Source organism: Ochotona curzoniae, unplaced genomic scaffold (assembly GCF_017591425.1).
Source record: "Ochotona curzoniae isolate NIBS_2020 unplaced genomic scaffold, NIBS_Ocur_1.0 scaffold_4683, whole genome shotgun sequence".
Taxonomy (NCBI): Eukaryota; Metazoa; Chordata; class Mammalia; order Lagomorpha; family Ochotonidae; genus Ochotona; species Ochotona curzoniae.
The window spans coordinates 4744554-5321269 of NW_024467121.1; the positions used below are offsets into that span (position 1 = coordinate 4744554).

Below are 576716 nucleotides of genomic sequence, written 5' to 3' on the forward strand. Positions count from 1 at the left end.
AATGCTTTGAAAGTATGCAGCAAGAAAGGAAAGATTGCCAATGGCCTCAACTTACTATTAAAATTATATGTTTTGGCGTCTGGCGCAATGGCCTAAAGTCCTTACTTTACATGAGCCAGTTTCCTATGTGGGTGCCGGTTCTAATCCCAACAGACCCACTTCCCATCCAGCTCCCTATTTGTGACCTGGGAAAGCAGTCGAGGACGGCCCAGAGCCTTGGGACCCTGCACCTGTGTGAAGGAGACCCAAAGAGGCTCCTGGTTTTGGATTGGTTCAGCTCTGGCCATTGTGGCCACCTGGGGAGTGAATCAGCAAATGAAATATCTTGCTCTCTGTCTCTCCTCCTCTCTGTATATCTGACTTTCCAATAAAAAGAGATCTTTAAATAATAATAATAATAATAATAATAATAATAATAATAATAATAATCTTTGATGTTGTATAATTTTATTCTACCAATAGATTCTTGTAACATATTTAATACAATACAATACTATGTTGCAATACAATTCTACATTAAAATTGTAAGGTTGGTGTTGACAATTTTATGATAGACATGAGTAGATGGAAAACTTCTCCAAATTAAATTCTCTTTGACATGGTTGTACTTCAACATCTCCACCAAATCTTTTCTTTTTTTCTTCTCAAAATCTCTTGGAAAACTTTTCTGATGAACATCTCAGTACAGTGTTAGCTTGATACTTTGAAAGACTTAGTTGAAAGAACATAGTGAAACCATTATTGTTTTTTTCAAATATTGTTGTGGGGATCTGTGCCACCAGCTCACAGTAACAGGAATCACAAAGTAAATGTTTTCTGTCCAGTTAGAGAACATGGGCTTCTAAGTGCCTAGTTTATATGTATTTTTTGGAAGAATCGCTTATGTAATTTATTGTTTACTTCAAATTTGAATTCTAGATTCTTAAAGAGAAAGTTGTATCCACTTTCAATGAATATGTGAAATCTGATTATTCCTGTTTCATATTGCTGCCCCTTGCATTATATATGCTTTAGTCCTGTTTTTCTGTTCTCATATTACCTTTCCTCTTATTTCCTAGCTATATTTTACTTGTTTGCCTTCGAGCATTGTGATTATTCTTACAAAAATTCCGTAAGTATGTCATTCTAAAGATGACATAATGTTGTCTGAAATTTGAAATTCATGATAGCTTTTCTTAATGATCAGTCCCTTTAAATAAGTTTGTGTGTGGATTATAAATGATCACAAAACCGCTATGACACAAAACTTACCCAGTGCTTTCAGGGACAAGGTGCACACATGAACCACTTGGTGTTGACAGTTGCTTAGGAAAAACAGTGCATCAAGTGCTCAGTATTGCTGCAGTTTAGAAATAAACAAGAAAAGCTGATGTCTCTCAGTTATAAAACCAGGGAGCAAAAACAAAAACACGCAGATGTCACTCATGTTTTCCAATACCTGTAGCAATCCAGGATTTTTTTTTTCTAAATAGATATTTTCTTGGGGCCCGGCATGATAGCCTAGTGGCTAAAGTCCTCACCTTGAACGCCTAGGATCCCATATGGGCGCCAGTTCTATCCCGGCAGCCCCACTTCCCTTTCAGCTCCCTGCTTGTAGCCTGGGAAGGCAGTCAAGAACGGCTCAGAGCTTTGAGACCCTGCACCCACTTGGGAGACTTTGAAGAGGTTCCTGGCTCCTGGCTTTGGATTGGCGCAGCACCAGCCATTGTGATCACTTGGGGAGTGAATCATCGGACGGAAGATCTTCCTCTCTGTCTCTCTTTCTCTCTGTGTATCTGACTTTGTAATTAAATAAAATTTAAAAATCTTTTTAAAAAATAGATATTTTCTTGGAGGAAAGAAATAGATTTAATGAATATTAGAAATAGATATGAGTAAAATTAGAAACCAATAAATATTTTATTAGGAATTCTGTGTTACATTTTCCATTAGTCTGACAGACGAGCACACGCAGAAAAGCTTCACACTCCCACGATCATAAGCCTGGAAATATTTGGGGAAGCTTGATTGAAGAGTTTTAAATGGCAGAGGTGGAACTGGGGGAGGTATAATTGAGATTTACTTTTCTGGGACACCTCAAATTCACATTTAATCAGGTTAAACTGAGTAGAATTTAATAGGCATGACTCCCAGAATAAATGAATGCCATTTTCCAGCAGTAAAATAGCTGTATTTTGTAATTTAGATACATGCTTCTAAAACACTTATTTGTACTTTATGGCTAGAAAACTTCCTTCCCTGTTAATAAGACATCAAATACTTCTTAAAATTTTCTGATTTTTCCATGAATATTCCCTAGAAATCATTTTCCCAGGTGTGTATAAGGGACACGACCTATGTTTTCAACTATTACTAAGTGAATTATTAATACCAAATCAGTTTTCTGTGGCCATACTGATTTTTCAGTTTCTAGAAAGGCTATGCCTAGTGTACTCTGCTCAACTTCACAGAAACCACCACACTTCTCTGGGCTGTCACTTTATTTGGTGAAAAAACATTAGGAAAAGGGTTGTTTCATTCATCTTCTTAGGGAATGGCTCTTTCTTGTTATAGTTTGCAGTTTTTTGGTTTCAAATCCAATTAGTTTTACCTTTTCATACATTCTTCATTTGTATCTTTTTCAATAAGTCCTTGTGATTCATTAGATCATCCATAAGAGATATGCTGGTTGTTTGCAAGCACCAAATGTTGTAAATGTCCTTTTCAACACAGTTTTTGCTACATCATTAAAAAAATAATAATAAAGGAAGGAGACAGAGGGCAAAACCCAAATACCAGAGTCCAGCGATTAGACTTAGCTGCCCCTGTAAGCTAGCGCTCAATATGGGCACCAGTTTGAAACCCAGCTATTTTACTTCCGATCCAGCTCCATGCTAATGTGCCTGGGAAATCAGCAGAAGATGGCCCCAGTGCTTGAGCCTCTGCACCCACATGGGAGACCCATAGCTTGCTTTAGAATAGCCCAGCTATGGCCATGACGGCCATTTAGGGAGTGCTCAGCAGATGGAAAATCTCTGTCTCTACCTCTCTCTCAGTAACTTTGATTTTCTAATAAATAACGATTTAAAACAAACAAACAAAAAGTAGTTTCCATTCCACTGAAAGTCTTGGGCTAAATGAATTAGGAAGCTAAACACAAAAGTGGATCAATTGGAACACTAGCAAATAATAGGGATGGGATTAGATCATAGGATAAAGTTCTGAGAAGTAGAGTTCCTACATCATTATACCTTCAGAGTTCAGGCCCTTTTTATCCTTTATGCAAATGTTCAATTGACTCCTACAGGATCCCTGATGTGTCAGAGCATGCTGTGATAAAGAAATAAGTAATCAGAGATTGTCCTTATCCTTCACAGAATTTACAGCTTAATAGGGAGAAAACTCAGTTACTCCATCTGAAAAAGGGAGGCATATACAAACTTACTACTAGCTCTAAATTAACATGTTTTAAAATAACAAATGCACTACCAGAAAAATTATTACTAACATTTACATCTCCTGCCTCTTTTATTTTTCCCTACACATACTGACTGTCGCAGGAGTTTTCTCATAAGTGAACATGTGGTTAAGTTTTGAAAGTTGAAGCTTTGTGATTTATGCAGCTTCCTTTTCTCTACTAAGGGTTCCTAAATCAAGGTGTTTATTTGAAAAGTCTTCACATGTTCATGGGAAATTCTTACTAATTTCTTGCATCAAAATAAGCTTACCTTTTCAATTCCCTTTTCTCATGAGGTTTCTGAAGTACCTCAGATATTTGGGGACCTCAACTAGTTGACAATCACTTACCCTTGGCAGATGGAATAAATTAAAACTTGCACAATGCCTAATGCATACTTATCACTGTACCATTCTGTGCTAGAACAGACTCCATATTTAAACATGAATCAGGGTAAGCGCTGTGGCTCAGGTGGCTAATCCTCCATCTTCAAGCAGCAACATCCCATATGGGCACCAGTTCATGTCCCAGTTGTTCCACTTCTGATCTAGCTCTCTGCTTATGGCCTGGAAAAGCAACAGAGGATGGCCTAAAGCCTTGGCCTCCGGCACCTATATGGGAGACCCCAAAGAGGCTCCCGACTCCTGACTGAGGATTGGCTTAGCTCCAGCCATTACAAACAATAGGGGAGTGAGCCAGTGGAGAAAAGGTCTTTCCCTCTTTTTCTCCTTTCAAATAAAAATGATTTTTAAAAGTATATAAACATGTTATATCCTTTACATTAAAATCCAACATTAAAAGTAAATATATTTATATCTGAATATAATATTACAGGGAGGGTTATTAATATTTACTTAGTGAAATTATCATTATATGGTATGTACTATCTTCCTTTTATAAGTAGGAAAGATATTAAAAATGAAGCTTAACAATCCAAAAATTTTCAGGAAACTAAGACATTCTTTTATCCTAAGAAAGCAGAAGTAATTTGAGCATAATTTGAACTTGAGAAATACCAATATTCATTTTACCCACTATCCTACTTAACCCTTTCATTCTTTATTACAAATCTATTTTCTGACCTAAAGTGTTATCTTTCCTTCTTTATTATCAGCCAATTCCTGAAGGGGATACTTTTGCTGTTATTTCATTCGATTAGAAACTGATTTCAGACCTAAAGATACTTTCAAAAAACTAGCTTAATAACAAATTAATGAGGCTGGGAATTTTATCAGTTTACCTGCTTTCTCCTGGATGATCTTGGCTGAATCACCTAGGATCCCAATAGTACAAAGCCAGAAACACTCGCCTATATCAAGATATTTTTGTTACTTCTGCCTCCGTTTCACTGCCCAAACTGTCCGTTCAATTTCAGGAAGTTTGCTTGAATTTAAGACCATCTGTGCAGTAGCCTAGCAGCTAAAGCCCTTGCCTTGCACACATTGGAATCCCATATGGGCACTGGTTTGTGTCCCGGTGACCCTACTCCCATCCAGCTTCATGCTTGTGGCCTGGGAGGGCAGTCAAGGATAGCTCAGGGCATTGGTACCCTGCACCCACATGGGAGACATGGATGAGGCTGACAGCTCCTGGCTTCAGATCGGCTCAACTCTGGCCATTGCAGCCACGTAGAGAATGAATCATTGGACAGAAGATCTTCCGCTTGGTCTCTCCTCCTCTCTGTATATCTGACTTTCCACTAAAAATAATAAACAAACAAACAAACAAATAAATAAATCTTTAACAACAACAACAAAGACCAACTGTCCTGTCAAGCCCTGTGGCTTGGGTTTCCTCCTGCTGCCTTATTTCGTGCCTGATTTCAGCCTAGATTAATTTTCCTAGGTGCCTGGTACCTGTAACAGTCCCGCCTTTACCTGCTTCCAAATTTTGATTTTGTTTTGAAACTCTGCTTCCATTCTCAGTCTTTGCAGTCAAAGACCTTTCATTTCCATTTTGACACATTTAAGCTCTGACCTCCACTCCTCTCCAGTCTTGCTTTGAGAGAAACCCTTCCTAGGCTACAAAATCATCTTCTGATCTTAACATTCTGAGAAGTCGAAAAGGGATAACCTTGAAGAAGTAAAGGCAAAGAGTTCAGCAAAACTTACTTGATTGAAGAGATGCATAAGGATCACTTAATATTGAAAGGATTGACAAATACTTGCTGGTTTTCTTAAGGGATTTAGTACTTTGTTTTTCAAATGATAACTCACAAAATAGACGTCTGTGACCCTATGCATCAATAACCAACATGGAGCCTTAATAAGAGGGCAGTAGTTAGTGGAGATCAGAAAACTGGGAAAAACTGAATCCATGGGGAAAAAGTTTGGCCAGCCACACATAATTACCCAGATTGGACTTCTAGGCTCACTAATTTGCTTAAAAATGAGAGTGACAGCTATAGGTTAAGCTTCTGGCCCTCATAGTTTCTTTTCAAAGAGCTGAATATCAAGGGAATCCTCTTCAGAATCTTTTCTTTTAGAAGTTATAGGTATGTTATGACAAATTTCTTCTTGTCAATTCCTGACTAGTTGAAACATGCGTGCATTGTATTTCCTCCTGATCGTTATTAAGACACTGACAATCTTTTTTAAGTGTCCTCCCATTCTTTGTTGTATATGTGTGCATGGTCATGCCTGTGTCCATTCAGCCTTACTTCTTTAACTAGCTGCGTTTATTATTTGTTATGTGTTTTTTTCCCATAGTGGACATTTCCTCTTCATTGGCTGTGGCCAGGGCAACTTGTCAGCTTATAATGATATTTTTTTCATAAGTACTACAAACAAAAAAGAAAAGTGATCATTTAAGGAGTCTAGTTAGTTATAGAAAATTGTACAGAGCTAGTCTGAAATGTCTTCATAATTTTCATAAAAGCAGTTCCTCAGATCATGCATATTCAATTATATTGGTTAAAATGTTATAAGCTGTGACTCAGATGCAACAGATCTTTATGACAGACATGGTGGTGATTTGGCATTTTTGCAATCTAAGTAGCTTCAGGATGGCCTTTCCTTACCACCAGTTCAGCTTCATATTACACTATTCTTTCCAATGGCATATACTTTACATTGAGCAATAGTTTAAGAAATCAATATTAAGACCTATTTATGCCATTCCAGTGTCCAAATCACATTTACTTTCAAGAATTTGTTTGCTTCAGTATCCCATTAGAAGAAGAAACTGAAGTTATAGTGATACATTACTGAAATAAGAGTGCTGGCTAGACAGTGTGTCTCAGGAGGGTTTCTACTAGACAATAAACCAAAAATGACCTATCGTGCACTTCGCTGCACTGTTGTCTTTGACTCGTTGGTCACTGTGTGTTGGTCATTGTCTGTGTTGTAAGGAGTACTGAACAGTCTGGTAACTGTGCATTTGTCAATTCAGTTTGTGAAAGTGGGCGAAACCCAGAATATATAGAGATAAGGGGCAATGATAAAATGCATTGTTTCAGAAACAACATTCATATACATGCACAACTTGTATTCTCTAAACATTCTTCCACATCATGAATAAAGGTTTTGTTTACTGGAGTTATTTCAATTGGAAATGGGAGTTTTGGTCTTTTTTAAATGGTTAAAGTCCTCGCCTTGCACATGCCAGGATCCCTTATGGGCGCTGGTTCTAATCCCAGCGCCCCCGCTTCCCATCCAGCTCCCCAACTGTGGCCTGGGAAAGCAGTCAAGGATGACCCAAAGCCTTGGGACCCTGCACTGGCATGGGAGACCCAGAAGAGCTCCTGGCTCCTGGCTTCAGAATGACTCAGCTCTGGCCATTGCGGCCACCTGGGAAGTGAATCAGCAAATGAAAGATCTTCCTCTCTGTCTCTCCTCCTCTCTGTATATCCGTCTTTCCAATAAAAATAAATAAATTTTTTTAAATGTATTTTATTTCATGATGCTTTGGAGGGCTTTTCTCATTGTAACAAGAAGTAAGAGAGAAAGGAACAAAGAAAATATCTACTCCTAGTTTTATTTTTAAATTTTTTTGCATCTGATGCTTTACTTTCTACATCAATATATATTAATGCAAAAAGCAAAGATTCAATGTAGTTCATGGTGACTTCTAAAAATATTATGATATATAATTTAATTTCAAGTGTGAAGACATCAGTTGCAACTACATTTCTGAAGACATACAGACTGACCAATTGGCATCCTGTTGCCTACCTTGACTAGTAGTCACCCTCTCCTCACAGAGTTCAGAAGCAGGAGATTGAAAATTGAACATTTTCTGCCTCCCCCTCCTCTTTACAACTCAAATTAAATATACAACTTAGGGGAACTTTGTTTCAGTGAGATGATTTCTATCTTTAGCTACATTTTTTGTTTTGGTGAAGAGCCCCTTACCAAATGCCATGGCTAGCAATGTCGCCAACAACACAGATCTTTTTTCCATGAGTTGCAATGTATCCATTAAGAATTCTAGCACCCTTAGGGTTAAGAGCTCTGGAAATCCTCTCAAAAACTTGCAGAATTGTGGGCTTCTCTGTAAGAGCTTTTCGTCTTTGAGTGTATTAATGAGCGAAATGCCTGAGCTGCAACAGCTGGAGATACAACTCTGGCTGCAGAGTCAAGAGGGAGCTGGAGAAAAGCGGGTATGAAGCAATCTGCAGTGTACTGTCTGCTTTTTCTTGTGATTTGGACGGTGACTTTCAACCAAGTTATTACAGGATACACAGCTATGCAGCACATGTTCTCTATCTCCTCCAATTGCTCAAGCTGTAGTGTCATCTGAATACCATCATGTATCACCTCGAAAGGGGCCCAAATCACTTCAATCCTAATAGTAAACAGCAAGAAGCTTCTTCCAGGACTGGAAAGTTGAAAGAAGAGAACTTTCAGGACACCAAGAAAGAGTTGACCAGATAAAACAAAGCGTGGATTCCCCTCTGGACAGCACTGAAAAGGAACAAACCAAAGAGCAGAGGTGAAGGGAAAAGTTGGAAGAGCAGAGCAGTTAATGTGAAGATGGAGGCAGAACGGAATGCAGAGGACTCTGCTAAGGAAGGGAACTTACAGCTGGAGTCGATCAAGGATGATGAAAAAGAGACCAAGGAAGGAGAGAATGAGTGTCAATGAGGAGGATGGCTGTCAGGTACCTGGCAGGATTTGGGAACTTTCTCCCACTATTTCCTTGCATGAATACTTGTTCAAGATCAAAAGTTTCACCAAACTCTTTACCACACGCTGCTTACCCCATTTTTGCCTCCCCAATGTTAATCCACATTGTCCTATGCCTAGTTCACTCCCTCTGATGCTCCTATCCATTTTATTAAGTCTCATCCTGTAACTTCTGCTTTTATTTTTGATAACATTTTATGACTTAACATTAAAAAAGGGTGGCAAAGTTTTTACCAACTATCTCCAAAATAATCTCTTGATACAGACAATGCAGTTATTTCAATTCATATGATTCCAGTAGTTGCTTCCTAACTATAAAAGCCACCTCAATTAATTGTATATTAACCATGAGCAACTTTCAGTTTAAGGTGTATGTTCTATATCCCACTCGATAGTACCATCTTCCATAGTGCTTGTAGTTTACATTCCCAACAGTGGATTAGAGTAGCTTTCTCTCTGCATCCTTGCCAGCATGTATTGGTTTTTCAATTTTCATATTGTAGCCATTCACTGGGGTGAGATGAAATCTCATTGTGGCATTTAATTGCATTTCCCTTATGGGAATAGTAATTCTGAACTTTTTTAATGTATGTATTGACCAAATAGAATTTATCCTTTGAAAGATGTCTGTTCATGTCCTTTGCCCATTTATCTGCTTCATTACTGGATTTGTTACTGTTGAGTGTCTTGAGCTCTTTACATATGCTTATACTAATCTTCTACCAGTTGTATAATATAAAAACATTTTCCTCTTAACTTTATTGATGGCTTCCTTTGCAGTGCAGAGGCATCTTAGCTTGATGTAATACTATTTGTTTATTTTTTGCTTTAATTGCCTGAGTGGTCCTTTCCAAGAGTTGTTTACCCACGCCCATGTCTTGTAAAGTTTTCCTAATGTCAATGTTTTCCTCAAGTAATTTGATAGGATCTGACCATAGTTTAGATCTTTGATCAATTGTAAGTAGATTTATGTGTAAGATGTAAGCTAGGGGTCTTGTTTCATAGTTTGGCACATGTAGATCAAATTTTCTCAGCACAATTTGTTGAAGAAACTAGCCTTTCTCCCTGGATTGATTTCAGTCCACTTGTTGAGAACTAATTGTAGAAATATGAATTAATTTCAGGGATTTCTATTATGTTCCGTCGATCTTCATGTAGACTTTTGTGCAAGTACAAGGCTACTTGGTTACAACTGTCGTGCAGTATGTATTGAAGTCTGGTATTGCAATGCCTCCAGCCAGCCTTGTTTTTAGCTTAAGATTGCTATAGCTACTCAAGGTCTCTTGTGTGTTGATTTTATATGCTGTAACTTTAACAAACTCTCTTATGAGTTCTAGTCTCTTTGTAGAGCCTTGATTCCCATATATATGGATTCATGTCATCTGCAAACAGCCATAACTTGACTTCCTCCTTTCCGATGTGTGCCCCTTTGAATATTTCTCCTTATATAATGGCTCTGGCTAAGACTGCTAGGAATATATAAAATAGCAGTAGTGAGAGCATGCATTCTTCCCTGGTTACAAATCTTAGTGGAAGTACATCCAACTTTTTCCCACCCAATATGATGCTGATTGGTGATTTATCATATATTACCTTGGTTGTGTTGAGGAATATTCCTTCTGTACCTGATCTGCTTAAGGTTTTAATCTGGAAAGGGTGCTGTGTTTTATCAAGTGTTTCCTCTGCAACTGCTGACATAGTCATGTGGTTTTTGTTTTTTAATTTGTTAATGTGATGTATCACATTTATTGATTTGAGTGTATTGCACTATCCCAGTATACTGGGATAAATTTGATTGGTTTAAGTGAATGATTTTTCTGATGAGTTGTTGGATTTTATTACATTCTATTATGGTAAGGATTTTTACATTATGTTTTGGAATATTGATCTTTGGTACTCTTTTTTTTGGGGGGGGGTCATTATCTGTTTGTTAGGGTTAAGGTTATGCTAGCCTCACAGAACTACGAGAGGATCCCTACTTTTTCAATTATTTTGTAATAGTTTGAGAAGAATTGGAATTAGTTCTTCTTTAAAAGCTCAGTAGAATTAATCAGTGTAGCCGTCTTTTCTGGGGTTTTTCTTTATTGGAAGGCTGTTTATTGCTAATTCAGTGCCCATTCTAGTTTTTAGGTTTTGTATGTTATCATGACTCAATCTCAGCAGACTGTTTATTTCCAAATTCTTGTTGTACAGCTGTTTGTAGTAATTATAGATGATTCTTTGTACATCTGTGGTTATTTTATGTCTGTTTTCATTTCTAATTTTATTGATTTGTTTCTTCTTCCTCTTTGTTTTTTGTTTGTTTTGTTTTTGGTCAGTTAGACCAATGGTGTATTGACTTTTGTTTATCTTTTTAAAAATATAAACTCTTTAATTCACTAATTATATGTATTTTTTGTTTCAATTTTATTTATTTAATTTTAAATATTTCTTTCTCCCTACTAAATTTGGGTTTCGTTTGTTGTTATTTTTATAGTTCCTTAAGCTGCATTGATAGATCATTAATTTGATGTCTTCCTGATTTCTTGATGTAGGTGCTAGTTACTACAATCTTTTCTCTTAGCACTGCCTTTGCTGGATCCCATAAGTTTTGATATGTTGTGCTGTCATCTTCATTCATTTTTCAGGATTTTAAAATTTATTTTCTTTTTCTACTTTGACCCACTGTTTTGTAGCATATTGTTCAGTCTCTATGTTTTAATACTTCCTATAATTTCTTTCTTTTTAAAAGATTTGTTTATTTTCATTAGAAAGTCAGATTTATAGAGAGAAGGAAAGAAAGAATGAAAGATCTTCTACCTGCTGGTTCACTCCTTAAGTGGTCAGAATGGCTGTAGCTGAGCCAATCCGAAACCAGGAGTCAGGACCTTATTCCAGATCTCCTACATGAGTATAGGGCTTTGGGCTGTCTGCTGCAGCTTTCCCAGGTCACAAGCAGAGAGCTGAAAGAGAACTGGAGCAGCTAGGTCAGAAAATGCACCTATATGTGACCCTGGTAGTATGCAGGGAGTGGACTTAGTCACTAGGCTATTGTGCCAGGTCTCCTATAATTTCTTAATAGCTATTCATTCCATTTTAGTAAAAGATAATAGTATGATTTCCATTTTTTTTTTAATTTGCAGACAGTTACTTTAAGGCCCAGCATATGTTCTATCCTAGGATATATTACATGCTCTGATGAAAGAATGTGTACTCTGCAATAATGGGATGAAATGCTCTGTAGACATCAATTAGGTTCTTTTGGTATGTAGTGTAGACTTCTTTTTTTATGATACAGTTCCATAGGGCCTGAGATTCCTCTTCTCCTTCCCCCAATACCCTCCCTCCACTGATTTCCCTCCATTATTTCAATAGTATTTTTTTGTTGTTGATTTTTTGTCTAGTTGATTTGTCCATGATGAAAGTGGTGTGTTAAAAACTCCCCCCTTATTATTGTGTTTGAGTTTATAGCTTCCTTTAGATTCGTTAACATTGTTTTAAATATCCAGATGTCCTGGTATTGGGTGCATGAACATTTAGTGTAGTCACATCTTCTTGCTGAATTGATCCCTTGATCATTATTTGATGTTTGTCTTTATCTACTTAGCAATGTTTCCATTGAAGACTATTTTGTCAGGTATTAGAATGGCTGCATCTGCTCATTTTTCCTTTCCATTGCTGTGGAATTTCTTTTTCTATCCCTTTCTTTTCAGTCTGTGTGTATCTTCGTTGGTAAAGTGTGTTTCTTGTAGGTTGCAAATAGAAGAGTTTTGTTTCTTAATCTGTCAGCCATTCTGTATCATTTGATATAGAATCAGACATTTCTATATAATTTTGTGGAAAATGAGAGGGTAAGCTTGTTTTGGTGCAAAGCATTTTTGAAATTCAATGCATATGAATAAGATAAACTCAGCCAGATGTGAGGACACAATGCAGTATGCATCTCTACTTCCAAACCAAAGATGGACTCCAGTAAAATTGCTAAGTATGTCGTGACAATAGGGTGCTAGACTCTCTGCCACTCTCTGTACCTGCAATGTCAGGATATGCTTAAGTAGCAGAACGATGATTTACTGCTTATGATGGACTAGACTATTGTAATAATATAGAGGAAATCATTGGGAGGGGGACTTGGAGGAGGGAGTAATAGAGATGCCAGAGCCTATGGAATTGTATCATTAAATACAAAATTAAATTTAAAAAAAGGTATACATAGCAAATCCTGGTAATTAAGATCTGCATATCTTTGTCATTTCTTTTTTTTCTAAAGATTTATTTATTTTTGTTGGAAAGGTGGATGTACAGAGAGAAGGAGAGACAGAAAGATTCTCCCTCCGATGACCCACTCCCCAAGTGAGCACAATGGCTGGTACCGCACCAATCCGAAGCCAGAGCCAGGAGCTCTTCCGGGTCTCCCACACAGGTGCAGGGTCCCAAGGCCTCAGCCCATCCTTGACTGCCCTCCCAGGCCACAAGAAGGGAGCTGGATGGGAAGCAGGGCCGCTATGACCAGAACCAGTGCCCACATGGGACCCTGGTGCGTGCAAGGCAAGGACCTTATCCACCACGCCACTGCACCGGGCCCATCCTTGTCATTTCTTAAAGTTTGCTGCCTTTAAGCTTCATTCTTCTAGTTCTTTATGAACCATGTTATCTTTTATTGTGAGCTATGATAAAGCCATTATGCCATGGAATGCTAGGATATATTCCTTCTGTCTAACTCTTGTTTTGATACCCATCCATTATCCAACCTCGTTCCATACATCCCAACATGCTACAGTCTCTAGTAATCACTATTCAACAATCAGTGACCCCCCTCCCCCAACATCCCCTGGCTTCCACATATGAGAGACCATGCAGTATTTGCTTTTCTGTGCCCCAACTATTTCACTTCACATAATGTTATCCATTTTGTATATTTTTGCTGAAAATGGTAAATTTCATTATTTTAGGACTAATAATATTTTTGTTTATGTCACTTTTTCCTCACTCATTTATGTGTCATTGAGCATTTAATTTACTTCCGTGTATTGGTTATTGCAGTAAACACAGTACAGGTATTTCTTTGATGTGATGAGTCCATTTCCTTTGGGTGTATATCTGGGAATGGAATAGCTGAGTCATATAGTGGACATAAATATTCTAAGATGCTGCCACACTATTTTCCAAACAGCTCTGTTAATTTACATTCCCATTAACAGTGTGTAAGTTTCCCCTTCTCTATTCATACTCATGGGCATTCATTTTGTTTGATTTCTTCTTGTCTCTTTAATAACAGTAATTCTAATGTGAATGATATAGTACTTCACTATGATTTTATTTCTTCTTTTCAGATATGTCTATTCAATTCATTTCCCCATTTTTAAAAACAAAATGGTTATTTGTTTTTGTTTGTTTTTTTAATTTCTTTTATATTCTGAATATCAACCATTTGTCCAATGGTTTGCAACTATATTATCCATTATTTAGGAAACCTCTTTAATGCTTATTTTACACAGTATACTTACATACTATTTATTAATTTGTATATGTTGAACCATATGTAAATCCCTGAGATAAATCCCACAGGATAAGGATGATTTGATTTACTAGTGTTTCATTGAAAATTTTTCTTGTATGTTCTTCAGAGAGACTGGTTTATAGATTTATTTTGGTACCGCCAGTAATGGCTTTGAGGATAAACATAGTGCAAAGCATGAGTGTAGATGAGTTCCTTCATTTTTGATTTTTTAATAGATTAAAAAGAAATTACTTAATAATTTTTGAAGATTTATCTATTTATTTATAAGAGACAAAGACAGAGTGAAAGGCAGACAGACAGAGAGAGGGGGAAGAGAGAGAGAAAGAGAAAGTGAAGTAGCTGGGACCAAAACCTTGCCCAGAGGAGATGCCAGTGTTGCAGATGGCAACTTAATGTCCTGTTCCAGAACGGGAGCCCAGTTTTTAATTCAGTAAGTGAAACAGGTAAGTATCTATTATCACCATTCCAATATAATGTGACATTTGAAAAAATGGCACTAAATTTTCTTCCTCTGAAGTTTTTTTTTGGTCATAGGTCCAAACTTGCATCACTTGGTTTTCAAAATAACACAGGTCAACAAGAGACAAGTAGTGGTTTATGGAGTTCATGTTTTGGGCAATTCAGCTTTATTGAAGCATCTGGAATATCATACTACCATAGCTTTCATTGAAAGATTTTAGTTTTGTTTTTTAATCTAATAGAAGTCATGTAGCCTATTGCATTCTGTTAACAAATTCCATTTTAAAAGTAAAAAACTAAAACTTCAAGTAGACATTTCATTTTCAAACCATTGATACCTTTGTGATACTTACTGTTATCCTATATTTCTTTGTATCATCTTGCAAAATACTTTGCATTTCATTGTTAATGTGTCAATAAAACCCACTGCAGTTACTATCTAGAAACTACTCAGAAAGCCAAGATATTACTTTTTAAATAATTAGAAATGGAAAGATATTACTTTCATAAGAAATTTATAAAATTCTAATGAAACTACATATGTTCCATTTTGAACTAAATAAAACTAGAACTATGCGTCAATTAAAATATGCCTGACGATTATAGTTTTCAAGAATCCACTCAAAAATTCACACTGATACGTGTCATTAAATATCTAAGAGTGAAGTGCTTTCAAAGAGCACACGTTCTTCCCTAGAATGTACAAGTAGTAATAAAGAGTTATGTATTTTTTTCAATTTTTAAGTATTTGCTTCTGTATATAGACCCTATTCTGGCCACTAGATGTGTCCTTGGCTTTACATAAATAAACAAACTTTGCTACTAAGAAATCATTTCAGAAAATTACCATGATGCATTTTCTACCTTTGCCTGTAACTATAGTGCCATGATGCACTTCACTAGACAATTGTTAAACTTGAACCTGTTATTGAATGGTAATATATGGGGGAAAATGGTGAAAGGGCAAATGGGGAGGGAGAAAGAGGGGAGAAAGAAGGAATCCCTATACCTACAAAGCTGTTTCGTGGTGAATAATAATAATAAAACTTTTCTAAAAAATAAGAGGAAATCATAATATATATATGTAATTTTGACATATTAAAATAATTGCTTTTATATGTGTGTATATTACTACATATATTTATGTATATACTAATAATCACTAGTTATAAACTAATGGTTAAAGAAAAGACTCGTTTATTCATCATTAATCTGTTCAAAAATATTGTAAAGCACAGTTATAATAAGAGAAATGCAGGTAGGGAGTAAGTGTAGAATTCATGAGAAGCAATCCTTCTCTAGATGATGACCCCATAATTATTCTCTATGATGTTGGTGATAGAGTTTCTTCGTGTGTACAATTTTAAAATAAGAAGTTAGCAAAATGAAAGCATAAAATAAAGTAGGTTAACAAAATGCATTGTTGGTTTTGCAAAAAAGAATAACATATTCTTGATAAAATATAAATAATAAAACAGGTGAAATAAATTGCAAAATTTTGACCTCAAAAAAAAAAAAAGAGTAGAACTCTGAGAAAAAAAAAAACTAAAGAAAGAAAATGCACAAATACCCAGTGACAGAAGTGAGAATAATATAATCCCTGCAGATATTACAAACATTAAAAGAAAATTATTATTATTTTAAAAACTGTATGCCAATCTCAAAAGGAGAGAAAATTACGTTATAAAAATGTAATTTTCTAATATTTTCATGACTTCAGTAATCATATAACAATAAAATTGATCCATACTTAACAATATCTTTCACAGCTCTTGGTTCATAAACTTCACTAGCAAATTTTATAGTACACTTGATATAATGCCAAAAAGAAAAATAGGTAAACATCCCCAATGCATTTTATGAAGAAAGTGTAATTTTTTTTTAAAGATTTATTTTTATTTTTATTGGAAAGGCGGATATACAGAGAGGAGAGACAGAGAGGAAGATCTTCCTTCCGATGATTCACTCCCCAAGTGAGCGCAACGGGCCGATACTATGCCGGTCCGAAGCCAGGAGCCTCTTCCAGGTCTCCCACGAGGGTGCAGGTTTCCAAAGCTTTGGGCCGTCCTCGACTGCTTTCCCGGGCCACAGGCAGGGAGCTGGAAGGGAAGTGGGGCTGCCGGGATTAGAACCGGCGCCCATATGGGATCCCAGGCGTGCAAGGCGAGGACCTTAACCACTGCACCATCGCGCCGGGCCCAAAGAAAGTGTAATTTTGATATAAATCCTAACAAAGACATTATAAGAAAAGAAAAATTTAGGCTAATTACACTTTTAAATATAAAGTGAGATGTACTAGGATACACAACAAAAATATATAATATGTAATATATTATATATTTATATATAATATATCATATATATCATATATCATACATCATATATCATATATAATAATGTCTCTATCTGCAAACTTTTTCCATAAATGTAAATTTTGCTTAATGTCAAAAATCAGCCAGTGCGTTTCAACACAATATCACTATGAGAAAAAGGACATGATTGTTTCACTGTACACATAGAAATACTCAACAAAACACACCCGTTCATAAATGCAAATATTCAGAACTGAGTAGAGAACGAAACTTTCTCAATATGATAAAAGGGATCTATAGCTAATTCCTGTAATATTTAGAGTGTGCCAGGGCCCGGTGCCGTAGCCTAATGCTTAAGGTCTTTGCCTTGTATGTGCCAGGTTCCTAAATGGGCTCCACTTGGTGCCCCAGCTGCTCCACGTTTCATCCAATTCCCAGGTGTTGGCCTGGGAAATCAGTGGAAGATGGCCAAATTTGACTTTCCAATAAAAAATAAAGTAAAATAAAATGATCTTAAAAAAAAAAAAAGATGATCCACTAATCCACTAATGTCCACCACTGACATTCATTCAAGGTATTGTGCGTATTGCCAGCGTAACAGCAAGTGAAGGTATGTCACAGAGGCATATCTACTCCTGAATGAAAGAACTCCCAGCAAAACCGTTAAAAATGTGATAGCACCTTTGTCTTACCTACAATTCCATGATACCCTTACATACAATATTAAACTTGTAAATGTTACTAAAGGACTGTACTGCTGTAACGATGGGGGGAAATGGTAGGAGAGGAAAGAAGGGAAGGAGACAGGGGAGGTCCAGGGGAAATCCCTATACCTACAAAAAATGTATTTTTCTGAAGCTTTATTTACTTATTTATTCATTTACTCATTTATTTTATCGGAAAGGCAGATATACAGAGAGAAGGAGAAACAAAGAGAAAGATCCTTCTGTTCACTGGTTCGCTCCCCCAGTGGCCACTACGGCTGGAGCTGAGCTGATCCAAAGCCAAGAGCCAAGGGCTTCCTCTGGGTCTCCCACAATGCTACAGGGTCCCAAGGCATTGGACCGTTCTCTACTGCTTTCCCAGGCCACAAGCAGCGAGCTGGAACGAAAGTGGAGCCTCTGCGACATGAACCAGCACCCATATGGGATCCTGGCATATGCAAAGTGAGGATTTAGCCACTAGGCTATCACAGTGGGCCCAATACAAATAATTGTATAAAGAAAAAAATACTATATTGGTCTTCAGTTGCATCCACTTTTTTTTGCAAATGTCAGGATTTCATTTCTGTTTATAGGTAGCAATATTCTATTATTTATATCTATGTAAGTTTAGCTCCGTGATCTGTGGTGAGTTGGTTTTTATATAGGGTGTAAAACTGGACCAGGGAAAGCAGAGTGCTGTTCCAAACTTCTGCAAATTTAAATGCAAACTCTAACACCATTTATTGAAGAGATTACCCTTTGATTTTAGCTAATTATTAAAAGATTGATTGCAGATGTATGGGTTGATTTCTGGAGTGACACTCTGTTTCATTCTTCTGCTTATCAGTAGTAGCCTGCTCCAATCACAGCAGCCCTTTATTGTATCTAGAAATTTAATTTTGTAATATATCTGGCTTTGTTTTTGTTGCTTAGGATTACTTTGACCAGTTAGGGTCATTTATGCTTGAATGTGGCTTTTAGAATGTTTTTTTCTAGTTCTATGAGATTCTGATTGTGACAGCACAGATATGTGTGGTGGAGCACTTGTGGCAGCCACCTGTGGGGAAGGGGATGGTGGAACTGACTGGTCTGTTGAATGTCCCTGCTTTGCTCTGTGTCAGAGAGAACTAGCTATTTCACTGCTCACAATGGGCTCATCCTGCCAGCACTGTGCATTCACCCACTTAAGTACACCATTCAGAGCAGACTCGCTCTGCCGTTTGATGACCCCATTGTGTAATTGTCCCCTGTATGCAGAGAATTCTGTCTCCAACAGTCTGACTGAGTGGAAGCATGGAAATCCAGCTACCAGTTACGAGTTTCTACATCCTAGGACTTAAGTCCAGAACTACCACAGTCACGGGATATAGGCGATCTGCTCTCTGCCCTGTCATTTGCTCCATCTCTGGCTGTGATGGCTACTGGTAGCCTGAATAAGAACAGAATTCGACAGTGACTGTACCACTGCAAACCATCCAGTGCTTTAGTGGGAAGAGGAGAAAAAAAGCAATGTGACTTTCCTTTACCAAGCACAGTAGTTGCTCAGACTCCTACCAGCTTACCCAGGATGGACGAGAAGTCAGTGGCGACTATGAAATGCTCCCTCTTTTAAAGCCGTCCACCTGTGGCAAAGTCTAGAGCAGCTCCTTTCACCTTGCCTTTCCTGGCCTGGAATCGGTGGTGTGGCTGGCAGTGAGGCAGGCACTGTGGCCAGCAGCAGCGTGTCTACTATCTCCCCTCACTGCCCCATGGAGTGTCTGTTCTGTTCTGCCACTTGTCCATTGATATTTTCTCCCAGTCAGTCCCTCTCCTTTGTGTTTGTGGTACCTTTGTGTGGTCATGGTCAGTATTCAGCCGTCCTGGATATTTTTCCTGCTAATGTGTTTGTTAAAAATATGTAAGCTCTTTACTGTTCCCTAAATCATTATAGAAGTCCCCATAGTGTTTAATAAATTTCACAGCTTCCTACAAGACTAAATCTCCTGCAAAATGTGTATTAGGAAAAAAAAATTTAGAATTTCGCTTTTTTGAAGGACATTATGAAGTACATCATAATCAAAGAAGTTATATTGTATAATTAAAAAGAATAAAATATTAGGTGGTTCCATTTAAAACTGTAAATATTGACAAAAGAAAAGAGTTCAACATTGCCTATGTCCTAAATACCGGAAATAATACAAATTGGGCACGTGCCAGGTAAGCATTATGTGACCTAGAGATTTCTGAAAATGAATTTCAAGATACTCAAGAACACTAGGAAATTTGCTCTTAATGAAAACCTCTTTGGCAGATTTCCATTTATAGTTCCCTGAAGCATCACTTGCTTTCCTCCACACTTAAACTGCTTGCAAGACAGAAAGATAAAAATAGACTGTCTGACTTGCAAGATATGATAAGTTTCAGTGCTTGATCATTTGGTATTGTCACAGTAATTAAACCAATTTGGCAAAACTGAATACTCACCTGATGTGCCTTGTATTAAGTGCAGATCCACCTAAAACATTGGAAATGCATGTGCAAGAGAGAGGCTATGTGCCCCGGAAGCTTAGCTCCGCATAATTATTTCTATCTGATGTCACAGAAGGAGCTCTGACAATAGGCTCAGATCAATTCCACACAATTCAGCTTTGTTATGTCTTTCTCATACTTTATCAGTCTTTTTATGACTGATGCATGAAGATACTGTTGTAGCTGTTGCCAACATTCGTGTTCATCACTCTGTCACATCATGCCTTAAAAGACAATGAGGCGTCGCTGCTTCTGATGCGCTTTGATCTGCTACAGCAGCTAGAGGCAGAACTGACAAGAAAGAAAGGGAAAGATTTCAGAAAACCTGCCCGGTCACTGCTTATCCTCACACAGAGCTTAAAATCACCACAGAGCCAAAGAACAGAATAAACAGACCAATTATTGCAAGAAAACGGACAGCGTCTAATGTGCTTCTGTGAATCATAGAGCATCAATAGCTATAATTTGGAAGCTGACGAAATGACAAAATGGATATTAGGATTCAAAGCTCAGAGTTTTTATGTTTTATTTGAACTAAATGTGTTTTGAAGCAATGGAAAAGACAAATAGTTCATTTTCCGTATGTCTCCTGGATCCAGAAGATCAGTATGAGGAAAAGTGAAGTAAAAAGTATTAGCAACAAATAAACTGTCCTTCCTTGCTATAAAGACTCCCTGTATACGACTCCTTCTAGAGTTCTGGGGGTATATTGTGAAATCCAACACCCTGGACCACGATTTTGTAATGAAGGGGCTATTTTTTTCCTGCTGTATCAAGGAGTGAAAAGTAGAATATATTTTATCGCTTGCCCTTTAAATGCTTTTAAATGTCTGCTACCGTGTCTGTGCAGAAGGAAACAAAATATTGTTCACCTTTCCCATAATATCTCCTATTACATTGATCTGAAATATTTTATATTTTAATCACAAAGAATCTGCAATGTGAGGAAAGCTGCATTTTTTAGAATGAAAGACTGAGGGTTGAGGGGGAGGCTGGCACTGCGACATAGTGGATTCAGCCTCCAGTTGTGATGCCAGCAACACATATCAAAGTGCCAGCTCACATCCTGGCTCAGTTTCTAATTCAGCTTCCTGTTCATGAGCATCCCAGGAGGAAGTAGATAATGACACCAGTACTTCGGCCTTGCCACTCATGCGAGACCCCATAGACTTCCTGACTCCTCGTTTTGGCTGGGCCCAACTCTGGCTGTAGCAGGCAGGGATTTGTAGAGTAAACCAGCCAGTGAAAAATTCTCTGTCTCTCTCTCTTACTCTTGCTCCCACTCTGCATTACAAATAAATAAATAATCATTCTTACAAAAAAAAAAATCAGAGTCACAGATTGTTTTCTTTCTTGAAGATGTCACTTCATTTTCCTCTGGGTTACAGAGTGTCTAATGAGATTGACAAAATTATTATTTTTGTTCCACTTTATAATATATAGTTTTTTCTTTTTGCTGATGGCTTCCCTGATTCTTCTTGTTGTTGGGTTTTAACTGTTTGATAGTGTTAGGTGCATGTGTGCTTTTAGCAAACTCTGGTTTCTTTGAGTTTCATGGATATTGGCTTTCTTCCATCTGTACTTTTCTGCTTTTCTTCTGTAGTGGTTAAGACTTTGTCCTGGTGGGGTTGGGGCAAGGTAGGGGGAAGGTATCCATAGATGGTTCAATTAGCTAATCCTCTCATTGCAAGCTCCAAAATCCCTATGGGTACTGGTTCATGACCCAGCTGTTCCACTGCTGATTTAGTTCCTTGCTTATGGCCTGGGGAAGATAGGGGAAGATAGCCCAAAGCTTTGGCACCCTATACCCACATGGAAGACCCTGAGGAAGTTCCTGGCTCCTAGCTTTGGATCAGCTCAGCTCCGGTCATTGCGGCCATTTGGAAAATCAGCCAACAGATGGAGTAGGGGTATGTGGGTGTGTGTGTGTGTTTATGTGTGTGTATGTGTGTATGTCTTGTCTGTCTGTCTTACGGTTGCTCTCCCTCTTCTTTTTATTACACTTTTATTAATAAAAAGAGAACATGTTTCATGTGTTTCATAGCTATAATGCAAAGAAGATAATCATAGTATCTTTCCTTCTTATCTCCTACTGTCCATCCTGCTCCTAATTTTTCTTCAGTTTTTGCAAGTACGTAATATCAGTGCACTCTGTAATCACAGCTTTGATGCACCACTAACCGCAATATTCAGCAAGTCAGAAGAATAAAGATAAAATCCCACAGAAGTATAAACAAGGGCTGAAAGCAACAATCAAATCCCAAGATACCCATTGCTTTCATATACATTCTTAATATTCTATATTAAACTACTATATATCAGAGAAAACATAATGTTTATGTTTTTGATACTGGCTTATGTTGCTAAGCAAAAATGGTTTCTAGATGCATCAATGCATCTATTTTGCAAAAGACAGAATTTCATTCTTTTTGTGCTCTGTGTGTGTGTGTTTATCACATTTTCCTTATCTCATTAGTTGATGGACTTCAGGATTGATTCTATATCTTAGCATTTGTGAATTTAGCTACAATATCATAAATGTACAAATAAATCTCTTGTATGCTGATTTCATTTCTCTTGGGCAAATTTGCATAGGTGAGATGGCTGAGTCATATGGTGAATCTATTTTCAAATTTCTGAAGAATCTTCATGCTGTCTCCATAAGGACTGTACTAGTTTGTTACCAGCCTGGATAACTATTCTATCTGGGGTGAGGTGAATCCTCATTGTGAATTTACCTGAATTTTTCCAATGATCCTGGGTGTCTTTTGGCCACTTAAACTTTAGCTCTTGAAAAATACCTTTTGTTCATTCCTTAACTGAATTGGCTTGTTGAGTTTCTTGTGCTCTTTATAATACTCTATCAGTTGCATAATTTGTGAATATTCCATTCCATTAGTTGCATCTTCATGTTGTTGACATTTTCCTTTGCAGGACAGAAACATCTTAACATGATGTAACCCCAATTATCTATTTTTCTTTTTATTGTCGATGCTTCTGAAGTCTTCTCTAAGAAGTCTTTGCTTGTGTCAGTGTCTTGCAGACTCTTTTTGTGTTAGTTTCCCAATGGAGTTTCAAGTTTTTAAGAAAATAATCCTTCACCCATCTTCTATTTCTTCTGTTTCAATTGTTTATTTCTTTTCTAATTTTTATTTTTTGTTTTCTGATGTGGCATTTGGCTCATTCTTGGTTTTTAAATCCTTGAGTTACATTGTTAGGTCATTTATTTAATGTTATTCCAATTTCTTGATGTAGATACTAAGTTCTGTAAATTTTACTCATAACATCAATTTTACTATATCCCATAAGTTGTTATGTGATGTGTTGTCATTCTCAATCATTTTTAGAAATTTATTGATTTTTCTTGTAATTTTTTTCAATGATCTACTATTCATTCAGGAGCATGTTGTTCAGCCTCCATGGGTTTGCATATTTTGCAGTATTTCTTAAATAGTTAATTTCCAGCATCCTTCCATTGTGATCGGAATTATTTTAACTTTTTCTAAATTTGCTAAGAATTGCTTTATAGCATATGACCTACCTTAATGCACTAATGGAAAGAATGTGTGTTCTGCAACTATGGGATAAAATGCTCCATAAACATAAGTTAGGTCCATTTGATCCATAGTGTAGATTGGCTTTATCTCTTTTTAGAATCTTGTCCATTGATGAAAAGTGAGATGTTCAAGTTCTCCATTATTATTGTATGGGAGCCTATATCTCCCTTCAGACCTACTAACATTTGTTTTAAATAATGGCATTAGATGCATATATATTTGGTAAAATCATATTTTCCTGTTGAATATACCCCCAATCGTTACATAATACCCTTATTTGTCTCTTAACAGCTTTTGTGTTAGTCTATTTTGTCTGATATTAGGATAGCTGTTCTTTTCTTCGCTTTCCATTAGCATGGAATATCTTTTTCAGTCACTTCACATTAGTCTGTGTATATTTTTTTTTGTGAGGTTTGATTCATGAGGTGGCAAAAATGAAAGTTGATGGTAATCAAGGGTTTATCCCTCCAATTAAATCCTCTGGTTGCATGAGAACTGCAACGGGGCCTACTCACCTTTTAGAAAAGTTCTGCTTCCCCCACTGGTTACCAGGTGCCTGGCTCCACAAAGATGGCATCCATTCCAGCCTATTCCTGCTGCGTTCCTTGAAAACCCCCAGGATTTGATCATGGGGCTCCATTCTTATATCCTTTTCTAATCTTAATTACCTCCCAAAGGCACCAGTTTGAGCAACACAGTCAAAACTAAATGTCGGCCATCCTAATCTTGTTTTTCATAGGTTTTATGAGTTTCACTGGGGAGCAAAACAAGAAGCTTCTCACCCTGTCCTTTTCAGAGATTGTCACATAATTCCTTCCCACATGCTTGTGTGTTGGCACAATTCTCCTGTTTTATGTCAAGTTGGAACAATTGTTATGCCCTCTTTGTCCTTTGAAGGACAGCTAAGGATTTCAGTGGATTTGCTTTACCTTAGAGACACAACAGTAACGGGCTAAAAAAAAAATCATAATTTTATACTTATCTTGGTGTTTTCTTTTTTAGTTTGGCAATAAAATTTTCCTGAGATGTATGTTAGATCTGTAAATTATTGATTATTCATAATAAACACCAATGGTCTACTTCCCCTTCTTCTTAATGATGGGAATACAGCATGGTAAACTTAGGAGACAATATGAGGAAAAGAAAAATAAAAGACTTGAGCTTTCAAACAATAGCATTCAGTATAATATGTTCATGCCTTATTAAAATAAAGTACAGCTTTGATGATTCTTGAATTACCGATGTCCTCAGAGTTAGAATATTAAGGCAGTCACTTAAATATGCCATACCAAATGTGCCACTTATGGCTCATCATGTACCATCCTTTGGAACTTGGCCACATCTCAATAAAATACCCCATCATTTGCTGTGGTCAGAACACAGTTCTGAAGCACAAACACTTTTTCTAATCATAAAATATTTTGGTAATTTTGTCACTCCCATTCTAAAAACATCTCCAAAAAGGAAATGAGGGATTAAAACTACCTAGCAAATTCAGGTTAAGTGCATAATTGAGTTAATTCCTTCAAAATATAGGTGATAAGGCACTTTTTCAGTCTGTTGCAATTCAAATGCTGTTATGTCATGAAGCCAATCAAATTGTGAAAAGGTCACTATTATCTCTAAAATTCAACTCACACATACTCAGTGCTATCCTAAATATGTTACCCTCACAGAAAAAAACACATCTTAATAATGTTCTATGATAATGCAATTAATAAAGTTAAAAATTAAGCCCCAACATATTCTAAACCCCTTCTTACTTTTACTCTCTTATCCCTTCAATATTCTGAATTTTGTCTTAGCTTTGAAAGAAATGTCCTTGTAACTCAAGGAAAGTGAAAGGAAAGAGCAGTATCCTGTAACCAAGCCGGCGATGCATTTCCTGAAAATGAGCATAGTGACAATACTGTTTACTATCACACAAACAGTTAACTTCACCATTTATAAAATAAAGCCTGCTTTTTACGTTGATAAATAGTGACATTTTGAAGCTTCTGTCCTTTGAGGATTCTCAAAACATTGGAAAGCATGCACTTGGCTGTTACGTGAACACTTTCACCTCCAATCAGTTTCTATCTGTCATCTTCCATCAGATAACATTCAATGATACTGGATGATGGGAACTCAGTTCACTGGGGCACACAGCTGCTGCATTCCATGGGGGATAAAAGCAACAGGGCTGAAACTCATGTGAGAAGTGTAATTACACATTCAATGATCTGATTTCTGCTGGACATCTGTAGCCTAGAGCTGCAGGTAATTAATCAGGAATAAATGAGAACAAAAATGTGAGGTACAAGAGCAAACATGCTGTGCCTCTCTTTTTCTCAGTTCTACCTAAAGAGAAAACATCTTAGAGTACTGAATAGGTTCTGGAATTTTTATATGAAGCAAGATCTTGAATTCAGTTTTTTTTAAAAATACAAAAACAATAATTTTTAAAAAAGGCTCTGGGTTTAAAAAAAAAAAACAAGAAGATTGTTCTTTGTAGGTCCAAAACTGAAGGAGAAATAAAATGTTACCATCATCCAAAGGGGGGAAAAAAAAACAGAAAGAGCAGAAAGAGGAATGGAGAATAGACCTGTGAAAATTCCAGGCTCACCATTGAGGAGAGCCTAAATGATCTAATGCCTATTATTTTCTGTCTACCCCATCCTAGAAAAAAAAATGCAAAGGATGAAAAAAGATCCAGGGAAAACACCAGTAATTCTCAAGATGATCTTAATGATATGCAAGTAAGGTGAACCTGATCACTATGATTGAGACTCAGAACTGCAGGTGCTTTGGCATGGCAGACTCAGTGTGCTGAGGCACATGAAGAAATGAAGAACTAGAGTAATTCACTACCATAATCATATGAGCTAATTGTCACCAGAACGTAAAAGTAAGCATTTCACCCTTAAGTCTAGCAGAAGCAGAAAAGCCAACTGTCACCAGGATCTCGTAGGCAATGGTACCTGATCCCTTGTCACCTCTGAACATTCTTTGAAGGGAAGACGTCACATTAAACATCCAAAACGTGTAGATTTGACATTTAAGTATACTCTCCAATTTATCCATAGTCATATGAGTTGAGTTCCATCTGACAGGCTGCTCTAATGCATCATTTTATAGGTATTCAATTAAATATGTATCATTCCACTTGGATAGTGCTATTTATAAATTTAATGTCATGCATTTGTCCCATTTTCCAGCATTCAGTTAAGCTATTGGAAAACTCAAGGTTTGCAAGGACTGTTCCTATGGTGTCTGGTGGAAGCCAAGAATGGGAGAGAGAGCTTCCAGGCACAGGGCTCAGCTGGACAGGGTCTCAGGGGTGAAGTGGCTTTGTGGAGGAAGGCATCTAAGCCCATGGGGGCTGCGGGAACAGAACACTGTGGACAAACAACACACATCTGTTTCTTAAAGTTCGGAAAGCTGCAAAGTGCAAGATCAAGGCTCAGACAGAGCCAGTATTTAGGCTTGGCCCATTTCCTGCTTCACAATCTCTGCTTTAGGGTGGAACCCTGAAAGGGTGGAGGGATGAGGAGACTGTCCGGACTCCCTTTTATAAGGAAACAAAAGAATACCCACTTCATGAGAACTTTGTCTTTGTGATCTAATCACCTCCTAAATATTAGGTTTCAACATGGGAATTTGAAAAGGATTCACACATTCAATCAATAGCAGACAGCCTCCCAAATTGTAGGATTGCTGATTAATCCCCTGAAGACATGCGTATTTCCATATTTGCATAAGCTGCCCACCCCCATCCTGACATTATCAGCGGAGTGCCTGAGTGAGAGCCCAGCCACTCACTCTGGCTCTGAAATGCAACAAGTGAGCTGTATTTAAGGTTTCACAGCACAGAAGGCTCAGAAACAGCCACAACATCCCACTGCTTTTTTATCTACCATTTCACTTTGAACCCAGGAATGGCAAAAGTTATTAAAATTTTTTTTAACATTTTATTATTATTATTATCATTTTATGATACAGTTCCATAGGCTCCTGGCATTTCCCTTATCCCCTCCCCAAATCTCTCCCCCCAACCTAGCTCCTCTATATCATTACTAATAGTTCTTCATACACAGTCATATGTCCATCATTGCGGGTATGGACAATGGCAGAGAGTCCAGCATCCTATTGTCAACATGTAGCACACAGTTTCATTGCAAGTCCATCTTTGTCTGGAAGTAGAAATGCATACTGCATTGTATCCTATAATCTGGATGTTAGTCTCCATTTTACAGCTACTGTACATCCCCTTAAATGAAAAATCATAATACAAAATCAATAATAATGAGAAAAATAGAAATTTACAATGCCATAAAGTTAAATGACATGCTACTAGATATGACAGTCTCCATTACACAGCTACTATACATCCCCTTAAATTAAAAGCCACAAAACAAAATCAACATCAGGGAGAAAAAAGAAATTAACCACACCATGAAGTTAAATAACATGCTACAAAATGCCTAACACATAGCTGAAGAGATGAAAATCAAGAACCTTCTTGAAGAAAATGATGCTGCTGTATGATCTATGAGTCATTGAATGATTTAATCAGAAGAAAGTGTTTTGAAGAGATGAAACTAACAGAAAACAACAAAACCCATGCAATATAGTTTCCGCTGATTTTTATTGAAGTGTGTCTCTTCTAGACAATAAATAGATGTTGTTTTCTTTTTAATCCAGTTTATTAATCTATGACATTTGATTGAGCTTAAGCCATTTACATTCAGAGCTCTCTTCAATTGAACATAAGAAAAAGATCCTTAAATGTGCACATGAAAAAAACCAATTGACATATAAAGGAATGCCAATTAAACTCACAAATCTCTCACAGGAAACTCTACAGGCAAGAAGAGAATGGAGTGACATATTCCAGATTCTAAAAGAAAAAAATTGTCGGCCTAGGATAACATATCCAGCAAAGCTTTCTTTTGTCTTTGAAAATGAAATAAAATTCTTCCATAGTAAAGAAAAGTTAAAAGAATTTGTCTCTTTCAAACCTGCCCTATAAATGATACTTCAAGATGTTCTCTTGACAGAGAAGAGGAATATCACCCAACAAAACCAAAGGCAAATGGGAAGAACATCCCAGTAAAATGACAACAGAAGACTAAACCAATGAACAACCCATTCCTAAAATGACAGGACCAAAGTACCATCCATACATGTTAAAATGTTTTCTTTATTGGAAAAACACCAAGTGATAAGAAAATGAGAAAGCATCTTTGCTTTTCAAAAGTCTTGTAAGAGAGCTTAACTTTTGAAGGAAAACCCTTGTGACATGTTGATTGTCCTATGGAGGATCATTCTTGACTGGGAGGCTGTGAGGACCCAGGCTGGTGTTCAGCACAAAGTGCAGCAACAGTCTGGTCTGAGCTGGGAAGGATGACTAACAGTAATGACTAGAAAACACTAGAAATGTTGTGTGAGGACCCAGAGAGGTAGCCTAGTGTCTAAAGTTCTTGCCTTGCACACCTGGGATCCCATATTGGCCCTGGTTCATATCCCGGCTGTTCCACTTCCGTTTCAGCTCCCTGCTTATGGCCTGGGAAAGCAGTACAGGATGGCCTCACCCTGGTGACAGACCCTAAAGAAGCTGCTGGTTCCTGGCTTCAGATCCGCCCAGCTCAGGCTGTCATGGCCACTTGGGGAATCAATCAGCAGATGGATCTTCCTCTCTGTCTCCTCCTCTCTGTACATCTGACTTTCTAATAAGAACAGATAAGTAAATCTTTTTTTTTTTTAATTTCTTGTGAGCTAGATCATGGGAGAAATTCACAACTGAAATACTTTGTCTCATTTACATGCATGTAACTAGCAACTTTGGATTGTCTAGTTGCAACAGTATTTGGGTTGAATACTGATGGTCCTAAAAATATTAAAGAACAGGGGTGTTTCCTCCCTGGGAGCCCCCTCCTCTCTCTATGACAGGAGACCTCTCTCTTTCTATCTTAAATAAATCTTGTTTTGCAAACTAGAAAAAAAAAGATATTGAAGAACAACTTTTGTATTTCTCTGATTTGTTACTGTTGCTGTTGATACGCACTTGTGTGTTTGCTTTTGTAGTTAGATATTGACTTGCTGCTGTTGCAGGGAACCACAGAAAGTGCCAGGGAATAAACAGTGGGGAGTCCCTAGCTCTCAGCTTGCCACCTGCTCTTCTCTCTCCTAGCACTGTCCCTATGCCACGTCCGCAGGTCAAGCCCATTGTTAGTGCTAACAAGAAACATTTTGATTTAGAATTTCATCCTGGAGAGACGATTAGCTTAGTAATTTAAAAATGCCAGTTTAAACATGGAGTCACAAATTAAAGCATCTGGGTTTCGTTTCTGACTCCTGATTGGGAGACTGTGGTGATGGCTCAAGTAGTTTGGTTTTGTCAGCACCTGTGAGATTCCAGAAAAAGTTTTTGTCTCCCGTCTTTGGTCTCACCAACGAACCTGGAGAACGAAGCGGCAGATGGGATGGCTCCTCCTCAGTCCCCACCTGGCTTCCAAAATGTATTCATTAAGTTTAATTCAAATTTGAACACTTTGTACTTCTCAGGAGAAAGCTGATGTAGATTCAGAGAAATTAATTATAGCAACAAAATATTTGAGAAGTGGGAAGGAAAAGGAAATGAAGGACAAATGGGAAGCCCATGTCATTGTTGGAATCTGTCCCCTTGAGACGAGCTGCTCAGTTAATGTCATGTGCGACCCCCGGTGAACCTTTTACATTTGTGGGGAAAAGCCAGAACACTCCGTAAAATGAATGGGGTTGAACACGCATCCTGTCAGGCACAGGGCGTCATGAAATCGCCTCACTGGAATATCCTAGACACAGGGCTTACACTCTTCTGAAACTGCCAAAGTGATTGTTCTCTTCCTTCTAGCAAGTGGATATTTTGAAATAATTACCCGATTAATTTGGTCACCTCTACAAGCTAGAACAATAAATGTTCTGCTCGGACATGATCAAATTGTATCTGCTGAATTAAAGTTTGTATATCAAAAGACTCAATGATGATAAATTAGAGTAAGAATGTTTTCACATTTCTTGTGCCAAATTTTATATAATTTCCACACTCTTCAGTTTTCAGAAAACTTGACTGAATTATTCTTGTTTCCAAATCAGTGTTTCTTTTCCAAAGAACACCTTTTTTTATCTGCTACGTTACTTATTGTGGAACTGGGCACATCCTGATATGAGTATTTGTTGACTGCTCACTAAGTGCATATCAGAAACTTCTATTGGTTATTTTTCATTTGACACTTAATAATATCCAATACCTTAAGAGAATGTTACTGTGAGGAAAAAAATGAAAAAAATAATGTAAAAGATCATTATGGCTTAACATAAAAGTTTTGCCTGCAATGCTGACAACCCGTTTAGGCAGTGGTTACAGACACAGCTGCTGCAATTTAAATCCAGTTCCTTGCTAATGCACATGGGAAAGCAGCAGACAGTGGCCAAAATGCTTGGATACGTACACCCTCACGGGAGACCCAGAAGAAGCTCCAGGCTTTTGGCTTTGGCCTGATTCATCCCGGGCTGTTGTGGTCATTTTGGGGAATGAAACAGCAGATGGAAGGTCTCTCTTACGCTCTTTATCTCTCCCTCTCTGTCTGCAGCTTTCTCAAATAAACAAATAAATCTTAAAAAGAAAAAAAGAATTACAAAACCAACAGCTAATAACAGAATGAGTCCACCTCATAGAACAGTTTATTTCTTGGTTTATTAAGAAATTGATTTTCACACACTCACAAAGTGGGGAAAAGTTAATAGCCAATCTGCAGCTTATTTTCCCAAACTTACATGTCTCAGTAACATGTCTTCTAAGGTTCATGAAAAGCCTTGTAAGCTCTCGCTCTCTCCCTCTCTCTCTCTCTCCCTCTCTCTTTCTCTCTCTCTCTCTCACACACACACACACACATACACACATACACAAAGTCTCATCATCATGGTTGAAAATCCTCATCCTGTCTTAACTGCCTGTCTACCCTGCTATACCTTGAAGCCCCAGCTGATCCCCCCCTTCCACAGGAGCCCTTTCCTCCCGCACTCAGCCTACACCAGCTTCTCCTTCTAAATGCTCACAATCATAGTCATCGCATACTTCACCTCCATTTTCAACACGGCTGGCTAAATTGCCTGTGCATAGATTTGACCATTCCTTTTAGACTGACAACCACAGAGATCCATCAATTCCACCCTGTCTTGTAATATTAGAAACTGGAGCCCATCCAGAGAGGCTAAGTGAATGGCCCGAGTTCACAGACGGACACAGCAGGAATGAAGACACCTCTTACCCTAATGCTCTGTCTCGTCACTACATGCGGAGATATAAGTATCTGCCATGTTATACAATGGTGAACATGGCCTGACATATAAAACATTTCGGATTCTTCGTTGCTGATTGCTTGTACACTTTACATAAAACACTCATCCTACTATGGCTTAAAAATTGACTCACTGATCTGACAGACAGGTGTTTCTGCTAGTGTGCTTTCATAAGGCGGGCCTGCATTGGCTTTTTCAAGGACATTTAGCAAGGATATAATCTGGTGTTTGACAGTCTCATCACAATAGCCTTAATGGGCAAAACAAGTTCTCTGTCAAGAAAAACAGAAAGTGTGTGGACAAAACCCTTGAAAATGGAATAGATGTGCAGATGGGAAAAGGGGATTATTTTAACCCCACAATTCCTTTTCTACATAGCATAGCAAAATAAACCACATATGCATATCACATGGAATAAATGTTTATATTCCCTCACACTTCGTGTATATTAGCCATCATCTCAAGGTGATGTCATTTAGAGGTAGCACAGCATCGCTGGGGTGATTAGATTCAGATGACATCAGAATTGCAGGTCCTTCTTGCTGCTATTAAGGCCACTGAAAAAGAGACCAGAGAACACGCTCCCTTACCTTCTCTCTTCCCTTCAGTCCTTAAATGAGGATACAATAAGCAGGTCATCTGCAAACGAGGGAGAGAATGCTTAGCAGATATTGAATTTGCCAGCAACTTCTTAGATTCCACACTCTGAAACTGCAAAAAAAAAAAAAAAAAAAAAAAAGGAACTGTTGCTTCTTGACGACACCTGATGTGTGGGATTGTATTACAGCAGCCCAGACTAGGGCAACGTGCCAACACCTACAGGCACACAGCCACATAGACACATTTTGTTTGTGTATGTATGTTTAAAACCATAACACAAATGAAAAGCGTACAACATTACCAGGAACTGTGGAAACAGCATGCAGAGTAGGAGAAGGAGGAAGGTTCATTGCAAAGAAGGTTTCATTGTTCCACATCAAGGTCATTTACTAGAACATGCAGCACAAAAGTGTTTCCTTTTAAATATATGCAAGATATGCTGTTATTTTAAGACAAACAGACCTTTAACAGTCTCTGGGTCAAAGCCAGCGCTTTCACCACAAACTTGCCCTTCACCTCACTGGATGATCGTTAAGTCCTTTAGACAGATCTAGCCAAGGAGAGCCTTGTGTCCCAAGTACTAGCAAATTGCCTAAACATTGTTTGTCATCATCATCTTTGGTGACAGTCAAACCTCATTAAGTCCAGACACTTGCAGTTTTCTTCCTAATGAAGTATTTTCCTCGTACAGCCTGAAGTCCTTCACGTTTTGATGTAGTCGAGCCAGGAATTAAAGCAGTACTGAGGTGAGACCTCACATCCCCATGCTGCAGTGGAAGGCTGGAAGCATCTGCCATGATATGGAATGGCGGTAGGAGTGGAATAAGATGATCTGAATTTGAAAAAATGATGCTGAAACTCCTGAAAGCTGACCTAAGGTTTCTGACCTCTGAACGTGCATCCAGCTCTTCTATAGCTTCACCTGCTTTTCTGCACAGAGCTCATCCAGCATGCATCTTACACCAAGGACTTCAAGATTTCACCTCCTGGGATCTTGGCATACTCATCTCCTTTCCTGAAAGAAGTGGGACTTCCCATTTCCCTTTCCACAATTCAGAGGATGAACTGGGAATGCCTAAGTGCAATGGATGACCTCTTGGGGAGATGAAAAAGTGATGGAGAAAGCCTTTTTGGATACTAACTTTCTTCTCCACTAAAATCACATAGCAGCCCTGGTGTAGGTTTGGAGTTGCTGAATTCACCGAGTTATGATCTATGTGTCTCTCTAAAGGCCAAATTCATACATGTTCGAATTTCCTGCTCCTGAGGTTACACAGTAATACTCATAAAAATAACAATAATGGTAATTATCATTCATGACAATTTACTAGATGTTGGATGCTGGAGACTAAATACTTTTTGATTGACTCAGTAACCTCTGTATTTCTATTAGGGAAATCTGTCATGATTCTGAGACCGTAAAGAGTTAAACAAAATGTCCAAAGTCACAGTTTACAAGTAGCAGAGGTGGGATTTAAATTTAGTTGGTCTTTAGATATTGTGTTCTGAATTGTGAGACCTGGTTGGCTCCAGGTCATGGCAGTGACCACCGAGAGCCAGAGAGACCTGTAGCTGTGCAATAATACAGGTTTTCTGTTGTTAAATCAGAGATAACCATTTATGAATAGGCTTCGGTGTGTTTGAATGTTTGTTACTTGTGCAGCGGGTGTCCACTTCAAAGTGTCACTGAAGCTTCAGATGATTTGTCTCCTCCTCATCCTTATGAAACAGAAGAGGACTCCCTCTTTTCCTGTAAGTAGAAAACTTGAAATTTAATTACAGGAAAAGAGAACATAAAAGTACCAACTTTTTTTTCCATTTCTCTTTGAAATTCATCCCTGCCTTTACTTCGGAGGAAAAAAAAAACTTGGTTTGTCATGTTCAATACTTCCTGGTTTTAATATCTCATAAATTTGAAAGGTTCTGAATTTATATGGCTTAGTAATTCTTGGGGAAGTGTTTTTCTTTCTGTTTATTTGCTTTTCTGAGCACATTTACAAGAAGGAACTATTCTAACTCTCATTTGTCATGTGTAACAGTTCCTAAGCATTCCAATTTATTCTTTAGAATCTGTTAGTGTGGATTTGGAAGTTATTTCAGGGACATTTTAAAACTTTCCTATTTTTCTCTCCTGGTATCTTCTAAAACTTCCAAAGTTCCTTTTACAATTTAGTTTTTAAAATTCCACAAAAACTACTTTAACTCTTGGTTATTGCCACAAAGTCAGTTTATTAAAGCAGAAATAATCTGAAAAAGGACTTTACCAGAAATGATAAATTAATGATTTAAAGATTAAAACTTGAAAATATGAGGTGAATAAGCATTTGCTTGCTTTGAAAAAGATATGTGTTGTGCATTCTAAGCTCTTTGTGTGTCTGAGTTCCGTTATGCAGTTATATTGATACAACATTGTGTTCTCAGCAGTATTGTGCTTCCCCCTCATCTCAAAGTCAACACTGTTTATTCAACAAACATCCTTTACAAATGCTTATTACATTTGATGCTATGCCAGGTGAAAGGAATGCAAAAAAGTGAATATGATAACCCAAGTAAACATTATTCACATCAAAACATGGAACGGTCCCCCAGCAAACTCCCCCGTAACTGCTCCCCAGCATGCCACTGTGCTTCCTCCCAAAGATAACTACTGTCAGACTTCTCACGCCACGTGTTAGCTATTGCACCTTTTATATGAGTGGAAGCATCAGTATCTATGCTTTTCTGTCTTGCTTTTTATTCACCATTATATTTCTGAAGTTTATTGATTCTGTGATATTGTGTAGCAATTTCATCGTTACAAAGTATTGACTGTACAGAATCACCAAAAATTGCTTATTCATTCTAGTATGTATGGACATCTTCATGTGTTTCTGGTTTGGAGTTAAGTGAAGAACACTGGCTTGAACATTCTTGGACATGACTTTTGATATGACATATGATACATGTGTTTCTGCTAGCTACATGCTTAATAGAAGCTAAATATAGGGCCCAGCACCATAGCCTAGTGGTTAAATTCCTGCTTTGCATCTCCTGGGATCCTATATGGGTGCCGGTTCATGCCCCAGCTGCTCCACTTCCCAGCCAGCTCCCTGCTTGTGGGCTGAGAAAACAGTACAGGATGACTCGAAGCCTTGGACCCTGCACCCATGTGGGAGACCCAAAAGAAGCTGCTGGCTCCTAGCTTCAGGTCGACTCAGCTCTAGCTATTGCAACCACTTTGGGAGTGAACAAATGGATGGAAGATCTTTCTATCTCTCCTTCACTCCTTCTTTCTGTAAATCTGCCTTTCCAATAAAAATAAAATAAGTCTTTAAAAAAGAAGAAGAAACACTATGTCTGGTTGCATTTGCTAGCAAAAGTGACACATCCCCAGGCTTTGCATCCCAGGGTCATTCCTCCTTCCTCCCCACATCAATGACATCGATAAGTCTTTTCAGTTGTATTTCCAGAATACATCTCAAACCAATTATCTTCTTTCTTTCACCTTTGCTATCCCCTTGATGTAAGTTATTGTCACCTCTTAAGTGGTTTTCCTGTTTAGCCCTCGGTTGTGTTTCTTTGTTTCTGGTTTTGCTCACCTATCATCCACATAGCAATCAAAGCACTTTGCTTTGCTATTTGTTATCTACGTGCTCATATGGACTCACTTAGCTAAAAGCTTTCAGTGGCTTCTTATTGCAGATGAAGTAAAAAAAAAAAAAATCAGTTTCTGCACAGTGACCTGCATGAACATCTGCACATCAACTTTCACCTTCTGCTCACTCTGTTGCAGCTACAAAAGCCTCACACACATCAATTTGCTTCATATCTCAGGGTCATGGCACTGGACCACATCCCTCTAGCTGTTTTGGTTTTGTTAGCTCATTTTGCCTGTAGTGATCCCTACTTTGTGGAAGCGAGGCTTTTACGGGCTCATTATCCAGCCTGGATCTGCCGAACCATGGGAGCACTCAACACTTTTGAGTGAACAAGCCCAGGACTTGTTTATGAAACAGTTGAGCAACTTTTATTTCTTATTGTGACTTATCCCGTATTCTAATTACTCTGCATATTCTTTAGTAAACATAAATGGCTTTTGGATGTTTATTGAATGTTTATCTTATTCATTATATCAGACATTTTCTTGTGTGTAAATATTAAATGTGAAATTAACTAATAAGCGAAACTCAGTAAACACTTCTCAGCAGGACATGGTATATAAACTATAGGTTGGGAACATCAGGTAACAAGTCAGGCACACATCATAGCTTCAAGGAGTTTATGCTTCTGAAATGAGATCTGAGATAACAGTATCGCTATCTGTACTCTAGCCCAGACTTCAAAAAGTTCTGGAAGAGACACATAAATTAGCTGTGAGTTACTGCCAGGTGGCCTTCCCAGCAGTAACAGGCCTTTCTGCCACTAGGTAGACCTAGGGCAGCTAGGAGTCTACACTGTTTATTAACCTGCTGATTCATACAGCTGTTACACAAAGTTAAGTTGTTGTTTGATATTCCAGCGAAATATCCCTTCTGTCCTGACTCATATTTCGTCATTACTGACTCCAAAAGCAAATATGGAACAAAATAAAACTTTTTTTTTTAACAAACTGAAGCAAGTTTCTGAGTAAAATGAGCAGCTTATTTCAGAATGCTGAATAACCTGCCATTTTCACAAGACAATGGCTTCAGGGGAAAGGACCATTAGGAAATCAAAGTCTAAAACTTTGAGGCATCGAAGGAACATTAGAGATAAGGGAAAACTGGATTTTTTTAAAGAAATAGTTAATACCTTTAGTTTATCTTAAAGAGTAAGAGCTTCATGACATTGAAGGATGCTTGGTAAGCTGTTTATTTGTAAGTACCAAGACAAATAGATAAAGCTGTGCAAAACTCAAGAGTGTTAAGTTGCTATTTTAAGTTCACTTTGATGATTCTCTTTTATTTTGTTAGTTACTTTTTGGAAAGTATTTGTAGCTGTAGTTTTCCTAATCTGAGGCATCCTCAAAATACTAGCTGTGTGTGAACTACTGAATAATGATGTCATGCACACACAGCTCTATGCAAAGGAGCCCAGTTACATTGTCCCCATACACTTTGGTGACCATGAGTCCACCTCAGTGCATCTTGGGTATTGATATTTGTTTAGTTCTCTATATTGTTAGGAAAACACTATTTTAGGAACTGAAACTAAAATTATCATTCTCAGCTCTCATTCTTCCTGATTTAAATTCCTTCATATTTATAGTTTGTTTCTCCTTCTTTCTATATAAATAGAGCATAATGTCCCCTTTTTATTCTCTGTTCATCGATTCAACAATCGTTGAAGGCCTGCTGATAAAGCACCACCCAATGCTCTGGGATAACTCCACAATAATGCATGGGACTGTGTTGTTCTCGTTCTGCGTTCTCCTTGGTGTCTAGTGAGGGCATCGGCTTGGTTGATACAATGAGAAAGTATTGATGAATGTGGAACACAAGGAATGAATGAATGAATGAATGAAGTGGACTTCTGACTCCTTTGGATTTAAAAAAGCAGTTAAAGAATGGGTTCTGGGAGATTGAGGCAAAGATATAATAGGTCACTTTTACAGGTTGAGGGTGTTTGTTAATATGCTCGTCTTCCATACAAGTGTAACTTTCACCATTGACCATCAGTGTGCTTAAACAATCTTTAGAACTTTGAATTAAAACTTCAATAATCATTGACAAACATTTTAAATGTGACAAAAGGGAAGGAACTCTCCTCAGTGAAAGTTCAGTTTTACTCCATGCCACTTTGGGAGTACATAAGGTTTTGTACTCATTTTCATTTTGCTGCATTTTGCCCTTACCAGCTTACGAGAAATACAAAAACTGCAAAAGAAAAATTGCTAACTCAGCTCACAGGAACTTTGATGATCATAAACTTACGACACTTTGGATAGCAGTTAAAACCATTTCAGCTTTTTTAAATTTTATCTTAACCAGATTGTCTCCATTAACAAATACATACTATTGGGCCCCGGTGCGGTGGCACAAGTGGTTAAGGTCCTCGCCTTGCACGCCCGGGATCCCATATGGACACTGGTTCTAATCCCGGCGGCCCCTCTTCCCATCCAGCTCCCTGCCTGTGGCCCCAGAAAGCAGTCGAGGACGGCCCAAAGCCTTGGGACCCTGCACCCGCGTGGGAGACCCGGAAGAGGCTCCTGGCTTCGGACCGGCATAGTATCAGCCCGTTGTGCTCACTTGGGGAGTGAATCGTCGGACGGAAGATCTTCCTCTCTGTCTCTCCTCTCTGTATATCTGCCTTTCCAATAAAAATAAAAAATAAATGTTTAAAAAAAAACAAATACATACTATTTATATTTTGTTTCTACAACAACAAAAAAATCATTATGTATGGATTTCATTGTTGAAGGTACCCATTGTTGAGGATTATACTTAACGAAAGACAGTTTTTAAAAATAGGGAAACTCTTCCCATATTTGGCTATTATTTGACTCCTGTGCATTAACATTAAAAGCAGAGCTACCTCTGGTGTCTCTAGCAACCATATGGTTTCTTGATCTGTGCGTTTCCTCTCTGTATGCATCAGGCCTGCTGGTGCCACCTAGAGGCATCTATAGGCATTGCACACTGAGGACAGAGCAAAAGAAACAAGAGCATTAACAGACCTCTTAAGAATTTCAAGAATTTAGAGGTTTTGGAAACCATATATTTTTTCTTTTTTAATCCTTTTTGACAGTGCTCTCGAAAGTTTGAGGAAATTCTACAACTTTAAAAATGCCTCAGCAGCAGAATGCAACACAGTGGAAAATATGAGTGTACTAGATCAGAAAATTGGCTTTGACATTGGTAAGCTAATACTCCTTGGACAGTTTCCTCCTGATTTATTGAAAGGTTTACTGGAACTGGCATGGTGATGTAGCAAGCTAATCCTGTAACTGCAGCACCATCACCCCTATGGGCACCAGTTTATGCCCCAGCTGCACAGCTTCCAAACCTGGTAAAGAAGTGGAGAGTGGTTTAAGTCCTTGGGTTATGAATATACCTGGGAGACTCAGAAGAGACTCCTGGCTTCTGGCTTCAGATCATCTTAGGTCTGGCTGTTTTAGCCAGATGGATGGAAGACCTCCATTTCTGTCCCCTCTCTGTAAAAAAATCTGCTTTTCAAATAAAAATAAATTGTAAAAAAAAAATTTGCTAAAATATTACTCAAAGTTATTGTGAAATTTAGACATAGATGTGTATAAGGCATCTGACGTGTAGTGGATCATAAACTGTGATTATTATAGTCGTGAAGCTAATCATGATTGTATTTTCTATTGTATTGGACAAAATTATTATATTTAAAGCACAGAAACAATAAAATGAAACATTGTCCCTTAAAAATTGAAATTTTAAAGGTGATATTAACTATTTTTTCATGTTTTTGTCTGATTCTTACGAAAATGTCAATAAATTCCTAAATGTTCAACAATAGCACCATGGGACCAGTGACAAAAGCTCAATAACTAATCATTCAGTTAGATAATTGTGAAAGCAGTTCTCTTCTTTAAACATCCAACAATAGGGAGTGGTGTGGTGGTGCAACACCAGCACCCCGTAATGAAGGGTTAGCTTGAGTCCTCACTGCTCCACTTCTGACCCAATGCGCCTTGGAAAGCAGTAAATGATCGCCCAAGTCCTTGATTCTCTGCCATCCAATGAGAGCCCTGGATGGAGTCCTGGGCTCCTGGGCTTTCTTTCACTGGCTCTCCCAAGCTGTTGCAGCCATTTGGGAAGTGAACCAGCTGATGGAAGCTATCTCCTCTCTGTTACTTTAACCTTCCAATAATAAATCTTTTTAAAAAAAGAAAAAGAAAACATCATAAATGAGGTGTTAATAAGTTTTCTTGTAGTGTGGAACTGCCAAAATGGTACTGAATCATGACTACTTTCAATGTCCTTGCCTAAAGAAACAAGAAATACCCCCTAAAAGAATGTTGTTCAAAGAACTTATATGTGAAAATTCAGCACCAAGATATGTTGAGTATCAGCTTTTCTTCTTCACCTATCTTTGCACAGACCTTTAAATTCTTAGTAGCACGGGATAATGATAAAAACAAATAAAAATCAACACCCAAGGGGAAATATGAATCATTTTTATTTCTTCATTATTTTCTTTTAAAAAAAGATTTATATATTTTTATTGCAAAATCAGATATAGAGAGGAGGAGGAGAGACAGTAAGGAAGATCTTTCATCCGATGCTTCACTCCCCAAGTGATCACAATGGTCAGTGCTGTGCGGATCCAAAGCCAGGAGCCAGAAGCCAGGAACCTCCTCCAGGTCTCCCACATGGGTGCAGGGTCCCAAGGCCTTCAGCCATCCTCAACTGCTTTCCCAGGCCACAAGCAGGAAGCTGGATGGGAAGTGGAACTGCTGGGATTAGAACCGGCATCCATATGGGATCCCGGTGTGTACAAGATGAGGACTTTAGCTGCTAGGCCGCTGCACTAGGCCCTTCTTTATTATTTTCAATATATTTCCCATAATTTTAACTTCCCATAATGTTTTCCCTTCCCTAACCTGGATAATGTTCCCAATATCTCAGAATTCTTCTCTTCACTCTATTTTCATCTTCTATTATAGTTAGTTTTTAAAATGTGTTTATGTTAAAAATTTATTCAGAAGTCACAAAGACAGGATAAGATGGAAAGAGTTCTCATTCAGGTTCACCCCTCAGATGCCTGCAGTAGTGAGAGCTGGATCAAGCCAAACTACAGCCCAGAAATCACTCTGGGTCTTGATAAGGGTTGCAGGGACCAAAATACTTGAGCCGCCATTTGCTGCCTCCCAGATTGGAAGCACAGCAGAGCTTGAATCCAGACACTCTGATGTAGATCTCCTCCCAAGTTGTGGCTTAATTTCTGTACTAAGTACCTGCCCCCCTCTGTCATTTTTCTTGTCATCTGTAATTGGTCTATTGATGCTATACAGTAATATGTAAGGGCATTTGAGAAGCCCTGGGCTTAGTAACAACATTGTTACACAGATGAAATATGACTTGCGCCATGCAGAGTACAATAGTCCTTCCTCATCTACATACTTATGGCCATGCAATGGAAAAATGCAATGAAAAACCAACAGAGAGAATAAGAAGTAAAGACGCTGTGAGAAATGGGCTGTATGTTTCCAGCCAAATGCTGTGAATGGCAGAAGCAAATTAACAGGCAGAGGCATGTATCGGATTTATGTGGAGGAGCAAAGTTGGGAGTTTTCAGAGTCAGCTGAAGGGGAGCCTAGGAGCACTGAAAACAGACTCAAATGGTAGGCTAAGAATGTTGAATTGCAGTGAGGGGCTATTGAGAAGAAATGAATATAACATCTAAGAACATTATTCTGCCAATAAAGCCAAGAAAGAGATTGGACAGAGGTAGAGTTTGCTGATAACTGTAACAGCCCAGGTCTCAGGCTTTAAGCACTTGAAATAATAAAGTTAGGATGCTTATCCAAGAACTTAATATCACAGATGGGAAGTAACGCTATGTCTTGAACAGTTTGAGATACAGGGCAATGCATGTCACTTTATTTACACAACACACAGCTCACAGGTAAAGCTGCAACTCAGGTCCATTCACTAACAAGAGAAAAACAAACAAACAAAAACAACAAAAAAGGGGGAAAAAAACAGAAGCAACAACAAAATCTTCATAGTTTCTTGTAGTGTTTTGAGATGAAAAATATGGAATTTAATATCTCTAGCCTCAAGCAAGGCACAATTTACAAATGAAGCATAAAATAGTTCTTAAAAAGTAACTTACGTGATAGAAGCCTTGTTAACTGTACCTTCATAATAGCCATATTACTGCTTGGGAGCAAAATGAGAAATTAGCTGCATAGGAAAATAAGAAGATTATGGGTGATGGAATGAGTCAGAATTGTCAACATCTCAAAAATACAAATTTCTTTTTAAATCTCACTTTTTTCTTTTACTTTTAAATATTTGTATTGTTACTGTTATTTTCCATAACAGCTTTATAGGTATAGGGAGTCCTCCTTCCCCTACCTTCTTCCCTTCCCATTTTCCTTCCTGCTATTCCTCCCCATATTATCACAGTAGTGTAGTCCTTTAATAACAGCTACTAGTTGAACATTCTGCTGTGTTAAATGTATCATGGTTTGTAAGTATGGACAAAGGTAGAGAACCTAGTATAATACTGTTAAAAATATATTTAACTGTTTCCTTGGGAGTCTGTTCACATCCTTCGGTCATATTTTACCTGAATTGTTTTACCCATGTCAATGCCTTGATGTCCTTCCTTCAGTTTTTCTCTAGTAGTCTGTTAGATTCAGATCTTGTATTTAGACCTTCGTTCCATTTTGAGATGGCTTTTGTATAGGATGTAAAGCAGCAGTCTCATTTCAATCTTCAACAAGCAGAAACCCAATTCCTAATTCCATATATTGAAAACACTGTCCTTTCTCCAGGGATTTTTTAAAACTTGTGTGTGTGTGTGTGTGTGTGTGTGTGTGTGTGTGTGTGTGTGTGTGTATAAGATAAGTTGGTTGTGCACACATGGGGTTATCTCTGGGCTTTCTATTCTGCTTCCTTGGTCTACCTATCCATCTTTATGCCAGTGGTAATGCTATTTTGACTATAAGAGTCCTGCAGAATGTCTTGAAGTGTGGTATTATGATGCCTCTGGCTTTGTTTTTACTGTTGAAGGCTGCCTTGCTGATTTATGTTTTTCTGTGACTCTTACAATTTTTTTTTTATCTAATTATGTGAAGACTGTCATGGGTCTTCATCTACATTTCCCACATGTGTGGCAAAAACTCAAGTATTTGAACATTTTGCACTGCCTTTCCAAGCACATTAACAAGGAATTTGGATTGGAAATTGAGTATCCAGTGTCAAACCCTGCTCTGATGTGGGAAGGTGGCAACACAACAGCATCTTAACCCACATACTGCAATGCTGGTCCTATTTTAATTATTTTAAAATCTCTCTTAAAAGGGAATAAAAGAAATTTGAACTCATATAATCATTGTTTCATAAAAAATGGTAAAAGTCTCTGCTGGTGTTTTAAGTTACCAAGTGATGGTAGGGCTTTGTACAACAAGTTAACCCACAGTTGAAATGCCCACATCCTGTGTCCAAGTATCTGGGATAAATCCTGCCTCTATTTCCAATCCAGCATTCGTACCTGGGAGGCAAAAAAAAAAAAAAAAGGCAGGGTCTTGACATTCATTAGGGAAATCCAAAAACTTTCTGTTTTTACTGAGGAAATATCAGAGGGACACATGATTAGGTTCAAGATACTTGAAATAATTCCTTATTAGAAACTTGGTTCAACCCTAAGTCTCTTCTTCATGGAAGTTATACAGGGCTGATTAAATGTTTCAGTTCCGTGTTGTTCACATCGAGGAAGTGGAAGAATTTTCCAGCAAATTCAGACAAAAGATTTAGTTACTACACCAGCAACTCCTGATTGGTTGTGTAGGTTCAGTAAGGTCTGCTACTCCGTGTAGCAGAATTGTCTTTTAGATTCTGGGGTTCATTTGACAACATTTCAGCTATTGTGCGTGCTTTATTTACATTCATCAATGTTTTAACTGCCTATCTATATAAACTATTGTCATCCTCATAGGACAATGCTTCCTGAAAATCAATAACACTTTAATTTGCTAAATTGGGTTAGTTTCCTGACAAAGCTAGTCCAGTATTATTATCTGAGACTGTAGGACGCAGAGCCAAGGGGCTGAAGCTTTCTGGCAGCAAGGCACAGGCACGCCCTAAAGGACAGGAGTGCAGCTGAGGCTGCGGTGATAGTAACACCTCTTGTTTATTCTATGACCTTAAGCATGCCGCCGATTTTTGTTCATACAGCTCCAAGGTGAACACCAACATCTATTCTCATGTTTCGGCATCAGTGAAGCTATTATCAATAATTAAGACTGAAGTAGAGGAGTGGTGTGATGGGGACAGTGGATTAGGAGAGCAAGACTAGTAGTCACTGGGTTCATCTCCAGCATTGCTACTTTTCAAAACCTCGTGTTTTCTTCTCTGTCAGTCAACACAGCGACTTGAGTGGGATGACTTTTGGTAGACTGCAGAGAACAAGGAGTAAGCACCAATAAAAAGAGGCTCTCTATCATGTGTTGATGTGTTCTAGTCCTTGGTCCAGAGCCTAGTGCGGAGGTGATCTCAGCATTCATTCACTGTTTATTGGTGCTTAGTATGTTCCAGGCACCATTCAAAGCAATGAAAACGTGTCAATGAACAAAATATAGAGAATTCCGATTTCTCTTAGAATTTGTATTTTAGTTAGAGAAGAGAAAATAAGCATAATTTTAAAAATTTAGAGTATAAAAAATGTTTCAAGCTAAGGAAAATAGCAAAGCCAGGTAACAATTAGTGCAAAGAAGTGTGGGATTAGCTGAGATTTTTAAATGCAGTGGCCAGAGTAAGTGTCATGGAGTTGATGTGTGAACAATGACTTGAAGAAATGAGGATATGAACCCCAGGAGTGTCTGGGGGGAAAAAAAACCTGAGCAGAGGAAATGGCAAGCACGTAAATCCTAAAGTGACAGTGATGATCATGTTTTGGAGGAACAATAGGAGTAACTGTAGCCGGGGCAAAGTAGGAGTGCAGGAGACAGAGTCGGTCATTTCCTTAAACAGGTAACATTAGTGGAAAGCTTCCTGTAGGTTTTGGAGATAACACAGAGTTTGAGCTGTACCCTGGGTGAATGAGAGTTGAAATGGGGTTTTGAGCAGGACAATAACAATTTGACCCTTATGTTGTACCAATGACTGGCTGCTGTGCTGAGAATAGATGTTGGCAAAGCTAGAGGCAGAGAGGTCTAACACACTCCTCTGTGTCAGGCACTGTCCTGAGCATTTTAAAAATTCACGTGTTCTTATCTATTTACCAAATATGACAAACTGAATCATAGCCACACAGAAATGTCAATAACTCCTGTTAATATGAGGAGACCTTTGAAAATTTCATGAAAAAAAATGAGTATTATGAAAAAAAAAAAGCCTATGTATAGGTTTCAAAAGTTCTGTACCAAAGTAAACTTATCTCTTAATTGTTTCCCAACTTTTAGAAATATCCATGTTATTTACATGGTAGGCACCATGTAAATTGAAACAGTGAGATTTTCCTGGATTACTTGGATGGTTACAATGGAGTCTGCAGGTTCTGTACAGGAAGGAAGGGCCAGGATCAGGAGCCATGGTAAGAGAGCCCCAGGTTGGATGATGCAAGCAAAGGACCATGGAGCTCAGGGGTAGGGAATCTCCAAAGGCGGAGGAAGAATGCTGCTGGCAGGGACACAGCCTTTCTGGCAGTGCAGCTTGGTCTGCTCCAGGGAGAGGCCTTTTAGCTCTCTTGTTGGCAGAATCGTCAACTAATAGGCTTGTGTTGTTTTAAGTCCTGAAGTTTGTGGTAACTTACTGTAGCAGCAATAGAACACAAATACAGAAAATAAGATTTCCAGTTAAATTCCTAGTAATCTCGTAACTCGGCTATAATCCGCGTTGCCATTTCTGTACAGCTTTCAAGTTGTGTCTCTGTTTCTCCTCTTAAGCATCAGACTGCAGTGAATATCGCTGTGCATCGACCCTGGCAGGCCACTGTGTTTCCTTAGATTAAGAGTCTAGTTTCCTAGATTCAAAAAACTACTGTGACAGTTGCTATATCTCAAAATACAAATAGGTGGAAGCATAAGACGAACACTTATATTTCCATGCAAAATTAACTTTTTGTAATATCTTGGTTTCTGCAATAAAATAAGAGAGTAATGAAACAGATTAAAGATCCCTTATGCCATTTTGTACCCTGATTCCCCATAACTGCCTCCAGAGACAATGATGAAAAATGGAGGAACATTCACACATGTGTGAACCATCCTGCACACTGTATTGATCTTCCGTTTGCCCTTCCAATGTGAGTGTCCATATATACAAAACCAGTACCAGGGTTTTTCATTATTATGTTTTTAATGGAGAGCTAACCAATGTGATAAATTATGAATTGTAACTTCTTTATGTCAATAGCCTGATTGTTTCTTCTATCTACTTGAAAGGCCTTTAGAGAGGGAAACAGATCTTCTAATTAATTCACTCCCCAAGTGGGGGCAGCGGCACACTGGCTCAGTGACTAAATCCTTGCCTTGCATCTGCCAGGATCCCCTATGGGTACTGGTTTGTACCCTGGCTGCTCCATTTGCCTTCCAGCTCCCTGCATGTGGCCTGGGAAAGCAGTAAAGGATGCCCTGAAGCCTTGGAATCTGACACCCATGTGGGAGACCCAGAAGAAGCTCTTGGGTGCTAGCTTTGGATCAGCTCAGCTCCAACCATTGCAGCCACTGCAGCCATTTGGGGAGTGAGCATGTGGACAGAAGATCTTTCTGTCTGTCCTTCTCTCTGTTGATCTGCCATTCCAATAAAAATAGCTAAATCTTAAAAAACCAACAAATGAAAACAAATAGCTCAACACTCAGAGCTGGTGCAGACTAAAGCCAGGAGCCCAGAACTCCATCTGAGTCTCACACATGAATGGCAGGGTCCCAAATGCTTGAACCACCATCTGCTACCTTCCAAAACGTGAGCCCACAATAACTCTTTTAAACTTCAATATTTATATACAATAAGGGAGCAGGAAAAGCAAATATAAGGAATAAGAGAAATAAATATAAAAGACTGAATTGAATTAATCAAGGCTATTTTTTTCTAGATGTACATCTCATTTTCTGTTGACGTTACTGTACATTCAAAGTAATAAACTGCAAGCATAGAGCAGGGTTTTCAAATTTCGCATTTGTATGCCACTAATAACTTTGTCACAATTCCCAGTTGCATCAGATTGCCCTGTGCTCTTCACTACGGAGAAAGCACAATAATAATAATAGTAATTTTAAAAATGTATTGTTCCTTTGCTGTAATTCTACTGACTTATTAGGGTCTTAGCACCGCTACTTCATAATCTCTTTTGAGAATAGATTCCTTTGTGAGTTTGGTCATAATCTGCTCAAAGACTTTCCTTAAGCAGAATTCAACTGAGTTATGAAGATAAAGATACTACCCTAGTATAGAATATTGCAAACCAAGGAGTTTTATTTTATGGAATCTACAAATAAAAATGTCTCACAAATGAGATTATTTCAAGATCTGTAACTTTTGGTTGCTTGCACACACGAAATTGTATACATGATAATACCAGTCTTAATTGAAGCAACAGTTTTTATTCATTTGGAGGCATTCTTTGTCCCTGATCAAGCTAAGTATTTTTAAAAGCTTTTCTGTAATATAATTTATGTAATAATAATGATAGATAGAAATTACTGTCATTTAAATGGTATACCTTATAATTAATTCTATAAAATATTTTGAATCAGTTAAATTCTACAATATGGCTAGACATTGTAACTCTGTAATATCTGAAACACAAGGGATATGTTATCTCATATTTTACAAGGGTAAAGTGGTAACATTATCTTATCAGATAAAACCATTAATAATAATATTTGCTGGACCCAGCACGGTGGTGCAAGTGGTTAAGGTCCTTGCCTTGCATGCCTGGGATCCCATATGGGCGCCGGTTCTAATCCTGGCAGCCCCTCTTCCCTTCCAGCTCCCTGCCTGTGGCCCAAGAAAGCAGTCCAGGATGGCCCAGGACTTTGGCACCCTGCGCCAGTATGGGAGACCCGGAGGAGGCTCCTGGCTTCAGATTGGCTCAGCTCCAGCCGTTGCGGCCGACTGGAGAGTGAATCATCGGACGGAAGATCTTCCTCTGTGTCTCTCCTCTCTGAATATCCGCCTTTCCAATAAAAATAAAATAAATCTTTAAAAAATAAAATAAAATAATATGATTTGCTGATTAATGCCAATAATTTTAAATTAATTAAAATGAATTTCTATAATAGATGTCTGTATTTTCCTACTTATATGATATATATATATATATATCATATATAATACGTATAAACAAACAGAGACCATAATGGTCTGTAAAGAACCAGTCTCCTCCTCAAATATTGTATTCCTCATTGAGCAATGAGAACTGTGCAGTCCATACAGATTTTTTGTTTTGTTTTTTTTTTTAGCTTTCTGTGGTAAATAAAGCAAGGAGGAAGACAAGTACCTCAAAATGCTCTAGTCTCAAGGGTTGAAACTTTGAGTGGCAATGCATAAACTTTGACCAAGGAGGGGCTGTTTAGTGAGATGGGCAGGTCCCTAGCTCAGCTGTTAATGTCTTGAATTCTGAAGAACAATGCGTCATTATGCAAATGAAATTCATCTGACAGGAATGTACTTTACATTTTTCTTTACTCACACATCTTACTTTCTAATCCAACTAAGATAATTTCAGAATGTAGGTGCTAGCAAAGATTGTTTTAGATTTTATACTTTATTTTATGGGAGTCGATTTGCTTTGGCATTTACTGTGGTTCATTATTAACGTTTGAGAAGTAATAACCTCTCCACCCCACCACACACACACACACACACACACACACACACACACACACACACACAGAGAGAGTAGATGAGGAGGAACTTTATTGTCAGGCATTTAACCCAGGACTGGTTTCTAAATGCGGTGAGAACATGACTTGTGTTATTAAATCACCTCAAGAGCTTGTGAAAAAAAAAGTTTCCCACGCTCCGCCCCAGTCAGATTTACTTCATCAGAATCAGCAGATGGGCGTGGTTCGGAACAAGACCAGCAGGCAATGCTGGTGGAGCTAGCTGGGAGGGGCTGCCCAGCAGCCCTGCTTAGAGCTGCGCTCGCTTTTTCTGAGGTTTGTTCTGTAGTCTCTTTTCAATGCACGTCGCTGTGGGGCCAGATGTACAGATATCATGTGTTGGCATAAATAACCGATCATTTGCAAAAGCTCTGACTATGGGCCTGTCACAGAGTTTTAAATACTGCTAAATGGCAGGCTCTCTAAAAGTGCCAACTTTGCCCAGGGATTGTGCTCCTGGTGACCCCGTTAAAGCGAGGGCACTAGGAGCCTCAGGCCTTCTTCAGCCTTCCAAAGGACAGTTTCCATAGGAATTCCTTTCCAATGACCCTGCTCTAGAATTTGGAGTCATGACTGCTTGCTATGGTGCTAGTCCATGGCTCATGTGCCCAGGGAAAGCTCACGTGCCCAGGGAAAGCTGAGCAAGACCACCTGTTCTTGATGCCATTCCTTGTTGCAAGTGACACATGGAGGATGTGGAAGAACCCACTTGAGATACTCCTGTGGTCCTGAGGAAAGATGACTGCTCCCAGGTGGGGAAATCAGTGTACAAGTGGTCCCAAGTGGGATTCCCTGTGGGCTTTAGGAAGCCCTAGAGGAGTTGAAAAAGTCCTGGGCATTGAGTCCAATCATTGCATCTGGACCCTGGGGACTAGGCACCCCCACGTTAGGATTGGGGGAGGGGCACTCCCTCCAGGCCCAGGCCCTCTTAATCTGGGCCCAGCTGCACACTCTGCATTGTGCTCAGTGTGATTTGGCCCAGCAGTGCGGCTGCTTCCACTCATTGGATGTGTCATCTCAGTTCCCTACCTTTGATTTCTGGGGGCCATCATTTTCACTCATAAAATTTAGGTCTTTCCAAAGATCAAAAAGCTCCAGAGTGAGGACTTTCTCATCATCCTGTCTGATATCCTAGTCTCTGCCTCACATAGTTGCAGCTTTTGCTGCTCACCAAGCCTCTGCCCAGGATCTGAAAGCTAAGCCTTGCTGGGGCAGAGCCCCTGCTGCTTGCTGGCCTCACTCTCACCCTCTCAGTATCTACCCTGTGACTCTACCCCTGCCCTCTTCCCCTCTAACAGATTTATGTCCATAGGACACCAACTGTGAAAAAATAAATATCACCTGGTGAACTCAATTTCCAACTGGCTACTAAACCACATTCAAAGCTGCTTGAATGCTGACTCCTGCGCAAAACTGAGCAGCAACACTGTTTGCCATTATACAAGATGAATATTATTGTTGGTGTCACTTCATGTCTTGCTTTAATAAACATGAAAATCTCACTGTTTTCTCATGAAGATTCTGGTATATCCCAACCCACAGCCCAGGACCAAGTAACAATTGGTCTCTCTCTTTCTCCTCCATGTCTCCCCAACCCCGCCCTCTTCTCTCAGATTTGTTAATTTGAAAGGCAACATAACAAATAGACACAGAGAGGTCTTACATCCACTGGTTCACTCCCCAAATGGCTGCAATAGCTAGGACCATTCAGCCTGAAGCCCGATGCCAAGAATTCTCTTTCATGAGTGTCGAGGGCCAAAAACTTGGGCCATCCTTCACTGCTTTCCCAGGTGCCATAATCGGAAGCCAGATCAGAAGCAGAGCAGCTGAAACTCAAACTGGCACTTATATGGGCTTCTGGTGTTGCAGACAAAGCCCGCAGCCAATATGTCACAACACTGGCCTCAGATCAGTGCATTTTTCATATTCCTGTTAGTGAAGCTGTTGTTTTTGTAGATGGTGGTTTTTAGTACTTAGTTATTTGGAAAGTAGACTGCCAGAGTAGAGAGATGTAGAGACTTTCTATCCACTCATTCATTCACCAAATGCCTGCAACAGCTGAGACTAAGCCGGCTTAAGGAGCCATGAATTCCATCTAGGTTTTTCTTGTAGGCTTCGGGGACCTTACCACCAGAGCCATTATCTGCTGCATGACCTGGTGTGCATTAGCAGAAAGCTGCATCAGAAGCAAAGCAGCGACTCATCCCCAGGAACACTGATACTGGATGAGGGAGTCTCGGGCTGCTGCTTAGTATGATGTGTCACAACATCTGGCCTATAGCTTGTGTTTTAAACGTTAGAAACAGGTTTTTTGCCTAATGGACATGCACATCAGAATGCTTGCGTTCATTCCCTGGCTACTTGTTCCAGCTTCCTGCAAATACGAATCATGGGACGAGGAGTAGTGGTGATGTGTTCAAGTAATTTGAGTTCTTGCTTAGCTTCCTGCCAACCACATGAGAGATGTGAATCGAGTTCTCTGTTCCCTACTCTATTGTAGTTATGTGAGGAATAACTCTAACTTTCAAATAAATAAATCTTAGAAAAAAATTAAAACCAACAACAGCATTGACACTATGTAAATAATTGTTATGTTTCATTGTTTAGGAAATAAGGACAAGAGGGAGAGGTCTCCATGTGCTCCATACACTTGTAATTCTGTATTTGAGTATTTTTGATCAGTGATTGGTTGATGTCACAAATGTGGAACCCAGGTATATACATCGCTATTCAGAGTACACTCCATCTTCACAGCTTTTCGCAGATCTAGAATCCTTAAATTGTAACTGCTCAGAGTTGGTATATGCAGTAGTCAAGACATTGCTTGGGATACCAGCAACACATATGTTGGTGGATTGTGCCTGGATTAAATCAGAGTTCCTCTTCCAATTCCAGCTTCCTGCAACTGAACACCCTGAGATTCCTGTATTCCATTCTGAAGCATCCTGGACTATTTTAGCTTTGGCCTGGCTCAGTCCTCACTACTGAAGGAATTTTGAGGGTTAAACAGCAGATCGAAGCTCTCTCTCTCTGTCTTGCTTTTAAGTAAAATGAAGTAAACTAAGTAGTTGAAATACAAATTCCTAAATATTATCCTTCAGTGAACTCCCCCCTTCCTTGATTCCTGCCACCCACCCCTGTCACATACACACTCGGGTACGGAGTTTCTTGATGCTTTCTGCCTTTGAAAATACTCCAATTCCCTATTCAGATACAACCAAAGTACCCATCATGTAAGTTTGTACTCTAGCATGCTGTATTTAGCATATACAGTTCTTATTTGGTCTTTCTTCTGGTTGTTAGCTTATTTGGTCTTTCTTTGTGTAGGTTCAAAAGTTAATTGCCTTTTTCCTTAAGTTTATTTCTTTACTTCTCATATTATACAAAATAAGAAATTGAACTGGTCATTTGTTTAATATAAAACACTTCCTCGCCCATAAATCAAGAGAAAGTAAGTAGCTTTAATATGATCAGTGAAATCCAACATATTAGAAAGCCTCTACCCCATAGTAGATTGTATAATGTCATTATAGGGAAAGCATAACTTATTCAGAAGAGCTGCCTAGTTTATGAAAAGGTCCAAATACACAGAACCTTCAAAACGCATCATAGTTACCAATAGAAGACAAAAAAAAAAAAAAATCCAGGACAAGAAATAGAAAAAAATGAACTGAAATGGAAATGAGATGAGAAGGTTCAACGTATGAAAGTCATGAAAATATTTCTTTTTTTTTAGAGTCTATACAGTTTTTTTTTTACTTTATTTAAAAATTGTTATTAACATTGTATTATGTGATATAGTTTTATAGGCACTGGGATTCCCCCCACCCCTCCCACACCCCTACTCCCATGGTGGATTCCTCCACCTTGCTGCATAACCACAGTTTAAGTTCAGTTGAGATTCCTTCATTGCAAGCATATACCTAGCATAAAGTCCAGCATCTTATTGTCCAGATAAGTTCAGTGGCTTCTTGGGGAGACCTTCTCTGGTCTGAAGGTAGAGCTAACAGAGTAAAGTTCCGGTCAGTTAAATGCCCCAACAAAACATCAGCAACAATATACAATGTTATGGAATTAATTGACATAGTATTGAGTAAACAATATGTTAAAAATAATGCAAGTTCAATTCTTCAAAACACATGGGTTGAGACAGTATCAATGACAGGTTCAAAAAGTAACAAACAACCAAACAAAAGTTACAGGTTAAATCAAGGCAAACATGTGGTATCTAACCTTTTGGGATTCGCTCATTTCCCTTAGCATTATAGTTTCCAGTTGGGCCCATTTAGCCACAAAGAACTGCATTTTGTTTTGTTTTGTTTTTTAATAGCTGAGTAGTATTTCATATTTCAAAGTCACATATCAGGAGGAAAAAGCAGCATATAGGTAGAGCTAGTGAGGAACTCCCAAAAACCAATAAGGAAAAAGTCTTCCTAAAGATGATACATGATTTATTGGGACAACTAGAATTCAATCAGAAGGCAAACACACACACAGAGGTAGTAAAATATATCTGATCAAATTCTGTAGAGATGGGCGGAAAATGGGATATTGGATCCTTTAATAATAAATACAATCCTCTAAGTATTGAAAGAAACTAATAAACTTTTCCATTAACAATAGCACATTAGCATTCATTAACATTTATTGGATGCTCTAAGACATTCTGAAGCATTCATTGCTTTTAATATAAGAGGTACACTACTATTTGATTTTCATTTTAAGTAAGTCATAGAATATGAGTTTGAATCTTTCTTAATCTTTTGCAGAATTTCAATAAATACTGAATATTTCAATGACTGTCATGATTAAACAACACTTATGTTCTACCATGAAAATGCAAGGGCAACAAATCTCTCCAATTTGAGAGTACCTGACCTTGAAAAACTTCACAGGATTCCATGAGAGCACTCATGATGGACAACAACATGTTACTTGAAGACTGCATGTTACTTTTGTTACCTGTATGTAATCATGATATTAATAATCAAGGTAATATCGTCCCATCCCATATGTTTTTCTGAAATACACTTTTTGTTTCTGGTTAGTTAGTAGGCTATTGTTAGATATGCTTTCAACATACAATTTTAATGATTGTTTGCTTTCCTTTTATTAATCATTTTTTTCTAAATGAATCCATTTTAGCAATATTAAACAGAAAACATTCTTCAGATTGCCATCGCAACTCACTGTGGTGTTATCTCTTGTATGGCATATTTGTTATGCAGATATTTGTTCCAAGTTAAAAATAAAAAATTGACGAGGCTGGCTGTGTGGCATAGCAGGTAAATCTGTTGCTTGTGTTGCCACATTATATATGAGTGCTGATTTGAGCACTCATTACTGCACTTCTGATCCACCTCTCTGTCAGCGCCTGGGAAACAGCAGAAGATGCCTCAAGTGCCTAGACCCTGCACTCATGTGGCAGACCCAAAGAAGCTCCTGACTCCTCAGTTTGGCCTGGCCATTTGAGAAGTTAAATCGCGGATGGTAGATTCTCTGTCTCTCTCTTTCTGTAACTTTGCCTTTCAAGCAAATAGATAAATCTTTTAAAAAAAATTTAAATGACAAAGTTTGCAGCAAGGTATTATCTGAACCAAGATTTTGCATCATCCTCCTTGAAAGATACTAGTGAGTATTTTTTTTTTAAAGAACTTTATTCATTTGAAAAGCAGAGACAGACACAGAGAGGACTGCCATTCACTGGTTCATGCCCCAAATACTCACAACATCTATGGCTGGTCAGGGCTGTCTCCAGGAGTCTAAAACTCAATCCAGTTCTTCCATGTGGATGGTAGAGGTAATAATATTGTAGGTGTGAAGGACAATTTTATTTTCAATCCTCAGACAAAAAATTGAATGAAACTTACAGAGACAGCAAGTATAGGCACCAAAGACTTATCATAGCAAGCAAAGTATACTTTACTCAGGCAGTAGGAGGTGAACTCTGCTTGAAGTTTAAGGAAATACACAGTCTCTCTAAGGACCACAGCGTACAAGCACACTCCTTGACTGGAAGAGCAGGCCCCTGAGAGTTCATGGTTCTGTGTGTAACTTGTAGGCTAATTTGTAGCCCAATTTTGTTAGAGGGGACTGAGTCTTTGCCAGGGAGACTACAGCCCAAAGTCCTAGGTTAAATGCGTGCTGCCCTCCTGGACTGAGAGATAATCTTGTGGCATCTGGCCAGGGGTTCTTCTTGTGCAAAGCTTCCTCTGCATCTCAAGCTTAGCTTTAGTTGCTTCTTCCCATAGACCAGCCTCAATTGTTCTTTATTTCATGCATGGAGGCAGGCTGACTTTGAGCTACTTACTTTCAAGTTGGCAATTTCAACCAGGTAAAACAGTCTTCAGCTTTTTTTTGGAAAAAAAAAAAAGTGAAGTTTACTCTTTCTTGATGTCCTTCCTGGATCGTACCTGTCTCTTGCTTCAGAAATACTGCCTCCCAGGGTGTAAATTAGCAGGAAATTGGAATTGAAAATAGAGCTGAGTTTGAAACACAGGCACTGCCTCTTCAACACACTGTTGGACAGAGTCTCATGCCCGAGTTGCCTGTGTACTATCTCCATCAACACTGTCATTTACAGCTTTCTGGATCATGGTACTTTAAACTACTCCAAAGTGATTTTAAATACAGTTGTTTATTCATTCTCTTCTTAAATAATAGCATTCATCCGAAAGGTTGTTAATAGTAAGAAGGGACTGAAATTTGTTTTTAAGTTTATAGACAAGTGATATCTGACAGGGATCACAGGTGTTGCTGAAAGTTTGACATTAAAGATTTAACTTTTTTTTTTTCATCCTAACTATAAGATGGGACACAGTTGAAAGTCCTTGAATGACTATGGCTTACAGTGACCTGTTTCTGTGGGTGTATAGAAACTTGCTGGGCCATTCATTAAGTTTCAGTTGACAGCATGTGCAGCTGAAAGAGTTGTCACCACACCCTTTCTGGCCTTCTCAAGCTTTTGCATCACATTGCATGAGCAATCCTGCCTCAGGCATTTGTTGATTTTAATCACTTACCTCCCATACCAGCTTTGGCCTTCAATCCCTAAAAAAAGGCCCTGTAACATTTCTTAAATTCAGGTGGTGGATATGTATAATTGTGTTGGTATTAAGTTCTCCTGTGAACAGTAAAATAAAGTTGGTAGGAAATCACCCTTATGATTTTTTCTTATTAGATTTTTTTTTGGAATGTGTAAATGGAATTGCGATCTCTAGTAAGAAAAAAATGTACTAATATTTAAAAAAGCGAAAGAGAAAGAACATTTGGGGAAAACAGGCTACCAGGGAAATTTGCAGATAAGTGACAGTGGAAGCCTAGGTTAGAATAATGAATGAAATCAGATTAACAGAAGTGATTTATTTGTTAAACTGAACTCTGCTTGTTGTAAAATCAGTGCCATAAGTGAAATATGAGCAAGTAGTCGTTATGACTTTTGGTGTGTATAACATTTCATGAATCTTAATGTTGACACTAAATAGAGCTTTCCGTATAGAGTATATTAACATAAAATAAAAGACCAAGTAGAGACTAATTTTCAGCCAGGATCAGCATTATATCTATGTCCAAGAGATAGATGAAAAATTCAATTTTACATACAGTCTTGTCTTGCTGATATGATGTTGTAACACATGAATATGCCCTAAGAGTGTATACTTAACATAGGATGTTTTCACTTACTGATAAATTTTTTTGTTTTCCTATTCAGCTTTTCACTAAGCGTACAGATAAATTATATGCTATTGTTTCACTGAAATAATCTCAGGAAAGCAGACTAGGCAAATTTTTATCAACAGATGAATGGATGAACAAATTATATATAAGTTGAATAGAAAAACAAATTACACATATATACAAGGAAGTATTATTAAATCTTAAGGGATGAAATGCCGACTTTTTTTTTTATGAATCTCATGATAATTACAGTTAGGACAGCTCCAAAGGACAACGTTTGACCAATTCCACTTATCTGAGATTCCTTAGAATACTAGTTCAATACCAAAGGCTGAAAATTAGCATAGTGTCTTCTCGGATTTCACATACAGTGCTATTATAGAATAGGTGTTTCACATAAAGCATTTCACATAAGGATTTCAAATAAAGTGTCATAATAGGATAGGGGCAGGGTTTCACTTGGGGATGGTGACAAAGTCTGGATACAGGTAAACCATATTAGTTGCACAATAATTTTGATGTTCATCGTCTCACTAAATGATAGAGGAGCTGAAATGACTTTTTCCTTCTGAGATCTTAGCTCACTTGGGGAAAGTGGTGAAATCAAATAAGAAAAGATATAGAGAAGCACACAAAAGAATAGGCTGAGGTCAATGTCAGCTGGGATTAAAACAGCCCCTTTCTAACAAGATCAGTTGCCTTCACACATTACCTAAAGATGTTCCCACCTCTTTAAAATTTTTTCAGAATATTATAATGTGATGTTTATCAATTTGTTGAGAGGGAGCTAATTACCAGAAGGATACTTTTATCACAAGTGAGAAAACAGCATTTACAGTTGATAAAATGTCTACTAATCCAAAAGTCAACTTCCATGTACACAGCTTATTTTTACTTCATAGATTAAAAATAAATTATTTAGTTAAAGTAAGCAATTGCACATTAAGCAGTAGTTGGCAAACCTGTTTATATGGAAGTGACATACCTGGAATGAATGAGTTGGAAAGCATGAATTATTCTTGGCAATGACACATATTCGGTTGTTTTTATCATTTTTATTTGAAAGGCAGCTCACAGGAAGAAGGAGAGAAAAAGAGCATCTATACACTGGCTCACTCCCCAGGCGGCCACAACATCCTGATCTGAGCCAATCGAACCCAGGGACCCCAACATTTGCAAACTCCAGGCCTGGAGCAGGCTGAAGCTGGGAGTTGGGATCTCAGTCCAGATCTCCCACATGAGTGGCAGAAACCCAATTACTTGACGTATCACTTCCTACATCCCAAAGTATAGGGAAGCACGAAGTTGGAATTGGGAATGGAACCTGATCTCTAACCTAGGTGCTCCAACATGGGATGCAAGCATCCCAAGTGGCCTATTTGCTACTAGGCCAAATGCTCGTCCATATATGTTTTAAATGCCCATTTTTCCAAATATTTTGAGACACACAAAAGAGAAAGGATGTTTGTCAGTATATAGATTAGAACACATCAGTAGCATTTGTCTTTAAGGAACCACCAATGTTGGTTTTACTGGGAAAAATTAAATCAGCTCTTTAAAATATCTTCAAAGAGCTAAATGCATAATCAGTTTTAAGGAAAAATGTGACAATGATCTCTTATCGAAAGCAACCAAGGGAAATTATGGAGAAGAAAGCTACAATCATGAAAAAGAAAAGTTCACTAGGAGGGTTCGATAGCATTTTGGAGCAGACAGAAAAATGAAGCAGCCATGATGAAGGTAGTCAATTGATATTTATCCCTCTAAATGAGGGATAAAAAGAAAGGTGTCAAAGAAAAATAAGACCTGAAAGAACTGTGAGACAATATCAAACACATATGTAAATTTATAATAAGATTACAGAAATGAGTGAGTTAGAATTTCTAAAGTAGCAGTCAAGGGCCCGGCACAGTAGCCTAGCAGCTAAAGTCCTGCAATCCCATATGGGCACTGGTTCTGATCCTGGCAGCCTTGCTTCCCATCCAGCTCCCTGCTTGTGGCCTGGGAAGACAGTCAAGGACTGTCCAAAGTCTTGGGATCCTGCACCCAGGTAGGAAACCTGGAAGAAGCTCCTGGCTCCTTGCTTCGGGTCTGCTCAGCTCTGGCCATTGGCAACCTTTTGGGAAGTGAACCAGCGAAAGGAAGATTTTCTGTCTCTCCTCCTTCTCTCTGCAAATCTGCCTTTCCAATAAAAATAACTAAATCTTTAAAAAAAAAAAAGCCTATAAATGGTTTTTGAAAGAGCATAGGTATAAGTCTTTCTGGCCTCAGGTTAGGCATGGTAGGCACTGGGCTCCTAGCCCTGACAACTAGAGCGGAACAAAACCAACCAACCAACCAAACAAACAAACAAAAACCACAAGGAGCTGGTTCATTACAAAATACAAGAAAAAAAAAAAAGCCATGTTATGAAACAACACTATCAAAACAGTGAAGGAAAAGGAGTATGTTCGCAGTTCACATCTCTGGCAAGTGCCTAGGCTCCAGAAGACCTGAAGAACTCTGGAAATTCAACACTGGGAAGACAAATAAAAGCACATGCAAAGATGCTTAGCATCATGAATCATTAGAGAAATGCAAATCAAAAGCACAAGGAGCTATCACTTCACACCAAAGAGGAGGCCTACAGATTAAAACAGAAAAAGAACAAGTGTCAGCAGGAAGGAGGAGAAACTGGACCCCACACAAGGCCTGGAAATGAAAGCCACAGTCACTGTGGAAAACAGTGGGCATTTCCTTACAGAGTTCAAATAGAGTTAGCATGCCACTTATATCTACACAACTAGTGCACGGGTGTTCATAATGCCTCTATTCAGAACAGCCAAAATATAACAACAGCCCAAATTCTAATCAATGGTGTATTTAAATTTTATGCATAATTTTTGTGTAGTACATCCATGCAATACATTATTTTTAATTATTATTTTTATTGGAAATTCAGATTTATAAAGAAGAGAGAGAGAAAGGTCTTCTTTCTGCTGGTTTACCCCCAAAGTAGCTACAAGGACAAAAAGCTAAGCGCATCGTCAGCCAAGAGCCAAAAGCTTCTTCCAGATCTCCCATGTGGATGCAGGGGCCCTAGGCTGTAGGGCATCCTTTGCTGCTTTGCCAGGTCATAAGCAGGGAGCTGACAGGAAAGTGAAGCAGCCAAGGTATGAACCAGTACCCATGTGGGATGGTGGTACATGTAAGGCGAGGATTTAGCCTCTGAACCATCGTAGTAGGCCCATGGGTGAGTTTAAAAAACAATATGCTAAGCAAAGAAGTCATACACCAAAGGCCCAGGGTCATGATCCATTTATTTGAAATGTCCAGAATAGGCCAATCTGCAGAGACAGTAAGCAGATACAGGTTTGCCAGCAATTGGAGAAGGGGGCAAGGAGGAGGGGAATAGAGACAGTTAATTGTACAGTGATTTGGGGGGGGGGTGTTTGAAAATGTGGAGTTAGATGACAAATGCATTGTACCTCTAAAAATTGATGGGAAGTGGAATTTAAAATGTTTACTTTGCTACAAAAACATTTTGAAATGTCTATATAGTATTTTTTATACTACAGTCTCTGGATTCCACTTGTCCTGATGAAACAATGAGTTGTACACTCTAAAATAGTACATCTTAAATGATATGAATTGTATTTGAGTGGAGATCTTATAAAGATGTTAATATAATGACATTTATGGGAAATGAAGACCACATGAACATGAGAGGAGAAGGAAAGTCTCCTGTCAGCTCTCAGCAGTGGTGATGCTAGCCAACTCCAGCAGCCAACGCAAATGCCCTGGGATCTGTGGCAAGACTTGCAGCTGCCACGGGGGCATTGCAGAAGCAGAACTTCCGGGTTTGACACCCATTTCCTGTGGTTTTGATATTTTTATGAGTCCAGAAGATTCTAAGTAACTGTTCACACGATAACATTTTCAAAACTTTCCTACATGCTTTCCAATATTATACCTTCCAATATTATACATTCTGTGGTACATTCTTTAATATTTTATTACATCTTTTTAATTCCTGCAGAGCACTTGTTCATTTCTCCTATCCTACCTGCTTCCTTCCCCCACCTTTATTTCTTGAAAAGGAAAAAAAAGCCAAAAAAATCTATGATTGTACTACATGTTGTACTACATGTAATATAAAGGCTCTATTATTTAAAAAGAGTTCGCCATTCTAGCTTAATTTTTCCTGTACTTCCAGTTGCACTAGCAAAAAATACCATCACATTAAAATTCAGAAATAAGACAACATAAATATGTATGTTATTTAAATGCAGTATATTATTTTGTTATAATGTACCAAATATAACTATATGCTAATTTCTGCTATATAGAAATTTTAGTATTCATATAGGACTAAAACATATTAAATAGTCTTGCATGACACTTATTCATGCAATTAGATCTGATTGTAACTGTTAGGTGATTTTTCTAAAAAGTGTATATTCATGCAAATCACTCCTATTCATAAAAAGTTTTCTACTTAAAACTCTAAACAGACCAGCATGATGGCTCAAAGGCTAACTCCTCACCTTGCAAGCACCAGGATGGAAGATCTGTCCTTCCGTCTCTCCTTCTCTCTGTAAAAATTTGCCCTTCCAATAAAATAAATCTTTAAAAAGTAATAATACCTTCCCTTTATTTAATAGCAACTATAGAAAGTTTTAACAAATCTTATTAAAATAGAAACTGCTTCCTGAAATAATTTGTAAATAAGATTTTGCAAAATACTGAACATTCATTAGCCCTGCTGTATTTTGGGGTTTCCCAAGTGAGCAGGCTGTTTTTATGACCATCTATTGGCCAGGTCCTAACCGAGGTTGCTCATATAAGGCGCCACGTTCTTAGAGTGGAGGTAGGTTAATAAGGTTCAGTTTAAGTTTGCAAATAACATTGCACTTGAAATAAAAATCATTCTGGAAGTGGAGATAAAAGGTTGCAAACAGCTTTGAGAAATATATAACATAGATACAGACATATTGACACCTGCCCAAAATTCTATGCTGTTGAAAAAGCTTCTGGGAGAATCAAGATGGCAGAATAGGGTATGAACATGTTTAAACAGACGGAGAAACATTAGCCAGTGTGAAGCAGAGAGGGCACATTCCAAGAAATAGGAGAGGACAGAACAACAGCAGAGGGGTACCTGAAGACTGACAGACACAGGAAAGCAGCAGACACAACGGTGTGGTGTTGCAGTAATTGATATCCCAGGAGCATTCAGTGAGCAGTGAACTGAACTGCACCAGCAGCCGGAACTCCACCAGCAACAGAGTTCCACTCAAGGAGGGAGGCCCTCAGACCTGATGGCCAGCAGATCAAGCACTCCACCAGTGGCACTTCAAGTGCCATTTTGTACAGCATAACAAAGGCTTTAAGACAGCAAGGATAACAATGAGCTGCATATGCGCTGAGCTGGGAGCGAACTCACTGAGCTCAGTGCACTGCACTGACCCTACAGGGAAAATAATACCGACTGTGGCTTTGTACAGTTCAAAATAGGTCCTTGTGGCCCTCAGACCTGACAGCCAACAGGTTCCAGCAAGACCAGCACCACTGACAACCTAGCTATATTGGACACCTGGTGTCTTCCTAATCCTTCCAGCACAGTAACACAGGATTTGGAGACTGGTAAGCCAGGAGCTAGGACTACTGAGTAGCACTACAGGAGATAGGTCTACATGGTCCAAGTCTAACTTAAGAACCCAGACCTGGAGCTTGCTGGAGGCAGTGGCACAGCGACTGCAAACAAAGAACTGTGTACTGACCACAGTCAGAAAAATCAAATTGTAGACCTGTGGGTGACACAGCTTAGAAACCTGCCCCAAGGAGAAGACTCTGCTAACCAGAAGTACAATGATCAAGAGCAAAAGAAGAGACAAAGGCACAATGAATATTGCTGAATACTCCCCTGCAAAGGAGCAAAAGCCTTTGTCAACCTCAGAGATAACTGGGGAACATAGAGAGAAAATGGCGGATACAGAATTCAAAACACTTATAATAAAGGTTCTTATCAGCAACAAAAAGCACATAATACAGGAATTCAAGAAATTTAAGGAATATCATACAGAAAATGAATCAAATGGAAGCTGATATATCAGAAATGAAGAATACAGTAGAGCAAATTAAAAGTACAGTGAAGTCTCCAAAATAGAATGAAGGAGGCAGAAGAAAGAATCTCAGAATCGGAAGATATTTCCTGTCACCAGGGGAAAACAAACAAAAAGCTGAAAGCAGAACAGGGCAAAGCTAAAAAAGGTGTTCAAGCATTGAAAGACACTATTAAAAGGCCAAATATAAAAGTTATGGGAGTCTGAGAAGGCACAGAAAGAGAAACTAAGTTTAAAAATGTATTCAATGAAATAATAACGGAAAATTTCCCTAATCTAGGGAATGAATTAGGAAGCAACATCCAGGAGGAACACAGAACTCCCAACAGGGTTGACCAAAAGTGATCTTCATCACGACACATGATAATCAAGCTCTCTTCAATTGAATATAAGGAAAAGATTCTTAAATGTGCTCATGAATTGACATATAAAGGAATGCCCATTAAAGTTACAGGAGACCACTCACAAAAAACTCTCAGACCAGAAAAGAATGGAGTGACATATTCCAGATTCTAAATGCAAAAAAAAAAAAAAAAAAAAAAAAAGGCAGCCCAGGATAACATACCCAGCAAAGCTTTCCTTTGTCTTTGAAAATGAAGTAAAATTCTTCCACAGTAAAGTTAAAGAATATGCCTGCTCCAAACCTGCCCTACAAATGATACTTAAAAATGTTCTCTTGACAGAGAAGAGGAATAGCACCCACCCAAACCAAAGGCAAATGTAAAGAACATCCCAGTAAAATAACAGCAAAAGGCTAAACCATGGGCCTGGTGTGATAGCGTTGCAGCTATTTGTCTTGATCGTGCCGGGATCCCATGTGGGCACCGGTTCCAATCTCGGCAGCCCTGCTTCTCATCCAGTTCCCTGCCTGTAGCCTGGGAATGCAGTCAAGGACAGCACAAACTGAGGGACCCTGCACCCACGTGGGAGGCCAGGAAGAGCTCCTGGCTCCTGGCTTTGAATTGGCTCGGCTCCAGCTGTTGTGGTTGCTTGGGGATTGAACCATCAGGTGGAAAATCTTTCTATGTCTCTCCTTCTCTGTGTATCTGCCTTTCCAATAAGAATAAATCAATCCTTAAAAAGACTAAACCAATGAACAACCCATTGCTAAAATGACAGGACCAAATTACCACCCATTCATATTAAGCCTGAATGTAAATGGCCTAAACTCATCAATCAAGCATCATTGATTAGTAGACTGAGTTAACAAAAAAGCATCTATTAGTTGGCTATGGGAGACGTCTCTCTGTCTCTCTCGTTTTACCAGCAAAGATCAGCAGAAACTATATCTCATGGGTTTTATTTTTAAAAAATTTAGTTTCATCTCTGCAAAACACTTTCTTCCTCATTATATTCCTCAATGACTCATAGATCGTACAGTAGCATCATTTTCTTCAAGAAAGTTCTTGATTTTCATTTCTTTAGTGATACATTAGTCATTTTGTAGCATGTTATTTAACTTCATGGTGTTGTTAATTTCTTTGTTTTCTTGCTGTTGATTTTGTATTGTGGCTTTTCATTTATGGGGATATGTAGTAACTGTGTAATGGAGACTATCATATTTAGATGTGAGGTTACAATGCAGTATGCACCTCTACTTCAATATCAAAGATGGACGTCCAATTAAGCTGTTAAATATATCTTGACAATAGGATGTTAGACTGCCATTGTCCATGTCTGCAATGATGGACATATGACTGTTTATGAAGAACTATACTATAGTAATAATATAGAGGAACTCAGTGGGGGGGGCAGAGGACTTGGGGAGGGGATAAGAGAAATCCCAGGGCCTATGGAACTTTATTATTAAGTGATAATACAGTGAAATTGGCAGCATTTCAGAACTACCCAAACCACTTGGGTAGAACCCTAGGAATGTTACACATTGAAACTCTTGGTTGATATGAGGTGGTGGCCCCTCATCTCTGGGACGTGTGGAAATTCATGAGTGGTTCCCCTTTCGTCTCTCCCCTTCCCCCAGAAGCAAGAAGAAGTAACAAATTTGGAAGCAATGAGTTCACCCAATTTTCCCTAAACCTTGATCCTTCCCACCCTGATCAACCATGTAATCATTAAAAAAATAAAACTTATAAAAAGAAAGGTTTCCGAACCATGAGTTTTGAATATGTTAATTAACTAATTAATTTAAAAGGCACAGAGAGAAAGAGGTATACCATTCACATCTAAATTTCCTGTGGCAGCCAGGACTGGGCCTGGGTCAGCTCAAGAATTAGCAAGTCAATCCAGTCACCAGTGAGAGTGACAGGAATCCAAATCCTGTGTCTCTGCCACTACTCTGCCTCCATTCCCAGGGTGACCAGGTAGGAGGAGAGAGGGGAAGAACCTGGAAATGAGACCCAGACATCGCAGCACAGGTTAGACATCTGCTCCTGATCCGTGAGCTTGAAGGAGAAAGTGTCCTACTATGGACTCTACATCTTTGCCTTGGACAAAGATCACAAATGCTGTTTGTGAGTCCTATTTCATTTGTACTTTGGGAGAGTATCTAGTACTAGCATTATTATCTAATAAGCTAGTAGGTTAAAAAAAGAAAGACATTCTTTTCTTGCATCTCTAGTAAATGAGAACAAACCTCTACCCATTCCAGCTCCTTCCTAGTGCTCGATGAAAGATGGAAGTTCCCCACAAAGACGTGCTAATTCGTCCATATGAAACAGAAATGGACAATTTAACTCTGTGGAAATGTATGTGGCAGACTCAAGTGACTTAGGCCATTACGTACATTCCTTGCAATAATCCAGAATTACATAAGTAATCAATTCTTCCTGTTTCATTCTGAACATACTGTTCTACATATTTATTTGTTGCTTGCTACAATAAAAAGAGAAAGTAAATGTTTACATATGATTATTGGATAGTATTTAAGGTGAAATACCATAACCTAAGTTTATTACACTGTGCCCCGTCTCTTCAAGTTTTGGGTAATCTGTCGTTGCTTTCTGTTCACTTGGAGGACCCCTGTGTTAAAGTATTCTCTATGTCATTCTAAGAGTAAGATGAAGATAGTGGTAAGACAGCACAATTCCACAGCATGACTAAGACACACACAATTAGAGGTCTCCCCAGATTCTAAACTACTGTTTGGCCACCTTTTAAAGTTTGGAAAAGAATTTCCAAATTTTCCATTTGGAAGGAGAACAAAGCATTTCTAACAACAGGTAACATTAAAACTAAACACTGCCAATTTGCTCAGAGAAGCATAATGAAGGAAAAACAAGGTGGCAGGGAGAATTGGGAGATACCTCGCCCTCCCAATGATACACCTATTTTTATTCTATTGTCATAGCAGGAGGAGATACCCCAGACTGTAGTCTGGTCTGCTAGAATCCCTGTAATTTTGCATATAATGGGGATTAGGATTAAGAGGAAAATTCGACAAGGTTTCCACAAGGATTCTTGAAGGGTACAGATAGAATTATCAACATCAGTTAAAATAAAACCAAGATGCAGTTTTCAAACTTCATGTTAAAGAGGTAACTATATTAGGTACTCAAACGTGGATGCACCACTACACAGAACTTAAACACTTTGGCTGAGCATGAAAAAGAGATTCAAGTTTCTAAGGTTAGTGGAGGGAGAACTCAAACTGCTGGGGTCTGCCCACTACGGAGGCAGGAAGGGCCTTGACAAAGCGGTGCCACAAGCCTAGCATGCTTCTATGTTTCTCTGTACCTTTGCTCTGAACTAAGGAGCAATAAAAAAAAAAAATTAGAAAAATAAAAGAGAGAGAGAAAGAGAGAAAGAGAGAGACTCCCTGTGAGACTCCCTGTTCCTGGTGGCCAAACCATTCCTCCAAAATGAAAGGGCACAGTGGGATATGACCTTGTGGGTTCTGGGACAAGTTGAGGTCTTCCTGCTAGCATGCATGAACTGCTCCTAGCAGACACTAACAAGCAGGGTATCCTGAACCTTAGAGCACATTCAGCTGTGCTGGTTTAGGTCTCTTTCGTGGTTCTGCAAGAAATACAATGCACGGACTTTGTGCTAGGAAACATTCTAAAATGCTGAACTCCGGGAATCCATTGCACCTTCGTAGGGCGTGGTTATGAAATTCTACCCATTTTAAGAGTTAGCTGAATTGCGCCAGGTATGCAAAGTGAGATCCTAGTCCCTGAACCTACTATTGTTAGCTCGGGGATTTATAACCCAGAAAGCTTTGCTCTTTTTTTTCCTTCATATTTATCACTTTCCAATGAGGCTAATTGTATTACACAAACTAACAGGTAGACTCCTGGGAGGCTCTGAAGGGGTTAACGCTAAAGCAGAACAACGAGCCGGAGCTGAAGAAACCAGCAGCGGAGCGGGCAAAAGCCTGAGGAAAGCCCCTAGGAAATCCACTGGGCCTCCTGCTCCTTTAAACTCGCGCTCTCGCTCCCACTTGACAAAGAGGCGGTGGGGCCAGTTTGAGTCTAGCGCCCCGCCGACTCTCCGCACCGCGCAGGGCCCGAGGGGCTTGCCAAGTCAGTGACCCGTTAGGCTCTGGTGTGCTTTGCTCACCCCCAACTAGTGTCAGATCAGCCCTCCCGGAAGGGCGCGCCATAATTAACCCGTAGCACGCCGCAGACCCTGCCGGCTCCCAGGTCAGGGCGGGGACCCCCCGCCCCCAGCCGCTGCAGGGATCGGCCTAGGAGCCAGGTGGGTTGCAGGAGTCTCCACCGACCCGGCTGCCGGGGGCGCCAGTTGGAATGAGGATGACTCTCCCCCCCCCCGGGCTGTGCGGGGCGTCCGCTTCGCTCCCGGGTCTCCCGGCCGGTGCCAGGACTGCCCGCGGCTGGGGCGCACAGGGCTCGAGCTGTCCTCGCTTCCCCCCCCTCCCCGGGCGAGCGCCCCCCGACTGAAGTCTGTCGGCGGCGACTGCTCTGCCAGCCGAAGAAAAGTGCAGCCATTGGACAGGTCGGCGCTGGCTGCGGGATTCTGGAGGAAGGTGGGAGAAGCCTGGAGGCGCGAGGGGGAGGGCCCGGGGCGGAGGGAGGAGGGCGCGGCGGCCGCTCCGGCGAATCGCGTGCCACCTCCCGCCCCGAGCCTGGGCAGGAGCAGCCGGCAGCGCGGCGGCGGCGGCGCGTCCGCCACCAAAGTCCCGGGGCTCGGCGCGGCCGGGCCGCCTCCCTCTCAGCCAGAGGAACCGGCTGCCGAGGGGCTTCATCTCGACTCTCCCCTGTTGTTTTTCTTCCCGCCCTCCCCCCCATCCCTCCCGCCTTTTTAAAGCCACATTTTCTTGGCCTCGGACCTCAGACTGCTGCAGCCCGAGCCTTCCTCAGCTCTTGGGTTTGTCCATCGTTCCGGCGGCCGGAAAGGACGTGCGCCCTGCGCTGGGCGAAGAAAAGAATCAAAACTTGTCTGGAGGGTCTTCGGCAGCCCGACTCCTCTGCCAGCCAGCCTGCCTGGGTCTTTCGTCGGGGCCTTCCCAGCACCGGGGAAAGTTCCTCCGAACCGGCCGCGGCGCGGGCTGTGGAATCCTCTCCGTTTGGAACCGCCGAGCGCATCGCGGGCGCTCGGAAGCCGCCGTCTGCGGGCTCTGGGGTGGCGCTGCCCGCGCGGAGCTGAGAGTTTGCAGCCCCGGCTGCGAGTGGCCTTGCCGCCCCCTCGGTTTGTGCTTGCTCCGGCTGAGCCTGCGAGGGCGCCAAGTTACAGGGAGACACTCAAGAGTCCGGAGAGGGTTGCGCTCTCCCTCGCATCCCTTCTTCCTATCCCTGGCGGGCAGCCGGGCATAAAATCGCAGCGGCATTTACGGAGGCCTCCGGGTCCCATCGAGACTGATTTGCAACGCTCCAGTCCTCACCGGAGTCGGGGAGCGCAGGGTGAAAGGAAGGCCAGGCAGGGCGGGGACGAGGTCCAGCCAGCGGCGACGACATGGCGCGGTTCCCTAGGGCTGACCTGGCCGCAGCAGGAGTTGTGCTACTTTGCCACTTTCTAATGGACCGCTGTCAGTTCGCTGAAGGGAAGCCTGGAAACCACAGGAATGGTAAGAGGCATAAGTGCTTTCGCTGATGAATTTTGTGTGGGCAGCGGAGGACCTTCCTGGGACTCAAGGTTCCCAGCCCACCCCTATCTCATCTGTTTCTGAGGGAAAGTTACTGAGGTTGCTCCTGGGTCAACCTAAGGTTCCCAGATGGGAGGGTGGGTGGACGAGGGAATGATGGGGGCGGAGGGGGCGCTGGTGTGTATTTCAGGCGTTTGGCTCACTTTCCTTGGGCCGCACGACGTGGGACCATTTTCCCCAGTTAGCCCTTGAAGGGCTGCGAAGCTCCTCCTGTGAATGCCTCAACCCCGGGCTGAGTGCGGGGCCCAGCCATCTCCTCCTCTCCCAAAGCTCGATTAACTCAGCCAATGCGTGTTGGGTTGGTGGGGGATGCGCGGGCATTCAGGACTTGGCGCGTCTCCTTACGGAGAAAGTTCTCTGTGGTCGCACCGGGCTCTCCCTTGTCCTCTTGAGCTGAGCAGCCGCAGACGCTGTAAGGGGGCAGGTGTGGCCCGGCGTGAAGTGCCCAGGAGGTGGGAGCGAGAGGGCGCGCCCCCAGATACCCCACCCTATCTGACTCCTCAGTCCCACTCTGGCTTCTCAGAGCCTCGGACATACCGAGTTTTCTTCCCCTTGACCTGAGCTGGTCCTGGTGTAGAGCCCCGCCTCTGTCCGCTACCTGACAACGCACCCGTTGCTGCGCTTCGGGCGGCTCCGGCCAGGTGCGCGTCCCGTGGCGAGTGGCGCCCTGAGCACCGCGCCCTCCCAGGACCCTGGCCTAGGAGAATGGAGTTCTGACTCCGCATTGCAAGGTTTTAGAGGGAAAAAAAAAAATGTGGAGAAACCCGCAGAGCGCGTTCCTGGCAAAGATTTGTATGCTGGCATACAGAGAAGCAGAAAACAAATGCAGGAGAAAGGCAAACTTTATGATTAGGAAGGGCATTTGTGATGTGTGTAGCTTTGCCTGGGCGTTTAACCTCGGGAAGGGTCTGGTTGAGATGCTCAGAAAGCGTGCCTGGGATCCCAGTTGTCAGACCTGAGAGTCCCAGATGGGTGCCAGCTGGGGACTCGGAGAAGGTGAATCTGGAAGGAACTCCATGTCGCGAAAATCTACCTCGCTGAAATCTAGCAAATTCAAAACACTGTGTCTGTCCCTCCCGTAGGTTTTATAGAGGAAGTGCAGGTGTGCCCTCTGCTCCTGCTGGGGTATTTGTGATTGGAGGGGTGTGTGCCTATGCGTTTGTGTGCGCTAAGGAGTCTGACATAATGACACCACTTTCAAATCGGGGAATGAAATGCAAATGACCTGGGTTGGTTTTCTTTGACTTATGTTATTGTTCTTCTGTTGTGGTTGTTCGTGAGGGTGTGTGGCTCCCGTGAGTGCCTTACCTCCTGTGTACCTCAGGCACTGCACAGTTCCAAAAGCTGATGCCCTTACCAGTCTGGGAAGTAACACCTATTAAGAAAGTACAGCTGCATTTTCCTGGACATATTTATGGAGTTAATACATGCTCAAGAAAAAAGTTTACTTCTTCAACGAAGGAGGTTGGGGGACGGGTGTGTGTGCCAAAACGCAACCCAACTTGTTCACTTGAAAACCTGTTGGTACTGGTGGTAAATAATGGATATATAGTTACAAAAAAAAAAAAAAAAGCAAAGTAAGACAAATAAGAACGAATGAGCAAATGTTAGATTTTCCTGAACTTTTTTCCCCATCAAAAATGTAACTGAGAAAAGACGATATGCCTTCTTATCTGTGTGCTGAAGTTGCTGTTTGAAGTTCCGAAATTGAGCCTGGAATTCATTCCATTGTAATATTGGTCAGATGATCCAAGTACTTTGACTTTGGAGGATATAAAATATCAGAATTGTTCAACATAAATGAATTGGTATTTTCTGCTGATTATTTCTGGTGGAAATCTGCCCCTAGAGTCCCATATCCAAACAGGATTTAGTAAAAAGGAATAGTTTTGAATTTCTTGGCAATATTTTTGGAGACTTTGTTATACAGTGAAATAACTTCTCTCCTGGATGTAAATCAACATGTAATTTCCCGAAACAATCTTGAAACGATATGGTAAGCCTTCAGAATATACACAGATAAGGAAAAAAAAAATCCTTCGTGAAATAGGCTGTCTCAAAGTTCAGTCCAGAGGAAGAAGTCCAGCAGTCTTGGAATTTGGCACCCAGCAGTTGGGATTCTTGTTACAGACATTTTGGGGGGAAAAAAATCTGATTTCATAACAGGGAGGTTTTTAAAGGCATTACTTTATTTCATGGTGCAGTTAATTTTATTGCCACCAGAGGGCAGAGACAATGCTAATTTCTTCCATCAAATATTTCTGAGTTTTAGAGGAAATAGTTTGTGTTTAGCATACCATTTACACTTGCTTTGGTGGTTCTTTTTCTGGTTGGATGTTTTTGTATTACCACTGCCTTCCTTGGAATTAAGCAAATATTTGGAATGGCCAGTTTGTGCAGTTTGCTGTGGGAGTGTTCTGTGTTGTCACTAATGTATAGTTGCTGTCTGCAGATATTCCTACAGGAAAATACTGTAACAGATGGTTAACTTAGGCAAATAGTTCCTATAAAATGGATATGGGTCAGATTACTGGGCAAATGGCTGGTTAATTATATTTACCAATGGCTAGGGACTGCGTCTAAGATTTGTTTTTGCAATGCAAAACACAGGGTGTTTTTCCTTTAGAGGATAGATACAAGTTGAAGCCCCAGAAGTAAATGTGATCTGTAACCATTGTGTCTGATATGAAACTTTTGGCCCCCGACGTCTTCAGGAAGGTATTGTAATCAGGATAATTGGCACATTGGTTCAGTTTGGTCTTAAGAGGCTGGCTCTTGCCAGGGAGAATGCTTGGATCAGACTTAGTAATGGAAAAGTCTCCTGTGCTCCAAACATGAAGATCCTGTCCTGCAGAGATGGGGGAGCTGGGGATCATTTTAAATTGGCTTGGTCTCGATCTGTTCTTTCTGAAAGAGGCCTTCCTATGTCAGAAACAATCTGCTTTTAGAAGGATGTGAGCTGATCGGCTGCTGCCATCAGAGGGCCTAAAGTCTTCGGACACTTCCATGCATGATGAAGTCTCTCTTTTCGTTTGGAGACAGTAATTGCCATATGGCCTCCGCCGCTTCACCAGCCTGTGTCTCTCCAACATTCTCTGACACACTAACCGTATGCGCTTCCGGATGATCCTGGGTGTGTCCCGTGTGCTCCTCCCACCCCCCTTGCTCCAGCCAGCGGGCTTCTACTCTGGGTCAGCACAACTGACTGCCCCTACAGAGGAAAGGGTTCTGAGAGTTCCAGAAGACTGTGCCTGTTGTAAGGCACTGGCCTCATTCAGCTTGATACTGTCGACTGTTCTTGTCTTCATTTTTGGGTCCGCCTCAACATTCTCATGTTCTGGAAGTTAGGGTCTGTTTCTTGTTCAGCAGTTGAGAAAAGAGACAGAGAGGGAGAAAAGAGCTCTCACCTGCTGCTCATCATATGCTCACAGCAGCCAAGGCCTGGCTAACTTAAAGCCAGGAGGCAGGAACTCAGGCCTGGTTTCCTGTGAGGGTGGCAGGGACCCTGTTATCTGAGCCTTCGCCTGTCACCTCCTTGATTCCACATTAGCAAGAAACTGGAATTGATTGGTAGAGCACTGGGATATAGAATGTGGGCGTCTTAACTTCTAGGTCAAACTCTTGCCCTTTGATTCATTTCTCTGTCCGATTGCGTCTGTGTGGACCTGCAGGAAATAGCTGCTAAGTTGAAGTGAATAAAAATGTGATTCATGGCCTGGCGTGGTAGCCTAGTGACTAAAGTCCTCGCCTTGCATGGGCCAGGATCCCATATAGGCACTGATTCTAATCCCAGCAGCCCCACTTCCCATTCAGCTCCCTGCTTGTGGCCTGGGAAAGCATTCACGGACAACCCAAAGCCTTGGGACCCTGCACCCGTGTGGGGAGATCTGGAGGAGGTTCCTGGCTCCTGGCTGTGGATTGGGTCAGCTCCTCCCATTGTAGCCACTTGAGGAGTGAACCAGTGGACAGAAGATCTTCCTTTCTGTCTCTCCTCCTCTCTGTAAATCTGACTTTCTGATAAAAATAAATAATCAATCTTAAAAATAAAACAACACACACACAAAACTGATTCAAGTTGAGCTATCAACTTGCGTGTCATCTTGGGAGTTTCTTCAACAATACTAACTTTTTTCCGCTTCAAAATATTGCTAATGGTTGTAGTAACTAGCTTCACAAGATAATAGTTTAGCATAGGGTCCAAAGGGCCCGGACTGTCCAGGTGCTTTGAGTGAATGGTTTTTCACCCAGTACCTTCTATACATCCTGCAGAAGTTCATTCTACCTCTGTGTTCTCCCGTACTGATGTTTTCTGATTGACCATGACCTTAGTCTACTAACTTTTTTTCTTTTATACATGTGTTAGATAATCTTTATATATTTAAACTATTTAAACATTTTTTTTTTGTAATGGAGGTTGTGAAATATTTATATTTCTATTCCTGGCTTATTTCATTTAGCACAGTGTCCTGCCAGTTCATACATGTTGTCACAAAAGGCATTTTTAAAGACTAGGTAGCATTCCATTATATATGTAAAATGACTCAGTAATATAGTATTCCATTGCATATTTATTTATATGCTGTAGCATAGATATTTCACTATATTTGTATATTATGATTTGTGTGTATGTGTGTTGTGTGTGTGCGTGCGCACACGTGCATGTGTCACAATTTCTTGAGTCCTTTCTTGAAATATGCTGGAGTTGTTTTTCTGTCTTGGCTATTGTGAATAATGTTTAATGAAACATGGGGGTAAAGATTCCTTTGGGTACCCAGGGTACCGAGAAGCAAAGCTGCTGCTTCATATGGTGCTGCTTTTTAAAAAAATGTTATGAGAAAACTCTGTACTGTTTCCACAGGGCTGTACCAATAGGAATTGATATTATATCCCTTCAGCAAAGGGCAAGGGTTCCCTGTCATGCTCTCACCAGCACCTCTGTCGCGTTTCTGATGGGAACTGCCCTAGCAGGTGTGAGGTACTAGCTCCTAGTGGTTTTGGTTGAATCTTTCTGGCACACCAGAGGAGAGAGAGGCGTGGAACCAGGACTTGGGATGGCAGACAGAGCTCTTTTGAGCAGTCTGCTTTGTACTTCTGCACAGTGTGCATCCTAGCTGCACCTGTTGCTTTCACGTTCGGGTTTCTCCAGCAAGCACGTGCGTGAACCTCCTGGCCTGTCTTTCATGTACTCATACCTGTGTCTTCACGTAACATTTCCTCCTTTCCTGCTCTTAAAACCTTGTTTTGTGTTTGCTTTGAAATGGGGGATGGGCAAAGGAGATCCAGTCACCACAAGTGTAACGTTATAAGTTCCCAGACTACTTCTCAGTTATCCCTAAGTCTGACAAATCCCAAGCCTCTGGCCCTGCTTGGAGCACCTTTTCTCATAGCTGTACTCATCCCGGCTGAGGGCCTGGCTTGGCTCAAATTGGCATCGCCTATGCAATCCTGCAGGTCTGAGGTGGGCTCAGACACTGTGAGCCCTCACTTGAAGCTAAGATCTCCAGTCTGCCCTCCCTAAGCCATCCTCACATATCTTGTCCTGGACTCCCTGCTTCTTAGATAGTAAGAAGGAGCTTATAAGTTTGTCAAGAGAGAGGAGACCCATTGGCAAAGATGCAGGTCTCCTGGCATTTCACCCTTCTGGAGTTGCATGACTTTGTTTCTTGCAGCCTACTGTTCACTCGTTGACAGAAATTTTCCATAGACTTGGCCTTTTTAAAAATTTATTTATTTTGGGCCCGGCACGGTGGCGCAAGTGGTTAAGGTCCTCGCCTTGCACGCCCGGGATCCCATATGGGCGCCGGTTCTATCCCGGTGGCCCCACTTCCCATCCAGCTCCCTGCCTGTGGCCCGGGAAAGCAGTCGAGCACGGCCCAAAGCTTTGGGACCCCTGCACCCGCGTGGGAGACCCGGAGGAGGCTCCTGGCTTCGGATCGGCATAGTATCGGCCGTTGTGCTCACTTGGGGAGTGAACCATCGGACGGAAGATCTTCCTCTCTGTCTCTCCTCTCTGTATATCCGCCTTTCCAATAAAAAAATAATAAAAATAAATCTTTAAAAACATTTATTTATTTTTACTGGAAAGTCAGATATATAAAGAGGGGGAAAGACACAGAGGAAGATCTTCAGTCCACTGGTTCACTCCGCAAGTGGCTACAATGGGAGAAGCTGAGCTGATCTGAAGCCAGGAGCCAGGAGCCTCCTGCAGGTCTCCCATGTGGGTATAGGACCCCAAGGCTCTGGGCCGTCGTTGACTGCTTTTCCAGGCCACAAGCAGGGAGCTGGATGGGAAGTGGGGCTGCTGGGATTAGAATCAGTGCCCTTATGGGATTATCACCCATGCAAGACAAGGACTTTAGCCATTAGGCTATCATGCTGGTCCCCAGACTCGCTCTTGGTTAAGGCCTCATCCCACAGAGAAGGGGTGCAGCTCATTGAGGTTCAAGCTTGTAGACAAAATGTTGACTTTGCCTGTGGATAAGCTGTGTGAGACCCTGACTATTTACAAGTCAAATTTCCTTTTCATAGAAAGTTTTAAATTAGTATAAGGGAACATGTTTCATGTATTTAAGTTTTGAGAGTGTAATGATACTTTCCATCCCCCTTCCCTTACATCTGTGCTCCTTCTCCTTCCCTTTTTATTTGAACAATTTTTACAATGACATGCTTTCAATTTATTTTATGGTCACAAGCTTAACCCTCTACTGAGTAAAGAACTCGGGAAGTAGTAAGTGGAAAGCCACTGTTCCTCAAGAGTGTAGACAAAGGCTATAAACTCATGTTGGTTACCATAAACCATGGAAAAGATGTATTTGCCTTGTTGGGGACTGATTTATTTCACTAAGCAAAGTGCTCCCCGTTTTCATGCATTTTGTTGCAAAAGGCAAGATTTCGTTCTTTTTCTGGTTGAGTAGTGTTTCATCATGTGTTATTCCACAATTTTTTTTTTTTTATCAAGACATCCAGCTAGCTGGTGGGTACCTGGGTTGATTTCAAGTCTTAGCAATTGTGCATTAATCCACTATAAACATAGAGACACAGGCAGTTCTTTCCCATATGGATATCATTTTGTTTAGGTAAATTCCCAGAAGCAGGATGATTGGGTAGCTCTTGGTAGATCTTTTTTTCAGATTTTTGAGCAGCCATCATATTGTCTTCCATAATAGTTGTAGTGGTTCCAATCTTCCACATGTCCTCATTATCAAAATCAATCTGATCGATTCCCTTTAAAGCATGATGCTTGGTACATGTACCTTAGTTCCCTCAGACTAGAACAATGCCAGATAGAATAGGTGTGTTCAGCCACACAGAGAGGTGTTTGTATTGCAGTAATGCTTTCTTGTGTGTCTTTGCAAATGGAGTAGTGCTCCCACCATCAGAAGCTACAACATGAACATCCAATGAAGCACTTATTTTTCTAAAGGGGAAGTAAGATAGGTAGAATTTATCATTTTCAGAATGTGAAATTTACAAATAATGATGATTTTCAAGATGCAAAGCGGTCTTGTGGGTATGTTCTCATGTGTCACTTGCCAAATCATTTGTACGAACTTGTGTAATTGTCGCTACTACTCAAACTTAGATTGAAGCTGCAATACCCCATTGAATTTGCTTATTTGGTAAATTTTTCTGACAACTTTGAACTACTTAGGGAGAAGTCACAAGACAGACCACCACCTAGAGAGGCTGAGGATTAATCCCAGGGCCTAATGCATGCATTTTTGCCACTGAGCTACAGCACTGTCAGCTTATTTGATTGGTTGTTTGGGAAGCACTGCCCCCTGACGTCCCAGTAGATGTCACTGGATATGAGCCCAGTATTCCATCTCTCTCCTGTAATACACTGAGGAAGGTCTCTATATGGATTACATGACAATAATCTGCTTCACAAAAAGTTCGTGGGAAAGTGAAATGGTTTTAATATACTCAATCTAGTCCCAGTGCATATGGATTCCTGTTATTTAAAGGAATTCTGACCTGGACTTATGATGAAAAATAAGCAAATAAAAGGTAGACAGAGGAGGGAGCATTTGGTTTTATACTGAAGAAATCCTCATTCCACACTGGGGTGCCTGGATTTTATGCCTTGCTGTAACTCCTTATTCTAGCTTCCTGTTAAGTGGAACCTTCAGAGGCAGCGGATGGCCAAATTTATTGGATTCCTGCTTGGATTGGATTCTCAGTTCCCAGTTTGGCCTTTTCCCATCCCTGCTTTCATGGATATTTGGGGATTGAATCTGTAGATGGAATACTATGTTGATCTCCATGCCCATCAACTAATCAGTCGCTCAAGCAATTTTGTTTTAAAATAAGAGCTCTTAATAATTTGCTAGTTCATTTATGTTTAAGATTAGTTGAATTGCAGTATACATAATTATTCTATAATTATGTATTTTCTAATATTAGCTATTTTAAATCACTGTACAATTTTTATTATCTTGAAAGCACACATATTTGGATTTTTTTGGTAATGTAGTCATTATATTTGATAGTCCTAAGAAATAAACGATTAGATCCAGCACCCATATAGGATCCCAGTGCGTTCAGGGTGAGGATTTTAGCCATTAGGTCACCATACTGTGCCCCAAACATTTCTCTTTTACATTTTAATTTGAAAACATTGTTGGGGATGTTGGTCTGTCTGTCATTGTCTATACCAGCAATGCTAGGATACACTTAAATAACAGAATGTTGGCCTTATGACTGCTTGTGAATGAGTGTGCTATTGTAATAATAAGGGGGAAAGAAGTTGGGGGATGGGAATATGAGGAAGGAGTAGGGAAGTCCCAGAGCCTATAGAATTGTACCATAAATGTATAAATAAAACAGAGGAAAAAGACATTACTGGTATATAACAAAGATATTCAATGAGTTCTTTATATCATAGGATAGTAGCTATCTTAAATTTGTGCATTTCTATCTATTTTTCATTCGTAACTCGGATTTGAAATTTTCTAGTTTGAATAGCTCGTTTTTTATTCCACCTGCTAAATGAATATGAATGTTTCTACATGATGTATGAGGAAGTGTGATATTTCCTTTATCAGAATATTGTGGCCACATTCATTAGAATGGAAAGATTTCAAAACATTTAAAAACATACATTTCTCTTCATGTTACTGTGCAGGAGTTATTCAGCTTATACTTAGAGCTAGAACTCAGGGGTTACTGGCCTCACAAATGTTCTATAAAGGCAGTTTCCAGGATAAGAGCTGCTCAGTAATGTGCTTCAGAGACCAGGGAGAACACCCCACAATCATCCTTGTAGTGATAGGCACAGTCTAAGGACTGTATAGCTTTATCCTCTCTCCTTTGTTTATCTGAGGGAGCAAGCCTGTCTTTTTTGTTCTAGATCTTCGCGCAGGAGTGTGGCCACTGTCGCAAGCCCTCTGCTGCTCCCTGTGCATTGGAGACTGAACGTTTTAGGTTTTGTCCAAATCTCTGTTGGGCTTTTGGTTGAAATGACGTTAAATCTTTGGGTTAGTTTGTAAAGAATTCAATCCATGAATAATGAGAGATGGTGTAATTTCTTTTCTACTGTTATCTAAGGGCCAAAACAGGTACTAGCACACTTCCTAAGAAATGATTAATAGTGGGGTCCCTGCAAGATAGCCTAGTGGCTACAGTCCTCACCTTGCATGCACTGGGATCCCATATGGGTACCAGTTCATGTCGCAGCTGCTACACTGTCCTTCCAGCTCTCTGCTTGTGGTTTGGGAAGGCAGTAGAGGACTGCACAAAGCCATGGGATCCTCCACCCACATGGAAGACCAGGAAGAAGCTTCTGGCTTTAGATCAGCTCAGCTCCTGCCATTCCCTCTACTTGAGGAGTGAACCAGCAGATGGAAGATATTTCTTTTTTTTTTTCTCTTTCTCTCTGTAAAATATGCCTTTCCAATAAAAATTTTAAAAATCTTTAAAAAAGTGTATCTACAGTGACTATTTGGTTGTGACTGTTTTCATTTGAAATATCAAGTTCCTAGAGTGGGGGACTAATGCTGTTTATGTACCACTTCATCCAACTTGGCACACATTCATTTTGTTTTTAGGAACTACAGCAGGGTTTTAGTGGTTGATTGGAATAAGCCACACAGCTCTGGGAAGGAATGTTAATTTCCCACTTCTTAGAACTGTTACAATGGATGGCAAGCTCCAGGCAGATAACATGGAAATGTTGGCATTTTTATAGTGTCCCTATTAGCAGCTCGTGTTTGGCCAGCACATGCAAATCAAAACTTTAGGTTTACTGCATCTTAACAGCTTTAGTGAGAATGGTACAATCCTCTGAATTTGAGAGTCTCCTTAATGTAAGTTCATTAGCTAATTAATTGCATCTGTATGGGAGATTTGCATTGAAAGTACACTTTACAAATTGCTACCATTCCAAAGAGATGTTAGAACTCATGATTTTATTGAGACTAGGAACATTTACACATTAGAGGCTAATTGTTTATATGAAAATCTGAACTTCATTTTGGTATCAGCTGTTACTCTGAACTCAAGCATAATGATCTGAATATTTTCTGTTCAGAAGTCAGTGGCCAAGCTGGGGCAGCCTGTTTTATTTCTTTTTTTGTTTAGCCTTCATTATATTTTTAACATCTGTTGTTCATTTCAGATTTTTAAAAACAAGTGTGATTCAAAGTCATTCTGCAGTCGACAGTCTCATTGTCTGCACATTGCAAAACAGCCCTACGGAGGAAGCCAGATTTGTGCAATCTCGAGGTTTTCAAGCTGTTTTTAGAAGAGAGGCTTCTAACACAGGCATGGCCCATAAAGAGCTGGCTTTTTAGCCAAGGCCAGTGGTGTCTGGCTTCAGATGTCTTCGCCTCTCCCTAGTTCCAGGATCCTGAGTCTTGCAGGCCACCATCTCTTCTGGTGTGGTTTATGGCAATAACCTCCCACAGTACCTTCCTAACACATGTCCTGTCGGAATTCACTTAGCATTCTGTAGCCCAAAACATCCTTCTAAAATGCATCCTGGCTGTGTCAGTGCTTTGAAAGTGTTTCTACGCTACTGGTGAAGACTTTCTGTAATCTGCTCCTGTTCAGATACAAATTCACTGCTTTGTCCCCTTCCTCAACTTTCCTGAACAGCCTTCTCTCTCGAGTTCTGCAGGTGCCATTCCTTCTCAGAGCACCTTTTCCTCTTTTCCTCTTTGCTGGCTGTCCTTGAAGTCCCAGCCTTCAATGGATTTTTAGTATAGTCAATCGGCTGTTCAGTGTTTCTTGGTCAGTACAACCCCGAGACTAGTGTCTCGCCCAAGTGCACTCTACACATCTTCATCCTGTCACTTGTCATTGATAGTGCCATTATGTGGGCTTCTGCCCGACTGCAGACTGCCAGAGGTTAGAGAGCATCTGTGACTTATTCCCATTGCATCACTGGATGCAAGGATGGGAATGCCTCGGTGAAAACTGGTTGGATGAAGGAATCCTGTGGGGCTCCACTTGTGTGATGTTACTATTCTTGCTCAGATTCATGACTCAGGCAAAGAATTTTGTTTATGCCTTCTTCACATTTCTTAGGCAAATTTTGCACATGATACTTTCTGTGACATGATAACTTAGGTTTAAATATCAGAGACAAAAATAGGCGAGTCACAGAATGACTGCAGAGGAAGGGAATTTGTTATATGTATTTGTGAAAAATTGAGACTCTTGTCTCAAAGGGAGGGTGTAGGAATGTTTAAGTCCTATTCCATCTTAGAAGGAGAAAGGGATGCTTCAATCAGTCTTATTGTTAAAGGCAATTTTATGTTTCTGATGTTTGTAAATTTGAGTACTCCAAAGGCCACAGGAGGACAAAATGTAAATCCTCTGTAATTGTTACCCAGAAACTTGAATTTTCTGAAATGTTAATATTAGCTTCTTTTATGGAGAGAATTTTCCATAGCTTAAAAATATATAAGGGAAAGAAGGAGAGATAAAGCTGTGGAATTTACGTAACCAGGTTTACAGTTATCTTGAAAGATGCGACCTGGGAAACACTTAACCAAGATTAGCTATTTAAAGGATTTTGAGATGCAGATCCTTGGACAGCAGCAGCCTTTTAAGCGCTTCAACGGAAGAGTCTAGAAGATGTCTGATGTTGCAGTTATGAGTTGAATTGTTTCAAGGTTTGAAATGTGGTCCACTTGCCTCAGTTTGCATCAGTCACGGTCAACACCCTTCCTTTGCTCAGCAGTTGACTTTGCTCTTCTCATAGTATGTTTGCTCACCCCTGTTATTATATTTCTTGTTTTTCTTGACACCTGTTTTGGAGTTCTTCCTGTCTTTCGTATTAATTGTATGGTGTGGGCCTCTGGTGTTTTTTCTGCTCAGTATCTCTCACATCTTCTGGTCATAGCACCCTGCTGTCATTTCGGAATGTCACCTCCCGACTCTGTTGTCCTCCTGGGCCTCTAAGCTCAGTATCTTGTTCCCCAGTAAGCACCGACTGTGCCCAAAAAGTACCTAATCATGATACTTCTTCATTCTGGATCTCATTCCAGTTAGTTCTTTGAGTGTGACACACAGGAGAGACAGAAGGAAGTTTTATTTTATTTTTTCAAAATCTCTGTTTGTTTTTATTTGAAAGGCAGATTTATAGGGAAAGTGAGAGACAGAGATTGATTGCCCATCCTTTGGTTTGTTCCTGAACTGGCCTCGATGGCTGGAGTTGATACAATCTGATACAATCTGAAAATAGGAGGGACTTTCTCTAGGTATCTCATGTGGATCTGAGAATCCAGGAACCTGGACAATCTTCTGCTAAGTTTCCAGGCATGTTAGCAGGGAGCTGGATCAGAAATGGAGAAGTGGGACACACACTGGCACGTATTTGGGATGCTGGTGTCCCAGGTGGAAGTTTAACCTGATAGGTCATCTTACCAGCCCCTGTTTTTTGGTTTTGTTTTGTTTTGTTTTTCAACCTGAGGTTGCTATACTGAGAACCTAGAAATCTAAATTGATGGAGCTAGAGTTGTGACGTAGCACATTATGCACTGGCCTGTGTTGCCAGCATCTCATATTGGTGCTCGCTTGAGTCCTTGCTGCTCAACTTCCAATCTAGCTCCCTATTGATGGCCTGGGGGAACAGTAGAGGATGGCTAATGTGTTTGAGACTCTACCACCTACATGGAAACCCCAGAGGAAGCTCTAGATTCTTGACTTCAGCCTCGACCAACCCAGACATTGTGACCATTGGGGAACAAACTGGTGGCTAGATTACACTGTGTATTTTTTCCTCTGTCACTGTGCTTCTCAAACAAATAAATAAATAGTTTTCAGTTGGCTGCTTCCTTTATTTTACTCTGCAGTTCTTCTTATTATTTAATTTTCCATTTGGGGTGGATAAACTTTCCAGGCAGTAGATCATAGAGAAAGAGAAAAGTTTCACCTTTTTAATGAATAATGTGTCATTCTTCTGTGAATTCACTCATCTGTATCCAAAAGTACAGGGCAAACAACTACAGAAACAAAAAACAAAACAAAACAAAAGACACTGTTGTAGTTTAATTGAAAACCAGCCTTTCTATTTTATAGTCTTTATCTATAAAACAGGTACTGCATATGTTGCATATTTCTGTGTTATGTGTACCTAAAACATATGATAGCACTTGGCCATCTAGGCTTGCCACTCACTAGCTGAGTGACATCGGGGTCAAATATTAACCTCCTGAATCCCAATTTCTTTATAATACAGGAATGAAATGATTTATCTGTCTCATAATAATAACTGTTGGGAAAGCTTTTCTCATTCTCTGAAGGTTTGCTTGGGTTTTCCCTGAAAAGGAAATATGGAAATTGGAAGTAATTCCATCAAGGATGAGTGTAAGCTAGATCAGAAATAGGAAGAATGGCCCAGAACCTGCTTCCAAAGAGGTGAGCACGAAAGAGGCTTTGATTGGTCATTACAGGTGTTAATTATTGGTGTCTTCAAATTTCTGACTGTCAGAGATAAGACTATCTCACCTCTGACTTAATTACCACCTATAGTGGTACTGCTTAAGGATTAGAAAGAATCTGGGCTGATGGCCGCAGGTGCATGAACTGGCAGAGTGACATTACCTGGTGCACTTCAAGCAGGCCCGGGCTTGCTCCAAGCTACGGGCAAAGCCAAGAGTTTCTCTTATTTGTGGTCATTCCTTGCCCAGGAAATGGTTAGGTCAATATTTGGATTTGCAGACCATTATTCCAATAAAATATGCATTAAGCAAATATCTGAGGAACTAATTTTTCAATAGACTCCTGTTGTGTGAAATGAAATGAGGTTTCCTAAAATTTCCTCCTGGTCAAATAGGCTGCACACAGAAAACAAAATTCTGCTATGTCACCCAATGCAAATCAAGAAAGTGATACTTGACCTTGTTAACATCAGTGCTGCGAGGATTGGGTGAACCGCCTCAGGCACTTACACAGCTCCCCTCATATCAAGTTAACTGTCTTGGGATGATGCCAGATCGATCCTACACATCCTACACGATAGCTGCTTCTTGGTGAAGTCACCTGGGAAGGTAGGAAGCACATGTGTAAGAAATGACACTTCTAAATTTTTCGGGGAGTAGAAGATAAGAAATGTCAAAATGGTTGATGAGTATAATTTATTAAAATCCTTTCCTGAGCATTTCATACATTACACTTTTTTCCCCAGAATTGTCCTGAGTCCTGTAGTTGTTAGTTTAGTCCTATGACAGAGGTTAAAAAAAATTGTGAACAAATGGAATTCAAAGGCAGTGTGACTTTCTAGTAAATTTTTTGAAGCTCTCAAGTATGTAATTAGGGGCAGTGGAGATAATCACCTTAACGTTGTTCTTTGATATCAACAAACCAACTTTTTGTTTCTCTTAATGCTTCCTGCACTACAGTGTTCGTGGTCATTAACCTGACACTCATGTGTTTGGGAGTAGTTGGAATCTCATGGAAACTATGACAAAATGGAGCAGTCGTCAATCATGTGCTTTTTGTCGGCAGGCTGAGCAAGAACAGATGTAAAGAGATGGGTCCAGGATCCAGGTCCCAACAGACTGGAACAGGAAGTTTTGGCAAGACCCTTTGCTTGACTGAGAATAGCATGAAATCAGTTAGGGTTTGTGATTGTGACTGTGTGTGTGTGAAGGGGTAGGGTTAACAGAGACAAAAGAGCAAGTAAAAGTGCTGGGCAGGAACTACTGAAGTGAATGGGTGGGCTCTGAAGCCCTAACCACTATCATTTGCTTCCATTTGTTGCTAGTGCCTGTGATACCGTTTTCATGCGAGGGTACTTGAAAAGATTCATGCAAAAATGAATATAAAAGAAGCACATTTTAAATTAGTTGTGAACTTTCTGCAGACCCCCTCAGACATGTATGCTAATATGTTCTGACACTTAAAATTAGACTTTCTCAAGATATTGAAATCACTCAGATTTTCAGTAAAGTGAAAGAAATTGGTACATTATAAAATTGCTTCAGAATGACTGAGATACATGAACTGATTGAAGTGACTTTCACAATATTGGTATGGATGGCTTGGTTCTCAAAATTGTTATTCATCCTTAGACATGTGTGCATATATTCCAGGTGCAAGCATTTTTCAGTAAAGAGTTAATGAATGTGGTCCTTGCCATATAGGGGTGACAGTGAATAGAACAGTAATAGACAGTAATAGAACAGTAAATGAGACAGTGCTAAGGAAACACGATGGAAAATGCACAATTCTCAGAAAACTTGGTGAAACAGAAAGCCGGCACTCAATAGCATCACACAAATGCCAGTTGAAAATTTAGCCTGGGCCCAGTGGCATGGCCTAGCGGCTAAAGTCCTTGCCTTGAACGTCCGGGATCCCATATAGGCGCCAGTTCTAATCCCGGCAGCTCCACTTCCCATGCAGCTCCCTGCTTGTGGCCTGGGTAAGCAGTTGAGGACAGCCCAAAGCTTTGGGACCCTGCACCCGCATGGGATACCCAGAAGAAGTTCCTGGATCCTGGCTTCGGATCGGCATGGCATCAGCCGTTGTGCTCACTTGGGGAGTGAATCATCGGACGGAAGATCTTCCTCTCTGTCTCTCCTCCTCTGTGTATATCTGACTTTCCAATAAATAAATAAATCTTTTAAAAAAAGAAAGAAAATTTAGCCTATGGGATCAGGGCAGGCTTCCTTGGAGGAGGTACCTTAGCATCCAACATTTTGAGAGAGAATTAGGAAGATGGTGGTGGTCAGAGCTTGCAGAACTAAGAGTGGCTTGTGGGCAGGGAGCTGCAGGGGGCCTGCTGGAGCAGGCAGAGCACAAGGCTAGGAAGGACCTTACAGATCCAATGGGGTGTTGAGCTCTCTCCTGAAGCTGACAGCTGGCCAGTGAACAGATTTTTGTCAGATGAGTGACGGATTCCAATGGGGCTCTTTGAAAGGTTTATGGGGAGTGTATTAGGAGCAGTAAGGAAGGGGCTGACTTGGAGACACCAAGTTCAAAAGGATTAGCTTCCTAAGAATGGGCAGTGATGATGGCTTTCAATAAGAAGAGGAAATCTGAGATCATCTCCCACAGCCCTCACTGCTTTTAAGATGGAAAACAAAATTTTGCCTTAGGCCTGGTAAATAGTGAGCTGCTTCTGGGCCATCCCAGAGAAGAGCCTAACTCTTCCAGGTTTGGTGTTCAGCAAGAAGGTCTTGGATGAGATTCAAATGTTGGAACATCTTTGACAAGTGGTAGCAGTTGGCCAGAAGCCTTGGTAGGTGGTGTAAGCTGAGGAAACATCTGTAGGCATGGGGAAACACACAGCAGGTGGAAAGCCTAGCTGGCTGGGGTGGGAGTGAAGGGGTGGTGTGGGAAAGTACTACAGGTGCCAGAAACTAGAGGCACCATCCCAGCTCTGCCCAAATGCAATTGAACTTGAAGAAGACTTTGATCATGTTTAAGAACATTGCTGTGACAGTTAATGACAATTTATTTAAGACTTAGCAGAGAGCACACTGTCTGTAAGCTTCAATCATTCAATCACATGAAATCTCTCAAAGTTTGTGGGTAGAATCTCATCTGAAAACATGGCAGCAGGAAAAATGAGTAAGTTCTATTTGTTTTATTAGTTAAGCCTGGGCTACCAACCTGTAATGTGATAAATAACAATTGCGTTACAGAAGGTGGCATTTAAAATAGTTTGTTCCCATTTGTTTTTTTTTTTAAGCTATAATTAGGCACTGAAGAAAAAGGCCATAAGAAATTTATTGTTATTTTATCTATTGGGAGATTAAAACTTGAAATAATTAGCTGAGAAGAGAATGTTGTCTTTTTTCTTACTGTAGTTGATTGTTTTTAAGTTTAACATGCTGCGAAATTTTTAAAAATGTCCATGCTGTAATTTGTATGATTGTTGTGAAGATGAACTTTTTAAAAAATATTTTGTCTATTTCTTTATTATTTTTTTAAAAGAAATGTACTTATTTTTAAATTACAGTTAATTTTTAAAAGTATTTTATGACACAGTTTAATAGGCACTGGAGAAGATGAAATTTTATAGTGAATAAAATAGGCTCATGGTAGATATTCAACATGTATTTAAAATATGCATTTTATAACCTTTATTTGCTTTTTTAATTTTAACTTTATTTTAACTTTTTGTTATATTTTTAGTTTGAATGTTTGAATTTTGTGGAATCTTTATTTGTTTTTAAAGAGTCAAGGAAGATACAAAAATGCTCTTTCTGAACACCTAAGACTCTCTTCTCACTAAGAAACTGTGTAGAAGGGAAACTATTAGAAGGGAGGTATTTTATTTTCTACCCATATTTTTAACCAGGTGAATTAAAGACTCAACCATAGTTGTTTTATAAAATTGCTTCAGGAATAGAAGGACTGATTGTTACCACTTGTAACGTGCTACTGAACAAGACATTCCTGAAGGGCTTGAAGTTGAGAAAAAAAAATATCAAGCTTGTTCAAGTTTCAAATTAAGGAGAAAAGTTAAAACCAAAGAGCTTTTCTTATCTGTGCCCTGTCTTTCAGTTTGGATTAGAGTCGTTTCTCATAGCAATCCGACCTCAATGTTGTAGAAGCAGGATCGAATGAAGGAGTTTGGAATAAGGTAAAAGCTGAGTAGCATTGCTCAGGTCAGGTTCTGAAGAATTCACCATATTTATGGATGCACCATGAGGTAGATACTTCGTTTGTGTCTTCATAAATTGTCCTGTTTCAGTTTTACAGTGCCTTGCAGAGACCCACAGATCTAAAAATGAATGAATCGTGTTTGCTAAGACTTGCAGAAATGCTAGCGTAGACTATAAAGGTGCATTGGTCTAAGGTGATCCTTCAGCTTGTTACTGAACTTGTGAGGTCATTTATCATTGTTTGTCTATGTAAATGGCTTTGCCAGCTGCCTCCGTATAAATCAGAAACATAGGCCTCTCTGCTTTTGTTTAGTTTGCTTCTTATTTAAGAGTCTTAATATTTAGCCTGACAAGGTCTTCTGTTGATTCTGGAGGATGGGGGTGCTTTCTTTCCTTCCCATTTCAACAACAGTCTTCTTGGAACAAAGAGTTAACTGCAGAGCTGACCTGTGGCCTGGCTACTGCTGGTTCCTTATCTTCTCTTTAGCACAGAAGAGAGCCCAGCCGAAGGAACTGAATCAAATGGGAGTTTGGGGAAGCCTTGCAGGGCCCAGAAAGAACAACCAGGCGAGGTCCCAGGGACAGTGCCCTGGCTTCAGTCTTCTTGCTTCTCCTTGTGCCCATCTGTGCCCCCAGTTGGGCATCTTCTGCTTTATGCATCTGTTTGGCAACCATGCAGTTGCCCACCTGGCCTTCGCCCTCCCCCATGGGGCTTAGTCTGGTACGCACCTGCCCTGGACCGTGTAGTTTGCTCAGGGTTGTGCTGCCTTCAGGATCGTGGCTCTGTGCCAGGAGGTGAGCTTTCATGAGAATGCACCTTGTACAATGGTTTACACTGTGTCACTCTATGCTCAACGTCCCACCCAGTGACTTCTGCCGAAATGTGTGTAAAATCCTACTTCTTTTTGGTAGCCTGGAGGCCCTATCCTGCCTAACTGTCCTTGTCAGAGACTCCTTGATAGAGGGGATTTCAAAAAGTTCATGGAAAATGGAGTTAGAAGATAAATTTAACATGTGCAACCATTTGTGCTCCAGGAAGGAGCACTCTTCTTGCAAGCATGCAGGTAGATCAGAGCTGGCTTTGGGTTGCGCTCCTAATCTAGAGGAGAAGGCTAGAGCAGACAAAGTGGCCACTGCACCCACACATACCATACAGCTACAAAGCCTTCTGACCCTCTATTTCATCTCACACCCCTCTGTAGTCTGTGACCAAGGTGGCAGCTATAGCTCTACTTCTGCATGTTCAAAGTCACACAGATAGCAAGAAAGGTAATGAACCTGTGTCTCCAAAATCCAAATCTGACCATTTTTTCTCTGCCACAGCTAAACATGTAGCGAATATTTTAGATTTTACTTTTTCTAGTTTTTTGTATAAATGTATGTTCTTAGTCATAGTCAATTAAGATAATCAAATTTTCTCAATTGTGTGCATGCCTAGGTGATCTGTATCTAATCAGGAACCTTTTGTTTAGGTGCTTGGATATTTTTTGTTTCCAGGGAGTCTTTCCAATGGGGAGGTTTAATTTTGACATGCATGGAAACTGGGATTCCTTGAAGATGCCGATGGCCTTTGGGGTAGTATTCAATAAAAATCAGTTGGTAAAAAAAATGGGCTTATTTTTCACATGCACTTTTGCTTTTTTAAAATTGATTTTCCTTGCAGTGAGCCTTCATCCAGTGATACCAGGGTGAAAATCAGGTGGCTCTGGGAAGCCCGAATGCCTCAGGTTGCTCTAGGTCATGGTTGCACTTTCACCTCATTCACACCAAGTGAATGTTGCATTTCCTTTGGAGTAGAGTTTTGTTGTCATTGTCTTTCTGCTTTAGAATTTGAGTGTGAAGTGTACAGAGTTGCAGCCTGTTTAAACAGTTCCATCTGAATTATGCTTAATTAAATTTATGTTTTGATCGTTTTAGACCTGAGATCTAATTGCTGATGTCAGTCTGCTGGCTGGTAAGAGGTTACCTAGGCTAACTGGATTATGCAGATCACTGATGATCTTTGAGGACTCTTTACAGGTTGAAGCTATGGTTCCTAATGAGCTGAGCTCAAGAGCATTGTCTTGGGGGGAATGATGTTTGTTGCAGCAGTTTAGATGCCCCTTGGGCCACCCACTTACCCGAGTGTCTGGGTTGGAGTCCTGCCTAGCTCAGCTTCTGGTCCAGCTTCTTGCTGGTGCACATCCTGGCACACAGTGACCGCTCAAGTGCTTGGGTCCTTGCACCGACACAGACTGAGTTTCCAAGCTGCTTGCTATGCTCTGCCACAGTCTGACTTATTGTGGACATTTAGGAGAGTGAACAAAAGTCTTTTTTTTTTTTCTTTTTTATCTGTCTTTCAAATAAATCCAAAACTGAAGGAGAAGAAAAAGGATCCCTGCTCTGATCCCTTCGGCTTACAAAGGATGGTCTGGATCAGTTCACAGGGGCCTTGAAAGTATACCCAGGGTTTGACCCCTAGGTTCATGAATTGCTGATTCTGTGACCTAGACAACTCATGCCCAGTCCCTTGATTTGTTGTCCGCCGTGTGAAGGCTCATCTGGCATCCTTTTTGTGGGGGTTAACACCTAGGGAGCACTCACCAAACATACATTATGGATACTCCCCCATGCATTGTTGTGATCTTGGGAACATAGACTTTGGACACAAATCGACTTCCTTTCTTGCCAAAGGTAAGGTTATATATGTGTTAATGTTTTGATGTTAGTAAAGTTTGAGGTGGTACCTAACTACTTGAATTTAGTTAAAAATAGTCATTTAGATGTTCAGAAAAATAAATCTAAATATGATCAATTTTGAGTAGCTCAGCTATTAGAGGTGTGTGTGCGTGCGCGTGCACATGCATGTGTAGAATAATTGAAAATAAAAACTGTGGGACCAGCACGGTAGCCTAGTGTCTAAAGTCCTCATTTTACATATGCTGAGATCCCATATGGACATGACACTGGTTCTAATCCCAACAGCCCTACTTCCCATCCAGCTGGCTTCTTGTGGGCTGGGAAAGCAGTTGAGGATGGTCCAAAGCCTTGGGACCCTGAACCACATGGAAGACCCAAAAGAAGCTCCTGGCTCCTGGCTTCGGATTGGCTCAGCTTTAGCTGTTGTGTCCACTTAGGGAATGAATCAGTGGATGGAAGTTCTTTCTTTCTCTCCTCCTCCTTTCTCTATATCTGACTTTCCAATAAAAATAGATAAAACTTGAAAACAAAAAGAAAAGAAAAAGCTGTATTTTAGCTGTGAACTGTTACTGGAAGCCCAAGTGTCTGTTTTGTTTTTCCGATGCAGTGAAAGCCTCTGGGTTTTCTTCCTCTGAAGCCATCTATTTTGGCAGTGCAGGGATCATCAGTGCATTTTGGACTAGCAGTTAATACCTCACTGTGAAATATTCACATTTGAGCAGAGAAGGCATCTGTTAACAACTGGAAGGAGGAGCATCTTTGTGCACGTGACTGCAGAGGTTGCAGGAGACTAATGTTAAACATGTCCCACCAGCTTAAATTTCAGGGCAATGTGCAGTTCCCCAGTATGACGAGAAATCTTTCAGAGCTGGAGGATGTGGGGGCCACCTGTCGCCTTCAACCCAGGAAGGTGCAGGATTGGATCTCTTTCCTTCACACTAAGTTCAGTTAGCAGTTATCACTGAGCAAGCTCACAGTTCCAAGAGTACCTTGAACTATAAGCTTTGATAATAAAACTGTAACAGAAATACAATTTATTAATACATTGCACATCATTATGCCTCAAGCAAAGAATGTGTGCATTTTGTTCTTGTTTCATAACGGGCCTTCTAATTGATATGTCATCATGAAAAAAGATGGAAAAGAAGTGACTCTGGTTGGGAATAAAAGGCCAGCCTGTCTTCATGCTGAACCATTCATCCCAGGTGTGGGATTTCATGGCTGAAGGGAGTGTGATATAGAGTGTATGTATAATCGGTATGTAATTTAGCTTTTATTTTTGTGAAGCGTGGAACATTACTGATTAGATGTATACTCTTCATGTCATTGCTGTTATAAGAACTGATTGTGACAGGGAAACAGATGTCAGAAAGCGATTACACTAATAACAACATTACTGCCATCGAGTTCGTTCTAGAAACCTGCCTGGAATCTATATGTGGCAACTAATTTTCCTTAGCAGTTCAGGACAGGTGCTCATCCATGTCCTTTACTATCCTACTGAACAGAAAATGGTGGTTAAAAGCATTTTGGATTTTGTAGTAACAGCTTTCCAATTCTTGAAGCCTTGCATGTATCCGCGTAATACACTTTTCCAAGCTTACCCTCTCTGATGGAGGTTTTCCTGTCAGATTTATTCACACTGGCTGGACTGTGACCACATCCCCGATGTGAAAATTGACTGATGAATGAATCCACTCTCATTCCCTTCCAGGGAACAGGAGTTTCTGCCTGGTCACTCAGTGTCCACGTTGTTTCCACTGTCACAGTGTTTAAATAGCTAGTGCTGCTCCTTGTTCAGGTTACAGAGCAAAGCAGCATCTAGGAGAGAAGTTTATCACCCATTGGTCAGAAATGATTATGTTCAGATTGTGATATGTTTTCTTTTTAATCTAATCTCTCCTCTCTCCTTTCCCTGTGTTATTCTAGTTCTGTCACTCAGCAGCAATGACCTCTAGACCATTTGTATATAGTACCAGGCCTTTCTTTTCTCAGTTTTACAACAAGAATAACAACTCCTGTCTCAGGATGACTTTGAGGATGCATGAGATAATTTGTAGAAAGTGACTAGCAAAAGTTAGAAAATTTTCAACCATTGATTAATGTTTCTCTGCTATGTTGTGGGCTGACATTGTATTTGCCTGTGCTACTCTCGGAGTGCCTACCTGCTAAACCTAAAGAATTGAAAAAGGAGACAAGTTACCTCAGTGGCTAATCTGCTGTGCATCCCATTGCGGACTTGTTGTGATAGGACATTGAGAATTTGTAAGGAAGTTCAATCATAGTACAGGTTTCAGATTTGAGGTAGGAATCTGAAGACATTATTTAAAACTTGGTACTATGCCTTTTTTCATAAAAATGATTTATACGAAAAGCAGAGAGAGTGGGATAGAGGAGGAGAAAGAGGGAGAGAAAGAAGGAAAAAAAAATCTATCATCTACAGCTTTACTCACCAATTGTTTGTAATAGCTAAGAAAGACAGGACCCCTGAACTCCATTCAGGCCTCTTGTGTGGGTACCAGGGGTTCATGTATTAGAGCTATCATCTGCTTCCCAAATGCATTTGTAGGGAGCTGAATCGGAAGAAGAGTAGCTGGGATTTGAACTAGCATTTCCATGTGGGACACGAGCATCCCAATGACAGCTTAGCACACTGCACCACAATGCCCACTCTTCCCTTAAGGGTAATGTCTGTTTTGCCTGATGCATATATGACTTAAAGGCATCTTATTATGTCTTAGTGTAAGGCAACACAAATTAGAGCAAATTAGAGGGAGAACACTATTCCCTTGATTTATTCCCAAAATGCCCACAAAATGCTGGGATTTGGAGCTGAAAACTCAATCCAGATTTCGCCCACTGTGGGCATGGATCCAGTTACCTTAGCCATTGCTGCTTCCCACCAGGTTCCGTATGCCCAGGAAGCTGCAAAGGCCAGAGCTGGAAGTCAAACCAGCCCTCTGATTCGGGTGTGTTAACTAGAGTCTGACTAGGATGTTCATTTCTGCTGAGATTTATTTTTCATTTTTCTCAAACAAATATGGAACGCTTCATGAATTTGTGTGTCATCCTTGCACATGGGCCATGCTAATCTCTGTATCATTCCAATTTTAGTATATGTGCTACCGAAGCGAGCACTGAGTTGTTTTTATAGGAGTGCCTGACCTGACCAACATCCCACCACTGTCCTTTTCTAAGAGTCCTGACATTCTCGGGGTCCTTGCTCCTGTGTTTAAATCGCAACCGTGACCATTTTGGCACCTGTTTTCACCACAGGGCATGAGTGCGTCAGTGTATAATGAACAGCTTTAATCACTGACACTGGCAGATTAAAATCAGAATCCAATCCAGAGGGCAGAGCTCCGTAGCAACACCCAACCCATTAGAAGCCCCTGGTACCAGAGAAGAGAAGAGAGACGGTGGCTGAGTGTATTGTCCTGTGAAAAGGTGGCCAGAGACTTCAGGTTGTGCCTGGCCTCTTCCTCGTCTGTGCCGCAGTGTATACATTTTTTTCAGGTGTGCCTTCTCTTTAGGATGTTCTAGAAATAAAATCCTTTCTTCTCTGCTGCTGAGCGAATTTCATTTCATGATGTTATATTTATACTGTATACATAAGTGTAACAGAGGTGATGAAGCAGTGAAGAACTGACCTGTAAGCTTTCTAAGCATTTATCAACGGGGATAATTTCCCATAATAACTTGACTTTATGTCTGTTCTTATTTTTGTTACAAATATTCCTTAGTACCACTTGCTACTTACATTGCTACATTTCTGTACTGTTTTATCAACCCTCCAACGACTATGCAATTATGTACTACATCTGCCATACTTAGAGGTTTTTGGTTTCCTGCCAGTGTTGGTTTAAATCTTGTTTGCACTATTAATTTATTTGGGGAATCTTGTTTGAAAACAAAATACTCGTGCAGTAAACATGGTTTTCATTGCTGCCTTTCCAAGGATGACAGATGTGATTGAATCCTGATGTAGGCTTTGTGATTAAAAGTTAAGGTATTGGCTTGGTGGGTATTCAGTATTTCATTGCCATGTGCTCTCTCTGTAAAGTATCTTTTGGATTTCCAGAGTTCAATGCTGTTCTGTTATTGTCTCCTTGAGCACTTCTTCCTCGATACTACTGGGAACAGTACATGTTTTCTAGTGAAAAAGGAAGCTAATGTATTATAAAACACATGAGAAGTCAGAAATGTGGGGGGAAATTCGGACTGTGAGGCTTGAAGACAGCCCGTGTGTGTAGGTAGAATAAGTGTAGTGTTTCAAACAGCAGTTTTCTGGGTTTCCCTCTTCGAGAACATTTGATGATGTCAGAGTGTACAGCTACAACATGATTACTGAGGAGTAAATCTACTAGTGATGAAAAATCATTGACATTATAGGTTGCTTTGTAAATTTGATCTTGAATATTTACAAACCCTCTGGACAGAGAATTCCAGTCAAAGTTATTACCAAAACACTGAAGTAAACTGCATTTTCCCAAGCGCAGACTGTTCATTTGAGTTATCCCATGTTGCTGCTGACAGGCTGTAACTTAGCCAAAAGGACTAGTCAGTATCAAGCATCCAAAAAGAGAAGACTAAGGGAATGGGGGTTTTGCCAATGCTGCTTTGAGGTCATAGCATCATTTATTGTGTATGGCACTCATGAGATTCTGAACAAAGGATGCAGCAGTACAGCTCCAGTTGTGTTTTTTTTTTTCATTACTTTCAGTATAATTGTGGGGCCATCACTGTGGCCATCACCTGTGACATCAGCATCCCGTATGGGTGTGGGTTCGATTTCCAACTGCTGTACTTTCAAAGTAGCTCCCTGCTAATACTTGGGAAAGCAGCAGCAGATGTCCCGAGTGCTTCGTCCCTGCACGCACTGCAAGGCCTGGATGAAGCTCTTCGCTCTGTGTTGGCTGTTACAGACATTTGGGTGGTGAACCAGTGGATGGAAGATATCTGCGTAGGTGTGCGTGTGTGTGGCCCTCTTCTCTCTCTGTGTAACTCTATCAAATAAAAATCTTTATAAAGAATTCTTGTACAAGAAAAAAATGTCACTTGGGATTTTCTAGTTATTCATTTCTTCTCTGTAGTGCTATTTGCTGAGACTTAACTTTGCTTTTAGCAAGCAGTCTGGCCCTAAATGTGAAACTCCTGGTTAGTGTTCCCCTGTCAACAAATGTTTTCATTTCCTTTCTCTCCTGTTCATTGTCCTGGTCTCAGTGTCCATACACCAGGCCTGACTTTCTAAGCAGGTGGCTGTAACACAAGGGTTTCAAGGTATGCTGACAAATTGTAATAACCATGTGGGATTGATTTTTTTTTTTTTGCTACAATTCTGGGGAGGCAATTTTAGTGACTTCTTGTCAGGTAAAATGTTAACCCAGAGTGGGGGTGATGCACAGTAGTCAGGAGACAGCTTGTGACATTGAGTATGTGCCAAGGGGAGAACGGGGATATCTGGGACCTGGGAGAACTTTTTTCTCCTGAGTGTCAATCACAGAGCCATGCCCTGACAATAAACATTTTTCCCTTGGGGGTGCCAAAGGGGGCTGAATTAGTAGGGTTCCAATATGGAAACTATTTAATTTTAAGTGAGTTCTGTTACTTCAAGAATATCCTGACCACGTGAGAATTGTATACTGCACTAGGTTTTGTGAGACAAACTCACTTCTTGCTTGGTTCTTCAAGGGTAGTCATGGCAACCACCCTGCGGTAGAAATACAAACCTGATGCTTGTGCTAAAGGTGAGGAATCTGGATTTGATGGTAGCGGGGAAGCTATTTTTAGAGAAAGATAAAAGGAAACAAATATTAATTGTTTCTTATGCCTTGAATTTTTTTTTTTTTGAAAAAGAAGATAGATTGTGGAGGAAGAGGCCTTTGTGAAGTGATACAATCCAGAGAGAGCAGAAAGGAAAGTTCTGTCTTACAGAGAGATTCTGAATTGGTTCTTCCCAGAGTATTTTGACTTCTGAAGTGTGAGTGGCAGAAGCATGGCACTTTCTGTTCATCTTTCCTTCATACATGAGCCCTCTCTGCTATTGGCAGGATACACCCCACAGAAGAGTAATATACTTTCCTGAGATTGTGCAGCTAGCAAATAGCAGGACCTTGGATCCATGCTGTGCATTGCCTGCATCTGCTGCTAAGCACAGATCCTTGCTTCCCGTATATATTGGGTACCTGTGTTAGAACAAGGTATTCTTAGACTCGGTGGGATCCCATTTTCATATATTGGACATTGATTTGTCTTCTCTGAGTCCTTTTGTGCATGCTATTTCACCTGGAAAATATCAGGTTCATTTTCCTTTTGACTTGTGGTCATTTGACCTAGAGGTTAAGCCACCAAATAGGACATCCTCATCGTGCATCTAAATGCCTAGGTTTCATCCTGGGCTCCAGCTTCTGACTCCAGCTTTTTGCTAATGCAGTGAGGATGATTCAGTTACTTGGACGATCCATGCACAAGACCCATATTGATTTGCTACCTACAACTCTGGCCCAGCCTTCTGTGGAAATGGAGGATGGAAGGGAGTGAACCAACAGATGGGGGTGCTCTTTCATGTTAACACATCCCTGCGTCTGAACAAAACAAAACAAGCACAAAACCAAACAATTTATTGGCCATTATAAAAAGTATCAAAGCTAAAAAAATATTTTGGAGTGTGTGGCGCAAAGGAGAAATAACATGAGCTCAGTCATTATTTAAGAGAGTATGCAAGTTCTTAAAAAAGGTAAACATAGAAGTATAAAATGATCTTGCAATCCCAGTTTATCAGTCTGTGGGAAGACATTTGCACGGCAATGTTTGTTGCTATACTGTTCATGATGGTCAAGGAATGGATGCCTGGAGAAGGAAAATGTGGGGGAGGGTACTGTGGTGCAGCAGGTTAAGCTGTCACTTTAGAATCCTGTTCCATATCAAAGTGATAGTTTAATTTCCAGCTGTTTTGCTTCCAAATCACCTTCCTAAAAAATGCATCCTGGGGTGTAACAGATGGTGGCTTAATTACATGGGCTCCCCAGTCCTGGAGGTTATAGGTACCTGGGGAAGGAACCAGGAGACAGAGGATCTATTGCTCTGCCTTTCAAGTAGATGAAAATAAGCATTGGAAAGAAGAAAAATGGTACAGGCACACAACGGAATAGTGTTCAACTTTAAAAACGGTTGGACAAATCTTGTGATTCACAGCAGGCAGGGAACAGGAGCTCACTGTGTTAAGTAAGCCGTTCATGACTGTACCTCACTCCTACGTGGAATCTAAAGCATTGGATTATTTGCTAGGAGTGAAAAATGTAATGGTGGTTGCCAGATGCTGGGGAGGGAAGAGTAAAGATATGAATAAGGAAAGGTTGGTTAATAGCTGCTAAGTTCTAGTTAATCAGAATGAAGAATTCTGGGGTTCTATTGCACATTAATGATACTTACGTCCTGTGTTTTTCTTTCTCTCTCAAAAAAAAAAAAAAGGAAAGAAAAGAAAGCCTAGAAAATAGGGTTTTGAAGGGTTTTTTTTTTGCCATAACGTAATGTTAAGTGTTTGAGGAGAAAGACATGTTGACTCTGATTGGATATTATACAATGTATTGAGATATCACCTAGTACTTCAAAAATATATATAATTTTTCTATGACTGTTAGCGTTTTTTTTAAAAAATGGAAGTGTCTTAAAAAAAAAACAAAAAAAAAAAGAGTCAGAATCAAGATATTTCTGCCCCAGAAGCTTTCTGTGGTCTGCTTGTAGAATTGATGGTTCCTTCACATGACCCCTTGGTTTCTCTTGTTTTCTGTGCCCTGTGTTTGCTGCCCATGGCCAGATTAACTGCTAGTCCCTCTCCTGAGGGAGCCCTAGTAGGGCCTCGCTCAGTTCCCAGCAGGGCTTTGTGCTCAGGGTGTGTCTTGAGGTGCTTGGTGAATGCCAGGGAGGTTTATCTTCATCCAAATGCAAGTGTAGGTTGGCCAAGGGAAAGGGGCCCAACTGTAGCATTGGAAGGGAATCACGAGAGGAAAATGATAGTCTTTAGCAAAAGTAGAGATCACTGTTGTCACTGTTGTCCTTCACTTGAATTTCCAAGCACCTGCTATGCAGGATGAGAGGGATTGCAGATGTTTCCTGGAGGGACTGGCTGGGATGGCTGCCTCCTTCCTGAAGTGTTGCCCTACCCACAGGCTGTCCTTTAGGCTACAGCTGAGCTCCATCATGCGATAGGGTTTGCCTCTGAGAAGTTTGATTGTGGAGATGGAAGACTTTTTAAATGAATCGTTTTTCATCCCATCGTAAAGAAGCTTTCAGAGAAAGATTCATCCCATTCAGTCTTACTTGATGATACAAGAACCTATTCAACTTTCAGTAGGAGTCCAGATTTCATCCTGTGAAGGAGTCGCTGTTAACACCCTATGTGTAGCACATAACCTGTGATACTGGTTTTGTTTGCTAGAGTTGGAATCTCACTTAAAACTTAGCTATCAATGGAAAGGATAGGCTATGGTGCAGTTACCAAAGATAAGTTGCCGTAGAGACTGTTCAAACTTCTTTCCACTGGGCAGCCTTCCTTGCCTGTGGTGTGGGCATGAGGGCAGTGCTGATGAAGTAGCCTGTGGTAAGATTTAATGTGCTGCTCTCAGCTACATCCCCTCCTCTCCACGTGGCTTGAGAGGGGTGTGGTAGAGTCAGGGTAGGTATCAGGAAGTGCCACTGCACTGCGACTACTTCTGCCTATGTGTTTCTCAGACTCTGTGGGGAGAGGTCAGAGAACAGTGGGCTCTGTGATACTAATCTCACTGCCCAACTTCACTGGCAGTAGTTGCTGTACTTGTAAATTTCCCTGCATTCTATGATTAAATTAGGAATAGCCCTTATCTGGCCCAGAATAAAATTGCACCTACCTTGCTGATGGGTTTTTTTTCCCAGACACTTTGAATAAAGCAAAATTAAACAGGTATTGTCATTCTCCATAATTTTAGTCTTTAATACTCATTCTTCCTTGAAGAAATGTCTCCTTGCCACCAAATGCCCAGGGTGAGGTCAGCTGCCATGCTTATGGAAGGTGTGTCTTCCAACTTTTGAACTTCTATGCTTTTCATTGGGTATTATAATTAAAAGCCAAAATACAAAGCAAATTTGCTAAAAAGATTATTAGCTTATGGATGTTCAATCATAAAAGAGCCCTCTACTGAGTTTATACATGACCCTTCCTTATACCCCTATTCTGACAGACTCTAAAGCAAATAATCTGCATTTGAATTAGTAGTTATTAAATTCTTTATAAGAGCCACCTAAATGTGTCTTAAATAAAATATCTTGTACACTGAACTGTGGGAAGGACATGAATTTTAATGTATTTTCCAGTGGCTGATAAGAAAGCAAATCCTGGCTCACCCAGAATTTTTGAGTGACAGCCACAGACCCTGGAGCTAAGTAAGAAACGAGTCCTGTCTTGCAGCTCACAGTGCTTTGTAGTTGGATCTCAGAGAAGGATTTTTATCAGAGAGATGGGAGAGCCTCCACGACACAGGACACACTCTAAAAAACATTGGCTGTGGATTCACAGTATTGGAAGAATTCAGAAATGCAATGCTAGGAGATGTAAGGAACAAGAAGACTGACTTCTTGCTCCTTGACATATTAAAAAAAAAAGAATTAGAAAGCAAATGGGCAGAGATAGATGTGTAAGCAATATATTTTATGATGCCGATAAGGATGATCAATACTGGTATTTTCACAGTACTGTGTTTTGGGACGTAAAAAGGGGACAGTTATTATTCCAAATCCCAAAGCTTTGTCTTACTTCACTGTTAGTAGTCACAGGAATATTGTGACAAGGCTGAGGGCCTCTTGAGTAATGATTGTGCAACACATTTGTTCAGATGATTTGCATTAAATACTGTCTAATTTGAGGGTTTTTTTTTAAAGATTCACTTATTTACTTATTTGAAATACAGAGTGACAGAGAGAGAGATTATCCATCGCTCAATCCCCAAATGGTGTAAGCAGCCAAGGCTGAGACAGGCCGAATCCAGGAGCTAGGAACTCCATCTTGATCTGCCACCTGGGTGACAGAAGCCCAAGCACTTGGACTGTCATTTGTTGTCCTTTCAGTCACATCAACCAAAAGTTGGATTAGAAGAGTGGCTGGGATTTGAACCAACACTTTAAGGGATTCAGGTGTCTCAGACAGCCTTAGTTATTAGAATTCCTAACACTGGGGGAATTCCTACGCTGCCGTCTCAGGATGAGTGATTGTGGATGATGTGAGTCGCACATCTCCTGCGACTCACTCCTCACATATTTCAGAATCTGACGTCCCTTTTGTCCATGACCATCATCGCCTTCGAGACGCTGCCTTTCATGGAGCATTTAACCACGACAGGTTGGGGGTGACACATACTTTCTTTCAGCCTTGTTCTCTTGTTCCTGAAGAAACCAACTTCATCAGCTTTGAGTGAGAACTAGTAGATGGTGACTTAGGAACAGAGCTCTGGGAGGGGGTGGCCGTGTGATTTTAGTCAAGAATTAGCCTGATAGGATTTAAGGTCAGGAGCAACAGGATAGATTGAATCAAGCTGTAAAAAGGTTATCTAGAATCTTGTTGCTCAAGATGTAGTCCGTGAACTTGTTATATCAGCTTTACTTGGAAACTTTGGAGGATTTTAAAATGTCTAAAAGCCTAGCAAGCCAGGATCTGCATTGTAAAAGGATCTTAAGAGGTTGCTTTACTTATTGAACTGAGATGGGCTGATCTAAATCCAAAGGAAAAGAGGTCATTGAAAATGAGAGCTGCAAATAGAGTCTAGAAAGGGACACGTTTCTACTGTGCTGATGAGGTATATTTCATATTTCACATGGCCTTTAAGACTAGGGATAATATAATATGCAAATAAATGATAACCAAGATATCAAAACACTTCTGCAGTTAAATGGATGTTATTGTGGACTTTGTAATCCCCAGACGATGAAAGCCAGAGGTCTTATGAGGGAAGTTTTCATTTTCATGGGTATGCAGAGTAGTGTACATGCTAAGGCCCTTCTGAAGAAAGAACATTGCCCAGAGTCCATTAGTAAGCAAAAAAAAATCTGATTCTTAAACATGTAGATATTTTAATTCAATTATGTGCTTAGGTGACAGAAGAAAATAAGCAATATGACCATCACCAGACCGAGAATGAAAATCTTGTGTCTTGGACATAATTCAGGAAGCTATTCATTTAAATACTCTGAGATGGATTCTTTCCATTGCTCAATAAAAACTGCACATGTCAGGGGCAGGTGCTGGAGGTGCCGTGGGATGCCTGTGACATAGAATGCTTGATTTGAGTCCCTGATGCTCTACTTCCAAACCGACCTTTTTTTTTCTTAAAAATTTATTTATTTTTATTGCAAAGTCATTTATACAGAGAGGAGAAGAAACAGAAAGATTTTGCGTCTGATGATTCACTCCCTAAGTGACTGCAACGGCCAGTGCTGTGCCGATCCGAAGCCAGGAGCCCAGATCCTCTTCCAGGTCTCCCGCATGGGTGCAGGGTTCCAAGGCTTTGGGCCGTCCTTGACTGCTTTCCCAGGCCACAAGCAAGAAGCTGGATAGAAAGTGGAGCTGCTGGGATTAGATCCGGTGCCCGTATGGGATCCCGGTGTGTATAAGGTGAGGATTTTAGCCGCTAAGCCACCACGCTGGGCCCAAACCCAGCTTTCTTAATGCATCTTGGAGGGCACTAGGTGATGACTCCAGGATGGAGTTCCACGCTTCTGGCTCCGGTCTGTCCCAGTTCCAGCTACAGCTAGAGACAATTATCTATCTTTTTTGTTTATGAGGGTTTTGGGGCTGGGGAGGTAGCGCCCTGGCAAAGGGACAAGGAATGAAGGAAGGCAGCTGCGGAAAGGGGTGCTATTGAACTGGCCACAGTGTATCAAGAAGACAGAGCTGGATTCTTTGTCCCACTTATTGCCTTCCAAGAGACTGTAGGACATGATTCCAGATAATCAGAACAGACTTTTTGATTGGCATCAGTTAATTTCGCTTTGTGGTCAGATCTTTTGTCTCCCTTTGGCTCAAGCTTACCCCAAAGAGTTTTTATTCTTTGTGCATGCTCTGGCCCTGTGGGCAGCCTCTGCACAAACCAGCATCTGTATGACTCTGGTTGATTAGATTTGTGCACAAAAGAGGATGCGACTTCCACCATGGGGGTGTGGGAAGGAGGTGGGTGCAGTGGGATCCACACAGAAGCTTGGCCCCAGGGAGGCAGAGTTGGCTGTGTGTGACAGGAGGCAACGCAACAGCAGCAGCAGCAGCTCAATGCCATGCACCAGGCCCTGGCAGGAGCACCCTGGCTCCCATCACAGCAAGTGCTGAGTCTCCAGAGCCAAGTGGGCTGAACAAGTTGGGGATAGCATATAAACTGTGTCTAGTGCCTTCTGCTTAACTGACTCAAATGAGAGCATCTTCTACAGCAGTCATAGCTGTTTCCCCTTGGCCTGCATCTGTTGGTGAGTTTGCTTAGAGCACTGGGGGTGATCACAAGTTGAGGAGTGCTTCTGCTTCTTGTGGCAGGGACCACAATACTGCCACACACCCTTGGGCACCTAGGACAGCCTCTGTTAGCGGAGAATTTCTGTGCCACTTGAGACATATTGATAGAAAGCCTTAGTTACCATTATTCATTAATATAAGGTTACTTTATTGTTTTATCAATCAGTTGAAGTACAAATCTCAGTTTCTGTCTCTTCGACAGAGGTTGGCCATTTCAGCCCAACCTGGTTTCCATAAGCACCAGAGTCTTTGGGTACAGTCAGTGCCCCAGGGCACAGGGGCTGTTTCACCTGTTCAGAATTCTGTCCTCAGCTAACTCTGTGAAGTGGAGAGAGGTAAAACTTTGATCTTGACTCCTTCCTCCTTCCCTGTTCTGCATTTATATGACCATGGTGTTCAAGACCAAGAATTCTGGCTGGAGTCTCTAAGTCACTGTGGCTCTGGGAGGTTATGGAATGAAAATAATTTTGTAGTAATTTTCCATTGGGAAAATGTGTGCCATATCATAAAAGTATTTACAATTTCTAGAATCTAATGTTTATTTAAGATATTTTAACATATCCTAGTCTAAAGAAATCTCTCCAGTTTTTGAAAATCGTTGTTGTTATTCCTGGGACTAAAGGTGTAATGGAACCAAAATGTAAATGACTTCAAGGTAGGGATCTTTGTGTTTCCAGCAAGTCTGGTGCCTGCTTTATGAAGTAAATATCCATTGAATAGGATTTTGAATCTATACTGGAGTGACAGTTTTTAATGGGAGGCATATATAAATACATGTGGAATTAAGCCTCAGATGCTAGCCCTTCCCCAATTTTATGAGGTTAATTAATGCAACTAAATCATTAGGTCCATTATGGTCTGTTCACATTTTAAATTGTTATCAACGTTGGGCCTTTGAAGCTTCTGAAATGGATATTTTCTACTCCCCTAGTCCCTGTACCTTGGATATTTATGTTTTTTGGAATCAACAGGCCTAGATATGAGTCCTTGTTCTGCCTCTTGCAGCTCAGTAACATTAGGCAGTGTCATTGCACTTGCGAAGTCCTAGTTTCCTCTTTTGTAAACCTTTGCCATTAAGTAAATTAATATACCAGGCTTAGTTCAGTGCCTGTTAACAAAGGGCTCAAAAATATGGGTTGCTACGGTTGTTGTATGCTTTTAAAAATTATGTCATGCTTTTTAGTTTGGACATATTTCATCAATCTTCCGCATTCACCAGTTAGCACAGTCTTTTTTGGGAGCTGTTTACTTCCCATAGGTGTTTTATGTAGTCTGTTTATTCTTATTCATTATGTCTTTTCCAGCTGTTTTTTAGTCATACTTTAGTCTTTGTAGACTTTGCTGTCATAACCTTACACTTTAAAGCAATGATTTTTATTAATAATTAATAAGAGGCTTTATAAACATACCACATGCCCAGTATGTCCACATTCTCTCATAATTAAGTGTGGTTTGGCACACATCACTGCCTGCCAGTTTGATGATCTGTGAACTTAAACCCTGCCATGGGCATTGACAGTTGTGTCCTCAAAACTTTTATACAGTTGCAAGCTCTCCCTGTAGGCTCAGCCAAAATTCGGATTGCCTTCATGCTCATTTTGTCTTCTATCCTTGTCATCCTGGTTCGGCCAGCCCACCTCTGACATCTCACATGCTTTAGCTGTTTTCTTCATTCCAAGAATGATCTGTTTTCAGACCTGAAACCAAAAGAGGAAATCAAACCAAGTTGTGCTGAAATTTCCACAGTTCTGAAGAATGGTATTTTCCATTACTGCTCTTCACCAATGTGCTTCAATATCTTTATGGAGTTGCATTCTTTGTAATCCAAAGCATCCTGGTGATGGGGATTAAACTAACAGTACTTGCTGTGGTCATTACTGCGCGTAAACAAAGAAAACAGGCATGTACAGAGTAACCAGGCTTTTGCACACTGAGTGATTTGCCTCTTATTTTTAAGTCAGAAATTATGAAATACTTGTTTTTCCCATGAATTGGGCATAGATTTATTTATAAACTTTCACAATAAACTTTACCTAAGTTAATTCATCATAAAGGAACCAAAGCATACAAAAAATTAAGGTGCTTGTTTAAGATTTCACAGTTGGCAAGTTAGAGAGCTAGGCAAACCCTCACATGAGAAGGAACGCATTTTAAAGACTTGGTTTTCCATTATCAACATTATTGAGTTGCTATGTTTCAATAAGAGCAACGATAAGGTAAAGTTAATCCACCCCTATGCCCATGTGAGTGTGGGTATCTCCTTTAGTTTTAAAACCTGTGCACTTCTCAAACATTTATTAAATTTAAAATGGAAAACTGAAGACAATCGTTGTAAAGGATAAGTCATGTTTCTAATTTTAAAGTAAGGCAGTGCACTTTTTGAAGCAAGCATGATTCACTTACTTTAATATTGTTCTCAGCACTTCAGATGATATCTGAAATGTATGGATGAATGGTTTTTTATTTAGTGTCTAATAGAAAATTGTCTTCTTTCATGGCAGTTATATGAAAAATTCATTTCAAGACCATTATGCTTTTGTGATTTGAAAAGATTTTTTTATCCACCTATCCATCATAGGTAGGTAGAGACAGTAGAAAAGCATGTTGCTTCGTGATTCAAACTCCAAGTTGAAAATCAAAGAAGGTTACTGTAGTTGAAAAATAAACCTGCTATGTTTCCTTTGAGAGCTGGACGCCCTTGTCTTCTGAAATACTATTATGTGGACAGAACAGGATTCACAAAAATGATAATATGATTGTGTTTATTAATCATTAGTCGGTGGATTCTTTATTGGAATGCTCAAAACGCCCACAGAATTCATGGTTTGTGTATTTTAAATGTATTTGGGGGCTGGACCAACTAATGCAAAACATTTCTTCATTGGGTTTGTCTGTTCTTTGACTTACTTAAAAATGTCCTTGAAATTAGAAATTAATTCCCCTCCCTCTGTCTATCTGCATTTACTCTTGTTGCATTGGGACCAATAGGCAGACAAGCCAATGAACTACCCATGAGCCTCTGAGGAATAGATGCAGAACTGGGGCAAGGACAGACGAGCAATAGCAAGAGCAGTTTAAGAGCTGCTAATTTCTGGGGGCATGGTTTCTATCTTTTTGTAAAGATTAACTTATTTATTTGAAAATAGAATTAGAGAAATGGAGGAAGGGAGGGAGGAAGGGAGAGAGAGAGAGAGAGGAGAGAGGAAGGAGAAAGAGATCAAAATCTTCCAACCTCCAAATCACTCTGTAAGTGGGAAGTGAGTTGGTCTGAAAGCAGAAACCAGAAACTTCTTCTTGGACTGCTGCCTGGGTGCTGTGTGCAGGGGCCCAAGCCCTTGGACCCTGTTTTGCTGCTTTTCTAGGTCATTAGCAAGGAACTGGATCAGAAGTGGAGCAACTGGGACTTGAATAGGCACCCATATAGGATGTTGGTGCTGTATGTGGTAGATTTACCCACTGTGCCACAGTGTCAGCCCTTGTCAGCTTGTCGCACTGGTCCTTCAAATCATTATCCATCACTATTTGCTCATGTGGAATTTCATCTGCCAGGAATCTGCGCTATGCGAATAGTCTGACATCTCCCACTCCTGGGAGTGGATTATGTGCTGCTTTATCTACTTGATGTAACATCAAGCACTAAGTAGATTCTCCCTTAAGTATTCATTGAAGAAATGGTGAATAAAGTCTTTGCTTTAAGACTATAATGAACTTATGCCAAATTATAAATTAGCTTGAACTGGCACACATCACCTTGTAAAAAATATGGTATCTTAGGACAGAGACTCCCACGTTAGTAGGAATGATTAGTTTTGATTTCTCCGTTCTTTACACCTCATTGTAATAGCTATACTGATAAAACCTGAGTTTACTGAGAATGCAAAATACAGAGAAGAGTTTGGAAGAAGGGAAGTTAGTAGAGGAGAGACAGAGTATACTCTGGGTTGCAGAGAGCTACTAGGTGGAGGCAGGGGTACTGACTAAAGGCCTCCTAATGGCATTTGAATCCTTTAGTGTTGAAGAAGGATGGTAAAGAGGCATCATAATCATGACAAACTTTTTTTTTGTACTCAGAGAAAATCTTGCTGTTAAGTTGATGGTATCACACAGTCAGTAATACTGCTGATCTGTGGTCATCCTACCAATTTAGCTGTGTTCTCTCTCACTTTTTCCCAGAGTGATCTAACCCCTAATGATAGCATCATCTTTTAAAAAATATTTATCTATTTTTTTTAATTGAAAAGTCAGATATACAGAGAAGAGGAGAGTCAGAGAGAAAGATCTGTCTGCTGATTTGTTCCCCAAGTGGCTGTAATGGTCAGAGCTGAGCTGATCTAAAGTCAGGAGCCTGGAGCCTATTCTGGGTCTCCCACGTAGGTGCAGGATCCTAATGCTTTAGACCTTGTTTGAGTGCTTTGCCATGCCACAAGCAGGGAGCTAGTTGGTAAGCGGGGCTGCTGGAATTAGAACTGGTGCCAATATGGGATCCTGGTACGTGCAAGGTGAGGACTTTAGCCACTAGACCACCATGCTGGGCCAGATTATAGTCTTTGCAAATACAGTTTGCAGTCATTGATGAAAGAATTGATTATTGGTGGAGTAAATTCAGTGACATTTGCAAACTTGCAAAAATGAGTTAAGAACACCCAGGTTCTGAGGACCAGTCTAGTGTGCTTGCCCAGGCTACTGTGATTCTCATTGAAGAGTAGTGAAATGTAGTAGAATGCCTGGCACAGTGTCTGGCAGTACCCAGCATAGCAAGGGTGCCTAATAAATGCATGATATGGAGGATTGTAAACTGTGGGTGCAGAAGCACTATGCTAGAGACTAAGGAGCAGTTCAAATATGATTTGCTCTGATTTTTGGGAAAATAATCTGGGAATCTCCTAGGCTTGGAAAATAAATTCATATGGATTGACTCATTTTTCCGAATCCCTCCTCCTTTTTTTCTTGTTGAGATTTTTTTGTCTTTGGGAGGAATGCAAACTTCCATCAGGTATCTGTTTTGTTCATGACCAATTCCTGTCATAGCTAGTACCCAAACCCTCTGGGATAAGCTCAATGCTTAGTAAATTATAAGTTGAATACACTTTATGACCTTCAGCTGAGAACTTGATGCTTCTGAAATGGAACTTACTTCAGTGTTGCAGGCATCTGGGTTAAGGCATTGATTCGTACATGCCTTTCAGTACCAGATGGAACCCGGAGGCAGGTTCACTGACCTCTTCTGCAGCCAAATACTTTTCAACATCTGATAATTGTGTCTTCTCAATATCTTAAATCTGTCCCATTCTTTGTGCTCCCCAACATACTCCATGATTGTAGGACCTGTGCAATTCTTTTCTGGTAGGTTGATCTATTATAGTAGCATTTCAACCAGTTTGCTTCTTTCAGTAAGTGTTCCTGGCTTCCTTTCTCATCTTGCCTCACAGATCTTTCAAAAAGTAAACCCCCTCATCCCCTTTTTGCTTCAAGCTTTAATATCTCCCTAGCTGCTGTCAGATTTCCAAGGTGAACACAGCCTGCTTTTAATAACCTTTGCAACCTCATATCCTTCCACTCTTTACTAGCTTCCTCGAGATGCCTTCATTTGCCTAATGCAATGTCCTCGCATATCTATTCCTTGTTCTGATTGTATAGAGTGCCCTTCTCCCCTTCATTTTTTTTTAAATGATTTTTAAAAACCTTGTAAGGCCTCAGTTCAAATGTCCAGGTTTTTCCCCTTTTTCTGCAAGTCTTCTGATCCCTTACCTCCACCACTATTAGAGTTGCAGAAGATTTTTAGTAATTATCCTTAGGAATTCTAAGAGAATTGATTTCTTGCTAATATCTCCTTTGGACTCTAAACTCAATGGCAGGTACTGTTGCTTACTAACGCTGAAGCTATGTCAGCAACCTGCGCTTTTCCGCACAGAAAGTGTTACATGTAGGTTACTCATGATTAGTAATCAGTATTTATTTCAGACTGCTAGGGGACTGTGAACCCATTTTCTACAATTTAAGTAGAGGAGATACAGTGAACGATATTTTAAAATGATATTCAAGCCTATTCACAAGAGTTGACAGTACAGATGTTCCAAATGTCTATTTTCTTCTAGAGCTTAGATTGTTAAAATAAATTTGCATATGATTTGAGGCAAATTAAACTACATACTGCCATTCTATGAGTGGCTTTAATTACTTACATTTGCTACAAAATGTTCGGGTGCCCTGGTGTCTAGTATATGTTTATATAGACCACGATGTGCAACCCCTCACATATGGTGCTGTTGTGTAAAAAGTGAAATTATGTGGGTAGCTTCATTCCATCAAGAAGCAAAGACTGTCTGCAGCCAGTATTTGCTTAATCATTTAAATTTTGAAGGCTCGTTCTTTTTTGAGGGGCCACTGTTACAGGAAAGGGAGAACCTAGAAGGATCTTTCCTCTAAATCTTTTGTCTTCTTCAAGTTTAAGAACTTGAATTGGCTCATTCATCCTGAAGGAAAAAGTTCATTGACTTTATAAGTTCCTGCTGAAAACATTTGTAACACTGGCACATCACAATACTGCCCTGCAGATCAGCATTTTTTCCTTTGTGATTTGAGACTACCCAGCCAGGGAACAGAGGAAGCAAGTGGCATCTATACCCTGCCAAACATTAGCCAATTTTCTGAGAATTACTAGGTTTTATTTTATTTTGTTACAGATTGATTTTATTTGTTTGAGAGGCAGAGTTACAGAGAGAGAAACAGAGCAAGAGGTTTTCCATCCCCTGCATTAATCCCCAAATGGTTGCAGTGATCAGAACTGGGCCAGGCCAAAGCTGGGAACGAGGAGCATCTTCTGGGTCTCCCAGGCGCATCTGGAGACCCATGTGCTTGGGTCAACCACTGCTTTCCCAGGCACATTGCTAGGGAGCTGAATTGGAAGTGGAGCAGCTGGGGCTCCAATTCGTGCCTATGTGGCGAGTTTTTAACCCACTATGCCATAGTACCACTCCTGACTTAGTGTAATTTTGCATTATGTGTTTCTCAGTTGACACTAGTGTCTGGGGCTCTGAATCTAGAAGTAATATTTTGAGCTGGGTGGGCCTCTCATTGTATCAGAAGTGCAGTGGGGAATAAAGAAACTGACCTGAAGAGTTTCCTGCAACCCACAGCAGTGGTGTCTGTCTTTCCTCAATCTTTCCTTTTAAATAGACACGCACAAGTCACAAATAGGAAGCTTTCTTCTCTATTTCTCAGTGATAAGAGCCTGTGATTTTGATCTTGAAGATCTAAAAATAAACTCACCTCACTCGGAGTCTCATGTCATATTTCAATGTTCCATGGCATCTGGAATGCTAAGGGTATTTATGTCATGCTGTTGTTTTGGGCCTTTTTTTCCCATCCAGCTTTTGTTTAGGTCAGTCTTGAGTCTTGGATAGATGTTTGCGCAAGAGTTTTATTGATGAAGACACCTGTGCAGATCCCGGATCACAGCAGTATTTTGTTCTAAGCATTATTCCAAAACAGCTGCCGGCTGACAGCACATTACAGAAGTGCTCTGCAGACCTGGTACGCTGCGTGCAATGCCATGGTTTGCCACTGCTGAACTGACAGCTGGGCTGCTATAGATTTGCGTTGAGTGTTGTGAGGAGCAGTCTACGAGATGGGGCATTGTAGGATCTCGATGAGCATCATTGCCCACCTATTGCACCTTGGAGGAAGGCAAGTGTGTCCTGCAGCAGTCCCAACTGTGTAAACCATTCATATTATCTCCAAACACTAGAGTTTTGTGTGAATGAAATGATTCAGTACCTGAGTGAAGCAAACACGCATACCTTGATCTAATTCAATATCCTCTTGTTTTATGATTTTTAAAAAATTTCTCCTGGTAGTGATTTCATGTTTCCACTGTGGTTTTTTAAAATTTTCTTAAGATTTTTATTTTATTTTATTGGAAAGTCAGATATACAGAGAGGAGGAGAGACAGAGAGGAAGATCTTCCGTCCAATGATTCACTCCCCAAGTGACCACAATGGCCGATGCTATGCTGATCCAAAGCCAGGATCCAGGAACTTCTTCCGGGTATCCCACACAGGTGCAGGGTCCAAAAGCATTGGGCCATCCTCATCTGCTTTCCCAGGCCACAAGCAGGGAGCTGGATGGGAAGTGGAGCTGCCGGAGTTAGAACTGGTGCCTATATGGGATCCTGGCTTGTTCGAGGCAAGGACTTTACACGCCACCGGGCCCTCCACTGTGTTTTAAAAAGAATTACATTAAGTTATTTATGTTGTTTTCATATTGAAAAGTAGTAGACACTGGTTTCAATTCAAAGCAATTAGTAAGCTATGTGTTGGATGAAAGAGAAAGCAAAAGGGTTTTGTGGGTGATGGTATAGAAGAAATACACTTTTCAAGACTTTTTTAAATATCGAGAGATAATAGTTGCCAAAAATGTGAATTAGATATAGTAATTTATGAAAGATATATTGGTCTCTGAGTAATTGCACTTACTGATGAATAATGCAATGTATTACTTTCTTACGTGAGGGAATAAATTGCATGAAGTTTAGCAAAATATCTACTAACTGGGAGGTTTGAGATACTGAGTATGAGGAAGAAAGATTTCATGCTGATTAGTTATATCTTTATAGTTTGTATAGAACAGTCATCCATATGGCATACAAATTAGATTAAAAAAACTTTGGGGCTAGCATTGTGGCGTATTGGATTCAAACCCCACTGACGCTGTCAGCATCCCATTTTGGAGAACCTGTTTAAATCTCAGCCACTCTGCTTCAGATCCAGTGGAATCTAGATCACTCTGCTTTTGATCCACACTGCTTCTAGCAGAGAAAATGGCTTCACTGCTTGGGTTTCTGACACTCACATGGGAGACTTAGATGGAGCTCTTGGCTTCTGACTTCGCCTTGACCCAACCCCGGCCATTTTCGGTGTTTGTGAAGTAAACTAGTATATGGAAGAACATCTGTCTCTCCCTCTCCTCCTTCCTCTGTTATCCTGCCTTTCAAATAAATAAGTATAAACACTTGTTAAAAATTGTGTGAGAGCTCAATGTAGCACTTACAAAGCCTATTTTGTCTTCTGATTTTATTTAAATATGAAGGATTTTTCCAAATAATTGTAATCATATATATTCGATGCACTGTAATTTCTATATACTTATTTGTGGCTATGTGATTTTTTGTTTTTTTTTTATTGAGTTGATTCTTATTTGTAACTGGACTCATAAACTCCATCGTGTGGCCTGGGATGTAGCATCTTCCTGACAGTGGCTTTGCTGCTGCCCGGACTTGGAGGTCCTTGCTTGCCTTGTCTTATCCTACAGTAGAAGACTGTGTCACAGCTTGTGTCAGGATGCCAGCAGGCAGTGCTTTCTCTAAGTGGGAGAGTGCTCTGTGTGTCCTGACATCGCCTTTTTATGTATGCCATATACCATGTGTTCTTAAGTCTCAAGCCCGTTATGAAAAGAGATAAAGGATAGTTTCCAGGTCAGAAATAGAACAAGCTAAAGAAGGCTTATTATCAAAAAGGCTTTGTGGATGCACCTGTGTAAGGCCCCTGGATTCTCCAAAATCTGGGGACACAGTGGGACTCTTGGTGGCACTTACCTGTGAACAAAATTCAACCTGCCCCACCGCGTGACACCACCTCTGGGCGACTGAACTCTGCAGGACGCTTGATTCCATTTTTGGGTTAAAACCCACTGCTTTCTCTTTGAGCCTGAGACTTCAGAGGCGGATGGAGAAAACTTGGCTCTTTTTTCTGCTTCAGAGATTTGTATTTCCACGGACAGGGTTGGGCTGGGCCTCACTTTTGCAAATTAAAAAGAAAGCTTTAATGGGCTCCTGAAAGTACTGCCCTCTCCTTGTTGGAAAGACCAGACCAGGAAATAGCATTTTTGGTTCTGTGCTTGTGGTTCTCTTTTACGTCACCATCATTGGCTTTGCTAGTGCCTCGCCATTTAGTGTTGCAGCATACACGGGAGGCATCTCTGAGTGCCTGGGTGCTCCTTTGAAAGTCTCCACTGAAGGTTGCTTTATAAAGGATCACAACTGTAAAGAAGAGAGCATGGACAAAGAAGAAACCACAGTGCTGGTAGGAAGCATAAAGCGGGCTTTCTTGGTTGCCTAACAGATTTCTTAGATTCTGCCTGGAGATGTAGAGTCTTAATTATCAGCTGGCAGACATATGGTGGGCATCCCCGAAGGCCTCCCTGGATTTTCTGATAGACCCGCGGCTCCTTGATCTCTCTGCTGCTGCTGCTTGTTACCGCGGTCAACCTGGAGATGCGAACACACAGTGGCCAGCTTGGCAAACTCACACCTTCTGTGCCAGTGGACAAAAGAACCGCTGGAATAAACACACTGTAGAGAATAAGTTTCCAGAGGGTTTGCGGTTTTCTTGGCAGGTTAGGGTGAATAAAAATTTGAGGATCTGGTAGCAAGGCCTTATGCAGTCTCAGGTGTTGTGCAAGGTCAGAGTGGGCACTGGTTAGGTTTGAGTAAGGGAAATTTCAAGAAAAACAAAATTTTTTTTTTCCAATCTAGGCTTAGAAAATCAAAAGGAGTACGCTTCTGAGTTGTTATTATCAATCTTTTAAAAGATTTATTTATTTTTTTATTGGAAAGGCAGATATACAGAGAGGAGAGACAGAGAGGAAGATCCTCCATCTGATGATTCACTCTCCAAGTGTGCACAACGGCCGGAGCTGAGCCAATCCGAAGCCAGGAGGCAGGAGCCTCTTCCAGGTCTCCCACGTGAGTGTAGGGTCCCAAAGCCCTAGGCCATGTTCGACTACATTCCCAGGGCACAAGCAGGGAGCTGGATGGGAAGCAGGGCTGCCGGGATTAGAACTGGCGTCCACGTGGGGTCCCGGTACATTCAAGGTGAGGACCTTAACCATTGTGCTATTGCACCAGGCCCTGTTATCAGTCTTAATATAAAGATTCTAATAAATCTTTCTGAGCTATCTGCATTAAAATAATAGAGGCATAGGCATTGTGGTTGAGTGGGTTAAGCTGCTACTTGGAGTATACACATCCCATAATGAAGTGTCTGCTTCCATTCCCAGGTACTCTGCCTCCACTCCAGCTCCTTGTTGCTTTCCTCTCAGGAGACCCAGATGAAATCTGCAGCTCCTGGCTTTGCCCTGGCCCAGCCCTGGCTATTACAGACATGCGGGGAGCAAATAGCAGATAGGGAATTTCTGTCTCTCCCCATCTCTTTTTCACTCTGCCTCTCAAATGTATAAAATTTAGTTTTTGAAAGATTTATTTGTTTTTATTGGAAAGTCAGACATACAGAGAGTAAGAGAGTCAGAGAGGAAAATCTTTCGTCCACTGATTTCACTCTGCAGGTGGCTGTAATGGCTGGAGCTAAGCTGATCTGAAGCCAGGAGCCAGGAGCTCTCCCATGCAAGTGCAAGGTCCCAAGCCCTTGGGTTGTCCTTCACTGCTTTTCCAGGTCATATGCAGGGAGCTAAATGGGAAGTGAGGCCACTGGGACTCAAAACAGCAGCCGTATGGGATCCCAGTGCATGCAGGATGGGGACTTCAGCCGCTAGGCTAGCCTGCCAGGCCCATAAACCTTATTATTATTATTATTTTTAATGATCTTAAATGGGTTAAAGTTGTCATTTGTAAATGTGCTATGTTTAAGAATTAAAGCCTATTTTTAGGAGTTTAGAATCTGTTCAAGTATAAGGTAGATTTGAAAGTCCTCTTCCCGTTATCTTGCTATAGATTAAGATCATGGAAACCTGGGCACTGAGCAGCTCTGCAACGTACTGACGCTTCCTTGAGAGTGAAAATTGCTTTCTTGTTGTCCCTGTACTTGATCTGAATTTAACACATCCAATTTCTGACCCTATAATGTTTGTTTCAGAAGGAAAGTTTATGTCATTCAAAGAATATATATAGTCACATTGTAAAATTTATTTTTCTTTAATTACCCTGTCAGTAGATGAACACTACTGTTAGACTCAACAAATTCTGTTGATTGATAAAAAGAGTCTTTATACTTCATGAAATACTGTTGTTTTCTTGGAAATGTTTTGTCTTGTTTGTTTTAGCAACCAGAGCTTTTTGACCAAGGCGCTTTATTTTTTTTTCCCAAGTATGATTTCCAAATGCAATAACTAAGCAGAAACCATGTAAATGAAGCTTAGTTGGTATTTTTATTATGCCTCGAAAGTATTTGTTAATTCAATATCCCTAGTACCTCTACTCTACAGATTATTGGAAGTAAGTTAATAATATTTTTGCAAAAGGGTGGGCATAGTGGAATCAACAGATGGTGGCCCAGGTGCTCATGCAGAAGACCTGGATGTCTGGGGCTTTAGCCTAGAGACCAGGCCCTTACTGTTGCAGGCATTTGGGGAGTGGACCAGTGGGTGGAAGAGTCAGTCCCTCTTTTCTCCCTATGTTCTTTTTTCACTGTTATTTTTGCCTTTCAAGTAAGTAAATGCATAGATAAATCTTGAAAAGAATAGTTTTTCATAGGTTTTTGAGTCAGAAAGCTCAAAGCTGAGTATTTGTTCATGACCCTTTCATCTTTAGTAATTGTGAGCAAATTAAGTTGCGGTAAGCTTACACTTTTCTCAATATTACAATATGATGGTGACTGTCAGAATTCTTTTGAGGGTTAAATGAAAGAATAAGCACAAAGTGCTCAGTGATAATGTAAATTTTTAGTTTTATCTTTAAATGTATAATACTTAATAGGATTGGAGTTGTCTTTAATTACCTGAAATGATTAATGTTCATTTGGTTCAATGGCATTTCATTATGTCTGTGAACCTGCTAATGATGCTAGAAGCACATCTATTTAATTTTTCAGAGAATAAGTGAAAAAATATTGTAGATTTCATGAAGAAGGAATATACGGTAATGCAGTTGTCACCAAAACAAGTCCTCATGAATGTAACAGTTCGTATTGAGTTCATAAAACACTCAGGAAATTTGGACATCTCTTGAAACACCTGGAGATTGAAGTTGAATCAAACTATACATGACTTAAAGAATTTCTGGCAAGGCCTTAGTGGTAATGAGGCTACCTAAGACAGAGAATAAGGTTGCATGGTAAGTTTTTGGTTTTTGGAGAGCTAAGACAAGAACAAATGAGCCTTATTTGTTCTTATTCAAATGGTACTTACAAAATGATAGAAATTAATATAGTCATATAGCATATGACTAAAAGATGGACAGGAAAGAGTGGTTAGGAAAGAGTAGAAATGTACTATATGTGGTTAAAGTTGAAAAACTATAAGAGTATTTCAGCAAAATTGAACCATGGCCTGTGTTCCTTTTCTGTAAATATGGTTAAGTGTGATAAGGTAACTGGTACACCGTGTGTAAATTGCTGAGGTCATTTTTGGCACGGCAAAGTACCTCAAGGAGATAAGCTACTTTTGCTTCTGCTCCCATGACTTCCATTATTGCTATTCTGCTAGATTCTTTTTGTTTGCGATGCCTCTTTGATATTAGGATCAGATGAGCAGCAAATGTTTGTCAGGTAATTTACTGTGTACTGTGTGCTAAATTGTGCTTAATGTTTTATATTACATTTCTACACACAATATCCAGAGCAACTCTGTGACCCAGGACCCATGATTACTCCCTTTATACAGATGAATAAAGTGAGGTTTAGGCTGAGTGGATTGCCCAGGATGAGAACAGGGGTTTGACCCCAGACTGTCTGGCCACTCCCCACATTGAGGGTTTGGAGGTGCAACCTATTTGGACTGCAGGCCAATAGAGAGCCTCTTGGAAATCAGAACCACACAGGATTCAGTAAAGAGCGTGAGGTGTCAGGTCACGATAGCCCTGTTTCACTTTCTAAAGAATTCAGACCTCATGAGAATCGATCACGTCTGTGGCAGAGAATTGTGAAGATGTTTTTTGAATCACATTATGTAGACATGCAGACGTAGCATAATGAACGCTACCCATAATTACAGGATAAAAAAAAACAATAAATAGAAAACAGACCACAACATCGTGACAAATGTCAAATCGCATTAACTTGGTAAACTATTACAACTTGTCCTTTTTTAGACCATTTAAACCAGAAGTTACTATCGAATCATCATGTCATGAGTAAGAACTATCGTGACATTCAGTATTAATTTCCAGACACTTGTCCAGTGGTAGCCTAGAGAGCTGAGTTAACTCATCATTCACCATCTGTCATTTTGCTTTAGTGGCAACCCTGTGAAGGCAGGGATTCCTGCTTCCTTGGTGTCTGTATCTTCAGAAAGCACATAGTTACTGACTAGGCTGAATGGCTGTAATAATAAGTGAGTTACTTGCCTACAGAAAGTCCAGTTTGGAGAAGGTGTTTCTGGAACCCTTAGCCATGTAGGGGTTGGGAACCTTCTTTTTTTTTTTTCCTGCCAAGTACCATTTTGATAGCTATCATATCATTCATAACCCTTATACAATTATGAGTTTAAAAATCAGTCTGCTGTTGGTGTACTGAATTTTGAATGCCTGCAGTTGGTTTGGCAGAGATAGACCAAATGATTTTGTGACCCTTATAAAGGCCCTTGGGTCAGAGAGTCCCCACGTGTGGACCATAAATGAAGGCAATTTTGAAGACAAATAGGATCAAGTAAGGAGAAGAGGGGGCTGTGGAAGACAGTGTAGGCGACCTTTTCCCTGAAATGAAGTTTAGTTCCTAAGTAACAAGCACCCAGAAGCACGGAAATCCCTGAAACAGGTGTGGAGAGGCAAGGAATCTCACGTTTCATGACAGTAGTGACAGCTTAGTGGGGGATTGGTGAAAGAAACATCCCAACCTGGCAGGAAGGACAGCTAGGCCCTTGGAAGGAATCCATGGCCCTGGAGAGAGAATAAGTTCAGCAGAACAAACATTAGTCTTTTCTTGTGTGTGTGTGTACGCTGAGGACATCATGTGCTTATTTGCGTTAAAACGCCTGGTCAAGGCATCTGAACACTTTTGACATTGACTTTGACATTGGCGTGGCTTACTTAGGGAGAGAAGCTATTCAGCCGCACTTGGACAAATGCAGTTGAGAGCACTGGGCGCCTACACAAAGGAAATTGAGGAATTGGGTGGAGTGCAAGGCAGACAGGCGGTTAGGAACAGGGTGGAGGTAGTTGGGTCTGGGTAATAAGCACCAGTATGTCTTCCACGATATTCTCCTACACAGGGGTCTGTGGCCAGGGGACACAGATTTGCCTAAGCCATACTTCATTTGGCTGCACCCTGAGATAAGCTTTTGATGTTTCTGGGTGTACTTGAAGGTCACCAGTGTCTGGGAAGGCATCTGGGACTGTTTTGATAGTTCCCCCTTTGCTCATGTCTAATCTTTATGCTGATTCAAATGATTGCACAAACTCCTAACAGAACACTTTGGCTGTTTATATGACACCAAAGAATTGTTTTGACAGTAAACCTTTAATCCACAGAAAGGTCGGGCTTCATTCAAAACAAGGGTGTCCACGCAGGGTTTTTATTCCATGTACCAGAGGGCACTATGGGTCAGTGCAGATGTTTGTCTGTGGAGCTCCCAGAGTTTATTGCTAGAGTGGTTCAGGATGGAGGGAGTTGGAAGATGCATTGGGAAAGGTAAAGAGCTGCTTTGGGGTGTGCGGGCTTATGCTTTGTTTAAGATGTTGTCCCTTCAACAGAGAGGTTTGTTGGCTTGTTTAGATGATGGTCCCACAGTTGGAGTCAGTGTAGGTCTATCCGTGCTATCCATTAGTGGACAATCACCTCTTCACTGAATGTTTCCCAAAGTATGACCTATTGCATGCTAAAACCATTTGTATCAGAGTATTTCAAAATGTTCTTTGGAAAACAGAATTAAAAGTTAAACTTATTTGGGGTTAGACAGTGTGTGAAACCCATGCATAACTTTTTCACAGTACATATTTCCATAAACATTTTGTTGATACTGTGTATGGATACGATTCAAAATGAATGTATCTTTTAAGTACATTTTTACAAACTATCTAGTACCCTTTGTACTTTTAGTGACTCTTGAATTAACAGAAGATATTTATAAAAATAGTTTAAAATTTAAAAACTCTGTGAAGTTTGCCTTTTCATTAATTACATAATAGCAATTGCATTTTGTGTCATTGATATCACCAAGCCTTATTTCCACTGAAGAGTAAGACATTCCATAAATGATCTGCACAGCATCTTAAGATCTTGGAACCAGGTTTTAATATTTTTTAAAACTTCAAACTTGCCTCTGAGAGGTCAAAGATAAAACAAAAGAGCAGCAACATTGGTGGGGAAACTGTGGAAATGTTTGCTAACTGAATCAAACCTAGCTCAATGATCAGCATTTGAGTGGAGTTCAGCAGCACTTATGATCCTAATGGATGATTTCTGCGGACTCTTGCAGTGAAATAAGTAACAAGCGACCTACAAGCTTCTGTTTATGGAAGACGTGAAAACAGCTCAGATGCCAGGCAAGGGGTGAATGGATAAAGAAACTGTGATACATCTACACTATGGAATGCTACTCAGCCATAAAAAAGGAGTCCTGTTGTTTACAACAAAATGATCCCAACTGGAGACCATTGTGTTTAGTGAAATAAGCCAGTCCCAAAAGTTTTCTCTGATGTAAGACAGCCTTCATCCAAAGAACAGAATAATTGTAGCTAATAAGTATATACGTGTATACTTACAGATGAACTATATAATGAAGACTATCATCCTGGGAAGTAAAGTTACATTACAGTATGCATCATTACTCCTGAATGAAGGTAGAACTCCCACTGAAACATGTAAATATACTGTAGAGTATGATACTAGATTGCCCAGCTTTGCCTACATCTTGATACATGTCATGATACATTTAAATGGCTGAAAAGTTAACCCTGTAACTGTTACTAAGGGACTATACTACTGTGTTAATTCAGGGAAAAATGGTAGGATGGGAAAATGGACAAGGAAAAAGGGGAGAGGGAAGGAAGCCCCTATACCTACAAAACTTTATCATGGTGGTCAATAATAAACATGCTTGAATAATAATGATAAAATAGCAGTCAGTAACAAGTGTAGAATGACTGCTGGTGAGTGCTGGTCTAGTGGAAGGAAAATGACATGAAGAGGTGAGCATGCAGCGCCTTTTCCATGAAGCCTTCCTCTAGAACCCATTTATATCAAATGAACAAGGAACAAGCCTCAGTTAAAAGCCAGGATTCTCCTCTTACTACATAGTATCCATGGAGTCATCCTTGTTTACTTCATGCCCTCTTTGTTTTCTTAGCCTCATTCGGTCCCTGGGCTATACCAAACTTTTGAAGTTTCTGTAATAGAACTTGGAACATGGAGAAATCACAGAATCTCTGCCCTTTGAGATGGTGTCTTTCAGTAATTAAGGTCCTGCATGATATATTGGCTTACTTTGGTTGGGCATTCTGAGCGCCTGACTTTAGCTCCTGTTCATGCAGACTCTGGGGGGAAGCCGTGAAGGTTCAAGGGGCCTTTTGGCTATTTAGGCGAGTGAACTGCCTGTTGTGGTTAGGAGCATGTGCATATAGAAGTGAATTGCATTTATCAGCATTATCAGATTCCTCTGTCTCTCACTTACGTGTCTCTTTCTTTCTCTCCACTCTTCTCTCTCCCTCTCAAGTAAATAAAAATTTTAAAGACTATATGTAAAGCATACAAACACTTTGGATATAAGATCTAAGGGATCCTTGACCCAGAAAACGTGAGTGCATATATAGGGCATGTAGGCAAAGTCTGGCTGGGGTGTAATTGGAGGTTGGGAATTTTTATTTCATGGACAAGGCAAGGCATGTTCTCGTGCTAGGCTAAGGAATTTAAATTTCTTAAAAATGGGAATAGCAGCAGTCAGAGTTGTAGAGTAAATGTTTTCCATGATATAGATAGCTCAATGACTCAATGATTTATCTGACACCTTCCAACAGTATCACCCCTTGACTCCATCCTTGTATTCCCAGCCTGAAGAACTAAACGTTAAGTCACAAAACCACAGCAGTTCCCTGTGGCTCCATATTGCAGCATTTGTTTCATTCTTACCCTTGACACATTTCGTTAGGGTTCAGTGTAGAAAATGGCATGGGGATCAGAATTGTGTGCCATTTAGTTTTTTGATTCACTTTCAAAAATATGGCCACAATATAAAATTAGTAGAAATGTGTTAGTAAACATTCATTAACTGAAAGTTGTAGTTAATATTGGAGGACGTAAGAAAAATGTGTTTCTTAAAAACAAGAAGATGTGAGACTAAGAAAATGAAAAACAATGTTAGTTTTTAGAATGATTTTTTAAGCTGGATATTTGATTCACCAAATTAAATTTAAGGCAGCTAATGACATTGCCAATTGCTACAGGGTTAGTAAAATGTCCAGTATTTGGCAAGAAAATAATAGATGAGGTAAAAATTAACAATATGTGCTATCTGATGTGTGTACACTGATGCGTTCTCTTGTGTACTGAACACGACCTGTCTCTTCTGAGAATGTTCCCCTGAGCAGATTTAGAGTTCTTCCTGTAAATTTATGTTTTACAGCGGAAAACAAATCAGAAGTTAATGCAATTAAGTCAGAATTTTTTTCTGAGAAATCAAGCAGAATTTTTCTCTCCTTAAACTCTAATTTCCTTTCAAGTTAAAATGAGATTCAGAAGTTGGAGAATTAAGAGAGGTGTGAGATACTTTTCGTCTGTGTAATTCAACGTCATATAAAATAAAGGACATTTTAATTAATGAGAAGAGCTCAGCATGTTGATTTTCTTGATAGATGCAGAGTTCCTCAATGCATATTTACTCCTGAAATTTGTTATCTTTTGCTCTGCAAAAAAGAATCTTCAGGGTGAGTATTTGACAGCAGTCAAGCTATCCTGGGGTTATCGACATCTCCTATGGACTGCCTGCTTTGAGTCCTGGCTCTTCTCGTTCCACTTCCAGTTCCAGCTTCCAGTTGATGGTTACCCTCAGAGGTAACAGTTCCAAGTTCTTGGGTTCTTGTCATCCACAAGGGAAGCTTAGATTGAGTTTCTAACTTCTGTTTAGGCCTGGCCCATCTGTAACTTTTATGCACGTTTGGGGAGTGAACCAGTTGATGGAGCGCTGCTTGTCTCTTTGTCACTCTTTTTGTGCATCTGCAAATAAATAAAAAGCTAAAATCTAAATATCTGCTTTTAAAAAAATTTCCTGAAACATTTTCTTCTGTTGAAGAAATTCATAATAGTGGAGTATAAACACTGTTAGAATTCTGAATACAAATCCTGGCCTGTGATTTATCTACCCCGTTTCTCAGTCTAATTTAGACATGGTTCTTAGAGAGTTAGGAAGGAAGCAGAAGGAAGACACATGGTGAAAATGTGAAGGCTTTGGGATTGCAGAATGAGAGCTCTTTTCCTTTTGTGGCAAAACTGAAGATGCTCTGACACCAGGAAGAAAAATTTATGCATCAGCATTAGACGATCTTTGCAGGAACTGGATATCCCCTCAAACTTGATGAAGTGAAGTGTCTATAGAGCGTCTACAGAGCTGTGATTTTGGGTTCTTAACTGACATTAGGCTGCAGTTAGGTCTTTTTCTATCAAAGGGGAAGATTTCAAAGGGCAATTGTGCAAGAGGAAACCAAGCATCAGTTCTTGAATAGTTATGACAGAATCCCTCGGATCGCATCTGGTTACGGCAACCACATGTATTGTCATCTTCCATTTTCATTTCAGAATGTTTTTCAGGTTCTCTCACACTCCAATTCTTGAAAGTCACAGTGTTGTGTGGGAGACAATAGCCCCTAGCAACTCTAAATGTTTCAGGTTAAGTGATGTTATCATTTGGCTTTCTTAAAGTTGCTGAACCCAGATTTTCATCAGTGCTATTATGTTAGAGGTACTAAAAAGAAAAAAAACAAAAAAAACCTCATCTAAATACCCATGTGTTCTCTTTTGTTACATTAGTATTAGCCATAGATTGCTGGAATTGAAAAATAAATGCTCCTATTTAAAATGCACATTCAGTCAAGAGTTGCAGGTGAACTGAAGGAGCTCTTTGTGTCCTGCTAAATAGAAATTGATTGTTGAATTCTGTGGTAATAAAATAACATAAATGATATTCGGGTTAAAACTCTTATTTTTATAGGTGAGGTAAGGGAGGGAGGGAGCGAGAGATTGAGAATTCACAAATGCATTTGCAGAGCTGTAGCTGATAGACCTGGAATTATGGTCACCATTGTTCCCATTACACTGGGTCCAAATCCAAGTCCATCAGTTGTTTGTCGCTCACTTCCCAACCCATTTCCCCTTCTTCCGGGAGCATAGAATTTTGGGCTTGGCATATGGTTATCTAGCTGATAACAATTTTTTTTTTTGTCCACCATGCACCTACTGGCCATGTGCCCAGGTTTTAGCAAATATTGTGTAGAAATGGAGTATACAGTCTTCACCACTACCAGAAATAATATTAATTTCCCTATGTTTAGATTTCAGTGTGACATTTTGCATTGAAGGTCTATGTCTAATCGAGCAGTAAAGTAGATGGGTGCTGGGTCTCTGAATGACCCTGTGTGGTAAACCCCTCATTCACTGTGGATGGATGCCAACCTCTGGAGGAAAACAGACCTAGCACTTCATGCTCTCAGATGTTTAAAAACATGTTGGAATCAGGCCTTAGGGGATGCAAATTGTACACTGTTTGCAAAATACTGACTACAGGATACATAGATACAAGTGTGAACATCACATACCTTTTATCAGACTGAAATTTTTTTATTTATGACATCAAATGTTATGCCAGATCCAGACTGGACTGATTTAGAAAATTGTATTGATTTAGAACATTGTATTGAACTTTTGTTTATAATTTTTATTTTACATTAACATTTTAAAAATGCATTTGGAGTATTTAGCTTTATAATTTTTGTTTTCCTGTATTAAGTTTAAAAAAGTATGAAACTGGATCTAAAAAAAGATAAAAAAGAAAATGAAATTAAGCAATAATGTATATTTTTTATGAGTTTTAAAAAGTCACCATGTACATTTTTTTAAATAAAAGGAGTGTTAACATTTCCAAGATTTTGAGAATTATAGTTACCTCACTGAATATTATCCTGAATTAAGTTGTAGTAGAATTATTTCCTATAATGGTAGTTTTCTTGAAAATGTAGTGCTCAACTGTAGGCATATCCCTCATATATAAAGTATTCATTGGCATTTCGGTGATTTAATCTGTCAACAAATGATGCTTATTCCTAATAGTTAATTGAAACTAACATTGTTTAAGGTTTATTAATTGCACTGCACAATTTTCTTAACTTCATTCTATTTTTATTGCAAAGCAAATTATTTTTTTTTTCAGTAGTATTTTTCAGCTTTAAATTGCCCTGTGAACTCCCATACATTAGATAGGATGTAGAAAATGAACTCTGCCTTTTTCTGGCTATCATACAATTTTGAAGTGGTTCTCATTATGCATTTTGATTTCTGGAATTGACAACAACCCTGAGTCATGCAGTGAGGAAGTGAGAACAAAGAAAGGGCAGCTGCCCACAGAGACACCTCTCCTCTTGTGATGGGGTTACATCCAGGCCAACCTTATGTTAACTGAAAATATCCTAAATTAAAGAAGCCTTTGGCAGACACCCTGGCATAGTATCAGAGTGTTCTATAGAGTATTGCTTGTTCACAGCTCGCTTTGCTGTGTGGTTCGGTGTCCACCTAGTTGCTGCAGATCTGGGGGGAAACAGAATGACAGAATGGATGCCACTGTCACACCATGGTGAAGTCATCATTAAGTATATCCAACCATCTTCAGTCAGCACTTGCTGAGAGTTGCAGCTGCCTGTAATATATAGCATGTTTCCATTTTATCTTACTGTCTCATCCTGCAGTTTGTTTTTATCATTGCCACTGCATTAGACATGTTGTCTCGTCTTGAAATAAGCGAGCTGTTCTTATTTCTGCCTGAATTATTAGCCAGCTAGTGAACCATTGCAGAATTTAGGGATTCTAATTTCTGAAACGCCCATGAGGAAAAACAAAGTCCCCTCACTTAGAGTCTGTAGCACAATAGAGAATAGTTCATTCAAACCCCAAGAATTATGAACTTTTAATAATATCACTGAGAATGAAATGCAGAAATCTGCAGAAATCTAGGTCCAATTGTGCATGGAATACGTAGGACTCAGTAAGAACGGGTATATAAAATATGGTGTATCATAGTGCTGGCAGTAAGTGAGCTCTCTATTTCTGTGTGAATGTATGGCGAATTGTGGCATTATTAATTTATCAAAATTTAACTGATCATGGTGTGACGGGTGCTTTGCCAACTACTTGCATTTTAACATTTGCAAAAATTTAGTGATTTACGGATGATGCATTTATGCAAACCTTTATTTTTGTGCTTAGTTGTTTTAATATGAAGTGGCAGAAATCTGTGAGACATTCAGAAAACTGAATGTGTGGCAGTGAACGTAGCTTAGGTTCCATGTTATTTATGAGCACCAAAGAGCACTCCTTCATAAGCAAGGCAGAATCTCTTCCTTTAGAAAGAATATGACCTAACCATCGGCTTATTGAATTACTCATACCCTGTTTGCCTCCTGTGAGATAGTTCCGATAGAGTGGGCTCTAGTCTGCGAATGCAGAAAGAAGATGACAGAGGACAGGACAGATTTATCATGGAGCAGGTGGATGACTTCTTTGGGAGCCAAGTTCCAAAGATAGGAAGGAAGGAGTTGGCACAGCTGCCCAGAGGGATTGCAGTCTCTTCATGGTGGAGACACTAAGTGATGGGTCCTTCTGGGCATAGATGGCATGGGGGGGTGGACATCAGAGAAACTGTATAAAAAATACTGATGTAAGAGGTATAAATGTGCTGCAGTGCCTATACTGGGAAAAGTGGAAATTTTATCAACAGGGTGTTTGATAACTTTGCAGGGTGTATTTGTTCATTCAGAATGGCTTGCCCATAGGCTACTCCCAACAGTAAGGGACCCTATTGAAAGTACATGCTCAAGAAAATTCAATATAAAGTCATTTTCTTTGTTATTTATTCTGACTTATTTGATAGGTAGCGAGATGGACATCCTCCAAATGTCTGTAACAACCAGGGTGGGACCAGGCTGATTCAAGGCATTTAAGACAAACTAAGAATTGTTTCCTTTTGCTTGTTTATTGTTAGAAACATTTTAGCAAATACTTGCCACCATGCAGGAGAGCTGGGGCTGGGAACAGGTCGGGCTGGGCTAGGCTGCAGCACCCACTGGTGAGTGCCAGGGCTAGGGGTGGGCTACATTAGGCTGAACTGCAGCACCTGCTGGAATGTATAAGAACCAGAGGTAGGGCAGGCCTGTTGGGGATCTTTAGGGACATCTCTGCTAAGTTGCAGCACCCACTGATGTGCTTGACAGCCAGGCCTTGGGGTGGGCTGGGCTTAGCTAGGCTGCAGCAATCACAGCTTTCCATGAGAACCAGGGCTGAGGGTGGGACTGACTAGGCAGCTGTGCCCAATGGTACATGTGTTGGCTGGTGCAGGGGATCAACTAAACCCAATCCTGTGCCAGCTGGCATATGGGAGAGCAAGATCTGATCTGCCAGGTGAGGTTTCTTAGGGGTTTTTCAACTAGGTTATTGCATTCAGTCCTTTATCACAGGGAAGATCACATAGATGTGAGGCCTGATCATGGAGCTCATGTTGCAAGACTGAGCCACCTCAGTTGCTGATGCTTGTGCAAGAATGGAGAACTTACCAAGGTGAACACGAAAGACAAGATAGCCATTACATCTAAGCCAAACAGAAGGCTTCGAGCACCTCATGGCAAGATGGAAAGAACAAAGAAATGACAGTTTGAATGACACTCCAGGCCAGCCTCTACAACAAGTACCTAGGTCTGTGGGCACACTGAGTGGACAAACAGCCAATAGGACTTAGAAAGACTTTCACACTTCTGATGTAGCAAAACCACTCAACTAACACCCTTGGGGGTGTTCTTACTAACTCTGAGCCTCAAATGGCCTTCTCTGTTCCTGGGCACTGATGGGGTGTAACAATAAGAAATGGCAGGCAGCTTTATGTGTTCCCCTCAACTCCTGGGGACATGGGAAAAACTGAAACATTTATTTAACCTTCTCCCACTCTCTCCATTTCTATTCCAAATTATAGGCCCACATGGGTCTGTAAACGCCTCATTTGTAGTATGTATTAAAATGAAACAAGATGGAAAAACAGAAAAGCAAATCAAAGCAAAGTTTGAGCAAATAAATAAAAATTGCACATATTGGTGTGGCAGTGTGTGCTATTTCATTGCAGGTAAACACTGTATAACGTGCAGTCATGGTCAATGCATTTATCTCCTTCGCCTCCCTTGTAAGATCTGAAAGATTTCATTTTAACTTGCTCGTGCCACAACTTCACACAATGAAATCACTTCATTATTATACAGCAGGGATGGTAAGCTCCACAGAGCAATAAAAGCAAAGGGAAATTGACACTCTGTATAGGAAACAAACTCAGGGGAGAGCTGATATCAGGAAGCCGAAGAAATTCTTCTGTTAATCACAGAAAGGCGAGGAAGAGGTTAATCGGACACTGAAGAAATCAGATACTCAGCAAGCAGATCAAGCACTTAGAGCTGGTTCCATCTGACCCCAAAGTCAGGCACTTCTTTTTCAACTCTGCTGTCATGCTTCCATCAATGAATGCCGCAGAGCTCTGAGCTAGAATCAAATCAATGACTCCAACGTAGTTGTGTGACAGGCCTATAAAGACAGATATAAAATTCTGGGCTTGGATCAAAAAAACAGCTGTGAAAGAATGGATAAGATGTGGATAAACAGTAGCATATGTCAAGAAGCTGTGTTTAATCTGAGCTCAGTATTGGTCAGCTCTAACAAGACCAGTGAAGATTAGACTTTCTACCAAGCAGCACAATATTAAGAACAAACAAGCTGAGAATCCATTTCATATGGATTGCTTGTGCTTAAGTGTTGGTTTCTTTGCTCATCTTATACTTCAAGGGAACACTTGGAGCTAAAGTTAATTAAGGAAAAAGAATGTGCTATTGATAAGTAATAAAATAGAATACGTGTTTAGTCAGCTGTGGGAGAGCATGGGTGGGCATGCTAGAGTCACTACAACTTGACTCCCTACTTTTCAGTGTTTATGTATATTTTCTTCACCTTTAAAATCTATTACTTGAAATGCAAAAGTAAAACTGATTATATTCTCTCCATTTAAGTTATGTGTAGGAAAATCTGAGAAATTGCTAAAGTCTTCTGTTTTCATTTTAATTTTTTTAATTATTGAAATAGTTTAAGTAATGCTTCATCAATCAATATTTTTAGCTTATTTTTCCTACTTATTTTCCTCTTTCAGATTTGGGAGGAAAGGGCTCAGAGAGGCGGAATAAAGGGGGGTGAAAAACAATATTCAGCTTCATCAATGTGCCCATCCATTGTCATCTGCTTCCCAGGTTAAGGCTGTGTAAGCTCCTCTTCCCTTCACATAGCCATGTGCAAATATTTCTGAATCCTTTCAGCTTGTGAAGGTGATTGAGGACCTAACCAATTGTTTGTTGTTAGGTATAGGTCTTAATATTTGCTCTTCAGAAATTTAAAAAAAATGAGAATTTAAAATGCTAACCTAAAAGAATGACATTAATGGAAACTACTCAAAGACATCCATGGTATTAAAGAAAGTATTTCCCTCTGTCTTGGGCGGCATAAAAGTGTTAAAAAATTATTTGAGTCACTTAGCACCAAAGTAAAAGAGGTATTGTTTGTATAGGATGAATAGCTTTGTATAATTACATAGACACAATCAACAGGGTATAAGTCATTTATAGAAGACATTAGTGCTGAGCCAGCCTGAAAGAAGAAAACAAGGCTTTGAATGACTTCTGTGGGTTGACATTCTCTCATGTGTACTTTTTAAATCGCAATTTGCTGTGAAGACTTGTGACGAAACATGCCTGTCACTCTACTTTTGACAATGCTAGATACATTGGTGTCTACGTGGCAGATTTAGTAATGGATTTGCTGTAATCAAAGCAGTCAGTTTTTGAGGAGCTTTCCTTCCATGCTTTTATTTTACTTTAATTTCAAGAAGTAAACTACTGAATTATCAAGTCTGCCAAGAGAATACAAACATATTCTTTAACAAGTATTTATTGAACTGAATTCATGTCAAAAATGATAGAAGTTTCACCTTCTGAGAATTCTGAGAGTATTAAACTGATTGCAAAATCATTTGCATGTATCTAGGACTTGGCACCAAGTACAGGTTTTATTTTTCAGGCCAAGTTTCTTTTTTTGTGGTGATTGATCTCTAACAAACTGCTTGGCAGTCTTCAAAAAGTAAATCAGAGCTGAACAGCAGTAGGTTACTACAGCAGGGCACAATGGACTCCAAGGAGTTAGACCCACAAGAAGAAGGGAATCTAAGCTTGAATTGGGCAGGAGGTGGGCCTGAGCAGGATGGGAGATGAGTGGGCCAGGAAGCAAACTTGAAACTGGAGCATGGTAGTAGGGTCCATCCAAGCTGTCCCCATCAGGGAAGCACATGGCTGATGGGACAAGGACAGGGACAGTGTTGGAGCAGATCATATTGGCCAGATCGAATTGGCCAAGTGTGTCAGATGAGTGGGTCTAGAGAAAAACGGGTGATATGTTGGGGAGGTAGGGAGCAATTCACAGAAACTGGAAAAAAAATCAAGGAATGCGCTATTTCTCAAAATTCCTTAAACAGAGAAATGATTTACGAACTTGGTGAAATGCTTTATTACCCACTGTAGATGAGGGAACTTTAAAGAGTTTGTGGGAGATGGAATTGTAAGAATGTGTTTATTTGGTTAAAAAAAGAATTGGACTTCTATGCATAGTCTTTATTATATGGATTTCCCATGATCTTTTTGAAGATATGTGATGTGCGTGGATTTCATGATTTTTGTAGTAAAATAAGCTTATCTTTTGATTTCATTTCCACAATTTTCCCTATACAAATTTCACTTATTTATTTAAAAGGCAGAAAGACAGAGAGGAATCTTCCATTTGCTAGCTCCTGCTCCAAATGTCCCTTACAGCCATACTAAACCAGAATTCCAGAATTCACTCTGGACGGTGTCCTGTGTGGATGAGAGACCCACCTCCTTTGGCCATCACCTCCTGCCTTTCAGGGTATTCATTGTCTGAAAGCTGGAAGCAGTAGCAGAGCTGGGACTTGAACCGCAGTGCTGTCATATGCAATACAGCCTTTTAAGTGGGTGTACACGGCCTCTCACTGCTGCATAAAATGCTTTCTTTCAGGCCAGGAACCTTAGGAAATGCCTATGAAAAATAAGGTTTTTACCTTGTCAGCTAGCATTCTTTGGAGACTATCTCCAAAGGAATTTCAGCTATTGTGAATATGAATTAAATAATTGAGAATAATTTTTTTGCATTTACATTCACAAGTTGATCTTATCATTCTGCAATAGGGAATTAAAGAAATACCATATACCACTGGGAAACAGTTTTGTGATAATATGATACAGTCCAACTTTTGACTAATAGCTTTATTGAAAAAATGGGTCCGGGCTAATATTCTCCTGGTTTGATATTTAAAGATCTTTGTAAAATGATTGAAAGCCATTTGGTAAAATGGGTATAGCACCTCCAAAACTAATACATACATTCTTTAATTTCATCTGGAAACAAACTCTGTGGATTCACTTTTTGCCAGCTGCATTTATTTCTTTTGGTCTCCATGCCATTCCTATTATTAATCCTGCACTTCAGGCCATGCATTGTCTCATTGAAGTCACTTGGGCTTCTCCAAATACACTGGCATGCAATTCATTAAGTGACTCATTAATTGTTCTCAAACCACAAGGGTCTCGTTTAATAACTTGCCGGTAACATGCAATTAAAGGATGTCCTAGTGCCCTCAAAACGTTTTCTCATTTAATGACTCAGGCACTCTTTTTTAAGTGACCACACTATGCCACAGTGATAAAGTGAAATGAGTTGCTTTTCTTGTTTGCTTTCTTTTTCTTCCCCCATCTGTGACATTCCCAATATATCTTGCTGAGACACCAACTATAAATATAGTTTGGTAGTACAAAAGTTTTGCAATGCCGCAGAGTCAAGGCATAGTACTTTTTCTCATCTTTGACGTTACGCGTTTAGAGACAGGAAAACCTCTCTCTCAATGCATATATATTGAGAGACACACACACATATCATACACACACACATGCACGAAGAAAGGCAGTCTTAAAACTTCCATAGCAGTGTCAGGAGGTAACCAATATATTTAAGATGAGTTTTAAGTGAGTATAGGCACTGGCTGATGTGTAGTCTGAATTTTCTCGTTAAAAATTTGCAACAATACTTAGGGGTTGTGAGTTTTAACATGATCATGGATTTTACAGTTGAAGCAATTGAGATTTAGAGTAATTAAATGTGTAAGAGTGATAGATCTGGAGGGTCCCGTGTGGTAGCCTAGTGGCTAAAGTCCTTACCTTGGCATGTTCCAGGAACCCATATGGGCACCAATTCATATCCCATGGCTCCACTTTTCTTCGAGCTCCTTGCTTGTGGCCTAGGAAGGCAGTAAAGGATGGCCCAACACCTTGGGACCCTGCACCTGAGTGGGAGACCCAGAAGAAGCTTCTGGTTCCTGGCTTTGGATTGGCTCAGCTCCAACTATTTTGGCCACTTGGGGAGTGAACCAGTGGACGGAAGATCATTCTGACTCTTTTCTCTGCAAGTCTGACTTTCCAATGAAAAGAAATAAATCTTTAAAATTTTTTTTCAAAGAGTGATAGAGCTGGAACACTAACAGGCTGTTAACTCCATTGTCCTCTTGCCGTTAATGTACACCTGTTCATGGCTTTGATCATTCATTCACTTATTCATCCCACCTTCCATTATTATCCACTTTGTAATAAATGTGATTAGCTATTGAGAATGGTGGGCAGGGAATTGCTCAAGGTAGCCCTTCCCTTCTTCTAATTCCTTATACTTGATTCATGCTGGATAACTGTTTTTTTTTTTATTGTTTTATGAACATTAAGTATCACTTTTAAATTTATTTTATTTATTTGAAAAGCAGAGTTTTAGAGAGAGGGGGAGAAATTGTGTGTGTGTGTGTGAGAGAGAGAGAGAAAGAGAGAAACTTTCAGCTCCCTGGCTCACACCCCAAATGGGTACACAAATGGGTAGCCAAGCAAAAGCTAGGATCTGGGAGCCTCATCCACATCTACCAGGTGCAAGGCCCAGGAGTTAGTCTGCCTTCTACTGCTGTCCTGGATGTGTTAGCATAGAGCTGGTATGAAGTAGAGCAGCTGGGACTTGTACTAGCATCATGACAGAGGATGACAGAAACAAGACCAAAGCTTGGAACCTGCAAAAAGTGGATTTATAGACTCAGTATGTATAAGCATCTAGCATGTACTTATCTAACCCAGTGTACTCTGTTTTTGTCCTTGGACAATAGATGCATGTGTCACTAATAACACATTTCTGTCATTTGTATTATTCATCTCCAGCACACAACTGCCTTATGGAAGTGTCTGCAACTTCCCTACACAGAGATTAAACCGGATCTAGAAATAAACCCTCTGCTTTTCTCCATCAATCAGCCAGCTGGAAATGTGATTATCTTACTTACAGAGTTAGAATAAAATGCAGTCTCTTTCTCTAAAATGGATAGTTAATTTTTGTGTCCTCTAGATAGGAATACAAAAATGTGGTGTGACAGTGCTTTGTGTGTAGCACTGTATGCGGTACAGTACACAGCTTCACAGCTTGCAGTTCAGCTGTGCCTGATTTCCATCTCAGGCACAGCTAACATTTTACCCTCTTCCACTTTCTCTTTCTACGCTCCCCTTCCTTTGGCTTGCTGCTGCAATCGTCTGTACTTACCACGCACTGGGATGAAATTGCCCTTAGACTTTTGAATGGCATAGAAACAGCAACAGAGAAAAGGGTATTTCTGAAGCATGCTTCCTGCTCCTCAAGTAGCCACACAGGCAGTACAAAGTGAACACCACAGGTCTGCACTCTGCCTCCAGCTTAAAAGCTCCCTCCCTCTTCCCTGCATAAAAAGGAAGCCTAATTTAGACCTGTTGGCCTTAGGAGCTTGGAGACCTCTGCAGGGGGATTAGAAAGCTAGGCCTGATTAAGGAATCTCCTTCTTCTTCTTTTATTTTTCTCCTAGAATAATTCCATTTAGCTATTATAACCTGTGTTTGAAGATTCAAGTCTAATAACCAAAGAATTGGCTTTACCTTCAGGTTCTCTGTAGAGCAAATGCCAAATGATATTACATGTGAAATTGCTTCTTCGATTAAAAAATGGATTTTCATTTTCACAGAATAACTTATGAGATCCTTGCTGAAATAGAAGGTAGCATAGCTTTATTGTGTTACATTGTTCTCTCATAATGAATTTGCTTGTTTATGGGGGGAAAACTCATGAAAGAGTTAAAGAAAAAGGGATTTTAGAATTATAGAATGTCAATTTGACAATAGAAAGTAATTTTCAGGTCACGTTAATTTCTACTGCAAAGTCATGTGCTACTGGTATTTTGTGGGCCATTGTCACTGTTGATAAATAATAATTATAGCTCGTATTTGAGTATTCCTTTTACTCTGTGCAAGCTATGGTCTGAGGACTGTGGTCAGTCCCTAGTACTTCCTAAAGCGATATGTGCTTTCCTTGTTCCTGTATTGAGAGAGGACATTCTTTGCTACTACAAACTCAAGTAACAGTTTGGCCAAAGGCATGCAGCTCTCAACAGTTGCTCTGGGATTCACATCCAGGCAGTCTGCCTCTCCAAGTTTGCTCTGAACCATTAGGCTGCAGATAAATAAAGGCTTGCTCATGAAATCACATGCTGAAGACACTGCTGAAATAATTGTACTTGTGAAGATTTCAAGTGTAAAATTATAGCTGTGCCTCCAGCTGGAATTGCTTGGGTGGCTGTCGTGTATAGGAATTCCGATTTGCCATGACTTCTTAGTATTTACTTCATCTGTGGCCTGAAAAGCTCAACCCATGGTAAGGATTTAAGGGAATGACAGCCTCAGCCCATAAAGGCAATGTGTCACTCCATTTTGTGTTGCTATACCAACATATCCCAAGTATGGTGCTTTTTTAATTCACAGAAGCCTGGCTCATAATTCTTTTGACTAGCAGGTCCCCGTAGCATTGCAACAACACCCAAGGAACTTGTTCCCCATACTTTTCAGTAACTGTGAAATTCCCCCGTGTGTCAGTCTCACGATTCAGCTATCTGAATCATTTGCTTTGGTTTACAGTGGAATTCGTGTGTTCTACCTTAGCTTGTGGAAGCTCCCAGGATGCTCACTCCAGCACCAGAGACAGGCAGACAGTGGGAGCTAGCCAGGCAGAGGCCACTCAAGACTGGAGTATGGACTTGGAGCTGGGTTGAATTATAGCTTCATGCTCTCTCAGCTGTATGGCCTTACACCAGTTACTTAACTAGGTTTTCTCATTACGCTGTTATTGTAGGGGCTGAGTGAGAGCCTATGAAGTCCCTGAGAAGTTCTCAGTAAAGGTTTGTTATGAATATTTTCATTTGCTGGGCAAGTTGAAATTTCCACATCTGATAGTTTACATTTGAGTTACACAGTTAGCAGTTATGCACAATAATGAGATTTCAGCAAGTCACGCTTAGGATTGATTGGATCAGAGTGGTGATTTTGAGCATAACGTTACCAGTGCCATTGAAATTTTTGTGCCAGAACCAGCATGATGGCTTAACTAGATAACCCTTCACCTGCGTCTCATATAGGTGCTGGTTTGAGTCCCAACTGTATCACTTTTCATCCAGTTCGTTGCATATGGCCTAGAAAATCAGCGAAGGATGGCCCAAAAACTTGGGGTTCTGCACTTCTGTGGGAGACTTGAATAAGCTCCTGGTTCCTGGCTTCATAATGTCTCAGCTCAAGCTGAGCCATTTGGGGAGTGAACCAGTGGATGGAAGATCTTTCTTTTTCTCCTCTGTAAATCTGCCTTTACATTAAAAATAAATAAATCTAAAAAATTGTCAAAATAAGCTTATCTTTTAATTTTGTTTAACTATGAATTCTGAAGTTCCTTTAAATGTGAGAGTTTTCATTGCATATCATGTAATATAACAATATGATTTTAAGAAGGACTGGCTAAATTTTTTTTTTTTTTTTTGCAAAAATGAGCTTAAGCTTTCTAATAGTTGCCAATTTTATCTTTGGTAATCAGTGAAAATGAAGAAGTGCCTGTTGTCCATAACATGAAGTTTATTAAGTGCTTTTGCTCAAATACTGCATACAGTTATAATTTGTGTTCAGACAATACGATGAATAACGTTCCAGTGTTGACAGCTGATTTGAAGTATACCGTTGAGTTATTGAATGAATACAGAATTGTAAGGAGGAGAAATCACAGTTATCATCAAGGAGTTTACATGTATTTGTCTGTTTTGGGGACCAACATTGGTCCCCAAACAAGCCCCTGCTCGCAACACTGGTTATCTCATATTGGACTCTCAGTTCAATCCTGACTCCACTGCTACTCATTCAGCTTCTGCTGATTGGCCTGGGAATGCAAAGGCAGGTGGCTCAACTAGTGATGCTTTTAGCAGCCACTGTGGGGCCCTGGCTGTTGTAGCCATTTGGAGAGAAAACCAGTGGTGGCAGGGTCTCTATCTTTCTGCCTCTCCTTTTCCTTTCTGAATGCTTTCTTTTCTTTCTTTTTTTACTTTTCAAATAGAGAAAAATCTTAGGAAATAATTGTCAGCTTCTGTTGTGGATATACCTGTGCCACTTCTTGTCATACTCACTCCTACCACATTTTACTGCTTTATTAAATGTAAATGACAAATATTATACTGGAAATATTAAAACCAGTCGATCTTAGCTTCAACATGTATTTTGCAAGCATAGCTGGTTGAAAATTAACCATGCCAATGGAAGTTTAATTAAAAACAACCACAATTACCTTTCATTTGGTCTGGCAAGTACTACTGGTAGAAAATTAACAGCAATCACAAATTTTGACCTTGACAACAAAAACTGGCTTCATTTAGCGATTTGCACCTGTAACTTTAAAGCCTCTTTTCCTTCTTCCCTTCTCTGTTTCTGACATTTTGACTCTTTCCTGGCACAGCAGAAGCTGAGGAAGTTTTCATGTCCCTTTTGCCTGAGAACTAGATTCTTTAGAGTACTTATTCTTCGTCCTTAATTGCATAAAATGCTAGAGATTCATTAAATATGTGTTAAATTAAAACATGAGCGAATAAAACAATACTTACTCAACACCTATTCTGGCATAAGACTAAGTTCCCTGTACAAAGTTATTTAACTCTCATTTTTTTTAACATGGTATGTGTGCTATAAAACAAAAAGCAAAACAAGAAAAAAAATCTCAAAATTGAGTCGTAAACTGCATGTAAATTCACTGACGATTTGCAAGGAGGAGGAGGACTTGTGGGGTTGCTGTTGAGGCATGGCAGGGAAAGCCTGTGATGCCAGCATCCCATATGGGTATCAGTTCATGTCACAGCTGCTTTGTTTCTGATCTCATTTCTTGCTAAAGGTCTGGGAGAAGCAGCAGAAGATGGTCCAAGGGTTTGGGCTCCTGTCACCCATATGGGAAGTCTGAATGAAACTGCTGGATTTGGTCTATTCCAGCCACGGATTTGTAGCCATCAGAAAAGTGAACCAATGGATGGGAGATGTGTCTCTCTCTCTCTCTGTAACTGTCACTTTCAAATAAATATAAAAGAGGGCCTTTTTCCCCCCATTGCTACATTGGCAGTTCTACAACTTCATTCTTTTCACCAATAATGTTTTTGAAACCTTTCAGATCAGTTGTTCCTATCAAATTTGTTTGTAAAAGTTACTTCTCGCAATTTCTACATCAGGCATATAGAAAATTCATCCACTTCATTGATATCCTAATCACCTAGGAGATAAGAATAAATTAGCATAATGTCCAGTATGCTAGTAAACCCATAGTTTATGCAGATCAAACAGCCTGCTAGCTCTCCATCTGCAAGAGAACTGTGTTCTGGTATTTAAATATTTTGGCTTTTAAAGTATACCCTGCTGCCTAATTAAGACATTGCTTCTGCAAAATTAATTCAGAAAGTGTTGATTAAACATAATAGAGAATAAGTACTCTTGAACCTTACCAAGTAGACACACAAGGAGCCTTCTAAGGCCAGGTCAACATAGTTTGTAGGAAACACCAATATTTTGCTAGCGGTTGTCTGTTTTAAAAATGTGTTTGATGTGAAAATATCATTAAATGTTTACTCTGTAGAAGAAAGTGAAATTTTAAAAATTAACATGTAATTAAAGCTTTTTACAGTTACCAGATATGGAAAGATGGCAAAATACCAGATTTATCCTAGGTCTGAACACAGTAAATATTTATTAAATATTTTAGATTTCTCTGAAGCCATTTGTGTACGTGATGTAAGATATTTTAATCATAGGAATTTTTTTTTATAATCTCTGGTCTGCCATTCTGTTTTTATTTTGATTCCAAATCTTAATATTTCTTGGATCAGTAACTTGTGCTATCATGGCTTTTTCCTAAATGGCTGATTTTATATGATTGCGTTTAAAGCCTTACATAGTTACTTCTATAGTTGTGATAAGGAAAAGGATATAGATATGAAAATATGAAATCTATCACATTAGTTTAGTATTTCAATTTGGCCACAATTTTCTCTCTCCATGAAAGGCACTTTAACAATCCCCACCCCCCAGTCATGTAGCATATGACATTTTATTTGCTTGTTATTTGTATTTCACAAAGGACTTGAAAGCCATATAATAAGATTGAAGTGCAAATGGATGCAGATGAGAATTAGACAAAATACTGAGAACCAAAGGTGAAGGCTTGAGTAGGGGGTGGATGGTGGGAAGCAATGTTTAGGGATGGTAGCATACCCATTTCTAGGGATTCCTTTTCTTGAACTCAGATAGTGATTTTGACTTTCTTGGTTACTAAAGTAAAATGCAAGAACTTACAGGATTTACAGTACCTGTTAGGAAAATGCTTTCCATTTCTTTAAAGGAAACAAGAATTTTCTCAAACCTATGTACCCTGTCTCTAAGTAGAGATATTGTAGGTTCCTCTGATGTAATGAGTTCCCTATCTGTTGATGTTAGCCAGGTTCACATGCTAATTAGGAAAAATGATGGAAGAATCCTAGATTCAGTATAACATCTTTGAAATCTATAGACTGATTTTGAGAAGGCTGACATCTTGGGCCTCCAGTTCAGCTTGTGTCAGGCAGAAGACAAACATCCTCCCAACTCTGAATATGGGCCCGTCTTTATCGAGCTCCTGTATTATGTGCTTTTCTTTGGGCCACGTCCGAGGCATAAACCTGTCACACAGTGCTCACTGCTTCCAGGTTGGAGTTAGGCCCAGGTTGCACCGTAAATCTCAGTGGGAAACAGAAATGCATGATGCAGCCTGGCAGGTTCCCTGGTTGTTTGCCTGCTTTCCTTTTCCCTTTGCTTATTTCAGTAGGCATATAGCAGGTTTCCTGGATTATTTTCAGCTTAGTTATAGCCATGAATTCAAAAGGCCAGTCAGTGGAAATAATTCATTTGGAGGCCAAAATAAACATGATACCAGCATCCAGCTGCCTGATGATTTTGGATTATTGAGATATAAAACCTTTGGATGAAATGGTATTTTTAGGCCGTTTTTGATAAATACTGTTTTTTTCCTAATGGTTTTTTGATAGACTTTGCGAAATAACTACTTGTGGATTGTAATCTGGTGTCAGAGAATGAAGCATTCTGCATAAATGATTTAGAGCAGACTTATATACATAAATATGCATGAAATGTTTGACAAGGTGATAGTTTTGCTGTTTTACAAAACCACAGATGCGCAGCAAACCCAACCAATTGCAGCTTGATGGAATTCTTAACTCTGCTATCCTATATAAGTTGAGATAAGAAGTAAATAGCATCTTTTAAATACTCCAGCAAGCACTATTAAATTGCAAAAAATACTCTGAATTTACAGAGTATTAGACTTTGTTCATAGTGTTGTGTGCTGTCAGCCAAATTAACTTGAAGTGTATCTTCCAAATAGCATGCTTTTTAAGTACATGACTTTAAGACAATTTTCCTGACAGTAGTCAGCAAGTAGGAACAATTGTTCATTCTCACCTCATTCATTTATACAAAAAAAAAATTGTTGTGTCCAAAGACTTTTCTATGCCCTGAAAGGTGTACTGGTGAAAGAAATATCCTGAATATATGCCTCCCTGGAACTTACAGTCATGTGATGGGAAGCACTTAAAACCAATGAGGCTGAACTCTGTGTGTGTGTGTGTGTGTGTGTGTGTGTGTGTGTGTGTGTGCATGCCTCTGTGTGTGTGTGTGTGTGTGTGTGTGTGTGCATGCCCGTGTGTGTGTGTGTGCTTGCTAATGTGTATGCACATTGGTGTCTGTGTTTTAAAATGTGTGTTGTTTTATTTTTCTGTGTTAAAAAGATTTATTTTTTATTTGCAAGGCAAAGTTACAGACAAGGATACACAGGGATCTTCCATCAATTAAATCACTCCGCAATAGGTTCACTTAGTGGAGATGAGCTGCTCTGAAGCCAGGAGCCAGGAGCCTCTTCTCAGTCTTCCATAGTGGTACAGGGGCACAAGAATGTGAGCCATCTTCTGCTGCTTTCCCAGGACATTAGCAGGGAGCTGGATGGGAAGTGGAGCATGTGGGACTGTAAGCACTGCCCACTTGGGATGCCAGTGCTGCAGGCTATGCCTTAGCCTGTTGAGCCACCATGCCAGCTCTGGGCTTTATTATTTTTCAGACATAGTAAGGCCAGCAGATTAGGAGGTAACTGTCATTGAGCACATAGTTTGTCATTCTCATAACTCTGAAGGGTGCCCACTGTGTCACCTCGACCACCTGGGAAACATCAGCTGTGATCAGGAAGCCGAGGGAGTAGAGGGCAAATGTGGACAAGAGCCTTCAATGTGATTTTCTGAGAAAGGAGAGGGGTGAGACAATATCAGTAAGGCTTGAGTCAGCTCAGGTGAATAATCCAGTAGATGAGGCCCAGGGGCTGTCCCTGGTTGTCCTGAGGTGAATTGGTTGGGTTTGCAATGGTGCAAGGTGTGAGAGTTCCATGTAGAAGGTAGCTTTGGATGTACAGGCTGTGGATGTTGGCTTGCACGAAAAAGGTGTACTCACAGGCCATAGGCTTACCATCTTTATGGATTAGTTTATCCTGGGAGGGTCAAACCATCCTGAATCAACAAGGTCCCAGATCTGAATGCCTCAAGAGGTACAGAAAATAAAGGATAAACTTTATGTGGTAGTTATGTGTTGTTCCTGCTCTTTTATGTATGGTGGCCAAAGAAGATTTCACACACAAAGTGGCATTTGAGTAAAGGCTCAAAAAAGACTAGGGCCTGAGCCATGTAGCTATCTGGGCCGCAGGCAGACAGAACAGCAAATATGAATGACTTGAGATGGAAGTATGCTGGATATTTTAGGGAACAACAAGGAGGCCTATGTTTCTGGGCTGGAAGCAGTGAAGAGAAGTCAGAGATTGACGGAGGAATCGAAGGTCAAGTGGAATTCATTGGTTTTGAGGGCTCCACAAGGACTTTGGCTTCTGCTCCTGGTAGAGTGGGAGCTACTGGAGTGTTCAAGCAGAAGGCTACTATGATCTGGCATACACTTTAATGGGGTAATTCTGGTTGCTACAATGAAAATAATCTACAAGAGGGGAAGATGGCAGCAGGGGACTTTGTCAAGAGGCTGTTAGAAGAACTGAAGCGTACAATTTGGTGGCTGGGGGCCCAAATAGTGCCAGTGAAGGCTGTGAAAACTGGGCAGATCCAGGTTCTGCTGTGAAGAGAGAGCCCACAGTTCATCCACTGAAGTTAGATTTTCTCAAGACAACTTTGAGCATGCGAGGGTCTGAGGCAGAGGATAAAGAGACTGCTTTTCAAGCGATGCTTCCGCTTGAATAACCAAGGACTCATCCCCTCTGGACCATCACCATCCTTGAGACACGTGAGGCAGATTTCAGCACTTGGCTTGAAATTCTTCATTAAGCACGTGTGATAGCACACAAATTGCCACTGGGGAGGGGGGGTGGTGGCTTGTGTCTCCTGTTAGATGATTCCTTCAGTTTCTTTTTTTTTTTCTTTCATGAGAGCGTGCATCTAATTGATCAATACCTGCAGTTGCTCAACTTCAAAAAAATGATAACCTAACCACTTGAAAAAGTTTACTGTAGCATATTAGTCATTTTCCATAGAAACATGTTTATTAGATTTTCCTTTGATTTTTAAGAGGCAGTGTTTTATTTTTGTGATAGCTAGGTACCTGTTTCAAATTCTGTTCTTCAATGATAGTGCTAACTTACTTTATCATTTTTTTTAAAGATTTATTTTTTATTATTTTTTTATTGGAAAGGCGGGTATACAGAGAGGAGAGACAGAGAGGAAGATCTTCCGTCCGGTGATTCACTCCCCAAGTGAGCACAACGGCCGATGCTATGCCAATCTGAAGCCAGGAGCCTCTTCCGGGTCTCCCACGTGGGTGCAGGGTCCCAAAGCTTTGGGCCATCCTGGACTGCCTTCCCGGGCCACAGGCAGGGAGCTGGATGGGAAGCGGGACTGCCGGGAATAGAACTGGCGCCCATATGGGATCCTGGGCGTGCAAGGTGAGGACCTTAACCACTTGCGCCACCGCACCGGGCCCCATTATCATTTTTAAACTAAAGATTTATTTAGTTTTATTGGAAAGGCAGATTTACAGAGAGCAGGAGGGAGAGAGAGAAAGGTTTTCCATTTTCTGGTTCACTTCCCAAGTAGCCATGGTGCCTGGAGTTGAGCCAATTCAAAGCCAGGATCCAGGAGCTTCTTCCAGGTCTCCTGTGTGGTACAGGGTCCCAAAGCTTTTGGATATCCTCCACTGTTTTCTCAGGCTACAAGAAGCTAGCTAAAGGGGAAATGGAGCATCTGGTATACAAACTGGTGCCCATATGATCCTGGTGTGTGCAAGGCAAAGAGTTAACCACTAGGCTATAACACTGGGTCCACCTTATCATTTCTTCAAGAACCTGTTTATTGTCCCAATAAATACTTGGTTTTTTGTTTGTCTGTTTTTACTGTCAAGTTTGAAGGGGTTGGCACCGTGGCTAAGCCTCCACCTGTGTGTACCATGGTGCCAGCATCCCATATTGGCCATTGGTTGGAGTCTCAATGACTCCACTTCCAATCTAGCTCTCTACTTATGTCCTGGGAAAGCAGTGTAGGATGGCTCAAGTTCTTGAGCCCCTACATCCATGTGGGTCTCTCTGCCACTGTGTCTTTTTTTTTCCTCTGTTACTCTGCTTTTCAAATAAAAATAAATCTTAAAAGAGCTGTCATTTTATCCATTTACAATTTCTTAACCTATAAGTCAACTTTGACATCTCATTGTTTCCAAGGCATTTCCATTTTTGTCTGGACTTTCTGTGTCTTCTGTCCAGCTCTCCATACCCTGAGAAGTCAACAAGGTAGCCCAGGAACTTGGAGGGAGGTGTGTGTGGGCAATGGTGTTATAAAAAGGCAATCTGAAAAATGGAAGAAATCAATAACATGGAAAACAAACATCCATAAAGTAGGTAGACCTTAGCAATAACACATAGATACCACTAAGAAGGTGATGGGACATTAACCATACTAAACTTCAAGAATATAAATAGCACATCTAACTGAATTAGCTTTCCTAAATCTGTAGCTGAATCGAGGAAATTACAAGTGTACCTTACTAAGGTTCTGATGAATAAAAGGTACTATCAGTGTGGTCAGTTAGGAGATATAGTAAATTTGGAGGTTAAGAATAGGAAGTGTTAATGCTTCTTTAGGACTTCACAGTGAGGAAACAGATGCAGAGTAAATGTTAACAACCTGGCACTGTAGCTTAGAGATAGTTTCTTATTACAGACACTGTCTTTAAAATTACATGAGGCTACCAGCCAAACGTCTTCTACATTTTCAGAGAAAGGGTTGCTCTAAAGGAGAACACAGGAGCTCATATCCCCACAGTGGGAATGACAGTTTTGCTCTTATTTGGTGAGCAGCTATGTATTAAAACTATCTAATTTCCCTTAGTTTTGAATTTTTAGTCACCATGCAACTTTCTGATTATAATTTTATCACTAATGTAAAGTCTCTTCAGGGAAGGAATACACTGGGAAAATGGCCTTTGTAACCACTGCCTGGGATGTACATAAGTGAGAATATAGACATTATTTTTTATATGTCAACCTCTTGGAGATTTGCATAGATCAAGCTACTATTTGGAAGCCTAATTTCTACAGATAAGAAATAAGCATGGTGCGTGGAGTGGTGTCTTAGTGGCTAAATCCTCGCTTTGCATGTACTGCGATCTCATATGGGTGCCAGTTGTGTCCTGGCTGTTGCATTTCCCATCCATCTTCCTGCTTATGGCCTGGAAAAATAGTGGAGAATGGTCTAAAGCCTTGAGACCCTGCACCCATGTGGGAGCCTCAGAAGAAGTTCCTGGCTCCTAGCTTCAGACTGACTCAGCTCTGGCTGTTGCAGCTATTTGGGGAGTGAACCAGTGGATGCAGCCTCCTTCTCTCTGCCTCTCCTTGTGTAACTCTGCCTTTCCAATAAACATAAATAAATATTACAAACAAGAAAAATTAGATTTCTGAAGCTGTAAAAGAGCTAGCTTGTCTGAATGAAGCTGGGAGTCCTTGAATCAAATTCTCAAGGCTGTTGACGAGCATCCTGCAGCAGCCTTAACCACAAACATTCAGAGGCACACATGCTGGAAACTCATTTCTTTGTTTGCATTCCTAACTGTATAGTCCAAACTAGTGTTCTGTTTCATAAAACAACTAGAATTTAATCCAGAGTCCATTGTGTTATCCAATTGCAAGTTAGTGAGAAGAGGTGGATGAAGTTTGCAGGTACTAGCCTATGTTTTACCAATGTCATAAATCAAACTTGAGAATAACTTTGGAAGGGATTAGTGGACTGATCAGAAGGCCACAGCAGAAGAGAATGTGACCAGCAAATCTATATGTGCTATTTACATCCAATTATTTTACTATTCATTTGTGCATTGATTCTGTGTTTGGTTATCCATTCATTAATACGTGTTCTGGAGTCAAACAGTATTTGGCATTAGCAAGGAAAATAAATCACGTTCTGTATTTTTAAGAAGACTGCTTCTACTAGCTAGAAAAAAATCAGCACATATATCATTGCACGAATAGCCATGGTGTTGATGATACTGATGACAGTAATGATATTACAGTAACAACAAGCTCTTCCATAACACTTGGCCTTAGTCAGACACTCTTCCATGCACCATTAAACCTCGGATATGCTCACTTACTATATTTCTAGAGGGCCATTAATATTCCATGGTGCTATTTGTAGTTGGGATGCTGGAATTCTAACCACCCCACTTATGTATTGGGATATTCAATGAAGAACATAACATCAGTGTTGTCACAGGACCCATGTGGGATGGTGTGATGCTGCGGTGTTTAAAATATCTTGAATGAAAGCATTACAGATGGGGATGGGGTCATAAGAGAGTGATCAGTAACCAGTAGGTGTGTGTATATATTTGCTTGCAGGCTTAATGGCTTTGTTGGGACATTTCTTTCATCTTTGGAAGTCTATTATTCATTGTCCTGAGAGTCATTGTCCTTGATGAAAATAACAAAAACAACAACAATAACATTCATATGTCCTGTAGTGCAGTTGTCCTTCAGTATGTCAGGGGTTTGGGCCCAGGAATACCTGAATTAGCCAAAATCCTTGGGCTCTCACATTCCTTTATATTGTGGCATAGTATTTGCAGATGACTCTGCACCTTCTTCCACATACTTGCAAATTATGACTGGGTTATTTATGATAACTAATGCCATTTAAATGATAGGTAATTGTCACATAGTATTTTTTATGAGTTACTGAAAATACTTATCTATCTAGCATATGTTCGTAATATAGCCTGGTAGTTACTGGTTTCGGTACATAATATGTGGTCTGAGGTTGGAACTTGGAGAGATAGAGGGTTGACTGTATGTATGTCTTGTATTTTTCTCAGCTCTTTAAATGGATTATGTTATTTAATCTTCACAGCTCCAGGGAGTAAAAACTGCTGTTACATTCTGTGTAGATGAGGGAACTGAATCACAGATGATGCGATGTGATGATCTGGTGCTTTCTAGTGAATAATATAAGAGGACTTCAAAAAGTTTTGGGGAATGGAATTAAAAGATAACTTTTTGTGGTACAAACATTTCAAATCCCATGCAGTTTTTTTATATTATATATATATTTTCTTGATTTTTAGAAGATGTCTTGTATGTGTGAATTTCAAAGTATTTCTTTACAAAGAAAAACCTACTTTTAATTTAATTTCTTCGTGAAATCTTTGAAGTATCCTTCCAAAAGAAGAGTGGTAATCACATTTCCCATTCAGTCACCTAAAACTTATCCATGATTTTTTATTTCGAAGGAGAGTTGGTATTAGAGAGATTCAGGAGAGTTGTAAAACTGCATCCAAACAAAAGATGGTAGTTTTAGTTTCTGTCCTTACCTATTGGCATGATGCTTTTTAAAACTATGAATACTTATGTTTCTGAAAGAATGACATGGGGTTGGGGAGGCAGGGCAAGAGGGGAAACTAGGAAAAAAGAGAGAGAGAGAAATATAGAGAGAATCTTTCATCTTTCCTCTGCTAGTTCATTTCCCAGATAGCCACAATGGCTTGGTCTGGTCCAGGTTGAAGCCAGTAATGCAGGAACTCAGGAAGCCAGGAACCTAGGAATCCATCCACGTCTCCCATGTGGGTTTTAGGAGCCCAGGTACTTAAAACCTTTTCAGCCGCCTTCCCCAGGCACATTGACAGGGAGATAGATCAGAAACAGAGCAGCCAGAACTTGGACAGGCACTGTATGTGGGATGCTGGTGCCACAAAATAGGATGGTGGCACTATAGACAGCATTTTAGTCTCTTGTACCACAATGCCAGCCTCTGCTGCTATTACCTATGAACATTATAGCTCATGCCTCAGCCTCTGCTGAAGCACTTGGCCATCCTGTGTGTCTTGGCCAGGAAGCAGGCTGCAGGGGTGGACCAGTGTTAATCTTCATCCTCCTGCCTTCTAATATTAATATGCACAGTTCACCCAGTGTGACTGCTCAGGGGCAGCATCAAAAATATGAAAGAACTCAGTGAGATTTTCTGTCATGTCAAGATAGTTATGAAACTATGCTAAATGGAATGAAGGCTTAAAGAGGACACTTATGCATATATTTTCCTTATGCATAATGCAAGATGCTTGCATACTCAATATCATTCTAACTTTAAATATTCAAGGTCTTCTTAACTCTAGATGTTTTTTAGTTTGCTGTGGTACACTTGTAAATAAAATTGTTTTAGCTATCCCCTTCACTTTCTCCAAGGTTATTGTTTTACACTGTGCAATCTCCCACCTTTTTTATTCAGTGTTTGCCTGGAGCAGGAAAAATGTGGAATGTAAAGCCTTGTTCAACACCACAACAATGGGAAGTGTAAGACTGAGGGATCCACAGAGGGAACCTGGGAAACCTTCAGCATCATCTCATCTCCCCTAATTGGGATGGCACTTGGAGTCCAAGAGATGTGAAGAGACATCCTCATGAAAGCGGTGGTGTTTAGCAGTTGACACAAGTAGGACCCACTCTCTTGCCCCTAGCTGAGAGGTTTTTCTGCCAAGAAACACAATGTTTTTAGTTGAGCTCCATCATGAACTATTTTTCCCAGGCAACATTTTACAGGATGAGTTTCCATTCAGTACTTAAAGTAACTTCATGCAAATATAGATGATAGGTAGACACTGCATTTTCTAGCATATCTCCCGTGTCAGCAAATTTGGTTCCAGTGGCGCTGAGATTTTTTTTTTTTTCTTCTGCGTCTGAGGGGATTTCCCTAAGGCAATTGATTTTTAAAACATCTTGTAGTCCATGGTAGTTTATTACTGGCATTTGCTACTGAGCGTTTCCTACAGAGCTGAATTTCTGAGACTAACCCCAAGGGCTCCTTTGGTGCAGCCTTGTGACTCTAACTGAATGGCCACAGAGCCCTCCACAGGCTTGGTGATCTGCACAGACAGAGGTGTGGCATCCACACGGCCTGCCCTTCACTTTATCAGTACTTCCACAAGCCAGTCGACACTGACCAAACAAACTTGTGTTATTCCTTGTTTTAAATGTAGACTTTTACAAACAGATGAACAGAAACCAATTTGAAATTCGCTCTTTGAAACACTGGTGAGTTGTTTAATGTCGTGGACCAGAACTTAGTGGCCACAAAGAACTTGGGGAGGTAAATATGCAGGTAGAGGGAGAGGAGAAACAGAGAGAGATCTCCCATCTGCTGGCTCACTCTCCAAATGGCCAACACAGGCATTATAGGGCTGCCAAAGTCAGGGTTCAGGAGTGCCAGGAACCCGGAGCACCATCTAGGTTTCCCACATGGATGCACTTGGCTCATCTTCTGATGCCTTCCCAGGCATATTTTATGGGTACAGGATTGGAAGAGGAGCTGCTGGTGCATGAACTGGCTTTCCAATATGGGAAATCTGTGTTCTAAATGGTGGCTTTTCCCTGTGCTGCAGTGCTTGCCCTCCAAAACAGATATGTGTAATGCCTATCTTCTTTATTCTCTTTTAAGGTTTTATAGTTTACTTATCTTATGAACTTTGAAAGGTGCCTCAGTCCAAAAACATAAAAGAGAAGAAATTATAGCAATTTAATATTATTAAATAAATTTCTAAATGCTTAGCTGTTTCATTATGTAGACAGTAGATATTATTTCTGTCAGTATGCACTGATAATAATGTTTTAGAAATTGCTAGGTTTACTAACTGTACAATGCAAGCAACCAGGAGGTACTGCGGCTGTGTTAATCTGGAACTCTTTCCTAAGGTGATTTAATGACTTAAAATGCAGCTTTAAAGGTATGATTTTCTTAAGCTTTGACCAGAGAAGAGATTAAGTTTTATTAGGCTCTGGTGCCCAAGATCTCACAAGTTTTCAAAGGTTTGGATATTTTTGAATGTAGCAATGCACAGTAGATGGAATTTGCGTAATAATGGTTCTTAAGTCTAATGAATGCTACTATTAATTTGTAACTTCAAATTTAATATTAAACTACTTGAAATTTTGAATTTTTAGTTATTCATTTAGTAACTAATTTGGTAACTATGTCTTAAAATTAATCTAAGGTTTATCCTGAATTTGCAAACCTCTAGCTTTATTCTTTCTTTTTTTCAGGAAAAGCATATTTATTTGAAATGCAGAACAACAGAGAGAGGTTAACAGGGACACACACACACAGAACTATCTTCCATCTACTGGTTCACTCCCTATATTCTCACAACAGCTGCAATGGCAGGGTGACAGGGTGGGGGCAGGTGGAGAGCATCCCAAAGAAGCTGGGGACTCAGTCCCCCATGTTTGTGTCAAGGACTCCACCATTTGAACCATCACCTACTGCAGCTTGTGATCATGTTGGTAGGAACCTGGATTGGAAGTGGCGTAACTGGAACTTAAATCAGACAGACCAGGAAGGGTTGCAGGCTTCCCAATGGTGATTCAACACTCTGTGTCTCAATGCCTACCCCTCTCTCTATTGTTTTGACTAGTTATGGTGGAATAAGATAATAGTGACTACTAGCTTTGGGATGCTGTGCTTTTGCCCATTGATGACAGATGGTACTATCAGATGCTGGCAGGAGGGAGAAGTACAGTTTCTTTTCCTCTTCCAAAAAACAATCTTTTCTAGTATCTTTTGAGATATTAAACTTTGGCTTAGTTTGATTAATTTAAAAATAGAAAAGTGAATTTTAACTATGGGTTTCAATTTTTCCTCCTGTAAGTTAGAATGATTATGATGTCTACTTGCATCATATACAGAGCAACACAGTGAAGAGAATTGTACTTGAGAAGACCAGACTTTCTGGTCTCCATGGGAAAGGAAGATTGGAAGTGCACAGCAGAAGTGAAAGAGGGAAAGGGAGAAGGAGAGATAGAGAGGGAGAGAGTGAAAGTGGGAGGAAGACAGGAAGAAGATATAAAATAAAATTACCTGGGTAATTGATTTTTGTTCTTTTTTCATTAATTGAGTTGTGGAATATTAAATAGTAATTGCATTGTCATATTAGTCTGTTTCCTTACCTTTCCTTTCTGGAAAAAAAGAGAGAGAGAGAGAGAGAGAGACGGGCCCCTTTTGTGGCCTTGCATGCATGTAAAGCCACAACACGTGTCAGTGACTTCCCAAATGAGGCTGATTCATGTCTCAGTTGTTCCACTTCTGATACAGCTCCCCATAAATGTCCTGGGAAAAGTGACATAGGATGGCCAAAGTGTTTGGGACACTGCCACCCACATAGGAGTCATGAATGAAGCTTCTGGCTTGAGCTAGCCTAGTCTAGGCCATTGCAGTCATCTAAGCACTGACTTAGAGCATGAAAGATTGCACCTCTCTCCTCTCTGTAACTCTTTCAAATCAATAAATGGTTTTTAAGGAAGCAGGTGACAGCACGTAAGCATCTGAGTCCTTCTTGGCTCCCAAGGACCATTGCCTCTGTCCCAAAGGGGCTTCTCTTTGTTTACCTTGCATTGCATAATAAATTGGAATGGATATTTTAATTTAATTTTAAAAATTTTATCTGCTTGAAAGGCATGGGAATGGTTGGAACAACCATACATTGGTTCTCTTCCCCAAATGCCTCCAATAGCTGGGGCTGGGTTGGGCTGAAGTCAAGAGCCAGGAGCTCCATTTAGTTCTTCAACTTGGGTGACATAACTTGAATGCTGGAGCCATCACTTGAATGCTGGAGCCATCACTTGCTGCTTCCACAATGTGCATTAGAAGAAGTTGAATTTGAAAGCAGAGATCAACAGGGAAAGAAAAGATTTACTTGCCTATTGGTCTCTGATTATGCCTGTGTTCCAAGTGTCTTTGTTGTCCTTTTCTCCATTTCTGAAGAAATTGCTTTAACAATTCTTTTCAACAGGTCACTGAGTGTTTCTTTGTGCCTTAAGATCTCTGGAAAGTCTACTGCCTTCACGAGAGAGAAAGAGGTTAAGATTGTAACTGCTGGTTCACTCCTCAAGTGCCCTCAATAGCCAGTGCTAGAGCCAAGAGTTCAACCCATGTACCTTACACACATGGGTGACAGACCAACCACTTCTACTGCTGCCCCAACCCAGGTCTTCATTGACAGGTCCTCATGAACAGGAATCTAGGGTCAGGAGCCAGAGCTGGGAATTGACCCCAGACATTCAAGCATGAGATGCAGGTAACTATCAAGCATTCATTCTGGAAGTCAATCTTGTCTCTTGCTTCAAAGTCTCCTGCAACCTCTTGTGCTTATCCCGTCCAGGATTGTAGGTTGCAATAACAGGAAGAGCAGCTTAAGATGTGCTTGTTCCATCCTTCTGGAACTGAGAGTCCTTTTTATCAGTTAGTATATTGTATATTCAGTCACACACAGCAAATTACAGCTTTTATGGGAATACAGAACTCATGTTTTCCTTCAGTCCATCTCAGCTAGGGTCCACTGGCCAGCGGGTCCTATCAGGTAACCTCTAGTATGACAGAAACTTGCAAGAGTGTTAGCAATGTTCAAGCACATAGAAAGTTGAGGGAGAAGTTAAGTACAGGAAGACTTGTTCCTTCTTCCTTTTCAGAAAATGTGTAAATGGAGGGATGAACAATCAAAGGTGGGATGTTGCTCAAGTAAATATTACAACGGTAACAGTAGCTCCAATTATTTGTAGGCACAATGCTGAGGTATTTGTTATTTCACATCACACAGTTCTCCATAAAGTGGCAATTAGTATCAGGGCTATCACCAGCCTACCTATTGGCAATGAGTTCTAGTGAACCCATATGTTTCCCCAGAGAGCAGTGGATTAGAAATAAATATATACCTTGGCATTCATATTGAGCTCAGAGGAGGGAATCAATTGCAATTCTGCTTCTCTCTCTCTCTCTTCTCCCCCCCCCCCACCCCGTGCATGTGTGCAGTTTAAATGGTCATTTGGTCTAGGTGAATTCCTGATTTTTCTACACTGAAGCTGAACAGCAAAAGTCCTTATGAATGTAGAACACAAGCCATTTTCCTACCTACCTTGGTTAGAGACAGCTTTCCCATCATACACCAAGGAGGATGCTTTGGGTTAAAAAGGCATTGCAGCCGTTGACTGATGTTCATCACCTGTTAGAATGCTGGTATTGTTAGTTTCTCAACTTTTCAGGGAAATTGTGCAGTTTGCTTGGTCAGACCTTGTTTTGGATCTGATTTCTGCCTTACGTTACCAAGAGAGGAACACTTGGCTTTGCATATGGCAGCACCAGCTGAACAACAATAGGTTGGCTGCAACTCACTTTAAGCTCAATTGGGCCTCCTCACTCATGAAAAATCCATTTGCCTGAGACTTCAGATCCATCTTGGGATCAAGCTTCATCCATATCCCAGAAACTGAAATGATCCTTCACACTCATTCAGTTCTATAAGATACCTTTGAATTTTGTATACACATCCTCCAAAATGATTTTACAGTTGTTGATTTAATGCCTGATTCAGTTCAGTCCTCATCCATTCAGCCATGAAGAGAGAGTGCAGCTTCCACTTGCCCAGTGCTCAGTGTGCAATCAAAATCTCAGTGACTTTCAAGTTTAGTCGACTTGTGTTTTCTCACATCACCATGAAAGGAATTTAGACAGTAAGAGTCTCTCAGAGTTGTTTAATTCTCCAAAGTCTCTGATCTGGGGCAACAGCTGAGTAAACTTTTTAATGGATATTGAAAACCTTCCCATCTGAATGCATTGCAGTAAAATCCATCAAATGTCTATATTCTACTTCAGCTTTCTCCGATTAGCTCATTAACTGGAGAATAATAGGACAAAGAAAATCACAGCTGTCATCAGTTTTTTCCTCACATCAAAGCAGTGAACTTGATTTGCCAAGTTCATAGCCCTTGTCCTCCTGGTGAATGGTGCAAAGACAGTATGCTGTGTTTCTCTTGGGTCATGAAGGAGCTAGTGAAGTTAGCATACCCCTTCCATGTAGGTGCCCATTGCTGGAGCCATCCTTTTTTATTTATTTATTTTTTAAAACAGAGAGCTAAGCTCCCATATGCTATTTCAGTCGCTGGTGAATTTTTGTATGGTGGCTAGAGTGATACTGTCTTCCTGCCAGAAACATTGGGAAAGTCAAGCCCTAGGCTTACATGAGCTACACTGGGCAGTTTTGCTTTCTTTTAGTCCTTCTTTTTTTTTTTTTTTATGGAAAGATTAGACCATGAGAAGTCAGGAGACCTGTGGTTCGAGCCACGTTGGTTCATGGCAGAACCTGGAATTCTCAAATCTGTGTTCTTTTTGGAGGAGTGTAACTAACCTGAGTTCTAAGTAGTTAAAAAAGGCCTTTCTGGAGCAGATAGAGGCTCTGCTAAACCTGAAAGATGGAAAACAAATGGACAAGCAGAGGTTAAGGTCATTGCATTTGTGATAGTAAGGAAAACTATGAAAGAAAGATTATGAAATGATGAAAAAAGTGGTGGTATGCAGGATTGTAAATAGACTGGGAAGATGGTTGACAGCTATTTTTTTTAATAGTTTGTTGTTTCAACATCTGGGCCAACCTTTTGGTTGATTTTATTTTTAAGATTACTTGTTTACTCTAAAGGTGGAGTTACAGATGGAAAGAGACAGAAACATAAAGGAGCTTCCATTCACTGGTTCACTCACCAAAACACTACTGCCAGATCTAAATTTGGCTTAGGCCAAATCCACGAGCCTGGAACTCCATCCAGGTCTCTCACATGAGTTTGGAGGCCGAAGTACTTGGACCATGCTTTTCCAGGCACATTTGCACGGAGATGCATCACAGGGAGAGAAACCAAGATAGCAGCTCAATCTGTGCCACAGTACTAGTCCTGCAGCTGTTTTTTCAAAAAATGTTTGGAGAAGTGGCTGTTTGGTGTAATGGTTAAGATGGTGCTTGACATGTTTTACATCCCATATCAGAGTGCCTGGTCCCGTCCTGACTCCCAATGCCCTTGCTAGTTGGTGATGCCTCAAGTAGTTGGGTCCCTGCCACCACTGTGGAAAACTCAGATTGGGTTCCTAGATCCTGAGGATTTGGACAATGAGAATGAGTCTCTCGAACAAGAATAAATAAAAACATATAGAAACAAAAGATTGAGTTTTCTAGTATTCTCAAACAATGAACATAGAGTATTGGCCTGACCTCAATAGGGATGGAGAGGCTTGACAATTATGTGAAATAAACTATTAAATAAAGTAGTAAGTCAACATAGTACTTTTCCATGTTCCTAATATCGACACTCCTGGGTGGTGCTGCAGAGTACATTAAGCATCATAACAAGCTTTTCTTACTGCTAACAACAAATAAAACTTTCCTAAAAATGCATATACAGATTTCAGGGCCGATTTCTTTTCAACACTGTGAGCACTGTAGTCCGTTGAGAAGTTACAACATCATGACTAGGGTATAGATGGGGTGTAGGGCATACAAGCATCGTCCTCTTGAGTGTGAGTGTGTGCTCAGTATCTGAGAGGCTTGAGAGGGGTTTTTGTGAGGAAGCATGGTGGATGACTGCTGACCATATCTTACAGGGCAGTGCTGTTTGGGAGAGGTGTGATGTCAGTCCTGTGAACTTGATGCATGTGTCAATGTGTACGTTTACTGCATTTGACTAGGAGCTATGGAGAAATGTCAATGCCTGGCCTGACTCTGTAAATGTCTTCTGATCCTAGTAGTGCATCATAAGAAAAGTGCTTTTCAGTCAAAGAAATATGTAGAAATTTTATCCAAAAAAGGTGCAGATAAAAATTCATTGTCCTGACACTTTAGCATTAATTGGTATTGCATGTGCATTTACAGTGTTGTGTTCCTTTTCATTGCACAAAAAGCTTATTTCAAAAGGACATTATCTTGCATGCAGACACTTGCTAAAAGGAATGTAGCTTGCTGGCAGAGAATGTTCTAAACTGCCAATTTTACTGACAGCCTGCTGTAAAAACATCGGCGGCTTGGAAGAATTGGAGATGGCTAATAGTATCGACTATAATTAATAGTTAATTGTTTTAAGGAAAACAGTTAATAACTTAATCCACCCAATTAAAAAAAGCAAGAAGCAAAAAGAATTCAGAGAAAGGGAATATTGTCTATTGTTTCCTTGTTGGTTCTCTGTGGAGATGTTGGTTTTCAATATTTTCCTTTTGAAGTTTACCTGTAGCTCACAGTGCTGATTTTTTTTTTTTTAAAGATTTATTTTTATTATTTTTTCATTGGAAAGGCGGATATACAGAGAGGAGAGACAGAGAGGAAGATCTTCCGTCCGATGATTCACTCCCCAAGTGAGCGCAACGGGCCGATACTATGCCGATCCGAAGCCAGGAGCCTCTTCCGGGTCTCCCACGCGGGTGCAGGTTCCCAAAGCTTTGGGCCGTCCTCGACTGCTTTCCCAGGCCACAAGCAGGGAGCTGGAAGGGAAGCGGGGCTGCCGGGATTAGAACCGGCGCCCATATGGGATCCCGGGGGTGCAAGGCGAGGACCTTTAACCACTTGCGCCACCGCGCCGGGCCCCACAGTGCTGATTTAGGCCCATCCGATTGCATTTATTTAGCTTGTGTCTTCTGCCTTTTATTGGTACAGCTTCCACTTTGGTTACTGTGTGTTCAAACTTTACCCTGTCTGGACACCACACAAAAGGTGATGGTTGTAAAAAGTAGCTCTGTTTAGTCTGCAAAAGAAAAGGCTAGACAAAGACAGGCTAACTACTTCTGGCAAGGCCAAAGTTGTTTGAAAGGTCCAAGATTTATTGTATTGCCTAGTTCCAAAAAGTTGATTTAGGATTAGCAGAATCAAGTGAGAAAATAAATGATCACTTTATCCACCTGCAAACAGACATCCAAACACACACACACACACACACACACACACACTTTTTTTTTTTTTTTTAGTAAGAATGTTCCACACAGCCATCAGTGGCTGTCAGATGTGGATCCATCTCCAGTTGTTTTGCCATTGTGGCTGCCCAACACAGAGCCACGCTCCTGGGGCTGCCACAGTTGTGTTGCGTCTTGGCTTCACATGCAGCACCTTTTGCTCATTAAGCTTTGTTCCAAAGTCCCTGGGGGCCTTTGAGCTTTGTTCTGACCTCTGCAGTCTCTCCCGGAACCTAGTGCCATGCTGCTGCATGCTGCTGCCAAATGACTCACTGTGTTGTATTCATTTCTATCCAGTTTCAGTAAACATTTTACTTAACTTCAATTTGTTTAATTTTTAAAAATAGCACTTTTGGCTGTATAATTTGAAGAGTATCATTTGTGATGTGACCTTTCATGAAATCGCCTTGATTTGAAAGTGTGAAGGTTGAGAAGATATGTTTATGATACATCAAGAGACTCTGCACCAAATGTATGCACCATTGTATAGATGTCTCTGAAGACACTTTCAGAACCAAATAGGAAACATCTTCAGGCTTCCAGAAAGTTGTAGCATTGCCTTAGGGATTGCGAGAAGACACAGTTCTTGCTTTCATAGAGCATGGTATCTGAGGTGATTAATTAACTTGATTGGTCGGTTAACTGAATGATTAATTAAGATGATTAATTGCATTCATCCACATGCAAACAGAGCATGCTGTGGTAATTTTACTCTCGACTACATTTTCCCCATCATAATTTCCATTCTGCGTATTGTTATTAGTCTTCCAAAGGGTCATTCTGACTTTAATGGGCCCAGTGAGGCTACGCTGGGCTGTGTGAAGTGGTTGTGGGCTCTGGCCAGGGGCGGCAGGGAACTAAACTCAACTGCATTCCTCTGCTCACCCACTGTGAATTGAGGGCTTGTTTGCCAGTAGGGTCAAAAACTTTTCAAAATCCAGTTTTCATTGGAGAGGCAGGCAGATACATACACATAAATACACATAAATAGCAGCTTTTTTTCATAAGGTTTTTTTGAAGCCCTGGCCTTAGGACTTTAGAGGAAAGGAAGAAGCGGCTCCTGAAGGTCATCACACCATTTAATGTTCAGTACTGGTACCTGTCTGCTTACGGTGGAGTTTGCTGTAGGACCTATTTGTGACAGGCACTGTGTGTGGTTCCTGCAGGTTCTACCATGACTACTTAAGGGTTTAAATGTGTGGGGCAAGTCACACTCTTGAAGAGAGTGAATAACTGACTCCTGGGGGAGCATAACCGAGCCTTCGCTGAGTGACTGGAGTGGCAAAATACAGCTCAGAAACTAAGACATGTTTTGAAAGCTCATCCAGCTGGTCTGAAGTGCCAGAAATTCCCATTTTGGATTGGCTTCAAGGCCGTGAAAGCTCAGACACTGACTCATTGAACTATTTCCTTATTAGCAGACAGGACCAAGCATTTTTGAGAGCTGAAAAAAAATAAGTAGTGTGTTATTCAAAACCTTCAGGCCTCTTGAATTCAAGGCTCTTTTCAAATCTGGGACTTTGGTAATTTCCACACCAATCTGATTGATGTATCTCTCTACGCTTATGGTCGTTCCTTCTTAACCTATCCAAATCCTGTTTAGCTTAGGTAGATTAATATGTTAAAAATCCCTTAAGTTATTTTATATTATAAGCTCTTCAGTTCTTTAGTTCTTTAGACCAGGAAGTTTACTAGCTTTAAGCAGAAAGCATGTTACTGAATACAAGCTTTATTTATAAAGAATGAGATTTGTTGTATTTGTGAGCAGATTTATTTCACTACAAACCTACCCCCAGATTGCACAACACAGTCCAAATTTCTTTTAGGTATGTCATAAATGTCTTACTTAACTAAAAACCATGACCATCCAAGTAATTTTCCCAAAGTGTAAACATTCACATATAAAGCTGGGTTCTTTTTTAAAAGTTGTCGTTTATTTATTTAAAAGACTGTGTTATGGGGGTAGACAAATGAGAGAGAGAGAAAGAGAGAGAAAGAAACCTTTTATCCTCTGGTTCTTGCTCAAAATGACCTCAATGACATGGCTGTGCTCGGAGCCAGGGCTTCTTTCTCACCTCCCACATGGGTACAGAGGACCAAGTCTTGAGCCATCCTCTGCCGCTTTCTCAAGCACATTTTCAGGAGTTGGATAGAAGTGGAGCAGCCAGGACTCAAACTAGTGCCCACAGTGGGTTGCCAATGGTGCACAACACACCGCAGAATAATTCTTTAAGATTTTTAAAAAATAATAATTTATGCAACTGTGTGTTAATATAAAATTATTCTGAGTTCTTGCCATTATTATACTTTTGTATTAAGCTAATTCAATGTCATTGGTTTAGGAAGAAAATATTTATCCATTTGTTTTTCCAAGGCAAATAAAGGTAACTTTAAAAACCCAAGAAAGTCCATGGGAAAGACTGAACAAGCCTTAGCTTTACTTTTACTTGAAAAGATTAACTTGAAATTTTTTTCCTAGAAAAAGGTAATGCGTAAATCCTATTCATTTGGCATAAAATTAATCTTTATTTTACCATGATATTATTTGTTAATATGTAATTCATACACTTCCCTCAAATTTCACGTACAAGGCAACTGTAAGTGATGTTGACATTCTTGAAGAGTGCAGCCTCCTGATGCCTTAGCAGTACTGTGTCACATTGATAAGTTATGTACCTCATCCTCTGGAGAAGGCAAAACTGAATCAGAAACGGAAAATGATCTTTCAGCACAGCAGCATGATCAGTGTAGTTTTGAAAAGATTAAACAAAAACAAATCTATGTTTAACCTTCAGGAAGTTTGAGGGGTATCTGGGAGGATGGCAGAAAACGTGTCTACTTTATTCTCAGCTGAGTGATCGGTGTTGTTAAGGACATACAACTTCCTTTTTTTTGTTAATTTTTGACAGTCTTTACATAATTAGTGTAAAAAGGTTCAAGCACTACAGGAAAATGGGTAAGACAATTAGTTCCATATTGTTTCCTTCATATATCTGAGGTAAGAGGGAATTTTAAGGGAGAAACCCTACCCAGTCTCCCACCCGCCCTAGGTCCCCGATGTGGGGCATGCTCCAAGGGTCTTGCTCAAGTGGTTTTGACAGTTCAACAGTTCTGAATTGCTGCCAGCCTCGCCACTCCAAGCATGATGAGGTTATTGAAGAATCTACTGATATCATAGTCCATGATAGTCTCCATTTGCCCAGTGTTTCACTTCCAACATATAGCTGAGGTGGTTGATTGACTTGTTCTGTCCTCTGTCTTTTGATGGTTAGGGTTCTGAGTCTGGCAGTTCAATGGGAGTGATCCCCAAAGAAACTTTGTCTGAGGTATTCCCAGACCAGATTCTTGTATGTACTAGCAAGCACAGGGCCCGGCACAGTCCATCGCCCTGATTAGCTGGTGGTTGCAGTTGCTGGGTTGGTTCTGTTTTCAGTCCTCTCTTCCACTTGAACCAGTGGGTGTTGCAGTCCAGCCCTGTTCTGCCCAGCACATGCTCGGCTGTCACACAAACCAGTGTGGGCTGCAGACTAGTTGAAGCGGCCCACAATAACCCCCACCAGGTCCGCCCCTGCCGTGGTTTGCCAATATGTGCAGCAGACTAGTCCAGTCTGTCCCACATCCCCTTCGGCTCTCATACATGTGAATGGATATTAAAGCCTAGTTCCATCTAACCAGCTCAACTATCCAGCCGTCATGGATGTTGTTGGGTATCTCTCTGTCTAGCCACCCCAGTCCCTGTCCTGGTTTTCATGCCCTCCCGTGGGGGTGGTAACCCAAGAGGGAGGAGCCCACTATTTCCCTCCCAAGCCACTTCCACTTCTGGATTATGCACTCTCCAGGTAGTTCTGTGGTTTGACTTGACAGAATTAACCCCCAGTGCCAACTTCCGCCAGCTGAGGACATACAACTCCTTGACGTTTCAGCATCCGTGTTTATAAAATAAAATTCAGTGTCTGTGTGTTCACCTGTGTCACAGGTGAAGAGTAAGTACAAGGCACTTGATTCCTCATGTGGCAAATGGAATTTCCTGGTGCTCATTTTATTACCGTGTACAGAGAGACCATGATAGCTTGTTGCATGTGGACAGTGCAATTGTATTTCTTATGTGTCCCTGCCATGCTTTTTTGGGAAGTTGACAGACACTGGATCCAGAGTTGGGACAGAGTTAAAGGTCCGTGGGTGTGTAGAGTATAAATTTGGGGACCTGCTTGAACCAGCACAGTTAACTCAACAGTGACACCCGTAGCCATATTTAACATCACAGTGCCAGAGAAGGTCATAGAGGTGTTGTGGAAAAGTTGGCCACGCATATCACGGCTCAGTTGGAACTGCAAGGCTGCCACAGGCCCTGATGGCCTCTGTACCCCACTGAATTTATCACATGCTGGTGCATTGCAGCAGTTCCAACGTTCTGTTCTAAGGAGCGCTCATGTGGGCTGTGTGGGAGACCTCTTGAAAGAGTATGGAAAGGAAAGAGTGGAACTGTCATCCATTTCAATGTGTTCAGAGACAGAAGGCTGGGAAACACTTTTGACTCTGTGTGTGTGTGTGTGTGTGTGTGTGTGTGTGTGTGTGTGTGTGTGTTTAGCAAATGCTATTTGAGTCTGTTTCTTGAAAATAAGGAAAACTTCTGAGTGTTTATTCATTAAGTTGTATATGAAGTTATATTTTATTGAATAAGCCTGCACTCAACAGACTTTCCCCTACTTTGCACTGTGGCGATTAGGTTGTGACTGAAGGCATGCACTGGTGAGTTGACTCTTCCAGATCTGCCCGTTGCAGAACTGGCTTTCATCCGCTCCTACAGGATGATACTTTGGTAAGAAATTACAGCCATTGAGTTGGGGATGTCTGCTATTCTCCATATAGAGTGCTGGGAAGAGAAGTTTTCTGAGTTGCTGTTTTATGTCAGAGTTGATCAGCTAAACTGTATGCTTATTATACCTGTCAGCTGGAATTAGAGCTCCCATATATGAACATTTCATGTATTCACAAGGATACCTTGGGCAGCAACATCAGGGGAGACTGCAGTAAATTTATTTATTACTCAATATAGAAAACAGAAGTAAACAGAAACTTTTGAGACAGGTACAATTCTACCTGATTGGTTCAAACACAATTGAAGTTAGAAAGGCAAAATTGCCAGCTATACAGCAGTCCTCATTTATTATGAATCTGACTTTATTCCACTAAATGGTATAAAACACACACACACAAGAAAAAAATGATTTTTATTCTTGCTCGCCAAGGATTCAGGTGAGCTTGTGCCCCCATTTGAATGAGTAGTGCCCCAATCCTTCTTGGCTTTAGGGGAATTACAGCTCTTCATGGAGTGGGTGCCCAGTTTTATTGTGTGTAGTATTATATTCTCTCAAAACCACTGAAAGGAGTAGGAAAGGAGGCACTGTCTGCATAATACAGGCATTAGCAGACAGAATTCTATGCAAGTCTTCATTGTGTTCCTCTTGGCTGAGAAATGTAATAGGCAATTATCCGACAGGGCTGATTGAATCATTTTCTGAAGAGCTTGAGATGGAGGAAATGAACAGAAGCAGAGTTCTTTCCTGTCGTATCCTGTTGTTCACAGCGAACAATGGTGGCGAGAGTGGACTTGGTGTGAGTTTTGTGTAAGGTAGGACTTTCCCATTCCCAGCAGCGCCTTTCAGCAATGCAGTGTGGAAGACTTCATGGTGAATGAGAAAGCATGTAGCTGGTGGGATTATGGACACTTTCAGAAACAAGACAGTATATATCAGGGAGATGGAATAATTACTGCCATATCTTTGTACATCATCGAGAGACCTTGCCATCCTGATTACTGCCTCATTTGTCACGATAGACTTGATAAGCTCACAGGTAGCTCCTGACCTGAGAAGTTGCATGCAAGGCCATGTACACAGAGATTGCAGTCTAGTCTCCTTCTGTTTTCTCATTTCTGCCACTCCAGCTCCCAGGGACATCATCCCTTCTTTCTTTTTTTTTTTTTTTTTTTTTGCCCTTCCTGTTGATGAGGAAACAGTCTCATCCATCCTTTTAGGGATCATTTAATATGTGTGGAGTACCTAACACATTCAAAGTGCTTTACTAGAATTCTAGGAATGAGAGGATTTTAAAAAATAAAATGAATCTCAGCTTTGAAAACAAAAGCACATAGGCACTAACATGCATAGGCACAGAGTGGGGGATGACACCACCGAGGCAGTGAGAGGGGCTTCCCAGAAGTGGATGTTTGACTTGACATGAAGCACTCCTACGAAGGCGGGGACGAAGAGGGCAATCCAGATAAAGGCACAGATTTACAGTAGCAAGGGATCCTGTACATGTGCAAGGCATCTTCAAAACATTCATGGGAAATGTGTATTATATACTGATTTAAAAAAAATTTAACCAAAATAGATTTATCTTATAAGTGAACTTTTGTACAAATTTGAAAAATGCCCTCAGTAGCTTCTGGGAAAACAAGAAGTTTAGTCACGAAGTCATCATGGTCAAAAGCAAAAACATTCAAGTTCATATAAGAAGCAGGAGGGCAGGGGTTGGGATGGTGTAGCGGAGACAGAGAGAGAGTGCGAAAAGGAAAGGAGGGAGTGGAGAGGGGAGGAGAGGAAAACTTGTCCAGTGATTCACTCCCCAATGCCTGCAGTGGGCTGGACCGCATCAAAGATGGAAGTTAGGAATGCAGTGCAAGGATGCAGGATCCTATCAGTTTGAGGCATCACTGCTGCCCCCCAGGATCTCCAGTAGCAGAAGCTGGAGTCAGAAGATAGAATCAGGTCAGAATCAGGCTGTGATGTGGGGTGCAGTTATTGTTAACGGTATTTTAACTTTGAGACTGAATGCCTGCCATGAATTTAAACTTTAGATCCCAGGGTACAAATGAATGTCTTAATATAATTCTGGATGTTTCAAATATAGTTTTCTGTTAGGCAAATAATTCATGTTTCTGGTCAAGTTTGGAAAGCCAGATAAGTAAGTATGGCAAATAAGGAGCACCTGTCCCCTGTTACTGAAGGGCACTGGGGCGTCCATGCTAAAGTGTGAGCCTTGGTTCAGACGGCCTGGCTACGTTTGTGAAGCAGGAGCGTGTCTGGAGTCTGTGGGTTTTATTGCAGAGAGGCCCTGTGTCCTCCAGTGCAGAGGGAGCTGTCCTTGGTAAAGGGAGGGAAAATAAGGCCTTTGCTCATTCCAAAAAGATCCACTTAAAGATAACGAGCTATTAAAAAGAAGTATGACTTATTTATTTTAAAGGATGACAGGGAGGGAGAAGAAAAGAACAACAGCAGTGGTTGAGTGGTGGAAAGTCCACAAAAGCCCGCAGTAGCTCGGGCTGGGCCAGGCTTAAGCTAGGAGCCTGGAACTTCATCCAGATTTCCCGTCTGAGTGCTAGAGACCTAAGTACTTAACAATCACCTGCTGCCTCCCAAGTCGCGCATTAGCAGCAAGCTAGAGTGGAAGCAGAGTAGCTGGGACTCCAGCTAAGGCACTCTGATGTGGAATGTGGCCATTGCATGCAGTGTAACCTGTTACACCACAGTACCTGTCCCAGGGTTACAAAAGGCTTCAGTACATACCCAACCCTCAGATTTCTATCTTGGAGACTTATATTAAACATAAAGTGGCTTTAAAGTTGCCTTTGAGAAATGGAATAATTAGGCTTGTTTCAGTGACATGAAAGGTTAAATAGATTGTGGAGATCTGTATTGACTTTTTTTTTAACAACTGATTGACAAATGTATTTTGTTTCTGTAAATCTTTTTAAAAATTACATTCTAAAGTAGCCTGGCCTATTTCCTTCTGATTTGGAAGCTGTTTGCATAGATGTCAGCAGACAAAAGAGCTGCTCCCATCCGTGCCTCACAGGATTAGTCTAAGTAAAGGCTAGTGTGATGCTGTGGGTCAGGCAGAAGAAAGGAAACAGAAGTACTTTCCAAGCTGGCACTCTGAAAGGTCGCCACCGAGACCAAAGCGGCCCAGGGCCGTGGTTACCTGTGCTGAGGGAAAGGACAAGAGGATGATTTTCATTGAAATTTTACATTTATGCTCTACATACCCATTGTGCACTCACAAGTCTCTCGTTTCAGAAATGAAACTGTGTAAGTAACTGCTTTTTTTGTTTTTAAGAATCCATCGAATTTTGTATATTTAAAAGGCAAAGAAACAAAGGTAGGTTAGTTGATTATCCACTTTGCACGTAACTCTCCAAATGCCCTAATAAGCTGGATCTAGTCCTGGCTGAAGACAGGAGCCTGGATCTGCATCCTTGTCTCCCACATGCCTGGAGGAATCCAAGTACTTGAGCCAAACCCGCTGCCTCCCAAGGTGCCCATTAGCAGGAACCAGGACACCAAAGCAGGTTCTCTGATAGGAGTATCCCAAGTGCTATCTTAGCCACTAGGCCACGTTTTAGCTCCTGTGGTAGCTAGAACATTTCTTTGGGTGATTTGGTTGCAGGATCCAGAAATAAAATTTTTCTCTCTCCTGCAGAATATGTTATCTTTGCATCCATTGATGCTTATACAAAAGCATATTCTCATTCCCTCTATTTGTTTTTCCTCCTAGGAGGTTGTTTCCCAGCGTTGTCTTATTTCACTTTTTAAATATATTTTAAGTTGCTAAAATTCTCTTAGAGAATTTAAATATGGGATACTGTACTCTTATTAGGCCTGAATTGTAAAACTCCATTTTGGGAGATTATCTCATTAACAAGGTGAGTGAAATCAATTCAAATAAGGATGATTTATCTTAGGAAATAGAAGAAGTTTGGTAGCAAACATTTACTGATTTGTAGAAGGATAGAATCTTCTTTTTGAAAGAAAACAGCCATGATGCTATCCCAGTTTCTCTTGCTGCACACCCCAATGGGCTCTTCAGCTTTGCATATGAACACGATGCATGGTTGTCAACAGGAATGTTTGCTGACTCCAAGGATGTACAGACTTGTGTCAACAAAATGGAACAAAGTTGTCATTTGTACTGGATAATTTTTATTTCAGGCGTATTGGATCTTTTCCAAACACCTAGTGAGATTAGAAAACAAAACTGCTTTATGATTAGCAGAATTGATTTTGTAAAATTTGTGTCAGCTATGTAGTGAAACAAGTTCAAACATGGTTTGGAAAGGAGATGGTACTTGGTGTATGCTATGATCTGGAACAGCTAATGCTGCTCCAGACCAAGCCAGCACTGCATTCTTAATCCATCAGCTATACACATTAACTCTAGTTTTTGATAAAAAACTTTGGAAATCAAGCCCTCATACATAACTCTTTGTAGAAGATCCAAGCTAGTATACAAATCCTAGCAATAATGTTTTAATACAAATGTTCGTGACCTTTTTGAAGTGTTCTCAAATGGCACATTTCTTTTAAGAGGATCTCTTAAGAAAGCTGGTAGTCACCACTGGCCCCTCAGCTGCATGTTCAGGTTGTTATGATCTGCAGAGGTTCAAATTGAGCTTCTCCAGCTGGCAGATCAATTTGGAGCCACCCAACCTACAGGCAGGGTACAGGCTTGGCAGAAGGACCTGGCAGATCATTCCTGTCTCACCTGTGCCACTGTCCTGCAGGGTCCTTTCAGGCTGGTTGGCCAATTCCAGGTGCCTGTGAAGGAGTCCTGATGAAGATTTCACACAGCTACATAAATAAAATCCTGGAGCATCCGGGACGAAACATTCTGAAAATAAAATTTTATTTCAAAACAGGAAATACCTTCTCACTTGAGGAGTCTGAGTACATGAATGTGTGTTGGGTGGGTGGGGTGTACACACACATTTAAGCTGTGTAATGGAATCTTGTAAAAACTTCCTGCTTGAAAAGCTTTCATGGCTGTACAAACAGACTTTTTGATACTGTGCACTGAGTGCTGCTCAAACAACCTACCCCTCCCGATGGATCCCCAGGCCATCATCCCTCCCGGCTTCATTGCATCATGGTGACACAATGTTCACTGTTTTGATAAGTTATTTGTGAGCACAAAGTTTTGACAAGGTACCAGATGCAAGCCTAATTGTGGGTTTTATTCCTGACTGACTCTGGATTTGTTTCTTTTCTGATTTTTTTCCAAAGCATCTGCTCTTTGCACTTCTAGTTATTTTATTCCTACATTTCATCCCTTCGCCCAAATTTCGTTGCTTTTGGAACATGTGTTTCTTTCTTGATCATAAACTTATCTTGGTCCCTGGCCTTTCTTTTACCAAGACTGCTCTGTCAGCCAACTGGATTATCAGGGTCACTTTTCTGACGAAGTTTCAAATCTCTTTCAGCAAACATTAAATAAACATGCCCTTTGATAGGCTTTGCTTCAATATCCTTCATTTATTTTTATGTTTCACAGCACATGGTTTTTTATGAGTTCGTTTTGGTTTTCTGCTTAGAATTATGTTTTCTTAAGCATAATGAGACACCGACTGTATGTGTTGTCAACCAAAGGAGACTATCTGCATAAAATGACTTTTAAGTAAATTGCGATATTTTGATAGGTTACTTTCTTATCTCATTTTGGAGATTTAAGCTTAAAACCCTAGTCAGAATGTTATGGGAATAAAAGAACATTCTTTCTGAGCACATTTGAATACTGAACTTTCAAAATGAAATATTTTTCTAACTCATTGTAGCCTACTGAGGTCATGCATGACATTTGAGAAATACAAGATCAAGGAGTGCTTTGGAGAGTATGAGGGGCAATGTGCATGTCCAGTTACCTTCAGCATGTGCCCCTGTATGTAGGTGGATTTTCATTGCCACTACCTAAACTGCTTTCCCTTTGCCAGAGAGGAGTCAGGTGGCAGCTGTAAGGGGAACAGCACACCTACCACAGCCTCATATTTACTTGTAACTTGATGCAATGTTTTCATGGAAAAGAAGAATTATGAACGTAACTTCTACTTATCTTTCCATCCTGGGCTCTACTTTGTTAAACATGAAGCAATGTTCTGCTTCAGCAGTGTTTGTTATCTGAGGCAGTGCATATGTAGTTTGCTCCCTTGTCTGTTTCTTCAGGGGCTCCCAGAATTAGTGTAAGAGACACCTGACCATTCATAATAATGGAATTGTCATCTAGATTTAAATCGTACACATTTCAGTTTTCATTCACTAAAGTGAAGCAGACCCTTGTAATGACATTTTCATTGTAGAATATCTGAAGAAGTATTTTTCATGTATCTCAGGAATTCTGTTGCCTCTAAAAGGCCAGAATATTTCAGCATCATGCCTATCCTCACTTTTCACCCACAGCTGCCCATTTTTGGAAAAAGCACATATACTGCCCTTGAAGATTTTGGAGAATCCCAGAAATGCATAGTTATTCTCAGCAAATCATTTTGAATTTATATTTGAGATCATTGGGACTCTTATTCACCTTCTGACACATTATTGCATAATTGGGCTTTGCCTTGCAATATCTGGGTGGTAAAGGCTGATAGAAGAAATTTAACACCTTTTGACGTGTCTGATGATCCTCAGCTGCTTCAGAATCCACATGTCCTTTATTAGGTAATAGACTGCACAGCTGCTAGAGTTTCAACTGCATACTCTCCTAGCGGCTGACAGAAGGTACATACCTGGATCTGGGTTAACATCATCTCCAATCTGGAAAGTGAGTAAATTGAGACCTAGCCCATGGCAGAGGCCCAGGAAGTTGTGAACTCCTTGTATTTCATCTTAGAATTATAAGCTGTGAGAATTGGCCAGAAGAGGTGCATGTGTTTGGAAATCATATCTGGGAGCTCAGACTTGGCATTAGATTGTCTCTACCTTGGCTTGGTCTATACTTCTGGTCTGTTGCTGTATATGATTAGCAAAAATCAAGCATCTCTGTCTTAGATCAGTCATATAAAAATGTTGAAATTGATATTACTGACCTGGTTCTCATTTTTTAAAGTTCTGTTGATGATAGTTACAAGGAGTCACTTTCCTAGGGAGGTGTGGTGAGTCCATAAATAGGCTGAGTTATAAATGACATTCCAGAGAATTAGTGTTCAAAACACATTTTAGAACCGTGAAATTACAATCATGACAACCTTGCCAGAACAGCAGAGATATGAAAACATTAGTACAATTGTCAGAAGCAAAGTTTTGGCAAGAAGCACATCAAATAGGTGGATCCTGTTATTTACTGCTATTGTGATAGTTATCTGTAGAATTCAACAACATCTAATTGCAGATAAAAGAGAAACAGGCTTTCATTCTATTTGACATTTTAAAGAATCAAAACTTTATATCATCAATTAAGCAGCTTTATAATTTGCCCTGGAGGTAATTTTTTTTTAGCTTTTTATTGAAATATAATCTGCACATAGACAATGCACAACTCTTAATAGAAAACTTAATATGTTTCTACTGAGTAGTCTATGCCCTGAATAATAAATAGAACATTACTGGAACCTCAGGAATGCATTATGTTCTGCTGTGGTTACTCCCTGTCACCATGCTTCTTTCAGGGTCTCCTCTACCTTGACTTCTGGTTTTTTGTTTGTTTGTTTGTTTTTTTAACATTCATTTAATTTTTATTGGAAAGTCAGATTTTACATAGAAGTAGATACAGAGAGAAAGATCTGTCTGCTGTTGCTCCCCAAATTGCCACAATGACAGGAGCTGAGCCCATCCAAAGCCAGGAGCCTCCAGCCTTGGGCCTCCACCAGGTCTTCCCACAGCTTTGGGCCATCCTCCCCTGCTTTCCCAGGCCACAAGCAGGGAGCTGGAAGTGAAGTGAAGCAGCTGGGACATGAACTGGTGCCTGTATGGGATCCTGGTGGATGCAAGATGAGGATTTAGCCACTAGGATATTGCTCTGGACCTTAACCTGATTTCTAATGGCACACATTGGGATTGCTTGTTTCATGTTTCTTATCAGGAGTTGGAAAATGTGTTGTGTAAATTGCCAGATCATCAGTATGTTCATCTTTAGGGAGCGATAGAGCATTGCTGGCAGCTACTCAACTCTTCCCATTGCAGTGAGAAAAACGGCACAAGACAATGCATAAACAAATGGGTGTGGCTGTGTTCCAATAAAGCTTTATTTACAAAGTAAGTGTTATGTTTGGCTCATTGGTTATAGTTTGCTACTGAGCTATATATAATGCTTAATAACGTGGTTGTGATCACCATGCACTGGTGTCCCCAGGCCAACTCTCACTGGTTCGTAGAATTCATGATGTACATCTCCTCACAATTCTGCGTTCAGTGGCTTCTACTTGGTATCTGGAATTGTCCATTGTTTAGTATTTGCACTATGGAAGTTGATGAGTTACAATTATGGCCTCTACTTTCTCACCACCGTGTGCTTTGGAAAGTGATAGAATTAGATCTTGAGAGGTAATTCACTTGATATTGCTGTGCCTGTATTTCTTCATCTGCAGTGGGAATATGAAAACACCCAGGGATAATGCATATAAAGAGGTTATCATGAGGGTTGTTACGGAATGATCCCTTACCAAAAGATTTGTGGGTTTTGTGCGATGTTTTAAATACTAACAGATATTGAAAGCTCATAGGAGCACATTTTATGCTACAGTTTTCAATCTTCTATAGCTTTATTCAGCTTGGAAAAGGCTCCCATATTTGCTCTCTGCTTGTTCAGAAGTTATGTTGAAACTTGAACTTGGACCTCAAAATTTTGTTCCTATAATTGCACTAACGTCCTTTCGTTCTTTATGTTTTCAGTCCATCCTCTACAGTGTCATCAGGATTACCTTTCAAAGTGTGATATTTATATGTTTGTGGGCAGCTTAATGTTTCCCAGTGCCCCAAGTTTGTCATCCTGTTTAACAAGTCATATCTCTATTTTCATTCCCAGACTTTTCCTGTTCCCTTATGTCACATTCAGAATATGCCAGCGCTTTGCTTATGTTGGGAGCTCCGTATAGCATTTCTTAGGGCTGCTTTATTCAGTTCTTAAGGGCCAGTTCACACCCTACCTCCTCACATCTCCAATCCTTTTTCGTCTCCTCATGCAACCTCACCCTCAGCACAATGAGCTGTTTGTTCTCTGGTATGTGTTCCATGTGACACATGGCATTGGATGTGTATGATACCGGTTGTAAATACAATGTAATAATAGCTCAAGAAATTTGAGAAATAATTTGCCTTCCAATTTTTTATTTGGTTTCTCAGTGATTATAAATATGTCAAAACTGTTTTTATAGTAGTGGTGCTGGCCTTTCTGATTTACAAAGCCCAAATTCAGAGCATCATTTTACATCGTGTGTTGCAAATGCTGCTCTTCCCAAGTTTTCCAGGCACACAATGAGGAAGCTCTAACTCAGGCGCAAACCTTAAAGGGTTCCTGAGGCAGGAGTCAGATCTCTTGAGGCAAGAATTTCAGCTACCTGTTCTCTCAGGAAGATAGAGTCAGAAAGGTAGGGAAACCAAGTTGTGGATGGCCTTAAAATAAAGCATCTGATGGGGGACTCTGCTGGGCAAGCAATCAGAAATAAATGAAGGTTGATTATCAGGGGAGTGTTGTAATCAGAGCTAGGTCAGAGGAAGATTAAATTGGCAGTTGTGTGCAGAATATATTGGAACAGAAAGAAAGAAGTTGGTTATCCTGCAAGCAGTCTGTTACAATAGTCTGAAAGGAAGTAATGATATTCTCATGATGTAGGTGAGGAGAGGGAGAAAGTGTTTTAAAAGTGTAACGGAGATGGGCTCTTTGACACACCAGGGCTGGTTGTGTATGATGATGAGTAGAAGTACTGCTGGGGTCAGAAATGGTTCAAAGTTTCATGCACTAGTGGCTGAAAAGGCTCAAAGGAAATAAGGATAAATACATTACAAGCAGGTGCAAATCTGTTGAACAATACAAATTAGCCAATTAACACAAGTGAGAATCTGCTCTGGAATCTTCATGGGTGATGAGATGAATGAGAGGAAGCTGCCACTTCTAAGCTGAGATGTTACAGTGAGAGGACAACATTAGCCTTGACCTCAGATGCACACTGGCTGTGGGAGATAGGGTAGGTCACTCCTGGCTGCAGAAGTGGAAGAAAAATCCAGAGAAAATATTGTTGTCAAAGAAGGAATCTCAGGGGGCTCTGTCTGTAAAGGACAACCTGGGCAATTTTCTCAGGGATAATTAATTTCATAAAATTAACATCTGGGGCCAGTTTTTCCCCTAGGTTTCTCTCTTTCTTACACACACACACACACACACACTGCTGTGTGTACTGCTGCTCTTGGATTTACTGAGGGATACTTGAAAACTTCTGTTTCCTATTTATAAGTGAGATTTTCTGAAGGATCTTAGATAATAGGGTTTTAAACAGCTGAAATTTCTCTTTTTGTTCCTTTGGGAAAATGTCACATGATGATGTGTGGGAAGGAAAAATCGATACAGTAGCAGAAAAGGACCTAATATTTGTCGGATTCTACTAAAGCATTCTATAGAGCAGATTGTAACAGATGTAGCGTAAGTGGTAGAAAATGTGGATTTCTTTGAGCTATGAAAAGGAAACATTTTTCCCCATTATGAAATCTGAAAGAGACTTATTTGGACCTTAGGAGTCAAGGCATAGAAAGAATTTTTCTGATGTGGTTGGCATTGTGTATAAGTGCATTGACATGTAACAACAAAAGTTTGAAGAAAATGTGATTAACAGATGTTTTGGATTTGAAATCCATGCATACTTTTCCTAATACCTATTTTCATGAATTAATTGAAGATTTTTTTAATGATCAAGTTGCTTTCATTAATTTGTATTTTAATAATTTTCAGGCATGCAATGGAATTTAGATGGTTTCATAATCATGTAAAAATTCAAAGAGCAGAACATCTTACTTTCATACAATTCATATGCTGGAAAAGGAAGGTAGGCAAATAACAAGATTCCCTCATTCTGGGAGGACTTGCTTCATTTAAAATACATCAAGGGCTTGGATCTTTAGTCCAGAGGGTAAGGCACCGATGCTACAGCATAGAACTTGGGTACCTTGGGCTCCTGATTCTTGTTTCTGACTAATGCAGGTGGGGTAGCAGATGATGGGACTCCAGTAACTGGGTCCCGCCTCCCATGTGGGAGACAGAATTGAGCTCCTAGCTCCCATCTTTGTGCTCTCTTAGTCCTTGTCCTTCCAGACATGTGGGGATCAATTAGCAGATGGAAATTCTGTGTCTGTCTGTGAGGAACTTTAAACACTAATGCAATTTGTGTCTTGAACTTAGAAATGTATATACTAATAAAATTTAAACAGAGGTACAAATATTCAAAATGAGCTATTGGCATACTTCCCAAAAATCATGGGTAATTAATATAAAAGTTAAATTATTTTGGTTCAAAAGATTTGAAATGCTTAAAAAGTACATAAAATACACTTATGGCAAGCTGTATGGATTCAAATCTTCTGGTATAAAAGCTTATCTTTTAATTTCGTTTTCCTACAGTTTCTTTAAAGTGCCCTCATAGAATTAAATTATTTGTGTATTTTATCACTTTAAAATAAATTTTGATTTTAGCCTCAATTAACCATCCAGTAAGGGAAAAGGTGATTTTTCTGATTTGAACTTTCCAAGAGACAATTCACTGTATGATTCAGTTAATTAGAAATCAATATTTTCCTTTACTTATGAAAGCTTTATAATTGTGCACAAGAACAATTAGCTTTCTGGAAATAATTCAATTTCCTTAGAATTTTAACTTTCTCCAGACTCTACTCTAGAGTTGAATATTCTTTTGGTTATTGCTTTTTATTAGTTAATTTGAGAGAGGATGGGTAGGAAAAGGGGTTTGGAGAAGAGAGAGGCAGAGAGAGAGAAAGAAACTCTTCTATCTACTGATTCACTCTCCAAATGTTTATAATAGCTGGAACTGAGTCATGCTGAAGCAAGGAGCCAGGAACTCCATCCAGGTCTTGCATTAGGCTGATAGGAATCCAGGTCCTGTCTCCATCATCTGCTACCTCCCATATGCATTAGGAAGCTGGATCCGGACAGAGGTGGATATCTCAAGCAGATGTTTACCTTTCTATGCCACACCATCTAACCCTTCTTTTTTCTTTTAATAATATTTCAATGTGTATAGAAGAAAGAGAACCTATATTGGTTGAATCTCTTCCTGCAGCTACTGATTCTTTCCCCCAGGAACTGCTCTTCGAACAACTGAGAAAGTAGATTGTTTCTCAAGTTTCTTTTACTTCTTTAGATACTCTGGCTAACTTTGCTGTGTTATCATGAGCAGAGTTTGGATAATATCTATAACTATGATTTATATGGTACTGTGAATTTTCTTGTTAGAAATATAGGAAAAATAAATCATCTTCCCTCCTTGAATAATGAGAAATAGAAAATACTTGCCAACCATTCATTATTCTTAAAGCTTGAGAAGAGAATTTAGGACATTTTGGGACTTTTGAAATTTACCAAGAATTTAAGTTAAGGAGGTACTAAATTAAAGAGTTAATAAGTTAAGGAGGTAATAGAATTTCATACGATATAGGCTGGGATTCTGTCCAAGAGTGGTTGCTAATAGTTCTTTTAATTGTTGTTCGTGTAAATGATGAATATTTCCAACCTGATTTATAATTGAGATGGAGGATGTATTTAGCTTAAAAGACTATTTTGTTGTGTCTTTAAGCTGTGTCATCACAGGGCCCAGTGTGGTAGCCTAGCCACTGAATTCCTCACTTTGCACTCATAGGGATCCCATATGGGTGCCTGTTCTAATCCCAGCAGCCCCACTTCCCATCCAGCTCCCTGCTTGTGGCCTGGGAAAGCAGTTGAGCATGGCCCAAAGCCTTGAGACCCTGCACCCACATGGGAGACCTGGAAGAGGCCCCTGGCTCCTGGCTTCGGATCGGCTCAGCTCCAGCCTTTGCAGCCGCTTGGGGAGTGAATAATCGGACAGGAGATCCTCCTCACTGTCTCTGTTAGTCTGTATATCTAACTTTCTAATCAAACTAAAATAAATCTTTAAAAAAAAGAAGTGCCACCACACATGAAATGGAATGCTAGGATTGTTTACTTGAAGGCTAAAAAAATTTAGAGCAAAGAGAGGCTGAGTCTTTAATTTTATGGGTAAACAAACTAATAAAATAGGATTTGGCTAGATTTATGTAACCCAGGAAGTAGTAATGCAAGGTTGTTAATATCTAGTGAAAGTCCTTACACCCATAATTTATTCTGTTTCAATAATAAATGATCCTGTGGTCAGTGCTTTGGCGTAGCAAGCTAAGCCTCTGCCCCTGGCATCAACAAAATACTTCCCCAAACATGTCAATTTGAAAGTAACTGCCTTAATAATGGCAGCACCACATGGCATCTGCTCTGTTTTTACTTGTTGGAGTGGCTGTGTTCCCCCCATGGCTCTGCCTCTGTGCTGTGGTAGTTCCCTGTGGGTGACTCTGAACCCTGGCAATGGTCCCTCTTTAGCCAGTTTGTACAGGCTGGCTCTGTCCTTACTTCTCCACCCACTAACCAAGACAGGCCAATCAGTCCGTGCTGTTGGAATTTGATGTTGTGCAGAGTTAGGGTCATATTACTGGACTGTCCCAGTGAAGGCAAGTTTCACTGGTGCTTGTGCGATGCCACTCTCACTTCAGAAGGAATTGGCTATGAGAAAGTGATGGGCTGAGAATTTTGCTGGAAATGTGTTCATTTCCTGCTTTTGGGCGGGCTTATTCCACAGGACCAGCCACATGTTAGTTAGCACACAACTAAATATCTATCAGAAATTTCACTGTCCTCCTTTAAAACCAGATTCAGTGATTTCCATTTTCATATATTTTTAATTTTTTTAAATTTTTTCATGATACAGTGGTACAGGGATTTTCCTATCTACCTTCCTTATTCCCCTCTCCCAATGATTTCCCCTGTATTATCGTAATAATGTAGTCTTTCAACAGCAGTTAGAATTCCGTCATTCTGCTATTTAAGTGTATCATGATATGGTAGATAATAGACAATGATGGAGAGTCCAGCATCCTATTGTCAAGATACATTTAACAGTTTCTTTAGGAGCCTGTCTTTTGTTAGGGAATAGAGATGCATGCTGCTAATGTATCTTCACTTCTCAGTATGCTAGCCTCTATTATATAGTTCCTCTGGATATGTATCTTGAATTTTTCATGAAGGATGCCTTATATCAGAGAGAATATATGATATTTGTCCGTTTTCCTTTTGGAGTTGTCTTATTTCACTGAGTACAATGGTCTCTAATTGGAACCATTTGGTTGTAACTGGTAGAATTCCATTGTTTTTAATGGCTGTGTAGCTTTACATTGAATAAATATACCACAGTTTCTTTATCCATTCCTTTTTTGGTGGACATCCGAGTTGTTCTCATGTCTTTGCTGTTGTAGATGTGCAGCTATAAGTATAAGATTGCAGACCACTTTCTTTTATGCAGATTTCACTTTCTTTGTATATATTCCCAGAATTTGGCGTAGCTGGGTCATGCAGTATATCGATATTCTGTTCTCTTAGTATTCTCCGTGCTGACTTTCAGAGTGTCTGCACCAGCCTACGCTCCCACCAAAGTGATTGTCCTTTGAGACTCATTGATGCTTATCCAATTGAATCTGTCCTGCCTGTGCCCTCCAACGATGGAAGCTTGGTCCCAGTGAAGTGATGTTTGGATGGTAAGGCCTTGAAGAGATGGGGCCTGTTGAAAGATGGTGAGGTTGAAGGGTACCACCCTTGAAAAGGATTGACTCAGTCCTTACAGGAACAAGTTAGTTCTTGCAGGTGCAAGCAATCACAAGGCAGGTCTGCCCCATGTTCTTAACCCCCTTCTGCATTTGACCAGTTGGCTTGTTTGAACACTAAAAAGAAAATGACTTTTAATTCGTGGAAATGTACATGGAAGCTCCTGTTTTCCTTAAGTTTTCTTATCTTTCCTTTTTTATTTTCTCTTCATGTCATGGTTTTAGATTTCCACTGACATTTATCAAGTTCCCATTATGTGCTGTGCCTGGTGTTCCACATAAATCTTCTTGTCTCCTTTCAAGTGAACACTGTGCCTTTTTCATTTTTTATGCAATAAAGTATTGCCTAATCAAATCTTTTTTGTATGACATTTATTTCCAGCCTTTGAAATTTAGAAAAACAATGAAAACTCTGATTTTGGAACCGAGCTTCCAAAGTGATTGAAGAGTGGAACACAAGGGCAGAGGCTCAAATGTTCTTTATCTTGAACTAAGGAAATGATTTAATAACTCTCCATAACCGTTGTTTTGTAAGAGTGGTAGTAATTTTGCAAGTATTTGCTATCTTTTCCAAAGGCCAGAGAAAGAGTAAATGTGCTTAGACTGAACAAGATGCCATTGAAAAGAACTGGTGAAGACCATTGAGTGGCAAGTGTTGTGCTAAGCAGTACTGCCCACTTTCTACTGTACCTTAACTGACAGGATATTCATCTGCTTGTTCTTCTGTAGCTGTTTCCACTAATGATTCTGAGTACCATCTCAGGGAGCTTGCCTTCAAAGATCCCCTACATTTTCCGTAAAACGGGGAAATTCTGTGATTTCTGCTTTCCATTTTACATGATTCAAAACGTGTTTCATTAATCCTACTTGGGTTCTCCAAAATTACTACAAGGAAAAAATCAACTCTTAAAAAAAATAAAGATTTTTAAACTTTGCTTGAAAATCAGTTACAGAGAGAGAAGGAGAGACAGAGAGACAAAGTGTTACCATCTGTTGGTTCAATCCCCAGATGGTCACAATAGTCACAGCTGGGCTGGTTTGAAGCTGGAAGCCAGGAGCTTCCTCTGAGTCCTTCATGTGGGTGTCAGAGAAAAGGCCTTTAAGCACCTTCTACTGCTTTCCTAGGCCATTAGTAGCCATTGGGAGGGAGCTGGTTTGGAAGTGGAGCAGCTGGGACTAAAATTGGTGCTCATATAAAGAGGCTGGCACTCGAGCAGAGAATTAAGATGCACTGCCACCACCCCAGCCCCCAAATCTTTCATCCCAATTCAATGTGTAATATATCGCTGTATCTTCAGTCAACCAAATGACAATGTAAATATTTATGGAGGAAAAGTCAAGTGTTTTTTGTGATAATTAGTAAAGGCATATTATTAATGATTGTATTTTTGTCCACTATTTTTAAAAATCTTCTTAAATGTCCCTTTTCAATTCAGTTTCTTACAGCTGTTGTATTGATTTTGAGTTTAGCTTCCTTTTTAAATCTTTTCTAAGATTTATTTTTATTTATTTATTTATTTATTTTTATTTTTATTGGAAAGTCAGATATACAGAGAGGAGGAGAGACAAATCTATCCACTGATCGACTCCCCAAGCAGACGCAATAGTCAGAGCTGAACTGATCCAAAGTCAGGAGCCAGGAGCCTGCTCCAGGTCTCCCATGCAGGTTTAGGGTCCCAAGGCTTTGGGCTGTCCTTGACTGCTTTCCCAGGCCAACTGAATTGTGGCTGCCAGGATTAAATCTGGCTCCCAGATGAGATCCCAGTGTGTGCATGGCGAGGACTTTAGCCACTAGGCTACTGTGCTGGACCTGTAGTTTCGTTATTTTCATCTGAATTCAATATATACATTTGCTAAGAGTCAGGTGTGGCTTGAACACTAATAAAATGAAGAAAACTTCAGCTCCAGAATTACATGGTTCGCCACTCAATAAACCAAACTTTGGTCTCCTCTCTTACTGGGTTCTTGCTTATAGGTGTTTAACAGTGGGATTTTCAGGATTAGCATGCATCTTTATACTAATGGATTTTGATGAGCATTCCTGTAATATTCTCTACCCAGTATTTGACTCTTCTAGGCATCAGTGCTAAGGAGTTATATGTTTTTGTCATCTCTGAGACAACATGATACCTTCATAAGAGCAAGACTTGCTTGTGTGTGCTGTTCCTTAAGATCAATTCCATATTGCATTTTAGCACAGAAAAATGACTATATGTTACTGGCTACATGTGTTATTGGCATAACTTTAATTTTCTGGTGTAGAACTATTAAAAAGAGCTGCAATTTGTAAACTTTTACACTTCCCATGCTCCCCTGTCTCACTGGCTTCCTTCTTGTTATTTGTTGAATATTTCCCCCCCTTTCCTTTGCATAGTGCTAGCACCTGAAGCAGGTCTCAATGTGGGACAAGTATTTTTTGTTTTTTTGAGATTTATGAAATTCAACAGAGCCAGTCTAAGAAGATGAGTTATGTGGCTTGTTTACTTCATGAGAAAATATGAATAATGATGGTTTGGGTTTCTTTGTGAAAGAGAAAGACTTCATTGTGCATTGTTCAGTGAAATGACCACTTGCCACATTTAATAGGATGCAGCCTCTGTACCATTTAAATGGCTTGATATTAACTCTTATCACTTTCTTTGAAAAACTTTTGGGCCATATTTTCTACTTTCTGATAGTGGTTTACTATCATACTGTTTAGTAAATTTCAAGGTGATTTGAAGAATTTTAGATTGCAGTTTAGCTATTTACAATGTTTTTATAAACCCAAACTCAGTTTAATTTGCTTTCCAGTAGGTATGCAATTTTAGACAGAAGGATTACCTGCTAGCAATAAATATTCCTTAGAAGACCAGAGAAATTAATGGTATAAGAAGCTATCATGTTCCATTGCTTTCTGTATGTTAAATAATTGGAAAGAAGGTCAGGATTGAGAATATCTGTTAGATATTCTGTTAGAATATCTGTTAGATCACTCCAGCCAACTTCTGACGTGAAAACCTTCAGAATAATAACTCACATGAATACCTTAGATGTGAGATATTATGTGTCCAGTGATAGGTAAGTTTGCCTTGAGCAAATTTCATTCAGATCATTGCATATCGTCATGATATTGTGTTCACATTTCTGTGACCACCATGGTCTTGTTACTTTTTAAGGATCTTCTCTGCTGACCTCCTCACCGTGGTGAAACTCATTCTTGAGGCACCATTATGCCACATGTCTGGTGCAGTTAACAAGAGAATCTGGTGCAACTTTTAAAAAAAAAATCTTGGTTGTTGCAGTCCAGAGCCCTGCAGTCATGGTGGTGATTAGCTGTTCTCCCCCATTCCGCAAAGCTTCAATTTGTTGGAAGTGGAAGCCGTGTTGGCAGCTCTTGCTGATGAGCTGCCTTGCCAAGGCCGTGCTGGCCTGGATTCAGTTCTCGTGGCCTTGTTCTTTATTTCTTCCTTGTGTAGCTTAGAAAGAATGGGGGATGGGTTTTTGCCTTATGGTGTTGGTGAAATCCTTGGCTGTGAATAGTCCCTTGCATTGTTGTCAGGTTTCTCAAACCTGCAAAGGTCTCTAGCGCTTTTCGTCACTTTGGCTGTGCCTCGAGTGTATATGCACATGCATAGAGTATGCTCACTGCCTTTTGATGGCAGTGAATTAACTTGATTCTTGTGCTATGAGAAAAACCTGTGTCTAACCCAACAGTCTACTGCAGTCAATATGACAAGGCCTTCAATTCACTCCAGATATGAAGGATTTGTATCATGCTGTTCCGTCTGAAGTGAACTAGATATCTTTTTCCACACCAGCTTCTAAAGTCCTTATTTTAATTTTGGACCAGATGTTTGTAAAAGGACATGAATTCAAATCACAGTTGATATTGTATACTGTTCAAATTCCCTCCACCCATTCAGAATGGGAATATGGATTAGGCAGAAACACTGTCAGCCTCATCATGAACTAATTGTGGTATCATGGAGAATTTTCTCCAGGCATCTCACCAATGTCTGCTCATACCTACCAGAATTGCTTACCTCCAACTGTCTCATTTTCCCCTTCAGTCCATATACCTCCACCAGATTGAGAAGTCTACTTAGGTGTGGCTCTATTCTTCGGGCCAGCAGGAAGCTTCTTGTTGCCTACCTTCAAAACATTCTACACTCACTTGTAGTCCATGTCTTTGTAACTTCCTTTTCTAGCTTCATTGTCCACTCTATACCTTTGCTGCAGCCAAATTTAATATCCTGTCGGTGGTAGGGGGCATAAAACCTCCTGTACACTCCCACCAAAAATGTCCATAGCTTATTCCATAGAACCTGTGACTCTGTTATGCCTCATGATAGATGTAGATTTGCAGAGGGAATTAAATTGCTAAAGCAGCTGCCTTGGGGTGGAGAGATTATCCTGGATTAACCAGGCAGGCCTAGGGTAATCTCAAGGGGCTTTAGAAATGAAAGAAGGGAAGCAAAGGGGGGCAGCCAAGAGAGATTTAAAGATGCTAGACTTGTGGCTTTGAAGATGCAGAGGTGGGTCGCAGCCCCAGAATGCCTTGACCTCTGGAAACTGAAAAAGGCTAAGATATGCCATCCTACCCCCACCTCCTCCCAGCCTCTGGAGCAGTGCAGCAATGTGGAAACATAGATTGCAGTCTGATGAGACGCATTTGGAGCTTCTGATCACCAAAGCCGTGTGGTAATAAATTAGGTCCATTTCAGCCACCAGGCATGTGGGAATGTGTGGGAGCAGCAATGGAAAACCCATGCACCGTTGTATAATACAATGATTCTGAAAGCAGACTCAGAACCCAGACTGCCTGGCTCGAGTTCTGACCTTGATGCTAGCTCTGGGTCTCTGGGCCAGTAACTTCAAGTTTTGGCTTTCTTCCCCAATTCACTGGTTCTTCAGATAACTGGGTCTCTGCTTTTGTCAAAAGCTTCTCGTGTTTTGCCGCTACCACACTTTTGTTATTATTGTACCCATAGTTGTTTGTGGGAAGCATTTGCCTATCTTATCAAATCCAGTACTAACATTACTTCTTCCCTGGAAACTGTCTGTGATCTTCTCGGCGTAATTTACCTCCCTCCACCCCCCAGCTTGGTGCAACAGTAGTATTTTGCTTGTTATTGTGTTACAGCTGCTGCCATGGTGGGTGATTGTGTTAGCAATTCATGTCACTATTAATATTAAAACTCCCTGAAGATAGATTTTGTTCATGTAGGGATTGCCATACACACACAAGACCTAGAAAAGTGCTGGTATGGCACTTAACTCTTGACATGAGTCTGTTGAAGGTATTGGGCCAGCAGGATATTTTATGTTAGAGATTATATTCATTTTAATAACTATGTGAGATATATACACTGTAGATAGTTGAAATGTGAAAGGATGAAATGGTTTAATGATTTTCTTTAAAACATTTCCCTTGAAATAAATTTTAAATTCACAACTGATACATTGTACTGGGACTCTCATTAAATGGACTCCTGCAGGTTCCCTGTGCACATGTGAAGGAGCAAAATTCAGTTCTTCACTCTTTTATCAACAGGGCCTCAGGTGAAGATAAAAGTTACTGGAGACATGTTTTTCTACTGTTGTCCGAGTTCTCTACCAAGGCCATTTCTCAGGTTTACAAGTTCAAGTGAAAATGGAGAAATTAAAACAGAATTTTTTAAAGTGTATAAGTAGAGGATGGCATTGAGGAGTGCTTTTCTCTGTCTCAGGAGTCTTTGAAAGAACACAATGCCCTCAACTAGAACGATTCTGCTATCAGTGTGTGCCAGCTTTGTCAGATGCACCTACAGTTCATCGTTCCACTTTCCTGCTGATGGCTGCTAGTTTGCTCTACAAATGCTCCTCAACAGTTTCTCTGCAAAACTATGGTGCGGATCAGAAAAATGTTGCCCTTGTGGGGTAATTTTATGCTCTGAGCTCTGGAGAAGGAGGCTGAAGTGTCTGTAAGGATCCTGAGCTAAGACGCCAAGAGCCTCTTTTTTTGATTTGGATACTAATAAAAAAGAAATGATAGTTCTTATTTCAGCAATTGCACCTCTATATCTGATGATTTTATTGAAAGTAATAAAACCTTGCATTATTATTTAATTTCAACATGCACAATCTACATATTTGTGCTGTAGTTGTTTGGAATGTATAGAATATGTACTCCTATTCATGCATTTATTTTGAATCTGAGTTCACACCAGAACATTCTACTCTTCAAAACATGAATTCTTTGGGTGTTTGAAGGCCTAGGTTATTTGAAAATTTTATCTTTAATAGCACAGTATGAACATATTCTGTTATGCAGAAATGAAAGAATTAACAGCTGTCTGACATGATCTTTTTTCAGGGCTTGTCAGTCAGAGGTATCTAATTGTGTATATTCTGCGCATGTGCAAGGCTGGGTGCAGTGAAAAACAAATAATTCCTAGGCATGGTAGGGGACATATCTGAACCGCACCTTTAACCCCTGTTGAGGTGTAAATGAGATGAACAATTCACTGTGTCAATAGGGCAATAAAGTAACCTTAGTGATGCTCATATTAGGATGTGAAATAATTCCTTTTTTTTTCTTATATTCTTTGTGAATAACAGCTCAATATAGTTTTGCTGACTAATTTGTATATATTAGTGTTATCAAACAGGATTGTGAAGATGGGTAAATTTTACTTTTTCTAGTTATGCAGCACCTTTAAGTGGAAAGACAGTTAGTATAGATCCAGGCACGTACACACATTTGCTTGCCATGTTGGCCATAACACACAAGCAAGGCAATCAGTGATGTGTCACTCACAGCATGATCCGCCAAAGGCTCCGGACACTCTTGGTACTCAGTTCACTACAGAATCCCTACTAAGTTCCCACAGGATCCAACTGCATCCTCTTCAGGGGAGTCCTAAATGTGCTGGTATGTTGAGAATAGACAAACAGGAGACAAAAGGGAAAGCAAGAAAATCAACGAAGAGATATATTGGGGCATTTTGATTTTAAGAAAACGACAAGCAAAAACATTGATTTGGACTAAAATATTGGAAGGAAAAGGCTGCTTTTTAGAACACTTGTCCAAACATTAATAATGTCTTCAACTTAACCTCTTATGTCCAGATACTTCTGCAGGCCTGTGTCTCCCTGTCATAGTTCAGACTGATTTAGCAGAAGGCCATAGATGTGCTAATTCACAAGCAACACACATTTGTTCCTTACAGTTCTGGAGGCTGGACATCTGATATCAGGATGCTTTCTGGCTGCGTTCTGGAGCGGGCTCTCCTTTGGGTTGCAGACAGCTGACTCCCATGGTGGTCTCAGCTGGCAGAAGTAGGGAGAGAGCTCTGGAGTCTTTTTTCACAAGGTGCTACTATTTCTTTCTTTCTTTCTTTCTTTCTTTCTTTCTTTCTTTCTTTCTTTCTTTCTTTCTTTCTTTCTTTCTTTTTATAATGATTTATTTATTTATTGGAAAGTCAGATATACAGAGAGGAGGAGAGACAGAGAGGAAGATCTTCCATCCGATGACTCACTCCTGAAGTGAGTGCAATGGCCAATGCCATGCTAATCCGAAGCCAGGATCCAGGAACTTCTTCTGGGCATCCCACATGGGTGCAGGGTCCCAAAGCTTTGGGCCGTCCTCGACTGCTTTCCCAGGCCACAGGCAGGGAGCTGGATGGGAAGTGGAGCTGCCGGGATTAGAACTGGTGCCCATATGGGATCCCAGGGTGTTCAAGGCGAGGACTTTAGCCGCTAGGCCACCATGCCGAGCCCAGTGCTACTATTTCATAGGGATTCTAGCCTCATAATCTAATTAACTTCCAAATATAAGTATCACTAATACTTTCATGTTGGGAATCAGGACTTCATCATCTGAATTTGTCAGACAGAAACATTCAGGGTATTGGATTCACTGGAAACAGCCTTGAGCTGAAGGATGGAACTTGATTCTCTGTGTTGGATCATCACTTATTCTGAAAGGTCCTAAACTGCAACATTGGCTCAAAACTTTTCTGAGATTTTCAGCATGAACCTGCGAATCTGTCCTTTTTAACTTAGCGAAAAAATGTTGTGTAAGATTTCATAATACCACAAAAACATAGGATGTTGTTGGTTTAGTGTGTTTAGTCTCTAATGGAATATCACACACGCCAGTGGTTTTGAAAAGCTCTTGCTATTGCTAATAAACTTCCTCAGTAGCAAATGTATGGGCTGGAACTTCATTTTGGCTGCATTCAGGCAGGTATCTTTGCTTCCCTCAGTACCTTGGCCTGGAGATGGTCATTATCTCCTGGATCCATTCTTAACATATTCTAGCTCTATGACCTGTTCCTCTGAAAAATAGTTTTTGGAGAAAAAGAAAATTTGAGTCTCCAGCCTATATTAAATGATGCACAAATATTTTCTGAATGAATGATTTTTACCAAACCTCCAAGCTTTACAGAAAAATCTGTCTTTATGTACAGTATTACTAGTCTTCTAAAACAAACTACTCATGATTTCTTAGAAATGTATGCAGTTTGAAATAGTTATAGTTTGGATAAAGAATGTTGATCTACTTAATTTGAATCCATAATGATGTAGGTAAATATTCAACTTCTTCAAAGTTCAAACAGGCATTTCAGACACCAGAACTTATGCTTTATTTAATATTTATTTTTTGAAATTTTAGACCTAGCCAACTGTAGCTAATTTTATGCAGTAGAACAGAAGGGGGATCATTTACCTTTTCTTCCCATGCCCCATTACTGTTAAACTAAAACCTGAAAGAAGAGCATTCATATTGGAGTATACACTTTGGAGAACTCTTGAGTCGGCTCTGGGATTAATTCTAATGTTTTACTTCCCTGGACTTTGCCTACACATTTGACGAAGCTGAGCTGACACATTTCAGAATTCTAAGCAGGATACCGGCCTTGTGTGTTGGGAGTGAAGCCACCGCCTCTGATGTCAATATCCCAAGTGGGTAGTGACTCATGTGTTAGCTGCTCCACTTCTGATCCTCCCCCTCCCCCCCAGTCCCACTAATGCCTGGGGAAAAACGACTCAAGTGTTAAGAGTCCTTATCACCCACAGCAAAGACACAGGTGAAGCCCCTGGCTTTGGCCTGGCCCAGCCCTGGCTGTTGGAGGAGCCACCTGCGGAGTGAACCTGTGGATGAAGATTCTCTTTCCTCTGTCTTTTCTACTTTGTAACTGTGAAGTTCAAAAATAAATAAATTTGTAAAAAAATAAAATTTAAGTAGTATACTTTCTGTGTTCAATAAGTGAGAGTATTCCTTAAAGTAATAAATATGTGGATTTTCTGATTAATAGCAGTTCCTATTTGGGTATTTTTTTAAAAAATCTTTCTTTTTTCTTCTGTTTTTGTCAAAAATACTGCATTGATTTTCTGTGGCTTCACATAACCTCTGCCTCATGGTCATATCTCTGCCATAAATCCTAGGCCATTTTATTGAAATTCTTTGTAATACCAGTCTCTGATTCAGATAACATTTCTCAGTCACAAGTGGAGTGTCCAACAGGGCTCCGCTGGCCTGCTGGAGTTCTTAGCAGCTGTTGTTTAGACCCTAAAGTGAGTTATTCATTAAATCAGCCTTGCCACCAGCTGACTGACTGCTGGTTTTCTGGGAAGGGACCATGATTTCTTAAGATCTCCTATAAATAATGATAATCAACCACCTAAATTTGTTCTATCTTAATTGAATAAATGCTGGATGGGTTCTCCCACAGGATTGAGAAAGCAAAACAAAAGCTGTTCAACTAAAATTCAACAGTCTTTGGCTACACAACACTAATAGAAGTTAAAACGCAGGAAATCCTGTTTAACATTTAAAAATCCCAGTGGACTACAGGTTCACAGTGTTGCCTCTGGGTTGTGTTTGAAGAATATACAGGGGAATGTTGATTCTGTGAACTTTGAGTAATGATTGCTTGGCTGTTACGGACATGCCTGAATATGTCCTTGTTTTTCTTTTTCTTTTTTTTTTTTTTTTTGAGCAGCCTTCTTGGAAATGTAATCAGCTGTCAGATGTGTAGAAGACTTGGGTAGTTATCATTTATCATTTGCCTCACATTTTCCAAGAGGGAAACAAGATTGAACAATTTTTAAGCAGGATAATTTGTTCTTCTCTGGCCTGATGGGATTTGGTGAAAAGAAATATCTTCTATCTTTATAGTTTGCATATGCAATTCAGCATTCTAGACTTTTCTGTGCATTTTTAGAAACAAGAATTTGAGATAATGTAGTCATATTATCCATTTGGACTGACAGATAGGAAATGAGTTGAGGGGAGATAGGGCTAAGAACAGGGTGGCAGTTGAGATTGTACAGACTCTGGCCAGGCAGAATGGAGGTATATGCTGGAGCTATGAAACATGGAACGGGATAGAAGCATTTAACTTCCCTGCAGAGGGAGAGGCATAGAACTTACTGACGCATTAAGTGTTTATGCTTAGAAACCTGTGTGAGTGTCCATGACCTTGCTAATTAGGGGGAAAGGTATGTTGGGAAGTGCAAGAGGGGACAGTAAGGCATATAAGAGTAACTTCTACTTTTTGTTTGTACAACTCAAGATTTATCAAAAATATCAATTTTGGGGCCTGACATGATGGCCTAGTGGCTAAAGACCTGGCCTTGTATGCACTAGGATCTCATATGAGCACCCACTTATTCAGCTTCCTGCTTGTGTCCTGGGTAAGCAGTCAAAGACGGGCCAAAGCCTTGGGACCCTGCATCCACATGGGAGACCCAGAAGAGTCTCCTGGCTCCTAATCAGCTCAGCTCTGGTCGTTGTGGCTTGGGGAGTGAATCAGCGGATGAAAGATCTTCCTCTCTGTCTCTCCTCCTCTCTGTATATCCAACTTTCCAATAACAAAATTAAATCTTTAAAAACAAAATCAACTTTTGGGACTGGTTTTTCTTTTTTTTTTCTTATATTATTTACATAATTCAGAGAGATGCTAGTTCATGGGGACTCTAATTAGGGTGGGAAGGGTCAAGTGTGGAAGAAGGTGGATGGGACAAATGTTTCAAGTTTTTCTTTTCCCCTGCAGGGGATAAGAAAGGAGCATGCGCCTTGCTGTCAAACTGCAGTAGCCCCCAGGGTCAGGGGGCAGTCATTTGATGACAACTTAGATACCCTGAAGTGGAGAAAACTGTTTCAAAGATGTTACCTGAGTGATTTGATACTTCTGAGAAGTTGTTGGTTTCATGGCTCCAGGGTTGAGAAATCTTTCTGGACTGGGCCACTGCACTAACAATCACAGAGTGTATGTATAAAAAGCAGACCAGGGTGGACAATTCTCCTGGGCAAGTTTTGCAGCATGTCCTGGTGTTGTGGATGTACTGACCAATAAACAATGGGTCAGGCTTTTAAAGCCAAGTGGTTTAGATGTCTGTGTTCCTCCTTAGAAGACCTGCACTTGATCCTAAGCCCTGATTCCTGCCCCCAGATTCCGCATCCTACAGGAAGTGGGAGGCAGTGATGGTTCCTGCAAGTTACACAGAAAACTTGAGCTCTCAGTTCCAGGCTGTAACTAGAGCACTGTGGGCATTTGGGTAACGAAACGGCAAATGGCAATGCTTTCTGGATATATTTGTCCCTCTCTCTCTCCTGCCTCTTAAATAAGTAAAATAAATAAATAAATAAATAAATAAATAAATAAATAAATAAATAAGTTAAATACCACTTCTATTTGTGGTTCAAACGAAAGTTCAAGCTCACAGCAGGCCTAAAAGTATTAGCATTGAAATGGATTCTGGATTTGATTTGACATGACAAGATTGAAAAGGGAAAGATATTTCAAATTCCAATTTCAAAGCTGTCAACCTTTTTTTTATCATTCTTGAACACAAATTATTTTTCATAAAGGAGTTTATGATCATTCTCTCAATGATCTTTAGGAGTGGTTTCAGCTTTTTCTCTTAAAGGTCATCTTTAATATAGAATGAAAAAAACTAGTTAGTTAAAAGAGTTAAATGTGATATCAAATGTTCTGTCTCAATGAGCAAATTATGTTCTTCCAAACTTTGGTGGATTGTCTGTGAATTTCAGAGAGTCCAGAACATAAAGTGACAGCTGATAACTCTTCCAAGTGTGGGAGGAGTGATAGAATCCTGCATTTAACTCAAGGTAAAAGCTTAACTGGAATCTCTGGAAGCTTAGTAATTAAAGCCAAGAGATGAATTCAGCTGAACTTGATAAAGGATTTGAGTGGGTGCATAGACATTGGAGCACTAGATATACATTGGAACAGACATTAAGCAAAATTTACAGGCTTAGCTTTTAAAGCAACTTCTTTGATGTTAACTAAATTTTATTAATCCTTGAATATTGACTGAATTTCTCAGTCAATTCTGTTAACACTATTTCCTGGTACTTTTTAAGGCTTGGTTTCCTCATCCTTTAAAAAGGAAGCCAGTTGTTTCCTTTTCCTATAATGAAGTACCCTCTCCAAAACTGTCACGATATTTCATTCAAAATTTGCTCACATTCTTAAGTTACCTCGCTCAGAATAAGAACTGGACATATCACTTCTCCTGGGCTGTACATACTTGAAACATTCCTGGTATTTGTTTGCTTTTCCATGAAAACGAGTCTTTATTATTAATTGGGAGGGTAAGGATGGCAAGTTTTGTCGGGGAGGCTCCAGGCATTTGGGCAAGTATTCCTTAAGCCAAAAATCACTCCCTAGTTTTTTGTATATAGATTACCTGTTAAAATAACTGTGATGTTCTAGGCATACTGGATTTAGTAGGAAAATATTTTAAACTTAGTCTATTCTTGTTCCCTTCTGCCTTAAAATGTAGCTTAGTGAAACTTTAAAGCTAAGTATGTGGTTATCATTGTATTTCTATTTTACAATAGTGTTCTGGGGTCTTAGAATAAATATTATTCAGTGAAGACATTGCTTCTTGGGCCTGTTTATTTGAGAATTATATTGCTGATTGATAATAAACATGAACTGTTTTATTATGTTGATTAATAGTAAATGACTCGATAGACACATTGATGGATGGCAGGGCCAACATCAGTGAGGACATAGATTGTGTCTGTCTTGCTACAAAGTGTCCCAGGCAGCAGGCGCGTTAAGATGTACTCTGTCAATCAGGTGTGATTATGTACATGTCCTGCATAGCAGTGTCTTCTAAACAGTTTAGCTTGTATCAGACTACCTCCGCTCTGTAATGGCTTTGACTGACAACTTATATCTGTAGCCAATTTAAATTTTTAATCCCCTAGTGAGGAGATTTTAAAAAATAGAGTGACTGCATATTAGAGAATGTCAGAAATGTTCATGTCACCTACTTTTTATTAGGATACGTTAGGATTGTGATGAAAAGATTTTTACTAATAAAACATGTATGTACGTTTTAAGGTCTTTTTTCTTGAGTGATCTTACCCTCAACAAATCTTACTTTTCTTTTTTATTCTCTCAAAAGATATGTGCAACAGAGTTTGTGATACACACTGATGGAAAATGCATAAAACAGAACTCTCCTTTTTTATTTTCATAAATTAGTTTGGAAATTTGGAAATTAAACCACCCTTGGTTTACTCTGTCATAATAATGCTTTATTTAGTAGCTTAGCACTTATGAGGAGGTGAATGTCATTCAAATTCATGAAAAAGCCCATCATTTTACCCTCTTGATATATTTATTTATGAAAGTATTTCCATTCATATTTTTGAATAGATCTAATGCATTATTTGACCTGTAGAAAGTTTGATTAGTAACCTTTACATCTTCAAACTTGCAAGCTTTCAAATATCACTTTTGTTTCCCAGGATAGAGTTTTTATTTCCTTTCATTCCTCTTTTAATTTCAATTTCTTTCTGCTTTCCTAGCTTTTTAAGATAGGAACGTTTTATGTCATTGGTTTTCAATGTCTCTGTTTTTCCAAGAAGTATCTAGAACCAAGTTTTCCTCAAAAGACATTATTGAGTGCATCGCGTGCATGTGGATGCTATTTTCATCATCATGCAGTTATTTTATTCCCTTGTGATTTCTTTTAGATTCGTGGACATTTGATTTTAAATTCCAAATGGTCAAATATATGGCATTACTTTATTTCTGAAAGGCATATGAGTTGTTTTCTAGTCAACATATGGTACATCTTGTTGAATAGCCCATGCATATTTGAAACGGTTATATATTTTTCAGTTACTGGCTGTAGGCTCCTTTAAATGTCAACTAGATTCATTTGGTTAATAGAGTTGTGAAATCCTTCAGTAACAATGACATCTCCCTACTTTTTGCAATCAGATACTAAATGAAGAATGTTAATATCCTCTTGTAATAATCTATATATTTTTCTCTCAAGTGCTGGTATTTTAAATTTATTTAAGAGCTAATTTATTTGGGGCATACACGGGATTATACATCTTACTGATGCAACATATTCTAAACTAGATTCCAACTGCTTAAGTCTGTTTTGAGTGACATTGGAATAGCTACACTAATGGCGTTGGCATTGGCATGATTGGTTAAATTTTCGCCTATGGTACTGTCGTTTCATATGGGCACCTGTTTGCATCCTGGCTATTCCATTTCCAATTCAGCTCTCTGGCAAGGTAGGGAGAGCAGTGGCAGATGGTACCAGTTCTTGGGCCTCTGTAACCATGTGGGAGACCTGGAAGAAGCTCCAGCTTCTTGAGTTTGAATTGGCTCAGCTCCAGCCACTGTGACTATTTGGGGAGTGAATCAGCAGACTAAGATCAATCTCTCTCTATCTCTCTTCTCTATAAATATGCCTTTCAAATAAAAAAATAAATTTTTGGAAAAGAAAGCTAAGCTGAAGTCATACCTATGTGGTACAGTTTTATCTATTTTTTCTTTTAAGCTATATCTTTAGAAGTCTGTCCCTGTGACTATCATTTAGTAAATTTAAAATCCAATCTGAAAATGTATAGAGAACGTGTTTCTTTAGAGTACTTTAAACATTTTGCTTCATAGTTTATTCCTCATCAGAGTCTTCATTTCTATCTGATGTTGATGGTTTCTGATCATAAGCCTGCCATAATTCCTGTTTTTCTGTTTGTTCTGAGTGTTTGAAGCTGGGCTTTTAATACTGTATTGTGCAATTGAGTTATGATTTGTCCAGAATCATGGATTTAGGAAGAGGTGATGGCGTTCTTCTCTTACTTTCCCTTTTGGGAACTTGGGTTGAAATGACTCCCGAAACAGAATTGAGATGTTTTATTTGCATCTCATAATGAGTATATCAAGTATTTTTTTAACTTTAGAAGAGGGAAAAGCATATATGACATTTATTCATGCAACAGGTATGTATTAGAGACTGGGGAGTTTAACAATAAACAAAATAGGCAAAATACCCCTATCTTGACAGGGCTCTTGATACAAAAAAAAGAAAACAAACAGGACAAATAAGTAGAATAAAGCATTTTTGGTAGTGCTTTTCAGAACAATTTGCATTAGCAACAATTATCTGTGTATCTTTGCCCCACACCATCGTGTCCCACACATCACGTGCAGCTACTTAAAATATCAGCACTCCCCGGTTTTATGTTCCATTGATTGCAACTGATGAACCCACATCAATGTGTCTTTCTCACCGAATGAAACAAGCCTGTATTGAGCCTGCGCTCTTCTCTGGGCCTTGTTTTCAGTACCTAAAACCTAACAAATGAATATGCTACATGCCAATTCTAGTTTTCCTAGAGTTCACGTTCTGTGTTCAGTGGGCAGGGATTTAGAAAGACAGAAAACAAATAAACACAATGCCTAAGTGTATTTATAAATTGTAAGCAAATAAGAAAGTGTGTGTTTCATAAAGCTTTCAGTGGGTAGTGAACAAAGGAGCCTAGGAAGGCCCACCTTTTAAGCTTAATCTTCAGGATTAAGAGAAGCAATCAGACAAAATGAATATACTTATTTTTGGATCTGTATCAGCGTGGCTTGACTGTCTAGCATTTCTTATTTGTTTATTCCTTTGCAGCATTTATTAATTTACTGATATGAATCAGTTACTATGGTAAATGGGAGCAGTATCCAGGCCTCTTGTTTTCTTCTTCTTTTTAAAATTAATTAATTAATCTATTAATATTGGAGAACCAGATATACAGAGAGAAGGAGAGACAGAGAGAAAGACTTTTCATCTGTTGGTTTACTCCCCAAGTAGCTGCAATGGCTGGGGTTGAGTTGATATGAAGCCAGGAGCTTCCTCTGGGTCTCCCTTGTGGATATTGGGCCCCAAAGCTTTGGGTCATCCTCCACTCCTTTCCCAGGCCGTAAGCAAGGAGCTGGATGGGAATTGGAGCAGCCAGGACACAAACTGGCCTCCATGTGGGATGCTGGTGCGTTCCACCATGTCAGGCCCTTTTTTTATTTATTTGTTTTAAGACTTATTCATTGGAAAGCCAGAGTTAGAGAGGAAGAGACAGAGGTCTTCCATTTGCCAGTCAAAGATACAGCAGTCAAGACATGACCTGGCATTTATATGGAATACTGGCATCACAGGCGGTTTCTTAATCTGATATTTCACAGTGCTGGACCAGCTCCTCTTTTCAAGTTTAATCTTAGTTCAGGGACCCTCAAGTTCTAAATAGATCCATGAATTATGTGTAGTATCCTAGGTTTGGGCAGTGGAGGATGAGAACCAACTGTATCTACCACACAAAGATCTTCCTATTCCAATTGCTAAGACTCTGTGCTGTATGCAAAAGATGTTTGGAATTTTAGTGTTTCTAGCTGGCTGCCAGTTTGAAATACTTGTGAGAGATGTATTTGTCAGAACATAGGTGTGGTCCAAGTGAGCATTTTTGAAAGGAGAAAGCAGTGCATTTTAATGAAGGAACTTGGGAAAGGCTGGGTGGTAGTCTCTTGGCTTTACCAAAATGGCCATAACCACCAGGGTGGGACCAGACTCAAGGCAAGTAGCTTCCTTATTTTTTAATGGATTTGTTGAATACATCATTTATTTTTGGAAAACAAATGTATTCTGTGTAGTAGCTGCCTATTCCATGTTATGGGCAAGGAGGTAGCTATCAAGCAGGAGCTAAGTAAGCAGCCCCTCCCTGAAGCCCAGCCTGTTGTGACTGACCCCAAAACTGCTCACCAGGACTGGCAGCACTAAAAGGAAATGACATGGTTGTCAATTGTGATGTCCTATAGTTGATGGTAAAATCATTGTAATGATATTACCCTTGCTGACACTCCTACTCCCATCATGCACTTGACATCATGATGTTTCTGAAACCAACCAAAAAGGACAAGGAAATGGGTGGCACTCAAGCTCTCCACCAAATGAATTCACCTGTGAATATTTGGGAAAACTATAATAGAGGCATTGCATCCTATGCATTTGGAACAGGAGCTGGCCTCAAAGCTCACGCTGCAGCCTGCCTGCAGTCACTGCAGAAAATCCTGGCCATTTGCCTGAATTCTTTGTGTTGGAAACAAGAACCTAGATGCAGCCATTTCGTATCACCTATGCCAAACTCCATTAAACCTGCCTAATCTGAGTATAATCCTGAATTGTAGGTATCCTCTGTCAGTTTTCACCCTGACTTTCCTATCTTCTGTCAGTAATGAACTGTCTCTACTGTGGAAATTACTCCTCACTCATGAAGCCAAGTTGCAAAACTGTGTAAGTGTCAAGATTGTATTTGCCTTTCTGTCCCTGGCACTTGGTAAAAAGATAGACAGAATATATAGGTCACCTACACTGCTTTCATACCTGGAATCTTACTCTGCAGATGGCTTGATAATATGGTACACATGTAAACACATGAGGGGGATATGTGTATTTAAAATGCCTAGTTTCCACAAGCTGTACAGTCATAAATCAGGCAAAAGTGTTATAATGGGCTATTTAGTGGAAGCAGCCCTTAGAGTGTATATTCTTGCTATTGGTGGTGGCGTTTCATCATATTAGCAAATTTTGTCTTGTAAAGCATACTAACAGGATGGTAAACTTACACTCTTTTTATGATTTTATTAATGCTCATGTTTTTGTCTTAAGTGATATATTCCAATTTCTGATGAAAATATTGAAAAGAAAAATATATTTAAAATTTTACTGGGCATAGTTTTCTTTAATTAAAGCTTAATTCTTAATATATACTTGGATAATTTGTCAAATGCAAACATGTATGTGTGTCTTTTTAGAGGACAGCTGAATTGATGAAATCATATTATTTGAACATTCACAAATATGAAAAAATTGGTATACTTTATTTGCAGATTGGTGCTTTAGAAGTTTACAAGTAGACTACTAGAATCTAGTTTCTCTTTAGTTCAACTCTTTGGAAACAAGGATTGGATATGGAAATTAATCTGAGCACCTGTGGTATTACTACATTACTGATATGTGGCACATATTAAGAGACTATTGATCTTGTAGTTTTTTATTGGCTCTAGAAGTGGTCTACTATACATACTCATTGCAAGAGTATGTAAAATGTGCAAAATTCAATTTAAAATGAAAAGAAAGATGTACGTTTTTGATACTTGGGGTTAGTGACTTTAAAGTAGAACTTGTCTTAGAATTCTGAAATTGGATCTTTATGTAGGTGGATGCTGTGTTGTACTATCCTTTCTTGGGATTCATGAGGGGCAGTTCTCAGCTCCCTGCTCATAAGGGTGACCAGCTCACATCCTTCAGTGCAGTCAAGCTAGGATGATTGGTAGGTGAGGTGTAATGAATGAATTTGCGGCTTTGAGTAGTTTCAATTTATGGTGGGTTTGTTTAGATGTAACCCCATTGTAAGTCATGCAGAAAGCTTTGGTATCCCAGTTATACACATATCTAGATACTATGTGTATTAATTTTGCAGCAATCCGATCAGTTGTGTTTTAAATGCAGTATTAAACTGACAGTATCTGGTCACATCAACCCATCCAATTGTCTCTTTTGTGGCTAAGTAGTATTGTTTATAATATTGAAACTGGCCTTCTATGATTGTCACCTGAATAGCTTCTTAATTTTTGGGACAAGTGACCGTGATGAAGTAAGTTGTGTATTCATCTTTTTGTACTGATTTGATTGCTTGTTTATTAGAAATTCTGCCTCTTGTCCTTGCTACGTCAGGAGTATGCAGGTATTAAAATTTGTTGATAAGATGCTCTCAGAAAAGTTGTACCAGTTCATGATCCATTTCCATAACAATAAAAATTCAATCTTTGCAGTCAAAGTGATTGAGACAGTGAGATTAATTTTAAAACTTTGGATTTTATGAAACTTTGATAACTATATTTATGTAAAGTGATACTAGAAAGGCTAGCAAATTCATATACATACCATTTTCTGGTTGTGATTTCCTAGGGTTAAATTAGTCCCTTGAGATCATCTGCTCTGGTGCAGTACATTCTCATAAGTTCAGCTGTAATCATTGTGCAATCTACCCTAACAAAGACACAGACATCTTAACGTCATGGTTTTGTTCATGCCTCATTTTGTGAAGAGGGAATATTTTGGTCTTCCCTTAACTAAGGCACATTTCTTGAGCTCTCATTATATGTTTGAGTAAATAATAAAACATGCACCCTAAAATGAATGGCTGTAACTGATTAATGGATGTCTTATGAGATCTAAATATGTAAATCTAAATAGGAAAACTGATGTACACTTTTTGTCCATTCACCAAAGTGTCTGATAATCCTAAGTATCTTTGTAAGGAGATATCCTCACTTCCTAAATTTAATTGGAACTGCACGTGAAATTTGACAGACTAAGGAATTTGAGATTTAGTGTACCTGTGGATGTGGTAGAGGCAGATATCTGTAGATATGTGTAGATATGTGTGTTTGGTGGTGGTGGGTTATGTGTTTAATTGGGTATGAGGGAAACCAATCCTCTTAAACCATTACGATTCTAGTACACAAGAATTGTCACTTTTTAAAAAGGCAAATTAAATTCACCAACTGCCCAAGGCCTTGTTTCCAGTGAAGGCAAAAAGCAAACTGCAGTGTTGGTAAGCCACATTTTGTGGTGGCCAATGAAGGACATTTGGATTCTGAGCGGCTGCTCTCTGTGGCAGCCGTGATACTGGATTTTGGGCCCTGTTGCACACAGACTTCCGCTTAAATGGGTACACAGGTGAAGAAGGAAGACCTGAACCAACCTTTGAACATCAGTGGTTACCTCTGGCATGTTCATCTTACACATGAAGGCATTTATCCTGAGATACTCAGATTTACCCAGCATCACATCTCTTCCATTGAAATCCTGCATCCTTCTCTCTGTGAGCTTCTTTTTGTATTAGAAAAATTGTTTTGGATTATAACTTTGGTGTGTCTGAGGAGGAGTAAGATTGAAAAAAAAAGTTGATGAAATAAAAAATCTTGTTACTCTATATAATTGGATGGAAACCTTATCCAGCTTTACCTTTTGATAAAAAGCTCTTGAAAAACAATCCATCACTGAAAGGAAAACAAGTGTCAGCTGCTATCTTTATAGCAGTGAGTTTACTTAGTTACCAAAGACGTTGTCCAGGTTTTCATTAAATTTATGGTCACTGTGAGTTTGAGAGTTCATATGTTCATTTAAGAACCTCAGGACGGCAGGTCGCCTTGGTATTTAATTACATTTAGAAATGTTCATATCTAAAATATGCCATAGTGTGGTATGAATCATTAAGATTTTTAAGTTAGTCACTGCAGTCTTGGATTCTTTGCCTTATTCATGGACTTCTTTCTTAAAGAGTGTTATTTCTTGAGATTGTAGAATATCTCATAACCCTTATGGATTCTGAAGAATCTACATATCCTGGAGATCAGGAAGTTTCGAGTCTGTGACCCCTACAACACAGAACCATTGCCAGGGTTTCTGAAAATATCCAGGATGTTTTTCATGTTTTAAAGTTAAAAACAGTGTTTATTCATTTACTCTTTATTTATTAGAGACAGAGAATTTTTTTCCATCCCCTGGCCTAATCCTCCAGTGGCTGCAATATCTAAAACCCGTAGTCTGGTATTATATCCCGGTACCCTAAGAATATGATCTAAACCCCCTACTGCCTTCCCAGGTACACTGTCAAGAAATTGGATCCTAGCAGAGCAGGTAGAGCTGGCTCCTGTGCTCTGATATGAAATGTCAGAGTTGCAAGCAGGATAATCCACTGTATCACAATGCTGGTCCCTGTGTTTGGGTTTGAGTATTATGTTATATGTATTATTTTTCTTTGCCATATGACACAAATTTTAAAAGATTAGTATCATCTCTGAGTCCCTCCCAAGTTCACTCATGCAAAAATAATTTCACTGATATTTTTTACAGAAGAATTCTGGAAAAGGAATTTAAATAGTAGCAACAGACACCAGCAAAATGAAGCAGAGATAACCTCTATTTCTACAGTGTGCTTTGGGAACTCCAACTTCATACCATCCATTAGGGTAAAGCATGCTTGTGCTGGTGCCTTCCTTTTTCTCCCTCGTCTGTTGTCTGTCCTGTTTGATTGGTCTTCCTGAAGGTAAGTGACTTCTGGTACTCTGAAGTTGAGTACTAACCAAGTCCCATGAACTTTCACTCCAACTATCTACTCACATGTTGGAAATATTTTGTTCAAGCAAAGGCATTTCTACTGCCTTTTCTATTACATATAGGGCTAAACTTAAGTCTTTTCATGTTTTTATTTTCATCTGCTTGAATTGACCACAGAGATACAGAGATGTTGTTTAAGTGCTGGTTCACTTCCCGGATGTCCACAATTGCCAGGATATGACAAAAGACAGACCAAAGCTAGGTGCCTGGAATTCTATCCAGGTGTAACACCTCAGTGACAAGGACCACTTGAGCCATTATTTGCTGCTTCTGAAGACACAAGAGTAAGAAGCTGGATCAGAAAGAGTAGCCAGAACTATAATTAGCCTCTCCAATATAGGCAGTTGGTATCCCGAAAAGCACCCTAACCTTCTTTGCCACAATAGCTGCCCCTAAAGTATGCATTTTTTCCAACTACATTACCCTAAGTATTTTATATCAAGCCATGACAATCATAAAGATTTCAAATAATTTATTTTTAACTGTCATTTGCATAATCAATTGAAATACAAATCCTCAGTGTACTTAGCTTGCCATCCCTAGATGTGAAAGAATATAGAAGTGATGAAAATGTAGGTGTACCAGTTATTTTAGAACATTAGAAATTTGAGTAGTGGTAGATACTTTCCTTGAGCTGCGATGTCTCAGCTTACATTGTCCTTCAGTATTGCCAAGTGGTTTTGAAAGCTACTGGTTATGTCTGTACAACATGGGGCTCCTTAAAATCACTTAGCTGTTGTTCAGGGTTTTTCCTGTTTCTACAACACAATTCTTTAGTCTTTGTCTACAGTGCTTCTGTGTTTTCTTACACAGTGGTGGAGAACCTCAAATAGAATCAATATAACGTTGGACCCAGGGAGCAGTACATAATTCATTAACGGTAGTATATAGTGTGCAAACTCATTATTTTCAAGATCTGAAGCCATGGTTTCCCCCGGCAGGTGTCAGCAATCATAATGATACTCTAACCACATAACCTACTGATGTTTTGATACTCCATGCTAAGCCACACAATTGGATTGTTGGGCAGTTCTGAGCACATTTGTGAATGTGAAAACAACTGCCTTGAGACCAGAGCACAAAAGAGAGTTGGCAGGAATCCCCGGTGTGTAACATGATCAATTCTGAAATTCATGAGATGAGCCAGGTTATCTTCTAGCAAGTAATGGAAGATATCAAAGCCAATCCTTTTAATGCTTGTATTTATCGAAATGAGACAAATAGTGTTGGCACCCATAGCCAGCGACCAATTACTTAACCAGAAATTGTGGCTGTATACATGTCTCTGGGGGTACCACAGTGACCCGTGCCTTCCTAGGCACATTGTCAATAAAATGGATCCTAACAGAGCAGGTAGAGCTCGAACCTGTGCTCTGGTGTGAAATGTCAGAGTTGCAAGCAGATGAACCGGGCTCATCCGTTTTTGCCCTGAGTTAGGCAATGAAGCTTGAGTCCTTGGCATAGGTGCTGTTTCTGCAGAGCAACGAAGACTCTCTCCTGCAATGTCTCTCATCTTGTCTCTCACACCGTGCACTTTCTGAGAAGTTGTTGCCAACAGATCTCTAGGATCCATTATCTGCTGTGCCAGTTGCTGTGTACTTGAACTGAGATTTTGCTGTAATTATCACATCTGTGTTTCCCTCTACAAAAGCATTGGATATTGAAGGCATTGTCTTATCCTCTCAGGAATGTCTTTTTGTGATTAGATAGCTATTTCTATGTTTCAAATATGGAGAGAAATAAATCATTTTTTCATAATATAAAACTGAGATTTAGTGAATATTTTTGTATTAGAGATATTTGTTTCAATAATAACAGGGTGAGCATTGTAGGTGAAATCTTACTGAATAGAGCACTTAGGTGTTTTTGCAGGTTTGTCCTTAAAACACTTATTGTAAAATGGAATCGATTCTGGACAATTTGTTCGAAACCAGTATATATCTTTAATAGTAATCAGATAGATGTGATCAAAATGAATGCTGCAGTAAGACCCCAAACTCAACGTACTGAGCCTCAGGATTTTTGACAGGACTGTTTCTACAACTGATGCAGGCAGCAAAGGAAGGTCAGTTTGTTCAGGAAGTGTGCTGTTCCTGACTACGGGCCAGATATTGTGGAAGACCCTAAGAGTACAGGAGTAGTCAGAGATGCAGTCCATATCCTGCTTTGCCCGTGACAGTCCAGCTGTCTGTCTGTATGCATTAGAATTACCTTGAGGCCTAACACAATAGCAGGGCAGCTAAGTTCCTCTCCTTGTATGTGCCAGGATCCCATATGGGTGCCAGTTCTATGGCCCTGCTTCCCTGCTTGTGGCCTGGGAAAGTAGTCAAGGACAGCACAAAGCCTTGGGATCCTGCACCCAAGTGGGAGACCCAGAAGAAGCTCTGGGCTCCTGGCTTCAGATTGGCTCAGCTGTGGCCATTGTGACTGCTTGGGGAGAAGATCTTCCTCTCTGTCTCTCCTCCTCTTTGTATATCTGACTTTCCAATAAAAATAAATAAATCTTTAAAAAATTGCCTTCTCTGTTTTACATCTAAACCAGTCATTCTCAGACTTTATAAGGAGGTTAGAATCACCAAGGGTCTTGTTAAACCACACATTCCTGGAGTCTTTGGGCAGGTCTGAAAGGTGTTGTGAGAATTTTCATGCTGATTGGGTATCCCGGTGATGCTGGGGCTGCTGGTCTTGGAGCACATTTGAGGACCCCACTGCTTCGGAATGACTGATGAAGAACACGCAGTGAATATTCCAGTCCATTAGTGGAAAAGAGTTTCAGAAATGTCAACAACTTTGTCATTTTGGAATATGTTCGTAATGTCACATTGAATAGAGTGCTGCATAGAGTCCTGGCTTAGGCGTGGCCCACCAATTGTGGCCATCTGGATAGTAAACCAGTGGATAGAAGATTCTGTGTCTCTTCCTTTTTATTTCTGTTACTTTGCTTTTCAAATATGTATGATAACATTTAATTTATACATGTGCCTTCCTTGTGGACTATTGAAAAGTCCTTTGATATTTCCACTTATGTTTTTTGGGCTCCCGTTTTAATTATCCTAGTTGTTTTCTCGAAGTGCTATAGTCACTTGACTTGTGGATTGCTCTTAACTTTTTGTGTATTCTGATTGTGTCACAGAGGAAGGCTCAGAGCGCTCTATCCTGCTTCATTGAGATCCCCTTACACTCAGGTACACTTCACACCAGAAGCAGTCATTGCTTAAAGGCACTCTGGTGCACACTGTGCTCCATTCAAAGTCAGAGTCACACACTCTGTGTTTCCATCACTCCCTTCTCCATCTGACAAGGATACAGATCAGGTGCAAGGGTCATGATGGAAAGTGTGTAAAGAGAACTCTCCATTTTTGTTTATTTGATAGGTAGTGAGAGAGTGAGTTCAAGCTCCCAGTGACTGGTTCACTGTTCAAACATGTACACCAACCCTAGCCTGGGAACCAAAGCAGGTAACAGAGACTTAACTCTGGCCTCTCACGTTGATGTCAGGAACCCAGGGTCTGCATTAGTAGGAAGTTGGAGTCTGGAGCTGGAGCTGGATGTCAAACCTTGGCGCTGTGATGTGGGTTGTAGGAATCTTCTCTGGTGTCTTAGCTGCTAAGCCAGATATCTGTCCCTGAACAGTCCTTATGATGCTCTTCTTGGAGCTGTACTTTTGTTTCTTCTGCTTTAGGCATTGTGTGAAGTCAGAGAATGAATTGAATCTCTAGTGCCTTAGGGATGAAACTGTAGTTTTCCACCTCTACATATAGTGATTCTGAAACATGTAAGTTCAAAAATGGCTATTGTATGATTGGGTGAATAAAAGAGAATGTAGCAAGTAAGAAAACATTACTGCTAAAATAATATCATCAGCTATAAAAGACATTATGATGTGCCAGTCCATGTTGACCAGCTGGCTATCTAAGGCAAGAAAAAAAAAAGCCCTGGTTTATAGTGTTTGTCGTTTTCCTTGGTCACTTCTACCATGGCTGACATCATACCACTACTTGACCAACTGGAGGCCATCATGTGTGGAGGGGGCATGTGTTTCCTGGGAGCTGCCCCTGACATACTTTACTGACATATGCTTATGCTCCTGGCTTTCCTGTTTGTTGGCTGGCTGGCATTCAAGATGGTGAACACAATGGTGAGGATGAAGAGAGGATGCTCAGATTTTCACTTTGTCTTCAAGTGAACAAACAAGAATTTCAGGCTTGGCCTTTTTCCAAGCTACTGGCTTGTCAGTTCCATGTAGTGTCTTGAATGACTCTCCATTTTTCATTGCTGTAGAAATAAGTCAGAACCTCTCAGGGGCTCTGTGCTCAGTGGAGTTAAAGACAGACCACAAAGGGGCTGGTAATGAACAGAGTGTCTTCCCAGTATCTTCCCAGTATCTCTGTTGTGATGCGTTGGCACCATGGTTGCCAATGCAGTTCTCCTGGCCCAGTGTCCTCTATCATGACTGCAGCATGTGTCACACCCTCTCAACCTCACTAGACCCAGGGCTCCTATGGCAGTGCCCAAACCTTAGTATTAGGCACTGCTCTTGGGTTCTGTCTTCCCATAGGAGGTAACTCTAAGGGCTATCCCATCTCCAAACTTCCCTCTGGTAGGATCCCAGATCTCTGATGCTTTTGAACTGAATCTCCTCTCTGCGAAACAACTGTATCCTTCATTGCCGTATGGGATTGTTCCTGGAATGCTGTACGACTAATTTCCTGTGGCAGATCTCCATTGAGAGACATTATCAAGCTTATGAGGTTTGGGATGCTATATAATGGAAAGTTTAGAAACGTATTTGACAACTTTCTGTGATAATTCACTGCAGAGCAGCATTACATAATTTGCATTATTCAGAGCAAGGACCATCACATTCAGTCTGTGGCCTTTGGCTTGAAGAAGCTGTTAAACTAGATGCTGTCGACTCTTTCTAAACATTGCTCTACCATTAGCAGTGATTAATTTGTCAACATTTTGAGAAAGTGCAAGCGCAGTTCTTTTAAAAATTTAGAAGTCATCTCCGGGACAATTTTAAATAATTTGTATGGTCTACTGGGGAATGTGTGTGTGTAAGTATACTGATATTGAAAAATGTGAATTCATGTTTTTCTTTTATCCAAATAGCTAGGCAAATGCTGTGCTTTAAGAAAGAAATAACCAGGGTTAGCACTGTACTGTGATGGTGGCTCTGGAATCTCATATGGGTGATGGTTTAATACCTGGCTGCTCCAATTCTGATCCAGCTTCCTGCCAATTCTTTTAGGAAAGCAATGGAAAATGGTCCAAGTCTTTGGGATCCTGCACCCACACAGAGATCTGGAGGGAGCTCCTGGCTTTTGCCTCCTAACTAATCCAGCCCCAACCACTGTGGCTGTTTGGAGAGAGAGCCAATAAATGGAATATTCTCTCTCTTTCTATCTATTTCTCTTTCTCCCTACCACCTCTGACTCACACTCTATGTGTGTGTAACTCTGTCATGCAAGTAAATAAATCTTTAAAAAGAAAAACAATCACTTTCTCACAATGAACTTTTCTGCCATCTGACTTTCCTAGTGTGTTATCTGGGATAGTTTAGTACAAACAGATGACTCACATTCAGTGTCTACAACTCCCTGTCAACCTGACAGATGCATCAGGAGGAATAAGACTCTGTTTGTGATACCAGCAAATACTTTGGCTCAGGTGAAGCAGAGGCAGCAGGAAGCCTCTTGTTGCTTATGCTTGGGCTATACAGATCTCCAAAACAGAACAGATTTCTCTGGAAATTCGTGTGTGTGTGTGTGTGTGTGTGATGCAGTAAAATGAATCCATCTAAATTTGTGACTGTCATTAGGATAATCGATTACCTTCAAATTGCCCAACATGCCCAAGAACAACCATTATTTATACCAGGGTTGTGTGCCCTTGTTTGAGATTGAAGTTCTTAATTCACTTATATCCTAGGAGTCCTTAAATGGGTTAGCAGTGTGACTTTCTCGCTAATAGGATCCTCCCTCTATTTTATGAGGTGCCACTTTCAAGCATTGGTAAGATGGAAAAAGCAGGTTTTCAATAATTTACCTAATAAGGGAGAAGTAAACTGGGGTATTGTGATCACCATGATTACAAATCAGAGAAATACTTAACTATTGAACCGCAGGTGTGAAAGAAAAAGCACAGATGGACTAAGCACTCTTGCTCTCCTTTTCTCCTCTGATACATACATAAATATGTCTAGATAGATAAATGCAAAATGTATGTATTTATATAATAATTTGGTTTACACTCTGTATGGTACCATCATAAACTAGCAAGTGAACTATCATAATATGAACTTACTTTATTATTCTGTTTCCTGAATTTAGCACAGTTTTACACTTTATTATTAAGTTCCTTTGTCCTTATGCTTACCCTGCTCCTCGTCTGCTCTACTCTTTTTTTTTTTTTAAGAAAATTATGGGCTGAACGACAAACAGGACCAGAGCTCTGAAGTCTGCTTACCTGTGTTGAGGCCCATAGTTGGTGAGCTAGTCTCCAAGCATGTAAACATTCATTATTAACATTTCCCCCAGTACCTCTCGTGACCCTCAAAGGTGCTGGCCAGGAATATGGAGGCAGGGGAGGGGCAGAATGGCAGTGAGGACCAGCAGCGCACCAGTGCAACTGATGCTGGAGGGGTGGGAGAGGTGCTGCATCCACAGCCGCATTCCAAGCTCTGAATGGGCTGTCCAGATATGATTCCCAGCTGTGTCCCTCGGTGTGAACAGATGGCAGCCTCATGGTGAAACTTGTTTTATGGCACAGATTTTTATCATCAGTGGAGCAGGAAAGCTCGGGTTAAATGAGACCATAGTAACACCCTCAGATTCCCCACCTCTGAAAAGCAAACACTCTTTTACCCGTGTGCTTTAGTACAATGTATTAAGTACTTCCTTCTAAATCTTGTGGAGGTAACAAAACCACAAATGGCCTTGTCTGGCAAAAATTAGTACCTTAAGGAACCTATATGAGTTCATCAAGACTCAACTAGTTAGATTTTTACAAGATGTACCCAGAATATGGCAGGATGACAATTGTATCAAAGACAAGTAAAAAGAGTTTTAAACTGGCTTATCTACAGTTAAACCCAGGCAAACATTGGCATGTGAAAGTGAAAGCAGTTACATAAATGAACAAAAAGGGCTGAAGCCATAGGTTGGCTATTTGACTTAGACCCTGGAAAATCATTTACTTTCTTCCTTCCTTCTTTACTATTGAGAAATATGAATATTTTTAAAAGCCTTCTTTTTCACATTTATTTTTTTTTTAATTCTTAACAGAGAGAGAGAAACAGAGAGAGAGAGAGAGAGAGCAAGATCGTTCATGTGCTAATAATTCTCCAAATATCTGAGGAATCGATGTTGGACCAGGTCAAAGACAGTGCAGTCCCCATAACTCCATCAGAGTTTTCCACGTTGGTGCTAAGAGCCCAAGCATTGAACCACCATCTGCTGCCTCCCAGAATGCATTAGCAGGAGCTGGATTGGAGGCAAAGGAGCTGAAACTCTAATGTGGAATTGCAAGTGGCGGCTAAACCCTCTGTACCATAGTGCCTCCCCACCTGCGCCCTGAAGAAATACAATATTTAAGCAAGAAAATGTTAGAATAAGCATTTAGAGGAAGCAACAGACACCATTATAATAATAAACATTAGGAAGGGATAAAATATGCGGAAAATATGTTAAAATAAGCCTAACCATTTAAAATTAACTTAGGATTTCAGTTGTTGATGTTAGACTTTCAATATCCTAACAAATGAATACTCATGTTCACTTTGAAAATAAAACTTAGAAAAGAGTTCCTTTTCTTCTTTATAAAAAGGGTTATGGAGAATTAGGGAGAAAAGATATTACTGTTAAAAATGAATGGGTGTTAGGTTAAAATTTAGTTTTAGGTTAAAAATTGGTTTTAGATCAAAATTTAGTTTTAGATAAGAATTTAGTTTCCAGAAAAACCCAAGATTGTATCCAATTCTACAATTTGGCGTTGTGGCTTTGGAAATCAAGTCTACCATGGCATTGATGAAAAAAGAATGTGCAACAGTTGGGGTTAGAAAAGACTTGATGATGATAGTTCTTTCAAGTGTTTGAAGTGATGTCATATTGTTGGTTTAGGCTTCATCTGCATCACTCCAACTACTGGGTGAACAACCAGCATGGTGAAGTTACCAGTCAACTGTTCCCCAGTCAGTGCCAGGGAGGATTTTGGAGGTTGGTAGCTCTTTAGTGACTGGCTTTAAAATGAATGGCTTTGTAAGATAGCAGAGCTCACTGGAGTTGGAAGCCAGACTGAGTGTATGGCAGAAAGGATTTCTGCATTCTATGTGAGGTTAAAGAGAATGGCTTCACAGATCGCCTTTGTTGTTAAAATTGTGTTTGGTTTTGGTAGAGTGTCATTTTTGACTTATTAAGAAACCATGTAGGATTGTAACATTAGAACAATGCTATTCACTCAGGCCATTTACTTTAACATATAATTAATGGTGGTCGGATGTAGGGTAAGGGAAAACATCAAATGCCTTTTAGTAACCTAGATGGCATCTTGTAAAAACTATTGATTAAGTGCCAACCACATTTTTAACAGATGGCACAATCCAGTGTCAGACTAGTAAGCTTGGTCAGGGCCAGGCTGCCAGTGCACAAATTGAAAACAGGTGGCAAAAATTCCCTGGGGGACTTGGCATCTGTAAGTAATCAGTTACTGTAAAAGTCCTGGTCAGACACAAATTAGCTTCATTGTTGATGACATCTTTAATAGTTGAAGGACCTCACAGCCTTATTTAATTAGAATCACAATATAAAATATCCATGTAGCTGACCACCATTGACGATTGTTGGTTTTTCCTTTCTTAGCCTAAGTTAAAATATGCCAGACCTTTTATTTCTGTAATGCAAAAGGGTGGTAAACGATGATGGAAAGCAAGATGAACCTATCTGTACGTGTTTCTGTGTTGCACATTCTCTGATTCATCCCATTCAACCATAATCAACCCTTCAGCAAAAATCAAATACATATGTACTTGGTTTCTGTTTAGTGGAATTTAAATACCACAAAAACCAAACTGTGGTTTGAACTGAAAATGCTCATTTTAGAAGTATACTACCATCCATTCTGACTTTATATTCTGCCAGTCTTCTAGCCTCCCTAGTGGGTGTGGAAATGAATTAAAATTTAGCGTTGATGGAAAATAAAGATGTAAAACACCAGGGTTATCTAAAATTGGATATTTTCTAAGCACTTGGTCTTGCACTCAAAGCTTTTTTGGCAAATGTGGAAAAGATGGAGAATTTATTTTTTTAATGTTTATTTATTTTGGAAGGTGGAAATACAGAGAGAATTTAGTGGAAACAACAGGCCACTCAGTTTTGGAGAAAAATAAGTCACTTGGAATCTTTTAGGCATATCCTGGGAACATTTATGTAGATTCCTGCATCTGCTGACTAATACTTAAGAATAAAATAAATTGTTTTCTTCTGATCATGCATGCTCTTTGCAATTTATCACAAAAGCTTTTGCTTTGGAAAATCCGTAAGTTAAGATGCTTATAACAATTGAGATTGGCCAACCAATAGAGTACAAATATGAAGCAAAGCAACAAAATTATTTAGATTGCTTTGATTTTGGAAATCAAGAGCTGAGCGAAGTCAAAGGTTTATGTATCTACAGTCTGCCACCCAGGGGCCTCTCTACCTCCATGCCTCCTGTTTGTTTCCTCTGTGGTACTAGGCAGAATTCTGCAGCCCAGGTCTTTATGCAGAAGCAGTAGCTGAAGGTGATGGGATTCTGATTTTGTTCCTCTGATATACTTGAGCTTGCTGGTACCCATCATTATGTACCCCTCATTCATTCCTGCCCCAGAGAAAATTTTATCTTAGTATTTGTTTCTTTCTAGGCAGTCCTTTGTTATCTATATCAAGGAAAGTGTTTGTGCATTGTTGGCTTTCAACAAATCTTTGGTTTGTACTTTATTGGTTTATAAATAAGTGACTGAATTGATACTTTGGAATAACTTTCTAGTCATGACCATCCTTATACTTTTATGTGTCAACTGTCAACTTTTTATCAGAAGACTGATTTGTGTTTCGATTTAAGAGCAGTGAACCCTTTTGCAGAGTATAGTGATGTTTCCAAGACAGTTCAGGTGGGGAACATGGAAGCTTCCATGTTGTGTTTAGTTGTAGCATGAACTTTAGCCTTCTGAAAGCTCTGCTGGGTTACCTGGCATAACCATTCAAATTTCATAACTCTTGTTAGTGTACATGAAACACATATAAGTAACCTCCTGTACAACCATGGAAGACAGTAACATATATTGTTCTTTTTATTTTTTAAAAAGAGCATGTTGGTATGCTTACCTTATGCCAACAAAAAGCATAATCTAGATCTTTTTGACATGAAAAATTGCAAACTCTTTATAATTTTTGTGAGCCATAGGGGTGCCACCAAGGGTAAGCAAGGGATTTTTGGAGAAATAAGTTGCAAAATCTAGGCAACAACCAACATATGTTAGTTTTAGAAGAGTACAGTGGAAAAGTGATAGGGGGCAAGCCCAGTAGCCACTGGTGATCCTGAGTAGTCCTGAGGAAGGCCTAGGCCATCTAGAGTAGACATGTTTGACCAGGGGAGTCTCTAGCTCTGTGCTTTATTCCAATGTCACATGTGGATTTGTCAGAAGTTGTGTTAGACATGGAAAGCATTAAATCCCTTAGATATATTGAGCTTAAACCATGTATCCTGGGTGTTCACAATATCTTCAATTTCAGCATTGCTACCCTGTCTTTGTTAGAATTTTGTTTCAATATGTTGTAAAAAAAATAAGGTTAAAAATATAAGGTTTGATATGTTGTTTTGTATATATATAGTTTATAGCTTAAAAGGTAGCCAATTTTTTTTTTTTTTACTACTCCATGGGTCTTAAATAAGTAATTATTCAGGTTCATTGTTCCTTTTTGCCTTCTGCTGCTTACTTGTTAACTGTGCTTCAGTAAGTTATTGAAATGGGAGGAATGAATAAATTGTTGAGTTTATTTTACATTAATGATTGTGTAAGTGGTTCTAAGCAGTGAAAATTGGCTAAAAGCAAGTTTTAAAATGCGTCATGTGATTGAGTGTGTCACACTATGTCATTTCCTGATTGCTATGCATAAGTGAGTAAGTATTTATATGAGTTAATTAACATTTTGTCTTTGATGGTCAAGGTTATTATGCTCTACATCAAATGTAAGAAGTGAATATAAGGCCTAAATAAGGGAACTGTATTCTAATAGGCAAGAGAGACAAGTTTTGTAGTTCAGTTTATAACTTTAATAGGGGCATATGTGAATGTAGAATGATATGCGTTGGAATTCTAGGAAGAAGAAAAGCAAATTACTGCTGAGCACAAGAAGTACATTTTGCATTTTCTGTGTTCAGAGATTTCTTGGGTCATTGTACATTGTCCTGTGCATCTTGGCATGTGCTTTCCCGTTTATCCATCCCTGGATGAACATTTAAACATTTATTAAACTGCTTTTTAGGTAGCAGCGTGTCTGATGCTGGGATCATTACAAACTGACTCAGGTCATCCAGGAAAGGGAGAAAAACGTGCTCGCATGTGATGTAAGTCAGTGTACACTGATTGCCATGACGATGGGGATATGTTCATGTGTGTCATCAAGCAAGGCTTCACATTCTGAGCTAGAAGGAGGTACAGGAAGAACTGGGAATGGCCTAAGTAAGAAAAGGGTAAAATAGCTCAATGGTAATCTGGGAGTGGAGCAGGCAGTTCGTTGTTTAAAATGCTTGGGGTATGAGTGTAACAGATTCAGCCTTTATTCTGTGAACAGTTTAGAGCTGCTAGAGCTTTTAGAGCAAGTCTTATAATGCAACAAAGATAAACCTGGTATTTGGGAGCAAGGGAAGCTGAATTAGGGAGAGATTAATAAAAATTAGAAGGGCACAGGTAAACTATTAAGAGAGAAGAGTTGTATAAAAGCCTGAACTTTTATTTGATATTGAAATAGAAATGAAGTGGCACTCAATTGATCAGTTAGAGTATGTTGAGCTAATTAATGCTTTCCAGCTGGTTTGTTTTTTTCTTCCTGGGGAAACAAATACATTTGAAGTCCTATAATCTCCTATCTGTATGCAGTGTATAATCAGAATTCATAAATAAAGAAACTAAAACAGACTATCATTTTAGCTAAAGAGGAAACATACTAAGTAGGATTTTATGTATTATTCTTTGTTGGAAGCCATGCAAGAACTATACAATTCATAGGTTCTTTTTTTAAGATTTACTTATTTTTATTGGAAAGGCAGATATACATAGAGGAGGAGAAACAGAGAGGAAGATCTTCCATCCGATGGTTCACTCCCCAAGTGGCCACAACGGCCGGAGCTGAGCCAATCTGAACCAGGAGCCAGGAGGTTCTTCTGGGTCTCCCACGCAGGTGCAGGGTCCCAAGGCTTTGGGCCATCTTGTACTGCTTTCCCAGGCCACAAGCAGGGACCTGGGTGGAAACCGGGGCTGCTGAAATTAGAACCGGCGTCCATATGGGATCCTGGCGCGTGCAAGAAGAGGACTTAAACCACTACTCTATCGCACCGGGCCCTTATAGGTTCTTTTAAGAATTTGGATTTGTAACGTAAAGTCCTTAATTAAATCTAAACCTACACACCATAATTTTAACATTTCTTAATAACCTCTGATGGGGATATTGGAGTTGTCTAACATCCTTCAGGAACAGAGACAATGCACGATGCCCTCTCTGCAGGGGGAAATCAGGTCATTAGAATCCTCCTTCGTCCCAGTGCAGCGGTCACTTTATTGTCTTTATCATTGTCAAGGGATGTTGAGAGAGAAATGATATTTGCTCAAAGATATTATAATCTCTCCATTTCTAATAAGAAATTTCCAATGGCTATTTAGAACTTGGAATTCCTAAACTGACATATGTAACAAACTTGTTTTGCTAAAAGAGTTTTCAGATTTACCTTTAGAGAAATGGCAGTTTTGCCAATGCAGGAAAAGAAAAAAGTAGCAATGGAATTTTCCCTGTGCTGCTGAATTCCCAGGCTGAGGGGGAAAGTGGTTAGGAAATGGTGGCCTGTCAGCCAGAAAGCTCCAAGAACAACCATTAATGAGCACTGTCTGGTCAGAGCCCTATCATTATGGATGCTGAGCTCCCTGGGAGAGCGCCATCCTGCCTCTATCCTGCGTTCAGAATGGGCAGTAAGAGAATGAATGGAAGAGTATGAAGACACTGCCAAAACAGACTCTAGAAGGCTTTGTCTGGAATAAGGAGAAGAAACTAAAATCAGGTCATTTCATTTTGCCAAAGGAGTTCAGTAGGTGAATATAAAACCATCTGAATTACTTTGAGGAACTTGTAAAAAGTAAGACTTTAGAGCAAATTTTATGTATAACCTGTTCATACATAAACTTTTTGTAAGTTTATACATACATTTTATATATAAGCTACTTATACAGAAGCTTCCGTTCCCTTATCTTTGAAAGCCTAAAAAGGAGTAAAGCAAAATTGAAAAAAAAACATCAGTAGTTTCCCTTTTAAAGCCATGCTTGCAGGACTAGAAAAGGGCTCAAAATATCTAGATTGTGGTCTGTTCCTTTAAGAAATATTTCTTATGTCACATTTCCATCAGGAAGTAGCTAAGTGGTCAATTTCACATGCATTTCCACAGTATTCAACAACATCAACTTACTACTGGATCCTCATTACACCACAAGATGTAAATTGGTAGTTCCCTAGCCAGTCCGTGGTTTGTGTGGCTTGGAAGGGCTGTCAGCCAGTCTGTGGGCTGAAATGTTGGCAACCAAGCGACAGTAACATGAAAACATGAAGTCACTTACAGGCCATGCTTCACATGCTGCTAAGCTGAGCCCTCCTTGGTGTTAAGGATGAATGGAAAAATAAATTCAGGAAGTACAGTCAAGAGGTCAGTTTTATGTGGGTAGGAAAATTTTCACAAGAAATGTTGGAAAGAAAAAAATGAGTAGAAAATTAGAGGATTTAATTTCCATATCTTATGGTCTTATGGGTGTTTGCTGTAAACATAATATCATGTCTCCTGGAAAATGCCACAGGGGCAGCAACCAAGTCTGGGTTTGCTCACTGCTGTACTCATAGGGCAACTAGTGCGCACTCAGTAGTTTTTTTTTTTTTTTTTTAATGAGTACATGAACAAACATGTAAAATTTTATAACCGTGATCCTGGTGAGTAACATGATTATACCAGTTTAAATACTGAAATGTTGTGGTCTTGTAGTCTTGCTTCATTTTTATTTTTACTTATTTTTATGGTTTTGATGCTTAAAGGCAACTTGGTGAGGGACCTGGGTAAGGTCATGATGCTGGCTTTCATGATTAAACTGAACATGTAAGACCAATTCATTGTAAATTTTCTATTTTCATAGAGGTAATATGGTTGCAAACAGTCAAAAAGCCTTTATGGACCAGGATATATCCCACTCTTCAGAGGTAGCCATGTTCATTTCTTTTAAACTGTCTCTCTTGGTCTTTACAAGTATCTGAAAAATATGCTTATAGTGCCAGCTCTAGTCTTCCAATTTTAATGATTATCCCTTAAAGTAAAATAGAATGGGTGGGGGACATGAAACCCATGCATTACATAAGGCTGTGAAATCACTGGGTCTGCTACTGCTGAGGCAACTGTAGGTATGACTTGAAATTCAATCAATCTATGTTTAAGCTCATTTTTAACTTGACAATTTTATGAACTGTGTCATACATATTCAAATGGCCCTAGCAGGAAAACTAAGTCCCCATCTTTGCCAACAGCAGATGACATTTTAAAATCCAAACAAAACCAGCCTCTTACACACACCTTCTTTCCACGTTCCCCATGGTAATCTTATGCCTTACATTTGTAATGGAAGTACTTTGCAGAGTAGACATACCATGGGGCACTATCATTTCCTACATCTCACTTTTGGTTTAGAGCCCATGGTTCATAAATTCCCTGTTTTCACTTTTCCTGCATTTGCTGTATCATTTGGATGCTGATCTGCTTCTAGTTTCTTGAAAAGGAATGCTTAGGAGACACATTGTTGAGACTTTGCATAACTGAAGTGGTCTACCTCTGCAAAATTAACTAGGCATTAAAATTACCTTGGAATTCACTTCTCCCAATTTAGAAAGCGTTTCTCCACTTGGTTCATTTTGTGCTGCTGTGACAGATGCTAAGGATTAAGTCACTTACGAAGACAAGAAGTGCGTGCTTTACTGTTCTGGAGATGGAGAAGTCAAACTCATGATGCTGTTTCCTGGGAAGCACCTTCTGGTCTGGACATGACTCAGTGAGAGCGCCACAGGCGTGGATGGCAGCACTGCACGCACTTGGGGCTCCTCTTCTGATTGAACACCTATTCTGATCATCAGGCATCACCTGCATGATCTCGTTTAACCCCAGATACCATCCAAGGCTCCACCTTCTGATACCATTAATACAGGGATTCCACACTGAGAATTAAATGTCCAAAACATAAATTCTGAGAGCCATTTTTGAAACTCTCATTTTCTCGATACCTGTGATGTTACTGAAGAGGTCTAAGTCATTTTTGCCTTTTCATTTATGATCTCATAATTGCCTTTCTCTTCTGTTTCCTCCTAACATCTTCAACTGATTTTTTTTTATAGCTGTATATTTAGTTTTTGGCTGTCATAGCCACAGTGTTCATGAAGCTATGCTTCCTTTTGCAGGGTACCCAATGAGTTTGAGTCTAGACCCATTAATTCTGAGAATGATTTCCACAAATATTTTTCTTTCCAACTTATCCCAGTTTTTTCTCTTTGGATTTCCTGTTGCTGACATTTGCATCCTTCTGTAATGATATTCTCTCTTCCGTTGCATCTCCTCATTTTTCCATTATTCTCCTAAAAGCCTCCTTTGAGTCCTACTGTCAGCTTTTTAATTTCTTAGAGCTCTTTCTTCTCCCCTACATTTTGGTGAAATACTTTAGTCATGTTCTTATTTCTTGGGTAAAACGGTATTCTCTGAACTTCTGAGGATTTTAATAATAGCATTTATTTCCTCACATAAAGTTGTTTTCCTCAGATTGCTTTTGTTTGCTCTCCTTCTTTGCTGCTGGCTGCACTCCTCAGATGTCTCCAAGTCATTGCCAGTTTGCTCATGTTGTGAAGGGGGATGCTATCGAGCTGTCTGGCAGTCACTGTAGATTGATCTTGCTTTTGGTTAGTAAAATCCCTGACACCAGTTTTTACCCATGCTTTCAGTTCAGGTTCCTGAACTGCTGCTAAAACTGTGGGCCATGATCCTCCCACTTCACCTGTAGGCTTTGTAGGATAGGACCTCTGACCAACCATAAGGCCTGCTCTTTATAAGATGCCTGGGGAGGATGCTTGCCCTGAGCCCAGCTTTCTCCTCATCTGCTGTGCATCCTAAGCATGTGCATAAACAATCTGGGAGAGGGGGGCTGAGGCAGGTGTTCCCACAATCTGCTTTCACCATTGCCCTCTGCCATACTAAAAAATACCGTAGACCTACACATCTTACACAGTACACATTGCTGATGGCCTCAGGGCCTGCAAATTGTATGATGAAGGTGCCAGCAGATTCAATTACTACTGCTCTGATATATAATAACAATAATAATAAAATGTAAGTTCATTTACGGTTGGTTCAGGGGAGCAGCAAAAAAAAAGCTTATGTTAAAAAAATTTAGACTTGTATGAATATGTATATGTTCTTTGTTAATACTCCTCATGTTTATAGAAGGAATTTTTAGAGCTCACACTTAATTTCAACCTAGTTCTGAGGCCAGGATATGTCACCCCAGCATAATTTAGTGTTAATTAAGGCTATTAGGATTTCAAAAACACAGCAGTGATGGTTAAGTTTTATTTCTAGTTTCACTCAGTGGTAATTTGACATTTGAGCAAAATTTAAAATGAAGGAAACAGTCAATCATAATTAGACATAAAACTAATTTATTAAAAATTTTTATTACTGTTGTACCTGTTGTTTGATGAGCAGTAGAGTAAGTTGGGATTTGAGACAGTTATTGTGACACAGCCAGTTAAAATGCCACCTGTGACAATGGCAGCCAACAGGGACACATGTTTGACTCTTGTCTGCCTCAACTCCAATCTAGCTTCCAGATGTGCTGGGGAAGGCAACAGAAGATGGCCTTATGCTTGGACCTCCATAATTACCTGTGAGGCCTTTATGGAGTTCCAGGCTTCTGGCTTTATCTTGGCACAGCCATGATCATCACTGGCATTTAGGGAATGTGCCATTGAAGGGAAGATTGTCTCTCACTCTGGTCTAACTGTGCCTTTCTGTATGTCTTTCTGTCTCTCCGATAAATTGGAGGCTTTGGAGGCAAGTGTATGATCACAGTGAGTTACCGCTCTGTTGCAAGTACCTGTTGCAAGATAGTTCTTTATGGTTGTTCCTTTTATATTTGGAAATGAGAGAATAGGAACATAGTAATGTTGACTATTATTTTTCACAATTCCATTCTCATGTGTATGTATACATTTATGTATCTGTGTTTTTGAACAGGAAACATGAAAAATATCTCTTGCAATAGATCTCCAAGATGGAGATTCTCAGAAGCACAAGTTTTAGTCCAATTTTCTGAACTTGATTTCCTAAGAAATCTCCCACTTTTTACAGAACTCTTTAAGGAATGATCCCATAGCAAACAGAAATCTGGGATTGCAGCCAGTTTCATGGCACTTCTGTGTAGTGCCAACTTTGTGTCTGCTTTGTCCAATTTATCAGGTGGCACATATTTAATAAATACTTTGAAAATAAAATTAGGCAACTTAAATAAGCTGTATTTCCTTTCAGCAATATTTTTTTAAACAAATTCTTGAGATGATCACTTGAGTTTATAAGAATTTGCTGTGGTCTAAATGTTAGTGTCCTCCCCAAATTCATATGTTGAAACCCAATCTCCAACACAGTGGTGTTAGAGGGAGGGCCTTCAGGGAAGAACGGGTGACTTAGTCATGCAGATGTCTTGATGCAAAATACTAGGGACCTTATGAAAGAGATGGAAAGGAGCACCCCTACCCCTTCAGTCATGTGAGGACACTGCAGGAAGCAACATCCATTAGGTAGAGAGCAAAACTTTACCAGACTTTGAGTCTGCTGGTACATTGAACATGGGCTTCTCAATGTCTCAACTGAGAAATGCATTTCTCTCATTTATAAATTACCCAGTCTAAGATACTCTGTTATAGCATCCCAAGCAGAATACGATAAGTTTATATCCTACATCTCCTATGCCTTATCTTAGATTCTCTGAAGGTACCATGTAGCCATTTCCCTTATGCCCAGGGGTTAGCTAAGCTCCTGTACTTGTGCCACCGTGGGTTCCTTCTTTGCACCTCCTGACCTAGTCTTGCCCCTGGGTATACACACAGAGTAGAAATGACTGAGCCTAGAAAATTCATACCATTGCAGGAGTCTGGCATTCCCTTTCTTTCCCAATTGAATATTTATCATTGAAAGACTTTTTAACACACACACGTACAAGAAAGGATTTCCTTCTCTTAGCAAGTGTCATGTTTGCTGTCATTTGAAGTAATATCAAAATATGTTAAGTACTATTCAAATTCTCTTTGATGATTTTTCTAGTGCCTTGGGCTTCTTATTTCATTTTTATTTTGCTAAACTGTTGACATACAAGACATGAGAATAAATGTCAATGTCATGACACTTCTTTTCATGTTTAAATAACAAAATGCTTTGCTTACTTCTATAGCTCTTTTGTGCTCAAAGAAACAGATCTTTGGCGTGGTTTTACCCAATGGAAAATTTCAGAGTGAATGATGGATTTTAGTATAGGCTGTGCTTGAATTGGAGCTGATATTCCTGTGTGTGTCTAATAGAGACTAAATATCAACCACACAGTGACGATACTGGTTGTCAGCTTATACTACCACAATTGTAGGTGACATGGCAGACATTGATTTTCTCACAGTTCTGAAGGCCAGAGGTCCAGGACCAAGGTGCTTACAATGCAGTTTCTTATAAGGACTTTCTTCCTAGCTTGCATAGATGGCTCGTTTCTTGCTTTGTCCTCATGTTGCCTTTCCTTGGTTTGTGAGTAAAGTGGTGGAGAGAGGAAGAGTATGGTGAAGATTCTCAAAAGGACACAAGTGGTATTGAATCTGGTCAGGACCCATCCTTATGAACTCATTTAGCCTTAATTACTTATTTAGATGATAGCCAAGTGTGACAGATAGGAATTCAATGTATAGATTTTGGAGACACAAAAATTGAGTCCATAACATTTAGTTTTAAGAAATACATTGTATTTATCATTTTTCAATTGGTCTTAACTAATTTGTGAAATCTTAAATTCTAACGTTTTTTAAGTCAGTTTTATTTCTTTTAATATAGAGGATAAGCACTGTGGTTTATTTGTGTCAATGACCATTGTAGGAAGGATAAGCAAGAAATTGTGCCTACTCTAATTCTCAGTCACTGTGATTCAAATACTGAAATGCAGTTTTCAATCAAAGGTGTGCAGAAGTGCTGTATGTTTGCTTTTGCCTTTTTTAATTTTAATTTTGGGCTTATTGAGGAGGTAGTACATTTTGAGCAATTTAGTGTTTGACTTTTGCAATCAGTACTTCACATTTGCATCTTGAAGTTGGCATAGACCTTTACAGATAGAGAAGCTGCCAGGAGGAAGTGCTATAGGAGTTCCAGTACGTGACCCTGTAGCGCATGACGTTTCCTCCCTTTTGCCAGTTCATGTAGTTTGAGGGGCAATTGAGACTTGAGCTTCTTTCAGTTGGAGATAATTTAATAGGTGAATTTATTCTTAGCCTGCTATAGCACACGATTTTAGGAGAAGGAAGTTCTGGAGCTGAATTTTCCTTTATTTTCTCGAGTTAGCTCACCCAGACCTGGGAAGTGTCCTTGTGCAACCTCAGGGTTGAGAATTCAAAGTGAACGACTCAGTGCCAAACTCAGAGCTTTACCTGGGACAAATGAGCCTTATGAAAGTAGCAGTAACAAAGAAATAGATGCTTCCTATGTAGATCTGCTTGGCCCGCAAGTAGAGAGACTGAAATCACAGCCAAAAATACGGTTGATGAAAAAAACAAAACTGGTGGAATTTTTATGGATAATAGTAAGCTTTTTTGAGATGCCTATTTAACATCTAGTAGCCAGATTTTCTTATTTGAAGAAAAAGATTTATTGTAAAAATCAGTATTGATCAATATTAGGTTTAGTGGATGCAAGTCACGGTTCGTAAGGAAAGAAGCTTCTGTAAACACAGCACGGGTGGCTGGTCCTATTGCTGAGGATATCCATATATCCATCCTTATATACTCGCCTATATTGAAGGAACACCAGCTCTTTAAAGTCAGTTATCTCTAAAAGCAATACATCTGTTAGAATTACATATCTTACCATAAAGTTCATTTTACTGTTGTTAGAAATTTGAAAAGAACCCTCAATTTTCTGATGCTGTACTTTTATATAATGTGTATGTTTTTAAAATTATTTATGTGAATATTGCAGTCAGAGAAAGAGAGGAAGAGACATTGAGAAAGAGAAGGAGAGAGATCTATCTTCTATTAATTTATTCCCCAAATAACTACAATGGCTGTATCTGGGAAGGGCCAAGGCAGAAAACTGGAATTCCACCTTCATCTTGCACATGGATGGGTGTGATCCAGGTGTTTGGCACCTTTGCTTTCTCCCAGGCACATTAGCAAGGAGCTGGATGGGCACTGGAATAGTCTGGGTTGCGGCCATTGCTGAAACTTATCAACAAGAAGGGGCTTAACCCACTGCACCAAAAAGTGGACCTGGCATATGTGTATGTTCTGTAGAATATTTCTTAAGATCTAAAGCTATTTATATAATATTTAGTGATATAATTCGTTTTAAGTAGCTTATCTCTTTGGGTAATTCCCACTTAGTCAAAATGAGAAGATTCTAGATATTATGCTTTGCTGATAAATCATTTGACAATTCTAAGTATCAGTAGATTTGTTAGCAGTCAATAACTACTGAAATCCATTTTTAAATTCATTTTCCTAAATAAGCTGAGAAAGAAGATATATTCTTTATCCTGAGACAGTTTTCTTCACGTCTCTGATATGATACGGCTTTTTCATATTCTTTATTGTTTGCTTTGTGTTTTGGGGGTTTTTTTGAAGGTCAAAGTCAGGTGGAAGAATTGGTCCCTGGACCAGACAATATGCTGCTGAGCAGATAAAGACTTTAATAGTCTAAAGTAGCATTTACTGTTACCTAGTAATTTTAGATAACCTCAAGGAAACTTACAACACGGTGAGATTAGAATATTCATGCAGCAGCTTCACCTTCTCTGCCTCCTACTCAGAGCACTTTGCTCTCTGGAGTCCCAGGCTTCTCCTGTGTCTCCCAGAGTTTTGCTACTCAAAGCATCACTTATTGGCCAGAGGCAGCAGTACCAGCTGCACCTGGGGACTTGTTAGACGCCCACATTCCAGGCCCACCTGGGACCTGTGACAGGCCTGCATTCATGAAGTCTCCCACGTTCCTTTCTCTTGTGCATTGTCTGCCCCACCATCATTCCAAGTATTTGTCCCAGTATTCACAACATCAAAATCAGGCCTCAACTAAAGGATAGCAAATTACCATAAAGTTGTCACTGAAATGAGGTGTAGCAATTTGCTTTAAGAATCACATGTTCACATGGGTTTTTAGTGTACCGTGAGTGAGAGAGAAGATTCCATTTTTGAGATTTACACGTGTGTTTCCTCTGTCAGTTTAATTCAACTTCTCCAAAGCATTTAGGTCCTATTATTGTTCATTTCCACTGTGAACCTCTAGCTTAAATCAAGACTGCTGCCTCTCATATTGGATACGATAATAGTACATCTGATGTGGTGGGATGCCAAGTGAAAGGTGTGGCTATTGACATGGCGATGGATAGGTTAACAGCACTAAGCAGCCTAGTGAACCTTTTTGTGGGAGCCAGAAATAAAGATGACATGGAAAGACAGACAGTCTCAATCTCCTGTGTCAAGCAACAAGTGACTGAGTGGTCGTGGGACCTCAGAGATAGTTCTTCACCTACCTGCAGTAAAATCTCAGTTATGATGCTGCCTTACGTAATTCCATGGTCTATGGTCAAAATTAAGTAGATAGAGTTAAGAGAGCACTTAAAAAAGATTTATTTATTTGAAAGACAATGACAGAAAGGGAGAGTGAGAGCAAACCCCTTAAATTCCTTTTTTTGTTTGTTTTTTTTTAATCTTTCAAGGTGATCTAAAAGTAAACCCATTACAGTCATTCTGTTTTTTGCTTCGGATACTGTATTCAGTAAGTTACCTGAGCTTTTTAACACTTTAATGTAAAATAGGCCTTGTGTTGATACTGCATAATTGTAGGCCAGTGTAGGTAATGTGCTCTGAGCATGGTTATGCATACCACTGGGGAGTCTCACAAATTTTAAAATGGGAAGAGGTATGGTTTGATTTATGGAAAAACAAACCAATGAGTTTGTCAGTGTAAAAGAAAACCCTTTTTACCCCTTAAACAAGAAGGCAGGCATGTTGCAGAGTTCTTTGCAATGTTCAAATGCCTGCATTGGTCCATGTGTTATAGACTGGTCCATGGTTCCTCACAATGAGTTCAAATATAGTAAAGATTGGTATTCTCAGAGCAAACCTGACTATAGGGTTGCACACTGAAATTAACATATAAATAGAAAATGAAATCAGTTTCTAAGCAGATATTTTTGAAAATCCAATAAAAGGTTAACAAATTTAAAGTTTACTTATAAACAGAATATGTTTTGACTTAATTAGAATTCCGAAGTATTTGATTGATAAGTAAGAAAGGAGCATAGCTTTCTCTCAAGATTCCAAACGACATTGAAAGATGTTGGTGATTTAAAAAAATAGATAAATAAAAGATAGTTCTGTTACCAGGCCAAGTCATTCATAACTCAGGCAAGTTCAAACATTAACACTCTTGAGGATTGTGTCCAGAGATGTGTGACAGTATGTGAAGTTAAAACCAAAACAGACTCATGGACTGATGTATTTTCTTCTATTCATTTACATGCCGTTTTTATAGACAATATTCTAGAAAGTATGCTGAAAGTATTTTGCCTTTTCTCTGGGTAATTTTTAAAAAGATTTATTTCTTTTTATTGCAAAGTCAGATATACACAGAGGAGGAGAGACAGAGAGGAAGATCTTCTGTCTGATAATTCACTTCCCAAGTAACCAAAATGTTCGGTGCTGTGCCGATCCAAAGCCAGGAGCCAGGAACTTCCTCCAGGTTCTCCACACAGGTGCAGGGACCCACAGGCTTTGGGCCGTCCTTGACTGCTTTCCCAGGTCACAAGCAGGGGGCTGGATGAGAAGTAGAGCTGCCGAGTTTAGAACTGGTACCCATATGGGGATCCTGGCGTGTTGAAGGCAAGGACTTTAGCCTCTAGGCCATCACACCAGGCCCTCTCTGAATAAATATTAAAGTAAATAATCTGTGTAAGGGAAATGTGTTAATGTGTGTTAATTTTTTCTAGCAGAGGTATAGAAATATTTTCATTGAGCAGGACTGGAGCTCAAGGCAAGTAGTGACTTTAGTGTGTGAGCACTGGAATTGCTCATGGCTCCCTATCAATGACTTAAAATGCAAAATGATTGAGGGAGATATTTACATTCTCCGACTTGTGTCTTTTCATGTATTAACATTTGTAAGTTTATATTAATGGAACTGTGAATAAAGGCACTACTGGTTTGAATGTTGAGTGAAGACACAAGTTGTTTTAATATAATTCGAGAAAGAACAAATGGACTGTACTCAGCCCTCTAAGAGTTTTCCCTTATATCACATAGGCTGTATTCCTTTAAATTGGCTGTCTCCACATTATCCAGATATCCAAATTAGTTGTATGTACTTTGCTACCCACCCTAGATCACCTACAATTAAAACTGCTTTGCTTTTGCTTCTCCTGGCTTGTCCAAGACTTGCCTGACTTCATTATTCAGTGTGTATCAGCTCCCTAAAAAATTTTTAATAAGGTTTATCCAACTTGTTAGTTGAAAGGCAGAGTTGGGGCAGGTGGAGCAGATACTGAGAGGCCAGATACTAAGAAAAAAAAAATCTTGCAACTGCTGGGTCATTCCTCAGATATCCACAATAGCCAAAAACTTTCAGGTCTCCCATGAAGGTTGCAACTACTTGGGTCATCTTCCACTGCGTTCCCAGGTACATTAGCAGTGAGCTGGATTGGAAGCCAAGCAGCCAGAATGGAAACCAAAGCTCACCTGGGTTGCAGATGTTCCAGGCACAACTTAACCCCTTGTGTCACAACTCCTGTCCCCATAACATGTTTTTACACTTACTTCATACCTTCCTCTTGAATTAGCACACATAATTTTATAGACTTAATTTGTTAATACTTAGATATGACAGTATGCCTGCCATCCTTTTGTACTTCAGGTTGATTTCCCAAGCTTTGATGTTGTTTATTTCTTTTTTGTTTCCATATGTTTCTTAACAAGAATGAGTGGAAAGAGTTCAGAATTGTGATATCCATTTCATATTACAGTAATATGTAGAATATCTGCTACATAATACTGAAGAAACAAGTCACACATATGTGTGCACACACGCGTGCTTGCACGTGAATAGATGTGTACAACACACAGACCGTGTGTCCCTCCATTGATAGATAACTGTCTCCTATCCCTGAGACAGAATGCTGAATATTTTAAAAATTCTTCTAATTTTCCTTGTGATTTAATATTAGAAGAAAAGTATCATTTAAATTTAGTATTAATTTAAACCCTTTGAAGTCATTCACCTTTTTTATAGAAATCACAATTTTTACAGTGGAAAGTGAAATGACGCTGTCTCCTGACACTGCATGTGGTCCTGCACTAGATTTTCTGAAGTGGCACTAGTTTTCTTAAATCCTTATTTCTCAGAAATAGCTTCTATTGTGAAATAAAGGAAGGGGCGCCTGTCCTGCTATTATCCTGAGCATTAGTAAATACATAAAGTATAACTCGAGGAAATACACTGACAAGCAGTCGTTCAAAAATGAAGGACATTCGTCTTAATTATTTTATCAGATTCAGGTCGTGGTTCTGTACTAAAGCAGGACACATTCATAGATTTTTCTAGACTGACTGCAACAGATACCTGAATTTGAGGCTTTCCTAGTTTATCTGGAATGCACTGTTATGGGTAGAAATCTTAACAAAAAGGTAATTCAAAGATAAAGGGAGACTGAGGAAAGTGTCAGATCTATCATTAATTGATAGGTTTCTTTTGAAATGTGAATTTCTTTCTTAGGTAGCTTAATTGTTCACTAGTTAGTTGTGTATTTTAGGACTATATCACAAAAGTCGAAACCTAATTTTAGCGTTGTTTTCGCTGACTTGATTTTCTTTTAATGTAATTTTCTTGATTGTGGTTTATTTGAAATGTTAAATTGCATAATCAGCACAAATATATGCAATCATGCAATTTAATTAGGAAATGTTATTTTGGAAAGCAGTGACAGAACTCAGACATTCGTGGCAGTTTTACAAAATCTTGGCAACTTTATTTTGAGACTACTGTTTGGATGACTGATAGTTGATATTTAATTTTAAAGGTTTCTCTTTTCCAAAAAATAAAAAAAAAACCTCATTAAGTTCAGTAAAATATAGTAATAAAGACACATAAAAGTAATAAAAACATAACTTGTAAGTAACTAGAATTTCTCACCCAAGAAAATATTGATGTGTCCAGCATTGTATTACTTATCATTTTCCTGTCTTTGTATTTTTCCTTTTCTTAGGAAATTGACTAATTGGAAACAATTTTGGTTTTAACTCAAACTTACAGATTTACACAGAATCTTTTTTGTATGTCAAGATATTTCATCCATCATGATATCTTGAGTTAATCCTAATGAAACAGTGGTGAGTGGAATGGATTGATTCAATCTCCTGGTGAAGAAGGAAATCAATCTTTGCCAATAGAGAGAGAGGACTGTAAATAAAAGTATGTATCTATTTGGTTTAAAGAGCTATATGTCTCTGCTGTCACATGTCATTATGAATTCCTCCTTCACAACGGCCTTTGATATTCAGAAGCATAAATCTTCCCTCTGATTTTTTTTCATGGACTCTATGTCAAAGCTAAGTGGTTTTGCCCATTGCTTTGTGGTCCTAAGGTTTGTGAAGATGTATTTCATTAAACATATGAATCAAATGTGAGAACTAGAATAACTTGGGCAAAATTACTTTACTCTCTGTGTTAATCTCTCTGAATGTTTTAAAGGATTTTGAAGTGCAGTGTAATAATTCTGATCTTTTATTTGATGAAATTCATATGTAGAAAAAGAGGTGAGCAAAGTGAAGGAAATAGCTCTGAAACTGGGAGGGCTACTTTTAATTTAATTCAGGATAACCCCCAAATATCTAAATGTTGGAGGCTGAGAATTTCAAGCAGAGAAATAAGATTATCTTTTTAAAGTCTAAATTATTTTATTTATATAGCGGGAGCACATTCCATGTATTTCTCAGTACTGGTTTAGGGTGGTGATATTCCCCACTCTACCTTGCTTTCTGCCTTCTCTAACCTCCCATTCTCATCCTGCCTTCTTTCTTTTCTATTTTTACAATAGTGTATTTTCAATTTGCTAAGCAAACACAGTTTTAATATTCCATTAGGTAAAGAATTCAGCCAATAGATAGTCAGAAAAAAACAAAGAATAACAAAATACATAGACAAAGACAGTAAACAATAATCAAACCTTATATGAGTTTCATTCATAGACTACATTTTTGGTTTTCTTTCTGTTATTTATGACAACTCAGGAAAACGTATGATATTTGTGTTTGTGGAACTGGATTATTTCAATAAGCTTAATGATTTCTAATTACATCTATTTTGTTATAAAAGACAAGATTTTGTTCTTATTTATGGCTGTCATTCCATAGTGTGCATATGCCACGTTTTCTTGATCTCCTCGTCCACTGATGGATATCCGCGTAGATTCTGTAGCTTAGCTATTGTGAACTGAGTTTCAGTTAATCTGGGTGATTTCATTTTGTTTGGGTAAATTTTCAGGGCTAGGATGGGTGGGTCATATACTGAATCTCCATATTGCTTTCCACCATGGTTGCACTGGTTTATGTTCCCACCAACTGTCAGTTATGGGTGGCCAAACCATTATTCCATAAGACCTGGGTTATTTAACATTATGATCTCAAGGAGGAGCACAAAGATGTATAAAGGTGTGGTGCTTCACTTTCCCCAATAAACTCACGATAGCGTGTGAAAGAATGGAATGTATTCTTCATTCCAGTACAGTGAGGAGTACATAGTAATGAATCTGAATAAAGTACTAAGATTATGTCAAAAGATTTTTATGAGAATATTGTGGTGGTGATGAAAGGCTTAGTCAAATCAGAATTTTTAAATTTGATCTTTGAAAATATAGATAATGCTTTTGCATTTTCCCCTCACCACGAAAACATCATATTGTAGAAAATGTTTAAATGTTGATAATAATGACAAAACTAACCACCCAAAAAAAAGAAAAGAAAAAGGCGAGTGGCAATTTTACATAATACAAAAACATTAGTAGCGCCTTAATGTATTTCTTTTTTTTTCTTTTGTATATTTTAATTTATAGTTTACTTTTTCCTATTTCAGACCATCATGCACAGTTTTTATGGTTAATCACAAATCTTTTTGAACATCTAAAGTTCTTACATAGAACACTTGTTTTACATTGAGAATTGTCAGGATGTAATTTTTGTTAAAATTTTAATCTCAGTAATATGCATACATATAAAGTAAAATAAGAATTAATATCTTCTTCAAAAATGCCTATCAAGTACTGATTAACAAAAAATATATTGAGGGCCAACATTAAGGTGCAGTGGATGAAGCTGCTGAATGTACAGGCGCTGGTTCAAGTCCTGGCTTCTCTGCACCTGATCCTGTTCCCCGCTAACAACCTGAGAAAAACAGTGGCTCATATGTATGGTACCATGGCACCAAAGCAGCAGACTTGGTGGAGCTCCTGACTCCTGTAAGAACCAAATGTGGAATGAGTCAGCAGAGGCAAGATCCCCCTCTGTTGCCTCTCCATCTCTCTCTGTAACTCTTTGAAACATACAATAATGAAGTCATTCATTTAATTGTACCTTAAATTTTTGTGCACATAGTGAAGCATTGTAATGTGCTGCGTATCTTTCACTCATAATGCTAAACATTTTGAATGTTTTTTAGAAATATATTTTATCTGTGAACTTTAAGGATTTTTTTTATTGGTAGGAAGCATTTGTGTCTGCTGAGATAAAGCATGTGAAGGCCATTTTACAAGTCAACAAGTTGCCTAGGTTTATACGGTGTTACTCTTTTGTCATTCATATTTTTTCTGTCAGTTTCTCAAATGTGTGTGAAAGTGAACTGTAATCATTGTATTTACCCGTTTTACATACTTCCATAGCTTTTGATTGTATGTTGGGTGTTTTGTGTAAAGGCTTGCTACACTGCAAGTATCCTGAGACTCAGTGATGTTCACCCTTTACATTCAGCCCTGGCACACACAATGAAGTCCATTAAAAGGGGATCCCTTGATTGCACTTTATGTAGGATTGATATTCAACATTTAATGAGTTCAAAATATTGAATCAGTCATAATGAACTCAAACCAACTCACAAGGCCAAGCTGGGACTTCACAGCCTTTTTAAGTAAGGCAGTGCAATCCCTGTATTCCTGCACTTTCATTTTTTGTTACCAACATTAAACTCTGGTCTAAAATTATGAAATGGGAGAGTCCAGAAATCAACAATTCCCCAGTTGTAAATTACATACTATTCTTGTTAAGGAGATGGAATCTTGTCCTGTCCTGCTCCTTCCTGCTCAGGGAGTGAGTCATGTTTGATCTAGGTATTCAAGTGCAGTCCCTTATAAACTGCCTTCCTTATCAGATTTATTCAGGTAATCCTTTCCTTAATCATGACCTCAAGCAAGAGGAGTGATGCTGGCAATTTGGAAATGTCAAAGAAGAACTGCAAAGTATTTCCTTTTTGTGAAAAAGTGAATGTTCTTGGGCTCAGCATGATAGCTAACGGCTAAGGTCCTCGCCTTACACACGCTGGGATCCCCTAGGGTGCAAGTTCTAATCCTAGAGGCGCCACTTCCCATTCAGCTCTGTGCTTGTACCCGCGTGGTAGACCTGGAAGAAGCTTCATGCTCCTGACTTCAGCTGCAACAGCCACTTGGGGAGTGAATCAACGGACAGAAGATCTTCCTCTCTGTCTCTCCTCCTCTATGTGTATCTTGATTTCCAATAAAAATAAATGAAGCTTTTAATAAAAAGTAAACATTCTTGACTTAAGGAAAAAAAAAAATATATGCTTAGATTACTACAGTTTACAGAAAAATGAGAGTTCTTTATTTGTGAACTTAAAAAAGAAGAGCATCAGTTCTAGTTTTGCTGTCACACCTCAAACTGTGAAAGATAATTCATAGTTTAATTCAGGTTAATTCAGGTTAAAAAGGGCTAAACTTAGGATGTGGTACTGTCTGTGGGTTCAGGTAGCCACCAGGGTGTAGGAAAGTGAGGGGTACTACTTTGTATGTCCTTATATTGTTGCATTATGTGGAAAGCAGCCTCATCTTATTCTTTTAAAAAGATTTTTTAAAATTTTATTTGAATGTCAGTTAGGGAGGAAAGGGAAATGAGTGGGGGAGGGAGAATGAGAGAGAATAACATTCCACCTGCTGGTACACATCCAGATGGCCACCATACCGATATTGGACTAGGCTGAATCCAGAAACCGGGAGTTCCTTCTGGTTCCCCCATGTGGGTGCCAGGGTTCAAGCATGTGGACCATCTTCCATTGTGTTTCCCAGGCCATTATCAGGTAGTTGAATTGGAAGCAAAGCAGTTGAGCTGGAACATGGGCCCTTACCCGGATGGAATGCTCATGTCACAGGCCTCAACTGCTACATTGCAACACCAGCTCCGGACCTTCTCATCTTTTAGGGGGACGCTGGAATAGAAAATGGCTCATCATTCAACTTGTTAAGGTTGAATTTCAGAATCACAGTTCAATTTTAGAAGGATGCTGAATTTGCTTCTAAGTACCTGAATTCTCTTTTAGTCACGAGCATCCTCTTTTAATGCTGAGAAGCCACTGATCTGCTTGAGTGGTGCAGTCAGAACTGCAGAGTCATACATTTTCAGAGATAAACCTAAAGAGAATTTTGTGGTTAGGAATCTGAAGCTTTCCACAAATCTCTTCATGGCACTTAATCTACAGAAAATTGAGGCTGTTTTGATATTGGTATGGTTTGTCTAATTTAGCGCAGATGAAATTTGTAAAACACAATCCAATAGAAGTGCACGTTCTGGCTTCGTGTGCAGGCATTGGCTAAGTCAGCCTGTGCTCCACATTGGGTCATTATGAATGCCGACCCCACAGACTGCATATGATGTGATGACAATGTGGAATGAGATCGAGTCTAGCACACATCTGGCAGCCTTCATTTCATAGAAGGCCCTCAGTGATTTGGGCCCTAGGCGTTTGGACATCATCTCTGACACTGGGCACCATTATAACAATTGATTCCATCTGGCCTGCTCTGGCTCAGGATTTTTCTCATTTTCCCAAGAGAGACTATTGGCCACGACTGGTCCTTGTTTACAGATTTTCCTGTCTCCCATGGTTGGCAGAGTCTCACTTTTTTTTTTTTTTTTTTGCATTGGGAGTTAGCGTTTAGTCATAGTCCTTATTTAAAAGCAGCTATTCCCACTACAGGAAGTTGCAGTTTGTGATAGCTAATGGTGAATGGCAGTGTCAGGTATTTTACCAAGTAGTTTTAGTTATATTTTGTGCTATTGAACTACTAAATTATCATACATGATTTTTTTTTATAAATAAAGAGAAAACATGAACAATGTGTTTTATATACAATCACAGATAGTCTAAAATATGTTAACAAGATATATGGCTTAAAAGAATACCAGGTTTTTGAATCTAGGAGGGGCCGTGGATGGTACAGGGTATGGAGCTATGCTCCCTCATTGGGCCTAGAGCATGAGGTTATCCACCTAAGAATGCTATGAGGATTCTGCATTCATGGTGCAATTGCTCTTTGTGGAAACACCACAAGGATCTTATGAAAAGATAGATTTTCAGATTTAATTTGCTGCTTATTTCTCATTGGCAGATTATTTATGCATTTTGACTGACATGGAAATGAACCTATTCCCCACATTTGACAGACTTATCTGAAAATTCAGTAGATACCCTTAGTTTTTTGACAGCTGTACTTTTGCTACAAAATAAGAATTTTACATCATCACAGTAACACAAATGCTGGACTTTAGACTCAAATTTCATTTTTCTTTCACATTTCAACAGCGTTAATAGAAAATCTTCAATTAACAAGAAGATTGATTCTGTATTTCATTGTGCTTTCCAAATCTTTGAAGCTGGAATAAAAACATAATCAATAGTAACATCTTACTTTCTACCATATTTATACACAAGTGTTTTGTTTGTCCACATTAGCAGAATTAACATGAAGAGAGATTATATTCTTTGTTTTCATATACAGGATTGTCTGAATACTTGTTTCTAACAGCATATTTTAAGTACAACTTGGCTTTCTACTTAGACGGTTTTCTTGTGTTGTATCACTAGTCTTTGTGACAGATTGCTCAGGTGACTCTGGAAGACTAATCAGGGTCGGATTAGATGGTGATTATGAACACACCTCAGGACCCAGCTCCAGTTGTTTCCCCAGTCTGTCACTTAGTCAGCATCCTTGTATGTGAACTGGGAGAACAGTAAGTGCCAAACATTAGTATCCCACTGTGAGTATTAGCCAGCATTTTATTATGCACTTGGCATCTGAACTGCAGACCTCTGAGATTGAAGTTCTCTGCAGCCTCAGAGATCAGACTCCTGTGTCTCAATTGTCTACAGCCAATCCTTATTTTCCAGTTGTTCTCTTTACATCTGTTTTATATCTTTCCAATCCCATCACTGGGCCAGGCCCACTTTTTTCTAAGATAAGCGTTGTATTTCTTACTGATTTCAGGAACCAAGGAGGGCAGAGATGATGAACTGCAACCATAAGTGTTGTGGGAGATCACCCAGCTGGCCACTGAGCTATTTTTTATTTCAGTTCATCTTAGATAAATAGAAGCTTTCGTAAATTTGTTTCCTCCTTTACTCTTCTCTCAGAAACATGATTAAATTTTTTAAAATTTATTTTTCTTGGAAAGGCGGATACACAGAGAGAAGGGGATACTGATAGAAAGACCTTCTTCTAGTGGTTCATTCCCCAAGTGGCCACAACAGCAGGATCTGAGCCGGTCCAAAGCCTGGAGCTTCTTCTGGGTCTCCCTTGCAGGTTCAGGGTCCCAAGGCCTTGGGCCTTCCTCCACTGCTTTCCCAGGCCACAGTAGGGAGCTGGAACCTGATACCCATATGGGACCTCAGTGCATGCAGGACAAGGATTTAGCCTCTGGGCTATTGCATAGATCCTTGTTAAGATGCAGGAATGTTGATGGTGCGCATTAGCTTTGAAGAGGATGTCTCAGATGAGTGGTTGTGCAGTCGTGCATTCATTTATTATTTTGTTATACAAAAGCTTTGGGTACTAGGGTAAATGTTTGGCTTAGTAGTTAATACAGCATGCCACATCATTGTGCGTGGGTTTGATACCCACCTCTGGCTCCAGAATCTGCCTTTTTGCCAATCCAGACTGTGAGAAACAATGGTGATGGCTCAGTTAGTTAGGCTCATGCCACCTACATAGGAGAAGTAGATTGCATTGTTAGCACCCGGCTTCAGACCTAACCAGTTCAGGTTGTTGGGAGCATTGGGGATGTTATCCTTGAGATAAGGGCTTTGTCTTTGTTACTCTACCTCCTTTGGATTTTTATTTATGGGCCGATATCCATAAGAATATGAATAAGACAAAGATTCTATTATTGTGGGAAGCAATTGATTGAGGCTTTTGTCCTATAAAGAATTCACCAGGACATAGTAAACAGAGGAAGCTTTACTGAGCACTCTGCAAGGGAGCAGCTGGCAGGCAGGACAGTGCAGGCAAAGTGCTACTGCTGCAATATGATTCATAATCTGGGACAGACTCACACACACACATACTCACACTCACACACACATCTGTACTGGTAGACTGTTGCTGGCTAAGGACTTCATCACTAGTAACTTCCCTGATGCTAAGGGCTTTCCCATCACTAGGGTTTTCCTTATTACCAAGTACACAAGGTGACCTCCACACGTTCCTGAATTATCTCAGAGTCAGGTGTGCTCTGGCTGTGCTGGGTGAACTTACAAGACTCAGCACACATTCTCATAGTCACACTCCGGGCCACATATCACCACATAGCTGTAGGCACAGGGAAAGGATACAGAAGAAAACCAGCAATGAGAAGAGACACATGAAGCAATGTCTGCAAAATCCGATGGCAAGTTTTCAAGAGTGCTTTCCAGACATACAAGACACATTTCATTTTTTCCAGCATTGAAAAATGAATTGTGATTGTCCATGTGAAACCATGTATATGCTAGAAATTCATTAACAACTCAGTCCCCAAGATTTTACTGGAGGATGGAGATACGCCTACCTTCTTTGCAGAAGGAATCCAAGTTCCAGAATCCTAGCAGTAGGCAATGATTCAATATGAAACGCATTGTTGTACAATTGTTGTAGGCATACGGGGCTAGGTTTATCAAAGGATGATGGGACCTTCACCTAGGTTTCACTTGGGAAGGACATTTGCAAGGATAGCAGCCTTTGGCACAATCTAATATTCAAGGAGGGCTGGGAATAAGGGTGTTTAAAGAACCAGGGAAGAGAATTATTGGATTATATTGAGCTCTGTTTTACTCAGGAGAGGTTCATTTAAAAAAATAGTAAAACAGTATTTGAATTGGATCTTTAAGGAGTTGTAAGATTTTCTAGTTTTGATGTGAGGGGAGGACTTTCATCCATAGAAAGAAAACTTTATTCAAAGTCGATGAACACTTGATTGAGAAATCCAGTATGGTGGGCAATGTAAAGACAGTGGAGGAAGACGTGGGAGAGTGGTTGGAGCAAATGTCAAATGTTTTGTAGTTGGGTGGACAGTGAGTGCCAATAGAGGCTCTAGTTATAAAGAGAAGTTAAACACTGGAAAGGTGTCTAGTAGCAGATGGAGAAACAACTGGTAAAGAAATAAATGGAGACCAGTATATGTAACCTAATACATCGCTTCTGGGAATAGAACAGGGACCAGTCCTCAATATGGTAGGCATAAAGTTCCCAGAAAGATTCAGAAAATATAATGGATGTCTCAGGCCAACTCTTCAGCATCTTTATGCAATTCACTCTACAGCCCTTACTCTCTGTAGGAATCTTATGCCCTAGAAGAGTCACTCAGATTCTCAAAACCACCTGGGGGAGGCAGTTAGGCAGTACATTATTCGATATAACGAAGTATATTAGCTTTTTTTTAAAGTGTAGGTTTTCTCTTTACTTCTGCAGTCAATTTACATGCAAAGTCAAATGACTCGCTACCTTAGCCCAATAATTCAATCTATTCGCAGATGAATCCAGCAGTAAATCTGCTTCCCTTCAGGAACTGGAATGCTATTGCAGCAGTGACCTGATCTGGTTCACTTGTAACGTGTAGACCAGGCTGCTCATCAAAAGATGTCATTCTGAGGGTCCCCAATTACATAAGGTGTGTGTTAGGTAATGCAGTTACTTTCTTGTAGTTTCACGTGTGTGTATTCTCTGTGTTATTTACAAGTAGGACTGAAGAAATTGATTAAAATATTTTCAGCCCGTACCTACTAATTAAATGAAGGTGTTTGAAAGTGACCTACATACAAATGTTTCCAATCTAGGGTAGCTTTCTTCCTTTTCTGTTTATTTCACAGCATAGAATATGAAAGGACAGAAGAGACTCAGAAGGTTTACACAGAATAAGATGAGGATACACGTGAGTTTCTCTTCTACCCTTGTATGAGCTGCACACTGTGGATTTCACAGTGTGATCTATTGGTTACACAAACAAATTCCTTCTTCACTCATATTTTTATTTTCCCTCCTCCTGTAAGCCTGTATTAAGATCACTGTACATGCTGTACAGAAATGCACATCTCTACAGGTTTCTTTCTCTCCTATATCCAAATGATGGTTATTAGATGTATTTAATGTCTCCATGAGCTGTCTGATTAATGATTATAGCCAAATATGTTGGAGAAAATTAGCTATGAAGGTTTTCCATGGTTGGTTTAATTAACCTACAATAGAGAGAAAGCAAACAATCTGCTCAACCAGACTATTCGGATAGCCCTCCTGTTGCTTTTGTTTTCCCTACAGCTGGGAAGGGAAAAGTTATATTGCATAGACCCTTCATCTTGCTTTTGAATGATTCATTTTGGTACTGATTTAAAGAACAATTTGAAATTTTTTATGAGCTTGAAAGCCCCAGAAATGCATGGTAATAATTTCCAAAGTGTAGAAACAAGCCCATTTTCCTGTCTTTCTGCATGGAAAACATTCATTTTGACTTTTTACATCTTCACTAAAAATCATTTGAATATAAGGCCAGCATCCATGCCAATTTCATACTCGAGTCTTGATTAACCAGGTACTTTTGATCTATGAGCACACAATACCATTTCCTCTGTTTCCTTCCTTATTCATAAAATGCCCAGAATCAAAGTACATTTGAAATGGTGACCAAAAGAGCAACAAAAAGGATATTTATGGAGGCCAGTGTCTATAGCTCACAAATTGTCTCCCTAGAAACCCCCTCAGGTCCTTTCTGAAAGCCTTGTTTACTCGTTGTAAACACAATTATAGGGAGCAGGTGATTGGCTTTGGAAGCTCCAGGTCTCAGTTACTGGGAGAAGCAAGCATGGGTTGGGGGGTGGGGGCACATCAAGCCCCAGTCTCTTGTGGCAGCTGTCAGAGGGACTGGTGAACCAAGAAAGAAAACATCCCGAAGCAGGGCTAAACAATGCAGAACAGCCCACAGCAGCCTGCAGAATTAACCTTGTGAGTGCTGGAGTCAGCACACTCTACTCTCCTTGTTCAGGAGAGTTCCCAGTGCTGCTGAAAAGGATGCATTGGATGACCACTGCCCAGGGGTATTTGACACATTTATCAGACTCCTCAGATGCCAACTAGTGGGAAAAAAGAGATTCATGCTACACAATATTTGAAGCTGCCCCCGCCCCCATTTTCTACTGTAAGAGGAGAGGATGAAAACAGAGCAAATTCAGAAAAAGGATTTTATACAGAAAGCTTTACCTGTCTTAAGGACCAGGACCCCAGATGGGAGTTAGGGGCCTAATGGGGATTTTGGCAAATGCTGTTTTGTTCTATGCTAGGAACATCTAGAAAGAAAACAGTGAAACCACTATTAGAAAATGAAAGATTTTATCCATTTAAAAGAAACCTGAGAATTACATTGAAATTCTGCTTAGGATATTTGAATGCAAATGAATTCTTTGAAGTTATAGGTGTGTTTCCTGATTTACTCTTTTGAGGACTAACAAAATTCTGGTTACAGCTATTGTGTGTGTGTGTTTTGTGTTTTGAAAACTGTTTTTCTCTCTGGGATCATTTAATCCATTTTCTGTATTATGTTTGCTCCCATTTTTTTAATCTAGATTGACTTTCCATCAGAGATCCCAGATACAGTTTCCATTGTCCCTTCATAGGTTTTTTTATTCAGAGTTGTGTCAGTGCCATACTCTGCCAAGAGCTACACAGATGCCTGCCTCTGAACTTGAGCTGAGTGTGCACTAAGAGATCTGATCTGGAATTTTCAGAATTTTACTGCTTAGCTTTGTTGTAAGCAGCCTCATATATTTTTGATAATGAGGCAGGGTGGCTAACTAAAGCCAATAAAATTGTTTTATGTAGCTTCATGGAGTCATAGGTCCTGGGGCCTGACATATCCTCGACGCAAGGTGTCTGCTCTTGCAGCTGAGGAGTTATCATTTTTATCTAAAATATGGGCCAACTAAAACGAAGAATGTTTTATGGATTTTGCTGGATCCCACAACCAGCAAACATAATAGGAGAAAACCCAGCCTACCAGACCAGAATCCTCGTGCAGTAGTTTTTCCATTAATTCATTCTACCTGCTCTGAAAAGTTTACTACCAGTTCACACATTCACTTGGATTAGTCAACCAACATCCATGAAGTAGTGTTCGGTGGGGCAACTTCATTGCAAATGGCATCTTTTGTATAGTGGGTAGATGTGTTTATTGAACACTTGTCAGTTGAGAGTGACTTAGTGACTGTATTTGACCAGTATGCATGTGAGTTCTTTCTAGATTTTCATTTAAATAAATTGAACACAATGCTGTATGTCTCTGACTCCTTAGTTCTCTCTTGTGGAGTTTGGTTATGTTGCTCTCTAGTCTTTTAAAGCTCTACATGAAGACGCCTGGTACTATATCTCTCTTGACTCTATCTACTTTATCCTCAGGTGGGAGGAGATCTTTTCTCGCCAAAAATGAAAAAATTCTTATTATCTATAAGAGTTGTTCGCACCTTGTTTGGTTGAAAAGAGCCAAAATTGGAAAGCTAGTGTTATGGCTTAGAAGGTAACATCGCTTCCTGTGACACTGGCATCCCATGTGGGTACCAGTTTGAATCCTGTTGTTCCACTTCTGATCCCAGTTCCCTGATAATGGTTCAGGAGTACCAGCAAAAGATGGCGCAAGTTTTTGGGGAGACCTAGATGAAGCACCTATCTCCTGTCTTTGGCCTGGCCTTACCCTGGCTTTTACAGCTATCAAGGGGGTGAACCAACAGAAGATTCTCTCTCCCTTTCTCTCCCTTCTTCCCCCTTTACCTAACTTTCCTCTCTTTTTACAACTCTGATTTCAAATAAACAAATAAATCTTTAAAAAGAACAGCGCAGCAATCATAACTATGATTCGTTTTGGGAGTTGATGGTGTTACAAGCTGCATTGAATGCAGTTTTTTGAACTGAAGGGAACATAATGAATATAATTAAATATATGTTCTTGGATAGTTTTGAACCCATATCCCAATATTTATCTCGTTTGAATCCATATACTACAAGTTATAGAAACCTGTTAATGCCTGTCTTCTGGGGATGGCTGGACAGGAGAGGACTGTTCTTAGAAACTGAATTGCCGATACTTTTTGCACACCCTCCCCTGCTGACCTACCAAAATGAAAGACTGGGAATAATGATTAAATCTAATTTTTCCTCCTGTAGTAGCTGGATGAACTGGGTCAGCAAGGCCAGTCCCTGCAGCGGGCTTTAAAATGCCTTTGTGATGGAATCTTCTTGTCTTTCCATCCATTTCTATAAATGCCTATCACGCTGTCCTCTGATACTACCCTGATGAGATCTCAAGATGAGAACAGCACAAATGAACAGACTCATGTGTGATGACTTATGGGGACATTACTGATTCAGTGGCTTTGCTGAAGCTGCAGAGTAGGTGACCACTTCTAGAGAAGGAAAATTCTGTGATTTATTTAAACTCTTCATGGTTGTTGTTGTCTACTTGCTGATCCATACGCCTCATGTAAAATCACTATAAACTTACACACTAATGTCTGACTTTTATTTTCAAATAAGCTCAAAACCACATTGTTTCCTTTGTTTGGATTGTAGCTTTCTTTCTCAGGATAGCTAAAGGATGTTTATGAAGGGTTTGTACAGAGGGGTGAGGGGAGGGAATAGCGATGCGTTCCTTGCTGCAGGGCTGCACATCTGTTTGGGGGTCTCAATGAGATCTGTATGTTTGCCATTGCCATGACCTCAACCATTTCCTGAGATCACATTCTACTCAGAGACATCCATGCCAGCTCAAAGTGGTCCATGGAGTCAGGCATCACTGTTAATGTTGGCTTCCTTTTCCCCATAATTAGCAGAGCTGTTTTTTCTTTAGTAGATACCATATGCATGATTCACAAGTGCAAATACATTTTCTTTTTCCCAAACAGATTGGCAGTATCAAGTTGCCCAGGTCTTCCCTCCAACAGAAGAAGACGTGAAAGTGGACTCACACACGTACAGCCACAGGTGGAAAAGGAACCTGGACTCTCTCAAGGGGATAGACACGAACCGGGCCAGCATGGGCCAGGACTCCCCAGATCCCAGAGGCTTCCCGGACCTGCTGCTGGATGATGGGCAGGACAACAACACTCAGATTGAGGTACTGAGGATCATGGGAGATTGAGATCAATCAGAGAATCTGATCCTTGTCAAATGTGCAACCTCTATGCAGATGTGGTGCTCTTGCACTCCATTGCAGAGGTTTGGGGCTATTTATGAAAGGCCACTGAGTTCCCTGGTAAAAGTACAAGTGAACTGCATAAACTCAAAAATCCATGACTCAGTCATGAACTCAGTTACTAGTGAAACAGACAGACCCGGGATGGTGGGGGTGATGATGGCAGTAAGGAGACTATACACACATGGTTTTAGGGAAATCTGAATCAACCCTATAAGACTTGGGCAAAGAAGTAGCCACATCACCTGGTGTGTGACATGTGCGCAAAGTGCACAGGCTGTGCAGTTTCCATGGATGTGGTCAACCTCACTTTGAGAGAGACATTGCACATTGTGGATGAGGCTTTGCCTAGGAGTGACTGTTTAGATAGGGACTTGGTTAACTGAGAGTTCACCTGGTTGCTCGCTTATTACCGGAAGAAGAGAAGAACATTAATGGGAGAATGAATTTTTACCAGCAAAGCGCAATGGGTTCTTTCCTCACCTTAGTGTAGAAACAAAAAACCAAGAAACAAGTGCAAGCAAAAAAGAATCTTTATTCAAAGCAAAGCAACAGGAAAGCACTGCCTCATGAAGAAGTAGGGAAGTAGAGTGTCTGACTGGACACGGACTTCAGTGGACACAGTTTGGGCTTTTAAAATTTTGTTTATTTTTCCTTTCTTGAACATAAGGAAGAGTATGGGGGACCCAAGGTTTATAGGTTGATGAATGAGAACATTCAGGTGACTATCTTATCTTTTTCTGGGAGCATGGCCTGCACCCTCCCACTCCATAGTTCTGGGCAGAGAAGCAAAAGGGAAATTCCATTTGCTTTGGTTGCCTTTGGCAACTGCAAGGTCTTGCTTTGCCCAGCCAGCCTGTCCAGTACATGCAGACAGTGAACTGAGAGATGGGGTGCAAGAATTGGACATCCCCTCACCCCATTCTCTAAGAACTTTTCTCAGATAAAAGACTTCTATCGCTCCGAGTAGAGCAAGTGTGGACAAACTGAGATGACTGGCCACTCTGCTACTAGAAGTTTATTCTTTGTTACAATTAGAGTTTTGAATGGAGATGGAGGATGGTGGGAAAGTAGTGTGTGGAGTGCAGAGTGTAGAGTTTGCAGAGAGGACACATTTCAGAAAGATTAGTTAGGGTTGCTCAGAGGACTCTGAGACATTGTTTCAGTTCCTAATTTTCCATAGTTGTTCACTTCACAAACCATAAAATATGACCTTGTTGTCAAATGAACATGATTAAAAGACAAACAAGTAAAATTTGCAGAAATAAGTGAAGACCACCCAATCAGCACAGACATGTTTATGCTGTTGTTTCTTTTTGCTCCAGCAAGGGGGTTGGCCACCATGCTTGTCTTTGGTACTCAGAAGCAAGTGAGGGAAGATGATGGTTTTAGTAATCCAAGAGAGGGCCTGTATATGCCGTGGCTGAAGGTGATCAGTGCAGGGAAGCTAAAGGGAGGCTGCTTAGAAACAGACTCTTACATGAGTAGCTTGAGGAGCAGATGGCTTACTATGGTCGGACATGAACTGAAAGTGGGGATAAAACTTAGGGAAGCCCTCAGCTGTTCATCAGGCCCTGACCATTCTGGGATGACTGTTGCCAAGATGATTGGCCTTTTGGGACTCTACCATAGAAATTAGTCCCACACTGTGTGCTGTTTATTCTTTTGCAATTTCAAGTTTGAGTTCCTGCTCTTCCAGGTGACAGGCTTGCAGTTTTCAAGAGCTACACACCATTTCTTCCACTGCATCATATAATGAGTTCCTGAAGTACCCATTATTTAGGAAGAGTTTGACTTCATACAACATTTACCATGCAGGCTTGAAAATAGTGTTTTTTTCTCCCTCACAGTGAGAGGGGCTTCAGAAGACTTAATGCACTAACAGCCAAAATTCTGGATGTGTGAAAGCCCTGTGCATGGCTGTGGATAATCTGTGGCTGTTTTGTCCCCTGGCTGCTGCAGCCAGATCTCTTAACCAGCAACATCAGGTCCATCAGGAGCAGAAGTCCTAAGACATCCATAAAAGGCCCTTGTGACTCCTGCAGGGTGTCTTGTGCTTTTGGTGATAGTGTTGTTACAGCAACGTAGTGCAGTCTACGGTGATCCCTGCTGAGCTGCTCTTTACTGGGGTGCCATAGGAAGATAAGAGCCACACAGGATACAGAGCCAATAATGTTGTGCCCAAAATTGACCTAAGACTCTGAAGGGAGAACACAGCTTCCTAAAAATTCACCATCTTGTTGGTGGGTAATTGAATTTTCCTAGGCCCTTGTAACAGAAAATCTCTATGCTCAGCGATATATGACTGCTCTTCAAAAATAGCCTGACATGGCTGCAGCTAGAATTTTTGTTGTTCATTGAACTTTTCTCATGTCTTTTTTAACTGAAGCAGACCATTGAAAGTCCATAGATTTGGATTAGTGTAAAGGAGTGGGGGAAGGTTGGCTCAGAGAGCTTAGGTGGTGGGTTTTCCTTCTTGGCTCTGATCTGCTGTCAGGCAGTGTATGGGCACCATCTGCTTACTGTTTCCAGCAGCCTCCTGAAATGTAAATCCTCATGCTCATGAGGCAATCTCAGTGATGTTTACATGAAGGTAATTTCAGATTTGGGGTTAACATTGCCATACTGTCTCGCATTAGTAAATAAAGGTGCTAGCATTCATACCTGGGATTGCCAGGCTCCAAGCTTATCCTTCCACTTGACTTTACTGTCTCTAATGAAATGAGAGCAAATGATATCTGCATTAGAAGTGATTTTTCAAAATAACAGCCCCCAGTTATCCATAGGAGAATAATTTTGGGATTTTATTCTGGCTAGATGGAGAGAAGGGGGGAGACAGAGGGAGAGATAGAAGGAACTAGAAGGAAAGAGAGAGATCCCATGTGCTCATTCACTTGCCAAATGCTCACAATAGCTGGAGTTGGGCCAGCCTGAAGCCTGCACCCAGAACTCAGTCCAGGTATCCCATGCGGATGTTAGAGACCCAACTACTTGAGACCTTATCCACTGCCTTCCCGGGTGCACATCAACAAGAAACTGGAACTCGAGTCTAGGTACTCTAATATGGGACCGAGGCATCCACAAAAGCTCACCTTAGGAGTCTTTTCTGGAAACAAAAGTTGCATAACAGCACCAACTTGTTAAGAAATTCATATATACTGTTGGGGTTTTAGGTTGATGGAGGTGATTGGCAACCAGAAGTTTCCTAAGTAATTTCTTGGTACTGCCGCTGGCTTTGGAAACTTCTCTAGAAATTTTGCTTATCCTGGCCTTTGAAATAGTATTGTTGAAGAATGTTGCATCTATATTGGGAAACTAACTTTCACCTAATTGAGTTAAACAGAAATAGGAGAGAAAGGAACTAAATGCTCTCTGATGGGCATTGTGACAAAAATCGTATTTGTAAATGGGCGTTTTGGTTTACATTGCTTAATATCAAGACTGCATATGAGAGAGAATGTGGTTTTTTTTTTCATTATATGCTTTCAAAGTTTGTTTAGGGATCAGAATTACTTTATGGAGCATCTGTGGTTCTACTTGTTGCTGTTAAAATCATTTTTGTTGCAGTGAGTCCAAAACAGTCCAGAACAGCATTCCTGTCTGGTATATTCATGTCTCCTATTGTAACCCGCTTTTGCCAAACCTCCAAAACAAAAGTAAGCAAAACCCAAAGAATACAATATAGTGTTTGCTGCTTTGCTACAAATTCCTCCTGAAATAAACTGAGACTGCTATTCTCTATCTGCTGCTTAGTGACATTCTTTATTTCTGACTGCATAAGTGCAGATAATGGAGATATTGGGAAACAGTTTATATCGAAGATGAAGAATTTCTGTAAAAGTAGTCTGCTTATTGTTGTCTGCTTTTGCTATTCTTAGGAAGATAGAAAGTTGTCTTAAAGCCAACTGTATTTCCCGTTGGGTATACGGGACCCAAGAGTTGGCCAGTCAGAGCAGCTGGCACTGTCGATCTAATTGTTGATTTTGGTGACATCTTTCTTCTAGCTCAAGTATCTGTTCATGTGCGCATCTGACTCCATAGCCAGGTGAGAAGAAAAGTAGGAATTCAGCATCAAGTGTCCAGAAGCAGCCATTAAGCATGCTGCTAGTTTAGTAGTGTTCAGGGAGTACCAAGGTTCATAGGACTTCAGGGTGTTGGAGTCCATTTATGGCTTGTCCTTGTTTGAACAGCCTTTGAGCAGTCCTTTGGCCCCACCTGCTCAGGGGTGCATCTTCTCTTGTAGGCTTGATGCCCTTCTAGGTCCTTGCTTACAGCTTCCAGTGCCACATCAGCGCCCAAGAATGGGGAGCTCCTCATCAGCTTTGCTGAGAAAAGATTCTTGCCTCAGGAGGGTTAGTGACCCTACCCTGTTCCTGCAGAGCAGTGTGTGCCACTTACAGTTCTTGACTTTATGGAAATCAACCACAAACTCCTTTACAGGACACCAACTTTGTAGTTTGTGTCACTCATTTACCTGCATGGATTGCAAGTGATGTGACCTCTCTTTTCAGACAAGGTTTATGAAATGAATTGTAGAGTTTGTTTTTTGTCATGATTCTCAAGCCCTTGGGTGATCTAAAAAAAGGATTTTTAAAATTGAGCTTATAGGTCACAAATGTGCAGCTTAATAATGCAAATGAACTCAGTTATTGTGAGAGAAGGCAGTGCCTCTGAAACTTTAACCTGCATACAAATCACCTGGAAGTCAGGTGCCAAGTCATATTCTGATTTCTCAGTGCTAAGCTGGAGCTCTTCTGATGCAATATGATTCTAACAAGTTCCCAGGTGATGTAGCTGCACTATTGATTTGCAAGGTGCAAATTCACCAGCTTTAGCTACTGGATTTCAAGGTATGTGGTGCACTGGTTGTCACTTGGGAAACCAACATTTATGGTGAAATGCCTGGAAAGCACCCCAAATCCTCCAGTTCTCATGTATCTTCCTGCTAATTCACATCCTGTGAGGCAGTAGACAGTGGGTCAAGTGCTTGGATCCACTTGGAGGACCTCGACTGAGCTTGTGTTGGACAGGCCTAGACAATTGGGTAGTGAATCAGCTGATACATCTCTGTATCTCTAACTTTAAAATAAGATGAAGATAATAAATAAAAAATGTTAAGCAGTTGCAAATATAGCTAAGAACTATTGTATCATCCATCTTTGAGTTAAACCTCAATCTGAAAAAAGTATAACTGAGAATAAGCAATAAATCCAATGTGTGATAAGTTTAGCTAAAAAAATAGAGACAGTAAGTTTTTCTGTTAAGTTCATGTGAGAAGCTCTTAGAATGTCTGCTGTGGCACACAAACGGTCAGTTTTGTTGCATCTTATTTTTGAAGTTGTACAATTAACATGTTTATTTTAAAAGTTATGAATTACTAATTGCCGCATAGCAAGTTGTTGTTTTGGTTCTATTAGTGTAACTGAGCAATCTGATTAAGAAGAAAAAAGTGACAATGTAATTCATTTGCCCATTGTTTTACAGGGAAAAAGGTAAAATTTTAATATCTATGTGGGTAAAATCTCCATGTATGTTGAGAGACTATCTGATTATCCTTAGATAAGGAGAATACTATTTTTGTGTGTTTTAACCTAAAATAAACTTTTGTAGTTTTGGAGTTCTGACATTAATGTTAAAATATCCATATAGTATTGTGAGAAGCAAGAGAAATCATTGCCTTTTAAAGAAATACACTAGAAGCACCAACATTTTCAGCATTCGCTGTTGAGCTGACTCCCTTTCTCAGGGTTGCTTTCTGTTTTGTAAAATCCTAGAAGATAGCACTTCTTTGGAAGAAGAACATTGTAATGCAGATTTGTGGCAATTTTTTGAAAAGAAAACCAAGCACAGTGAAAAGCTCTGTTCCTGTGATTGTTAAAAATGGAAAGAGTTGGTAGAGATTTTTTTTAAGTGATACATTTCTGTTCTAGAGCACCTTAAAGTGTATGGTACCAGCATGTAATTATCAGATCAGAAAGATCTGTCCAAAGGATGCTAAGACTAACCCTGAAGAAGAACACATTTTTGATGTTGAAATGCATTGAAATTTTTCATATGTATGTGTCAGACTGTGTTCCACAGAGGATAAGAAATCAGGCTTTGAGAACGCATGCAATTGAATAGTAAGAGATATATTGCACATGTTAACGATCCCTGATACTGTACACGGTGAACATCAATACAAAGAAAAATTGTCAGTCGAGCCAGGTCATGAACAGTTAGAAGATACCCAGATATCAATATAATTCTAGATAGAGTTTTGCATTGAGAGGTGGCAGCAAGATTTTGAATTCCTTTATGCATGATGCTTTGATATCAGTGATTTATCAGGGAGATACTGGAAAACCACTCAGATTTTAAGCAAGAGTGAGCTGGAATTAAACCACTTCCTGCGATGCTGGTATCCTATATATGCCCTGGTTTGCTCTCCAGTACTTCGTTGCCAAACCAACTGCCTGCTAAGTTGTCTGGGAAAGGAGTAGAGGATGGCCCAAGTGATTGGAGTTGTGAAATTGGTGGGGAGAGACGGGGAGAGATTTGAGTAACATTCCTGGCTCATAGCTTCTACTGGCTGTAGCTTCTGGTCGTTAGGAGAGTGAACCAGTAGGTTGAAGATGTCTTTCTCTTCCTATCTTTCTGTAACTCTGCCTTTCATGTAAATAATTGAATCTTCAAGAAAGAAAAATGTTAAGTTGGAAAGGGCAAGATGCATGGATGCCCCTATTGCTGGGGTCCCCATGAGGTCTAGATCAGAAAGACCACAGCTGGGACTGGAGAGAAGAGTTAAATTTAGATGAGATTTGTGGGGTACAAGGAGACACTAGTTAGGGGAAAGGATTCGGATGACTGTATACATTTCAAAAATTATTAAGATTTTGAGTCATTAATTTTAGTCACCCATTGTGGCCAAAATCTGAATGATTTTTTATTGTTTGATTGACTGTTAGGGTGCTGCGGAGATCTGTCACTGCCTTCACTGGCAGAGTGGCTTGCCAGATCTTGACAGCCCCCATCTGATGTGAGTCTGGAATCGGCCTCATTTCTTAATCTGTGTATCACCGAAGGTTGTTTTTGAACTGACAGCAAAATCTATTTCAATTTCTTCTGTTTTCATCTTTGTCAAAAACGTGTATTTTTAAGCTTCTAATTTAATCCCATTCATTTTCTTTTAGAATATTGATGAAGACCTTTATTTTGCAAAGGCAAAAAAAATATGCTTGGAAAATAGTAGATCAGGCAGAAGTGATATCTGCAATTATTGCTCATCCTTTAAAAAGATAATGAGGATTAAAATAGAGTGTCATATATCTTGCTCAATTATAGATTATTCCTGGTTTGACATGTCAGCTCTTTATGGAAGCAAAAATGGAAAAAAGATCTATAACTGTCCTTCAGAGTCCCGTAGAGAATAACTGGATTATCTCTGCATTTCTTCCCGATAGCTGGTTGACTTTATTTACGGTAATAGTGTAGATAAGCATCCACAGAATGACACAAAGAGGTGGCCAAGTTATTAAGTGTGTTGGTCATAAAATTTATTTCAGCAGTAGAGTTGTGTTTCAGTATGAATAGAAGTCTTGCATTGCCCATGTAGCAAACGAAATGTAGTCTTTCATTGACCCATCTCCTACAGGATTCTGGGATGAGTTATATGAATATTACCTTGAGTTTCTCCTACGTAAATTCCTTGGTCAATGATAGTAAGTCCACTATATCCTCTCTCTGCATTAAACAATGGTAGGGAACCTCTAGTGCCTGAAATACCAGTAAGTATTAACAAGCTAAATTTCTGTTTTATCATCTTAAGTTGTTTTCTTTACCTATGAATAAGACATCCAGTGTATGTTTTTGTGAAAACTGTTTTTATTATAAAAATCAAAGTTTTATTTCACATGAAGGCACTAAAGCAGATTTAGTGTAGTTAAAGAGCTCTTTATTTACAAGGTAAGCATGCATATACTTATATTTAAATTTATATTTATTTCATTTGCTTTTTCATAAAGAACTTTGTTAATGTATGTCTCTGTGCCCTATTCAAGGAAGAGATCAAATATTCTAGAACTGGTGGTAACATTTGCAATGAAGAGACTGTTGCTGTTTTCTTCTGTGCTGGCCTGAAAGACAACTTTGTATATATCCCCTAGCGGTGCATAGATGTCCGCCTCTGTCTGCAAGTGAGAGAAGAATTGAACTCTGCAACCCTTTGGGAGCAGTTGTTTTGAACTATTTCCATGTGGCATTTGAAGCAGGAGCCATTAAATTGAAGTAATAGTTTTGGATCCATTAAACTGTATTGAATGAATGAATGAATCAAACAAGGCCGAGACTGTTTTTCTTTCACGAGTAATTTCTAGCTCTTTTATATAATTCACATATTTATGCAATTGCTACCTTAAAGAGTAGTTACAGAAAATGCCAATATTCATCTTTTAGGTGCTTTTTTATTTCTGTCAGCCTGTGTGCCCATTGTCTACTGATATTACCTTACAGTCATGATGCAGTTGCCACATGCAACCAAAATTTGAAAGAATAATTTACAAAGTAAAATCTTGCTTCAATTTTAAAATTTCGTTTAGTCACAGCATCTCTTGTTAAGTAAATCTTTCAGGTACTTGCAAAATAAGAGAAAAAGTTTTATTTCATGATAGAATTTTGTACTTAGAAGTAATACTGGTTAAACCATTAGGTTTTAATGAATTACAGCTTAGAAATGTTTATAGATAGTTGCATTGGTATTGATTCTTAGATTATACTGCTCCTCCTCACAGTGCTCATGCTTTGAGTTTAATGTTTATTTGTTCTGTTATATAAAGCCAGTATGGAGCAGAAGATAATTTAAAATTTCATATTCTGAAAATGTTTGCAAACAGTATGAATAAATCTCAGAGAGTTGAAAACACATCATTTGTCCATCGCAGATAGCATTCTAGATTGATTCATCACTTTAATGAATAAATATAAATAATAGTTTTCTCTCTTTTTTTTTGTATTTTTGGATTTTAAATAGATGAGTTGTACCTGTTAATGCGGTACAGAGCAACATTTCAAGGCTTGTACCATCAGGATCATCAGCGTGTCTGTCATCTCAAACACTGATCATTCCTTTGTGTTGGGAGCACTTTGAAGTCCTCTGTGCTGGCTACTGTGAAATACTTAGTGCATTCTTGATGGTCGTACCTGCCTGCTCTAGCACAGAACATGATCGTCTCCTCTTCTTTCCAGCCGTGCCCTGTGCCTTCACCTCCTCTCCAGCCCCCTCCCAATCTTCTATCCCTTTTCAAAATATCATTTTAATAATCATGTGTGTCTTCTGCCTGTGGAAAAATCAGATACTGTCTTGTTATTTTTATAAGTGAGTAGGGTTAGCATTTATCAGAATAGAAGTATATCCTACTCCAGTGGTCAAAATGCAATTTTAAAAGTACTGAAAACAGCCTTAGGAATAAATATAGAAACGTGCCAGTCCAAAATAATACATATTTATCAGCATCTTTTTTTTTATGTGTTGAATTGTACTGATAATGGTAAAATTAACTTTCTTAAAATAAAAAAAAAATTTACTTGTTTTTATTGGGAGAGCTGATCAGATTTACCAAGAGAAGGAGAGACACATTTTCCATCCACTGGTTCAAACCCCAAATGGCCACAATGGCCAGAGCTGAGCTGATCCGAAGCCAGAAACCAGGAGCAACAAGCTTCTTCGGGGTCTCCCATGTGGGCACAGGGTTCCAAGGCTTTGTTTAGACCATCTTCCACTGCTTTGCCAGGGAACAAGTAGGGAGCTGGATGGGAAGTGGAGCAGCCAGGACACAAACCAGTGACTGTATAGGAACCCAGCACTTGCAAAGTGAGGGCTTTGCTATTGAGCCATCACTCTTGGCCCTAGTATTAACTTGCTATATGTAAGTAGGCTTTTTATGCAACACCTTTTCTATCAATGGATCCTTAAAATCTCTATGGAAAGAAACACAATTCCATTATAAATCCAAAGAAATAAGATCCTTAAGTGCTTTGAAAAGTGCTCCTTTGTCAACAGCCCACCCAAGGAGAGTCTGTACCTGAAGATTTTATAAAACAGTTGATGCACCATTACTTATTCGCCCAGAAAGAACTTATCTGGAAGTAAACATTATTTCTGTCATATCTTTTTGCCTTGTTGTGTAGATTTTCTTTTATTTTAAGGATTTATTTATTTATTTGAAACGCAGTTACAGAGAGGGAGAGAGAGAGAGAGAGCAAGAGATCTTCCATCTGCTGTTCATTCTCCAATAGCCTTAACAGCAGAACTGGGGTAGGCCAGATCCGGGAATCAGGAGCTTCATCTTGACTAGCATTCAGGGCCCTCTGCCGCTTGTTTCCCAGGCACATTATCAGGGAGCTGGATCAGAAGTCAAGCAGCTGGGACTCCAACTGGTCCCCATATAGGGTGTAGCTAGTACTGCAGGTGGCAGCTTAACTCGCTATTGCACAGCACAGGCCCCTGGATAGATTTTCTGTGGTCACAGTAAAGATAAATTGTCCTGATGATTTTATTGCTGACATTCCCAATTGCCATTTTCAGGATTCCTAAAAATTTTTCCATGTAAGTATTTCTTACTTTGTAAATAAAGAAGATGACACATTATGCACACAGCCACTATTATTTGAAGAAGATAAAAGAAAGAAAACCCTGCATCTTAATCTCCCCAAGTACTTGTGAAGAGATTATTAGATAGAATCCACTCTCAATTCCCTTAGGTGATCATTCTGAATGCGTATTAGAGTAAAGGATGACTGTGAGACTGTTCTTCCTTACTTTCTATTGACTTTTTAAGTGTCCCTAGTAAAGCATCTAGGAAATGGAAATAAGTTGCAGCTTTGAAACAGCCACAAAGACCAGGAAATGGCTGAGTTGACAGCATGGAATCAGAATCTTGGAGAAACATTAATTTTTCTCACTTTGTTCCATTTTATTCTAGTGGAGCTTTCTATCACGGTCTTTAACCACTAATGTGTCATTGTCTTCTCTTGGGCTACAAATACAGAATTATAAACTAAAGAACTTGGCATCATAAATAGAGGTTCTAAAAATCTTTATGCTAAGCAAGTTGATAAGTCTTTGGAATTTTTTCAAAGCTTAAACAGATAAAGTTTGCTTATTTGCCTCTGAGTGTATGTATGTGCATTCTGATTCATATTCGTTGTTCCTCATAATTACTGGCAGATAATTGTATGGAGAGGAGAAATGGTGGCTTGGATTACCCTTCTGCCTTACCCCTAATACACACTTAAATCTGATGTTTTATTTCTCTTGACATTTTGGAGGGGGGCATCAATAAAAACATTACATAGAAGAATTTCTTCAGCTTTATTTTATATTCTAAGATTTATTTTGTATGAAAAGCAGAGTTATAGAGAAAAAAATCCATCTGCTGCTTACTTCTTAAATGGTCTTAATCACCAGAGTTCGTCTAGGTTGGAAATCGGGAGCCAGGAACTCCACTCAACTCTCCCAAGTGTCTGTAGAGGCTCAAGGACTTGTGCTGCCTTCCCAGGTCCAGGAACTGGATCAGAAAGGGCACAGCAGAGACTGGAACCATATTTTGGTATGGGATGCTGCCGCCTTTGCATCACAGCCATAGCGCCAGAAAATCTTAAGCTTTAAAGTGTGGTCTCTGTGTTGTAGTTCTGGAAGACGATGAAAAGAACCAAAGCATGATGATTTTTTTTTAATAAAGTGGATAAGAAATTATCACAGCTGGAGACAAGAGACCATATGTGAACTCTGGATACTAGGATAGCATGAGTGAGGCTCTAGGCCTTTCCCTTCATTTCCCTCCCCCCTTTTCACTGCAAACTTTCAAGTTGCAGAGGGCTTGTCCATCTGAGGCTGTTCTAGCCATTGTGGTCTCTGCTTCCTAAGTGGCAAATTCACTTTGTTGGAGCCTAGCTACTAAAAGCCTCACCTTGCACACACTGGGATTCCATATGGGTGCTGGTTCTAATCTCAGAGGCCCTGCTTACCATCCAGCTCCTACCTGTGGCCTGGGAAAGCAGTTGAGGACAGCTCAAAGCTTTGGGGCTCTGCACCTACATGGGAGACCTAGAAGAGGCTCCTGGCTCCTGGTTTAGAATTGGCATAGCTCTGGCCGTTGTGGCCACTTGGGAACTGAATCATCAGACGGAAGATATTCCTCTCTGTCTCTCCTCCTGTCTGTACATTTGACTGTTTAAAAAAAATGAAAGTCTTTAAAAATTCCCTTTCTCAATGGAATATTTCTCTTAACCAGAAATTCATACTAATGATTTGTGTAATCTAACACCAGGCCTCATATCTCCATTACTGCAAGACTGCAGGGAACTATAAAGCAGATTCTTTTTAACATAAGGGGAAAGACTTTGGTCTTTAAAGATGACTTTGGTAAATAAAACTCCATAGTATCACTGCAAACCACATACTCAAGAAATAACCCAACTGTTTCAGAAGACTTTCTGGAGAAAATCTAGCTTGAATTGCAGTTCCCTCAAGGGAGAAAAAAGTGCTGAGTAATTTGTTGATGTTCCTGTAAAGCATCTGTTGATTTGAAACAGATTTTACCGGATACTGGCTGTGCAGCTCTGAACAAAGAGTTCGATATGAAAACTGGCAAGGATGTTGAGACTTTACTTTCTTTTTGACCAAGAAAACCAAGACTCATTTGCAGTTTAGGCTGTATATAAAATGGAATGTGACAAGAGCTAGAACTAAATTATTAGCAAAAGTCTGACTTTTTTTCCCCTTAGCTATTTCACGTGAAAATAAGCAGCAGGGAAGAGGGGCATTTCATTAATGTGTCCACCTGGATTCCTCTCAACAGTGCATTTATGTTCACACTCAGATTAACTGAGTTCTGTTTTCTGCATTAAGAATAGAAGTAGATGAAAAAGGAAAGAAAGTTAAAGTAATCAGAGTGATATGAACACAATGTTTATCCCAATGGCTTAGTGGTGAAAATCTCCGTCTTGCAGAGGAGTATCCTCATTACCTTCCTGGATACCACACACGTACCTAAGCTGTTGTCCTCCACTTAGCTAAGCTGGTTAGAGCTCAGACTGGTGCATATATTATCTTCTTCAACCCACGTTTCTATAGAATTGCAGATTTTAGACTGTCCACATGCACAGTTAGAGGCAGTAGTGCTTCTGTCAGCTGCCTCGGTGCTGTCAGCATTCTGAACAAAGCTAAGAGAGATTGGAGCCATTGGCAGAAGCAATGGGAGCTTACAGGGGAAGCATCCTCTGGGTTTCTCAAACTGATGCATTCCCCTTTGTGCTTTGGTTATTTTGCTTTGCCACATTCCTCTCCATTTCCCCTTCCCAGGCTTCCACAGTTGCAGTGTTGCAGAATCATCCATGCCTCAAGAAAGTGATAGAAAAACAGTGAGAAGAAAAAGTACCTGTGCATGGAAGTGATGGCAGAGAACTTGACAACATTGTCAGGAATCTGATCAACCTTTTTTGTGCTAATTGATCTTTGACAGTTGGGAGCAAGCATCTTAATGCTACTAGATAAAGGAAAGAAGGACTGTTTGGTACTTAGAAAACACAAAAGCAAGTAGGCATAAGGCTCTTCTAAACTAAACACTAGACCCTTTCAGACCTGTGTGTCCAGTTACGCCTTGACCGATTATCTGTGTCCAAGTTCCTTGAGCAGAATGATCCATGGAGCAGCCAGCCTCCTTTATGGAATTCAGAAATGCCTGTTTATAAGTTGCCTTGTGTTGTGATTAGTCAGGAATTTCTCTTCCTGTCTTCTTGAAGGATTAGGTGTTTGCCTACTTCTCACATGAATAAATCAAATTTCACTTTTGAGAATGGCTTAGTTAACCCTGTTTTGTACCTATTGTTCCTTTCTTGTTCATGTTTATTTCCTCCAAACAGAACCCACTGATTTCTAAGGTAGCAGGTTTCCATTTCCTAAATTAGTAGCATGTTCCTATTTGTTCTCTTAATTTCTCTCTGGAATTACTTTCACTGGAATATTCTTCAACACTTCAATTCCAGATATATTCTTTTCAGTGTCATGTTTAAAGCTTTTTACTGGGTTTACATCTAGTTGGCAAATTTGGATGTTCTTAAAGTCATGCAGAAAGGGGGGCTGTTGAATTGGCTCAGCCAGCTAATCCTCCACCTCCAAGCACAAGCATCCCAGTTTGTATCCTGGTTTCTCTACTTTCCATCCAGCTCCCTGTTTGTAGCCTGAGAAAGCAGCAGAAGATGCCTAAAATTCTTATGTCCCTGCAACTGTGTGGGAGACCTCAAGGAAGCTAGGACTAGGCCAGACCAAGGCCAAGAGCCAGGAACTCCATCCAAGCCACTCAAGAGGGTGGCAGGAACCCAAGTGCATGGGCCATCATCTGCTGTCTCTCTCTTTTTTTTTTTTTTAAGATTTATTTATTTTTATTGCAAAGGCAGATATCCAGAGAGAACGAAAGAGAGGAAGATCTGTTGATGGTTCACTCCCAAGTAGCCGCAACGGCTGGAGCTGAGCCAATCTGAAGCCACAAGCCAGAACCTTCTTCCGCACAGGTGCAGGGTCCCAAAGCTTTGGGCCATCCTCAATTGCTTTCCTAGGCCACAAGCATGGAGCTGGATTGGATGTGGGGCTGCAGAAATTAGAACTGGCTCCCACATGGGATCTAGGCGCATGCAAGGCGAAGACCTTAAGTGCTAGTTATTGCCCTGGACCCCATCAGTTCCCTCTTACGGCATGCTTCAGTGGGATGCTGGATCAGAAGTGTTGAGTAGCCATGACTCGGCCCTGTGTTCTGAAATGGGTTGTAATGTCCTGAGCAGCAGCTTAACCTAGTGGCCACAAAACCAGCACCAAGATGTGATGCCTGGATATGCATTTCAGACTTTTTTCTTTTCTCTCGTATTTTTAAAATGTAAGTCTGTATATTCCAGGTGAACTACTTACCTTTTGGTGCCATTGAAAATATTGCTTTGATGATAACCATAGAGCTTTCATCTGCACTGGTGCTCCCATGATGGTTGAAATAATGGTACTCATGGAAAATCTGATTAAGTATGATTAATTCGCTACTGGAAGTTTCCAAAAATATTTAAATGTGGAAAATACTTTTTGTGTGGATTGTGAATTATATAAAAAGATAGCAACTTAAATAATGGCAGTTCTTCAAGTGAACCTTTTGAAGATTGAAATATTTTAAATATGGCAGCCAAATTTAAGAAAGTCAAAATAATTTGAAATTTTGACCAAAGATGCAACATTTAAGATATAACCTGGTCTGTGGCTATTACTAGCTTTCAAAAAATAGATATACTAAACTGTATGATTTTATATGCTACCATGCACGCACCAATATTGTGTATATACAAAATAGGTATTCCTCTTTTAAAACAATTTATGTCTTTATCTGAAAGGCAGAGTGAGAGAATGGAAGACACACAGAGATACATAGCTTCCATCTCATGGTTCAGTCCCCAGATTGTTGCAACAGCTGGAGTTGAGCCGATACAAAGCCAGGAAACAGAAGCATCTTCCTAATCTCTCACAGGGGAGCAGGTGCCCAAGGACTTGAGCCATTCTCTGCCTGTGCGCCTGAAAGTGGGTCCCTTTGGAACCCAGCTATGCTGGCACTTTGATAGTGTGTCATGAGCTACTATGTAACTGTGAGAAAATAAGTTTCTGACATTTAAGCTATCTACTCTATGATGTTTGGTTATAGCCGCATGAAGAGACTGGGACTCCTGTGTGAGATGCTATATGCATGACAGTTTTCCAAAGAGGCCCTTGTGAAGTTGCAGCACTGGGATGCCTAACCTTCCAATCTAGAGTTGCCATGAATGTAGGATATTCTTTTCATTAAGAGAGTAGTAGCTATCACAGTCATGGGATTTGTTGCATGATATCCAGTAATACAAGGATCATAGTTTATTTTCTTGTACCTGCCTTTTCATGGCCGACTTGCTATTGAATTAGCAACACTTGCTCTGTGTAAAAAAAAATATGTAACCACTTTGATTTGCCACAGTATCAACTTTCTCTTTTTCCATTCATATAGACTTCCTTTGTTCATGGTACTAGATAGAGTCCTTGATTTCATGAGGGACAAATACAAGGGCAGTGCAAACAGATCATGGAAAAATTCTATGCTGCATGTCTCCATTTGTGGTCTAAATTTATTAACAGTATTTCCTTAATATTTTGAAAAGTTTAGGCCATAGTATTTTGGAATGGAATTCTACAGCTAAATCCTTCAAATCTCTACCACATTTTGCATATGTCAGTAGCACCACAGAGAGTTACATATGCCATTCAATAAATATGAATGTCTCGTGCAGAAATTGAACATCAATTAGCTATTCTCCCCTTGTACTCCAGTCCTATTTATTTCTGTGTGCAGTTATTTATTTTTAAGGTTTTCTTTATTATTTGAAAGGTAGAGTGATGGGGAAAGGTAGAGACACTGAGGAAGCAATTGTTCGTGTGCAGACAATAAAAATAAAACATGAATATTTAACTTATATATACTTATATAAATATTATAAAATATAAACATTAATTTAAAGCATAATAGTTGTCCCCAGTTGGCTGTTATAAGCAAAGCGGGGCAGATATGTGTCAGGGACTGGAATACTTGAGCCATCATCTGTTGATTTTCCAAGTGTGCTAATGGGGAGCAGGGTAAGAAGTAGAGACACCTGTGACTGTTGCAAGCCGTGGATTTAGTCACTGTCCCACTTCTCTGGCCCCAAGTTGACCCTATTTAAAATGAGATATTGTGTAAAATAGATCGTGTCCTATGAGATCTGATGCAAACAAATCAGGACAAACCAAAGATAAAACCCAGAAAGGAAAGGAGGAGAGGACAGAAATGTAATCTAGAACATTTTGAGAAAATTCAAACTGATCTTACATTGTGTCCTGACGGAAAGGCAGCTTGTTCAGTCACCAAGTACCCCAGAAAGTACTTTTAAGCTTAATTAAATGTTCTTGAAAAGAGCTAAGGTGGTATTAGTTAATATAAAATTCATTCTTAGCCACATAAAGGGGATATATCTACAATACTCTGTACAGCCTTTATTCAAACTCTTTTACCATCTTAAGAGAGAATTATATTTTTAATAATGCATGAATGTGATTTCTCATTCTTAGTCAAATTTCACATCCCTAGAACACTCAGGGATCAATTCTTATTCTGACCTCTGCATTCAGCAAGGCCTATCCTTCTTGTCATGCAGCAATGTTTTCCCCATTCATTTCTCAAAGGACTTTTTGATCTTTTTTGAGGACTACACAGCTATACTGAGCTGTAATTCAGCTGGGGCAGAACTATTTAGCATGTGGCATCCTGCGTCAGAGAACATGTTCATCTCAGCTGCTCTGCTTATTATCCAGCTCCCTGCAGATGCACCTGAGAAAGCAATGGAAGATGACCCCAGCACGTGAGACCCAGCCACCATGTGAACGACCATGATGGAGTCCCTGGCTCCCTACTTCAGTCTAGAACAGTTGCAGCTGTTACAGTCATTGAAGGGGTGAACCAACAGATAGGAGATCTCTTCTCCTTGTCTCTCTGCCCGCCAAATAATTATTTTTAAAGAATAAAATTATTTCGTCTGGAACTCCAATGTTCTTAGTGGTGGACTGGCAACTTTGTCTCAGTGTATTTTTGGGTATTCTCTATAAAATACACATTTGAAAATTGAAAATGAATTATTTTTTTTTTTGGCAAGGTAAAACACTGAGACTCCTAGATTTCATCTACCTATGAAGTTATTCAACAAAAATTTGATTAGTTATTTTATTTTTTACTAAATAAGCTACACAAGGATATTTCTTAAAAAAATCATGGAAAAAAATCAAATTTGAAGGAAAGTTTATTTTGGCGTCTCCAATTTTGAAATGCATGTGTAGATTTTTAATAATTGGCACTTGTCATGAACTTTCAGAAATTTCTTTTGGGAGCGTATACTCTAGTGAGTTGAAGAAAAATAAAAGTGAAAATTAAACTGCAACTGAATATATGAAGAAACAAAATGGGTGCGGAGATACGGTGATTCATTGGGCATGAGGGAGGAATTCTATGATATCATGATTGGGGAAGACCCCTCAGTGGGCCGAACCCAGAGCTCTGGGGTCCTTGAAAGCCTAGGTGAGAGGATTTGTGTTTCTTGGGGACCCATTGGACTCCTTGACTGCTGTTTGTACTGTGGATAGCTCTATCTTAAGAGGACCTGTGAGATTACTTGCAAGAAGGATTAGGTTAGGAACCTGTGTCCAGATTCCTGCCTCTACCTCTCCCTGCATCCCTTCCAGACTTTCAGTGTCTGATTTTCTTTGTCTAGTGGCTTCCATTTTTATGTGTTTTTTTGGTAGTTATTATTATTTTCCATGTTACAATTTAATAGGTATAGACATTCTCCCTCCCCTTTTTTCTCCCCTTTTTCCCTCATTCCCCCCCCCTCCAAATTACTACCATAGTATAATACTTTAGTAACAGAAGCTTAAAATTTTGCTATTTAAGTTCATCATGTCATTGTAGGCATAGGCAAAAGTAGAAAATCATATTGTCAAGGTATATTTAACTGTTTCATTTGGAATTTTTTCTTAGGAAGGAGGGATGCATACTGCACTTATCGTCACTTCCCAGTATACTAGTTTCCATTAAACAATTCATCTTTGAAAGATCCTCAGCCACTTATAAGCACCCAAAACCATCAAAACAGTTTCTCAAAGCCCTGGGTCTGGGGAAAGAAATGTGAAGCACATACAAATAATCATATGCTGGTCTCATTATTATCACTGTGGGATAGGGAATATTTTGACTCTGAATTTGAAAATTTTGCAATTTTCCTGGAGACTTAATAAATAAAATATACTTGTCAGAGCATGAGAAATTCTCTAGGCTTTAGCATGCCAATTTTATGACCAGTATTTCTGATTACTTCCAGAGGGAGAAACAAATTAAACATTGTGACAGTGGTCCCTAAAGTTTGGATATCATCATACAACTGAATTGAAAACAAGAAGAGTTTTAGTGTTTTGAAAACTACCGACATTTAGAAACTTTGCTATCTGCAATTTCTCATGTTTCCATAAAAAATTAAAAACCTAAGATGCTATTAAAATAAGAGGCTGGGTCAGGCACGTGGCCTGGTAATTAAGGTGCTGGTTGGGGTACCCACATTCCCGTTTCTGAATTTCTAGCTTCAAATCCCAGATCCACTCCTGATTCTAGCTTCCTGCTAATGGGCATCTGGGGAGGCAGCAGGTACACAAGTAAAGTACACAAGTGCTCGTAAGGGTTGTGGATTCTACTCTTAGCTGCTACTTTGGGCTATACACATTTGGCCACTTAAGGAGTAAATTTGCAAGTGGTGGCTTTCTCTGTCCATTGATTTGTCTCTATTTGTCCTCTCTGTGTCTCCCTACAGAGAAATATGTGAATAACCAAAAGCATCGTTTGAACTAACTTACCAAATTATCGTTTTTCATATTTTATTCTTGGGGCATTACTGTAGAATAAATTATTTACCATAACTCTAAAATATATGTCTTCATCCTAAATGTGTTGATAAAGAGTATGCAAACCATAAACAATGACTTATGGAGAGTCCCTTCCCAAAATTGTTTATTTAGAAGTTACCCTACAAATAATGTTGCTGTGTCAACAAAAATTTTTTTGAGAATTTCCACCTGCAGTCTTTTTAAGCATGTGTTTACTTATTTGAAGGTCAGAGTTACAGTGAAAGAGAATAAGAAAGAGAGGGAAGGAGAGAGAGAGATTGGTCTTTCATCAGCTGGTTCACATCACAAATTTCTAAAATGCTGGGGTTGGCTTAGGCTTTAGTTGGGAGTTTCATTTGGGTTTCATACATGGGTACAGGTTCACAATTGCTTGGGCCACTCTCTGCTGCTTTCCCAGGAGTATTAGCAGTGAGCTGGATTAGAAGTAAAGCCACTGGGATTCAAGCTGACACCCAGTATGGGGTGATAGTGTTGAAAGCTGTGGCGTAAACCTGCTAGCCACAGTGCAGTCTCCACCCCTACAGTTTGCAAGACAATCTGTTTATTTTGCTTTCTTAGTTTTTAGAGATATTTCTGTTAATATACATGTTTACAGATTATTGTTGACATTATTATTGCATTAAAAACTACCAAATCATGACAAATCATATTAAAGTCTCAGCTACATAAGTTACCAAACATGTATTGGATTTGAGAAACTGGTCCTACATATTGGAGTGATTAGTTATAAATCATCACATCATCATGGCCCAGTGCAAAGATGTGGCATGAACTGGAGATTTCACATCAATTGTAACAAAACAAGGATGTGCCATCTGGTCAGACTCCTCTTTCTTGCCTGATTCCAGGGAGGTTTCGTTAGTCTTTGCTCTCCAGTTCTACACAAGCCATTCTTTCTCATCCTCTTCCCCACTGTCTCTCCCTTAATTCCCCAGAGTCACTGTAGACACTCACTCACACACACACACACACACACACACACACACACACACACACACACATCATATAAGTTGACATTACCTTGTTTCATTTTTTCCTCCTCTGGGTTAGTATTCCTATTTTCATGATATTTTAGATTTTATGTAAAACCGGACTAAATTCATTCTATTGGTAATAATTATAAGCCAATTTTGTTCACATTGCAGATTAGGGAATCTATCTATGTCCAAGCAGAGAAAATCTGTGAGCAAACGGAAATTGTCTACTTTTGTAAGTTATCTGAATTAGTACAGAAACCTAAACTAATGGCACTCAGTTAAGAATTCCTGTTTTGCCTTTTTAAAGCTTTTCATTTGAGATGCAAGTCTCCCCAAGGCACATTAGTAATTATACAATGCTTGCATTTCCCATTAGACTGTAAGCAGCATTAATGCAGGAGACTGTGTAGTTTTGTTTACCATATATTTCTTAAATGAGATTTTCTTGAATAAATGCTTTTCATATCCTAATAGCAAAGGAAAAGATGCTTCACATGGCAGCTGGTTGATACTTGAACTGCATACACCTGGAAACAGCAGCACCTCCTCAGTGAGTATCCATCCAAGGCTAAGAGATGCTAAACATAGGCCTGAACCAGTCGATTTAGTCTTGCGAAGCAACTTTTTATAGAAAAGGGGGGGAAAAAAGTAAAGTAGCACTATTTCAGGAAAATGGTCCAATTTTTTTAGTCTTTAAAAAACTATATAAATTGGGCCCAGCACCATAGAGTAGTGGTTAAAGTCCTCTCCTTGAATGCACCAGGATCTCATATGATCACTGGTTCTAATCCCAGCCACTCCACTTTCCATCCAGCTCCCTGCCTGTGGCCTGGGAAAGCAGTGGAGGACAGCCCAAAGATTTGGGACCCTGTACCCATGTGGGAGACCTGGAAGAACTCCTGGCTCCTGGCTTTGGATTGGCTCAGCTCCAGCCATTGCAGCCGCTTGGGGAGTGAACCATAGAATGGAAGATCTACCTCTTTGTTTTTCCTCCTGTCTGTATATCTGCCTCTCCAATAAACATAAGTAAATCTAAAAAAAAAAAAAAAAAAAAAAAAAAAAAAAAAAACTACATAAACTATGAAGGATAGAATCACCTGGAAATGTTAAAAAAAAATTTGTAAGAGCCATGATACGTACCAGACTGGTTACATTGGGATCTAGGTTGGGTGTAGGTGTGAACCCCAAACACTGAAGCACAGACAACTCCAGTAGCCACTGAAGAAGAGCAAGGGCCACCAACTTGTGGAAATTTCCAGTTAATGGGCAGAGAAAGAAAAATGCTCAAGCTGAAATTTCCTGAAGAGGTTGTAGTTTGGAAATATAACCTCTTTCTACTAAGTATTAGTTGTAATTAGCATTGTGTTTAGTGTTGTCATGTGCAGTTAACCACTGTTATTCCATAACACTGCCAGGTTATGCAAAGTCAGATGGTGATATGCTGTGGACTTAGTGCCTCTCCCCAAACTGAAATGTTTCTTGTATTCACTTGTCTCCTGGGTAACAGGGCAGGAAGGCTGGGCCTCATGGGGGGGTTTTAGGTCACCAAGGCTCCAATCTTCGTATTGCATGAATACTGTTAAAGTAAGGGTTTATGGAATAGAGCCACCCTCTTTTTTTCCATTCTGCCATCTAGGAAACCTCCAGTCATCTCTTGTTCTTCTGCCCTATATAATTTAACAAATGTGCCCTTATCAAAAGCCAGCACATTGAACTTGAAATTCCCATCTTCCCAACTTGAGAAAAAATTAAACTTCTGTCCTTTATAGATAACCACATGTGTAGTATTCAAACACAGTATGCTTGTAAACAAACAAAGGAAGCATACTTGCAGGACGATGAACCTTAAACCTGGCTGATGGGGACAGGCATTTCATGTAGTTCCTAAGACTCCAAAATCTGACACTCACAACTCATGGGGGGTGAGCCAGGTTCTTATCCTGGCCCCTCTGACTACAAATCCTCTCTCTGCAGAGGTGGAGGCAGCAGATGATAGCTCAAGTGCTGTGTTCCTTGCCACCTGCTTGGGAGACTTAAATTGAGTTGCTGAATCTTGGTTTTTAAGCTGGTCCAGCTTGCTGGTCATTGTAGGCATTTGAGAAGTAAAACAACACATCTGTCTCTGTATCTGGCATCCAAATAAAATAAACAAAATGAAAGCCAGTTAATTTTTTTTAACTTAAAAATTGTCTTAATATCTAAAAATGATATCCCACATCCACTGTCATTATATTGTTCATGAGCTATACGATCTGAAAAAAAAATAATTATAAAGTTCTTCATCCAGCTAATGCAATAAAAATAAAGTGAAGATGTATATTTTCATGGTTTGGGATGTGTGTGAGTAGAGATATAATTTATAAAGCAGTTTGAAACATTTTAGAAATTATCAGCATCTGATATTCATTATGGGAGAGAAATGTGAGTCTAGCCTACTTCACTGAGATCATTTTCAGCACAGGTAGAAGTTAGAGACATCTTTCCTGAAACCAAGGCTTATGCATTACCCTTACCGTTCTCTGGAACATGAACCTTGCTGTTTGTGTGAAATAGTAATCTCCAAATTTGACACAATGAAATGCTTAAACTCTGGTCACTTTCTAATGGCAAGTTGAAATTCCTTATAGCTTTCTAAGTTTTGGTTTGGGTGTTTCTTATAGCTTCAGTACATGTTCAGTTGCATTTTGGAAATTGCAGCTAACTGGTGATATTTTTCTTACACAGTAGTTTCTAGACTTGGTCTTTGTGTTGGGATAACCTCTTCCCTCTACTATAGATACTGTCCGGGGCAAAAACTTGAATCTGTCACTTTGTAAAGGTCTCCAACTGATTGCTAAGTTGGTTGCCTTTAGGAATGGCCCTTGTAGTTCAAAGGTGTTTGGCATCTTACAGCCTTGCCCTGCTGGCAGCAAGCAGTTAGGTGTTTAGTGAAGCAATAATAAAACACAGGTGTTTTGTCTGAACATGGGTAGCTTTCTTTTCTTTTTTTTTTTTTTTGAAAGTGGCTAAGACTATTATTTTTTCCATATTGTTTCCTTCATGTCTAAAGGGGGGTATTAAGGGAGAAGGTCCACCCAATTTCCCACCCTCCCCAGGTCCTGGATGTAGGGTATGCTCCGAGGTTCTTGCTCAAGTGGTTTTGATATTTAAACATTTATGAATCGCTGCCAATCTTGCCACTCCAGGCACTATGAGGTCTTTGAAGAATCCACTGATTGACATAGTCCATCATAGAGTCTCCGTTTGCCCAGTATTTTGCTGCCAACATATAGCTGAGATTGTTGGTTGACCTGTTCTGTCTTCTCTCTTTTCTTGGTTAGGGTTCTGAGTCCAGCATTTTGATTGGGGAGATCTCCAAAGAAACTTTGAGGTGTTCTCAAACCAGATTCTTGTATGTGCGCCATGATCAGCTGGTGGTTGCGATCGCTGGGTTGGTTCTGTTTTCAGCCCCGGCTTCCACTAGAACCAATGGGTGTTGCAGTCCAGCCTGGTTCTGCCCAGCACATACTTGGCCCTCGCATAAACCAGTGGGAGCTGCAGCCTAATTGGAGCGACCCACACTAACCCCCACCAGGCCCATCCCCTACCCTGGTTTGCCAGTATGTGTAGCAGTAGTCCAGTCTGTCCCACACCCCATTCCAACCCAGCTGCTGTCCTAGTTTTCATGCCCTCCCATGCAAGTGGTAACCAAAGAGGGAGGAGCCCACTATTTCCCTCCCAGGCCTCTCCCATTCCCAGATTATGCACTCTCCAGGTAGTTCTGTGGTTTGACTTGACAAAACTAGCCCCCAGTGCCAGCCTCTGCCAGCTGATGCTGTGGCTAAGCCCAGACAACCCTTACCCACTAATTTTGTTTGCACCAGTAGGAATAATCAGCCCAGCCTGGCTTTTCCCTGATCTAGTCCACCTGGGGCGTACAGGTGTTGTAACCATCCCTCACTCCCCTGCTGGCTCTGCCCCCTTCCTTGCTGGTTGGGCGCTGCGGTCACTTCCGGTACAGGCAACCTCACCTTGGCATTCCTTATTATGCACTAGTCTTTGTTGCGACTGAGCCTGGCTCGACCCATGTTGTTCTGGTGCTTGGATTTGCCAGTGGATGACAGGAACTGATTCAGCCTGGTCTACTCCCGACCCCTGCCAAATGTATGCCAGTGGGTAACTTTCCATGGCCTGTTCTGGGCTCATGGGTAGCTTTCTTGGTACATCTGGGACTTCCAAAGATCTTATTTCTGTGACTTTTGTACATAAAAAGGCAGCAGTATTTGCTATTATACTTATTTTCCAGCATTCAAAATGATATATGTTAAATTTGTACGTATGTATCATTCGACAGGCAGGAAGAAGCATAGATGTTCCATCTGCTGGTTCACTCTAGATTTCTCAAGGCCTCTGTGAACCTTGTTTTCTTATCACCGAGACTGAACCAGGATTTCTGCTTTGTAGGAGGCATTTAGGACTGATGTGCCCTCTGTATAGCAACTGACCAAGAATGTGAGAACATCTGTGCTGTTTGACTCTGATGCGGGATTCTGGAGAACAAGGGAGTATGTCAGAAACATCTGCTACTTTTCATAGTGATCCCTTCCCTACGGTTTCCCATGTCTATAATCAATGGATCAAGAAAACGTGTTACCTTGAATGAGTGACACCTTAAAATATAGTCATAAATAAGTAGGCCCTGTGACAGCGTCTTCCTGAATTTGATAGTATTATCTTGAATATTCCCCTTGTATAAAGTTTTTTTTGGGGGGGGGGGAATGCAGTAGGAAGGAAGGAGGACACATGGTGTGAATTTCCAGGCTTCTGGGACCTAACTTTAGCATGGCCCAACACTGGACATTTGGGGAGTGGACAGGAATATCGAAGTCCTCTTTGTCTTTTCCATTCTCTTAACTCTGCCTTGCAAATAACTAAATAAATTTTAGGGGAAAAAAAGGGCGGGGGGAGTGAGAAGCTAATAATACTGATTCCATCATCCTGACACTTTGCAACACAGCAGCAAAACAAAAATAGGGGGTGGGGGAAGGAGAGGTTGGGAAATGAACTTCTCCAAATGCCCTGTAATAAAACCTCTTGCAATTTTCTTAGAAGATGTAAATGCCAGCGATATGAACGGAGAGACATTTTCTGTGATGTCAGCAAAACTATATTATGAAAATGTTTATTTGAATCTAGCTTCAGTCGTTTTAAAACAAACTCCTCATCAGATTGTGTTTCTTTCTACATTGCTGCTTTTTTTCCTTTTTTTTTTTTTATGATTCATGAAGCTATTGCAGGCTCCCTTTGCTGCCTTTGCCCTTGGTTGACCTTTGCCTTAAGCTACCTGAAGTTCAATGAGTGAACAGGAAGGACTTTTTTTTCTTATAAGATGTGATACTGGATGAATTTATCATAGGAAACAGGGTTTCAAATTCTCATTTAGAAATTAGTATAAAGATTTACACTGTGGAAAGACCATTCATGCTAAATGTTAGAAATCTTAAAGATTATTTGAAAACAGAACATTTGAAGCTACCCCAGGATGTTGTCTCTCAAGAAGATAACCCGGTGCAGGTAGCAACAGTTCAGCCAATCAGGGTCAGGAAACCCCACTGGTGGGATGAATAGAAATGCCCACTCTAATTTGGTTCTTTAATGAAGATAGGTGTTCTATCTTTCCTCCCCTTGCATGCAGACCTAGTTTTGTGACTTATTCTGGCAAGAAAATGTGACAGAGTAACATTCTGCCACTCTAGTACTTAGAATCTCACCCACCTTAACAAATCAGGCAGCCTTGTCCAGCTCACCAGTCTACAAAATCCCACCCACCTCACTAACCCAGAGAACACGCTCCATCTTGGTAATTTGGCAGGGCCCCATGCAGCTCAACAGTTCCTGGGATTCTGTCCATCTCAGGAACACAGAGAATTCTATTTACACACCAGTCTACAAAGCTTCATCCACTTCACCAATGCACAGATCCTAACCAGCTCTCCAGTCCTCCAAATCCCTTTCACTTCCCCAAGCACAGAATCGTACCTGCTCACAAATCCACAAAATTCTGTCTACTTCACCAATCCACAGGGACTGCTCCATTCATGGAGACCTGTTTATTTCACTCATCCACAGAATCTTGAACAAGCACCTGGTTGCTATATGCCACAGGTTTAGGGCGGTTTGGTACACAGCAGTAGACATTAACAGAGATGGTTTGAGGGTCTTTTGTCATAGAGCATGAAAATTTCAAGAATGGTCAATTGGTCAGACAATATCATGTGTTTATAAATAAATAATGGTGGATGTGCATTTCTTTCTTTTGTAAAGAATCCGCCATGATGACTGCTTTTTTTTTAAAGATTTTATTTTTATTATTTTTTCATTGGAAAGGTAGATATACAGAGAGGAGAGACAGAGAGGAAGATCTTCCGTCCGATGATTCACTCCCCAAGTGAGCGCAACGGCCAATGCTATGCTGGTCCGAAGCCAGGAGCCTCTTCTGGTCTCCCATGCGGGTGCAGGGTCCCAAAGCTTTGGGCTGTCCTCAACTGCTTTCCCGGGCCACAGGCAGGGGGCTGGAAGGGAAGCGGGGCTGCCGGGGATAGAACCGGTGCCCATATGGGATCCCTGGGTGCAAGGTGAGGACCTTAACCACTGCGCCACCGCGCCGGGTCCGATGACTGCTTTTTTAAAGGAGGTGACAAAACCAAGGAAATCATCCATGAAATATGTAAAAAAAAAATTCCAACTTCGAAAATTATGGGTTCTAGTCTCTAAAATATGGCATTGGACAAATGAAGAAAGGGAGTTTTACAGGAGGTGACAGAGGGGCTAGACAAAGTTTGATGAGAGTGAACTACAGGAAACTAAGACGACTGAACAAGACTGAAAATGAGGGAAGATGGCATAGAGGATTATCATTTCAGATACAGGGGTGACAGATGCGATAAAGTGATGGTACTGAACAGTATTGGCCAGTGAGGTCGGGATGGAGTGGGTGATGAGGAGGGAGAAGGTGGAAATAAGGCTGTGTCTGGCAGCGTGGGGGCAGGACTTTGGTGTCTCTGCAGTGTGATGAGAAGCCTCTTTAAAGCAGGGGAGAGCTATAATTAGATTTCTGCTTTGAAAGGATTCTTGTACTGTGTAGATAATACAGGAAGAGAAGCAGGGAGGCCAATGAGAGGGCTTTTAAGAAAGCCTGAGAAATAGTATTCTGGGAGTGATTTGAGCATAGTCTTTTTTTGAAGTTCTAAAATAAGCTTAATTCTAGAAGGTATCATGGTAGTGTTTAGAACGCAGCCTTTGGGGTTGTATGGAAGTGATTTGATGTCATTAAGATTTAGCAGGAAGCAATTCAGCAAGTCTAGCCTCCGTTTCCTTATGTTTAATGATAGTTAATAAGTTATAAGAATTAAGTATGTAATGCTTATACTCCAAGCTGAAGGCTTGCAGTGTCATAACTCATAAGTGCTATACTTATTATTTTTCACAAATAGGTGATTAACTATTATCCTAGTTCTAAAATAAGGCTTCCTAAAGAAAGAACCAACACGTAGTGGTAGATGGCAAGGATAAAATGAATGGGTTGCATAAGGAGAGAATGTAAAGCTCTACTTCAGTATTAGCTACTTTTAGAAGCTGCTCCATAATACCTCTTGGGGACCAACATGTTGCTTGGCACTTAGACACCTGCATCTCTTGTTAGAGTCCTCGTTCCCATACTGGCTATTTCCTACTTACAATTCAGCCAACTGCTAATGCATCTGCACAACAGCAGATAACAGCTTGCAGCTATGGGTTACTGACACCCACATGGGACACTCAGATGGCATTTTTGGGTCTTGGTTTTGGCTTGGCCTGTACCTAACTGTTGTAGGCATTTGGGGGGAATGAACCAGCAGAGGGAAGATCTCTGCGTGTTTCTCTCTCTCTCTTAATCTGCCTTTCAAAGAAGTAATTTTTTTTTCAAATAAGTAATTTTTAAGGGGGAAAAAAACCAAGAGTTTTAAAGTATACTTTAAATAAAAAGCAGCTGAAACATAGAAGGAATGTGACTTAGTTTTTCTATACTTTGACATTCTACATGCCATAGTTGATCCATGTATTTTTAACTACTGTTTTTATTCAATTTTAAAATTTTGTGAATTATGTGTATAACAGAACAATGCTGCATATATGTGGGTAATTCAAAAAGTTCTTGAAATTTGTTAAAAATTAAGTTTGTTGTGGTGTAAAGAATTCTGTTTACACAAGGCTCCAAGAATATGAAAAATGAATATTTGAAGATGAATTATTGAAAGTAAATATTTGAGAAACTGCATAGATCTTAATTTTTACAACAAAGCAAATATGCTTTAATTCAATTTTTTCAAAAACATTGTGTTTATTTGAGAGAGAAGGGGAAGGAGAGACAGCCCACTTTAGTAGGAAGTTTGAATCAGGAGTGCAGGGTTGAGGCAGGAACCAGTTATGTGGAATGCAACCCATCATGTGTCAAAATGTTAGATTTTTCAGGTGGAATTTCAATATTCCCATTGCATATAAATGATGGATATTCCAGAGATAGCTGGTTAATTTCATTGGGCAGATAATTAGCATATGTGATTACTAGTTTTATATTAAAAATACAGTATTCTCATAATTATCTTTACTAGTATAGATGACATAGTTTATTGCTGGTCAGTTTTCGTGATTCCTATTAATTCTGGGATTATTTTGACATGTTCTGAAAATGAGTGGTGTGCTTGTGCGATATTTTGATATCCTTGATTTGTCTAAGGCAAGACAGCTATATAAACTTCATTAAAGGAGAGGATTAATTTTGAAAACTATGACTTGTGAAAATAATTTTTGAATATTTTAGCCTACACACCATTGCTCATACACTATTTATCAAATACTTTGCAATTTGAAATTTTCCTGCTTCAATGAAACTAATAGTCAAAAAATATGGAACATATACAATCTTTTTATGGTTGCCATGAACTATTTGTGCTAACAAAATAGAAGTAGTAGCTAATTGCATTTTGTAGTGTCCAACATAGGTTCACATATTTGTCTCAAGTAGACTTAAGTCCAGTGTGATTATTTTTTTAAATTCCACTTTACAATCTTGAAAACAGAGGCTCAGAAAGTTAGCTTCGCAGAATGATCTGTGAACAGTAAAATAATGTGGATTCTGAAGCTAAATAAGAACAAGTAGCATCAGACCTTCTAGAGAAATCGCATTTGCAGCTGACCACATTCTGTTTAATAACTGTCCCAATCTGGGAAAGTAAGAATGGAGATGGTAAAAAGATGACTGAAGAAAAGCTACATTCTTGACTTCAGATGAGTAAGAATGTGTCTAAATCTGACTAGATGTATTACTGTATGTGCCACTTGAAATGCTGAATTAGATAATTGGAGGAGTGTAGCAATCACCTTGGAAATAAAAATATTGCTGAAATGATCACCATTGAATAGAAAAAAAATCCAAATTTTCCACCCATATGTTGATTAGTGATGTAATTCTGAACTCACAGTTTTTACAAATTTCTTCAAAATTAAGTTTTCCCATAGTTTGAAAATACATATTGGGTTTCAATATAGCTACAACTAGATAATAATCTAAAACTAGTCAGTGAAACTAGTTGAGTCTCACTATGCCAATATAAGGAGCTATATGGATTTTCCAAAATCCCTTTTATATGGAAACCTTGAATGATAAATTTGGTTAGTTCTAGGAACTCATGTGAGTTTTCAAGGTAATACATCTGCATGCATGATTTTTTTTCAGAATTCCGAACTTAGTGAAGGGACTATGTAACGATCTATCTGTGCTCTGGTCTGAATCCTTTAACTCCTCAGATTCTTAGATGGAGGCTTTGGACCCATACTGTGGTCGTGCCTTCAGTAAGTCTTAAGGAATAAAGTAGCTCAGGAGGGTGGAGCACCGCCAGTGGGATGAGGAAGCCCCAGAGAATGGTCTGTCCACTGTGGGAATGCAGCCAGAAATTAGTGCTTTCAAGCCAGGAAGAGGACTCTGGGAAAATTGAATTAGCTGGAACCTTGATCTTATCCTTCTCAGCCTTCAGACTGAGAAATGATTTCCTTTTGTTTAAGCTGTACTGTCTGTGGCATTCTATTATGGTAGCCCAAGTTGATTAAGGATGTGCATACATAATGCCCAGTTTCTGATTCTGTCATGATGCCAACTTCCCATTTTTTTTTTTTTGTAAATGAACTTTTCATTTGTAAAGTCATGGTCATGCCCTCCATGCTGTTAATTGGAAAAAGACTCCATAAAAGTGTTTCAAAGAAATTCAGTGCCTTTGTAAAATGAACACACATTTTACTCATTTCAGCTAGAATGGGCATTTAAAAAAAATAGTTGTAAACACCTGTGCAAGACTCCTGTGATGCATTTAGTTTGCATGGAGGAAGCATGCTGAATTCAGGAATCCTGTATGCATTACAAATATGTGTGAAATTCGCTAAAGTTTTAATCATAACTTATCAATATGCACCTCTTGATATGATATCGGAGTTATTAATATAACCATCTACCTGCGTTGGTTTTCAACTACCCATCTTTATTTCTTCTAACAAGTTTTACTTAAGTCAGGCAAAGTATCCTCTGACCTTGGACACTTGAAAGGTGTTTTTAGAGAGATATAGTTGATTCTACTCCTTCCTGTACTAAAGCCCAGGACTTGCTATGACAAGGGTCACAATCAGGATTTTTCTCCAAAGCCCTGAGCCACATCCCTTTAATGCTAATTTTGTACATCTTAGTGGAATTTCCATTCACGTTTTAGCTATCTTTTTTGATCTCATATATTTGGTATCTTTGTTGTGGAGTCCTCAGAAACCTATTGAAAGTTTGGAGTTTATCTTCCAGTACTGTTTAAAAAGAACTTACTTGCATTTAATTATAAGACATAGAGACGTTACTAAGTCATTCTAAAGTCTCCTCAGATTCCCTGGCCTCTTCTAACTGCTTCATGACTTAAAATAGTCTAACTCGACCATTCTTACAAAGATTAAAGATTTCTTCCAAGAGGTAGATAAATGAAGGTATGTGACATACAAGAGGAGACTTATTTCACTTAGTAAATGAACCAACATAAACACATTTGTAGATCTAGGTAATAATGTAACTGATGTGCAGCGTTTATGGGTTAGTTTTTGAAAGATCACAAGGAAGTGTTATGTTTCTTTGGCCATACAGTTAGCACATCTCTGTGTTGTTTGGAGGGCAGTCTCATCTTTGAGAAACTGTCACTAGGAGATTGGAAGCCTCTGTAATAGCAATGCTGCTTTCTTCACATCTCTTCTGAATTACCCAGTGCAATTTTGCTCTGACAGTAAATTCACACACACAATATATTTATGAGGTCATTTAACTAAATTCTAGTGAAGAATTGGTAAAATAAATTATGCCCGGAAAGCCATAGCTACGACACTGTTATGAGGATGGGCCGTGCTGCAAATAGATCAAGTAGGAGTAAGTCTTTAGGGGAATGAGAAGGTATGTCTAAGAAGTTGAAACACCAAGCAAAAATATACACAGTGAGAAGTAGCATATTATTCTGATCTAACCAAGAAGAATAGATGAATGATTTTAATTCAAACACTATAACAATAAATTGAACTAAATTCCATGTAATTGTTCTTAGTGTCTGAAGAGGGCATTAATACATTATTTGCTGATATATTCTGAAGGCTATTCAAACGTAATTGTTTCTATCATTCTCAGAGTATCTAGGGCTGATTTAACAATACTAAATGCTTTATATTCTGTTCATATTCTTTTAAAACATGTTTAGATATTTTTGTTTAATTTGATTATTTGAAAGCCCATCAAAAATGAAGTTAAATATTTATCACCTACGTTTTGATAATAAAGAAATTAATATGATTTAAATAGCCGCCCACACCTCTCTCTCAGCACATCATCTTCTGCTAATGTATATTTTCTTTGGTAATTTGATATCAGAAAACTAAAAATTAATACTTTTGGGGCATTTTCTAATGCTTCCTATGAACAAAAACAAAAGTAAAGACACTGGGTGTATATAACATGTTCATTATAAAATAATTAAACACTGCAGATCATGGGAGAAAGATGTTTACATCCTATAACCTGCGGTAATTAGTTGGTATACGGCAGCAATCTTCTATACACTCTCATATAAAAGGTCAGAAAGGAAGAAAGAATATTTGAGATTACATTTGGATAGTTGTAATTTTGAAAATTGAGATTATATCCTGAAAAACAATGGACTTTAATTTTTGCCCATTGTCTTTCACGATATGCATGCAGTTTGTAGTGTATTAGTTTCGGATTTTTGCCTTAAAAGATCATGCATATTTTTTTTTAAAAAAATGTCATCTGGAAAACAACATTTTGAACTTTCTATTTTTTTGTAAGATTTACTGATTTATTTTGAAGAGTTGCATGTGTGGGAGAACAGAGTAGGGAGAGATAGAGAAAGACAAAGAGATATGATCTTCCATATGCAGTTTTCTGCCCCAGATGGCCTCAACTGCCAGCTCTGAGCCAGGAGGAAGTCAGGAACCAGTGTCCATATGGGATGCCTGCAACCCAGGCTGTACTTGCTATGCCACAACACAGGTCCCAAGCCTTTTCCTTGTAGAACTATACTTTCAGATCGACCTATTGATTACCAGTTATGAAACAGCAGATTTTTTAGAGCTGCATGACTGGTAGCAATTACATTCTGATTTTCACCCATTGTGACTAAATCGTGTAATTTCCCTTATCACCATTTTCGTGGAATTATAGCCCAGAGTCAGAATGTTTGGTACAGTGTGTCCATTACTATGTATAGCCACATCCTAGATGAAGCTGACAGTTCTATGCAATCTGCGATAGGTTCTTTTGACTCACTCCTTGGTCAATTTGATCATATAGTTAGGTGTTGTGATTTTTGTCTTAAAAAGTTTCTTTGGTGGGACATGTTGCAGTTAGAAATAAGTTGGTTGCCTTAATATGTGAGTGCCAACTTTGTTGGAAAAAAAAATCTTGAGTTATACTTTCAGTATTTGAGATGCTATAGATATTTGTGCTATATACTTTCAAAAAGGTTCAGAGACCATCCAATGTTTTTTTCCCCCTCCTGGTAAATAATATTATTTCCTTTCTAAATATCTGTAAGATTTACTTTTCTTTGTTTAGTCTTTGAGAAGCTTCACTAAAAACTTTATAGTGCATAGTATCTTAGAAAAAGTTCTAAGATATAAAAATTTGTCTTCCGATGCTTACAATGTACATCAAAATATCTAATTTCCTTTTCTCCCACATGTAATTGTATGGTGGTGTCATATCTTGTCAGCTTGGGAAAGCATAACAAAAGACCATTGATTGGACGGAATAATAGAAATTTGTTTTCTTGCAGTTCTAGGAGGATAACAGCCCCAGATCAGGGTGAGAACTGATTGGATTCTGGTTGGATTCTGGTTGGATTCTGATTGGATTTTGGTTAGGGTTCCTCTTTTCACTTTTGGATAGCCACCTCCTGACTGTGTTCTTATAGGAGGCCAGGGAGGAATTGTGAAAGGAGGAGTGAAATTGAGGTGGAGAATGAACCAGGCAATGAAAAATGTAAAGAGAAGGAGAGACAGACAGACAGAATAACTTTTTCCTCAGGCCCCACCCTGTTAGCTATCTAGGCTTCACTAGTGCCATGAAAAACCTCTGTGCAAACACAGGAATACTGGGGTTTGGGCTTTCAGCACCCGAACTGGAGAAAGGGGCCACAAACATTCAGCATATATGTGTGTCTTAAACATTTCTCTCATATTTTCCTTTCTGTTTCATGTTGTATGTGTGTGTGTGTGGGGGGGTGAACACTGTTTCCTCTGTGCTGACCAGTAATTTACTCATGTTTATTCTGCTCGTGTTACTACTGATTGATTCCTCTCTTAGATTTTTGTTTTTTTGCTGGAGTGTTGTCAGTTCACTCTACTTTTGTCGCTTTATTATGTCCTTTTGATTTCTTCTGTTGACCTGATTTTTTTTAAGATCCTAAAAAGCTCTTTTAAGCAATTTCTCAGCAATACAGTAGATGTGGATAAGATTTTAAAAATAACTCGCTTTCAGAGACTATATAGTACTTGTGAAATCATTTTTAAAAGTATAATACACTTATTAACAAGCAAGAACTTTTCTGATTGTAATATTGTTTTATCTGTTATGGAAAGATCTTCAAGGTAGCCAGTTGATTCACTGTTAATTAACTTAAGACTTTTAATTATTTTTCATGTATCCATGTATATCGAAGTCAGGAATGATCTGCAAAATATTTTTGACTTTTTTAAATCTTAATGAGGTACATTTGAAGTTCAGATGTCATTTCTGTGTTAGGCAATGTGAGGTGAGGCGTCTGCAAACATCACCTACATCAAATTGCTTCAACACTCATTAGAAAAGAAGGCAGTGTTTGGGATAAGTATTATGTAGACCGGATGGTGCAGAATGGCTAGGTTCTAGTTACCATAACTTTCCCTCTGTCTTTTTAGTGATGTCCTCTGTCCACAGATGTACATTTTCAGGCGGTTTTGAGTAACATGGATTTATAGGACTTATAACCTCCCAGTGTGCACTCCACTCTCAGTAGCAGCTGGTTTCCTAAATGAATTGGCAACTAAGTATATCACAGAAATGTTTTGTTTTGTTTTATGTGGTGCTAGAAATATTTTGCTTTTGTGCAGAAAATGAAAATCTTTGTGCCTGCAGTGGTTTTTGACAATTCTTTAAGTACCATCATTCTTATAAAAAGACAAGATGTGGTTTGAATAATTTAGTGGTGCTCAAATGTCACATTTTTGAGACATCTATTTTATGACTTCCTGAGTATCTGGGCCAAACACCTCTTTGGAATTTAACAACTTGTGTCTCTACTTTCCTTGGTAAACAATAAATTGTTTTCCTCTTTGAATGAAAGTTACCATAACAACTAGGCAAGCTTGAGCTATGGAAGTAAAATACCAAGCTCTAGTTTTCAGCCGTTTCAGTGTTTTCAAAGATGTAATATTTGGCAGCTCTAATTTAAGTCAAAATGAAGGTATGTTTCACATAGCAATATTAACACTATACATGGTAATTAGGCAAAATGATGACTATTTTGTACAGCTCATTCATTATTTATATACAATGGCAGTCTTGTACATTGTGATAAATTCAAGACTGTTTAGCTAGTTTCAGTTTTAGAAATGTTAATCTCACCAATTATGCTGAACTCTAATTCTTGCTGACAAGAACTTCTCACCAGGAGGACTCAGTCTCAACGTGGGGATTTGACAGAAATAAAAATAACCAACATTGAATGTTTTCTTCACATCACCCTTTGATAACCATTCATTGTAAAATTGAAAGGGCAATTATCAAATTGGTCAGATCTGATTATTCCTGACAGCTTCTGTCTCTGCTGTCTGAGTACCCAGAATTGCAGAATTGAAGAGGAGTTGTTTGCTATCAGGGTCTATAAATCTGTCAAGATTTCCTTATTTCTTGCGACATAGGTTTGGTTACAAGTGAGAGAAACTTAATTTCTGATTAGGATCCTTTTGGTTGACAGTAATCTAACTTACAGTGATTTTGCAGTAGAGCACGGGGAAGGGAGGAATGTGCAAAGACTGATTAATGGGTGATGCGTAGTAGTTAGAGAGTAATAAAAAGCTCTGGTGTTGTGTTGCACAGTAGGATGACTGTGGACAGTGACCATGTACTCTATGTTTCTCTTGAGAGAGGAAGAGAACTGTTAAATGTTTGAGCAGATAGATAATGTTTATTCTGAGGGCACATTCCACAAAATTTACATGTACTGAAACCTGAGATGGTGCCTCATAAATATGTACAGTTCTTTGTGTTAATTAAAAATAAAAAAGAAATGATGTAAAGAGACCTAGTGGTTTATCAAAATGAACCAGACTTACAGTAGGTTTTACTTGATTTTTCTTCACAGTGTTCATGGTTCTTTATCTATGTAATCCTTGAATCTTCAGGCAGAGTTTTCTCTTAGACGGTGGTGCCAAGTCTCATACCCACAAATACCCACGTTCAGAATAAAGGGGAATCTGGTTGTCCATCCCTAAACTCCTGAATGGCTGGCCAGCAGGAACTTCTTAGGTCATGGGCGGTACAAAGACGAGTGTACAATGGTTTATACCCAGCCTCAAGGAAGGTACCCACCCTGGAAGCTTCCAATGAAGTAATAGACAGTAAAGAGTTTGCATGTTCACGATGAATGCATGTTTGGAGTCACAACCTCAATGCTTTGTTACTCTTGTAACACCAAGTCAGCATATGATATGTGGAAGTGACTCTTAGAAACCCATCAGGTGTCTTTTGGTTTCTTTCTGTCATCTTCCAATTCACTGTGAAATCATTCCAATCATTCCTTCACTAACTTATCACATATCATTTATATGTAATACGGTTTAATTGGAGATAAATTGTTGATATTTAACCACTGTTCTTAGCAGTTACACTTTGAATTAGAATTTTCTTTTAGGCATGAGGTAGAAAAATGATTTAGATTGCTACTCAGAACATCCTTTTCCTTCTGGGATCAATGTTTTGTGTATGTGTATGCTTAATGACTTGTGAAAAAGTGCACAGCATTCTTGTGATTAGGTTTCTCAAGTGTAATTGCATTTTTCTTAGTTAACACTTAGGAAATAAATGCATTAGAAAAAATTCACATCGACAACTTTATTATTCAAATTATACATATTTATAAATATTTTACACAAATACCTGAATGTTTAAAATATATTCTGTCAAGTGACTCTTCAAGTTGATGAACACAAATGGATTTCATGATAAAAAAAAAATCATTCAATTAGAATTGGCCAATAATTTTTCCAGACTTTCTAAAGCCAAATTATCTTTTAGGACATTATGATTTCTTTATGGAATGAGAAAGATAAAACATACAGATTTTAGGATAAGCATCATGCAATGCCAATAATAAGAATCTAAACAAAAGAAAAATTTAATAAGCAAAAATAAAGGGGAAATGTAAAATTTCCATTCCTAAAATAATCACTTGAGAGCAGGCACTGATATAATCTAATTTTTAATTTGTGGTTACTCAAGTAATTATAGCTCAAGTTTTCAGTAAATATTTCTAAAAGGGATATTTTTGTTTTGATGTCAGTTATTAAAGCAACATTACTGTGGTTGAAAAGACTTGTCTATGGAATGTATTTGCTTCTAATTTTACATATTTAACATTTTTTCTATAAATGGATCACTAGTTATTTATACTATCATGTAATTATATGTATGCTAATTGTTATACAGACACTTTGCATTGAAGGCTACTAAATTTTAAAATTTCTAGATTTCTTTAAATGCAGAATTGTAGAAACAAGACTTTTGTTCTTGATGTACATTGTTCCTTATCATTGCAGGAGGATACAGATCATAATTATTACATATCTCGAATATATGGTCCGTCAGACTCCGCCAGCCGGGATCTGTGGGTGAACATAGACCAAATGGAAAAAGACAAGGTGAAGATTCATGGAATATTATCCAATACGCATCGACAAGCTGCAGTAAGTACCATAACCATCATCCCTTCACTAACTTATCGTTGTGATTGTTTTGCAAGTATATTCAAGTCTATCAGTGCAATTTAGATTAGTATACTACATTTTGGATAGTAACAAAAATGAATTATTTTGATAAACCACTATGAATTGAACCAATTTTGTTAATATGGCTAATGAATTATATATATTCAATACACTGCTGGTATTTATCTTGGGTTATCTTTAGTTTTTTTTTTTAATGAGGGAGTTTATGGTGTGCTTTAAAACATGTACATAAATGTGTTAGCTTCCATCTTATACACACTTATTTTTCCTTAACTTTGAGCAGTATTCAACCCAAAATACTATTATTCAGATAATATATGAGGGTGCCTCAAGTAGCTTGTGAATGAGGTTGGCTTTGTGGGGTAGCACGTTCAGACACTGTTTAGGATGCCCACATCCCATATCAAGGTGCCTGATCCCATTTTGGCTATTCCATACTTTTGATTCGTTTCCTTGACAACATGCCTGAGAGGCAGCAGATGACGGCTCAGAAGCTGGAGTCCTGTGTATGAGATCGGGATGAAGCTCCTGGTGTCCTGGGTCTTGGATTCAGCCTGACCCATCCCTAGCTGTGGCCACCATTTAGAGCATTTGCGGAGTGAACCAGAAGATAGAAATCTGTCTGTCTCCCTCTTTCTGTGTCTACCTTTTAAATAATAAGTAAATGAATAGTTTTTAAAAGTTTACGAAAAATAATTAAATTACTTTGATACAAAGGTTTTTGAGAACTGCATGGTTTTACCAGCTCAGATTTCCCATGAACTTTTTTTGAAAACTTCATTTGTAGACTGAATTATGATCTAGAATATATCAAATTAGTATTAGCTAATCAATAATTATCATTTATTTGAAAGAGAAACACAAGGAAACATAAAGGTCTTCCATCCATGTATTTATGTCCCAAATGCCCAAGGCACACAGGATGAAGTCAGGCAGAAACAAGGAGCTGGGTATTCAGGTGGCATTTTCCACATGGGCGGCAGGGACCAACTACATCAGCTATCAATCTGCTGCCTCACTGAGTGAGTATCAGCAGGACTGTTGGGATTAAAGCTAAGATATGAACCTGGGGATTCAACATGGCCCTCCCAAAGGCATCTCAACCACTGTGGCAACTGCCTGTATGAAAAGTTGGCATTTTGAGCCTACTGTCAGTATTACTAAGTGTGTTTCTTTACATGAATTATTTATCTGTTCTGTGGCGTTGATTCAGCATCTGTGACAATTAGGAGAGGGTATTATCCTATCTTTTCTCATCCAATATGGACATTGTTTTATGTGCCAAACTGAATATTCAAATGGGTTAGTCTTTTCAGTCTTCACAATCCTGTGACCCAAGCAGTAACATTAAAGTAATACACATGAGAAAAGTGAAGCTTGCACAGGTAACCTCTTTAACATTCTCCCACAAATTATGGTAAAACTAGGGTGTATAAGTGTTACATAATATACATAAAATTGATCGTATCTACTTCTCCAAATGTTATATTGTAATTGTTTTATAGTAATTCCACATTTAATATCTCAGAAGTTATTTGGCTTCACTGACCTGCATAAAGGACTTTTTTTTTTGTCAGTGAATGCCAGTCATGCTTAGTCTAATGTAACTCAACAAATGTGAAAGCAAAACAGCTTTTTTTTTTAATGCTGTTGTCGTTCTTATAAATATGGAACTAATACAGTCAATGACTGAAGTTATTTGGAAAAACATTGATCTTATAAATCCTAAATATTGACTTTTGTGGCAGTGGCCTTCATTGTGTGTTGAAGTTCCTGCATCTGGGAATTAATTGCAACCATCAAATGGAGATTAACTGTAGTTCACCATGATGGTTCATTTAATTTTCAATGTAAAACACTCTTTAAAAATATTTATGTACTTACTTAAGGTAGAATGACATTAGTGGAGCAGGGTGGGGAGATAGGGAGAAAAGAGGGAAGGAAAGAGAAGGAGGGAGGCAGGAAGGGAGGATACAAGGGTTAATAACTGTCTTCCATTTGCTGGTCATTCCTCAAATGCCTGCAGTGACTAGGACTGGACCAGGCTGAAGCCAAGAGCCAGGAACTCTATTATAGTCACCCACAGGGGAAGCTGGGGCCTATGTGCTTGTGCCATGTTCTACTGACTGTCCAGGAAGCTAGATCACAAGTAGTAACTGAGATTCTAACTGGCATGCCAATAAGAGATGCTGGTGTTTCAAACAGTATGCTACAGTGCCAGCCAGAACACCCAATTTTGAACTCCAACAAGGAAGCAAAGTAGCCACCTCCTCTGACTGAATTCCATTGACCTTTTCTTTTCCAGACTCAGTAACTGCAGGCAACATGAGAGATTATGAAATTATTCACTGTGGGATTTTGAAGAGATTGTCAAAAGAAGAGGAAATGAGAAAGATTAGATTGGAATTCATTTTGCTTGACAATCTTTCCATTATACTACAGAAACCAATAGCATAAAGTAAACTTTACGGAAGTTTGAATGCTGTCATATGCCCCAGAGAGTTCCTCAACGTGGCCCACTGCTAGTGTTAGTCACTGCCCTGTGGGTTCTTTTATAGACTGAGAAACACTTTTATCCGGGAGAACATCTCCTGGTTTTTTCCTTAAACACAGAGGAGACCACTGTTTTTGTTCCATGTTTTGCCCCAAAGTAAGACACTTTCTGTCTTCCCTTCCCATTTTAAATGCTTCATTCTCTGGCTTAGTAATCTCAAGGAAAATTTTATGATGCTTTAGATGACCCGTAGCATTGTAGCGTTTAACATGCATGGTAGATCTCAGCGTAAGTGGTGGCACTTGAGGTTCTGCTTGTAGTCTGGAACTCCAGACATTGATTTTTAAATACATATAATAGTCAGAAGCTTTTGTTTTAGTTTCTCTGCCATTGAGATAATGTGGTTTGTTAGCTTTCCATGAAAACAATAAGAGGCTATAGCCACTAGAAAGCACACATCACTACCCACAGAAATACATACATTGCGACTTAATGATGTAGGTTCGTTGCCAATGCACACAAAGACCTATCTGTGAAATGAGACTTCTGAGCAAAGAAAGGCTTTGTGTGGGTGACCAGCTAAAGAAACAGGAGTGCTAGCTCCAGCTGTGCTCCCAATGGGGTATCTTGGAAAGCATGTGAATCACGTGGGGAAAACTGGTAAGGAAGTGTTTTGAAGTGAGTTCTGAGTGTGAGCACTTGGAACCAGGCAGTTTAGGATGATAGTTAGCAAGACGGACTTCAGCACCTGGATCTTCCTAGTCAGTGTAGTTGTGAGGATAAGGATCCCAGCCCAAATGGACTCCCAGAGACCCTCTGATAGACTTGGTCCAGGTTCTTGTGTTCCCACTTGTAGAAATACAACTGGCTGGTGTACAGGTGGAAGGAAAGCAGGAGTCATGGATGGGCAGAAGGGAGGCACACATTCAGATGGGAATGCTAACAGCCTCGTAAGGGCGGATTGTCTCCACTGAGGCAGGGTGGGGTACTTCTTTTGTAGGAAGATGGGTAGTACTTAGAGCAGGGTCTGATTGGATTTTCCAAGCAGGCAGGGGTTTAGGGTGGGGCTGCAGCTCTCCTGGGTGGTTTTCTCCAGGACAGTGGCCTGGGTGGTATCTGGTGCATGGTGGAAAAGCGAGGCTCAGCTGCCTGAGCAGTGGTTCCACTGAACTTTCAGCAGTGTTGAATGGACAGAAAGGGGAGGGGGCTTTGACTAGTGCAGGTAGCTGGAGAATAGACAGTTCTTAGTTCCTTGCTGCTCACTGGCTACTTGCCTACCCAAGTCCCACGGACCCCTGGCTTCTGAATTAATTGCAGCTTTTAGTTACCTGGTCTGGTCACTTTACATTCAAAAGACAGATTTTCTTTTGCCTGTATCCAGCTGTGTGACTTGTGTTTTTTGGTTTCTTATTCCATCTGTACCTGGGCCGCTAAGCTTTAAGCAGCTCGTGACATAATAGCAACTTGAAAAATGTGAACAGAAATACTATGGAAGCATAAAGTAGGCAAATTTGAGGATAGGAATAGGTAATGTATCAAAGGTCCCTTGAATTTGGGAACATTGAAGAGGAAGCCCGGTCAAGAGGACACCACCCACCAACACATACACAAGGACACCTAAATGGTCCCGATTTTGTTCTTCCTCTCTCCTGCTCTCTGTCTCTCTCTTCCACTACCTCCCCTCCTCCTTTTTCTAAGCATGTGTACATACACTGGCAAGTGTGCTTAGGCATAGATTTCCATTTGTAATACTGATAATATTATTTTTTCTTTGGGAAGGGTTGTGCCATTTAAGTGCTTCTTTTAAGTTTCTTTTATTTTTAGAACTAATACAGTTGTTAGGATATTAAAAATTATAACTTAATTCTTAACTATGATTGTCACATATGACTGAGCTTTCCATATTGCAGGGTGGTCTATATTTGCTTATTTCCTCAGTTAGCCGCCTAGCTTTCCAATCCTGCCTGGTACAATTTGTTCCATTTCTGTTGCTCCTTCCTGAAATAAAATCAGTTTGTTGGAGATAAAGAGGGGAATTGTGATGTTAAGGTAGTATGACCAGGGGGCTCAGTCATGTACACACACACACACACACACACTTCACCACTAAAGCTGCTTTCCCCCGAGGTTTAACTATAAGGGGAAGTGGCAACTGGATTTATTTATTATCAATTTTGCTTTTGTCCTAATGGGCATAATCCTTGATGCAATACTTTCTGTTAATTTGGTTGAAAGCAGGATTTAAATTTAAGCCCTAAGAGGAAAAGCGTAGGTTTTTCAAATCCTATCACATCAGTTGATGTAATTTGCATGTACAAGAGCATGCATTCTATCAATGAATTATAGCAGAAAAGAAAAAGGAAGATTTAAATATGGAGGGTCCCAGGGGCACCCAGCTCACTAGTGCAGCCCCTGGTGAAGCAAGAGATCTGGTGTGTGAGGTTGTCCTTCTCTGACGGGTAGCTTCCCCCCACCCCTCAGGCTCCTAAGGAGCATCGTACCTGGTGTCATGATTTTATAAGAAAGAAACTTCCCCTTCTGTTACCATCCTTGCATATATAGCCCAAACAGTGTATTTGTTTGTTTTGTTTGTTTAATCTTAAATTGATATTTCAAGAAGTAGAAATACAAAAAGCGTTTTTCTTTTTCTGTAATTCATAATAATATATAATTTCAGTATAGAAAAAAATCATTTCATTCACATTTGACCCACCACAATGTATTTCTTTCTCTTTTTCTCTTCCCTTTTATTATCTGAACCATAATCACGAGCATTTATGTTACATATATATGTACTAGAAATTGGATAATATATTCTTTCAAATCTTCCTGTTGTCTTATTTGCGTAAATAACATTTCTCCAGTCATCATTTCAGAAAAAGGCGGATGCTGAAATCTAGTTCTGCCGTTAACAGATGAAAGCAAGGCTCATGTCTCCCAAGTCAAGGAAAGTGAAGGATGTGCATGAGATCCTGCCATATGGCAAGCAATGAGGCAGACATTTATATTAAAATTCTTACAGTTATCTGGGTGTTTTTTACCTTCATTCAATGTCACACAATGATTAGACTACAGATCTAGAAGTTTCTATCAACCTAGAGACCAGCCTGGGCTTGTTTCTTCCCTTCTGTCAAATTCCTTATGGTTGTGATTTTCTTCCTTATGTCAATATCCTTGTTCTTTAACTGATTTCTGGGCATATAGTTTGATGCAAAGAAAAGACATAATATGATTAGCATGTCTTGTGAACCGCAGTCAGTGCTGTTCTGACCTGTGACTCCTGAAGAAGCAGCCTGCCCTTGTGATAGCAGCCTGCCAGGATTAGATGTCTGGGGACCGTGGCTCCAGCTCTCCTGTCCTTGTCCACTGGCCTCTCTGCATCTTCATTTTGTAATGTGGTAGGAAAGGAAACGTTTCCACGTAGTACTATTTTGAGAATTAAATGAATACTTACAAAAAGACACTAAAAATCACAAAAGAAAATTGAATATAGAATATTGGATATTTGAGTATTCACTTATCTTGAGATTTATTCATTTATCTGAGAAAGAGAGAGAGAGAGAATCAGAACTTCTGTCTTACTGGTTTACTTCTGAAATGGGGCAAGCTGGAGCCAGGAGCTAAGAACTCCTTTAGGGTCCTCCAGGTGTGTGTCAGCAATGCAAGCCCTTGTGCAATCTTCTGCTACCTCCCAGGGGCATTAGCAGGAAACTTGACCAAAGCACAGGTGTTAATCAATCTTGGGCATTTTGATATACTATTTGCTCTGGTATCCCAAGCAGTAGCTTTACTTGTTGTACCATATCACTTTCCCCCACTAACCTTAATTTTCTACAAAAAAATAGTATTAACGCCTGACAAAGAAAAGCCAGAACTAGACAGTAAAAGAGTAAATTGTGTTCAGCGATAAATACAATATATTGAGAGAAAGAGACCCCCCATATATAGCTAGGATCAGTTTTGAATACAGTGTGAACAACTTGGGATGTACAATCATGAACAGAGAAGGGGTCGGTTGGAAAAAAAAATGAGTAACGGGGAGCATGAGGAGTGAAGGGGGTCCTGACTAAGCTTGCTTCTCAGGACTCTTGCAGAAGGAAGACCAGGTATATCTAACGCCAAAGGGAAAAGGGGAGGAATTTGCTTGGTGTAGAGGAGAGCATTCCTTGCATGTTAAACTGATTAGCAGAATTTTGCTAAAACTTATATACAAATATAGATAATTAATTCTAATTTAGGAGGTGGATCGAAGCAGTCTGACTGAGGTTTGATGGAGAACATCATGCCATCTCCAAAGAAGTGAGTTCCTGCATATTCTATGAGACTTAAGGAGATAGATGTATAGGTAGATAGGGAGCTCGATGGGAAAATAGATATTGCTAGAAGATATTGCTATATAGTTAGATTGAAGAAGAGAGAGATTTTAGAAGATCAGATGAATATGCCATACATTTATATCTGTGCAATTGCCAATGTATTCTTTTCTACATATGAAAACATTCTGGTTTAACAATTTTAGTCTTTCCATAGATTTATGTGAAAATTAAGTTTTTTAAATTGGAAAAAAAAACCCAGCAAAATGAAATGGTGTAGTTGCTATTCCTAGTTTATGGTATTTTATTGCAAGTAAGGCTTTTGATGGAACTTGAACGGTTTATTGATGTGATGATTGTTGCAAATTTTAAATCACAGTGTCATTGGTAGTTTTTCTGATAGTTTTAATATACTTAGAAATCTTCATTTAACAATTAAGTTTTCTGGGGCTGGCACTATGGCCTATCATATTATGCTTTCCTATAAGGTATCAGCGCCCCATATGAGTGCCAGTTCAACTTCTGACCACTCCACTTCTAACCCAGTTCCTACTTATGTGCTGGGAAAGCAGTAAGAGAAAACTTAAGTCCTTGAAACCCTGCACTCACGTGGGAGACCAGGAAAAAACTACAAGATCCTGGCTTCAGACCAGCACAGATCTGGCCCTTTGGGAAATGAACCAGCTAATGGAGGAACTCTCTCTTTTTGTCTCTCTCTCTATACGTATAAATCTATTGCACTTTTTCTCTGTGTATGACTCTGCCTTTCAAGTAAAAGTAAAAAGTCTTTTAAAAAATTAATTTGTTTGGAAGATTGCTTTTCAGAAAAATAATTTACTGCTTCATTAGCATTTATCCCTGTCTTATATTTGTAACGTTTGTGTTGGGGAACTAAGCATGACTGCCTACAGTAGTTTAATGAGATATTTGCTCATACTGTACAATTTTATTTTTCGTGTGTGTCAGAAGCCTGTTGAAATGTGATTAATTTGAAAAGCAGTTCAATTTGGGTTCTTCCTAAGTCTTTTGTCTAGTCCACACCTTTCTTGCCTGAGTTCTGTATGCAGTGTTTAATAATAGGTTGCTGTAGTTGTTTTTAACTTTGGTTGTCAATAAACTTTCTGTATTCTGTTGAGATGCTTTATTTCAAATAAGACATTTGCTGTTAATCAACATGGCCCTTCATGTTTCCAGTCATAAAATTTCCCTCTAATTTAATAATAAATTGGAATGTGTTTGCTTTTGCTCTCCTTCATTTTTGCTTAATTAAGTACTTGCTTTTATAAAGAAATGAATTCAGCAATATATAATAATTTATTCAAACTTACATATATTACTTCCTAGTCACATTCAAAATACTTAGGCAACTCTGATAGTTATAAAATGTAATTTAATTCTTGCTAAAATTCTTTAAAAGTTTGTTTCTGGGCCCAACATGAGAGCAGCTAAAGTCCTCTCCTTGCATGCGCCAGGATCCCATATGGCTGCCGGTTCTAATCCCGGTTGCCCCATTTCCCATCCAGCTCCCTGCTGTGGCCTGGAAAATCAGTCCAGGATGGTCCAAACCTTTGGGACCCTGCACCTGTATGGAAGACCTGAAAGAAGCTCCAGAATCCTGGCTTTGAATTGGCTCCACTCCGGCCATTGCGGTCACTTGGGGAGTGAACCAGCGGGCGGACAGATTTTCCTCTCTGTCTCTCCTCCTCTCTGTATATCTACCTTTTCAATAAGAGGAAATAAATCTTAAAAAAAAAAAAAAAACCTTTGTTTCTTCAGTCTTCTAAGAAAATAATGTTCAATTCAACATGCTAACCAATTAAGTCACTTAATAGGTGTTCAGATGTTCATCCAGGATTAGGCATACTAAGATCCAAATTCAAGTTTGTTACAACTGAAACACTGGGAAAAAAAGATAGGATAACAAAGTTTGTTTTCTCCTTACTTTCTTCATCCAAGGTTCTATTTCCTAAACGGTTACTGATTATCTCTTCTGAAAACTCTGCATGAGGTTTTTCACCGGTTTAATTTTAGTTTAAGTGAATGTTTATCCTGAAATCATTAAATGATAAACATTTCATGAGACTGTCTTGGGAAGAAAATGTTTTGTGGCATGGGATATTTAGCAAGGCAGCAAAGAATGCAGTGTTCTATAAAACTGAATATGCAGGAAAATAGACTTGAACTTTAGAAGAGAAAAAAGTTTAGTGCATTTGAGAATTGAGCATTAGAATTTCCTGCATAAGTTAGTATTTTATTATCATTTAAAATGTTCATATACCTGGGACCGGCGCAGTGGCGCAGTGGTTAAGGTCCTCGCCTTGCACGCCCGGGATCCCATAGGGGCACCGGTTTTATCCCGGCAGCCCCGCTTCCCTTCCAGCTCCCTGCCTGTGGCCCAGGAAAGCAGTTGAGGACGGCCCAAAGCTTTGGGACCCTGCACCCACGTGGGAGACCCGGAAGAGGCTCCTGGCTTTGGATCAGCATAGCATTGGCCGTTGCGCTCACTTGGGGAGTGAATCATTGGATGGAAGATCTTCCTCTCTGTCTCTCCTCTCTGTATACCTGCCTTTCCAATAAAAAAATAATAAAAATAAATCTTTAAAAATTAAAAAATATGTTCATATGTCTGTTTACAATATCTTTTTAAAATTTATTTTTTATGTGCTTTAGAAAGGCAGAGTGGCAGAGAAAGGGAAACAAACACAGAGATAGACTGGCAAGGGGGATCTTTTATCCCGTTTACTATCCAGATGACCAAAGCAAACTGGGCTAGGCCAGGTTCAGTCTAGGTCTTCCTTGTGAATGGCAAGGACTCTAGTACCTGGGCTGTCAGCTGGTGCCTCCCAGGCTAACTAGCAACAGGACCTGGCAGCAGAACCAGGAAGCAGAATCCAAGGCCGAATCAGATATAGAGATGCTGATGTAGGATGCAGATGCCCTATGTGGCACCTTCACTGTGCCACAGACTCACCACTCTTTATCTTTATCTGTCTCTTTCCAGTCCATTTCAGCATGTTGTTTTTGAAGTATGCTTGGAGTGTTAGCCTCAGAAATTAGATGTCCTCATCTCTTTTTTCAAAGATGCTCCATTAAAATGCTAATGGGACCAGAAGTGAAACTTCTTTATCCACTTTCCCTTAATGATCCATTGCCAGAAATTTCCTATGCAGCATCCATCTGAAATGAAGCCAAGAAAGGTTCAAGTGTGTTAAATAGGCCACGGTTAGCCCATTAGTCCTGATTACGTGTGGGTTAGGCTCTAGGCATGGTGGAGGGTATCAGGGGATGCATTCTGGGGTGATGTATTGACTAGAATTAATTTACTTAGCTTTTGCAAAATCAAGAATTTGGCAAATGTGGAAAAGGTGAAAAGTTCATCGATGTGCAAAAACAAGTAAGGGGGTTGTAATGTTTTTGTCATTTTTATTTGAAATGATTCCCAGAGAAGAAATTTATAGATTTTTGTAAAGACATTGACAAAGGACAATGAAGTTATAAGTGACTTAGATCTGAATTTTACTTTCCTTCTGTAAATGACAGTTTGAGTTATTTAGTTCCTCTAATGAACTTTGACCACTGAATTCCAAATTTTAACAAATCAGTTAATTGACAACTTGATAGAGGATTGAAACTTATGGAATTAGATTACCTGAATCTGTGTTCCCACATTGCCTAAAAATAACTGAATATTTATTGTCTTTTGTAATGCCTTTATTTGCATTTAGTAGAAATGTGGAGATACTTCAAAAACAGGACATGGAAAATGGAATTAAAAGTAAGGTTTATGCCAAAAATGTTGAAATTTATGCATAGTTTTCATTATATGCATTTTCCATGGACTTTTTGGATGTTACTCATTGTTATTACTTAATATTACGTACCTGAATAACAGCAGCATTTGCCTTGTCTTAGGAGCAAGTGATTTAGCATTTGTAGAATGCTTCAATTCGTACCTGACATAATGTTAAAGATGTCTGCAAATTGATAATCAATACACAAATATTTAACTGTAACAATTAATTATAGAAGTAGTCATTTTCCATAGCAGCGCCCTAGATCGGGGATCCTGGAATGAGTGGAAGGCTGGGTGGAGCTTGTCCCTTTATCTCCCTCCTTCCTCCAGATACAAAAAAAACAAGAGAGAGAATGTGGAAACAATGATCTTATCCACTTTTCTGTAGCCCTTGGCCCTTTGTGCCCTAATCAACTATGTAAAGATTATCAAAAAATAATTTAAAAATAATTAATTTCTACTGATTTCATATAAGGAGTTTGTTCCTAGAGGGTTTACCGTAATTAACTGAGGAAAGAAGTGACCTATTCAAGCTATATGAGACACACTCATGGGAACATTTCTACCTTTGCCTGTTTAAGGATCAGTGGTCAAGGAAATAACAAAATTGCCACACCCTCAGCTGTATTGGACGCGTAAAGCTGTTTTACAAATGATTGCGTTACCTTCATATATTAGTTCTTTCAGTGGGAAATTTCAGGGTGTACAAGTACCACCAACTAGAGTAAGCTACTGTTAGGATCTCTTCATCACTTGAACGCATTTCCTGCTTTCTGGAGATTCCTCACAGCTTTGGATTTTGAGTTTCAAAGCCTTCTGTAACATATAGCTATGGTGTAAGGGTGGTCATCTGCACACTGGTGAAGCCAAATGCCTTCCTTTCCGAGACACATAGATGCTGCGGAAGTTCTGGTTCTAACCTTCCTTCAAGTATGGGTTCTTTGTAAAACCTTTGACGTTCTTCCATGCCCTCCACCTCTCTGATTCTCTGAATTCTGCCTGAATTAATAACATTCACATGAAAGATGTGAGTAATTATCAGACTTTCCAATTGGAGGCAAGCAGCTGTCAGCCATGTGTTGCCCAAATCGTGCAGTGTGAGAGATCAAGTCACATGGTGGGAGTTCATGTAACCTCAGCTTTGTTTGAGCCAGCTTCAGGTAACTGCAAAATGTTTATATTTTGTTTTTGAGTTTATGAATGCTCCCAAGAGGAGGATCATTCAATATGCAGGGTTAATTAACTTCTCAGTTCTGCCATGAAAAAGAAGTACGGAAGAGTTTGTTATTTCTAACAGAAAATCAATTCAGTTGATGGACTTTATTTCTGAAAGGATTATCCAGTTCCCTGCCTGTTTATTTGCATATTGATTACCCCCTTTCCTGGAACCTTTTGATCTGTTAAATAGGTTTCCACTGTTTTGAGTCACTGGATTAATGACCTATGTACTATCTGTTGACTCATCACGTTGAGAATTGACTGAAAACTCACTTTTTTAGAATCCTGCTTGTTAATACCATTATTACGTATCCTGTCAACTGTTATTTTATTGTGTCATATGGAAGACACATTTATGACCTAGATACAGGATTTCATTATAAGGAATATAAAAAGAACATCACAGGAATATGCCTTATGGTCCAGCAGATCAAACATCTTGATTTCTGTATCCTATACTGGAGTAACAATTTCAGTCCAGGCTGTTCTGCTGCCAGTCTAGACCCCTCTTAATGCACTTTAAGTCAGTGGAGGGCCTGAACTGTGACATTGTGAGTAAAAGACATTGCCTACAATGCCCATTAAAATTCCTGCTGCTCCGCTTCCCATTCAGCTCCATTCTAATGTACCCTGAAGACAGTGGAGGATGACCCAAAGCCTTGGGTCCCTGCACTCACCTGCCGGACACTGAGGAAGCTCCTGTTCCCTGTCTTCAAACCAGCCTAGCTGCAGCCAGCGTGGCATTTGGAGAGTGAAAAAGTAGATCGAAGCTCTCTATCTCTATCTCTCTTCCTATTTTTTCTTTGAATTAAATTAGTAAACCTTAACAAAAACAGCAAAAATAAAAGGGAGAAGGATAAGAAGAGGAAGAGGAGGAGGAAGAAAAAGCCGTCATCACCAGCAGAAGATAACCCTAATACTTGGCCCCTGACACCCATGTGGAAGACAAGGATGAAATCCCTGACTCCTAGCTTCAGCCTCTCCAAGGCCTGGGTTGAAACCAGAGGGTGAAAGATCTCTGTTTCATTATATTTCTCTGACTGTTTCTGTCACTGTATCTCAAATATGTAAATAAATAAATGATTCTTCTTTAAAAGTTCACATGAATACTGCCCATATATAAATACTGCTCCATTTTCTATCTTTTTCTGCTTAGCATTTGCTTGTTGAAGAAACCTATCAATTGTAATTTGTTTATGTGTTGTCCATCTCTCTATCCAGTCCTGCGTCGTGTATCCTTGAGCGGTGCTCTTCTTTTGTATCACAAGGTGGTTGTAAAGTCACTTGGCCACATCCCTTCCCATGTTTGCCCTTGCGTATGTGGTCAGTGTTGACTGCAGCATTGTCGTGAAGCTCATGACTTTATTTCCGTTTAGATCATTGTGATACTGGTCAGTTTGTCACTTTCATAAGTGAAGTAATTTCTCTGAAATTGGTGAACAGGGAATTGAAAGTGAGTCACCATTAAGAAATTTTAAAAAGGAAGCTAAATATTTTGCAACTTTAAGGAAGAGGTTCCTGATTTCTTCATGGAGGGTGATGAATGCAGGCTCTGGATCCACATAGACTAGTTCAGGCGAGGGCATCTGGTGAGATTTTTGCTTTGCGATCAGGGCTCTGGTAGTTCCTAATTTGCTACTGCCCGATCAGCTGGGTGCTTTGTTCATCCTACTTTTGTGATTCTTGATAACTTTTTCTGGGGAGATTTTATTGCACTTTTATCAGATTGTTGTTTTGTGTGGCTTTAGCATCTTCCACAAAGATGCTTTCTGATTATATTTTATTATTACTACATATTCTATAAAACCTAGTTGGATACCAAAGTTGAAAGCACGAAGGAGTGATAGTATTAAAGATTTCAGGTGGAAAGTGGTTACTGATGGGTGGTAACAGTTGGGAAGTGAAACACCAGTTGAGATGAGAGATAAAGTGGTAAAGTTGTGGAGAATCAGAGTTCTGGTGTCAAACATATTTGGTGGAAATATTGACTGCTGTCTCAGTGGTTTGAATTTATTACTTCTTTCTTCATTAAATGTCTTTTTCTTTAAAAAAACTTACAAAAAAAACTTTTACTGATGAGGCATATCAGATTTAAAAGGAGAAGGAGAGATAGAGACAAAAGAACCGTGGTCCACTGTTTCACTCCCAAACGGCCACAGTGGCCAGAAATGAACTAATCTGATCTGAAGCCAAGACCCAGGAGCTTTTTCCAGGTCTCCCACATGGGCACAGGATCCCTGGGCCATCCTCTACTGTGCTCCCAGGCCGTAAGCAAGGAGCTGGAGGAACTAGAGCTGCTTGGACAGGAACTGACACTCATATGGGCACCTAGCGCTTCCAAAGTGAGAATTTAGCTAGTGAACCATTGCGCTGGGCCCTTTTTATAACATTCTGATTTGAGATAATTAGAGGTTAATAAAAAGCTTGCAAAATTTTAGAGAGTTTTTATATGGCTTTCACCTACCTCCATGAATGTTGATAATCTGTAATTATATGTGTATGTGCTTAAAAATATATACATAAATATATAATGATTTTCAATACCAAAAAATAATATTGGTATGCCCCCGGCTAGTCTATAGGTCTTATTTCCTTGTAGCTAATTGTCTTCCAGGTATACTTTTTCCTATCTAGGATTCAACTTTGGAGGCCTATTTTTTTTATTTCAAAAATATCATCTTCTAATCTATGACAGTTTTTTAGTCTTTGCCTTTCTTGAACTTCACACCATTAAAAATATTGAACAGTAATTTTGTATAAATTATTCTGACTTTCATTTCCAAGATCCAACTGAGAACGACTATCCCCTTGCATTTGTTCCTCTGATGTCCTTGTCTCCTTCAATGTACGAGAATTCTTTTGTCTTTCCTGAACTTAACACTGTTGAAGAGTAGTGACCAGTTACTTTGTACAGTGTTCCTGTTTAGACATACACATTGTCCATAGTTTCTGTGTAATCGACTAGATGCAAGTTTCTGTGTTTAGCAAGAATATAGACAGCAGTAATATTTTGTGCTTTGTCCAGCCTATCAAGGGGGTACATTGCTGGGAATGAATGGATTTCCCAATGTGCTGTAAATAGTGGATCAATGCCATTATCATGTCAGTGAGTTAGTTATTGTGAGGTTGGGGCTAGTTATCACAGTGAGCTTGGCTCCCTGCTTCTTATCCTCTGCACTCCTCCCCTTCTGCTTTCCACTTTATGATGCTTCTAGTTTTCTATATTTTTAAAGGTATTTTTATTTGTATTGCAAAGTCAGATATACAGAGAGGAAGATCTTCCATCCAATGATTCATGCCCCAAGTGGCTGCAACGGCCGGTGCTGTGCTGATCTGAAGCCAGGAGCCTCTTCTGGGTCTCCCACACAGGTGCAGAGTCCCAAGGTTTTGGGTTGTCTTAGACTGCTTCCACAGGCCACAAGCAGGGAGCTGAATGAGAAGTGAGGTGGCCAGTTTTAGAACCAGTGCCCACGTGGGATCCTGACGCATTCAAGGCGAGAACTTTAACTACTAGGTTACTGGGCACAGGGCCCTATTTTTTTTTTAACTGTAAAGTTTTTTGTTGTTGTTGATTTGGAATTAGCAAATATCTTTCTTAGGACGTAGTTAGATGCTATACAATTATCTTCTTACTTTCAGCTACGAATTATAACACAGTCATTAAACACAGGCAGAATATTTAGGATAATGCCTGATATAAATATTCTCACATCTATAGATTGTCATTTTGGCCCTTTCAGTATCACTAAAATGAAGGAATTATAACATTCCTTGGAAATATAATCTGTCACTGTCATATCAACTCTGTCATAAAAAGCAATTTGCTTGCCTTAGTTTATCCCTTTATAATGTATTGTCATGGTGTAGTGTAACAAAAAGAAAATATATCAAATCATATGCATCTGTATATTAGCAATCACAAAAGAGAAGGAGCTACTTTTGTTTAAGAAATTAGCTTGAGGAACTATTGTATAAGATACCTTCATGTATATGATGCAATTGTAACCATCATAGATGTGGTGCTTGTGAAGACAGGTATTATCCAGTCATTTGATCGTTGTAATGGCATTTTAAAGAACTGCCTGGAGCAAACTGTGACTTAACACACTTAAATCTTTTATGAAATTGCACAGTTAAGTACTAGTGCTGGAATGTAATTTCAGGCCTCTCTGACTCTAAAATTAAGCCATTCAAAAATTAAGAAAGAATGATTGAAAATTATAAAAATAAAGTTCCATCTAGTTCCATTAAAAGAGGAATGTGAATTATGTGTCTTATGGTTAGTAAAAGTCGTGAGTGGTCTATTTTAAGCATTTGTAAGTGAATGTGTTTCATGGTGAGTTTAATCACAAGAAAGTTCTGTGCATTTTGGAAGAGATAAGTTCACCATAATCATCTATTTGTTAAGCTCATGATTTCCCATGTTTAATATTTGGCACCGACAAATAAGCTGAAATTTACATAAATCAGAGTTTATTTGGTCTGCTTTTCTGAAGTCATTTTGGAAAATCTACATCTTCCTTTATCAATAACAACAAAAAGAAGAAAATCTCACCTGTTTGGTAGTGTTGGGAGATAAAAGTTCACCCTCAGGAAAATTTATTTAAATAATTAAAACAGAATATTATAAATATGTTAACATGGATATTAGTCCATTATCTCATTCTTACATGGATCCCTCCTATATTCCACAAATATTCAACATGTTGAACTCAGGAGACCAGCAATGATCAAAACTATAGTTACTTCTAATTTTCTTCCCACAAGCTGCTCCAGGATTATCCCTTTCCCAGACAAAATAAAGAGACTTAGGGAAGCAGAACATAATGTAGCTTCATTACTCTACATAAGATGATGCCCTAAAACAAAAACACTTTTCATTAGTGACATTGTCACAAATGTTTTGAGGATTATAACTGTTCTCTAGATCCTTAACACTTAGCAAGAGGCTTCTCTCTAAGGTTTTATAGGCTGTGACTAACTAATTTATCTTTGTCATACCAATAGGAAATAGGCAGCCAAGTTAAATGCGGATAGGGTATATTGAGGAGTATAATTCTTGTATTATTTAAACAAGAATTAGCAGAGATAAGAATTAGCTGTAAATGGAGAGCAGGAAGCTTAAGAAAAGCTTGAGAAAGAAACAAGACATATAGACATAGTTAGAAAGCAAGCAGTACAACCCTGAGTGAGTCTGACAGTTGCCAACACAAATTGCAACAGAACAAGCATTGAAAAAACATGTTGTTTTAAAAGCATACTGCAGGCATTTTGGGGTGGGTGGGCTTTTGCTTTAGCTGTTAAAACTCCTGCATCCTGTGTCATAGTGTTTGCCTTCAAATCTCAGCTGAGACCCTGATTATAGCTTCTTGCCAGTGGGGAGTCTGGAAGGCAGCAGGTCAATGCCTCAAGTACTTCAGTTTGGAATCTGGTGTGTATTTTTTTAAGTGGAAGCTATGGAGAAATCTTCTATTCGATCTGCTAATTCACTTCCAGATGGCTGTAATAGGCAGGCATGAGCTGGGACAAAGGCAGGAACTTCTTGCTGGTCTCCTATATGGATGGTAAGGCCCCAAACTGTTAGACTCCGCTGTTTTTCAGACCTCGTCTGCATTTTTGTCTTCTGACGTCCGTCTCAGCCTGGTACTGGGTAACTGGCAGGCTGGCTGGCTACATGTCCCTCTTGGAAATCTTTTCTGGCTGGAGTAAGGAGGAGTCAGAGAGAGGAGGTAAAAAAAAAAGGAATTAAAAGATGCACTTATTTTGAGGCATATTATGAGAAAAATATACATGGATTTCAATCTTTTGTCCCAAAATAAACTCACCTTCTTATTTCATTTTCCATTTCTTCTAACTACCTTATATATGCTTTAAATATTTCATAAATATACCCTCCCCCATTAAATGAAGTAATGCTTTTTTTGTCCATTTCAAAATCACCATTGCCTCTCTTTTCTAGTATTAACCCCTTTCCTTCAAGTTTAAAAAGTAGTTAAAAAACTAGTTTGACTTTCTTGGCACTTTAAAATTTCCCTTCTAGCTTTTGTTGTTGTTCCCAGACTCTTGGTTAATTAATTGGGCCCTCATATGACAATTTTCCTGATGTCTTCTCAAGAGATGGGGTCCAAGATAGCGTAATATTCACGGTATAGTAATTACCTTTAATTTTTTTAAAAAGTGTTTATTTTTCATGATACAGTTCCATGTTGATTGGATGAATGAATGAACAAATAAAACATCCTTGCATTTACCTGTAGTATCTGTTTCTGTATCATACCATGACAATATAGTGATCCAGTTATTCAGGAGTGATTATATTGAAGATATCAGCATTTAGCTTCAGAGTACTTCATGGAATTCAGATGCTTCACATTGTCTTGATTGTTTCTTCCTCTATTATATACTTCCTCTTCTTATTATACTGTGTGTGTGTGTGTGTGTGTGTGTCCACATGTGTTGTAAGGAGGGATAATAATCACATGCAGCCTGTTTCATTAAGTGTGAGTCTTCATTGTGTGTGTGTTGGCAATGGGCAGTGCAACCTGCGTCAAACCGATCTATATTGGTTTTTCTGTTGCATTAGTGTTAGCCACTCTGACACTCTGCTTCTGAGTTCATTCTCATTTGAAGTAGTTATCATTTGAAAACTATGCATTGGTGAGCAAAGATTTTGCACTAAAATAAGTGTGTGTGTGTGTGTGTGTGTGTGTGTGTGTGTGTGTGTGTGTGTAATTAGAGGATTAAACAGAGTTCTTGGGACCAGTGTGATGGCACAAGGGTTGTGTGTCTCCTTTCAAGGCTAGCATTACATATGGTCATCAGTCCACTTCACTGTTGATATCTTGGAAAGCAGCAGTGCTTGTGTCCTGGCCATCCTTGTTGGAGACCTGGATGCAGCTCATGGAGTTATAGTGAGGTAACATACCCATACCATAGCAATTATTGATTTTATCTTTTAGTTGTCTTACTTTCCCACTTTTAGCAAATGATTTTAAGATCATCTTCTGGAAGAAGAAGAAAAAAAAAAGCAGTCTGTGCCCAAGTATTTGAGGAGAGACCCAAATTAAGTCAGAGTTTGAAGAGAATGAAAATCATGACTAATCAAGGTTGAGAGATTGTTCCAGCCAGAATAGTTTTCATGGAGAAGTAAGAATGGTGGAAGGTTGAAAAAGCTAAGGTGCTCTCTGTAGATGATTAGAGCAGAATAGAACTGGTGAAGTTGTGAGGTGGTAAGAGCACTAAATGTTGGGCCTCAGAACTCATTTTCACTGTGTTGGCATTGTTCACAGGGATGATGGGATTCTAGTCCAAGTGGTCTGAAGTGGAGGATAATAACAATGTGCTGGATAGTATGGAGTATGAATTAATGGAGAATTGGAGCCAAGATGCCTATGAAGAAATTGTTGTGATAATAGTGCATGGATTATCAGTTGTGTAGGAGGTAGCATCTTCAACAGATGCCATTGTTCCTTAGCAGGCGATGGTGATAACTCAGGGAAACTGGTCATTTCAGTAGGGAAGCATATCAATCATAGGTTTGTTTTTAATTTAATTAATATATGGAACAAATTTTGAGGACCTATTTTCTTCTTAACAAAAATTATTTTTGTCTTTATATGTCTTAAAAAAATCCCCAAAATATTTAAATGTTTGAATCACAATGGTCAAAAGAATGCCCCTCACACACACAAACTTCTGTTGTATTCCTTGATAGTAGTTAGCAGAGTGCTATTGGCTGTGATGTATGTATAAACCAAATTCAGATTTGAAATAAGTATGTTTGGTTCTGTCTAAATTATGAGTGTGGCAATAAATGAGAGTGATGGAAAATAATATACTACCGCAAGTGTCCTTATGAAATTATTTCTGACATGTTCTCTGTGATAAATGATTTTGGTATAGGAGCTTTCATTTTAGCTTTATTAGTGACCACTCATTTCAGCAAGTGCTGTGAAAATGGGCTTTGTTGTTCCTGTGAGTCAGCAGAAAATTACAATGATGATAAACCCTGTATGAAGACGTGGCTTTCATTAAAAAGAAAAGAACACCTAATTGAGAGTCACTATAAATTTGGAGTGATTAATTTCATGCCAAATAAGTCATTAGTGATCTCTGATGGATATAAAAAAGCAATCATTTGCAAAATTGGAAAGACTAAATTCAATCTAGATATACTTTCCTATTTTTTCTTTAATTTGTGTATTGGGACAGATACAAATTACAAATTGTGGGATCTTGATGTAATAGCCTTTTTATTATAGGTAGCTTGTACACGCTTTAGGGTTGTAAGCCAGTGAATGGAAGTATTTTCTTCTGAATATTTTCCATTTCACTTGATCATTTTTGTTATGAATCATATTTATTTTTTTCTATTTTATTGTTTCTTACCAAGTCATAATACATCTACTTTATATTATTTCATTTTCAATGATTTATTTGAAAGGCAGAATTGCAGAGAAGGCTCTTTTCCACTGTTTTACTCTCCAAATGTCCACAGTGGGTTGGGCTGGGCCACGCCTAAACCAGGAGCCAGCATCTCATCCTAGTCATTAAAATAGGTGTTCATTCTTCTGCTTCTTTTCCCAGACACATTAACATGCAACTGGATGGAATGTGCAGCAGCTGGGAATTGAATGGCTGCCAATGTGGGATGCCGGCATCATGGGAGTTATATATACTTGCTGCACTATGATGCTGGCTCCCATGTTACTTCTTTCCATATTATTTCAAACATACAAAAAGTATGGATCCTTTATTATAAATCACACCTATGTGTATATTCCTTTTTAAATATTATAAACCAGAGAGTTCAAAACCCTGGGGCAGTAGCCTAGTGGCTAAAGTCCTTGCCTTGCACATACTGGGATCCCATGTGGGTGCTGGTTCATATCTCAGCGGCTCTGCATCCAATCCAACTCCCTGTTAACATCCTGGGATAGCAGCCAAAAGATGGCCCAAAGCCTTGGGACCATGCACCCGCATGGCAGACCCAGAAGAATGTCCTGGCTCCTGTCTTCTGATCACTTCTGCTCTGGCCGTTATGGCCACTGGGGGAGTGAATTTGAGGACAGATGTTTTCCCCTGTCTCTCCTCCTCTCTGTGTATCTGACTTTCCAATAAAGATAAATAAATTTTTTAAAGAGATCGAAAGACATAATTCATGAGATTTCTGCCTAAGTATCTCTAATTTTCCTTTAAGTAAAATGGAAGTAGCTCACTATAAACCAGTATTGCTTATCCTATGACTGTGCTTTTAGCAATGGGCATGATATGTTAAATCTGTGATACTCTGTATTATTTTTTTTATTAGAATGTCTTCAGGTTGAGATCAGTAGGTACAAGGTATCCTCCCCTATGAAATGGACTTTTGTTATAGGATGCACATAGAAGAAATTCCATCTGTAATTTTGCAAAATAAAATTGTCTGGTTTTTATCAAATGAATCTTGACATGTAACATTCACTACTGTTCTGGAAGAACTAGTCAAACCAAAAAGCACCCCAAAATAAAATTGTTGATCCTCATGAATGAATCGAATGTTAGGCAGACAACTAAAATTTAGTGGTGGTATTGGGGAAAGCAACTTGATTTAGAGTTTAAGTTTTAGACATCATTGTAAGCTAGGAACAAACCAAGAGGTCTTAACAGCCCATCTTTGTTCTTGGAACACACTTTGAACATTTACTTTTCAGGAGAAGTATTCTTTACTGCCATTCACCTACAATAATAGCACATTAATGCAGAAGAAACATTTAAGCGAAAGGCTCTTCATTCTGCACATTACTGATTTTCCTCTTTGGTGTTGTGTTGTTCCTTGCAGAGGGTGAATCTATCCTTCGATTTTCCATTTTATGGCCATTTCCTACGTGAAATCACTGTGGCAACTGGGGGTAAGTGGCTTTTCTACTGTTTGCCCTAAGTATAGTTTCATTGCAGTTATTTTTTTTTAATTGATCTGATCTTGCATGGAAGATGTGTATTGGGAAAACCATTGTCTTTTATCACAAAGCTAAGGTCATAAATAAAATCTAAGAAAGAATATGCCTATTGGAAAAAAGTTTTCAGCAGAAAGTACATATAATTATAATCATTTTCAGCTTAAATTCACTACTGCTTTCCTTGTAATTTGGGTTTTTTTTTTGTGTGTGTGCTTTCCTTGTAAATTCTAATGATTTCTTTCATAGTATGGTATGTCTACACAATTGGTGTAAGATGAATAGGACTAGAAAAAAAGGTGCTTAAGGGATTTGGACAGTTTTATTTTTTTTTTCGCTGCTTGTAGTTGATAAAAACTCTGCAATAGAGTGCTAAATACTCACATTAATGTTTGGAATTATTTTTTGAAGTTTATTTATTTGGAAAGCAGATTTCCAGGGAAAGAAGAGACAAATTTTTCAATCACTGGTTCACACACCAAATGGTCACAATGATGGGGGCTGAGCCATAACAAAGCCAGGAACCCAGAATTCCATCTGAATTCCTTATCTGAGGGCTTGTACCACAGCACTTGGGCCATCCTCAACAGCTTTCCCAGGCAGATTGGCAGGGAATTGGATTAGAAGTGGACACGAACTGGCACGTGGGCAATGTCAATATGCAGTCAGCTTTACCCACAGTAGTACAAATGCTGGAGCCAAAGCTTGTTAACTTTAATCATTTTTTCTTTATTAAACACCATATTAACTAATGATCCAATTGAGGGATTTTTAGAATAAACATAAAATCTAGTTTGAATTTATAAGACTGTTTTTCCTATACAAACTTGGAGGTTAGTTTGGAGATCAGCGATATCCTAGTAAGGCAAATACCATTCCTTAGAGTATATTCCAGAAGTTAAAGATGTTTTGATCATTGGGTACTACTAACAGAGATTATCCAAATTCCAGAGACTCTGTGCAAGCCATAGGTAGAAGGATAGACAAAGCAGAAATAAGAGTGAAAATGATACATTGAACTGCCAATGAGGAAGAAATTGAATATATATCCATGGCAGTTTGAAAAGGCTATCAATGTCCATGCCTAAAGCCCTGCCCATCAACACTGAATCTCATTGGTCTGGATGGTATGCAAATCATGTTGAGCATTTTTTGTCTCACTTTGATATAAGTCTTAGAATATACTCAGATTCACATATAGATTTACAGTCACAAGCTTCAGTAAGTCAACAGAAGTTTATTGAGCGTGTACTCTGAGCAGTGATAGATAAAAGTCCTTCTGCTAGGGGTATATCACCTTATGGACCATCAGACAAGGTAAAGGAAGATATGAGAAAGTGTTTAGAAGATCAAAAACATGAAGGATGAACAAATAATGGAGTTCAAAAATCTATGAGTCATGTCAGATTTTAGAGGATTTCTTGATTAAGATATTTCTAGGAGGATGTTAGCAGTTTCTGTGGTTGTATAGAGAAGGGGATGTCAGTTACACGCAGGAACATTCTTCGTAAATACACAGAAGAGGAAATGAGCAGAGTATGCTTGAGACAGTGACTCATTGAGACTGAGTGAAATCAGGGATGTGTTTCTTAAAGATATGTCATAGTAGGATTAGAAAAGTTAGTTGAGGCAAATTTATATCATACTTTAAAAGGTCAGATTGATTCATTAGGCCAAAATTAGATAAGAAACTTGAAAAAATGATTCTGTTTATTGAAAGTCAGAGTGGTAGAGGTGAGAAACAGAGAGTGAGAGACCTAGTCCATTCCCTGATTGATTCCACAAATGGCTATGATAACCACCGAGGCTGGGCTAAGACAAAGCCAGTAGCCAGGGACTCCATCCTCCCACCTGGCAGCGAGGATCATTTTATGCTGCCTTCCCTGGTGCATTAGCAAGAAGCTGGATTAGAAGCAGAAACACGAGCATAACAATATAGGATGCCAGCTTTGTAAGCAAAGACTGAACCCATCGCACCACATCCAGCCCCTAAGTCAATATCGTAATAACAAAAGTATTTGCAGATAGCCTGTACTCATCCTCTTGTATAATTTCCTAAAAAAAATTTAATGGTCATTGGTGCTTTCTTTTTTTTTTTTTTAATTTGCTTATTTACTTTTTCTAGAATGCAAAATAACAGAAAGAAAGGGAAACGGGTAGGGAGCTCTTCCATCTGATTCTCTCCCCAGATTGGTGCAATAGCTGGGCATGGGCAACACCAAGCTAGGAAACAGGAATTTTATCCGGGTTCCAGTGTGCCTGTAAGTCCCTCCATTGCTTCCCTAGGTACATTGGCAGGAACCTGGATTGGAATAGAATAGCCAAGGTGTAAACTGGTACTCTTACAGCATACCAGCATGTCGGGCAGCAACTTAACCTGCACCAAAACACCAGCCCCTTTATGTACACTTTCAGCCGTATTTTTATTACTTTATTTATAATATTTCATGCCACATCAATGATATACAATATGAATTCTTGTGTGCAAATGAATTCTGCTAAAAACCTATGCATGGGATTCCAAAATAAACTGTTTAATTTCATTTTCATCAACTTTTTAAAATACCCTCATAATTGTTATATTGTATTGTTTAAGGAATGATAATGGGAAGAAAGTCTGTAAATGGTCAGTACAGTTGCTTTTTCCTCTAGTATGTTCTAAGCTTGATTGAATTCATTAATGGAAAATGGTACATATGATGACCTAGATTGCTTCTTCTTTTATTTTGCATTCAGTAAATAGTGGATTGTATAGAAAGCACTGTACAAGAGGCTTCAGTGAATACAAAAGATAGTATGGTTCCTGTGCAGTTTAGAATTTAAGAAATTTTGGAAATGAGTAATTTATCAGAGAAGCTGCCTTTATGTGGTGCTGGCACAAAAGATGGGTCACACAGGACATTTTCTTGTTGGAGCATTTGTGAGCGGATTTACAGAAAGAGCTGATATTGTGGCCCACTTTGGCATTGTTTTGAGTCCCATATGCATCTGATCCGGCTCCTGCTAATGTGTCTGACAGTGAAAGATACCCCAGTCAGTTGGAGCTTGCACCCATCTGGGGGACCCAGATGAAATTCGTGGCTCCTGGCTTCAGCCCAGCTCTGCCCTAGCCTTTGTAACCTTTTAAGGAATGAACTTGCAAACGAAATGATAAAGCAGTGGAAGATGCCTCAGTTGGTTGGGCCTTGCCACCCATGTGGCGGGGACCCAGATGAAGTTTCTGATTTCTAGCTTCAGCTTAACCCTGCCCTAGCCTTTGCAAGCTTTTAAGGAGTGAATCTACAAATGAAAGTTCTCTTTGGGCCCGGCACGGTAGCTTAGTGACTAAAGTCCTTGTCTTGCACGTGCCAGGATATCCTATGGGCGCTGGTTTGTATCCTGGCAGCTCCACTTCCCATCCAGCTATATGCTTGTAGCCTGGGAAAGCAGTTGAGGACAGTCCAAAGCGTTGGGACCCTGCATCCATGTGGGAGACCTGGAAGAAGCTCCTGGCTTTGGATCAGCTCAGCTCTGGCCATTGTGGCTACTTGAGGAGTGAATCAGCAGATGGAAGATCATACTCTGTAAATCTGAGTTTCCAATAAAAAATCTTAAAAACAAAATCTCTCTCCTCTTTCTCCCTTCCCCTGCAATACCCACATTTTCCCCTTACCTGTCCTCCCCCCTCCTCTCCCCGTTCCACTTCTCTCCTCTCCCAGTCTCTCCTCTCCTCTCCCCTTCTGTCCTCACCTCTCCTCTCTTCTCTACTTCTTTCCATACTCTCTGTCACTGCCTTTCAAATAAGTAAATCTTGGGGAAAAAACAAAGGAGAGAGCTAATATTTCTAACGTTTGACATTGACCTTAAAGTAAGATAGGATTATAGTAAGCAGAGGCAGTTTGAGAAAATGCTGGGAGAGAAAATGACATTCCTGCTGTGTGGTACCAAGCTGGGAGATATTGCTGGGCCTGTGTGTTTGGAAACTGTTTAGCTTGAATCCTAGGTTGAAGTTAGAGTTCAGCAAATGGTAGCTGTAGAGAGAGAGTGGGCATTTGAATGATATCCAGCAAACATTGAGTTTTTTTTAGGCCTGGCCTGTTCTCATGGTGGAGGGCAGGGCAGGGTGAGAGGGATAAAAACAAAAAGGAAATACCAGGTTTTTAGGACATAGTTTTAGATTATGGTGCCTAAACCAGAATGGATACGGTGGAAAGGGGAAGAAGGAGCTGGCACAAGACAAATCATGTGAGCGGCTTAATCATTACAGCTGGAAAGGCTTTCAGCCCAAGGGACCCATTAGGGTGCAGCGAGTGAAGCCAAAGAGCTGTACCTAGGACTTCTGGAATGCACTTTCCTGGATCTCTTTTGTGATTGAAGACCTGCATGACAAATGTTCTCTCGTCTTAGGAATCTTAGAAAGGTCTCTAATCATGGAAGGCTTGGAAGAGAAATGGAATCCACAAATCAGATTGAATAAAGCGGATTGCAGAGCCTTCCAGATAGAGTAATGCTGGGAGGTTTTTTTTTTTTTTTTTAAGTAGGAACACATAGACTTGACTTGCATTACTTTTCAGTTCGCTTTGTCTACGAACTCCTGTTTCATCTGTTTCAGCATTGGATGTGGGAGAAAAGCGAAAAGTTTTTGTGGTTAATACAGGTAGTGCAAATAAATAAAGTGGATACTTCAAAACACAATTTTCTTTTATCTTACCTCTTATCTCACTACCTAGTCATTTCCCACTCATCTTTTAGAAGACTTTCCCTCTCTTCGCTCCATTCTCCTATGCCCCCATATGGATAAATTTATTTAAGGCTGAAATTAACTTCAAGATAATTCTTGTGTCATTGTTAGGATCAACACAATTTCAATATAGAAAGTAGTGGAAACATACAGACTTAGAGGCAGGTGTTTAGCACAAAAGGTAAGATGCTACGCGGGATGCCCACGTCCAGATTGGAATGCTTAGGTTCTACTGTCTATTCCAGCTTCCTGCTGTTACACACCCAAAGAGGCAACAGGTCCCTGCCTCTCACGTAGAACACCCAGTTTAATCTGCAGGCCCTTTGGCTGGCTGAGACCCAGCTTTTGTGGGCACCTTGGGAATGAATTAGTAGAGTGAATGTCTTTCTCTGTCTCAGTCTGGATTTCAAGTAAAACTAAAAAAAAAAAAAAAAAAAAAGGTTAAAATAGCAATATATGTAAGTATGCATATTTGACCAATGGTTAAGACACTGCTTTGGATACCTCTATCTCCTAACAGGGGGCCTAGGATCTCGTCTTAGCTCTATCTCCCAATTGTAACTTCCTGGTAGCATGTATCCTAGGAGACAGAAGATGATGGTTCAAGAACTGGTTTCTGATCCCATGTGGGATACCTGGATTGAATTCTGGGTTCACCTCCATTTTGCTCAACCACAGCCATTGTAGACATTTAAAGAAAAATTAATACAGGCAATCTCTCTGTTTCTGAAATAAATTAAAAAAAAACATTAAAAATATACATACTATGGCCCTTATATATACTATATATATAAAAATATTCTCTACATATGTATACATAAAAGATAAACATATATCTGTTTCATTATTGGTTAGCTAAGATTTTAGTTTAATATGCAAATTAAAACTAAACATTGGAGTATTTAGTTATAAATAACAAAAATGAAAGAAATTTTTGGCTATTAAGCATTTTAATATTCAAGATTTTCAATCATCCATACAGGAAATATATATAATGCATTGGAAATGCTATCTTATTTTCTGGTTCACTGATAGCAGAATCTGAACATATTCATTCATCTTTCTATTTTATTTTATTCACTTTAAAAAAAAGATTTATTTACTTTTCTTGGAAAGTCATATATACAGAGAAGAGGAGAGACAGAGAGGAAGATCTGTCTGTTGATTCACTCCCCAAGCAGCTACAATGGCCAAGCCAGGAACAAGGAGCTTCCTCTGGGTCTCCCACACGGGTACAGGGTCCCAAGGCTTTGGGCCATCCTCAACTGCCCTCCCAGGCCACAAGCAGGGAGCTGGATGGGTAGTGGGGCCACTGGAATTAGAACCAGTGTCCATTTGGAATCCCAGCATGTGCAAGGAAAGAATTTTAGCCTCTAGACTACCTCACTGGGCTCCATCTTTCTATTTTAAGATACTTCAGGTTACAAATATTTTGTGCACTGGAAAGCTGGTCCTCTGTGTATTTCATAAAATATTTTCATTAACAGTGTTATTATCGTTGTATGTCACACTATTTATTTTCTTTCTGTTGGAGTACCTCAGTTGGTTTTTCTTTTATTACTAGGTGATTAATGTGAACTCTTGAATGCTTCAAAATACAGATTGAAGCTTGAGAATTTAATTTTTAATTCCTGTGACCACCACTAGTAATGATATTCTGGCTCAATCTATCATGCTTACATGTGAGGGCTGAGTTGGGAATGGGAGTGCTGGTCTCACCCTTAGTTTTAAGCATCTTGACAGATGCTGATTCAGCAATACTATAGTATATAGCATTGCAGATGGTTGGACATGAGATTCAGAATCAGTGGTAGCTTAAATTAAAAAAAAAAATAATTACCGTGGAGAGAGGTGGTGAACGTTTAGGATATTGCTTTGAACGTTCAGGAAGCCGTGTTGGAGTGTCTGGCTTTGAGTTCTGGCTCCACCTGCGGTTTCTATGTCCTACTTCCTTCTGAGATGCAGCAAGTGATGGGACAAGTAATTAGCTCCCTGCCACACATGAGGGAATCCTAATTGGGCTTCTGGCTGTGTGCTTGTATGTGTCCTTTTCTCTCCTCTCTCTTTCAAATAAAAAATAATTTTAATTGCAAATAAAAGCTAGTGGTGAGCAATTATTACTTTGGCCAAATGAGATTTAAGCTTTTATCCTTCTGTATAAGTTTATACTTACACATTTCATCAAAAAACTTCATTTGCCACATGACAACTTTTTTTTTTTAATTTTGACAATATTTACATAGTTGATTATGGCACAACGGGTCAAGAGCTCCAGGAAAGTGGGTAAGACTATCATTCCACATTATTTTCTTTTTTCTGTATCTGGGGCATAGGGGAAGATAAAGGGAGAATTCCCATCCAGCCTCCCACCCATCCCAGATCCCCAATGTGGGGCATGCTCTGAGGGTCCTGCTTGAATGGTTTTAATAATTCAACAGCTCTGAATTGCTGCCAATCTCACCATTCCAAGCCCAATGAATCACAGCAGAATCCACTGGTTGACATGGTCCAACTTAGTCTCCATTTCCCCAGATTTTCACTGTCCACACATGGCTGGTGTATTTGACCTATTTGTTCTGTCCTCCGTCCTCTGACCTGGTACCAATTGTCCTCTGTAGAGTCCGATGGACTGCCCTATCCTCCATGTGCACGTGGGTATGCTGTCCACTGCTCTGTCTGAGCCTCTGAGGAGGCCCCACTTTGATACTTGTACTCCATGGTCTGACCATGGAACCTGCCCTTCTCTTCATGGTTGGGGTTCTGAGTCCGGGAGTTCGGTTGTGGAAATCCCCAAAGAAACTTTGTTTGAAGTGATTCCAGATCAGAATCCTGTGTGTGCTTGCCAGTGCAGGGCCCAGCACAGTCCGTCACCCCAATCAGCTTATGCATATGCTGGTGATTGCAATTACTGGGTCAGTTCTGTTTCCAGCCCTGTCTTGCACATGAACCAATGGGTGTGGCAGTCCAGCCTGATTCTGTCCACTTCACACTCGGCCCTCACACAAACCAGTGGGAGCTGCAGCCCACATGACAACTATTAAAACAAGTAAAAAATTATGCAGTAAGTAATACATCCTGAATCAGTAAGGGCTGGACCTCAAAAATATCAAGTGGGCATCTACCTTCTTCGCCCTGCATCCTAATCCAGCAGTTCAGCTCTCAAGGATAACAACTGGTACTGTTAGGGGTGAGGAATATTAAATTTGATATTATAGTATTTCATGTATCTGTTCAATAATCATTGAGTTTTGCCCTTCCAATTTCAAATAAAAAAGCTCTTCTTTTTAAAAACATGTATATTTGAAAGGCATTGTTAGGGAGAGATACAGTGAGAGAGCGCATGTGTGTGTGTGTGAGAGAGACAGAGATGTTCCATTTACTTGTTCACTTCCTACATGGCCACAATAACCAGAGTTGAGCCAGACCAAAGTCAGGAGGCAGGAATTTCATTTAGGTTTCTCATATGGGTGGCAGGGCCCAAGCAATAGCCCATCTTCCACTGCTTGTCCCAGACAGTTATGCAGGAAGCTGGATTAAAAATAGAGCAGCCAAGACATGAGTTGGCACCTGTATAGGATGCAGAAGTCACAGGCCGTGGCTTTATTCATCATACCACTATACCAACAACAGAAGACTTTCTTTAAAATATTTATTTATTTATTTATTTAAAGACAGAGTCATGAGAGTGGAATTGGGGGTATAGGACAAAGGGGAAGAGCAATTTTCTCTCTGTTGATTTTCTCCATACATAACTAGTACAGGTGGGGTTGGTACTAGGAGCATGGAACTCCAACCAAGTCTCCCCCACGAGTGGTTTGGGTACTTATCCAGTGCCTTCTTAACTGCTTTAGCAGAAAGCTGAACAGTACTGAAACTGGCATGCAAATATTGGATGCCAGCCTTGAGAGCACCATATCACAACCCTCCCTCCACAAATAAGAAAGATTTTTAAACAAATGCAATATGTGACATCTGGTTTGAGTTTTCACAAAGTATATTACCAAATCTTCCATCTTCATATTACATATTTTCATAGTAACTCCAAATAATGGTTAATGCTTTTTTAGTTGGACTTGATTAATAGCAGGAATAAAAGGCTTTTTAAAGGAGGAAGAGTCTCAGTTATTGCTCTTGGCGATTGATTTATAGATGCCAACCTTGCTTTCTTTCAAAGTATGGATCCTCATAACTTGGTGCCTCCATTAACTTTCCTAATCAAGTGATAAAGGGAATGGGTTACTTTAGTCTTTTATAAGATTACTATTAGCAGGAAGTATGTTTGATGCCCATTTACAGTGAAGAGATAGATACTGTACAAAACTAAATCCATTCCAGTCTGATTCACTAATTTTAGTAACAACTTTGGGTCTCAAGAATTCCTAAGCAAGAATTTTCTCCTTCCCTAAACTGTGCAGCATCAGCAATAAAGGCTGAAGGTTCTCCAGTTGCTCCTACACATGCTGTCTGGTTTCTGCCACGTGAGGACACATGTGTATTTTATAAGCAGTGACTCCCTGGGCCTGGACATTGGATGTGTAGTTGGAGGTGAAGGCAGCAGAACAATCGGAGTCCACCCAGGAACCTGCATTGAGTCAATAGACTAAAAATTTTTAAAAACACAGAAATCTGCTAGAGGAAATCAATAGTATGTAAATAAGAGAGACAGGAACATTAGAGAAGAGTGCATAAGTCGATATTGCAGGATAGGATTGGGGAAAACAAGTTAGCAGAGATAAATGTGATTTCTGGACTCATCCCCTGCCATTGCACTAATTGCCACAGAATAATCCACCCGTTAACTTGTGCTGAATATTCACATGGTAACCTTTGTCTCCAGAAGGCACCATTAATCTTTCCAGTGGATCCAGGGATTCAGCTGAAGCATTGGCAGTAACTCTTTGCTTGTATACTTGCCTCAGCACTGTAGCCACATTCAGGGAAATAACAGTATTACAGTGAGGCTTATATACATCACCCAGTTGAAAATAGATGGATTCTGCCTGACTTTGTTTAGTAGATGAAATTGCAGTATTTGGTATCTGTTCCAGTGTTGTGCAACCTGAAACATAAACAACAACACCCCCCCCAATAAAAACCCGTTGAACAAAGTAAGACTGACCTATTAGATTCTGACTGTTTTAGAATGGCCTGGAATAAGACCTCTTAAGTCCAACCAAAGCCAAAAATTGAACTTTTTCTATGATACTCAATCATATTTGGTTATGAAAACTAGACTGTTGAATTAGAATGCCCAGACTTATAAACCAGGCACATCGTAGCTGCATTATCTTCAGCAGATTACAACCCCCATCTCAGTGTCTGTAACTGTCAGATAGCACAGAGTAATTTTCTGCCTCAGGATTCATTATGAAGAGTAGTTTGTATCCACGATACCTGTTTTATAGAAAATGGTATGTAGATAATGCATTTTATCTCTGTAATTACCCACATCTAACCTTTCTCTTTTATTCCCTATTTTTAAATATTCATTTAATTTTTTTTTTCGAAAGTCAGATATATAGAGAGGAGGAGAGACGGAGAGAAGTATCTTCCATCTGTTGATTTCACTCCCCAAGTGACTGCTATGGCCAGAACTAAGTCAATCCAAAGCCAGGAGCCCAGAGCCTCTTCTAGTTTCCTGCACAGGTATAGGGTCCCAAGGTTTGGGGCTGTCCTCAACTGCTTTCCCAAGCCACAAGCAGGGAGCTGAATGGGAAGTGGGGCAGCCAGGATCAGAACCGGTGCCTATATGGGATACTGGCGTGTGCAAGGCGAGGACTTTAGGCTCTAGGCTACCACGCCATTTATTCATTTTACTTGTAAAAGCAGCAGGTCATTTGGTTTCATTAATGACATCATCAATAACATTAATCTCTAAAAATCAAAAAAGGGAGTTCAAAGAGTGCTTGGGACCTGGACTGAACATAATTCTGGGAGGCCAGGAAAATAAGTCTGTAAATTATTTGCGGTGTCTGCTCTATCAGGATGGCTGAGTGCAGTTCACAGTCTCCTCTGAGGGCTCCTCAGTGATGATGGCCTTAAACACTGTGCACCCTTCTAGAAACTTTACAAAGTTCCTTTGCAGCAAAGGAAGAGAATCTCACCATCTTTCTTTAATTGTGATGCCATAACTCATTATCAGAGAATGTGCATCAATATAGTCAACAGACCTCTGACATTTTTACGCCTCTTAATTTATACCTTGTGTAACAAGAACGTTATGGACAGATCCTGAAAGAGTTAGTATGGGAAAAACATCAGCCAGATGGAGAGGAACACTCCCCTGGTGGCATGCAGATAGCCCTTCCTTGCTTTGAGATTCATGTAATTTCTAACAATCCACATCAAAATATATATTGCAGACCCAATGACAAATGCAAAATTAAATCTATGGGTGAAGCTGGGCTTTCTGTTAGAAAACACGTTTCTTGATGTGCACCAACTGTTTCCATGCTATGTTTGTTTTGGGGATGTCTTCCAAAATCACCAAAAACCAATGGATGTAAGGTAAAAGTGTGGGGAGTTGTATTCTTCTTCACCCTGCACAGCTCTGGAGCTGAGACCTGGCACTAACCAAGCAGTGGGTCTGCATGTTTGGTTGATTAATTCTAATGGGGGATAATACATTTAGATTGCTTTGTTTGTCTGACTAGCCTGCAGGCTACTGAGAGATTTTCATTTAACCTGCTGGAATTAATGTTCTAATGAGAAGTTTCTGCTGAAGGCTAAGAAGATGGAAGAAAATGCCTTTTAATTGGTTTATTATCAATTTTCACAGCTACTTAAAAAATTCTTTAGTTAATGCCTTATACAGTAAATTCAAATTCACAGCTTTTTAAGATTACTCCAAAGGAGGAGACAGGAGGGAATAAAGGAGAACTATTCCATTACAAAGGAACCATGTGAGAGTTGGTACCTGCCAAAAACTGGAAAATTTCTAAAATTGAAATGCAAAGAAAAAAAATAAGACAGTATCTGGGAACTGTAGGAGAGGTGTTAAAGGTGCTATGTACAAGTGGTTAATAATGAGGAGGAAGAAAAAGAAGAAATCCTTGCAGTAATAATGACCAAGCATGTTAGAAACTTGGCAGACACAACCAGAAAGCTCACCAAACCCCAACCTGGAAATGAGCAACCGTGACTGCACCACATTTGCACCTGTAAAAACCCAGTGACAGCAACCAAAAGGCAAAGATAAAATCTTGAAAGGTGCCAAAACAAAACCACACCTGAGATCAAAATAGTTGATCAGCATTCCTCAAAGTCAAGGTTATTAAAAAGAAAGAACATTTGAGAATCTGCCTCAACATAGAGGAGCCTAAAAGATATGAAAAATCAATGTAATGTAATGCCTTGGATGGAATCCTAAAACAGAAAATGGGCATCAGCTAAGAAATAAGGAAATCTGGGTACATTTTGTCAATAATTGTCATATTTTTATTACATTTCAGAAAGTTACCACATCGCTTAGAGGAGTTAACTAGCAGATGGAGTATTGATTCTCTTTCTCCTTCCCTCCCTCTCTGTGTAACTCTGCCTTGCCCAAAAAAATAAGTAAATACATAAATATATATGTAAATTATATAGGAGAGCACACTAGGGGAATATATTGAGATTTAATCTTTGCAAATGTTTGAACCTATAGGAGGCTACTTCAGTATGTTCATGAAAAAATAGAATTAATCATGTTCCTTTGGTTGTAAAGAAGTTTAAAGTTTGTGCATGGGTTTTTCATAATATGTGCAATTTTTGAGAGCCTCTTACATGCATGAATGTCATTTCTCATAGAAATAAACTCTTCTTATCTCACTTACTACAACCAAGGAAAACATGAATCTATTCTAAAATGAGAACTTTTAGTGATAAAATTGCTGCTAAAATTATGAAATAATGTATAAACTCATTCTTATTAACTGTTATGGACCTGAAAATTAAAATAGTTAATATTTTCACTTGTGATTTGTGAGTATTTTTAAGTGAGCTTTAAACATTAGTGTTTTCCCTAGAGTATGGAATAAAAAGTTTCCTGAAGCAGTGCTCATGACAATTCATTGTAATCTACTAAAACATGCAGTGTCAAACAGTAGGATTTCTACTTTGAAAAATGTGTATCCTTTAAAGTGTAATTATACATGTGGGAGTACTGTATATGAGAATTTCTTTTGTAAAAGATCAAAATCACTTGAATGCCCATCAGTAAAGATGCTCAGACTGTGAATAGATTAAACCATTTTACAGTCTTAGAAAGAAGTATCATATGATCTTTAAACAGAATTGAATAGCTTTCTGTGAGCTAAGTGAACAAAGCAAGACGCAGTTATTTGTTCATGTGTACAGATGTGTCTGTGTGTACCCCCCACACTCACATGTATGTAAGCATGCATGAGATAGCTGTGAAATAATTTGGAAGGAACATATATCTGCTTCCAAGTGAGTAGAAAATCTCTTGAAAGACACACAGGAAACCATTAAAACTAGTCACCCTCAAACAGAACTGGTGAGTCCCCAAAGGTTGGAAGATGCAATGTTCAGGCATTTGTGTGTTTTGAGCTATTACTGTGTGCATGTATTACCATTCAGACACTAATAATTTGAATTGTTATTGGTGAAAGCTGTTAGGAATAAATTTCTTCAGTGTATGTTTTATTTTTATTGGTAGAGTCTAATAATTGGTATACTCTGGCAATATTTAACAAACAGAAGCAATGATTTTAAAAGAGATTTATTTACTCAAAAGGCAGAATGACACAGAGAGAAACAGGAAGGTAAAAAGAGAGAAGTTTTCATCCACTCATTTGCTCCTCAAGCAGTCACAACGGCGAGGACTAGGTCCTACCAAACCCAGGAGCCAGGAACTCCATCCGGATATCCCAAATGAGTGGCGTTAACTCAAGTCCCCTGAATTTGAGTCAGTGAAAAATTGTTGAATTTGCCCATGTCATTCCAAGCATGTATTAATTGTTTTTCTTGTGAGGGATGTATGATGGCTGTCCTAAAATACAAGTTGCAATTCTAACATAACTAGGGTTCCTGAAGACAAGCAATATCACACTGCTGAACCACAAAGGGCAGAAAAAGAATTCTTAGTTCAAATGCAAAGTCACATTGAGGTATTTGATATCTTCATGTAATTAATCAGCTTTTTAAAAATACCAGCTAAGTAACAAGATTTTTCAATGGCAAGTAAGCACAGAATACTGAGTATTTTCTATGGAGAATGAAGAAAAAGTGAACAGTTTGTGTTACTGTAAGTCTGTCAGTTTTGGAGGCAGGAAGCACTGGGGTTCTGGGAGTGGGCTGTCCAGGACTTGAGGCAGGAATGGGGTGGCCCAGGACTGAGGCAGCACTACTTGCTCTGGTACTGTCCAAAGGCTTTAGGGGCTTTGGGATTTAAACAGCACATGAAGCAAGCTGAGCTTGTATGGACCCAAGGGTATGCCCTGATACTCATGCAGCTGCAGGGCAGCGTTTCTTGGAACCTGGCTGGGGTTCAGGCCTCGCCTGTAGAAAGCAGGGTGCTGAGATGAGAAGGCTCAGACTTAACTTTCCTGAAGCCACAGCACAGAATTCTGAGAAACTGTGACTCTGGAGATGGGAAAGTGGCTGCTTCCCAGCAAAGGCCGAGGGCCAGGGACAAATTCAAGCCAACAGGGATGAATTCCAGACCCAAAGATTCTTCAGAAAGCATTGCTATGTAGAACTGTTTAGCTGCTGGCTGCTCTTGGTAGACAGTGTGAAACAGCAGGAAAGCCTGATCCCACAGATGAGCCACAAACACCTCTGGCTTTGCTCTGCTCAAGAAGATGTAGGACATAGAATTTCAGGACCAGATAGCCAAGGTGCCCGGAAGGCAGTGGCAGAAGTAAAGGGTTAACATTAGTTTTCAGTCCCTAAAATATCCCTGTAGAGCAATCAGTACCCTTTTATTCCTGCCCATGTGGCATTTTTATTTCTTTTGTGTTTTCTTATGTGGTAAATATCTTACTACCTCAGGTCAAGGACAAAAATACAGAATTCTTTTATCCTCTGTAAGTGATGGGCTATTTCTCCAGACAGGTTGGCACAGTTAGTCCCAGGCTCTCTTCTACTGGCTACCAAAAAAATAGTTACTCGCTGCAGCTTTTAAAAATCTTATTTTCGTTGACTGCACTGCAACTATGTTTTATACAACTTCATGCTTAGCAGGTGGTTGCCACAGAACTGATGAGATGTTAGACTGAAAAAACTGACTCTGCCTGACCATTGCCACGAGTGTAGCTTCATGAGTGGCCACTATAGAGTGTCTTTGTGGTAGGGCCAGAAGGTCAGCAAATTGGATTTAGAAGAGAAGGAACAGGGAGGCCTCAAGCCAGCACATGGACTTGCACCTGAGTCTGGGTCCTACACACTTTGCAGATACTATGTTTTCATAAATACAACCAAAGTTTTTTTTTTATTTACAGTCACATTTTCCAATCTCTGATTTCAATATATATATTAAAATTTGCACATGTATGAATTATATCTGTTGGGAGAGACATAGGGAAGCTGGTTAGGACCATGGGGAATTAGGTTCCTTCTGAGCCTGCCAGGCACTGCCACCGCTACTCAGTTCACAGCTAGCAGTCAGACCTAGACATGTGCTTGTTGGCAACCCTGTTGTAAGTGACCTATGCTATCCATACCTAGAGGTCAACACAGGCTGTAAGGAACACTGTGTCTTTCTGTAACATCTGCCTGTTATGGAGTCTGCAGTCAAAACCCACTAGTAAGAACGTTTCTCCTTATACCCCTGAGAAAGCAACCAGAGGTTTCCAGCATAAATTAGGCCTCAGTTGCTTGTGAACCATAAAATAAAAGATAAGTCACTCTTCATCCTTTAATAGAGTCCAATGACTGTCTCGGAATCATTTGCTTGTCAGGTCGAGATGGAGACTTTGGGGTCCAAGACTGTCTCCACGAGGATCGAAGTTGCCTCTGTTTTGTGTCCAGAATCCAGAGTTTCCCACGGGGGCACATACTTCTTGTTTTTACTTCTTTGTGGTCTGACAGTATCCACTGCAATGAGAGTTAGTGCCTGTTGGCTTTCATGAACTTCTCTGAAATCAGTGCTCTAAGTGATTACATGCTTATCTGCCCCGTTCTCTTGTTATGTCGTAGGAAATAAGGCCGTTCTGCATATTACATTTGACATTTCCAAAGTATGCTTTTGTTCACAGGCTGCTCTTGGCTGTGTGCAAATGCAGAATTTCAAACAAACTTCATGGGTCTGTGCCGTTTGGATAAGCTCTCAAGCAGGGGACTTGAAGAGATGTTCCCCTCTGCCCTTGAAGAATAGTATTTAATAAGATTGCAGCTGTCAAAGCCAGATCATTAAAAATCATCCATTCTTTCGTGAGCATTTTTAGTGGTTCCTTCAAAATCTGTTCAGATCAATAAGGTAAACACCAAATCTGAATAATGACTGCATTTCTTTACATAGCATCTATTAAACACGGTTTGTTTTGTAAGATTAAAATATTCTCAACGAAGCCTCATATATGGAAGATAAAACATGTAAGAGATTTCCTAAAAAATTTATTTATGGTTTGTAAGGAGCTCTCTCTGAGCCCCAAATTTTGAAAGGAAAAAAAAAGCAGAGAGAGAACAAAAAAGATGTAAAATATATCATTATGAAAGGTTTGATTTCATGATGCCTGGATCTGTTTCAGGTCATTAGTTGCAATGCTCATGGCCCATCATGATGTTGAGGACCTACCTGCAAATCAAGCAATGTTTTAAGATAATTTATTTGCATTAAAATTTTGGCTTGCTGTATATTTTTTAAAGTTGCCAAGTTGTTCATTTCCATGTAGTAAAGTACAGTACATCACTTTCATTCCATTTTCCTTACAGAGAGAATAGCTGTAAGCCAGTAAATATTGATGTTGTCCACTGAGACATTTGTTGAACCACAAATATAAAAATCCCAAATGATTTGAGAGCAAGTAGGAGTTTCTATCACTAAGTGATCTTTTTCTTCCTCTAGTGGAAGCATTGTAAGTATTTAAGCTTTGGCACTTTGGCAGATGGATTCACTGTCTCTGATGAAGAGCCACTTGCTAGCAATGAAAAAGTAATTTCTTAACCTAATGAAGTAGATAATTTAAAACCAGTGGTAATGCATTTGCCGTTTGTTTTAAAGGAAGAATACATAGGCTTCATTTAGGATAGCATTTCAGCGATTGGATTGTAGTTTCCATGGATCATGTTTATTTCATGGAAATCTTTTTTGTTAATGATCTTTCTGCTCCTTGTGATGGAATACTTGAATCTTCCCAGTGTTTTAATCCAGGGCACGTTGGTTCTGTCCCTGTTAATGAAGTGCATTTTAGCCTGCATAGAAAGAAATGAAAGCTATAAAAGCATATGCAACAAGCTCTGTAAATCGTTTCTTTTTTTTTTAAAGATAAAATCAAAATTATCTAAACAGTCATGCGTCAAGGAGTGAAAATTTAAACACTTTCTAGCACAAGGGAACTCAGCGGCCTGGAGGTATTTCCAATCTTCTTTAACTCTGCCTCCGACAAGTGGTCCCTAATGTGCAGGGGAAGGCGATTGCCTAGCACTGCAATTTCTGTGCCAATGCTTATTTTACAGAGCTGCAATGAAGGAGCTAAATGCTTCCAATATGTATGAAATTATTTTTAGTGAAAATCCCCAAGGCAAATGAGAAGTTGTAGCCTAGCATTTAAGAAAAAAGAATCATGAGTGAATAAGATATTTTTCTGCAATGAAAATAATTTTTGAGGTTGCACATTTTAGTGAACAGCTGTTACTCTTGGGTAACTATTGCATATTGGCAGGTGCAGAGCCTGTTATTAGCACTGAAGTCTGTTGTTTACAAGGAATGATTCTGGGTATAATTGATGAAACAAACCCAAAGGTATGGCTTTTAGTAAAGGTAGACATAAGTATAAATGTTTGCACTCACCACCTGGCAGGCATACAGTCATGTTAACTAACATTACAGATTATGAAATCACATGACCTTAGTTCAAATTCTGCCTCTGCTGTAGGCCTTCTTATCTTCAATTTTCTTCTCTGTAATTTTGATCCATTGATAGTACCCATCTTAAAAATTGTAGTATTAAATGTTAAAGAAAACGGAAAAGTTCATAGAGCATCCTTGATAAATGCTCAATATTCAGTATAAAAACAGATATATATTTTTAATTTGCCTGGGAATATATCCAACTCACCACTTAGGAATACATGACAGCATCTAATTTTTCCAAGACAAGATATTTGACCTTGTTTAGAGCACATGACATCTGAGATATTGGGACTCACCCTGGGGCAAAACCTCATTGTGAAACTTGTTTTGCCCTGTTCTTCCAGCCTGTGATTTGGCAAAATAATAATCAATCACTGGGGAACTTTCATCATCACTCATAGATAATAAAAATAAGCAATGTTAAATGTGTAAGGTTCAAAGAGTTGCTATTAAATTTAAGAAATGCACATACAAATTTAAATATGTGCTATATGTTATGGAGATGCTAACAAAGGCTTGGAAGTCCACACCAAAAAAAAAATTCAATTTTTACTATATGAATCATGTATGGATTTATGGCACCTCAGATTGGTAGAGTAAAAAGTTGAAGACTGAAGAGTTAGGAGTGCAGGTGAGCTGTTGATGAGAATCGGGAAAGTGGTGACTTGTCCAGAAGATTCATTTATAAGGAACCTGTCAGGAAGGCAGATCAGGAACACTTATTTTCTCAGAGCAAAATTCAGAAGACATGTTAGGAAAGCTAAGTAGCAGCAACTTTGGGGTAGGAGAATGTGGAGATTTATTCACTTGTTAGCGAGCCAGGTTACTCAGAATTTTGTGGACAGTGAGTGTTTTTGTTTTTTATATTTATAAATATTGTCATATTTAAGGTGCTTGAGAAACATGAATTCTCAATGAATGAAAATAGTAGTTTGCCACTGGCAACAGAAAAAAATCTCAGCAGTAGTTTACCAAACGTTTTAAAATGTAAAAGCTGTATTGTTTTGGACTGATACATGAATAGAATCTTCATCATTACAATGGTTGTAATAGTCTTATACTCACCTTGTTTCAAGTGAAGTCTGTATTATACTATCTTATCATTTAAAAATCTTTTCAATTTCTTTAGTCACATGCTTCTATTCACAATGCAGTGCATCATTAATTCTTTTTATTACAGTTTTAAAAGTTTTTTGTGTTACATTAGCTTTTTTTTTACATATTTTTTTATTGAATTTCATTTTATAACAACGTTTCATAGGCTCTGCTGTTTCCCCTTCCCCTCCCCTTCCCCATCCGCCATGGTGGATTGCTCCACCTTATTGCAGTATTACAGTTCAAATCTAGTCTTGTTTCTTTCAATGCAAGCATGTGCCTTGCATAGTGTCCAGTATCTTTTTCTCATTGTTTATATTGTGCAGGATTGGTGGGAAGCAGCATCCTGTCACCATTTCCCTATTCTGGTTAAATCAATGGACCCTAAGTTGGGCTGAGGTAGGAAACTAGCAAAGTAGATAGAGGGACAAGTCACAGTTCTTTGACAGAAATTGTACTCTGTGGTAGTTAATTAAGGGTAAATGTGCAAAAGAGAATAATAATAAACTGATGTATGAAATGCAGGATAAGCACCTATGCATTTCGGGAAAGTCTGTCCTCTATTTTAACACAGGCTACATTGTGACTTGGTAGAGTTAAATAGACTTTGGGATCTAAATTCATTTTTTTCCCTGTGACCTTTTTGCAGTTTGCAGAAGGAACATCCGTAGTTGGCTTGACTTGGATACTTTGGTAAACCATGGGGCCTGTCTGGTAGCATGGCCACAGGCACAGCTGAGTGTCGAGGAAGCTGGCTTACCACAAATGCAGCAGAACCTTTACCACGTGCTAACCCAGCCATTCTAAATGCTGGGTGGAGAGTACCCACAGCTCTCCATGGTGGTTCAACGGTGGTTGCTGGTCCAAACCTATCACAGTGTTTGGAAAATGGTAGGGGAATTAAGTAATAAACAGAAATGATATATGTGTATACTATGAGAGAGCACTATATTTCAAAATTCAAGCATAATTTCTATCAAGATATAAAAATATCAATTTTTCTCACACACTCACACACAAAAAGTAAAAGGAGATTTTAACATTACTCTTAGATTTACATTGACTAGCAAAGTCTGAAATGGTTACAGGGGATTAGGGAGCCATAAAGGCCACAGAAGCCTTGGTCCCGGGGATGAGCACAGTGGAAGTGAAGCCATGGAGAGAGATGAGTCATGCTGTTGTTCTCCTTCCATGCCCTGGAGATAATGGTGGGTAGGTGTTTAACCTCACTTTGCTGTCTGTAAACATTTTTCTCACAGTTCACATTTCTTTGTTTTATACCAAATAAATATAATAGTTATGGCAGAAGCAATGACTTCAGAACTTTTAATTATCAAAGTAGAAACAAAATTAGAGAATGACCATGAAAGACTTATCCATGGTATATACTCACAAGTGAATATTCCATAATAATTAAAGACAAGCTGCCTGTGGAAAATTCTAGTTTGATGCAAACTATGATGACTTAGTTATTTTATCGAAAGACTCTAAAAATAATTTCCTGTAACATCTATCATAAAAGGGAAACATTCACTGTATATTAAATCTCAAAGTCCATGGCTAAACAATAGTACCATAACTGTGATACCCCACTTCTATGATTCTCATTTTAAGATGTTTTCCCTAGAATATCGAGTAAAATGTCGGATGAATAAACCTTCACAGTCTCCTGAGGTGATGAATCATTTTGCCGCTTGGATTGCACACAGGATAAATGCGGCTTGGTGTCATTTACCACCCCTCCACACCAAATTAAAATCTCAACTTGAAAATATTTCCAGCCTAGATTCCTCTGCAATTTTAAGCCCAAGAACCTCGAAAGCAGTTCTGAATCTGCCCCCCACCCCTCACTCCCACGCCTGCTACCTCCCTCTGCTGATGGTGTCTGCCTGTTCCCTTCAATACTGAACTGAACTTCCACCCACCTTTGCCTAGTCCTGAAATACTCCTGATGTTCTTGATGTTTTCCCTGTCAGTCTCACCACATCTAATAAGGACAAAGCCATCAGACAGATGAACTTTTGAATCCTATGTATGTCCTTTCCCATATAATTTCTGTCTTCACCGCTTGTCCCTCATAGATATCTCATATTATCTTCTAATATGGCCGTTGTTCTTCTCATCTTGCCCCTCCAAACTTTTCATCACATGACAGAATTTTAAGATCTGTCATGTCCTTTCTGCTTCTGCAGGAGCATCTTGAAATGAATGATGTTCATTTCTCCAGCTCTGTCTCTTACACACATAGCCCTCCTTTGTGGAATTTCATTCTTAGATATTTCCAAGTTTCGATAACGTGCTTCCTCCATTTGAGCTTCTGGGAGTGCTGAATGTCTGTAAGTCACAAAGCCTTGCTGTGGGGTGTCTTCCTTCTTGGATTACTTACCAGGCTTAGGGCTGCCGGTCCCCAAAGTCTCAGCCGGATAGCACTCCTTCACTGAAACCCCAGCCCCCAAGACTAAGTTCAATATCCCACAACGCTGCCTTCTTGTCCCTGGCCCTCTGCACGAATGATTGTTAGAGCATCTTTTCCTCTGTTCCCTGCCTTCAAGTCCCTTGAGGATCCATTGGTAAGCCCAGCAGCTATACCAATGTCTGTTACGGTAGTCATTAGTAAGCATTCACAGAATAAATAGCATGAATCAGTATTGTTGCTTCAACTACTATCTTAGATATTAACTATGTTACACCTCTTTTTAACATCTGTTATATCCCAGACTTGGACAGATGGACAATTTAGCATGTTTCTTCTACAAAAGTGTGTCTTTTAGGTCTTGGTTCTGCAGTGTGCCTATGTAATGTAATTGAAGGCAAAACATATAGATTTAAATTTAAGGCTTATTCTTAAATTTAAGAATATTTTATTTAGGTTCCATTCCAAATAACCTTTTACGTATGTCTGCAATCCTGCAGAGTTAATGTTGTCCATTGTCATATTAATCCTAATTAAAATACTAATTCACTTACATTTCTAAGAATCATAGCTCAGTAAAGTGTACATCACAAAAGATTGACACATTAGCAGGCAATTAGTAAACATGGTTGAATGCCCATGACCAAAAAAAAAAATTAGAAAATATGTTAAAGTGCTTGTAAGGTACTCAACATCTATTTGGGGTGCGAATCTCACAGTTTATGGTTGACAAGGAAATTTGGGAGTGAATGTCTCAGATTAAAAAAAAAAAAGCATGTAGTGTCCATAGGAGGCTGAATATAAACCATTTATAATGTTACCTTGTAGTCAAAAGGTCTTTGCTGGTATGATTAGATTAAGGATTATGATGGGTGAGTAGACTGTATTATCAGAGCCCACTTGTCTTATAAAAAGGCAGGAGACTCATAGAATACAAAAATGCAATGTGACTGTAGCAGCAAGGATTGCATTGTTGTGGCCCCAAGTCAAGTAATGCTGGCAGCCAACACAAACTGGAAGAGGCAAAACACTGGTTCTCGGGCCCGGCGCGGTGGCGCAAATGGTTAAGGTCCTCGCCTTGCACGCCCAGGATCCCATATGGGCGCCGGTTCTATCCCAGCAGCCCCGCTTCCCTTCCAGCTCCCTGCCTGTGGCCCGGGAAGGCAGGCGAGGACGACCCAAAGCTTTGGGACCCTGCACCCGCGTGGGAGACCCGGAAGAGGCTCCTGGCTTCGGATCGGCATAGTATCGGCCATTGTGCTCACTTGGGGAGTGAACCATCGGACAGAAGATCTTCCTCTCTGTCTCTCCTCTCTGTATATCCGCCTTTCTAATAAAAAAATAATAAAAATAAATCTTTAAAAAAAAAAGAACACGGGTTCTCCCATAGCCAGAGAGGGCACAGCCTTTCCTGGTCATTCTGGTTTCAAATCAGAGTTTAAAACTGCAAAAAGATGCAGTTGCATTGTTTTAACTCACCAAGTTTATGGAAATTTATTAGGAAACCCAATACAATTTTCATATTAATGTTTTTGTATCTTTATCCTATATAAACATGAGATTGTAACTGCAGCATTGAAGCACATATCTAGGGATAAAACAAATAGTTCATGGATTCCACATATCCTTTATTGAATTACTTTGTGCATAAAGGAAATAGTCATAATATTGATGCGGTTTTCTCTCTCCTATAGTCTTAAGATTAGACTATATTGTATAAGAATATCTGAATAGCAAACCTGTTGGAGGATGTTATTTCTGTTGAGTTTTTGAGTATATAGCTCTTCTCTGATAGGCCAACTCTACTATGGGCAAAAGATATTTTTTTTTGTATTCTGTCACTCAGCAGTTGACACGCAAGGCTTTTGTCCATGTCACTGCTGACCACTAGGAAGTCTATGGGATTTCTCCCCACCAACAACCAGTCAGTTTGGCAATGAGCACCAACCCGGAGTTCTCTCCTTCATTTCCAATAGTGACTATCTAAATATGGTGTTAGGGCCCAGAGTGAGGGATGAGTCCCACAAGGCTGACCCCTACTCCACTGTAGATGCCATCCTTAGGTTGTTCGAAGCTGTACTTTTCATTGATCAACTCTAAATCTGGTTTCCAACAACTCTTTCCTCCAGTTTGAGTAATTTGCAAAAGTGGCTTAAAGGACACAGGGAAACATTTATTTCTTACACTTGTTGGTTTATTGCACACAGATGAAGGAAAAGGGTCTAGAGCTTGCATACTCCATGATGGTATACCATCCCCCAACACCAGGGCTTCCAGCTCTCTGGAAGCTCTCTGAATCCTGTGTTTTGGGATTTTATATGGAAATCCTATCACTTTTGTGGCTTAATCAAATCAAGCCGTTGGTGGTTATCATAAAGTGAATATTCAGCCCCTGTTTCCCCTTTCCTGAGATTGGAAAGTTGAGGTCACATGCCCTAACCTAATCCTATCTTGGTCTCTCCAGAGACCAACACTAATCCAGGCGTTCTGGGGATCCTCAGCACCAGTAAACTTCTTAGTATGTATAGGACACACATTGCTTTGGAAATTTCAAGCAATTTAGAAATTATATACAAGAGAATGAACACCCAATACATATTTCACACTACCACTCCAGTAATTGGAAAATTTGATTTTCATTGAAGATTAATCCTTGCTAAACCTATGAGATTTGCTTTCCTCAACCATGAAACTTAGAATCATAATGGAAAGAAGATGCGGAAGCAGTAATGGTGGCATAGCAAGCTAATCCTCCACCCACTAGCTTTGGCATCCCATGTGGTGCTGGCTCGTGTCTCAGCTGTTACACCTCCAATCCCGATCTCTGCTTATGGCCTGTGAAAGCTGCAGAGGATGTCCCAAGTCCTGGAGCCCCTGCACTCACATAGGAGACTGGGAGAAAGCTCCTTGCTCCTAGGTTTGAATCAGCTCAACTCTGGCCATTGAAGCCACATGTGCAGTGATCCAAGGGGTGGAAGTCTCTCTCTCTCTCTGTCTCTCCTCTCTCTCTGTAAAAATATGCCTTTCAAATAAAAATAAATCTTTTTAAAGCACCAGCTTTGGCTAATCATATATGTTCTTCTAAATTTGTTAAAGTTTATTGTTCAGTTATGGAAATAAAGCACTTCTTAGAAAAAAAGTATCTAAAGTATCTCATAAGTTACAAAAAATCTCTAAGATGCATAACAGAAAATAGCTTTAAAAAAATCTCACTTTTTAAAAAAGTCATTTCAGATAAAATGACTTAGTGATAATGGCTTAGGATACTAATATCTGCATAACTCGGAACAGTATAAACAGCTTTAACAGAAAATTCACTTAACAGAAAATACATGAAGAAAATCTAGCCACAGAGTGAGTAATATGTGAAATATTTTGTCATCTATGAAACGTTCTATAGATGAGTTAAGCATTTGAATTTCTAGCTGAAGACAGGGAATATTGAAGCATGTTCACTGTTGAAAGTAATTTTGCAATGTTTTAAAATATCTGAGATCAGCATCAGCATTAAGGTGTTCCAGTTACCGTATGCAGTTTTTAGAATCATGTCTTCTCTTTTATAGATTTATTTACTTATTCCAAAGGTAGAACAATAGAGAGAGGGATATACACATGCACACGCATACACAGGGAGAGATTGAACCTTCCAGTTCCCTCCCTTAATGGCCACAACAGTGAGGTCTAGAGCAGGCCAAAGCAGATTAGAACTCAGTTCAGATCTCCCACAAGTGGAGCAGGGCCCAAGTACTGGGCAAGTGCCTTCCTTCAGTTACCTTCCAGGGCTCATTTACAGGGAATTAGATCAGAAACAGAGAATCAAATCTGTGTTCTAATATGTGACTCCAGCTTTGCAAGCGACCAGCTGACTCACTGCACCACAGTTCCAACCCCAGAATTATTTCTGTAACTCTCTCGTATCCAAAGACACACACAGCCAGCCACCTGTTTAAGGTTAACTGGGAGGGTCTCAGAAGACAGCAGCTCATGGGGATTTGATTCTCGGTCCAGTCGAGGCATTTCTGTCAAGGACTGTGATCTAGAGTGATTTATGGAAGAAATTTTGTGATGAGATGACTGAAACCATAAACAGCCTTACAACTGATGTTCTTTTTTTCTGTCTTCATCAAAGTGTAGGAGCACTCATTTTATAGAAAGTTTTGAAGGCTGTACTGTGGTTTTATGTACATTCTGACCTAGAATAGTTCATGGCACAGGGCTTATTGATGAAGATTACTTTTATCTGTAAGGAAGTGTTGTTGTCATGGCTCTTGTTGATAGCATTCAGAGCCACTAAACACTAAGATTATTAATTTGGAAAATTTCTTGTCCCCAGGATCTATGCTTATTAAAGCATTGCAAGAATTTATTTTTAAAGACAATTTAATACCACTGCTGATTCTGTATTTTTTTCCCAAGACACATTTGCTAAGTACCAATTACAAGTGACAGCTGGTGCTGTGATTTTAAGAAAGTGCCAGACTTCCAAAACCATGGTGTCCAACAGAAACATAAGGTGGTCCACAGTGGAAGCACATATGTAATTTAAATTTTCCTAGTGGCTGTATAAAAAAGTAAAAAGTAGGTGAAATTAATTTGAGAATGTATTTTAACAAAGTTTCACTGCTTTTTTCCCTCAGTCTTTGAAACTACTGTGTATTTTATATTTAAATCATATCTCAATTCCAACTAACCCTGTTTCATATGCTCAAAGACCGCGGTGAAGCCGATCTTGTGGGGTGACACAGTACATATCAAATGGTTCCTAATTTACCAGTGTTGGTGCTTACAAAGTGAAGGAATGACTAACCCACTTGAATAAAAGGGAAAGTGGTTGAGACAATTTTTAATGGAGCATATAGATGAACTATTAAAAAATAAGCAAGAGTTTATCAAACAGAGGAAGTTTTTTTTTTTTTCCAGATTTCAAATAATATGGTGATACTCAAGTGGGAAACCTACTGGGTTAAGGTAGCATGGATAAACCAGTGACAGTGCTGCTGGGGCTAGCAAGCTAAATTGGTTTCTAAAATGCTCTATGATTGGCTGTGGAACAGGAACATTACATTTATAACTTCCATTAGATACCTCTGGTGATGGCTTAGAATGGACTAGAGTGGAGAATGGTGAATAGGCTATTGCAGTGACCAAAGGAAAATTAATGATCAGACAGCTTATCAAAAAACCCAAAAAACAATAAACAAAAAAGCATGGCTGTATGGTCAAAGAAGTTTGTATGGGTTTGAGTTTAAGCTGTGTCACTTAACTGTGTCACCTTACAAGATCAGCTACACCGACCGCCATCTTTGAGCACATGAAACAGGGTTAGTTGGAATTGAGATATGATTTAAATATAAAATACACTGTGGTTTCAAAGACTGAGAGAAAAAAAGCAGTGAAACCTTGTTGAATAAAATCCTCCACGATTTTTAATTTTCACAGTGCTAATGGCCATTTAAATTCAGGAGAGAAACACGGTATTTGATTTTGCTGAACATGGTCCTGCAATTCTTGTTTCTTCAAGGATTCTCTTGTACAGCCATTGTTCTCTGGAAAATTCAAGAATTCCTATTTTTCCTGGAGTACAAGAAGGACACTGCAGGATCTTTCAGGGGTCTTCTTGTTCTGATTTCACCTGTGTATTACAAATCCCTCCATGTGTTACTCAGTTTTGATAATTTGATTTGACTTATCTCCTCCTTTAAAAACAGCTGATCAGGACTAGAAAGGCTAAGAGGTTATATGTGGAATGAACACGTACAACCATCTCCCCACATAAGGAGATAAGATTAGAGGGGAAATTGGACAAAAAGAAACCCCACAAAAATGGCTTAACAAAAGAGAATGAAGGTTGAAGACTGAAGAGGAGTGAGGAGAGAATGGGAAAAGGCAAAAAGGGAGGGGAAAGTTGATAGAGGTGATAGAAAAGAAAGGGGGGGAAATCTCGACTTCAGTAGTTTCACCATTATCTCTAATTTCATTTTTCATGGTTTCAGTTTCCTTTTCTCCATCACTATCACAAAAGATTAAGTGGAAAATTACAAAAAATAAACAGTTCACAACTTCTAAGGTGCCAGATCCAGGGAGACTCAAGCAGGCAAAATCACCCATAAGGACACCAAACTGGCAATTTAGTTATTAGTCTGTGAAGACAAGTAATTGCTTTATATATCTGAGTACAATGTACTGCTTTAAAACTCTTGAAACTTGGGTAGCCTAACTGCTAAGGTCCTCGCCTTGCATGCACCAGGATCCCATATGGGCACTGGTTCTAATCCCAGTGGCCTTGCTTCCCATCTAGCTCCCTGCTCATGGCCAGAGAGAGCAAAGCCTTGGAACCCTGCACTTGCTAGGAGACCTGGAAGAGGTTGTTCTGGGCTCCTTTCTTCCAATGGGCTCAGCTCTGGCCATTGCGGCTGCTTGGGGACTGAACCAGCAGATGGAAGATCTTCCTCTCTGTCTCTCCTTCTTTGTGTGTAGCTGACTTTCCAGTAAAATACATTTTAAAAAAATCTTGAAGCTTGAAGGTGCAACCAATTGTACAGATGCACATGTTGGAAAACAGACAAACAACACTCTTCCAGTGGTAAGGGGAATACTTATTTCATACATGAGTAAAAGCAAAATGAAATTTCTTCTTAGGTCCAGCCAAATGAGAATCTCAGAAGAACAATTTTGCAGTCTCCTCTTTGGCTGGCTTTCCTCTCTGCCTAGCCATTGCTATCTGGTAATCTGCCGATTGTTGGTTTGTTGTGCCTTGGGAATAGAACTCTGATGGGATTCCTGAGAGAGATCAGTGCTTTGGATTGATCCAGGAGCGTGTGTCTCTTGTGAAGCAGTCATTTAGAGTGGAGAGCATATTTCACACAGCCAGAGTTAAAAGATGTATTATTTCACCTAGAAATAGCTCATTTGAAGCAGTACACACTGAGCATGTGCTTAAGGTAATTGCATGCAGCAAAGGTTTTCACAGTCAGGGCTGGCATTGATGAAAGAGAGACAGCATACTCTGAAAATGGCCTGTGCACTACTGAGTTCATTTAGTTCTTAAAATGATACCCCAAGTACACTTTTTGGACTTAGCATGAACTTGGTTGTTTTGATCATATCAATTCCACTTGCTAATTTTCAAATAACAATCGAATGGAAGAAAAGTACTGAGTATAAATCCAGCAGAGTATCATCAGTGTCTCCTATCTAAGCCAAACTCACACTATTTTCATGGAAAGCCATAGAAACTGGCTGTAGATGCCTGTGGACTACATAAAAATGTATTTAAATTTATGACAACATCTTGCTGAAAATCTACTATTCTCTTGAAATGCAATGGGAAAATTTATCTCTCTGTTTCACGAATTAAGTAATTTTAAAAATAATGTCTGTGAGTGGAGCTCAAACATAATTCCCAGTATGAGTTCCATCAGCTGCTATTAACAAGTCGCCACCACCTGGGTAGTTTAAAGGTCAGATTTACCCTCAGCATCCTGGAGGCCAGAGACCCTAAATTCTTAATATCATTGCGCTGATCAGTGTTGGCAGGGTTGGCTTCCTGGATGAACCCTGAAAGGAATGTGTTCTTTGCCCTTCCAGCCAGAATACCTAGTTTTGTGATCACATCACCCCACTACCTTCCATTATCCTTACCTTGGCTGCTTATCAGTTTTGTGCATGTATGTATATTTATTTCTCTCTCTGTGTGCATGTACATCACTGTGTGTATTTGTAAATGTGTGCATGTGGTCTCCACGTGTCTGCCTCTCGTCAGAACACCTGTAATGGAGTTCATGGATGATCTAATCATCTCCCCATCTCAAAATCCAAAACATAATCACACCTTCAAAAACCCTCTTGCTTTTTAAAGTTATTTTTGCTGCGTAAAATAACCTCTACAGGTTCCCGAGATCAGGGCAAGGATATTTTGGGAAGCAGGGCATTTTTCAGCTTGCTACCTTGTTCAGCACTCATTCCGACCTTCTTTCCTGTTGAGAGAATCCTGAGTTTGTTCTACATAACATAGTTTCCATTATTTGTTATCAGTAGCATATGTTGAGTGTGAAGCACTATGACAGTCTCCATATGCAGGGTAGGTATGAACGGTTCCGAAATCAAGTCCTTTAGCAAAGTAGATAGCTAATTGAGAATTAGCCTGGTCGTCAGAGCTTTGATAGACCCTGAAGAAAATGGTTGTGACCTCCTCTTCCACCTTGAGGCTGGACAAGTCCCTTGATGCTGAGGGAAGAATTTTGTTGCTGTAAGGCAAAACAGCTATCAGAGAAAAAAGCAGGCAAGGCTAAGTATGGGAGAAAGTGAATGCAAAGCGTCATTGTTAAACAACTAGACAATGCCAGCAACCATTCATCTCAAATGTCTTGGCAGGTGGCAAATGATAAAGTACCGAAATAAACCATATTTGGCCAAGTACTCTTACTTTTCTGTTACTATAGCCAAAAAGATTTCTAACTGGTAATTCTTGAAGTATTTAGAAAATATTGCTGAATGTGAAAAAAAATAATTTACCATCTACCCAAGATTTACCATCGTTAACATTAAGATATGCTTGTAGCTGTAATTGGAATTTTGCATCTCACATTATTTTAGAAATCTGTAATTTTTGTTTAATTATGTTATACCTATGTCCTCAAATTGTTAAATATGAACAGGCAAAAAAGATCTGCTTTGTAGTTCATCATTTAGATGAGTCCCAATGATCTTCCAGTGAAACTTTACTTAACAAATAAAAGGTGAATATTTGAAGTGTTTGTATTTCCCTCAGGCCTGAAAGAACATGTGTTAAGGTGTTTGTTTTCATTACTGTGAGCTTTTTTTTTTTCAGTGCCTTTTTCAATATAAAGTTAGAGAGAGAGAGAGAAAGTCTGCTACTTTACTCCGTCATAGCTGCAATGGCCAGATCTGAGGCAGGTCGAAGATCGAATCCAAGAGCTTCCTGAGGGTCTCCTACATTGCCCAAGCCTCCAGCTGTCTTCTGCTGCTTTCTGAGTGTTGGATTCCAAGTCAAGCAGCTGAGACTGACACTGCACCCTTGTGGGTACTGGTATCCTAGGAAATGGTCATATATGCCATGCTACAATGCCAGCCCCTATTTAGTGTTTTCTTGTTCAGCAAGCAAATACAATAGTCTGTGATACTGAAAACAAGAACAAAAAGCGCTAAGTTGTTTGAATGGGGGTCTCTATACCATAACAAAATTATACTGCTCCCATAGTACTCTGTTAGCTGAAGATCTGAATGGAAGGTTCTGAGAGGGTGTACCCTAAGTAAGGTTGGCTGATGGAGTGTGCAACTTACAGGAAAATTTCCCTAAATGACCTAACTGGCATCTTATCATTTGCTGTTGTCTTTTAGTAATTCATGCTAAAATATATGGTGTAATCAAATCAATGCATGTGCAGAAGTTAACAGCACAGTTATAACACATTGAACCTGAAAACATGACCCAGAAAGTAGTATTGATGCAAAAATTTTAAAAAATCCTCACATATCACCTATTCAGAAAATTAAGTATAAATCTAACAAATTCTGTGTTACGAAATTTATATTGGGTAGGTCTTAAACAGTAGCTTCAAGAAAATCAGCAACGTATCTATTCTTGTCCCTGAAAATCAGTAGATTATCAGGATAAACTGAGTAAGAGAATCTCATTCAAGGTAACCGACCATCCACTGAAATATCCCCAATTGTGGAAACCAAAAGTAGTAGTAGGGGAAGAACTAAATGGTTGGTTTCTTGCAATTCACATGGAGAGCATCTGATACTGTCCCTTTTTCCTGGAATAAGTTACCAAATGTGTGCTCTGTCTACCAAAATTTGTAATGAAGTGTTTATCAATTTATAATTCCGTTTATGTTGACATACGTGTGTGTGTGTGTGTGTGTGTGTGTGAGTGTGTGTGTGAGTGTGTGAAGAGAAAAAAATGATAGGTTTCCCTAGCAACATAACAAAGTTTATGAAGAAGTTTTTTTTTTTTCCTCCAAGGTAAAGGTTGGGAATACAATAAACGTTGTAATTATCAACCAAGAGCAGACATTCTGTGTGATTTAGAAGACACTTAATCCAATTCAGAGCTCATTGTAACTTGGCTGCTCAAGATATGTCATTTCTGTTTCTCTTCTCCTTTAAGGCAAAGTGACCATGGTTGATAACAGCTTAGTAACCCAGGTGACAAAAAGGAAATGCAGTAGAGTTTTATGTTTGGTTAAATAGTTCACCAGTAATATGGTGCATTTTACATTGTGATTTTCAGTTCAATCTAGTGAGCTGGAAAGTGTTCATCACCACAGCATAGCTCTTTGGTCCCAAATATGAATAGAGATAAAATGATATCTACTAGTTCATAGCAGCCTTGAATATTTCCACTCAAACTAAAAGCAAAAACAGAATAACAAATTATGAGTTGTGTTGATAATGAAATGGCAGTCTCCATATTGTCTTGCATACTGTCCTCCCTAATGTTTTAATAATTCAATTTAAATGGTTGCTATTAAAATTTCAAGTCAGTTATCGGCCAATAGCTATAGTTCCTGTTTTAAAAAATCTAATTCTCTCTACAGAGTGATGAAAATAAATCACAAGGAAAAACTGTGAACTCGATGGAGCACTCAGGGCATCTGGGTTAGCAGTACAGTGACTTTGAAAGTGGCCTTTGGGAGTAGTATAAGAAATTTAAAGACTTGAGAAGATGGAATGATATTGACCTACTTGTCCAAATCATCCAGAACCTGAGAATTGCTTTAATTCAGTGATGTCAGCCTTCTGAGTCGTTCTAACTCTGAGTCAAGGAAAGAAAATTTGAGGTGTATGTCCAAATAAAGCAAACACTTGTTTATCGCCCTCATCCATCATTTTATCCTGTAGATTGAAGCTCCTGAGGAATATGCTTTCATTGTCGGTTCTCACTTTCTGCCTCGTGATGTTTCTGGCTTTCTTCTCTTCGGCTTTCATGAACTTCGTAAAAAAGTTCTTAAAAAGTTCTTTCATTGAAGTTCTTTCCTAGTTACTATGCTATTTCTTCTATTCTACAAGAAAAATCTTCGGCTGATGCCCCTCATGGTCCCTAATAGTGTTCTTTCTCTGATTCTAGGCTTCTGAGTAACAGAACTGAACTGCTAATGATAGCAATATCCAATGCCTCAAACAATATAGTGGCCATTGACCAAGGTTAATTCCCCTAGACCTCCTGATGACATTGGATTCTAATGGCCATCTCCTCAATGACGCATTCCTTTCCCTTGGAGTCTGTTAACACACAGTAGCATTGCTTTTGTGCCCAGTATTTCTAAGAATTCTTATCTCTCACAACATAGTGACTACTTTTACTGTTAAGTGCACATAAACATCCTATAGGTCTCTAATTTTTTATCTTTTATATTTCAAAAATATTCTTTCTACTGCATGCCATATCTTTCATCTACATTGTGTTTCTACTATACATAAATATCCTCATATCCTCTTCTATCTATTAAACTATTTAACTTCGCATTGCTCTCTGTCTCCTGAAATTAAATACATTTGGATAAGCATCATCTCAGAGAGTGAATGAATACTCTACCACTTTCCTATTTCTCTTTGTGGCACAGTCTTTATCTCAAGATATTGGCATGTTTTATTCATGCTATCATCCACCCCTTAAATCATTCCCTTATTTTTATTAAATGACCTGTATGTCTGTGCTGTCCAATCACCATTAGTGAAGGTTCTAGATACACTTTGTAGGGATAGTCTTTGCTGTGACTTAGGTGATGGATAAGAGAATAAGAAAAGTCAAGAGTGAGTGTAAGGAATTGTACTTGAACAACTGAGTAAATGGTAGTGCAGTTATCTGAGGTGCAAACCACTGGGCAAAGCAGAGAGGGTGTTTTAGATAGATTGAGATTTCTATAAATTGTTCAATGGGAAATGTCAAGTAGCCAGTTAATATTTATGAGTCCTAAGTTTAGAGGAAAGATGGGTACTGCTGGTACAGATTTGGAAGTTAATCAGCTTTAAAATCCATGGATAGAGCAAGAACCCTTTATCATTAAATATTAGTAGCTAGAAAAAGGATCCAAGATCCTTGCCTGGAGAACAGCAGTTCTACAGGGTAAGCACTTCCAAAGAAAGTGAGACACAGCAACCAGGGAGGTGGGAAGAAAACCCAGAGTATTGACTCGTGGAGTAAATTTAGTAGAATGTTTCAGAAGAGAGCCTATGGAAGGCAGACAAAACATTCACCACCAGGGCCCACACAGGCATTAGATAGATACAGGTGTCCCAATACCTAAGATTCAGGCTACTGTAAGGACCCATGGAATACTTTTTTTCTGGTTGTTTTTAAAAACCAAAATCCATCCTGAGTTGTATTTGTCATAATAACATTACAGTCATGTAAAGTGATTTTTAAAATGTTGTCAATGAGGAGAAAGATGCAGGAAATTGTTTTGTAATCCTGGCTAGGCAGGCTCTGTGGGCATCACCGCATAAGGGCAGCTAGGAAGCTCTGGACACAGACCCTGAGGAGCATGCACTCAGGAAACACTTAGGGGGAAAGTAGAAAGCCGAGACAGAAGAATTTTTAAAAAACTTAAACTTTTTTTATAGAGGAAGACAAGCATAAATGGAAGATGTAAAAGGCATACGTTAGCTGTTTTTGTGTGATGCAGTGCCTGAAGAATAGTGTGTGTGTGTGTGTGTGTGTGTGTGTGTGTGTGTGTGTGTGTGTGTGTAACCGGGGAAAGCACACCTTTTAGAAGACGTAATTAGAGTTTCTCAGAGCAGAAAGACATGGCATCCAGTGCCCAGGTGGAACAGCTGGATTTAGATAAGAGCAGGTTCTTCCTGATTACCTCTGTTTTCACAGTGGGATAAAATGTAAATTCTCAGCTGAGGAGGAAGAAGGCTCTACGTAGGCCGAAGATTTGAGGAACTAGTGCAAAATAGTGAAGAGTCAATTTATTGAGAGCATGAGTTATCTAGGGAAATGTGATGGGATTGCCGAGGAAGAGAGAATGCAAGAAAATTGTCAATGTTAACAGCAGCAGTTATCTTAGGCACTAGAATGAAATTTGAATTTTATATTGAAGTACTTTTTTCACTTGAAAATGCTGTAAAAAAATTTTTTTTCAAACAGCCTTCCTATCTTTAATGTCTTGTGGTTCTTATTTTCTGTCAAATTTTTGTTTTTTTTTCTGGAACCCAATCTAGCTGCTATTGAGCAACAGCAATTTTTTTTCCTGAAACTTAGATCTCCAGTGTGTGGTCGTATTGTGTAACGTATGTTTTATAGGTTATTATCACCACTTGCTTTATGAAAATGCTGGGGGTTTTTTGCTCCTAATGAGATTAGGCTTTTCTAGCACCAGCTAGGGTCCCATGTAGGTGCTTCTTGGTTTTAATGTATCTTGTGCCCAGGTGTCTTATCCTTGAGTTTTTGTTGCTATGTAGGTTTTTCCCTCACCTTCCCGTTTGTTATGATGAAGCCTGCTTACTCCTTGAAGGCTGTGTGTCCCTACTTTCTCATGGTTAGGTATATGCCTTCCTTCTCCTCTTCCCCACACATCTCATGTTTTGTTGAGAACTTGAACGCTACTCAGAGGACAGAGCCTGAGGAGGAGGTAGGAGGACAAAAGACAATGTCAACCCCTGCTAAGTCTCAAACTCTTTTTCCCATCATCCCTCCACCCCTTCTCTCCCAAAGCACTGTTTAATATGTTCTAGTAAGACATGGGTAACAGGAAAGAAATAAATCTGTCAAGAGAAAATTGAGTCAGAATAAAAGAAGAGATTCTGGCCGCTGCACAATCAAAACCTAGAGTAGATTGCTTTTAAGCTATGAAATAAGAATGCTTATTTCATAATTCTGTTCTCTTATACCTAAATATTTGCTGGCGCCTCATGATTTCTGAAACAAGAAGGGAGGTTTCTGAGGTGTGGGCGGGAATGAAGCAGGAAAGACTTCACACAGAATGCTTGAAGCCTTTTAAGAAAATAAAATGAAACTCTGGGGTCTGCAGCCAGCCCGTTGATTGAACAAGGTAATAGTGAAATTATTGGTGATGAGAATGACAGCAGCAATAGTGTTTGACAGCAGTAACCATGGTGATAGTTAGCATTCATAGAATGCATGCGAGGTGGCAGTTACTATATTCTGGCCTTAAGTTGTGTGCTCGCTAATCCTACTGCAAACCAATAGTGCAGCTGTTCTGTTTCTAATGTGCGTAGGAGGAAATAGAGCCAGAAAGGCAAATGAATATGATCACGTGGGGCTAACAGAGAACATTGGAGAAAAAAAAATTCAATAGGAAGAACAGAAAATATTTGCAGCAGCCATCTCCCTTGTTTTCTGAAACTTTGCCAACTTTCTTGATATAAAAACACCTTTGAGACCCTCTTGATTGAAGACTGTGGGTGGCAGGACATATACCATTTGCTAACCTCATGAAAGAAGGTGGGCCTCGAGTGTTACTCTGAGGCTGCCTGCCAGCCTTTTATTGTTATATGATGAAACAATACTCATTTCTATACTACTGCTACTTCCTTCTGCCCCTGAAAAGTCACATGTGCAATAATGAATTAAGCCACTTGAATCAATATCCTGGTTCTGGACTTGTCTGCAGATGTAGCAGCAATAAATAATGTAATTTCCACAAGAAAATATAGTGAGTCTCAGGTAAGATCATTGGCAGGCTGTCTTAACACTGTCAATTTCCACTGACTGTGTTGCTAAACATGATGGTGCACACATTAATGACAAGACACAGAGGAATGTATTTTCTTAAAATCAAAGTTTTGTTCTCCTTTGGGTTCCAAATGCATTATACAATTCCGTCTTTGCATTCTCCCAGCACCTGGCTACAAAGGTGAGTGGTTGGAGGAAGCTGGTCTGCTTCTAATTCACAAAGTAGATTGTCAAGAATAGAAACATAACTATAGTTTCTTTCCCAGCCCCCCTCCCTCTTTTGTTTTCCAACCTCTGAGCAAGTCAGACAAATAGATGTTCACAGGTCAAGTTGGACAGCCAGGTCTCCTGACAGCCTATTCTTTGTCTGCCCTGTTGGCTCAGCTGCCACCATGGTTGGGATCTCATTGTCCTCATTAAGAACGCTCTGACAGATGGCCTGGTGCACTGTGAGATCATCACATGGAATCAGATTGGAGGCAGGTCCTGGACCTGCTCTTTGGCAGCGTGGCCTGGGACATTGTTAAGTCACTGCTGATCAATGCACTCATTTCCAAATAAGGATATTAAATTATACCATCCACAAAATAAGCCCCTGAAAAATGGTATTTAAAACACAGTATTGGTTTTAGTTAGTTTGAAATATGTTATAATTCCACAGGTGTTTATTGAGTGCTTACTTTGTCTCAGATGCTGTACTAACTATTAGGCATCCAATTGTAAGGTCATCAAAGTAGAATTAGTATGATTAAGGAGTCCTAAGGCTGTGTTGAGGAATTGGACTGTGCCAGTGACTTTACAGATCAGATTTACTTTTGTGGTGGCCAGAATTATCTTCAGTTTCATTTTGTCACTTGAAGACTCGGTTTTCATGGTGGCTTGAAATCTGGCCACACCAATCATAGGATTCAGAAGTGACCTTAGAGGAGGACACAGGGACTCTGAGTGCACAGCATCATGGCTGCCAAGAAAACTCTTGATCTTCTTCAGGGATACAGGTCCAAGTTTTTTATTATGTGCATTGCATTGGCAGTCTCTCACAGTGTGTAAGACCTGTGCCAGGCCTCAAGTCATGTGGGTTAGCCTGGACTGTTTTAGGTCTTGGTTTCTATCCCAGGATAGATCTTTGAAAGACTACTCCAACTCACATGCATCACGAGGGCCACTGTGCCTGTGGCCACAGTCCTAGAATTTGTGATGTCCCTCAAGATATTCCTAAAGGATAAGTTGTTCCTCTCTGCTGCTGAATGAGATGTGGAGATTGGACTGTGCCTGTGTGATGGGGTTGGGGGAGGAGGTAGCCTGTGGTAGCATAGACTTACAGAGATAAGTTGGGAGCAGTGTTTGGAGTTATTTCCCTGTGTATGTCTTTGCACCTTAGTGATCGTTACATTTCTTGAGGGAACCAGTTTCCCAAATACTGTCACTGTCTCTCGATTCTTTCCCTATTAACTCCCAAGCATCCATATATGGAAACAGTATACTATATTATATATACTACGTGGCATAAACTATATATTAAGTACTGTATATTCATTGAATTACATATATCCCTGTTCAACTGTCAGGTTATTCAGTTAAATATCTTTCTTGCTCAATTAAAGTCTTCACATGGTTAGAAACAATGTGTTATTCTTCATTATATAACCTAGTGCTTGTGTACAGATTTCTCCGAGATTAAATAAAGAATGAAGATCTTCTCAAAGAGATTAATTTTGAGGTATCTGAGATTTCTGGAGGGAAAATAAATTGATTGATAACAATTTGAAGAATTGAAATAACGGGTAAAAAATATATATATAAAGCCAGAAGTAATAACCATGTGGAGAGCTTTGGTTGTTTTTAATAGCAATCTATAAGATTAAATCTATCATTACAAGACATGGTCCTCAGCATGATGTTTGATGGCCTTACTTCAGTATCAGAGCCAAGGATCTGGCATTGCCCTGGGAGAGCCATTAGGCAGAAGTGACTTTTAGAAGTCTTCCTGATTAATTAAGTTTCCATTGCACAGAAAAATATATTTGGTTCAGAGGATTTGGGATATTTGAATCTTTTTAGCTTATAGTGTTTAGTTTATGCCATGTAGGGGTGTATCATCACAGTGACAATTACTAAAAGATATGTACTTAGTAGGAGTAAGAGTATATATGCCTTTACCTCAAGTAAATTTCACAAAAGAACAAGAATAAAAGAAGGGACAATTCAGCCAGTTAATCTAGAAGATTATGTTTAAGGAAGTTATATTTAATAATTCTAGTAGATTAAACTTGCAGTAGGTTTTATCATATGGTTCCAGATACAGATCACTTACTCAGACCTTGCCATTTTTCCCTGTCGAACATCGTGGATTCTTACTCTGCCTATTTGTCATTCTCAGATTGTGAAGTAGTGTGTTTGGAATAATCTTACAATAGATCTGCAGAAATCCACTGGACAAAAATTTCATCTTCCATTTGCTTCGTTTATTTGCTCATCGAATTTAATTCAAAGACTTGTATCATAATCAAGGAAAGAACGTAATTCTAGGACCAGAGACTGTAGTCCCTTTTTGGTTGCACAAGCTACTCTGGTCAATCTTCTTTGAAACTGACAAATTGTATCTTGTTACCAACAAGCATAGGGTGAAAAATCAGAATAAAGCAGGCCAATATAAACACAGAATGTTTCTGGGCCCTTCTGCCTTGCCCTTTTCATGCTAATGTGGCACTTCTCAAATTGTGCTCTTCAGGGCTCAGAGAGCCAGCAATTATAAAGCGTATTGGATTCCTGCTCCAGTGAGCTCCAGGATTGTTACATAAAAAATCTTGCTCTTGGAAATTTATGTTACACTAAAAACTCTACAGGCTCCCTCACTAAGGTGAGCTAATAAAACCTGGTACAGAGAGGTTCCAAGCAGTGACAGCGCTTAGGATCACTCCCGCTCCTGCTGTCTCAGTGCTCCATGCATCACAATGCTGACTTTGTATTATGGAAGAGATGGTAGCAGTGAAGTTCATCTGTGCCTGGTAAGTTAGTTGACATTAAGTAATAGTAGAAAAGACTCAGAGCAGTTCATCGGTAGTTGAGATGCCATTATCAATATCAACTTTGGAATTTTTTTTGCAAAATAGTAATAACAAAATTACTGTTTATTCATCATTTTCTAATATTTTTGCCTTTAAAAAACTTTCGTGGATATGCCTTACTCCAATTTTAAAGAAGTAACTAATAAATATCATTTTTTGTGATGCATACAAAATACAGATGACAAATGAATTAGAACAAAAGATTTTATTAAGTATTTTGAAATATTTTTTGTTATTCAACCAAAAGAAAGTTATATAGGCAGAAGTTTTTTGTATTTTTCAATGTGTAAAATAAAGGCTAAACAATCAGATCATAAATGAGCATAATAAATGACTTCATCACTTCTCTTAGGAGGAAAAGAGAACCTTTAAATCTTGGATATTGCTGTGACAAAGTCATTATAAAGAGGGAACGAAGAAATCTCATCATCCACTGCTATAACTCACAGTAAATACAATATGTGTGTTTCTTTCTTTGTGAAATAGGACATCACTTTTCCCTCACTTGCTGCCCACACCGATTAATCTCAATCTTAAGAGTGTTGGGCCTTGTCTCAATGACATAATGTACCATCATTTTTTATAATGCTTTGTTTTCATAGAGATCTGCCTCCAGTGGGATTTGTTGTCATGCAGTGCTTTTTAAATGCTTCCATCCTGATTGTGGAGCATGTTAGATATCTTTGTTCCAGTGAAACAGCAGGTTCTCACTTAGGCTGATATATTAAATTAGATTTCCAGCAATACATGGGAAACATTAAAAACTCATTATACCAGAGTCTTTCTTCTAGAACATGCTGTTCTAGTGTTTGTAAACTCAGCTCCAAAGTATTAGATCAGTTTGATTATCTTTCTGGGGGAAAAAAAAACCTTCTTGTCTGTACTTTGTTCCTCTTATTGGTAATTGTAACTTCAGGTTTTTTATTTGAAAGTTATCTTTCTGATATGTCCTTTTAGGTAGAAAATAATTATAAGACTATATCAATGGAGAATATTTGATGCATTTAAAAATAAAACTAAAATTAAAAAGTGATTCCTCTAGTAATAATTTTGTACAATTAGAAAGCTTCAGTGGAACTCCAGATAAGGGAAGTAACCCTATAGAGGACAGAGTTATCTACTTTTTCATTACTGGATCCGGCTCCTATAGTATCCCCTGCCATGGAGTCAACCCACAGATTGCTAAGTAGAGGAATAAATGACATGTGTATTTCTAGGCATTCATGGAGATAAACTAGAAGCTAACTCTCTTCCTTTTTGTTTTGGAAAGGAAATGTGTCTAATGAGAGAAGCAAGGACATATGGAACACACGTGCTGTGAACGTAAATAATGTGTAGCAGAAATGCTGTGAATACCATAATAACGCTGAAAGCTGCCCAATGTCTTCATAGGAATGCAAGCTATCTCCCTGGCAGGGGTGGGAACTTCCCAGGAAGATAGTAAAGCTAGAGAGAATCTGTGATGTTTGACAGGTGCAAAGATGCAGGGTGCAGAGGATGCTTCAGAAAAGGGAAGTAGAGATGAGAGCAGAAAAAAAACTGGAAAATGGTAAAGGGTAGAACACTTGTGCTTGCCCACCCTATGAAGAAGACACGGTAGACCAATTAGCACTGGCCAAGGAGGACAGTAACTAACAGGCAGGGCCACTTAGAACCCTCCAACACACACTAGCTCTCCCATCTGTGATCTGCTATGTAAAGACTGAGAGAAGAGCATCATCTGAAATGGCCTTTCCATTCACCCTCCATTTGATTCCAGCAATGGCTTCTTTCCGTATGCCATGTTCTGGCTTTCTCTGCCTCCTTCATGCTCACTCTGCTCCACCACTGAGGCTCTGCATCCTTGTGCCTGGCCTAGCCCACACACTAGCCTAGGTGCTCACCAGCAGGTGCTTTCATTCTACTCCTTCAGGATGCTGGTCCTTGAGAATTTTAGCAATGGGAATCACCGTCTCCTCTCCTAGCCCTTCACATTTTAAAATTACTTTTTTGTACCATGATTTTTAAAATCAACTATGTCTCTTCCTCTACTCTCACCATTTCTTTTTCTTTTCCTAAGATTCTGTTTGATCTACTCCTTCTTTTGTGTTCTCTCTGTCTACATCACACTTGGATGACTCCAATTACCACTAACTCCTAGGTAAGCCCTTTTGCCTGGGTTATTTCCTCACCAATGCACCCTTCTAAGTCTCCCAAACAAAATACTGGCATTGGTTCCTCTCAAGTTTGATTACAAACATCAGCAAACACTGGGAGAGAACTGCACACCACATGGGGCAGGAGGCACATGAGAAGACGTGATTAGGGAACCCCCTGCTCTGCAGGAGTTTATGGCTCAGTCCAGATGACAGACGCGGGATTTGTTAGTCACAGTGGAATAAGCTCAGCAGGGCTTTAAAGTGTCTGGCATAGTTTTCTAGCACCTCCCCATAAGCTTACCTATCAATGTTGCTACTGCATTCTTCATGGCATTTAAAATAAATGTGTGACTTTCTTTTCTCAGTGAATGGAATTGTTTCTGTGACCCAATCCCAGGAAATGAGATAATCCTCTATAATTTGAAATATATATATATATGCCTTTTTTTGAGTTGTGGATTTCTAGAAACAATTGTGTTTGGGTTCAGAGAAAATATTTCCCTTGGAAACTTGGTGTTCTCTTGGTGAAATACAGACTTTCTAAACTAGTATTTAGTTTAGTTCAAGACCAAAGAATGTGAAAATGGAATGTTTGTTTTATTAATAAACATCATAAAAAGAACCATAATGTAATCAGTGTGTGAGAGACGTGTTAACTTCATTTTGAAACCAATTAGGAGTCACCTTTTTTTTTTTTTCAAAAAAAATTTTGAGATTCCAGGGTACTAATTTCATGATTACCCTTTCTCAAAAGAAAGTTAACTATTTTAAAGAAAAAGGATTCTGAGAAGCAGAAAGTTCATTCCTTTTGACATACACCTTAAATTTTTTTAACAGTTCTTTACAACATTTTGAGTAATGCCTCAGACACATGGAATGCTTGTGCCCTACCTCAAAAAGTCATGTGTCAAAAGCCTAAATTCCCCGGGAACAGTGTTTAGAAATGTGGCTTTTAGAAGGTAAATAAGATTAAATGAAGTTATAATAAGAGACATTGGAGAACTTATCTCTCCTGGGCACAAACCTGATGATGGTGATGATGAAGTTACGACACCACCCCACACAAGTACATAGTGAGAAGTTTGATATTGACAAGCCAAGAAGAGTTGCCCTGAGCTTGGACATCAGCTTACAGAACTGGGAAAATCAAGTTTTAATGATGAAGCCACCTGAGCAAGCTAAGCCAACCCTGGGATTGGATTCGGTTGTCACTCAGGGTCATTTAGGTACTGGACAGAAATCGATGAATCTGAGGGGCTTCAAGAAGTTCATCGAGAATGTGTGTGATGAAAGCCCTAGACATCAACATCAAAATTTTTTGCTCCAAAGTGAATTTATGTTTTACCCCATTTTCTGTGAACATTTGGAAGTATCCTATTGTAAAAATATAACCTTGAAATTTCACTGTGTAAAATACAAAACTTAAATCGCATTGTTTATTTTCACTTCAAAAAATATATTCAAATGTCCTCATATTAGTCCTCTGCTGTTAGACTCACTTTTTATTTTTAAGTATTTTTCTCTGCCTGTTGTAGTCTTGGTCATTGTTTTTCTTGAGAAAGAAGCGTTCTGTAGTACTCAAGCTCTTTTTCCCACACCACTGCAAACTGCTTCACGAAGACCAGATTCCGGGAGGAACGCTAGTGTTCATTTTCCATTGCTGGGTTTCCATATCTGTTCTACAATGTTACGCTCAGAGCAAGGCACCTGTCAGAGTATGTTTCTAACACTTCAGATGTAAATCCAGTTTCAAGGTTAGTGTAGCAGTAGGTAACCTCTCACATCTGTAGGACCCAAATGGTAAGGGTCTGTCCCAGAAATCTGATCATGCCACATTCCCAGGATTTTTACTTGGGCATACAAGTAATGTGAAGGCGAGGCACTCAGTGGGAATACTTTCAGAGATGGAAAATCACCTTTTTACCTTTTCTGTTCTGCTCCCTCAGGTGCATATAAATTACAAGCATTGAGTCAGCTGGCTTGTATGCTTTCACTAAACACCAGTCCACAAACCAGTCCAAGTTTCCACCCGTTTCATCTTTCCATGGATTCCTATCCTAGACTAAACTGTTATTTCAACCGACTCCCTGTGTATCATCTGCCCGAAAGAATTTTATGTTTTTTCAAAATTTTGAACAATTTCAGATACATCTATAATACAGAAAACTTTTAAATACCCATCACACAGCATTGAAGGGCAAAAGCAAACCCATGGATACAGTGGAAGCTCGCTGTATGCCCTGTTTGCTCTCTACTCAGCAGAGTAAACCAGTTGCTGAATGTAGTATTGATCAGAATGTCTTTCCATTTGAGAAAATCTGGGGAAGTGTTTTTGGCATCTTAAGATGTCAGTTGTAATGCTGCCATCCCATATTGAGTGCTTGGGTTCAAATCTCATATTGAGTGCTTGGATTCAAGTCCCATCTTTTCTGCTTGTTCTAGCCTGGACCAGTCATGGCCAATGCAGGCATTTGAGGAATGAACCAGCCAGCGAGGATCTCCCTCTCCTTTTCCCCCCTCTGCTTTAATCCTTCCTTTTCCCCCCTCTTTTTTTGCAAAAATATCCAAATCTTTGCCATGGATGGCATAGCCTCTTGCCCTCTGTCCCTGACTTGATGTGTGGCCTCATCACAAACCATTCTGTGTGAAGTCCTGACAAATCTTTTTCCCCACTCTGACCTTGATGCCCAGTATCAACTCTTCAAACGTAGGCAATCGGTAATGGTTTGCAAACTGGGCAAGCACATGAATTAAAGTGGGACACTGTGCCAAGACACACACATGTAAAACATATGGTCTCTGTCCTCTAGATCTGTAAGAGGTGACATAAGAGAAAAGCACAGCAAATGAAGAGTCAGGATTGAGTATGATAAGGCCTGTAACCCTCCATGTGAGCATATGTGGGTGACAAAAAATGCAGTCAGATCCCCTGGTCTTGAAAGGGATCAGAGACAGCTCAGCAGGAGAGGAGGTGTTGGAAAGCTGAATAGGATTTTCCAGGACATGGAAGCAGGACAGCTAAGCAACCAGCGAGAATGCATGAAACCCATGACACCTGCAGGGCACTGTCAGGAGCCGTAGCACTGGGTCTGCGAGGAGGGATGGTGGGAGGTAAAGCCACTGGGCAGGTGGCACTCAGACTAGGTAGGGCCTTCAAGCTGTCATGTCTGGAGTTCCAGCTTGTTGTATTCACAAAGGCCACTGTGTTTTTATGTAGCAGACACTGTAGCAAATGCAGAGCTGAGAAGACTAACCTACCTGTCCTTACAAACAAATTCTCCAATGAGGAGCAAAATCAAGCAAATCCATACAGTGATTCTTTTCTCTTCCATTTTCTCCTCAAACCTGGCTATCTTCTGAATGGCTAGAATCTGGTGGTGTTAAGGTTACATAAGTTCTGTGACTCACTAAGCAATAATCCTGTTGCTATAAACCACATGCGCCAGCATGTCACTCCAGTCCCTGGATTCTCTTTATGACTGTGTTTGTAGCTAATCTTGAGAAAGCTTCGATATTGCAAAGCCTGCAGAGTATGATGGTGGTCAGCTGGGAAGCTTGCATGATTTTGTTCACACAGTGTTCCTCTGCTGTAACAGGTGGCATGGCTTTAGGTGGGCCTCAAGCTAATCCTGTGTCTATGGTTAATGATGAGTGGTCCTTCACAGAGATAATGATAACCCTTTGTGGACAACTGTAGTAGATATCTATTTAAAATAACTATTTGAAAACAAACAACTATTTGAAAAGCAAAGCATTATGTGAGGATGGGAAGAGTACAGGGAAAAAGATAGATGCACTTTCAAGTAGAAATTGATGATATGCAACCCAGAGGAGGTTTTCTGAGGGGAGGAGTTGGGAGTGGGTTTGTGCTCCAACCCAAGGCAGATAGCATTGATCTGAAGAGCTCTCCCTGACTTAACCCCATAGGGGCTTGTGAGGAATTCAGGAGGCATGGTGGTTCCACTTTGGCACATGGTATGCATTTGTGGCTCATTACTCTCAGGACATGGGAACCAGTTTGTACCCAGCTCAGTGTTCTGCACAGGTGCTATTTTTGTTTAGGGTTTTGGTTCTTTGGATTTTTTTTTTTTTTTGCACATGATGCACTCAACAGCCTCATACCGGACTATGCTGGCCACAGGTGCAGGGCGGAGAGGTCACTACCAGAGAAAGAGGGAATTTGTCATAATTGTACTCCAGATGTGCCTTGCTCCTGACTTGTTTGAAGCTGAAGCTGTCTACATGACCTGCTCTGCAGATGGGGTACCTGTGGGGTTGGAATGGACTTCATTTAGTGAGTTCTCTTTCTAGCCTGTCTCAGTGACCTACAAAAATATCTTTAGGTGGAAGGAAAACTTAAATACCAGAGGCAAGCTTATAAATTGTTTAGAAACATTGTAGAAAAAGATCTGCTCATCATATCAGAGTAGAGAAAAAAAACCTTTATAAAATTGCTTCACTCGTAAAATGTATCTGAGAGGGGAGCGAGAGAGATGGGGAGAAAGGGAAAATGAAAGAATGTGTGAACATGTTCCCATCTGCTGATTCACTCCCCAAAACCTTACAACACCTAGAACAAGATTGAAGGCAAAGCCAGGTCTCTCACATGGGTGACAAAGACACAATGGCTGGAGCTGAAGGCAAGCGACTTACAGGCATCTCAACTGGGGTCCTGACTGCTGGGCCAGATGCCCAGCCTGAAAAAGTATGGCTTCAGTGAAGAGAAGCATACAACAGCAAGACTGAAACTTTCTGCAAGGCCATGGTCCAGAACTTTGTAGCTAAACTATCTGCAGATTCCTGACCTTCCAAAACTGGATGGATTATTGTTTCACAGTAGCAGTTTAGCATACAAAGATGGCTGGAGTTCACACATTCTGGATACAAGTCCTTCTTTATATAATTTGCAAATATTTTCCCACTCTATGGCCTGCCTTTTCGCTCTTTAGTGATAGCTCTTGAAAGCCCAAAGTTTATAATTTGATAATATTCAGTTTTAAATTTTGCTTGTCAGAATTTGGGGAGAATTTGATCTGAAAAATCTTTGCCTCAGAACACATATATGTTCTTTTGTTTTCTTCCAGAATTTGTTTAGTTTTAATTTAAACATCTGAGTCTAAGATTCATATTCATCTAGTTATTTTGTATGGTAAGAGAAAAGCATCTAAATTTTTTTTTATTTGTATAGCTGTCCACTTTCCAGCTTTATTTGTGTTAAAGATGATTCTTCCCCATAGGATTTCCTTGACACTTTTGTCAAAAATCAATTTATTGGGGTCAAGGTTGTGGTATAAGCACTTAAGCTTATGGGCATCCAGTATGGGTGCAGGTTCAGGTGCTAGCTGTTCCTCTTCCAGTCCAGCTGCATGCTCTTATGACTATTGAAGCCATGGAGGATGACCTGCACTCTCACGGGAGACAGAAGAAGTTCCTCGTTGCTGGTGTCAGTCTGATCCTGCCCTGGTGGCTGCACTCACTGAGGAGTAACCAGTGAACCTCCCTCCTTCTCTCTCTTCATCTTTCTCCCTCTCTGCCTCTTACTCTCTTTCTCTGTCCCTCTTCCCTCTCTACCTCCCTCTCTCTCCCTAATCCTCTCCCTTCTTTCTTGTCTCTCTGTAACTCTGCTTTTTAAATAAATAAGTAAATGAATAAATAAATGTCACTTGATCATAAATTAGTGGATGTATTTCAGGACTCTATCTGTTCTGTTAATCTGCATATCTGTTCTTACACTGAATCCGTTATTGCATCAATATTAAAATAGGAAATCACTGAAATTCTCTAACTTCATGCTTCTGTTTCATCCTTCTATATAACATTGTAACTATTTGTGAATAACAAACTCTTCTTCAGTCAGCAGAGAATACTTTTGAAATCAATAAAACAAACGTGTTAGTAATTTGATGAGAATGCAGTTGTCCAAAATTGAGTTTCATCATAATAAAAATACTAAATTGATTTTTAAAAGATACACGAAAAATACAAAGCATACACACAACTAAATGAACCATCCAGACTATGTATTTTTAAAGCTAAAAACATGTAGAAGAATAATGTTTAATTTTTTCACAAAAATGGAAATTTTAATTAAAAAATTGGTTTCTAAATATTTTCTTGGATGATGCTGTCATTATGTGCCAGTTCATGTTATAGCTGCTCCATTTGCAATTCAGTTCATTTTAATGTGCTAAGGAAAGAATGTAACTGTAAAAGGAAAGTGAGCCGATGGCTGGAAGATCTGTCACTACTGTCTCTCTTTCCCAGCCCCCACCTCTTTTTCTCCCACCCTCGCTGTATTTCTGCTTTTCACTTAAATACACCTTTTTAAAATTTTTCTTGCTAAACTGTGTTAGACACTTGCCAATAATGCTGGGGTATGTATAATTTTGCAAAAATCAGATGAACAGAAATTCGATTTTTGAAAATTTTGACAACAGGAAAATGACGCACAGAAGTATCCACTTAGTAATGGTTAAGAGTAAATAGGTTTAAATATTTAGGAGAATGATTCCATATGATCTGAAAAAGTTGTACATTTGCATGTCCAAGGATCTAAATATCTAACCGCTAGAATTACATTTTAAAATATTCTTATGCACAGGTTTACTAAGTGAGCGAGTGCAAAAAAATTTTTTTTCTATGGTAGCGCCATTTGTAGGAACAAAATAATAAAGAAAAAGCCGAGTGCAAAGGTTATCAAGAGTCTAAGTGAAGTTAGTTGGCTGGAATGTTATAAAGCAGTGGAAAGTGAAGCGAACACAGCACGATGAGAATTCAGGAATATAGACTTCGGCAAAAATGAGAAGCATGCAGAATACAAATGCTGTAATTCAGTTATAAAGTTTAAGAATAGACAAAACTCTCTTCAAGTATGCGGACTTACAGTGTTAAATTGTAATGACATAGAAACAAAATTTCATGCACCTTAAGGATCCTGTTGTGCTTCTCTATGTATATTAGTCTTGATGATGAATGTTCATGAGGTCTGTCCTTAGTCATCTTGTCTACTTAGTCATCAGTGCATAAGCATAAATACTGTACAAATACTGTTACTTTCATTTCTTTGAAATGAACTGAACGTCAAAAATATTTTGGAGTATATGAGAATATATTTAAATATGTCAGTTTCTAGGGTCTGGTGCAGTGGTATAACAGGTTAAGCACCTGTGGCACCAGCATCCTATCTGGGCACGAATTTAAGTCCCCATTGCTTCACTTCCAATCCAGCTCCCTGCTGATAGCACGGGAAAGCAGCAGGAAGATGGCCCAAAACGTTGGGATCTTGCACCCACATGTGAGACCTAGAAGAAATTCTGGCTCCTGGCTTTGGACTGACTGGTCTCTGGCTGCTGTGTCCATTTGGGGAGGGAACCAGCAGAGGGAAGATCTCTGTCTCCTTTTTTCTCTGCAACCCTGCCTTAGAAATAGAGTAAATCTTTAAAAGAAATTTAGAATCTAAGTGATCTTTGTATTGATTCCAGAACTCGAAAGAAATGCTGTAGCAGTATTTTAATCCAAGTGAATACATTCAGTAATTTCTTGTAGAATTGTGCGTAGTAGAATCTCCAACAAAAAGTAAAATCTAGTCTAATTCCACCTTCATGGAGTTCCCGTTTTCTTTTTGGACTTGATGCACATTCCAGAGGAACCCAAGGAAGCCTGTCTAGCAGTTATTCCATGGGAACACATACTCTGACAGACACACACACACACACACACACACACACACACACACACCCTTGTGTCTTCACTGGAAGGGTGTGCCTCTGCAAGGGCATCTCTCATTCTGTCACCGCACTCAGAAATTTAGAGCTCCCTAAAATAGAGCTGACTAATTTTTATGAAGAATATGCGGTACTCTGAAAATAAATGCATTTCTGAGAAGCTTAACCTAGGTGGTATTAACCAAAATACTGATGGTATGTGCATCTGGATCAGCAAAATGAATAAGAACATGACTCAAATGCATTGAGAGAAGCAATAAGCTGCCTGGATTTTATTTTGCTTGAATTGTTTTAAGAAACTCACAGCATTTTTTGTATTGATATACATAATCTTAATATTTTAAAAAATGTTTTCTCTTACTGTCTGTCTAGTTGTTTTACATGTGTGTATACATTATAGAATATGTATATTCATATTTACAAATTTGTGTACACATACACCCTAGTAGGAAAGCAAAGCAAAATATAATACAAATTCCTTCCTTCTAATTAGTAAAATTAGATTTTCTTTCAGCCTCTTGTATTTTATGGACCAAATTATAAGCCATAGTTTTAAGTCTAAATGAAAACTTTGAAAGAATAAAGAAGATTAGTATTCCTTTGTTATAGTTAATTTGTCTCTCTCATTGACCACTGCGTCTCGACTAAATGGCAAGGGTGTGGGAATTATGAACAAATAACTGGCCAAGGTTGTCATCTTAGGAGCAGACCTAGTGCTAAATATCACTTTGGTCAGAACCATTACGATTGCAGATATCAACTGTAATTGTGGTGTCTGATTACTGTAATCCAAAGGCAACCCCATGAGATTTGTAAAGCTATTGGATAGTGGTCAGCTTTTATTTAGAATATTGAATAGTTCTGACAAAATTACAGAAACTGTGGAGAGGAAGGCGAAAGGGAATTTTTTTGAGTAGCTATCATATTTCAGGGATGGAACTCTGCTGGGTTTCTTGTGTTATTTATCTCACATAATCCTCACAGCTCTCTTGTCATGAAGCTATTACAATTCCACTTTGAAGCCAGAAAAAAAGGAAAGAATCAGAGCATTTAAATAATTTATTCTCAACAATGTAATTATTTAATTGCAAGACCATAATTTACATCCATGTCTTTGGTGTATTTCAAGAGCATATTCTCCTGCCGCATAACTTTTCCAATGGATACTCTGGTAATTTAATATTGCCTGAAGATAAATTCATACATACATGTTTAGGCATATAGGTCAGTAAAAAATAAGCTTGGAAGAAAATCATAAACCTGAAAGCAGAAACATCCATGGGAGAATCCCTGGACAAAAAAGAAAACAATCTAGCAGTGATAATGTCAGAGTCATTGTGGTTAACTGAAGGGAAAGGCTCATGCACTCCTAACGTAGTGATGATGTTTTGTTAAGAGGGCCATATTATGGTAGTGTCACAGTGAAATGGGCAGCAGCTTCTAGTTCCTCAGCTGTTGGTAACCTTGGCAATTTGGCATTTGAGTAAGACAGTAATTTCTGTGTTAACAGCTGCCACCTCCAGTTCCCCCAGCTGGATGCCAGCTGAGCCCCAGACATGGTGACAATAAACTCCTCCATCGTGCCTACACACATTTCTTAATATCCACTGGCAGTGGAGGAGAAGGATGTTGGGGGAGTGGTACTAGCACCTTCCAGCTGGAATCTTAGAGCTCTAGATTTAACTCTAATAATCTCATCGTGCAAATGTCAAAGGAAGCAGTTAAGGAAGACTGAAACTAATCCATTAAACCTAGTCGTAGTTGAGCAAACACAGCTGGCTGATGATGTACACAAGACAGAAGGCCTGAGAATGGAAAAATCCATTAGCTGTCTTGGATAAAGGACTGAGTTTGCCATATTGTACACAATCCCTTTCAGGGGCCAGACTATGACAACATTTGAGAAAGCCTAGTCACCATCACAACTTTGAATTCTGAAAGGGCACATGTCTCAAGAAACTTGGAAATGTTAGAGGTGGTAGCCTGACGACAGAATTGCCAAGATCAAGAACAAAGAGAGGTGTTGAAGAAGCTTGAGAAATAACTCAATGAAGCTCTTCTCACAAAGCACGTCAGAGAATGGTATGGATGTCCCAAATGTTTATGCTGAATAGTAGACTGTTATGTGTAGTCTGTGGTCTTTTAATCTTGTAACTGATCAATCCACATAGCAGCACTGTTAGCCTAATTTTATGGATGTAGTTGCAACTCAATGATGGTAGTTATGGCAAAAGTTTGTAAGAGACAAAAACAGTCAAGTCTGGGCTATTCCACTAGACCGTGCCTCTTCATGGAAAGAAATGCGTAGACATGCAGTATATTCAGTCATGCACTACCACATCTAATTCCAGTCAGTAATACTCTGGATATACACTGTTGCTCCCATATTGCTTAATGACATCACAGAATCTGTGCCTACACTCTGCATTGCTCACACACTGACAGAGGTATTATGCTAAAACATTTCTCACAAGATAGACTCATTGTTAAGGTGTGCATGATGGCTAAAGGATATTTTAAAAATTCCTGGAAAAAATTAAAGCCTATGTATAAAGTATTTATTATATCCATCTTCCATGAACTTTTTCCATCTGTGTTTAAATTTCTTAATAATTTATTTATCTGAGAAAGAACATCTGTCACTTGATTCACTCCCCAGAAAGCCCACAATGGCCAGAGAGCCACAGCCTAAAGCTAGGAATCCAATCCAGATCCCCTACATTAATGGCAAGACTCCAGTTCCTGTAGTCACCATTGCTGCCTCCCAGAGTCTATTTTAGCAGGAAGCTCGATTATTGAGTGGAGCTGCATATTGAATCCAGGCATATCAGCGTGGGACAAAGGGGTCCTGTTTGGCTTCCTAATGGACAAATGACTGTTCCTCTGTAAATCCATTAATTCCATTTACTACAAATGTTTTCAATCTCTCTCTCTCTCTGTATATATGTATATGTATATATATATATATATATATATATATATATATATATCTGTAGATGCAAAAGCAATTGAAACCAAACTGTCTGGGAATTGCTGGAAATATTCAGATTATTTTGAGAGGAAACAAAGGAAGGAACAGCCCTTTTATTTGGGATGGGTAGAGTGCAGATGGCTTCTTTGAGAGAGCAAAGCTCTTCTCTCTCCTTTTCAGCATCTTTCCTGTTTGACTGAATGGCTTTTCATTTGTAGTGGAATGGGAAGGACAGTGAAGAGATTGTCCATGCACTTAGGCCACTGCAGTCCGATTTGGATGGATTCTTATGAAATTGTGATTAGCTAAATTTCTCTCTGTCTTTCCTGGGAATATCTAAGCAATCTAAAAAATATCTGCAAAAAATGAGTTGGAAAATTGTAATTAACATTTTAGAAAATATAGAAAAAGATTCTTTTGCAAACTAGAATCAAGATAGCCTGCAGTTCTGTGCAATACAAAAGGGATCATCTCTGTGTAACACTTTTTGCTTTAAACTTACTAATTGTAGAAATTAGGCATGTAGTACGATATACTATGAGATACCATAAAATTTGCTGACACTGCAAAAAAAATCTGCCTAAAGACAGTTGCTTTTTTTAAATTTTTGTTTCATTATTATTATTATTAGTTCTGTATTATTTCCTTAATATATCTGATGTAAAAGGAGATTTTAAGGGAGAAGCCCACCCAGTCTTCCACCCACCTCAGGCCCCAGGTGTGGGGCATGCTCCGAGGGTCTTGCTCAAGTGGTTCTGATGATTCAACAGTTCTGAATTGCTGCCACTCTCACCACTCCAAGACAATGTGGTTGTTGGAGATTCCACTGATCCGCATAGTCCAGCATAGCTTCTCTGTTCGCCCAGTATTTTCATTGCCAACATATAGCTGAGCTGGTTGATTGACTTGTTCTGTCCTCTGTCATTTGATGGTTAGCGTTCTGAGTCCGAAAGCTCGATTGGGGGGATCCCCCAAGAAACTTTGTCTGAGGTGTTCCCAGACCAGATTCCTGTATGTGCTAGCAAGCACAGGGCCCAGTACAGTCCATCGCCCCAATCAGCTGATGGTTGCAGTTGCTGGGTTGGTTCTGTTTCCATCCCAAGACAGTCCCTTTTTACATAGGGCTTCTTTTTGTCTAGAACTTACTCTGGACATTCTAAAAATGGATTTCAGAGGCTAATTTTTAAGTCCATTGAAAAGGAGGAGACAATTATTATTGTCCTTCGCTGTAGTGATTAAAGGAGTGCTGGGGATGAAGCTGAAAGGGTGAAGAATGCAAGCGTTCCCCTCCTAAAAACAGGACAGATCCCAGATGGAAGGACAGTCGAGAGTAGGGAGTACTCCAAAGTCGTGTTCCAGTGGGGCACGAAGGCCTGGTCAGTGTGGCAGTGACTCCAGTGGGAGCTGAAGCCAAGGAGTTGTCTTCCAGAACAGTTGCTCGCAGGGAGCAAGGCTGAGATTACCAGGTGGTTTCTGGAGAGAAGATTGATAGACACAGGACAGTGTGACTGAGAGCAAGCAGATCGTACGCTCTGGGGCTTAAGCCCCCACTGTAACGTGGCTGTAGCACAGGCATCCGGCTTGCCACACAGGACCTCTGAACCCCTAATCACTACATGTATAAATAATCCAGAGCAACTTTCTCCCCCATCTCGGAGGACAACCTTTTTCATTCCCTCTGAGCAAAGAGTTGAATTTTTCAGTTTTATTGAAATTTAACTAACAAGTAATAATCACATATATCTAAATACACAGTACAGTGTGTTGATACATTATATCAAAATTATACACTTTGTGTATATGTGTATATACAATGTACATACATTATACATGGTGACATGATTACCACTGTCTGCCTAATTAATATATCCCTTGCCTCATATAGTTACCTGAGATTATTTCATGCAAACCTTTAAGGACTGTTCTGTCAGCAAATGTACACAGATTGTTAGTGACCTTGCTCATGGAGTCCATTGGATCTCCAGCACGTGCTCATCCTGTATAATCGAAACATTCCTTCCACCCTCAACACGTGGCAGTGACCAGTCTACTCTCTGCTTCTCAAAGTTCAACATTTTTAGATTTCATATGTCTGGCTTTTTTTTTTTTTAACTTACTAGAATGAAACTCAGACTCACCCTTGTTTATTTCAATGCAAGGATTTCCTTTGTTTCAAGGGCTGAATGGCATTCATTGCATAACTTTCTCTTCCTCACTCAGCCCTTGCTACACGCATAAGTTAATTCCATGTCTTAATTCTTGGAATAATGCAGCAGTGAACATGGAAGTGCTAATATCTTTTTAATGTGCTGATTTCATTTCCTTTGGGTATAAACCAGAAAACAGTATTGTTAGATAAGTTCTTAGTCTTCTGAGGAATCATGATACTTTTTCCCGTAACTGCTGCAACAATGCCCCTAATACACAAGGATTCCCTTGCATTCAGACCTTCTATTTACATCAGTGGTGGTCTTCTAATCTCGTTGATAGCAGCCATCCTATGAGCACAGGTTGTAGCCAGAAACCAATTCTTCGTTGATTCTTTTTAACCCCCATCTCCTAAGAATAACTTCCTTGTGTTTTGTTGTTGTTGTTGTTGTTTTGGTCATTTGTAATCTCCCTGAAGCAGAGCTGGGCAATGTTCTGTGCCTTAGTTTGTCTGCTTACGAATGACTTCAATACCAACTAAGGTGTACCAAATTTAGAAGAGCTTGTTTCTGAAATTCGGTTGCTAACCTCTAAAAAAATTATAGTTTGGAAGGTAACCAAAAACACAATTGAGAAACCTGTTTTCTTCATAAAAATATGTTACAGTCCCTTTCCCCATCTTGTATTCAAGGGCAAAACTGGAGCAGATTTCTGTCATCGTGTGGCTTTCTGCAATATGACTTTCTCAAGACAAAGACCACTTTCAGTGGCAACACTTCCTTGAGTAACTAAGATGGAGAGTGTGAGTTCCACATTATTAGGTTAGCGAACCCCTTTTTGCTTAAGGGAGCATACCAAAAACGTTTAGGGTAAGTCCCAGCAATCTGTTTAGAAACCCCCAAGAGGGTTTTAAGTAATATTTGAAGAACACTGCTGTATGGGATTACTGGCTAGCATACATATTTCATTCTCTCACCTCACTACCAGAGTCAAGTACCAGCTAGACCACAGAAATCGTTTCTTCGCGATTTTGTTTATATGTTTTCTTACACGTTTGCAGATAATGGCTTCCATCAGGCAAATGCAACAAAGATGAAGGTATTTCTCTTCCTGGCTCTAAATTTGCTGTCATCATTTTTGTCCTGCAGAGGGTAGGGTGGCCCCAGCCATTTCTCCCTGTCTGGAAGTTTTATGTATTTTACAGTACATGAATTGAGGGCACAGGCAGGATTTTCAGGCTGCTTTTCTAACACAAATCTCATTTTTTCTGGCTTACAGTGCAGGCTGAAATTATTCCACAGGAAAGTAGACATTATTTTGCCTTTTATGTGTAAAACAGTCTTGAAGTGTCTTTCAAGAATTGTTACAACAAGCCAAAGTGGTTGCTACAGTACTTATTTTTCTGTATTTATTTACACATTAAGTTCTTTTAAAACTGTGGCTTTTTGTTTTATCCATATGTTTTATCCTGAACTTAGATGTATTTATTTGGTAGGGAAAACTGATTTAATGCAGATTTTACCCAGTAACATTGTGTATGTATTGAGCAGAGATGCCTGAATCATGTGTTCTTGAACAAATGGTTATTGGAGATAAACAAGCAAACTGCGTGGCTGTGGTACCAGGTGTGCTCACGGACTGAGCGATTTGGTTCACAGTGTAACACTTGTTGGTTCACAGTGTAACACCTTGTCCTGGGCTCACATGCTGGATCTGGATACCCCAGAATGCTAAAGGCAAAGTGTTGGTTTTCACGCTCCCTTCCCTCTCCACCTTCACATGTACAGTTTTCAGTGGCTTTACTTGCGTAACGATTAAAATCTGGATTGAGCTACTAAAAATGTCCATTTTGTAAAAGAAAAAAATTGTGAATACAAGCTGCTTTTAAAAATGGAAAAAAACCAGGATCACACCACAAATCCTCATTCACTAAACACCATTCCAGACAACCTTCTCAATTATCATAATATTTTTAAATGAATATTCTTGAGGAAGAGGCATTTTTGTTTTATACAAATTGTAAATTTATTTGCCAAGCATTTTATGTAAGTGTGATTCACAACCTCGTTGTTTCCATATCACAGTTGGGAAGCCTAAGCACCTTATATCTAACAGTTGGAAAGCAGAAGAGGTAAAGTTTGTTTTAGTCAATTAAATTTACCAGTTTCCGTTTTTCTATTGGATAGTAAAATTGAAACTTTATTACATTGTATAGACCTTTAAGATGTAAAAAATATGAAGCAAAAACTTTTAAAAACTAGTTTTACAACTGGATTTAGTATTATGTACATGCTAACATAATGTTCTCTGACACTTTGCATTTGTATAAAATACATTGTACAAAGGTTTATGTATTTTTGCATACATAAAATGAATTAAAGAAAGCATTTGGGTTCTGCTATTTTAAAAGATTGACAATGTAGATTTCTTTCTAGGAAGCAATTGGTATATTTAATATATTTAATATTCATGATGTATTTTAATTTGGATAGCTGGTTGAAATTGTAAAGAGAAAAAAATTATGACTGATATTGTAATATAGAATAAATAGTATAGGAGAATACAGAAAATATAGAAGAAATAGTGTAGGTTTCTTCCTGGAAACCAGTGGTTATAAAACTCATGGGAATTAAGGAAATTTGTGTTTACTATCTAGGTTGTATATACAAATCAGTATCTCCATTGTGAACTGAGTGATCTGCTAGCATCACTTGTTCAGAGGTCTGTGACATGAATCCTTCGTATAGTGTTAGCTGGTGAACAGTTATATTACTAGATATCTGGCCATAGGTTTTCATTTTCAAAGTAACAATTGCTGCCATATATAAATCCAGCATGGATCCACAGACTGAATTATCAGTGTTTTAAGAGGTAGTGTATAGCCTGTAAAAATATTTTCTGACTTATAAAATGAAATTTGTGTAAAATGTAAGTTGAATTATGCTCAGATTTTTTTAAAAGATTCATTCCTTTTTATAAAAGACATTCAGAGAGAGAGGTAAAGAGACAGAAAGACATCTTCATCTGTTGGTGGATTGCTTGACAGCTGCAGAGACAAGGACAGAGTCTCCCCTATTGGTGGCAGGGCCAAGGACTTGGGCCGTCACCTGTTACTTGCAAGCATTACTGGCAGACATGGATTTCTGATACGGAAACTGTCACCACAAGTGGCAGTTTAGACTGTTATGCTGCAGTGTGGGCTCCACAGGCGTTATTTGCTTTGAGCAAGTGGTCCACCACCTCATGGAACTATTGAATAAAATCAGGAATAACCATAACAAAAATCCAACTACATACCTCCATTCTCCATGAACGGAAGTCCAGCATATTGTAGGTGGAAATAATGAGAACCCGGTAGGAGGAATGTGTGCTCCAAATCCTAAGGGATAAAGGCCATAGATTTCAGATGAATTTGATTAATGCGTAGAGATCACAGCACACAGACGTTAGCAAAGGGAACATCTACCATGATCGTTTGTACTCAAAATGCAGCATTTAACTAGAAATGTTCAGTGCACTACAGACATGCCCATCGGCTCTGGCCTTTCCTCTAGGATCAAGTGTATCAACTTCTGATAGATGATGAAGGGGAATATTTTATGTAACCCCTTATACATTAAAATTTTACAGAATATTTCACATGCAATTACGGCTTTTCCATGCTTCTTTTATTGCCATGACACTTCTAATTAAATGAAACAACCATTTGCAACCAGTAGGTGGTTAATATTTTTACAAGGTACGTATTCCATCAGAACTCAAGGAAATATATATCAGACTGAGACAGTGAATGTTGAACCTTTAAAAAAATTACCTGTTGTCTTGCAATTAGACTTATTGATCTGTACCCAAACTGAAAATGGAATAGTGCAGACAAGCATGTATCATACATTTAGGTCTAAAACACAATTGTTCAAGAAGCTTTCTTTAAAAGATAATTCTTTTAAAGTATTTATTGGATTCATTGATTTGTAAGGCAGATAGGAATAGATAAGACAAAACTTCTTATCCTCTGCTGTTGTACTTCCCGAGTGCTTGCAACATCCTTGGCTGGACCAGGCCAGAGCTTGAAACTTGAGTGTCACTCTTCCAGGTGGGTAGGTGTTGGGAAACCCAACTACTGGAACCATCGTCTGCTGACTCTCAGAGTGCACAGTAACAGGAGGCTGGGATTGAAGGCAAATCTGGGACTCAGATCCAGAAACTGCAGTGGGAAATGCAAGAATCCCAAGCAGATCCCTGCATCCGCTAGCCCCTACAGTACAACTTTTAAATATGAAAGCATCCTAGTAGAAGTCTGTAACAATATAACATGTGTTAATCAGTTAAGGTGCAGGCAGAAAAACTAGATGAAATTTAGGCGATTGTTTCCTTTTCCTCCGATTCCTGAACGTTCTGTTTTAGGGCTGTCCCTCTATCTGCTCTTTCTCTCGCTACAACAGCCCAGGGGTGCTGATATTACTACATTCACATGTAACAGCTCAGACAGCTGAAGCATAGGAGGTTGAGTTATTTAGGTGCACAGCTAGGAATGCAAAACAGCAATCTAATTTGAACCAGTTGCTAAGAATATTCCAACTGGAAATGCACAGGCTCTTCTGATGCAAGAAAAAAGCAGAGGTAACAAAAGTTCTGCTCTAAGATGTAAATGCTAGGAATTTCACACAGAAAGAAAGGTGATTCAAAGTCCTTGATTATGTGTGAAATCTAGTGAAAGAGAATATATGGTTCCAGAAATTCCCTTCTGTTGGCATTTTTAATTTGCCTTTGGGGATTGTCACCATCCCTGCAGGCTTCAAGAGTAGCAAAAGGGATTATCACCTAATTTACCATCCTCTGCACCGCCTGCCATAGACTGAACACACAGTGAATTCTGAAATATGCTGTGAGAGAGCCCATAACCTATAGAATCCCAAGAACTGCTCTACTCGGGTGGCTTTAGGCAAATGACCCATGCTTATTCAAAGCATCATTTAATGGAAGAGATAAAAGCATCCATTGTTCCTTTCAAAGTTATTGTAAGGTTACAGTGAAAAACGCATGAAACTGATATAATTACTGGAGTCCTATATAGGTATAGGTTAACTTATTATTTCAGTGATATTTGTAGTTAGTAGATATGTGACTGTAGTTAATAGATATTATTGCTGTTAACATTTGAGTAGGATTTGTTCATAGCAGGACCTTTAGTGGATCCCCAAATGAATTGATGAGGATTATAGATTTTTCAGGTGGCAAGAAATCGCCTACAGAGAATAGCCCATGGAGATTCTTCGAGGTGCAGGAGAAAAGTAGTAGGGCAGTAACTATAGTGAAAGAGAAAGGCAAATTAGTAACTTACCATGTCAGAAACAAGGAACAAAGCGTGCTGTTTCTCTTTGTTCTTTAAAGCTGTCTCTCTGAGTACTGAATTGCCTGAATAAGAACTGCCTTTCTGCAAATCGTAGGACTACACAGATGACTGCTGTTTATACTAAAAGGAGAGATGAGCTGGGAAGAAATTTTATGGTTTAATTTAATGATTAGCTATTCAGACAACTACCATGAAGTTGCAGAAAATAATTAAAAGGGTATTTCTTGAATTATCCAACAATGTGAAGGACATAAAAAAGATAATGTTTTAAATAGGGAAGCATGCCTAGGACAGCCAAAGAAAAAGAGATTTGCTATTTGAGACACTGGTAACTAAGAGTGCCTTCATAATTTAGGAAACATTTTTTTAATTGATTTGTGCAGCTTATTTTATTTAACACTTGATTGTTTCCCTGCTCTCAGAAAGCTTGTAAGGTTTCTCCACACTCGGTTATTTTTATTTTATTTTTTTAAAGACTTTGTTTTATTTTTATTGGAAAGGCAGATATACAGAGAGGAGAGACAGAGAGGAAGATCTTCCCTCCGATGATTCACTCCCCAGGTGACCGCAACGGCTGGAGCTGAGCCAATGTGAAGCCAGAAGCCTCTTTCTGTATCCCATGCGGGTGCAGGGTCCCAAAGCTGTGGGCCATCCTCCACTGCTTTCCCAGGCCACAAGCAGGGAGCTGGATGGGAAGCGGGGCTGCCGGAATTAGAACCGGCACCCCTATGGGATCCTGGGCATGCAAGGCGAGAAGCTTAACCACTGCGCCACTGCACCGGGCCCCACACTCAGTTATTAACTACTACAAAATGACATTTGAAAGTTCTCATAACACAAGGAGAAAGGAGTCCATCACTAGAGCCAAACATAATCTGAGACATCAGTGGGAATAGTTTTCATTATCACTGAGAAAAGCAAGTATTTTCTGAAGTTTCAAAACTCAGCATGTTTTGCGCAGTAGCATAGCTTATCTTCTCTGGGGTTTCAAATTGCTCTCGGGGCGGTATTGTTACTCACACTGGCAGTAGTCACAGTGGTGGAAATAAGAGTAGTGATGGTTGGCACTTTTTGGTTCATGTTAGCCGCAACACCTGTCGTAGTCACAAACATCAAAATTGAAACTTATCTTAGTGTTGCAGTAAAAGAAGAACCAAGAAGTGTGACTACGCAGCCTAGGGATGTAATGTAGCAGGTAAAGCAGCCGTGTGCCTTTGTCAGTTGCATTCTGTGCTGTCTTCTGACTTGATTTGCTGCTCATGCAGGCTGTACGAGCCAGTGAAGATGGCTCCAGTGATCCGGTTCCCACTGTCCATTTGTTGCCAAATGACCAACGCACAGGTCTGGCTCCTGGCTTCGACTGATCATTCCTGACCTTTGCAAATATTTGAGGAGTGAACCAACGATGAGATCTCTGTCTCTCTACATCTCTCCATGTCTGTTGCCGTCTCTACTTCTTTATTTTTTAAGACTTATTTTTATTGGACAGTTACATATACACAGAGGAGGAGAGACAGAGAGGAAGATCTTCCGTCTGATGATTCACTCCCCAAGCTGCTGCAACAGCTGGAGCTTAGCCCATCCAAAGCCAGGAGTTGGAGCCTCTTCTGGGTCTCCCACATGGGTGCTAGGTCTCAAAGCTTTGGACTCTCCTCGACTGCTTTCCCAGATATAAGCAGAGAGGTGGATGGGAAACAGGCCTGCCGGGATTAGAACCGGCACTCAAACGGGGTCCCAGCAAGTGTTAAGCAAGGACTTTAGCCACTCGGTTGTTGTGCCACACGCTTGTTGTCTCTTCTTATTATAAAAGTCTTGAGAGAAGGACTGAAGCTATAACATTTGCATTCTAACGAATTTTGAATGTTTACCTAATTGTGAGAAATTTGAAATTTCACCTTTGAAATGTGTATAGTTACAGATTGAGGAAGCCTTTTCCTGACAAAAGAATTTAGTGGGTAAGAATCCCCATGGCCTGCACGCTGGAAGGGCTTTTGCATTGTGTCCGCTCTACGTACATAACGAACGTTGAGGTTTATGGTAATTGCTAACAGTGAGGACCAAGTATCTGAAACTGTCAATGTTCATATATCTTCCAACTCTGTGTTTCTACAAACTGCTAGTGATTTTCTTAGAAAGTTGTTTCGAAGAGTAAGTTTTTCTTTAATTTTGGATTACCTTTAGGCCTAAGCTGTGGCCCCTAGGTCTGCAAGCAGTTTCTTCCGCTAGTCTATATGGAACACAAAACTGTGAAATCATTACTGAGAGTAAGCAAACAAACAAAACTTTCAGAGCATAGTTCATTTTCCTTAAAGAAATTGGAATAGAACTTTTGTATAGTCTCTGTTGATGAGATGAGAAAAAGAGAGATTCTGAAAAAATAGACACTCCGCATGCTTATTGCTTTAAGGTTGTGGTGTCGGACTTTGAACATTAAGAGTTTGGTTCTGGGGCCTGTGATAGCCTGTCGGTTTAAGTCCTCACCTTGCACCTGCTGGGATCCCATATGGATGTGGGTGCTGGTTCTAATCCCTGTGGCCCTGCTTCCCATCCAACTCCAGCTTGTGTCTTGGAAAACAGTCAAGGACGGCCCAAAGCCTTGGGACTCTACCTATGTGGGAGACTTGGAAGACGCTGCTGGCTCCTGGCCTCAGATAGGTGCAGCTCCTGCCTTTGTGGCCTCTGGGGGAGTAAGCCAACAGATGGAAGATCTTCCTGTCTCTCCTCCTCTCTGTATATTTGACTTTCCAATAAAAATAAAATAAATCTTTTAAAAATAAGAGTTTGTTTCTGAAGATCTAAACAGAAATTCAACCGATGAGCTGTTATGGCTCTCAGTGGTTTTTTTCCGTATTTTTTTTTAATAAGAGATTTTTTTCAATTCTTATGTATTTTGTTAAGTCTCATGGAAACACAAAAAGGAGATCTAATTGTGTAAATATTTCATAACATTGTTGCAAATAACTTGCCTTGAATTGACATTTGGGTGTTTATTCTTGTTTGTGCACTTCCTAAATGGATATTAGAATCAGTATTCTCTGAGCTAACTCGCCCTTGAGGCAACTAGAGACCCTCCTGGCTAGAAGCCAGCAGAGGATTAACCATTTGTCATGGGTGATCCACAAAGTAAATAAACTAGTGTGAATAATTGGCAGTGGCTTACAGTTGTAACATAGGAGCTATTGAAGGTTAATTCAGAGCTGCTGACATCCTCCATAGTAAATTCCCTGTCATCATCCAACTGCTGGCAGTGATAACTCCCTAAATTATTAGAGAGGCATTTGTGCATTGCCATCATGGTTGGTGTGTGTTTTTAGCCATGTCATTGGCAACCAAATAGACTTTATCTTTCTAGTAGTGTGAGAGTGTTCATAGACTTGAGCCATCTGAGGAATGTAAAAGCCTTGGAAGCTCTTCCAACTCCCATACAAAAGCAATCTAAACATTATCTATGCTTCAGCATGTGTGAGTTTCTAAGAAGTCGTTTGCTTGAATTCCTGTTTAAGAAAAGCCAAATAAACAGTATGGAAATGAATGTACATGTAAACAGGATTTGCATGTTAGTGGTATTACAGTAACAGGGATTTAATAATAAGTTGAGTATTTGGGTTATTGTAATGGTATGTCAATATTTGCTTAAAATAATAATTTCTTCCAGATAAGAGACATTTTTCCTACTGTTAAAATATACGTATTATAGATTTCTGATTTATCAGTCTTCAAGGTACTGTTAACTCATATGACATTTGTGGCTTAACTTAGACATAATAAGGTTAATCACGTTCAGCTTTCATTTTCATAGCCACTGTATTTTATTTTCAAAATCTGACTGTAGTTGGATTAAAAATATTTTAATTATAATTTTACCTGATTTTTGTCTTAAGTATTTTCTGTTTTTCTAATTGCAGGTTTCATATACACTGGGGAAGTTGTACACCGAATGCTAACAGCCACACAGTATATAGCACCTTTAATGGCAAACTTCGATCCCAGTGTGTCCAGAAATTCAACAGTCAGATATTTCGATAATGGTATGTACTGAGAAGCTGTATTTTTGCTGAGTGCCTATTTTGAGGCATTAAGCATCAGATTCACCTTATTATTTTTGAAAACTTGGTTTTATGGGTTTTGTTATTTATACTCGATTTGTAAACTGCTGGATGCAAATGCTGAGTTGACCATTTAGGTAGAATGCGGTCAAATATCAATCACTTATTCATTTATTTGTTCATTCAACAAATATTTATTAACATCTGTCATGCACTGTACAAATTTCTCTGCAGAATATATCAAACCAATCAAATACATTTATTTAATGCTATTTACAGTACTTTACTTTTTGTATAAAAACTCAAAATAAGACTAATTTTGCCAATTCTAACCTTTAAGAAGGGACATGTGTCATAACATTGTTATTATATTTCAAAACATATAAACTCTATCCCTAAGATGGATATGCTTTTTTATAAAAATACAATTGGGCCGTTATTGTGGCACAAAAGGTTAAATTGCCCCTAGGGACACAGTCGTCTCCTATCTGAGTGCCTGGTTTGAGTCCTAGCTACTCTATGCCTCTCATCTAATTTCCTACTCATCCACTTGAGAGGTGGTGACTGATGGCCCAAGTACTTGGGTTCCTGCTGCCCATGTGGGAGACCCAGACCAAGTTTTTGACTCCTGACTTCAGGCTGGCCTACTCAAATTCATGTAGATTTTCCAGTGGATAGAAATTCTTTTTCTCTGTCTCCCTCGCTCTGTCTCTCTGCCTTTTAAATATATGTATAGCATATGGTATATATGTGTGTGTGTGTGAGAGAGAGAGAGAGGAAGAGAGATGTGATATATAATGGATGCTTAAAGAACACATAAGAAAATTGGATTTTTTTTAAGATTTATTTATTTATTTATTTATTTATTTATTTATTTATTTATTTATTTATTTTATTGGAAAGGCAGATATACAGAGAGGAGAGACAGAGAGGAAGATCCTCCGTCCAATGATTCACTCCCTAAGTGAGCGCAACGGCCGATGCTTTGCCGATCCGAAGCCAGGAAACTCTTCCGGGTCTCCCACGCGGGTGCAGGGTCCCAAAGCTTTGGGCTGTCCTGGACTGCTTTCCCAGGCCACAGGCAGGGAGCTGGAAGGGAAGCGGGGCTGCTGGGATAGAACCGGCGCCCACATGGGATCCCTGGGTGCAAGGCGAGGACCTTAACCACTTGCGCCACCGCGCCGGGCCTGAAAATTGGATTTTTTAAAACTTTAAAATAGGTAATAAAGTTAAAGCTTTATTGAATATGTTGAGTATGACAGCAATCTGTCATTTTAGTTTCTTCTGCAAACATGCAAATTAGAGCAAACCTAGAATATATAATTGAGTGCTATTCAAATCTTAGAAAATGCAAGTCTTAAAGACATAAATTTCATCTCTGTGTCTTATTAAAAGCTGTAACTTTGATAGAGAAATGATGAAGAAGATTTTGTTTTGGATAAATTAATTCAACATTCTTTCTCCTACAAAAATAGTCATTAGTTGATCAAATTGCAATTTTATCTCGGAAAATAGAGGAAGGATTTAGAGTATTGTATCTATTGCCATGTTATTTCTTAAAGTCAAGGAGGAAATTTACTAGTAGGGGATATAGCGTTGTGGTGACAGGGGCCTTAGGGAGATACAATCATTTTGACAAAAACAATCTTCCATCAAGTGTGGGGAAGCCATTTCAGAGGTCAAAAAGTTTAGGAAGAATGAAACTAAAAACTGTTGGATGTATCCTTCAAGAAACATACTTTACACTGTTTGAATAACGGCAAGGTGCTGTCCTGAATGAAGTAACTCGAAATGTTAGATTTCTCCCTATTATTTTTACAACTGATATTTTTATCTTTATGATGTTTTTTTCTTTTATTAAATGAGGCACTAATACCCAAGAAGATACAAGAGGATTGTAACTATACATTGGGTCAGAACTATAGTCAGAAGCTTACCTGGAGTTTATCACATAAACTCACATACATGATCATTCTAGGTATCTACCTTAAATAATTATAAAGGAAAAGATGTAAAGAGATTAATTAGCTTTTGTTTTGTTTTGTTTTTGTGGGATTGCTTTTCAAACTCTCTTCCTCTAGGTGCCATAAGGGATGCTCACTGTCAAGCACAGGAAAGTGACTAAGTTTTTATCTTACTAACATCAAAACCATAAAGCATGTAAAGCAATTCTCTCCCCTTCTATATCTTCTCATGTACTATGTTCCCAGATATGCTAAATATCTGGAATTTATATTTATTTAAATAATTGTAATAAATCAAACACACCACTCTGAAGGCTAAAGTATTAAAGAAGAGCAGTGACCATTCAGATACATATTTATTTATTGAATTTTTATTTTGAATTTTGAATTAAATGGTGCAATTCCATAGAGTGTGGAATTTCCTCCCTCGAGTCCTCATCCCCCGATTCATTTCTCCCACTTTGTTACAATAGTAGAGTCCTTCATAAGGAGTTTTAAATGCATCAGTCTGTTTTGTAAGTGTGCCCTGACATTGTTGGTAAAGACAATGTCAGACAGTCTAACATCCCATTGTCTAGATTTCTCCAACAGCTCCATTGGGATTCCATCTTTGATTTGCAAGTAGGAATGCATATTACACTGTATCTTCATATCTGGATATGGTCATTCTTATTACTCTATCACTATACAGTCCCTTAAATGAGAATCCATGAAATAAGGTCAACAAAAGGTATGAAGTTAAAACAGAAACAAAAAGAAGAAAAATACAGCACCATGGAGTCAAAAAAATAACCAACACATGGGTGAAGAAATAGCCTCTTGGGGAAAATGATGCCACAGTGTGATCCATGAGCCAGCAATGAATTTGATAAGAGGAAAGAAAGTATTTGGAAGAAATGAAAACAAAATTTTAAAACGTCAAAATACATGGGATGCAACAAAAACAATATGCAAACAGTTATTGAAGTTACAATTTGCATGACAGTTTTCTTATATGAGAGAGAACATATGGTATTTGTCCTTTCGGGATTGACTTATTTCACTGAGGAGCATAATGGTCTCTAAGTGGGACCATCTAGTTGCAAATGTACAATTTCAATTCTTTTTAATGGCTGTGTAGTATTCCGTGGAGTAAATGACCCACAGTTTCTTTAACCACTCCTCTTTGGACGGGCATCTGGATTGTTTCCATGTCTTTGCTCTTGTAGATTATGCTGCTGTAAATATAGGACTACAGATCCCCTTCTCAAATATGTCTTTGGGTGTATTCCTAGGGGTGGGACAGCTGGGTCATATGGCAGGTTTATTTGCAATCCTCTAAGCGCTTGCCATACAGATTTCCATAGTGGTTGCACTAGCCTGCATCTCCACCAGCAGCAAAGGAGGATGTCTTTCTCTCCAGATCCATGCCAGCAGGTGTTGTAAGTAGAGTTCTAAATATAGGCCAATCTCACCGGAGTTTGGTCATATCTCAACATGGTTTTCATTTGTATAGCCAAAGCTATCCTGAAGAATAAAAATCAAGCTGAAGGAATCACAGTTCCAGACCTCAAGACTTACTATAGAGCAGTGGTCATCAAAACAGTCTGGTACTGGTACAGAAACAGAGAACATCAATGGAGCAGAATAGAAACGCCAGAAGCAAGCCCACACATGTATAGCCAACTAATCTTTGACAAGAAAACTGAGAACAATCCAGGAAAAAATGCCTGGTCTATTCAACAAATGCTGTTGGGACAACTGAATAACAGCTTGCAGAATTAAGAAGCAAGACCCGCACCTGTCACATTATACAAAAATCAGCTCTAAATGGTTCAAGGACCTAAATCTACATCCACAAACCCTCAAACAGTTAAAGGAGAACATAAGAAACACTCTCCAAGAAACAGAAACAGGGAAAGACTTCTTCGTCAAGACGCCAAAAGCGTAGACCGTCAAAGCACAATAAACAAATGGGACTACATCAAACTAAAAAGCTTCCGTACAGCAACAGAAACAAATAACAAAGTGAAGCAGCAGCCAACAGAATGGGTGAAAATGTTTGCACTCTACACAAGTGATAGGAGACTAACACCCTATTTATTTATTTTTTCAAGATTTATTTATTTTTATCGGAAAGTCAGATATGCAGAGAGACAGAGTGGCAAGATTCTCTGCCGATTCACTTCCCTTGGAAAGGCAGATATACAGAGAGGAGAGACAGAGAGGAAGACCTTCCGTCCAATGATTCACTCCCCAAGTGAGCACAACGGGCCGATGCTATGCCGATCCGAAGCCAGGAGACTCTTCCGGGTCTCCCACGCGGGTGCAGGGTCCCAAAGCTTTGGGCCGTCCTCGACTGCTTTCCCAGGCCACAGGCAGGGAGCTGGAAGGGAAGCAGGGCTGCCGGGATTAGAACCGGCGCCCACATGGGATCCCGGGCGTGCAAGGCGAGGACCTTAACCACTTGCGCCACCGCGCCGGGCCCGATTCACTTCCCCAAGAGACCACAATGGCCGGAGCTGCATCTTATCAAAGATAGAAACCAGGAGCTTCTTCTGGGTCTCCCACATAGGTAGAGTCCCAGGGCTTTGGGCCGTCCTTGACTGCTTTCCCAGACCACAAGCAGGGAGCTGAATGGGAAGCAGGGCCACCAGGATGCAAAACAGCACCCACATGGGATCCCAGCACATACAAGGCAAGGACTTTAGCAGCTAGGCTACCGCACTGGGCCTAACAGTGACCATTAGACATCATTTTATCTCCAGCGTCTGGTTTAGGTATTTTAATAAGCAGTAAATCCTACAATAAATACTCAATGAATTGGTAAATGAAAGAATTAAATATGTAAGGTATTCTTTTACTTCTGAGAATGTAGAAGTTTTACTACTCAGAAATTTATTTATTGTTTATTTTTTTAGCCTGTTGAATTATCTTGTGTAATGACCAGCGGGAATATTGAGTTCCTATGATCTAATGATGAAAGCTGAGTTATTGAGCTTTGTTAAATGGATGAAACAATTTTAAACAACATAAGGTTTTCACAAGAGTTCCTTTTATATTATAGAAACTTGGTAATGTGTTTTTTACCATTGATTGGTTAAGAATATTGAGAAAATGCTCAGCAATTTAGGAAAGCAAAGCTCCTCCAGAGGAGGCAGAAATATGTTTGAAAATTATTCATTAGGTCTTATTTTTATGAGAATGGAGGTACCATGGCTGGCGTTGTAGCATAGCAAAGTAAGCCACCACCTGCAATGTTGGAATCCATATTGGAACACTGGGGTGAGTCTTGGTACTCAGCTTCCAATCCAGCTCCCTGCTAACATGTCTGGGAAAGGTGTGAAGGATGGCCAAGTATTTGGGCCTATTTTTCCACAATGGAAAAGTTCCTTTAACTTAATGGAAGACCAGGGTGGAGTCCCTGGCCCCTGGCATCATCTAGCCATACGGGGACTCAATGTGCACTCTCTCCCTCTCTCTCTCTCTCTCTCTCTCTCTCTCTCTCTCTCTCTCTCTCTCTAATTCTGCCTTTCAAGTAAATGCATTTTTGAAAAATGAATTTCAAAAATGATTTAAGGCACCAGGTTTTATAAAACAGATGATGCTTCTTAGAGCTAGACTGGATAATTACTAACCATGTAAGTGAGTCACAGAACACTATTGCACACACAAAAATGGAGAAATTATACTTTACTGCAAAGACAATTTTCTCATGATTAGTCAGTAACACTGTACAGTTCCTACTAATGATCAACAAGCTAATCAGGCACAGAATCAGAAACTGCAGTTGATAATGATCTTGTATAACATTAGTTCATGTTGTTTCTGTTTTTATTCTGGAGATTTAAAAATTGGCCTCCATTATTGAGCAGAACATTTGATTAAGAATCCAGGCTGCCTCATCCCTATAAGCTTGTGACATGGTGGAGCAGTGTGTGGTCGGATTTAAATATCTAACTAGCTTCAGAGAAGCAGAGCAGGTCGGTGGGCCAGGAGGTAGTTCTTGGGAAATGTCAAGTCAGTTCGTCAGCTCTTGGTTTTCTCTTGGTTATGTTTTCTCCATATTTTCTGGCTGCCTAACTAAATTGGTTTTTTTTTTATATGTTAGCTACTACATACAGAACAATATTTATTCCTTTTTGAAATTTTATTTGAGAAGCAAAGAAACTGAGAGTGGCAAGTGGCCAAAGATCTTCCATCTTCTGATCCATTCCCCCAAATGTCTCCACAGCCACAGCAGAGCCAAATGAAAGGAATTTGTTTAGGGTGGAAAAGTATAAAATCAAGTATGGAAAGGACATTTTTCTTGTATTTTAAAAATGTATATCTTTCCCACCATTTGTGAAAATATGGGTTTATTCTACTTGGGTTACATTTTGAAGTTGGTTCATGGAAATTAAAGCAGACAGGGTCCATTAATAATACTGCAATTTCTTAGGCAAAATTCTCCACACTGGTTTGGCACACTGTTAACCCTCAGGAAATGGTTAGATTTTTACCAAATATTCAGATGATATTCAATCCTTTTATTGAAAAAAAAAAAGAAATCTCACGTACTATTTTAATAACAGAGTTCCCATAATTCTGAAATGGAATAAGTGCTAGATTTGGAAGCCAGGTCCAGGTTTTCATGAAAACTGTCACCAGCATTGATTTGTGTATTTTTCTCATTGTGATTTGTCTGGTTCAATGGCCTTTTTAGGCACGGCACTTGTTGTCCAGTGGGATCATGTACATCTCCAGGATAATTACAACCTGGGAAGCTTCACGTTCCAGGCTACCCTGCTCATGGATGGACGCATCATCTTCGGATACAAAGAAGTAAGTGACCCATTACTGATCATTTCCCTCATCCTTCATCCTGACTACTGTCTGTTCCATCAAATATCAAGAGGGAGGTACTTTAGTTGTGAACACCTGTTTACTTACCACTTGGTTTTCACTACTTAAGAAAAATAATTTCTTTTCTTTTTAACCTTCTTAATGATACTGATTGGCAATTCTTTTGATTTGGGTTTCGTTTTTACATTCTGCTACACTTGGCGTTCTAACCTATGAATTTCATTAAATTATGAATCATTATTTTTAGTGGTGTTACAGTGGTTTTTATAAGGAAAAAAATATCCAACATGAAGGGGTTTTGCATCTAATTCTCAACACATGCACTTGTGTTTTTCACTTGTTTGCTTTTTTGCCTTGTTGATTCCTTGACTTTCATTCTAATTCCCAAAGCAATAGTAGTGAGAATAGAGATGTTGTAGTTCAATGACCCATTACTGAATTAGTTCTAGGACAGCTGAGCTGATCATCCCTTTGCCTGATGTTTCTTGTGACCTGGGAGGAAAGACTAACTAAAGACCCAGGACAGAGAAAGAGTAAGAAAATTTAAACTCGTCATTGTTGTGTTTAATAAATAGACAAAAATAAATATTTACCTAATGATAGTCTCAAATTTATATACTATCCAAAATAGCATAATAACATGTTTTATTTCAAATTGTTTCAACAATATAATTAAGATCATTTATACAGTGAATAAGGAAATAAGTTCCAAGAACCACAGATGTGGCAGTATTTTTCAACAGTCACAGTACTATAAATTAGTAATGGTTTCATTGACTTATGGATTGGTGTTTGTTCTAAATAGCACACTCTTTCCAGTTGTCTTCTTCCCCATTGAGGGATTTTTCTTCCCCTTAGAAAGTGAATTTCCAGTTACAAAGAGGTTGTTAACAATAACTTTTGGACAGATCATCTGTAATCTGTATCTCACAGGTTAAAGAATAGCACATTTCAGTTGATTTTTCTTTAAAACAAAAAAATCCCATAACCATATCATGTGATTCTTCTTCCACATGGAGTATGTAATTTTCTTGGAGCAATAATGGAAATAGAAAGTAGGAATATGTCTCATTTTATATTCCTTACCTGTACTCAGATCTGAGTCTTGCTATATTGGCTTTCCATGCACGTCCTTCTATCACATTTCCTACATACTAAAGGCGTATTCCTCAAAGGATTCATTCATTTCTAGTTTCCACTATCATCTAGTGTGTTGCTGATACCACCCAGTATCATTTTGAAATGTTAGCTGATAGCAATAGTGGTAAAGTTTCTGGAAAGATTAAGGCCAGGAATTCTATAGTCTCAGACCTCACTAACTGTAGACTTTTCCCAACCAGAGGTTTGTGTTCTCATCGCAGGCCTTTTCTCTAGCGTTCATCCTTCGTGTGGTTGTCTTGATCTCACCACTCTCGTGGGATTTCTCCCACTGCAGAGAAATAAGCGATTGCTCCTATTGTCCTCATGTCTTTGGTTGCTACTTCTTAGCATTTTTCTTTTCCTTCATCCAATAAAAATTTTTTCCAATATTATTTTCCTGTTTTATTATGGAAAATATAAGTTGACAAGTGATATGAATGCTGTCTTGACATTTCCACTCAAATGCGTGGGTGAACATGACCTCTCTGTCTTTTTTGCCTACGCTTTCTCTCTTGAAAAATTCTTATTTTATTATTGTTTCATCTTGAAAGGCAGAGAGGGAGAGAGAGTGTGTGTGTCAGAGATCTTCCATCTGCTGGCTCACTGTCCAAATTCCCATAGCAACGGGGGCTGAAATCAGGACAGGAAGCCCTGTGCTGCTCTCCTACATTTGTGGTGGGGGCCCAAGTGATGGGTCATCACCTGCCTCCATGGCTGCAGTTGCAAGAAGCTGCATGGAAGCCCAGGGCCAGGACCTTCACTCTCCTGGGTGTGGGTTTCCCCAATGTCAGCTAAAATAACTGCTCCACTCTCTGCTCTGTCCTGTAGAGAAAGCAGTCATTTCTTTCCTTTTCTACCTTTTTTCCTGGTAATTACTATAAATTGTATTTTGCTGATGCAGATTTCTAGTTGTAAAATTATCCTAGATAAAAGTTCCCTTGCCTTGACAATGAGAATTAAATATTCCTGGCACCTTTAGAAATATATTTACGACCACCTGGTAGCATAAGATAGCAGTCTGTGTGATGAACTATGCTTCACAAAGGACTTGCACATATATTAATGGTATTGAATTCTTCAATAATGTCCTGAATTTTAATATCCTTTAGTATTTTGCAAAAGCACTGGTACACTGAAGATTTTTAATAAATGTTTATGGTGGCTTAAATGTAGAGTAGAGCATGTGTGATGATCTCTGTTTCATAATTCAACAGACCACGTCAGAGATTAAATGGCATGCTGGAGAGCGTAGAGCTAGTTAGAGCACAAATTTGGGATTTAAAGCCTTAATTTGGTGATCCCAAGGTATCTCAGCATTTTTTTCTCTTCCAAGAAGATTATGAATAATAATTTACTTATCTAGTCTCATTTTCCTTTCAGTGAATCCTTGTAAATATTTATTCTTAAATATCCTCATATCAACTTGCTAATATTATGCAAACACAGGTATAGTCAGAAGAGATATTCATAGCTAAAGGCAAATCATTAGAACCTAACACAAGAAATGAAATTTTGGGCCCAGCGTGATAGCTTAGTGGCTAAGAGCCTCACCTTGCATCCTGTGGAATCCTGTGTGGGTGCTGGCTTGTGTCCTAGCTGTTACATTTCCTGTCCCAACTCCCTGCTTGTGGCCTGGGAAAGCAGTGGAGGATGCCCCAAAGGCCTTGGGACCCTGCACTCAACCCTGCAGAGGCTCCAGGCTTCAGATTGGCTCAGCCCCAGCCGTTGCAACCACTTGGGGAGTAAACCAAGAGGTGGAAGATCTTGCTCTCTGTGTTTCCTTTTTTGTGTGGCTATGCCTTTCCAATAAAATAATGGTAATGATGATGATGATGATGATGATGATAACAAATTTTTTAAAAGAGGTGAAATTTTAGGTTCCTTTCCATGTTAAACACAGACTGAAGTTGTTGATAGGGATGCAAGTACAGTTCTTTTTTGAGTTGCCTCTAGAAAGATAATGCCAGATTGTTTCATGGGAATAAAAGGAAAAAATACCTCTGACCCAAAACCTACTGATAAAGGATTTAATTAAATAATAGGTGGAGATTAGTAATGCATTGAATAAATTGACCCAAAGTTGGCTTTCACTGACCTCCTCTGATTGATCACAGTGCTGCATTTTACTGTCAAGCTCCCTGGTGGCCTCCAGTCCTGTTCCACTCCAGAGGCAGTCTTTTATCCAATAATTTAATTTTTTGTACTACAAATGAGATCAGGAAAATCACAATCAAGGCGTTTGTACCTTTCCTAACCGTCTCACTTGTGATTGGATTGAGATGGGGAACTACCCCAGCTACTTAAGCTAAGAATGATTGCATTATTTGTTGGTTGCATGCAGTGCTTAAGCAACGTCTCAGAATTGTGGAACAAGCGTTGAGCTGCAGGAGTGAGACGCTGGGGCTCACGGCCCTGGACCTGACCAGCTTGCCTCCCAGGCTGTTCCGTTGCAGTCTGGCTGAGTTGGTTCCTTCTCCTTCCATACACGCCCTGACAAGTCACTGTGCTTTTGGGAAGGGTGACTTGGATTTCCACAGCCTTCATCCTGTTCACTTACTGTGTATTCTTGAAACTGAAAACAAGCTGGGCATAGGAAAACCTGGACTCTATTTTAGATAAATAGAATCTGAAAACATCTAAATCTTCTTTCCTATTCTGTTAATTAGTACCATGACCCTGGAACCTGGATTCTTCATTGTAATCTGCAGTTGAATAATCATAGTTATTTGCTTGATGACAGTGCAAATGGATCTGAAAAAAAAATATGTCTACTGAAAATCTAAAAATGAAAGTATGAAAAACATTTGCCCTCAGTTATTAGTAGTCTGCAGTTTGGTGCCTTCCCGTCCTCATCCATGCCAGCAGGCCATCACTTTTCAGAGTCTGCCTTACCTCTGACTTCTTTCATCTCTCTTCCGATATACTTGAGATTTTTTTTTTTTTGTCACTCAAGATAAGAACTTGGAAATGATGGGTTCTTTCTGTGGCTATCACAAATTTGATTACTTTTCTTTTGTCAGCTCTTATGAGGGACTAGAATAGATATTGGATCAGCACAATGCAATTTGAAAATAATAATGTCATGTAATCCTACCATATGGTGACAGAACAAAATCATAGAAACTACATGCCTGCCTTGGGAGCCTGCCTGTTCTATCCATTTTCTTGGTTGAATAACTTTGGCTTTCTGCAGCAAATTTTAGAGGAAGCCAATATAGAGTGAGACCACTTTCTAATCTATCTACCATTTCAGTATTTAAACTTAATGTTCCTTAGTGAAACTGCTCCTGTGGAAGAGTATAGAGTTAAACTGTCATTACCAATCAGTTATAGGCTTCTGTGGGGTCTTCCTGCAATTTTCAACAATTTCTTTAAAGATTGTTTCTCTTACTTAAACAATATTGACCCTTCATTTATTCTTATCAGCCTGAAAATATTAAAGGATGAGCACTCTCTCAAGTTGTAAATTTATGAGGAAAAAAATATTCAAGAAGCAGAAGGCCAAAATGAAGTCAAACAGTATCTACCACCATGTAGGGAGAGTCACTTGCTTTTATGTTTATTGCTATATGAGTGAGAATGTATGTCATGTGTGAAAATAATATATACAACCAATGAACTTTATAAATGTAGGAATGACAACTTACATATATGTGTGAATTCATATATATTTACATCTATATATTAAAATATATTTAATGTTTGTAATAATATGTAAGGGTCCTTCAAAAAGGTTCATGGGATAATTTAATTAAAGCATAATTTTATTTAAGGATATTTAAGAGGTTCATGGAATAATCGAATTAAGAGATTATTTGGTGCAAAAAAGTGGAAATTCATGCATAATTTTTAATATGCATGTTTCAGGAACTAATACCTTAGACGTAAGACTGAATAAAATACATTGAATAAGAATTCTCAAGTATTCAACACAATGATTCAGACATCACTTAGGTTGCCTGCATCCCATACAGGACCCCTGGGAGACATGTGGTGGTCCATGAGTCCTGGTCACCCATGTGGTAGGTCTGGCTGGAGATCCTGGCTTCTGCTTTTGGCCAGGCCCTGACAAATAAGCACATTTTTAGGGGTCAACACTGTGTACAAATGGCTAACCCTCTGCCTCCAAGCCTCAGCATCTCACATGGGTGTTGTTTGTGTCCCAGCTGCTCCACTTCCCATCCAGCTCCCTGTTTATGGTCTGGGAAAGCAGTCAAGGATGACCTAAAGTCTTGGGAACCTGAAAACATGTTGGAGACCAGGAAAAGTCTCCTGGTTCTCAGCTTCAAATCAGCTCAACTCTGGCCATTGTAGCCACTTAGGCAGTAAACCAACAAATGAAAGATCTTTGTCTGTCCTTCTCTCTATAAATTTGCCTTTCCAATAAACAAATAAATCCTTTTTTAAAAAAAAAATATGTGTAGGAAAGTTAACTCAAGCCAAATGTGCACACAGATGATTTTGTATCTTAATACATGAAATATTAAAATTTCATCTTCATGGCCTTATTCAGGGTCTAATTTATTTGCATTTGTGAGTTTATTGTATCTTTGGTTACCTGACAAGTAAAAGCTCCCAGTTTATACATGTCAGTTTTTCACTTGCTTTCCATAGTATATATATAAAAAAATCAAATAATGAATTGCAATAAAATTCCCTTTGTAATGCTCCAATAGCAAATAACATGAGTCAAGATAAGCTACTTACAAGCTAGAATATTCACAGCCCCAGGGAAAATGTTATAAGTAGGATGTTCTGTTGTTGTTGTTGTTGATCCAAGAAATATTTATCAGTAAAATGCTTTGGAAGATACAAAGATGACTCAGGCATAGATCCTTGGCCTAATGAGCAGTCAGAGATATAACAAACAGGATACATGGAAAGTGCCATGTTCCTTTTTAAAATTATTGAAATTTTGGGGCCCGACACAAGTCTAGTGGCTTAAGTCATAGCCTTGCATGTGCCGGGATCCCATACGGCCACGAGTTCTAATTCCAGCAGCCCTGCTTCCCATCCAGCTCCCTGCTTGTAGCCTGCGAAAGCAGTCAAGGACGGCACAAAGCCTTGGGATGCAGTGCCCACGTGGGAGACCTGGAAGAGGCTCCTGGCTCCTGGCTTCAGATCATCTCAGCTCTGGCGATTTTGGTTGCTTGGGGAATGAATCATCAGATGGAAGATCCTGCACTGTGTATATCTTACTTTCCAATTAAAGTAAAATAAATCTTTAAAAAATTATTGAAATTTTAATTTTCAAAATTGGTGTTTAACAGATTCTATTTGATTTATAGATATAATTTTAAGAATGTGATACTCCTTTACTCACTACCTCTACTGCTCTCTCTCCGATTCTTCCTTCATTCCTTCCTTCCTTTTTTCCTTTCTTTTTGGGACAACTTATCAAAATATTTTAAATTTATATTACAGTTAAAATTCTAACACTTTGCTGAATAAGTCAGCTTTAGGTCAAGCTCAAGTTGAAGAAGTTTAACAAGTAAAAAGAGAAAAGAAAAACCCTAGTGTAGTGGATATAGAGTAAAAATGGCCATAAAAAATAATTGGATGATAAAATGATCTCACCAATATAAAATATGTAAATTTTAAAGTATTGTCAGTTTATTAAATTGATCATAGTATAACACACTTAGTCACTGTTTTGGCAAAGGTACAAAATTTCTTTTCCTTTCTTTTTTTTAAATTTTCGCCCCACATATGGAGAATATGATACTTGCCTTTCTCTATCCGGTTTATTTTACTCAGCATCATGTCCTCTAGTTGCTTTCTTTTTGCCACAAATGGTAAAGTTTCATATTTTTTATAGCTGAATTGTATTCCATTGAGAGAGAGAGAGAGTGAAAAACAAGTTGGCTCTGTTTACATGGATTAATTTCTGTGTTCCCTATTGTGTTTCATTGATCATATCAGATTTTATGAAGGTACCATGCTTTGGAATATTCTTTGAAATCAGGTATTTTAATGCTTCCAGTTTGAGATTTCTTGCTCAAGAATCATCTTAGCTATTCATGTGATTCCATATGAATTTTAGGCTTATTTTGTCTAACTCTGCAAAGAATGGCATTGGTATTTTTTAGGAATTGCATTGAATCTGGACATTATGATGATACTGCTTTTTCCAATCCTTGAGCAACTGGTAGTTGGCAGTTGCCCAGTCAGTTCTGTCTCCAGCTCCATTACATACACAGCTCAGTGACTATTTTGGCCCAGCCCACCCCTGCCCACCAAACACTTGGCCCTCGCCAGATTAGCAGGAACTGTGCCCTAGTCTGAGCAATCTCTGGAAGACCCTGCAAGACCCATCACAGCCGTGGTTCCTGACGTGCCAGTATGTGCAACAAACTGGTCCAGCCCATCCTGCATCCCATTCAGTTCTTATAAATACCAATGGGTGTTGGAGTCTAGCTCAGCCTGAGCAACCCCATTCTCCACCCCACACTTATGCTGGCGGTTGGCACTACCTGCCCCCATTTCTGGTTTCCTTGCTCACCGGTGGGAGCTGTAGCCCATTAGAGGGATGCCCACAATGTCCCTACCAAGCCCACTCCCAACCCGAGATCTTGTACTTTCCAGATGGTTCTGCAGTCTAACCTGATAGGACTGTTCCCAAGTCCCAGCACCTGCTAGCAAGTGCTGTGGCAAAACCCAACCAGTGCACACTTAATTCTGGCTCATGCATGCACCAGTGGATATGGTTGGTTAGCCCAGCCTGCTCTACCCCTAACCCAGCTCATATGTAGGACAACAGCTGGTGCTTGCCCAGTCTGGTCTGCCTGTAATTCTAGCTCTCACACTCACCAGTGGGAGCAGTGACCCGGCTGGGGAGTCCTCTCAGCCACCCTACCAGGCTTGCACCATCCCCTACTCAGAGAGTTTCATGTGCTGATTGATGCTATGGCCCAATCTGACATGGCCTACCTCACCTCAGCATTCACAGGATTGTGTTGGTCTGTGTTGTCTGTGTGAGTGTTTATAAAATGGACATGTAGTCAACATTTATAAAGAATTACATATAAAATATAAATTTACATTTTTTTCTAGAGAAATCAGTAATTTTAGATGAATCTGGCTTGAATAAATACCCCATGGTTAAAGCTGGCTGGAAAATTTACTCAAGCATCTTTTCTCCAATTTCTCAGCTATGAATTTATTATCCTTACTCTAGACCCACACTAGTTTATACGCTAGTTCTCAAGTCTAATACTTGGAGGCAGGAGCTGATTTTCTGGATCATCTTTGTGTTGTTACTAACCTCCTTCCAGATTTTCTGCAGGATGTGATTGTGAAGATTGAAAAAGGAGAAATGTTAGTGATATACCTTTAGATGATGGCTCAGTTCTTTACTTGTACATTTGTAGCAAAGAGAGAGAGAGAGGGTGCCCATCCACTGGTTGAATCCCCAGATGCCTGCCATGGCTGGTGTTGGGAAAGGGCAAAACCAGAAGCTGGAGTTTCAGTTGTTGTTTTCCATGGGGGTGGTAGGAATCAAATAGTGTATGCCATCCCAGTTGCCTCCCAGGATCTGCATTAGCGCAAAGTCAGGCTTGGAAGCTGGAGGTACTCTGATGTGAATCACAGGCAGCTTAATCACTAGGCTAACTGCTTTCCCCTGTGGCTTATTTTTATTTCACATCATCACATGTGTTGTAGCAATGTATCTTGCACATAAAAGCATTCAGTAACTGTAAACAAAAAGCATATCGAAATAATTTTGAGAACTGTTGGCATTCTTTAGGAAAGCAAATGGATTTTTATATTGTCAAGGTTAACGGAAAGTTTTCATTCAAATGTAGTTTGCACAAAACTCTACATTAATATTTCAGACTTTGAGTGTTGTTCTGACAGTAATTGAAGAGCTTGATTTAAAAAATTAGAACCCATACTGAATAACGGAGAAGCCAGGTCAGGCATTCAAGGAAGATGAGATAGGAAATTAAGGACTGAAAGAAAAAAAAGTGGGCAAAATAGAAATGTTTAGGCTTGACATGATTTTGTTGTTATGTTAAGCTACTAGAAATCATATTGCAGATTAGCCAGTGAACAAATATGACTTTCCAGTAATTTCCAGTTGAATTCTGATAGACTTATGATTCACACGTTGGAACATATACTATGCAATCAAGCTCTTGCTGAGATATGGGCTGCCTATTAGATAGATAGCTGGGTCCATAATGAAAACAAATGAATGTTTTGGCAACGTTTGTAGGGCAGAACAGAGAAGAGAGGAAAATAAAATTCCATTATCTCTGACTGCAGCAGCACATTGTTAGTTATCTCCCTGCTTAGAGACAGATGTAAACGCTCATGTCCGATGATTTTTTTTTTTTGAGACCCCTGGGTCTGGGAGCAAGATAGCACAGGGTGGAGGAGTGGGCAGGCTTTGTCTTTGAATCACCATCTGAAGGCCAGGCTGCTCTGTTCCTATCTTTTCCTACCTTCATTTTATCTGTCTCTTGCTACCTCCCTCTGCTTTTATGCTTCGTTTGCTTCAGTATATTATTTATAAACAAATTTATATCACATAATGAGCACATCTGTATCTTATAAAATGGAACAAAGCCTAAAATATCTTTAAAACAATTTATGAAAACTTGTGGAAGCATATTTCAGTTGGTAGTAATTCTCCTTTTTCACCCATCCTGCGGAATGGATATAACTATAAAGGCTATTCAAAGAAATTTATGATTCAATACAAATCATACAGAAGCCTAGTTAAAATTTATCATTGTTTTAATCATAAAAAAGTAAACTCTTGTAGGATCTTGAAAATAAGTACAATAAAAAGAAAAACACACAACCTCAGTAGTTAGAATTTTCATTGTCTTAGATCGATTTCCTGATGTTTCCTACATGGCTGGCTCAAAGGACATTTTGAGGATGGATATGGATTTGTAGAAATCATTTTAAAAGCTGGAGAGCAACCAATAATCAAAGTTTTAGTGTTTGGATAGATTAACAATGGCTTTGGCTATAAATCCATTTTTTGGATACTTTATAACCTTGTCAGGACAGAATCCTCTGTAGAGTTGCTCTAACTGTGATTTACACACGCACAACTTGCCTCATTGATCCTAATGTATACGTAGTTCATTTTAACGGTGACTTCTAACGGTGCCCTTAATTGATCTTAATGATCTAATTGTATTAATATGTAGGATCCAGTAGACTCCTTGTCTTGCTCAGTCCAATTACTTGGTGGTCTTTAATATAAAAGTAAAAAGAGTATAATCTAAGATGGAAGTGAAAGATAGGATGATATTAAGTTGCGAGAGTCTCTGGGAAACTGTCGAGAAAGCCTGGAGTTGTTCATGTTTGCCTCTTGGATCTTGGATGATAGTCAATTGTGAAAGCCAGGTGTTTCAAATCCTGGGGTGTAACTGTCTCCTAAAATGTTTGTGTGGCTTCTAGGAAGCCTTTTCATTTTGATTTGTAATTGGGACCAAAAAAAAATATCACTGTTAGAGATGCTCTTTAATGTGGTGAAAAAAAGCATTCAGAGCCAGTTGTGTTGCTATGAAGTGAGTCTTCTTCTGCAGCCCTCGCTCTCCTATTGACTCCTCCCGGTTTTCATTCCTGTTCTCTGATGCTGCACTGACTGCCCTCTTCACACTCCAACCCAATTAACTACCAGGGCTTGCAAGGAGTTCATAACCTTGATGATTTGCATCACCACTACCAACACCTCCTTTTTCACTTTCACTGCAGTCTGGGGCACAGCTTTTTAATTCCTAAAATGCACCCAAGTCAGTTTAAATAAACCATTTTCCTAGGTTGGTCCATCTACCAAGAGCTGTTTTCAACTACTAATCTGGCACACTCTCTTCCATCTTTCAAGTTTCTGCCCCAAATTCACCTTAACAGAGTGCCCTCTGGGCCAATTCTCTAACAGAGATGACCATCTCCTTTTTATATTTACCTGTTTTAATACCTGGGTCCATTCTCTAGAATGTCAGCTCTACAGGAGCACTGTGATTCATTGCTATTGTCATCTGGTATCAACACATACAGACTTGGCAGTTGACTTCTGGTGAACAAGTGCGTGGATGGGGAAAGGAGTGAATTCTCTTTCATCAAACAGTTATATATATTTATATATATTACACATTATATTTATATGTATATAAAAGGTATATGACTTTTGTGGAGAGTAATTCAAATTTAGTAGAAAACAGACTTAGAAATGTGTTCTTTTTAATCTTTGCTGTCAAGTTAATCACAGCTGAAAGTTATGGTAGGAGTGATTCATCAAAGTACTTAGAAGCCATTGGCTGGTAAATGTGCAGATTTTAAAAACTGGCAGAAAAGGCAGGTTTCTTCCTACTTCTGCCCTTTGAAAAGAGGTGAGTTTTGCTTATGGAAGGATTTTCCCTAGTTTTACTGCATTTAGATCTAGGCTACTTAGACATACAGGTGGTAATTTTTGAAACTGAGAGATGAAAGCCTAAACAAGGATGTGAAGAATGAAAAATAGAAGTAGAGGTGCACAAAAACATTTGCACTGCAACATTCCTGTTTTGTAAGTTTAATTGTAGAATTTGAGAAATCCTTATCTGATCTTAAAAAACTAACAGAAATGCTACTACTTCGTTTTGGAGAAATATTCATGGAGTTGCTATTGGCTGTTCAGTGTTTAACAACAAACACATTGGTTGGTGTTGCTGTGTAGCAAACCACCCCAAACTGTAGTAAATTAAAATAAGACCTTGTTGAAAATTTATTCCAGCTTATATATGGGTTAGTGTGGTGTTTCTGCTGCTATGGATTGGACCCTGCTGTCTAAGCAAGCTCAGTCAAGACAAATTTGTGGGAAAGAATGTATGCCGCTATGTCTTCTATTGACCTGCAGGGTTCATTTTTGCCTAACAGAATCTGGGGTCCCCGAAAGAAACAGATATGTACAAGTACTTGTTTACACTTGCTTTTTCCAGTTTATTCTTGCCTGCTGCTCATAGGCTGAGCCCAGAGTCAGAGTGGGAGAGGACTGTAAAAAGTGAAGAGTCTTGATAAAAGGATGCCATAGGTTAAGGTCACCAGAGCTGTTGATCCACCATAGAAACAAAGCACTGCAGGAGAGTGATGGTGGAGATGCAAAATATAAAGGAAAGAAATAAAATAAAGAGATCAGAGTACATCAGAGTGAAAGATGGGCCTTCATTATGGCAACCTGCAATGCCAATTTCCCATGTGGACACCAGTTCAAGTCCTGGATTCTCCACTTTTGATGTGGCTCCCTGCTAATGGTCTGGGAAAGGCAGTGAATATGTCGATATTCTATAGGCTCCTGCCACCCATTTGGGAGAACTGCTTGAAGTTAATGGCTCCTGACTCCTGGCTTCCACCTGGCCCAGCACTGGTCATTGTGGCTATCAGGAAGTGAACCAGCAGATGGACAATCTCCCTCTTTGTAATTCTGACCTTCTAAATAAATCTTTTAAAAATGCATGTTAAGATATTTAAGGGATAAAGACGAGGAAAAGAGATAGCAAAAGACATTATCTGTAGAACGGTGAAAAGAAAGACGAATAAGGAGCAGAGGCAGAGCTGAAGAGAAGGAAAATGTTGCTGGCATGTCTACAGGAACTAAAGCACGTGACCTGGAAAACAAGCTCTAGTGTGAGCATGTAATATTCATAACAGCATAATAGGATTTCCCAATTGATAGCAATATAAATTCAAGTGCTGCTGTGAGCATGGGAGAAGAAGAAACACAATAAATTACCACAGAATTATCTGGTAAAATGTTTTGCAACTTGCAAAGGAAAATTGCAGCTGTAGTGTTGAGAATGAATGCAAGTGACAAAAACCAACAACCCAGCTTGTATGTTTGCTTCTAAACAGGCGTATATTAATACCTCAATGTAGAAGTTACAAGACTACGGCTTATTAGAATAGATGAAAAAAAATCTTGATTTTTTTCCAGTACTTTTTTCCATTCTTTGTCTTCTCTTTTTTAAGCCTGTCTTGAATGCAATTTACATTTATGTTAATTTGCCTCAACGTGAAATATGTAACCATGTAATAGTATAACGCCCATTAAGAGAGGGGATTGCATTTTCTGATGCTGAATGTGACATGGGAAAATCATTTCACTAAGTATATCAGGACTTCACTTAGCAAATGGATTCTCTGGAACAGAAATCTTGAAGTGCGTGTGTGTGTGTGTGTGTGTGTGTGTGTGTGTGTGTAGGTATCATTAAGGAATCACAACAGCTCTTCACATGGGTTAAAACTAGACATACATGTATAAAATTTATAAACATCTGAATGTTGACGTCTGAAATAGTACCTAAAGGGAAAATGCCATATGTCATCCACAATTTTTCCAGATAAATCCAAACATTTCATTAGCCATAAAACTTGTTTCTTAATTTATTAACTTCTACAAAATAGCCCTTTCATAGTCTCAAGATATTATGGGAGGAAAATTACCATGGCAGCCTTTGCTCCATTTTTCCTCCTATTTGTTTCCCTTCCTTTTTCTTCTGCTGGTTGCTTGGTTTATGCAACAGTGTCTGGCCCGTAATCTGCTTATTTTGGACTGAACATATTTTTGATGAACTCATTCTTCCCTTTTTCTCTGATGTCTCTTTATTCACGGAAGATAGTTTCAGTTCCAGCTAATGGATTTTTTTTTTATTTCTAGGGAAATAGACTTCAAGAATTTGTCTCACTTGTAGCAGTTGCACTATCTTTGATGTTCTAATTTTTATGATACAAATATTAAAGTTCCCCGTTATTTTTAAATTTTGGTTTTACTAACTTTCAGATTTAAGCAATCTGGGATGTGGGTTGTGGTCTTAGCTGCTGCTTGGGTCTCCTACATCCCATATTGAAGCTACTTAGCTTCCCCTCCCAGCTTCCTGATGATGTACTTGGGAAACAGTAGATGGCAACTCAAGTGTTTGAGTTTTGTCTCCTATGTGTAAGACCTGGATAGAGTTCTTATTTCATGGCTTCAGCCTGGTCCTCTACTTGCTGTTGTTGCTATTTAGGAGTAAAACATCAGATAGAAGACATCAAGATATTTCTCTTTTTACCTATACTCCTTTCTCTCAATCTCTCTCCCTCCCTCCTTCTCTCCTTCCCTCCCTCCGTCCCTCCTTTCCTCCCTCCTTCCCTTTCTCCCCTCTCCTTTTCTCTGTCCTTTTCACTCTCCCTTTATCACTTTGCTTTTCATGTAAATAAATATTTTCTTTAAAGACTTATTTATTTTGTTTGAAAGTCATAGTTACAGAAATGAGAGACAGAGAGATCTTCCATTCCATGGTTTATTCCCCAGATGACCACCAAGGCCGAAGCCAAGCTATTTCAAAGTCAGGAACCAGAAGCTTCCTACAGGTCTCACACATGGTGTAGACACCCAAGGACTTAGGCTATCCTCTGCTGCTTTCCCAGGTCATAAGCAGGTAGCTGATTGGAAGTGAGCAACTGTGGCTAAAACCTGGACCAATATGGGATGCCAGTGCTGCAGGTAGATTATTAGTCTGTTGAGCCATTGCACTGCCTCCCATCAAATAAATATTTTAAAAACTATATGCATTTCTACTCCTAAATAAAAGGAGGCCTCCCAATGAAGCTGTTAAATATACATTAACAATAGGAGAATAGACTTTCTACCATTGCCTATAACCCCACTTAAATGGCATAATTATATTTGTGACTGTTGCTGAAGGACTGTATTATTGTAAAAATATGAAAGAAAATAGAGAGGTTGGAGAAGGGAGAGGGAGGAAGGGAAAATGGAACTGGGGAATACCTACATCTATACAACTATAACAGGGGAAATAATACAAATTTTAAAGAACTGAAGTGGGGGAAGCTTCTTTAAAAAATTTTTTAAAAAGGGAAATTTGTTCTGGAGCGACCATTAAAAACCAAAAGTTTTCCATAGCAGTTTCAACTAGAATAAGAAAGCACAGCATCCATCAATTGGCAAATTTTAAAGTATGTATTTATTAATCACATATGTTATAGTAAGGAACAAAGAAATTAAATATAGAACAGAGCACTTGCTTAACTTTCAATCAATTTTTATCTCTAAGATCACTTATAAACACACTCCTATTGTTCCTTGAAAATAAATACAAAATCACGGAGGAAAACAGACTCTGCTCTCCTGTCATTGCAGACCGCATAGACATGTTCATAGTGAACCCATATATCTGCCACAGCCAGCCTCAGTTGGATTCTCTAAGAAGCTGTTGTTTTCAGGGTCAAGGAGCCCTCTGTAGGAACAGAAACTCACTTGTCTCATCAGACAGCACTAAACTGGGGTTATTTTGAGTGTGTCTGTCTTCTTGAAATTTCCTGTTCCCTTTCTTGTTCCTTATCTGATCATCCGATTTCACTCATTGAACAAGATGATTGCAGTCTCCATCCATGAATAAAATTCAAGCCTAACACATAGCAATCTACCTTTTCTGTTGCAGATTCCTGTCTTGGTCACACAGATAAGTTCAAGCAATCATCCAGTGAAAGTGGGACTGTCTGATGCATTTGTCGTTGTCCACAGGATCCAGCAAATTCCCAGTATGTAGAAGAAGGGTAATTACAAAATATTAGCCTTCTGTGGAACACTGAAAAGGAAGTATTCCTCAGCTGACTGCTTGCTTGCTAGCTAATCTTTTGTTTGATTTAAAACTTCTGCTGGAATTGAACAAACTAACATAAAGAGAAATTAAATAGCTAAGTCAAAGCTGTTTTGGATTCCCTGGGATGATTGTCTTGTTTGAGCAGATATAGTTCTTTTATTAATAAAAGCAACATAAATTATGATAAATCACTTAATAGGGATCTGTTTATCCATGTTTATTATTTTAAAACAGTTTATGAGCAAAAGTGCATTTATGTGCTGTTTAATAGGATTGTGAGATTCTAAAAAAAAATCAAAGAAGAGGAAAAATTTATATAAGTAAATGTTTAAGTGGAAATACACTTGCCAGAAAAAAAATACATATTTTTGTTGTTTAAATTACCTATAGTTATCCAGTGCAGTTACATTTGTAGGATGATGTAAAGTATGTGTATTGCAATTAATCTGATTAGAATATTAAAATATTAACTGCATTTTGTTGCAGTTCTGGCCAAATACATATGTTTTGTTTGTTTGGAACCTTCTAGTTTTTAATTCTACTTTAACAGATTTTTCAGCAAATTTGTTCTTGGAAGATTACTTGTTTATGATCTGTTGAAAGCAAAAGATGATAACTGAATGCATCTCAAGATTAGATCGTTTCTTTCCCTTTTCTTCGAAGTGCTTTTTCTTCTGTTTTGCTACTGTGTTAGACTCCATGTTTCACATGCATTTTCCATTTGGTCTTGATGTGGGCTGTTTAGTGATGTCATCTCCCGGTTACAGGAGGTAATGAGGTGGAAACCAGACTTTTCAGAGCAGTAGATTGGCTGGAAACAGAAGGGTTATCCGGGTGTAGACCGCCATTCAGTATGGCAGCCCCGCCCAGCGAAGAACACACAGCCTCTGCAGCGTTTTGCCTTGTTAGTTGAGAATTTGTGGGAGGCCATATTCAAAGGAATATAGAAAGGAACTGTTAAATCAGGGCAGATTTTCCAGAAACAAAATCGTACTGTGAACAAAGCAAGGATATATTAGTGTGTGGGTAGGACATAAAGGCCTCCTGACACAACTCTTAAATAAGCTGGGTCCCTGGAGGGCCTTGGTAGGCTTGTCCTAGAGAGGAGCATTCACACATACTTTCTTTCAGAGTTGTTAAATCAAGCATGACTTGAGTCAATTATTGCACAAGTGAAAGGGAAACACAATTTTTAGTTTATTGGTTGGTTGTTTGCATCCCTGAATTTTATTTGCAACTCCCTGGGAAGGTATTGTAGTCCACATTGCTGCTGATATGTTGCTGCCTAGAGAGAAAGACCCACCAAAGAAACTTACACTTCTTTTCATGATTGTATTTGGATATGCAAATATTATGCAGGTATATTCCTCATGATCAAATTGTACGCAGTGACTCCAGCCCTCCCCCTCATCCCCACCAAATGCGATTTTGTATCCCGTGTTGTTATGCTGTAAAAATGTGACTTGTGTTTTGGCAGGAAAATATCCTCCCAAATGTAAATTTCATGGAATATATTGGGAAAATGTATGTGAATTTTGAGACAACATTAGGTTTAATATTGGAAACTAATCGAAAACATGGAGAAAAGCTTCTGTCGGGCAAGCAGCATGCACATTTGCTGCATGCCTCCGGGTTCAATCCTGAAAAGATTAGCCAGGAAGGAATGAAATTCCTGAGTCTCCCCTGGCCCCATCTGTGCTGTTAGATGAACCCGTACTTGGGGAAGAAACTTGTAATAGTTCTGTTGGACTTAAAAATCATCTGGGGGCAGAAAATTGTCATCTTAAAAGAGTTTGTTCCCTCATTTAAAAAATAACAGTGTCTGACAGAGTATGTGCAAGAGGACAGATACAGTTGTATTGAATTTTCAACTACAAAGAAAGCTTGCTTACTTATTCTGGAGATGAGGATAACCCAGGAGTAGAATAAATTATACAAACAGTATTTTTTCACCCTGAGAATTCAGATGGTTGCTAGAGGTCTGTATGCTGCTTATTTGGGAAATCTAAACTTAGCCAAATGTTTAAATCCTTCTTGAAATTTCCATTGTTCACAATGATCACTATTTCGAATTGCCCTTGTAAGGAATTTAAATCCATTATCTCTATAGTAGTCTTTTATTCTCCCAAATGGACTTAGGGAACTGGTATTTATCTTAAGTAATGGGTATCTTGATTTCTCCTATATTACATAGGACCTGGCTATCTTAAGGAGCAATTTTCTGTTCTTGTAGTCATTTTGGTTACATGAGTTATAGAAGCTAGCCTCTTGGCTTACGCTGGCAACCTGGAAACATGAGTTGGGCCCTGAGATAACTCCCCTGTGGGACCACCATTGCTGTAATGTTCTCATCAAGTTTTGTGAAGGCTTCCTAGCACATTTGAAAAGCTGTAAGCAATTCTAAATGACTATTGCCATTTTCCCCTATCTGTTTCTGTCCCCAATACTAAATGATTTCAATGTAGCTTTCAAGTATAATGGAAGTAGGCTTTATCTTTCAAAAAAGATCAGGTGATCTGATAGCTTAAATGGCAAGAGCGAATTCTGACATGCTTAGTAAATGGATAAGTAGTTCTGAGATTACCAGGGAAGTTTCTGCTCTCTTTCCAAAGAAGTGAAAAAAATCTTTAGTGAATTTAACCCTTGTGTTAAAAATGTTTAACACATGTTAGGTAAGAATAGAGATTATATAAAGAATATCGGTATATGAATATTACTTATGAAACCTTGGGCGTTGTGTTTGATTTCTATAATCTTTTGCATATGTAAAATTAGTATCTCAGTACCTAAAATGTAGTGTGTGTCTTTGTGTGTGTGTAACCTCTAAGAGTGGAAGGAAAATGAAATTAAAAGCAATGTTTGGGAGGGGGCAATGCCATGACCCTGTAGGCTAAGCCTCCATCTACAACACCAGCATTCCAAATGGGCACTGGTTCTGGTTCTGGTTCTGGTGGTTCTGCTTCCAACCTAGCTTCCTGCTAATGGCCTGAAAAGGCAGACAAGGATGTCCCGCAACTTGAGCCTCCTACACCTATGGTGCAGACACTGAGGAATCTCTTAGTTCCTCGCTTCAGAACCAGCCCAGTTCCACCCATTGCAGCCACTGGTGGAGGTGGGGTGGAGTGGTGAACCAGAAAATAAAAGATTTGTCACTCCCTGTCTCTCCTCTCTGTAAAATCTACTTTCAAATAAAAGTAAAATAACTAAATCTTTTTTAAAATGGAGAAATTTAGGGTCTGGTGTTTATTCTAGCAGTTAAGGCACTGACTGGGGTGACTGTATACTGTGTTGGTGTGCCTACATCTGAACCAAAGCCCTGGCTCTCAGTTCTGGCTGCCAACCAGTGCCCTTTCTGTGCACCAGCAATCATGGCTCAAGTCCTGCCGCTCAGCTTCCGGCTTTTAGCACCCTTTTCATAGTCATCACAGTTCTTTGGGAAGTGATCCAATGAAGGGAAGATGTGTGTGTGTGTGTGTGTGTGTGTGTGTGTGTGTGTGTGTGTGTGTGTGTGTTTCTCTGGCTCTTTAATAACATTGTGAAAGATAATCTATGTTCATATCCCAAAAATGTAAATCCATGCTTAATATTCTTATAATATGCACTTTCCATATCATTTTGAAGACTCATTATAACTACTTATCACAAAGTAAGCACAGTACTTGTACTTACAGCTCTTACATTTTCCATCATCAAAAGCAATACTTTAAAAGATGCAAGAAGCATCTCAGACACGAAGTACCCAGCCCAAATACACCAGACAGGAACCACAAGAGTTTGTGACTAAGCAACACTTTTAACAACGTGTCTCTGGAACTCTCATTCCTTCACACAACAAAATGTTGTGCTTTTTAATGACTCTTCCTAAGACATGTATCTCTGTGTGCCCTGTCTCTAACTCACTTTCTCTTTTACATAAGATGTACTTGTAAAGCTTGAGAAAGAACCCACCCCAGAGATCAGCCGAACCAAGCTCAGTAGGTACAGATAGGAAGAACCAATTGACAAAGAGTGACAGTGGACTAGTCGTCTGAGAAAGTGGAGCATAAAAATATTCCCATTCTCATTAGAAGTGTAATGCATTCTAATTTAGAGTAACTTATAAGATAGTAGAAAACAAAGAATTTAAACCACATGTAAATCTGTGGAGAGATAATAGTGTTCTTCCTGTATCTGCATCCAGCCTTTCCTTAGAATACACACACATATACACAAAGAAAACTGGTACTGTGCTATGTATTTTACCACCTGTTGTCCACATAAAATTTTAGGGGCTGCAAAAATCCCGTGAGAATGGCACACTATGATAGAATTAGGTTTGGATTTCCAGTTTTTTTGCACAGAAGTATGTCGATGGTTTAATTCTGTATCCCATGAAATATTTGAAATATACCTAGAAATAAAATTATTTTTACACTGTTAAATTCTGTCATTAATTGCTACCACATATTCCTTTGTTTCATAATTTGGGTATCCCTTGCCCTTGGTACTTAGTCACATTTCTGAAATAAATTACCAGAGATTTGACAATAATATTCTTAATTTTTTTACATACATCTGACATTTAAGACAATCATTTATAGCTGTAGAATGATAATAGTGTTTTATATGTATTTTGACAAGTTGCTGTCCTTAAACGTTGTACCAACTTACTTCCCTCACCAGCTTTTTTTAATTAGCTATTCCATTTCCCCAAATACTCTCAGACACCATTATCATTTTTTAAACTTTGCAAATTTGATAAGCAGAACATGGTATTTCATTGTTGCTCTAATTGTCTTTTGATTACCAGAATATTTTACATTGTCACACAGTCATAGGTCATTGTAATTTCCATAATTTCTTGTTAAATGTCTTTGTTAGGTAATTTATTCTTGGCTCAGCCCGTGTCTTCAGATCCTTTGACACAGTGTGCAGTGGTCTTCCCAGATACATGCACAATTCTTAATAGTACCACTTGCATTTGCTCATTTCTTTCTTCCAATTTAACATTTTGCATTCCAATCTTAACCTCTGGAGTGCCAACCTTCCTTACCATGCGTCAATGTGTCTCCACCTGCTGAGCATAAAGGAATTGATTCTTCCAGTAAGAAAGCCCCAAATTCACTTCTGCCAGGTGCTTGCTTTATTTGGTTGTGCCAGTCTAGAGAAGTCACTTTAACATACCCATACAGAATTCCAGAACTAAGACCTGAGTCAGAAAGCTGCTGACCTAACTTGAAATGTTTCTGCCCCAAGTTATGATAATATCTATTTCTAAATCCCTTAGAATACTACACTTGAATCTTTTCTCAGCCTCAATACACTATCTAGTACTTTCTTAAAATCAAGTCCTCTCTTATCAGCATGTGCTGTTATAAATTTATTTATTTGAGTTGCTGCCATATGCTTTTAGTTTGTTGATTATGGTTATTTCCCAGCTTAATCAGAACACTAGACTTTTCAGAAATAATGCTAGCAATGAACATATGCAATAAATGTATCTTGGGAAAAATAAACCACAAAAAATATGTTGACTAAGAATAAAATCAACTCCATCAAGAAGAGAGAAAGTTAAATTTATCTGGGTGCTAGTTCTTGGGATTGCAACCTGGAAAAGCACAGATGCAAGAGCCTTGAAAATGTGCTCCTTGGTTGTATAAGATGGTTAGAAGCTTCAAATTGCAAAGCGGTGGTGGTTAGAGCCTTGGCTTATCAGGAGCTGTGATGGATATTAGCAAGAGTCAAGCTGTCTTAGAAGAAGAGGATTGGGTACTATCACCATCTCCAGGTAATTTGGGGGAAGCAGAATGTTTGTCAAATGGTTAACAAGAGCCAGGGAATTGCTTTGGCCCATCAAATAATCAGCTTGCCCATGAAGGTGCCTGAAATATGGCTGTCTACTTCATTTTTCAGTTCCCCAAGCCAATGCTGCTGTAATTCAAGGTTTTTTTTTTTTGACAAGAGTTCATTGAATTTTTCAAAAGACATTAATATATATTTTGCCATAAAAGATCTCTATAGCACATGCAACTTTAGAACTTGATCAAACTTAGATTTAAAGAGATATTCATAGATTTATTAGAGTATTTATTATTTATTAGATAAAAGTGATTAATAATAACTTTGTTATTATTAAAATTTCAGTGGGTTTTCTGCTGAATATATGAAAAATATCTTAAGTGTTATCAGTTGCCAGTATTCAGTTAACTATTGTCCAGTTAAATGTCCCACCATGGTAGAGCTCTCCACATCATTTTGAACAGGCTCACCAGCCACCAGTAGCTTCTATGCATTTGCAAAATGACTCATAATGTGAGCCTGGAGGCTTGGAGTTTTACTTAGAGGTAAGAAATTGGTTTTAAAATAAAGAGCAAGATGCAGTTAGTGGTTACCATATTGGTCAGGGCAACAGTAGATCATATTAACTCACGTGCATAAACACATACATACACAGTGGGATAGAGGATGCATGTTAGTGCAGGGGTTTAGATGCAGCTGTGGACATCTGCACCCACTAGGAATGCCTGGTTGGAGATGAGGTCCTCCACTTCAAATCTAGTTGCCTGATAATATACACGCTACAAAACAACAGATGATAGCTCAAGCGTTTGGGTTCCCTTCACCCAAATGCAAGACCCAAATTGAGCTCAACATTCCTGGCTTCAGCCTGGCCCAGCCCTGGCTGTTTCAGGCGTTTGGGGTGTAGACCAGTGGACTGAAGACTTCTCTCTGTCTCTCTCAATAGTCACTCTTTTTCTGTCTCCATTTCTCTGTCCTTTAAGTGATGTGGAAATAAGTGAATAGTGAAATAAAATGTTTAATGTCATATATACTTAGGAAAACATTCATTTTATTTCTTTTTCACCTTCTAAAAGAAAGCCCATAATATTATATGAGTAAATAATAAATTTTCCAATATATTTGCTAAATATTCTTTCAACTCTATTAGAGCTGATGTTCTCCTTCTGAACAATTTGTGATTTAGTGGTAGGACACATTCATTATAATTAGCAATTATAATACAAAGATACATGTTCAGAACTGTGAAAAAATAATTTTGGAACAACTTGAAGAGACTCCCTCCCTACTTAATATTTTATGGAACTAATTTTAAGCCTCTGAATCTCATTTTTTATTTTCCACAGTTATCAGGTTCTTTTCTTTCATTCAAGGACAAAACAATCTTTAATCTTCAGTAAATTGTGTTGTCTTACTTTTGCTGTCCACAAAGTGGAAAACTCTTAAAAATTATTCATTGTAAAGGCGATAACATTTCTTCTTTTTACTGCACAAGTTCATTAGGTTTTTAGATTCTCAAGTATGCACTAACTCACAAAAGGAGAAATAAACAAAAATCATGACTTTTTTGTATATAATTACCTCTCAGGAAATTCTTGTGCAAGATTGCACCTCACTATTTTAATGAATACATTTCTTATGTTTTTTGTTTGATTGACTTTTTAAAGAGAAATGACTGACCAATCAATTTTCACATATTTAAGATTTTTTCTAGAGTTTTTATGATGAACAATTCCTTCAAGTAATATGATTATTACCTTTTATTTAATTTTTTATTTCATGTTATTTATACAGTCATTCATTAATCCTTTTGTCATTTACTGACATTTAATTCTATACAACACTGTCAAAGTAAAGTTTAATTGATTCAGAACACATCCCTTTGTTTGTTTAATGAAACTTGAATAGCTTCATTTGTAATATAAAATCCTAAAAAGTCATGGAATGGGTTTTAATATACTGTTTAAAATTTAAGGAAATTAAAGATTCACTTATGGATTTATTTGGTACCTATAAGAGCAGGATTTGTTGTTCTAAAGAAGGAAATTCCAACCTAAGGGATCCCAATGAAAACCAATTGCTTACTTTTTATTCAAAACAGCAAACCCAAGGCTCATCCATGGGGTTGTCTATTATGGCAAAACATTCTCAGAGATAGTCTGTGCTACGGTTCTCTATCCCATATCATGGCCCTTGGATGCTGTAGATAATGTATTTTCCAGTATCTTTTTTTTTTTTTAATTTGCCTTCAATTTTCTACTTTCCCTTGACTAAATCATTTCTTATTTTTTCCTAATTACAAAATAAGTATTTTTATTTAGACTTACATTTCCCTTCTCACAGAGGATACTTCTGTCCAACTAATCTTTGCCTATATTAATAAGCCTATTTGCTTGGTCATTTTTCAATTAAGCTTGTCCATTTTTGCTGCTTGAAAATACATTTTTTTTAACCTTTTCACATGAATACCAACCATTCGCAAGATTTATTTCTAAAAACTTTTTGTCTCATTGTTTGATTTTAAATTTTAAGAAACTTTTAATGCCTCCATTTCACTTAATGAGTCACATTCTTTCTCTTTGAGGGGACAAAATGAGACTTCATGACGTTGCAATTGCACATGACATGTCTCTCCGTAAGTTCTTGGGAGAAGGGAGATGTGTCCCCTGCTGCCACCTCCCAGGACAGCCTTGGGCCAGTGAGTCCAGGCCCCACAGCAGCCCTTGAAACTGCTGAGGCCACTCCTGCTCTCCATTCAGCTTTTGTCACTATAACAAATACTCAAGTGAAGCTACTTGTGAAGCAAGGCGATGTATTTCAGTTTCCAGTTTTGGAATTTCACAATTCAAGATAAGACAGTAGGACCATTAGATGAACAAGAATTCTCTGAGCCAGGAAGTATAAACTACACGGGCCCAACCTGCCTCTTCTAAACAACCTTCTTGTGAGGCCTTTCCTGAAGGTACCCTCCATGACCTAAGGCCCTTTCACTGGGCTCACTGTTTCAGGGGTTAATTGAATTAAATGCCCAGACTTTATGCCTCTGTGAATTAATTTCCTACTTCAATTAGAGAACCAAATTATATTCAAGCTAAAGTCCTGTCCTAATGATGCTTATGATTCTGTTCTTGAGAAAAATTATTCCTGGAAGAAGTCAGCAAATACAGCTTGCTTAAACCGTCAGTACAATATATGTGGGGAAAAAAGAGAATTGCATTGGGTTTCTTTATGGATAGTCAGTAACTTAAGAAGTCTGTTTAGCTTTTACCAGGGGTCTGAAACATCACAAGGAGTGAGAAAATGATAAGAAATCCTCAGAAGTTTAGATTAGCATTTCATGCTCACCTAAAGTTTATATACCAGTAACATTGGTATTTGATAAAAGTAGAATGGAATTTTTGAAAGAATATTTGAGCCTAGTATATTTTTATTAGATGCTTTATTTAACATGTCCAACTAGCTAATTTTATGATTGTTACATTTTTGTGCAAGTAGCTTGTAGCCGCTGTAGTAATTTTTTTTTAATCTCTTATCTCTTTTGCCTGAGACTTAAGCTACAAAAAGCTGTGATTTTGCCATACATTATTCAATTCTAATCAATTCTAATCAATAAGCTGCAGAATGTCTTTGGTTCAGTTTGGACTAGAAAAGAAACAAGATACAGAAAATTGGGTATGTCATTAAGCACCAGTAATTCAATTAAGGAAATGTTGACAAATAATTTATTTGACAATTCAGACAAAATATTAAAATATGCAAATACAGCCAGAGTTCAGTTTAGAAAATTACTCATGTATTTTCTTTGTGAATGTTAGGTTTCAAAACAGACAGAGTTGATCATGGGTAATCATACCGAAGGACACTCATTAGCCTGTGTTTATTTCAGCAAGAGCTGGTATTGACTGCAGAGCATTCTTGGTGCTTCCATAAGATTACACCATCCCTCCTGCTGGTCTCGGTCAAACTTTCTCATTCATGCAATGCAATATTTTCACACTGAACCACATCCCCTTTCAGGCTGTAATCACTGATTTTTGTTTTCTCTATTTGTAAATCTACTCATACGTGGTATTTTGTTTTAAATGTAGAAATGCCTTATCAGTGAGTCTTGTAGTTCAAATTGGTTTTCCAAATTATAGAGAAAATTTCAAGTTGTGTCACCACCACTAAGATTGAACATTCTGTTTAATATTATTTTGGCTTGCTGTTTGATGAAGGTACATGAGCTAAATACATTGTGAAACCAAATAGAAACTTTAGCATTGGCAGAACCAGCCAATGAATAGATTTCTAAGTGCTTGGTTTTTTTTTTTTTTTGACAGAAGTGTTTCTGAGCTGTTACAGATTTGGCCATTTGGAAGCTGCCACTGACTGGCAGGTCATCAAACCAAACTCACCCTCATTAATTTTGGATCTCTTGAATTCATCTGCTCCCAAAAGTTGGAGGTCTTTGAACAGGAATAGAACTAGCATAGCAGAAAAGGTCATCCTTTCCTTTTCCTCCATATGCATTGTCAGTAATTAAGTCCCAAAGGTCTAGTCATTATCAATGGCTGAGGTTTTCAGAATATAATATGAAGTGTAAATAATTCTAATAGTGTAGGCACCAACTCATATGACAGGCACTGTGAAAACTTCAACTCCATAATTCCCACACTGGCAGCAATCATTTGGCAAGAGTCTATTGTTTAGTCTCTATTTCTTGGAATTAAACTCTTCCCAAAATGCATGGGAAGATAGTACATTAGAAATTTGTTCACCTTAGACCATGGTAGAAGATGAACAATTTATTTTTTCATTATTTTTAATCTATTATTTTTATGAATAAAAGGTAAGATGGTTCATATTTCTCAAGAAATCTTAAACATGAAGAAACCAGCATTTTGTCTTTCTTTACGAATTTGATCTTTGACAAGTTGGTATGAGTCTTTCAGTTATACCAAAAATAAAATTAACTGGATTGGGATTTTGATCCTGTTTTCCAATATGACAGATCACGAAATGTTCTCAGTGAGTGGCGCCACTGCCTCTCCTAACCTTAAAAGGCTTTTCTTTGGCACTTTCTACCTCTGCTTTCAGGAACAGAGTTTCTTTATGAATAATTAGAAGTCAATCAAGGCAAGTGGGAGAGTAAGGGCATCTGTAGGTCTAAGTCAATGCTTGACTTCCCTCTGCAACCTCCTGACATGTCAGTTGCTTCCTTTCCACAGACACTTTTTTCTTAAATGCAACACTTGTCTCTATGGGAAGGTATTTCTGCTGTGTGTCTTCATGGGTGTGGTCATTGGACTTAGTGACTTCAGCAAGAACCACTTTCTCTAAAAGAATATTACAGCCGCATGTTCTAGAAGCTTGATTCCAGAATGTTAGAGTTGCAGTGAGTTTGAAATTGTATCATTCTGCACAGCTTATAATCAGCACGTCTGTGGCACCCATAAGTGTCAACACTGAGCACCTGCATTGCAGAAGGGACTGTTCTAATGTTCATGTATTACCTCATTTCCACACTGAAAGCAACTTATTAATAGGTACTATTACCCCATTTTACAGATGAGTAAAGTGAAGCTCAAGAAGGTTAGCGAGGCAGTCTAAAGTAACAGCCCAGGGTCTGGGATGTGAACCATGGCTGACTATTCTATCAGCATATCTCACCCTGTTTTCTGAGATTGGTAGTATCTTAGTAATATAGTTCCTCAGGTGGTTACTGATAGTGTATTATTCCATAAATATACATCCCGTTATTATAAGCTTTTCACATGTGATATAAAATGCTATTAGTTACTTTTCCAGTTACGTTAACAAACCTGGGGAAGCTCTTTAGTACAAAGCCAGAAATGAAAAATTCTAATGTTAATTTTTTATTTTGTTTTGTGACCGAGTGTTTGCTTGTGTTTATCTTATTCTTAATTGTGAGTGTTCTTGTCAAAGTCTCCTTGCAACCTGTTCTTTGGAAACATGATGGCTTTGCTCATGAATTATTAGTGATTGCTTTATGCAGCCCAAGTGCTAATTATTACTTTCCTGAGATAGAATCCTGCATAATTAATATATAACAATGTTGATTTGTTTCATGTTTGAACTTTTAAATTTCCCTCCAATTTTTTTTGGGGGGGGAAAATTGACAAGGAAAAACCTATATGAATTTAAGAATTATAACATAATGATTTGATACATGAACACATTATAAAATAATTACCACAATCCAGCTAATGAACACATCTGCCACTTCACGTAGTTACCACCTGTGTGTCTGTATGTAGGGAGGTGAGAACTCCCTGGGGTCTTCCGTGCGGCAGACCCCGAGACCACTGAGGAGTGAGGCTGCAGCTCAACACTGGAGGCAAACTGGTGGGGGAATGTCTGTTTATCTGAAAAAGTCATGAGTTTTATATGTTGTAGGAAAACAGGGCAGGTAGAAGGGCAGTCCTTACAGTACCACCATCCAGCGATGACATTGTAACTGCCTAATGGGTATGTCCATGTCTCTGGACCCGCCAATGAAGTTATAGGTCATGTTCCCTGTGCAGGGCAGGAAGCTGTACTTCAGGTCATGGGCAAACTCATTACAAAAGGATGAAAAACAGGATGAATGTAACATTTGACTTCCTAGAGTTGTTTACCAAGGAAGTGCTAGCACAGCTCATTAAAGATGCAGAGAAGAAAGACTGGAGTGCAGCCCATGGCTCTTGTTGCCTGCCCAGTGAACAGGTCACATGTTAGGGTCTGGGTTAGCTGAGACTCCAACTGGTGCTTCCCTAGGCACACAATGTGCCATGTGCTTTCAGCCTCCCACGTCAGCCAGGGAGACAGAGATCCATGGGCGATCTCCCACAGAGAACTCCTGAAATCTGTTCTCATCTGTTATCTGGCATATACAGTATTTATATAGGAAATTCACCTTTAAAGCAACACACAGTGCTATTCTGGTATTAACTTTACCATGTAAAAATTTTTACTGACTGCTAATTCTTTAAGGACAAATAGTATCATTGTACCTTCTTGACTCCTTGTGTCAAAATTTCAAACTAGATAAGTGCGCCACAAATGTATCTTTAGTATGCTGTGACTGTGACGATGCGTTGCAGGCCTGTGAGTTAAGTGACATATCTGACAGTCTAGTCAACATTTTCAACAGCATGAATAAAAGAAATTCTAAGTGATTTAGTTTTTTTAATAATCAAATTGTTTATGAGGTGAAGTTTTATTTTACTACTTCATCAGTGAAAGGTTTACAATGGCATAGCCAATATTAAAATGTTATATTAGGGGTTGATGTGATGACTCAACTAGCTACTCTTCTGCCTATGGGTGCCAGCACCCCAAATGGGTGTTCATTTGTGTCCCAGCCACTCCACTTCTGACTCAGTTTCTTGCTTATGGCCTGCGAAAGCAGTAGAAGATTGCCCAAAGCGTTAAGACCCTGTACCCATGTTGGAGACCTGGAAGAAGCTCCTGGCTCCTGGCTTTGGATTGGCTCAGCTCTAGCTGTTGCAGCCATTTGGGGAGCGACCCAGCAGATGGAAGATCTTCCTCTCTGTCTCTCCTCTCTGAAAATCTGCCTTTCCAATAAATATAAACTTTTCAGAAACGCTGTGTAGAGGTGGGAGAATGCTCACATTTTACTTTTCTCATTTTTGTTTTTATAGATGTCCGAAGAAGAACAATTTATGAATATCACCGAGTAGAGCTACAAATGTCAAAAATTACAAATATTTCAGCTGTGGAGATGACCCCATTACCTAGTAAGTTAATGTACAAAGAGTTAGGTGACAAAATGGTTGACAAGTGTATGAGGTGTGTCGATGATGCAAGAATACTTCCAAGAGTTTTTTAATAGAATAATATAAATGTATTTATTTGGGTGTAAAATTTTTCTTATACACATGTTGTTTTCATTTATGCATGGGAAATAAAGCTCAAAAAAATTTACCCCAAAATAAATTAATACTTTTAATTCCATTTCCACACACTTTCGGGAGTGTCCTTATGTAGCTGCAATTTGTGCTGAAGTGTTTTAATCCTAAGTATTTGTGGGGACTGGTGGTGATATTTGTTTGGATGAGGCAGTCTTTTTTGCCCCTATGCTGCCAATTCGTCTATGAATTGTTCTCTCTTGTTTCCTAGCATGTCTTCAGTTCAATGGTTGTGGCCCCTGTGTGTCCTCCCAGATTGGCTTCAACTGCAGTTGGTGCAGTAAACTTCAAAGGTAAAAAATGATAGAAGAAAAAAAATTAATATTGAAAAGACTTGTTTCTCACTGCATTTTCAATTTATGTCAAGCATGTGCAATATGTATAATTAACTGGTATACATGTGTAAACACACATACACACTGTGACCATAATGAAAAGGGAAAATTGTGCTCAGAATGACTTATAACCTTGATAGCCAAAGAAATAATCTGACAGATGTTCATCATTCACTAAGGGACTTGTGATATGTGATAGTGCAGTGGTTGTGTGTGGACTGATGATTTGGGTCCACCTCCTGAAGTTAGAAAGGGCAATCGCTTCTATAGCTTCAAGGATAGATATAATAATCACATGGATTTTATTACCAAATTCTTGAAGAGTATCTCAAGGTTATCTACCAATAATTAAGTCACACTCCAAGCCTGACACTACCTGGACTTTACATAAATGCAATATGTACTTACCGTCCCACCTTGTAACTAGCTGATTTTGAAACTTCAGCTGTGTAAGTTTCTGATGTTAGAGAAATGCACCAATTTTCTGTCCTTAAAGATTTTCAGACTGAATACTTGGTAGTGGGAAATACAGGATGAACACTTCTAAATGTGTTTTGTTGTTTATTCAGCCTTTGTGTGGAAGAGTTGTATCCGGGGGCTGGGAATACAGTGAACAGGATTTGTGCCGTGATCCCAGCAGCCCCCTGGGCTTTATACTGTGTCTCGGAGTGTATCCTACTTATCTTGTGAGCTTCCTAGAAACCAGATACTAGTGTTGTTGCTCAGACGAGGCAGTGACAGAGCTGCCAAGCTACTGGTGGTTTTAGTACCTATGTGTGTTCACTTCTCACTGCAGCAGCTGCTATAATGATAATGGCATGTTCAGGAATGCTTTAAACATTACCGATAAATAACAGAATATCAACTCCTTTTCATCAATTTTGAGGAAACTTTGTAACTTACCAAGTCTTGGACAATCATAGCATATTGTACACAGAACATTACTTGTAATAATCTCAGTATCATTTTTCATTTACCATGTTGTTTCAGTGATTTCCTTTATGAAATGAATTCCAAATAGTGAAAAAGCAAACAGGCAGTTAAACGTTTAAAAATATATGTAGTAACAGAAAGAAGGTGGATTTTACATATTCTGAAGAGTCAATTCTAAAAGCATAAGGATACTTCCCTCCTCCTTCCCTTTTGTGATTTGTGATAACATGCTTTCAGTTTGCATTATAATCACAAGCTTCATACTCCACTAAGTACAGTGTCCAACAGCTTCAAACGTAGAAAGGCCACTGTTCCCCGGAAGAATAGTCAAGATAACCAACTCAGAGGATGTCAATTTCACCTCTATATATTCAGGAATTTTTTTTTTATCAAAGTCAATAGTAGCTTAAGTTTGTTTCCAGAGCCAGAGGGTTTGCTGAAAAACAGAGGTTTTGGACTATTTTTATGTGTATTTTGCTATGATTGCATAAAATTATATGCATAACAATGTATCCAGTGTCTATTCATATTTATCGAAAAGGAAGCAAGGAAGTAACATTTTAGTACTCATGTACATTTAAGTAATTCTAAATTCAAAACCAATCAAGGAGAAGGCCATGGTTTGGCCTTCTTCATACTTCCTTCAGGATTCAGTTCAGTGCTTGCCTCCCCCAAGTCCCTGAGAGGTGTCTGTTGCCCTGTGTTCCTGCATCCCAGGCGCACTTGTTGTTAGGATTTTATTCAGGGCTTAAGGGTGCTGCTCATTTACCTGTCAGCTTTGCAAGACTCGAGATTGAGAACAGGACCATATCCAAATTTTCACTTAGTGTTCATGGCCTAAGAATGTGCCTGGTACATGGAGAAATTCATGAATAATGGTTAATTCTCTGTAATGCAGGTTTCCAGGGTAAGGGACTTTCAGTACTAACTGCAGGAGTGTCACAGCAGAAGAAGTTACAGCTTAGCACTCTAGCCAGCAAACAATGTAGGATAACCCTCACTCGTTTATAGCATTATAGTAAATGAAAGCTTGTCAAGAAAACATTGCGTTCTATAGCATTTGTTCAGCCATGGAAGCAGGTTTGTGCAGCTAAATCATTTGGGCAGGGCTTTTTAACTTGTGATACATTTAAAATTGAACCTTAATCTATGTGACTTTAGCTTTTGCTTTTCAAAATCTCCTGTTAGACCTTGTACCTGCCAGGTTGTCCATGCCTTAAACTCATCTTGATTGCTTTCTAGAAAATGTTAGAGATACTATTAAGAAATGAATCTCCTCATAGTTTATGTTAAGTAACAGTTATATGATATAGAAACTGCCCTAAGAATTCAGGATATGAAACAAAGGTTGAAACTGCACAGGTGTTTGTTTGTGGAGAAAAGCAGTGTGATGATGCACATAAATGAGGGATGCATTTTTCACCAAACGCTCCTAAAAAGCTTCACTATTTCTGTGTGTTACTCAATATTAGGTGTTTGGTTAAATTGCAAACACTGATTTGAAATACTTTAGCAACCCAGTTACATGCATATCAAAATCTGTTTATCTAATTGCCTTGAGTATAGCTCCTTGCACTTTTGTTCAGTTGAATTTCTCCACTGGGTTTAATAATTTCTTGAACATGAGCACTTCAATTTTTTCCTTTCTTCCTGGCAGAATTTCCCTATATAACAGCTTTTATGAAAAATTCAACAAAACAAAAGAAATCTTAAGCAAAAAAAAAAAAAGTAGCCCTCGTATTTTTTTTCTTCCTACATTCTTGTGTTGTCATCCATGTGTTCATTTGTTCTGGCATGATAATCAGTTGGGGGAAATTACTGAATGTTTTCAAGTTGAGCTTGCTGTTCAAAAGATAAGGTAATTTTAATTGACTTGTTTATTTCCTTTAATTCTCATTTTTCAGAGTTAAAAGCTGAAAAAATACTGCAAAAGTTTGCCTAAGGTCTAAAAGAATTTGAATTACAGGAACATGTAATGAGATCCATATTTGAAGTGCTTACCAAAAATACTTGACCCATTTTTTTCTATGTAAGAGTGCTTTTGTTCCTCTCTGCAAAATGAGAGGACCTGAATCGATCACTTTCAACTATGCCTTATATTGTTACTCATTCAACAAAAGTTTGTGGGTGTATCTGTTTAAATTGCTATTCATTTTGTGCACTCAGTGGTGAAAAGAGAGACAAAAATCATTTCCTTAAGATAACCTACATTTTTAGAACAAGGAGATGGATTTTTAGACAAATACAGGAAACAGTGCTAGTAGCATGTTGTGCAATGGCAAGAGAAATAAGCAAATAATTTAAGAGGAAACATACCCAAATTTATTCAATAATAACTGAATTTAGTATTATATCTAAGCATTCTTGCCCTTTGAGGAAAATTGTTTTTATCAGCCATTACATCCAAAAGTTTGCTTTTTTAATTGAAAATATATTTTGACTCTTAAAATATTAATTTGTTGACTTAGCAGTGCACTGCCTATTTACCATAAGCCAGGCACTGACTTCAACTACGAGGAAATTAGAACAATAATCAACTATTCATCAAAGCCAAGTGCTCATAGAGTTTGGCATTCAGCTTAAGAAGCTAGAAAATAAATGAATTAATAATTAAGCAGAAAGCCATATGGTGATGAGTGATAGGATTTGAAAGCAGCATTAGTTGGGACAAGCATTTGTAGCATTGTTAGTTAAGCCACCACGTGGGACACTTGCATTCCCTGTTGGAGTCCCTCGTTAATGCCTGCACTTGGGTAATGAACCAGTGGATGGAATGTATCTCTCCTTGCCCTCTTCCAACTGCCTTCACTCTTCAAATAAATGAATCCTAAAACATGAAAAGCAAATAGTTTTGTTTAAAAAGAAAGAGGTACTCAATTGTTTGTTTTAAGGGCTTCAATTAGGAGGAGGTAACAGAGTTCTAATAATCCGGAGCTGGCTATTACAAAGAAAAACCAAAAAACATTTTTTAAAATCTATTTCAAATTATAGACATAATTGATCAGACTGGAATGGATCAAGGGTTAGGGAAAAGTGAGTATAATCATTGTTTCCAAATTTTCTTTCTTTCTTTCTTTTCCTTATTTTGGGGGAGTGAGGATAGGGATAAAAGAAGAAGCCATACCCAGCCTCCCAACCACTCCTATATTCAGGAATGGAAAAAGGCCACCCAGTAATCAAGCCAGGGTCCCAGTATGGCCGATACTCCAAGGGTGCTGCCCAGGTGGTTTTGATAACAAAGAACATTTCAAAGTGAGTATCAAGTACAATGTCCCTGTTGTAGGCTTAGACTTGACCTGGTGTGGTAAGAGGAGCATCGTCAGCTAGGATGAATTTTGTCCTCAGGATAATGGAAAGCCTTTAGACTTTACAACTGAAACATATGAGTGAGATGGTATATAATATTCTTAAAAGCTAACATCAGCTTCCTTAAGAATAAATTTGTTTGCTTGTGGGAATTGTGAATGGAGTGGAAAAGAATAGTAAGAATTGTGTGCAATAATTTACCCGAGGAATACTAGTAGCCAGGACACAGATGGTCATTACATATGTTGTAAGAGATGAATGGATGCAAGGCTTGTTTTAGAAGGAAATAGATTGCTTCCTAATGAATTAGCAGTGAAGAAGAACGAAAGGTACTCGTCAAGGATACTTTTTGTTTTAGCACCTTGGTGGATGAGGATTCCTGCCTTTTGTGATTGTTCAGATGACACTGGGGACAGAGACTAGGAAGCGAAGATTTTGAGTTTGGTTTGGAACAAGCCAAGTCAGATGACTATTAGACTTGCGGTGGAAATATTCAGTCGGAAAGGGTTATGGCCATAGGTTCACACTGAGGAATCACTATATAGTGTTTAAATCCAGAGGGCCGGATGAGATCAGCTATCAAGAGAATATAAACTGAAAATATGCTAAGAGACTCCAGGAACAAGCCTAATTTTCCATTGCTTAACATTATTTTATAAGTACACTGATATAAATATATGTTTGTCGAGACAAAGACTACCTGTGAATGATACATGAGAAGATAGCAGGAAAGCTGAAATGAATAGTGACCAGCATGTGAATGTTATTTTCATTTCAGACATTTTTGTATTTGAATTTTTGTCACCCAGAGTTGAAGATTGGAGGGACCAAAAAAGAGAAATAAGAACACATTAGATTCTTGGTGGAGTAGAGGTGCAGTTTCAACTTGTTTTATTTGGATTAAGTTGTGAAGATACTTGAGGCCAGAAATATCCATTTAACTGTGAATTCAAAGAGCTCATTCTGGCCATCTCTGTCCATAGGAATTGTTTGTGTTGCCAAAACTACTGCCGAAAGAACTAAACTATCTCTTGTTATAAAATGTCAACATTCATAATCATGCACATTGAATAATAACTTAATCTCATAAGGCTGGTCTCTTGGTACTTTACTTTTAAAAGTTGTTTTGTAGTTTAGATTTTCTTAAAACCAATCAAACTGATAAGATTTGTACTAGCAAAAATCTGGAAATAAATATATTCCATGTGTCTATGCAGTGGAAGAATAAATTGAATAGGCACATTCCTGTAGATAATGTAGATATGCATTTACCAAAGAGTAGCATAATATATTCACTTCCGAAGTATAAGATTATGGAAAAAGACAGTTCCTCACAACATCTTGACTTTAATTTTGGATTTTCTTCTTTCTGTTACATTTCCCTGAGTAGACTCTAGCACTGGCTTGTGACTTTTCCACTGAGTGAAATGCATTCCTTCTCTATGACAAAAAGAGAAACAGAAAGAAATAATTATTTATATATACATATAAATTCAAAAATGTCTGAAGTCAGAAATACTGGGTAATAATTCATTAACAACCAAAATTCATTAAAAGGAAAAAAAAAACGGTTCTTACATAGATGCAACTAATTTTTGATAAAAGGATGTGATTACATCATATGCTAATTTTGCTAATGGAGATGAACCTCATGGAGTTGAAACTCTGTATGCCTGGGCATAGAAGGAGAGGCAAAGAGCAGATTTTAATACTGTGGCTGATCTCCAACTTTGTTTGTCTGTGAAATCTACACTTCTCAGTACCAGGGAGATTAAAGTTGCCTTTCTCTTTCTAAGTGCCCGTTAGAGTGGGCACATTTATAATACTGAGTGTGAATGTCGTGAATAAAGAAAATAGTTGACATTGTTAATACCAAATGGTTCCCCACAGAAGCCAACAGATTTATCTAAGCTCAAAGATTCTCTCAGTCTGCCCCTTGTGGTCCTTTCTGACATTGCAGGAAAGACTGGATACATTAAGGTTCTACATGTCAGACTCTTAAGAGATGCTCTGTTAAGAGAATTCAAAACATATTTTGACTCTATCTAATTTGTGTCTTTTTATTCAGATCAGAATTTATCCCTCAAGGAAGTAGAATTCTACTGTCATCTTTCAGGAGACATATAAAGCACTTGTGATTCAATTTAGCTAATTCAACAATAAGCCTTAACTTAATTCAAGAGTCTATGGTTTAACTGTGTCATAAAATGGAATAAAAAATAAAATAAAAGAGTCTGTGGTTTAAAGGAGAGAATAAGAAGTTTCAAGCTTGTTAAATGGTTAAAAAAAATACTCTTGGAATATCCTTTAGTCCATTATTGTAACTATATTGTAGAGCTTGAGACAAGCTACTCTTATAAAGGAAAAAGATTTATTTCAGCTGATGGTTCTCATGATTCACAGTCCACGATTTTGCAGGTTCCTTTGGTTTGGCATCTAGTGGCCAATACCCTGAGATTAGCAGACTCTCAGGGTAGCACAACATTAAATGGCAAGAGAGAGGGAGCATGCAAATTCTCCTTAAAATCCTGGTAGAATTCAGCCATAGGAGAGTTGTCCTCCTGATATTTAGTCGCTTTCCAAAGACTCTTGCTCCGCACACCACACGTGGATCAAGCTCCCAGTCTGGTAGTACTGTTACCGTAAGACTTTGGAGACCGGTGAGTCTGGAGGTCAAATCATAATCAAAACACTGCAAGTTATGGCTAAGAGGAAATCTGTAAGTTGTGGTAAAGCAGTGGATTTAGAGTGGATAGTCAGCAATATTGTGCTGGGGCAAGTTTACCTTTTACATCCTGGACAATGCCATAACCTGTAACTGTTCTGACATGATGATCTAGCTGCATATTTGAAGCCACTTAAAGACTGCACATTTACATAATGCACATAAAAACCTATTGACTTCAGTGATTAGGTGTGAAATCCCTGTCTGATTAGCAAATAGAAGCCTTTCAGGAAGTTTAAGAGCCCCGGTGCTAAATTAATTATAACCTCAGGCTTATTTCAATGAGTTGGGTTAAGCTTGAGTCCTGCTGGCAAGGTAACTTATTTCAGGGAGACATTTAGAGCTCAACAGGCTCACGGTTTTGAAAACATTCATTTATCCATGTTTCAGGATACTTATTTTCTTTTCATTTTAAATCACCTCTATCTACTTATTGTGATTACTGATTAGTAACATTTTGATAGACAGTTATTGAAATTTTCAGATTATAAATTGAATATCAGTCATAAAATATGCAATACTGAATCCATTTGTAACAAACATACCTTTAGCTTGGGACAGAAAACATCTTGCTGAAATATTACATAATATAATAAATTGGGAAAATTAAAATATTAAAATGTTAAAATCATTGAAACACCTACCAAAGTTTTAAAGGTCTTATGATACTTCTGGAACTACTACACAGCCAAGATAATTGTTTTTGACCTATAATGAATATGTGAAATAAATTGAATGTGAATGTATTTTTGAAGATACTTTATGGTCAATCTTTTCGAATTTTAATAAAGATTCTTAGCATTTGTTAGTGTCTCCTGAAACATAGCATATGTAATGTTGTCTTTTAAAAATACAAAGATGAAGCCCATTTTTGGGAAAGATTTTATTTATTTATTTGAAAGCAGAGTTATAGAGGGTCAGGAGAGAGACAGAGAGCAATCTTCTATCCACAAGGGCCCAAGGACGAGGGTCATCTTCCACTGCTTTCCCAGACACATTAGAATGGAGCTTGGTCAGAAACGGAGCAGCCAAACTCCAACTGGCACACATAGGGGATGCCGGTGTCCCAGGTGGTGGCCCCATCTACCATACTACAGTACCATCCCCTAAAATCTATTTTTGTCCTCCTTTTAAAGTCTTGCGGTTAGCTGTTACAGTAAAGCATTTTGAAGTAATTCAAAGATAAAGAATACCTTTGAAAAGCTACTATTATTAATAAGGTTTCCTTTCAGGGGAAACTTCTATGAATTAGAAACTGGAATAATGAGAGACTGTTTCCATTTAATCACATTCCTATTTGTAAAATTTAAATTTTACCACATGCATGTATTACCTAGAATAAATCAAGAATAAAGAATATATAGACGAAAGGAAATATATATATATGTGTATGTGTGTTATATGTAAATATATGTTTATCTTAGATATGGACTTCATAAATACATGAAATCTGTTCTTTATGGTAATAAAATTAAGTATATTAGAACAATTCAAGTATTGTTATGAGGAAGAAGGAAACCTTTCAGACTCAGATGATTATCAATGCCATGTGCACAGAATACAGCTCTTTCGTTTGTAAAGACAACGTTAAATTTACTAGCATTTTTGGCTATAAAAATGCAAGGGAAAAAAAAGGTGTTGAGCTGTGCAAGTTTATCTCTATCTATTAATCATCTGTTTTGCCTTTTGCTTCTTTTTTCCACTGGGCCATCTTCCAGTCGGTCTCTAAGGAGAAAATAAAGAAGAGAAATCAATCTTTTCCCCCCCACACTATGCAGCAATAGGTGTCTGAGCTGAGTCTCCTGGTAGTCAGGTCCCACCTGCAATATCAAGACATTCTTTTTGAGTCATTTCGATTTTCCAGTTGGTGAATAGTGTTTGCTTTTCATTTGAGCACCCCTTGGCAAGCTAGATGTAAATTCTGTAGAAATATTTAGCACCACATATGTTTAGAGCTGCTTTTTCAAGATTATCCAAGTGATTTTAAACTTTTGTTTATGTGTTAGCCAACTGTGGTGGCTGTGTTTTATATGGTTACACTTTGGAAAGTTAGACTTCAACAAATTCGATCTAACATAGCGAGAGTATCTGAAAGTGAAGCATTTAGTACTAAAAGCATTGCCTCAGCTTGCTCGTACTAAAGTAGTGAGATCTGTTGGAAATAATTAAAAGTTAATTGCCCAAGAATAAAATTACATTTGTTCAGCTTAAAATTGTAGGTTTTAAATTATTGTAGAAAAAAAAAACCTTCAAGGACAGGAAATAAAAATATAAAAACCAAAGCAAAGTAAGTATACAACATCTATTTTTAAAATTACATATATTTTCAATATTGGGAGAATAATAATAATTCCTATAGAAAAGATTAATGTTAGGTAAAACAAAATGTATTTCTTGACAGAAATATACTACTCAAGATCTTTATGATATTTTCTTCATGCCAAAGTGCTTATTTTCTGTCTTGAGTGAATGAAACAATTTTACCCATTAATAATGCCTACCCAGATTTTTGAAGGAAAGTATATGCCAGGAGGTCTGAATTCTGTTATTCATAGAAACTATTAGGAATCAGAAATTCTGCAATGCATATTAAGCTCTGTAAGATCTAGATAATCCTATTCTAAATGGGTATCTTTTTATGTAATCGTAAGTTAGACTGGCCATACTTGTGGGTACTACTAGGAAATACAAAGGAAAAGATACTTCGGGATAAAAAGAGGAGTTATTGAATGAACCAACAGCAGCTATCCAAGTTTCTTTTTCTGGTATGTTACAGAAAGAGGTTGATAGAGTCTGGAATACTGTGAATTCTTTTTCTCTCCTTTCTAGAAAGGCACTGTTTATTTCACCTTAGCTCTTGCATTTTTGCTTCAATGAGGATTTATAGTCAAGGGACAACTATTTGTCTTCTCTGTGAATCATGACCATGGCTGCAACAGTATCTAAAAATAGGTTTGCCTAATTTTACATCCAAAAATAGTAACGTTGTGACAACAAAGAACACTGTTTACACTAACCTGGGGTCCTACTCAGAATGAATCCACCCTGAATGGCAGTCTGCACAACTGTAGGTTTGTTTTATTCTTGCCCAGATTTCCTCTGCTGCTGCTGCTTCTGCTGTGCCTAAACCACAAGAGCTTGTACAAAAAGGCCAGGAGGGTTGTTTTCAGCATAGGGATGCCTTATGCCCAGAGACACTGAAAACTGTCATAAGAGCTACATGTGTGCTGTGTGCCAAGTGTCACATGAAGACCTAGACCACTCCTGAAGTCTGTTAATTTTGTTGTCTCATTCATTTCATGCAGTGAAATGAAGAGCTGAGTGTCGGGATCCCTGCTTTATAAATTAAGTAGGTGAGAATTAGGAAGGCTACAAAGCTTACTCAGGATCACAAATACAGTGATCAGGTTAAGCTGTGATTGTAAAATAATGTGTTTTGCGGGCTGAGTGGTCGCATGAAAGAAGTAAATACTAGGGTTGAACTTTTAGCAGGTGCATAGGGTGGCCCAGCAATCCAAAAACTCCATGTCCACTGTGAAAGGAAGAAAATCCCTCCCTGATCTCTAAGCCCTTTTTCTCAGTTTATCTACACTAACCTCCATTCGACACTTACTTGAATGGCTTGTTGTAAAAAGATATGTGTAAAGTGTGAGAACCAAGCTATCCTCTCAATGCCACATGCCTGCTTTTCCAGTATAGGCTCACTTTTCACTTTTTGTCCCAGGGTCCCATCCCAGCCATGTCTCCTTGGAAGGGTGTGCCCATCAGTTATAGGGTCACCTATCAAACGCCACTTTGGGCTTCCTTCCAGGTTGCTACTCTCCAGATTTTACTGCAGTTCATTTATTTAAGACCTAGGGCAGAGCTAGATTTTCTAGGTTAGAACAATTGTTTTCCATCATGCAACCCTGTTATTGAAAACATGTGGACCAGAAAATGGGACATTTATTACCTGGCTCTTTTCAGAAGATGGTTTGTAAAATTATTCATCATTGAAAAAAAAAAGGATAAAATAACAACAAGAAACTAATTTGGGAAAATATGGATCATTTAGTTATGAAGGTTTTAATGAAGTAAACAGTGACACTGAGATAAATAATCCAATAAAATTATTAACTACTTTGGGGAAAAAAGAAAACTAAGGAAGGTAAAACCCACACAATGTTGCTTGCACAGGAATAATAGTATACTCATGATGGCAAGGAGTTGGCAGGTGTTGTGAGCTGAAGGTAGGAGAGCATAGAGATTTAGGTCTATGTGTACGTTCAGTATATGACTGTACAGCAATCTTTTGTGGCAAATGTTCTGTTGGTCTCAAATGATGTTTTCTGGAGTATTTTCAGTATTATTAAAATAAAATATGAGGAAATCAATAGTTAAAGATGTTTCTGTTAGCATAAGGAAACATTAACTGTATTTTATGAAGCAGAAAATTGCCTCACACCCAAATTCTTAAAAAGCTTTTTTTTTTTGCTGCTTTTAATAAGACATAGAACATTGGTACACATGAGCTGCATAAAATTCTAATAGAATTAGCATACAGTAATTTGATACTTTATATGCCTGGCAAATCTGTTGTAAAATAAAGTAAGGGAACAAAGAAGAATGCACTGTTTTATGACGAGAACCATTCCTTAAAGGTGAAGGAAAATACTAAGACCTTGCTGATAACCTTACAAGGACCCGAGCCTGCTATAGTCTAAGAAGTCTTCTAACCTTGCAGGTGAGGTAACAGATTTATAATGCAGAGAGCTTAGTGAAAGTGTAGAAGAAAAACAAAGCTTTGTGTCTTCTAAAGTCACCTATAACATTAAATAGCTTCTTATTCAAGCATTAGTATTACAACTTACACTTCAAGAAGCAAATTGAATTCAGCATTATACACATATATTTATACACATACGCATCTATATTACCTGTACAGCATATATGGTATATTTAGGTATGTATTTAAAATTATCAAATGTGCTATTTTAAAATAATGCCACAATAACTTGGTAACATTGCAGAAAACTCTGTCAACTCTATCAGAAGTATTTTCACCAAAAATAAATTTTTTTTTTAAATAATCACTCAGGATGAAGCATAATTTACTGTTACATGTAGGTAGGAATGGATGTCTGAATGAAGTGGGATAATAAATTTTCTTCAATTTGAATTATTAATCTTAGCTAATGTAGACTCACATATATATATATATGTATATATATATATATAAGGTATTTTCAACTAATGTACATCTTAGGGAAGTTCTCCCATAAATACACTGTCTATTGAATAATATAGAAATACAAGGACGCAGTGTGGTAGCTTAATGGCTAAAGTCCTCAATTTGCATACACCAAGATACCATAGGGCTGCTGGTTTGTGTCCTGGAGGCCACTTCCTGTCTAGCTCCCTGCTTATGGCTTGGGAAAACAGTAGAGGATACCCCAAAGCCTTGGGACCCTGCACCCGCGTGGGAGACCCAGAAGAACCTCCTGGCTCCTGGCTTTGGATCAGTTCAGCCTTAGCCCTTTTTTCCACTTGGGGAGTGAATCATCAGACAGAAGATCTTCCTCTCTGTCTCTACTCCTCTCTGTATATCTGCCTTTCCAATAAAAATAAATGAATCTTAAAAAAAAGAAATACAATATGAAAACAATAGTCAATGTCTTTGGAGAAGCAGCACTCTGCTGATCGTGGTACAGTCTGGTTACTACTATCTGGCATTATGCTACCTTATACTGCAACTTCTGGGGAAATAGCTACAAAAAATAGCATAAAGTGTTTGTCATAAGGCCCTATCATTGTTTTAAATAAGTTTATTGTACTTTTTGAAAGATTTGATTGCATGATAAAATTGATAATAAGTCTCGACCAATTAATAAGATGAAATGTACAAGTGGGTTTCTTGGATGCTTTGAAAATGATATCTTCTTAAGGAGAAGAAACATTTTGGAAAGATAGAACTCAGAAAGTGGAAGAGATGAGATTACATTGCATTGTGGACACTCTGTGGTAGAGGTCCCACAGCCTAGACCTTGCTTCTCTTCATTGTTAGAGCACCCAAGAGCAGGCATTGAGGGGGCTCTGCAAAAGTCAACCCTGACCATTGGCCCAAGCCTGAGAACGCTGATGCATGGGTGCTTGACTGGTTGCAGAGCATCAACGTTCCCAATCCACCCAGTCATTCTCCCTGCAGATCCGTTCTCAGGACTCAATTCACCTCTAATATGAAACACTCTGTGTCTTGAGCAGTGAGATGGAAAGGGGAGATTAACACATTTATTGTTCAAAGACAGTTCACTGATCACTCCTACTAAAGCCAGGGAGACAGTGGGTTGTTTTAGTCTTTGTTTATGGTTCAAAACAGGAATAAGGCAAAGTTCATATTAGGATTCTCTGAGAAGCTGGAAATACCATCTCTTGGTAAATCTTAACTTTCCAAGTAAAACTATGAGACTGATAGACGATAAAATAATGAGATGATGGTCTTGGCAAAGGGGTTTCTTGCGCTTTCCCCTCTGATCCTGGCAGGATGAGGTGAGTTGCCTCATGCATTTCTGGTGTTTCAGGCAGAGATGGAACACCGTAGAAGAGCAGAAGCCATTAATAGGAGCCGGCTGAGCAAAAATGCACAGGCAAAAGGATCACATTTTACTAAGGCTCAGCATACCTAAGCCCCTACGACTGCATTCCTTTCCCTGAGTCTTCACTAAAGCAAAAATTAACAGCTCTGTTCTCATCCCTTTTATGCATTTGAAGGTACCATTAAAATTTAGCATTTGATATGAAGATAGGAATTTCTTAGAGTGTCAAAATCCTGAAAACTGAATCTATCACTAGTTTTTTTGTTGTTGTTATTAATTCTTGCTTCAGTGTCCCTCAATCATGAAGCAGTCTTTTTTTTTTTTTTCACTTTCCTTTAAGACTCTGCTCTTTCTACCAGGACTGAAAAATTGGAGGCCATAAAAGAGCTTTTAGATTCTGAAAGAACTTAACCTAGCGAAGATTTTTGTTTTATCTTATTTCAAAAATGTATTTGAAAGACAGAGTTACAGACAAGAGAGAAGGAGGCTCCAAGACAGAGACGGAGGTCCTCCATCTGCCAGCACACTCCTCACATGGCCACAGTGGCCTGGGCTGAGCCAGATTGAAACCAGCAACCTCCTCTGGGCCTCCCATGTGGGTACAGGGGCCCAAGCACTTCAGCCACCCTCTGCTGCTTTCCCAGGTTCATTAGCAGGAAATTGGATCTGCAGTGAAGCAACCAGGTCTTGAACCTGTGCCCAGAATGGATGCTGTAGGCTCTGGCCTTACCTGATACCCTGTAGCTCCAGCTCCTCTCCAATTTTGTAAAGTTTACTTTTTTGACTAAAGAAACAGAGGGCTTGGTTAGCACTTGGAGGATCCAAGATTACTTCTGCAAGTTTGTGGGAAACAGAATTAAATTTTTCAAAATTAAGCACATAATAATTTAAAAAGTATAAAAGCAAGTGATAAATAACTTCAAAAATTAATCATTCTTAAAATGATTGAAATTCTTAAAATATTGAACACCCGTATGAATGAGGGTAGGAGCTTCCAGCAGATCTTCTGAACATGCGTAGATTTGCATGAAATCACCTGCTAATTCAAGTTCCCAGAGACACTTTGCCATACTATTGTGTTATTATAGTTTTTTTTATCATGAGTTAGATTACGATTTCTTTTTGTTTTCCAATGTGATCAATAAATAAGTTTACTGAGCATTTACTATATCAAAATGCAACGGAATGTTTCATCTGTCTGATTTAATCAGCACCAAAGCCTAGCCAAGATATTCTATAATCTCCATCTTACAGAAACCGAGTCTCCAAAGATAATATTCCCTAGATCCCATCCTAAATCCCCACCAATATGAACATGTCTACACATACAATTGTTATGTGCAGCTCTAAAGTCCACATGTAGCCCCAAGTCTTTGAAATGGGCATAGCAGTGAATTACATTGCCAAGTTGAGGTAAGGGTTACATAACTGAAAGTTGGTGAACAGTGCTCCTGTCAACTGCTGCATGCTCAAATAAGTGTCAGCCACCTCCACATTTCACCTTTTTTTTTTTCCCAGTACAGACATACAAAATAACGTCATGTGTTTTTCTCTGGGCATATTCCAGAACAGACTAAAAATTGTTAGGTGTCATTCATTGTCAGTTTAAGTTGGGAGGCTCTTATTGCCTAAAGTTGGGAATGGAATCAGATGTGGCAAGGTAGCATAATCTTACCAAACATAATACATTGTACCCTCAGCAATCCGTTGGGTTAGTGAAATGATCTATGTTATTAAAATGGTAAGCTTTCCAACTCTCCAACATCACAACAAATCATACTTTGCCCCTCTAAAGCAAGTTGTCAGGAATCTTAGTAATTCTGCAATCTGGTATAGTTTAATTGTTTTGCCGCAAATGATCCAACTCTGAGTTGATTTGAAATTTCACTTTGTATTCACATAAAAAACAAAGCATATCAAATAGGAAATATGTAGCCACCTGTTCTCCCAGAGGATAACTTCTGGGATTCTAACTTTTTTTTTGTCTCTTCAGGATGCAGTGTTGATGAGCGGAATGAGTGGCTATTGTACTGTGCTTCTGATATTAGGGAGAAAACATTGAGTCTTTCACCATTATGTATGAGGTTAGCAGTAGGTTATTCGTGGATATCCTTTATCATTTATGAGTCTAGAATGTTAAAACCATAGAGGCTAAAGATCAAATTCAACAAAAAGTTTCAAATTGTTGAAATATAATTAACAGTAAAATTATTCCATGAATAAAAATATGATGTGACTTTTAAAATGCATCAAGGCCATCATTGACTTTAAAGTGTTAAATGTATCTTGACAATAGGATGCTGGGATTTCTGCTGTTGTCCATACCTACAATGTCAGAATACACTTAAATAGCAGAATGATGGGCCTATGATTGATTATGAAGAACTATACAATTAAAATGCCATAGGGGAAATCTGTGTGTGTGTGTGGGCAGGGGGCAGGGCTTGGGAAGGGGAGAAGTGAAATCCCAGGGCCCATGAAACTGTATTATAAAATAATAAAATAAATAAATTTAATATAAAAGTATATCAATATGATTAGTAACACTAGCGTTAAAAAAATTTGGTGATTTTGATAGAAAAAAAATTATTTGGTAAGATCTGGCGTTTGTTCCTAGATAAAAATGTTAGTACACTCTGATAGAATGGTAGTTATTAAATGTAATATTTATTGTTATTTCACAGTGAGTTAAAAATTTTATGGAAAAACTGAAGTCCTAGAGACATGACCATTATGACTAGGAAGAAGGCAAGAATGTGATCACCTCTGTGATGTCACACGGTTCTACAAATTCCTATCAGTACACAAACATAAATGAAATGTGGTATTATTCAAAAGAATAGAAGTCAGCATCCGAGGCTTGTTACAAAATAATCACACAGAAACCTGTTACTTTCTGTCAGAATGAATGATTCAGCAAATGCAGGGATGAAAGTTTCTTAACAACAGCAGAAATGGATGAAATAGTTATGTAGGCACATAGACCAACAGCTAAATACACGTCTTAGAGAGTGGAAACCAGAATGTATTGTCAGTTATTTCTACACCAGATCTCTCAAATTCACAATAGGATTATTATTTGAAACATGACACTGTGATTATGAAATTCACAGAAAGTAAATAAGTATTCAAAAAAATCAATGACAGAAGACTTAACACCTATAATGTCACTCACAGACATGATCACGTCAGTCTTGACTGAGAAATACACTTCTTTTTTTTTTTTTAAGATTTATTTGAAAGTCAGAGTTCCAGAAAGAGAAGAAGTTGAAAAAGGTGAGAGTGAAAGAGAGAGAGGGAGATCTTCTATTCATTTGTACACACCCCAGATGGCCACAAGCTTCTTCCTGGTCTCCTCATGTGAGTGCAGAGGCCCCAGGACTTGGGCCATCTTCTGCTGCTTTCCCAGGCCATTACCAGAGAGGTAGATTGGAAGTGGAGCAGCCAGAACTCAAACCAGTATCCATCTCGAAGCTGGAACTGTGGGTGGTGGCTCAACTCACTATTCCATGGCACTGATCTCAAATATATTAATTTTAAAATTTGATTCATCCTTTCCTCTATATGCCAAAACCCAGGCTAGTGAGAGAATCCGTAGAGGAACCCTTAACCAGCAAAACAAAAAAGAAACAATTTTTTTCTTTTTAAAATCTTTTTAAATTTATTTATTATTATTATCATTTTATGATACAGTTCCATAGGCTCCTGGGATTTCCCTTATCCCTTCCCCAAGCCCCCCCTACCTAGTTCCTCTATATGATTACTAAGGTCTAAGTCTTCCTACACAGTCATATGTCCATCATTGCGGGCATGGACAATGGCAGAGTCCAGCATCCTATTGTCAAGATATAGTAAACAGTTCCATTGTAAGTCCATCTTTGTCTGGAAGTAGAGATGCATATTACATTGTATCCTCACATCTGGATATGATAGTCTCCATTGCACAGTTACTCTATATATATCCCCTTAAATGAAAAGCCACAATGCAAAATCAACAACAGGAAGAAAAATAGAAATTTACAATGCCATGAAGTTAAATAATATGTTACTAGATATGAGAGTCTCCATTACACAGCTACTATAATCCCCTTAAATGAAAAGCCACAAAACAAAATCAACAACAGAAAGAAAAAAAATAACAACACTATGAAGTTAAATAACATGCTACTGAATAATTAAAATCAGCAGAAGTTATAGCCCATGGATTTTGGTGTTTTTGTTTTTGTTAGTTTCATCTCTTCAAAACAGTTTCTTCTGATTAAATTATTCAATGAACTTACAGTAGCATCGTTTTCCTCAAGAAGAAACAAATTGTAAAAGGTTGAAAGTTTCAACTAAAAATATGTAGCATATGTATATTCCTGTTAGCAAGTAAAAAGTTATATTCAGAATTAAAGAGAAAATTGTAAGTCTGTATATATTTATCAGGTATAATGCTGTAGAACACTTAAAAAAACTAAAAGGAATAGGAGGAGTATGTAGTACAGTGGCAAGGCACATTTGGAATGCCCACATTTCATGTCAGAGGGCCGGTTTAAGTCCCACCTCTGCCTCTGGAGCCTTCCTACCAATGCCCAGTACGGGAGCCAGCTAATGATGGGACCTTGCCGCATATGTTAGACACCCTTATAGAGTTCTTGTCTCCTACTTTCGGCCTGGACTAGACCCAGCTGTTGTGGGATTTTGAAGAATAGATGAAGATCTCTCTCTTCTGAGTCTCTTCCTCTCTCTTCCAATGAATTGAAGCCTTTAAAAGGAATAACCCAAATGAATGAAGTGAAAGAAGTAAATGGGTATACGGTTCAAAATATCAAAATATATGAGGACAATAAGCATCATTGAAAGTGTAACTTATCAATAATTGAATGCTAATGAAAATATGGCTTATCATTTTTTATCTAAATGCAAAGATGACATGTATCTTTATAAATTAAAAATGTAGATACTCTCATATATAGATTAAATAAAATTTCCTAAATTCATATAATGGTGTACATGCTATCCTTAAAAATTATCAGGCAATATTTTTAAGAAGCTATGGGAAAATATCCAGACTGTTGTATTAACTATGGAAAAGCAAGCTGTTGCATGTAATAATTCCCATTTGATTAATAGAAAACGTACATTGAAGACTAGAAATAATGCTAGTAATAGGTTAGAATTGTGATATACTTACTCTTTTTAAAAGATTTCTTTATTCTCTGTGAAAGTTCAGTTACAGAGGGAGAGGGAAAGGTAGAGATATTCTGTTTGCTGCTTCACACCCAGGTGGCCTCAACAGACAGGGCTGGGCCAGGCTGAAACCAGGGACCAGGAAATTCATCCAAGTTTCCCACATGGTAGGCAAGGGCTCAAACACTTAGCTGAACACAGAGACCATTAGCAGGAGCTGGAAAAAGTGGAGCATCCAGGACATAAACAGATACCCAGGTGGAATGCCTGCACTGAAGGTAGTGGATCTGTGCACTGCACTAAAACTCTGCTCCCAGTGCACTGACTCATAAACAATTTAAAGCATGAATGTGATTTAATTTTAACTATTGGACAGAGTTTTTCAAGCTGAGAATTAATTCAGGACAGTAGTGATGTCATTAGCTACACAGTGGGTACAACCAGCATTTAAGTGAAATGGAATTGAATAGAAAATAGATGCTGCATTTTTATAGACTCTTCCCCCTCAAAAAAAGCAAGAAGAGAATGTTGCCCAACAATTTAGCTTTAATATATATAGATTATATAATACATTTTACTATGGTTTATTTCAAACAAATTTGAAAGTTTCCATATAGCAGTAATCACTTTTTGGTAGAAATTAAGATTTTTAAAATCACATTCTGTTGCTAATGTATTTTACATTCACTTGGTTTAGTTGAACTAGCACAAAATTAAAAGTCATTGAGGAATTCAGTTTTAATTATTTCTGCCTCCACTTTTTTTTAATCAACGAACAATATTTAAGCAGGGAACATAAACTTGTAAAATTATAGCTGATAAGACACTGTACTGAAAGATTGTTTAAGCAAATGCTTAGCCAGGCTTGATTCCTGACATTTTGAATAAATAAATAAATAAATAAATAAATAAATGGAAATTGAGATCACTCTGCTAGGTGAAATAAGCCAGACCCAAAAGGCAAGCATCACATTTTCTGTATTGGTGGTAGTTAATATCCAGAGAGAATGAAAAGGTTGTGCAGAGGTTATCACCTGGCTTATAGTTATAAATATTATTATTTACATAAATGACATATAAATAGCAATATACTTCTTTCTCTCATGTTTCCAAAAAGAAGTTGAAGAGGAGAATATTGTGGACTTTTGGGCTGCTAGTAAGCTTTGTCCTTAATTTGTGTGTTGGTGATGAGTGTAGTCAGAGAAACAAAATGCACATTTGTATGTGCATTTCTTGATAGGTGTACTGTGATTCAATAAAGCATTTAAAAACATTGTGGGTGAGGGAAGATCAGGGATTTCAAACAATCTGGATCCAATCCCTGTGTTAAGGAAATCATGGTGTGTATTAAAAAATGTCTAGATTTTTTAAAGGAATAAAGGACTGAAAAAAATGAAGGAAGGAAGGAAGGAAAGAAGGAAGGAAGGAGGGAAGGAAAGAAAAAGAAGAGAAAAAAAGAAAGAGGGAGAGAGAGAGAAAGAAAGAGGGAGAGAGAGAGAGAGAGAAAGAGAGAGAGAGAGAGAAAGAAAAGCAAGGAAGGATGGAGGGAGGAATAAAGAAAAAAACGAACCTTATGGACTCCCTAAGCCTGTTGACACTGTCAACGCTTTCCCAGCCATAGCAAAGGCACAAAGTTAATGTTACTGCAGTGGAACAATAAACAGTCACCACTTATTAAATACTTGTTTAGTGCTTTGACTGTATTATTTCAAATCATAACTCCATGATGAAGGCATTACTATTGTGACTGTTTTAATTTTGACATTTGGGTTAATCAACTTGACAAAGGTTATTTATTAATATATAACCAATTTTATAAAGGTTATTTAATCAATAAAATAGTTTGAAATTCTCTAAACCAGCCATGCTTAAAAGGTAAGCAAGGAATAAATACAAAAATTGGAATTAACTCTGAGAATGGTATTGCAAGCAAATCTCCTGACTCAAATAGCCTTTAGCTGTTTCCAAATGAGTGAATGCTCATTTGGAATGAGCATCATGCTCTTGCCTCTTAGAATTTTAAATGTAAATATAAAATAAATGGCAAAGCTTGTAATAATCAAGGAACAGTTGCTGTTTCGCTGATTAAAATATGGTGCGTGTTAACAGCTGCAGGCTATTACTAATTACTTTGATCCAACAGGAGCTAGCAGACTGTCCAATGTATCATTGACCTTGTGTGCATCACAATGAGCATATGTTTAAGTCCACTCTTGCATCTTCTTTATTCCTTTGAAACACTGAAAATGCTCAAAAGGGGCATTTTATCCACAGTAGCAGTGACTTTTAATCAGAAGGATTTCAGAAAGTTGTAGCACATTTTCAATAAACCCAAACAGTCCTTTACCGTCTGTCAACTTTTCCCTCTTGAGTCGTGGTTCCAGCTCTGGATTTTGGCTTCCTGCTAATACAGACTGTGAGAGGAAAGGGTGACGACTCAAGTTGTTGGGTTCTGGCCCTCCAACTACCAGATTTGCCCTCGACCAGCCTTATCTGTTGTAGTCATTTGGGGAATAAAAAAAATATTCTTATTTTTCTTTCTCCATTTCTGTCTCTAAAATAAAGGAATAAATGGTCTGTTTTCATTTTTACAAGTATTTCTTTTTTGCCAGTTATTTGAAAGATAGAAGTAGGAAGTGAATTTCTGAGTGGCAAAGCAGAATTAAAAGATAAAAGTCACTACAGTTTTTGTTTTGTAAACATATATTAGAGCTATAGTAGATTCTAGAAATCCTGCAGAAAATTAAGACTTGACTGTATAATCTTTAAGAGATGACATGTGTATGAGTGATAAGTTTCAGGATATGAGATGATTTGATTCCAATTTTTCAACTGAAATTCATTTCAGGAGAAAAGTTTCTGTATTCTGCGTATTACTATTCTCGATGACATTGGCTTTTAATTCTACCGGTAACAACAAGAGTTTTTACTAAAACGAAGTATATTTAGAATGGTGATTTAAAAAAAAAAAAACTATTTTCACCTGAAATTGTTACAGAGAGAAAGGGACAGACAGATCTTGGATTCACTGGTTCACTCCCCTAAATGGTCCCAATAGCCAGAGTTGAGCTGGTGAGAAACTGGGAGCCACTAGCTTCTTTCGGGTCTTGCACATGGGTGCAGGGTCCCAAGACTTTGGGCCATCCTTTGCTGCTTTCCCAGGGCATTATCAGGAAACTGGATCAGAAATGGAACAGCTGGGACATGAAATAGCACTCATGGGATGAGGTCACTGTAGGCAGAGGATTACCTGCCACTGTGCTGGCCCCATAATGCAAATTTTTCTAATTTATCAACTGTATTGCCTTTTAAACAGAATACCAGTAGATTCAGGTGACATTCCCAGAGCTATGTTCCATGGGACAATTAGACACAAGAATTCTGAAAAACTTAAAGCTCAAATTTACTGATTCTGGAAGCGTTTTTAGAGGTAAAATGGTTTATCACATGTCTGAGGCCAATTGGGAACAGGCATGTCCTATAAGGAAAATGATATGTAAATTTTTACTAAGTTATGTTGAAATTATTGATCATAATTATCAATTTAAATGTTATCAATGATTTAAATGTTATGAACTGCCTTTCAAGTTACATTTCTTTCAGAATTTCAAAGGAAAATGATTTTCTATAACCTTATAACGTGGCATCTGTTTTATTACATGGTAAATTTTATACTATTAGTTATAATCACTAATGTCTATCATCGCATGTAAAATATTGAGACATCTTGTTAAAGCATGTTTCCATTTGTAAAATTCTATTGGACCATTTTTTGCATTTTGTCTCAATGTGTGACAAAAAAATTTACTAAATTTACAATGGACCTTTCCGTTAACATAGCTCATTCTGGAGGTTTTCATTAGGGTTAGCAGTTAACTGGGTTCAATTACTGGCTCGACTTCCAATACACATTTCTGTGAATGCAGAATCTAACAGGCAGTAGTGTTGGCACAAATCCTTGGGAGACATGAATTGAGTTCCTGGTTCTTAGCTTCAGCCTCATCCTGTCCTGCCCACGCTCGGCATTTGGATAGCCACCCAGCAGATGTGCTCTCTCTTTCCTTCCCTCTACGGCTCCTCCAGTACATAAGCACTAGTATTATTAAAAACAAATAGCATACCCTTCATACTTCTGAGGCTACATGGATCACATATATCAGGTTCCAGCCATATCCCTCTGTTTATATATCTTTCTGCATTCAAGCTATAATAGTAAAGATTGTCCACAAAAGAGCCCAAGTATTTACTGTCTGGTCATTCACAGAAAAAGGTTTGCTGGACCTTGGTCTAGAACTTGATTTTAATGAAAACCTTAGAATTCATTGAAGTTTCTTACCTAAATTCTCTTTTGTGGATATTTCGTATCTCTGGTAAAATGATCAGTTGTTTAATTAAATGTGCATCCCATTTTATCCTTATGAATATGTATTAGGACTCTTTCCTGCCTAGAAATACATTAGCCTTTGAAAAAAAAATTGTCTTATTTCCAAAACCTTTCTATAAACAAAGACAGAGGTGTGATGAGGTTTATACTTGGATCTTTTGATTTGAATGATGTGCTGTGAGATAGAATACTGTTTGTTTCCTCAGCCCCCTTATTTAACATGGGTCCTGTGGGCTTTGAAGTCAACATCACATTAAAATTGAGGGGAAAATAGAATTAAATGAAATACCTATCCATTAGTTTGTTTTGGAATTATCTTATTTATTCATTCATCCATTCGTTCATTTTATGAAACAGCTCCACAGGCTCCTGGATTTCCCTTCCCCTTTTCCCAAACAGGTGTAACCCCCGCTGGTTTTCCCCATATCATTACAACAGTATAGTCCTTCACAATCAGTCCTAAGTCCACCATTCTGCTATTTAAGTGTATCCTGACATTGCAGCCATGGACAATGGCAGAGTCCAGCAGTTTCATTTGAAGTCCATCTTTGATTTGGAATTAGAGATGTAACTGCATCTGTATGTGATAGTCTCTATTATACAGTTACTATACATCCCCTTAAATGAAAAGCCATACAACAAAATCAACAACAGAATAACAAAAACAGAAAATTTACAACATGAGGTTAAATGACATGTTATTAAATCATCAGTGAGTTACTGAAAAAATGAAAAAGAAAATCAAAGCCCTTCATGAAATAAACAATGCTGTTGTATGACCTGTGAGTCAGTAATGAAATTAATAAGAAAAACAAAAACTTTTTTTGGATGAATGAAAGCAAAAACAAAGGCTAGCAGATTCTGGCAAGACCAGCACCCAGTGAGTGATTTAAGACAACTGGAATATTACTGTGTTTAAAAAAGAAAAGAAAAAAAAGTGGCAGCTCTTGGGACAAAGAAAACTATTCCCAAAAGAGACTCCAGGTTTATTTAAATTTCAGAAATAGTATGAAGATGGGTTTTCTTAACAATATAAAACACATATTCTCTTTTCATATAATTGATTTTTCAAAGATAATATGTATTTTCATCTACTGGAAAAAGAGAGAGAGAGAGGGAGAGAGAGAGAGATTCCTTCGTCCATTGGCTAACTCCCCAGAGCCCACAAAAGCCAGGGCTTTTGGCAAAGCCAAGAGCCTGAATTCTAAATTTCCCACATGAGTGACAGAAACCCAAGTGCTTGAACCACCTCCTATGTTCCAGGGTGTATTAATAGGAGGCTGGATTGAAAGTGAAGTAGCTAGGATTGAAAATAGCACTCTGATTATGGAAGAATGGGTCTCAAGTGGTGACTTAACCTGTAGTAACACGATGCATAGTTTTGTAATTGCTTTTGGTTGCTAATTAAATAATTGAATTACAAATGTACTGAAAATTAGTATCCAGTTTTACTCATTTTGAAGGCATTATAAGTTTCAAAATATGTGAACCTTTTAAGCAAAATCCTATTTGCTTTGCAAGCTGCAAATCAATTAATATAAAATCTGTTGTGAATACATAAATGAGTGCACATTTGGCTGGCAGATCCTAATTTTACACACTTTCACTTGGGGGTTAGTTAATAAATTAAGCAAACTGCAGTGTTACACTACTCTTCCTCTGATTAACAGTTTAAAGGACTAACTTTTGTAAGAGAAAGTTTAAATCAACATTGAAGTTTAAGATTTGATTCAATCATGTTATGAGATAAAAGTAATTCCCTTGCCTTTGGGTACATTAGGAGTAGAATAAGAAAAAATGCATACTTTTAGATTATCTGCTCCATTTTATTACTTGTGATCAGATTTCTCCTCCAAAACAATTTTTTTAGCTAATCAGTAATTCCCCATATCCCAAAAGAGAACATCAGTACATTCTTTAGTATTTGAACGGACTTGAAAGCAAGAGGAGGAGGAGAATGTCATCTAACTGCTCTAGAAGTAAATAGATGTCCCACATCAGTATGTCATCGGGTAGCCAGAGATGGCCTCAACCACTGGGGATTCTCAGACGTAGGATGCCAAATCACACTCGGATGTTTATTCCACACTTAAGCTTGTACAACACAGATGGTAGGCATAAAATAGCTAAGCATCAATGGATCATATCCGTAGAGAATGATGGATGCGGTCTATTTTGTTGAAAGTGGAGTTGTTTTCACATTCCACTTGAATTGGATTATGCTCATTCATGACATGGTGCATAATCTGTAGCAAGGAATCTCAGAAAAAAAAAAAAAAAACATTATGTGGACACAGTACAAACCGAACTGGGGTGGGGACGTTCATCAAGCAAAACTATCAGCACCGTAAGGAATCTAAGTTGAAAGTCGAACAGATTCCAAATATTTAAAAATATATATTTCTTAGACTTGTGTATAATAATGTGCATTTTATGTAAATATACATTTAAATATTAAAATTCCAAGACAATATGAATTAGTAATTTTAGTTAGAACATTTTGAGTTCTTTTCAATGTTTTTAGATAGTTTATTTGAAAGGGAAAGAGGGAGAGAGATCCCATGCAATAGTTTATTCTTCAGTTGCATGATATAGCCATGACTAAGCCAACTAAAGCCAGGAGCCAGAAACTCAATATACATTTCCCATGCAGGTGACAAATTGTTAGTGCTAGGGCCTTTATGGGGTGTGAACTGACAGGAAGCTGGGCTGGAGAATCAACTCCAGGCATTCCAACACGGGAGCCTCTTCATTGATGCTCCAGATGTCTATGGCCTTCCCCATACTGTGAATTTCTAATATAGAATGTGTATCCATATTTATCAGGTATATTACATAATTCATTATAAGACTCCAGCCTTTAAAATATCCTTCATCATGTTACTGGATATGATGTAGCACATGGAATGTTAACATTGACTATTTCATAGTGAGATAAGGTGATAATTATGATGCCTTCCCAGAAGACGCTCTGCCTAGTGATTTCTGGACTGTGTCAACATAGATATGGAAAATAGGAAGTTATTTCAAGATAAGGGAAATAGTATGAATGAACCAAACCTTAGCAATGTAGCACTTGCTAAGTCACCTTTCAGAATGTGACCTGAGCATCCTGGTGCTGGCATCCCCAAGATCCCCTGCAGGTGCATTGATTCATGGGAGAGTCACATAGCACGGGAAAGCTCTTCTTCCTGAAGTTGCCACCTATCATAGGAATAGAAGCTAGATTCACACCACCTGGCTTCTAGGCCTGGAGGCAGGGTGATTGTTGAGGGTCAGTCATGATGGGTTGGGCCTTCCTGTGTCTGACCTGATCACCCCTGGATCCTGAGCACTCTGGCTGAATAAAATCAAACATTGGCAATCAATCACATTGCCATCAGAAATTATCTTGCATAAAGCAAAAGGCAGTATACTTCATCATCAGCTCAGCTGTTCCAGGCCTTACAGCATTTGTCCAGAAGCTGGTTGAGGTCCAGATGTTTTCAGCTTTACCCCAGAGGCAGAGTGCGGGAGAATCTTTGTTTTTGAGTGTGCAGGATTTTGCAACCTTCAAAACTGTTTACCAAAGATACTTTGAGGGACTGTGAATCTTTAAATAGATGTAAATATGTCTGCAACTTTGGAAAAAGGATACTGCAAATTGTATTTGCTTGTTTCTTTTGGTGATGAAAAAAAAATAAGAGATGAGACAAGAAAACCTGCTTTGCAGAATGTCCTCTGCACAAGAATCTGGGTGTTCCCTTTCAGGTAGCTGGCCTCAGCCTGGAAATGTGTTGGTATACATGGCGCTGAGTGTGTAGCAGCCTAAGACATGGGTGACAACACAGTAGCACTAAAATGCCAAGTTGCTTCTCCCCGGACCAAGTATATGCAGGAAAAATGTTGTTGTTCTAAACTGGAGATGTAAGAATTAGTACTGACCAATCTCTCTTCTTTCCTTTTTGTCCCCACCCTGCACTGTGTGCTCTATGTACCATCTTGCAATGTGATCTTTGAAGATGTTCCAGTGGGTTTGACCGCCATCGGCAGGATTGGGTGGACAGTGGATGCCCAGAAGAGGTATACTTACTTTATTACAAAAAGCTGTCTGGAACCAAGTTGCCACACATTGTTGCTCCAAAGTGATGAAAATGCTATCTAATTTAACAACAACAAAAAAATGGCCAACAAATACTGAACCCCTAATATATGCCAGACACTGCTTTAATATGTTATCCAAATTTGTTTTCCTATGCATGTTATGAGGTAGGTACCACTATTATGCTCTGACTACCTAAAAAAGATGGTAGTGGATGCTTAGAGCATTGGGTATGTGACCAGGGAATCCGAGAACACGGGCTGGTTCTCTTAAACACGTGCATCTTTCCTGAGATAAATCAAGTAAGCCATTATAAGGACAGATTGCAAATCAATGTATTACAATAAGGGAGAAATGCTGTGACGCAGCTCACGTGGAGAAATATTACAACATTAACTCTAAGGCAGATGTGATAGACAGTGATGCAATGCAGTGATCCAAGCTGTTGTATAAGCAATCTGAAGTGTTTACAGTTCTACTGAATTGCATTTATGTAGCCATTTCAGGGTCATGTCAAAATATCCTATAGGGGTCATGAAAGTATTAGTCATTACACATGTTTTCTCGTTCAGTAAAGTTGGTCACACAGTAGTGCTATGTTAAAAACTCCTGGGAGATCTGTGGCTACCAGAGGCTTTTTAAGAATTTTCTTGATGGTGGGAGGGGGAACTATCAAAAATATCTTGAGAAATACATCTTGGGGAACAGTCTTGAACTTTAGGTGTAGCGTTACTGATGCTCTGTTGACGTGATGTTCCTTGGGGGAATTACAGTGCTGCATACTACTCAGTCTATTTCAATTTACCTGTGGCAGCCTACTTCAAAAAAGACTGTGTGTTGATACAGGTATAGATGTGGTTTCTGGTCACAGCTTCCATCCTGTCACTATAGTTACTTAGGAAGAAATGTTGAAAATGGAGGTTAAGATTTGTGTAAGGTAAGTTTGTTTATGAATAAGTCTCCATTCTCTTTGCAGTCTACCAGCCATTAAATCCACAAAGGCTAACTGAAGTCATCCAAAGAGCTCAGAGTCTGGCGTATTTTGTAATATTCAGTGTTTCCTTTTTGGCCTGTAATTAAATTATGAATAATAGCTAGCTGGGTTTTATTTTATTTTATTTTGGATGAGTAATTCTACCCTTTTTGCAGGTGAGTAAACAAAATCACCCAATCTCTTACCGCTGCCTCATACTAGGGTTAACGTTTCCTGTAGATTAGCTTATTTAATAACTCTGAGCTCTAATATGAATAGTTACCATGTATGTTTATGAAGCTGTCCAACTTGGCACTGGTTGCCAGCTTAAGCCTAACTCTGGTGACACAGAACAGCAGATACAATAGGTAATACTGAATGAATTTGTTGCTTTCACATAGGCACTGAAGAACAATGGATGCCTAGGAGTCGTTGTGAGCTAGTGCCGTGGGCAGGCAGGTCAACCCAGAGCAGCTGAAGTCTCATTTTCAAGGGCTCTTCTGATTCTCTGCAGGCAAGGCACCCTGGAAAGTTGCCTGCCTGGGTTTACCTCTTGTGGTCTCTGGAATTTCTGGACTACAGCTTTGAATTACCTCTTAGGAGGGACTAGGATAGAGCCAATGTGGTTCCAGCCACACCCTCCATTACCACCTACCTCAAGATGTTGCATCCCAGCACATTCTGTAATTACTGTTGAGAAGTAGGAGTGGGAAAGTGGGGGCAAAGTGCATCTGTTCAAGACCATTCAGAGAGCTGTCTGGTAGCAATCTAAGCCATAATAACTGGAAAGTGTAAGCAATGGGTCCAGCAGAATGGTTAGATCGCTGTGTCTACCAAGGTCCATAGATTGCACTTGGAGAATAACATGGACAAAGAGTGTAATTGCAACTGCATTACCCTAACAAACAGAATAATGAAAAAATAGCCTAAGGAGATGGTATTAGAGAAAAACCTGAAGGATATCACTGAGATGAAATGACCCAGTAGAAGTGGTGCTTGGTAAAGTAAACTGGATCCTAACTGTGACAAGTTGAAGGCAAGACAAAGTTATTTGAGTAACTACAAAAAAAGATATGATATCCAAATAAATGGCTTTTTGGAAAAATTACCCCGACTGTGGGTGAATAATGGATTATGAGGCAAGAGGCCATTGCATTGACTGCAGCCACAGCTTGGTCTGCAGATGTTGGATCTGGACTAGATAGGATCAGGGTGACATGCCTTCCACAATTTGAGAACAAGAATCATCAGTGACTACAAAGATGGTTGGTTTATTGCATACTCATCATGTCCCAGGTACTTTGAGGTAGAGCAGCAGTTCAAGAGGGTTTTTCGTTGTTGTTGCTTTTGTTTCTTAAACAAAAACAGACAAGCAAAGCGTCACAAAACCCTGCCTTCCAGGAACGTGTATCCTTACAGTTATATTTTAATCATTCAACTTTTTAAAGAGTTATTTTATTTTTATTGGGAAGGCAGATTTACAGACAGAAGGAAATTCAGAAAGATCTTCCATCTGCTGGTTCACTCCCTAAGCGGCCGCAACAGCCAGAGCTGAGTTGATCCAAAGCCAGGAATCAGGAATTTCCTTCGGATTTCCCATGTGGGTGCAGGGTTCCAAGGCTTTGGGCCATCCTCGACTGCTTTCCCAAGCCACAAGCAGGGAGCTGGATGGAAAGTGGAGCAGCCAGGACATGAACTGGCACCCTATGAGATGCTGGTACATGTAAGGAGAGTTTTTAGCCATATGTTACCACACTCAACCCCATCACTCAATTTTTGTTTCTAAAACTAACAGGTGTAAATTTGGTTAACATTTATCTTTGAAAAGAACTTCAAAGCACTTCCAGTTTATTGATTTATAATTCAGAGCTGTAACTTGTGAGTTCTTATTAATTCATATGCCAGACCACCCTGGTACTGTCCGATTTTTCCCCTCTGCATATCCAATGAATGTGAAATAGTTTTTAATGTGAATGTAATGGCACCAAATATACTTGCATATGCCTGTTGTCATCTGAGTTTTTACTTATGTTTTTCCTCTTTTGTGAAATGTCTAGTCATGTCTTGCTATCATTTTTTAGATAGTAATAAGAACAATATTTAGTATTTACTATTGTGTCCAAACAGGGGCTGAACCCCATCAGTGTTCAGGCTAGGTCTACGCAAACCCTGCCAGAAAGATGTCCTTTGAAGCACAAAGAGTTGGATTAAGACAACAACTTTTAAACTAGAAAAGTTTAAATATTTGAGATTGTTTCTGGCAAAGATTAACCAGTTCACTTATATATAAGTTACCCATTAGGAATACAATAGGCACCCTTTCCTGGCATCTTCTGTATTACTTTGCCTAGGGGGAAAATTGCTTAGATGATGTGAGAGCTGCTTAGTCTTTTGTCGTTCAACATTTTATTAAAGAAAGCAAAAATCTAAGTATCCATTTAACCTGTAGCAGGTTATTTCAAAGCAGTAATGTAATAACCAGCAATTGACAAATATTTAGGATTTGACACTGTCATTTTGCTATGAAAGGAGTATGTTTTAAACATTATCTACATGCATATGTATTTTATCTGGTGTGAATTTTTCTCTCTTGATATCATGTCTTTTGTAAGTATATTGGCATAAAATAAACCATACTGAGAATTCTTAATAGCAGAAAATGATGGAATTCAAGTATCTGAAAAACACTTTCGTGCATGCATTTTCCACATACTTTATAGATGTTGTAAGTTAAAAATCCTCTACATCTGTATTTCTTTACAAAAATACTTTATTACTTATCCTTATTGAAGAGCCTCCTGTGTTTCCATGAAGTCTTTGAAGAGTTACAATGTGGGTATAGGGATCTAGTCTAGCAGCTGAGATGCCCCTTAAGATGCCCACATCTCATACAAGAGTGCCTGGCTTTGAGTCCAGATTCTACTCCCAGTTCTGGTGCAGTAGGTGATGGAAATTTCTTTAGAACTCTGCCATCCACAAGGGGAATCTGGATAGGAAACCCAGCTCCTAGTTCTCAGTTTGAGCCTTGCCCAACTCTGGCTGTTTGCAAGTTATTTGGGAGAATGAACCAGCAGGTGATATCTCTGTCTTTACCTGTCACTCTGCATCTCTCATGAATAAAATCAAATATTTTCGAACTAAAGCATAATAAAAATATATTGAACTTACTCAGTTTATTATCATTTTTGTTTCTCTTTCTAGTCCAAAGAGAAGATGTGTGAGAATATGGGGCCAGTGGAAAGTTCTTCACAAGCTACCACAACCGTCAGAGCAACCACCACACATTTCAGGGTCTTGACTACCACCAGAAGAACAGCCACATCCCAGCTGCCCACCAGCCTACCCACAGAAGGTGCCCCAAACATAGCTGGCTTTTTTCCCAAAGGAGGAGACACGCTGGACTGACAGACAGGGGTAGCTTTCTAGACAGACAAGTTACTGCTTGACAAATTGGATTTCTAGATGATGTCCAACAGGGAAATAGACTGACATACATAGCAAACTTCTTTAATTTACTCTGCCTTTCAACAAGATTCGGCTTTTAGCAGTAATTCTAGCCTATTGTTTTCCCTAGAGAAGACATAGATTTTGTTTCATAAGATAAATTTAATCATCAATGAACTGAACTTTACAGTCACCAGATATGGCAAAATGCATATAAAATTGTCTGTTGGATTGATTGGATATTCTAAATGGTAGATAATTCTGTTTATATCCAATTCAAGAATCTCCCTGAATAAAATGTATTGGTCTATAATTTAACAGGGGTACTGTATGGGTTACAAGAATTGTTTCTGAAAAATACTTACTGTTACTAGGGAAGAGAAAAATACCAGAGTATGTTAATGCATGGGCACAGCTCATGGGGAAAGATGGTCTGTTAGCTAACGGTAACTTTACGTTGTAACTGATACCACTAGGAATTAAACAAAAATAGACCAATTCACCAAGAATAAACTTTGACAGAAAAAAAAAATAGTGTTGTTTATGGTTGTAAACCTTACTGTTGTTTGAATGTAAAATTAATCTTTAGACTTTGTTTTTATCTGAAATTTAATTGACAATTAAATGGTGACTGGAATAAAGTGGAGGGCAGCTAAGTGGATCTGATTACTTTCTATAATAAGCAACAGTCCATATTACTTTGGACTGGTATTTTAAAGCTTGCAAAAAATATTTTTAAAACTTAAATTCCACTCTTTAGAATGAAATATAACTGCTAGAACTAAAAACAACAAAAAAAATGCACATCCTACGATTTGTTAATTCTGGAATCTTTTAATGTGTGATTTCAGTCATATTTGTTAGCAATGAATAAACATATGACTTTCGAAATTAAATTTGTAAATAGTGATACATCTTGAATTCCCTCTTAATTTGGCCTTTTTATATTTTGGCCTTAGAAATAAAAAAGTAAGGTCATAATTATAGAGTAAAATTTAAGTAAATTATGATAGAATATTAGAAATAGACATCTTACAGTTTGTCTTCCTCATAGAATTTAAAACTCATGGAAATTCAGTGAAATTATAATCTTAAAATATTCTAAGAAATTGTAATGCTGCATCATGTCTTAGAATGACCTTAATAAATTACACTAATCTGGCCATTTAACAGGGAAAGTAGTTGGGGGGAAATGACTGGTCATAAGATTCATGCAACTGTAAAATCTTCTGTTATAATAATTTTGAATTTCTCTTCCAGATGATACCAAGATAGCACTACATCTAAAAGATAATGGAGGTAGGAATTGACACTTTTATTAACATACTCAGATACTAACCTGCTTCACTTATTCTATTATGAAAAAAAATTTGAAGGGCTTCTAAATAGGCAACAAGTGTATATTTCATTTTCTGTTGGAGTTTAACGTGGGAATAATGTGCTGTGTTGGCTTGCAAAGTAAAATGAAATCCTAAATCTTGTGTTTGTCTATGAAATTACATGGTATTGATGACTGATTCTGAAGCCATTTATCCATATGTCTTGGAATTTGCTGTTTCTATTATCTTTGTTTTTAATGTGTCTACACGGTTATTATCTACTTAGCTACAGGTATTAGGTTCAGTCACTTTGACACTACAGTGACTTGCGAGTTCCCCTCTTTATACATAAAATTAGCAAATGAGTGCAATGTGTGTGGAAGTATACTGTGCTGGGGTGGTTTTTTGTTTTGTTTTGTTTTTTGCAATTTTTTTATATGTTCTATGAACCAAAAATAAATAAATAAATAAAAGTTAAATCTTCAAAAGCCAGGCATATGGCAGAGTGATTATGATGCTACTGGACATATTGGCTTCCATATTGAAGTGCCTAAGTTCAAGTCCAGCTTTGTGCCAGTGCACACCCTGCCGGACAGCAGATTATGGTTCAGATACTTGGGTCCCTGTCACCCATAGAGTAGACCTCCACATATAGGCTTCCAGCTATGGCTTGGTCCAACCTTGGCTTTGGCAGGAATTTAGGGAATGAACCCACAGATGGAAGACTTTTTTCCTTGTCTCTGTCATTCAAGTAAGCAGAATTGATACTTTAAAATAATATTTTATTAGAAAAAAAGCTTTAAAAATTTTCCTAAACAAGTTAGAAATATTGGTCTTACTAGGACTAGAAAATTTTGAAAAAGAGATTTCACTCAAAACAATACTGTGAAAATACTGACTCTGGTGTTTGTTTGTTTTTAGTGGTTATTTTTTCTTACTGTGCTTTATTGGCTCATCTGTGTTTCTGAGGTGTGCTGGATCTCTGTTAATGAGATAAAAATCTTGGGTCCTGTGCTGTGGCCTAGTGGCTAAACTCCTCACCTTGCATACACCAGCATCCCATATCGGTGCTAGTTCATGTCCTAGGTGCTGCACTTCCCATCTAGCTCCCTGCTTGTAACCTGGGAAACCAGTAAAGGATGGCCCAAAGCCTTGGGACCCCACGGGGGAAGCTCCAGGCTCCTAGCCTTGGATCAGTTCAACTCTGGTCATTGTAACCACCTGGGGAGTGAAACAGCAGATGAAGGATCTTTCTCTCTGTCTCTCCTCTTTGTAAATCTGACTTTCCAATTAAAAGAGAGAGTGAGAGAGAGAGAGATAAGTCTTTAGTATCTGTTTATTCAACTCAGGAAGAGGGTCTTCTCCCAGTGGCATCTGTTATATAAATGTACATTTATATAAATGTAGATTCACAGAAATGTGACATTCTTGATGTAGTGACAATCCAGTGTATACATTGTTAAGAATGTTTTCCCTAGATTACTTAACATAGGTCATGGAGTTAATATTTTTAATGCTGTAGACACCCCCCCCCCACACACACATACATACACCGGTTTTCCACATGGTATGAGAAATGGGTATCATAAGGAAATCTAGACATAGATTCAGTTTCTATTTCTCAGCAAAATGAATTTGTCTTTTTTCACTAATGGAAAGACCTTCAGTTATCTTTAGATTTCCCATCACTCTCTGAAAGAAAAGTTACTGATGCTCTGATTCATAAAATATTATTATTACCTCAGCTGTTGGTTGTCTTACAGCTGTACTGTGATGTTCTATTTCACATTCACTATTGTTTCATGGCAGAATATGGTTAGCTTTCCAAGTGGGCATTGAAAAAAGCACACTGGCCTGAAATAAATGAAAAGCTTAGTGCTTGAAGAGGTTTGATCAGTCCTGAAATTCAGGAGTTGCCTGGGCAGAAGTTTAGTATGATGTAAACAAATGCCTCGGTATTGAAGTTACCTCATTTGCAGGAAGGATCTGGGATACGAGGGAAATAGAATGAAGGTGGGCTCCCTGAAAGGCTTCTGGCTTCTGCTTGTTTGTTTTATTGGACCAGCATTGTGGTGTAATAGGTAAAGCTGCTACATCAGCATCCTACAGTGTTGCCAATTTCTGTTCATTTTGCTCCGCTTCTGACCCAGCTCTCTGCTGATGCTCTGAGACAAAACAGCAGGAGACAGTCCAGACCTTTTGACCCCCATCACATACATGAGAGGCCCTAACAGAGACCTGGCTTCAGCTAGGCCCACCCCTTGCAGCCATCCAGAGAGCGAACCAGTGAACAGTAGATCTTTTTCACTCCCCCCCTCCCCCGTTCCCAGCTTTGAAACTTACGCTGCTCTGTCTTCAGAATTGGGCTAGACCAAAGCCATGAGCTAGGAGCTATATCTCTAACCGCATATGATTGGCATTAGCAGGGAACTTGACCAGAAGTGGAACAGCCAGGAAACAAACTAGCATGTGTATGGGATGGCCTTGTCACAGGCAGTGGCTTTACCCACTAAACCAAATTGCTGGCACCCCCATTTTCACATTTACTATCTAATAAGGCCATAGTACTATGCACATTCTCTTTTTCTCTGTGACTTTATTGTATTTTTTCTTTTGTATGCATACAGTATTTTGTAGTACTAGTTAAAAAAAAAACAAAGAATGCTTCAGATCAAACACATGTGAAATATGCTTAAAGAAAATGAAAGCTGAAGAATGGCAGAAACCTCAAGTGTCCACGCATTTGTTCATTTGTCCTGAATGCTGTCACAGGCTACGGGCTTTTACTGGAAACAAGGCTTAGATAAATTTCAGCTTTCAGAGAACATGCATACAGCATCTTGGAGATGGTTATAAAGATTTCATATCTGGTGTTTCTCCATCATTTGGTCCTAAAAACTTTTAACATGAACTTAATGGCTCGTGGAATAGACTTTGATGGAGTGTTCAAGAATGATAGCGAGTTATCCCAAAGAAAATCCTTAGTTTTGTTGAAAGCCTCAAAGTTCAAGCTTTGATTCCATAAAGCAGTGCAATCAAACCACTGTACACTGCAGAGAGATCAAATTAAAGTAAATCTCAAGAGTTAAATAGAAGAATTTTGTTATACTAAAAACTGTTGGATTTTCAGATGACATTTAGATAATTGGCGTGCCGTAGGTATTCATCAGAATTTTAAAATATCACAAAAGTCGTAAACTCTTTTCATGCCCAGGTAGTTTAGAAGGTACTTTTTTAAAGAAGCATTACAGTGAGGTTAGAACACACCAACCTGACAAACATTAAGATGAATGTTCCTTCAAGAGACCACTTGCAGAAATCAGACGTTATTGTTTAAAACCCTATATTTAGACAGCACTGCGTTGTGTTCCAGAATGAGGAGATGCCAGAAACAGTGCCAATAGAAATGTAACTTCACTAGTTAATTAAGCATATTAAAAATATATTTCAGAATTTCATTCTCCTGCAACCTAATATTTTTGCAATATCAAAGTAATAATGAATAAACACACCTAATTTACATGTTTGCTAATATTTCCTGAGAGTAATTTTAACATGAAGAAAATATGCAAGCTAACACATTTTTGTGAATTGATGCAACAATAGTTCCAGAGGAATTCACATTTTATTTCTTGATTTAATTGGAAGTTGTTAAAAGCATTTTAATTTAAAATTCTGCAGTTCTCTAGAAAAGTGGAAAGCATACTTCAAAGTAGTCAATAGCGAGAAACCAGAGACTTTGCCTTTCCATACATTATCTCCTTACTATGCTAGATTACCTTGACTCTGGGACATTTCCATGGGCTGAGGGAATTGAATTTCATAGTGGAATGCACTGCTGACGTGATTATACATTCACTTTGCAGAAGATTTTCCTTCATCTTGACATGAAAGCGTAAAATACTTCTGAGCAACTGGACACTGAAGTCACTCAACAGGGTTCCTCTTGCCAAGGACCCATCTGAGTTCCAATCTGCTCAGTCACTCTTGATGAATCTTCAGTTGTGCATTGCATTTTCTGAAACATTTGAATTAGGTCTGGGTAGAGCCCACTTGAAATGTCAGTCAAGTTGCTGCACAGAACAAGTGTTACTAGCCTTCAGGGTCAAGTGCAAATTCTAAACTCTCTAATTTGGAGATAAGACCATAAATAAGTTTAAACACGAGGAAGGACAGCTAATGAATGCAAGCCTGCTTAATAAGGATTGGCCGTTGAAAATGGCTGAAGACAGAAACTCAGGAGATCCAATACAGAGGCAGCATTTGATCTCCAACTGACATATTGTCAGTTGCATGCATGTAACGTGAACTTCAGACTCACCTATAATCCTAATCAAATAACATACTGTTTCCTTGTTTACGTGAGAAACAGAAGGGGTGGGGTCGAGAGAGGAATACTGAATGCTTACAATATTCTAAGCATTCTACTAAATGTGCCACATATTTTAACCTGTTTAATTTATCCAACACTCTTACCATGGTGCTATTAATATTTCCATTTTCTATTGAGGAAAGAGCAGTACAAAAATGTTAAGTGCCTATATGGTGTGTGACAGAGCTGAGGTTGACTATTTAGCCTTTAGTCCCTAACAAGTTCACAGTAATACTCCTGTCTCACAGTCCAGTTCCCTTTCAAGCTAGCTGCACATGGGAAATGCCAGAGTGTGCTATTTTACCCATGTCTACTTCGTTCTTTATTTTGTATAACACCTGCTGGTAATTGTAAGTGTTAGAAAACTGAATTTCCTTTTCCAAGGTAATTATACTTTTTCTTCTATTCTTTTATCCTTTATGTGAGAAATCACAATGTGCTAATTCTCCTGTGTAGTTGAATAACGCCAGGATCCTCCAAACTGCAGGACTAACCTGGAGTTTCTGTGTAAATCCTTATTAAAACTTCTTTCTTGGTTCTCCAGAAATTTAGACTTTATTCTAGGGCCACCTAGAAGGTATTCTTTAAATATATTATCTTGTGAATTATTTTTAAGTACATTTGAAACATCTTCAGGTTTTCAAATCTTAGCAGTACTGGATTAGAAGAGTTGCACTTTTTAAAGGAAAGAGCCAGCTTCATATTTTGGCAAGTACAACTATGAAATGCCTTTTTTGACATTTGGTTAGGTTGATTTCAAATGGCACTAATTTGAAATGTGGATGGCTTCAAGCTGCAAACTGAGTTTGCAGGGTTGACAAGAGGATTGCAAGTTTGAATCAATGGTAAGGGTTCCTAATTCAACATTAAAATTTTCAACCAGATCCAACTCAATCTATCAAATTTAATTGTGCCATTCTATGACACTGCAGATGTTAAAACTTTTTCAAGCCCTGAAATCTTCAATTTTATTATATAAAACCAGACTCATTTGACTGAGATTTATCAAATCACCTAAATTGCATTCCTTGTGGTTTCCTTTGGAAGTTCTTGCCTCTGAAAGTTATTTCTTTTCAAGAAATATGTGAACATATCTTTTTAACTGCTAATAGTATTTAAAGTATTAGCACTTCAAACAAGAATGCCACAGAATGAAGGTGGCTTTTTGTTTGTTATTTCTCGTCATTGTAAGAATTTAGTAAATTGGCACTCCTCAAGCATGCATTTTTGGTTAAGAGGTTAATGTCTGTCAAGGAGATGCTAGAATGGCTACATTAAGCAATTTGCATGACATGATTAAGTTAATTCAGGAGTGCATGTCTGCAGACTGATTTATTTGAAAGAGCTAATGTAAATATACTTTGAAATCCCCATGGGGTGGCTGCTCTAAATTCTAATTCCGTTGTATTTAGTTTTCTATTTACCACCAACCCACACGACTGAATGTCCAAAGAAGAGATGCTAGAGCACAATTTTCTCTCTTTCACTGTACTATTTCTAAGCTTATATTTTTACTACCTAGTCTATACTGACAGATCAAATGTTTAGTGTTTCATTTATCATTCAGGTGAATTATTTTTTTCTACTTTCATACATAAATCATCAAGGTAACATATCTTTCACTACTTTTTCTGACCATCCTTCTGTTCTTTTTTCCTACACCTCTTCCATGTAGATCACAAGGTTATAAAGCAAAGGGAAACCATTACTTTCCTTTTGACAGGTATTGAATTTCTGTCACTTTCTGTATCCAAAACTGTGAGATGCCTTAGTGTTTAGCTTTATCTTTTGGTTTGTTTCTATGTATGTATATAAATAGTGAAAAATTATTATATTTATAGTGTTACTTTAAGATTTTATAGTTTTAAGGATTTTTCTCCTAATTTTTTCTAGAGTAGGGGTTCTCAATTTGTTCTGTATATAGCCCTTTTCTGACTATTCTATATAAATGTATCATTCTGATTTGTAAACCTCCCCAACTCACACTTTAATATGCCAATTAATTCTTAATTTACGAGGTTGGAACCTAGGAGTCAATCATTTGGTTTTTTTTTTAAAGATTTATTTTTATTATTTTTTTATTGGAAGGGCAGATATACAGAGAGGAGAGACAGAGAGGAAGATCTTCCGTCCGATGATTCACTCCCCAAGTGAGCGCAATGGCCGATGCTATGCCGGTCCGAAGCCAGGAGCCTCTTCTGGGTCTCCCACGTGGTTGAAGGGTCCCAAAGCTTTGGGCTGTCCTGGACTGCTTTCCCGGGCCACAGGCAGAGAGCTGGATGGGAAGCGGGGCTGCCGGGATAGAACCGGTGCCCATATGGGATCCTGGGTGTGCAAGGCAAAGACCTTAACCACTTGAGCCACCTCGCTGGGCCCAGGAGTCAATCATTTGTAAAGCTCCTCCCACACTCCAGGTATTTCTAATGTAGTGTTAAGAATGATGGGTCTGATCAATCTTTTATAAAGATTAAGGATCGTCAAAGTATGTGTTTTATTAAAATGTTGTGTCTTGATGTAGTCATTCCACAATGAAGCCCAAACTTTTGCACTGCATTGCTTGCAGGCACTCATGTAAAGGTTACCATCTGTCCTCAAATCTCATTAGGGGTGTCAAGAGTTCAGTGGATTCCTGGTTTCTTTCTGCTGGACTCCCCAAAATTATGATGATAGATCCTACTGCAAATCTTAAAATCTTGGCCTCCCTGAAACAAAATTTTGGCAGTTGGAACAGGAAATCCCTTCGATCAGCACATAGAGCATGCATCTTGCTGCGCATATGCAGGAGAACCAAAAGAATCATAATTGTTCTTTCTCATAACTCATTTGAAAATGGTATGTGAAAATTAATCCATTTAAACTGTTGATTACAGCGAAGAGTTAAATTTGATCCAACTAAAGTGTGGGTAGAATTAATGTAGAAATTGCCTCAAGGAAGAAGGATCATCAAACTGTTTTGAGAAAAATCTTCACAATTTTAACATCTGATTTGGTGGAAGAATAAATAGTAATTACCTGTGGCAAACCTGAGAGGTAGTTAGAGCATTCACCATTCATGACCAGTGCATGGCAAGGAAGTTTGAACTTCATGCTGAAGACATTGCAAGCCATTGATCTCATTGAGGTGTGGAAGGGAACACATGACAACAAAGTCAGACTGAGCCCAGGAAAACCACTTAAAAGATTGTCCTAGCAAACCACGAAAGAAATAGTTGGAGCTAAACTGAAGTATTGTCTGGCTGACACTGGCAATAATGGAAGAAAATGAATAGAAAAAATATGTTGCCAAAAGAATAAACTGTATAACTATGCCTAGTTGGATGTGTGATATGTGAGATAGGAAAATGACTATAAACTCTTCCAGCACCTGGGCTTGAATTATCTAAGTAGATGATAGTGCCATTTAATAAGAAAAACAGCAAAAGGAAAGGGCTTTGGGGAAAGGCAATGAATTTACTGCAAGCATGTTGACTTTGAAGTGACTGTAGTACATCAATAAGCATTTTGTTAATGTAACTCTGAAATGCACAGGAGACATAGAAACCTGAGATAAATTTAGACATATATTATCGGGAAGTAAATGAACTCACAGAATTGAAGGCAGAGAACTAAAGAGGGAATATAACATCTGTGGTTTTGTGGAGAACACTTAAAAGAGGGTCAAAGAGACAAAAAGAAAATCAGAAGACTTTGGGTATCTCAAAAATCAAAGGAGAAGAAAACTCAAAGGAGACAGCAGTGTACAGTATCAATGCCACAAGCAAGTGAAGTTTAACAATAACAAAGAGGAAACTTAACTTCAGATCAAGTAATAGGATGGAAATAGTTGATTCTGATCTACAAGCAATCCTGCGCTAGAATCTGAGAATTCGCTGGGGATGGTCAAGAAATTCAAGTCAACCAACAAGACTGCTCCTCCAAGAAACGTGCTGACTGAGGTTGTGGAGATGTTTTATATTGTGGATGCTTTATGTAAGTGTTGAAGGCAAAGTAATTGTAAAGAAAGAAAAAAGAGTTAAAAGATAACCGAGGAAGTGATATACCTGCAGAGCTGCGTGGTGATGGTCAGCGTTTATGAACACAAGGAGAAATTAAGGCAGTTTCTCAGTACACTGTAGGCATTGGTGGCTTCATTCACATGGTTTGAGTCACCTAGGGTCGACTATATTCTGAAAACATTAAAAGGAAAATTCCAGAATTAAGCCATGCATGTGTTTTAAATTGTGTTAAATACTGAGTAGCATGATGGAAACTTTTTTATATTTTTTTATTTTGAATGTTTTGAATTATGTGCTGTATGTTTATATGGACTGGGTTCCCCCGCCCCAAACTCCCACTCCCCAACAGATTTTCCCCATTTTGCTACAATGGTACAGTCCTTCGTAAGGATGAAATCTTACATTGTGCTCCGTCCTACATGGAAAGGGAATTATCACTTTGTCCAGTGTATCTGCACTGTGTATACTCAGCCTTTAGTCACTTCATAGCCCTATAAGTTTGAAGATGTCATAGTGCTAGTGTACAGATAATCCTCAATATACTTGATAGTTATAAGTGTGAGAGTAGCAGTAATAGGGATGTGAAGAAGACATCCAGATGTAAATGTGGATGGGCAGATTAACTCTGGTGATATATGGCGATACCACAGGACATTAAGAAGAAACTCATACTGTACAAAGGTTTTGAAAATCTGTGGAGTCTCAAGAAGCCACTGGGAGTCTGGGGATGTATCGCGCTATTGTTAGTAGGAGACCACAGAGTCATAGAGAGAAAGTGAACAGAGAGGAGAGGAGGAGGCATAGAATGAGAAAGAAATCCTGTATTATTTCTAAGGGTAATGGAAAAGGGATCATCCTACTGACATCCAAAGGGCCTGGCAAGGTGTTTGCAGCCCTGGGTCCTTGCTGACCATCCTACAGTATCTAGGAAAAAATAGTAAATTTTGTCCATTTGTACTGAAATCACTAACTTTTACTGGATGTGTAATATACTAATCCACTCTAAGCAAAACACAAATAGATAAATGTAACAGAAATGATGAGATGAAAATATGCTGTTTTTAAGAGGTGTGTGATCCAGTAGATGGTAAATTGAGTTTAATTTTTTTCGGCAGTTAGGTTTCAATTACTTGCTGTTCTATTAAGACTAATTTTTTGTTTCAGTTTTATTATGCAGTGCTCAAATAATACCCTGCAAAGATTCAAAATGTGCCTTGAGTAGTAAGGGCAGGAGTAAATTATTTAACACTAATTCATAACAGTGTCATAAGCTACTGTGACCAAATGTTATTACTTCAGTTACAGTAATGAATTAATAACTTGCTAGATTCCGTTTCAAATATAACTTGATTTTAACACATGTTAACATTATGCTTAGCAATCACTAAAGAAAGAAAATATTAAAATACTGAGTTAAAGCTGTGCTGAAGGGATTTATGTGGAATTCCATAAAGTATGTGTTTAACTTAAAGAAGAAATAATGAACACAGAATGGGTGGACAAAGAAAACAAATAGTAAAATGTAGAACAAATCCCACAGTACCAATAATAACATTAAATATAAACAAATACTCTGGGTTAAAAACACAGATCACCAGACTGACGTTTTCAAATATCAAGATCCTATTATGTAGTGTATAAGGAATGTACATGAAAGAAAAACATAAAATCTAAATGCTTCCATGTAAAATGATAGAAAACATTACACTGCAAACATAAACAGAAAATCTGATCTGCTTATATGAATTTAAATTAAATAGACTTAAGGAGGGTTAACAGAGGCAAAGAAAATCATATAAAGGCGAAAAAATCCGTTCACCAGGAAGACATTGGATTTATTTTAAATCATACAATTTTTTAAGTAAATTGAGAAGTACAAAGATATGAACCGATTTGTCAGCCACCTTAGCATGATCGATGTTCATGGAACACTGTTCGCATCAGCTGAAAAATGCAGTTTTTTCTCAAATACGCATGATTTGATCATCAAGATAGACCATATCCTGGGTCAGGGAAATATCTTACATTTCAAAACATTGCAGTCTATGTTATTTAACTACAAAAGAAACTGATAAAGACAAGAAATTGCAGTTATCTACCTACGTAAGCTCTGATGAGTGACTGGAACATTGTGTTCCCCCAGTCACGCACAAAACGCAAAGTATGTGAGTTGATAAATAATGGAAGAAACTGCTCTGCTTTAATCATTTAAAAATATGTGCATACAGCATCACCTTGAACAACACAAATACATACAGTTGTTATGCATTATTTATACCTTAACAAACCTTCCAGGAAAATACACCTAAAGAATCCTCAAATAGCTGAAAAGGAAATGATACTTCCAAATAATATCTAAGTCAAGAATAAATCATAGGGAATGCTAGAAAACACTTCAACGAAAAGATAAAGGCTACAAAATGCAAAATTTGTTAAATACCTCTAGAAGTTTTTAGAAGAAATTTCTAGTTCTAGATGCTTATTTTAGAAAGGACAGAAGGTGTCAAGTTAATGAGCCAAGACTCCAGTTAAAATTTTAAAGATTAGGAAATTAAACCCCCAGATGATTAAGAGTATAAATTATGTGTCAGCTAAAATAACATTAATTTTAAAAAGGAAGAAATAATAAAGATTAGAAAATGGAAAACAAGATAGGCAATGGAGGACATTAATGAAGTCAGAAATATTTAATTAATAGATTCAGTATTTCTAACAATTGATGAATATTAAAATTAAAAACCATTGTTCATCAAATACTCCATTTAGAAAATAGAAAGTCATATGCAGGAGAAATGTTTTCCAAATGCAGGCATTATGAAGGACTTGTTTACAGAAAGTATGAGGAACTGGAGAAAACTCATAAGAGACAACCAAACCAAAACCAGAATGAGATAATTTTTCACAGCCATGAAACAAAGTGTTACATAGCATTAACCTTGATGAGGCTAAATTGACACATAACTGGTATAGATATCAAAGTAATAGTATTGGTGAAGATATTGTGCTTTTAAACACAGTGTTTCACAGATAGGAATGCAATATTGCCCAATCACTTTACAAGGCTATCAGTTTTCTTAAATTCTATCTTCCAAGTCAGAAATTCTACTTGTAGTTATCGAAGAGTACATACACAGTTGTGCTAGAATAACATTGGCAAGTATATTCATAATTGTCAATAATTGGAAACCATCCAGAGGTTCATCAGTAGAATAGAAGCATTTTACGAAAGAGCAATTGGAATCAATGTGATTTAACTGATTTGTCCTGGATGCCAGGCAAGGAAAAGGCTATACGAAATGTGATTCTTCATCAGATTATCCTGCCTATAGGGCCACACCTAATGTTGCTTATTTATCTGTGTAAATTGTGGACCGTTCTTCTGTGAAAGCCATCCAGAATCTCAACAGTTCATTATCACAGGGTCCTAAAGTCAGAAGGGGCTTTACTGCTTCTCTCATCTCATCACCTTTATGCTCTGATACCAGAGCTTGTAGAACTGCACAGCTCAAGGATGCACTTTAGGCCACAGAGCAGAAACTTTTGGCAAAGCGGATTGGGTGGAAGAGGTCACGATTAATGCTGCACCGTCTAACTGACCATACTCTGTGCCACATTCAACATGTTGGGCATCCATTTCAGGATACCTGGTGTTCCATGACTTCGCTTTGTCCTATCTTTGTTCCCAGCTGCTGATTCTCCTCGACCACAGCACTTCCACAGTAATCTCTTTGTTGCCATTGCTAGAGAGCAGTAATTCATATCAAACCATGACAGATAATAAAAGGGTCATACAGTTGTTAAGAGCATCAAGGACTAACATAGCAATCCAGAGGCACACACATAAACCAAGTGGATATCTCTGTCAACTACAGGGGAGAACCACCGATTTTCATTAGTTTTTAGCATACACCGAAACATCAAAGTACCTTTGATTGATGGAAAATTCTTCAGTATTCAAAGGAAAGTTCTTACAAGTAACCAATGGAGCAAAGGTTTTCTTTAGACGACTTATGAGACCACAGCAGCTAAACTTTTAGTTTTGTTTGTTTGTTTTAAATAGGCCACATGCTCTGTCTCCCATGTCAAGCCACTGCTTGCACAGCATGCTTCCCTGGAACAGCTGTGCAGTGCAACTACCTGTGAGGTATTGATCCTTCACAGGAAATACTGTTCACTGTAGTGTGCTTGCTGTCCCTCACTGTGCCGTTAACTTCAGTGAAGGAATAGAGTCCCCATTTCCATGAATATTTTTCAAGAAAGCATCATATTGTCCTGGTAGCACAGCCATCACTGAGAAAAATGAGGGTAGTGATCAGTGGAATAGTCAGTGGCATTAAGATTAATGCTCATAGACTCCATGTAGTCAAGTACAATAATCAATAGAATGGCAGTCTGAGGACTCCTGATAACAGTCATCTCACTGAGTATTTTCTGTGCTTTAAACATAGTACCAAGCTCTTTTATAAGATATGAGGTATCATATCTTCACAACCACCAGGAAGCAGATACAACCCTCATACATATTTGCAGAAGAGAAAACAGGATTGGAGGCCTGTTAACATGAGGTCCCAGTGTTACTCTGTGAAGCTCAGTGGATGGACATACATCTATCCTTCCACAATGATAGATAGGAATAGGATGAAAAAGAATTTTCTTCCATGATCCAAAACCAGATAGAATGGTAAATATTCGTTGGGAGGCTTATTCATGTAAAGAATCTATTTTAATATATGTTGGTTTTCATCCTGAATTTATAGGATTATTTAAGTTAAAGAATCCTTATGTTTTAGATTCTGAAAGTACTTTCTCAATGTTATTTTTAGAATTCCATAAACACAGAATATACTTGTTAGGAAAACTCTACCAAATTATTTCTACTAAATTTTAAAAGAGCCTAATGTGTTATCCATACAAGAGTTTGGCATGGAGTTAATGATAAGTCTTTCATGAAACCATTTAGTTCACTTTTAGCTGAAAAATTTATGTACTACTGTTTCTTTGGATTATTATATGAAAGTGGAGACATGTTTTTCCACAATAACTTAAAATGTTTCTTTAAATGGAGAAAGACAGCTTGGTAAAGAAAGTTGATGCTAGAAAAAGTTAATTCTTAACTAAGATCTTGATTGCTGAAAATATTACAAGCATTGCAGATTGTTACAAAGGGTTACATGCATGTAATAAATGGAAAATGGTAATGCATTATTCCAAAGATATAATTTTGTTCCTCTGGTAGAGGCAAATATGTCAAATCTGTTTTTTTAAATGCACCAGTCACTTAATGAGGCTAGAAGCAGACTATCACGTGCTGCCTGCTACTCCAAATCCCCCATTTGGATGGACTCAGGCATTTTTCCAATACGATTTCACAGAAATATTATTGAGCTTCATTTTTTTTCTGAGATAAGAGGTAACGGATTATTGTTTAAAAAAGAATTGTCATACCCTAGGCTCTTTCAGCCCAGAATGCTTTATATGTTTTCCCTGAATGAAATTTCACAGCTGCCCTGTAGTAGCACAGGCTGTGACAGGAAGCTGAGCCAGCTGTCCTTGCCAACCGTTATTCTACTATACGTAATGCACTTAGATGGATTTGTACATCTCATTTTATATCTCTTCACAGGACTCACCCAAATCCCTCCCGTGACAATGTGGTAATGTGAATTATCAGTGACTGTTACAGTGGTGTATATTGTAAACTAGGTCTACCTTATATGTGATTTCAAGGCACCTTCATACTCAAATACCACTGACTTGTGGACAACTAAAGAGTAATAAAACCATGGTTACAAAAACAAAATAACTGCGAGAGTTACTTTAAAAGGAAAGTAGAAAATGCACAAACTACCAGGAGAAAACTGAATTAACTCAACCCCATGATCATGTCCATACTGAGAGAGCTAAGGGGGAAAATGTATGGTACAAAATGAAACTGGTTTAGGGAGAATTTGTAAGAAAAGGTAATTTAGTTAAAATTGTTATTACTTGATTTTCTTCCAAAACATGTTTTATTTATAAATAGATTTAATATTCACAGAGAAAATCTTGTGTCTCTGTGTGTGTTTTTAATCCCAAACCGGAACACTAATATTTTAAGCATTTGTAGTTTAACTTCATTTTGAAGTGTTAAATGAGGGAACATTCCGGCATGGTCTGTTCATAATTTATGAATTTTGACAAATTTGTATGAGACTTTGTCCAACCTGTCAGCTTCTCAGTCTCCCCAAGGATATTGCTACATTATGGATTTTATGGGCCATAATGTTTAATTTTTAGGTCAGGGCAAGAGTTCTCAGATGAATAAAATTTTAAACATGGAGTATTTTAGTTTTACTTTATTCGGACACTTTAATTATTGGCAAGATTTAGTGGTAGGCACAGATCATCTTAGCAGTATATTAAAATATTTTACCACATTGAAGAATATGAACTTTCAGTGCTACATGCATTTACATCCCGAAAAAGGAAAAAAAAAAATAAAATAAAACAACTCATGGAAAGAACAAAGAAACAGAAAAAATAGTGTTTAAATTAATGATACACTTGGAAAAAATTCCTTTAAATTGTTTCCTTCTTTCTTCTTTCTCCCTCTGCCTTATTTATTTTAATCTTTCCTCCTGTCAGTATATTCTTTCATGATGTTTTCATGAAAGGCAGCAAAACAAACATGTTAATATGAACTCTTGAATACTTTCTACTTTGCACTTTAATGCTCTTTTAAAAATCCGTTCATTTTGCTATTGTGGTAGCTAAAACTTACCTCAAACCTAGCAAATTATTTTGACAGATCTTATGATTCTTGCAGTCCTTTCTGTGTCTAAATATTGATCTCCATTTTATAAAGTATTTAAAAAGCCAGACACTACACAAGTCCCTGGGAAGATCAGATGAGAGTATATTACCTTTGATACCATTGATTTTCTGCACTTCACTTATGTGTTTGAAAATATATGTCTCAAACAGAGTGAATGTAAGGCCATTACTCTGAAGACATCTAAAATACATTTTTAAATGTACCATAGTGATGGGCTCAGACATTCAATTTTATGGTGACTTACTGTCCTTTATTCACGATTCCCCTTTAATACACAGCATAAGGCCAAACAAAGATGAAACTTTTGAATTATCCTGCATGTGGTGGTATATGGATAAAAAGGATCCTTTGGCCTTAGACCACGTTGGACATGAATGACAGCACCTTAGAGATCTGTAATAGGGCTGGGAGGGTGGGCATCATCTCCGTTGAATATTCTCTTAACTCCTGTAATAGACTGTAATGAACTTATTAAAAAATTTGTACCTGAGGTATTCTCAGGGTTTCCTTTTACTCACTTCAATCTTTCGGTTTAATAGGACAGTTTAGCTACAGAAAGGGCTATTTCCAAAGTTGGCATTCCGTCTTCTCTGAAGGAGTGAAATCAGTTTGTTTGTCATTGAGGTAAATGAAATGCATTTCAATTATAGGAGCCACTAAGCATACTATATAACTTTTTAAATTTCAGTTTCACATTTGAGGTTTTCATTTTTAACACAGAGAATGCTCTGCATTTTGTCTGAAGATACCTGTAAAGAAGGGACTTCAAGATGCTTGGGAGAAATGGAATTAAATGATAACGTTTCTAAAAGATTAATTAAAAGAGTGACAGAAGAATTCAGAGAGAGAGATAGAAATCTTCCAGTGTCTGGAGAAGGAAAGAGGGAAGGATCGTGCATGGAATGGATGGAATTACACATGGAAGTGGAAGAAAACATCAAGCCTTCTTTGTTGACTCAAGCAGATATTTTTGCCACTTTTTCCCAAAGCAACATTTTTAATTAATCCTGTTTTTCCATGAGAGTAATGTGTCATATTCTTGTAAAAAATAATTTTAAACAGCCAGAGTCACAGGATACAATGATATAAGCATACATAAAAATTTAAATTCAAACTTTTAAAAGAAACTAATGTCAGAGGCAAAAACTTAATTTACAAGGCATCATGAGTCTGAAAATTCCTTCATGTATCTCATATAAGAAATATAATAAATATATAATAGTTTAGTATTAGGTGTTAATTACATGCCAGTTACCCTCCTAAGACCTTTATATATATTAAACATTAAATTCTCACAGCCATGCTCTGGAGTAATTACTGTTATTGACCATGTTATGAAGATAAAATAACTCAAGACCAGACTGATGAAGTCATATATTATCACCTCATTTAATTTTTATTAGAGCAGTGGTCATTGCAACAGCTGAAACCATTTGCAGTGGACTTCATTTCTTTTTCCTTCTTCCCCTTTTCCCTCCCTCGTTTTCACCAGAAATGGATTTGAATGTGAATGGGCAGATGGTCACCTAAGTCCGGGCCCCAGAGAAGAATTAGGGCAGACATGGTCCCTGTCATATGGGAAGCACAATGTTAATTCTTGAGCTATCTTTTCAATTAATTTTCCTTTCCTTGACATTATCATACTCTTTTAAGAATTCAGTGCCAAAAGAACTCAGGACATGAAATAACTGGAAATCTTAGTGCCTACAGCATAATGTTAATCAAGGAGGTCTTGATGGGAAGTTGGGAGTTCAGGTCCTGAGATCATGACTGCTTATATCTGAGCCCAAATCCACCTTTACCCACTAAATCTCAAGTACTCAATTCCAGATATTTCAATGAGATAATATTTATTTTAGACTTACCAAAATTGGTATAATTATTGCTCAAATAAAGTTTGCATAAATGCCCTGTGTATAGGACAATGGGGCATATTGAGTTGGTGCATTTGCACTTATTTAGCACTAACCTTAATTCCTTATGCCTTGATTTGCACTACCAAAGGACATATTAGTAATAATATTGGTCTCTTACAGTTGTTGATTGATTCTTGGAAGCAGTACAAGCATACCTGGTATGTTATAAATAAATTTTGTATGATGAATTACTCTTTGAATATGCTATTCTTTCACAAGTAAGTTTCTGTTATGTGATAGAAGCCTTTAGGACTTTTAGCTATGCCAGATTCGGAAAAGAATTATTGATCACCAGCAATGAACTTCAAGAACAAAAAAAAAAAATGAAAAACTAACAAAACATAAAGGCTAGGTAGGAAAAATTAAGAAGTTGTGTTTTTCACTTTATCTGGAATTTTCTAAGTTCATGTGGAACACCCTTTCCGATAGGCAGTCATGTTTGATTTTTGTCAGCAAAAATTTTGAATTAAATCAGTGCTTGTTAAGTAAGATTGAACAGACCAGAAAATGTGAGGCAAAGGGTAAAAATACAAGAGACAGACTGGTAATGAGAGGATTGGGAACCACTGTTCTGGAACTCCTGTGGGTCTTAAAGAATTATGTGGTAATTCAAAAATACCAATCATGCTCTGCACGAAGATATAGTTATTGTGCATAATTTAGGAAGATCTCTAAATGACTGAATAATCGTGAAAGATTGCAGAATTTTAGAAGAGGAGACTTTAGTGATTAGTTTTACTTGGTTGATTGACTTTGGGCTGGGTAAGTTAATGCTTTAGAAATCCCTCCATTTTGTAATTCTCTGCAAATGTTATTACAGTGGAAAGCAGCTCAGTAATAGTTAGAGACGATGATATGGATGTGTAACATAGCAGAGTGTTTTTCAGTGCTGTGGTTTTTCCTTTTACATCATGAGAAAACTTCCCGAATCATTCAGCATCCATCTGTTAGACTTTGTAAAATTTTCTTATTCTCTTTATTAAGAAAAAAGAAAATCTACTTGAAAGGCAGAGGGGACGGTAGTTAGAAGAAGAGAGAGAAGGGAAAGGAAGGAAAGAGAAAAATCCCCAGTTCCTGGGTCATTCTCCCAAACATCTACAACAGGCAAGATTAGAATGTGCCAAACTAGGTCTTTCATATAAGCAATAGGGCCCCACTTACCCGGGTACTCCCCAGATGTCCTCCACTAACAGAATTGGGAGTGGAGCAAGCAGTTGAACCCTTGTTCACATCCCAAGTAGAAGGCTAATTGTCACGAAAAATGTCACACCACCCACTTACCCCACCACATATTTAAGGAACACTTCAATTTAACATATATTTGGAAAATTTGCTTTGAGTTTATATAAGACTTTCTGAAAGTATCTATATACACCAAAACTTACCTGATACTATTCTATTTAAAATTCTCTGCCCCAGAGTAATGGCTTTCTGCAAATAATGTGATTGGTTTAATAAGAAAAAGTTATATTTATTGTATAGTTAGAGTTTGGGCTTTTTTCATAGTACTTCTAGAGTAAGAGCTATTCATTTTGCTTATTCATCTGGAAATTAAAATAAGGTTTTGAGTGTTTTTTTCATCAATACTATAGATTTTTCATTGCCCAAGTGAAGGGCACCTACCTTCTGAAGCTGGCACATAGGGAAGCAGCATTGTAAAAAGAGTGCCATTTTATTATCCACCCTAAGTAAAAATGCAGAGTGAAGGCACCCACAGCAAGAGCCTGACAGCTGGAATGTTTTGCAGCCTCTACAGATGACAGTGCAGCTGAGAAAAAAGGGGGAAGTCTCCATGCTGGCCTCATCGTGGGAATCCTCATCCTGGTGCTCATCATAGCTGCAGCCATTCTTGTGACAGTCTACATGTATCACCATCCAACGTCAGCAGCCAGCATCTTCTTCATTGAGGTAAGCATCCAGTGCAGCACAAAGACCCTGCTGCCTCACCAAGCGTGTCCCTTGGCTAAGGCGGCCTGTGTTTGAAATTGAGCATGGGATTTATCCATTTCCAAGTGGCTGAATTCACACATGCCAGCACACACATACGTAGGACTAGGCTGCTTTCATGTGACAAATACAGTTACCTTCTCTCAGAAGATTATAAAGAAGCTGTCTTGCCTCTTAAAGCCCAAAGGAAAATAGAAACCATACTTTCCTGTCCTCTTATACCAAGTATGTTGACCAGCTGGTCTCCTGATCCTGGAAGGAAATTTAACATATCTTGGAGGCTTGAGGATTTGGATGAAACAATTGACCAGTAATTCCTAGTTGAGTATTGATTGTGGCTATGAAACAAAATGGTAGACCTGCTCTCAAAATGGTCCAAATCTGTTTAAAAAAAAAAAGTAGGATATTTACTACTAAATGCAGATGATAAAATGAGACAATGGCATGTACTTTACTATTTTGTGCAACGTTTGTTTATTTTTACAGTTATATATATATATAGGCATAAACACACGTGCAGACATACACACCTCTGCGTGTAGAGAGTGTTGTGTAGAACTGCTGATGTGTTCTTGTGTTCAGAAATGCTGACTAGTGCTTGTGTCCAGGAGAAGGACTAGGGACCTTGTATGAGGGGGCAGAGCCCACCAAGCCTTGGAAACAAGGAAAACTGGCTTCTGTCCCTGAGAAGGCTGGGTTGCCTGAGCCACTGTGCATGTAGCTCTCACTCTGACACTTCAACAAGCCAGTCCTCTTCCAAATGTAACAGTAAGTAATGAAGAAAATCTTCACTTGCACCGTTCCAAACATGTAAGAGTTCAAATCTGATTTATCGTTTGGGGCACAGAAAGGTTGCTTGGAAATTTGCTCACTTGCTGAGAGAGTACAATGCCTTTTAAATTAGAGTGAAATGACTTTCGCCCCTGTATTAGAAAGGAATGAAGGCAAATCAATGAAAAAGTTGCTCCAAGGGTCAATATGGTTGTCTGCTGTCTGTCAAAACAAGTGCAGCCTCCTTGTGTGGGAACCCAACACCTTGGCAGTCTCCATCTTATCGGTCATTTTCTATGTATCCTGTGGCTTGCCACCTGGAATTGGCACTGCTGTAAAGTTTCACAGTCTGCTCTTCTCCATACACATCCTAAATACTCTATGCTGTGAAGCACTCAAGTGCCTGTTCTAGCTCCTGCATCCAGAAGCCCTCCCCTCCCAGCTCAGATCATTCGGACTAGCTGCTGCCATTCTCTGATGCCACATATTGCATAGGGTTCCCAAGTCCACCCCACTGGGATGGTGTTTGTTCTCCCTCCCCCTTTGCCTCTCCCTCTGCTTTTCACTCTCTCCTCCCGCCTGCTCCCTCCTTCTTTATCCCTCCCCATCTGGTAGTCTCCCCAGCTCTCTGCGGCTGTCTCCCTTCCGCCATGTCTGCCTCCACTCCCCCTCCCCCTCCCCCTCTCCCTTTCTCTCATTCCTTCTCCTTTCTTTCTACCTCTCCCTCCCCCCTCCCATGTTCTCTGGCATTTGCCTTTCTGCTTTGCATTAAAAGCTAAATCTGTATATGATTCATTTCAGCTTTCTAAGTCCCTGAAGGTCTGCATTATGAAATTTAAGTCTCTTTCAAAATAATTGGTATCCATCCCCATTTCCTGGAGGAAAAAAAATATATGTATATATATAATAAATATCCTAGGATGTTTCAGATTTCCAGGGAAATTTCACTGAAAGCCTGTTCCAGAAACAACACTGTTGTTCAATATCATAGCAGAAATGATCCAGCAGTGCGTTGAGTGGAAACGCTGTTGTAAAATGGTGTCAGTGTGTTAGATTTTCATGGCGGGAAGTACACAGCTTTCCTAGGATCGTGTGGTCATTCCTCAAAAAGCTGACAAGTGACAGGCAGAAAAGCCTCAGTGACCACCGGACATTAAACTGCCACTGCTGCTGTCACCCGACACATGCTTAAGCCTCATGTAATAGTATGCTAAGCAGTCTACTTTCTGGCATTGTGAAAAAGAAGCTAGTGTGAAATCACGGATGGTGATCAGACCAGCAGCAAATTACCCAGTGTGAAAGATCTGCTCAGTGCTCCTATGGGACTGCAAAGTGAACCTGCCAGGGAGAAAGAGTGTTTTGCTTCTGCACTTACCTTTTTAAATGTGTCCCATGGTTTTATAAACAGAGGACCAGCCATCTAAGAGTATGTGAGGTGGTGTGCACCGCTACATGTACTTATGGAACGTTAAACCTAAAAGGAAGCTTAGCAGAGAACGTCATCCTATTCTGTTACAGCACAGAGAGGCTGTGACGTGGAGGGAGGAGGGACTCGGCCAAAGTCAGCCAGCTGGAGTCCTCCAAGTAGCTGTCCCCTGTCCACTTTGACATGAAGCAGAATTTCACACAGGCCCCAGATTTTCTCCTCTCCGCCTGTTTCCTTCCCATTGAGTCGATTTCCACTGTCAGCTGACATCACTGCCTCACCCACAACCTGCTCTGGTCACGTGGCTCAGAGTGTGTGATCAGCAAAGGAGTTTCAGGAAAGGACAGTCCTAACTTATTCTTCCTAAAGCTAAGCAGTGTTTGCAAACTCAAAACACAGATCCTCGATGGCCCCCTCAGTTTGTGGATTGCCAAATCTATAATGTGAAGATTTGTAAATGCATCATTAAATTAAGATTGCTGATGCGACATTAAAGGAACAGAGTATAACAGTAATGTGTACATTAGATGCTGTATTCCTTGTTATTCTTCTATCTACTTTTAAATGAAATAGATGTGTTTTTCTCATTATGAAAATAATACTCTTCATTATGGAAAATTAGGTCACTCACTGCAGGAAAATGATTCACAGTTCTAGCATACATAATTATTATTAATATTTTAATTGGCTTTGGAGATGTTACATATATAATTGATGTTAGTCCATTAGATGCAGCTCTGATTTCATTGCAGCACAAATTAATACCCTTTTGTAAAAATGACATAATTCTATTTTACTCTGAAGTATCATTGGAAATATCTCAGGAAATATCACTTTTGCAGCTGTATGCTTTTCATTCAACATGTCATTTGGTAGCTTTATGCTTCTAATGCCATTATGAGACAATTCTGAAAAATGTGAAGTCCTAAAAAGTTTCTAGAAGTCGAGACAAGGTAGTTGTTACCTATTGCGGCTGTAACAATTTATCACAAAGGAGTCACTTAAGACAGCTTTCACACTGTGGAGAGGTCAAAATCAGTCTCACCAGGCTAAGGTCAAAAGGGCGGATCCCTTCCGGAATTGTCAGGAGAGAATCACTGCCCTCAGATGTTCAGCTTCTCGAAGCTCCACGCGGAGCTTCTTGTGTCACTCCAGCCTCTTCATCCTAACAGACTGTCAAGAACCTTTGTGTCTGAACTTGCCATTTACTAGCATGTGGCATTATCATCAACAACAGCATTTTATCACTTAGGGTTTTTTAGTGAAGTTCTGGATATGTGGTGGTTAAAAAAAAAGTAGTAAATAAGTAAGACTGCTGTCTCAAACATTTAATTTTCCTGAGGGCGGGAGGGAGGGGCATCAGCTTCATCACCTTGAATTGTACATAGTGGTGTGAATTAGACGTTCTGAAAGTTCCAAAATGGTTTTCACGACGCAGCCTTCATCCTGCATTCCCCTAAGCGGTCATTGTTTTCGTCATGCTTCAAGATTCATATCGTTCCTGGGAGATCAAACCCTGCGCCTTGAATTGGAGGGCCCAGTATTTTCAATCAGCAAAATCACAGGCTGTCAGAATAGAAACCATCCTCAGTATGCTTTTAGCCTAGGATTACTGCAACTCTACCAAAATCAAATACAAAAACTCCTAAACTAAGGACCACAAGGGTATTTCCTTGAGGATTTTTTGTTTGTTTTTTCTTAAAAACTTTTATGAATTGTCTTAATATTCTACTGTATAGATATATATGTTAAATGTAAGAAGGACAATTTTTGTGTGTGTGTAATTTGGTATATCTCTGAAATCCAGTTGTATAAAATAAAATTCAGATAAATTCAATGCAGCCAAGACCTCTGCCTGCCACCACTACTCATTCCCTTTTGATTGAAGTCCTGTACAGAAATGCAGACCCAGGCTGCTGTAGGACTGCTCAGTGCAGGTGCCACGGAACTCCTAAGCCAAAGCCTCAGCATAGGGCTCCTCATGCTGGCCCTGCAGCCTGGGTTGCCACAGCAGCTGCATGTCAAGAGTCTCCGGAGTAGTTTGCCACTGCTGAGAAATGCTTGTGGAAAACAAGGAGTCATGGGGGAAAGGAGGAAACCAGTAAGGTCAGCTGTGGCACTGCACTCTGCCTGGCCATCCGTAGTGCCACCGGGAAAGAAAGCAGAGGAAAGGATCAGGTAGAAATGCAAGGGCTGCTGCTAAGAAGAAGAAGAAAAAAAGCCCTTCCTGAAAGTTGTGGCATCTTGATTTGTTGCTGGCTGTAATGATAGCGTTAGGCAATCAGGAACACGATCCAGTGACAAATCTATAGCATGAAGAGAAAAATAGTTTCAGAGAACCACAAATAACTTTTACACTTTTTATATAACTGAATCTTGCCCTAAAGATGTTGCTTAATCTTATTTCAGACTTAAGATTAACTCCAGGGGAAAAAAATGATTCATTGAAATAAAATACATCTTCTTTTTGTTTGTGGGAGGAGGCAAACAATGGCATTTGTTTTTGATGTACTGCTACAAGAAAGGAAAAATTGAGCAAGATCAATTGGAAGGGTTTGACCTCCTCTGTGAAAAAGGTATATTTTGTAGATGACAGCTTTCCAGAAATAAAGGAAAATATAAAGAAAAGTATGTGAAAGTGGATTACTTCTTTAAAAGAAATTATTTGTGTTCCATTGATTTTTTTCCCTTTCTTCATTTTTTGGTTCTAAAGTTACAGAATTGTATCCAAGTGCATTTATGAATGATTTTGAAACATCAATTCAAGTTCATAGTGATTGCCTTGTACATACACTCACCAAAACAAGATTTCTTTTATAGATGTTATCTTCAATTTGGTTAACATTTTCATTTAATTCCAAAACTAAAGTAGTGTTTCTAATTTAATGAGATTTTTTTTCTTTCCTTCACTAGTAAGAATTATTTAAAATATTTACTCAAATATCTTATTCTTCACTCATCTTTCTACTCCACTTCCTTCTTAATTACTATTCTCTAAGTGTTTCTAATGGGGAAAAAAGACCATGGAAAGAAAGACAGCTGGCAGATAACAAATGTACAGAGAGATAAACAGGCAGGTTGTAGGTGGCTAAATGAAGAGACTTCTCAGGAAAGCTCTTAAGAGATGAAAGAATGAAATGAAAAGCAACAAAAAGTGCACACTTAGAATTTACCTGGATACTTAGGAACCCCAGTCATATCTTTTTAAATGCATACTGCGTGTTTGAGGTGTCATAACCCTTTTCTTGTTTACCTCCTACAGAAAGCACTGCTATCATTACTTACCGTGGCAGCGGTTGAGCAGTGTCTTCCTTGTGACTTCGGCAGTTGTTCTTTGTTAAAATAACTACTTAAATCTTTCTTTTGTGGAAAGGTAATAGAAAATTTAATTTTAGCAGTTATTATGGCCCCACAATAATAATGGATTAATTTAGTTATAAGATTATTTTTCTTCGTGTTCCACATAGTGTAATTTTTTTCCGGCAGAAATATAAAACAACGAAATAAGCCTATTATGGCATACTTTGGCTTATAAATAATACCAGGTTTAAATGTGATTGTAAGAAAAAATTATATATTGAGCTTCTGTTTCAGAGATCATATTTTTAAAAATCTAGGGAATATAAAATATAAGGAAATTTATTGCAAAGGATAATAGTAATCACGCTTTATATAATTCTATTATAGTGATAACCAAACATGCTTTTAACTTACAGGTGTGGTAAAGTTATTTTGCCATATTTCCTTGTAGTAATCACTCTATTAAAAACTTTATTAAATTTCTTAAATAATGAATAAAATTGTGTTTAATATCAAAATTAAAACAGTTTTTCTTACGTCATTTAGTAAATGAGTATGAGATAGTTATTTGTCCATGATTTTCTATATTTAGTTTAATTAATATGATAATTAAAATTATTATGGATGAGATAACTTTTGAAAAGATGAAATAACATTCACCTATATAAAAAAACTGAGCAAAGACACTAGTTTTTTATAACACTAGTTATTTTCCTTGGTGCACACTTTGAAAACATAACTCGTATTTGATTTTTCAAAAGGAGAAAAAGCTTTCTATTGTGATAGGGCAATATGTGTGTCATGATTATTTAACCTTAGTACAGCTTAAATTAAATCCTAGTGCATTTTATTAAGGACCAATTTTCTTGTAATAACACATTTCCTTTTTTTCCTTATTTATGTCTAAATGTATGTCAGTCATTTTCCCCAAGTTTTCTTTTCCCTTGGTGTTTACTTGGCAATCCAGCTTCAACAATTGGTAACTAGAACTTGAATCTTAAATATATACAAGTCAATATGGAGAAAACTTGATGCAGAGTGAAAATAGATAAATATCATTCAATTTTATCCACAAGTTACCTAAATTTATAATGGACAGTATGTGGCTGTCAGTTTTCAAATGTATCAGAGGATTTATGAAGAACAGGGTGGTATACCATAAAAACAGTGGGCTCCATTCTCACCCCAATGGAATGGAACCTGGAATGTTTCTGTGAAATTATGAGCACTAAAGAGGTGAAACTCAGATGAGGAGAGAATCATGAAAAGGAGAGATCCATGGGAAAGCCATGTGGAACTCTCCAGCAGTAACCTCTTGTTCAGCATGGAGCTGAGGACTGCCCTTGAGCTCTGTGGGGAAACTGTGCTGATTGTAGACAGTGGCCATCAGAGGGGCTCAGGGAGGTCACCGCCATCCTGGCAGGGTGGTGCTAGGGGGCTCTCATCAAGTACTATGTAGTATTCCAGAAATCCCTCTCTCAAAGACCTTGCAGGTGGTATTTAAAGGCTGAAATGAATGTAAGGGTCTTCTGTCTCTGCCTGCGGTTTCTCCCTCCTCCCTGAATTATATGTTGTCCAGAAAGATTCAAAAATTGCAAAGTACACAGCAGTTTGTGCAAGTTTAAATGATATGAAGACATCTTATTGTGTAACCCAAAAAGAAAACAAAATGTGCTCAGAGAACAAAGAAAAATCTCTCCTTTCTAGACAGTAGAATTAATAATGAGACAGTAGGCGAAAACCACCAGCTTTTACCGTTTTAGGCAGTTCATGGTGTTGGTTTAATGGGCCTGAAGGGCAGGGTAAGCAAGCTTCAGTTCTGCCTGCACTGCAGTCCACATAAAAACAAAAGACTGTATTAAAATAGTAAGTGAAGTAAAATGCCTGCGAACAGTTATTTTCCAAGGAGGCACTGCCTCAAACATCAGAAGGCAGTTTAGAGCCAGAGGCACACAGGGCTCTTTGCTATCCCCAAGAGTCCTCATTGAAAACGAATTTGTTCAATTTTACTAGGAAGAAAAATTGACAGTTAAATAGGTATGCTTTCCTCAAATGGCTAGGAGCAGCATCCGTCACATTTTCTACTTGCAAATAAGTCCTTCTGTGTTTTTCTTTCTATTCTATCTTTTCCTTCCCTTCTCCTGAGATTGACTGCTGTGAGAGCTTTGGATGTAACTTGTAAGCTCAGGGCACTCCCCATCTCTGCCGCACAGCTTCCCTCCCTCTCAGCCTCTGCCAGGGAGACTTAGTGAATTTGTTAACACTTTCATAAGGAACTTTTTCTGAAACTTAAGTTGCATCTTCTCCACTCTTGTTCTATTAGCATCTGTTCATGAGTGTCTTCATTGTATAGTCACTGCCACTGGACAACATGCGTTTTTCTCTTCTCACTTTCTCAACTCTTGTAAGCACAGACCTAGTTCAATTTGACCTCCAATGTGCTTGTAAATGAAACAACTAGTCACGTCAGGGCGTGGGCGGTTATGTTTCACTGACACACAAGGGGTGAAATAATCTTGTTTGATCGGGGTGGCCGAGAGGAATCTGCAACTTCTCGTTAATCTTTCTCCATGATTTCTCCGCTTAGGGAGATGTGTTGTTCTATCTCTCATTGGTCTCCAAGTTAAAAAAAAAATTACATGCACATGTTCATTCTTTAAAGAAATTTCTATTCAAGTCATAGGCCCGTTTCTAATCGTTCATTTCCTCCAAGGCTTGTGTGAATTTCTTATATTAACGTTGACCCTTTAACATTTTTTTGGTTTGTAAGTTGGTTTTTTTCCAGTGTGTAGACTGACTTTTTATGTTGTTGTTTGTGTTACGCCGAATTTTCTTGGTTTGATGTTGTCTCTTTTTTTAATTTTTGTGTTTGTAGTATAAATTTTTTGTGTGAGATGCAAAAAAAAAAAAAAAAAAAAAAAAAACCCACAAAAAACTCAAGGCCAATACCCAGGACCTTGCCCCCCTGTTTTCTTTTTGCACATTTTATGGTTTCAGGTCTTATACTTCAGTATTTAATCTGTTTTGAGTTGATTTTGTATGTTTGTGGCATAAGATATAGATCCAGTTTAATAGCATTGTTAATGTAAGAGGAATCTTCAAAGTAAGAGACGTGACTGGAGCCAGTCCTTCCTCTACAAGATGTGAAAATGAGCAGAACACTTCAGAGGTGAAATGTAAGGATATTTCAAAGATATCTGATTTTTAAAGATAATAAAGAGAAGATTAATATCCCTGCAAGAAAAACACGCTTTTAAAAATGTAATGGGGGCCTGGCGACATGACCTAGCGGCTAAAGTCCTCACCTTGAACACTCCGGAATCCCATATGGGCGCTGATTCTAATCCCGGCAGCCCCGCTTCCCTTCCAGCTCCCTGCCTGTGGCCTGGGAAAGCAGTCGAGCACGACCCAATGCTTTGGGACCCTGCACCCATGTGGGAGACCTGGAGGAAGTTCCTGCCAGGAACCAGGAGCTTCTTTCAGGTCTCCCACACAGGTGCAAGATCCCAAGGCTCTGGGCCATCTTCTATGGCTTTCCCAGGCCACAAGAAGGGAGCTGGATGGGAAACAGAGCAGCCAGGACACAAAATGGAGCCAATATGGCATCCGAGCATTTTCGAAGCCTCCTGGATCTTGATTTTGGGTCAGTCCAGCTCCAGCTGTTGTGGCCATTTGGGGAGTAAAGCAGCAGATCTTTCTCTGTCTCTCCTTCCCTCTGTAAATCTACATTTACAATAAAAATAAATGTGTTAAAAAATTTTAAAGGCTGAGATCCTTTATAATGACCATTCTAAATATAAAAGTAATAACATTATTGAATGAAAAAATAATGGTTGCAGGTGTTTGGCATAGTTGTTAAAATGCTAATTCATGTCGTATTAGAATTCCTTGGTTCAAATACTATCTCTGCTCCCAGTTCCGAATTCCTGCTAACACACGCAGGGTAAGGCAGCAGTTATAGCCAAGTACTTAAGTCTGCCACCCACTTGAGAGACCTGGAATGAGTTCCTGGCTCTTGGCTTGGGCGTGTTCCAGCCCAGCTCTTCCATCAATTGAATACCTCTCTCTTAATCTCTTTTCTCTCTTTCTCTCTTTCTGGCTTTCAGTCTTTTCAAGATTATTGTTTACAAATTATGGAAGTAGAGAAAAGAAAAAGCAAAATGTTTTTCAAATTAAAATTTATATTTCAATATTTCATCACTCATAATAAAGTCTGCTTAGCAGAATTTATTCCGAAGACCTTAAAATTCAATGTGCATTTGGTTTTAAAATAAAATGATTTAAGATGTTTCAGTGGGCCGGGAAGTAGCTAGAGATTATGAAATTTTAAATTCTCCTCCACTTGTTGAAGTGGGTAGAATTTTGCTTAATAGATATAATTTGTTGATACTTCTTTCCAAGGGACTGACTTTAAAATGAAATCATAAGACTTTCTTCATTGTAAGCATCATTTTATTTCACTTCTTGGGGAAAATCTAATAACAACAAGGAAGCTACAGAGTACAACATTATCTGTCTCATTCATCATTTTTATCCCCAAGGATAAGCACCATGCCCAGTAAATACTCGTCTGAAAAAAAATGTTCTCGTCTAAAGTACCGGAGTGGAGCTTCAGTAAACAGAGCCACAGCATGACAGAAAGGTTGGGGTAGAAAGAATTGTAAAGGAACATGACGCACAGTGGCTCACAATTTTTGCGTTGTATGTGTGTCATCTAAAGAGAAATGAAACTCCATTAGAAAATTTGTGTTCTCAATAATGAAACAAACCTTGTGTTGCAACACTGAGTTTATAGGGGTTGGTGTCATTTTAATCATACACTGCTAGAACTCTTTTGCTCCATTCATTCACAGGGTGTTTTAAATGTGTAAGATTAAGGCAGCAGTGTTGATGAATGAATATTAGCATTTTTTAAATGGTTTATTTATTTTTATTGGAAGGGTAGATACACAGAGAGCAGAAGAGACAGAAAGGAAGATCTTCATACTGCTTAATCACACCCCAGGCAGCCGCATTGGCCAGAGCTGCAATGATCCGAAGCCAGGAGCCAGGAGCTTCTTCTGCGTCTCTTACACAGATACAGGGTCCCAAGGCTTTGCGTCGTCCCTGACTGCTTTTCTGGGCCATAAGTAGGGAGCTGGATGGGAAGCAGGGCTGCCGGGATTAGAATCTGTGCCCATTGGGATCCCAGCGTGTGCAAGGCGAGAACTTTAGCCACTAGGCTACCGTGCCAGGCCCAAATATTAGCATTTTAAAAGTTAGCATGATGTCTCAAATGCTGCATGGAGGTTGTAGGCTCCTAGTATAGGAAAGAACAAGTGTTTGTTTACTTTGGCATTGCATATACAAGAATATAGTCAATACGAGATCAGAGATGATTTGCTGTGGCTTTAGTGCTTCTTGGTGGCAGAATAAGGAGCCAGCAGAAATGCAGAAGAGCGCAGGCCTCAAGTCTATTCCAACTTCTGTCTTACTAATTTTACTGACTCCCATACAGCCTTCATCTGTTTTAAAAGCATGATTTTAAACCGGAGTTGTTACTTTCAACCAAAAATTGGATAAATACCAAAATTTACCACGGAGGTTCCTTTTCTCCCATCCTCACTCCATTTTCTTGAGCAGTAATTGGTGGTTAACTCAGATAATAAGAACAAAAGAAAATGAATAAGTGATTCAAGTGTTCCACAAACCATATTATGATCCTCTGGAGAGCATAACATTGATTATACAATAAAAGTGGTTGTTTTTAATTGGCTCTAATTGGTATATCTCAGACATCTCACTTTTTAATTTCTTTTTCCTCATGTTTAAAATATAGCAAATTGAAGTTACTGCAGAACTGTAACTTGACTCATATAAAACCCTTACAAGGCCTATCTGGACTTCTTTGTCCCTGGGCGAATGTGTTGCAGTCTGAACAAAGCTCTTGTAAAAATGGCATGAGTCTTTATAAAGGAGGGTAGTGAACGCGGCTGGAGGCCCTGAGAGAGGAATGATTAAACACTGCTATTACTCAGTTACCACGGTGCGCTAATAGTGCATACTTACAAATGGACCTGTGATATCTCTACATTTGACCCTCAACATTACAGATCCCCCTGTGTTCCTGGTGAACTGGTAATAAGCTTTTCCCTGCTCAGTCATTATCACCTGTTTATTTTAACCTCTGAAATGATGTAACAAAGAATCATAGATACACAAAATGGCAAAAACAAGCTCCTCAGATTTAGAGAAATACACCATTGTGAATACTGATTTTTCAGTACAGACCCTTTCAAACGAAAAGGTTTGCAACTTGTCTTTTAAACTCTGAGATTTTAAATTCCATCTTAATATACAAAAGTTAAAAATGTGTCATGAGGTACTGGACACGTAGGAAGATCTACTTTTGCTCAAGTGAAGAGCATACACTCTTGTATATGTTGCCATAAAGTGTTCTATTGAGCTGTCTTCTAATTGTGTCATTAAATAGGGGTTACAGCCCACCATTTACCATTCCTAAGTAATGCGAGCTTTCATTTCCTTCCCTTAGACACACATTGGTTCCCTAGACAAATGATTTTATACGAAAGTTCTATGGAGGAATACAGCCAGACATCTGGTCGTCAGGAGCAGTATTAACTCACATTGGACTTCATTAGAACATTTACTACTACAAGAGAATTATCTGGTCTTTTAGTTCAGTGATTCTGCAACAGCGAGCTGACTTGTCTTTGCATCCAATGATAAGTTACATTTCTTTAAATTACCTGTCCAGTAGCAAATTGTTGGTCAGTCCTTACAGAAAATAATCAGTCGTGCCACTGTAGCTCAGGAAATCATGAGATTCTGCCAAAGTGGTATCAGCATATGGACTCTAGCAAATGCTAAAGAAGGTTAGAATATTCTGAGCTTGAATCCTGGGAAAATAAGTCAAAACTAGAGTATGTTGTGCAATCTGGTAGATGCTGTGAAAATCACAACTGTGTAACCAAGGTATACATACATCCCAGTTTAATCAGGCCCGCTTCAGTGTGTGTATCTTATTTGATATTAATAGTTCCTTCATCCACTCTCCAAAGTATTTTAATTTTGACCAAAAAGAAATCATGTGGTAATCTTATGTGTAATGATAGCCTCAGCTTTGTATGTATTCAGAGATGCTAAACATAAAAACTTTAAAGGCCAAACAGCTACATAAGAATGTATTAACAACAGGAATGCCAAAGATAGGACAAATGCTGAATAAGGGTGAAGTGAAGTGCTATGAAGGATTTAGGAGATCGATCTAGAGGTATCTCATAAAATGTAATATTGCTTGAAAGGATGCTGTGTTGTAAATAAACAAACAGCAAGAGGAGAAGACAGTTCAAATATAATAAGGACATACTTTAAGAAAAAAAAAAAAAAGACTATCAGGGCCAGCATTGTGACAAAGTAATTAAGCCATCTGCAGTACCAGCATCTTGTATGGGCAGCAGCTCGAGTCATGGCTGCTAGATCCAGCTCCCTGTAATGCACCTGTGCAAGCAGCAGAAGATGACTGAAATACTCGGGCCTCTGCACTCACTCGGGATATCCAGATAAAGCACTTGGGAGGCAAAGTGAAGCACCTGGTTTTGACCTGGCCCATGCCATTGCAGCCATTTGGAGAACAAGCAAAAAGATGGAAGATTCTCTCTCTCTCTCTCTCTCTCTCTCTCTCCCCCTTTTTCTCTCTCTCTCTTTCTAACACTGCCTTTCAAATGTACCTCCTCCCCCCCAAAAAAATAGTTGAATGTAGGAAGCTTTGAAGATCAGATCACAGAATCTGGCCTTCATTCTGCAGGAAGGACCACAGTTGGAAAGAGTGTAATGGAATGAGTGCACAGAGCTTGATAAAGCATAAGGATCTTAAGAAGAGAGTTAGATGATGCATTATATCTGTCGTCCATGGGTAGGAAGGATGCTGAGAGCTGGATTTGGATCTTGATAGAAGGAGCTGTGGCTATCTTCATTGCCTTGTGAAGAAAAGTTAGATCTAGCCATTTTATCTGCTGAATGTTTGCATTAGAAAGCACTTCTGTCAGTTACCTGATTCTCAGATTTGGGTATTATTATATCCATGAGTTACAGACACCAAAGAATATAAGAAATTAAGCAATTTCTGAACATCCTATAGTTAAATAGGGGTGAGGCAGAGAAGAGTAAGGATGCCTTGTTTCATTGCCTCGCATACGTAGAATAAGAATGAAAGAATCAAATAACTAAAATGCAGACTCTAAGCTGCTGGGAAATTAAATTGTCTGGTAGCAGAATTAGAAACATCAAAAGTCAGAATTAGTTGAGGGAGGAAAATGAAGGGTTGCATTTTTAATGTCTTTTCTGTCTTTTCATGTTAAATATTTACAATAATGCAGAAAAGCATAAGGCAGAATTTAATAAGCATGCAGATTTAACCTTTTTAATGATTTGCTTTATTCATACATGAATATTATATGCATGCCTATACATATAATTTTATGAAGTAGAGATAGCTGTATTAATATTATGTAGTAATGCAAGGATCATAAGATGAAGAAAGAAGCAGATACTGTTATGTAAGAGGAATAATTCAGTGAAGACAACATGTCTAAGTAGCTATATTCATTTTCAGCCATACCAACTGTGTATAAGAGTTTCAGGGGTTGGATTGTAAGCATATTTGGTCTGGGTTAATAGCACACAGCTAGGTCTCTTATTAAAAAAAAAAAAACAGCATTTCAGGAAAGAAACACGTTAAGGTAAAGCAGTGAGGTCAGAAAATACGCGATTCCAATAGTGTGAGTTGACAAGCAGACAAATAAAAGGCAACCTACGGAGAAGAGAGCGATCAGGAAAGAATAACCACCATAAACCTATAGGAAACATTAGTATTTAATATTTAGGATCAAGTTAGAGGAAAGCAAAATAAGAAGAAACAGAGCAAGATGCAAGAGAATGTACCATCCGTCCTAGAAAGGCGGCCTGGGGAGAGGGGGATGACAGGCAGCAGTGTAAGATGCTAGAAGGAAGTCACAGGAAAGCAAACAGCGGTCATTTAACAGTATGCTCTGTTGGTGACCTGAGAAAATGCAGTTTTGAGGATGAGAACAAGTACCACCAGATTAAAAGGGATGAAAAAAAAAATGGTTTTCTAATGTAAAAGCTACACATTCAGAGAGGAGAAATATGGAATAGGAGCATACAAATTAGTATCACATAAAGGAATTTTTTCCCCAATTAAAGTGTAGGTATCAGTTTAAAAAGCAAAGAAAAGGGGATTTTAAGATGCTGAAAAGTAAAGAGGAATGAAGTGAGCCCTCAGCAGAGACAAGAGTATTAAGCAAGAAAAATAAAGAACTTGCTGCCCAGGGCACCCTACCTCAGGCATGAACAGTTACAAGGGCAGTGCGGGGAGAGAACGGATAAATCTGTTTTTTAAGATTTACTTATTTGAAAGAGTCACAGAGAGAGAGAGGGAAGAACAGAGAGATGGTTCATCCACTGCTTCCTTGCTCAGAAGGCTGCAGCAGGAGACTGGGCCAGGCAGAAACCATGAATTTCAACCAGATCTCCCATGGGGGGAGCAGGGGTCCAAGCACTTGGGACCACAGCTTTTCCAGATGCATTAGCAGGTGGGTGGATGGAAAGTGAGGCAACCAGAACAGAATTCTGCACCTTTTTGGCAATGCCAGCACCACAGTTGGCAGCTTTATGCTCAGCACCAGCCACAAAGGTGGCCCCAAGGATTAGCATATTCTCAATGTTTTCATCTTCTCGGAAATTAAAAAACAAAAAAGATAGGTGGAGACATGCAAGACTGAAGGAGAGCTGCCTGGGACTGGTTGCAGGAAAGCAAATGCTGTGGCTCCAGGTCATCATTGGGATCCCACAAGAAAGGAGTGAATTGATGGCTGACTTCCCAATGAAATCAGAATGAGCCTTTGGGACTGGTTTAGCCTGAATGCAATGCTTTTCTCTGCCCTAGTTGAGATCTCAACTAGGAGAATAATGAGGGTTTGGGTTAGGATAGAGGGAATATTCAGAATTAATAGATGTGAAAACAGAATAGATGAATGTAGCCTTTATGGAATTCAGCTTGGATGAACTGAAAAGACTGACAGTGTTTCCTATGTGAGGCATTCGGAGGCAGGACAGTGCTGGGTGATGGCCAGACCCTGGAGGTGACTGGGTGGAGGAAAGACAGAAAAGAACAATTAGGATGAGAAAAAACAATTAAGGAGGAGCAAATAAGGAATATGCAAGTTATTAAAGTTGCTAGAAGTGATGAAGCAGAAGGAACTAAAGCAACTGGGCCCGGTGCGATAACACAGTGATTAAATCCTCACCTTATGAGGCTCCAGGATCTCATGTGGGCACTAGGTCATGTCCGGGCTGCTCCACTTCCCATCCAGCTCCCTGCTTGTGGCCTGGGAAAGCAGTGGAAGAAGCTCCTGGCTCCTGGCTTCGGATTAGCTCAGCTCCAGCCTTTGCCAGTGGATGGAAGATCTTTCTCTCTGTAAATCTGACTTCCCAATAAAAATAAATAATTACTAAAAAAAAAAAGTTACCCATCACCGATCACTGGTGGCTGACATGTCCTATGACCTAAAGTGGCTCCTACATGTGACAGTAGGGCTGCCTTAATTCTGCCATTGTCTTTGTATTCATTCCTCTTGTGACTCATCACAGTTATAGTCAAATATTTCCAGTAAGTCCTGAATTTTATATACCATCTTAGTTTGTTTTCTCTGTGATTTTGGCTTACACTATGAATTGGATTTCATTCAAACATTCATATGCCAATATGTGATTTCCTCCCCAAACACACTACACATGCCTTTAATTGAGCGCTGCATTTCACCCAGAGGTATACAAATAATAATCATACTGGGTGATTCAATTCCCACTGAATTAGCTAATATTCACTAATACCAGTCATCCTCAATTTGAACAACAAAGCGGCAGATAATGAACTGAAGTACAAAAGAGGGAGTATGGTGGGAACGTCAAAGCAAGAGCTTGGTCCTCAAGAATCTGGATGCCACGTCCTTCATAGGGCATAAACTGGTTGAGTGAGAGCTATGCAAGCCAATACTGACACTGTGAGTCTCCTTGTACATAACACTTTCCAGGGCAAAGCTGCTTGCTCTAGGTGCAGGTAATACAAGAGGGCATCATCTGTAGAAAATGGGGAGTTACCATAACACTGAACAAATTAAGCTTGGCTTTTATTAACATCATGCACCAAAATTTGTGAATTATGTCAGTAATAAAATATTCCTGAAAGCAATTTTGCTGATGCAAGTACTAAGGAGTGGAGTCACTTACTCTGGAGTCTGCTAACATATATGTGCATGTATGTTTATGTGTGTAGATATGTTTATGTACATGCATGGCTTCAATATTTACCATCTTGTAAACATTGTAACCCAGAGAACTCCCAGTTATGTGCTTGGCCCTGGCAGTGAACTCCACTGCGTGCAGACGTTTAGATGGTGAGTTCCTAAGCATTCAGTGACCTTCCCAATGCTTGGCGCAATGTTGTCCTCAGCCCACATGACACTTCCAGTACTGGTGGTAAAGTAGTAGATTCAAAACATAAAAACAATAGCATTGTGCTTGTCAATGTGAAGACTGCACATGGCTTTAATGCTGTTATTACAAGTGCAGATCATCCTCAGCCTAGTGGAGGTCACTCAACGCAGTAGTCCCTAGCGTGCCTTGCTCCCCTTTTATTCAAAAGCGCACTTGTTTACCGTGTCCTGTTTCCTATTTTGTTTGTAATTTTGTTTTGTTTTGGTTTTGTTTAGTTTTACTCGTGATTTCATCTATGAAGTTCAAAGCAAGAAAATGTTTATTGTCTACATTTCTCTATTGGTCATTGTTTTCCTTCCACAATTCTCAGTGATAATAATGTCATCTGATGGAATAGGAAGGTGTTACATAAAGGACCCACTCAAGTATCTTCTGTTCCCAACTGCTATGGTTAGTTCACAGTTGAACAGGATATGCGCTTCACTCCAAGGATTGATAAAAACAGAAGATTTACATTTATGTATACATACACATATACACCTGAAGATGCTTCAGAAACTTCATGGAAAATAGAATGAAGGTTGTCTTAGCACAAAATATTTTTAAATTCATGTGGCATATCCTATAATTTTCATGACCTTTTTGAACATTCCTTGTACCTGTGGATTGTATCTTTACCTTTTAACTTTATTATTTATAAATTTTTGTCTCCTTATATGGGTCTAATGCATACACACTACATTTTATGCAAACACATAAACAACTATAATCTATGTTAAAATGTGACAAGAGATGTTAATAAAAACACCAGGAAACATCTGAACTAACAGAGATGGGGATTACCAAGTTTCCTTGGAAATAATGTGAAATGCATGGTGCTTGTGTAAGAGGAAGAAGTGGCCAAACTTCAGAGTGGGATGTGGTAGGGCAGAGAGGAGGACAGGTGGGTAGTACTTGGCTCTTAGCGCTTGTTGTGCATGACTTACCTGAGTAACTTCTAGGAATAGAATTTGCCTGGGCTCTGCCAGGAGATCCTGACTCAGTTGGTCGGTGTGGGCCTCAGCAGCAGTGTTATGTTTCTTTTTTTTTTTTTCCATCTCTCCAACTTGTTTTATTTTCAGTCTTCTTTGAATACCAATACACAGTAATTAAGAACAATGTACATTAAATGTTTGAAATGTTTGATTCAAAGGCACTTCCTCCCTTTTGAGAAAGTTCAAACTTAGCAGCCACTGGAGAATCATTTTGTGCTTTTAACACTTTAGCATTTAGAAAACTGCATGAGGGACCGGCATTGTGGTGCAGTGGATTCAGCTGCCATTTGGAATGCTGCATCACATGTTGCAGTTCCCAGGATCAAACCCTGCCTCTGGTTTCCATTCAGCTTCCTAGTAATAAGTGTACAACTTCAGAAGCAACAGACAATGACTCAAATACTTGGGTCCCTGATGTTCTAGGGAGGGGACCCAGATGGATCTCCTGCATCCTGGCTTTTGCCTGATCCAGTGCTGCTTACTTTGTGTGTTTGCAAGCTCACTTTCCCACTGTATCTTTCTTGATTGCTTTGCTTTTCAAATAAATGAAAAAGAAAGAAAAACTTTCTAAAAGCTTGTGGAAAGTAAAATTTTGAGATGTTTATTTTTTGTTATTCTCATTAAAAAACTTTTCTGTATATGCTTGGGGACAATTTTTATCTTTTGTATGTACTGGCTGCTGGTACCGTCCTTCAGGATCATTCACAGGCTGGTTCTAGAAGGAGGGCTATTTGCTCTCTATGGCAAATAGTCCTTGTGAATTGGAGAACAGGTAAAGGCAAGACAATGAGGGGACTTCCAGACTTCCACAAAACAGAGTCGAAACTGTAGAAACAAAAGATGTAAAAGAACAGCCAGTTTTTGCTCCCTACCAGAGCTGCTACTTGAAATTCTCGGTTGTCGAAGAATGAACGAGACAAACCAGTATGGGCTCCTATTTTTAAGGAAAAAGTGATCTGTAATTCATGAAGCACAGGAGTTGTTTATTTTAATTAGATTGCAAGTTTTCCTGGCCCAGGCCCAATGCCACTGTGTTTTCCTATAGATAGAAATGCCAAGTAAAAGAGCACTCAAATACATCTGAATTTCAAATAGCAAATAAGTCGTTTTAAGCATAAGTGTCTCATGAAATATAGTTTTAAAAAATGACTCATTTATCTGAAATTCAAAACTAACTGGTGGCTTCTATATTTATTTGCTAAAGCTGGCAACCAAGCCATATAACTGTTAAGACTGAAGAAAATATTGAACACAACATAAGGATAATAAAGCAGAACTAGTATTTTGGAGTTTAAAAGACAAACCTATGTTCCAGAGTTTTGGAGAGAGAGATCACACACACACACACACACACACACACACACACACACACACACACACACACAGATGCACCTTTCTTTGGGACATTCAGACTTCATCAAAGCAAATATCAGGAGGTCAGCTCGGCTTTGAGGACAGGCACTCAGTTCCCACGGAGGCTTGTGGGAGGTATAGGGCAGGTCAAAGTTTAGTGTTTTGTCATGGTTGATGGCAGGTCTGCCATTTAGCATGCTGATGTATCAGAATGAACGTGTATAAGTCAAGCCAGAAGTTTGAAATCTTTGAGCACATACTGCACTGGAAGGTGACCACAGCCTCTACCCACCTCTATCCATTTCACTGAGGAAAGCAACACAGAATACCAGAAATTACAAAGCAGCTGCATGTCAAGGGTCTTTCTACCCAACAGGTACCCCGTTTCAGGGCCCTGAATTTAAAAAGTAGCCCTCTTCTTTCTTGTGTATGCTTCTCACTTCCCTTCAAGGACTCCTTTTACCCCAGCAAACATTGTCTGTTTTGCTCTCTGAACTAGAAAACAGGACTCCTGCTGCAGTTTTGTGTACACTGCTAGCTGAGTCTACCCTACAGGTTTGTTTGTGAATATCTCAGCTAATTATCTTGCCACGGACCATTGAGACAGATCTAGATGACGGATCAATTAATACTTCTGAAGGCATAATTAGGAAGAATCCCTACTTGTGCAGCCTACCCCAGTGCTGACATGGTGCTGTGAACATTTTCTTCTGAATGTGATTAATCACATAAATAATTCTCAGAAGCGAAATTAGAGATCACCCACGCATTCCACCCAGAAATGTTTTAAGGCATTACATCCTGAATTGCTGTAATGAATTAGCAGCACAATCTGGTTTGAATTCTTCAATTTTCAACATATATCCTGCTCGGTGAGCCAGTGGCCCAGTGGCAACTACAGGCTTCCTTGATCATTTGAGTCAACTCATCTAATAAAAACACAGATTTGGGAATTTGTGAGCACTGCGGAAGAACATTATATACCGTCTCGAAAACACTAGACTGCTCCGTTCACTTGTTAGTCCACAGGCAGATTTCCATACTCTCCGGTTCTTCGCTGTCCACTGGGCGGATGGCTTGTATGAAAGCACGCGCAGTAGGGAGTATTCCATAAGAAATGACCAATCAGTCATTCTGTTAAAGCCAGACTTAGAATTGTGCAGTTACTTTCCCCAAGAAAAATGTATGGACAATTGCGCACAAGCTCAGAAAGCAATTTCATCTCGGAATGCTTTATATAGATTTTCCTTCAATTGGCGGTTCTGAGAGTGGAAGGAAGCAGAAGGGAAAATGGTCAGAATAGCTAAAATATAAAGTTTTTTTTTTAAATATGACCTTCTCCTCAATTTTAAAATCAGTTATCTCCAGCAGGCAAGTATGATGACCCTAGAATTTCAGAAGACAAATTTAATGTCATTTTACAGATGAGAAAATAAAAATCCAGATAAACCAAGTGTTTCATGCATGATCACATAATTGTTTTCTGACACAGAATGACACTGTCTGTTTCCTTGTGAGAATATTTTACAAAGAAAGCAGAATTTTGGAGAATTATCGTTTTGCACGTGGCCTTTTGGGGGGCTAAAATTGAGGTATCAAAGCATAATCAAGGAATGTGAGATAATATCAAGTGTGTGTTACTGTTGCCAGATTTCATTATGAAAAGCAAACGTTATCATGAAAATGGTCCTTTCCTTTAGTGTAGCAACAACAAGGAAACACGATAGGAGAAAAGGCAATCTTATTTTTTTTTAAATCATTTAAAAATGAAAAATTATCTTTTCAAATATGTAACTAGTTCAGATAATTTTGGGTTGTGCTAACAGAACGTGGTTCACTGCCCAACACGTCCACATTTTAAGACCTCTGTGTGAGCTGGTACAGGACATGACAAACCCTGTCGTAATCCTGCGATCTTTTCACCTAATAATTCTGACTTAGGAACAGAGAATGAAAGTCGTTGGTCATGTTGCTGTGAAATCACTGGAGTCTGAGTGGAAGTTACAGAGAATGAGCCCTGTGGCACATGGGCCTGCTGTTGCAGACGGGAGACACCCTCAGCTTCAGCGCCCAGCTCTCTATCGAGGTGCCTGCCATATTCCCACCATCCTCAAGGTTCAACCCTACCACAGGCACCTTGTTTCCATGTCGTTTTTGCTGTGTGGTCCCATCCTTAGTTTGAACTTGCTCTTTTGGAAGATAAGGATCATTCCATTTCACTGACCTCTTGGGACTTAAAGAGCTAATAAACATACAGTTTTCTGACCACACAGTGGTGTTCAGGCAGCCCATATTATTAGCAGGCAGAGTGTCATTATTTGATGGATGTTTTTCCCAAAATGTAGAACTACTGTGTCCTGATGCAAAGCATTTCTCCCCTAGCCATTGTTCACTGACATTGACACGTCATTGGCAATCCCAGAAAATACCAAATGTGTGCAGGTTTTTAACCTTTATTTTGTGTTAAAATTCTTCGAATAGATAGACACTTCCTTCAGTATTTATTGTTTACCCCACAAACTGCAGACAATTTGATATATGGAATAATAGTTCCTAGTGTCACTGTGACTGTGAAATACATTTTAGTGTCTTCTGCTGCTGTAACTTAATTATTCAGCCCAACACATCTTTTGGTAAATCACAGGAGCTTTATTTGATGGACAGAGCACTGGGGAGAAATGTTCTCCTTTTGTAAGTACAAATACCCCGTGAGTGCAGGTGTCTCCTGTGCCGTTTTCGTTGGTTTGAGATTGTCCACACCTGCTATGATGGGTTCTATTTTCATAGTATGACAGTTTTAACTTTCATACACAAAAAGTCCTAAATGAATATGCTTCTCTTAAGTAATCACTTAGCATAGGAAGTGGTATTCCTCAGAGCTTATAGCCAGCAAGTCTAGAACCTAACTGGAAGCACACTTTCTAAGCACTGCAGAATTTTATGGCCTCGCTTTCTGGGTGAAATAATAAACAAAATGAAGTGATATCAGGGTTGACTTCTAAAGGAGGAAAAATGTGAGTGACTATGGTCATTTATTAAGAAGACTTTCTTATGACTCTTCATTTCTGCCTAGATATATTTAAGCACTTTTTCAGACATAAATATGCATTTGTCTTTGAGAAACTCTTAATCTTCTGGGATCAGGTATAGCAAATACCAACCACGTGCTGGGCACTTAGTGGGCACAGAATGTACAAGTGCTGCAAGGGCTTGTAGAGAGGAACACTTAATTCTAACACTTCATAAAAGATCATTTAATGTAAAATTCTCTGTAATTGAGAAGTCAGTCTCAACTAATTATCAAATACAAGTCCTCAGAGATAGGCTATCCCCCTTATGTTTATTCTCTGTATTTTCTCTTCTAGAGACGCCCGAGCAGATGGCCCGCGATGAAATTTCGAAGAGGTTCTGGACATCCTGCCTATGCTGAAGTTGAACCAGTTGGGGAGAAAGAAGGTTTCATTGTATCAGAGCAATGCTAAAACTTGTAGGACACAACAGCACCAGTACTGGCTTACAGGTGTTAAGACTAAAGTGTTACCAATACCTTTAAAGTGCACACACACACACACACACACACACACACACACACACACACCCTGAGCCCTGAGCTGCTGTAGCCCAAAGGGAGACGAGATTTCTAGACAAGCCCAGCCCAGGAAGGGTACAAGAGAAACTCAAAATTTACACAAGGTACCATTTACACCAAACACAGGGTTCCCTAATGGGACAGCATCTGTAGCTCCCAAGGGACAGCTCCTGTGGATTTATCAGAAGTATGACAAGATTACAATGCTTTTGCTTAGGTGCAGGGTTGCAAAGAGATCGAGGAAAAATAACAATAATAAAGCTTTGGTTCACAAGGGATCTACACCTCTGATTCAAATGTTTTTCTCTTATGTCTCAAAGATAACTATGTTCCAAGCCTGAATCCTTTCACTCAGACAAGCAATGATGAATGTTTCAAGATTTTGCTAAGGAAAATAGCTCTGCAAGGAGCAACACAGACACAAAATAAGGGATTTTTTATATTTTCCAAACAGGTGTGTGGCAAGGGGATTTTCTTTTCCTGCTCTGGACCCATTGGTCCTAACAATTGTTGCTTTACAAGATGACTTTTTGATCTGTACAGGAGGTTCAAACTATGCCTGCCTTTTCCTCAGTCATGAAAGCTCTGACTGCGAGCTGTGACAACATTTCCCAACTTTTAGCTAAGCACAGGGAAAGTAGCAAATGAGACTTTCCATTCTCCTGGCTCAGAGTGAGACATCGGATTTGGTCTAAGAGGATTGACTCCCATCTCCCAATTAGGAAGTCCCAGGAAATCACTGTTGCTCTTGGCTGAAGAAAGCAAAAGGAAACAATAAGAAGAATGTCTTAATCATTTTTGGAATGAAAATATTAAGAGGTTTCCAGCATATGGGTTCTTCTGTTTTGCCATTTCAGTAATTTCCTTGTTGATTCCCGTTCAAGTCAGCATTTCCCTGGCAAAGGAACAAATGAAAGAACCCTGCTGAATCATTCAGTAATTTTCTTTAAAGCACACATAGTAATTACATAAATATATATATTATATATATAAATATATTTTTGTTTATAACTAACACAAGGCAGGCTCTTGTGACTCTAAGAGTGCATTTTGTCATCAAGACAAAGCAAATGCAAGATGTATCACTGCATTACTTCCATAGAGTTGTAAAATAGTCCTTATTATCAGAATATTTTTGTCACTTAGCATAAGTGGTTCACAGTTGCAGCATCCATCCATTTTCTGCCTATTTGTTCCACGCTTTGATTCATATCACTCACCTTCTTCTCTTACTAAATAAAGCTGATGCAAGAAGTTCCTCCCTTGGGGTTATCATGTGTCCTCTCATCACAACCCATACTTTGAAAATCCCTTGCAAATGGAGAAGGCAAGGCCAATAAATGCTTGAGGATAAAAGGGGTCAGTGCGGATACTGAACTCCCAAAGTTGAATTCGGGTACTGTATGTTTAATTTCATCCACACTTTCACTCATGACACTCTCATACTGTGTGCTGGCAACTGTTGGTTCTTATAAAGTGTGATGCCCAACATTTGCAGATACAGCTTCCCAGGAGCAGACATGTCTCAAGAAGCACTTTACAGACAGCTTAGCATCTCTGTGCAGGGGCTGAGCTGGATGATTTCAGCCGACTAAGTTTCATTTTTTGCCATCACATTACTATGATATAAGCAAGTGCCCTTTTCAGTTGCACACATTTTGTTTTATTTTTGAATTCCTGATGAGGCATTCAAACTTTCTCCAATTTCCAGAGTTAAAAATGAAAAACAAGATTATAGAAGGATGTGATGACAATCTTTATGCTATGGCTGTGCTCAATTTACATTAAATACCCCAACTTACCCGTGGAGTAGGTTTGTTCAGACAGCAATAACCAAATGACTTGCCAGTGTAACTGGTACAGTGGTATTCTGCGGATATGTAAGGAACACACGGATGACTTCCGTTTTTGGATAATACAATGCTTGTCTCACTAGCTTTTTGTGGCAGGTGTGGCTTTTAGTAGCAATTGATTGGTATCTATCTATATGTGTCTTGCATCTGTATTCAACTCCTCATACCATTCTTTTAAGTGGTCATGGTACCCTTAAACCTGTCAGCATCCATCTGCCATTTTAGATGAAAAACAATTGGTAGTTCTATCTTAAAAACAGAACAAAACAAAGAAAAAAGAATAGCTGTGAAACGGAATTGTTCGGTGAGCCAAAGTACCAAGTAAGAGGGGAAACCTTTTCAAAGTAAAGACAGCTAAAGATTTGGCAGAATTCATAACAGAACTAAGAGTTAAAAGTGGGAATAAATTTCTGTTGCATAGAATTTTGTTTGTAGTTAGGAAATGTTCTGAGTCCCTGTCTTGTATAGAGGCATTTATTTTATTCTGTACCTCTCTTTCTGGTTCTCATTTGCTACAAAGGAAGAACAGACAGAATCAAAGTTTCTGAAAGTTCAAAATAGAAAACAGTGCTTTGGATACTGCACAACTATATGTAAAGATGCATGTGTATTGTATTCAATATATCATGAACAAGAGTGAAGAGAATAACAGTGAAAATTAAGAAAACGGGACATAGGCAGATGTTGAGAAAATCAGATAATGGTGCTATAGAGGGATTTAATTAGTTATTTCATCTTAATTATTTTGAAAAATAGTAGCGATTGAAAGTGTGAAAGTCAAGGAAAATCCATTCCATCAACCCAGATGTTATTGACTGCTGTATTGGTTTGTTGATGAAGGGTTGTTCAGACTTTTTAATGTGCTAAAACATAGAAGACAGTTGATGAAGTATAATTGAAACCCCAATTATTTAGTTTGAGATACTTAGCACACCTGCAAATCTCAGATTTGTAGCTTCTGTAGCTGAAAGTTGGCAATTGAAATTTAAGATTACATAAAATTTAAAAAAATTGTGTTTCAAGTACTCCACAACCAACAGGGCTTGTGGCTTCCAATTTGGACAATACAGAGCACTTCAATCAACACACAAAAATTCTATTAAATGGTTATATAGAGGTATCTCCTTTGAATTCCTTCTCACTGAAGAAAAAGGATGATGCAGGAAAAAAAATTTGATAGCCCTTGCCCAAATCCAAGCTTTTTTTTTTTTTTTTGATCTCAGCACCCACAGAATAATACAAAGAATATCACCTGGCATGGCTTTGAAACTCCGCTATGTCACTTTGAGGAAATTACTTCAGTTTTCATTAGTCTCAATGTACAATTCAGGGGAATGTGAATTTTTTTTCTTCCTTTCAAGATCATTACAAAGATGGGTAAATATACAAATGTGTAGAATATCAAAAGCTTATGTCAGTGTAACCCGTGAAAGGCACATCTACTGGTCCTGGAAAGGCACAAACTTGCATTCAAAGGAGTCCATCAACAAAGTTCACTCAGAGATAGTTCAGTGCATTTCATGAGAGATTGTCAGAGGAGAATGTATGCAAAGTTCACAACAAATGTATGCCTTCCAGTCTTAAATTTTCTGCTAATCTTTGTCTACATAAAGTCTGTTTCAACTCTTTCTCTTCTCCCACCCAATTTTACTAACTCAGTTCATGGTTGCATATATAGTCCCCATTGCACACAGTTCTCTGACGTCCTGTGTATCCCATTTTACAGCAAAATGAGACCCATGACCTGACCCAGACTTTTCTTTAAAAGTGCATATCTCAAATAAGTTCACATTTATTTTATTCCTGGAACACAAATATAAGGGGCTGTGATATTAAAATATAAAAATATGTAGCACTTAATTTTAAATGTAAAATTTTTCAAGTGCTGACTATGAAAGCGATAAGATTACTTTAAATTATTCTAATGATTTAATCAACTTTTAGAAAAATTTCTGACGTTATTTATTCATGAAAGAACATTAATTTGGCAATATTCCTAATGTCTGTTGCCCATTTAAGGAAAATGCTAGACTCTTTAGTTGGAGATAATTCCATGCTATGATTTTTTTAAAGATAATATGTGAGACTAAAACGTAGGTCCTATGGTTATCATTGCTTCCTCTTGTGAATTGTTGCTTAACTTGGTATTTCTTCAGGCAGTTTCCACGTGTTTTATTATAGTATGCTTTCTATATTTTTTAAAAAAGGAAAAACTTCTTTTGCTTTTCCTTTCTCACTTCTACTCCTTTTAGCATCAGCATCATAATGTCTGAATCTTGGATGGTGAATGCAACCACTTCATTTTAAAGATAAACTCAGTCCCAAAGAGGTGTCATTTTCCCAGTGTCAGATCTGAGTCCTGAAGTTAACACTCCTGATTGGTCCTTATCGTTCAGTACTTGGTGCCCGCATCCATTTGTGAACAATTCAGGCCAAGCAAGCAGTTTTGAAAGGCATAGTTCATCTTGAAACTTCTATCGTGTGCTGTATCCAGTAATAGGCAACAGTGAACCTGTCTTCTCCTATTGTGTTGTCTTCAGAATGATGTTAATTTTATATCGTCCATTGATTCCAACTTCTAGCTTTTAGAGCGTCTTTCATTTCTCCCTCCTACTCCCATGTGTTGTTGCCACCTGAGTTATCAATAATGTTGATCCCCACAATTAAAATTGTCTCTGTCTTCATTTCTTCCCAAATGTAACTTGAAAACCAGTACTCTTCATAGTGAGTTTTCTTGCCACGTGTGTAATCACAATGTTTATTTGCTCTTTAAACTGCTTCAATATTTTTGCCCTAAGATTTTTTTTGAGCATATATTGAGAGATCTGTGGCATTAGCTATTATAGATGCATAGAATCTTGTGTTTGCATAACACTTTTCACTTTGCAGAGCACTTTGATCCATTTCTTTATTCATTCATGCAACTGCCTCATTCCTTTAAATCTTGATTGAGCATCCATTGGAATTGAGGTGTGCTGCTGGATGTTGTGCTATATTATGACAGTTACAAATAGTGACAACTCAGGCCTGTCAACTGACAAATAATGCAATGTAGTAGCCAGACATACCTGTTCAAGTCGATAGGATCAGTGTTACTCTATCAATGTCTAATTCTAGTTTCCTACTTAGGAAACGATCAAATATTTATCTGAAGAAGCTTTCTGAAGCACGATTCATCATTACACATCTGCACTGTTCTGCTCATTTTATTTATGAGAAGAAAAGTTACTCAGAGTTGTTCCTGTCCAGGAAGTTTTCGAGTCACTTGAGTTCTTATTCAACACCTGCAGTGGTTGAAAGTCACTATCTTCACCTACATATCTGTTGGGACCTTTTGAATCGCCAATACCAATACTAGACTATTTAGAAGCACCAGTTTTTCAAGGAAAAATTTGCACTTAGATGTGAATGGTTTGTGATGCCATTTTGTCAGACCTCAAGCTTTCTCAGTTTTGGCACTATTGATATTTTGAACCCATTAAGTCTTTTTTGGTAGAGGATATGGGAGAAGGCATATGGTTCTCTGTATTGCAGGTTATTTGATAGCTTCTGTTGATTGGATAGTGGTACACAATACTCCTCCCTTTGTAACAGGTAGATAGACCTTGCCCTGTCCCGTAGGGCGGGCAGTGGGGAAAATTTGCCCAAATGGCTCTTGGTTAAAACCTCTGTACTGTCTAGCAAGCAGAATATATCCAAAGTAGGAAGGATTTTTTTCTTTTTGTCTCTCCATTTAATCTTATCACATGTAGGTCCTCATTTCTAATAAAACTTAAAGCCAGAAACTCTAAGAAGGAACTGCAAAAGTCATGCACAGCCCAGTTTCAACCCAACCTCATTCTTATCTATTTTTCCATCTCTCAGTTTTACAGATCTATTGAGAGAAGACGAGAAGCTTGATTCTCTCTGGAAATGGGTATTGGTTTTTCTGTGGCTAGCACTAAGGCTCTTCAATAATGGCGCATGGCTGCAGGTGCCATTACAGTGCTCTTTGCAATCAAATGGGGACTTGATCCTGAAGTCATATAGCATCTGCATCTCAGAGACTTTATTTGGGGGGGCTTTGGTCATTTTGCACCTTCATAAATCCTGTTCCTTAGTTTTTTGTCTCAAATGTGCATAATAAATGAAATTTGGTATCTCTAATTTTAAATAGGTTTCAATGAACTTCTGATTTCTATTTTTAATTCCTGAAGACTTTCTTTTTGCATCATTAGAATATTCTCTTATACAGTTAGTTTGGACATATAGCAGTTGTTTTAATACTGACTTTTGTTTTTGTTTCCCCATGGGGTGAGAATGGGGGAATTTTTTACTGTCCCAATTAATTAAAATTGGAAAATTCAATGTTAGGTGTTTAACTATGTCAAGCCAAAATTTGTGCTCATATGATGTGCCTGCCATCAACCTTCATTAAGTTAGTGATTGCCTGGGGATAATAATGAATCCAGTGAACATGTGCTTAGGACTGTCTTGTACCAATTAGAAAATTTGATGACATTATGTAAAGATCTACATGTATTCTGTCCAAAGTAACAGCAAACTTCCAATTGGAATTTCAGGACTCCCTTTACTGTTGTGCTACAGGGCCCATGCAGACTTTGAAAACACTCATTATTATTAATTGAAAATTGATTAATGAGAATATACAAATGAAAGCCTTAATTACAAAATCCATAGCTATAAAATGTTGACAAGCACACTCAGAGAGATCTCTAAAATGACAGTCATGGAATTCAGAAAACTCCAACCTAGAATATTATTTTCTGCTCTTCCACATATTAAATCAATTGATCTTATTTCTTACTGTTTCGATTTAGTTGATATCCTAACTTCAACTTCATTGTAATACTTCAGTCTAATTATTTCTAGGCATACTTTTTGAACCATCCACTGCCCACTGATCCAACAATGATTATTGTAAAGAAGCAAGATAATAATTATTAAAGAAAAAATCCTATAATTACTTGAGTCAGTTTTCCATAACAAGTTAATGACTTCTCAATAATACATTTATTATAAATGACCAAATTATGCCTAAAGGAAAAAATTGCTGAAAATTTGTTATTGTTAAGTTAATTTCTAACTTACTATGAACCCTGAAAAATTGTTCACTACTTTAAATCCAGGATAAAAGACTGGAAAAAAACTAAATGCAAATCATAAACTGGTACTCATCTTTTTCTAAGATTTATTAACCTTAGAAAATTACTTTTTAAAGATCTCTTAATGGAATAAAATTTTAAAATTTTTGACTTGGCAGAGTGTGATATTCATTTTGACTCTGATTAAAAATCTCAATGACTTCTATCTCTCCCACTGGAGTTTTGATTTTTAACAGCAGTCTTCCCTTTGCCAATAATTCCCTTTTCCCCAACACATGTTCTTGACTAAATTAAAGAACCCATACGAATTATGCAGTTGTAAACCTTTTGTACTTGAAACTAATTTTAGACATTTGACATCTGCAGAGAGGTAAAAACAGGAGTGGTTATAGATGATTCCAAGGAGAAAAAAAAAGTCTAAATATTCTGTCAGGGTGAGTTTTCAACTTCTTCAGACCCATGTGCATGTAAATATTCCATGAAATCAACTTACATTTAGGCCAGTCAGCCATTCAAATGCTGGAGTAGATATTGCACCAGCAATGCTAAGCGTGAGATGAGCCGAGGGTATCCAATGCGCCCAGTGAATCCCAATCTCAGCCATCACCTACCTGTACCTCTTTCATAGCACAGCTTGAAAGGAATTGGGTGACTATGGTCAGCGAATTATCGAGAAGGCCTTTGTTCCTCCTTCCTTCTAAGCTAAAAGACACAGCCACTTTCTTTGGTTCCTGTCTGTCAGAGACCCTGAGCTAGTCAACCACACATAAGAAATAAAATAAATATAACTTTGCTGAAGAGGGATAAGCAAAGGCACTGCCGTCTGTGAGCAAGCTCTCTGGTGATGTTTAACCATCTCTGGACCCAACATGCAGTGCTGCTATCTAGACAACAAGGTGGCATCTAAGCAGCCTGCTCAAAAATGCTTTGAAGAACACCCTACTCAGATTGTCATTCTTATAGCAGGGAAATAAGGTCCAATTCAGTGTGCTCTACCAGTCTATTCAGATAATAATGCTGGGTGAAATCGCAGCTCCTGCCAAGACACATGAACATCAAGTAAGCATGTTGAGATACAGGAATTGGTAGAAATGGGAACCCAATGCCAGTCCTAACTGCGAACGAAGGGAAAAGTCTTTTCTGGGTTTGTTCAAAACACATTTCTCATTTGCCTGAATTGAGGCATTTGGACAATGCCTGGGAAGTACATTATATTCAGGAGGGGGAAAAAAAAGAGACTGTTTTGTTTTTGTTTTTGTTTTTTTGCCTGCCAGCTGGGATCATGAGAACTTCAAATGGCAGGAATTTGCCACTATTTCTGCTTGTAGACATTGGACATGTTGAAGTGTGAAAAGAGAAGCTGGGTGCTTGAGGGCAGGCATGGGGGCTGAGCACTCTCATGTTTGATGCCGGAGGCACCAACACACAGAATATTTCTGATGCATTTCAAAGTGAGTATAATTGTACCCTTTGTTGGAATCACAAAGCTCTCTGTGGTGCAGCTAACAGAGACACTGAAGAAAATCTGACCCTAGAAATCCAGAAAACTTAAAACAAAAGGCAAGATTGTGTGAGTGAATGGAGTGCCCTGCTGGTTCCTTTCCCACTGTTTAAGAAAGCCCTGCCTGGCAAACCAGGGCTGTGTCTTTCAGGTAAAGCTTAATTTTACAGAGGTTTTCAAAAACTTCCTTAAGCCTGGGCTTGGCAAACTGAGCGTTTTGACTTTATTCCAGTCTTCTGGGCATCATTCTTAATCCTTCTTTCATGTCAGAGATATCCCAAGGCTACCTTCTGTCATACAAAAATAACATTCAGGCTTCACCAGGACCTTATCTTGCACGTACCTGGGCCTGCAAATGTTGAAACAGTTGTATCTGAATGTGCATTAATGGCCTCCCTTGGAACTCAACACTCGAATTCAGTCCTTCAGACCCTGCCTCAGCAAGCTTCGCGGGGGTTTTCACTGGACGTATAATGAAGTGCGAGTGTATTTGCTTCACCCTGCTCATTGGCCATTTGTCTTTTATCTGGGCATCATTGTGCTTGCAATAATTCATTACTGTTCTCCCCACACAGTTTCTTAAGCTTTGTTCTATGATTCTTCTGGTTCTGCTCACAATGTGTGGGAAAACTTGGGAAGGGTTTTTTTTTTTTTTTTCCTCCTAATGATTTCATAAGAAAGCCAACATACAGGATGCTGCGACAATGACACAGTTTATCTTTAAAGATCTGGAATCTGGGAGTGATCGAATGTTATTCATGTTCTCACTGTAAGATTACTATGTTCAAAACTAAACCATGTTTGCTTTTTTTTCCCTCACTTTCAGTTGGAGTCAATAGATTTGGGATTTTAGAAGGGGGAGAAGGGAACTATTTGTGTAATACTGCTGTCATATTTGACTACATATTAAAAACAATAAATGAGCATTTTGTTTTAATTTCTTAAATACTGTTCTTTGACCTTATTTTCATTTCCTTCCCCCCAGTGGTTTCAAAACATTTTGTCTATTGTGGAAGGAATGTATGTGCAGAGTCCAGAGCCACAAGACTACTGACTTAACAGAAAATAGTTTTGCTTCTAAACATGCCCTGACCTGGGGACTGATGCCAACTCAAGTGAGCAATAAAAAGCGAAGCATGCAAGATGTTATGGCACACAACTGTGTAGAGACTTGCCCTGCTATTGGATTTTCCTGAATGAGACAGATGGACTTTTAGCTGCCATTCTGTGTATTTATGTATGAATGCATATGTGTATGTATGCATTTAGATATGTCTACATATATTTTTGTGAAAGACAGAAGACATAAAGCAGGAACTCCCATTTGCTGGATCATTCCTCATTTGCTGGATCATTCCCCAGATGCCTGTAACATTTGGAGTTGGATCAGGGCAGAGCTTGGGAGCTGGGAACTCAATCCAGGTTTCTTTATTGTGTGAGAGGTGACTGCATTGGCAGGAAGTTGGAATGAGAAGTCAATCCAGGAATTGAGCCCACGCTTTCTAGTGTCAGATGAGGCATCATAGCTGACGTCTTAACTGCCAGGTGAAACGCCCACTCTTGTTTTCTTTTGTTGTTGTTGTTGTCTTTTTTTTTTTTTTGCAACAGTTCCCCTTTATTGCTGGGGGCTGCTAAAAGGGAGTGAAGCAGAAAGAGTGGAAGGAGTAGGTGAGGCCAGTGCTGCACCAGCTGTGCTTGATGGGCTTGTGGGTAATGGAGAACTCGCCATGGCCTCAGGCTTGATCTCCACCCCACTCTTAAGCTGCTGCTTTCAATCCTAGTACTTCATGAAGTCCAAGGGTTTCACTCCAGCTCTGGCTTCTGTTGTCAGCCTTGCTTTATAAGCACCTCAGAATTTTCAGATGAGTTCTACAATGTTCCCTATCATTCTAGCCCTTCTCCCAAACGAAATGATTGTTTCTAATTCTCATGTGTCTTCTGTGGGGTGTGTGAAGTGAGATACTGTGAGTTGAGTTTTCCTGCCCTATTCGCTGATCCACCATTCCTGTACTGTCCTTCCAGCATATCAGTCATGCCCAGGCCAAGAAGCACACACAGTACCTGAAGCTGTCAGCAAGCCCAAGTGGTGGCTTTTACTAAACTCTGTGCAATTAAACTTCCTTTTTTTTCTTTTTAAGATTTATTTTTATTAGAAAGGCAAATTCACAGAAAGGAGAAACAAAGATTTTGCATCTGCTGGCCTACTCCCCAAGTAGCTGCAATGGCCAGAGCTGAGTCAATTTGAAGCCAGGAGCCAGGAACTTCAACTGGATATCCCAAGGGGGCAGAGTCACAAGGCTTTGGGCTGTCCATGACTGGTTTTCCAGTCCACAAGCAGGGAGCTGGATGGGAAGGGAAACAGCCAGGACACAAACTGGTGCCCATATGGGATCATGGCACATATGAGGCAAGGTTTGAGCCACTGAGCCATTGCACCAGGCACTCAGCCATGTTTTTTAAAAACCCTGTTTCTGTACAGTTCTTTCGGACTGTATTTAGTATATCTCATTGTGATAAACCTAGAAAACAACACAGCACTCTGATTTCCTCCTGGTCGTCATATATTTCATTATTAACTAAATTGTTTGAGGTTTAGATGGAGAGGCTTGAATTCAAGGTACTGTGGCTGAAATAAATGACCTAAATGTTCCTTCCTGCTTTCCTCTTCCTTCCTTCCTATTAAATGTTGGTGCTTAACCTGTCAGGCTATGTTTAAATTTCAATAAGTAATAAATCCCCAGTCAGGACTCTCTATGTTATTGCAAAGCTTAACGAATATGTGTTAAGGAAAGGAACTGGAAAGGCAAAGGCTTTCCCACTGAGATTGAGACTAGAGGCATATTGAGTCCTTCAGGATGGGGACAGTGAAACCAGGCCAGAATCAGACTTCAGGTCCGGTGGGATCAGACTGTCATGACTGACAGAACCTAAAAATCGCATCTCCAAGATTTTCGGCAGTATGCAGCAGAGCGTTTCAGAGGGTGGAAGCAGGCTGCCTCTGGATGATTCCAGAGAGTATTGAAGTCTTGCAACGCTCTCCTGATAAACACCTGGTTGACTCACTAGGGAAATAGGGAAATGTCAATCATAAAAGAAGCCAGCTGACTCCCATGGCCCTGACTCTGTATTTAAAGATTACTTCCTTGTATTGCAGGTGCGTTCCTGTTGCAAAGGAGCGCGTTGTGCACCTTGGAGATGTAGGGAGCTGACAGAAGAATAGAAACCAATAGATTTGTTAGAGCCTTCCAGGCCTCCCATTTACAGGGAGCGAGAATTCCTCTGTGGACTCTACTCTTCTGGGGCAGCTTTTGAGTGCTGGAAAGGAAAAGATGCAGAAATAGAAAAAAAAAAAGATGAAAATGGGGACAGAAGGAGACTGTCATATCCCAGTGCTGAGTTCCCAGGTCCGTTGCCAGCCACGTATTTGTGTTGTCCAGGTCTAAATGGAGGACAGTTGTGGATTTTGGAGATTGCAGAAATATGTCAAGGAGAGAAAACAAGTGAGAATCCTGTCAGGGCTGCAACTTCAGGGCGTACAGGGATCGCAGCCTCTAGGCAGTGTTGGGTTTGTGATTGTTTTTGAGTTGTTATCACTTTGAAGAAACACAGATGTACTTGGCCTCCCTGAATTAATACACTCTAGACATGCCAACATCTCTTGATAAATGTTAATTGACCCCTTTTTAATGCACATTTCTCTAATGGCTGCCACAATCCGTACTCAAAGCCTTTGAACCTTTACCAGATACTCTACTGGCATTTTGATGGTGAACTTTACAAACATTTTGGAAGACATAGAATCACACTGGACTTTTATTCTTTCTCTCCTAGAATCTCTTTGCACAATTACAGTTTGGATTTCTTTCCAAAAGCATTCATTGTGTTGCGAGCCTTGATAGAATGTGAAGCAAATTTCCCCCAGTGGAGTTTGGCTGGGAGCCTACAGGATGAGCTGCATAAATTATTCCAAACTCCAAGGAACCTTGCATCTGATTTTGTTTTCCAGGGTGTTTCCAATCTGTGTCAGGATGCCTTGAAGTGCGATACTGAACAAGCAAAGAGCATATTACAAAAAAAGGAGAAACAGTGACTTGCAAAACACAAAATCAGACAACCCTTTTGTAAAGCGATGTCTTTGGCATTTAATTAGCTGTCATCTTGAGGACACGTATGTTATTTTAACAAGCCTGCATCGCAGCAGGTTGAATAGCACTGGGGCATATAAGAAAGAAGCACTTCCAGAAAGAAATTCAAAAAAGGGCTCTGATATCTTAGGAACTCCCGGGGCTGGTCACATCTAACAGAATGAACTCAGTGCACATCCGGATACATGCTCCAAAAGTGGAGGTGGTCCCTGTGGATTTCTGTTGGTTTTGTTTTACATCAGAAGTGGTAGGGTGCTGGCATGAGAGCTCCGTGACTGCAGATCGCTGCAGCCAGTTTGAATTCCTTAACACAAAACCACTTCAAATGACTGACCTGACAGTCACCATTCAGTGGCATGGGAGCACTCAGTGTCCACTGCCACAGGCAGGAAAGCCCATGTGCCAGTGCTTCTTGCCCTTCACATCAGTGGTAAACCAGCACCCTGCATAACCTATAGCACAACAAGGGGCACCTGTTGAGTTCATTTTCTGAGATAGATTTTCTTTGGCAGTAACATGTGTCTGCTGGAACACTGACACACACCCAGAGAACATACAACATATCACACAGCCTTTTTCCCAAAGCCTAGTTGTTTTCTATAAATTGGGGTTAAAAAAAGCACTGATTTCCAAGGATTATTATGATAAGTAAATTATTTTAAAATTCACTATTGCTGTTAGCAGTGCTTTCATTATTGTTGCCTATGAATGATGTGTCAATTTTGGTAGCAATATCTAGTCCTTATGCAGGTAAGCTGATTGGCAAAAAGCAGAGTGCAACAATTAACTGAATGACCTGAAAGATAATCAGCTGCTTGGGAGAAAGACTCCTTTCTAGACAGATTTACCCATCCTCCCTTGCACCATTTCCTCTGCCAGCTGTGTCAGTGTCACTCTAAGACATGGGAAACAGAAAGCAAGAACTTTCAACCTTAAGAGACAAAAAATTAAGTACCTAAACACAGGTGTATAGGTAGAACAAATGGTGGGTTATAGACTTTTTAAAAATTTTTTTTTTATTGGAAAGCCTGATATACAGAGAGGAGAAGAGATAGAGAGGAAGGTCTTTTATCTGATGGTTCACTCCCCAAGTGGCCACAACGGCTGGAACTGAGTCAATCCAAAGCCAGGAGATTTTCTGGGTCTCCCACACGGGTGAAGGGTCCCAAAGCTTTGGACCATCCTCAACGGCCTTTCCCAGGCCACAGGTAGGGAGCTGGATGGGAAGCAGGGTGGCTGGAATACAAACCGGCACCCATATGGGATCCCGATGCATTCAAGGTGAGGATTTTAACCACTACACTATCGCACCAGGCCCAGGTTATAGATTTTAAAGATATGCCTATTTTTTGTCTGTTTATTCCTAGCACTTTTCTTTTAAAAAAAATTCAAGCTTCTGGGTGATCATTCAACAACTTTGTTCATGTGTCACTAATTACTTTCTCTGTTGCAAGATGAGAGAAGTGTTTACAATACATATCCACATGATTTAAAATAGAATGCATCAATGTAAAATGTTTTAGGTACAAATCAGCTTTATATTGGGCACCTCAGAATTCTATTAAGAGAATTTCTGGCACCAAATAAGAGGGAGGACCTCACACCAGTCGTCTGTCCAAGTCTCAACCACTTAGGATTCAGTTCAATCCCGGCACTAGCTCAGACCCTCTGGGTTAAGAGCTCCATCTCACAAACCTGACACACAAGAATACCTAAAGCTTTAACTGGGTTTAACAACCAGCTAGAACAGCTGACAGATCTCCAGAAAACTATGTACTTACGGTTATCTGTTTATTACAGTAAAGGTGGGGAAATCTTTTCTTCTGCCAAGTGTCATTTAGATATTAAAATATCATTTATAGTTCATACAAAAGTCTCAAGCTAACAGTAACCCTGCTGGGGCTGGGGTTAAGGTACTGCTGCTTAAGCTGCCAATGACAACACTGGCATCCCATATGAGCTCTGTTCTGCTCCTAGCTGCACCACGTCTCACTCAGTTCCCTGCTATCACTCATGGAGAAACAAAGTAAGATAGCCCAAGTGCTCGGGCCCCTTAACCCATGTGGAAGACCTGGATGAAGCTCCTGGTTTGGGCCTGGAGCGGCACTAGCCATTGTGGGCTCCTGAGGAGTGAAAACAGCGGATGGATGATCTCTCTGTCTCCCTAAGTCTCTGTAACTTTGCCTTTCAAATATTAAATCAATGCATCTTTTTTTTTCAGATGTATGTATTTTTTTTTATTTACTTACTTTTGAAAATCAGATACACAGAGAGCAGGGAAAGGTGGAGAGAAATATCTTCCTTCCGATGATTCACTCCCCAAGTGACCAAAACGGCCACAACTGAGCCTATCTGAAGCCAGGAGCCAGGAGCTTCTTAGGCTGTCCTTGACTGCTTTCCCAGGTCACAAGCAGGGAGCTGTGGAAGAAAGACTGGGCCGCCAGAATTAGAACCGGCACCCATATGGGAACCCAGCACATGCAAGGCAAGGCAAGAACTTTAGCTTGTTAGGCTTACCGCACCAAGCCCAGTCAATACATTTTTTTTTAAATAATTAACTTGCTATATAATTATTGAATTTTGAGGCCCACGTGAGGCTGCCTTGGATCAACTCAGAAACCACCAGTGGAGGAGATGTAGTGAGCAGGTGAAGAGGAAGGGTGTGAATGCCCCGCCCTACCAGCGGCAGGGTTCTCCGAAGGAAATCATGCAAGTTCTGTCTGCACGTAAGTCTAATGACAAAGGCAAGATTGATAATAAGCTCATTGTCCAGAGGAGATTAATTCTGTCCTCAATTCCATTGTTCCCTCTCCCTGGAGATTGCAAAGTACCTGGTCCTGGGACAAAGAGGGGAGTCTATCGAATGGAAGAGCCAATAAGGAAAGTGACCTTAACTGTGACAGCTTTATAAAAGGAACTGATTACCCTCTGGTCGCAGTCACATAACAGAATTAAAATAGCATTCTTAGCAAAAAACAATGTTTTCCAATGAAGTAGTGAAGATGGTGAGAATCGATCAAATTGTGGCTATCTTTGAAGAAAAAGCCAATAGAGTGTGCTCTTGGGTTCCAATTAGGATGTGAAAGTCGAAAGAACTCACAGCTAACTCTAAGGGTTGGGACCTGAGTCTCGAAAGACACGGTTGCCATTGACTATGGTAGACAAGCTCACAAAATGAACAAGTTCGGAAGAACCATTAGAAGCTCAGTTCAGAGTATTTTGTGTTTGAAAGGTCTTTTATAAATAATAATAGAAAAGCAAGACATCTAAATAAAATTGTTCAACAGAAAACAAATTTATGGGTCTGAAGTTAAGAGAGGTGTCTGGACTGGAGACATAAATTTGGGGACAGAGAGGGTTGACATAAATATGGCATTTAAAGCCAAGAGACCCAGTGAGATCATCCAAGAAATGAATGTAGATAAAAACAAAACATGGCCTTCATTAATTGAACTCTGGAATCCTCCAAAGTAAAGAAGTTGAGCCAAGTAGCTGCAGACAATGGGACAAATGGAAGAGCAGCAATGTGGTTGTCCCAGGAGCCAGTGAGCAAATATTTCAAGGACAAAAATAGTCAAAGTCACTGGCAATAAAGAATGTAGATTAGAAATGATATTAAGGGGGCCCTGTACGATGGCCTACTGGCTAAATCCTTACCTTGCACATGCTGGAATCCCACATGGGCATATGCTTATGTCCCAGCTGCTCCACCTCCTATCCAGTTCCATGATTGTGGCCTGGGAAGGCAGTAAAGGATGGCACAAAGCCTTGGAACCCTGGCTCCTGGCTCCTGGCTCCTGGCTCTTGGCTTCAGATTGGCACAGCTCTGGCTATTGCAGCCACTTGTGGGGGATGAACCAGTGGACAGAGGATATTTCTCCGTTTCTTCTGCTCTGTGTAAATAAATCTTAAAAGGAGAAGAAGAAGAAGAAGAAGAAATAGCATTAAGGAACAGAAACTTGACTCAGTGATTAAAACATCACTTGAGGGGCCCAGCGCGATAGCATAGTGGCTAAGGTCCTCACCTTGAACGCGCCAGGATCCCATATTGGCACTGGTTTTAATCTCAGCAGCCCCGCTTTCCATTGAGCTCCCTGCCTGTGGCCTGGGAAAGCAGTCGAGGACGGCCCAAAGCCTTGGGACCCTTCAACCACGTGGAAGACCCAGAAAAATGGTCCTGGCTCCTGGCTTCAGATTGGCTCAGCTCTGGCTGTTGCAGCCACGTGGGGAGTGAACCATTGGACGAAGATCTTCTTCTCTGTCTCTCCTAATCTCTGTACATTGCCCTTTCCAATAAAAATAAATAAATCTTTAAAAAAAGAAGACATCACTTGAGACACTTGCAGCGTTGTGCTGGAGCCCTCGTGTTTGCATCCTGGCTGTGAAGATTCCAGTTTCCTCCAAATGCACACCACGGGAGGCAACAAGGATGGATCAAATGGTTAGGTCCTGGATCACCACTTGAGAGACCCGGATGAATTCTATCCTTCTGGCTTACGGCATTTGAAGAGTGAATCAATGAATGGAAGATCTCACTTCGTCCCTCTTTCTCTCTGCTAGTCTCTACCTCTCCATATAATAACCTTTTATTAATGGATAAATTGTAAATTCTGAAAATAAAATAAAGATCATATTTATAATACTATTTTGACCACCAAAAGCAAATTCTTGAGGCATGCATTTAGCTTAGTGCTTAGATGCTTATGTTACAAATCAGAGTACTTGATTCATTCTCACAATAATGGAAAAACTGGAATGTTCTGAAAAGATACCTAACATTACAAAACTCAATTTGTTTACAACGCCTATGGCGTAAAGCCAGCATCTCCTCTCCTGGGAACCTGCTCCACAGGGTTGACCTCTTGAATCCCGGACAGAGTTTCATGTATAGAGGTGTTCTCCACAAGGTTACATTGATTACCAAACAACAAAGGAAAAAACATTCCATTTTGAAGAAGGAAAATGATTCCGTAAGTTACGAGTCTTAAAATAAAGCAAGCCTTACACTCTGGAAAAGTGATGATTCAGAGTGTATTTAACAGATGTGAAAGTCCTTATAAACATTATATTAACCAAAGAAAATAAGATAATTCTCTTTCTGGTAGTTAGTAACAAAATTATTTTCTTTGCCGAGTATGTGAAGGGCAGTGGTAACTCTATCTATACATTGTCTGTAATTCAACGAAATAGGCATCAAAACATCTGTCAGTTTGACTATAATTCATCTGCTCTTTTTTAAATACATTTGGGAGCTAAAGGAAATATATGTGTGTACAGATGGGTATCTGATGACTTTTCTCAAAGATGGTTTTCCCATAAAGAAGTTTCAGCAACCTTTGGTGCAAACAGGGAGCAAATCTGAATTTATCAAGTCATTCCCAAAAGAGGTTCTAGATTGACAACAGAAGGAAGTAAACCCTTTTTCTCTACTTAAATAGCAACTACATCCCTAATTGTCCACAACCCTGGCAACTTACCTTCAAGGTAAACATGGCTTTAGGAAGCCTTAGAATTGCTAGATATCTTCAGCAGCCCACTTGATTGCATTATGATACAAAATAGGTATAGAAGTCAGAATCATTTTTGGAAAATTTATTTTGAAGATCAGAGTTCATCTCCTAAAATGATCTTTCCCCTCTTCAATTTGTAATATATCTTTTTCATAGCTGCCTTTCTTTATTAGAGTCCCCATGAGGTGAAAATTGGCATATTCAACACTCTGAATTGAACAGAGCAGGAATAAAAAGTGGGAGAGAAAGACAATGGAGTAGATGTGGCAGGAACCACCGAGCAAGTATTCCCAGGATAAAAGTGTTTTTCACTGGCAATATAATATGCAGATTAAGAAATGGCAGTAAGGGGCAGACATTTGGCAAAGAGGCTAATACACTTTTGGGGGTGCCCACATTCCATATTGGAGTGCCTGGGTTTCAGACTGGCTCTTTCCAGCTTTCTGTTAATACATACCCCGGGAGATAGCCAGTGATGGCTCAGGGTAGGTAATCTTTCACCAGTGTGGGAGACCCAGATCAAGTTCTGGGCATACCACCTACAGACACTAGGTGAGATGCATTAAGCTTTAGGCATACAGATACTCTGCTAATCCTTTAGGGTGCCTGGTGGAGACACCCTAGAAAGATGGAATTAAAACCTAAGACAAGCGCAATTTTTGTCCTGGACAGGCAGGGGAAGAAAAGGCAAACTTAGCAAAATCACAAGCATCCCCTTTAGGGTAAGAGCCAAAAAGAAAGGCTTGTGTATAAAGAACCAGAGGGACAATATTTGAAGAGGAGGGGAGAAGGGAAACTTCTCAGGAAATGAGGGGGGTCACTTTGTCCTTAGCAAAGAAAAGGAGGAGCCATCCTAAGAAGAGAACAGAGCATAAACCAAGGTAGAACCATTTCAGCCAAAGAGGGGGTCAGAATAGCAGATAATTTAGTATAACTAAAAAAGAGACACATACAACAGGGCCAACGCAGTAGGTGAAAAGAGAGATTGCTTACCTAGAAATCAGATGAAATGAAATAGAAAGCAAAATATTTTACGGGCATCAATTATTAGGATGGCATAAAGGAAGAGACGACAAAAAGGAACAAAATAGGTAGAGGAACAACATGGGGAATGTCTCCCAAAGAGGAGGTGTGAAAAGTGATGAAGACGTAACCTCTGAATTCAGCAGCAGTCGGTCATTAGTGAGCTGGGAGTGAACGAAAATGAGGACACGCAACAAGCACACACAGGCCTGATTTTTCAGATTGTTGAGATTGAAGCCTAAGTCCTTGTGCCATCTTTAGCTGCCTTTCTAGGTACATTAGCAGGGAGTTGGACTGGTGGCAGAGCAGCTGAGACTTCAGCTGGCCCTACAAGAAAAACACCATGAAGGGGGAGAATTGTCTTTATGGCTCAGTGCCTACATGAAAGCATGCAAATAGATACTCAGTAGACATTGGTTGAATCAGTTTAAATGGTAAATGTATGAATAAACGAAATACCCAGCCTTCATGTGGCAAGTAACTTTGATACTTAGTTTGGCCTCCTGGACAGAGGCCATGGTCAAGGCTGCTTAGATAAAAGCCAGCAACTCGGGCTGGCTTGATGGGCCTTGAGTCAGCAGTCCCATCGACATGAGTTTGTAGAACAGCATCTCTCCTGATGATTTTCTCTGGCAAACCTGCATCTAGGCTGGCAGGCTTGTGGATAGGCAAGGTTCCCTGTGTGGATCGTGCAGCATTTACTCTGTCTTTCTGCCTTGCCTTGCTTCAACCCTTCTGCTCTCTTACCTGGGAATGTCTTTTTAGATGGATGGAAAGCTTCTCTTGTGTTTCTGGCCAAGGTACTTTGACTTTCTATAATCAGGAATTCTGTGTTTTGCTGTTACTGATGTTGCTTTGTGTTTGTTTTTTAATCTCGCTGAGAGAGTGATCAATGTGTCTCTTCAGTAAAGAGGAGACACAAATTGGAAGAGAAGCGCTTTACTTCTCCACTTCAATTTGTTTCCTCGTGACATGAGCAGAACTTGGCTGAACAAAGGAGACGCAAAGAGGCAGTATAGTGAGAAGAAAAAAAAAAAGAAAACCAAAAAGGAGAAAACCTTATAAACTGTTCACACAGTACTAGCTTGGTGGATGTTTACCCTCCCCTGATAAGTTACAGCCGGAAACAATTATTTGTCGCATGAGCCCACATTTAATCAAATAAATGCATGAACTCGAGGTTCTTTTCCAATACGAAGCCTCATGATTTTATACAACTAATTCCTTTCTTGCAAAAATACTTTCCTGTAGTTATCAGCTTTCCAGAAAATTGCCTCCTCTTAGCCTTGACATTTTAACAATTTAAAGTATTTCTTTAGAGAAAAACAATTCAAAGAAAACAAACATTCTAAGATGTTTATCTTTCTGTTTTATTCTATTTCTTTAAAACTTCAGAGCTTGTTGTTGTTTTGTTGTTTGGTTTGCTATAGTACTCTTAGCAATTTCTTCAAACTTGACATGATAGAACCAGCTGTCCTTGATAAAAATTGCAGTTTGTCTAACCATTTAAAAAAAAAAAATGCACCCTGGTTTTTGTTTGAAACAAAGAGGCCAAGCTATAATCTCTCTCTCTCTCTCTTTCTTTCTTTCTTTTTTTTTTTTGGTTCTAAAGGGATAAGTAAATTATGCATATCTAATCAAATATTTTTCCTATGATTTTAGGACTATTCTGGAGCTTTTGCTTGCTCACTACTATGGGCAATCATAGTTGAAAGAAAAAGAAGGCTCAGAACATGAATTGGTTATAAGAATCATTTACTTTCTTTGAGAGGATGATGATTTGGTGTCAGTTGTGGGGAATGGCTGTATCTGGAGGCACTGATCATTTTCCCATTTTTCAGCTCAGGTTATCTTAAATCAACTAAGCACTGTAGTTTCAGTTGCCTTCATACTTTATAGCTGTCAAGAGAGATATATTATAAAAGGACATTTCATTAACTTTAAGCTCCATGTTCCCTTTTTCTTTGACATCCTGAAGAATTACATGACTTTCTAGAAGGCATGTTTGTTTCTGTCTTTTGATTTTACTCCCCCATACTTGAGATTAAAATTTTAACTGATAGTAATTAGAAGGTCTCTCATGAAACACATATGGCTCTAGAATGTCCACAGGACTTGGTCAAGCAGTAGGCAGGCTGGGTAAGGGAGGGAATCGGCCCTAGAGGTTGGAGCCATGGTCCTGCTTGTCAGTGCACTTTCCATGTGATGGTGGGCTTGGCTTTTTTGGAAATGCTTAGTGATCCCGTCTGAGGTTGTTGTTTATGACCCGCCAACACCTACTTTATGTCATCGTGGCTGGTAGATTAAACGGATGTGCTGTGTAGATAGGGAAATCTGGCAGCTGGGGTTAGATACATAGCTAGGGAATATATAAGCTTTATTAATCACCCCTATAGGTAATCGATCATTCTCAGGTTAAAGCCTAGCCTGCGTACCTACTACTTGCCACTGGGGGAGGAGAAAAGTAGCATTGTACCTCATGTATAGCAACTGGTAATAGAGGTGAATTTTCCTCCAGCATCCAGGCCAGTGAAATGGTCAAGTAGGGAGGAAAAAAGAGTTTTGTTGATGTTCTGGAAAGCAGATAATTGGGAGAGAATTGCCAGAGGGACTTGATCTCTCTGAAAGTTCCAAACTACCACAAGAAGTAGGTTAAACACAGAGAGGAGCAAGTTTTTGGCCTTGTAGTTGAAGTGTTGAAGTAATACCTGGCTCTTTATCCTGCCCACAGCATCTTGTGAATGTGAAGACTCAGACTTAGGATCACAATTTTTGATGAAATTTTCCTTTGAAAACATAAAATCTTGCTTCTCCACCATTTCATCCCTTTTGGAAAGACAGGTCCCTCCTGGCTCCTGGTTTTATCACAGGAATAGCAACTGGATGCTTAGGTCAACACCTGTTGGAGTGTAACTTCCAGCTGTTTGAGTTCTAGTTATATCAAAAAAAAAATAGGAAAAAGTCAGGAAGTCTCTTTGAGGGAATGCAAAGGGCCTCCCCAAAAGCTATCTTTGACCAGACCAAGTGTCAACTCCCATCTTTGTGAGTTTCTAGCATGAGGAAGCAAGGAGACAGTGCCTGAGATTTCACTTCATCGTGAAATACATGAGGAGCCTGCCACTCACACCCTTCTGATGGCCTTGGTTAGATAGGAGTGGAAATCTGACCCGGTCTATTTGTTTTTTTTTCTTCTCTCAAAACCATGCTTAAAAATACCATTTCCAGGGCCCAGCGCGGTGGCGCAGTGGTTAAAGGTCCTCGCCTTGCATGCCCAGGATCCCATATGGGCACAGGTTCTAATCCCAGCAGCCCCGCTTCCCTTCCAGCTCCCTGCCTGTGGCCTGGGAAAGCAGTTGAGGACGGCCCAATGCTTTGGGACCCTGCACCCGCGTGGGAGACCCGGAAGAGGCTCCTGGCTTCGGATCGGCATAGTATCGGCCCTTTGAGCTCACTTGGGGAGTGAATCATCGGACGGAAGATCTTCCTCTCTGTCTCTCCTCTCTGTATATCCGCCTTTCCAATGAAAAAATAATAAAAAAACAAGTCTTTAAAAAATACCATTTCCACCATTTTCTCTGGTTTTTCTCTAAAAAAAAAACTCCCTTCCTGATGCTTCAGCAGGAGGCTTCCATCTTCAATATCTTTAATAAATCTTGCTTTGCTCATTGAATTGTCCACATGAAAACTGAGACTGCCTTTGTCTTTTTCTGTGAAATTCCCTGCAACACTAATGCATAACCCTGGGAGCAGCAGGGGCTGCTCTAAGTACTCGATCTCCTGCTAGGCGTATGGGTGACCCCGGCCCCACTGTTGGGGCCGTAAGGAAGTGGACCAGTGGTTGGGAGTGAGCCAGTGTTTGGGAGGAAAGGCGAGGTGATGCTAATCAGAACTTTTCCTTTCTTAGCTGCAAAGTCTCGTGCTACGTTATTAGCATTACTGTTTCTTCAATAGTAAAATGAAGATAAACATATCTTCCTTCAAATTGGTGTATTAGTATTTATAAAGGTTTACAACAGTGTCTGACACATAATAAGTGATAAATGAATATTTGTTAAATAGCTAATGTCTCTAAGAAACCCAGAGCTTTCCATGCTCTCTTTGACCATTACGGTAACCCGTGTGGTATGATCAGGGTTGGAGAGGGAGGCGACAGAAGATAAAGACTACAAAAACGGGTGGTCAAAGGGAAGCCCTTTCTCTGAGGAAGGAGGTCAACCCAGAAGGTTCGCTGCCACAATTTTTTATTGAACGGCTCAGGGAGTCAAACCACAGGTGCTGGTGTGGCACAAACGTTGATGTTCCATGTTGATGTTAACCAGGCAGTGCTTGATGATCAGGAAGCAACAGTGTGTCCCAAGCACTGAGGTCATATATGATTTTCTCAAGGGATTTTAAAGCACATTGGTCTGTGGCCTTGGACCATGGCCCAGCTGTGGAGCTTTGACTGCAGGCCTTGACCTTGGTCTTGGACTTTCGCCCACTTATGGACCATCGCCTGCAGTTTGACCTTGGCCTCTGGCAGGAGCAGTCTGTGGACTTCTGCTCTTCTGTACCAAGTCACATTGCTATTTTTGACAAATTGCCTGCAGTAACTGTAACACACACACCCTAGCAGAAGAGGAGAGACTTGATCTGTAGTATCTGAACTCCCAGGAAGGCTCTCTTTCCGTGACATCTTCTTGCTACACCTACAATGTTGTAAATCCCTGGAATCTGTCTTCGCTGGTCTTCCAGATATTGACATTTGACAAATAGCACTAACTGGTTGGCTGTGTTTGTCAGCTAATGCTGAGCTGGATGGTGAAGTCCTCAAACACTGCACGTGTACCTTACTTTGCTTCTGTTTTCCTGACTGCTGCCAGCACACATCCTAGCCTGGGAAAGCACTGACCGAAACTCACTTCCAAGGGTTGTGCATCTTGCTTCACTCTTTCACCACTTGGTCACTATAATACTCAAGAAACATTCTAAATATGCCTTTTAGTAAGGAGCATAATAGCTGTTTTAGCTGTTATGGTTGAAAAAAATTTAATACAATGACATTACTATACTGAAATTCAACTCATCCCAAAGTGTTTTCTCTTTCGTGTGGCAAACACTCATCTAACAGATGAGTTGATAAAATATAGAGCTGTAGATACAGATGATATAGATTTAGATATAGATAGATATGAAAGCAGACTGTGCTTAAGTGTACAGAGTAAAATGAAAAATGCACTTTCTAAAGGAAAATCTAGAATACATATATATATTTAAAATATGTAATCAAGTTTCTTATTTCTAACCTAGATAATTATATTATCTTGTAAATGTCAGTCTTATTTCTGGTTTTGAGGGAATATGGTTATTCTCCTCATCTACCCTCTCACATATATATACCTGTCCATAGAAATCCACACACAAATCATGCAGGCTCAGCACTCTTGGGCTGGCTCCTGTTTAGCAGGATCCACACCAACCTAGAATAAGGCCCACTGTGTCACCAATGGTCAAGGGCTGGGATGCATTAGCCCTCATATCATGACCTCAAATTATTTTGAGTTGTGTTTCAGGAAGACGTGTCAAGAATGTACTTATGATCTTGGCATGGGTATTTAGAAACTGTGATGATACATCAGCTGCTGCACATGGCACAGGAGATCTGCAGTATTGGGGTCCTGGACAGAACCACAAACCTCAGGCAGGTGACAGAAGAGCTTTAGCACCTGGTTCTGGCTCTGCCACCTAAGACTTCACCTCCTTTTTCCCTCAGGCACCTGGATCGCTGCTCAGGTCTACCTTTGTCTCGTAGTTGTTAAGGATTTATCAACTTAGTAAAAGGCAGACCAACATATAGAGAAAGACCTTCCTTCTGCCAATTTTTCTCAAGTACCTATGTTGCCGAACAATGCCCCTAACTGGTTGGAGGCACTGTTTCAGGATCCCCAAATTGGCTTTGCTTGCCCAACATGCAGAAAACCAATTACTTGGGCCCAGTGCGGTGGCGCAGTGGTTAAGGTCCTTGCCTTGCACGCCCGGGATCCCATATGGCCACCGGTTCTATCCCGGCAGCCCTGCTTCCCTTCCAGCTCCCTGCCTGTGGCCTGGGAAAGCAGTCGAGGACAGCCCAATGCTTTGGGACCCTGCACCACATGGGAGACCCGGAAGAGGCTCCTGGCTTTGGATCGGCATAGCATCGGCCATTGTGCTCACTTAGGGAGTGAATCATTGGACGGAAGATCTTCCTCTCTGTCTCTCCTCTCCGTATATTTGCCTTTCCATTAAAATAATAATAATAATAATAATAATAAATCTTTAAAAAAAGAAAAAGAAAACCAATTACTAACATCAAGGTGGTGGAAGAAAGTAGGTCTCAATGGCAAAGTACAGAGTAAGGAGCCAGGCAGCTATTGCCTCATTCCTGGGCTCCCTGAGCAGTCAGAGGTGAAGGTTTTTATAGACAGAGAATTGGGTTGAGAGCCGTGTGTGCAAGGTTCCTGATTGATCAGCCAAGTGGTGATCTTTAGGGAATTTCTGAGGGTCAGTTGGGCTCAACCCATGGGGTGGAGGAGGTTATTTGAATGTGGTTATGGGATTTTCTTCCAGACAATATTGGCCATACAGTTCTTAGCTATTGGAGAAGCAAATGATTCCTGGGAAGCACTCACTTAAGTCAGTGACTTTCTTTTGATAAAAAAAAAAAAAGTGGGCAAGGACAGGACACCTTGTACTAAGGGAGACAGACAGGGACACTTGGGACTAAAGGAAAGGGCATGGGTGTGGACTGTTTTTACATTATAAGGAGTTGGTTTCACCTATAACCATCACTAGGTCAGATGGAAGCAAGGAACTTCATCCTGGTTTCTTTCATGGTAAAAAAGTGAAAGAAAAAAAAAAGCAAGAAATCAAAATATGCAGGAAAATGCTTTTTTTATTATACTCCAATTTTTTCTTTCTGTCTCCAATTATTTCAACATTGTTTGCAAGTGAGGATGTACCTTTCTGTTTTTCAAATTCAGCAGAGAATCTATCCGTTCAAGGTTTTATAATATTGCTAAGTTTTAGGTTTTTAAAAAATTAATTCATTAGCTAATTGATTAATTTACAAGGCAGAATGAGACAGAGAGAGAGAGAGAGAGAGAGAGAGAGATCTTCCATCTTGTGGTTCCCTTCCCAAATTGGTGCAAAGTCCAGAAGTGGGTGAGGCCTATGACAGGGCCCTGGAACTCTACTGGGTCTGCCACATGAGTGGCAGCATCCATGCGTTTGGGTCATCTCTTGCTGCTTTTGCAGGTGCTTTCACTGGGAGATAGATCAGAAGTGGAGCATCTGGGATTTGATCAGTAATTGGATATGGCATACTGCTATCTGAAGCAGTAGTTTAATCCACTGCACCACAACACCAGCACTTTTTGTAAGCATTGAAGGATAGAGAGCAGCCACAGTCATGTATATACCTGTATCCAAGGGTCACAAAAACTTTGTACTTTGCACCTTATAGCATGTATCTCTGGGCTCATACATTTCTTCATTTCACCCAGATCAACATATCATGGACTAGGATAATGGATTATGTATGCCTGTGTGTTCTGGATTGCACATAAGCTGCCGCACAATAGAAATTGTTAGTACTACTGCAAGCATAGAAGCGACTCTGTTCTTCTAATGACCGATGGATCTCTAATGCAGAAACAGGAAATTTCAGACCAACTCATACATCTCCAGGTTGCTTCTTACATTCCCCCATGGATCAGTTCTCCCCAACCACCTATGCTGTCTCTGCCAGACTCCAATCTCAGCAGCCAGTAGGATCTCCCAGCTTTGTTGCTGCTCAGTGTAGTGTCTACTTTCCCATCTGACTGTAATCACACAATTTTCCTTGGCTACAGGGCCTGATGTGGATCTGTTCATATTGGTTGGATCCAGTTCCTCAAACTTGTTTGTTTCTTTCTATTTCCTGAGGTAGCACCACTGCCAAACCTGAGTCCACCTGTTCCCAGCTCTCCCAGCAAGGAATGCAGAGATAACCACCAGACCTGCCAAATAACCTCAGGAGCTTCCTTGTAATGAAAATTTTAGTGCTTTCAATCTAAGCAAAAGCTTTCTTAGAGAGAAACCAGCATTTCTCCTCATTTTATTATTGTTTTAACAAGAGAAATAGAACTGTTTCTCTTCTTGTTCGTAATACTTTCTTTGTTGCCTGTGGTTTTTTTTCCTCTTAAGTGGAAAAATGTATCCTCCTATAGGTGACTACAGACTGGAAAGGGGCAGGATGACTGAGTGGAGGCTACAACTGCCTTCACTGGGGAAGCTGAAGATGGGCCAGCAGGAGGTGCCGCAGATTCCACTGAAGAATGGCTGAGACAAGGCAATAAAGCAAAATTCAGCCCTGCTGGAGCAAGTAAAGAAAAGGTGAGTTTTCTCATCTCTCTTTCTTCCTGCTTCTAGTTTGTTGATTATTTTCCCAGAGCTACTCATACACAAATGACACCAGACTCTTTCTAAAATCTCAGCCAGTCTGTTGACTTCAACCCCTAGAAGGAAAAACTAATCATATTTGTATCCCAGCTCACTTTCTCCACTAAGCTTCCATCTTCCCCTGCACCCTAGAAGAAATCTTCCAATTTTTCTTCTTAAGTCATTCTCTTCTGTGACCATTCTAACTCCTAGAAATGGCACCCAAATCTACAAAGTTTTTCCTGGGAATCTTCATAGATCTTGTCTTTCTCTGCATGTGTGTGCCCAGAACTGCTTTCTGTGTACATTCAGCTCTGTGCAATTATCTCCCAGTTGGTTTCAATGCTGATAGCCTCTTTCCTTTCATTGTTCTTCGCCAAGAAGTTCTTCCCAACAGCTGGAAAACAGATGAATAAGGCATAAGATTTTTTCTGAAGAAGTGTTTAGTTGAACACAAGCAGGCATCCATAGAGTATGGCTTAAAATTACTACACAATTATAAATGACAATATTAAAGTCTTTGAAAAAGAATTTACACATTTAAGACACATTTAGGGTCTTATTTATTGCAAGATTTTGCAATAAAGGTGAATCTCCAAATGAGCTGCGCTCATTTGTTTCATTTATTTACTTTTATTTATTTGAAGGAAAGACACACATGCACATATTCATGGAGAGATAATTCTAATTTTTTTTAAAAAAATTTTGATGATGTCTACATGTTTGATCAAGATCAGAAGGATTGAGGGTTAGAGAAAATTGGGTGTGATCATTTTTTTTTCCAAATTTTCTGTTTCTTCTTATTATTTCTGGGGGAAAGGAGGTGGTAAGAGGGAGAAGCCATACCCCAGCCTCTCAACTGTCTCAGTACCCGGGGAAGGGGAATGGCCACCCAGTATTAATCCAGGGTCCTGATTTGGTGCACACCTCAAGGGTTCTGCCAAGGTGGTTTCGATAGTTCTAAAATGCTGTCAATCTTGCCAATCCAGAGATGAGCAAACTATTTCAACATCTACCTGCTGACATAATCAATGTTACAGTCTGCATTCAACCAGATTTTAGTTGTCATCCTTTAGCTGAGATATTTGTCCAATTTGTTCTGTTCTCCTTCTTCTGCTATGGTACTAGATGTCCTCTACAGGCCCCAATGGGCTGCCATATCCTCCATGTTCATCATGGTTTGTTGTTCACTTCTCCGTCTTTTTCACTGAGAAGGACCAGTTCTTGTAAGCGGCCCCAAGGACCTGGACCAGGAGACCTGGGCCCCACCAAACCCCTGCTGCCAGGGCTTATGGACCTGGCACCCACCACTCCCAGACTGGCATGGCTTATCTCACCTTGGAATCCACCAGCAGGTGCGGTAGCTTCCAGTTCAAGCTCCTGTTGGTAGGTGATGCAGCCCAACCAGGATTAACCAGCCCTCAGTCCCAGTCCTGATGTTAACTGGTTAGTGTTGCAGTCCCACCTGGCCCATCCCACACCTCGTCCTGGTTCTCAGACGTGTCATGGATATTATAATATGCTGGTGGTTATTGTAACCTGGCCTGGTGTGGGCTGCTCCTTGCCTTGGTTCTTGCGCTCACCTGTAGGAACAGCATCAACAAAGCAGTTCCCCAAGCTCCTCTATCAGGTCTCCTCCCAGTGGTTGATCTCATGCACACTGGTGGATCCTTGGCCCAGGCTGGCTTAATCCACTTCTTGTCCTGGCAGGAACAGTGTTCTTACCCATGTGGCTCACATCCATTCCAGTTGCTACTCTTGGGACTTACAGCCCAGCCAAACCTGGTCCATGCCCAGACACAGCTCTCACATTGTTCAGTGAGATCCGAGACACTTCAACCAATTCTACACCCACCCTGGCTCTCATGAGTACTGATGGGTGCTGGAATCTGGCCCAGAGTGGTGCTTCCCAGACCCAGTCCACACCCATGCCAAGGAAGGCTGTAGCCATGCCCAGACCAGACTACTGTCTCCATTCTTGGTCTTGTACTCAACAATGGGAACCCTAACCCAACCAGGCCTCCTCTTAGTTCCCCTATCAGGCTTGTTCCCAGCCACAGATCTTATGCATGCCAGTAGAAATCGCAGTATAACTGGAGAGAAGCCCTAGACTCCTCCCTGATTCTGCCCCTGGACCTGATAAGAGAGTTTTTTTTGTTTTTTGTTTCTCTATGAGTATTTCATTCCCCAAATAGCAATGTCTAGAAAGGGCTCAAATCAAGAGCAAGAAACTCAATTCAGATCTCCCATGTGGGTGGCAGGGACCCAAACAAGCACTTGAGTCATCACTTGACTTGTGCTTTAGCAGCTAGCGTTGGAAGTGGAGCTGGAACTTACAGCTAGGCATTCCCGTACGGAATACGGGCATCCCCAGGCACCTCTTAACTACTGTGCCAAGTGTCTGCCTGCTTCTTGGTGGGAGTTTTATGTGACTAATATGTGAGGGTTATGAAGATTGGAGTGATATCCTTAAAGATGGGCAACTTTGGACTGGCTGTAAGTAGTTGAACTGGAGCAAAGCATGCATGCCAGAACCTGAGGAAGATGGGGATAGAATGGGCTGTACCTGGGGTCTAAAGAGATTCACAGCTGGAGAAGTGTCACCAAATCCTACAAGAGCTTGACTGCAGGAAGCAGAAGTGAGGAAGCAGGCAGAGGGAGGAGTGGATAAATCAATCCCTCCTTCCTAAAGTCTTATCTCCTGCCAGCTCCTCTTGTTGGACAGAACCAATCAGAGCTCACAGAGAAGGGATGCAGGCAGTCCTGGTAGGCCAGGCCTCCTGAACACAGAGCCCAGGGCAGAAAGGGAAGACAACATATATGACTTGTGAGTGGAGGAACAGGCCAAGGCAATTTCTTGTTTCTACCTCTATTTATTTATTTATTTATTTATTTATTTATTTATTTAGGTATATGTGACATTTTTTTAAAAAAAAAGATTTACGTATTTTTATTGGAAAGTCAGATATACAGAGAGGAGGAGAGACACAGAGGAAGATCTTTCGTCTGATGGTTCACTCCCCAAGCGGCTGCAATGGCCAGAGCTGAGCCAATCTGAAGCCAGGAGTCTCTTGCAGGTGTTACACATGGGTACAGGGTGCCAAGGCTTTGGGCTGTCCTCAACTGCTTTCTCAGGCCACAGACAAGAAACTGGATGGGAAACATGGCCGCCGGGATTAGAATTGACGTCCATATGGGATCCTGGCGTGTGCAAGGTGAGGACCTTGATCACTATGCTATCACGCCAGGCCCATGGTCTTTGTGACTTAATTATCTCTACTTGGAATCTTTATTGGATTCATTTTTTTTCCCATGTAGGCATTCTTGTCCTATTTAAGATTAATTGGTAAAATCAAGTCATGTGTAGTATCATGAATTTCATTTCAGTGCAATTTTTAAGTTTTACAGAGAAAAATTCAAGGTCATACAAATTTTGCCAGCAATAGTTTCCAAATTTTCATTTCATCATTTGGCTTAACAAAGTTGGCGTTTTGACACATTACAATAGAAGTCTGTGTTTAAAAACAAAACAAAACAAAACAAAACAAAACAAAACAACCTTTTTTTCTTCTCTGGCATTCACCCCAAACCATCTACTTTTCTCTAAGTAGACAGTAAATGAATATGGGACACAAAATCACCCAGCTAAGCAACAGCTGCCACCCTTGATAAATGGGGTATCTGTATGTGGAATTCCATCTGCTTGACAAATGGATTTAATTTGGATAGTGTGTATTTCTCCACTTGGCGAAGACATTAGTGTTTGCAATTTTGTTCCCTCTTTGCCTAGATAGAAATCCTAGATAGAAATCAAAAGTGACTCTTGGCTTTCCACTCAAAATTTCCGATGATTTCAATCAATCATGGTATAACATGCTTTCATAATAAATTGACAGATACTAAAATAAGACTGTGAGACTTGTAAACATAAGAAAATGCAGTCAAGGGATTAGGGTTAGGGTCACAGAGCTAGCCTCCGAAGAACATCAGTGTCTATCCTAGAAGATGTAAGATGGAATATTACCTCAAAATGAACAAGACATAGTTTACGAGCTACGATTCTACTTCCCAATAATATAGCAGAGGTGGGCACAGACTAGACACATGCAGACATGCAATGTTTTTACCCTTTTTAGGATTTTAGAAGATATGACCCACCTTAATGAGGATGACAGAGACACAGAGATTCTAGACATGACAAACATGGGAAGCAATACGGAGAAAGAATTCCATAATGTGTCAGATACTTCTATACCACTAAAACAGTGATAACAGTGAAGAAACTGACAGATGACTTGATGTGTTTACATGTATGACAACTCCTCTTATGCGATCTATTTCAGGAAACATATAAAAATAAGTTAATTCATATTATCTAGTTGGAGTAGATATTGGTATTAAGAACATATATAGGCAAGCATTTAAAGCTAATTATAGGGTGAGTATTGCGACTCGGTGGTTTAAGCCATCACTACGGGTGCCTGTATCCTACATCAGAGAGCTAGTTTGTGTCCTGGCACCTCAACTTCTGATCCAGCTTCCTGCTGATACAGCCTGGATGCAGCCACTGATGTCTCAAGCACTGGATGGCTCAAGTGCTTGGGGTTCTGCTGTCCATGTGGGAGATTCTGATGTTCACCCTAACCCAGCCCTGGCTCTCACAGTCATTTAGAGAATGACACAGTGGATAGAATCTCTCTCTTCCTGTTACTCTTGTTTTCAAGGAGATGAAAAGAAACTTAATAAATAAATGAATAAATAAATAAATGCCAATATATAATTATAGAATAATATAGCCATGACAATATGAAAAAGATAATAACAAATAAATCAAAAATATTAAAATGACAAAATCTAATAAAAATTACGCCAGAAATTTAAGGCTAGATCCAAAATTAGGAAGTACTTTTATATCATAAGCCGTAGTAAAAGATTGGGAAAACAATATCATGACCTCAAAAGATAAAGAAGAAAAAAGGGTTTTATAAAATTTAGCATTCATGAAGAATTGGAAAAAAGCTAAGATGTGTGCAAAACCTATGTTATCAAAGACCTGTATCCACGATATATTGAGAACTCTGTAGTTTAACATATCTAAATATTCAGACATAAGTTAAACATATTTGTCGTTTGATACTCCAGTTGCACTCCTAAGTATTTATTAAAAAAGAAACGAAACATGCATTAAAAAGAAGTGAAGGGAAATACTTGTAGGAACTTCCTTAATAATACCTCTATCAATCATGTTTTTTTCTTTTCAATGTTTTTTGGAGAGAGGTGGCATCTTAAGGCCTTACAAACCCAAAGAGGGCTTTTTCTTCAGGCTCCCAACTTCTGAAGATAGCAAACAACCTTGACCGTGCTGTTGATATGTAAAGCGTCAGGCCAGAGTCCAAAAGTCAGGGTCATGGTCTTCCTGCATAAGTTACCCCAGGGGCCACACATTAACACCATCAGAGACCATCCCTATAGCCCAGACCCTGCCACGCTATGTCTTGATCCCAGACACATTTTAAACATTGGTTAATACTGTCAACACACAAATGTCTAGAAATTGTTGAGCAGATACTACTAAGCATCCATACGGTAGTACTCCACTCAGACATCAGAGGCAGGAAAACAAACAGCCACATTGCTAGATCCCAAAAAGCCAGTTACAAAAAGCTACACATGCTTTAATTCCATTTAGTTATTATTCTGGAAAAGACAAAAAGAAAGCAAGGAATGGCTGGAGACTGTTGAGGACAAGACTTACATAAAGCAATGATTTGGAGTAAGACAATCTTTTACATCTGAATTGCGCTGGTGGTTACATAATTCTGGATGGTCATCACATTCTGTTAACAGGTAAAATGGTGGATTTTTACTATAGTTAACTTGTATTCAGTTTCTCTTATTGCTGTAACAATTTATCGCAAGCTTTGATGCTTAAAACATAAATTTAGGATTTTAAGTTCTGTATTGAGGAAGTCCAACACTGATCCCTCAGGCCTTGATGGGGGCCGTGCTCCTTTCTGAAAGCTCTAAAGCAGGAATCTGCTCCCTATCTGACTGTGACCATGACCTCTCTCTGACCACTCCTTGAGAGTATCATGTGTCTCTGGCCACAGCCTGGAGAGCTTCTCTGAATTTAAGAATTTAAAGGATTAGATTGGATTATCTAAAATAATCTCCTCATCTCAAAATCTTTCATTTGACCACATTTCGGTTTCTGGCTCAGAGAGCCAGCTTGGGCCTGCAGATAGCCTGTTCCAGCTTCTCCGGATGCCCATCCAGCTAATTCAGAGACTAAGTTTTGAGGATCCTGATACAGGCATTCAAGAGAATTTGCACACTACTGCTATCAGACTGCTGGATACAAAACCTTCAAAACAAGTGAACAGCACTGTTTTCCTCAGCAACATTCAACTCAAAATATCAATAAAAGGGCCTGGAGCAACAGCGTAGCGTAGTGGCTAAAGTCCTCACCTTAAACATGCCTGAATCCCATATGGGTGCTGGTTCTAATACCGGCAGCCCCGCTTTCATCCAACCCCCTGCTTCTGGCCTGGGAATGCAGTTGAGGATGGCCCAAAGCCTTGGGACCCTGCACCCACATGGGAGACCTGGAAGAAGCTCCTGGCTCCTGACTTCAGATCAGCTCAGTTCTGGCCACTTGGGGTGTGAACCATCTGATGAAAGATTTTCCTCTTGTCTCTCCTCTCTGTATATCTGCCTTCCCAATAAAAATAAATAGATCTTTGAAATATATATCAATAAGAGAAAGAACATATTTACAGTACAAGACTAAATGGGATCCCTCGAAATAAGCGTAATAAATATATGCTAAATCTGTGTTAATGAATACGCAAAAACTTAAGGGACATAAAAAAATCCAAGTCAATGAAAACAAATAACATGTTCATGTTCTGGAAAAATTGTCAAAGGTGGATTATTTTAGCTTAGTTTAGAACTTTTTATGCAATCCTAATTGAGATCTCAATATATTTTTTGTTGAAATTTAAAAATATGCTTCTGAAATTCACATGAAAAATATGGATCAAGAATAGCAACCACACTTTTGAAGAAAAAAATTAGAGAAACTTTCTCTGCATATAAAACCCATGGATTATCTTTCTGAATCCACCAAGAATCTGTATTTCCCAACACAAACAAGGTATCCTAACCAGCGGGGGGAGGAAGAAACAATTATAGAAATGTAAGGAGCATGGCCAATGCATTTATAAGGGATTGCATCAGGATAACGCATAACAACAATTGATTATTCCGATATAGTTCTCTATTGGGAAAACCACAAACAACATACAGAATTATGTTAGCAAGGATTTGGAGAAAGAGGAGCTCTTGTTCTTGGTGCTAAGTGTAGAAATTCTACAAACTCTACGGGAATCATTTTAAGCCATTAAATTAGTGTCGATGCTCTTGCTAAATGTTTCAGGAATCCTGCTCACAAGTGTTTATCCTGAAGAAACTGGCACCCAAGGAGATTACCTGTGTCTGTGAATGAGTGGAAACCATCACAGTGTCTGCTAGTAGGAACACAGATAAACGGTGGCTTAGTCTAATGTAACAGGTAAAGTGAATAAATCAAACTTGTAAGTGCTGGCATGGATAGATCTAAAAAGTACAATGTTGGTCACAAGGTCGCAGATTATATGGGTTTATCAAACCTATATAACATTCACAATGCTATACCATAATTCTTTGCAATCGTTATACAGATAAAAATGCAAATACGTTTAAAAACTTGAATGAGAATAACAAACCCCCAGCTCCATACTGAAGATTGAGTGAAGAACGTGGATTCAAGAAATCTTGGATACAATTGGAAAATCTTGCAGAAACAGAGTAGCAAATGTGTGAAATGAATCATTCAATCTATTGCATATGTTGTGTTCTGTCTGATATTATGTGTCAACAAACAGTCCAGGTAGTTTTTTGTTTACTGATTTTCCATTTAGTAATATATTATGACCCTTTTTTCTGTAACATTAAATAATCTTAACATAACTCTTAAATGCTCTCCAGTGTATTATCTAGTGAATATTAGACCTTCTTTCTATATTTGCACTTAGTTTATTTTCCATTTTCAATATTATGATTTAGACTGTAAGTCTTTTTATGAGAGGTACTTTGAAATGGGGTACTTGAAAAGAATACAGCAATTAAAGCCACAAGGATAAGAACTGTTCTTAGTTGCATGCTACTGAAAATAATTTAACAGGTTCTTAACAAAACTATAAACATATCAAAGGAAAAGGAAATAAAGGAAATTTAATTATCCTTCAAGGAAGCCTCCAATTCTCCCAAGTGCTATCATGGAAATCTTACTGCATGCCAGTCAATAATTTTACTTCGCAAGAATTCATGGTATTCATACTCAAAGACCATTTTTTTCTAGTTGTTTATCCACCTTGGTTTTTAGCTTTTCCATGGTACACATAAACAGCAGTTTCTTCCTATGTAATACTGGATACATAGAACATTTTAGCTCTTAAGGTTGACTCCTTGAGTTATCCAACTATAAACATAGCCAAAAGTTGTGGTTAGAATAGAAAAAAAAAATCTCCCTTTCATGTACTGTTGTTGATTATATGTTTCTGGGAGGGAAAATCACTTTTAGGCTGTGAACAAGCATAAAAAACATCAATCTAAGTTCTAAATATCAGTGCTTTTGTAAAGGAAATGCAGGGCAATGTGGTAAGGTTTCATTCTGACCTGCAATCTCTTGTTTTTCTTGGTAGTTCCATTATCTGAAACATAATGTCCAACACACGTCTATGAGGGGACTTGAAAAGATTCATGTAAAACTTATAATTAAAAGATAAGTTTATTTTGGTGATAACATTTTTTGCATCATGCATAACTTATTTTTAATATGATACATAGAGCATTCATTTTCAGGAACATTTTTCAGACCTCTCATACACACAAAATATTCTCCCTCTCTAAAATTAGTTTTAGTTTTGCATAAAATGGAACAGGAACGAGCACCAAACTGGTTTGAGTTCCATTTTTACTATCTTTCATACAGAGTTGTCATTTTTGCTTTGTTTTCTCTTTTGCCTTTTCCAGTCCCTTGCGCAAGATTTGTGCCTCAGTTTTAAATGGAATGACAGAAGCACAGCTGAGCATCAGAGAACTCGGGTTGGGAGGGAGGACTGAGCTCACTCCAGCCTGGCAGCAAAAGCCTTCAACCCTTAGACCAACCTTCAGGACAGCGCAGGTCTCTGATTTTGTTTCCTCAGTAACCAGCCTTGGAAAAACAATGATCTTCAATAATGAATCGCCACGTATTTATGAGCATAAGAAGGTGCTGTCCTTTGACAGTGAAGAAATCACCAATTACATTTTTTTAAGGCTACATAGTATTTTCAGAAGGGGAATAGCTAGAGTAAAATATTTGGAATTCCTTGGGTACAAGTTACGTCTGAACAGTTGGTGATATAATGACTTAAAAAAAAAAAACATAGGAAACAAACAAAAAAAGGTAGGATAGGCTGGGCTTTAAGAAAGGTATATGGTGTCACATGGCTGAATAAGATGTGAAGAAAGACGCTGCCTGCAAGGGTCTGTAGTCACCATCCAATGCAGGTTGCATTGCTGGGTTGCCAATGCAGTTTCTCAGAACTTCGCCGCGATGAAAGAAGTCAATGGGGACGTGCAAGAATAGGCTGTTTCAATAAGCCAAGTAGAAAGAAACGAGAAGACACCAGAGAGAATGGTGACAGCAGTAAAAGAAAGCCACCAATCACTGCTAGAAGGACGAGGTGCATCAGGAGCAGACAGTACGCTCTGTGATCCTGAATTGCAGATCCTGGTGAGCCCTGGATAGGAACAGGTCTAGCCTTGAGAGCCACAACGTGGAGGAGATCCAGAAAGAAGGAGGAAGCAAGGCGAGAGTGGGACAGTGATTTGTGGGACTGAGTGGTACCCACTAGGTGCTGCTGCTCACTGCGGTGCCCTTCTATGCTGCCTGTGCGCAGCTCTAACCTGTCAGACAAAGGCTGTTTCTCCTGGCCTTCGGCTTTTAGCCACGTTCATGCCCTCTTGAGAGCTGCCCCTACCCTCTCCCAGACTTGCCTTCTGCAGGCTCTTCACATTTCCTCCCTTTTCCAGCTCTGGCTTGAAGGCTAACTAGTTTTCACAGTAAACCCAGCCGACAGAGGATCTCTGTTTTCTAAGCTCTCACAATGGGGATCCCTGCTCTGGAGTTTCTGATGTTCCCTAAAAAGTGCAAGGGAAGAGTGCCTGGAGCCTTCATCACTCTCCCCTCCTCCTTCTTGATCCTGGGCTCAGGACACCCTTGTCCTCCCAGCTGAGGCTGAAGGTGCAAGCCCCTCCCCTCAACTGCTGGGTGCAAACCTGGCTGAGGTTGTCAGCAGTTAGACTCCAGATTCCAGTCTCTGTGAAAGGATATATGTTTCATTGTAGGATGTTAGTTTAGTCCTCCTGTGGAGCTTGTTCAAGGACCAGTCCTCCATTCATGGTCTCTCCTTCTACAGAATTCAGTGGTCCCCCTGGATGAAAGACTAAATATTTTATTTCTGAATCTCTTATGCTAGTCACATCCTGTGCTGAAACTCAGAAAGCTGTAATGTACTATAGTATTCCCCCCATAAAATTACTCTTGGACAATCTTCCTGCTACAGCAGAATATACATAGCTAGGAACTTGGGCACTGTGTAATTATGGGCCGTTCACAATGGCTCAATTGGGTAGTTCTCCCCTTGCAAGAGCTGGGATCCCATATAGGCACTGGTTTATATTCTGGCTGCTCCACTTTCCATCTACCTCACTGCTTATGGCCTGAGAAAGTAGGGGAAGACAGCTCAATGGTTTGGGACCCTTCACTTACATGAGGAACCAGGAAGAAGCTTCTGGCTCCTGGGTTTGGATTGACTCAGCTCTAGCAGTTGCTTCCATTTGCGGAGTGAAGCAGGGAGTTGAAGACCTTTCTCTGTCTCTTTCTCTCTGTAAATCTGCCTTCCCAATACAAATAAACAAATCTTTTTTTTTTGTACATTTTCCATTTTTTCAGAACAAAAGCCCTAATCTAGACTGAATCTACAAAAGCTTTTGAACATTGAAGTTGTCATGTTGTCCCAGCAACAATCATGTCATCTCCTGAACATTCCCAATGTGACCTCAGTACAGATTGTTCAGTCTTTAGAGAAAATCTGATAGATACAAGAAAAGGAAAGTGTTCGAAGATTCTTTTTGCTTTCCTTCTACGTTCTTCCCAGTTGACACATTGTACTGTGTTAAAGTGGCCTATCACATTTTCAGGAGCTGAGAACAGTTTTCTTAGAATGTTCCTATGGCATTTCATCTGTTTCCAATACAGATATGCATAAGAAGGATGTAGTGGTTGTCAAGACTAATACATTTATTTTGTGTTAAAATGCAAAATTTAATAGGGCCCCTTAGGCAGGAGATTTCTAAATCAAATTATTATGCAGTGATGCATAGTGTGTTTTGTCAACATTTAAACTCACCAAAGATGCTCTAGTTATCCCCAAGCACTTCATAGGAGAGCTTGAAAAGGCTGTCAGAAGTGAGAGATGTGGGATAATGAAGGTTTGTTACTCCCAGCTTTTGCTACTTTTGGCATTTTGGACATGAGACTAAAACACCCACAGAAGCTAAGTAATGACCCTGGAGGCAATTGTGTGTGTGACTGGGGTTTTGAAGCTTGATATACTGCCCATGCATCTGCAGGACTTGAGAGTTGTCTCATGGCTCAAGCGAAAGAATGCAAACGAAGATATCTTTACAAAGAGTGTCACACATGGTAGAAATGTGCTGTGGCTAGAGGCTCACCACAGCTCCCTCCAAGCAGTCCTCGCAATTCTCAGAGTCTCAGATAAAAAACAAACCCAATTACGAAGCTCCTTGGCAGTCATCCAAGAACTTACACAACTTACCCAACGTTGCTGGCTGCCCCCCTGATCAGGCACTTGGGAGTCAGGTGCTCACTCCCCTAGCTGTAGTGAGAGTTGGCTGCTGACATTTCCCAGCTGCATCCCTTTCCAAAAACTGCCCACATCAAAAAGAGCTTGTCCTTCCTGGAGCATCCTGCTTCAAAAATCAGCTGATGCAAGAGTGCAAAGGCTTGGCTCATTGCCTCCATTGAGGATAATTTGGAGGAGTTGTCCAAGATCCCACTCTCCACCTGGGAAGATTTCCAATTGCACAGACATCCTAGCCCACACATCCACCTGCCCCCACAGGGATTTAATCCTAGGTGCACGGCTGAAAGACTTAACGTACACGCAAATTCCACTTCAGGGCGTACTCTTATTTAAAAGCTCTTTAAGTAGACACACAGTGTCTATCAAACCTCTGGGATCTCTAGTTTAGTTGGCATCAGATAACATTGTTTTGAATACCAAACTAAACGCCCATTCACTTACCTGTCATATTGGAGTGATATGTGTTCGTGCTGTAAGACATATATGCTTATATATGTGTTTTGCTATAAGATATATATGTTCTAAGATATATATGTGTGTGTGTATATATATATATATACATATAATGTGATGTTCTAATAATGTTTTTGGTTATTTTCGTAAGCAGTCAAGGTGAGCAAAAATTACAATTGTGTGATTGAGTTCCCATGATAAATGTGCTTAAACTACATCTTCTGGAAGATATCAATAATGATAATAGTAATCACAATGATAATATTTAATTCTAGACAAATGTAAGAATAATTTATTTGAGTATTCTAAATGATGGACAGATATGGTAGGAGGTTATAATATAAAGTGAAAAATATGTAATATTTACTGTAGATATATTTTTATAGGAAACACACACACTCACATATATACTAAATTTACTGTTAATATTGTTTCAAACGATTTGCTGAAGTTTTAAGCCAACATGATGGTCTGACAAGTTTATTGTTGGTTAGTTCAAATCATAGAGATAATTAAGAAATCAAAAATCATAACTAAAAAGAAGTAAAGGCTTTGGAGAGAACTGTCTTCCATGTAAGATTTTTACATTGCAGTTATTTTATGGAAAATGGATATCAGCTTTTCTCTCCTCGGTGGGGAAAAATGGTGTCAAACTCTTGAATTTCTCTCGGAAAATGCGAGTTGTATCAGGAGACACACAGCTACTCAATGTGTTCATTTTTGTGCTCATGTTCTTTTAAAAAGGGGACATTGTATTCCTCCTTCTGTTTAAAATAAATATTCATCAACAGAAGCTTGGTAAAGTATCCAAAGGACATTAATTTCTGAGTCTTACATAGGATCAATGAGGCAAGACACTATCAGAACTAACAAAACCATGTCACTCAGTGACACAATTCAGATTAAAGGCTCCAAAGTCCTTTTGAAAAATATATTATTTTCCTTTAATTACTTGCTTAAAAGGGAGATTGACAGAGGGCTGTAGAGAAAGAGAGAGAGAGAGATCTTCATCTGTTGTTTTCAGTCCCCAAATGGCTGTAGCAGCTGAACTGTTCCAGGATCTCCATCCAGGTTTCCAACATGAGTGTCTGAGTCCCAGGTGCTTGGGGCTGTCTTCCACTGTTCCCTTGTGCATAAGCAGGGAACTGGAATGGAAGTGAGGCAGCTGAATTCAGTATTCATACTGAATACCAGCAGTGTTGCAGGTAGAGGTTTAATTCTCTACACCAGCCCCTCGAAAGTGGTCAATTCTGACTTTACTCCCTAAAGCTTTTAGCAAGAACGCCAGACACAATGCATAAAGTTTAAATGTCACCCCTCGATTATTTACACTAAAGATTGTCATCACTTCAAAAAGAATATCAAGAGGGAGGTGCCCACTATTTCCCTCCTGGGTTCACTCCCGGATCATGCACTTTCCAGGTGGTTTTGCAGTTTAGCTTAACAGAATTGGCCCCTAGTGCCAGCCTCTGCCAGCTGATGGTGCAGCAAAGTCCAACCAACTTTCACCCATTCTGATTTATGCTTGCACCAGTAGGAGCCATCAACCTTGTCTGGCCTTTCCCTGATCGAGCTCACACGAGGCCCACAGGTATTGTAGCTCTGCCCAGTCTGGTCTACTCTCATCCCAACATTTCCAGAGGAGAGCATGAAAACCATGACAGGCAGACATGGCAGGACAAAACGGTAACCACCAGAATGTGTGTGGACAGGATCGAGGGGTTGGTTGGGTTGAACTAGGCTTCAGTGCCCGTTGACATGTATGAAAGCTGAATGGGATGTAGGACTGGACCAGCCTGCTGTTCATACTGGCAAGCATGGGAACCAGGGCAGGGGGTGGGCCTGGTTGGAATTATTGGGAGTAGCCCTGATTAAGCTGCAGTTCCCACTGGTTTGCATGAGGGCTGAGTGTGTGGTGGGCAAAATCAGGCTGGACTGCCACACCCATTGATTTGTGTGGAAGATAGGACTGGAAACAGAACTGACCCAGCAATTGCAACCACCAACATATGCATAAGCTGACTGGGGTGACGGACTCTGCTGGATCCTGTACTGGCATGTACACACAAGAATCAGTTCTGGGATCACCTCAGATGAAGTTTCTTTAGGAATCCCTCCAACTGAACTGCTGATCTCAGAACCCCAACCATCAAGAGAAGTGCAGGTTCCATGGTCTGACCATGGAGTGCAAGTGTCAAAGCTGAACCTCCTCAGAGACTCTGATGGAACAGTAGACAGCCAATCCAAATGCACATGGAGGATAAGGCAGTCTATTGGAATCTGTCGAAGATACTTGGTACCACAATAGGACAGAGGACAGAACAAATCTATATCTACCCCAGCCATGTGGGTTTTTTTTCTTACATAAAATTGTCTCACTCCATTTTATTTAAGATTTTTTTTATCCAGTTAGTAAAAGACAGATGTGTCTCTCTTTATACATATGTACAAGTTCAGTCATAAAAATAGACTGACATTCAAAGAGAAAAAAACGCTTGGCATTTTTCTGATTCCTTCTAAATAGCATCTGTACACAGGAGTCTGGGCTAGTGCAGGGGAATCCTAATGATTTAAATTAAATGATTCCCCTACAACCCTCACTCCAAAAAAAGTTTTAAAAATCAATCTATCTAAACTCAATTCCGTGATTTTGAGGTGTGCAAATTAGAGGCTGGCCCGTGCAGAAGCACCTGCTCCACCAGGGACATCAGGTGGGGTGTGGGCGGAGGGGCAGAACCGCCTCCCCTGCAGACATGACCCCTCTGCCTCTCTTGGAGGGCAGTGAGCTCAGAGGACAGAACAAATCGATATCTACCCCAGCCATGTGTTGGCAGTGAAATTTTGGACTAATGGAGACTTTAAGGTAGACTTTGTCAGCCAGTGGATTCTGGAGAGATTTCATCATGCTTGGAGTGGCGAGATTGGCAACAATTCAAAACTGTTAGATTATCAAAACCACTTGAGTAGGACCCTCGGAGCATGCCACAGGTTGGGGATCTGGGATGGGTGGGAGGCTGGGTGGGGCTTCTCCCTTTATTCTCCCCTTACCCCAGATCTACAAAAAAAAAAAAAAATAGTAATGCGGAAACAATGGTCTTCCTACTTTCCTGTAACCCTTGACCTTTTGTGCCCTAATCAACTATGTAAAGATTATCAAAATAAAACAATAAATAATTTTTTTAAAAATCAGGTAAGTCAGATAGCTTTCCTATTGCTTTCAAATTTTACTTACCTGTTTAACTCAAATATTTGAAATTCAAAACTACTAAGATCATAATTTATTTTTGACAAAGTTTAAAAAATATGGGCAACCTACACAAAAAATATTATGGGAAACTATATAGAGCTAATTTAATTTAATTTTAATATAAGTCCTTATTTAAAAATTGTTTGGACACAGCTACAATGGCAGAATAGGGTGAGAACAAGTTTAACGAGATGGAGGATTATTAGCCAAGGAGAGAGAGAAGCAGAGAAGCCATGACCCAGCAAGATAGGACAGGACAGACAGATGGCAGAGGGACCCTGGAAAGCCCATTCTACAGGCGGCCAGGTAGGAAGGGGAGTTTGTTGGGAACCCAGGACGTGAGCCCAGGCATAGAACTCCCATGCTGATGATTTGCTTAGTCTGAATATGAGTAAAAGCAGAATGGTGAAACCTAAGCAGGCAGAAGAAACAAATATTCTTTTACCATATACCTCTATGAGATTTAGCGATTTTTCCCAACATATATCTTAACCACATGAAGAATGTTCCATCAAATTTCTACTGACTTGTGATATCAAATTTGTTGCTCTCAGCTATCCATATATATCCTTGAGGGTCTATTTGTTGCTCAGTTGTTTTTTTGTTTGTTTGTTTGTTTGTTTAGTTTCAGAATCACTCTCTTAATATGCTTGGATTACAATAGTCAAGTTTCCCACTGTAGTTTTTCAAAATGTCTGGAATATTCTTTTATTACTTTGGTTAATTTTAGAATAATTTGCTTATATGCATGGAAAAAAAGCAGTGATTCAAATTACATTTTTGTTGAATTTTTTTCTATCACATGTATTAGAGTAAGTGGATCTTTTATATTTCCATATTGAGATTGTATCTTGAATCCTATTATTCACTTAGTTGAGGGGTACAGAGACAGAGTGAGAAACAGAGACAGAGAGAGGAATACACAGAGATCCTGTTTTCTGGTTTACATCCAAGATGCCTTCAATGGCTAGAGCCTGGAGCCCGGAGCCAGGGACCCCAGGACTCTCTGTGGGTGGCAGCAACTCACTTGAACCATAACCGTCATGCCCTATGTTAACGGAAAGCTGGAGCCAGGAGCCAGGGCTGAGATTCGAACCCAAACAGGCTGGTGTGGGATACAATTGTGTTAACTTCTAAGGATAATGCTCTAGACTCTATTTTTAAAAAGTAAAATGTTAACTTGGGTTTTGGTCTAAATCCCTATCTTTCGTTCATTTTCTTTTCTTTTTTTTTTTTCTTCTCTGTTGATTTATAGTAGGTAAGATTTGGAAAACAATTGAATAGAAATGCTGAGAGAAAGAATCTTTGTGTTATTTTTGGCTTAGCTTTAAAGAGCTTGTCCTATTTCACTAGTTAAATATGATGTGTGCTACAGAGTTTTGGCAGAAGCTGTGTAACAGACTGAGGAAACTTCCTTTATATACATTTTTAGCTGGCTGAATATTTCTTCATGTTTTTATTCGTTTTACATTTATCCATACACTGGTAGTCAGCATTTTTAAAAAGTTTCTGTTGGAACCCAAATGGATAATTACACAAACTTGGTCCTTTAGAATGTTATATGTTTTTAAGCTATAGTGCCAAACTTCAAGGGACTTTAATTGAGAAATATTTATAGAAAAATGCATATTGATAGCTCTTACACATGTATATAAAGGTCAGTAAAAATATATATAGAAATGGAATTCCTGGGGCAAAGCTCTGAAGTTACTGCTAAGGCATTAGTGTTCTCCCATTCTTTTGTTATCATCCCCATTGATACTGATTTCCAAAACTCAGAACAACCACATTCTCATTTTCTTTCCAATATGTAGTCTTCAGAGACCATTCACCTTTTTCCATTAAACTATCATGTGCTGTTAGCTATATGTTAGATGAATTACATTTCCACCATTTCCACTTAGAGTGCTCACTTTTCATGTATTTACTGGAATGAAAATAATTTCTATTAACACATTGTAGAATTTTTAAGGTGAGCTTATTGTACTGACATGCATTTTTAAAGGCAGTTTGGATGAAATTCATCAATATCTAATTGAAGAGTTTTCTCTGTGTAAACTAGGTTATACATTTCCTTACCTGTATTCTTTTTTTTTTTTTTTTTTTTTTTTTACATATTTGATGTTACTAGAGAGGCAGGCATTTGGTGTAATGGGTAAGAGGCCAGTTGGATGATTGCATCCTGTGTCATAGTACCTGTGCTGGAGTTGTGGCTTCCAAATCCAGCTTCTGCAGAAGACGATGGTTCAAGTACCTGGGTCCCTGTCACTCACGTGGGAGACAAAGATGGATTTCCTGGCTCATGTTCTCAGCCTGGCCAAGTCCTCGCTGAGGTGAGCATCATCCTTGACAAATCTCCAAAATTATCACCTCAGTTTTCTTAGAACAAACATTCTTACTGCATTGATCATTTCTTTGTTTCTTTATTTTACATTTCATTAAGTTTTGCTTTGCCTTATCACTTTCTGCCTTTTGTTCTCTTGGGTTCACTCTGTTGTCGCTTCCCTCAACTTTTGAGTTCAAAATTAACACCTTGGCTTTTATTATTTTCTCCATCAGAAGGCATAAATAAGGTTCTAACTAACCTAAGCTTCATGTCACAGTTTTATCAGCTGCATTTTGGTATAACTTGCATACAATAAATTACAGATCTCCTGAGTACTGTTTGACGTTTTCAGACCATAAAGAGATCACGTATTCCTCCCCCAATTTTCTACATCCAATAGTCTGCTTTTTGACACTAAACGTTAGTTTGTTCCCTAAGCATGGAATTCTATGGTATACCTCCTTTTAAGTCAGACTTCTGCTTTTCAAAGTAAGTTTTTACATTCATTCATAATGTTGTACTGATTAACACATTGATTTCTTTAAAATGCAAGCAGTTGATGGGCATTTGATTGATTAGGACTTCTGGCAATTACAGCACTAATCAAGCTGCTGTGAATATCTGTATGGAAGTTTTTCTACGGATATACACTGACGTTTCTCCTAGGTAGACACCAAAGAGTGACATGGCTAAATCATGTCTTAAGCATTGCTTAACTCTCAAAGAAATTGTGTGCAGTTATTTTTCAAAGTAACCTAGTTAATATCAACGTACCTACCAGAAGTGGATATGAGTTCCAGCTCTTCCATAACTCTTTGAACCCCTGGGTGTTGTACTGTTTTCACAAAGATACAGAAATGTCTTGCAGGGGATTTTATTTGCATTTCTTTGTTGAAGAGTGATACTGTCCATCTTTTTCTGTTCTTTATAAAACCATCTTGGTTAAAATAAATGTGTTCAGATCTCTTGTCCATTTTTTTTAGTAGAGTGTGGAAAGATTTTATGCATGGTTGGATTAGGCCTTTGTTATATATGTACGTACATGTATATTTAGTGAACATTTTCTCCCACTATATAATTATTTTCTTCTCCACAGTGCATTTTAAAGAACGAAAATTTTAAATCTGAATAAAACTCAATTTGTCAACATTTTTATTTTATGGCTCTTGCTTTTGGCACTGCAACAAGAAGTTATTTGCCCAACTCAAAGTCACAAATATGTCTACATTTGTTTCCAGAAACTTTACAGGTTTAATTTTTATGTGTATTTAAGTAATATATTAAAATATGCCATGCATTAGAAAGATACATATTTAAATGCACATAACATAATGTATCACTATGAAATGCATGGCACATTGAAAACAGAATGCATTGTGCATTTACGCAGAATAGAATTTAAAAACACAGCCATATACCCATCAAGCCATATACGAAGGAACAGGCTAACAGTGTGCATTTTCTTTGATCCCACTTCTTGCACATGCACCATTAGGAAACAACGCTGCTTTTGTAATGTTTACATTCCTACGCAACATATTATTTTTACATGTATTTTCGTATCATTTGTGGAAATAGAATCAAGCTGTTTGCACTTGTATGACTTCTCTTGCTCACAGTATGGATTTGGGATTCATCCATGCTGGTTGGAAAATGTAATCGCAGTTCATTGTAGCTTGCTTCCATGGCTAAGGTTTTGCTATGTACAGTAGAGATAGATATATCCAAGCTATTATTTTTAACTCGATCTTATAAGACATTTATTTTAAACAATATTACAATAAATATTTTAATTGACCACCACTTGGACAGTTTGTAATGATGCATTTAACTATCTTGAATCCTACACACATTGTTACTTGCATGTATGAATTCTGGACTTTGCAATTTCACCGACTATGTGTGATATGAAGATAAATACAAATCCAATACTTTTCTTCAGATTCCTTCATGAACTGCATAATTAATTTGCATGTGTAAGTGCTTTGATCCCAAGACAGAATTCAGATCTGATGCATTCATTTGAAGGGTTTTCTGTTCTCACAAGTGCACAGATTCAGGCTCCCAAAGAAGGGAACTGATCACCACTCCATATGACATAAGTTATACCTGGCACATGTACCAGAATTCTGAATGCAGTAATAGGAACAGTATCCCAAGGGCATGCAATCTGCAGAAGGAGCTTAGAGTCCTGACTCTCCCTTAGACAGAGTGTCTTGTAATCTCCTGAGCCTCCGATGAAGGCCAGGGAGCACTTCCTGAATGAGAGGCAGGAAAGCAGCATGCAGGGCCTAGAACTGGCAGGCTACGGTCCCCAGGCCCTGCGCTGTCAGAGCGCGCCCCAGTGCACCTTACAGTTCTGCCACATGTTTGCTGTGTTACCAAAGCCTTTTAAGAGTTACTTTCCTAGTCTGCTTAATAGTGCTTTTACTGTTAAAATGTTGCTTTATTGCATATGGTAGTATTTACTGCGTAGATTTCTTAAAAAGTAGTTTTTTTTTTTAAAAAAAGCTTCTTGTCAGCCATTGAAATATTATTATCTCTATTAATAGTATATTTTATTATAATTATTGTTGACACATTTCTCCTAGCCATTACCCAGAAATGCAGAAAGTTTGTCTTATTCATTATTTAGTCTTACTGTAGATAGAAACTAAGAACTGCATATAATAGGCACAGAGAACATTTTTTTTTAGATTCATAATCGGGGTAACTTTTGGAAATTATTAATCTACAGGAGTCATACAGGATGGATCAGAACATGGAAAGACTGGGACCAGGGAGATAAGTTAAGAAATAAATACAAAATGGGAACATTTCCTGAGCATACATGAGTAGAAATAAGAAATGGGGATAAGCAGCGGGCCAAAGACATCTCTTTGTGGTCCCTGAGGGAGCTTGTTTCTGCAGAGAGGGATTTTGAGCTTGACTTTTGATATTCTATTCCCTTTTATGCTGAGCAGCTGTCATTAACTCCTCATCGCCTGAAGTAGCCTGGTATCGTATAGTCTTTGAAACCTGAGGAACCTCACATGATGTGGGTGTTCTGAGGTGTGTGTGTGTGTGTGTGTGAACCCAGGCAAATCGTTAACGTGCAGAAGATATTGGCAGAGACTACTCAGGCACAATTGCTTCTGCTGAAGATAAAATGTTTCCAAGTCCTTTCCTTTGAGCTCTTTCAGCTCATGGATACCTCGCTTAGAACATGACTCTTGCCAATCCAGTGTTGAGGAGAAGCACAATCCCTGAATTCATCAACTCTTCAAAGAGCCCTTGTTCTTGCCCAGCTGGCCATATTGCATTTATATTCACCTGCTTTCGAAGCTGCTGTTTCAATCACTGTCATTGTGGAGTATTTGATTCTCCCAGGTTGTGTCTTCTGAATCTTTTTTCTTTGCAATGAGTTAAGCCAGATGTGATGAAAAAGCCATAACCATCCAGGGAGCTGTGGTTACTGCAGTGCAGTGGTGACATAGCAACGGCACTGTGACCTAGCACACATGGGGAAACCAAGGAAGTGTGGAGACACAGAGCTTCCTGCACAGGCATCTCCTTGTTGTCATTTACGCTACCTGTGAAGGCAGCCCCTCAATGACCTCAAAAATTACAGGCTTGCTTTCTGCAGTGCTGGTGGTGACCCAGGAGAAAATGTCAAGTCCCGTGTCTTGAATACGACTTTGGCAGAAGAACTTCCCGCAGCTTAAGCTGTTGTGTTTCTGGTAGCTGCAATGAACCCCAAGAAAGATAAAAGCTGAAATAACTCCAATTGCTTGTGAATTGCAGTAATTACTGCCCACGCTGTGCCCTACAACTTGCTGTTATTCCAAATCCCACCCTCTTCTGTTGATTCTACCTAACCGCTCAAAATTAAGCACAAATTCTATTTCCCAAGCAACTAGGATTCAATTCTTCAATCACTAACATTTAAAGAAGCCTGATTTTTTTTGATAATTTATTCCTTTATATTTCCAGCTATGAATGTTTGATGACTTACACCTTGTTTCAGTCATACTTTACAGAAAAAAAAAAATTATTCAACACTTCATGTTCTGGTTTTGATAAGACAAACTAGAGGCACTGAGTACCATTGCAGTAGAATTTCCTTTTGTTATTGCCCAAGACACCAAGACAGCAAAGCAACAAGAGGATAAACGAGTAAGTCATATTTCTAAAACATTGTGGCAAACAATGAATGGTTGGCTTTAACTGCAGTAAGGAGATTCTGATAGCTGAAAAAGCATCATTTATTCTCACTGTCCCAGTTGGCACTGAGCCCATCTCTCTTCTACTGAAAAGGAAATCCAAGTGGTTTAGCATTTGGTTATAATGATTGGTCTGGGAAGGTGTTCCAAAAAATACTGGCAACTGAGTTCATGGATCAGGGGCTTGATGTGCTCTCAAGGTGGACATGCCCCATTAGATCAGTAGGGGCTGAGATAAGACACAAAGGTGGAACAAAGGCCAACACTCTGCCTTCCCTGGATCTGGGATGCTTTCCTCTCCTGCCCTGGGCTAGCAGGAACCTGTGGAGTTCAGGACTTGCAACAGTGGCCACCAGGTTCTTGAGCATTCCTCCTTAGACAGAGATGCATGCCCCTGACTACCCCTGTTCTGAGGCTGGCACTGTAGGCTCTGCAGCTGGACCAAGATGCCTGGTTCTCCAGCTTGCAGGTTGCCCATGGAGGGAATTCACAAAAAAATCCTTCTCACATTTCTCCCTCTCTATGTCATGTTAATTCAAACTCTATGGAGAACACAGGCAAAAAACATAATCTTGTACCCAAGGATTGAGACATTGCAATAACAAATACCTCATATTCTGGAAGTAATTTTGGAACTGGAAGTAATTTTGGGACAATGAATAGAAGCTGAAACGGAACAGAGCACTAAGGTTGAGTTTAATGAAGGCTCTAAAGAAGACGTGAGCATTAGGGAAAGTTTCAGTTTTTCTCAGATATTCCTTAAGGGGTCATGTTAAGAGTGGAGGTCAAAATTCAGGCAGGAAAGACTAGTATGAAGATGACTCAGACAGAAATGAGCAACTAGGTATTGAGAGTGGAACAACATGCTCACTCATGTATGCTCTACTGCTGCGAAACTAATGGATACATCCTGCAAGAAAGAGAAGGTTCATTATTACATACGAAGAAGGAAAGGAGAGCAAATGAACAGCAAACCCCAATTCAGTCTCCCCATTTGGAATGGGGTTTGGGAATTTGTGAAGTGGAAGCTAATGGGGCCTAACTGGCTGAAGCTAAGTGACAGACACGATAGGTACAGAGCCAACGGGTGTGAAGAGGCCTTGAGAAGGTGCATTAATAATTCATGCCTTCACTTAACATCATTTGCCCGGAGATGACTCTGAAATGTCCTTGGAGGTTTGTCATTTAAAGGGAACTCTCCAGAGTGAGTTGTGGACCCCAGTTAGTGTTGTCTATAGTCAATTTTGCCTGGTTTTGTTAGAGCCCCAAAAAGACAACTCAGCAGATTTTTATCAAAGATGTCTACTCTGGGTTATCAAGCTGCCATGCCACAGACAAGAAAATGTCTAATACAGGTTGGGTGTATGTCAGCCAGATAAGGGAAATTTGCTGCTTAGCAAGGGGAAGAAGGCTTTTTCTGTTCGTGGTTTTCAAAGATCATCTTTGTTACAAACAGGCAAAGAGCTTGGCTGAAATATGCCCTCGTTTTCACTACTTTGGGGAAGCAGAGCTTAAGAACTAGAACACTTGCAGAAAGAAATCTCTAAGCATCAAAGATGCTGCGTCACTTCCGTTAACGACTTATCATACAGTTGAAGATGAGATAAATGATTTACTGACAGAAATCATCATTAAATGGAAGCAGAGAATGATGATTTGGAACATTCTCAGCCTGGTTATGTAAAGAATAAAATACACATTTAGGAGATAAAGTTTACCCCAGGATCCTTTGATGAAATTAGCACTCATAGAGTAAGAAAAAAGTCAGAGGATATTCGTCAGGACATTGAGAGAAGGACTCCAAATACTTTTCAGAAATCTCTGAAGCTATTCCCTTTTCAGATCATAGATCTAGTTGCCAGGTGCTGAGGGAAGAATAGTTTTCAGAGGACTACTGGGACCTAGGGCAACTGTGTAATCCGGGGCTCATTGCTCAGGACTGCTTAAGTGTCCGCTCTCCATATTCTGACATAATGCTCCTTAGATGTTCTGCTATGGTTGAAGCAGACATAGGGGTAGCTCATGCCACTGCTGTCAAGAGCCAGGCAATGAATCTGCATAACATCCACAAGGTGACAAGTCTGTAGACATGCAAAGAACAAGAATGTGGCTTCCCTCACCTAGATTGCAAAGACAGTTTCTACAGCCTTAGGGTCTCGACGAGAGTTGCCACAGGAGCAGAACCATCACAGAAAATCTTTACAAGGACAGTGAGTAGTGGATCTATGAAAGGAAAGGCATCTACAAGTTGCTGGAATTGTAGTACCACCTACATGTAACACCAGTCTAGCAAAGCAATAGGTACACCATTTCAATATGTGGAAGCTGAAGTGTGGGCTGTGCCCAGAGAAGTGATGGGGCTGGGGAGATTGAAGCTCTTGGGGGCCAAATTCTACATAAATATGATGGAAGGTAAGAGATAGCATCAAAGGTTACTCCCCTGTCTCAAGATTTAAACTTACGAGGTAGGGCCCAGTGTGATGGCCCAGTGCCTAAATCTTCACCTTATATATGCAAGGGTACCATATGGGTGTCAGTTCATGTCCTGGCTGCTCCACTTTCCATCCAGCTCCTTGCTTGGGGCCTGGGAAAGCAATGGAGGATGGCTCAAAGCCTAGGGATCCTGCACCCACGATGGAGACTCAGAAGTTCCTGGCTCCTGGCTTCAGATCAGCTCAGCTCTGGTGGTTGAACCTACTTGGGGAGTGGACCAGCAGATGAAAGATCTTTCTCTCTCCGTATCTCCTTCCCTGTGTAAATCTGCCTCTCCAAGAATAACAAATCTTTAAAAATAGGAAAAACAAAAGTTAAAGGACAGACATTTAACTTAACAGCTGTGATGCTGGCTGGAATGCATGTGTCCTATTACAGTGTCTGGAATCCATTTCCAGCTCTGGCTTTTGATTCCACCTACCAATGTAGTCTCTGGGAGGCAGAAGAAGGTGGTTCCTGCCATCCATGTGAGATATCTGGATTGAATTCCTAACTCCTGACTTTGTCATGCCAGAGGACATTCAGTAATTTGGAATAGTGAACTAGAACACAGGCTCTCTGTTTCTTTGCCTCTCAAATTAATCAATAATTTTTTGGAAAGATTTAGTGTATTTTCTGGATTTTGTTTAGGATTCACTTCGGTTATTTCTTCTTTCTATTTTTCCTTCTTGGAATGGAAATGTTTATCTTGTGCCTGTTTTTCCATTATATTTTGAAATTCATTTCATATGCCCATGACTGGCAGGGCATTTACCTCAGCATATATTGCACCTTCAAAATGTATGTGGAAATTTAGTCTTCAAGGGAATGGCATTGAGAAATGATTTAATCACGAGGACCCCATCTTCACAGATGAGATGAGGAGGCTTCATATAAGGTTTTGATGGAGAGAGTTCATCCTTTCTCCTTTCGCCGTGTGAGAACAGAGCACTCCTCCCCTGGGGAGCACGTGGTCTTAAAGGCACCACCTGGGAACAGAGAGCCACCCTCACCACATGCTGGTCCCTTGACCTTGGATTCCCCAGTCCCCAGAACTGAGAGAAGAAAACTTCTGTTCTCTGTCCTTGTTTCAGTCTGTCATATTCTAAGACAAATGGATGAAGACTACTATTATCATCCAATGATGGTTCTGTGAGTAGATTGGGAATTCCTTGAAAGCAGCGGTCACATCATATAACTTTTCCATTACCTGGTCAGACTTGATAAAGCTCAGGAAGAGATTCAGTTTTGGTGGTGACTAGAGGGGTGAATGGTTGAAGGCTGCTCTCACCTACATTGCTGTCAGTTGCTCTGCCTCAGTTGACCAAGAAGGCAGCCACCTTCCCACCCACCTTCTCTCCCATTTGAAGCTAGGAAGAAAATGGGCCAGTTTCTCCAACTTGGGTTCTATCTCATACATTGTGTATAATAACATATTCTGTGATTTGTTTAAAGGTCTAACATATCCTCTTTAACTAAATTTAGTTTATAGTTGGGTATTGGTCCCAGGCCACAGGACTGTGCATTTTAAGATATCCTCGAGGGCCCAGTGTGGTAGCCTAGTGGCTAAAGTCCTTGCCTTGCATGCACTGGGATCCCATATGGGTATCAGTTCATGTCCCTATGGCCCCAGTTTCCATTCCTGCTTGTGGCCTGGGAAAGCAGTTGAGAACAGTCCAAAGGCTTTGGACCCTACACCCATGTGTGAGACCCAGAAGAAGCTCCGGACTCCTGGCTTTGGATTGGCTCAGCTCTGGCCATTGTGACCAATTGGGGAGTGAATCAGCAGATGGAAGATTTTCCTCTCTGTCTCTCTTCCTTTCTGTAACTATGACTTTCCAATAAAAATAAAATTTTAAAAAGATATCCTTGATTGACTTCTGCATGTGGGTCTCAGTGCTGCTTCCTGATCATCAAGCATTTGCAGGTTAACATCAATATGTGATGTAGCCATCAGCATGTGTCTACATCAACACCTGTATTTGACTCCCCAAGCATGTCAATAAAAGACTGAGGCAGTTAATCTTCTGGGTCGACCTCCTTCCTCAGTGAAGGGGGTTTCCCTCCCCTCTGACTTCCTGCCTGCTTGCATAATCTTAATCTTATGTCTATCTCTTATTTTCTCAATTATATGTTGCCCCCCTCCAACCCTGTTCATACAGTGCCAGACACAGTACAAATGCCAGAAACCAAAATGATCTTTCATTTATTATATAAAGGAGGAATTTTTTTCTGGAGATTATACCTCTTTAGTTTTCAGTACTGAATGTCACTTTAAGATATGAGATTTGATGGGATCGCTTGAACAGGGATTACAAATAAAGGAAGGGGACCAGGACAGAGTCCTGAAGAGGACAAGAGGACAAACCTGGAAAGATGACTGCAGTCTTCTGGCTGGCACCCCAGGGCCTATGAACCTGTATCATAAAATGATAATAATAACAGGAATACAATTTTTAAAAAAGGAAAAAAAAAGATGCTTGTACCTTTCAGGTTCATATTTTGTTATCTGCCAATCTGCTGTAACCCTGTTCCCACTTATATGCTGTAACCTGATGGGGCTGAACTTGACAACCCTCTGCACCAATCCCTCACTGACCCTTCCCCAAACCCTCAATCCCCTTGGCCCTTACAGTCCAATCCACTACTCCCTCTTGGCCCTGTGATGCCCGCCCCGACCACAAAAAAGCACACTCCAGGGAGTGACCTGGACCTCTGTATGCTGGACCTCCACCTAACCCTTCCCTGGTCCTCCTTCGTTACACTCCCCATTCCCTTCGAGCCCTCTCCTGACACTATGCCTGGAGACATCTTTCTCACTTGTTCCCTCTGCCTTCACTCCCACCCCAGGGCCCCTACTCTGCTGGAATAAGGGACCTCTTGTCTATGCTGTTGCTTCTGCTGTTTTGGCTTATGGCAGCAAACTTAGACTAAGGTGAGATTAGCTACTATGAAAAGACCTAACAATCTGACTGGGGCCATCTTGGTCCACAATGTCCTACTATTTACTTACTAAACAAATCAGAGAGGGGTATTTGAAGATTCCAATCATAAAATAATGACAAGAAGATGGAAACATCAATTATCCTAATTTGATTGAACATGTTGTATGCATTTATTAAAACATCACCTGCACTCCGTAAATAAGTACAATTATTGAGTGTTAATCAAAATTTAAAAAGTATTTAAATAAATGGAAATGCTAACCTGATTTGATCCTCATACATTAAACACATAAATTGATTGATCACATTGGACTGTATAAATAGAAACAATTAAAATCGTTTATAAGTGGTAATAATAATTTAAGAAGAAATAAAAAAGAACTGTTGCTGGAAAGAGGATCCAGGGCTCTGACAAGGATGAAGCTTTGAAATGCAGATCTTCAGCTGCTTTTGTGGGCACACTGGTCCACTTCACCGGAGTAGGCTTTCCTTTTGAGTTACTGCTTTGAAGAGCTTTCAGTGCGAAGGGACTTCAAAAAGTTTATGGAAAATAGAATGAAGAGTTGCTTCTTATAACACAAAACTGTTTTGAAAATTTTGCATAGATTTTTATAATGCATTTTTTTCCTTGAGCCTTGTGAAGGTCCCTTGTGAAATACACCGCGGTCAGTAGATATGACATTTAAGATACTTTAGCTCATTTGACGGTTAGCACATTGCTTTGAGTGCAGTACTGTCTGTTCTGTTTTATCGATGAGGAAGCTGAGGTGCAGGGAACTTATTTGCCCAAAGCTACATACTGCTCATGCAGTTGAATCTGCCTCTTTCTATTATGAAGCACAACCCTGATGTTCCTTGGTCTATCATCTAAGCACTAAATCCTAGCCAAGGAGTTACTGTCAGTGAATAATATGAAATAAATTTGGAGGGTGAGTGTGGGCCTGAATTTAATTCAGTGTTAAGAATGAGTGGTCTAGAAATAAGTGCAAATGAAGGATTTGTAGAGAAGGCTTTAAAACGGAGAAAAGAAGGTTCATTCTAATTGTCAGTTTTTACTGCTATTTCTGCCATTGGTCTTTTCTACCAATTTTGCTTCTAAGCAGAGATGTCAGTTTCATGTCTTTCTAAATGCGTTTCTCCAAGGCAGGCAGATGGCTCATGTGCAGGTCTGTGCAGGTAGACCAGTTGAAGTGTCCAGCCCAACTTGATGATCAGTGATAGCGAACATCAAGGGAAGGAATGTATGTAAGCAGAAGAAATGAACGGATGGGTAAGCAACAAAACCATATGTTGACAGCTGTCTGTGTTTGTACTTGTGAAAAGGCAGGATATGAATGAATTGCCAAAACTGAGTATAGACAAGAAACATTTGCTAATTACATAGCTGCATTTATAGTAATGGTTTTCAAACTTACATAATTACAATACTGGTTGGCACCTAATAGATCATTTTTGTGTTTCTGACAGATTTCATCTAGTCTATAATACTACAGCTTTCTTAGCTTTTTGTTACCTAAAGCTTCTTCAGGAGGAACACATTTCACCCGTGGATAAGACAATGGTTAAGATGTTTGCATACCATGTTGGAGTGCCTGTGTCTGACCTGACTCCAGCTTCCTGCCAGTGCAGATCCTGGATAGAACACAAATGGCCCAACTAATTACATTCTTACCACCCACATGGGAGACCTGAATTGACTTCTTGTCTTCCATCTTTGGCAGAGCCTTCATCTCTTCTTAAATAAAAATAATGCAAATACAGAAAAGTTATGTGCTGGCCCAATGGGTTACCTAACTAACCCTGCACCTGTAAGTGCGGCATCCAATATGGATGCTCGTTCACGTCCCAGCTGCTCTACTTCTGTCAAGTTCCCTATTAATGACCTGGAAAAGTAGCAAAGGATGGCTGAATTTCTTGGACCACTGCACCCATGTGGGAGAACTGAAAGAACCTTGTGGCTCCAGATAGGCTCATTTCTAACCACTGTGGCTAGTTAGGGGTAAACCAGAACACAGATCTCTCTCTCACTTCCTGTATCCCCTTCTTGTTGTAAATCTGCCTATCAAATGAAAAATATTGTTCTTAAAAAAAGAAAGATTATTTATGAGCACTCTGTTGATATTTTGGGCCATTCATACCTTGGGTTTTATTAATAATCAATGAATTTTTTTCTTTTTTTAAAGATTTATTTATTTTTATTACAAAGTCAGGTATACAGAGAGGAGGAGAAATAGACAGGAAAATCTTCCATCCGATGATTCACTCTCCAAGTGACTGCAATGGCTGGTGCTGCGTCAATCTGAAGCCAGGAGCCAGGAACTTCTTTCTGGGTCTCCCATGTGGGTGCAGGATCCCAAGGCATTGGGCCATCCTCGACTGCTTTCCCAGGACACAAGCAAGGAGCTGGATGGGAAGTGGAGCTGCCAGGATTAAAACCGGTGCCCATATGGGATCCTGGGGCATTCAAGGCAAGGACTTTAGCCACAACGCTGAGCCGTGGACTTTTTCTTCTATTAAAGTTACAATGACAAATAAAAATAGTGTAAAAATTACTTCACGTGAGGTTGTAAAAAGAATTTCAAGAAAAATTTTGGGAAAAACCCCAATGGACAGGATTATCCAGAAGCAAATACGTTGCTCATGTCTTTCTAACTTCCATTTTGCTTGAAAAGTGTTTGTATCAATGATATCAGTCATTGAAGTCCTAAGAGGAACAGATTCTCAAACCAAGAAACAAGTTCTAGTTAGGGCATACTGTTATCTTAAGCTTCTGGTGGAAATAGAAATGAAGCTGCCTTATCCACAGGCAGTCATAAACTCTGTATCTCAAGGGAACAGCCTGAGGTGGAGGCAGGGATCTGCAAATCATCAGAGAAGATGATGCAATGAAAGGAGTTCTTACACTGAGAACAGACGAGAAGCAAAGATGAAACAGCAACAGCAAAGGAATAGAAACATCAAGAAGATCTGGCAGGGACTAGTTAGAAGAGCAGAGCACCTAGAAGAGAGAATGGTTTTGTAATAATTGAAGAAGGAAAAAATTGAAAGCTGCAACTGGGGCCCAGAACAATGACTCAATATACTAAACCTGCTGCAAGCGCCAGGATCCCATATGGGTGCCAGTTCATGTCCCGGCTGCTCCACTACCCATCCAGCTCCCCGATTGTGGCCTGGGAAAGCATCAGAGGATGGTCCAAAGCCTTAGGACCCTGCACCTACATGGAAGACCGGGAAGAGTTTCCTGGCTTCGGATCAGTTCAGCTCTGGTCGTTGTGGTCACTTGGGGAGCGAACCATCAGATGGAAGATCTCTCTGCATTGCCTTCTTTCTGTAAATCCGCTTTTCCAAATAAATAAAGAAATCTTAAAAAAGACAGAAGGAAAGAAAAGAGGAAAGAAAGAAGGAAGGAATAAAGGAAAGAAAGCAAGCAAGAAAGAAACAAAGAAAGAAAAAGCAAGAAAGGAAGAGAAAAAGGAAGAAAGCTCTGTGTTAATGCGATTAGGAATGAGAAGATTCATTTGCTAACTTCATCACATAGCATGGAGGTAGGTTAAAAACACTTCCATCTTTCATTTAGATAATCAGAAAGTACATCAACAAAACTTTCTAGGAATGGAGCTGAGCTCAGCATATTGCTGGATTTCAGTAGAAAGGGGCTCTTTAGCACATGGCGGCTTCGTGTTTGTGGATGCTCTGCACTTTGCAATTGTTTAGGACTCCTTTAGGTTTTTCATTACATTTTGTCATTTTTCCCTTATTAAGACACATTTTGCTCTAGTTTATTTCCAGCAGTCTAGTTTTGTTTCACTCATGAATATCCTTTTTGTACTGTATTTTCTAATGAATGTGTTGGCGGTTAGGAATGTTTGTGGTTCATATTTGTTGATCTTGAATCCAATGAAAGTCTAACTCAATTTCTTTCTGGTTAGAGTTAGCAAATTGATTTTTAAAATTCACATAGCAGAATAAAAAGCAAGAATAACTAACTGTTCCAAATAGAGCAATGATGGGCGATAGTCTTTCTTATTATATATATAAAATTTATGAAACTGCAAGAAATTTCTGAAGTGTGGATTTAGTAAAGAACTATACAGATGTTAGTCAATGAAATTTATCAGATTATAGCTCTAATAATTGCACACATAATGTAAAAATATATTTCAATTGAAATTTAAAATGATTATAATAAGACATAAAGATTTAAGTTTTAGAAAGATATATGTGTATGCTAAAATTAGTATTTAAAATATAAAAATAATTTCTACAAAACAATAGCAAATCAGTGAAATCCTATGAGACCAACCAGCAAAACCTACAGGATTTCATTTTCAGCTTGTCCCTGCATGCAATGCCATGCAAATGAGAGCTGGGGGAATGTACCTAAAACAAATGATTTTAAAATTAGGACAAATTCTCAGACTGGCATGGAGCAGGAGGTGGCATCGTAGGGTAAGGGAGAAGGGTGCTGGGCAGGTTGAGGACAGATTGGGGACAGATTTCCAGCCGTACTCTCTTCTTTTCCAAGGGATCCCTGCATGTATACCTACTCCCTCATCCTAATAACGCACACAAGTGGGATGGCGGCCCATATGGTCAGAAGCCTATGACACTTCACAGTGCTTATTAACAAGCCCTGGACATGCCCTTGTCTCAGTCTGCCTCAGTCCCTTTACACCCCAGGCCAGAAGATTCCAACAAAGACAGAAGAACCAGAGTTCATGGATGCAGTGTTTCCCTGAAGGCAGATTAATAGAGTTCATCTGGCTTGCAACGCCCCCTCCCCCACCCGTCGCGTTACTATTTCAGAAAGCTAATAAACTAAGACTCGGATTGTGTTCCCTATCCCCAGAGAAGCCGGTCTAAAGAATACGACTTTGGAGAGGCAAACATCTGAGATCATCTATCCCAGATCCCTTTCCAATGTCTAAGACCTATAACTTGAACCTAAGAGAGACAACAGAGCCATCCAACCTGTCACAGATGAAGAAGTATCAGCAGAGATGAATTCAAAACAAATGTGAGAAACAGTCTCTAAGAAATAAAGGCTGATTCTACTGACAAAAAAAGATAAATAAGACTGTTTATATATTTGTATGAGAATGAAAGAGCTGATACACAATATCCTGTATAGGTGTTAAGTGGCAAAGGAATCCCATGAGAAGAATGAATGAGGATAGGTGTAGAAATGTAAAGGTTTTTGAGAAATCCTAAAAACAAGGAAAGTATAAAATAAAAATCTAGAGATATAGAGAAAAGAAATAGAATTGTTCCAATGATGGAGAAAAATAATAATACATTTTTGGGTTCAGAAATTCTTTATGTTAGACAAGAGGGTGCTCATAGAAAACACTACAAAATAGATTTAAAAAAATCTCTCAAACTAGAAAGCAACAAAAACATACTTGCTCCAGCAAATAATAAGCAATACTACAAAGACATAGGGAAACACAGCGATAATGAACAAGAGGCAGGCTAATCCATTAGAGGAACGGGTGAAACTGAAGAACCTCTCAAATATAGATAGATGACTTTGAAACAGAATGAGAAAGGATTAGGTTGTTTAATAAATGCTTCTGGGAGAGCTGGCCTATTTCAGAGAAAAAAATCTCTAAAGCCAGTTCCCTGTCTCTCACCACTCCATTCCAGACAAAAATAAGTTCCAAGATAAGAAACCATAAGGCCAATAGGAGAAAGACAAATTCCTGTAACTTGAGAGAGGAGAGTATGTTCTTAAAGAATGTAAGAACATTAAAAACACAAAAGCCAAGGTTGAAATATAAGAAGGTAAAGTATTGATGAATTTTACTCTATTGCGTTAAGGATTTCTATTTAATGAAAGAATTATGAGATTCATAGCCAGATAACTGAATGGTAGAAGGCATCTTTCATTTTCACATTAATAGCTGAAAAGTGCATGAACTCCTAACAAGTAATAAAAAAATTGGGAACCAAGGGAAGAATTATTCGAGAATATGTATCAGCAATTATTGGAGAAAATCTGAGTAGTTAACAAGAAAGTATTATAATGAAAAAAAAAAAGAAAATTAATACATCAAGCTTATTGCTTTATATTCATCTCTTTGGCAAAATTAGGATAATGAATAATGGCAAGTATTGGCAAACATATTTGGGAAGAATGTTTTTGCATTGTTTAGGCACATTGGTTCATTCTGCAAATCTGAAAAAAAAAAAACATGTTTTTTTAGTATCTACTTTCTGGTCCAGCACTGTGGGGTAGCAGGCTGAGGCACTGACCTACTCCATAGGTTCCAATTTGAGTCCTGGCTGCTCCATTTATGATTCAATTCCCTCCCTGCTTATGGACTGGAGGATGATTCAAATCTTTGGGGCCCTGTGACCCTTAGGGAGACCCAGAGGAAGCTCCGGGCTCCTGGTTTTGCATCGGCTCATCACCTGCATTGCAGCCATTTAGGAAGTGAAGCAGCAGAAGGAAGATATCTCTGGTTTAGACATAGATTATCTATAATATTATATTCCAAAGAAGCTGATCTTTGGTGTGATGATTAGGATTTCTGCATTTAGCTGGAGCGTATCGGTTTAAGTCTCAGCTCTGCTTCTGATTCAAGCTCCCTGCCAGTGCTGGAATAGCGGTGATGGCTCAACTAAGTGAGTTCCTGCCACCCATGCAGGAGAACTGGATAGGACTCCCAGCTTCTCTGTATTACTATTGTCTCATCTCTGTCTTTCTCAAATTAATAAATATTCTTGTGCCTGACATGATGGCTGAAAGGCTAAATCTTCACTTCTCAAGCTCTGGGATCCTATATGGGCACTGGTTCAAGGCCCAGCCAGAAGATGATCCAAAACCTTGGGATCTTGCAGCTGCTTGGGAGACCTAGAAGAAGCTCTTAACATTAGATCAGCTCAAATCCGGCCATTGTGGCCATCTTTGAGCCAGGAGATGGAGGATTCTTCTCTGCTGTAAAAAAAAAAAATTTCCTTTTTTAAACTATGTTCGTAAAACTGAATTTTGAAAATGATCTTCTAAAACTGAGTTAACAATGGTGGCTGCCTGGGTGGTATCCCCAGATACATTAAAACTGGCTTGCCTTGTTGGAAAGGACCATGAAAGTTTGCTTAAAATATACTTCCCTCTTAGGACATCTTTTTCAGCCTCAGTTGAGCTTTTGCTCACCCTGGGTGTTGTGATTTACCTTGCCTGATTCTTGGCCTCTTGTCTACTGAACACACAGGCCTTTTTTCTTTGTGAGACTCTGGAACCCTTCTAGATGATGGCCTGCTGTGGAAGAAAACCACAGGTTTGATATGAATGAAATACAATGGCAGCATTCTTGGAGTTGGTGGGTTTTAGCCCCTATGAGGAAGTACCTGTGAAATCATTCTTTTATGGGAGCTTCCCAATTCCGGAAACTCTGAAAGAAGTGTAGTGTGGGTCTTCCGCATTCAACAGAAAAAGTCAGTCCAGTGTTTAGCTGGCAACACCCATCAGGACAGGGGGTCACCTCTTTCAAGATGCTCATCTCTGAAATCATCCAGGGAGGATCCTGAGTCCTGCCAGCAATGAAGTATAAGAATGTGGGACAAACAGGCTAAAAGGAAAATATTCAGAGAGGCAAAATGTAAGATTCCAGGAAGGGTCTGGAAGTGGTGCAAGTTTTTTTCCAGAAGATTGATTTGAATTTTGGAAAAGCCTTAGATCTGCCTGGACTTTATGTAAATCCAACTTCTGAATGCTTTTGAGGTTTGCCCTATCAATTGTAATATATTATGGAAAGACCTAATTATCGTAGAACTGTGCAGCTGCATGCAACCTTCAGATTAATATCAGAGTTCAAAGAAAGAAGCAGATGTGTAAAGCAGAAGCAATGCCAGATATGTACTTTGGAGCATTAGGAAATATTTGGTTTGATGAGAGAGTCTTATTCAATAATAATTTTCCATCTCTTAACCATAGAGATGGGATAACATATATCAGTCTGTCAACTGGGTTGCTGTTTTTCATTGTATTTGTTATTTTCCCATTTGGGGCTTAATAGACAGGAAATTGTAGCTTTTTCAGAGCTCATGTGGATTTTGTAAATCCCAAATGGAAGACACTCAATAAAACAAATCCACATAAGATGCCTCTGCTATTGTCTACTGCCATTTATTAGTCTCTTTTTCAACAGAATTGAGAATTACACAGACAATTCAATTTGCTGAAACTTGTCTCTTAATTTTTTTATTATTAAATAGTTGAGGTTTGGCCACAAATTTTGAAGACAGAAAGTATATGTCAGCATTGTGCTCTGAGCAATCCTTCTAGATGCCTTGGAAAACCAACTCAATTTTTGTGGGCTTTGGAAAACTACCAAAGTCAAGGATCTGAAACATTCACTTTGACTCTGAAATGGTCTCAGTGACTTTGTAGATCTTTACTGATAGCCAGTCTTCCATGAAAAAAAATGCAAAAACATTTCACTTGGAATTGATCTAGTTAAATTTGTCCACAGGAAAACAAGACCCAAATGTACATTAGTACAATAAGGTAAATATTGTGGAGGTTCATCAAAATAACTGGAACTAGTTCTATGATGTATGTGGTCTCATAGGACCCAGCAATACCTCTTCTGTGTATCTACCAAAAGACATCATTTCACCATCTTTAGAAGACATCAATACTCTTATGTTCCCTGCACTGTTTTCACAACAGATCAGGTACAGAATGAACATGCCAGTCAGTGGAAGGATACATGAAAAAAATGTGGATTACCTATACAATGAACTACAATTTGGTCTTTAAAAAGAAGAGAATGGGCCTGGCATGACAGTTCAATGATTAAATCCTCACCATGCAAGTGCCAGCATCCTATATGGGTGCTGGTTTGTGTCCCAGCTGCTCCACATCTCATCCAGCTCCCTGTGGTCTGGGAAAGCAGTAGAGGATGGTCCAAAACCTTGGAATCCTGTACCCACATGGGTGTCCTGACTCCTGACTTCAGATAAGCTCAGCCCCAGCCATTGCGGCCATTTGGGGGTGTAAACCAGCAGATGAAAGATCTTTCTGTCTCTCTTTGTCTCTATAAATCTGATCTGCCTTTTCAATAAAATTAAATAAATCTTAAAAAAATAAAGGGAAATATCTCATTTGCAACTACACGGATGAATCTAGAGAACATTATGATAAATGATGTAAGCTAGGAACACAAAGATAAATACCATGTAATGTGACTTATTTGTCAAATAAAAAAGTGGAAGACCTGCAAAACAAAGGAAGAATCGTGATAGCCATGGCCAAATAGAATATGAAATTTCAGTCACATAAGAATAAATAAGATGTGGAAATCTATTGTGCAGCTTGGTGGCTACAATTAGTAATCATTATGTTTGAAAATTGGTGAACAGCTTTTACTCTGATCATACAATGAAATAGTACTGATATATTAAAATAATACCTTGGGCATCATAAGCATGTAATCTTTTTAAATTAAAAGCAGTAATACAAAGATACTAGAAGAAAATTCATCAAAATGTAAATGGACATCATTTGTAGGTTGGAGGACTTTGACTTTTGATTCTTCTAACAGCTCTTCGTTTTCCTAAGTGTTTCTTAATAGGAATGGAATAGGGTTTAGATAGGACAAATCCAAGTGTTTTTAAATATTCTCAGCAAATTTTACATCAAACAATTAATGGGATACCAGAACCTTTACCCAGTGAGTCTATTAACTAGTAGGTGGCTAAAACGTAAGAGGGAATTTTTCAGTTCTCTGGTTTCTTGAAATGTGTGTTATGATCAAAAACAAGGTACCTAGAACTCCTGATATCACATATTTGCAGAGTATGAATGTTTTCTATTGTTTATAGCAACCGATGATAGGATTTTTCCTTTTTGACAAGCTGAAGACAGGATGCACAACTAGGAACTTGTTTTCGGTCATGTGTTCCAACTGTGGCTATGTCTTGGCACATCCTGGCTGTGACATACAAAGAAACTGGATTGTAGGGTAATGAACTGCACAGGGTTAGAGCCAGGGACAGGTATTGGGAAAAAGCCAAGCTGATCTTTTCTGGAGTCAACGTAGGGTAGGTGTCATGTGTAGTGTGTCACTTGTAGAAGACAGGGAAGGGCAACTGGGATACACTGTCATCTGAAAAAATAGCATCATGAAAACGATAGGGAAACTTCAGCAACTCTACAATCAAGCTCCAATGAGATCAGCAAGTTCTTGGACATTGCTCCTTGTGCCAGGGAGGTGTGGTAGCAATGGTTCAATGCATGTACACATTGCCATTGGATAACTAGTGTGTGATAATCAAACCACCTGCTCTATTTCTAGGCCTTTGCTCTGTTCCAGATGCTGAGCCAAATGTTACCCAGTCTTTATGCCATTTAGCACTCACACCTTGAAAGTGGGCACTATCGCATGCCTTTTCCAAAGGTATCAGAGGCCCAGGAGGGTAAAGGGATTGAAGTTCACAAATCTATAAATGGCTGAGCTGGAGTCAGAATCCAGGTTCATATGACTTCAAAGCCAGCACTCTTTAATACAATGCTGCCTGGGCTCCTAACATCTGTTTCAAAGCTCTTTTCACATTCATAACATTATCAAATGAGATTCTCATACCAGTGCTGGATGGTGTGGGTGGAGCAGATGTCATCCTTATCCCACACATGAGCAGAACTATTCAATGTTCAGCCCAAGGCCACAAACCTAGAAGACTGAAGTTTGGCCACAGACCTAGAATTCTGCCTTTCTTCCTTTTCTTTTTTTTTTTTCTTAAACCTATAACACATTGTGTTGGGTTTCTCTTTTCATCCATGAAGTGTATTTATGTTTCAGAGAAAGCTAAGTGTTTTCTATCAGCTGAACGGGAAGAATGATCCGGCTGGAACATATTCAGGTCTTAGTAATACAGAAGAATATCTTACCAGGACACAAGATTAACCCTTCTCACTAAAGCATCAAAACATGCAAACGCTGATGACCAGAACGAGTTAGATTTGCGTCTTATCCAAAGTATGGCTTTAGTTGCTTTCCATAGTGACTTTCTGCAAGAAAGTTGAACATGTATTTTAAGAAGAAATCATTTTATATGTTTGTGATGATTTCCATCTAAGGCTTAAGTTCAATCATCAGGGTGAAGACTCACTGCTCAGTGATGTGCCTGCAATCAGTTTGCTTCTCTGAACCAAAATGATTTTGGTCCTTTCCTTGAGACCAGTTTTGAAGAAAGAAATAGAGAAGGGTAAAAAATCTACATGCACCAGTCATCGCCACAGTAATGCTGAGTAGCAAAGTGATGAACAACATGACACGTTGACCTATGTGCTTGTCTGAGAGGTGGCTGTATATCTTTGATGTCGAGTATGCTGTTCTGGGCAGCTCGTCTTCAGGCTTGGTTGATCCGAGGACCAGAGTAGCCTTAACGTGTTCAGGCTCAAAGCTAGACATGCATGGTTATTCTAGCACTGACTGAACAATAGCTAATTGCCAAGGTAAGAAAAAAAAAGTAGGTATTTGGCGTAGTGTTTAATATAGCTGCCATCTTCATCTTTCTGATAGAAACCAACCCTGATTGTATCACTTCTGCTTAAAATATGTCAATAGCTCTCTCATGCTCTACAAGATAAACTCATAATTCTTTGGGGCAATCACTAGGTACAGAGTTTAAGCCAATCCTTGGAATGCTTTCATTCTGTATTTGAGTTCGAGCTTCACTCCAAGTTGCAACTAAATGTGTCCCCTGAAAGACAGCAGGTGGTGGCTAAATTATTTAGGTCTTTGCTATCCGTATGGGAGACATGCATTGAGGTCTGGGCTCCTGTTTTTGGTCTGGCACAAATCTGGCAATCATGGACATTTGGAGAGTTATCAGCAGATGAAAGATTTCTGCTCATCTGTCTCTATGCTTTTCAAATAAATTAAACAATGTCAGAGAGGACTCTAGCATTTATAACATACATAGGAATGTTTCAAGTGTTGCTTAGCTAGGTCTCTAAGAATTCCCTGAAGGTTTGAATCTCTTAAGTAGGACTGTGAGGGTAATCAACCAATTCAATAAAAATACCTAAACAGCCTAAAACACCTGCTAACTTTCTGCTGGAGAGAGATGAGATGAGGAGAGGGGAGATTGTAGCATCCTCTACCCAAGCTGCATGCTGATCTTGGGCAACCCTAGAAGTGAATGATGACACACTCCTTTGTTTTTGTCTGAACTTCCTAATTTACATAAAGGAAGTCAGAACATCTGCCTTGTTGAGCAGACAGAAAAAATAGCAATATTATTGCTTAACAATATCGCCGATTTGGGGGCCCTATTTCAAACTGATTAAATGACAGAGACATAAGTGGATATTAATGATCGTTTGTCCACATTGAAACATTCTGCCATGATGATGTTTTGTTTTGTGTAATGAAGGGATAGCACCTACTCCAGAGGTTTAAGTTTACACTTGCATCTTTCAGACAGCAGCATTCATAATTTATGATCAACTGATTTACAGTAGTTTATTTGAGTAGACAGAATATTCTCCTCATTAAAAATAAATTTCTAGCACATGAAAGTTTTATTCTTTTCTTTTCCTATGCAGGATTTATTATGTTTATAGGCTAAAGATTGTAGAAATCTCTAATTTTGAGTTTGGATGCATTTTTGTTTCTTTATATTGATCTCTGAATGCATATACTTTTTTTTTTATTAAAGCTAAGCTTTTTCTTCCTTTAAAAAATTTGAATTTATTTGAGGTGCAAAGTGAGTGAGGAAAAGCGAAAGAAAGAGAAGGAGAGATTGTGCTTTCACTTGGTTCACTTCCCAAATGGGCACAATAGCAAGGACTTTCATGCAAATCTCCCATGTGAGTGGAGGAGTCAAAAGACTTGTGCCAGCTTCCACTGCTTTCCCAGTGCCTTAGTAGGGAGCTGGATTGGAAGTGGAACACCCAGAACTTGAACCAGTGCTCACATGGAATGCTGCTGTGGCAGAAAGATGTGGCTTAAATTGCTGCATCACAATACTGAATACATTTGAGTATATATCCTTAAGTCTAGGAATATTATGAAAAATACACACACCAAAAAAGGTAAAATAAAACCATGTCAGATGGCTGACAAGAAAACATGAAAGCCCAGTTATCACAGAAAAGTTCATAAAATTCCTGTAGTCAGTTTTGACCCAAATTTCTTTTTAAAAACATATTTTTATTTTGAATTATGTGGTACAATTTCATATAGGCTGGGATTCCCCCGCAAACTCCCACCCCCTACAGATTGTCCCCATTTTACTACAATGGTGTAGTCCTTCATAAGGAATCATAATTCTAATTCTATCAGTCTCTTATTTAAGTGTACCCTGACATTGTTGGTACAATGTCAGACAGTCCAGCATCCCATTGTCTACACATGTCCAACAGTGTTTCATTGGGAATCCATCTTTCATCTGGAAGCAGGGATGCATGTTCCATTATTCCCCCGCATCTGTATATGATAGATCCCAGTATTCCATCACTATACATTTCCGTAATTGAGAAGCCATAAAACCAGGTCAACAACTGGTATGAGTTAGAACAGCCACAACAACATCAACAATGTCAACAACACATTACAGCACCATGAAAAAATGTACCACTGAGTAAACAGCACATGAGTGACAAAAAGGAAACACAGAAGTCTCTTGGGAAAAATGATGTCACTGTGTAATCCATGAGCCAGTGATGAATTCAACAAAAGAAAAGAAATTATTTGGAATAAACAAACTGAAATAAAAACATCAAAACACATGGGATACAGCCAAAAAACAAACAAACAAAAAACAGAATGGATTGGATTATGAAGTTACACTTTCCATGCTGGTTTCTTTATATAAGAAAGAACATATGGTATTTGTTCTTTTGTGATTGATTCATTTAACTGAGCATAATGATATCTAGTCGGGACCACCTGGATGTAAATAGTATAATTTCATTCTTCTTAATGGCTGTGCAGTATTCCATGGAGTAGATGTGCCACAATTTCTTTAACCACTCTTCTATGGATGCACATCTGGATTGTTTCCATGTTTTTGCTATTGCAGTTTGAGCTGCTGCAAATACAGGATTACAGATCTCCTTCTCATATGCAAATTTCACTTCTATTGGACATATTGCTAGGAGCAGGATAGCTAGGTCATATGGCAGGTTTATTTGCAATTTTCCAAGCACTCTCCATACTGATTTCCACAGTGATTGTACTAGCCTACACTCCCACCAGCAGTGAAGGAGGGTGCCTTTCTCCCCACATCCAAGGCAGCAGGTGTTGTTAGTTGAGTTCTGAATGCAGGCCAGTCTCACTGCAGTTCGGTGGTCCCTCAACGTGGTTTTGATTTGTATTTCTCTGATGACCAGTGAGCCTGAGCATCTTTTCGTAAGTCTGTTAGCCTTTTGAATCTGTTCTTTTGAAAAATGTCTGTTCATTTCCTTTGCCCATTTTCTTGCAGTTTTTTTGTTTGTTTGTTTGCTTTTTGGTTTTTGTTGCTTTTTTTTTTTCTGTCCCTGGGTTTTTGAAGCTCTTTGTAAATCCTGGATATTAGTCCCCTATCATTTGTGTAGTGTGCAAAAATTTTCTCCAATACTGTTGGTTGCTTCTTCACTTTGCTAATTGCTTCATTTGCTGTGCAGAAGCTTTTTAGTTTGATGTAATCCCATTTGTTCATTTTGGCTTTCATTGCCTTTACTTCTGGCGTCTTTTCTAAGAAGTCTTTTCCTGTTCCTATATCTTGGAGTATGCTTCCTATGTTTTCCTTTAATAGTTTGATGGTTTCTGGGTGTAGATTTAGGTCCTTGTTCCATTTAGGGCTAATTCTGTATAATGTGACAGGTGTGCTGACCCACATTCCAAAACTATGTTCCATCAGCTCCCTTCAGCCAATCTCACTCCTGGTGTTTGTCGGTTTCGACAACTTTGGGTCTTCTGCTCTGATAACAATGCAATTCATCTTGTTCTTCTAGAACATGGTTTCTCCTTGCACTTAATTTATCCACTGCAGACCATGGGCACACAGCTCTAGGTCTCACAGTATGCCTAGACATTCAACGAGATAAATACTGACTTGTCTTTAAGACCCAGAGAAGTTCCACGGCACAGAGATGCTACCATTGAGACTCACTGAGAAAGAAAGCCTGCTGTTGGCTTTAATTACCAAGTGCAATCAGAGCATCTCTAATTTGATCTGTTTTTATATATGAGTTCCATTTATATCTCATTTGAAAACAAGGTTAGGCCGTTCTTAAATTCTTTTTGAAAAACATCGCATTATAAGCAGCTCAGAAACTAGGAAGCAATGACAGCATTCCCTGAAGTGCTCTTCAGAGAGTCCTGGGCCTGGCTGTGTAAACTCTGCTCCAGTCTCGTCAATGACAGGCCTAGCTAGCTAAACACACTGATGGCAGCTCCTGAGTGATCTCTCTGTACTCTCTAAATTTACACCTCAAGTTGCAGAAGTCTTGTATGGGGTATTCAATGGGACAGTCACATCCTTTCGTCTTGTGTTACTGCTCCTCATTAATTCCTCAGTTTGGAAAAACACCAAGAACAATTTACTCCCAGTGGTCATGGGTTTCAGCTCAATCTTTACAAATGTCATTTATTTGTAACATCCTTTCGTTCATAAACTTATGTGCCTTCACATGACTTATCTGATTACATTGATGTTACCTGCAACAATGTTTATTTTTAATAATTCTGCAAAGAAACTATAATTACATAAGAAGTAACTTGAAAAGTAAAAGTACCTTTTATTCTTTTTTAAAAAAATATTTTTTTAATTGGAAAGGCATATTTACAGAGAGAAAGAGACACAGAGAGAAAGATCTTCCATCTGCTGGCTTACTTCTCAAATGGCACAACGGTTAGAACTGACCAAATACAAAGCCAGAAGCCAGAAGCTTCCCTCCCCCAGGTCTCCCCCCAAATTAAGGGTCCCAAGGCTTTGGGCTATCCTTTACTGCTTTCTCAGATCACAGGTAGGCAACTGTGTGGGAAACGGAGGAGCCAGGACACAAACCAGCACCCAATGCGGGATGCAGGTGCTTGCAGGAAGAGGATTAGGCGATTGAGTGGTTGTATTGGCCCCACCTTCTTTTTTTTAAATATTATTTATTTATTTATTTATTTATTTATTTATTTATTTTGATACCACTCCATAGGCTCTGGGATTTTCCTTCCCCTTTCCCAAATTTTCTCCCCTCACTGATTTCCACTATATTATTACAATAGTATAATCCTTCATATATAATCATAAGCCCATCATTCTGCTATTTAAGGCATCCTGATATTGTTGGTGCAAAAAATAGCAGAGAATGCAACACCCTATTGTCACATTCTTGAGCTTAAGCAAAAGTCCTTAGAGACTGGCCAATAGCTTTTATAGTTAATTCATGTAATTGTCACACACATTTTGGCATGAAAATAAATGCTCTGAGAGCAATCAAATGGTTTAATCGAAAAGGCAACTGGTTTTTAAAGTAGATATGGCTCCCAATAGCATCCATTTTGTATTTCTAAACAAAAAATTACTTTTGAAAATATCTTTACTTATTTATTTATTTGAGAATGAAGTAGTCAGAGACAGATAAATTCCCCCAAGTGAGAGGGTCCAAAGCTGGGAGCCAAGAACTCAATTCGGGTTTCCCAGGTGGATGACAGGGACCCAACTGCTTGGGCCATTGCCACAGTTTCAGAGTCTGCATTAGCAAGAATCAGGAGCCGGAGCTGGAGATCAAACCTAGTACCCCGATGTTAGACCTGATGTCCTAACCACTAATTTAACACCCAGGCCAAATACCTACCCTCATCTACCCTGCAGCCATGAATGTATTTACCTGAATAAAAGGCCAGGCTGGCTTTAGCTGCCCCAGTTGTGACCACAGATGAGAATTCTCCTAACTCCCTGATTGTTGGTTCCTGTTTGCTGAGCTGCTCTTTTGATATCAATTCTCAGCTCTTTGTCTACTTCACTCGGGCTTCTTTTGCTCTTCTTGTTTCTGGGATGGTGTAAAGGCACCTCACTGACATTCTCTACCAAGAGTTTGTGGAAAATGGAATTGAAGGGTAAGTTTATCTTAATGTCCCCAATTTTGGAACTCGTGCATAGTTTTTCTGTAACATATGCTGCCACAAATTTTTTGAAAACCCTCTTTTGAGGCACATGACCTCAGCAGACACCGAGCCAGCTGGTACCTCTAGCTTGGATTTCTCAGCCTATCAGAGCTGTGAGAAATGATTTTCTGATTTCTACAAATGGCCCAGTCCCAGGCATTTTGTCCACAGCAGGAAGAACAGATCAAGACAAGGACAAGAGCAATAGGACCTGATGAGGCCTGCCTAGATAGAAAAGGTGAACAAGAGGGGGTGCTAGAGGACCCCCATCTTTGAAGGGAGTTGAAGAGTAACAGGGCTGAGTTAAGAAGGACATAAATGCAAGGAAGCTCAACTCTGTTGAGTCTGAGGTGTCTTAAAGGGAAAAACACCTCAAGGACAGCTGTGCCCTTGAAGCTTAGCCTGTGAATACAGCCCGCAGGGAACACCTGAGCACAGGTGTTTTGCCGTCCTGGGGGGCTTACAGAAGAAACTGTTTAGTTGCAGAAGAAAAATATCAGTGTGTTCACTTTGCTTATAAAGAACAATCATAAAAATCATCAGTTTTCTACTAGAGTTCCCGAAAGTAACTGATCTTTCTTGGTTGAAAATTAATGACATCTCATCTGAATAAAAACATAAAATATTAATATGCTTTAATATTTTGTATTTATTACTGCTAATGTTGGATGTTAGAAGCAAAAATCAGCAAACAAGCACGACTAACATTTAAACCAAGCAGAGCTCTGAACATTAGTTTTAAAGCACTATTCTCCATAAAACAAACGTTTTTTATAAGATGTGAACTTTAGAGTAGGAACAAATGAGAAGAAAAATTGGCTTGACATTTGGAACTGAAGACGTGAGAGTACAGAAAGTGGCCCAAGTAGCTGGCTTCACATTGGTTCTGCAGCCTTTCCGAGGGTGGAGCATCGAGAATCATGTAGTTTGCAGTGTGTTGTGGTGATTGGATAACATTTTAGCTGGGTATGTGGCTGATTCTTTAAGAAATTTAAGGTAGCCAGCAATAATAGGGCCAGCTATTAAACTGATCCCATTTGGTCACTGAGATGTTGACCCTTCTGTGACAATGGCAGTGATGAGACGATGGTTTGAAAGCATTCTTCCAGTCCCCACCCCATTACTCTGCCATCTGATCTTGGCATCATGGCACTGAGCACTGAGGTTGCCTTTGTCCAGCCCAGAGAGACCTCTGACTCTGGCAAGAGTCTGGGAGGCAAAAGATTGACCAGATGGTAACTCACTCTTGGAATTCTTTGGAGATTTATTCTCCCTATGAAGCAGAGGGACGTGGGCAAGTCCACCAAGCATATGGAATTGTTTGTAATGGCCTCACATGAAGAAACTCCGGTTGGTGTTTTGGCAGGCAGAGAGTTGGCAGACTGGCAATCCTGGCAAAGTTATATGTCCCACAAACTCAGGGACCCTTCAGATCATGAAGCAATTCTTAGAGTTTGCAAAAATCAGGGAGAAATTAAAGGGAAAAAATGGAATAAATGGTCCACTGAAAATACTTCAAGGCATGCTGGAAATAAGATCAGCTCTGCCCAGACATGGCAAAAGAGAAAGGCAGTTATCAAGACTTTCCTATGAAAACCTTAGTTTGAAAGTTTTAAAACCTTTGAATGCTGACTGTTCCATCCATGTATTAATTTCCATATGTAGGGAGGGTAGTAAGTTGAGGTTTGTTTCATAATTGTTATAATTTATACCTTTTCTTTTAAGAAAGAAGGCAGAAAGAGCACTAAAGGGTAATATCTATCTATCTATCTATCTATCTATCTATCTATCTATATATATATTTTTTTTTCAGATTTACTTATTGTCATTGGAAAGTCGGATATGCAGAGAGGAGAGCCAGAAAGATCCTTTGTCTGCTGACTCACTCCTCAAGTGGTCACAGTGACCAGAGCTGAGCCGATCTGAAACGAAGAGCCAGGAGTTTCTTTTGAGTCTCCTATGCGGGTGCAGGGTCCAAAGCCTTGGGCCATCCTCGACTGCTTTCCCAGGCCACAAGCAGAGAGCTGGACGAGAAGTGGGGCTTCCAGAGCATGGACCAGCACGCAGATGGGATCCTGGTGTATTTCTGTGTCATATTATAGTTTAGAAAAAATATATTTCCCTAGGCCCAGTGGGGTAGTTTATTGGCTAACGCCTCCACTATCATAATCTTAGTGGGAAAAGATAATATGTGTCCCCAGAGCATAAATCATGCCTGACTAATTGAACAGAACTCCCTGGGATGATAGGTATTTATAAGGAAAACAAGATATTGTGTTTAAACTTTCATAATATCTTAGAGAAAGTTTTACACCAAAGATGTTATGTTTTAATTAAATCATGACAGACCTGGAAATAAGAGCAAACTGTCTTACCGTTATAGAAAATTGGTATTTCCATTCAATGAATATTCATCATGTGCTTACTTAGGAAGTATGGAAAATACAATGTCACGCATACTCCAGCAATCACCCAGATCCATGACTCAGATGGAAAGGCAGCTCAAGGATTAGAATAAAATATGTAGGGTGTAAAAATTCATGATTCTATGAGAAAAATGTAAGCAATGGAATTTTTAGAAAATTAGATCCAAGATTTCTCATTTCAAATGTATTTTAGGTGGGTCCGATGTGATCGCCTAGTGTCTGAATCCTTGCCTTGCAAGAGCCAGGATCCCGTATGGACATCGGGTCGTGCGCCAGCTGTTCCACTTCCCATCCAGCATCCTGCTTGTGGTCTGGGAAAGCAGTAGAGTATGGTTCAAAACCTTGGGACCCTGTACACATGTGGGAGATCTCGAAGAAGCTCCTGGTTCAGCTTAGCTCTGACCATTGCGGCCAGTTAAGGAGCGAACCATCAGGCAGAAGATATTTCTCTGTCTCCCCTTCTCTCTGTAAATCTGATTTTAATAATAAAAAAAAGAAATCTTTAAAAAATAAAATAAAATGTATTTTAGGTAAAGTGGTAGAGAAAATACTCAAATTTAGATCTGCCCATCAACACTTGATTTGTAAATGAACACCAACTAATGAGTGATTAATACATTCCATCAAACACTAAACTACCAGTGAATATTTAGAACAACATAAATCAGCTGAAAGGATGAGTTTTAAAAATGAAATTTATTTAATTTCATTAGAAAGGTAGAGTTTACAGAAAGAAGGAAAGACAGAAAAAGATATCCCATCTGCTGGTTCACTCCCCAAATGGCCACAACGGCAGGACCTGAGGCGAGCTGAAGCCATGAGCCAGGAGCTTTTTCTGTGTTCCTGTCCTGTGTGCAGGATCCCAAGGCTCTGGAGAATCCTCTATTGCTTTCCCAGATCATAAGCAGGGAGCTGAAAGGGAAGTGGAGCAGGCAGAATATGAACCAAGAACCATATGGGATCCTGGCACTTGTAGGCAAAGGATAGTCAGTGAGCTGCCATACTGGAGTCAAGAATGAATTTTAATGGAACTATTATGGTCCATCAAATATGAGGAAGAATGAATACATGTTCTTATTTTCTTAAACTGAAATTACTATGGCATATTTACATGAGTAATTAAAAAGCAAGCAAACAAAAATCCACAATGGTCCATGACGATAAAAGGAAGACTGGGAATAGCTGGAATAATGCACCTTGAGACAGTCAGAACTACTATTGTAATCAGATGCTTGTAACTAAATGATTATGGTATATATAATTCTGCAGACTCATACTGTCCATTTCATGGAAAATATCAATTTAACAAAAAATTTAAGAAAAACAATCCATAAATTAACATTTTTATACATTATATGAACAATCCTATGGTAAAAATAGTTAAGCATTTTGAGTTAAGGTATGTTTACAATTTTTACATGAAAACCACAAAAACATACTGCAGAAATAATCAGAAATTGTTGAATTATAATAAAATAAAATAAAATAATAATTGTTCAGCTACTAGCAAATATTATTTTCAATGTCCAACAATTTACAAGTTGCTATCATCAGGTACTAAAACCTGAGATACTAAATCATAGAAATAGCCATAATATAATATAAAAATATCATTAAACTGCAAGAGAACTTAGGCATGTTAGAATGTGCAAACAATGTCAAAACTATAAAACTGCAGACATAATGTACATTGGTCCAAATGAACCATGATGCCTAGTACATTCCAAACTCTAACCATTTTTCTGCTCACTAACAAAGATTTAGTAGATTTCTTTGTAACAGATAAATTGAAACTGACCTGGAAAAAGCCCAGAGATGGATAAGAAAAGGATCAGAGGACTGGAGGGGGTGTCCACAAAGACAAGAATAAAAACATAGAGCTTTACTTAGAAAGGTGAAGACGGAGTGAGGCTAGTTTTAGAAATCTTTTGAAAATTCATTTACAGGGAGCAAATTTTGTGCATACAATACAACCTTAAGGACATAATGATACTTCCCACCCTACCTTCCTTCCCTCTCTTCCTCCCACTTTCCCTGGGGGGGGGGGCTATGATTTGATTTTGAAAACTACACAAGGGAGAATGTGAACATGTAGCCAATTCTCTAAGAAACCTGTGACCCACATCTGAGTGGTTAATTTTACATCATAACTATGGCTCTTGACCCCAGCTTCTTAGTGATTTTGACCCTGAGTGGCAGTATTGATTCCTCTAGTGATCACATCCCCGTTGCCCATGTGGAAGGCTTGGGTCTTGTTCTGGCTCATTAATTCAGCCTTGGCTTAATTCCAGCCATCCCAGGCATTTGGAACATGAACCAACAGATGAGAGAACACTTTGTCCCCGTCCCTCTCTCTCTTTGCCTCTCAAATAAATACACACACAGGCGATGTTAGCTTATGACACTGCAGTACTAGAACACAGAGAATATCTCTTCTATGGGAGGTGAGAATAGCTTTAAGGTAAACACCTGGGTTATAATTCCCCATAGGGCCAGGTGAATTAGTGTTATAGAATTTAAACATGAAAAGACGAATAAAGCAATGCAATTGAAACTGATACAATGAATCATTCATGATATGGACAGGAAATAACTGACAGACGTTCCTATATTTCTTATGTATATAGGAAATGCCCAGGCAGTTAGAAGTGTCTGTCAGAAATACATCTTTGGTGCCCATATCTTTGAACACTAGATCGAATAAAGATAACAAGTCTGTACCATTCTTGAGATTCTTAATTCACTCGATTTAAGATAAACTGCAGAGGAGCATTTTCAATGCCTTCTAAGGAGATCCTAAGCAGAAAGTACAGGAGTGCTTCCAAAGTACTTGGGAATGTAGAATTACAGGTGAAGTTTACTTTGGTAAGAAGAAGTTTGAAATGTACATGCAAGTTTTCATAGTAAGCTGCTGTGAGATTCAAAGTTGTGTTCTCCTGCAGAGTCTGGCATCCTCCTGGCGATAGGTTTTGAGTGACTCTGTGGAAAGCCACTGGCCTACATCCTCCTTACCTATTGTCTCCAAGAGAGGAGGTCCAAGGACATTGCGCCATTTTAGGGAAAAAAATGGCAAGAAGTTTATGAAACCACTTAGATTCTGCAAATATGCATGTGATATCATCACTCTCTTACAGTCGTTAGAAAGTGTTTTTTTTTTTCTTCTGGAAAGAAGGATGTTTATCAGTCTTATAATTTGTGTTTACTATTAGAACATCACTCTCATTACCATAATATTTATACAAGACTTTCACATTATAGCTTGTGCATGAAATGAGTTAGATTGCAGCTTTCATCACTTCCATCTTTTTCCAAATGAAAACTAAATCCAAGTTAAAGTATAGTCTAGGTAAACATCCATTGGTTTGTGGTGATCCTTGTCTCTGACATAAACAGATAATGGAAAATGCATATTTATTTATAATTTTCACTAGCTTAAAGAAAAGTTTAATAATTGCATCTAAAACAGAATCAAGTCAGCATTTTATTAGGATACCAAACAAATTAGATGAGTAAAATGCAGATAACTCTGTACTTTATCAGGAAGTCACATTTAATTCTAGTATGTTCCAGCTGGAGCTGGAAGGATAAACACAGGACTCTGGTAATTTAGTGATAAAATAATGCTTGACTTAATTGGATTCAGAACTATTGCCCTTTATCTGCTTAGGTACAGATGCACTAGGTCCTCCAATTATGTAACTGGGATCAGAATTCATTCTTCCCTCTGGTAAGAAAATTTTAAAGTAAAATTGATGTTGCCCCTCCTTGGGTTTAACTTTGAAATACTTCTTTTGGAAATAGTGTTCTGGTGAAAAATGCTAACTCTACTTCAATTGAAGTGCTCTGGATAGAAAGTAGCACCTCGAGATCCATTATTTAATAGCTTAACGCCTGGATCATGTGGGCTTGCTATCTGCCTACTGGCCAAATGCCAAAGCAGTGGGAAACAAACTCATTTCTCTTCTATGCTCAGCACATACAGTAGTTGATATATAAATTCTGTGTTTTGTGGAAAGCTCTTGAAAACAGCTAGGGGATGGATTTAGGATTAACCCAGAGGAGGTCAAAGATTTTGGTGAAAATTATTTTAAACTCAAATTGTCAAGAGTAGGTATTTAACCTAATAGGTAAAAGTCCGTGTTCCACAGCAGAGTGCCTGGGTTTCATTCTCAGCTCCAGCTGCTGACTCCAGGTTCCTGCTAGTACACATCACAGGAGGCAGCAATAATGGCACAAATAGTAAGGTATCTGCCACCCACATGGAAGAGCTGCCTTACAGTCTCAGCCCCTGGATTTGGTCTGACCCAGCCTCAGGGGTGTGTGTGTGTGTGCTTCTCAAATAAAAAAAGAAATCAAATTAGCACAAAGTTCTTGCAGTGCACGAAATACTGCAACTGGCCACCTCTGCATACCAGCAGGCACTGTTCTCTCTCATTTGGGCGATCTGGCATTTGGGGAAATAGTAAATGTCTTCTGAAATTGTACTGTTGCTGAGAGTGCTTCCAATGCAAGATCAACGTTTCCTGCTTTCTCCTGTACATGTATTGAGCTATGCAAACAGATTTGATTTCACAAATCACAGTTTTCATTATTTTGTTAACCCAGCCCCAAATCCACCATTTGATTTCTTTGGATTTTGTTATTTAAACATTTTAAAGCAGTGAATAGTGGAAAAGAAAGAGAAAGAGGGCCCGGTACGGTGGCCTAGCGGCTAAAGTCCTCTCCTTGAACGCGCAGGGATCCCATATGGGCACAGGTTCTAATCCCGGCAGCTCCACTTCCCATCCAGCTCCCTGCTTGTGGCCCGGGAAAGCAGTGGAGGACGGCCCAAAGCTCTGGGACCCTACACCCACGTGGGAGACCTGAAAGAGTTCCTGGCTCTTGGCTTCGGATCGGCATAGCATCGGCTGGTGCACTCACTTGGAGAGTGAATCACTGGACGGAAGATCTTCCTCTCTGACTCTCCTCCTCTCTGTATATCTGACTTTGTAATAAAAATAAATAAATCTTTAAAAAAAAAAGAAAGAGAAAGAGAAACCTGTTGATTCATTCTCAAACGTCTGTAACATCTAGGGTTGTGCCAGGCTGAATCCAAGAGCCAAGAGCAGTGTCCCAGGACAGGCTGATTCTCTGGCAGTGGCAGGACCATGATTTAAGCTCTACATTTGAAAGGTCTGAAAAGCCACTTTCCTGTCCACCTGCATAGTTCAGTATGCAGCCCCAAACAACTCACCACTATGAGGACCATGCATCAAACAAATAAGGTCATGAAATACAGTGGGATACTTTCAAATAAAGAAAACATATTCTGTCCTTCAGTAAGCTTTGCACAGAAACAGTAAAAGCTGTTTTCTATTTTCAAGAACTTCTTGGCAAAAGGGAACGTCAATTGTACTTTACAAAGGTCAAAACGTTGGCCTTAGGTTTCTAAATTTGGAGAAATTCATCCCTGACTGTCTAAGCTACTTGGACTTAGGAGTGAAGTATCCATCACTGCAAAGCACTATCTCAAGCATGGCAGGTTTTCAAAGTTTCTAAGATGTTTCTTATTGGAAAAGGTTGTGGAATTCCGGCTATTGATTAGAGATGTACCTCAGACTACAGATTGATTCAGATAAAACTTTAAGCAGAAATAAGAATATAATAGGATATAATATGCAAGAGATACATTAAAAAGTAACTTGAAAGACATGATTTCTAGAATTAAGTAGATGAATAGAGTTTTATATTAAAGTAAATTCTAAGTTTTTTTTTTTACAAAAAGATACACATTTGTTAACATTCTAAAAAAGGAGGGGATTTTAAGTGCAAAACACACTTAAATGGAGAAACAGGAAATAACTCAGATTGAAGTGATATATGTAAATATCACCACACAACCAAGTATAAGGCCTAGTTTCAACTGAGTAAAATGTTAAAAATTTACGTGCTCTCATGTTCAAACCCCATAATTATTTATATCCTAGAATTCCAAAGCTCTAGGCTTGGTACACAGACTACAGAAAAACAGAAACAGATACCGAGGCAAGGCTAAACTAGCTGAAGTTTGAAAATGCATATTTACTATTTCACAGAATCCATATTCTAAGCTGAAAAATAAGGTATTGTCTGGATACTTAAATGTCTTGTTAAAATTAGATTAGGGCGCTTCCGCAACTAGAAAACCATTTATTTGTATAACTTCACCTATCATGTAAGGATTTTTCTATGGTTTATTAGTTTAGGTAAGTAACAGCTTATGTTTGTTCTATAGATATTGAACAATATAGGCTAATGGTTTTAATGGGTGATGATAACAAATAATATTCAGTGGTACAGACATTTTAAAATAATGGAAAGTATGTAAACATTTTATGTGATTTAAGAGGTAGATTTTGAAGTTAATGTAAATGATTTCTGGATATGAAGATATTGCCATCTCCACATATTGATACTGCAAACGGTGTATCTTCTAATAAATCGAGGAATGATTAGAGAAAATAACAATTTAGACACTAATGGAAAGAATTAAAGATGATAATAGACCTGAGAGAGAGAATCTCAAAGAGCATACTGAATGGGTTCAAAGCTGTACTCAGTGCCTAAGGGCTGGCTCATATCTCCAGGAAATACTTATTTCTAATTAGGTTCAGCCATGAGTGTACAAAGTCAGTGCCCAAAACACAACAAATTTTTCAAAGGACCTTTTCCACTAACAACTGAAATGCTAGCCACATTAGACAAAAGGCTGTTAGTAATATTATGTTTTAAATCTTAAGATACTTTTCTCTAAATGTTCTCAGAAAATCTTTTCATTGCCTTTGACCTTGTTCTACCAACATCAATTTAGCCACTGATTTAACTCAAGAAACAAGAGTTCCCTGGTGACAAGATTCCAGTTAGTGGGAACTTGTGATTGCTTGTATCACTAGGCTTATGGGGAGGAAGAGGATGCTACTTGAATGACAAATCATCTCATTTAATTAGTGATGACTTTTCTGAAAGTTAGGATTCAAAGCTCTACAATGAAATTCAGGAACACACTGGAGCTATTTGCAACAGACTGAGCATTTTGCAATCATCTTGAAAGAGGATTGCATCCTGCTAGGTGGGATGGTCCACTGACTAGGGTAAAGCTGCAGAGCCTAATTTAGATTTAAGTTCACTAGCCAAGGGATTTTCTGGCCTCCCTACACTCTAGCCCCTTTCCTAGGATCGTATCTGCTTTAAAGAAAGCTTTCTAAAAGTAACTTCCCTATGTCATGATTTCATTTCATATCTTAATTTAGTAACTCACCCTCTTTTTCAGCCCACATTTCTGTCTTACATCCTTTATTCATCCACTGACCATTTCTATACCCTTATCTGTCTTTCTGTTTGCTTCTCTTACTTCATAAAAAAAGGTGACGTTTCAAAAAGGACCTTTTAAAAAAAGATGAATTTGTTTTTATTGGAATGGCAGGTTTTATAGAGTGTTAGAGTGTGGACACTCCCCAAGTGGCCACAATGGCTGGAGCCGATCCAAAGCCAGGAGCCAGAGACTTCCTCTGGGTCGCTCACCTGGGTGCAGGGTCCCAAAGCTTTGGCCGTTCCTACACTTTTCCCAGCCCACAAGCAGAGAGTTGGATGACAAGTGGACCAGTGGGGACATCAACCGGTGCCCATATGAGATCCCAGCGTTTGCAAGGGGAGGATTAGCCAATTGAGCCAGTAAACCAGTAACCGAAGAGGACTTTATTTATTCATTTTAATTTTTTATTGTTTTATGACACAGTTTGATTGGCATTGGGCCGCCCCCTCCTTCAGCTTCCTCTCCCTTCAAGCCCATTGTTCTCCCCGCAAGCCCTACAATGGTGTCTTTTGTGAATCGCCACAAGTCCATCGTGCTGCCACTTAGGTGTCTCCCAACAATGTGGGAGATTATCAGCCATTTCGCTCTGAGTCCATCCTTGTACCGCATGCATGGGGACGTACTTCTCTCTATTTCCACCTATGAACATATTAATTTCCACTACACTTCCATTATGTCTCTGTAAAAATCTGCCTTTCATATAAAAATAAACAAATAATTTTTAAAATATACATGTATGTTGATATGTAGGTTTCTACACACAGTTTATATGAAATACTAGAAAAGTTTTCTTTGGACTGTACTCTTTGGACTATTTTTATTTGAAAGGCAAATCTTTACAGAGATGGAGAAAGAGCAAGAATTGTTTCTTCTTTCATTTTTTAAAAATTTATTTATTTTTCATTGCAAAATCAGATCAACAGAGACAAGGACATATAAAAAGAAAGATTTTTCCATCCAATGATTCATTCATTCTGCAATGGCTGGAGCTGAACCATTCTGAAGCCAGAAGCTTCTTTCTGGGTCTCACACACGGGTGCAAGGTCCCCAGGCCACAAGCACAGGGAGCTGGGTGTGAAGCGTGGCTGCCAAGATTAGAACTGGCACCCAGATGGGATCCTGGCGTTTGCAAGGTGAGGAATTCAGCCGCTAAGCTACCACGCTGGGCCCATTAGTCTTTCTTTTGAAGGTTCGCTCCACACATGACAGCAACAGCCAGAGCTCATTCAATCTGATGCAAGGCCAGAGGCTTCTTCTAGGTCTCCCATACGAGCACAGAGGCTCAAGGCCTGAATTATCCTTTTGCTGCTTTCCTATGCTATAAACGGAGAGCTGGATCTAAAGTATAGCAAACAGGACTAAAACCAATGCCTAAATGGGATGGTGGAGGATTAGCCAGCTAGACCATGGCACTGGCTCCATCGTGTAAAGATTTAAGAACACATGTTTCTTCTGCTGCTTTTGTCTTTCAATTGTTAGCTGTCAACTAGCTCTTTGTGGTAAGTGATAAATGAATTCCACCTGGGGGTGCTCCCTATACTATAGTCTGACAGTTTGTGTCTCTCTAGAATTCATGTATTCAAATTTCATCCTCAAGGTGATGGTATTTGACCATGGAACATTGCAAAGGTGATTTGGTCATGAAGCTGAAACTTCATCAATGGAATTACTGCCCCTATGAAGTCCCTGACCTCTTCCACCATGCGTGTCAACATTATTGACTATGAACCAGGAAATGAACCCTTTCAAAGTGAACTCAAACTTCCCAACTCCATCATGGTACAATTCAAGTTTCTGTTGTTTACAAGCCAATTAGTGTTTTGTTAAGTCAGCCAATACTCAGAAGGTTTCTTACCTTCTTACTTGACTTGACATCTTCCTTTTTTACTTATGATTTTTTTTAAGCTTTATTTATTTAGTGCCTGACAAAGTGGTATAGCAGGCTGTTTCTCTATCTGCAGTGCTGATATTCCATATGGGCACTGGTTCATGTCCTAGCTGCCCCACTTACAGTCCAGCTCCCTGTTGAAGCCTGGCAAAGCAGAGGAGGATGACTCAAGTCCTTCCGACCCAGCACCCAGGTGAGAGAACTGTAATGAAGCTCTAGGTGCCTAGCTTGAATCAGCTCAGCTCCAGCTATTGCAGCTATTTAGTGAGAGAACCAGCAGATGGAGATTCCTCCGTCTCTCCCTTTCTCTGTAAAATCTTTCAAATAGAAATAAAATAACTATTTCCCCAACCTATTTACTTATTTATTTGGAAGGTAGAATTACAGACAGAGGTGTTACCTCCACTGATTCACTCCCCAAATGGCTGCACTCTCCAGTGCTGGGCCAGTCTGAAACCAAAAATCTAAAAGTCCATCTAAATCTCCCACATGGTTGCAGGAGCTCAAGGACTTGTGCCATCTTATCATGCTTTTCCAGACTCCTCAGTGGGGTCAGGATCAGAACAGCAGGATTCAAATTGGCACCCATACGCTATCCTGAGATTACAGGTGGTTGCTTACACTACACAACAATGGCGCCCCCCCTTGATTAATTTTAAAATGATTATTGAGTACTGTTTTTCAGGAGCTGTACCAGAAGTTCGAGGCATACAGTCTGTGGAAATACCATCCTTAACAAGAAAAGACTCACAAGCTGACAGAGAAAGGAATATTCTCCCCCATAAGCACCTGATAACTAGAATTAAAATGAAAAGTGTATATACCTTTTGATTAATTAATTTGCTCATGTATGTGTGGTGAACTGGAAAGATGAGGTCTCTGTTCTTGGGAGCTGGAAGCTTAACAAAGAGGGCCCATGTGTGTTAAAACCCACAAACACACAACAGAAACCTATAAACAGAGGTATAGTGATTGTTTTAATAAGGAGTTTTATTTTTATACTTGTTTAATTCATTTTCACTTTACTTGAAAGAAGGAGAGAGAGAGAGAAAGAGGGAGAGAGATACTGATATCTTCTATTCTCTACCTCACTCCTTAATTACCTGCCAACGGCCAGGCAGGCGAGGACACAAGTACGAGACAGGAGCTGCGAACTCCAGCCAGGTCTACCACGTGGGTGACAGCAGCCCAAATGCTCAAGCATCTGCTGGATCCGAAATGGAGCTGGGACTCAAACCAGACACGCCACCATGGAGTATAGGTGTCCTAAGTGGCATCTTTGTCACAGAGCCAAATGATTTTTCCAGATTTTAGGTATAAAGGACATATTTGCTCTCCCCATCATATTCACATCCAAGAAAAGATTTGCCGCTTCATGTTATACAGTGCAGGTGCCCCTAATATTAACCTTAATATCAATCCTATATTTCCAACTTAAAACACTCATCCAGCAAACACTTCACTAACTACAGCCCTACCTGTGTCTTCATTCTGCAAGCACGCAGGCATCCTTAGAAGCAGTGTACTGCATGCCTGTGTCATCCTTAGAAACAGTGTCATCAACGCCTGTGTGTACCTGAAACCACTGGGTCATCTATGTGGATCTATGGTTATGCACCACACAGGGAAATGAGCACAATAATAGCAATCTGTGAGTTTTCAACAGAAATGTCTTGGTGAGATAACGGTCTAAAGGAAATCTGTCAGTATTTTCTCACGTTGAATTTCTGATTTGTATCCGGTTTAAGAATTTTTCACCTGTTTGGAACAGAATCAATGGAAAGGCTGCAATTGTTTGTATGCTCAAGGTAAGAAGGAGCTTCTAAAATTCATTAGAATTATGAAAAGCTAAATCCCCTCAAATAAGTGATCAACATCTTAGGAAAGATTATGTGGATATACTGCAAAAACTTCACAGAAAATGGAATTGAAATATGTTTAGTTTAGAAAAAAATTGAGATACAAAATTAAGAGCTATCAAATAGTTTGATAAATATGAATTATAAAAAATGTTAATGGATTAATGGCCATTTGTGTCAAAATGAATTTAGATTTTATAGTTTATTTCTATTTATTTGAAAGTCAAAAAGGCAGAGGGAAGCAAAGAGAGAGAAATGATTTCCACCTACTAGTTCAGTTTTAAAGTGTCCACAACAAGCGGGGGGAAGAACAAAAGTACTGGGGTGCTCCTCTGTTGCCTCCCAGAGTATGTATCTCAAAACTCTCAGTGCTACTTGTCCTCTTTCACTCCTAGATTTTTTTAGAAAAAAATAGTTGTTTTTTTTTTTTCTCAACTCAGAATCAGGAGAGACACCAAAGAACTGCTGTATTTTGTGTAGAGGGTTGGCAAAGAGTATATTGTCAGTATTGCATGTTGTTAAGGATACCAATGAGATTAAATGTTAGTGTAAGCTTGTGCTTAAGATTGCAACTATGGATAAAGCTCCATTGTTTTCTTCTAGATCACATAATTTTCATTGAAAAGTGATTGCTGAATTAATGAATTTTTAGCTTTTGTTGTAGTTGGTATTGCCTTGAAACTAGTTTTTTTTTTTTTTTGAGTCTGTGGATATCACTTTTCTTTCTCCTTCCACCACCTGAATGCAGTGCATAGCAGGAAATTAGTTGTTAAGAATTTCTGACTGCCTAAAACAGAATGAACAACAGACCAGAAATGCTGTGTTGGAATATTATCTTTGGGTCTAAACATCATTACTGCAGAACCTATGCTATGTAATGCTCATTTTGAAAATAAACAAAAACTGAAAATACACATAATATGTCATCTAGTAATTTCATTTTGTTATTTGCTGAAGAAATGTATATGCCATGCACGATGTTCACTGTAGTAGCAAAGTATTAAACCACACAAATATTAATTAACAAAAGATAAATAAAACATCGTGTGCTAGCAACTATTAAATAACATATTTCAAGCTGAAGGAACTGTGCATTATCATGAATAGGTGTCCACAAGTTAAGAATTGCAGAACAAAATTGCAAAAATAATAGTTAATTTATACAATACATTTCAAACATAAATTCAATGCAAAACTGATCAAAGACTGATGTGATTAAATGATGGATGGCAGAAATAATGGTTCAATGTATGAGAAAAGCACAGCACAGGAACTGCCCCTACGATTTAGAAAAATATTTCTCTCTCTCTCTCTCTCTTTTTTTTTTTTTTTTGTTATCCCAGGACCTAGGGGTCACAGCTATAAAAAGAATGAATATTGTTATGGCAGACCATGACCATTTCTTAGTTTATATTAATAGCGTCACAATTTATAAATCATAAAATTCCTCCATTGTAAGTAAACAGTTAAAAGAGTTTTAGTAAACTTATGAGTTGTGCAACTATCACCAGCATCCAATTTTGCAGAGCTTCCATAACCTCCAAATTCCTTCATGTTGAGAAAGGCTGGGACGATATTGAAAAAAGTATTTTTCACAATACAAGTGTTAGAATCCGAAAATGTTGTTTACATTTTTAAAAATTCTGCTCTAAATGTAGAGTATATTCATGCACTACTTAGCCTTTGATGTGTGAAAGACCTGCGTTGACATTTGACTCTGCCACTCTAATGCATAATGTCTTAGTCTCTCTGAGCTTTGGGGCTATTACCTTTAAGATGGCACACATACTAGTGGGGTCATTAGGTATATTCAACATTCTAAATTTCTTGTTTGTAACAACACATTAAAATGTACAACATTCTTTTCATCCATTGATGTAATCACTGTTAATTTGATAAACAGAATAAGTCAGTTCACTCCCTGTCCTATAAATGCATTAGAGGAATTCATGGGTAAGCCATTGAGATCTCTAGGTTTGTTCATTACAGTGCAATACCTATCAACAGATACACCTCACTCTGTTCCTCATGGGAAGCTTCATCTTACCAATTTACAACTCTCCACTTAGAGGTGTCAAACTTAATGGGTGGAACATATTGAACACGTAGACTTGACCTCCTTAATCTGTTTCTCCTGCAATCTCTGCATTGCAGTAAAATGGCACCGAGATCCAGCCAGACCTCCAGGGAGCCATCCTTGCTCTTGTCCATCTCCTCATTCATCACACCCCAACCACCAGCAGTTTTCCCAAGAAGTTTCTGGGTTTCTATTGCTTCTACCCTTGGGCCTCTGCATTTTTCACACTTATGGGCAAAGTGATCTCTGCTCATCAGGACACAACAGAAAGAGAGAGAAAAGACAAGCCACAGGGTCCGGCACGATAGCTTAGCAGCTAAATCCTTGCCTTGCACGTGCCAAGGTCCCATATGGCGCTGGTTCATGTCTCGGCTGCTCCACTTCCCATCCAGCTCCCTGCTTGTGGCCTGGGAAAGCAGTAGAGGATGGTCCAAAACCTTAGCACCCTGCACCCACGTGGGAGACCTAGAGGAGGCTCCTGGCTTTGGATCGGCTCAGCTCCAACCATTGTCGCTGCTTAGGGATTGAACTATCCTATGATCTTTCTGTTTCTTCTTCTCTCTGTGAATCTGCCTTTCCAATACATAAAAAGACAAATCACAAAATGCAAAAACAAAAAAATAAAAATAAAATAAAAAGAGGATACTTAATAGTCAGATGTAAAGTTATAACACTATTGTGCAATAGAAATATAATGTGAATCACATGTGTGATATTTAATTTTCTAATAGTCACATTAAAGAACAGAAACAAAATAAATAGTATATTTTAGTAATTCAGCTTATGAAAGATATTGTCACTTCAGCAAGTAAGAAATGTAAAAGGAGAATCTTATATTTGTCATTCTGTTTCAAAATGTGGTCTTTTGGTTACACGTACAAAACACCTTAAATTGAACTAATCCCATTTCAAGTGCTCTGCGGCCACATGTGACTAGTCTGGCAGTGAGCATAGATGTAGAATGTTTGTCTATGCTTCAGTAAGAAAGGAACAGTATTTAAGGAAAATGAGGAAAATGCACAAACAGAATCCCCATTTTCCTTTGTGTTCATGGGTACTGCACATGTTTTAGCATTGTATTTTTATTTGAAAGGCTTTCCTGGGCACATTAACACAGAACTGCATAGAAGTGGAGCAGCCAGCATGCATTCTGGCTCCCATATGGGCGCCCATGCCATGGGCTGCAGATTTACCACTGCGCCATACATTAAATTGAGCGTCTTGTTTGAGACCCAAAGTGAGACTCGGATGTTGGAGGGGAGATTCTTTTCCCTACAAAATAGCTAAAAATGGCTGCTGATTTTACTTTTCTACACTCATGAGTTTGTAATTTAGAGATTAAGCAAAGTGACCTCCTTATCCATTGATGTGTCATGTTTAATTCTATTAGATGTTGATGGTTATTGATGTTCTTAAATTCTAATTTTCCAAGGTACCATTTATTCTGATAGCTGACTCATTTCTTTGAGAAAATTGTGCTCCTGTATGACAGAATCTTCACTATGCATGTAATATTAGCACCAGAATCTATGAGGGAGATTGGAAGAGCAGAACCACGCAGGTGTACAAATTTACATATTTTTCTAAAGTCACAAAAGAGAAATGAAGCAATCAAGTTTAACTTCTAGTTTATTGCAGACAAAATTCTCAACAAAGGATTTTTCTTATCTCTTAAAAACATTCACCTTGTTAAATCCAACATTTTAGTTGTGCCTGAAAGTGCTGTCCTTTCAGAAGCATAATTATCACAGCAATTGGACTGTGTGACTCGTGAGAGTTCCGGAAAGGTTATCCATTTCCTAAATGCTACCATCCAACTTCCTAGGGCTTTTAATCCACAGAGTTCTTGATAAACTTCCTCAGAGAAAAAAGGAAATAAGGGAAATAATTGTTGAGCCACAAGAATTGAACTTTCCACAGTTTGAGGTGGGAAGATGACTTACTCTGGAAGGAGACCATGAAACACTGGGGTCCCTCTCAGGCTAAAGTCTCATTCTTTATAGAGACATGTGCTTTCAAAGTTTATGGATGTCATGCTGAGTCGGATTATCCCTCAACAGCTCTGTGACCTTGACCATAAAATTTGGTGTGGATTTTCCAAAAACAGGGAGTATAACAAAGCCAATATCCGAACATAAAGTGAAACAACACTACCCACTGTTGCATATTATTCAAAATAAAAACCAAGAGAAGTATGCCTACTGTACCAGGACATTCAATAAATGATTTACAACACTTGAGGCAATGACCCAACATCATCAATCTAAACAGCCACGCCACAGAAATAGCACCCCAGGAAAGCAGTGATGACCACAGGACTAACACATGAAATATGCTGATGTGGGAATGTGCCCTGGGCCTGAGTCCTTCCACCCCAGACGGTGAACATGGATGAATGCTACGGTGCAAGCTAAGAGTGACTGAGTCAACGCTTGAAGAAAAGTTTGCACTTGGCGCCAGAAGCTGAAGCATATCATAGATTTTCTGCAAAGGGAAGAGAAGTGGGCTAGTGATTCTGGAGCCCAGGGAGAACCCTATGGGCAGAGAAGGAAACAGAGACTATGCTTCTTTCCTGGGCATCCTCATCCTTGCCACCTGGCGGCCTGGAGCCCGCAGGCTGTGAGGTGTCCTGCTTCACCTTGTTCTGAGCCTTGCAAAAGTTTTCAAAGCTTCAAAATCTTACCTTCCCTTTAGCACTTTTTGAAACCTACTCACCAATTTCATGTTGTATGTCATTTATAATGTAAAAAATCCCAAACAGTCTTGTTTACAACCGGGAAGATGGTCCTACTGAGCTTTGGTATCACTGAGCCTGTTCTTGGAGCAACAATATACTGCTCAGGTGTTTGGGGGAACTTGCATCAGAATCCAAAATTTGAGCTGAAAGCAAACAACAAACACATTATTTTAAATTGAGTCTTACAACAATTTTTCTCTGTTTTCATTGCTTTCTTGATGTTCCTCTAGGCAGTTAACAAAGTAAAAGATTGCTTTTGAAGATATATATCCAAATGAGATGGTAGGGAGCAAGTGATTTTAATTGAAAACACCCTAAATTACCTGTCTATTAGCAAAATTCAGATCCTGCACTCCCCAAACTATTTTATTTAATTGAAAGTGCTCAAAGAGTAACCCTTCCATAAATATTCGAATTCAGAGACTTGGACTAATTTAGCTCTATCTGACTGTTCTGTCATGGGTTGAAATAGAAAGCAATAAAACTAATAAGTAACAGTAATGGACTACCCTCTATGTGAACTAAAATAGATTAATGGATTCAGCCACCTTGATTAACATAGAAAGCCAATCTGACTAATTTAAGCAAAATGACCTCATATTTTTCTTCTTGCAAAAGAGGATATTTGGAATTAAAAGCACAGTGTTGTTACCTTCCCCTTTCTACTTTGAAAAATTCTAAATTTATAGGAAAGTAGTTATAATAATATAATGATTATCCACGTACCTTTTATCAATATTCATCGATTATTAACATTTTGCATCATTAGGTTTACTTTTCTTTCTATAAATTAAATACAATTCATGCAAATTGCTTATTATGAAAAAAAAGCCACTCACCAACTTCAAACATTTTTGGCACCAAAATGAACCTGTTACTTACATTTTCGCACAGATACTTGAAAGTCCTCTCACGTCTTGACATGTCATCTCTAAACACTTCAGACTTTATATCCTAAGAACAAGGGTGTTTATCCACATGATCACAATTCAGTCAGCCTATCCAAGAAATATAACATTGATACAGTTCTGAGTTTCACACAGATTCACACAGTCACAATCTAAATGATGTGCTTCTAACTTTTAAATCAGCTTGGTAATGGATCACACAACATATATGGTTGTCACACACTCATATGAAATAGTTTATCAGCTTTTAATTGATTTTAAAAATTTTAAAGATTCATGTTTTGGTTGTTGTTTGAAAGATAGAATGACACAGAAAGATAGGGCAGGAAGAGGGAGAGAAATCTTTCATCCTGTTTCCTTTCCTAGATGGACACAGTAGCCAATTTGGTTGAGACCTAAACCAGGAGCTGGCAACGTTATCTGGTCACCCATGTGAAAGTCAGGACCCTGAGCACTTGGCTGGGTTGGGAATGGAACAGGTGGGACTTGAGTTGGTGTTCTGATGGTGTACGGCAGGTGTCGCAGAGAGAACTTAGCTCACTGCATCACAGTGCTCGCCCCCCTTTTTATTTTTCTTATCTTTTGCTAAAAAGGCTGTTTCACAAATTACTGATAGATATCTCAGTCCTTGCTGGAGGAAGGACACATCCTTAACATAATGCTTATAGTGCTTTTTTTTCCAAATCAGTGACTTCTTTTCCTTTATTTAATATAAAATGCGTTCATTATAAAACTGCATTTTTATATAAAATTGAGAAATCAGAATAGTAGAAGATGGGGAAAGGCATTATCATCACCTAGTGGAAAGCTATGGTTCTTCTGCTCCTTTTTTTTTTTTTTTGTCTTTTTTTGTACCAATGTTGTTTGCTTTTTTGTGCATTTTGCATTTGGAAGAGTGTAACTGGAAATCTAAGTAATATGTTTTCACATATACTTAACAGTATCTCTATAGCAAGAAGAGCTAGAACATGAGATATAAGCATGCAGGTTAACAATCCCAAAGCCAGTATCAAGATTGCATGGAATCCAAAATGCCGTGTTTAGTTGTGGCAATGAGAGACACAGAAAAGCTTTCCACAGTATTTAATTCTTATCCAAAAAACCTGTCGATGGTTCAGATATGTGCTAATGTATTCAGCCAACCTAATTTGAATTCCAGAATTTCCAACCAAGATGTCTATCTAATTAAGGAAACTGAATGGGTGAGAATACATATGATGGGACCGGAAAGGAATTCCACCAGTCATGTTATTGCAAACCACCCTAACTCTCTGTTGAGGAACGCCTAAAGGGTGTTTCCAAGGTAAAAGTACGGTTTTAAAGTGACCTTGAGCAACAAAGGGCATACAACAGAAAAGGAGTTGCTGCAGCCTTAGAATAAATTCAAAATGTTCCATGTTCCCATTTTATCATTGTGAATGTGCTGGGTATTTCCCCAAGGCAGAGTCTTCCACATAGAACCGTTCAGAACACATTTCTAAGGAACTGAAGAGATGCTCTTACTTGTACATTGACCTGAAAGGCAGTGAAGAGACTGGCAGTGCCACCCGAGGAAATAAAGTGTCCAGGCTTCTCTGGATATTTCTTTCAGCTAAAACTCTATGGGAAGCCATGCCTAGACCTTTTTTTTTTCCTTTTGACTGTGACTTTGTTAACACTTTTCAAAAGAATTTTTGTTTTAATTTTTCAGGATACTGTTCCATAGGCACAGGGACTTCCCCTTCCACTCTCCCCCTTCTCTCTCCCCACCCCCACTTCCCCAATGTTATTATAATACTGTAGGCCTTCAACAACGGTCACATGTCCATCATTCTGCTGTTTAAGTGAATCATGACATTGTATGTACTGACAATGATAAAAAGCCCAGCATCTTATTGTCAACATATGTTTAACAGTTTCATTGGGAATCCATCTTTTATGTGGGAGTAGAGATACATACTGCACTGTATCTTAACTTCTCAGTATACTAGTCTCCATTATACATTTCTTCTGGATAAGTATTTGTATATACATGTTCGCCTATATATCTATTTAGCTTGTATTTTGCGTGAAGGTTGCGTTATATCAGAGAGAAGATATTTGTCCTTTGGGCATTGGTTTATCTCACTGAACATGATGTTCTCTAGCTGGGACCACGTTTTTGTAAAAGCTAGAATTTCATTCTTTCTATTGGCTGAGTAGTATTTCACGGAGTAGATATGCCACAGTTTATCCATTCCTCTTTCAACAGGCAAGAATCCCACTGGCAAGAGGTATAAACCTAAGCGTAGGCTTGATACAATTACAACACTTACTAAATGGTGAGATTTCTCTGAAAGGAAAGAGTAGGAACGTTAAATGCAGTAAATGTAGTCTTGTAGTCTGCTGTGGTTCCCAAAGACATTTAAATAAATTCAGTTGAATGACTTATAGAGTCACAGATCCTTTCAGACAGAGAAACTGAGCCGCGCTTTGATATGTCTGGGATGATTTTGCATGCTGGTTTTTTCTGTGGCTGTTGAAAAGAATCATCTATTACTTCATATGTGTATAATAAGAAGGGACTAATTAAAGTAATAAATTATAAATGAGAATTACTTTGAAAAAAGAAACCATTTTTCCTTTTAAAAATAATGTGGCTCAAAATAAGGTTTATGTTTTTATGATACCATTATATATGATGGATGTTCTTCAGCTTTTCCTGTTATGGTCTATTTGCTTTTAAAAAGCCATTTGTTGGTATTAATAAGTTTGGACAGTTTTAGAAGCCTGTATGAAATTATACATCATATATTTGATATTGTTCTACTAAAAAAATCTATTTGGGATGTAATCTGTTAATTAGCTAATCTTCAGATGCAAATGTAGCTATTATTTGACACTATAATGTAGCCCAAAAGCCAGGAAACATTTCAAGCAGCAAAGACATTTTAAAGGCCTAATTGCACAGAGCTCTTCCACGAGGGTAATAAAATCAGAAAATTAGATTTTCAGCAAAATGGGAAATATATGTTCATATATATATATTCATGAAGCACATGTTCTGTACGTCTTCTCTGTTAATGTAAGAAAATAATAACATGAGAAATATATTATTTGCCTGAGTCATCTCAACCTATATATGTGCATTTATGTTGCAGAAATGCTAAGAAACATTCCCTCAGCTGTGTGTAATGAATGTGTTAGGAATGTGGTGTGCCCACCACCACATTTAATAAGATACCTCATTCTGGTTCCATAAAGAACTTTCTAAGGCTGTTTTCAAGTTATTCCCTGTAATCAAGTCCAGCTTCTTTCACATGATGTCTCCATTTTTTACCCTTGATCACCTTTGACCAAACCTTCTGCTGCGATTCTAACTGGAATTGTAACTATCTCATTTCATATTTGAAATGATTTGCTGTGACAAGCTTCATTTTTGTTTTGTGCAGATGAATCTAATGACGCTAAGAGAGTGAGATTCCAAAAATAGAAAGAGGTCTAATTTGACTTGAAATCAGGTTACCTGACTTCTGCATGAGTTGCCGTTCTTCCCCCAACCCCTTCTCCACTTCAGTGCAAACAGCCACCAGGCCCCAAACATCCAAGTGCTTTGCCACTCCTTCAGCAATATCTGCAGATAAAAAAAATGAATAAATAAAAGGCAAGGCAGGGGGAAGGAACAACAGGCAGATCATTTTCCTGAAGACTGTTTATTCTTCACCATGCTTTCTAAATTCCATATTTCAGAGAACTCCTGGGAGTAGATTATTTATAGCAAAAGTAGAGCTAAGAGGCAGAGTTACTGAGCAATCTAGAAAGCTTTAAGGATATACTATTCTGCCTCAGTCTATATTTTAGTTTATGGCATTTTCAGTGATCCTTCACAGGGGTCCAATCATGTGGATAAACTCAGTTTCCCTTAAATACCTTAAACATGCTGCAGGTGGTGAAGACACTATGTGAGACACTGGCTTAAACTGGGGCTACTCTGCTCTAGAATTCGTTTCCAGCAAATAAATACCCTAAGTGGCAGTAGTGATGACTATAGTACTTTAATCCCGGCCATTAGTAACCAGAGACCCGGATGGAGTTCCTGGCTCTCAGGCTTAGCACAGCCCCAGGCATTTGTAACCTGCACATGAGAGATCTCTCTGTCTCTCATTCTCTCTGCATCTCCTTCTCTACCTCTATCATTTTCACTAAAAAAAAAAAATTGTTTGAGATGTCTGTGTGCCTCTTAGGGCTCTAAGGCATGGGATTATGGGGAAAGAATGAGTGTGGTTAACTTTATCTTGAAAATGTGCATAGCAGACAAAGAAGAACTCTTATCTGGAGCTGTGTTAACCACTGGCCTAAAAGTCCAGAGGTCAGAGAAAAGAAGTGAAGGGCACAGCCTTTTCCCTACTCTGCACCTTCTCAATGCAGGGGTGAACACTTGGTTGGAAGCCAAGAAAAGCCTAGCTCTTATGGAGGTTTGCAGCCCTGCCTGGCAGGCAGAGCAAGGCTTTGGTAGAGTCTCACTCCGATGAGGAAGTCCACTCCTTACTCCCCAGAACCTGGGAGCACAGCAGTGATAGGGCAAAAGAGAGTGAAGACTGGAGATGGGATTTTTGTTGCTGGGGAGCTGACCTTACTTCAGGGGAGAGCTTCCTAGGCTCCCCCACTGTGCGCCATGTAGTCAACTAGAGCAGTCCTCACAAGTAGCAGAAGATAAGGACGCCTGGGGAAGAAAGGCTCAGGGACACAGGATGTTTGTTCTCAAACTGCAGGAAGGTAACCACAACGCAGCACACAGGAGGTTCCCAAGAGCTGCACCTAAACGCTTGTCTCCATATCCATGAAGCAATGCAACACTGCAGAGCCCATTCCCGTGGTGCAGGGAGAAGAGCTGCCTGTGAGACCCAGGTTGGACTTACTGTTATAAAGAAGGGAAAACTGACAAATACGTGTTGCTTAAGCTGCTGAACTTGTCATAATCTGTTGTAGCAGCAACAGAAAAATGAGCACACACTTCCAAAGGAGACAAGCAAAAACATGGTGTGAACCTGTAGCACTGAAGTTTCATTGCTGAAAAATGGAGAAAAGTTATGTGAAAAGACTCCTGAGAAGGGCAAAATGGAAGATGGCACCTGGACTTTTCTGATAAGTGTGTCGGAGAAGGTGGACTAGTGGGTGCAAGGTTGGATACATTCTGTAATTTCTCCCAAGCAGATCAGAAAATCACACCAATAGATTTATTCCTAAGTATGAAAACTAAGAAGGTATTTTACATGGGGAATGTTTAGAGGAATCTAGAAAGCAACAATATCGCTTACCTGAGACAGAAGTGTGGAGTCACTGACTCTAAGCAGTGCCCAAGTGTGCATAGTTGCATGAAAGAAAAATGTGGAGTTTTATAGGCCAAAATATGACTAATAATGTGACTAAAATGTGACTTGTGGGTTCTTTGTGTGCTTGCCTTGTGTCTGTCTGTGTGTTCATGCTGTGGCTTTGGTTTTTTGTAACTCTTAGAAGAATTCTGTATTATAGCAAATGTTTGCTATATGCCAACATTTATTCTCTGGATGGAGACTAAAATTTTGCAGCAAACAGAATTCTTTTTTAAACTTAGCCTGGGCTGGGCCTTAAAATATCAGAACTAAAACAATAGGCTTTTATCAGGGTTATAATAATTATATATCCTTAGATAAGTATATTTACAATTAGATTCATGTTACAAATGTAACAATGCTGTCAGAACCGTATTCTTAGAAAGTTCAGAGAATTATAGTATACTAATACACCAAATATGTACATTTAAGTATTTGTGTTACGTCAATCTGAAGGCATAACCAATATAGCTATAATCTGCCTGACCTGCTGAATTGAAAATCCCTATATTTTATTTATTATCAGTTATTGTTAAATCTAAGTTCATCAAGTTTTTAAAAATGTATTTCTGAGAGAGAGAGAGAGAGAGAAAGGGAGAGGGAAAAGGAGGGGAAGATATAGAAGAGAATCAAGGACTGGATCTGGGAACTGAACCCAGACCTTCATCCCAACCACCAGACCAGAGAGCTGACCCCAAATGCCCGTGCTTTAGCAGGATTAGAAATGCTACTTCACTCCAGCCTGAGTCAGAGGATGGGAAGATGCAGGAAACTGTTTTCCAGACATTAAAATGAAATGTACATATTTTAACTTTGCAATACATATACTAATAGTCCCCTGTGCCCTTGATGACAGGGCCTATGGATTCCCTGCCAGGCAGTAATGGCTCTAGCTCGTGATGACCCTAAGGAAAAGCAGGAAGATCCCTAAGAAGAAGTCTTGGGAAAATTTGTGAGTTGTGAGAAGCACTCGGATTAGTGAGTAAACAGCACAATTGTCATTCCTGTGTCTATCATTTATAAAAAGTTACCATTTATAAAATTTACCATTATTTTCTAATTTTAACTTCTTAGTGGGGAAGAAGAAATATTAATGTACCCAAACCCTGGTGTTTATTACCCTGCAACTCTTTATGGCTTTTGCTGCACTGAATTTCAGTGGTTGAAATGTGTCTCAATATATTTTAAAGATGACTTTATTTAGATGACAGTTTGTATAACTTTTCTTCTGAAATGGGCTCTCTGTCAGAGAGAAAATACTGCTATTTAAACAAGTTTCCTTACTCTAATGATAGCTCTGATACAAGGAATAGGGCTAAAGGAGAAACCGGACCAATTCAGGCACTAAGGGCTACGAATTTGACCTTGCTTCTGGTCTGAAAACTGTTTTTGGATAAATTATAGAGTTATTCATAGGGAAATATACATTAAAGCCACAATAGAGTATCATTTCACACTTATCAGAATGGATGAAATTCCAATTTGGCAGGACCATAGAGAAATGGAAACTTTCGACATGGCAGGAAGGGATTGCTAATGATGTAGCCATTTTTGAAAACGGTCTGTCTAATTCTTGAAATACTGGACAGGATAACCATGTGACACAGTCATTCAGCCCTTGGGTGAGTATTCAATAGAAATGAAAACAAGATGCCCACACAGTGGGCAGTGGCAGTGGCAGCAGCATTATTTATAGTAACTGAGAATAGAAACTATTTAAATTTGTACCAACTGGTAAAAGAATAAATATAATATCATGTGATGTGACAACAAAGTAAAAGCAGTGAAAGCATGGCTCAAAGGTGGATGAGCCTTGAAAATGTGAGAGTCAGGTCCGGTGTGGTAGCCTACTGGCTAAAGTCCTAGCTAGCCTTGCATTTGCCAGGATCCCTCTTGGGCTCCAATTCATTTCCCACTTCATTTGCCATCCAGCTCCCTGCTTGTGGCCTGGGAAAGTATTTGAGGACAGCCCAATGCCTTGGGACCCTGCACCTGCATGGGAGACCTGGAGGAAAACCCTGGCTCCTGGCTTTGGATAGACTCAGCTCTGACCATTGCAGCCGCTTGGGGAGTGAATCAACAGACAAAAGATCTTCCTCTTGCTCTCTTCCTCTCTGTATATCTAACTTTCCAATAAAATAAAAAGATAAATAAATCTTTTTTTAAAAAAGAAGAAGAAAATGTGAAAGAGTTACAACAGCTCATACATTTCATGGCTCCATTTACATGAAGAGCACAGAATATGTAAATTTATAGAGGTAAAATAGATGAATACCTTCTGAGGAATGGAGCTAGGGGAAAACAGTAAGCATTCAGAGTGACTACCAAAAGGTATTAAGATTGCTTTTTGGTGGAGAAAATTTTTTAGGTTGTGCCATCGGTTGCACAAGTGTATACATTTATGAAAAACCATTAGATCATAAACTTTAAATGTGTGAATCTATGATATGTAAACACCTCAATAAAGTTATTCAAAAATGTGATCAGATTGCCAATGGATAGAAAATGCAAAAGTTGTGATTGTTAGGGGACTGAAGTGCTCTGTGTGTTACATTTTATATGCAACTTTCTTTTCCTTAGACAGCACGTGGTAAGTAGGTAATCTTTCGCTAGGCATTTTTGCCCTGGTGAGTTTTCTTCAAAATGATTTAGAGAGGTGAGAGAAAGATTCAAATGCTCACCTCAGTAAGCGTTTTTTCCTTCGGAGCAAGTCAAGTTGTTCCTTAAAAAAAAAAAAAAACACGCATTCACAAGTGGAAATCTTTGAATTACTATACAAGTGGAAATCTTTGAATTACTTTGGTTTATTTGGACACTGCAGAAAATATTTGAGAGTTTTACTCCTTTGGAATTCACAAGCAAAAAACATAAGAAGAAAAACCTTTTTATGCTCACCCTCTCTTTTTAACTTTGTCTCAGAGTTTGTTAAGATGCTCTCCCTCTGGTTTTCCCTTTTCTCTCCCCAGGGGCAACGGTCCCCATGAGGAAGGAGAAAGCCTACAAGACCGAGTGATGAAAATTCACGGTCATCAATGCTCACAGGGTGCCCAGCGGACAGTCCTAAGAGGGCAAATGTCAAGGGCATGAAATAGAATGCATCATAGCACTCAACTGTTGCTAGCATTAATTCCTTTATTAAAAGTTCTGTTAATGAATGATCATAGGACATTAGAATGTGGGTTGGGGAGGAGTGGAATTGAAATTTCACTTACCCACTATAACAGCAAGAAATATTGCTTCACATTAAACAAATCATTTCAAAACCAAAATAGCATTAATTATTAACCCAAGAAGCAAATGTATTCCTTGATGCATAAATTATACCTCAATAAAGCCGATTTGAAATACGATAAGGTTTCCAGTAGGCAAAGAATACCAGCACATAATGGACACACATTAATAACCTTACCATATTTTCAATAGCTTTTTGAGGGTTAATTTACATATCATAAAATTTGTTCTTCTTAACTGTACAATTCATTGACTTCCTTGTAAATTTGCAGAGTTGTGCAGTCATCAGCATAACCTAGTTTTCTCTACAGAGCACAAGTTTCAAAGCTGAAAAGCTGAAATAAATTGAAAAAAGGATTTATAGAAGGTGCAATGACCTGTTACTAGTAAGAAAATGTCAAGTTCAGAAATGTCTTAAACTTTTTAATTATCCATGTTAAAAAAATGTTACAACTTTTAAGTCTAGTTCCAGGTTTCTTATTTTCAAATTGCTGCTACTCTTATTGGGGGAATTTACCAGAAATCCGGGTAAGTTCTTTGATATTTGCTTCTGAAAGGTAAAAATCTTTCATGCATGAGCTTAAAAAAAAGTTTTAAAACTTAGGTGTTTGAATTCTGGCTTAAAAAATAATTGGATACAGGAACAGCCTGTTGAGGAATGTGGTAGGACTTGGCTGCTTCTAAGAACAATGTCTCCCTTTAAGCAAAACAAAAACTGTATTCATAGGAGTAAAGCAAAATTGTTGGCCAAAATGCCAACAATTCCCATAAAATGAAGAAATCTGTGCTAGAGAAACAGCAAATAGATTTCATTACCCTTGATCTGTATTGACTGGATAAGGAATGCAATGTGCATATTTTCTGAACTCCTGGTTACTTGCTTCATTAGACAAAAGCTCATCCATGTTTCCAGTTCACCTCCAAGCGCCTCAAAAAGACATCGACTCTAAATGCAGCAACAGCACGTCTCTGTGGTAAATATTGGAGTCACCCACAAAGACGTGCCCATATTCAGACACTGCATACAGATCTTGCAGCGATGCTTGATTGGCACAGGTTTTGAGCGACCCAGACAACTGTGAAAGTTGAACTTTTTCAAGCTTACCTATGGTGGCCAAGAAAACTACAACATCTTGGTAATTTTCCAGGTAGCTCCAGATAATCATGAAACAGGTAGAAGAGATATTAGCCCTAAAGAATTCTAGTATGGGCATCTAACACTGGCTAAATCATCTAGGTAGTTGCATCGTGTTATGTTCCATACAGGATGACTGGGTGCAGTGAATATTTGTTCATTCATCTAGTCAATAGATATTTAATAAGTTTTTATATGGGACAAGAATTTTTCTTGTTAGTTTACATAATCTATTTGATCGGGTAATATATGTGACTATTTGATCTAATAATGTGATGATTTGATATAATTTATTCTGAATGACACAACCCTATAATAATATCCATTAATAATTATAAGGGCATAATCACCTTCAAGTAAAGAAAGGTTGCTGAATTTATGCTCCAGTGAGTACACTGGATAGCTAATCAGTCTATTACATTTAATCTAAATCTGACACAATTCTTCTTCTTGTGCCATCTTTACCCAAAGGGATGCCATTACTTCTGTCAGCTTTAAGTGAGCAGCCACACATGTTCTTCTCCCAGACCTGAACTTCTGGTTCCTTCTAACATTTTCAAGCTTCTAAATAAATTATTCCAGTGACAGACAAGTTCAGAACTGGAGTCATTCACTTAAACCTGAGTGAGATGTGAGAATCTGGGGTTCCTGTTGGAATTTGCCTGCAGTCAGAGAAACTAAACCAAGTGCAACCAATGAACTACCCACCATAGAGGTCAGATCAGTTAGGCCTCAAGTGGCTGTTTAATCTACTGATTTCCATTGTTAGCATAGAAACTTCACATGGAAGTTGGGGGAAAACTGTGTGTTTTTTTTTTCCACATAGTACTCTTCATGGTCCTAAAGATTTTTTAAAATTATGCACAGTATTTTATTGGTTTTATGGCATTTTTGGAATTTTCTGAAGAGCTTGTATTTGAAAACACTTGGTAGGTTGGAGTGAAAGCATTCCATTCTTAATAATAAACACAATAATGGATCAGTTTAAGAAAGCATGGTTCTTAGGTTCTGCTACCACACATGTTGAGAAAGGACAATAAATGCAACAAAATGTTTATAAGTTCTTCATTTTTCTGTTAGAAGGTGTATGGAAACATATACAAAATGTGACTCTCAGTTAAAAGTACCTCATTAATCATTGCAAGTTACTAAGATTAAACCCTTCTATTTGCTACTCAAAACCCATTCACAATCAGAACAATTGATGAAAAGAGAAATAAGCCCCTGCTTTGATTCTTAAAGGGCTACATTCTTTCTTACAGCTGACCTCCCCACCCATGGAGCATCAGTGCTGTCATGGCAACTGGGGCATTGCCCAGCGACATGTGTACCATCTTCATGTCACTTTCAGGTTGAGAAAATAAATAAAAAGATTGAAATGGAAACACTTTGTATGTTCCTAATCCACCTGCCCATCCTTCTACCTCTCTGTCTCCAAGGACCATTTATTCTGGAAAAGCTTGCCAAGTCAATGCACACTTTTGGAGCCCACTTGCCACGACAGCAGCTCTGCACTGAGATAGTTCACACATCCATTCTCTCTCTTCCTCTTCCCTCCACTTCAGGATGCCTGCCACGAAATTCTCAACACCGAGCAGGAGAGGTCAGTCAGCTTCATCTGTGGCCCACCAATGAGAAGCAGGTCTCCGTGTTTCTCTCTGCATTCCTGTGATTTCACTAAATAATAGAAAAAGAAACCCCAGGCACAAAAGGATCAAAATGCCTGTGAAAGCTCATTGTGCAGTGACTGTCTGGAGCATTCGTGTGGCCTGTTGCTAAGGTCATGGCCGTGAGGCTGAGATGGCAGGGAAAGGAATTCAAAAAAGAGGACATCAGGGATATTTTGCTTCAAATGCGTCAGCTTCACACAGGCTTTTCCTTTCCAAAGACGTAGCTGCGTTCTTTTAAGTACAATCAATTGCTCTAAAAAGATGCTGAATTAAAGTACAATAATGGACTGCACCAAATACATTCTCCCCAGTAGTATTCTGCTGTGGATGCTTAAAATAACTGAAATTTGAAAGGAGCAAGCTGTGACTTAAACGAAACCCCTCTGAGTGGAAAATGCTAGTCGTTTTAATAGCAAGTGTTGTTAAAGTCTAGCTCAATAATCAAGGGTAAAAAATTAAAAAGATACAGACATGTCCAAGATTGATGTGCTGCAATATTGGTACAAATCATTGGATCATCATTTAGTGGCCAGGACCTACCCAATACAATCTCCTTTTTTTTTCCTCTTTTTCTCCTGGAAAGAAAAATAATGTACAGTGATGTCAAAGTCTGCAATGATATAATGCCATGACATTTCCCTCTTTATTCCTGCAGCATCTTCCCAAGGGATGTAAAGTTGTTACACCAAGAAAGAATTAAACATCCAGGAATTTAAAAACATAATGCAGGCCAGTGAAGTAATGGCCCATAAATTGTTATCAATGCCAAAACACAATTGTTTGTGGCCACTGACCAAACACTAAATAGGATTAATTTATACATTTCAATGACCCGTTAGAGGACTCATTCCATTAGCACTTTCCATGCGATAGTTTATTTCAGTTCTTCACAATAGAAAAGCATTACTAGAATGAAGTATAGATAGGAAGTCAAAATGCAAACAGAAGAGTTTGAATTTTGTGGAGCTCACCAATGTCAGCTAAAATGTTTTATTGATATCCTTCTTGGTTGCTCCCCTCTTCCGCTTGTGGTGGTATGGGATAGTCTGCCGGCTGGCAAATAAAGACTCTTGAAGTTAAAAATAAATAAATAAAATAAAGATATCCTTCATGTGACAGCATGAAACAAGACAAGATCAGACAGATTGTGGGACCATTTGAGTAACCCCAGAATGGAGTGTAACGGAGCCTGGAAGTATGAGGGTGTGACAACACTTAGCTTCCTTGAGGCAGTGCAACTCCATAACAGATCATGATACTGAGAACTGTTTATTTAACATTTTCATCTAGGAAAACAAACAGTTAAGATCGAATGTGACCTACTTTCTACCTGGTTCCATCTTACACTGGGTTTTCCTTGTGATTACTGCTTTTGTAGCAGTAGTTCACTTTTTGTATCACTAATACTACATCTGTTTGAACCTGGGTCATAACTGCAAAAGGTCCAGTAGACGCATAGAGGTAGTACTGTTTAGAAGTAGTAATTAAGAAACAGAAAAAAAAAGATCAAATAAAGACTTTACTTTTATGTAATCGGTCTATTCTTATTCATTTAAGAACTCTTTCGAGAAAGAATGATCCCATAGTTCATAGGAGCATCAAATGAAGCATCCAGTTAATTTCCAAGACACTCTAGGGTCAAAGCAGGTTAACTGGAAGTAGGGATGATGTGTAATATAAGACGAGAAATTGACTCAAACGAGCATTCTAAATGCAGATATTTTAACACTCCACAGATGTTCAAAGCCTATAAGAATAAGTTGCTAGTTGATTGTTTTGAAAAGGGAGACAGTGGTTCAAAATTAAGGAAACTTCTGTCTAGAACTCTGATTTAAGCAAGAATCTAGTAAAGCACAAAGTTACTGAGCACAACAATTGTGTAGTATGTTAGTGCAAATTAACTTGAATTTATCACATGGATAGTAAAAGGTGCCAAGAGCAAAATGCCATGAACTTTATTATTATCATTTTTATTGAACAATACCATATAGATTTTATACTAAACTGTTCACCCAAGACAGGTCATCAGATATTTTATAATGATGTTTGCTATAAACTTTCCTTAGGGACACAAATAGTTTTCAAAATCTTTGTATGTCCCCTAGAACCTGAATGTCTAAGGCTGTTCTTTTTCATTCTGTAGCAATACATTACTGTCATTATTATTATTATTATTATTAATTTTGTTACATGATTCAGTGACTTTATCTAATACTCTCTTCTGTCATGATGCTCAATGAAACATCCAAAACAAAGGGCCACCACCTGAAGTCTCCACGAAGGCCTGCAGGATGTCAGAAATGTGGCCAGTAGATACAGTTTCCCAAATGGCACAGTGCCAGAAGCATCCACGGGAGTGTCTGAAATAGGAAATGCGCTCTGTAGAATATAACTGTCAGCAAGTAAACAAGATGTCTTGAGAAAATAGATTTACTCATGTTAGGAGAAAAATAAGCCTCTTTGGTTCACGACATATATAGGATATTTCTCAGAGCGTTTCAGTTCTAGCACTGATGCTTGCTTACTCAAAAACCACTCTGACATGTAGAATTTTGTTGCTTTTAGAAGGGAAGAAATTGAAAAATATCTGCCTGTTACCTTTCTTTAGTGCTTGATGCTCTTATCTTATATCATGAAATTAAAAACTGGTATAAACTTTCTTATATTCAAACTACTTCCAAGCTACAAGACTATACCCAGCAATAATACTTATATGAAGACAAAAGTATCCAGTACATCTCTCTATAACTCCTTTTCTATATAAATCAGTCTTTCCAAAAAAAAAAAATCTTCAGAAACAATCAGAGACTATAACTCTTACTTTTTTATGACTCTTACTTTTAAGTAAAAATCAAAAATCATTATAAAAAGAAATATTGATTATTTTTATAAATCAGTGACTTGATTCAAAGATGCTTTCTTTAAACACAAATTTGAAATTGTTAACATTTTGCAATCTTAATTTAATACATAAGGAGTAGTATCTCATTACCAAATTGAATTTAACCCAGGAATGTGATGTTTATCAAACACGTGAAAATCAATTGGTGTAACCCACGTCACAACAAACTAAAAATGAAAAATTGGGAATGCATATGCAGGTTTGGTACTAGTCTCTGGTTCTTTCTTCCAGCTTTCAGAACATTGCATAATGTAATTAATGAAGTAATTGAGTTCCTGACACTCATGTTGGGGACACAGACTAAGTTCCCAGTTTCTGGCCCGTACCTTGGCCCTGATCCATTCCAGTCATCTGGAGGATGAATGAGCAGATGGATGCTCTCTTTCCATCTTACTGCCTCTCAAATGAAAGCTGTTTGTTTGTTTTTAATTACCTGATCATCTCACCAGATATAGTAAAACCATTGACTTTGAACAAAATCTAACGTACATTTTTAAAAAGATTTATTTATTAATTTGAACGGCAGAGTTACAGAGAGAAAGGGGAAATGGAGTAAGAAGAGAGAGAGAGATCTTCTATCCACTGGTTCACTCCTCAAATGGCTGGAGCAGTTGGAGCTATGACAGGCCAAAGCCAGAATCTAGGATCAGAGAGGGAGGACGAGACAGAGATCTTCCAACCACAAGTTCACTCCTCAAATGGCCACACCGAGTTGTGTCAGTTCTCTGAATCTGGAAATCCACCTTGGTTTCCCACATGGGTGACAGAAGCCCAAACACTTGGGCCATTTTCTGCTTCTTTTCCAGACATGTCAGCAGGGACATGGATAGGAAGTGGAGCTGGGACCTGAGCTGGTGCCCATAATTGATATTGGCTCCATAGATGGTGGCTTTGCTCACTATGCCACAGTAGCACCGCCCCAATGTTCATTCTTGATGAAAACGCTCAGACAAGTTGAATAGAAGTCTTTCTCACCCTGATGAAGGGCATTAAGCTGGTATCACTGTATTTCATGGTAGTATAGAAAGTGCCTTCTTCCTAAGATCAGAAAGAATATAAGCACGTCTACTCTAACCAGAATCTCCATCCAACAGTGCCAAGTTACAGCTCTTCTTCTAACCCAAGAATGAGAACTAAAAGACATCAGGACTAGAGAGGAAGAAGGCAATCTTAGTTCCCTGGAACATGGCTATCTGCGCACAAGAGGTTGCTAGAATTAATATGTGAATGGAGGAAAATTCCAAATATAATCAGCACAAAAACAATAATTGCAAATTAAATAATCTCATGATAACATAAAATTATTCAATATGCAATGATATATTTGAACAATGCTGTATAAAACTAGGAAATTTAAATCACAAAATGTTGAGAAAAAATTTTAATATACAAAGAAAATGTGCACATTGATTTAAAAATTCAACATTCCTTAAGACACAATTCTTCCTAAATTACTCGATGCAGTGAATGTAATTCAGCCAAAATCCATTAGGAATTTTTTATAGGGATTTTTTAAATGGCTCTAAAAAATATATGGAATTAAAGGACCTAAAATAGGGGGAAAAGAAAGAAAAATGAAAAAGAAAACTCTGCAAAAGAGGAATAAAATTTGAAGATGGAATTATTCAACTTCAAGTCTGATTGTAAAACAATAATAATCGAGGCAGTGTGGTACTGCTGTCATGATAAACCAATAAACTAGTGGGAGAGACAAGAGAATCCAGAAATTC

At 39.1% G+C, this 576716-nt stretch overlaps 1 protein-coding gene and 1 non-coding gene across 3 annotated transcripts; one reads left to right on the forward strand and one right to left on the reverse strand.

Moving 5' to 3' along the window:
* The first annotated feature begins 68658 nt into the window (after window positions 1-68658).
* PLXDC2 (plexin domain containing 2) lies at window positions 68659-469482 on the forward strand. 2 transcript variants are annotated; one of them, XM_040967893.1, is made up of 14 exons: window positions 68659-68771; window positions 234221-234432; window positions 272404-272550; window positions 294231-294300; window positions 357564-357686; window positions 364353-364471; window positions 380074-380173; window positions 393660-393755; window positions 394138-394219; window positions 421355-421415; window positions 425609-425759; window positions 427112-427150; window positions 446015-446175; window positions 468981-469482. In XM_040967893.1, the coding sequence occupies exons 1-14, from the start codon at window positions 68660-68662 to the stop codon at window positions 469095-469097; spliced, it is 1590 nt and encodes a 529-aa protein (XP_040823827.1). In that variant the 5' UTR covers window position 68659; the 3' UTR covers window positions 469098-469482. The 2 variants fall into 2 exon arrangements, with proteins under 2 accessions (XP_040823827.1, XP_040823828.1); XM_040967894.1 differs by lacking the exon at window positions 272404-272550.
* Window positions 92625-92728, reverse strand: LOC121148263. Its single transcript, XR_005882540.1, has one exon. It is a non-coding gene; the product is annotated as a U6 spliceosomal RNA (small nuclear RNA).
* Window positions 469483-576716: the final 107234 nt, after the last annotated feature.

What these genes read in the sequence shown, in the direction of transcription:
- PLXDC2 (XM_040967893.1), top strand. Translation starts at nt 68,660, where the DNA reads ATGGCGCGGTTCCCTAGGGCTGACCTGGCCGCAGCAGGAGTTGTGCTA. An exon ending in AGTCAGATATTTCGATAATG is followed by an intron (nt 357,687 to 364,352) that starts GTATGTACTGAG and finishes TGGCCTTTTTAG; the next exon opens with GCACGGCACTTGTTGTCCAG. An exon ending in GGAGATGACCCCATTACCTA is followed by an intron (nt 393,756 to 394,137) that starts GTAAGTTAATGT and finishes CTTGTTTCCTAG; the next exon opens with CATGTCTTCAGTTCAATGGT.